Raw genomic sequence first — 533,775 nt, forward strand, 5'->3', positions numbered from 1 at the left:
CGGCTTCTTTTTAATTGAAACTACATAGAGAGGTTTGAGAAGACAAAGGCTGGTGGAGAGGAATTGTGTACCTAGGCCGGCCATAGACGGCTTAGCCACTTGGGTACAATCAGCCTGCCGGATTCACTTGTGATTATCGCTAGCGGGTGCTATAGCCGACAGCGATAATCACAGGCTTCCCCCGCCTTCCCCCGAGCAAACAATTGCTTGGCAGGGGGGATTCCCCTGTCAGCACTGTCTGTGTAGAAGGGGAAATCGTGCAAATTTCTTTCCTGCAACCACCGGCACCGTCTATGGCCTGCTTTATTCTGACTCACTCCACTGTATTTATAATAGAGCATTATAGCCTGGTGAATTAGCATTCCCATTATGGCATAAAAGTAAAACCTGCAGTCGGCAGACTGGAGCTCCATCTGCTGCCTACAAATGGTAAATTTGAAATATTTTTGTGTAATATGTCCTAATTACTTGACTATAAATATTTTTGTTACTGTCCATTAAGGGACACAGGATTCTAGTAATTCTTAAAGTGATATTAAAGGTTTGTTTGTGTTTTTTTTTTTTTTATATATAATAAACATGTCTTACCTGCCTGCACTGTGCAATGGTTGTGCACAGAGCATCCCCAATCCTCCTCTCCTCGGGTCCTCCGCTGGCTCCTCTCCCTTGACCAGTGCCCCCAATAGCAGGCCGCTTGCTATGGGGGACTGGTGCATGCGCGCTCACAAGCCCTGCTCTAAGCATCCATAACACACATACAGCCGCGACTCGGCCCTGCCCCCAGGCTTCCTCTGCTGTGTCAGCCAATGAGGACAGAGCGAGAGACCCGGGACAGCTGAGGCTCCTGTGCACATCACTAGATCGAGAGGGGTCTCAGGTGAGTATTGGGGGAGCAGCACACAGAAGGTTTTTTATGCAGGAAGGTTAAAAAACTTCAGTCTTTACAACCACTTTAAGCATTTAGTAGTTGTTCAAGCTATTTTCTTATGGTTTATGATTGGTTGTACTCTACCATTCGTTTCAGGTAGGAGTTTCCCCTTAGTGATAAATACCTGTCCTGGTCTCAAACTCCTGGTTGATCCTTGGTGTCCTTACTTAGGTTGTGGCAGTTTCCATATTTTCTTCTTCCTTCCTCCCTTTTTTTTTTTTTGTATCTAGCTTTCGTTCAGGCGTGGACTCATCAGATACTCCTTGATTTCCACTTCAGTTGGATCCCTCAATGGCTGTTTCCTCGTTCTCATATAGTGTGCTTTTGGGCATCCCAGATAGCTAAGAATTAGTACATTCCTGTGATCGTCAATGGACAGTAAAGAAAATGTTCATATTTACTATAAAACCTTTGCTTTGAAGTTCACTGAGGGACACCGGGGCAAAGATAAGGTGGTGTTAAGACCCAGAGCCTCCTCAATTCCCAAGCTAGTTTTGGCCTTTTTCGCCTCAGTCGGGACATTGTTCTTCTGTCTCTCTTTCCTGCTCCAATATATAGGAACAAAATTTTGCTTTACTGTCGGGATGTAGTATGTGAATTACCTCGCAAGCCACTGCTTTCGTTACAAAGACTACTCTTTTTTTTTTTTGTTATCTCTGATGGTCTACGTAAAGGGGAACCAGCTTTTTATTCCACCATTTCTTGGGCAGATCATTGTTTAAGGTTATGGTCTTAAGGTTTAGGTTTCACCTTTTTCTGTTAAAGCATACTCTACAAGATCTGTCTGTGCCTCTTGGGTTTTCGTCATCAGGCAACTGTTTCCCAAATTTGCAAGACCACCACCTGGTCTTTTGTTCACACATTTTCTAAGGTTTACCAGGCAGATGTTTAGGTCTCATCTAATTATTATTATTATTATTATACAATATTTATATAGCGCCAACAGTTTACGTAGCGCTTTACAACTTGAGGGTAGACAGTACAAATACAATACAATTTGATACAGTAGGAATCAGAGGGCCCTGCTCACTTAGAGCTTACAATCTAAGAGGGAAGGTTAAGAGATACAAGAGGTAATAGCTGTGGGTGATGTGCTGATTGAGAAGATAAATGTACAGTTGTTAGGTGGGGGCCAGATAGGCTTCTCTGAAGAGATGAGTTTTCAGGGATCGTCTGAAAGTGGATAAGGTAGGAGAAAATCGGACGGATTGGGGAAGAGCATTCCAGAGGATGGGGGAGGCTCTGGAGAAGTCCTGAAGGCGAGCATGGGATGAGGTGACAAGGGAGTTTGAGAGCAGGAGGTCTTGGGAGGAGCGAAGAGAACGATTAGGTTGGTATTTTGTGACTAGGTTAGAGATGTAGCTAGGGGCCAGGTTGTGGATGGCTTTGTAAGTTATAGTTAGTATCTTGAATTTAATTCGGTGACTGAGTGGCAGCCAATGGAGGGATTGGCAGAGGGGTGTAGCAGACGCTGAGCGGTTTGTGTGGTGGATGAGCCTGGCCGCAGCGTTCATGATGGACTGAAGTGGGGATAGCCTATTTAGAGGTAAACCAATGAGGAGGGAGTTGCAGTAGTCAAGGCGGGAGATGACCAGGGAGTGGATTAGAAGCTTTGTGGTGTCATTGGTTAGGAAGGGGCGTATCTTGGAGATGTTGCGAAGACAGAGGCGGCAAGCTTTGGATAGTGATAGAATGTGGGGTCGAAAGGTTAGTTCAGAGTCCAGGATTACACCTAGGACCTTGGCGTGGGGAGATGGGTTGATAGTTGAGCCGTTGATCTTGACAGGGAGATCAGGGGAAGTGGCACCTGAGGGAGGAAATATCATGAGCTCGGTTTTGGATAGGTTGAGTTTGAGAAAGTGATGTGACATCCAGGCTGATATGTCTGCTAATAAGTTGGTAATGCGTGAGGAGACAGATGGAGAGAGCTGGGGGGTGGAGAGATAGATTTGGGTGTCATCAGCGTAGAGATGATATTTAAAGCCGTGGGAGGCAATCAATTGACCCAGGGAGGTGGTGTAGATTGAGAAAAGGAGAGGTCCGAGAACAGAACCTTGGGGGACCCCGACGGAAAAAGGAAGAGGAGAAGAGGAAGTAGAGTTGTAAGTGACACTGAAGGAGCGGTGGGATAGGTAGGATGAGAACCAGCGAAGAGTACAGTCACGGAGACCAAAGGAGTGGAGTTTTTTGAGGAGGAGGGGGTGGTCCACTGTGTCAAAGGCAGCAGAGAGGTCCAGGAGAAGTAGTACAGAATAGTGTCCATTGGCTTTAGCCATTAGTAGGTCATTTGAGAGTTTAAGGAGAGCAGTTTCCGTGGAGTGTTGAGGGCGAAAACCGGACTGAAGGGGATCAAGAAGTTTATTCATGGTCAGATGGTCGCTTAATCGGTTGTAGACCAGTCTTTCAAGAAGTTTGGAGGAGAAGGAGAGTAAGGAGATGGGACGTAAGTTGTTGAGATTGGTGGGATCCAGTGAGGGCTTTTTTAGTATGGGGGTGACTAGCGCATGTTTTAGAGAGTTTGGGAAGATGCCACAAGAGAGGGAGAGGTTGAAAATGTGAGTTAGAGAGCGTAGAATCGAGTCAGAGGGTGAGCGTAGCATTTGCGAGGGAACAGGATCCAGGGGGCAAGTGGTTAGATGAGTGCTAGATAAAAGTTTAGCAACCTCAGTAGTAGTAGCAGGGTTGAATGAGGGAAGTAATGATTGTATCTGTGGACATGGAGTGTTGCATGGGGGAGGTTTTTGCGCATTGGCGATCTCCTCATGAATTGTATCAATCTTAGTTTTGAAGTGATTGGCAATCTCCTGGGCAGTGAGTGAGTTGGTGGGTGGAGGCAGTGGAGGACAGAGTAGAGTGTTGAAGGTAGAGAAGAGTTGACGTGGACTGGATGAGAAGGTGTTGATGAGTGTGATAAAGTAGGTCTGTTTGGCAGTGTGAAGGCAGGAGTAGTATTTTAGGAGGGCAGATTTATATTGTGTGAAGTCTTCCTGGGTCTTAGTCTTATGCCACAGGCGCTCAAGACCTAATGCCATCTTTGGGGGGAAAGGTCACTCAAGAAGCTCTTTGAGCTGCGTGCAGTCCCAAGTTTTGGTGCTTTGTCATTTGGGCCTGTTTTATTACTGTTGCCCATCCTCTTTTGGACGTCTCAGTCGTCTACAATTCTTATGTCCCTTAATCACTTCAATACCGGGCACTTTCACTTTCACTTTTGAACATCCCGTGAGCAGTGCAGTACAGCATTATCATAGAACGGGTGTAGCGGTGATCAGGAACACTGACTGGGGACAGTATTTAAAATATATACATTTTTTTTAAACACACTGTGACCTTTTTTTTCCAGTGTCCAGATCCTCTTGTAGGCAGCAGTTTAACCCATTATATGTAGAAATCTTACTATGAGGAGTATCTGAAAGAGTCAACGTCTGAACAAAGACTAGACAGAAAAAAAGGGCAAACAACCCAACCCAACCTGGAGTTTTGGACCAGGACATATATTCACCACTAAGAAACTGGTTGCCTGAAAGAGTGGTGAACCTCAAATTAACAAAGAGCAGGAAAAGCAATCATGCACCATAGGAAAACAGGTGAAACAACAACTACCAAATGTTAAAGAATTACTACATTCCCGTGTCAGTCTCAATGGACTTCAATAAAAAATTTTTACGTTAGATCTCTTTTTTTTTTTGTCTTGAACACAAAAAAAAATAAACATACATTTCCTGTAATATAGAGCAAGGGTAATGTTTAAAGTCAGAATTCCTCTTTTCGCAATTATGGGTAGAGCACACTTCCATCCGATTGGATGTGTTTCTGTACTTTGCACATTCATATTATCTTTTGCACTTCCTTGTTGGATTAGCCTTTTGTTGTCTGTTTTCCCTAATGTAACTGGTGGAGTGCTTGAAGCTGAATTTTTGAGGGTGTTTTATTATATCCTGTCTTGCAATATAGAAAGCCATATGAACTATTTTTTCACAATCAGCTATAAAAAAAAACAATAAATGTCTATGTATTTTTGCATGTAATCTGTATCCGCTGAGGACTAAAATCGGTTGTATGACCATGTAATAAACATTCAGTGAAAGATCATATGGCAATATTTTTCTACTTCAGTCATTTACACACTTCCTCTGAGAACAGAGCTTTCCTGCTGAGCATCAAGTGGACTTCAACATCTGTCCTACTTGCTCAGTTCCTATAGTTGCCAGTGTTCTGAGCCTTGAATGGTCTTGTGACCATATACGATCGCAACCACAAAGAAAAAAATATAATAGCAAAAGTGGGTATGACAGGGGGCAGTATATGTACAGAGGGTATTATGGGGGGCAGAATGTGCAGGATATGAGTGTGGAGGGTATACAAAGGAGGGGGAGGGATTTGGGGACTTTAAATGAGGCACCTCCTACATTGAGGCTAGGTGCCTCCATCCCTGTTCATTTAAAGGTGAAGGGTTGGGACTTTAGATGAGATGCGTAGCCACTAGTGGATATTACATAGATACAGTATCTCTAATTAATTCTGATAGTGTTACTAATTCATACATATACATGGATGGAAAGCTAGAATGATAGGGTGTAGAAAAAATGGTAATGTCGAGAGCAAATGAATGAAAAATCATCAACACAATACTTTTGCAGAATAAAAACTTTATTCCAAATAAAGTTGTAGATATGGGGTGCGACTAGACCATAAGATACTTAACATATATAAGTCAATAGACAATAAATACACAACAAACAAAGTTACATGAATGCAATAAAATGTAGAAATGCATAGTGATGTAATCGTTTGGCTCAACGTGTTTCGTAGGCAGTGGAGACAAAACCATGAAACTCGTTGAGCCTGTTGATGCAAACGAGTACATCCCTATGCTTTTCTACATTTCATTTCATTCATGTATATATATGAATTAGTAGCACTGTCAGAATTGATTAGAGATATCTATGTAATATCTATGTAATATCCACTGGTGGCTACACATCTCATCTAAAGTCCCAACCCTTCTCCTTTAACGTTAGAGTGTGGAGGGCATTATGGGGGGCAGTATATGCAGGAGGAGTGCGGAGGGTAGGTCTTTAACAAGGACTGCTAGAGTCATGTGTAGTGATGTAGTGGGTAGATGATTATTAAGTAATTATTATTATAATGTGAGTCATTTCCTGCAGCAATCGGTTCTTCCAGAGAATGCATTTATTGACTTCCAACACAGATGAACAAAGTTCACAAAATCCTTGCAACAGATAAAAAAATCCAACAAAGTAAATATGACAATGAACAGTAGCCTTCAGAGTCCCATTTGTCCTAGACAATATCCAGACCTGTAGCCCTCATCTTCATGGAGAAATTTAAAGACTGCCAGCTTGAATCATCCCCCTGAATTACTAGTCTGACACGGGGGGGGGGGGGGGTCTGCTAGGTCAACCCAAAATACTTTTTGATCTTATTGTTAATCAAGGTGAAAAGACTCTACTTGTAATTACTGGCAAAAACCTCACATTGGTGTTTACCAGGTAAATAAGCCACCATTTCCTTGAATACCCCCTGAAGTCTAATTACCATCAATAAATACTTCTTCTATGGTCCTTTATCATCCTTAAGTATGTACATAATGTACCCTTTGAAATGTTCAATTAGATTCAACAGGCCATTGCATAAGATTAACACATCAAAGGGTCACCAGCTGTCCTTTCGATATTTTAAAATTGAGTTGGCTTGGACAAGTCAACAATTATCAACTGAATTTTGGCCTGGTCAATATGTCAATATTGTACTGTTTGTGTACATATCCTACATAAATCAGCTAACATATTACAACATCATGGAGTTAAGGAACACTGACATTATTTCTTGGGATGTGGTAGATGGGGCATGGCTTTGTTGCTGGAGATTGTTAAAGCAGGAAATGGGACACTGGAGCTAAAAAGATAATCAGTGAAAATGAGACTAATATTTGGTGTTGTGCACTAAATAAATGTAAAGGATTATCCCTTTGGAGACTGGGTGCTGCAGGGTTAACACACATGTCCTGGGCATAGAAGGGATATTGCACATGTGCTGGGGACTGGCTGCTAAGAGATTAATGCACGTAAGCATAGGAATATGTTCTCCAGGATTAACGCACCTGGGCGCTAGGGTGGTGTATTTTTATATGCTGGAGACAGGTCACTGAGGGATTAATGTATACACCCTGAATATTCATCATTGAGGGGTTATTGTACACAACCTGAATATTTATCACTGAGAGGTTGATGCACATATTCTTGAAGCAGATCACATACAATGCAGACAGGTCACTGAGGGGTTACGGTTTATAAGAGGGAGGACTGAGTCTAAATTCACACTTGTAGGACTCAAAAGTTGCGCTGACTTTGGAGTGCAACTTTGACGCAACATTGGATGGCTGGAACTTGGATACCACTTTGGCTTTGACCAGTGATAATGGACAACTGTTGCATTGTATAACATTCAGGTACGACTTTCATGCAACTTTTAAGTTGCTGCAACTTTAAGTCTCACATAGATGAATGGTTATCATTGGAAAACATGGGGAATGACTTGTCATGCGACTTTGATGTCCAGTGAATGGAATGGAGCCTGAGGAGTTTGATGCTGATCATTGAGAGGTTAAGGTACATACACCGATCAGGCACAACATTATGGCAATTGACAGGTAACATGAATAACATTGATGATCTCATTCCAGTGGCATATAAAAGTGGGTGAAATGCACTGTTACCAAAAGTATTGGGACGCATGCCTTTACCCGCGCCTGAACTTTAATGGCTTCTCAGTTTTAGTCCGTAGGGTTCAATATTGAGTTGGCCCACCGTTTGCAGCTGTAACAGCTCTTTTGGGTAGGCTGTCAACAAGGTTTAGGAGTAACATAGTTGGTAAGGTTGAATAAAGACATCAGTCCACCTGTGTGTTGGGTATTGGGAGCATGCAATTGTCCAAAATTTCTTGGTATGCTGACGCCTTAAGAGTTCACTTCACTGGAACTAAGGGGCCCAACCCCTGAAAAACAACTCCACACCATAATCCCCACTCCTCCAAATGATTTGGACCAGTGCAAAAGCAAGGTCCATAAACACATAGATGAGTGAGTTTTGGGTGGAGGAACTTGAGTGGTCTGCACCCCGATAGAACACCTTTGGAATGAATAAGAGTAGAGACTGCGAGAGGGGCCTTCTTGTCCACATTAGTGCCTGACCTCACCAATGGGCTTCTGGAAGAATGGTCAAACCTTCCCATAGACACACTCCTAAACCTTGTGGAAAGCCTTCCCAAAAGAGTTGAAGCTGTTATAGCTGCAAAGGGTGGGCCAACTCAATATTGAATCCTATGGGCTAAGACTAGGATGCCAATAAAGTTCATGTGCTTGTAAAAGCAGGTGTCCCAATACTTTTGGTAATATAGCGTATATTAGGCAGAAAGTGAACATGCTGTCCCTAAAGGTGATGTGTTGAATGTAGAAAATATGGGTAAGTGTAAAGATATGAGTGATTTGACAAGGGCCAAACTGCAATGGCTAGACAACTGGGTCAGAGCAGCTCCAAAACTGCAGCTCTTGTAGGATGTTCCCGGTCTGCAGTGGTCAGAATCTACCAAAGGAAGAAGTGATCCAAGGAAGCAAAACCAGCGAACTAGTGACAAAGTCATGGGCGGTCAAAGCTCATGGATGCACATAGGAAGTGAAGGCTGGCCCTGGGTAGTCGAATCAAATAGAAGAGCTGCTATAGCTCAAATTGCTGAAAAAATTCATGCTAGTTCCAATAGAAAGGTATTCAAACACACAGTATATTGCAGTTTGTTGCATATGGGGCTGTGTAGCTGCAGACCGGCCAGCCAAAAGCTCCTACAATGGTCAGAACTGGACCATGCAGCAGTGGAAGAAAGTGTCTTCAAGGTGTTGTTTGGGTCTCCAAATTCTCCAGATCTAATTCTAATTGTGCATCTGTGGGTTTGTGCTGGAAAAGCAAGTCTGTTCCATTTAGGCCCAATCTCACAACTTAAAGAATCTACTACTAACGGCCTGGTGCCAGACACCATAGCATGCCTTCAGAGGTCCAATGCAGTCCATGCCTCAACAGGTCGGCTAAAGGGGGACCTACCCAATATACTCAATATTAGGTGGGTGATTATGTTATGGTGGGTGGTCTAATGTTATGGCTGATTAGTGTACACTGCTGGTTATAAATATGCTAATCCCATAAGTTTATTTGCACATTTTCACAATATTCTAGCCAAGGTTAGGGCCAATAAAACCAGACATTATCATAAAAACAGGTGGTTTTTGCAAAAGGTTTTGCCTTCAGCTCCAAATTTGTGTTTTTACAGGATCATATGTTGGGAATCCAAGCCTGTTCTTATTTTTTCCTTTGGATGCCATATTGTAGCCTCTTTTCAAGGTTCCTTTTTTTTCAGCCCTGTGCTGGGCCTCAGTTCTACTGGCCAGGCACATGTTTAATGTTTTTGTGTCTTATAAACCACACTTTCAATATCTACAGCCTACCAAACCCATGTCAGGTATCACTTCATACTCATCCACGTTCCTTCACTTCTCTGCCATGATAACTAAAGTCTGCTATTGTGGAACTTAAGTTTCTTGCAAAAATGCAGAGCCAGGAATTCTCACCTTTTTTCTTGAGAAGCCCCCCTTTTAACCCAAAAGCATGACTGATTCACCAATGGCTCTAGTCTAGGAACTATTATTCCTCCCTCCAAACATCTTTTCCAATGTATCTGGCATCTGATACATACTGTTGTAGTTAACTTAATGGACTGCTATGGCTATGGTTCTGCAGTGTCTGGCATATTGAAGAACTCTCAGGTCACCTTGAGGGAGGCACAGTGACAGATATATCCTAAGGCAGTGTTTCTCAACTCCAGTCCTCGAGGCGCCCCAACAGGTCATGTTTTCAGGATTTTCCTCAGATGAAAGGGCTGTGGTAATTACTAAGGAAGTGAAACTGATCAAATCACCTGTGCAAGATAATGGAAATCCTGAAAACATGACCTGTTGGGGCGCCTTGAGGACTGGAGTTGAGAAACACTGTCCTAAGGTACCAAAACAAAATAAATGGCAGGTCTAATTTAATTGGTAAAGATAGTAAAATACTATTTTGCTATCATTAATTATTTGGATGGCTTGAAGGGATTTGTACTTGGTACATGGTTAAACCAGGACATGTTTACAGAATGAATTGCTCATTCATTCATGAATATAATCATTGCATGTTTTCTCATGAATGATAAATGGAAATAATGATGCTGATTATTATGATATTAGGCATTATACTTTTTGGTGAATAGAGCTAGCAAAAGTAATTATGCACTAAACCTCCAAACCTCCACACATTCAATGTGTGTTGTGTTAGCCCATTCAGTTGAATGGACTTGCAATGCACCACATTGCAAAAAAACAGACAGGGGCCATTTTGGCAAAGCAGTGCACCACAATGCTTGGTAGTGTGTTACTGTGTCATGTGTTGCAACACATGTGCAATGTGTTAGTGTGTCTTAACTTGACAAATCACACTGGAAAGGTGTGAATAGTCCCTAACTCATACTTTTCCTTTATTCCTTACAGCTGAAGCTTCTGCCACTTCTACTTGTCTATGCCCTTTATGTTTCATTTGCTCTTACAAAGTGGTAAACATTGACTTTTACCTTACATTCACTGGTGAATGATTCATTACATTTATAAGGGGCTCCTTTACAAGCACGGACTCCGCCAGTGGATCCGCCTGCTCAGCGGAGAAACCGCTGATCCCAACTGAGCAGGTGGATGACAGCTCTGTGTCTTCTCCACCTATGTAGAACGGACACAGCCTGCTTTCCTCAATGGGTGGTCGGGTGGAAATGGACCGCCTGTCCGTTTACATCTGACTGTCATCCAATATGCCAGATGGATGGGGAACAGATTCCCCATCCCTCTGTTTTTAGCCGATCGGATGTTGGTGGGTGTCAACGGACACATGTTCACTCCATAGAGGAGACTGGAGGATCCTAACGGGTCCGCCTGAACAACTGAAAGGAAGAACCGATTGGTCTGCTTGTGTGAAAGGGACCTAAAACATTCACTGGGAAGGCTTTTCTTCTACCAGTTCAAGCCAAGGGAGTAGATAATGGGGGGGGGGATAGAGGCATCCAGATCCCCCCAGAGCATCCACAGCTTGCACTGAAACAGGGTGCACACCTGAAGTACTGAAACAGCTGCCCCCGTTGCCCGTCAGGTCTCAGAGACAGGCGACGGGGTAAGAGACAGCGGCAGTCCAGAGAGAGGGAGACTCTGTTGGTCTCCTCCACAGTTTTGGTTACATGGCATAGCTGAGGGAGAGCTTCCCCTCATTGATCTCACTTTACACTAGCTGATCTGGTGAGTGGGTTTCATGGAGGGGAGAGATCTGTACTGAGGGGAGCTGTATTGAAGAGGGGGGTCAGTGGGATCGGTACTCTGGGGATTTTTACTACTGGAAGGTTGGGGGGGGGGAGTAATCTGTACTGCGGGGAGGGGATTTTTTGTAGTGGAAGGGAAAAGTTGATCTGTACTGGGAGGAATTTACAGTGCCTTGAAAAAGTATTCGCACCCCTTGAAATTTTCCATAATCGTGAAGTGGAAGGAAACTGATAAATGTTTTTCAAAACGGTTTACAAATAAATATGTGAAAAGTGTGGTGTACATTTGTATTCAACCCCCCTGAGTCAATACTTTGTAGAACCACCTTTCACTGTAATTACAGCTGCAAGTCTTTTTGGGGATGTCTCTACCAGCTTTGCACATCTACAGAGTGACATTTTTGCCCATTCTTCTTTGCAAAATAGCTCAATCTCTGTCAGATTGGATGGAGAGCGTCTGTGAACAGCAATTTTCAAGTCTTGCCACAGATTCTCAATTGGATTTAGGTCTGGACTTTGACTGGGCCATTGTAACACATGAACATGCTTTGATTTAAACCATTCCATTGTAGCTCCGGCTGTATGTTTAGGGTCGTTGTCCTGCTGGAAGGTGAACCTCCGCCCCAGTCTGAAGTCTTTTGCAGGTTTTCTTCTAAGATTTCCCTGTATTTGGCTCCATCCATCTTCCCATCAACTCTGACCAGCTTCCCTGTCCCTGCTGAAGAAAAGCCTCCCCACAACATGATGATGCCACCACCATGTTTCATGGTGGGGATGGTGTGTTCAGGGTGATGTGCAGTGTTAGTTTTCCGCCACACATAACATTTTGCTTTTAGGCCAAAAAGTTCAATTTTGGTCTCATCTGACCAGAGCACCTTTTTCCAAATTTGCTGTGTCCCCCACATGGATTCTGGCAAACTGCAAACGGGACTTATTATGGCTTTCTTTCAACAATGGCTTTCTTCTTGCCACTCTTCCATAAAGGCCAGATTTGTGGAGTGCACAACTAATATTTGTCCTGTGGACAGATTCTCCCACCTGAGCTGTGGATCTCTGCAGCTCCTCCAGAGTTACCATGGGACTCTTGGCTGCTTCTCTGATGAATGCTCTCCTTGCCCAGCCTATCAGTTTAGGTGAACGGCCATGTCTTGGTAGGTTTGCAGTTGTGCCATACTCTTTCTTTTTTTTTTTTTTCTTGGATAATGGATGATGGATGAACAGTGCTCCATGAGATGTTCAAATATTTTCAGATATTTATTTGTAAAAAATGAGTGTAGCCTCTTTCTTGTAAAAAAAAAAAAAAATGAGTGTAGCCTCAATTAGACCGATGATAGAATCCAGGTATCAGTGCCATCATCCCTGTTGGACAGTTTAGAAGAAATATAGGGGTGGAGGCGTGGAGGCAGTTGCTGCCACTTGCCTAACCACGCATGCACGCCTACTAGTAGAGATTGGGACTATCTCGGCACTTATAAAATAGGGTTGAACAGAAGTATATAAAAGTATAAACTTTAATAATTACAAAACACATGTACAAAGTAATACATATGAAACATATTAAAAGAAATTTGGTACACCGCACTTAAGACAAACATAAACATAAACGGATAAAACCGTAGAGTTTCTTGTGTAGAGGGGTGTGTAAGATTGTTTCCTCAACCGGTTTCGCGGTTCAAACGGCTTCTTCAGGAGGGATAAGTCCACAAATAATAATTTTTATTTAGACAAAAGTAGAGTTAACAGCAAAAAAAAATCATAAACACAAAGGAATACAATAATGTTAGCAAATAGAAGGCTGGCTCACTGACTGAGACAGATTCACTGGGATAGTGGGACCCCATACAAACCCGCCCCCCCCGGCGGACACGGGGGATTGTGGACAAATTCTGCTTAGATAAATGATATCTATAAGTATGTAACTATTAAAAATTAGAGGAGGTGCTTACCCAGGTGAGTAGAGAGCTAGGGGAGGTGGGGTAATGGGGAAGAGAATGGAAGAGGCAAGCAGGGAATGAAAATGAAATGCCCTAGGGCGATACATGGGCACAATGTGATAAGGGGGGGGGGGGGGGGAATGGGGGGGGGGGAAGGAAGAAGGGGGGGGGGGGGGAGAAAAGGGGGGGGGAGAAAAAAATATGTTTATGTTTATGATTTTTTTGCTGTTAACTCTACTTTTGTCTAAATAAAAATTATTATTTGTAGACCTATCCCTCCTGAAGAAGCAGTTTCAACCGCGAAACAGGTTGAGGAAACAATCTTACACACCCCTCTCCACAAGAAACTCTACGGTTTTATCCGTTTATGTTTGTGTTAAGTGCAGTGTATCGAATTTCTTTTAATATGTTTCATATGTATTACTTTGAACATGTGTTTTGTAATTATTAAAGTTTATACTTTTATATACTTCTGTTCAACCCTATTTTATGATAAGTGCCGAGATTCCCAATCTCTACTAGTAGGCGTGCATTCGTGGTTAGGCAAGTGGCAGCAACTGCCTCCACCCCTATATTTCTTCTAAGATATTTATTTGTAAAACATTTTGAAAACCATTTATCATTTTCATTCCACTTCACAGTTATGTGCCACTTTGTGTTGGTCTATCACATAAAATCCCAATAAAACACATTTACGTTTTTGGCTGTAACATGACAAAATGTGTAAAATTTCAAGGGGTATACTGTTCACCTCTATATGGTATGGTGAATGAGATTTCTGTTGCGCATTTGCTGCACATTGGCTCAAAACTTTTATAGTGCCATTTTGAACTGCTAGACAAAAATTTGTATGAAGGGTCTGCAAAAGAAGAGGTAAAATGACATTACAGCAAGCAGTTACCTTTAGAAAGCCTAGCAGATGTAACATTCATGTTGCTGGCATTTGTGCACCTGTGCAGTGTAATTTCTCTTATAAACTGACTTCCATCACGTTATTTTTATATCAGATTGGGAGATTATTACTTGCTTCCAAACTCAATGTGTTTCAAGGTTGTCTAAGGACAAAGAAGACGTTTTTTGTAATACAAAGCGGAACATTATGCGAGAAAAACAAAGGCCATTGTGTAAAATTGAAAGCTACTTTAACCATTATTCCATAACAAAGATAAAGGGCTCTAAGATATGGTTTATAGAGGCAGAAAAGTATATAAAGAAAAATCTACTTAATAAAATATGATCAATGTCTTATGGCCACACTAATTTAGTCTCCAACAGTCTCTAGTGCAGACTTTCTCAAACTTTTTTGTCCAAAAGCAATACTTGGAAAAAAATGTGGGTCTCAGGAAACCCCTGTTAAACCACTTAATTTGGGGATAATGCTAAAAATAACCTTCCATTGGTGGCCACCGGCCAGAGGAAAGAATGCCCATTCCCCAGAGTGGTGGTCAGAATGCAACCCATTGATCCAAGTGATGCAGGCTCCATCAAATCGGAGGTTAATGAGCCACAGCTCAAGGAACCCATAGCAACCGCTAGCGAAATCCTGCTTGAGAGTGGCAGCTCTAGTGCATGGCTTCATTCCCCTGCTCATGCAGAGTATAGTTGATATATGCTATATTGTCAAAAGTATTGGAACACCTGCCTTTACACGCACATGAACTTTAATGGCACCCCAGTCTTCGTCCGTAGGGTTCAATATTGAGTTGGCCCACCCTTTGTAACTATAACAGCTTGTACACTTCTAGGAAGGTTTAGGAGTGTGTCTATGGGAATGTTTGACCATTCTTCCAGAAGCGCATTTGTGAGGTCAGGCACTGATGTTGGACGAGAAGGCCTGGCTGGCAGTCTCTGTTCTAAGGCCCCTTTCACACTGGGGCGGGGGCGGCTTGGTGGTAAAACGGTGCTATTTTTAGCGCCGCTTTACAGTTGTTTTAGCGGAGGCATTCGGCCGCTAGCGGGGGCGGTTTTACCCCCCTCCTAGCGGACAAGAAAGGGTTAAAACCACCGCAAAGTGCTGCTGCAGCAGCGCTTTGCCGGCGGTGTAGCCGCGCTGCCCCATTGATTTGAATGGGCAGGAGCGGTGTATACACCGCTCCTTCACCGCTCCAAAGATGCTGCTAGCAGGACTTTTTTACCGTCCTGCCAGCGCACTGCTCCAGTGTGAAAGCCCTCGGGGCTTTTACACTGGGGACACAGCAGCGGCTCTTTCAGGGCACTTTGCAGGCGCTATTTTAAGCGTTGTAGCACCTGCAAAGCACCACAGTGTGAAACGGGTCTAATTTATCCCAAAGGTGTTCTATCGGTTTGAGGTCAGGACTCTGTGCAGGCCAGTCAAGTTCCTCTACCCCAAACTCACTCATCCATGTCTTTAGGGATCTTGCTTTGTGCACTGGTCCAAATCATTTGTTGGGGCGGGTGTGGGGGGGGGGGGATTATGGTGTGGGACTGTTTTTCAGGGGTTGGGCTTGGCCCCTTAGTTTTAGTGAAGGGAACTCTTAAGGTTCAGCATGCCAAGGCATTTTGGACAATTTCATGCTCCCAACTTTGTGGGAACAGTTTGGGGATGGCCCTTTCCTGTTCCAACATGACTGCACACCAGTGCACAAAGCAAGGTCCGGTAAGACATGGATGAGCGAGTTTGGGGTGGGAGAATGTGACTGGCCTGCACAGAGTCCTGAGTTCAACCCGATAGAACACCTTTGGGATAAATGAGAGCAGAGACTGCGAGTCAGGCCTTCTCGTCCCACATCAGTGCCTGACCTCACAAATGTGCTTCTAGAAAAATGGTCCAACATTCCCATAGACACACTCCTAAACCTTATGGACTCCTGAAGAGTTGAAGCTGTAATAGCTGCAAAGGGTGGGCCAACTCATTATTGAACCCTACGGACTAATGCCCTGTACACACGGTCTCATTTTCCGACGGAAAAAGTGCGATCGGATTGTGTTGTCGGAAATTCCGATCGTGTGTGGGCTCCATCTGACTTTTTCCGTCGGAATTTCCGGCACACAAAGTTTGAAAGCAGGCTATAAAATTTTCCGACAACAAAATCCGATTATTTAAATTCCGATTGTGTGTACACAAATCCGACGCACAAAGTGCCACGCATGCTCAGAATAAATTAAGAGATGAAAGCTATTGGCTACTGCCCCATTTATAGTCCCGTCGTACGTGTTTTACGTCACCGCGTTCAGAACGATCGGATTTTCCGACAACTTTGTGCGACCGTGTGTATGCAAGACAAGTTTGAGCCAACATCCGTCTGAAAAAATCCATGGATTTTGCTGTCGGAATGTCCGATCAATGTCCGACCGTGTGTACGGGGCATAAGACTGGGATGGCATTAAAGTTCAAGTGTTCCAATACTTTGATAATGTAATGTAAGTGCCATCTGCTGGGCTTAATAGAATACTGCATTGTGGATATGCTCCTTCCATAGGCAAAAACATCAAGTTTCCCTGATGAAAATTTGTATAGTAATTATTCCTAAGAATACTTGTTGGTGGCTGGATCCCATCTAAAGATTGTATATATCCAGCCTAAAGCTGGCCATAGACGGTTCAAATCTCAGTCAGTTCAGCAGGAATCAGCTGAGATTCAAACCATGTATGGGCAGGCTGAGAGTACACAAGTTGATCGATCGACCTACTTGGGTACAACTAGCGTGTCGGATTTTACATGTGATTTTTGCTAGCGGCTGTCCCCTCCCCCGCCAGGAGAACACAATGGCTCAGCGGGAGGGATTCCCCCATCAACACTGACTGTGTGAATGGGGGGATCAATCGATCTTTTTTTCTTTCCTGATTGTGTGTACGAGGTGATAGATAGATAGATAGATAGATAGATAGATAGATAGATAGATAGATAGATAGATAGATAGATAGATAGATAGATAGATAGATAGATAGATTTGGTCGGAGCCAGTCCCCCATGGTCACCCCCCCTGCCAGGCATGTCTCCGATCCAGCAGATTGCCGGGTGACTCGCTGGAGGTTGTTTTTCGGGGCAGAGGTCAAGTAGGGTGCCCCCCCCCTCCACCTTCAGTCTGATCACAGAATGAGAAGACTACAAGGTGCTGCTGTATATGGATGGACAGACAGGGTGTCAGATCACATTTCCTGGCTTCTCCATCCACGGAGCCTTGGCGTCACTTCCGGTTTCCCACTGGCACAGAGAAACCGGAAATGATGCCACGGCTCAGAGGAAAAAACACCGCCCTTGTCCTACTGCGGTGCCAATAGAAAACCCCACAGCAAGGAGATGGTAGTGTTGCGGCGCATTGCTTTGCCCCACAAGTACTCACAAAAGCAGTCTCACCTGCAATCACGTGATTGCATAGACGTCACGCTGCCCATAGTGCGATGTATCCGGCGCCCGTACACAGTGCACTTAAAGGACCCTTTATTTTTTCGAAAGGACCTTTCTTTTTTTGGTGACTATTTTTTTTTGGGGGGGGGGCAGCGCCGTGCTCCCCCTATGGTCAGGCCACTAATGCAACCCTGAAAACAACCCCACACCATAATCCCCCCTTCACCAAATGATTTGGACCCCTGACCCTCTGCCTGGACAGTGCTGATTGGCCCTGTGCTGATCTCATGCACCCTCCCAAGAAAAAAAAAACCTCTCTAGCAATGAACACCTAATTGAGCATGTACAGCTTGTCCCCAAGCTCTGTACTATCAGGAAATGATTAGGGGATGATGGAAGAAGGGGAGGATCAGAGAAGACAGGATCAAACATCTTTTTTTTGCACAATACACAGGATTGACCTTTAAGGTTCCACAGTGTCAACGATCTGTCCCCTAAGGGTTAACAATAGTGCAGAATGATTTCAGTGATTGGCGACAGGCTTCCTTATTTAAACACCTCAGCAGAAATGTCTTTGCTGTCTGATCTGCAGCTCATACCTGTTCCTGTGACCAGGCCCGGATTGGCTATAGGGCAAACCGGGCACTCGCCCGCCGGGGCCGCCAGGCTGCAAGTCCTTGTGGGACCCAAGGCAGCTGGGCTACTCTTTGAGCCCGCGCCGCTCATTCAGGCTCTCCGCGGCTGCCCGGCTGCCAGTTAAGCTCAGCCATTGGCCCTGGGGGGGGGGAAGCTAGAAGAGATGCCTTCGGCCTCTCCGCAGCCGCGCAGCGCCTGTATAGGTCAGCCGGCGGTGCCGGGGGAGGGGCGTGACTGCGAAGTGCGCCCCCCCCGGAACCTGGATAGGAGGAGCAGTGGGGGGCGGCTGCATATACAACATTCATTTATTTCACCTTCCTCCTGCATTATCGGAATGCCTGCTAGAGGTAGAGGAGAAGCAGGCATTCCGAGACTGCAGGAGGAAAATGGAGAGAATGATTGTTCTATATGCAGCCGCCCCCCACTGCTCCTCCTATCCTGCTTCTCTCTGCTGCCCTCCCTGGGCTCTCCACCCCACCCATACTCTTTGCCTCCTCGTGCTCTCCACCTCCCCCCATGCTCTCTGCTGCCCCCCCAGTGCTGTCCACCTCCCCCCATGCTCTCTGCTGCCCCCCCATGCTCTCCACCTTCCCCATGCTCTCTGCCACCCCCCTGTGCTCTCCACATCACGCCCACGCTCTCCATTTCCACCCCCATGCCTCCAACCCCCCCCATGCTCTCCAACGCCCTCCCTGTGCTCTCCACCTTCCCCCTGTGCTCTCCACATCACCCCCACGCTCTCCTCTTCCCCCCCGTGCTCTCCACATCACCCCAACGCTCTCTGCTTCCCCATGCTCTCCACCTTCCCCCATGGTCTCTGCCGCCCTCCCTGTGCTCTCCACCTACCCCCATGCTCTCCGTCACCCTCCCTGTGCTCTCCACCTCCCCTCATGCTCTCTGCCGCCCTCCCTGTGCTCTCCACCTACCCCCATGCTCTCCGCCACCCTCCCTGTGCTCGCCACCCTCCCTGTGCTCTCCACCTCCCCCCATGCTCTCTCTGCTGCCCCCCGTGCTCTCCACCTCCCCCCATGCTCTCCGCCACCCTCCCTGTGCTCTCCACCTCCCCCCATGCTCTCCACCGCCCTCCCCGTGCTCTCCGCCTCCCCCCATGCTCTCTGCCTCCCCCCATGCTCTCTGCTGCCCCCATGCTCTCCGCTTCCCCCATGCTCTCCACCTCCCTCCATGCTCTCCGCCACCCTCCCTGTGCTCTCCACCTCCCCCCATGCTCTCCGCCGCCCTCCCTATGCTCTCCGCCTCCCCCCATGCTCTCCGCCTCCCCCCATGCTCTCTGCTGCCTCCCATGCTCTCCGCTGCCCCCCATGCTCTCTGCTGCCCCCCCATGCTCTCCGCTGCCCCCCATGTTCTCCGCTGCCCCCCATGCTCTCCGCTGCCCCCCCTGCTCTCCACCTCCCCCATGCTCTCCAATGCGCTCCCTGTGCTCTCCGTCTCCCCCCATGCTTTCCGCTGCCCCCGTGCTCTCCACTGCTCCCCCTGTGCTCTCCACATCACCCCCATGCTCTCTGCGGCCCCCCTGTGCTTTCCACCTCCCCCATGCTCTCCACATCCCCCCATGGTCTCCGCCACCCTCCCTGTGCTCTCCACCTTCCCCCATGCTCTCTGCCGCCCTCCCTGTGCTCTCCACCTCCCCCCATGCTCTCCGCTGCCCTCCCTGTGCTCTCCGCCTCCCCCCATGCTCTCCGCTGCCCCCCCGTGCTCTCCACCTCCCCCCATGCTCTCCGCCGCCCTCCCCGTGCTCTCCACCTCCCCTCATGCTCTCCGCTGCCCTCCCTGTGCTTTCCGCCTCCCCCCATGCTCTCCGCCTCACCCCATGCTCTCCGCTGCCCTCCCCATGCTCTCCGCTGCCCCCCATGCTCTCCACCTCCCCCCATGCTCTCCGCCACCCTCCCTGTGCTCTCTGCCTCCCCCAATGCTCTCCACTGCCCCCCCATGCTCTCCGCTGCCCCCCCATGCTCTCCGCTGCCCCCCGTGCTCTCCGTCGCCCTCCCTGTGCTCTCCGCCTCCCCCCATGTTCTCCTCCTCCCCCCATGCTCTCTGCTGCCTCCCATGTTCTCTGCTGCCCCCCATGCTCTCCGCTGCCCCCCATGTTCTCCGCTGCCCCCCATGCTCTCCGCTGCCCCCCAAGCTCTCCGCTGCCCCCCCTGCTCTCCACCTCCCCCATGCTCTCCAACGCGCTCCCTGTGCTCTCCATCTCCCCCCATGCTTTCCGCTGCCCCCGTGCTCTCCACTGCTCCCCCTGTGCTCTCCACATCACCCCCATGCTCTCCGCGGCCCCCCTGTGCTCTCCACCTCCCCCATGCTCTCCACATCCCCCCATGGTCTCCGCCACCCTCCCTGTGCTCTCCACCTTCCCCCATGCTCTCTGCCGCTCTCCCTGTGCTCTCCACCTCCCCCCATGCTCTCCGCTGCCCTCCCTGTGCTTTTCGCCTCCCCCCATGCTCTCCACCTCCCCCCATGCTCTCCGCCGCCCTCCCCGTGCTCTCCACCTCCCCTCATGCTCTCCGCTGCCCTCCCTGTGCTTTCCGCCTCCCCCCATGCTCTCCGCCTCACCCCATGCTCTCCGCTGCCCTCCCCATGCTCTCCGCTGCCCCCCATGCTCTCCACCTCCCCCCATGCTCTCCGCCACCCTCCCTGTGCTCTCTGCCTCCCCCAATGCTCTCCACTGCCCCCCCATGCTCTCCGCTGCCCCCCATGCTCTCCGCTGCCCCCCGTGCTCTCCGCCGCCCTCCCTGTGCTCTCTGCCTCCCCCCATGCGCTCCGCTGCCCCCCGTGCTCTCCACCTTCCCCCATGCTCTCTGCTGCCCCCCCTGTGCTCTCCACATCACCCCCATGCTCTCCGCTTCCCCCCTGTGCTCTCCACCTCCCCCCATGCTCTCCGCCGCCCTCCCTGTGCTCTCCACCTCCCCCCATGGTCTCCCCCGCCCTCCCTGTGCTCTCCACCTCCCCCCATACTCTCCGCCGCCCTCTCTATGCTCTCCACCTCCCCCAATGCTCTCCGCCGCCCTCCCTGTGCTCTCCACCTCCCCCATGTTCTCCGCCGCCTTCCTTGTGCTCTCCGCCTCCCCCATGCTCTCCGCTGCCCCCCATGCTCTCCGCTGCCCCCATGCTCTCCACCTCCCCCCATGCTCTCCGCCACCCTCCCTGTGCTCTCTGCCTCCCCCAATGCTCTCCACTGCCCCCCCATGCTCTCCGCTGCCCCCCCATGCTCTCCGCTGCCCCCCCGTGCTCTCCGTCGCCCTCCCTGTGCTCTCCGCCTCCCCCCATGTTCTCCTCCTCCCCCCATGCTCTCTGCTGCCTCCCATGCTCTCCGCTGCCCCCCATGCTCTCCGCTGCCCCCCATGTTCTCCGCTGCCCCCCATGCTCTCCGCTGCCCCCCAAGCTCTCCGCTGCCCCCCCTGCTCTCCACCTCCCCCATGCTCTCCAACGCGCTCCCTGTGCTCTCCATCTCCCCCCATGCTTTCCGCTGCCCCCGTGCTCTCCACTGCTCCCCCTGTGCTCTCCACATCACCCCCATGCTCTCCGTGGCCCCCCTGTGCTCTCCACCTCCCCCATGCTCTCCACATCCCCCCATGGTCTCCGCCACCCTCCCTGTGCTCTCCACCTTCCCCCATGCTCTCTGCCGCCCTCCCTGTGCTCTCCACCTCCCCCCATGCTCTCCGCTGCCCTCCCTGTGCTTTTCGCCTCCCCCCATGCTCTCCGCTGCCCCCCGTGCTCTCCACCTCCCCCCATGCTCTCCGCCGCCCTCCCCGTGCTCTCCACCTCCCCTCATGCTCTCCGCTGCCCTCCCTGTGCTTTCCGCCTCCCCCCATGCTCTCCGCCTCACCCCATGCTCTCCGCTGCCCTCCCCATGCTCTCCGCTGCCCCCCATGCTCTCCACCTCCCCCCATGCTCTCCGCCACCCTCCCTGTGCTCTCTGCCTCCCCCAATGCTCTCCACTGCCCCCCCATGCTCTCCGCTGCCCCCCCATGCTCTCCGCTGCCCCCGTGCTCTCCGCCGCCCTCCCTGTGCTCTCTGCCTCCCCCCATGCTCTCCGCTGCCCCCCGTGCTCTCCACCTTCCCCCATGCTCTCTGCTGCCCCCCCTGTGCTCTCCACATCACCCCCATGCTCTCCGCTTCCCCCCTGTGCTCTCCACCTCCCCCCATGCTCTCCGCCGCCCTCCCTGTGCTCTCCACCTCCCCCCATGGTCTCCCCCCCCCTTCCTGTGCTCTCCACCTCCCCCCATACTCTCCGCCGCCCTCCCTATGCTCTCCACCTCCCCCAATGCTCTCCGCCGCCCTCCCTGTGCTCTCCACCTCCCCCATGTTCTCCGCCGCCTTCCTTGTGCTCTCCGCCTCCCCCATGCTCTCCGCCTCCCCCATGCTCTCCGCTGCCCCCCATGCTCTCCGCTGCCCCCATGCTCTCCACCTCCCCCCATGCACTCCGCCACCCTCCCTGTGCTCTCCACCTCCCCCATGCTCTCCGCCGCCCTCCCTGTGCTCTCCGCCTCCCCCCATGCTCTCCACTTCTCCCATGCTCTCCGCTGCCTCCCCGTGCTCTCCGCTGCCCCCCCGTGCTCTCCGCTGCCCCCCTGCTCTACACCTTTCCCCATGCTCTCCACTGCCCTCCCTGTGCTCTCCATTAGGTAAATGAGAAAAATATCATTGGCATAATAATTTGGAACAGGGTGTATATTGATTCCCTGTTGCCAAACCTTTGCTTCTATCCTGACGATTCTCTGCCTGCTGTTTGTGTCTGCTTGATCATCTGTTACCGAACCCGGCTTGTCTGACCACGCACCCAGTGTCCCCACAGCACTACATCTACCAGCTTCCTGTTTCCTGCTTCCTGTCTGCTGAGCTGACTAAACCTGCTGTTACCTGCTAGTCTACTCTGGAAATTCATCAGCTGCACAAGAGACTATCCAGGCACTCTTACACCACTCGGCTCTTGTGGCCACTGTTCACAACATTGGTGGTCCCTGAGCCGGGGTTGTACGCGAGGCCTTCCTGCTGCACGTCAGGCTCACCCGTCAGGTACGTGACACATAGTAAGTATAACAAGCATGTTTTACTGCAAATACAAATAAATTTTACTGTTATGGGTTTAGTAACACTTTATAATTTATGAAAGTGCATTTTTTCTCCCAAAAAAAATTTAATCTGAAAAACTGCTGCACAAATACCATGTGACATAAACAGTTGCAGCACCCACCATTTTATTTTCTAGTGTCTCTGCTTAAAAAAATATATGATGTTTGGGGGTTCTAAGTAATTTTTAGCGAAAAATGTTAGATTTCTACATGTAGGAGAGAGGTGTCAGAATAGGGCTGGTGTTGAAGTTGTTAAAGTGATGGTAAATCCTCGTGTGTGTGTGTGTTTTTTTTCTATTAAAATAAAAAACATATCATACTTACCTGCTCTGTGCAGTGGTTTTGCACAGGGCAGCCCCATTCACCTCTTCTCGGGTCCCTGGCTGGAGCTCCTGGCCCCTCCCTCCTGTCGAGTGCCCCCACAGCAAGCTGCTTGCTATGGGGGCACTAGAGGTGGGCCACAGCTATGTGTGTCCATTCCGACATGAACCTGTAGTTCGGCCCTGCCTACTCTCTCTCCTCATTGGCTAGCTTAGTTTGATTCACAGCACCGGGAGCCAACAGTGCCACTGCTGTGTCTAAGCCAATCAGGAGGGAGAGTCCCGGACAACTGAGGCATTAGTGGACATTGCTGGATCGAGAGGGGGCTCAGGTAAGTATTAGGGGGCCTGTGGGGGGCTGCTGCACACAGAAGGCTTTTTATCTTAATGCATAGAATGCATTAGGATAAAAAACCTTCTGACTTTACAACCACTTTAAGTGTTGATTTATTTAATTTCAGGTACTTATCTAGCACTGTCAGTTTACACAGTGCTTTACATACAGTGCCATGAAAAAGTATTCATACCCCTTGAAATTTTCCACATTTTGTTAAGTTGCAACCAAAAACATAAATGTATTTTATTGGGATTTGATGTGATAGACCAACACAAAGTGGCACATAAATGTGAAGTGGAAGGAAAATAATATAATATATGGTTTTTAATTTTTTTTTTACAAATAAATATCTTAAAAGTGTGGTGTGCATTTGTATTCAGCCCCCCGAATCAATACTTTGTAGAACCACCTTTCACTGCAATTACAGCTGCAAGTCTTTTTGGGGATGTCTCTACCAGCTTTGCACATCTAATGAGTGACATTTTTTTTTTTCATTCTTTGCAAAATAGCTCAAGCTCTATCAGATTGGATGGAGAGCGTCTGTGAACAGCAATTTTTTTCATTGTTTTTACTGGTAATGGCGACGATCTGTGATTTTTAGTGGGATTGCAGCGGACAAATCAGACCCTAAGAGACACTTTTTGGGGACCAGTGACACCAATACAGTGATCAGTGCTAAAAAATGCACTGTCACTGTATAAATGACACTGGCAGGATAGGGGTTAGCATCAAGGGGTTAAATGTGTTCCCTAATTGTGCTTACTGAGTAGGGGATGGACTGACAGTAAGAACACAGAGATCACTGTTCCTGATTACTAGGAACAGACGATCTCTGTGTACTTCACTGTCAGAACAGGGATTTGCCTTGTTTACTTTCTAAATTCCCCATTCTGCCTCTCTGTGGAACGATCGCAGGTGACATTGCATCCGCCGGACCCACAGATTGGCTCCCCCGCTGTGCAGCGTGAGCGCCCGTAGTATCTCGTTCACGAAACAACGTACAGGTAGTATATATGCGGTGGGTGGTCTCTAAGTGGTTAATAAGTTTGTATTAATTTCATCATGTGCAAAGTGCTCCATACTGAAATCAATGCAAACTCATTAAACAGTCAGTGAAAATTAAAGTACTGCAAAGTGCTCTGTGCTATAATCCATACATAATTCATAATCTAATAATTTAATTCATAATCATAATTTAATCTACCGCTTATATGTAAATTTAGTGGGTCATCCTTTCTGTACATAGTTCAGATTTAATCTATAGCTAAATTAGCTTCTGTTCCAACCTTGGTTGTGTTGCGTGCAGTTCCACTCCGTCGCCTGTAGATGTCGGTGTCACTACAGACCTGAGCTGGAAAGCAGCAGACTGAGGTGTATTGAGTGCTCTTCTTTTTCAGAAGTAACTCGGCAGAGGTTGTCCCCTGCAGTGCATTCTGGGAGGTGGTATTTAAGGGACAGACGCCATATTTCTGGGTCTTTTTCGTTCCACCTGCTGGCCCTCCTGACCGACAGGTATGTGTTAGGAGTCCTACCTCGTGGTCCTCGGGTCGGAGGACTGCGATGCTGCAGCGTGTGGGTGGGCCCAGAAGTCTGTCTGGGGCCTACTACAACTGCTGCGGAGATGGTCCTGTGCTGTCTGTCCTGCAGGAAGAAGCTGGACAATTGAGAAGAATCCGGACAATTGAGAAGAATCCAGGGGAGGACCCATCATGGAAGGATCATGCGGAGCGCTGGTCTGGAGAGGGGCCTGGTGACTCAATTGGAGGACGCATCTTAAGTTAACCTACCACATAGTACTGCCGGGTCGGCTTAAAGGTTCTGGTACTGTGTTGCTGTTCACTGAAAACTACTACATCCTGTGGCACAGGATCGTACAGTTTTGTTTCACTCAAGTCTGTAGCAGAGACTTTCTGTTAGTGCTGCGTACCGGCTGCTAGGTTAGTGAGAGAGACCTATCCGGGCGAGCAAAGATTTAATCCTGAACCGAAGATATTCATCCCTGAGATTTCAATTCCTTAGTGCTACACCAAGAAAAGGTATTTTAACTTCCCTGCAACTCTTCTTCTACCTCTTTCCTGCTACTTCTTCCAGTTATCTCCCATTAAAGCATTGGAAAAGTACTAAAGTGACTGGTGCCTACATTGTTAGATGATAAGTTCAACGTGGACTCTAAATCTAGTTTTGGTGAAACTAAAGGTGAAAAGGTGACGGAAACAGCCCGCTTTAAATCAACAGCTCCACCGTGAGTTATTGTTACATATATACACTAATAAGCTCTGATATTATGAAACTGATGGTATGTGATAGTGAGTACTAATGTATAGAGAGGAAGAGGTGGATCTCTAAGAGGAAAAGGTGGAGCCTAAAGAGAAAGGGGTGAGGTTTACAGGTGATAAGGCGGATCTTAAACATAAGGGGGTGTGGTCTTGACATGAAGGGGTGGGTCATATTTAAATTAGGGGGTGCATGAATTTAGTCAGGCCTAGGGCAGCACAGAACCTAAATACACCACTGATTTATACTGAGTTTAAATTACACACAGGTGGACTCTTACTAATTAGGTGACTTCTGAAGGCAATTGGTTCCACTAGATTTTAGTTAGGGGTATCAGAGTAAAGGGGGCTGAATACAAATGCACCACACACTTTTCACATATTTATTTGTAAAGAAATTTGAAAAACATTTATCATTTTCCTTACACTTCACAATTATGTGCCACTTTGTATTGGTCTATCACATAAAATCCCAATAAAATAAATTTACGTTTTTGGTTGTAACATGACAAAATGTGGAAAAGTTCAAGGGGTATGAATACTTTTTCAAGGCACTGTATATATTGTACATTCACATCAGTCCCTGCCCTCAGGAAGCGTACAGTCTAAGGTCCCTAACTCACATTCATACATACACATACTAGGGACAATTTAGACAGGAGCCAATGAACCTACCAGCTCTCAACACAGAAGAGTACTTACATAGCGCCGCACAGTGCCAAGATATGGTCATCTAGAGCCCAGGGCAAACATGCCAAACTGCCCCCCCAAAGATGTGTCAGCAAAACTCCCTCCACAAAAACAAAAAAAAAATTCACCCCTCCTAGCACAAATCATCTACCCCTAAAATTTCCCCTCCTAGTACACATCTTCTAACCCCATTTTAAATCCCTCCTCCTAGCACAAAGCTTCTCCCCCTCCCAGCAAAAAACCTCCTAAATCACCACTCTTAGCATTCCCCCCCAAAAAATGGCCCCTCCTATAAACAATACTTACCCCCAAATTAACCCAAAACACAAATCCCCTCTCCCTCAATTTCCTTGTTGTTCCCCCCCCTCACGTTATACCAGAGTGCCCAGGGCAGCCGGCTCTCCTGCCCACCCCTTGTTCTGGCCCTGGGGCTGCATATATGTGGCCTATCGGCGGTAAAACCCACCTGCCGAGAAGCCACATATATGTGCCACGTCGGCAGGAACAGGTTAAAAAAAGCTCTCGCTAATCAAGTTATCCCTTGTCCTATGGTAGCAGTCAAAGGTACCTTGAAGTATGGGGAAGGAACCCTTCTTACAATGTCCAAAAGTAGCGTCTACCCAGCCCCTCTGGAACACTCTTCAGAAAGTAGATTTTTTACAGGCTTAGCTCCCTCCAGCTATCCCCTTCCACAAGGAGCTACAGTCCTGGACATACAGCACCTTGCCCATGTTGTTGCAAGGCCCAAGTATAGATCCTTCTAGACCAGTGGTTCTCAACTCCTGTCCTCAGGACCCACAAACAGGCCAGGTTTTAAGTATTACCTTGGGCAGATGCAGACTAGAATACTGCAATCACTGAGCAGCAAATGATATCACCTGTGATGTATTTCAGTTATCTGGCAAACCTGGCCTGTTAGTGGGTCCTGAGGACAGGAGTTGAGAAACACTGATCTAGACACATCCTTTCCAGGCACAAGCCCAGGAGGAAAAGAACGCTCAGGATCGATTCCCCTGAATATGTATTATCTGCCAAACCATACCTCTAAGCAAGGGCATCCGTATTTGGTTGGGTCAATTACATATCCATAACTCAACGATTGTCCTTTCTCACTCTAATTACTGGAGCCCCCTTTAAAGAAACAGGCAGAATCAGTGAACCCACTTAGCTTAGGGAAGACCTACAAAGTCCAGAAAAAGGTAAAAAAAAAAAAATACCTACAGCCTATCAAAACACACTCTAATTTTAGTTAGGGATATAACAGAATAGGACATGTCCCCACAGGAATATGTTAGCAAATTAAAAGGTGGAGTTGTCCTTTAATGAGATAGTCTAATGAAAGGTGTGGGTTTGGGTGACCCTTACAACAGCATAAACCCATCCTCCTCCTTCTTTCCAAACCTCATAATCATTACAAGCCGGGAAGTCACAGTGTGCCCATAGATTGAGTGTCTATGATGAACACAGAAAGCTAAATGATCTAGCTTATCTTCTCTGTACAGGCCTGAATGACTTTCCCTATTACAATCTGAGGGAACATGTGGTCTTGTCTGGGTGTGGTGAAATAAATATAGTTATGGACAGCTAGCAGAAATTATCCCATGTACAAGATGCATTAAACACACCTTATAAAACCAGATCATTGCATAAATACAGTTGTACTATAAGTTTACATACCCGGGCAGAATTTATGATTTCTTGCCATTTTTCAGAGAATATGAATGGAAACACAAAAACATTTCTTTCACTCATGGTTAGTGTTTGGCTGAAGCCATTTACTATCAATCAACTGTGTTTACCAGGGCTGGACTGGGACAAAAATTTGGCCCTGGACTTCCTCATGACTGGCCCACTTTAATTTTGAGTGTCCCCCAACAGCGTCCCCCTTACATCAGAGTGTCCCCAACAGCATCCTCCTTACATCAGAGTGTCCCCAACAGCGTCCCCCTTACATCAGAGTGTCCCCAACAGCATCCTCCTTACATCAGAGTGTCCCCAACAGCGTCCCCCTTACATCAGAGTGTCCCCAACAGCACCCTCCTTACATCAGAGTGTCCCCAACAGCGTCCCCCTTACATCAGAGTGTCCTCAACAGCACCCTCCTTACATCAGAGTGTCCCCAACAGCATCCCCCTTACATCAGAGTGTCCCCAACAGCGTCCCCCTTACATCAGAGTGTCCCCAACAGCGTCCCCCTTACATCAGAGTGTCCCCAACAGCGTCCCCCTTACATCAGAGTGTCCCCAACAGCATCCTCCTTACATCAGAGTGTCCCCAACAGCGTCCCCCTTACATCAGAGTGTCCTCAACAGCACCCTCCTTACATCAGAGTGTCCCCAACAGCGTCCCCCTTACATCAAAGTGTCCCCAACAGAGTCCCCCTTACATCAGAGTGTCCCCAACAGCGTCCCCCTTACATCAGAGTGTCCCCAACAGCGTCCCCCTTACATCAGAGTGTCCCCAACAGCGTCCCCCTTACATCAGAGTGTCCCCAACAGCGCCCCCCTTACAGAGTGTCCCCAACAGCGTCCCCCTTACAGAGTGTCCCCAACATCCCCCTTACATAAGAGTGTCCCCAACAGAGTCCCCCTTACATCAGAGTGTCCCCAACAGCGTCCCCCTTACATCAGAGTGTCCCAATCAGCAGCTCCCTTCACAGAGAGTTCCCACCAGCAGCCCACTTCACATAGCAGTCCCCACCAGCAGCCCACTTCACATCAGAGTCCCCACCAGCAGCCCACTTCACATCACAGTCCCCACCAGCGGCCCACTTCACATCAGAGTCCCCACCAGCAGCCCACTTCACATCAGAGTCCCCACCAGCAGCTCACTTCACATCACAGTCCCCATCAGAGAGCCCCCATCAGCAGCCCTTCACATCAGTGTCCTCCCTCTCCTCCCCGTCCCACATGTACTCACCGTTTTGAAGGCAGCTTCTTGTTCCTCTCTCCAGTCATGTGATAACAAGTGATAGGGGAGAGAGGAAGGAAAGTCTGGCGTTGGTCTATTTCCCCCTGCAGGCTGGAGGGAGCATAACGCCTAATGGAAGGAAGCTTCTCCTCCTGACAGGAGTGAAATTGCGATCACTCACTGTCAGAGAGGAGCGGCTCCAGGACTGCACCTGACTGGCTCACTGAGCCATCAGCCCACCGGGAATCTCCCGGTAGTCCCTATGGTCAGTACAGGCCTGGTGTTTACTCTTTTTAAATCATAATGACAACACAAACTACCCAAATGACCCTGATCAAAAGTTTACACACCCCAGTTCTTAATACAGTGTATTGCCCCCTTTAACATCAATGACAGCTTGAAGTCTTTTGTGGTATTTGTGGATGAGGCTCTTTATCTTCTCAGATGGTAAAGTTGCCCATTTCTCTTGGCAAAAAGCCTCCAGTTCCTGTAAATTCTTGGGCTGTCTTGCATGAACTTCATGTTTGAGATCTCCCCAGAGTGGCTCAATGATATTGAGGTCAGGAGACTGAGATGACCACTCCAGAACCTTCACTTTATTCTGCTGTAGCCAATGACAGGTCGACTTGGCCTTGTGTTTTGGATCATTGTCATGTTGGAATGTCCAAGTACGTCCCATGCCCAGATTCCTGGCTGACGAATGCAAATGTTCCTCCGGTATTTTTTTATAACATACTGCATTCATCTTGCCATTCATTTTGACCAAATTTCCTGTGCCCTTGTAGCTTACACATCCTCAAAACATCAGCGATCCACCTCCGTGTTTCACAGTAGGAATGGTGTACCTTTCATCATAGGCTTTGTTGACTCCTCTCCAAATGAAGCGTTTATGGTTGTGGCCAAAAAGCTCAATTTTGGTCTTATCACTCCAAATGACCTTCTGTGCCAGAAGGTTTGAGGCTTGTCTGTATGCTGTTTGGCGTATTGTAAGCGGGATACTTTGTAGCATTTGCGTAGTAATGGCTTTCTTCTGGCGACTCGACCATGCAGCCCATCTTTCTTAAGTGCCTCCTTACTGTAGATGCTGAAACAAGCACACAACATGTTTTCAGAGAGTCCTGTATTTCACCTGAAGTTATTTGTGGGTTTTTCTTTGCATCCCGAACAATTCTCCTGGCAGTTGTGGCTGAAATTTTAGTTGGTCTACCTGACCGGAGTTTGGTTTCAACAGAACCCCTAATTTTCCACTTCTTGATTAGAGTTTGAACACTGCTGATTGCCATTCTCAATTCCTTGGATATCTTTTTATATCCCTTTCCTGTATTATTCAGTTCAACTACCTTTTCCCGCAGATCCTTTGACAATTCTTTTGCTTTCCCCATGACTCAGAATCCAGAAACGTCAGTGCAGCACTGGATGAAAGATGCAAGGGTTTGTCAGGATTCCAGAAACTCATTGACCTTTTATACACACACATTAATTACAAGCAACCAGATCACAGGTGAGGATGGTTACCTTTAATAGCCATTCAAACGCCTTTGTGTCAACTTGTGTGCATGTTATCAGGCCAAAATTACCAGGATATGTAAACTTATGATCAGGGTCATTTGGGTAGTTTCTGTTGTCATTATGATTTAAAAAGTGTAAACACAGCTGATTGATAATAAATGGCTTCAGCCAAACACTAACCATGAATGAATGAAAAATGTTAATAAACTTATGAGCACAATGTGTCCAATCAAGGCTGATCACAGTGTAAACAGGAAGAGCCGTTTATCGGCTTTTCCTCACTCGCTGATTGTTTATCAGCACAGCCCCCCCGCGGATACCCACACTGGACCAGGGATACCGCCAGGACCACCAGGGCGCCACCACACATTGATGAGCAAGTATGCCCCCCATGGCCACCAGGGATGCCACACAGTGCCCTAAAAGATGCCAATCAGTGCCCAAAAATGGTGCCAGCCAGTGCCCACTATGAATTCTTGCCAGATGTCTCCTCATCAGTGAAGCCCAGCAGTGCCACCCATCAGTATCCATCAGTGCCACCCATCAGTGTCCATCAGTGCCACCTATTATTGCCCATCAGTGCCCATCCGTGCCACCTATCAGTGCCACCCATAACTACCCATCAGTGCAGCCTTTCAGTGCCCATCAGTGCCGCCTATCAATAACCATCAGTGCTGCATACCAGTGCCACCTATTAGTGCCCATCAGTGCTGCCTGTCAGTGCCCGTCAGTGCAGCAGTGCAGCATCATCAGTGCCCCTCAGTGAAGAAGAAAACTTACTTATTTACAAAATTTTATAACAGAGACAAAGAAAAACATTTTTTTTTTTCCAAATTTTTGGTCTTTTTTTATTTGTTGCGCAAAAAATAAAAACCCCAGCAGTGATCAAATACCACCAAAACAAAGCTCTATTTGTGGGAACAAAATGATAAAAAATTTGTTTGGGTACAGTGTAGCATGACTGTGCAATTGTCATTCAAAGTGCGACAGCGCTGAAAGCTAAAAATTGGCTTGGGCAGGAAGGGTCGAAAGTGCCTGGTATTGAAGTGGTTATTGAAATGCCAGTCTTAGTCCGTAGGGTTCAATATTGAGTTGGCCCACCCTTTGCAGTTATAACAGCTTCAACTCTTCTGGGGAGGCTGTCCACAAGGTTTAGGAGTGTGTCAATGGAATTTTTGACCATTCTTCCAGAAGAGCATTTGTGGGGTCAGGCACTGATGTTGGATGAGAAGGCCTGGCTTGCAGTCTTCAATCTAATTCATCCCAAAGGTGTTCTATTGGGTTGAGGTCAGGACTCTGTGCAGGCCAGTCAAGTTCCTCCACCCCAAACTCACTCATCCATGTCTTTATAGACCTTGCTTTATGCACTGGTGCACAGCCATGTTGGAACAGGAAGGGGCCATCCCCAAAGTGTTCCCACAAAATTGGGAGCATGAAATTGTCCAAAATGTCTTGGTATGCTGTTCCCTTCACTGGAACTAAGGGGCCAAACCCAACCCCTGAAAAACAATCCCGCACCATAATCCCCCCTCAACCAAATAATTTGGAGGGAGGGCCTAATACTTTTGGCAATATAGTGTGGATGAGCGAGTTTGGGGTGGAGGAACTTGACTGGCTTGCACAGACTCCTGGCCTCAACCCGATAGAACACCTTTGGGATAAATTAGAGCGGAGACTACGAGCCAGGCCTTCTCGTCCAACATCAGTGCCTGACCTCACAAATGCACTTCTGGAAGAATGGTCAAACATTCCCATAGACACACTCCTAAACCTTGTGGACAGCCTTCCCAGAAGAGTTGAAGCTGTTATAGCTGCAAAGGGTGGGCCAACTCATTATTGAACCCTACGGACTAAGACTGGGGTGTCATTAAAGTTCATGTGCGTGTAAAGGCAGGTGTCCCAATACTTTTGACAATATAGTGTATTTATTGCTCTAAATAGTGTGGTGTAAGGATTATCATACACTGATGAGCAATAACATATGACCAGTGAAAGGTAAAGGGAATAACATTCATTATCTTGTTACAATGGCATCTGAAAGTAGGTAGGCTATATTGGGGAGCAAGTGAACATGTTGCCCCAGAAGTTGATGTGTTAAAAGCAGAAAAAATGAGCAAGCATAAGGATTTGAGCAACTTTCACAAGGACCAAATTGTAATGGCTAGACCGGGGGTATTGAATTAAAATTCATGAGGTCCAATCAGTAAAGCTTTCCAATCTTACATCCTCAGCCCCCCCTGCATATTACAATCCCCCCTTTACATCACATTTTCCTCTTCACAGTATTGTTCTCAGGCCCCCTTCACATCACCCCTCCCTTCCCTCCCTCTTCATTCACAGCAGTGTCCCCCCTCCCCTTCACATCACCCCCACAGTAGTGTCTGTGACCCCCTCTTCACATCACTGCCCCCCACAGCACTGGCCCCTTCACACCACCCCCCACAGCAGTGTCGAGGCACAGCAGCACTGCTTGGAGGGCTGGAGTGGGAGATGCCGGAGTTACATTTTCATATTAACCAGCTGGTGATTGGTTACTAGAACCACCCAGCATCCTGGCAACCAATCACCTGCTGGTTAACTTGGAAAGATAACTCGGCCAGCTCCCGCTCCTGCTCTCCATCCAGTGCTGCTGTGACTCCTCCTCTCCACTATGTTGTAAGAATGACAGCAGAGGGGGCTGGGGGAAAGAACTGGCTCCTAAATGGCACGACCTCAGCGGTCCGGATCTGGACTGTAGTTCACCATTTAGTGTTGCCTGGGCTAGAGCAACTCCAAAACTACAGCCCTTGTCATCCAAGAAAGGAAAACCAGTGAACCGGCAACAGGGTCATGGAAGGTCAAGGCTCATGGATGCACATGAGGAGCGAAGGCTGGCCTGTGTAGTCCAATCCAATAGAAGAGCTACTGTACCTCAGATTGCTGAAAACGTTCATGCTGGTTCTCATAGAAAGGTGTAAGAACACACAGTGCATCACGGATGGTTGCATATGGGGCTGCGTAGCTGAAGACCAGTCAGGGTGCCCTTACTGACCCATGTCCACAGCCAAAAGCACCTACGATGGTCACATGAGCATCAGAACTGGACCATAGAGCAATGGAAGAACTTTGCCTTCGTCTGATGAATCACTTGTTCTTTTGCATCATGTGGATGGTTGGGTGCGTGTGTGTCCCTTACCTGGAGAAGAGGTGGCACCAGGATGCATTATGAGAAGAAGGCAAGCCGGTGGAGGCAGTGTGATGCTTTGGGCAATGTTCTGCCAGGAAACCTTGTGTCCTGCCATTCATGTGGATATTACTTTTACATGTACCACCTACCTAAACATTGTTACTGACCAAGTACACCCCTTCATGGAAATGGCATTCACTGATGGCAGTGCCCTCGTTCAGCAGCTCTGCCACCCTGCAAAAATGGTTCAACAATTTTGTGAGGAACACAGCAAGTTTGAGATGTTAATTTTGCTTCCAAATTCTCCAGATGTCAATCCAATCGAGTTTTAGGGTAAGGAGAAATACATCTAAAACCGGTGATGGAGCACGTTATGAAGATGCCCCTGTGCTTCCAACTGTGAAAGGGTGCATTTGAAAGCCATAGAAACACAAAACATATCCTTGATTCCTACAGAATGAGTTGTTTTTTTTATACTCAGTTTATGTTATTTCATCAGTTTAAGTGTGAATAGTGCGTTTTTCTCTAAAAGCATAAATAAGGGTGCCAATGACCCAGAAGGGCGAAGGACATCCAAACATAGAAAAGGGATCAGAAGAAACACTCAAGTTAAAGCTGCCCAGCTCAGCATTTTAAATGAAGACATAACTTATTGTGTCAGTTACACAATGCCTCTGGATTCAGTGCCTCTGGCTGTACTTAGCTCTGATATAACACACCTTGAGTCTTGTGTAAATGTCTGCATTCCAAAATGGACACGTGGGCTCTTCTGTTCATTATACAACACTTCTAGCATTCTTGACTCACACATTGATTATAACATGCCTAATTATGCAATGGCTGGGCTAGCTGCACCTGCAATACCAGTATACTATGCAGATGTTACCACTACAATGTTTAGCAGTGCTTTATTGATTACCGTATATACTCGAGTATAAGTCGACCCGAATATAAGCCGAGGCACCTAATTTTACCACAAAAAACTGGAAAAACTTATTGACTCGAGTATAAGCCTAGGGTGAGAAATGCGCAGCTACTGTAAGTGGAAAAGAGGGTCAACAATGCCCATTTGCAGCCTCGCTGTGCCCATTTGCAGCCTCGCTGTGCCCATTTGCAGCCATAGGTCCCCCGAACTTAAAACTCGGTAGTTAAGGGTTCCTAGATGCCCCCTAGCTGCAGAAAAAATTTTGGGTCTCTGGACCCAAAGCGTCCCGAAATGACATTGCTGCAGATGGACACAGTTGACCGACTCTGGGGCCCCGTACCTCAGGGCCACTTAGTGCTAGGCACCCAAAATTTGGTGTGCAAACCCAGTGGAACTAGCACCACAATATATCCAAAGCTGAGGTTCCTAGCACTAAGTGGCCCTGAGATACAGGGCCCCAAAAATTGGTTCAGAAAATGTCAAGCACTTTTCTGCAGCAGAGAATGACATTTTCCGAACCGACTTTGGGGCCCCGTATCTCGGGGCCCCTTGGTGCTAGTTGGGGTTCCTAGCACCAAGTGGCCCCGAGATATGGGGCCCCAAAGTCGGTTCGGAAAATGACATTTTTTGCTGCAGAAAAGTGATTGATTCGAGTATAAGCCGAGGGGGGCACTTTCAGCACAAAAAAATGTGCTGAAAAACTTGGCTTATACTCGAGTATATACGGTATGTCTTTATAGGAATATATGTACAGCTATTTACTAAAAATAATCACCACACATTCTTTATGTCTAGCAAAAGCATTAGTAATATACAATCCTTTTTGTTGTTTTCTTTGTGTGTTGTTTGGTCTTTAACCACCTCAGCTCAGGAAGGTTTACCCCCCTTCATGACCAGGCCATTTTTTGCGATACGGCACTGTGTTACTTTAACTGATAATTGCGCGGTTGTGCGACGCTGTACCCAAATAATATTTTTGTCCTTTTTTCCCACAAATAGAGCTTTCTTTTGGTGGTATTTGATCATCTCTGCAGTTTTTATTTTTTGCTCTATAAACAAAAAACAATCGACAATTTTGAACAATAAAAACAATATTTTTTACTTTCAGCTATAAAACACATCCAATAAAATTTTTTAAAAAATCAAAGTTCTTCATCAATTTGGGTCAATATGTATTCTGCTACATATTTTTGGTTAAAAAAAATCCCACTAAGCGTATATTGATTGGTTTGCGCAAAAGTTATAGTGTCTACAAACTATGGAATATTTTTATAATTTTTTTTTTTTTACTAGTAATGGGGGCGATCAGCAACTTTTAGTGGGACTGCGATATTGCAGCGGACTAATCGGACACCTAACTGACACTTATGGCACTTTTTGGGGGCCAGTAACACTAATACAGTGATCAGTGCTAAAAAATATGCCCTGTCACTGTACTAATGACACTGACTGGGAAGGGGTTAACATCGGAGGCGATCAAAGGGTTAAATGTGTTCCTAGGGAGTGCTTGCTAACTGTGGGGGGGGGGGCTTGTACTATGGGAGGGCAGAGATCCCTGTTCCTGCTTAGCAGAAACACAGGATCACTACCTTCCCTTCTCACAGAACAGCAATCTGCCTTGTTTACATCGGCAGACCTTCCATTCTGCTTCTCTCGGGAACAATCGGCGTGTCCCGGTGGACATTGAGTCCGCCGGACCCGCTGATTGGCTCCCGCTGTGTCTCACTGGCAGAGCGCGCGTGCAGCCCAGCCCAGGAAGTGTCAGATCACATACTAGATACGTGATATGGCACCGAGCGGCCACCCTGCCGCAATATATGTGTGTGGGGCGGTCCGCAAGCGATTAAAAGATGCCCTCTGCTGCAGCACACCGGAGAGCCGGACCGCTGTTCTCACACTGGAGAGCTGGACAGCTGTTCTCACACAGTGCGATCCTTCCACAAGCTAATAGGCTCATTGGCTCTTGTCTATCTGTAAACTGTAGAAGGATCATTAAACTGTAATCTCCTTAGGCTGTGGTGACCGATGTTAACAAAATATGTACTTTATTAAACACTGCTTGCTTACACAAGTGATAAAAAGATGCCCTCTGCTGCAGCACACTGGAGAGCCAGACCGCTGTTCTCACACTGGAGAGCCAGACCGCTATTCCCACACTGGAGAGCCGGACCGCTGTTCTCACACTGGAGAGCCGGACCGCTGTTCTCACACTGGAGAGCCAGACCGCTGCTCTCACACTGGAAAGCCAGACAGCTGTTCTCACACTGGAGAGCCGGACCGCTGTTCTCACACTGGAGAGCTGGACAGCTGTTCTCACACTGGAGAGCCAGACTGCTGTTCTCACACTGGAGACCCGGGCTGCTGTTCTCACACTGGAGAGCCGGACTGCTGTTCTCACACTGGAGACCCGGGCTGCTGTTCTCACACTGGAGAGCCAGACTGCTGTTCTCACATTGGAGAGCTGGACTGCTGTTCTCACACTGGAGAGCCAGACTGCTGTTCTCACACTGGAGACCCGGGCTGCTGTTCTCACACTGGAGAGCCAGACTGCTGTTCTCACACTGGAGAGCCGGACTGCTGTTTTCACACTGGAGACCCGGGCTGCTGTTCTCACACTGGAGAGCCAGACTGCTGTTCTCACACTGGAGAGCTGGACCGCTGCTCTCACACAGTGCAATCCTTCCACAAGCCAAAAACGTAGTAATAGACGCATTGGCTCTTGTGTATCTGTAAACTTTGGAAGGAGCATTAAACTCTATGCTCCTTTGGCTGTGGGGACTGATGTTAACAAAATATGTACTTTATAAAACACTTTTTTACAGTAAAGGCGGCCATACAGTAGATGACTGCCAGAGGGCTGGTGGAAAAAAAAAAAACTAGCTGGTTTCTACATCCATACAAGCAAGGTGAAAATAGGAATCAGTACCGCTGAGAAATTGACTAAAATTGACTAAAGTTTTCCGTTCACCAGAAGTCAGTCGACTTTCGTTGAATAGGGGGGGCCATACAGTATATCATGAATTGACATTCAGCCGGTCCCTGCAGAACTGGACGAATTACGATCCATCTATGGCCAGCTTTATACTTAAAGGCATGGTAAAGTGATCTCCCAAGCAATATTACATGTGATAGTGTTGCTTGATATGTCACTTTAGCATGTCTTAGTGACTTTTGCACCAGATTCTTGATTGTTGCAACCTGTCCAGCTGGATTACTGACGTCATTCCTTATGTACAGAGAACTAGCATAGGAGCCTTCAGGAATACATACAGTATGTAATATAATATAGATAACACATACAGCAAAAAAAAGTAAAAACGTGAAACACACATAAAAATAATTTTATTTAAGTGTTACAATACTATCTCAAAGCAACATCACCGAAAACATGACTGTAAAATTTTGTTTTGATTTAAAGCTGATCTCCAGACAAACCGTTAAATACAGAGTTAAAATATGTCTACAGGAACACTTTACTGGCAAAGGTTCTGTAATCCTGTACAAGTGATGCCTGTCACCCCTGCCAGCCATCATAGCTAGGTCCTGGATTTCTCAGAAGATTATATTGCAGTTAAGCACCAAGCCTGGACTGGCCCCAGTCTGTGATAGGACAATGAAGGAGAAAAAGCACTCTGATGCCAATTATGTTAAAGCAGGCTTTTCCTCCCAAAGGCAGTTTGTTCCTTTTCAGTCTTGCCCCCCTCAAGATATGGAAACCATATTTTTATTTACATGTTTTAAATTTCTTCCAGGCCTGCTTCCCCACCTCCTGGTTTCTGGTCCTACAGCCTCCTGGGATATCCACATCACATTTCCCAGGAGGCTGCAGGACCAGAAACACAGAGCAACCGGCAGACGGGCCTAATGCATGTCATCTGTAGCTGGTTGCCTGAACCCCTATCAGTCCAAGATGGCGATGTGGAATCTAGTCCCCTGAACAGCAGATCAACACTGGTTTCGCTGGACTTGTGAATATATGAAGAAAACCCATCAATACAGTGTCTTTTTCCAACCTTATCTACAGTTGAAAAAGTATTCATACCCCTTGTAATTTTCCAAATTTTGTCATGTTACAACCAAAAATATAAACTTATTTTATTGGTATTTTATGTAATAGGCCAACACAAAGAGGCACATAATTGTGAACTGGAAGGAAAATGATACATGGTTGTGAATTTTTTTTACAAATAAATATGTAAAAAGTGTGGCATGCATTTGTATTCAGCCCCCTCGGATCAATACTTTGTAGAACCACCTTTTGCTGCAATTTCTTTTTGGGGATGTCTCTACCAGCTTTGCACATCTAGAGAGTGACATTTCTGCCCATTATTCTTTGCAAAATAGCTTAAGCTCTGTTAGATTGGATGGAGAGCATCCGTGAACAGCAAATTTCAATCCTTGCCACAGATTCTCAGTTGGATTTAGGTCTGGACTTTGACTGGGCCATTCTAACACATGAATATGCTTTGATCTAAACCATTCCATTGTAGGTCCCGCTAAATGTTTAGGGTAGTTTTCCTGCTGGAAGGTGAACCTTCGCCCCAGTCTCAAGTCTTTTGCAGACTCTCATAGGTTTTTTCTAAGATTGCCCTGTATTTGGGTCCGTCCATCTTACCATAAACTGTCCAGCTTCCCTGCTTAAGAAAAGTATCCCTACAACATGATGCTGCCACCACGTTACATGGTGGGGATGGTGTGTTCAGGATGATATGCAGTGTTAGTTTTCCGCCACACATAGTGTTTTGCTTTGAGGCCAAAAAGCTCAATTTTGGTCTCATCTGACCAGAGCACCTTCTTTCACATGTTTGCTGTGTCCCCCACATGGCTTCTCACAAACTGCAAAAGGGACTTCTTATGGCTTTCGTTCAACAATGACTTTCTTCTTGCCACTCTTCCATAAAGGCCAGATTTGTGGAGTGCATGATTAATAGTTGTCCTGTGGACAGATTATCCCACCTGAGCTGTGGATCTCTGCAGCTCCTCCAGAGTTACCATGGGCCTCTTGGCTGCTTCTTTGATTAATGCTCTTCTTGCCCGGCCTGTCAGTTTAGGTGGACCATGTCTTGGTAGGTTTGCAGTTGTGCCATACTCTATCCAATTTCGGATGATGGAAGGAACAGTGCTCCATGAGATGTTCAAAGCTTGAGATATTTTTTTTTATAACCTAACCTGGCTTTAAACTTCTTCACAACTTTATCCCTGACCTGTCTGGTGTGTTTTTTGGCCTTCATGATGCTTTTTGTTCACTAACGTTCTTTAACAAACCTCTGAGGGCTTCACAGAACAGCTGTATTTATAATTAGATTAAGTTACACACAAGTGGACTCTATTCACTAATTAGGTGACTTCTGAGGCAATTGGTTCCACTAGATTTTAGTTAGGGGTATCAGAGTAAAGGGGACTGAATACAAATGCACGCCAGGCTTTTCAGATATTTATTTGTAAAAAATTTTGAAAACCATTTATCATTTTACTTCCACGTCACAATTATGTGCCTTTGTGTTGGTCTATCACATAAAATCTCAATAAAATAAATTTACATTTTTGGTCGTAATATGACAAAATGTGGAAAATTTCAAGGGGTATGAATACTTCTTCAAGGCACTGTACTATGTGACACAAAACAATGAATATTTAGGCATAGCAAAACCAGGACCAACACTATCCCATTTTTTATAATGTATAAAGCTGATATGTTTGGAGTCTAACATCTTCTTTCTGCACAACCAGGCTTTTGCAGAATGTATTATGTTTGTGCACTGCACAGGATGGAAGTTATGACGGGTTATTTCATTTTTCTGAACTCCAAAAAATTAAATACACACTTCTGTGTCAGATTCTAGATGACAACATTTACCTCTGTACTGTGTTAATTAGGGATGTATCCGCATAGTTAGGGCCCTGGTGCCCAACATGCAGCCCATTGGCCACATACGGTCCACTGGCTGGCCCGCTGTTTGTGGCCTACAAGCTTTGGGGCACCAGTTAGGGAGCATATAGGCAGTGGGGTACAGGGCTCTGGAATGCTTTCTGTATTTCAGCACCCGACTCCAAAAGAGGAACTTTATTGTGTGGGTGAAGTTATCTCCCACAGAAGTAAAGTCCTAGTCTGGGGAGAGAGAGACCAGCTCAGGAGCACGTGATCAGGTAAGTGATCACCAATGAAGAGGGGTGAGGGGTTGTTAACTTTCACTGCCACTGACTACCATTGGGGGAAGGGGGGCAATAGGAACTTAACTTTCATTGCCATGACCACCAATGCAGGGGGAGGGGGTTAAATTTCACTTTCATTGACCACCATTGCAGGGGGTAAATTTCATTGCCAGTTACCACCAATGTGTGTGTGTGTGTGTGTGTGTGTGTGGGGGGGGGGATGTGGGTGTAGTGGTGGTCAATGGTACTGATACTAGTGCTTGGGGCTATTATTGTGGTCACTGACACCAAGGTTGGGAGTTATTTTTACATTCACTGACACCAATGTTAGGGGTTATTATTGTACACGAGAGAGAGGTTCCCCCAAGATGGGGTTTTTAGGCAGCGTAATGATAAAAGGAATCAGATTCAGTATCAAAAGTATAACAAATTTATTAAAGTGTACCATAAAAGTTAAAACAATGAACTCCAGTAGGGGGCACTTGAGGTAAAATTACATTACATGTTATGTAGGCTGAGCATATATTGGCAGACATATATTCACAACAACACTCGGTAGCATGAATATTTGAACCTGACGCGTTTCAACCCCTGTACTTGGGGTCTTCTTCAGAGGATTGGTCTGCTGAGAAATATACATAGATGAAACTGATACATGTAAATAAATTACATTAGTATAATAGTAGTTACATTCACCATGTAAAATATGGATACAATAGTAATAATTATTTACCCAATAATATGTTCAGCAGAGAGAGGAACGGGGCCTCCCATATGGAGATCCCTTGGAACGACTATCCTCCCATCCCCCCCAGAGGAAGGACACCGGGCACCCCTACCGCCACCGCGGTTCAAGGCCGGGGTAGTGAAAGCAGCGACGTGGCTTGCGAGAGGTCACACTCTTGGGTACCACTCACCAGACTAACAAAACAACCAGGGAGCACAGAGGGTTACACCTGTGAGGGTAATCAAAAAGTTCCTCATAATAAACTCAGTCATTTACATGGTACTGATTATATGTCCAAGAAGGGACAGGAAGAAAGAAATTATATATATATATATGGTATTTTCTAGAGGCAGTATAAGGTATAAGCAGCACCTCAGTGTGTGCTCAGTGTGATGACGATCCGTGTGAAAGTGTAAAAATATATAAGAAAACCAGAGTGGGGTGAAAGGATGAAAAGTAGGTAGAGGCTGGTGAGGACTGAGTGTAGGAATGTGGTGAAAGGAGGTGAATTCACCGAAAATGCTGGGAGAAAAGATGTGGAAAGGGAAAAGGGGAAAAGGGAGAAGGTGGGAAGGGAAGGGGGGAAGGGAAGGGGGGAAGGAGGGGGGGTAGTGGGTGGGGGTAGGAAAGGCACACTCTCAGTCTTCCTTCCTCCCTGGTGAACAGCAGGCACTTTTCATTTTTCACTAAGTAAGTACCACTTCTACTACTCCGTATTTGGTCCTTGTCTAGGCACTACTTCTTGTCCTACACAATGGGGGTTCATGCGAACATTATTTGATTCTGCATTGACCCCCGTTCATTCATAGTGGCCTTGCCGCACAATGGTTTGGCCACCATTTGTTCTCTACAATTTATACTTTGATGTTTACCTATTTTTCAGACTGGTGGACTCAGTGTGGGATACCAATCCACCGAGCCCGCTATACCCTATGACCAATCCCGGGTTTGGTTAACAGGCACCAGTCTTGTATATGGGGCAACACAGTGCCTAAACACGTGTCCTTTAGTACCCCTTGAGGTAATTACTTCATTTTTAATTTTTTGTGCAATCTTCTTTTCTTCCCTTTCCTACCCCCACCCACTACCCCCCCTCCCCCTCCCCTTCCCTTCCCCCCTTCCCTTCCCACCTTCTCCCTTTTCCCTTTCCACATCTTTTCTCCCAGCATTTTCGGTGAATTCACCTCCTTTCACCACATTCCTACACTCAGTCCTCACCAGCCTCTACCTACTTTTCATCCTTTCACCCCACTCTGGTTTTCTTATATATTTTTACACTTTCACACGGATCGTCATCACACTGAGCACACACTGAGGTGCTGCTTATACCTTATACTGCCTCTAGAAAATACCATATATATATATATATATATATATATATATATATATATATATATATATATAATTTCTTTCTTCCTGTCCCTTCTTGGACATATAATCAGTACCATGTAAATGACTGAGTTTATTATGAGGAACTTTTTGATTACCCTCACAGGTGTAACCCTCTGTGCTCCCTGGTTGTTTTGTTAGTCTGGTGAGTGGTACCCAAGAGTGTGACCTCTCGCAAGCCACGTCGCTGCTTTCACTACCCCGGCCTTGAACCGCGGTGGCGGTAGGGGTGCCCGGTGTCCTTCCTCTGGGGGGGACGGGAGGATAGTCGTTCCAAGGGATCTCCATATGGGAGGCCCCGTTCCTCTCTCTGCTGAACATATTATTGGGTAAATAATTATTACTATTGTATCCATATTTTACATGGTGAATGTAACTACTATTATACTAATGTAATTTATTTACATGTATCAGTTTCATCTATGTATATTTCTCAGCAGACCAATCCTCTGAAGAAGACCCCAAGTATAGGGGTTGAAACGCGTCAGATTCAAATATTCATGCTACCGAGTGTTGTTGTGAATATATGTCTGCCAATATATGCTCAGCCTACATAACATGTAATGTAATTTTACCTCAAGTGCCCCCTACTGGAGTTCATTGTTTTAACTTTTATGGTACACTTTAATAAATTTGTTATACTTTTGATACTCAATCTGATTCCTTTTATCATTACGCTGCCTAAAAACCCCATCTTGGGGGAACCTCTCTCTTGTTTATAACTTTTAAGGGGTGAGCAGCAAATCCCTGGTTTCCCCTCTAGTGTCTCTCTATATCGCATTATTGTACACGATGACACCAATATCGAGGGTCATTATTGCATCCACATAACACACAATTTTGCGTGTTATTATTGCATCCACTGACATCAATGATGGGGGTATCGTTGCACTAACTGACACCAAAGATGGAGGTTATAATTGCGTCCACTGACACCAATGTTGAGGGTTATTATTATACTCACTGACATCAGTAATGGGGGTCATTATTGCGTCCACTGACATCAATGATGGGGGTCATTAATGCATCTACTGACATCAATGCTGGGAGTCATTATTGTGTCCACTGACATCAATGTTGGGGGTTATTATTGTGTCCATTGACTTAATGTTGTGGGTTATTATTGTGTCCATTGACAACAATGTTGTGGGTTATTATTGCGTCCACTGACATCAGCAATGGGAGTCATTATTGCGTCCACTTGCATTAATGCTGGGGGTTATTATTGCATCCACTGACATCAATGAGGGGGGGGGGGTATCGTTGCACTAACTGACACCAAAGATGGAGGATATTATTGCATCCACTGACACCAATGTTGAGGGTTATTATTGCACACATTGACATCAATAACGGGGATATTACGTCCATTAACATCAGTTTTAGGGGTTATTTTTGCATTCACTGACACCAGTGTTGGGGGTTATTACTGCATCCACTTACACGGATGATAGGGGATTTTGTTGCACTCACCGACACCAAGGATGGAGGCTCTTATTGCACTCACTGACACCAATGATGGGGATAATATTACTGCCTCTGACACCAATACTGGGGTTATTGTACTACAACTTTTTCAGTGTGCATTTGGATTTGCTTAAAGAATAAAGAAGGACTGGCATTTTAGGGCATCGGGACTCGGGGTGCATTATAGCCCTTCCATTTTAAATGGGCTGGCTAACTTGTAATGCATTGCAGTACACCTCAATGCACAAAAATACGCAGCTATTGGGTGACCCTTTGGAATTGCCACAATTGAGGCCTTCTAGTAAACACAAGTTGACCACCACTGGTCCACAGTGTCCAGTGAAAACAAATTGGGGGGAGATTTACTAAAACTGGAGCACACAGAATGTAGTACGCCTATGCATAGTAACCAATCACCTTCCAGGTTTTATTGCAAAAGATTAATTGAACAAACTGAAGTTAGAAGCTGATTGGTACTATGCACAGCTGCACCAGATTCTGTGTGCTCCAGTTTTAGTCTCCTCTATAGGGTCTAAAAGGGCCCCTACTGTGCAGACACACAAATCAAACATTTGGCCTCTCCTTGATGCTGTATCACTAAGGCTGCTTTCACAGTGAGGCGCTTTACAGGTGCTATAGCGCTAAAAATTGCGCCTGCATAGCGCCTGTAAAGAGCCTCTCCTGTCACTCCAGTGTGAAAGCCTGAGTGCTTAGCACTGGAGCGGTGCGCTCTTTGAGGCGCTGTAGGAGCGGTGTATACTCCGCTCCTACAGTGCCCCTGCCCATTGACATCAATGGGCAGCGCTGCCGAAGTGCCGATAAAATGCCACAGCAGTGGCGCTTTGCGGGCACATTTAACCCTTTTTTGGCCATTAGCGGGGGTTAAAAGTGCCCCACTAGCGGCCGAAAAGGGCCGCAAAAACTACAGTAAAGCGCCGCTAAAAATAGCAGCGCTTTACCGTCGGCGTCCCCATCGCCCCAGTCCGAAAGTAGCCTTAATATCATGTATATTCCGACATAACTGTTCTCCAGCTGGATCATGAATCTAATGTTAAAAATATTTATTAAAAAAAGTGAAAATGGAATCCAGGCCCACTCTTTCTTGGCTGGATCATGACTATATGAAAAAGGAAAACAGTGCAAAATGAGACCAACTGCCTATCTGAGATAATGTCTACCCATTCATCGTGTTTGTAGTTCCATTGTAGTCAGGAAAAACTTCAAAGTCTTGAAATGCGATTGGTGTAGGAAAAAGTGAAACAAAAAGCTGTCTGCCCTCTGTAACCCTCCCAGAGTTCTTCTGAGAAATCGCTGTGTCTAGCAGTCTGGAGGAGGAGGAAGGTCATCCAGGGGAGGAGGACACGGTGGGACATCAGAAGCTGTACAATGAACAGAGATAGTCAGGCTTGCTGCTAATAAACAGTGAAACATTGATAATCATTATCTGCGTACTTATAGGACCTAATCGATGCAGGAGAACTGTCTGTGCTGTACATAGCAACCAAAAAATTCCCTTCATCTTTCCAACACAGACGATCAAGACAATATCGTATAACTAAGGACAAACTTTTTTTTATAGTTTTGGATATAGAGTGGGAAGGAATTGGAACACTTGTCAGGTTTTTACTGCTGTCTGTGTCCCCGTTAGGGAGATTTACCCTCTCGATTTGTCCCGTTATAACCGAGAGTGAAAGAAAATTCTGAATTTTGGGTTGTCACCAGCAAAGGAATAGAGAGGAGATCTTCCAATGGGGACACTAGTTTTGGTGACAACCATGAATTCTCTCACTTTGAAGTGATTTCCTTTCACTTCCTGTTTGACTATGGGACAGGAAGTGAAGAGAAATCTACCCAATAGGAACACAGGGGAAAAAAAACTGACAGTGGTTATAACCCTCCCTTACTTTATCCAAAAGAAAAAAAAGTTTTTCCTTTTAGTTTTACTTTAACGATATCAGTAACATTAATGGTGCACTACTTAAAAATAAGACTGAAGCTGGACATACATGTATCAAAATTTGTCCGGTACAGCAGGGACCAGCTGAATTTTGATCCATCTATGTTCAGGCTGATTGTACACATGTCGATTTAACGACCGACTTGGGAACAAGCAGCATGTCAGATTTTTTCTACATGCGGTTACTGCCAGCGGCTATAGCTGCTAGCAGTAACCACTGTATTCTGCCAACTGGGAATGCTTCCCGCACCCCCTCCCTGCTGGCAGAATACAATAGCGCATCAGGTGGCATTCCCCCATCAATACTGACTGTGTTGATGGAAGAATCAAGTGATTTTCTTTCCTGCCACCCAAGAAAATCGTGTAATCTATGGCCAACCTTAGTTGCTCACTTTTGTTCTACTGACCCCTTGCCACTGCTCCTGCTCCGGCTCTTAAGGAGGATCTTAATGCCATGGAGGGGCAAAGGCAGGCTTTCCGTTCATGTGATTGGCTGTCACAGTAGTCACATTTTGGCCTGGTTCGCACTGATATGAACTCTAGGAGCTGCATTTTGCACAGGCACAGCAGCTCCTAGAGTTCACATCAGTACGAACCAGGCCAACCTGTGACCACTGTGACAGGAAAGCCTGCCTTTGCCCCTCCACGGCATTTAGATCCTCCTTAAGAGCTGGAGCAGGAGCAGTGGCCAGGGGTCAGTAGAACAAAAGTGAGCAACTAAGGTTGGCCTCATGAAATACAGGAAAATGGTCCCTGCTCCATTTTTGGAATCGTAGCCCGCATGGGAACTTCAACTGCTGTGCGGTTCTCAATGTGGGAGCGATTTACAGTGCATGCAGCGTCCCATTGGAATTAAATGCACCCGCACACATCTCTTGCATTTTTCTGTGGGGGTGGTTGCAGCTGTGGGAACTGGTGTAGACCTCCAGGAGGAACCACTCGCACAGATGTGAACCTAGCCTTAGCACAGAAAAGCCGCTCACTGTGAACACATAAGTGTGGTGGCTTAGTGTTAAAGCCCATATATGCGTACTGCCTGTGGGAACAGGTTAAATTAACTGTTGACAATGTTTTATTTTATCTGATGATCATTATAAAAAAATACATTTTGATTCTGCCAAGAAATCTGAGCTACTAACTTTCTGTGCGCTCTGCTTAACCTGAATTTTATTAGTGTCCCAGTTCTCAGCGCTCTCTAAGGACTTTGTTCTTGAGTTCAGATACACTTCAAAGGGTATCTATACCAAGATAAATAAGGAGGCCGCCATTGCTGAGTTCCCCTTAAAATGCTAATTGCCCATCTGTTATCTCCATCCAATGGCTTCAATACTTTTTTTGCATCGCTCCCTCGTACCAAGGGGGCATTTCTGGAGTTCCGGCTTTGGTCTGATCTGGGCTGGCTGACTTCATTGGAATTTTGGGTCCGTGACCGTGATTCATAGTGATGAAACTTTAGCAGCCAGCCAACTAGCATTTTTAGGAGGGTATTTGTCTGCAGATGTTAGTAACTTGGCTATCATTCTGATCCTCTGGTTTCGAGACCTCCTCAATCACCGAAGAGGAACAAGTACAGTAAATAGACTGGGATTTCAGATGTCCCTTGTGGTCTGCTTGCTCTGGTTCGAGGAGACTAAGAAAGCAGAGAATCCAGAAGATCACACTGACAGCTAAAAAACAATACTATTTTCTTTACGTGTTCTGCAGCCTGACTGTATAGCAAATAAAAAGTCAAGGCTTTAAATGGGCTAGCGTCTCCTAAACCAACCTATATTCAGGACGGGCGTTTTTTTTTTTACTTTATCACAGGTATTCCTTGCCTCTAGTCATTATAAATACCATTTAAATCATTCAAGGCTGGTTACCCAAACCCAGCATACCATTTCCAGATGACCAATAGGAACCTGTTGTTTCGAATTCAGGGGCGGGAGGCGGTGGCAGAGAATCACCAATATATTCTGCAAGTGAGTATCCGGACAATTGAGAACCTGGAAAACAAATAATTTTGTTAGTTAAGGATACAACCTGACTACAGCAAACACTTAAAGGATAAGTTCACCTTTACAGAAAAAAGTAAGAAATGCACATTGCAGGTAAAAAAAATATACATTTATTAAAGCATTTTACCTGTAAAGCATTGCACCCACGATCAGCAGATATATTTGTGGGTTTATGCCACAATACTGCAGACTGTCTGTGTATCTTGTCTGGCTGTACCTCTGCTATGGCCAGGCAGTTGCATTGTGACAGGAAGACTTAAAGCAGAGTTCCACCCAAAAGTGGAACTTCCGCTCATTGTACTCCCCCCGGTGCCACATTTGGCACCTTTCGGGGGGAGGGGGGACCGGATACCTGTCTTTTTCACAGGTATGCTGTCCCCACTTCCGGGAGCCTCAGCTGCGGGTATTGACTTCACCGTGGGGCTCCCTCCTCCTTCCCCGGCAGCCAGGCCAGTAGGAGAGAGGAGCGGCACCTCGTAGTAGAGTTCCCGGTGTGAAGCCGTAAGGCTACACTGCCGGGTTCCCTTACTCGCAATGGAGACGGCAGCACCCGACAGCTGATGGAAACATCAGCTGCGGTGCCGACATTGCTGGACTCTAAGACAGGTAAGCGTCCGATTATTAAAAGTCAGCAGCTGCAGTATGGGAAAAGGGAGAAGTAGGGAGAAGTTGTCAAAAAAGGGGGAGCGGGGGCCGGTACATGTTACACCCATATTCAAGTTACAAAAGGTGAACTTATCCTTTAACACTGAACCTGGTATCAGCCTCTTGTACAGCAGAACTGGACAATTGGAAGAAGAAGCTAAACACTGAACTGCTCCTCATTTCACTGTCCAATCACAGGATAAGGGGGTTGGTCCAGAATGACCTGGGCTCAGAGGAATAGGTTGAATGATATGGCCATCAGACTGAGGACATCAGGTGGCAGAAAAAAGTACTGTGGGGGAAGTCTCTAGATTAAGGGAAAATATTGCAGCAAAAGCTGGCTTTGTTTTTTTTATTAAAAATAATTTCAATCATTTAGAGAGAAAGCTTTGGTGTTCTATAACACTTTGGGTATTTAAAGAGAGCATTTGATAGTGGTCTATACATCTGATCAAAGAGAGGGACAACTGAGGAGCAAAGATTGACAAAAGATTCCAAACGATGAGAGTTATGAGATGGACATCTTAGTCTGTCTGTCTACAGCCATGGCCAAAAATATTGGTCACCCTCCATTTCTGTCATATAATGCACCACTTTGCCCAGTAAATTGTCGCAGTTACAAATGTTTAGACATTCTCTATTTCTTTTGTCTGTATTGGCATGACACAAAGAAGAAACAAAAAGTCAAATCTGACACATTCCACGCAAACCTCCAAAAATGGACTGGGAAATCATTTCTTTTTCTGAAAACAGTAGCTCTACCAAAAAGGTGTAATCTTGTTTCCTTGTCCACAGCACATTCTCCCAAAAGGATTTTGTCTTCCTCAGGTAAGTTTTGGCAAACTCTTTGATCAGTTTTTCTCTTTCAACCACGTAAAGGGAGATTAGCTACAGTATAATGGGCTGTACTAGACAATGTTGCGCACAGTGGACACAGGAACATTAAAGATTTCTGGACATGGACTTGTAACCTTGAGATTGTCCATGCTTTTCCACAATTTTTGTTCTCAAATCCTCAGACAATTCTTTGCTGCTCTATCTCTTCTCCATGCTTCTTGTGGCAAACATAGACACACAACAGAAAGGTTGAATACATTTTTCACCATTTTAACTGGTTGCCAATGTGATTTCTATATTGTCAGCACCTGTTAATTGATACAGGTGAGTTTAAGTACAAGTTACAGGAACATCACAAACCCTGCATATGCCGTTGGGACACATACTGTTAGATGCTAATGTCATCAACTCCAGCCACCTGTCTGTTGTCTTCTATAATGTAAATGAGTCTAGTCTGGGCTGCCACAGCTTCTAAGAGTCTTTAACTCATTGTTGTTTGTACTAATTAACCCTGCAATTGTATGAAGGAGTTCTGTGTTGAGATGTATGATAATGTGTAATGTAGTTAGGGAGTCACATCGGCTGCTTTAAGGGATTAGTTAATTAGCTCATGTTAATTTTAGGGCTGTGGAAATTAAAGATTAATTCCTTGATTAATCGATTAATGTTTTTGATTGATCAAAATTCTTTTGATCGGTACTCACCTCTCCGTCTGCTAACGAGGGGAAGGAGGGAGGAGTCCGATGACGTTGAAGTTCTGATTGAACGTAACGCTTACGGGGGAGGAGCTATGCATGACATCACCCGCTGCTGGCCTATTGGACTAACACGATTGTCGGCTTTACATGCTGTGTTTTTATCATCTTTATGTGAGTAGTTTGGGTTTGAACACAAAAAATAAATCTTATACTTAAGCAGTGAGCACTTAGATCCTTTCCTTCTACCCATGACCAGGCGTCCTTGCTGAGATCTAAGGAGACGTTAGAGAAGTTCATGGTCCGTGTTAACCCTTTTGATACCCGCTTGCATGACCACCTGTTTGCACAGGGGTCCATGCCATAAGGTGAGAGCGATTAGTTAGACCGGAGGTAGAGGGATTGTCATGCTACTGTGGAAAAAAAAATTACTTACGTCAGTGCTACAGTTTGAATTTAAAACGTATTTGTGTGAACTATGAAGTTAAGTCATAGATTGTGGAAACGAACTAGTGTTGGGTGATTGTATATAGTGTATACCACATTTACCACTGACTAATGCAGAGTTGCAATGCAAGGAGATCAGCTAAAAGTAGTTGGATCTGTATGTGCGTTATAATTAATCGAAATTAGTCGATTAATCAATTTTAAAAAATCGATTACGAACACGAACATTTTAATCAGTAACAGCCCTAGTTAATTTATGTTTCTGGTTACAGGTGTATTGTTAGAGTAATATCAGCAGGAGGGGGTATTTTGGTTCTAATTAAGAGAGTCCATGCTCAGCAACTAAACAAATATCGTCTTGTTTTGTGCTTGTGAGCAGTTGGAATATCTGATATCTATATTTAGACTGGGAGGAAGCGGTATATGACGAAAGCACTCAAGCGCAGTGTGGGACGTTTCGTTACAGCTACCAAATATTACATTGAGAATGCTAATAATTTTGTCCAGTCCATTTTTGGAGTTTTGCGTGGAATGTGTCAGATTTGGCTTTTTGCTTCTCCATTTTTTTGGAGAAACAAAAAAAGAAATAAAATCAAAAGAAATAAACACGAGAATGCCTAAACATTGTAATTGCAACAATTTTCTGGGTGAAGTGGTGCATTATCTGACAGAAATGCAGGAGTGCCAATATTTTTGGCCATGACTCTATCTATCTATCTATCTATCTATCTATCTATCTATCTATCTATCTATCTATCTATCTATCTATCTATCTATCTATCTATCTATCTATCTATCTTGGGGCAAAAAAGTATTTAGTCAGCCACTAATTGTGCAAGTTCTCCCACTTAAAAAGATGAGAGAGGCCTTGACATCATAGGAATACCTCAACTATGAGAGACAAAATGTGGAAGCAAATCCAGACAATCACATTGTCTGATTTTTGAAAGAATTTATTTGAAAATGATGGTGGAAAATAAGTATTTGGTCACCTACAAACAAGCAAGGTTTCTGGCTCTCACAGACCTGTATCTTCTTCTTTAAGAGGCTCCTCTGTCCTCCACTCATTACCTGTATTAATGGCACCTGTTTGAACTTGTTATCAGTATACCTCAAACAGTCACACTCCAAACTCCACTATGGTGAAGACCAAAGAGCTGTCGAAGGACACCAGAAACAAAATTGTAGACCTGCACCAGGCTGGGAAAACTGAATCTGCAATGGGCAAGCAGCTTGGTGTGAAGAAATCAACTGTGGGAGCAATAATTAGAAAATGGAAGACATACAAGACCACTGGAAATCTCCCTCGATCTGGGGCTCCACGCAAGATCTCACCTCGTGGGGACAAAATGATCACAAGAACGGTGAGCAAAAGTCCCAGAACCACAAGGGGGACCTAGTGAATGACCTGCAGAGAGCTGGGACCAGCGTAACAAAGGCTACCATCAGTAACACACTACGCCGCCAGGGACTCAGATCCTGCAGTGCCAGACGTGTCCCCCTGCTTAAGCCAGTACATGTCCGGGCCCGTCTGAGGTTTGCTAGTGAGCATTTGGATGATCCAGAAGAGGATTGTGAGAATGTCATATGGTCAGATGAAACCAAAGTAGAACTGTTTGGTAGAAACACAACTCGTCGTGTTTGGAGGCGACAGAATGCTGAGTTGCAACCAAAGAACACCATATCTACTGTAAAGCATGGGTGTGGCAACATCATGCTTTGGGGCTGTTTCTCTGCAAAGGGAACAGGACGACTGATCCGTGTACATGAAAGAATGAATGGGGCCATGTATCGTGACATTTTGAGTGCAAACCTCCTCCCATCAGCAAGGGCATTGAAGATGAAACATAACTGGGTCTTTCAGCATGACGATGATCCCAAACACACTGCCCGGGCAACGAAGGAGTGGCTTCGTAAGAAGCATTTCAAGGTCCTGGAGTGGCCTAGCCAGTCTCCAGATCTCAACCCCATAGAAAACCTTTGGAGGGAGTTGAAAGAACATGTTGCCCAGCGACAGCCCCAAAACATCACTGCTCTAGAGAAGATCTGCATGGAGGAATGGGCCAACATACCAGCAACAGTGTATGACAACCTTGTGAAGACTTACAGAAAACGTTTGACCTCTGTCATTACCAACAAGTATTGAGATGAACTTTTGATATTGACCAAATACTTTTTCCACCATAATTTGCAAATAAATTCTTTAAAAAATCAGACAATGTGATTGTCTGGATTTGTTTCCACATTTTGTCTCTCATAGTTGAGGTATACCTATGATGACAATTACAGGCCTCTCTCATCTTTTTTGGTGGCTGACTAAATACTTTTTTGCCCCACTGTATCTATCTATCTATCTATCTATCTATCTATCTATCTATCTATCTATCTATCTATCTATCTATCTATCTATCTATCTATCTATCTATCTATCTATCTATCTATCTATCTATCTATCTATCTCTCTATCTATCTATTTATCTATCTTCCATCCCTTCATTCTATCTAACCTGCCTGCCAGACAATTGGATTGGATATGTATAAATGGGATGTAGGGTTGGTGTATGGTTTATCTCATACCATTTACTTTAGGCCAACACGTATCTGTCATTGCATAATCATTAGTAGGAGGTGGAGGGAGAAACTCATCAGTATTATCTGTAGGTGAGAAGTGGGAGAACCAGGCATCTGAAAAAGAGGAAAAAAAAAACTGATTAAAAAAAACCTCACATTCATACATACTCATATTAGGGCCAATTAGGACAGGAGCCAGTTAACCTACCAGCATGTCTTTGGAGTTTGAGGACACATTCTACACATTCTAATAGCACATTTTACACACTGCTTTAGTTACCACCTTACTCTTGTACAATAAAACCCCAATAACAACATATATATGAAAGCCTGTCCACCTCCAGCCTCAACGCATTTCAACTCACTAAGGACATGCTGGTGCTGGAGGTTGATAGGTAGGACTTTATGTTGTGAATCCTTTAATATATTTAGGCTGGTTTTACATGGATAACGGCATCATTGTGAGTAACTTTCATTTCCACTTGACATCTGATATAATGTTGTGATTTTTGTATTGTGTTACAGCGCTTTATTTTATATAGGAAGGTCTTGAAACAAGTTGGGAATGATTTAATAAATGTATTACATAAACGCAGAGGTTCCTCCATCAGCGTTTAGTCTGGCTTGTGAACATGATTATCAAATGTTGCCATCTAGTGTATGAATTGCAAAATGCAGGTCTAAAGGAAGCGCATTGTCTTAGGTTTTTTTTAACATTCTTTAGTCTTGTTTTTATTTAGTGTAATGTGAAATCTTTCCAGACATACTGCTCAAGTTCAGTTAAATTTGATGGTGACTGTTTGTGGACTGCAGCCTTCTGGTCATTCCACAGATTTTTAATGGGGTTTAACCACTTGCTTACTGGGCACTTAAACCCCCTTCCTGCCCAGACCAATTTTCAGCTTTCAGCGCTGTCACTCTTTGAATGACGGTCATGCTACAGTTTACCCAAATTCAATTTTTATCATTTTTTTCACTCAGATAGAGCTTTCTATTGGTGGTATTTAATTGCTGCTGGATTTTTTATTTTTTGCTAAATAAAAGAAAAAGGGACCGAAATTTAGAAAAAAAAAAAAAAAAGTTTCATAGTTTGTTTTAAAATTTTGAAAACATGTAATTTTTCTCCTTCACTGATGGGCACTGATAAGCGGCACTGATAGGCACTGATAAGGCGGCACTAATGGGCACTGATAGGCGGCACTGATAAGCACTCATAGGCGTGCGCACAGGGTGTGCCGGATGTGCCCAGGCACACCCTAATCCCCCCCATGCGCATTAGTGTTATCTTTCTGTGTATCAACAGGAACATAGGAAAGATCTCCCTCTTACCGGCTCTGCCATAAGAGAAATGTTTATCCTTTTCTCTTTCACTGTGCTAGCAGGGAGATCAATGTGCCGGGGTCATATATATGTAGGTACATACACATGCATGTATGTTTGATCTTAAGAGTGCACACCCTAATGCATTAGGCTGCGCACACCTATGTAAGCACTGATGGTTGGCACTGATGGTTGGTACTGATGGTTGACACTGATGATTGGAACTGATAGGTGACACTGATAAGCGGCATTGATGGGCAATGGTAGGTGACACTGATAGGCAGCACTGATCTGTGGCACTGATTATTAGACACTGATGGGCATTGATTGGCAGCACTGGTGAGCATTGATGGGTGGCATTGTGGGCACTGATAGGTGGCACTGGTGGGTACTGATAGGTGGCACAGTGGCACTGGCAGGTGACACTGGTGGGCACAGCTGCGGCTTTCTGAGTGAGGGACCAATGTCCCTCTGACAGAAGCCAGTGATCGGCTTTTTTTTTCTGACAGCGTGAGGAAAAAAAATACCAATTACCGAGCTTTTGTTTACATCACGTGATCAGCCGTCATTGGCTGACAGCTGATCACGTGGTAAGGGGCCGGGATCGACCCCTTACTCAGATCTGTGATCAGCCGAGTCTCATAGCCAACAAATACTGCAGCTTCTGGCTTTTAATAATAGGACACTTACCTGTCCAGGAGTCCAGCGATGTCGGCACCGCAGCTGATGTTTCCATCAGCTGTCGGGTGCTGCCGCCGCCATTGCGGTTATGGGAACTCGGTAATGTAGCCTTATGGCTTCACGCCGGGAACCCTACAGCGCATGCGTAAGACCCCACTCCTCTTTCCTATTGGTCCGCCGACAGGGGGAGGAGGAGGGAGCCCCACAGTGATGTCATGGGCCGTGGCACGGACTACTGAAAGTGGGAACAGGATACCTGTCAAAGACAGGTATCCTGTCCCCCCTCCCCCCGAAAGGTGCAAATTGTGGCACCGGAGGGGGAGAGGAGACAAATGAGTGGAAGTTCCACTTTTGGGTGGAACGCCGCTTTAAGTCTGGCCTCTGACTAGGCCATGCAAGGACATTCACCTTTTTCTCCTTCAACCACTGTGTGGGCATTATTGCTGTGTGCTTTGGGTCATTGTCATGTTGGAAGGTAAACCTTCTTCCCATCGACAACTTTCTGGCAGAGAGCAGCAGATTTTCCTCAAGAATTTGATGGTATTTTGCCCCATCCATTTTTCCTTCTATCCTGACAAGTGCTCCAGTCCCTGCTGCAGAGAAACTCCCCCATAACAGGATATTACCACCTCCGTGCTTTACTGTAGGAATGGTGTTATTTGGATGGTGAGTTGTATTGGATTTCCACCAGACCTATCGTTTGGCCAAATAATTCAATTTTAGTCTCATCTGATCATAACACCTGGTCAGATAAGACTAAAATTTAATTGTAATTGAAGCAAAAATGACCACACAATGGTTGAAGGAGAAAAAGGTGAATGTCCTTGCATGGCCTAGTCAGAGCCCAGACTTACACCCCATTGATAATCTGTGGAATGACTTGAAGACTGCAGTCCACAAACGGTCACCACCAAATTTAACAGAACTTTAGCAGTTGTGCAAAGAAGAATGGGCAAATATTGCAAAGTGTACATGTGCAAAGTTAATAGAGACATATCCCAACAGACTAAAGGCTGGAATAAAGCAAAACGTGGTTTAACAAAATGCTGACATAGGGGTAGTGGGGGGGGGGTTGTTTTACAGGAGGTGATCCTTTTTTCCCATTCAGTGATTCTATTTTTTAAATTTTATTTAAAAAAAAATTCTGACATGTTGGTGTTATATCTTTCACTTTGATGTTATAAGTTGCACTAGTAAATACAGCTTAATAAAACAAAAACTGTGTCTGTCTTCATTGCAGGATGCAAAGCAACAAAATGTGATTATTTGAGGGGGGGGGGGGGGGAGTGATTATTTTATATAGCCACTACGTATAAAAGTAGACAGTCTACTTTAGAATTTCTCAACCAGGGTACCATGGAATCCTAGGGGGTTATTTACTAAAGGAAATTCCACTTTGCACTGCAAGTGCACATGAAAGTGCACTTGGAAGTGCAGTCACTGTAGATCCGAAGGGGACATACAAGGAGAATAAAAAACAGCATTTTAGCTTGCACATGATTGGATGATAAAATCAGCAGAGCTTCCCCTCATTTCAGATCTACCCCTTCGATTCAGAGCGACTGCACTTTCAAGTGCACTTGCAGTGCAAAGTGGATTTGCCTTTCGTAAATAACACCCCTAGTGTTCCTAGAGGTTGCTAGGAGTTCCTTGAGCAATGTACAAAATTTTCCTCTCAGATAAATTCCCACTGACACCACTGATCTTTTTTGTTATCTGCAAGGGGCTAATTCTTCCCAATGACCACAACTGTAAGGATCATTCTTCCTACTGACCATCACACTAATGTATCATGAGTTGTATTTATAGTCATTTTTAGTAGTGGTTTCCTGAGACCGGAAAATTATTTTAAGGGTTCCTCAGTGTTGAAAAGGTTGAGAAAAGGGTCTCTCGACCTATCCTACTTCGTAACAAACTCAGTGGAGGCCTTGGTCTACCTAATTTCCTTCATTATTACCATGCAGCCCAACTGGCCCAAATCACACTTCATCATGCAAAAACCGTAATGCCTCTATGGGTCAGTTTAAAAGCGATAGATCTCCACCCTATCACAGTGCCCAGTTTGCTGTGGCTGCCCCCCTCAGCGCGCGGTTCCATAACCAACCCCATAACACAACACTCCCTCAAAATCTGGGACAAATTACGAAACCTTTTTAAATTGATGTCACCACACTCAACGCTGCTTTCCTTTCTTGGTCACCCACTCTTCTACCTGGCCTACACCGAACCAACCTCATTCCAGGTCTGGTCTCAAGCTGGTCTGCGTCATATATATGATCTGATCAATGGCGATACCATTAAGACATTTCTAGTCCTACAAGCGCAAGCTCAGCTTCCTCACAAGGAATGTTTTCGTTATCTTCAAATCACTCACTTTGCTCAAACTGTTATAGGATCTTGCTCAGGGCTGGACAATTTAACTGTGTTTGAGGGTATATACGACTCAGATCCACATGCTCCAGGTATCATCTCTCGTCTCTATACCCATCTCACATCCCCCCCCAGCAACTCTCCCCTCATATGCTCTACAGTGGTCCAAGGATCTAGCAACTGACCTGGATCTGGAAGACTGGACGAACATATGGACCAACACAAAAAACTCAAAATGTTGTCACTTCAGAAGCCAATTATAAAGTCCTCATGAGGTGGTACCTGGTCCCCGCCAGAATCACTAAGTTCCTGCCGAGTTATCCCCCAAATTGCTTCCGAGGTTGCAGTGAAAGAGGCACACATGCACGCATTTGGTGGACATGTCCGATTGTACAACGCTTCTGGGCGACAACATTTCAAATGGCCTCCACATTGTTCCGAGAAAATCTAGACCCTGACCCATCATTTGACTTACTAAATTATATCCCACAGGATTACACCAGAGCACAACTGCGCCTTCTCCTTCAACTCACCACAGCGGCCAAGCAAACTATTGCTAAGGCCTGGAAGACACCGACCCTAAACATAGCTGAAGTGAAAAATAGGGTCACCCAGGCTATGATACATGGCAAAATTGAAGCAACGATCTTAGACAAGATTCTCCAGCATCTCAAAATTTGGCGTCCATGGATAGATCACTTTCTGCCCACTGACTTTGACAAGCATCTCCTGGAACCCTAATTTCACCCTGACCTTCAGCGACAATGACACTTTACGACCTGGGCCCGTGCGGGCTACCCGACCACCCTTCCGCTAACTAACCTTTCCTTCTTTCTTCCTAACCCTCTTTCTTCTTGACTCCCCTCCCTCCTCCCAAACCCTCCCTCTTTAATCAGTGTTCACCACTGGTAACGTAATCTGTTAGTACATATTGTTTAGTCGGTACCGTGATCACCTTCTTACAGAGTAATAACATTAACCAACCCTCTAGTGTCAAAGGGCACTTCCCCTTCCTTATTACAACATTTACGGCTCCTATTTTATTGTATAATCTATGTTATCTTAATCAAACTCTGTACCCCCCTCTCCAACATGTTATCACCATATTGTACTATCGAAATATGTACTCTGTTGTCTGTACTTACTCTAATTTACACTGTATTGTCTGTAACTGCTATTTGATTGTTATCAATAAAAATCTTTGAAAAGTGAAAAGGTTGAGAAAGATTGGTCTACATACAGTGCCTTGAAAAATATTCATACCCCTTGAAATTTTCCCCATTTTGTCATGTTACAACTAAAAACATAAATATATTTTATTGGGATTTTATGTGATAGACCAACACAAAGTGGCACATAATTGTGAAGTGGAAGGAAAATGATAAATGGTTTTAAACATTTTTTACAAATAAATATCTGAAAAGTGTGGTGTGCATTTGTATTCATCTCTCTTTACCCTGATACCCCTAACTAAAATCTAGTGAAACCAATGGCCTTCAGAAGTCACCTAATTAGTAAATAGAGTCCATCTGTGTGTAATTTATTCTCAGTATAAATACAACTGTTCTGTGAAGCCCTCAAAGGTTTGTTAGAGAACCTTAGTAAACAAACAGCATCATGAAGGCTAAGGAACACACCAGACAGGGCAGAGATAGAGTTGTGGAGAAGTTTAAAGCAGGGTTAGGTTATAAAAAAATATCCCAAACTTTGAACATCTTATGGAGCACTGTTCAATCATCATCTGAAAATGGAAAGAATATGGCACAACTGCAAACCTACCAAGACATGGCCGTCCACCTAAACTGACAGACCGGGCAAGAAGAACATTAATCAGAGAAGCAGCCAAGAGGCCCATGGTAACTCTGGAGGAGCTGCAGAGATCCACATCTCAGGTGGGAGAATCTGTCCTAAGGGCAACTGTTAGTCGTGCACTCCACAAATCTGGCCTTTATGGAAAAGTGGCAAGAAGAAAGACATTGTTGAAAGAAAGCCATAAGAAGTCCTGTTTGCAGTTTGCAAGAAGCCATGTGAGGGACACAGCAAACATGTGGAAGAAGGTGCTCTGGTCAGATGAGACCAAAATTGAACTTTTTGACCTAAAAGCAAAACAGTGCACATCACCCTGAACACACCATCCCCACCGTGAAACATGGTGGTGGCAGCATCATGTTGTGGGGATGCTTTTCTTCAGCCGGGACAGGGAAACTGGCCAGAGTTGATGGGAAGATGGATGGAGCCAAATACAGGGCAATCTTAGAAGAAAACCTGTTACAGTTTGCAAAAGACTTGAGACTGGGCGGAGGTTCACTTTCCAGCAGGACAACGACCCTAAACATACAGCCAGAGCTACAATGGAATGGTTTAGATCAAAGCATATTCATGTGTTAGAATGGCCCAGTCATAGTCCAGACCTAAATCCAGTTGAGAATCTGTGGCAAGACTTGAAAATTGCTGTTCACAGACGCTCTCCATCCAATCTGACAGAGCTTGAGCTATTTTGCAAAGAAGAATGGGCAAAAATGTCCCTCTCTAGATGTGCAAAGCTGGTAGAGACATCCCCAAAAAGACTTGTAGCTGTAATTGCAGTGAAAGGTGGTTCTACAAAGTATTGACTCAGGGGGGCTGAATACAAATGCCCCCCACACTTTTCACATATTTATTTGATGACAACCATTTATCATTTTCCCTCTACTTCACAATTATGCGTCTATCACATAAAATCCCAACAAAATACATTTACATTTTTGGTTGTAACATGACAAAATGTGCAAAATTTCGAGGGGGTATGAATACTTTTCAAGGCACTGTAAACAGTCTTCCTTTGAAGAAAAAAAAAAGTTTCCCCCTTTTCTCCCCATGTACCCCACTACATTGTATTTGGAACAGCACTACTTCTGTTCTAGTGTACAGTTCCACTCACATGGCTTCTCTTTGTGGTTAGGATCATGGAGAATATACATGTCTTAAATAGTGCAGATGAAAGCATTAGGGTCACAAAGACCTCCAACTTCAAAAAGACTTACCCTCCTATATAATAAAGTCCACCCACCCTCTTCCTTTGCAGAACCATGCCAACCACTACATGGCACCTCCAACAAGGGCATACTAGAAAATGTGTTGATGTAACACCTAAGAGAAATATCTGTCCTCCCCCTGCAAAGTCGTCATCTATCTGCCTCCCTTAAAGGACAGCACCATCTTTGTTTAGGCATCATCCAAGGTCAGCATGCCCCCAAGACCAACATTTCGAAGTATAACAAATCACTCAGCCCTAAAAAAGGGGGATACAATAAAAAAAAATCATAAAAATGACATAAATCTATCCTCTATTTTGTAGACGCTATAACTTTTGCGCAAATCAATCAATATACGCTTATTGTGATTTTTTTTTACCAAAAATATGTAGAAGAATACATATCGGCCTAAACTGATGAAGAATTTTTTTTTCATATTTATTATAGCAAAAAGTACAAAATATTGGGGGTTATTTATGAAAGGTAAATCCACTTTGCATTACAAGTGCACTTGGAAGTGCAGTCGCTGTAGATCTGAGGGGGTCATGCAAGGAAAATAAAAAACAGCATTTTAGCTTGCACATGATTGGATGATAAAATCAGCAGAGCTTCCCCTCATTTCAGATCTACCACTCAGATTTAAAGCGACTGCACTTCCAAGTGCACTTTCAAGTGCACTTGCAGTGCACTTGTAGTGCAAAGTGGATGTGCCTTTCGTAAATAACCCCCATTGTGTTTTTTTCAAAAGTGTTGCTCTTTTTTTGTTTATAGTGCAAAAAATAAAAACCGCAGAGGTGATCAAATACCACCAAAAGAAAGCTCTATTTGTTTGAAAAAAAGGGCATAAATTCTGTATGGGTACAACGTCGCACGACCGCGCAATTGTCAGTTAAAGTGACGCAGTGCCGTATCGCAAAAAATGGCCTGGTCAGGAAGGGGGCAAATCCTTCCGGGGCTGAAGTAGTTAAAATGCGTTTTTCCGGATATTTTTGTTGTTATTCTGTGTCTCACTGATCATTTCTTTGTCAGTTAGCAAACAAATCAAAATCAGCAGGGGGTCAAATACTTTTTTCCCCTCACTGCAACTGTAAAAATTCCCATGCACTTCAAAATAGATGTAGTAGTAACCACAAAAGCCACTTGTCAATGCAATTTATGTTTTACCTATATGATAACCTGAGAGCATTGTGTCCCTCCTCGCTTTGTATTCTGTACCTTTTTATCTTTGTTATTCCTAATATAAAACGTAGTCACTTAGTTACATTGGCCACTAGATGTCACTCATCCTCAAGGTTTTACAAGGAATCCCTCTGTTCCAGTGATCATTTTTGTAAAATCTGTTTTGAATGAATATTATCGTCATTTTATTTTCTATATCTGTGATAGACGTACCGTACTTTCACATTAAAATCAAATCTCATTAAAATCAAATCTAAAGTCAAATCTCCATTCCAAAATCCATGCAGCTTCTCTAAGTAATTAGAACTATACTGATCACCTCCTCCTACCAGGATGGAGACATGTACAACAAGAGATAGGCTGAAATTTCCAATTCTGTCCACCAAAATGAGAATTTTCCTTTCAGGTTAATAGTAGTGCACACATAACCTGCTATGCAAGCCATCATTGGTATCCGATACCTGTAAATGCCTATAGATTCATCGGAATTGGATGGATTTGGGTTTGATCCCTTCCAGCCTTCATGGTTTTTTTGGACCATGGTGGTGAGGCCTTTGATCAGGTCAGGATAAGCTTGACTTCTCAGCTAAGCTGATTATGCCGCAAGCCTGTAAGTTACTTTAATTATTGTTCTATTTTATATAACACTTATGCTTCTTCTGCATTGCTTTACACTGTTGATCACATCACATTCTGTCCTCAGAAGAGCTCACGCTCTAATGTCCCTCGCACAGTCATACCTATGCTGACACAAAGCAGATCTAATACGAGGGGAAGTCAATGAAGCCACATGTATGTTTTTCAACTGTGGGAGGAAGCTGGTGCACCTAGAGGAAACCCACTTAAAGTAAAATTAAACCCTCAGCATTTTAGATGAACACATTGAGCACAATAAAATAAAGATCCCCCAGTAAACTATTTGTTAAAATGTTTATCCCAGCCCTTGCAGTTTACAGCTTTTTACTGTCGTTGGCTCCTGTTCTCTCAGTGCTGCTTCTGTGAACTTCCGGTCTTCACAGTGGACAGTGTAGTCTCCAGTCAGTCTGCTTGCTTGGAGAAGGGAGGGGAGAGGAGGAGGGAGGAGCAAGTGCCATACTAGGCTACAGGGCTTTGTGTTTCTATCGATGCACACAGTGTAGGGAGACACAGCTCCAGTCCCTGCATGCAAGGGTGGCTCCATAAATGGTGCAAGAGAAAGCAGCCACCCTGAAACTGGAAATCTGGGGAAATGATCACGACACCAGCTTAAATTGGAACATAGACAAGGATTAAAAGATGTGAAGAAAAGGTGTAGCGCTTTAAAACATGTATACAAAGTTTATTTTATGAAATAGTTCCAAGCATAAGTATAAGTGGAGCCAATCAGAGCCATCACCACCAAGGAGGAAAAACTTCTATTGGACGAGATCCACCATGGAGGGAACTTCAGAAGGGAATAGAAAACCCATCACCATCACCTAAACTAACTGACCCTTACCATCAGTGTATGGGCTATACACATAGTATGTAACCAGATGATGAAAACGATCCTCTGCTCATGCAATCCCAAAGCATCCCTCTCCCTCTGGACCAGATGGAAAATCCTAGGAGACCCTCCTCTCAACAGGATACATTTTCCATCTGGTCCAGAGGGAGAGGGATGCTTTGGGATTGCATGAGCAGAGGATCGTTTTCATCATCTGGTTACATACTATGTGTATAGCCCATACACTGATGGTAAGGGTCAGTTAGTTTGGGTGATGGTGATGGGTTTTCTATTCCCTTCTGAAGTTCCCTCCATGGTGGATCTCGTCCAATAGAAGTTTTTCCTCTTTGGTGGTGATGGCTCTGATTGGCTCCACTTATACTTATGCTTGGAACTGTAGCACTAACTCTCGGTGGAGCTGCTGGTTTAAGCGGGCCTGTTACCTTCACTTTGCTTCCCTCTGTTTCACCGGTACCGGGTCTAGGGTTCCATTGAGTTTACTGCTGGACGACACACGCACCAACACTGGAGTACGTTTTCAGTGCTTTATTAAACAGTCAAACTTTAGGAAGTAGCAGAAAAGAGACGGAAAAGGAAACTTTCAGGAGAAACTCAAATATCTTCTTACAAGATCTTAGCGACAAATGTCCCAGTAGAATTCAGATAGTTATGTGGAATACGTTCCCCTCATGGGACGCACTCTTTGCTCGTCTGGATAGGCCTCTCTCACCGGTCTAGCAGCCAGTACGCAGCACGAATCTAAAGTCTCTGCCACAGACTTATTTGGGGGGGGTAAATCTGCACGATCCTCTGCCACAGGATGTATCAGATCTTCTGCAGTGAGCAGTCAGTCACAGTGCCTTTAAACCGAACCGGAGACACTATGCTGTATAATTACTTCTTTTGGATACGTCCTTCAACCGAGTCACCAGGCCCCTCTATAGACCAGCACGCTGCGTGATCTCTCCAAGACGGGTCCTCCCCTGGGATCTCCTCGGTTGTCCAGCTTCGTCACACAGGACTGACAGCTCAGGACCATTCCTCGGCCACGGTGGTAGGCCCCAGACAAGCCTCTGGACCCACCCCTGCGCCGTAGTATCATGGGCCTCCCGATCGGAGGACCACGAGGTAGCTCCTTAAAGCATACCTGTCGGCCAGGAGGGCCAGCAGGGGGCTGTAAAACGAACCCTAGAACATGGCGTCTGTCCCATAAATACCCTCTTCCCAGAATGCAACTCGGAGGACCACCTCCACCGAGCTTGTGTCCGAGACAGAGGAGCATCTATACACTTCGACATATTGCCCTTCCAACACTGACTAATGGTAACAGCGACACCCACCGGTCAGCACGGAAGCACACACAACGTCAGCCAAGCTGGAACAGAGGCGAACTTTTAACCTGCCTAACACACAATTTACTAAATTGACCTAATCTGCGGTAGATTGTAAATCTACCAGCGCTACAGAACTATTTACTAATATGAACTTTTTATACATGTTTTAAAGCGCTACACCTTTTCTTCACATTATTCTAATAGTATCCAGCAATTTAGTGATAGCTGCTTTTGGTTTATTATATTAGGGTTTGATATCACTTTAACCTCTTGCCAACCACACTATAGCCGAATGATGGCTACAGCGCAGTCACACATTTCCGGGAGGGCGCCAATTGACATCCTCCCTGAACCCTGCCTCGGGTGCGCATCGGCACGCTTTGTGATTGCTGAGTCCTTCGGACACAGCTGATCACAGATCAAGGTTAAAGGGCCAATCACAGTGGCCTTTTACCATGTGATCAGCTCTGTCCAATCACAGCTGATTACATGTAAACAATTGCCGGTTATTGGCATTTCCTTTTCTAAGTGCTGTTACTATCTGAGGAAAGGAAAGCCACTAACTGACTATCCTGTGAAAGGGCACACTGATAAGCAAGGCACTGATTATCAATGCAGCCCTATCAGTGCCAGTGTCCATCAGTGCAGCATATCAGTGCCCATTAGTGCCACCTATCAGTGCCTGTCAGTGCCGCCTTATAAGTGCAGCTCCATCAGTTGCCCATCAGTGCAGCTTATCAGTGCAACATCACCCTTGCTCATCAGTCCAGCGTCATTAGTGCCCACCAGTGCAGCCTCATCAGTGCAGCCTATCAGTGCCCTTCAATGCACATCAATGAAGAAGAAAAATTACTTATTTGCAAAATTTTATAACAGAAACAAAGAATTTTCTTTTTCAACATTTTTGGTCTCTTCGTTTTTTTAGCAAAAAAAAAAAAAAAAACCCCAGTGGTGATTAAATACAACCAAAAGAAATCTCTATCTGTCTCAATAAAATGATGCAAAATTCATATACAGTATCTCACAAAAGTGAGTACACCCCTCACATTTTTGTAAATATTTTATTCTATCTTTTCATGTGACAACACTGAAGAAATGACACTTTGCTATAATGTAAAGTAGTGAGTGTACAGCTTGTATAACAGTGTAAATTTGCTGTCCCCTCAAAATAACTCAACACACAGCCATTAATGTCTAAACCGTTGGCAACAAAAGTGAGTACACCCCTAAGTGAAAATGTCCAAATTGGGCCCAATTAGCCATTTTCCCTCCCCGGTGTCATGTGACTCGTTAGTGTTACAAGGTCTCAGGTGTGAATGGGGAGCAGGTGTGTTAAATTTGGTGTTATAAATAATGAAGAAACTCCTGCGCTGTCAGAAATACCTATGCTAAGGGGCACTGCTGCAACACCTAAATGACTGATCCAAACAGACAAAAGTGGTGTGAATAAAGTAAGTGGTGATTGCGCTGTGATAAGTGGGGAAGGAATGAGGAGGGAGGGGAAGGGGCTAGCTCAAATGTATAGAGAGGTGAATGAAAAATGAAAAAATTATACAAAATATAAAGGTATAATGAGCATGTGGGCTAGTATCATACTAGCACATAAACAATATCATGTAAATACTGAAACAGAAGAAAAGAAAAATCTCAGTGCAAAAGGGCTAGTACCATACTAGCACATATGTGGTAACTCAGCAAATACTTATCAAAAGATAAAACTCAGTGCAAAAGGGCTAGTATCATACTAGCACATATGTAGTAACTCAGCAAATAATTAATGGTGACTCCAAGTAAATAACTAAATGGTGAACAGTCCCACCGCCTTGTAGTACAAAGTGCTCAAACAATGAGTCATCAGTTCCAAAAGGCAAAATGGAAAAATTATACAAAATATAAAAGTGTGATGAAATGTAATAAAGTGCAGTCTAATGAGCACTAAATCTGAATAAACTGAAGAACCAAAATAGTCTAAAGCGTATAAAAAGCTATGAAATGAGTGACAAATACAGTGTGGGTACAAAAAAATTGAACAAAATAAAATATATAAATCAAACAAAGTCCATGTGCATGAGGGCTAGTATCATACTAGCACATAAAAATATTGTAAATACTGACACAAAAGAAAAGAAAAAATCTCAGTGCAAAGGGGCTAGTATCATACTAGCACATATGTGGTAACTCAGCAAATACTTATTAGTGACTCCAAGAAAAATAAATATATATAAATAAATGATGAACAGTCCCACCACCTTGTAGTACAAAGTGCTCAAACAATGAGTCATCAGTTCCAAAAAGGCAAGTCCACAAGTCACAGGAAAGGGAAACAAAGTCTTCAGTGGGGACACCTCTGTGCTCGCAAGCAGCTCACCTTACTGCTGCAAGACAACAGCTTGTAATCCAGTAACAAATCACCAGCAGGCAAGGGTCCCATCCAGTAGTTCAGGCGATTCGGGTGGTGGGTGTGCAGGATGGTATATAAAAAACATAAGCAGACAGTATATAGTATAACTCCGTGGCGGCCAAAGTGGAAAAAAGGGACAGGACACAGAAGGGGGATGCACTCACTTTTGTAAAATGAGTGTGGGCGTCAATCCAACGAACGCCGAATTCGTATACCTCAAAAAGGGTGTCTACAAACCGTCCCCATTTCCTCAATGCTCGTCACAATGGGATGCATATATGTAGAGTATTGGAAGAGAGTACACATAGCGTGATCCCGTATATAAATCAGTTTATTAGGTTAAAAACAACATGGCACACTTACATTTAGCAGAAGGCTATAGTAAAAAACATCCACGAGCGCCGAGCTCATATCCTATCATCAGTCTGTGACAGTTCCCGTGCTCCAAACCTCACGCGTATCGTCACGTCACGTGACTTCATGACTCCCTCCTCCTTCCTTCCCCACTTATCACAGCGCAATCACCACTTACTTTATTCACACCATTAAATTTGGTGTTATCGCTCTCACTCTCTTATACTGGTCACTGGAAGTTCAACATGGCACCTCATGGCAAAGAACTATCTGAATTCCTTTACAGGAATGGGGGTGTACTCACTTATGTGAGATACTGTATGTTAAGGTGACCAGATTTTTAAAATGAAATCCGGGGACTTTTTTTTTTTAATTGGCAAATAGTAAACTATTTTATAAGCATATTTCCTGAAATGATATGTGCAGTGTATGTGGTATGTGTTTATGTAATGATTGTATGATATATACGTTATTTCTTGAAATCATTTCATACCAGCCCAACCGCAAAACGTCATTATTTTCTTGTTCCTAAAAGGGAAAACTTGCATTTTCAAGCACATTTGAAGAGTGTATTATACTCACCAGTGCTCATCAGCTCAGCTTCACCAGTGTCCATCAATGCAGCCTGTGAAGTGCCCATAAGCTCAGTCTGTTCAGTGCCCTTCAGCTCAGCTTGTTTAGTGCCAATCAATGCATCCTGATCAGTGCCCATCAGCTCAGCCTTTTCAGTACCCATCAATCCAGCCTGTTCAGTACCCAGCAGCTCAGCCTGTTCAGTGCCCAACAGCTCAGCCTGTTCAGTGCCCAACAGCTCAGCCTGTTCAGTGCCCATCAACTCTGTGTGTTCAGTGCCCATCAACTCAGCCTGTTCAATGCCCATCAGCTCAGCCTGTTCTGTGCCCATCAGCTCAGCCTTTTAAGTGTCCATCAATGCAGCCTGTTCAGTGCCCAGCAGCTCAGCCTGTTCAGTGCCCATCAGCTCAGCCTTTTCAGTGCCCATCAGCTCAATCTGTTCAGTGCCCATCAATGCACTCTGCTCAGTGCCCATCAGCTCAGCCTTTTCAGTGCCCAGCAGCTGAGCCTGTTCAGTGCCCATCAATGCAGCCTATTCAGTGCCCATCAATGCAGCCTGTTCAGTGCCCATCAGCTCAGCCTGTTCAGTCCCCAGCAGCTCAGCCTGTTCAGTCCCCAGCAGCTCAGCCTGTTCAGTCCCCAGCAGCTCAGCCTGTTCAGTCCCCATCAGCTCAGCCTGTTCAGTCCCCAGCAGCTCAGCCTGTTCAGTCCCCAGCAGCTCAGCCTGTTCAGTGCCCATCAGATCAGCCTGTTCAATACCCATCAGCTCAGCCGTTCATTGCCCAGCAGCTCAGCCCATTCAGTGGCCATCAGCTCAGCCCATTCAGTGCCCATCAGCTTAGCCTGTACAGTGCCCAGCAGCTCAACCCGTTCAGTGCCCATCAGCTCTGCCTCTTAAGTTCCCATCAGCTCTGCCTCTTCAGTTCCCATCAGCTCAGCCCATTCAGTGCCCAGCAGCTCAGCCCATTCAGTGCCCAGCAGCTCAGCCCATTCAGTGCCCAGCAGCTCAGCCCATTCAGTGCCCAGCAGGTCAGCCCGTTCAGTGCCCAGCAGCTCAGCCTGTTCAGTCCCCAGCAGCTCAGCCTGTTCAGTGCCCATCAGATCAGCGTTTTCAGTGCCCATCAGCTCAGCCCGTACAGTGCCCAGCAGCTCAGCCAGTTCAGTGCCCATCAGCTCAGCCCGTTCAGTGCCCATCAGCTCAGCCTGTACAGTGCCCAGCAGCTCAACCCTTTCAGTGCCCATCAGCTCTGCCTATTCAGTTCCAATCAGCTCAGCCTGTTCAGTGCCCAGCAGCTCAGCCCTTTCAGGGCCCAGCAGCTCAGCCCTTTCAGTGCCCAGCAGCTCAGCCCATTCAGTGCCACTCAATGCAGCCTGTTCAGTGCCCAGCAGCTCAGCCTTACCTGTGATCAGTGTAGAGCGAGCGAGGAGAGGAGACAGATTATACAGAGCGGACGGGATCTCCTGTTTACCCTGCATGGCCGCTGTCCTCAGAAGAAGTCCCGCCTCCTATGATAGGGTGACCAGACATCCCCGGTTTCTGGGGACAGTCCCCGGATTGAGGACACTGTCCCAGGACCAAGTCTGTCCCCAGTTTTGTCCCCGGATTGGATTTGAACAGGGGCTGGGGCAATTTCAAAGACAGCCCATGCAGAATAAAAAGAAAAAAATCTGAATTGCACCCCCCTCTCCTCTGCTGCTCCTACTAACTTATGGGAGTTTATTTTTTTCCATTATCTGTGCCCCTTTCTGATGATCATGTGCTGGTCGGAGCAGAGGGACTATTTCTTCAGTTTCGGGCGCATGCCCATTCAGCTCCACTCGCATGTTCTTCTGCCTTGGCTCAAGTCCCAGCCAGCCGCCTGCCTGCTTATCTCCTTGCCTTCCCTGGTGGAGTGATCTTCCTCTGCTCCCCACCCAGTAGTAGCTGGGGCCCGAAGAGTAAAGCCCCATACACTCTCAGATTTTCTGCTGATTTTTGTCTTCAGATTTACCAAAACCATGTAGTGCAAGGGCCTGCCTGATTGCATACAAATTGAAACTGCTAAAGTTTGACCTCATATTATATGGTTTTGGTAAATCGGAAGGAAAAAATCAGCAGAAAATCTGATAGTGTGTATGGGGCTTTAGACTTGACAAGCTGCGGGCGGCGGCGGTGGAGACGGGCAAAGAGTCGTCGATTGCTGACATTACAAGTAAAAAAAAAAAATATGTCCCCGGATTTCATTTTAAAAATCTGGTCACCTTATCCTATGATAGACATCAACAATGTTCTGCCTACCATAGGAGCCGGCCCAACAGGTGGGACTTTGTCTGACAGCCAGGTAAGCTGGACATCCCTGCTCTGTATAATTCGGCGACACTCCCCCCCCCCCAGAGACAGCCCAGTAGGCAAGTGATTAAGCAAAGGGGGATTGTAAAAACCTCCTGCAGACAGGAACTTTACAAAAAAAAGCTAACTACCACAGCATGCAGTGTTCACCAATGTAATAAGCTTACTTTCAAGCACAGCGCCATCTAGTGGCAAAAATGCAGAATTCAGTTAGAATAGTAGAATCATGAACCTAATGGTTTTGGCTTGTCTCAGTCATATGGGGGAAGGATAAATTGAGTTTCTGGGGACATTATTATTTATCTCACCTTTATCATATCCGCAACACCATATATACTAGAAACACTGAATACTGTATACAATAGATTTTAGCAGCCACACTGATTAGTTCATGGGGGAGAGAGTTGTGAAATCATTTCAAGAAGATGTGTCAGGAAACTGGAGCCTATATAGGAAGTGAAAATGCACATTGGTGAGACTAGAGAGTAAACTGTGTCTAAAGTCACTAAGTGTGGGAAGCAATTGTAAAAAGGACAAATAGGAAATTATCGTCTGTTAATTATTTGACTCAGTTTGTAGAGTTTGGATTTTACTTTCAAATTAAAGAGGCACATTAACTCATTGGAGCAAAAAAAGATCACTGGGACCTTTACATTTAAACCTAAGTACTAAAAATTTTTATGTAGCACCTTCCTAGTTAAGCAGATTTAGTTCTGTGGCTCTCCTGTAATCAATAGATTAGTGTGTGATTGCTTTAGGCTGCTCTGGGTTCTGCAGGATGCAAGTTTGATTGCTTCCCCCTGTTTTTTGGAGATTTCCAGAACATAGTGGGTGGGAGAGTCAAATAAGCAGCATGAATATTTATGCAGCTCCAGCCAATTGCTGGGGAGATGTACCCAGGTGGTGGTTGGGAAGTGCATAAATAGTTGGAGGCCCCCAAGAGATTATTTTTTTCCCTGGCGGAGAGGTTCCCTGCCAGAAGGGCTGCCAGCCCTTCCTGGTAATCCTGTTAGGATTCTGTTTATCTCATTGAGGTCCCAGCTGTGTTTAGTGGGGGACCCTATCATGCTACAAGTCCTATGGAAGCCAAATGAGGGGTGCCACTGAGGATCTGATATGAACTTCTGATATGAAGATATGTATCTGATCTGAACTTCACAGAGGTGTCAGACTGACTGATCCTGAGGGAGACATCCAAACCCTGGGGACACTGAGTACAGACCTAAGGAAGAAGGATCGCAGTGACTGTTGAGCTGCTTTTAACCCCTGTTCTGCTGCATTTAAGGCCTCCCTGGCCTGGGTAATTACTAATAGTGTCCCAGTGCTGTCCATTTTCTGTCTTACTGCTGAAGGGACTGTTCTGAGAAGCTGCTGCCAAGGAGAGAGTGTCCTCACATTCCTGTTTTAGTGTTCTGGAGCATCATACAGCTACCTAAACCCCATCCAAGTTAATCTGCAATAAACTTTTAAAAAGGCAACCCCTGGACTGTTTTTTGGAGCCAGTGGAGTTGTCGTTTGCCTGGCTGCTGCTACACAGTGGAAAAAGACCCCGGGACACAAATCAGCAGCTTCTGTGAGGGTGGCGCTACATTAATATCATTTCAAAAGTAAATTTCGTATCTTTAAATCTGCCGCCTTCCTTAAAATAAAACCTGATAATCCATATTGTTCAGACACTTCCTCTTATAGGGTGACAACACTCTGTCCCTGTCTCCTAAATGTGTTCTTGTATTGTCACCTGTCACATGAACTTCTAAAGGAGACTACAAATGACCAGTTTAGCACACATTAACAAGCATAGCCCACTATTGTCACCATCAGTAAACCTGCCATGAAAAGTGTCATGCATCCAAAGGGTTGTCAACGGTTCTCTCCTTCTAAACTACCCAAGGTATCTGTTAATTTCAGCAGTTGAAGGAAACCATGATATTCCTGATTCCGAGCAATATCACTGTATCCAAATTCCTAATTTTCTGGACTCCTTGATCTGGGATTACGATAGTTCTAAACCCCCCATGGCATTTGAACATCAGTGTTGCACCTGCCCGACCACTCAAGTCCTCATGGTGGGTCGTCAGCGGATGGGCGGACCCACGTGATGCGCGTGTGACGTCCGCACGGGGGAGGAGCCTAGCGCCGGCTCCAGTGGAGGTGTAGAGACAGCGCGTCCCAGATGATGCCTCGTGGGGTGAGAGACCGCGAGATGCCCGGTCAAGAACAAGCGCTCAGCCGTTCTCCGGTCTAGCTTATCCCCCCTGCCTTTCCCCCCTTGCTGTAGCCTGCAGAGGCAGCGGTGTGAAGCCTCCCTGGGTACTCCTCGGACTGGGGGAGGTCGTGGCTGGGAATGGAGTACTTCATCCCCCCTGACAGATTGGATAGAGGAGAACAAACAAGCTCTGGCCCCGGGTCCTGGGGCCTGGAGCTGTAGCCTATCACTGAGGAACTTTGTTGCCTGAAATTGAGCGGCAGGGAGCATCTATTAAAATAAAGCAACATCAGCTTGTATCCGCCGATCTGTGACAGAAGAAGCAAGGTATGAGAAGACATGCTGCTGTATCTGTAAACTTTTAACAACTTTAAGTATGAAGTGGGGACACTAGTCCTGGACTGCCTATTGGGAGTTAGGAAAGTAGGAAGACATATGCTCTAAGGTCTATTTATGGACACTGATACTTGCCATGTATTGTAAAGGGCTGGCTGAAATCAAAGGTTACTCCCGTCCCCCTCCCCCCTGTACAATGCTTTGAATGAATTTATACTTGTGGACATTTAATCGGATACGGCCAAACAAATAGAGTCAGCAACATTATCGTTAGAGGTAAATAGAAAACACCGCGCTAACCAGTGAAATAAATAAAAAGCTGCTGCATACAGTTTGACAAAAACAACAAAATAGGCATATAGAAAAATGCAGCGCATGTACAAAGGAACATAGGTCTTTATAATGGTGAAACAGTAAAGAAATCACTAATTAACCACAGGTGCCTTGAAACACAAACGTCCATAGATGGATGTGAATGTCCAACCGCACAGGAGGTGTAAGTACTCCAAGGGGTGGTGATGGTCTGATGGTTGTCAGAAAACACCTGGCATCATACAGCGACTTCCCAACCGAGAAACTGGGTCCCAATGGGTCATTCAGAGAAAGTGCAAAAAAGCCTCTTACCAGATCCTGTGGATTCCCATGTCAGCGACAGGGAATCGCATGCGCAGTTTGTCACAAATGACATGGAATGGGAGCTCAGGAATCGCCAATCCCTTGGATTGTGGTCTGTATGGATCTCGGCCGGCAACCGGATGGGTCCTCACAACGAACCGTCCTCACACCGAACCGTCCCAGCGTGCATCAGAAGTTTCACAAACGGTCCCCCGAAAGGAGCAGTTGGAGGGACTGGATCTCATGCGGTAAATGTGGAAACAAAAAGAACGTGCCTCCACATGGTGCAGATAAAAAAAGGGTGTTTTTATTGACAACAACGACCATACACAAATAAAAGCGTGATCACGGTGGATAAAAAAAAATGGGCAACAAGGAGAGTGGTGTATGTACCCGACGCGTTTCGACCTAGGGGTCTTCAACAGGGGCATAGACCACTCACTCCAAGTTGCCAAATATATATAATAAAATTATTTAGAGAAGGACCAATCACAAGGGCTGAAAAACCGGGAGATTTGATTGGGTGAATACAATCACATGACTTGCTTGGATGTCTAAACATGAAAATCATACACAATTTCTATATAAGTAAATGAATGACATTAGGGTGAAGCCCAGGAGACTGTATAAAGGTCTACCAGCAGAAAAATATATAGCTCTATGATCTCTCTAACAAAAATAAAGCATTTAAAGATTTAATGAAAACAGCACTCCTCTGCTGACAGTCCGGCAGAATGTACCGCCCTGTCGGCCAGAGGAGCCAATCCTCAATAAGAAGACAAAAGATGTTAAGTGGAGCTGACCAATAGGTGGCTATGTATTAGCCGGCCTCTATCCCTGAACGCCCACATGACCAGTCTGTGTAGGAAATGATGTCACGTCCGTGGGCGTGTCCGACGTTTCCCTCTCACATGACTCACTGGGCCAATCGGAGAGCAAACGTCCCACTCATCTCTGCTGTACGTACAATCCGTACGCCGCAGAGGGATGGGACTTAAATAAATAAACCTAGCGTCCCGGCAATGCAATCCAGCAAGCAACGGACGCTAAATGAGACAAAACAGCATCCCTATGGTGTATGTGTACAAAAATGTGCTATGCAGCAGACCGGGACCCGATGACCCGGAAGTGTGCATAGAACTCCTGTGAACCGGAAGTGTATGGGAAGTGGGGACACATATAGTGAAATATAATGTGTTTGGGAAATGACTGGCTGAAGTGAAATCGCATAAGTGTGTAAGAAAAAAAAAAAAAAAAAGAAATTACTGGAGTGACATTGTAAATGTCTCTTAAAATCCATATGTGTTTTGGTGGGACTGAAATAAAAAAATATTAAAAAATTATGTGAACACAAATTCTCCGGAACGCACATTGTAAAATGTGTTAAAATGAATATATATGTGAAGGGAATGTGTGGATTTGTAAGGTGACCCAAATATCTGGCAATCAACCTTATGATCCCTTGACTGCAAAAAGTCATCAGCAGAGACCGAATGGGTCAATTTTGATTGGACCAATTTCAATTGGGTGAATAGATAACCCTCTAGGTACACCATATATAAGCTGTGTACCAACTTGTGAATATAGGTGAAAAAAAGAGCTATGAGGCCAGCTCTACTAGTGTACATTTTTTGGACCTTGAAATATTTGTGGTGGACAAACATTTGGAGTTCCGCACGTATTTCAAGGCCACCGACCGGAACGGATTCATTCCTATTGACAGTTGCCATCAGGAGCAGTGGCTCAAGTCCGTTCCCCGTAGCCAATTTTTGAGACTACGACGCAACTGTACCAATGCTATTGATTTCCAGTCACAATCGCTAGTTCTGAGAGATCGATTTATTGAAAAAGGTTATGATCCCAGACATCTAGACAAGGAACTCAATAGGGCACTATCCACTGATAGAGAATCCACTTTGATAGAACGCCCCAAATCTACAGCTGAACCTATGCACAAATGGCCTTTCTTCACCACTCACTCCATTCAGTCCAAACAAGTGAAAGCTATATTCAAAAAGCACTGGAAGGTACTTTTAAATGACAATCTACTTGGGTCAGTTCTTCCTGAACGGGCGGCTGTTGTATTCAGGGGAGCACGGTCCATTCAAGGACAGATTGCTCCGAATATAATAGACCCCCCCAAAAGAGTTTCATTTTTTCAGGAATGTCAGGGTTATTACCCCTGCCGTAGATGCAATGTCTGCCTCCACAACATTCGAGGCAGACAAAAAAGTACCACTTTCCAATCCACAGTCACCTCCCTCACTTACCAGATGAAACACTTCACAACTTGTACATCACAATACATTGTCTACCTCATTACTTGCCCCTGCCACAAACAGTATGTTGGGCGTACCATCAGAACTTTCTCTATACGAGTTAATGAACATGTGGCAGGTATCAAGAAAGGCAAGGACAAACATACAGTTCCCCGTCATTATCTGGAACACCATAATAAGGACCCTACCGGGACTTTATTCCAGGTGATCGACAAATTTGTCCCACATTGGAGAGGAGAGTCCCGCCTCCGAGGAGTGTCACGCCTCGAGACTTATTGGATATGGGAGTTGTGGTCCTATTTCCCGTTAGGTTTAAACGTGGAGTGGGACCTCAACTCCTTCATCAACCAATCCTAAATTCCTTCCACATCTCTATGCATGTCCCTCCCTCCCTTTATATTTTATATTTTTTACTTCATTATTTCAACATTTTTTCTCCCCCCTCCCCCCTCCTCCTTTTTTTCACCTATATTCACAAGTTGGTACACAGCTTATATATGGTGTACCTAGAGGGTTATCTATTCACCCAATTGAAATTGGTCCAATCAAAATTGACCCATTCGGTCTATGCTGATGACTTTTTGCAGTCAAGGGATCATAAGGTTGACTGCCAGATATTTGGGTCACCTTACAAATCCACACATTCCCTTCACATATATATTCATTTTAACACATTTTACAATGTGCGTTCCGGAGAATTTGTGTTTACATAATTTTTTAATATTTTTTTATTTCAGTCCCACCAAAACACATATGGATTTTAAGAGACATTTACAATGTCACTCCAGTAATTTCTTTTTTTTTTTTTTTTTCTTACACACTTATGCGATTTCACTTCAGCCAGTCATTTCCCAAACACATTATATTTCACTATATGTGTCCCCACTTCCCATACACTTCCGGTTCACAGGAGTTCTATGCACACTTCCGGGTCATCGGGTCCCGGTCTGCTGCATAGCACATTTTTGTACACATACACCATAGGGATGCTGTTTTGTCTCATTTAGCGTCCGTTGCTTGCTGGATTGCATTGCCGGGACGCTAGGTTTATTTATTTAAGTCCCATCCCTCTGCGGCGTACGGATTGTACGTACAGCAGAGATGAGTGGGACGTTTTCTCTCCGATTGGCCCAGTGAGTCATGTGAGAGGGAAACGTCGGACACGCCCATGGACGTGACATCATTTCCTACACAGACTGGTCATGTGGGCGTTCAGGGATAGAGGCCGGCTAATACATAGCCACCTATTGGTCAGCTCCACTTAACATCTTTTGTCTTCTTATTGAGGATTGGCTCCTCTGGCCGACAGGGCGGTACATTCTGCCGGACTGTCAGCAGAGGAGTGCTGTTTTCATTAAATCTTTAAATGCTTTATTTTTGTTAGAGAGATCATAGAGCTATATATTTTTCTGCTGGTAGACCTTTATACAGTCTCCTGGGCTTCACCCTAATGTCATTCATTTACTTATATAGAAATTGTGTATGATTTTCATGTTTAGACATCCAAGCAAGTCATGTGATTGTATTCACCCAATCAAATCTCCCGGTTTTTCAGCCCTTGTGATTGGTCCTTCTCTAAATAATTTTATTATATATATTTGGCAACTTGGAGTGAGTGGTCTATGCCCCTGTTGAAGACCCCTAGGTCGAAACGCGTCGGGTACATACACCACTCTCCTTGTTGCCCATTTTTTTTTATCCACCGTGATCACGCTTTTATTTGTGTATGGTCGTTGTTGTCAATAAAAACACCCTTTTTTTATCTGCACCATGTGGAGGCACATTCTTTTTGTTTCCACATTTACCGCATGAGATCCAGTCCCTCCAACTGCTCCTTTCGGGGGACCGTTTGTGAAACTTCTGATGCACGCTGGGACGGTTCGGTGTGAGGACGGTTCGTTGTGAGGACCCATCCGGTTGCCGGCCGAGATCCATACAGACCACAATCCAAGGGATTGGCGATTCCTGAGCTCCCATTCCACGTCATTTGTGACAAACTGCGCATGCGATTCCCTGTCGCTGACATGGGAATCCACAGGATCTGGTAAGAGGCTTTTTTTGCACTTTCTCTGAATGACCCATTGGGACCCAGTTTCTCGGTTGGGAAGTCGCTGTATGATGCCAGGTGTTTTCTGACAACCATCAGACCATCACCACCCCTTGGAGTACTTACACCTCCTGTGCGGGTTGGACATTCACATCCATCTATGGACGTTTGTGTTTCAAGGCACCTGTGGTTAATTAGTGATTTCTTTACTGTTTCACCATTATAAAGACCTATGTTCCTTTGTACATGCGCTGCATTCTTCTATATGCCAACATTATCGTTAGGTCTGGGTCCGAATCTATAAAATCTTAAAAGTTTTGCGAGGCTGTGCAGCGCCCCGTAGTGCCCTGTTGAAGTATATGAATTGTCTCCAATATACGCTTCATCCCTCCGATTTGTTAAACGCTGGTAAGCAGGGTGTATTCTTTTTCCAACTTGTGTCTGGTACTACAGCCAAAGATTGGGGGCTTATAAAGGGAACTGGGGCAAGAGACCCCCATCCATACTCAGAACAAACAACTATCTGGGCCGGTTAAGTAAGTTGTTTGTTTCCATACACAGTCACTATCTCGGTTTTACGGTTAGGGGTGGAAAGGGGGTTGTGTAAGAGAGAAGCACCTGGAGGTATTGACCGTGATTTTCCCCTCTCCACCCAAGTATAACAAGAGGTAAACTGTCGGCAGGAAAAGGAAGCATGAGAGGTCGCTCATCGCGAACAACTGAACCCCAAAACACGAGGGAGAGCCTAAATACCAGCTCTATTCAAAAGTATTTAAAAGAAGTAAGCGCAAAGAGCCCGGGAATGGAGGCGAAACAACCAGGAACAAAGGACAAGAAGAAAGAACAACAGAAACAAAAGGGGGGACAGGGGGACAGAACTCGTGAAGAGCTGGATTCTGAGGGCGCGTCTGCTTGGAGTGCCGCAGGTGAACAAAGAATTATGGCCTTGGTACCAAGTAAAACAGACCTGAGCGAAATGTTCACTAAATTAGAAAACATGATTAAAGCTGAAATTTCAAATGTCCGAGCAGACATGGGACATCTCCTCCGTCGGGTTGAGGAGGTAGAAGAGAGAAATCTCGGACTTAAAAGATCAGGTCAGTAAAATGCGGAATGAAAATCGCACATTGGCGTTTAGATTGGAAGAACAAGAGAATCAAAGTCGGCGACAAAATTTACGCATCAGATTTATCCTGGAACAACAAAATAAAGATTTGGGGGAGAAGATGAGGAAGATTTTCAACCCTATTTTGGGCAAGCGAGAAGAAGAAGCCTTACGGATTGACAGGGTACATAGAATAAGAAGGCCCCCCCCATATAAAGCAAGAAATCCCAAGAGACGTCATCGTCAAATTTCATCTGTATGAGGACAAAGAAAGAATCTGGAAGAAACTAAAGGGGGCTCCCCCAATAAAGTTTGAAAATAAAGATTTGCAGATATTTACAGACCTATCAGCGGGGACTCTTGCACGGAGAAGACAGATGAGACCAATCCTAGATCAACTCAGGAGATTAAACATCAAATATAGCTGGGGGTTCCCAACATCCCTGATTGTTATAAAGGATGGAAGATCATGTAGAATGAGATATTTAGAAGAGACTCAGGACTTTTGTAACAGTCTGGGCATCCCCATCCCCGATATGTTACAATCATAAAGGGAGGGAGGACTCAGGGGTGGGGGGAGGTTTGGGGGGGATACCCCCCTTCTCTTTTTTTTTTCTTTTTCTCTCCCATCCCCCCCCCCCCCCTGCCTTGTGGGGTATAGGGCATAAAGTGAATGGACTCAAGGGGCGTCAGGATAATGAGATGGGGACTAGGGTGATGTGGATCATTCAAGGTCACTTCCTAACCATATATTGTCTGTGCAGGGAGGGGGTGAGGAAGTGGGGGGGTATTACTGGGATGGGGCGCTCTAAATTTACGCCTCCTGCGCCTTTCTCTCCCTAGGGAGGGATGGGTGCTGGATGCTGGCGCTGGAGCTACACCTTGGGGGAGGAGTCCCGTAGCTTGGAATGGGAGTAATTCCACATCTGTGGGCTCAGGGTGATACTTTTGCCATGGGGGGGGAGGGTGGGGGGGAGGGTGGAGGATGAGGGGGGGCGGGAGGGGGGATGTGAAGGGGGGATGAATTTGGGTAAGGGGAGGGAGGGGGGGGGGGAGATGGAGGAGGGGTTCACTGCAGGATGTGCTCAAGAGGAGCATGGGGTATGGTAGAATGGTTGGTTAATAGTTATGCCAGAGCTTAAATTTATTTCCTATAATGTGAAAGGGTTAAATTCGCCCAGGAAAAGACACAAAATATTAAGGGAACTGGACCACCTGCGGGGTGATATAGTTTTCCTACAAGAGACACACCTGACCATGGACACTAGAATCAGGCTGTTCTCTCCTAGGATTCCTCAATGGCTTTATGTAGATTCTCCCGATAGGGGGTCGAAGGTAGTTGCCATAGGGTTTTCAAAGGCAGCGAAATTTTCACTAAGGGATAGAGCGATAGACCCTGAGGGCCGATATATGTTCCTAAAAGGTAATATAGGATCGAGGGTGATCACACTAGCGAATGTTTATAGTCCGAATAAAAATCCCACGGTGTTTTTGGGTCAAGTATTGAAGAAGTTATCAGAATTTGGGGAGGGGGAGGTAATTTTGGGCGGGGATTTAAATTTTTGCTTCGACCCCGATCTGGATGGTACGTCCCGTGCCCAGGGGATAAGGAAGGTGCCATTGGGGGCAATTAGGCGGAAGCTGCATAGTTGCCAGTTAATGGATGTGTGGAGACTGCAACACCCCAATGAGAGAGATTTCACCTTCTATTCCCCTGTGCACGGGACTTACTCCAGATTAGACTATTTTTTTGTTGACCATAGTTTACTGGAATGGGTCGAAGAAACAAGAATAGAAATAATGTCCCTCTCCGATTACTCTCCGGTCACGATGAGGGTGAAGATCCCAGAGGTACAGGGGCGGCCCTTTTCGTGAAAATTGAACGAGGACCTGTTGAGGGACCCTAAGGTGGTAGAGCGACTGCAGGATGAGGTAGATTATTTTTTTAAATCAAATGACACGGGAGACGTGTCACCATCCATATTATGGGAAACACACAAAGCTTTCATCAGGGAGATCCTTATTTCAATAGGTGCAGGTTTGAAAAAAAAGAAAAGGAAAAGAGAAGAAAGAGGAAAGCTGATAGAGGAAATTTTTTCCTTGGAGCAAGCACACAAAAAAGCAAAGGGTCAGGACCAGGGCTGTTATCATCTATTAGTCGCTAAGAGGGAGGAGTTAAGGGATATGATGGAGCAGGAGGCTAAGAGAGCTATTAATGTTATAACCAGGAACAACTACTATTGGGCAAATAAGTTTAGCAAACACCTGGCTAGACTAATAAGAAAAAAAAGAAGCAGGAACTTTATTGATAAAGTATTTAATAAAGGAGGGGAAGCAGTAGTGACTAGCGATGCTATAGCAGACGAGTTTAAAAAGTTCTACGGTGACCTTTATTCGATAGGGCAACAGGGGGCTGGGGATAGGGCCCGACTAGATAGGGGCAAGGAATTTTTAAAAGGAGCAGGATTAGCGGGGTTACCTTCTGAAGATAGAGATCTCTTGGATAAACCCATTGAGGAAGAGGAGATATTAGCCGCCTTGAGGGACTCTCTGAAGGGAAAAAGCCCAGGTCCGGACGGTTTCACCTCCATGTATTTGGAGAAAATGAAACATATTCTGGTCCCTAGGCTGTGCCGGTACTGGAACGATCTTGGTTCCGGATGCAAAATGGTAGCAGAGGCTCTGACCGCCACGATCACCTTGATTTGGAAAGAAGGGAAGGATGCTAGGTTGTGTTCAAGCTACAGACCAATTTCACTGCTGAACGCAGATGTCAAGTTATATGCAAAAGTGTTGGCTAATAGACTGAAAGGGAAAATGACAGCATTAGTGCATCCGGACCAGGCGGGTTTTGTTCCCGGTAGACAGTGTAGGGACAATGGGGTGCGGGCGGTGCTGCTGTCGGAATTCTGCAAACACGGCAGGCCCCCAGCTCTATTCCTGTCAGTTGACGCTGAAAAAGCGTTTGACAGGGTAGACTGGGGGTTCATGACAAACACTCTGGAAGCCCTAGGGTTTGGCCCGAGGTTTATTTCCTGGGTCAGGGTTCTCTACAGCAGCCCTGCAGCGGTGGTAAGAGTCAATGGAGTCATTTCAAAACCTTTCAGGATGTTCAACGGAACAAGGCAGGGCTGCCCTCTTTCCCCGCTCTTGTTTGTCCTGTCCCTCGAACCTCTATTGTCTGCTATTCGTAACAGCCCGGATTGTAGGGGTGTAATGGTTGGAACAGATGAACATAACTAGCGGCATTCGCCGACGATGTTCTATTTTTCATTACAAACCCCAGAATAACCCTCCCTAATGTGCTCCGGATTATCAGAAAGTATGGAGACGTCTCAAACTTTAAAATAAATCCCAGGAAGTCCGAAAATTTAAACATCAATTTGGGCAGGCAAGAAGAAGAATATCTAGCTGCAGTGTTCCCTTTCCCATGGAAAGGGGAAATCAATTACTTGGGGATTAAACTAGCTAATACTTTTAATAAACTATTTCAAAAAAATTTTATCCCATTGTTGGATGAGATCAGGCAAGAAGTGAGAAGACTACGCATTAGGCCCCTCTCATGGTTTGGGCGAGTAAACGTGGTTAAAATGAGTATAACGCCTAGACTTCTGTATAAATTCCAGATGCTGTATCTCCTATGCAATATTGAGCAGAGGAAAAAAAAAAGGCGGAATAGTTTTACCAGATTTCAACAGGTACTACATTTCTGTAGTACTATCACGGGTCACGGAATGGTGTAAAAAAGGATCGGATAAGCGTTGGGTCCATATTGAGCACTTGTTGAGTAATACTAATCTAGGACATTTACTTTGGAATCCTCCAAAATTCAGAGCACTAAGCACAAACACATCTTTATTAACCACTTCAGCCCCGGAAGGATTTACCCCCTTCCTGACCAGAGCACTTTTTACAATTTGGCACTGCGTCGCTTTAACTACTAATTGCGCGGTCATGCAATGCTGTACCCAAACGAAATTTGCGTCCTTTTCTTCCCACAAATAGAGCTTTCTTTTGATGGTATTTGATCACCTCTGCCGTTTTTATTTTTTGCGCTATACACGGAAAAAGACCGAAAATTTTGAAAAAAATTGATATTTTCTACTTTTTGTTCTAAAAAAAATCCAATAAACTCAATTTTAGTCATACATTTAGGCCAAAATGTATTCAGCCTCATGTCTTTGGTAAAAAAAATGTCAATAAGTGTATATTTATTGGTTTGCGCAAAAGTTATAGCGCCTACAAACTAGGGTACATTTTCTGGAATTTACACAGCCTTTAATTGATGACTGCCTATGTCGTTTCTTGAGGTGCTAAAATGGCAGGGCAGTACAAAACCCCCACAAATGACCCCATTTTGGAAAGTAGACACCCCAAGGAAATTGCTGAGAGGCATGTTGAGCCCATTGAATATTAATTTTTTTTGTCCCAAGTGATTGAATAATGACAAAAAAAAAAAAATTACAAAAAGTTGTCACTAAATGATATATTGCTCACACAGGCCATGGGCATATGTGGAATTGCACCCCAAAATACATTTAGCTGCTTCTCCTGAGTATGAGGATACCACATGTGTGGGCATAGGCGTGCGCACAGGGTGTGCCAGGTGTGCCTGGGCACACCCTAATGCCCAGGCACATCCAACACACCCCAGGGCTTTTTTGCTGCTAAAATGTGTATGTGTGAGAATTTTTTTTTTCTAAATGACACTGCTGCGAGTTAGACTATTTGTAATGGATGTGTACAACTCCTGTGGGAACTGCAGCCACTGGCTGCGGAGTAATCAGTCAGTCAGCCGCATTTTCCGATGCTGACTCTGTAGTTCCGGCTACAGCATCCCTGTCAGCTGAATATCACTCCGCCGCCAGCTGTCAGAGATAAAGCCTGTAAACTCCAGAGAGCATCGGATAATTCCTGACTGCTTACTTTACAGCTGTGGCTGCAGTCCTTACAGGAGTCACCCACCATCCTATGCCCATCCTATGCCCTGTGTGCCAAAAGACAGCTTGATAATCTCCTCTCTGATACAGCATTTGGATGAAAACTGTCTCTCTCCTCCTCGGGTTCCTATCTGGCTGAGTCGGGGCTTTCACAGCTCCAGTACAGGTGGGAGGAGCAGGAAGTGATCTCACAGTGCACCCTCGATCTCTTTCCTCCTGTCCAGGACACAGCACAGCTCTCCCTGGGGTTGATGGAAGAGCTCAGAGGACACATAGCAGCCTTTTACCTGTGAGACCTGTGAGTACTGACCTTCTCTGCCTTCCACTATACAATTCTATGCACTTTGCAGAACAGGTTTACAGAAAGAGAAAGTAACATTCTTGAACAGGTTAGGAATTCCTGGGACTTCTGAGGTGTTACATAAATGTATTCCACATACACATTATATCCTGTTAAAATGATTTTTTTTAATAACATATAATATGTGTGTGTGTATGGAATACACCTATGTAGCACCTCTGAAGTCCCAGGAATTCCTAACCTATCAAAAACTCTTATCATAATAATACAGCCCAACTCCAGGACAGTAAAAAAGTCTATCCTTGCAGTGTGTGTGGGGGGAGGGGAGGGGGGGTAACCTCTTTCACTTACCTGACTCTAATGTCTCTTCCTTCACCCCAAAGCCATGACATCATCACATACCATACAGGGACATTAACCCTGTATGGTATGATAGGGAGGCTGGAGTGTGACCACAGCCAGTAACTTAAAGCGGAGCTCCACCTTAAAAAAAAAATATTAAAAGCCAGCAGCTACAAATACTGCAGCTGCTGACTTTTAATAAATGGACACTTGCCTGTCCAGGGCGCCCGCAATGTCGGCAGCAGATGACGAGCAATTGCTCGGTTTTCAGCTGCCCCCACCGCCATCCTCGGTCAGGGAATCAGGAAGTGAAGCGTTGCGGCTTTACTGTCGCCCTGCGCGTCTTCACTGGTCCCCATTGTGTTGTGGGAACTGTGTGTTTCCCAGACCACAACGGGGGGGGGGGGGTCAGGCATCTGCAGCTAGCTATTCCCGAAAGTGGGTGCAGATACCTGTATTATACAGGTATCTGCACCCCCCTCCCCCCTGAAAGGTGCCAATTGTGGCACTGGAGGGGGGAGGAATCAGATGAGTGGAAGTTCCACTTTAGGGTGGAGCTCCGCTTTAAGACCCCTTTCACACTAGGGTATTTTTCAGGCGTTTTAGTGCTAAAAATAGCGCCTGTAAAGTGCCTGAAAACTGCCTCCTCAGTGTGAAAGCCTGAGTGCTTTCACACAGGGGCAGTGTGCTTGCAGGACGTTAGGAAAGGTCCCGCAAGCAGCATCTTTGGGGTGGTGTGGTAGCGCTGTATACACTGCTTCTAAACCGCCCAATGCCCATTGGAATGAATTGGCAGCGCTGGCACAGCGCCTGCAAAGAGCTTTGGCAGCACCGCAACATGGCCGGTTTTAACCCTTCAGCCGCTAGCAGGAGTTATACCTCTATGCATTTATTATTTTTTAATAAAAAGTTGAACAAAGGCACTTAGTTAGGCAGGCACATAAATAGGTGGTTTTATGTACATATATGTGAGTATTTGTGTGTGTATATACAGTATATATGTGTGTGTGTGTGTGTGTGTGTGTGTGTGTGTGTATATATATATAGTATACATACGCATGTGTGTTTGAGTTTTGGGGTGCACACCCTAATGCAATAGGCTGCGCACGCCTATGTGTGTGGGACTTTTTGGGAGCCTAGCCGCGTACGGGGCCCCGAAAACCAATCACTGCCTTCAGGATTTCTAAGGGCGTACATTTTTGATTTTACTCCTCACTACCTATCACAGTTTTGAATGCCATAAAATGCCCAGATGGCACAACCCCCCCCAAATGACCCCATTTTGGAAAGTAGACACCCCAAGCTATTTGCTGAGAGACATGGTGAGTATTTTGCAGCTCTCATTTGTTTTTGAAAATAAAAAAAGACAAGAAAAAATTTTTTTTTTTTTCTTTTTTCAATTTTCAAAACTTTGTGACAAAAAGTGAGGTCTGCAAAATACTCACTATACCTCTCAGCAAATAGCTTGGGATGTCTACTTTCCAAAATGGGGTCATTTGGGGGGTTTTTTTTGCCACCTGGGCATTCCATGGCCTCCGAAACTGTGATAGGCATTGAAGAGTGAAATCAAAAATTTACGCCCTTAGAAAGCCTGAAGGCGGTGCTTGGTTTTCGGGGTCCCGTGCGCGGCTAGGCTCCCAAAAAGTCTCACACATGTGGTATCCCCGTACTCAGGAGAAGCAACAGAATGTATTTTGGGGTGTAATTTTACATATTCCCATGGCATGTTTGAGCAATATATCATTTAGTGACAACTTTGTGCAAAAAAAAAAAAAAAATTGTCTCTTTCCCGCAACTTGTGTCACAATATAAAATATTCCATGGACTCGACATGCCTCTCAGCAAATAGCTTGGGGTGTCTACTTTCCAAAATGGGGTCATTTGGGGGGTTTTGAACTGTCCTGGCATTTTATGCACAACATTTAGAAGCTTATGTCACACATAACCCACTCTTCTAACCACTTGAATACAAAGCCCTTTCAGACACTTTTTGATTACATGAAAAAAATTATTTTTTTTTGCAAGAAAATTACTTTGAACCCCCACACATTATATATTTTTTTAAAGCAAATGCCCTACAGATTAAAATGGTGGGTGTTTCATTTTTTTTTTCACACAGTATTTGCGCAGCGATTTTTCAAACGCATTTTTTGGGGAAAAAACACACTTTTTAAAATTTTAATGCTCTAAAACACACTATATTGCCCAAATGTTTGATGAAATAAAAAAGATGATCTTAGGCCGAGTACATGGATACCAAACATGACATGCTTTAAAATTGCGCACAAACGTGCAGTGGCGACAAACTAAATACATTTTTAAAAGCCTTTACAGGTTACCACTTTAGATTTACAGAGGAGGTCTACTGCTAAAATTACTGCCCTCGATCTGACCTTCGCGGTGATACCTCACATGCATGGTGCAATTGCTGTTTACATTTGACGCCAAACCGACGCTTGCGTTCGCCTTAGCGCGAGAGCAGGGGGGACAGGGGTGCTTTTTTTTTTTTTCTTTATTATTTTTTTGCTTTTTTATCTTATTTTTAAACTGTTCCTTTCATATTTTTTTTTTAAATCATTTTTATTGTTATCTCAGGGAATGTAAATATCCCCTATCATAGCAATAGGTGGTGACAGGTACTCTTTTTGAAAAAATTGGGGTCTATTAGACCCTAGATTTCTCCTCTGCCCTCAAAGCATCTGACCACACCAAGATCGGTGTGATAAAATGCTTTCCCAATTTCCCAATGGCACTGTTTACATCCGGCAAAATCTAAGTCATAAAATGCTCGTAGCTTCCGGTTTCTTAGGCCATAGAGATGTTTGGAGCCACTCTGGTCTCTGATCAGCTCTATGGTCAGCTGGCTGAATCACCGGCTGCATTCTCAGGTTCCCTGTTGAGACAGGAGAGCCAGAGAAAAACACGGAAGACGGTGGGGGGGGGCATTCCCTCCCACTGCTTGTAAAAGCAGTCTAGAGGCTAATTAGCCGCTAGGATTGCTTTTACATGAAAGCCAACCGCTGGCTGAAAAGAATGATACCAAGATGATACCTAAACCTGCAGGCATCATTCTGGTATAACCACTCAAAGTCGTGAATGGTGTACCTGAAGACAAAAAAATGGTTAACAATAAAGCACAGTAAACGGTAAAGTATAAAAAATTGCAGACCTGAAAAACAAACATGATAAAACATAATAACAATAAAACATTGCAGAATAGAATACAGTAAAAAAGAGCAGAACAATAGAGAGAGAATAGAGAGAGAGAGAGAACAACAAAACGACAACTATTTTTTTTATTTTATATTTTTGTATGTGTTTTTTTTTTTGTTTTTTTTTTTTTTTACACTTTTTTTTTGGAACTAACATTTATAACTGTAACCGGTTCCAGGTTCGGGTCTCTCAAAATGCGATGGCATCTTGGGAGACCCTGTGAAAGTGTGCCTAGTCTGTGCAATGCTGTACCCTACGCTAATACTCAACTAGTGAATGGTAGCGTTCAAAACATTCACCAATGCAAAGACCAGGATTGTCAGGACAGGAGGGACAATAATAGCGGGTGTCACGCCTATATCCGCGCTTTCTGCAGACACAACATCTTTTTTGGGGGGGTTCGTTGGGTAGGGGTACTCGGGAGGACATAAAGAAAATGCCTCTCATGCAGCCGACTGCATTTGGTTGGGGATGTGAATGGGGGAAGTACGGGCGCTGCAGAAGTGGTGGGTTCCCAATTAGGATTGGCGAATGCAGCAGGAAGGGCATTATGGGCACGAAGGACCTGTGTTTGTCTTTTTGGTGGCAGCGGGACACTACTTGTGCTTGCCACCTCACCAGCTTGAACTGCATTTATGGGACTCGCCACGTCACCAAGTTTTACTGCAGTGCTGGTTTGACTACGACCGGGGTGTACTAGGCCGCTGGTGCTTGCTAGTTCCCCAAAACGCTACCAAAAAAACTGTTAGCGATCGCAGGGATCAGGCCTGACTCTGCGAACGCTGCAGTTATGCGTTTAGTGTTTTGCAAGTGACAGTGATCGATCGATACTGCACTTGGGTGGGCTGGGCCGGACTGGGCGGAGGGGCAAAACGCAGGTGCTAGCAGGTATCTGGGCTGATCCCACTAACACTGCGTTTTTGGGAACCCTAAACTGCTGGGGACGCTAGTATAGATCTGATCGGATCAGGTATTGATCTGATCAGATACTATACCACTAAGGGAGGTGTACGGTACGTGCGTGGGTGTTAGCGCGACTGGCGCTAACCTGACGCTGCCTGGGGCTGGTGCTTGCCAGTTCACCAAAACGCTACCAAAAAAACTGTTAGTGATCGCAGGGATCAGGCCTGACTCTGCGAACGCTGCAGTTATGCATTGGTAAGTGACAGTGATCGATCGATACTGCACTTGGGTGGGCTGGGCTGGGCCGGGCGGAGGGGCAAAACGCAGGTGCTAGCGGGTATCTGGGCTGATCCCGCTAACACTGCGTTTTTGGGAACCCTAAACTGCTGGGGACGCTAGTATAGATCTGATCGGATCAGATATTGATCCGTTCAGATACTATACCACTAAGGGAGGCGTATGCTGCGTGCGTGGGTGTTAGCGGTACTGGCGCTAATCTGACGCTGCCTGGGGCGATGCATATCACTGCCGGGCGATCAGGGGGCTAAACCTTTATTCGGTAATAAACGGCGGTTGCCCTGACACTATGAAAAATAAACCAACTAACCAGCGTCACCCGTAACGGTTATACAGTGATCAGTGGTGAAAGGGTTAACTAGGGGGCAATCAAGGGGTTAAAACATTTATTAGTTTATGGGGGTCCCTGTCGCTATAAAATGCTGACAGCGAACCTAAATATTTACGTTCCTAACTAGCGTCACCAGCGACACTAATACAGCGATCAGAAAAATAATCGCTTAGTGACACTGGTGACAGGGGGTGATCAAGGGGTTAAAACTTTATTAGGGGGGGTTAGGGGGGTACCCTAGACCTAAAGGGGGGTAACACTCACTGTCCTACCACAGTAACTGTCACTAACTGACACCCTGCAGTAATCAGAAAAAAAAAAAAAAATACTGCTTGGTGTCAGTGTTACAGGGAGGGGTGATTGGGGGGGGATCGGGGGGCGATCGGGGGGGGATCGGGGGTGTTTTGTGTGCCTGGCATGTTCTACTGTGTGTGTGTGTGTTAGTGCACTTACATGTCTTCTCTCCTCGGCGGTAGAACGGAAACTGCCGAGCCGAGGAGAGATGACATCGCATCCTCTGCCTGTGTGTACTATACACAGGCAGGGGATGTTCCTCATTGGCTGGGAGCGATCGCGAGGGGGGGGCCACGATCGGATGGTCTCCCCCTTGTCTCTCATCGCTCCTAGCCAAATGCCGACCGCCGCTGGCACCGGGGGGGGGGTCCGATCGGACCCCCCGCCCGCGGGAAGGCAATCACGTATGGGTACGTGATTTTGCCTGCCCGTGCCATTCTGCTCACGTATATATGCGTGAGGCGGTCGGCAAGTGGTTAACATATAACACTTTTAAATATTGGGACTTGGTACACACTCAGTATAAATGGTCACACAATTCACCACTGATACACATGAAAAACAACTTATTTTTTGAACCTGGGAGGAGGGAGGTGGGAGGGAATTGGTTGAAAGAAGACTCGGTTCAATTAAAAAAGTTTATAAACAAGGGGTGAATACGCACATTTGCGGAACTAAGTACTGAATCAGAGTTATGGGTTATGAATGGGTGGAGGTACCTCCAGCTCTCCCACTTCATTGAGGGGTTACCGAAACCTCTTAGGAGTATTGAAGAGCTCAGACCGTTTGAACAGCTCTGTATTAAGGAGCAATCAGGCGGTGTCATAACTCAAATATACAGGATTTTGGGAACAGAGCTGGAGCTGGAGGTGCCCCCATACATCAAAAGGTGGGAGCAGGATTTGGGGTCACAATGTAACAAAACCACGATTGATAAAATTTTGAGGCTGGTTCATTATACAGCGGTAGATACTAGGAGAACGAAAATTCACTATAAATGCCTTGCAAGATGGTATGCCACCCCAGATAGGGTAAGCAAAATGGATAAGACGAAGTCGAACACTTGTTGGAGGGGGTGTTCAACTCTAGGAACAATGGCCCATATTTGGTGGGAGTGTCCCATCATCAAAATATATTGGAAAAAAATCTTAGGATTGATAAAGGTTATCACTGGGAGGGAAATAGCAGAGGACCCGTGGGTCTGTCTTCTCCACGGGACTTCGGAATCTGTAAAGAGTTATAAATCCTCTCTGGTCCCCATAATGTTAGATGTAGCCAAGAGACAGATCGCGTCGAACTGGTTGATCTCCTCGAGTCCTTACACTCGAGACTGGCTTTTCTGCCTCAATGAAGTATACAATGTCGAGTGTATGGACAAAGGGGGAGCCGAACCAGAGGAGGAGGACTATCTAGGGAAATGGATAGCATGGATTAAGTTTAAAAGGACCTGGAGCTATCTGAAGGAGATTATTAGTCTGGCATAATCAGGTAGGCACTTTTTTTGTGTAGCTGCGAGTCTAGGACGGAAGGCGCCCTCTGCGAGCAGGGTCCTGCAGGGTCGGGTGGGTTGGTGGTCAGGAGGGAGCAGGGGATAATCATTTTATTTTTATATTTCAATGTGGATTTGTATTATGAAGTATCCCCTGTGGGAAATGTATTGTTATGAAAAATGATAAATAAAGAATTAAAAAAAAAAAAAAAAAAAGTCCTCATATCATCACTGTACACTTCCCTTTTGAAGGTTACCACCACCCAAACTCCCTCCTATTGTGCATGGTGAGAACCTGACTTTGGGGTCCCTCAGGCTCTTGCGGATTGGACTAAGATAATGGGAGGCTCTCTTGTATCCTTCACAATATGTACTAGCCCTGTAGAATTTGTTTGAGGTAATTCCCAGATGGTACTATACCCCAGCAAGAATTGCAAAGTATCTTCCTACTTACTCTGAACGCTGCTTTCGGGGCTGTGTGAAGATAGATGATATGAAACACTTTTTGTGGACGTGCCCCAAAGTTAAACACCTATGGATTTGGATCTATGCCATGGTCAATACAGTACCTGAACATAAGTAAGGACCCATAGGAAGCCATATTACACAAGCCAATGAGGGATACAACAAGAAAACAGCACGTATTAGTGACCCACATTTTATGGCCACAAAGCAGACCATTCAAAAGGCATAGAAAACACCCTTCCTTTCATTTGATGAGATGAAACAATGGGTACAGGGTACGCTTTTGAAATTAACAGCAATCCTCACTGACATACACACATTTTTGCAGATTTGGCAGCCCTGGCTTGATCAGCTCCTTTGACGAGTCCACCACTGCGTTTTCTAGACTTGTAAGGTGCTACTCGGACTTTCCAAAGCTGGTCATGGACCCCCTCTCTCCCCCTCCGGGGAGGTATTCTGTTCTCACTCTATTGACCCTCTTTTCCTTTCTTTCTCTTGTTACCTAGTCATTTCCTCCCCTTTTTCTTTATCTCTCTGGTGCCCTCATTGGCGCTATTCATTGTTTTTGACCCAAACCACCATGTAATTTGTCAGTTCCCTTGAGTTTAAATTTCCTCACACACTATATACTCTTCTCCTATGCAGGCCTAAATTTGGTCTTCCATACAAGATGGTCCCCATAGTAGCACCATAGAGTTTTGGCTTGGCTCTTTGTTCCCCCGCGTCTGGAACACACATTGATACCTGGTGCTGCTCTTACTCTTATTTTGGTTTAAGCCTATAATTTTCTACGGTATACCTTTTCTATAAACTTATTTATTTTTGGTGTTAATTTGTATCATCCTTGCTATGTAGCAAACCATTTTGTTGGGACTTTGTCTGTGGAAAGACCTCCTCTTTTCTGTTTTCATGGAATTTATTTGTTACGTAAAGGGTTTGGCTCATTTGTTTTTGCCAATTCATGTACCTGTTGGGTGTTTTCTAATCTCACTGTCTGAAAACTATTTTTCAATAAAAATATTGTAAAAGAGAAGTGTCACGCAGTCCTCACTGGAAAGCATGCAATAAGAGTATGGGAGCTCAGCAGGGCTAAGATGAAAAAAATGTCAAGAGAGGAACTTTATATAAAAAAAATGGCAATTGTTTATGCAGTGCTAAATGTTATGTTATTCAGTTAATGTTTACATCTATTTTACCCTGACTGGGTTATCTTGGGCTTGTAAAATAGGACAGCCTGGAGCTCATTATTGGATTTTCTTTGGCTGGTTGTTGGTCTGAGAGTGGAGGGAGTGTTGTTACTTCCAGCCCAAGCGGCTCCTTCATTTTACTATTCTGGATGAGTTCTGGAGGATACACAATGTTATTACCCTAATCAGAGCTGCAAAGCTTTTCTACTCTTCAGACTGAGCATTTGTCCCTTGGCGCATACTGCCCTAAAAGTAAATGCCACTAGGGTGTCCTTTTATGAAACTGAGATCAGCGGCGATCCCGAGTCTCACCGCTGATCTCAGCGCTTTACCAGTTTATGAAACTGAGATAATCAGCGGAGAACATGTTCTCCGCTGATTATCTCAGCACAGTGAGAATTCACAGAAACGGCCAGTTTATGAAGGTGCGATCTCCACACCTCACTGGCGATCTGTGACAGAATTCTCACTTTCTGATTCACCATTTCAGAAGTGGAGAATCAGAGTGAGAAGCCTGAAACTGGCTGATATTCTGGAGAAAGAAAGAAGTCTTTTGACTTCTTTCTTTCACCAAACAGTCAGAGCACATCTTCCCCACCATTACACACCCCAAAACCAGCAGGATAGGAATTTATAGTGTTATATATATATATATATATATATATATATATATATATATATATATATATATATACATACATACATACATACACATATATATAGATATATATATAATATATATCTATATATATACATCTATATATATATATATATATATATATATATATATATATATATATATATATATATATAGCTATATATAGATACATATATAGATATATATATATATATATATATATATATATCTATATATGTATCTATATATAGATATATATATATATATATTTTTTTTTTTAGATGTTCACGTCTCTGGCTGGGTTCACACTTGTGCGATGCGTGAACCAGCGTGATTCCTGTGCGGGTTTTCACATCGCACCTACATTGACATCTGCGCACCACTGCGGGTGTCAATGTAAAGTTAATGACACCCTCAGATCATTTCACAGATCGCAGTGCGAACTATGTAATGGTGCAGGAATCGGATCGCATGGGTGTTCACACCCATGCGATCCGATTCCAGTGCGAACCAAATAAAGGGTCCTGTACCATTTTGGTGCAAATGCAATATGATTTAGGGCCAGTTCCCACTGCTGCGGTGTCCGAGATCGGATGTGATTCGCACCGCAGTGCAAAATCACATCCGATCTCTGTGCGATGCGATTTCAGCCATACAGATAGTATTGCTAAATTTGCATTGCCCTCGGACCAAACTCTTACAGGACCCTTTTTTTGGTCCACAGCAGAATCGGATTGCATGGGTGTTCACACCCATGCGATTCGATTACTGTCCGAGTTTGCAGATCGCACTGCGATATGCGAACTGATTTGGGGGTGTTAACTTTTAGGCCCAGTTCACACTTGTGCGATGCCGGACATCGCACAGGCATCGCATGTTATTTGCAGCACACTGCCATTCACATTACATGCGATGTCTGTGCGGTGCGATATCAGCTGTACAGATAGTATGGCTGATATCGCACCGCATTCGGTGCAAACACGCACAGGACCCTTTTTTCTGTTCGGACCAGAATCGGATCGCATGTGTGTTCACACATATGCGATCCGATTCATGTCCGAACTGTCAGTTCGCAGTGCGATATGCAAGCTGATCTGGGGGTGTCCTTAACAATGTATTGACACTCCCCAGCGATTCGCATATGGCAGTGTGAACTGACATGCGAGTCGGTGCGATGCGGGAACCCGCAGTGGATTCGCAGTGTTCTCGCATCGCACCAGTTTATCAATTTTTATGTTTATCTATAATGAAATATATTTTATTTTAATTTATTAATAAATATTTATACTTGTATACTTTATTAAAATTATTTTTTTAATGATTATAAATGTATTTTGCATTTATATGAATGGTGTATAGCTGCATTACATATGTGCATTACATTCATTTACTATACACCATTCACATTTAAATAGGAACATGTATGATCTTTAAATATTGATAAAAACAATGTTTTTTTTATAATTAGGTTAATGTATATTGTGTAGGGGGAATTTATCTTTATTATTTTATTAATATGTTGGGGAATAATGTGTGCTGATTCGTGTTACACTTTGTATTTTATGGTTCCTCATACTGTAATCCCGCTATATCACACGAGATTACAGTGAGAGGAGCCGTTCTCAGGAGTTCCCGGCGTTTGTAGATCGCTCCTCAACTCAACATGAGAAGCGATCTACACACTTTCATAAACAGGCACTCAGAGGAGAGCGATCTTCTCTGAGAATGCCTGAGAACTGAAAAGCGGTATTTTACCGCACTTTCATAAAAGGACACCTAGGTGCACCATGCAGCCCTTTCCAATTGCAGCAGCTGTCATCCTTCCATAGAGTTTGAATAGCTGCTGGCCATGGGGCTGGACAGTGCACTTGTGTCCTTTGCCTGTACCTGAACAACATGGGCTAAACACCCAACGTGCACAAGGTCCTAAGCATGGCAATTTAGGGGTCCATTCAATAAAAGTAGAGGAATTAAAGTGGTTGACAAAATGGAATAGTTGTTGTCACTAGCAATCAATCAGGTTTTAGCTGTAAATGTATAGAAAAACCCAGCATAAATTCTGATTGACGGTTGTGGGCAATGACTTTTGTGTTTATCAGGGCTTTTTTTCTCAGAGAATAGGTGCAGGAACCCACCCTCCCCAGTCAACTCCCCCTCCCCCAACCCCATCTCCTCCCACCCCACCCCGCCCCTATTCCTGCCCCCAATCCCGCCATTCCTTGGGAAAGAGAAGTAAAGTGTTTCCAAATAATGGGTATAGTCAAGGCTCACCTTCTCCCCCCCCCCCCCCCGTCCACAGTTCACCTCCCCATCTACAGGTCACCTTTTCTACTCTCGTACACAGTTCACACTCTCACCTCCTGTCCACAGCTCACCTCCCCATCCACAGGTCAACTTCTCTACTCTCGTCCACAGCTCACCCTCTCCCTCCCGTTCACAGCTCACCTCCAAATCCACAGATCACTTTCTCTACTCTCGTCTACAGCTCGTCCTCTCCCCCCCCCGTCCACAGCTCATCTCCCCATCCACATGTCACCTTCTCTACTCTTGTCCACAGCTCACCCTTTCACCCCCTGTCCACAGCTCACCTCCCCATTCACAGGTCACCTTCTCTAATCTAGTCCACAGCTCACCCTTGCCCCTCTCCACAGGTTACCTTTTCTTGTCCACAGTTCATCACCCCCCCAGTCCACAGCTCACCCTTTCCCCAGCTCACCCCCCCATTCACAGCTCACCCTCTCTCTCCCCCACATTCCACAATTCATTTTAGCATGCGCCCCCATCCACAACTGCCCTTTTTACCTCTGTCAACATGTCACCTCTGCACACCCCCCATCAACAGCTTACGCCCCCAGTCCACAATCACCTCTGCCCCCCCATCCACAGCTTATCTGTCCGCCCTCCACATTTCACTTCTGCACCCCTGTCTACAGCTCACCCCAATTCACAGTTCTAAACCTCTGCAACCCCCCATCTTTCGTCTTCTCTGCAGCATCTGGACCCGGTCCCAGGGCACCCATCAATCAGATGTGGGGCACATGCCCTGGATGCCGGTGCTATCATACAGAAGCTGGTGGAGGAAGTGAATGGTAAAGAATACTTCCTCTACTGCTTTCTGTGTTATGTGACAGGCTGCAGAGGAGAGGGCTGCTGGAGGTGGCGGAAAGGTGTTCTGACACGTTCCGGAAGAAAAAAATCCTGGTGTTTATTACCATTTCTCCCCTTTTCGGCTCCCAAAGGCCACATTAGGACCCTACCTGTGTCAGGAACCTCCTGCCAATAAAGTTTGGCCTTTTCACAAAGTAAACCAAAGGGCAAAAGACAGCCTTGGAATGAGCTCAGGTAACCCATATACAGTCCTAAAAAAAAGTCTTATATACTGAATCACATTGGAGAACCAATGGTAATGGGTGGTTGGCAGAAGTGTTCCTGTCAGGGCTTAAATCTGAACCCCAGGCAAACAGCTAAGTTGAAAAGTTGAAATACATAATATAGCAGCTATTTTATTTGCCAAAGGATTTCTATTTCTGTAATTCCAGTTCTAGCATTATTACAGCCGTGCCAGACAGCACAGCTATGTTGATCACTTTTCTCAACTGCATTTATGTAATAAGGCTTGGTCACCTTCCAAGACTACTGTTTCGAGCAGCAGCAGATTCAGAGTGTCAACTCTCTGATCTCTTCTTCTGTCAGCATGTTCATTGTCAACACATTTGCATGATCTTCTGCCCCTTCCTCTCTCATTCCAAGTACACTTGGGGCTGATCCCAAGTCAGATCAAGGTACAGTTCTTGTTGAACATTTCACTTGTTGCACAATTTAAATACACTCCAAGTTTTCATAATGAATGCAGAGCTGCCTTCATTGTTTTTTGCATCTGTCTCATATGGATTCGGAGGGGACCTCCCCCACGACAATTTTATTTTTAAAAATGGCATGGAGTCCCCCCCAAAATCCATACCAAACCCTTAACCGAGCATGCAGCCAGGCAAGTCAGGAAAAGGAGGGGACGAGTGAGCGCCCCCCTTCTGAACCATACCAGGCCGCATGTCCTCAACATGGGGGGTGGGTGCTTTGGAGCAGAGGGGGCTTTGCACCCCCTACCCCAAAACACCTTGCCCCCATGTTGATGGGGACAAGGGCCTCTTCCTGACAATCATGGCCGGTGGTTGTTGGGGTCTGCGAGCAGGGGGGCTTATCGGAATCTGGAAGCCTCCTTTAACAAGTGTGCCCCCAGATCCCACCCCCCCTATGTGAATGGGTATCGGGTACATCGTACCCCTAACCATTCACCCCAAAAAGCACCCCAAATGACATCAACCGGAGAGCCCGCCCCTGGTGACATCATCGCATGGCCATGCCCCATGGCTATATAAGAGATGTTAGACAGCGGGGGACAACAAAACGAAGGAAGACAGCCTCAGGAGAAGAGCGGCTTTTCTGGTTTTAGCAGGTAACCGGCGGCGAGGAAGAAGACAGCGGTGGCGGGGAAGAAGACAGTGGGGCGGGAGAAGACGTGGCAGGAGAAGACGGCACTGGGAGAGACGGCTCAGGGAGAAGATGGCTCGGGGAAAAGACGGTTCAGAGCTATTTTTTTAGCAAAGGACTTGTCAAATACCGGATCTTGTTTTTTTTACATTTCACTGCTTTTTGGGGTGAGAGAGTAGGGGTAGGAAGGAACCCGATACCCATTCACATCTGGGGGCCCCCTTGTTAAAGGGAGTTTCCAGATTCCCATAAGCCCCCTGCTCGCAGACCCCGACAACCACCGGTCAGGGTTGTCGGGAAGAGGCCTTTGTCCCCATCAACTGGGGGAAGGTGCTTTGGGGGGGCTCTTCCATCCCCCCCAATGTTAAGGGCATGCAGGCTGATATGGTTCAGGGGGGGGGGGGCGCTCGCTCGTCCCCTCCCTTTCCTGACTTGCCAGGCTACATGCTTGGATAAGGGTCTGGAATGGATTTTTTAAAAATTTTGGTGTGGGGGGGGTCCCCCCCGAATCCATACCAGAGCCTAAGGGCCTGGTATGGACCTGGGGGGGACCCCACGCTGTTTTTTCCGCAATTTTTTTTTACGCAATTTTTTTTGCCGGCAATCTTATTTTTACATTCAGCTGATGACTTATCGGTTGTTAAGGATGTGGCGGCCAGCTGCCTGACCCCCTCCTTAGCAACCAGCTAATATAAAGTGAGGGGAAAAAAAAGGGTTTAACCACTTCCGGACCGCCGAATGCCGATATACGTCCTTACTTTGGGGACGAATATCGTTGTTATGGCAGAAGCTAGCTGCCATAACCCCGGTATCCTCATGTTCGGGCGGCAGTCCGCTACAAGATAAAAGTGGTCTCTGCTGCAGATTCGCTGCAAGATCACTTTTATCGGCGGCGAGAGAGGGCCCCCCGCCACGCTCCGGTGCCCTCCGCTGCTTACCGGAGCCATCGGCAGCGGCGGAGGCTATCCGGTCCTCTCTGTGGCTGGGCATGGAGACGAGTGAGGGGAAGATGGCCCCCACCCGTCTCCATGACATTGCAGGGCGGAAGCTCTTAAAGGGCCATTTTTTTAAAATCAGTTTTTTAAATGACAATTTTTTTTTTTTATTGCCTTTTAGTGTAAATATTAGATCTGAGGTCTTTTTGACCCAAGATCTCATATTTAAGAGGTCCTGTCATGCTTTTTTTTTTACAAGGGATGTTTACATTCCTTGTAATAGGAATAAAAGTGACACAATTTTTTTTTTTTAAAAAACAGTGTAAAAATAAAAAATAAAAGGTAAAATAAATAAGAAAAAAAATATCATCCGCTAACATTCATTTTTTGTCCATTATGTAACAGAAAGTGGATGAAAACGGATGCAAATGAATGATCATCCGTTATCGTCCGTTCGGACTTCCAACAAACGGACTTGCCTACACACTATCACACCAAAGTCCGACGGATTCGTGCGTGATGACGTACGACCGGACTAAAATAAGGAAGTTGATAGCCAGTAGCCAATAGCTGCCCTAGCGTGGGATTTAGTCCGTCAGACTAGCATAAAGACGAGCGGAATTTTCGACCAGACTCGGGTCTGTCGGAAAGATTTGAAACATGTTTTATTTCTAGGTCCGTCGGACTTTTGGGAAAAAAAAGTCTGCTGGAGCCCACGCACGATCCAATTGTCTGACGGAGTCCGGTCCGCCGGACCAAGTCTGCTGGAAAGTCCGCTCGTGTGTACGCGGCATTAGAAGCATATATCGGCACAATGTGGTTCTGTAGGTTGTGGACTGCTCCTTTATTACACCTGCAGCTGTCCAAAGAGGGCAAAGATCTTTACTTGAAACTTATTTTTTTGCAAAATGAGATGTTCTGCCAAAGGAGCGTGAAGATAAATAATAAGTGTCAATAATTTAGCAATTGTTCAGTATAATTCAGAATTTGTCATCAGAGAGGAAGCTGTTCCTTAGTCTGTTGGTTCTAGCCTTGATACTATGTAACCTCCCATCTGAAGGGAATAGGGCAAACAATCCATAAACAGATGAGAAGGGCCTTCTTGATGTTGAATGCTGTTTTCCTTCTGTTTTAAACATCACTGATGAAGGGTGGACTGCTGCCATTGTGTGCCTTCAGTTCCTGTCTGTCTACAGCAGAGAAATTACAGTACCACAAGATGAAGCAAGATGTAAAGACACTCTCTACCACATACCTATAAAAGGATTTGGGAAGTTAAGCACCGAGGCCAAAACACCACAGCCTCTTCAAAATGCAAAAGTGTTGGTATACCGTCTTCACCATGTTGGCTGGATTGGTGCCCCAGGGGAGTTTATCAGAGATGGCACTGTCAGGTATTTAAAACGTGAGACCATCTCAACAACTGCACCCCGATGTAGAGGGGAGAAGGGCTGGTGCGGCTCTTCCTAAAGTCTACAATCACCCCCTTTGTTCTCTTTATGGCGATGGAGAGGATAAGGCGAAAGGATGAAATGATGCAAAGTCAGGGGAGGTGTAGAAAATCTTCTAACTAACCATAAAAAGTATTTAGAGCATTAGGAAGGAACAGGTCACTTGGGCGTTCTGCATCTCTACTGGAGTAATAAGTGAGGCTCTTAATGCCCTTCCACATGCTCCCTGGGTTATTGGTGACCCTGAATTTTGAAAGCATAGTTAGCCTTGCCCTTTTTATATGTAGCACCCTCTAGTGTAGGTCAACTTTCAAGCTTGGCTGGTAGCCAAGCCTGGGTGTGTTTTTGTGATCTGGGCTGGGAGTTGCTCAGGGTAGTGCTGGGTGACATGAGGCATTACTAGGACCTCCCACTTCTTTCTAGAATCTTCTTTCTAGAAAGGGAGGCATAGAGGGGAGGTTGAGCCACCTGGGGTATTCTAAGGAACGCTGACCAATCCCCAGTCTGGATTGGCAGAGGCAGGCCTCCTTAAATACCCATGGTCAGCCCAGCTGGGAATGAGTTGATCAAATGGAAAAATGGAGATGGAGTGTTAGGCTGTTGGGGCCTTTGAGGGAGCTCCCCAGTCTGGGGGTTGACCTTGGGCCTGGGCTCGGGTACGGACGGGCGCCTCTGAGAAAACTTGGAGGTGTCCTGGACAGGAGGCACAAGAGGAGCAAGAGAGGACAGCGGGAGAACACTGCCGGGCAAGTCTCCAGGAGTTCCACAGAGGCAGCCAGGAGGACTGGTGAGTGTTACACAATCCGGAGAACTGGGAGGCATGCCTGAGAGGACTGATGGACCAGTCTGGGATGAGTGCAGAGCCAGTCAGGAGGATTGTGGTGGCACACAGTGGAAAGGGGCAACTGCAGCCAGGAGGGCTGGCAGTGCCTGAAGAGGTGGTGCTGGGAGCAGTAGCCACAGGGACAGCTAGCACTGGGACTTTTCTATTTGCTACACCATAGGGGCCTGCTTTAGGCCTGGTTGAGTCAGTGTCAGGCCTACCAATTCAGTGCTAGATGGTCTGGGGAAGAGAGGAAGCGACATGCAGGAGGAGTAAGGAGTGATACTCTGAAGAAAGGAAGCGATGTGCAGGAGGAGGAAAGGAGTGATGTATATACAGGATGTATATAAAGTCCCAATTGTTGATGTGTTGATTCCATGGGCATCTCATAAGTCCCCATCCCTATCCAAGTTCATTCCTCCTCAATGAAACAAAAAAAACAAAGAGCAAGGACTGCTTTTACGTCTCTGGATGAATGACAAGTGTGTGCCTGGCTGGGGCAGGGTGACAGACGGACTACAAAATTCAGCAGCACTTACGAGGATACCGATACATATAATTGCAGTGGCTTTTCCTTGCTGCTCATTGCACAAATGCCTCAATGGATCTACACACAGAATCTCTGCTTTGTGCACAACGCAAACCTCTGCTTTTTACTAGGATCTCTGGTTGGGGTGGTTAGTAACTGTTATGGTTATGTTAACATCTTCTACACACTTACTAATGTATAAACTTATCATCATTTACCTGTTACCATCCCACATGGAGAAGTGAGGCGCAGATATCTGAGCCGATGTAACATTTTCTGATCTGGGCCCCTTGTCAGGGATCTTGTGCTCATTCTTATATGCATGTGCAGAGTCACGAGCATAAAAGCCCAACACAAACAAGGACTAGACTGCACACGCACACGTAGGAGTGTGTACGCATCCACAGATTTTGGCACTGAGCAACCTATTTAAACTGAGAGTCTGCCTGGCTTCAGTGCTGGATTGTCTTCAGCTTTTTTTTCTGTGTTCCTGATTCTAATCCATGTCTGCTAACCTTGTTCCTGACCGGCTATGTCTGACATCTCTCTCGAATCACCCTTGTCTGTTATATTTGCTTCTCGCTTATGCTATCAACCTCAGTTTGGAGTTATGACTACGTCTCTGCTTCCTGATTTTGTACCCCACCGCCAGCATGTTACCAATTTCTGATGTTCCCAACATGATCCTGATTTTGCACCTGTCTGCCTGACTCCCGCTGAACAAGGCTTGTGACCAGACTCCACACCACCACTGGAAGGACTCCTGTGTCTCCAAGCTACAGCTCACTCTTACAGCTTCCAGACACCTACACCTTTCCACTGCCCTAGCAGTCTCTGTCTCCACTACCAGAGGTGCCTGGACAGAAATTGTGCAAGAGGCCACCCTCATCATCTTGGGCTCCACAGTCAGGTACGTGACACTGACAGCCCTGTTCCAATTTAGGCAAAGAAATTCCTTGCACAGCCATGATGGTAGGTAAACAGAAGGAGCAACTATTGTTACTGAAACCAAAGAGCATCCAGTACATAAATGGGTAAAATATTGGAAATAATGGATATATTTAGCAGGTCGGCAAATTTGAGCTTCCAAAATGCTGAGCCTCAATAGATGATAAAACAGGAGAGGTCAGCAGTGAGATACTGTCACTTACCTGATCCCGTTGTGTGCCTTTCATCTGCAGGAGGGTCACAGTGCTCAAACAGTACAGGTAGAGGGGGTAAAGGAAGATTATTACCCATAATGGGGGAATTAGGGATACTGGAAGCTGTTCCATTGGGAATTCTAAAATAATGCCAGAGAACAAAAGGCATTACAGACAGAAAATAAATGGAATACCAATATAAAAAATGTTTAGGCTCACATTTGGATGCCAGCTGTTTTTCTTTAATTTATTGTTATTTACACATTTTTTGGCACTAGAAAAGTTAAATGTATTTGTTTGTTAATAGAATTTATTTTTAAGTTTAAAAAATAAAATGTTTGCCCTTATTCCTTTTAAAAAAAACAGCCTGGCACACAAGGCATTCCTGCTGGTATCTCCATGGCAAGTGAGCAGTAATCGTGCAGCCCCTGCATGTTGATACCAGAGTGAATGCCTTTTTGCATTGATGGTGTGTTTTGAAAGGAGATCCCCAAAAACAGGTGTACACCTCCCAAAGCACCAGTGCCCAATGCTGATGGTCACTGGGCTCTTTGTATTGGGGAGGATGTCTAGAGGGGGCTCATGTTCCCACCTACCTGGCACCCTTTGAGGGAGCCTGTGCTCTCGCCAGGCATTCCAGCTCTGGAGGAGACTCACTGGGAGACAGTTGTAGACATTGCTGGAACGTTAAATGTACTTAAAAAAATTAACCACATTAAAAATATTTTTTATTGTGAATGGTTTGTTTTATTTTTACCACTACTGACCCACATGCATGCTTTACTAGGGGCTCAAAGGATTCCCAAAACCAGTTAACAAGGGAGGGAGTGACCACCTACTTTGTCCCTAGAAGGAACAGGTATGTGGCACATAGGCTCCCCCTGCCAGCACCCTCCCACTCCTCTGAGGGTGGTATTGGGGAATGTGACCCTGTTTCATGTTATACCCTAAATATAGGTGTAACATGAAACATGGTTACAACCTTGAACTATTTGTTTAAGTAATTACTTTTTTTAATCATGATATGCTGTGATTAACAGATAAGGAGTCAGGCACAGGTAAACTCCCTCTCCATATCTGCACCACTTCCTGAGGCATCACGTTCATGGCCTTCAAACCATGGGCATTGCAGCCTTTATGTACATTGCTGGGGTCACTCGGTATGGGTTGGGGATTGTGGACATTTTTTTTTTACTTTAATAGAAATTCAGAAAATGGAAATAAATATCTGAGTAGTGGACCTGAGTTTGACCTCACTCATGAATAATATATTGCATTACCCCCCCCCAAAGTGACTGTAGTGCATTTGTAGTGATATTCAGGGAACTATTTGTTTTTAAATGTTTTTACGAGATTGTCTTGTCTTTTGTTATATACAATTGAGACTGGGTATTTTTTTTATTTTAAAGTTCAGTCTGATCTACCCAAAAAAAATCTCATTCTGAACCTTCTCATCTCTTCCTCTTATTCTCTTCTCAGTCTTCTACAAAGGGGACCTTCCCACCAACATTATGTTCTTCCTTTTCAAAACAGGCTTTGTCCCTCAATTGAACATGGCACTACATCCTAGCCAGTTTCTTACCAGACTTCTAATTTAATACTTAATTATTGTAGACCACGTTTGTGCCATGGCTTTACTGACCAGAAAAACTATAGGCTTCTGTTGTGCTTTGATATGGTCCTACACCACTGGGTTCTACAACTCGGGCAACTATTTGTGCATTGCTTTTACCTGCATGCTCTTCTATATTATTGCCTGTATCTTGATATCTTCTAATGAAAACCTATTGAGAGTGAGATAAATACTTACTGTTGAAACACATCAGGAACCAGGGGAGGGGCGACTGGATCCTTTATCCGACAGCTTCTACTGTATCAAGACACACAGTGATAGGGTATTACTGATTTAGTTGCAGAAGTTGTATTATCTCTAATACATACATATATATATATATATATATATATATATATATATATATATATATATATATATATATATATATATTATAAGCAGGGCTGCTGTTAGAAATCACGGCAGCCAACATGGTGAAGACAGTATACCAACACTTTTGCATTTTGAAGAGGCTGTGGTGTGCTGGCCTTGGGACTTAACTTCCCAAATCCTTTTATAGGTGTGTGGTGGAGAGTATCTTTACATCTTGCATCATTATGTGGTGCTGTAATTTCTCTGCTGTAGACAGACAGGAACCGAAGGCACACGGCCATACAGCCTACCTGAAAGGGCCCCCCCCCGTCCCAAAGTGACTGTAGACATAATTTATCAGTCCTCAGCTGCACAAATGAATGAATAGAAAAGCACTCTGAGGCTTCCTGCTCATTTACAAACTGAAACATAGTAAACACAGTTGACTATGCTTCAGTGGTGAATGGACACAGGAGTGATTGGTACCAACCGCTCACTATGTTCATTCAGGAAAGAAAGGGACCGGTAAATGACATATTTACCGGTCCCTTCCCCTGCTCTCCATCCTGAAACATCCCCCTGTGTGCTGGCAGCAGCTGCCGGTGGAAGAGGAGAGGAGGGAAGCCGGCAGCGCTGCTGGGAAAAGGGGCACACAGGGGGGCCCGAACAGCAGATGGAAGGGGCAAATGTGCTAGAACCAATCCTCCTGCAGATGGAGGGAGAAAGAGGAGGAGAAGCTGGCAGAGCTGCAGGGGGAGGCAGAAATGGGCCAACTGGAGAGCAATTCATATACAATTTAGGAAGTGACTGCCTTGACATGTTTTCTATGTGCCTACCATAACATAGCATAGTAAGAGAAATTCTTATTATTAAAAAATCAGATTTGACAAAAAAAAGGAGGTGTGTTCTGAGTGTTAGAGACGAAGACACCTCATGTACAAATAGATGCAAACTATTGGTGCTTCCATAAAATATCCATTTAGGTATTCCCTCTGCAATTATGTCCAGACTAATTATCTTTGCACAAGCACAACCCTACAGAGCAAACAGAAAGAGCACCTGCATCATGTGATATATTCTATAAAACTTTATTATATAATAATATGCTATACTCTTATGCCGCATACACACGGTCGGACTTTCTAGAAAGCTAGGTCCGACGTACTTGCCGCCAGACTTCCGGCGGACTACCGCCGGACTTTCTGAACGGCCGGACTTGCCTACACACGGCCGGACTTTCCGGAATCCGGTCTTCCCGACGGACTTCCGCCGGACTTTCAGAATGAACGGACTTTCCCACACACGGACAAGTCCGTTCATTTTGAACGTGACTTGGGTACGACGGGACTAGAAAAGGAATTCAATCTCGCCGCTTTTTTTGGCGAGATTGAAACCTTGCGAGCCCCGTCGCAGGCCCTTAGGTCTGGTATGGAACTTTAAGGGGAACCCCCTACGCCGAAAAACCGGCGTGGGGGTCCCCCCAAAATCCATACCAGACCCCGATCCGAGCACGCAGCCCGGCCGGTCAGGAAAGGGGGTGGGGACGAACGAGCGCCCCCCCCCTCCTGAACCGTACCAGGCCGCATGCCCTCAACATGGGGGGGTGCTTTGGGGGAGGGGGCGCCTTGCGGTGCCCCCCCACCACAAAGCACCTTGTCCCCATGTTGATGAGGACAAGGGCCTCTTCCCGACAACCCTGGCCGTTGGTTGTCGGGGTCTGCGGGCGGGGGGCTTATCGGAATCCGGGAGCCCCCTATAATAAGAGGGCCCCCAGATCCCGGCCCCCCCACCCTATGTGAATGAGTATGGGGTACATGGTACCCCTACCCATTCACCTAGGTAAAAAGTGTCAATAATAAAACACAACACAGGTTTTTAAAATAATTTATTAAACAGCTCCGGGGGGGGTCTTCTTCCGTCTTCGGGGGTCCCTCTGGTTCATCTTCTCCCGGCGTCCGGTTGGTTCTTCTCCGCTCTCCGGCCTCTTCTCCCGGTGTCCCAGGTCTTCGGCCGGCCCCTCCGCTGTCTTCAGGTAGCTCTATTGCCAGCGGAGGTCCGGACTTCTTGGCTTCTTGTGTTCTCTTCTCTTCTCTTCCCCCAGATGTTGACACGACGCTCTCTCCGGCTGGACTGGTCTCTGAGGGCTGCATTGTGACTTATATAGGCGGAGACCCCGCCCCCATATGATGTCACAGTCCCTGGGCATGCTGGGACTGTGACGTTTTAGGGGGCGTGGTCGACCGGTTTTTCGGCGTAGGGGGTTCCCCTTAAAGTTCCATACCAGACCTAAGGGCCTGGGATGCCCCCCGCGCTCGCCGCAATGGGAAAATTAGTTTTTCCTATTGCAGCGAGCGCGAGATGCAGTAACCTGCTCCTCCGTCGTATCTGGTCCTTCGGACTAGCATACAGACGAACGGGCTTTCCGTCAGGAACTGAGTCCGGCGGAGGTACGATGTAAAGATTTGAAGCAGGCTTCAAATCTAAAGTACGTCGGATTTCCGCCCGAAACGGTCCGTCGGAAGTCCGATGGAGACCACACACGGTCGGATTGTCCGCCGGACTTGGTCCGGCGGCGTCCGTCGGACTTTTGCAGGTGAAAAGTCCGACCGTGTGTACGCGGCATTAAAGGTAATTGGCAAACACCATAAATCATAAAATCTATCCAAGCTGAGACCTGCTCCAACTGGTTACAGAAAACATCAATGTTTGATCCCATCAGGCAGCGCAAAGTTCCTTCAAAGATCTAAGGCAAAGGGTCCGCCTTTGGAACAGGTCTGACCTTGGATGGTTTTTATGTTTGCTATTTTAATATAATAAAGTTTTATTAAACATATAAAGCAATGCCGTTCTGCACATCATGTACAGTGTATTGTTTAGTTATTTTTCCCAGAAAAATTTTAAGCTTGAAACTGACAAAATCCATAGATTGCCATTGCTTTAAGAGAGTGGGACATGGTCCTGTCCCCCACTCCCTCATCACTGGCTCTGATTGGCAAATGGCTCCTGCTGCTGTATCTGAGTCAATGAAGAGCAAGAGAGCCTCAACAGTAATTAAAACCCTATAGAAGGTTAATCGTTCCTCACACTATCCAAAACTGTTGCGTTTTAAAGTGAACCCATCCTTTACTCATGCATAGCAAAGCAAAAAGTTCATTTTTATGGTGACCCTGCCAGGAGCATATAGTCACCCTCCCTTTCAATGGCTTGATGCTCTATTTGGCGCTGGAAGCAAAAACAAAATACCCAGTACTTCTAATGCCACATACACACGATCGGTTTTCTCGTCGGAAAAAGATATGATGGCTTTTCCGACTGGATTCCGCTCAAGTTTGCCTTGCATACACACGGTCACGCAAAAGTTTGCTGAAATTACGACTGTCAAGAACGCGGTGACGTACAACACTACGACGAGCCGAGAAAATGAAGTGCAATGCTTCTGAGCATGCGTCAAATTGTTTCCGAGCATGCGTAGGAATTTTGCGCATCGGAATTGCCACAGGCGATCGCATTTTCGGATAGGAACTTTTTCCGACCGAAAAATTAAGAACATGCTCTCAATTTTTTGTTGGCTGGAATTCGGCCAGCAAAAGTCCGATGGAGAATACACACGGTCCCATTTTCCATCGAAAAAATCTCATTGGTCTTTTGCGGGCCGAAATTCCGCTCGTGTGTACACGTCATTTTTGGGGGTTGGGGGTCAAACCAACACCAGACGGACTGGAATGCACCGACCCCCTCGCAGGAGATGGATGGGAATGCGGCGGCGATCAGAGGCCTCCTTACCTTAGGAGGCATATCAGGCAGACATGGATCTGAGCTGCAGCTCCTCACTCTGGGCCATTGCTTCTACTCCTGGCCGAACAGGAAGTGGGTCCTGACTGAGACCCAATTGGCTGAGAGGAGAATCAGGAAGACAATAGTGAATATTAATTCGCTATTGTCACACAAGTGGGTGGGCTCGGGGCGCAGTGCTTTGTGGCCCGAGCCCACCCTTTTTTGAAGCCAAAGGCTCAGGCTCTAATCATGTGCTTAAAAAAAAAAACAAGAAAAAAAAACCCCATTGAAATCCATGTGTCCGGCGCCCTGCATGTAGATTAGGGGACCGGATGCATGGATATGGGGGGCGGCGCCCGTGCACCCATTATGGAAGGCTGCCACTGATTGACACTCAGTTATCTATTGGAACTTTTTTGACCCTACTCCTCCTCTTGTAACTTTGGCTCCTCTAATTCTGGTCCTCTGTGTGTCCCTCATACTGGTCTATACTCTGTGGGGAACAGGTCCTTCTCCTGTTATGCCCCACAACTTTGGAATTCTCTTCCCAAGAACATCAGAGATTCACCTTCTTCAAACTTTTTCCAATAAAATTTCTTGTGTATTGCTTGTATTTGTTTCTTTTTTAAAGTGCGTTGAGAAGATACCTTTAAAGGCACTATATAAAATATAGTTTATTATTATCATTATTATTTTTTTTTTCCAAACTTTTTTTATTGAGTACAAGAAGAGAAAGATTACAAGACCATCAAAAAGGTGTGCTATATTCACAAAAACAGAATAAAAACACAGCCAGATCTTATCAAGATAAGGAAAGAATAAAATATATATATATATATATATATATATATATATATATATATATATATATATATATATAAATATAATATATAGGTGACAAGTGCGGCATGAATAGCATTGGTAGGTTGAGACAGTAACATTAATGTCCTGTACACACGATCGGACTTTCCAGAAACAAAACCATGGATTTTTGTTCGAAAGATGTTGGCTCCAACTTGTCTTGCATACACACAGTCACACAAATGTTGGCCAACAATTTCAAACGTGGGAACGTGGTGACGTACAAGACGTACAACGAGCCGAGAAAAAAGAAGTTCAATAGTCAGTGAGGCTCCTTCTACTTGATACCGAGCATGCGTGAACTTTTGTGCGTCGGACTTGTATACACACGATTGGAAATTCCGACAACAACGCTTTGTTGGCGGAAAATTTGAGAACCTGCTAGCCAACTTTGTTGGCGGAAAGTCCGACAGCAAATGTTCGGTGGAGCATACACACAGTCGGACTTTCAGCCAACAAGCTCACACCCAACATTTGTTGTCGGAAAATCCGATCGTGTGTACAGGGCATAACAGTGGGTACCACTTCAGCAGTGCTAATAGGGAGATGTGACAGGTTTAAAAGTAGGGCGTATGGCGTCCAGGGTGTGTGTGTTGTTTCCGTCACTCCTCTCTTTTCAAGATGTACCACTATTATTTGTTCTGGTTAGTATGTGTCTGTTGGGAGAATAGCATCTGCTATTAAGATATCTACTTGTACGTGTATACTTGTGTCCAGCACAACAATTGTATTTAGCTCAGGTCTTGTATAGAGAATTAATGGGGGTGTAGTATTTTGGAGGGGGGAACTAAGGGAAAGTGGGTATGGGAGAGGGTTTGGGAGGTGGAAAAGGGGGTGAGAGGTGTTTACATATCTTAGTGGGTTTAAGTCCATGTGCCTGTATATGTATGTATGTGTTTGTTTTGGAAGGGACAAGTAGGTTTCTATAATGAGGTTTTTGTATTTTACCAGTATGATAGGTTGCATTAACGTGTATAATGTTTAACGTCAGATAGAGTATTAATTTGTTCTAGACTCCTACGTGTGTAGCGGGTCTTTTTTTTTTTTAGGGGGGAAGAAGGTTCATTGTTTGCAGGTATTCTTTGGAGGATTGAAAATGGTTCCAGCAAGCCCATACAGTAGTGAATTTATGCAGAGAATTCCGCAAGATTGACATAACTTCTTCCATTTCTGCAATTTTATTTATTCTTTTGTACCAGTTTGAAATGGAGGGGACTCTAGTCATACCCCATAGTATGGGAATACACATTTTAGCTGCGTTACCTAGCATCATGGCTAATGATTTATAATTTGGTGTGTCATTTGATTCATGGTGGTGGAGTAAGAATTGCGCAGGTGTAAATTCCAGAGAGTATGTGGTTATTTTTTTGATTAGTTCATGGACCTGTTTCCAGTAGGCGTGGATTGTTGGGCAGTTCCACCATATGTGCAAGAGATCGCCCGGAGCTTGTCGACATCTCCAGCATTTGTCCGAGTTGGAATTGTCAAATCTGTGTAAAATAGAGGGGGTGCGGTGCCATCATGAGATCCCTGAGGGTTCATTAGGATTGGTGATAGAGGGCCCGGGTTCTTGGAAAGTTTGAGTTTATGGCAGACTTTGGTGAAACATTCCAATGTAGGGCTTATGGTGGGGTGTTGTTTTAGGTCTTTTGGTGTAAAATTTCGACTGATCCATGGGACGCAGCTAACAGGGTGTAAGGAGAAAGAGTTTTCTAGGGTTACCCAATCTTTTACCCGGTGGTGGGTGTGCCAGTCTATGATATGCTGTAAATGACAGGACCAACAGTAATAATGTATGTCAGGTAGGCCTATTCCCACTTTGGTTTTGGGTTTTATTAACTGGGTGAAACTAATTCTAGGGTGTCTTTGATTCCAGAGATAGTTCCTGCATATTTTTATGAATGATTGCATAAAGGTGTTGGGAAGTTTGATAGGTATCGTTTGAAGGAGGTATAGTATGCGTGGCAGGATATTCATTTTAATGATAGCCACTCTGCTGAACCGGAGAAGTGTACTTTGTTCTGACTATCACACTCCTCTGCGATAGTCTTGAGAAGTGGTAGAGAATTTTTCGAGTATAGGTCTGCTAATTTTGATTCCCTAGGTAGGTTATTGCATCTGTTTTCCATGTAAATGGAAAGTTTTGTTTGCATTGTAGGACTTGTGGTTTTGTTAGTGTTACATTGAGAGCGTACGACTTCGTGAAACTGATTTTGAAATGGGCTATGAACTGGAATAGACGGAAGTCTTTGAGGAAGTTTGGTAGGGCTATAAAGGGTTTAGATAAGAATAGTAGAATGTCGTCAGCGAAAGTGGTAGTTTTGTATTGTTTATCAACTATGGTGACTCCTGGGATATCTATATTTTCACGTATCTTACGAAGGAAAGGTTTGAGATCGAGAACAAATAATATGGGGGATAGGGGACATCCTTGGCGTCTGCCATTTTTGTTTCATTCTTATGAATAATATTTATGGGAAGTGACTCCTTACTTTTTTTCCCATGTGACAGCACTGGTACTTGGAGATTGGCTGCACTCCACTCTATACCTCAGCAAATTCTTTCTGGAGGGTCATCTAACCAATGCCATTTATCCATTTGCCAACAATCTGATTGGCTGGCAGGCAACAGGACACCTTAACAACTATCTAATACTCCACTGTTACAATCTTACTAATAATTTTAATTTTCGAAAATTTTTAGCCCTGCCATTTATAGTGCAACCTGGTTCAGACCCCACTGACTTGGCTATGTTATTTATTTAAACCATATCAGATGTTTGAATGATAATCAGTCTTATTCTGCACTTACCCAAATGAGTTCTGAGCCTGGGTCATCGATTTTACACTTATCTTGCGTGACATGGTCCCAGTTTTTGATAATTGCTGTGTTTCAGAGTCCTGCAGTATATAGAATAATACTTTGGTTAGGAATTCAGCCCACATCCACCACTAGTGGGTCACCAACCTCACAACCTTGCCTGGCAGCAAATTCCAATTCTTCCCATGTTTTATCCCTTTAAAGACCAATGAAAGTACAGAAAAATACCTGTTAGTCTGTCAGATATTAGCTTTTAAAGTGGTTGTTAAGTCAGAAGGTTTTTGCCTTTAGGATAAAAAAAGCTTCTGAGTGTAGCAGCCCCCCTCAGCCCCCCTAATACTTACCTGAGCCCCATATCTCTCCAGCGATGTCCACGAGTTCCTCGGTCGTCCGGGACTCTCCTCCTTAACAGCTGAGACACAGCATCGACGCCATTGGCTCACACTGCTGTCAATCAAAGTCAGTTAACCAATCAGGAGAGAGAGGCGGGGCCAAGCTGGGGCTCCGTCTCTGAATGGACACAGGGAGCTGTGACTCGGCTCGGTGCCCCCATAGCAAGCTGCTTACTGTGGGGCAACTCGGCAGGAGGGAGGGGCCAGGAGTGCTGAAGAGAGACCAGAGAAGAGGAGGATCTGGGCTGCTCTGTGCAAAACCACTACACAGGGCAGGTAAGTATAACATGTTTGTTATATTTAGAGAAAAAAATGAGACTTTACAATCACTTTAAGCCCTGTTGTTGACTGACAACAGTTTTGTGGTGGAGTGGTGTCAGCCCTGCCCAGTTGCCTTTTGCAAAATGATGGAAATTCTGCACAACAAAAGGATTTCTTACAGGTTGTTATATAACACCAACAATTTACCCAGCACTTTACAAATATAGTGTATATGGTACATTCACATCAGTCCTTGCCCTCAAGGAGCTTACAATCTAGGGCCAATTTTAGACAGGAGCCAATTGACCTACATGCACGTCTTTAAAGTGAGGGAGGAAATCTATGCAAGCACAGGGAGAACATGCAGATTTGAACTGATGACCCCAGTGCTGCAAGGCAGAAGGGCTAAACCCTAAAGATGGTCATACATGGATCGAAATTCATCTGGTTTAGCAGGGACTGGACAAATTTCAATCCAGTAGACTGAGTATCCTATAGTTTGAAAAGGTCCCAGCTGTCATACAGTGTCATACAGTGCTGTGAAAAAGTATTTGTCCCCTTCCTGATTTTTTAATATTTTTTTGCATATTTGTCACACTTAAATGATTCAGATCATCAAACATATTTTAATATTAAACAAAGATAACCCGAGTAAATACAAAATGCAGTTTTTAAATGATGATCTCATTTATTAAGGGAAAAAAGCTGTCCAAACCTGCCTGACCCTGATGTGAAAAAGTAATTGCCCCTAAACCTAACAACTGGTTGGGCCACCCTTGGCAGCAACAACTGCAATCAAGAATTTGCAATAACTGGAAATGAGTCTTTACCATTGTGGAGGAATGTTGGCCCGCTTTTCTTTGCAGAAATGTTTTAATTTAGCCACATTGGATGGTTTTCGACTATGAACAGCCTGTTTAAGGTCATGCCACAGCATCTCAATCAGATTTCTGTCTGGACTTTGACTAGACCACTCCAAAACCTTCATTTTTTTTTTTGGAGCCATTCAGAGGTGGACTTGTTGGTGTGTTTCGGATCATTGTCATGCTGCATAACTCAAGTGTGCTTGAGCTTGTGGTCAGGAACTGATGGCCAGAGATTCTCCTTCAGGATTTTCTGGTAGAGCGCAGAATCCATGATTCTTTTAATTATGGCAAGTCATCCAGGTCCTGAAGCTGCAAAGCAGCCCCAGACCATCACACTACCACCATCATGTTTGACTGTTGGGATGATGTTCTTTTTATTAAATGCTGTCTTAGCTTTACGCGAGATGTAACGGGACACACACCTTCCAAAAACTTTGATTTTTGTGTCATCAGTCCACAGAATATTTGCCCAAAAGTCTTGGGGATAATCAAGATTTTTTTGGCAAATGTAAAACGAGACTTTGTGTTCTTTCTGGTCAGCAGTGGCTTTTGCCTTGGAATTCTCCCATGGATATTTTTTTTGCCCAGTCTCTTTCTTATTGTTGACTTATGAACACTACTTACCTGAGGCAAGTAGGGCCTGCAGTTCTTTAAATATTGTTCTGGGTTCTTTTATGACATCCTGTATGAGTAGTCGTAGTAGATTTGGTAGGCTGGCAACTCCTGGGAAGGTTCACCACTGTTACAAGTTTTCTCCATTTGTGGATAATGGCTCTCACCATGGTTTGCTGGAATCCCAAAGCCTTATGCCCCATACACACGAGTGGAAATTCCACCAGCAAAAGTCAGATGAGAGCTTTTGGTCGGAAAATGCGACCATGTGTATGCTCCATCGAACTTTTGCTGGCGGAATTCCAGCCAGCAAAAGATTGAAAGCATGTTCTCAATTTTCGGTCGGAAAAAGTTCCGATCGGAAATTCCGATCGTCTGTACCAATTCCGACGCGCAAAATTCCTACGCATGCTCGGAAACAATTCGACGCATGCTCGGAAGTATTGCACTTCATTTTCTTGGCTCGTCGTAGCGTTGTACGTCACCGCGTTCTTGTCGGTCGAAAGTTCAGCAAACTTTTGTGTGACCGTGTGTATGCAAGCCAAGAATGAGCGGAATTCCGTCGGAAAAACCATCAAAGATTTTTCCAACGGAAATTCCGCTCGTGTGTACGCGGCATAAGAAATGGCTTTGTACCCCTTTCCAAACTGATACATGTCAATTACTTTGTATCTCACCTGTTCTTGAATTTCTTTAGATTGTAGCATGATGTGTTTTTGAGATCTTTTAGCGTACTTCACTTTGTCAGACAGCTTTTATTGAAGTGATTTCTTGATTCAATAGGTCTGGCAGTAATCAGGCATGGGTGTGGCAAGTGAAATTAAAATCAGCTTCCCAAAAAATCTGGCTAATCACAGTTCATTAATGATTTAGCGTGGTGGGGGGGGGGGGTTATTGGGGACAACTGCTTTTTCATATAGTTTTAAAAACTGCATTTTGGATCTACTTGGGTTTTGTTTGTGTAATATTAAAATTCGTTTGATGATCTGGATCATTTAAGTGTGACAAATATGCAAAAAAAAAAAAAAAACAGGGAGGGGGCAAATACTTTTTCACAACACTGTATACTACCCTTAGATTAACCTGTAAGAATGACAGTAAGTTTTTAAGGCTACATTCACGTCTGAGCATAGTGTTTTGCGACAGGCGTTTTAGCACATTTTTGCCATGTTTTTTGATCAACAGACAATGGACTTGAATGGGCTGCCTGTCGCGTGAAACTCAAGTACCAAATTTTGGGACTGAGCCAAGTGCAGTTGGCGTTGAGCGTTTTTGCTACCCATGTTTGGGGGGCCATTAAGAAATAATTGTACCGCAGGCGCAATGCACATTTTAGCATGTTTTCTGCACGTTCGCGGAAGTATGGGCAGAAACGCGCATTTCTGCCCGCGTTTTCGCTACGCTCAGATGAGAATGGGGCCTTAGATTGTATGAAACACTCTCTCCTGATCTCCACAGAGACTGAACATTGAGATAATTAGAGCCAATAGTGTGAACTGAAGTCATTGTTTCACTTGTCTAATTCTATTTCTGTTTTTTACATCTACTTCTCTTTTCGGTATGGCTCAACACTCTGGCTGTGGTTTGTATGGGGCGCCTTTCTGCTCTGCTGGCTTCTACATTGTATAAAATCAGCATTGTGTTCACCAGATTCTGGCTGAATGGATTTTATAATAGTCCATTATAAATAGCACATTAATAATGACGTCATTTGGTCATACACCGCAGACTGTCTTTTTAAATGATTAAAAAATTAAACCAGAATTATTAAAAGCCTGAAGAGACACTAGAGTAAAAACAAAAAAAAAAAAAGCATGATTTACCCCTCCGTGTGGCTACTCCTTGGCTTTATGCAGCCCTAATGTTTTATTCAGTAGACTAAAACATGCATTTTCTGAGACCAAAATTATTACTATGGGGAGCTTTACCACTTTACTGTATTCCTTGTGTGTGGTTAGCAGGTTTTTATACACTGTTTTACCAAAAGTATTGGGACACCTGCCTTTACATGCACATGAACTTTAATGGCATCCCAGTCTTTGTCTGTAGGGTTCAATCTTGCGTTGGCCCACCCTTTGCAGCTATAACAGATTAAACTCTTCTGGGAAGGCTATCCACCCCAGACTTGCTCATCCATATCTTTATGGACCTTGCTTTGTGCACTGTCATGTTGGAACAGGAAGGGGCCATCACCAAACTGTTCCCACAGAGTTGGGAGCATGAAATTGTCCAAAATGTCTTGGTATGCTGACGCCTTAAGAGTTCCCTTCACTGGAACTAAGGGGCCAAGCCCAACCCCTGAAAAACAACCCCACACCATAATCCCCCTCCACCATATGATTTGGACCAGTGCACAAAGCAAGGTTCATAAAGATATAGATGAGCGAGTTTGGGGTGGAAGAACTTGACTGACCTGAACAAAGTCCTGACCTCAACCCGACAGAACACCTTTGGAATGAATTAGAGTGGAGACTGTGAGCCAGGCCTTCTTGCCCAACATCAGTGCCTGATCTCACATATTCTTCTGAAAGAATGGTCAAACATTCCCATAGACACACTCCTAAACCTTGTGGACATCCTTCCCAGAAGAGTTGAAGCTGTTATAGCTGCAAAGGTTGGGCCAACTCAATATTGAACCCTACAGACTAAGAATGGGATGCCATCAAAGGCCATGTGGGTGTAAAGGCAGGTGTCCCAATACTTTTGGTAATATAGGTTATGTGATGTTGAAATTTGGTAGCCTTACTGCAATGAGAGATAGAAAAAGCTCCTATGGGGACCTTTTTGCTTGACACTCCAGCTCTAACAGTGAGAAAATACACGTAAATAATAATCAGGCAAGCCCTCTACCTTTCTAATGTAAAATGGGCTTATTTAACCACTTCAGCCCCGGAAGATTTGGCTGCTCAATGACCAGGCCATTTTTTGTGATACAGCACTGCGTCGCTTTAACTGACAATTGCGCGATCGTGCGACGCTGTACCCAAACAAAATTGACATTCTTTTTTTCCCACAAATAGAGCTTTCTTCTGGTGGTATTTGATCATCTCTGCGGTTTTTATTTTTTGCTCTATAAACAAAAAAATTTTTGGGACCATTGGCAATTATACAGCGATCAGTGCTATAAAAATGCACTGATTTCTGTGTAAATTTCACTGGCAGGGAAGGGGTTAACACCAGGGGCGATCAAGGGGCTAAGTGTGTTCCCTAGTGTGTGTTCTAACTGTAGGGGGATGACTGGAGGAAATGACAGATCATTGTTCCTAGCTATTAGGAACTCACAATCTGTCTCTCCTCAAAGAACAGGGATTTGTGTGTTTACACACACACGTCCCTGTTCTGGCTCTCGTGCCCACGACCGCCGGCCACGCGCATTGGCACCCGCGCAGTGCAACGTGCGCGCCGAACATTAGAACTAGTAATAATGAGCTGTAACTACATCAGATTTGTTCACTTTATTTCAGATCAATTTAAAATGAATTTGTATTGGTTGCTAAGGGGAACATTCATCAAATATTTGCTGTGAGAATGTGTCAAGCATCCTCACAGCCATCTCAAATAATTTCCATCATTTTCTGATTGAGGCATTTCAGGAAAAGACCACAATGTGGCTACTAGTTGGAGCTGATGATCATCATAGGAAATAAATTAATTAGGCAAATTATGTGGGTTAATGGTGACAACTGTGTGAATGCTTGAGACATTGCACAGCACATTTTTTTATAAACAGACCCCTAAGGATTAATTAGTGTGCCCAACATTCTTCGCATTTATAAAGGTAAAAAAGTTTTTTTTTTACCTTAATGCACATGTGTCAAACACAAGGCCTGTGGGCTGAATAAGTCATTTCAAAGAACAGGAGGAGTGGAGAGCGCCGGCGGGGGACCCCAGAAGAGGAGGTTCGGGGCCGCTTAGTGCAAAACCCTTACACACAGCAGTTAAAGGGGTTGTAAACCCTTGTGTTTTCTCACCTTAATACATCCTATGCATTAAAGTGGATGTAAACCTAATGTCATCCTTTCTAAACTACTGCCATAGGGGTTATCTATAAGGATATACACGCCTCCTGCATGTATCTTTACCTGTCAAATGTCTCCCCTCTGTCTGTTATTAGACCCGAAAAACTGCAGATTCTGTGGGCGGGTCTGTTGTCTGGAGCTCGGTGGGTGGAGTCATGATGTCAGTAGACTCCCCGCCCACCTCTACACTCCCCTTGTCAATATGCATTTTCTCCTGTGTATTTCTTACACTGAACTTCTGCTATGATCTCTAACATCCAGTGAAAAGACAGGAAAGTAACCACATGACTTCAGCATGCCAAATCATGCTGAGGTGTGGAACAGCCAATCCTTGCAGAGCTGCTGAAGAAAGGAGTGGGGGAGGGAATTAAAAAATAATGCATGTCTTAGGCTAGTGCACGAGATGTAAATCACCTGTCACTCACCGCAAGGGGGAGGATTTGACAAAGTTTTTCTCTGTTTGTCAAGTTTTATCTCACTGAACAATAAAAGAGGATTACTCAGAGCTGGATTAACTCTTTGTGGCAAGACTGGACTCAAATGATAGGAAATCCTATACTCTACAGTATGACATAAAAAAATAAATAAATTTGGGGTTACATTCGCTTTAAGGCGAAAAAACACCTGACAGTCACCGTCCCCCCCCCCCTCCATTTTACTTACCTGAGCCCCTTCATCTCCTCGGTGGAGACGCACTGTCCCCTCCACAGTGTCCCGGCTCTTGATTAGATAGATTGATAGCAGCGCAACCATTGGCTCCCGCTGCTGTCAATCAAATCCAATGATGTGGGTGCCGGGGGGGGCGAGGCCGAGCCCCGCATTCGTGTCTGTGGACGCAAATGCTGGACTCGGGAGCGCGCCCTCAAGGTAACCCCCTCAGGAGAGTGCTTCTCCTAGGGGGTTATCTGATGCGGGGAGGGGCTGCGAGAGCCGCTGGGGGACCCCAGAAGAGGATGATCGGTGCCACTCTGTGCAAAACGAGCTGCACAGTGGAGGTAAGTATGACATTTTTGTTTGTTATTAAAAAAAAAAAAAAATCCTTTACAATCACTTTAAGTATAAAATGTTTATTATTTAAACAAAAGCCTTTAGAATCACTTTAAAATCCAGTTAGTCTCTCCTACTCTCACCAGTGCTCTCTGCTGGCAGAGCTGAGTAGCAACCATCACAAGTGGCTTAACACTTATATTGCAGAGAAGAAGGGGAGTATCTGACCAGGTCTTTTACTGAGAGCTGATTACTGGGTCTAAATCTGGTGACTATTGAACTGCACAATCATATTTAAACACCCTGCAAAACTGTTGTAATAAGAAAGTGGATGTAAAACACAACATGTACAATGTTACAATGTTCACAATGAGTGAAAGTCTCACCACGATTCCATGGCCCATGTTATCAAGGGAAGAGAAATTTATGGGATTTCTGACATATGTGGACTGTGGTCCTTTGTTCTCTCCATACACAATTTTTTGAGTGCGTGGGAACTTTTTCGAAATGGTCAAACCTCCAATTTTGCGCCGGGAAACTTTTTCGCCATGGATATCTATTAACTGCAGACAGAAATAAAATGAAAAAATAAATGTCATTTTATGTAGCCATGGATGATATTTTACATTTTCCTTACCACCAGGGGACAATAGAAACACAGCTGATTCGATTAAATACTTACATAGTTACATAGTAGGCGAGGCTGGAAAAAGACACAAGTCCATCAAGTCCAACCTATGTGTGTGATTATATGTCAGTATTACATTGTATATCCCTGTATGTTGTGGTCGTTCAGGTGCTTATCTAATAGTTTTTTGAAACTATCGATGCCCCCTGCTGAAACCACCACCTGTGGAAGGGAATTCCACATCCTCACTGCTCTTACAGTAAAGAACCTTCTACGCAGTTAAAGGGAAAACTTTTCTTCTAATTTTAGTGAATGGTCGCGTGTCTTATTAAATTCCCTTGCGCGGAAAAGTTTCATCCCTATTATGAGGTCACCAGTACGGTATTTGTAGATTGAAGTCATATCCCCTCTCAAGCGTCTCTTCTCCAGAGAGAACAAGTTCAGTGCTTGTAACCTTTCCGCATAACTAATATCCTCCAGACTCTTTATTAGCTTTGTTGCCTTTCTCTGGACCCGCTCCAGTTCCAGCACATCCTTCCTGAGGACTGGTGCCCAGAACTGGACAGCATACTCTAGGTGTGGCCGGACCAGAGTCTTGTAGAGTGGGAGAATTATCCCTTTATCTCTTATAACTGCTCCCAGTTTGCACACTGCATTCCATAAACTCTGCTGTAATTGCAGTTCTACTAGGAAAGAAATAGCATTTGAATTATTATACGCATATGGGAACAAAGCAGGTATGTACAAAGTTGAGCCTTTAAAAGTAAATCCAACGTTAACCTTTATTTCAGGTTTGTATAAATAAAGTGCTTGCTTCTTATATCTTTCACGGCCACCAGTGGCAGGAAATCCCCACCTTTCCTAGTTTTAATCAATTGCTGCAGCCATGATAAACCCAATGATGACATTACATTCATCCAATAGATTTGTTGGAGTGTAGAAGAAACTGGGGACTTCAGCTACAAGAGAGTTAGTAACACTTTATTAGATACCTTTGTAGCACCTTGCCCTAAGCTGGATGCACTGAATTTTTGGCTCTGCTGCACCCAGCTAAGCATAAATTTATTTTTCAGGCCTGGTTAGGTCTATCCCAAAGCCTGGTGGTTAATTGCTCCTGCCTGCCTCTGGAAGAAGCTTCTAGAAAAAGAGTAGGAGAGTTAACCACTGGGTTATGAAAATGTATCTGACCCTAGCCAATCCCTGGGAGGGAGGCCCAAGAAGTTGTGGCTGGGGAGAGGTTAAATGTTTGGGAGGGTCTGAGCTCTCTCTCTTCTGGGGTCTCTGCCTCTGGGAGGCAGCTTGTGCTACTGAAAAGCTGTTTTTATCAGGCCTCAACAAGTGCTTGGGTGAAGGCCTAAATGAATATGTACTGAAAGACAATTGCAGGGGGAAACTACTTCAGAAATTTGGGATGGAGAAGGACCCCTTTCCCTGAAGAGTGTCACAGGAAAGCTGGTTGGGGAGCTGTCTCGGTACATTGTGAGTAGGACCTTTTGCCCAGAGTTCTAGGTGTGCCTGTGCTTTGATGGTTAGACTTCAGAGGTTGCTACAAGGACTGTGACTGTTTGCATAGAGACTAGCTGGCTATCCCCTCTACCTCCAACAATACTTAAAGAAGTACTCCAGGCATACTTTTTATTTTCCCATGCAGTGGGGCTATGTCCGCACTGTATGGCTTAACTGCTGGTTTTTTTTTTTGTTTTTTTTTTAGGTGATTACAGAGATGAGATATACTTACCTAATCCTCGGATCCTCCGAGCGCAAGACCGATCCCCGCCATTCCAGCCCCTCTACCTGCTAGCAGTCTTGTGAATGGACTGCTCCTTATATCATCACGGCCACAGACCAGCTCTACGGCCAACGTGAGGAAGGCAGGAACAGTCCACCTCTGGATGTGGGGGAGTATTTTTTCCAGAGATTTGAAGGACTGGGAAAGGATAGCCTTTCTTTTCACCCCTGGACAAAACAAGCAGTTAACACATGCAGTGTGGGCACAGCCCCACTGAATGGGAAAATAAAAATTCTTCTTTAAGACTGCTACTGAAGGACTTTTCCTGAGAATCTGTCCTCTAATGCCTGCACGTGCTTTGAAGTATCCTGTACCCTCATCTCTCTACCCAAGTACTGCAATAAGACCCCTTTCACACTGGGGCGGTTTGCAGGCGGTATTGCGCTAAAAATACAAACCGCCCCTAAACAGCCTCCGCTGTTTGTTCAGTGTGAAAGCCCGAGGGCTTTCACACTGAAGCGGTGCGCAGGCAGGGTGAAAAAAGTCCTGCAAACCGCTTTTTTGGAGCGGTGAAGGAGCGGTGTATTCACCGCTCCTGCCCATTGAAATCAATGGGACAGCGCGGCTATAGCCGCGCTGTACGAGGGATTTTAACCCTTTTTCGGCCGCCAGCGGGGGTTAAAACCGCACCGCTAGCGGCCGAATACCGCTGCAAGAACGACGGTACAGCAGCGCTAACAATAGAGCTGTTGTACCGCCGACGCCCCCACCGCCCCAGTGTGAAAGGGGCCTTAATCTTCAAAAAGACACCATTAGACTGAACCTGGGTGTGCTCTGGAGCTGGTACCTGGGCTGGCAGCCTCTAGACAGGTAAGGGACCTGGGTTGGCCTCTTTGGGGATAAGTGCTACACCTGTGTAATCTGTAACTACACTGTTTATCTCTCCTTCTGCTATTATCCACCAAGTCTTCTATTAAATTATTGGGGGTGTCTTGGAACACCTGAAAATTTTTTCTGCACTTTCCGCACATTAGATGTGAAGCATTCCCTGCATTTTTACACATTATTTGTGAAGCACCTTCACAGTCTTGTATGGACTTTATGTTTTTGTCATCACCTATTATGAGTTTTTGTTTGTGAGCGCTGTATTTATATATTTTATCACTATGTCCAACTGTCTAGCACTTTATGTATAACAGCTTCATTCAATCATTTTTCTATCACCCATTTTTTTCACACCATCGAGTGTGCGCGAGTGCGCGAGTTTATATATTTATATTATATATTTTCCTCTATTAAATTGCCTTTACAATGCAAAAACCTAATTTGTCTTTTCTCCTGCTGCTACCCACTTGTGATGGGAACCTGGAAGGCAGCTGTCATTCCTGGGCCAATTGAGCTGGGCCATAAACTTTGATTGCAGATAGTAAAGCAAGTACAGTTTTAGGTGATGGAACTAGATTAACCACTTCAGCCCCAGAAAAATGTACCCCCTTCCTGACCAGTCCATTTTTTGCGATACAACACTGCGTCTCTTTAACTGACAATTGCGCAGTCGTGCGTCGTTGTACCCAAACAAAATGTACGTCCTTTTTTTCCCACTAATAGAGCTTTCTTTTGGTGGTATTTGATCACCTCTGTGTTTTTTATTTTTTGCGATATAAACAAAAGAACAGCGACAATTTAAAAAAAAAACACAATATTTTGTACTTTTTGCTATAATAAATATCCCAAATTTAAAAAAAAAAAAAAACTCATTTCTTCATCAGTTTAGGCCTATATGTATTCTTCTACATATTTTTGGTAAAAAAAAAATTGCAATAAGCGCATATTGAGTGGTTTGCGCAAAAGTTATAGAGTCTACAAAATAGGGGATAGATTTATAGCATTTTTATTATTTTTTTTTTTTTTTACTACCCTGTTTCCCCGAAAATAAGACCTAGCGTGATTGTCGGTGATGGCTGAAATATAAGCCCTACCCCCCAAATAATCCCTACCCTGTTTCCCCGAAAATAAGCCCTACTCTAAAAATAAGACCTACAAGGACTTTAACTAGGGCTTATTTGGGGGGTAGGGCTTATACTGCAGCCATCACCGACAATCACGCTAGGTCTTATTTTGGGGGAAACAGGGTAGTAGTGTCGGCGATCAGCAATTTATATCAGCACTGCGACATTGCGGTGGAGAGATCAGACACTTTTGACACTTTTTTGGGACCATTGACATTTACACAGCGATCAGAGCTAAAAATAGCCACTGATTACTGTATAAATGTCACTGGCAGGGAAGGGGTTAACACTAGGTGGCGATCAAGGGGTTAAATGTGTGTTCCCTAGGTGTGTTTTAACTGTGAGAGGAGTGGACTGACTGGGGGAGGAGACATATCGTTGTTTCTACTTAGTAGGAACACACGATCTGTTTCTCCTCCCCTGACAGGACAAGGATTTGTGTGTTTACACACACAAATCCCCGTTCCTGCTCTCGTGCCCACAACCACAAGTGCAGCGGGCGCGCGCGCCTGCTATGGCTCTTAAAGGAGCAGATATATATGTATACGGCAATTCACGTAGCAGAGCCATTCTGCCGCCATATAAATACCGGAGCCGGTCGGGGAGCGGTTAAAGAGGAAAAAAGTTGGCCACAAAAATGGACAATGTTATTAGTGGGAACTGTAAACTGATGTGGCAAAAAACCCGGTAGTTAGGGCTTCCCGTCTTTCCATCTCCAGCTATCAATTTTTAACCGACCTGTCCATCCTGGTGCTCACTGTGACTTCTTTCTAGGCCCTGGTCTACTAGTTTACTTTAAAACAATTTTTTAAGAACTGTATATTGTCATTTTCAATTCTTTCTTTGGCCAAATGTTGCTGTCCCTGACGTTGTTCAATGCGTTCTCACCTAAAACATAAATATTACAAATTTTTTAAAAGACTGACATGGCAAATATATATCTAGCCATTTAGTTAAGCAAAGGGACAAAAGTAAGAGTGTGTCCCCTAGTTCTTCATCATCCCTGGTTGAATTACAGTAACTTACACAAATATGTGATGAACAAGGTTTACCAAATAGCTTGGTGTACTAGCAAGAAGACACCACCATATCATGCAATAGGCCTAGTAAGAAACTGTGACTGACCACCTATGGGAGCAACTGTCACAGAGAGCATGCCTCCCCAGCAACAAGGATTGCTACTTACCCCTAACCCCCTAAAGATAATGCAAGACAGAAATAAAATTTTGTTGTGCCATACCATATCTGCTTATGTTGAAGACAGCATAATTTTTGTTGGGGAGAGTATAAAGTATGTGAAAATTACCCCCAGCAAGCAGCCAGCAAAAAAAAAAAATCTATTATATTCTCAGTAATAACACCCTGCGACTACAGTAAAACTGTTTTTAGAAAGAGGGTACCTTTCTCAAAGCAAAGCCAGTGGAAAGAGGAACTTCGTTACTCATTTCTTGTGGGAACTTCCTGTCAGTTACACCCCTTTCCCCAATGTGATAAATGTACTCTATTTCATTGCAGCTACCATTTATTAAAGCACCCTCATTTTACTCATCCCCCTTCGCACTGTGAAGTTTATTAACCATATGTGCAGCATTACCTTGACCTAATATGGCCACATGGCAATACTAGGTCAATGACATTGACTTAAACTTGGGATGGTCACATGGCCATATCAAGTCAATGACATTGACTTAGACTTAGGATGACCACATGGCTATATCATGTCAATGACATTGACTTAGACTTAGGATGGCCAAATGGCCTTATTAGGTCAATGACATTGACTTAGACTTAGGATGACCACATGACCATATCATGTCAATGACATTGACTTAGACTTAGGATGGCCAAATGGCCTTATTAGGTCAATGACATTGACTTAGACTTAGGATGACCACATAACCATATCATGTCAATGACATTGACTTAGACTTAGGATGGCCAAATGGCCTTATTAGGTCAATGACATTGACTTAGACTTAGGATGACCACTTGGCCATATCATGTCAATGACATTGACTTAGACTTAGGATGGCCAAATGGCCTTATTAGGTCAATGACATTGACTTAGGATGATCAAAAGGCCATATCAGGTCAATGACATTGATTTAGACTTAGGATGGGCAAATGGCCATATTAGGTCAATGACATTTACTTAGACTTGAGATGGCCACATAGCCATATCAGGTCAATGACATTGACATAGACTTAGGATGGCCACATGGCCATATTAGGTCTATGACACTGACTTAGACTTAGGATGGCCATGTGGCCATATCAGGTCAATGATGTCACGAACACCCCCTCCAGTTTCAGTACATGCAGCTGTGAGGAGGAGAATTCCCTCTCACAGTTCATTGGTCCGGCACAGGTAATAGACTTCTGAGTTCAACCTCATCTCTACTACTCACGAAGTCTCTCTCACATCTTGCCAAACAGAATACCTTTCATCTCTACCATATGTACTGGCTCATATATACATCTATTTCTTTTTCCTGCTATAATTCCTATGCTTTTTCCCGTGCAATTCCTTACTAACACCTTTTTTTTCTGCATACATTTCTACTTACATGTTATTCATTCATCAGCAGAATCCTCAGACTGCTAATTCATTTATCATTACGTCATCTATTACAATAAACGCTATTGGAATTTTTTTTTTAGACTTCTTGGTATGCAAGATTTTGATTTGTTGGTTTGATTGGTTTTGGTTGGTTTATTGGTTATGTGAGTAATTGATATGATATTTTACTATTGTATGTTTTATTATTATACTGTATATTATCTGCAATGTTTCCTTGGTTATTGCTTTTATTGTTTCAGTGGTTTTACTACTACTGTATATTCTTATTTGTATTAGATCCCTTTTTTTTTTTATCTACTGTATATATGTGAGGCATCCCAAAAGTTCATGGCCTGACTTGGAAGGAGCGACCACACAGACATGAAACTTTATCAGTGCACCAAGACACTCTTCTGGATGTTTGGCACTGAAAATGATGCATGCACGATATAAATTTTTCATTTGCTCCTTGCAAACAATTGGCACCCCCCTCTCCCCATGGTTGAATTGAAAATGGAGAAAGTGGAAGAAGGCTTGGAGAGTTCCATCAGCAGTCAAAATGATGGCGACAGTCTTTTGGGATTCAACACCCCCAGAAGACTGTCACCATTACTTTGTCTGCTGATGGAACACTCTGAATATTCTTCTTCAAATTTCATGTCTCTGTGGTCACTCCTTCCATGTTGGGCCATGAACTTTTTGGGACACCTCTTGTATATACTGTGTATAATTCTGCTGTCATTGCTTTTAATAGAGGTACAGGCACAGTTGCATTTTGAGACTGTGATTACAGAACTTGTGTAGCCTGCTGGGTCTACCCACCACACAGAGGAAAGACTGTTTGGATCCCCGTGACTACTGGGAAGAGCAGGGGATTGTGGGAAAAGTAGAGCCTAATAGATTAAGTTGCCTTATGGACTGAGCAAAGAGAAGCTACAGATACCAGAGTATTTCGAGCTCTCAACAGAGATTAAAAGGTAGAGGTTGTTGCTTCCAGGCTGAAGAGAAAGAGAGTGTGGAGGACATTCAGAGGGAATGTCCGTGCTTCAGTCTGCCAGCAGATTATTCATTACTGCACCTGAGAGGGAGAGAGGAACAGTGTTAGGCATCATCTGATACACCACAGATGCTGATGGAACCCCCCTGCCCGATCAAGGGGAAGGACACCATAGAGACTGACCAGTTGTGCTGTCAACAGGGAACAGACGGAGATCACCTGCTATCACAGGTGTTAATGAGATACCATTGGACAAACCCTACTACTACACTTTAAAAAGAGGAACAGTGTTGCCTGCAAGTATTACAAAGTCAGTGCCTTTATCAGCCCTTAAAGGGACATTATCGTGAGCACATTGACATAATAGTTGGTCCCCAACAAGCTGGTCAGCAGAAGAGAGAGGATATGTTACTGACTGCTGAACTGTTAATGTGGCTTGGCTCTCCTTAGTTAGGATTGCCCCAGTATATGGTTGAGGTGGGGTTGCTGTCTACGTTAATTGTTTGTTTGGTGCTATTTGCAGAGTTGTGGGCACAGTGACAGAGGACAGTGGCTCCTTTGAGGGTAAGAACTACATACTGTGTGTTTGTGTGCCTATGTATATATATATAATGCGCAGTTTACATATAAAGGCCTTTTATGTTTAAATGCATGAGATGATTATGTGTTTTAAACATTTATTACATCAATGCAGTATACTTTTTCAATAGGTTGTTTGTTCTGCCAACTTTTACGTACAGTATATTGTTTTATGTTATTTTAGTCTTCAATCCTGATGACGGGGGAGTTATGAGCCTCCAAAATGCATTGACTATGGTCTCAGACTTCTAATAAAACCTTCTACTGGACTATGCATTGACTATGGTCTGTGACTTCTAATAAAACTTTCTACTGGACTTGATATAAACCTGTGGCATGCTCTTTCATCCTTTTTTACATAACTACAAAAGAGTGACACCTTTTGTGGCAGAGAGCCATCGACTTCATCAAGCAAATCTTGCAATTGTAGACACCGAGTGGTAAGTGGTGAGAGTGGCGGGTAACCCCACAGTATTGAAATATTAGTTTCAAGTTGAGCTGGCTCATCATTGTCCTTCTTTGCAGAGTGTGATTCATTAAACATAGAGAGTTGGCTTATAAAGTAAAGAAGTTACATATGTAATTATTTGTAAAATTGCCTTGATAGCTAGCAAATACGAACTGCAATAATCATCAAATAAGAACAATGAAAACCATTTCAACAAAGAAAACCAATTCTTGAAAATAACAGTAGATGGCAGCAGTTTTTCTCTAAATATACTATATACATAGTTTCACATTTGCAGAGACTGTGAAGAAAGTTTTCTTTTCATTGTGCTATCAAACACCTGCTTTTCCTTTATCAGGTCTGTACAGGAACTCTGACTGTTTTCTCTTCTTCTTCTATTGTAGTTAGTGTTCATCACAATGCAATACCGTTCCAACCTCCATCCCTTGGCTAAGGACATATTCCTCTCCTGCTCATATTTTTGCCAAAATTTTAGCCAAACCTTTTTTAGGCCTAGACACAATGAGGAAGGGTTAAAACTTTTTCAGGCTTTTGATACTAGACTATTGTGCCAGAAGCCTGTGGACACCTAGATATCACATCCCTCCAAATTGTTGGGAGCGATTCAATAAAGCATTTGCAACACTTTTCTGGCAGCATGATCCCTTTAGAACGTCCCATGCCTACTTCATGAAAGACTTGCCACAGTTTCGTTAAGAGTTCTTACACATGCAACATTTAGTTCTTACTTCTACCACGTTCATAATGGGTTGCTATTGCTGTGACAAATTCAAAAATAATTATTTCCAGTTCATAGATAAGGAAATTGAAGGCAATTAAAGCCAACTCTATATCAGGGTAAAGAGACAAGCCCTAATGCTCACAGTGGGGTTTCAGTGTGTATACATCTTGGCATGTGCCACCCCCTTACTGATTGCTAGGATGCTGTCAGCTACACAGTGTCACCAGTTGCTAGGATGCTGACAGCTACACAGTGTCCCCAGTTGCTAGGATGCTGACAGCTACACAGTGTCCCCAGTTGCTAGGATGCTGTCATCTATATATATTGGGATCCTGTAGGCTACATAGTGTCACCAGTTGCTAGGATGCTGTTGTCTACACAGTGTCATTAGTTGTTGGAATGCTATCAGCTGCACAGTGCCACCAGTTGCTAGGATGCTGTTGTCTACACAGTGTCATCAGTTGTTGGAATGCTATCAGGTACACAGTGCCACCAGTTGCTAGGATGCTGTCAGCTACACAGGGTTACTAGGTACTAGGATGCTGTCCGCTACACAGTGTAACCAGTTGCTAGGATGCTGTCAGCTACACGGTGTCACTAGTTGCTAGGATGCTGTCAGCTACACAGTGTCACCAGTTGCCCTAGCAGTCCTAATGCAGTCAGCAACATAGTGTCACCAGTTGCTAGGATGCTGTCGTCCACACAGTGACATTAGTTGTTGGGATGCTATCAGCTACACAGTGGGGTTTACTTACTAAAATTGGAGCATGAAAATCTGTTGCAGCTCTGCATAGAAACCATTCAGCTTCCAGGTTGTATTGCCAAAGCTTAATTGAAGAACCTGAAGTTAGAAGCTGTTTGGTTACTATGAGCAGCGGCACCAGATTCTGAGTGCATTAGTTTTTGTAAATCTACCCCAGTATCACTTGTTGCAAGGGCAAGGTGACTATGTTCCTACATGTAGTGGGACCATGGAAAATGAACCTGGCTACCCTCTAACTGGAAGCTGGATCATAGCAGAACAAAAAAGGAATATGGAGATTCAGATGCGAATGAGTGCATAAAGATACCTTTCTGAGTTAAGAATACATAATAGAATATCATTTTTTAGACCAGAGTTTGGTGTGACTTTGGGCTCTGACAACTGTCATCGTTCCATTGTCCAATGACATTGCTTCAATGGCCAGTAAGGACACTGTCATTGAGCAGAAGAATGGCAGTTGGTACAGGAAAAGCCAGGCCACAGTAATAAAGTTAAACCAATATCATAGATGCATGCTATAAAGGCTTTTCTGTCTTGTAAAGTAAATACTGTATGGTGTATATTGTAGGCAGAACTTTTAAAATATGTAGTACAGGTTCACGTTAAGGTCAGGGCCGATCCTAGGTGGGTGCTCACTGCCGCTGTGTTTCCTGCTCAAGTCCCTCCCCCCTCCTCCTGTCAGAGAAGGAGAGCAGCCGGAGATGAGATCGGAGGCGGAGCAGCTGGTCTCTGTGTGGAGAGAGACCAGCCGTGCAGTGACGTAGCTGGGGGGGGGGGTCCGTGTCTGATTCATGTTCTTCTCCTCTCTGTGTCTCTTACTCCTGCCTGCTGTGAACTGTTCTCCATCCGGGTGTTTTTATGTACTCTAATGGGGGGGTCTGCACTAATGGAGGGGGGTCTGTCCTGGGGGTCTGTGCTAATGGAGGGGGGGTCTGTTTTGGGGGGGTCTGTACTAATGGGGGGGTCAGTCCTGGGGGGGTCTGTACTAAAGGATGTGGGGGTCTGTACTAATGGGGGGTCTGTACTAATTGGGGGGGTCTGTACTAATGGAGGGGGGTCTGCACGAATGGAGGGGGGTTTGTCCTGGGGGGTCTGGAATAATGGAGGTGGAGGTCTGTCCTGGGGGGTCTGTGCTAATGGAGGTGGGTTTGTCCTGGGGGGGTCTGTATTAATGGGGGGGTCTGTCCTGGGGGGGTCTGTACTAATGGAGGGGGGGTCTGTACTAATGGAGGGTGGTTTGTCCTGGGGGGGTCTGTACTAATAGAGGGGGAGGTCTGTCCTGGGGGGGTCTGTACTAATGAAGGGGGTGGTTGGTCCTGGGGGGGTCTGTACTAATGGAGGGGGGTGGTTTGTCCTGGGAGGTCTGTACTAATGGTGGGGGGGTCTGTCCTGGGGGGTCTGTACTAATGGGGGGGTTTCTGGGGGTTCTGTACTGATGGAGGGGGGTCTGTACTGAGGAAGGTCTGTACTGAGGGAGGGGTTTATACTTAGTGCGAGTTCTGCACTCATGGAGGAGGGTCTATACTTAGTGGAGGGGGGTCTGTACTGAGGGGTGACTATAGTTGGTGGAAGGGGGGGTGATCCCAACCCTAGTGATGCCGCTGCAGCTGCAGGCTCTTCTTTCCCCCCTCCCTCTCCCTCCCTCTCCTCGGTGCTGTACTAGTGAGCAGCGCTTGCCAGCACAGCTGCCCATTCTATTTCTTCCCCCGCCTTCATATCAGCCAGGGAAGAAATAGAATAGAAAAAAGAAGCAGAGAAGAGGATTGTGGGACATATAGTCCCGAGGACTGGCAGCCCCACTGTAACACGGAAACTGCAGCCCACTCAGCATGCTCAGCTGAATGGGAGAGAGAGAGAGAGACAGGATCCAGGAAAGCTTTCAGGGAAGTACACCCAGAACTCCAGAGGGAGAGGACAGTGCTGAAAGAGCACCATCAGAGAGAGAACCCAGCTGCCCTGCACCACCAGAGGGAAAGCCACTCAGCCTAGCACCATCCCTGGCAGAGAAAGGAATGGAGTCATTGCAGGAATACAGATCTGGATGCTATCCAGCGGAGTCACCATGGGCAATTCAGCGTGAGCTGACTCCTGATCAGAGGAACCGTTGCTGTATCGCTGGGTCAGGTGAGAGGGCCGATCGGCCATCATCTACTAACGTCCATAGGAACTGCAGTCTCTGACCATCTCCTGTACTATGTCTGCAGTCTCTGACCATCTCCTATACTATGTCTGCAGTCTCTGATCATCTCCTATACTATGTCTGCAGTCTCTGATCATCTCCTGTACTATGTCTGCAGTCTCTGACCATCTCTTGTACTATGTCTGAAGTCTCTGACCATCTCCTGTACTATGTATGAAGTCTCTGACCATCTCCTGTATTATATCTGCAGTCTCTGACCATCTCCTGTACTATGTCTGCAGTCTCTGACCATCTCCTGTATTATGATTGCAGTCTCTGACCGTCTCTTGTATCATGTCTGCAGTCTCTGACCGTCTCCTGTACTATGTCTGGGGGCTCTTTCTAACAGACTCTCTAACAGAAGCCCTCCCTGTGTGCATCAGAGAGACTCCCCTCCAGGTCTCATTAGTGTACGCTCTTCCTGTATTTTCTTTATTGTTAAAAGATCATGGGAGGATCCCAGGGTAACGAAGACCTCTTAGGGGAGCATCTCTGTGTTTGAGTCGTTGCCATAGAAAAATTTGTAAAGGGGAGGAGTTGGTAAGATGACCACACCCATGTGGGGGCACCAGAAATATTTCTGCACCCAGGCGTCTGTGACTCTAGGATAAGCCCTGGTTAAGGTTATTGTGGTTCCTGTAGGAGGAAAGGATTATGAAGGTTCCTTATGATACATGGGAAACATTCTGCCCATAGGCTGCACATGCTTTGTGCAAACACCTAGTAACCAACCTGGGAGATAATTTTGACTTTAGCCTCCTCCTTCTGCAGAACCAGGCTCTGCTCTTCCAGCATCTCAGACATATATCTGGCAGCTATTCCCACTTGAGACACCACACTGGCCAGGGTCTGGGTGACTAGAGACATGGTGTTCTCCAGAGCCTTGCGCTTGTCAGGAGCCTGCGGAGAAGCCAAGGACAGCTCTTCAAAGGATCAATAATTTTTAAAGAATAAAATTTTGAGAGCATTTTTAAAGACACACTAGTAAAGGTTCAGGAACTTAGATGAAGAACAGATATCTGAGACAAATGAATACCTTGCTGCAATACTAATAATTTCTTAAACAATAATAGATACTTGGCAGAATGATCAAACAGGGTGCTGTATTTTGCAGTTTACTAAACAGGTGCAAAGTTAGAAACGATAATGCAAAACAGGTTCAGAATAGCAAAAGCATGCATACACTAAAAAATAATGAAAACAAGTTAATGATGGTAAAGAACATGGACTCTTCAACGCAATGTGTAGGTGGCTTAATTAGGGTAACATTTGGCTGTATAATACATTCTTTATAACAGGGGTCTCCAAACTATGACTTGAAATGCAGTCTTCTTCAAGATTTTATGTGGCTCACAGCTAGGGTTAGTTGTTTCTCATAAAGAATAACAAACAGGTCTTTAGGTCAGCCTATGATCTCTGATTATCCCCAGCTTCCACAATCCCACTTTCGGTCTCTAGCACAGATTCCCTTTGGCTGCACTGTCATTGTGCTGTTGTTAGTTGCTTGAACTGCTGACATCCTAACAACCAATCACGTGCTTTCACCGAGCATACACAAGAGGATGCAGTGATGTTGCTATGGGGGTGCGGATGGCACCTGGGTGGGAGTGGGTGACACCATGCTTTACTGCACCAGGTGACACCAACCCTAGTGACGCCACTGGGAGGATGGCGATGTTGCAAGTGTAGACTCTGATGTAAGCGAGGGGCTCTCATGAGGACCCTGATGTAAGGGTGAAGCCGGAGGACACAGGAAAGGGCACCACACTTGAACTGCAATACTCTGGTAGCAGTCAGGGAAAGGATGTCCACATTAGATGGGTCTTTCGGAGAAGCTGATTGCTATGAGGCTCAGGCCCTGCTGGCCACATCTTGGTTGTGACAGTGAAGGACATCTCACCTGGCTGCTCATCAGGTGTGGCCTCTCTGGGCTTCCAATGAAGGAAAGCTGAGGAATTTTAACTCCTTGGGCATGGGCATGTCCAGGATCCCAAGGAGCTGTGGAAATTGGGGTTAAAAGATGCAGCCAGTTGACTATCATCTTTTTTTCTTGTTTTCCTGCTATGAATGGAATTTTACTGATATTAATGGAGTTAAAAGGGCCTGCCACCTGCATCTGAACATGGTAAGTAAATGGGCACTATGCTACATAACTACCTACACTAAACCCATTTGTTACATGAACTCTTATCACTTAACCATCCCCATAATTATTCATCACCACTTAACCACCAAAGTGACCACTTTACACCCACTTAACAGCCACCAACTATAATCCTACACTTAAACTAAAACAGGTCTGTAAAACTTAGGCCCCTTTCACACGGACGTCATCCGTTCAGTCATGTTTTTTTCCAAGGAAAAAAAAGATTCAGTTTACTTCAGTTTGCACATCCATTTTCGGTTCAGTTCAGTTTACCTTAGTTTATATCAGTTCAGTTTCATGAGTTCAGTTCAGTTTACATCAGTTCACGGATGGCATCTCAACCCCTAAACCAAGCCTCTTACTCTAATGCCCCGTACACATGAGCGGAAATTCCGCCAGCAAAAGTCCGATGAGAGCTTTTGGTCCAAAATGCAACCGTGTGTATGCTCCATCAGATTTTTGCTGGCGGAGTTTCAGCCAGCAAAAGATTGAGAGCATGTTCTCGATTTTTCGGTTGGAAGAAGTTCCGATCTTAAATTCCGATCATCTGTACCAATTCCAACGTGCAAAATTCCTACGCATGCTCAGAAACAATTTGACGCATGCTCGGAAACATTGAACTTCATTTTCTCGGCTCGTGGTGTTGTACGTCACCGCGTTCTTGGCGGTCGAAAGTTCAGCGAACTTTTGTGTGACCGTGTGTATGCAAGCCAAGCTTGAGCGGAATTCCGTCCGAATTCCGTCGAAAAAACCATCCAAGATTTTTCCGATGGAAATTCCACTCGTGTGTACGTGGCATTAGGCTACCTTAACACATAACCCTTACAGCTAACTTCTAACCTTAACAGGTAACCTCCCCTAATCATAAGACTTATGCTGGCCATACACTATACGAAAAATCGTTCAAACCCATTTTCGAAAAACCAATATTCAGCCGTGAGAGCAAACGATAGTGCTATTGTGTAATGACTGATAAATCGTTTAGTGGACATAAATTAATACATTTTTTGTTGTTTTTTTCACATATATTTAGTGCAAACAATTTGGATGGGAAAAACATTAACCTTTCAATTTATTGTTCATTCGGCACAAAATTTACAAACTTGTCCTCCAAGCAGGCTTGCTCCTGAGTCGCTGCTCTGCGTATCCATTCAGACACAGAGCCAAGGCTCAGCCCCACCCCTCTCTCTTCTCATTGGCACACTGACTGTGACTGAAAGCAATGATTCAATGAGCCAATGAGTAGGCAGAGTCCCCTGAGAGCCAAAGCTCTCATGCACATTGCTGGATCGCGATGGGGCTCAGGAAAGTATTTGGGGGGGCTGCACACAAGATGTATAGAATGCATGTAGGTAAAAAAACTCAAGCTTTTAGAACCACTTTAAATTTTTCCTAAAACAGCCCTCCTGCATCAAAATCAAGATCCCTATGTCACAAGATGAGAGTGCGCCTTTCCAATTTGTAAGATTTCAGCCCGACTGGACAACAATTATCATCCTGTCTGCAGGTAGCAGCAGATAACAATGGCCAATCCTTCCCTGGACAACAGGTGACTGGTTGGGCTTTTTTTTAATGTCCAATCATTCATTTTCCTTGAGAAAAGGCCTGCCTGCGATGTGCCTAACCACTCTTCACCACTACACAGATATGCATGTGTAAATGAAGGCAAAGAGGGTAGCACAGTGGCTTAGTGATTAACACTTTTGCCTGGCAGCTCTAGAGTTGTCAGTTTGAATTTCAACCCCAACGAGTACCAGGCGGAGCCTAGCAGAGCAGACATGCATTGTTAGAGCTCCACACCGCTGAGGAGAGAAGAGAAGGACAAAGCGGAGCCTGCAGACTCAAAAGGTATCCATTTGAACCTTTTTGCCCCAGGGAACAAACTGTGAAAGTTTGGGCAGGAAATATGGTACTGGGAGGAAACCGTGGCAGAAATAAAAATCACCTCACAAAGAGCTCACAGGCACTCACTGCAGCTGAAGCAGCTCCAGTCACCTCACAAGATACAGCATCAGGGCGCTCTCACAGACAGAAAATGTCACAGCAAGACTCTCCATTTGAGTCAGATACAGAACAAATCCTCTCACAAACTTCTCCACAAGCCTCCTCAGTATCCCCAGTAATATTATTACAATTTGAAAAGATGCTTCATAAGGCTTTAAAACAAACCTCAGACCAAATAACAAAAAGCCTAACCAAAGAAATAAGAGAGCTGGGAAACCGCACCGCAGCCTTAGAAATAAAAATGGATGAAATTGAAATTACAACCCAAGAAAATATAACAGAATTGGAACAATTAAAAAAAGAGAATTTAATACTTCAAACTAAGCTCGAAGATTACGAAAATAGAGCCAGACGTTCAAACTTGCGCATAAGGGGAATACCTGAAACTGTGACAGACCTGCAATCTACTATTACTGCTCTATTACAAGAACTAAAGCCAGATATCCCTATTGAACGTTTAGAACTGGACAGAGTACACAGAGCCCTCACAGCCAAAAAGAAAGATGGACCCCCACGTGATATAATCACAAAATTTCATTATTACAGAACAAAAGAACAAATACTAATTGCTGCAAGAGAAAAAAAGGAACTTAATTTTCAAGGACACAATTATCAAATTTTTGCTGACCTATCCCAACTTACTATTACTAAAAGACGATCCATGAAACCCCAACTAATGGAACTGCAACGCCACAACATTATGTATCAATGGGGCTTCCCCTTTTCAGTCAGATTTAACTACCAAGGTACAGTTTACAGAAGCAGATCAGCAGATGAACTACAACAAACCCTTTTAAAATTAAATCTGACAGAACCCACAAGCAGCAACACTCCCACACGCAGAAGAATGGCATCATCTTCACCTTCAGGCAGCACCCAGAAAATGTCAGAACAAAATGGGAATCATCATTCTCACAAAAGAGGCCGTTATGCCACATCATCCATGGACCAAGAAGATTCAATGGACTGACATCCTAATTCCTGATATCTCTTCATTTATTATACTAAGAGATGGTTCTCTATAAAAAAAACCTATATTTATAACTGAATGTAACTGCATTCTGATAGTCACACACTGTGTGGTATCATGTTACATTCCAGTTATATTTCTTATTACTTCTGATTCATATAGCCTTAGAATATATAAGTGAAATAAGGAAATTCTTGTTCAGTTATATATTATCAGGTAATAACAATAGATTTATTACTTTTTAGGACAAATATATTCAATAATCCAGAAGTAATGGAAGCTTTCTTTTCTTAAAACAAATATATTATTACCTAACTAGTTCCTAGAATTATGTTTTTGTTTATTCTAATCTGAAGCAATACAACCTCTATTTTATGAGTTAACATATCTAAACAGTTACATATGAATAAAATATGTAATTGTTTACTCTAAAAGGGTTAAAATCCCAAAATAATTCAAACTATCTTCATCAATACCAAAGTTAATAACAGTACCTTTCTAACTGAATTATTTAGCCTAGGGCAAGACTAACCATATACAACCACCCTGGAATAAATAATTTCAACAAAAACTATATTCTGCACTCCAATTAATGAAACATCATTTTGATGTCTTTTGACATAGCACTTCTCTCCTGTAAGCGGAAGATCCGTGTACCCCCATTAGCCCTCCTCATTCTCCCAACCATATTATGTGGGAGTGTGACGAAGGCACTTATTCCCCTGAGAGAGATATTTATTCTCTTTCACGGGTAAATTGTGATTACTTGCAAAAAATAATTTATACAATGTATCATCTAATCTCATATGTTTTTTGTTTACTCTTTACTCCAGAATTCACTGGTTTCTTTTCTATCTATTCATCTCTTCAGTCCACACAGGTTGATCTGCGCAGTCAGCTCTGCATAACAAAAAGTAAGTCAAAACTATTTGATCTATTGCCATGGCACCACTGAATATACTTTCCCTGAATGTTCAGGGAATAAATGTCCCTCAAAAAAGGACCAAAGCCTTCCGTACTTTCCATAACAAGAAGGCTCACATAGTATGCCTCCAAGAAACACACTTCATCAAAGATTCTACTCCAAAATATATTTCTCCTTTTTATCAACAAATTTACACGGCTTCTGCCTGTACCAAGCAAAGGGGAACTCTAATTGCATTTCACCGATCCACACCATTCACCTTATCATCAGAAATTAAAGACCCAGAAGGTAGATACCTGATACTCATGGGTTATATAATGGATACAGCAATCACAGTGATTTCCTACTACGCTCCTAACAAACAACCTACACCATTCCTCTCACATATATTACAAGTGATTAATACACACAAAATAGGAACAGTGATAATGTGTGGGGATTCGAACCAGGTCCTCCTCCCATTTCTAGATAAATCACCTTTTACACCATCCAAAATAACCTCTAGATTACCTTTTTCTCAACTTCTTTCCAAATACAATCTGGTAGATTCATGGAGAGAAAGTAACCCAATGAAAAAGAAATTCACTTATTTCTCGCACCCTCATCAAACCTTCACCAGAATAGATCATATTTTTCTAACAATAGGAATGATACCAGAAATTATTGCATCAGATATAATTCCGATTCCGTAGTCTGATCATAATGCAGTATAAACTACTATAGCCTCAGCCATACCAAAAGCGCATGACCCAACGTGGTACTTACCGGACATAATGCTCAAACACCCACTACATCAGATGGTCATTGAACAAGCTTTAAAGGAATACATATCAATTAATAATACAACAGATATTTCCCCAATAACACTGTGGGAAGCTCATAAGCCTGTCTTGCGTGGTACAATACAAAGACAAATGGCACTATTTAAACGGGAACGCAAAAATCTAGCAAAAAAACTAGAACTCAATTTTAATGCAGCCTACATATCATTTCAAGATAATCCATCTCAGAGTACAAAATCTCATCTGGAAAAATCTAGATTGGAATACGATCTATTTCTCACTGAGTCAGTTGATAAATCCCTCAAACGCTCCAAACACAATTTCTACATGAATACAAACAAACCAGGTACATATTTGGCTCGGGCATTAAATTCAACTAACAAATCTTTCAAACCAATACGTTTGAAATTATCAAAAAATGTTTACACTTGTAATCCAGTTAAAATAGTCCATAAATTTCACTCACATCTCGCAACTTTATACAAGACAAACAATGAATTTAATCCTACAGAGGCTGAATCCTTCTTCTCAAAAATAACCTTACCTGAGTTATCTCACAATCAAAAAAGCAGTTTGGATGAGCCTATAACTATAGATGAAGTTGCTAACGCCATAAAAGACCTAAAACTTAACAAAAGACCAGGCCCAGGCGGCTACTCGGCTTTATACTATAAAACATTCTCAGAAATACTCTCTCCCATTCTCACTGAAACTTTTAACAAACTTCTAGATGGACATTCTTTTCGGCAAGAAACACTAATGGCAATTGTTTGTATGATCCCAAAACCCCTTTCTGATGATACTTCCTGTGTGAATTATCGGCCTATCTCTCTGTTAAACCTCGATATTAAATTATTAGCAAAAATAATAGCAAAACGCCTCAATAGCATAATAGGAAAATTAATACATAGAGATCAAGTAGGCTTCATGCCAAATAGACAGGCAGGCGATAATATACGCAGGGCAGTGTTATTGGCACATATTGCTAAAAAACGGAAAATCCCTTTATGTTTTCTATCTCTCGATATTAAGAGGGCATTTGACACAGTATCCTGGCAATATATGCAATATTCATTACAAAAATGGGGTTTTGGACCCCACTTTTTAACATGGATCAAAGCATTATATAATAAACCCAAAGCTATATAAAATATGCTGGATACAAATCTGAAGCCTTTAATATCGAAAGAGGTACCCGACAGGGTTGCCCATTATCTCCCTTATTATTTGCCCTTATACTCGAACCCATGGCCCAATACATCAGAACAAACCAAACTATAACTGGCATTGAAGTAGGAGGTATTACACACAAATTATGTATATTTGCAGACGATATATTACTTTTTCTATCATCACCACAGGTCTCTGGTCCTAACTTAATACCAGCTCTTGATGGATTTGCAGCCCTATCCGGCCTTATGATTAATCCTAAGAAATGCCTAGTGCTTAATATTTCACTCACAAACATGGAATTGATCCCGGCTAGGGCTGCACTCCCATTCACATGGGCAGAAAAATCAATCCCATATCTTGGAATTCATTTAACAGCATCTCATTCTGACTTATTCTCAACCAATTATCCTCCTGTATTAAGACAGATTACAAATCTAATAAAACAATGGTCGCAACTTCCTTTATCCTGGATAGGGAAGATTAATGCAATCAAAATGACTATTCTACCCAAATTGCTTTATCTATTCAGAGTCCTCCCTATTCCAATTCCTTCCTATTTTTTGAGAATAGTACAAAAAAGAGCAACTTCGTTTATATGGGGCTCTTCTAAACCACGTATACCTATACACACACTACATCTTCCCAAAAATAAAGGAGGCCTGGGATACCCTAATTTTACTAACTACTACAGAGCAGCACATTTGGCCAGTCTGTCCAAATACCATGCAAAACAGGAAATCCCATTATGGGTATTTATAGAGGCTTCAGAAAATGACCCTCTATTAATATCAAATTTATTATGGCTTGATCCTAAAGACCGCTTTAAAATTCATAATCCCATAACTAAACACTTCTTATCTCTCTGGGATAAACTAAAAACCAAATATCAGTTACAATCTCCACACAATCCTCTCCTTTCTTTTATCAGAAATCCGGCCTTTTATCCGGCATGGATCTACCCAAATTCTTTTAAAGCTTGGACAACATCAGGCATTCAGACACTAAATGACTTCATAGCATCTAAATCATTCCTTTCATTCCCATCGCTTAGAGAAAAATATGATCTACCAAACTCTGAGATATTCAGATATCTCCAAATCAAAAATTTCTATACACCATTCCTAAAGGGGGATACACCATTATCCCAATTATCCATTTTTGAATCAATCTGTACAAAAGATCCATTTGCTAAAGGTACAATTTCATCACTTTATAATCAATTATATGGAGTAGCAAATCTTAATAGACCCTCTTACGTTCAGAGGTGGGAGGAGGACCTGGGACGAACTTTAGAAGACACGGACTGGTCTAACATATGGCTCACATCTAAGTCATCCTCACCCAACATCTTAGAACTGGAGACAAATTATAAAGTCCTAACTCGCTGGTACCTTGTACCCGCTAGAGTGGCAAAATATTTACCTAATACCTCAGCTCTTTGTTTTCGAGGATGCCCAGAAATAGGCACATATGTACACATATGGTGGACGTGCCCAGTAATCCAAACCTTCTGGAAGGAAGTCTTCGTGATTGCATCTAAAATATTTAAAAAAATAATACAACCAGATCCATATTTAACTTTACTTAATCTAAAACCGGAATGGTTAACACTCTCTCAATTCAAACTTATGATCCAACTAATAACGGCTGCAAAACAAACAGTGGCCAAGGCATGGAAATCTCCTACATTGGTACTAGCAGAAACAATTCAGAGAATGAATAATACAATGTCCCATGCTAAGATGGTAGCCATCGATCAAAATCAAATTCCAAAATTTGAAAAACTTTGGCATCCTTGGATAAAACAACAGTTCCTGTCAAACTTCAATGACTCTGTCCTGTTGCCATGGTAACAGATTAAATGATTTACAGAGACACCCATTCTAAGGCTTCAAAGAGAACTAAAAAGAATAATAAACTGACGAGCGGGACAACCTTGTGGACCATACCTCTACCTTTCAACCCTTTTTCTTCTTTCTCTTTCCTTTTCTCCACCTTACGATTAAAGCTCATTATCAGAATTTATTAGACCTATATACACTCTACTTGTAAACAATATGTATAGTAGGTATAAATCATTTAAATACGTACAAAAGTAACTAAGGAAATGATATATATCTTTAATTTAGATTTACGTGAACCCAACGTTTAATATTTGAAATTTCATGATATTTACCTATATAAACCCTGCTGTAAAACAATGAGCTTACTTTATAGATCCTTGTAAACTTACTTTATGTATCTTTATAACATTGTATACTCAATAAACTTCTTTTGACAAGGAATTTCAACCCCAACACTACCTACATAGAGTTTGCATGCTCTCCCTGTTCTTGTGTTGTTTTTTTCTGTTTATCCTGGTTTTCTCCCGCACTCCGAAGCTTAATTGGTCTTATTCCCCGTACAGATGATCGGACTTTCCGACAACAAAACCGTGGATTTTTTTTCGAAGGTTGTTGGCTCCAACTTGTCTTGCATACACACGGTCACACAAATGTTGGCCAACAATTACGAACGTAGTGACGTACAAGACATACAACGAGCCGATAAAAAGGAAGTTCAATAGTCGTGATATCTCCATTACGAACTATAATTTTACAAGACCGAACGCTTCCAGCTCGTATTTGATTCTGAGCATGCATGGACTTTTGTGCGACGGACTTGTGTACACACGATAGGAAAGTCTGACAACAAAAATTTGTTGGCGGAAAATTTGAGAACCTGCTAGCCAACAGTTGTTGGCGGAAAGTCCAACAACAAATGTTCCATGGAGCATACACACGGTAGAACTTTCCGCCAACAAACTCACATCCAACATTTGTTGTCGCGAAATCCGATCGTGTGTATGGGGCATTAGTGTATGTATGCATGTGTGTCAGGAACCCTCGATTGTAAGCTTCTTAAGGGTAGGGGCTGATGTGAATGTAATATATAAACTGTGTGTATTGTGTATATACAGTATCTCACAAAAGTGAGTACACCCCTCACATTTTTGTAAATATTTTATTCTGTCTTTTCATGTGACAACACTGAAGAAATGACACTTTGCTACAATGTAAAGTAGTGAGTGTACAGCTTGTATAACAGTGTAAATTTGTTGTCCCCTCAAAATAATTCAACACACAGCCATTAATGTCTAAACCGCTGACAACAAAAGTGAATACACCTCTAAGTGAAAATGTCCAAATTGGGCCCAAAGTGTCAATATTTTGTGTGGCAACCATAATTTTTCTGCACTGCCTTAACCCTCTTGGGCATGGAGTTCACCAGAGCTTCACAGGTTGCCACTGGAGTCCTCTTCCACTGCTCCATGACGACATCACTTTGCTGGTGGATGTTAGAGACCTTGCGCTTCTTCACCTTCCATTTGAGGATGCCCCCCAGATGCTCAATAGGGTTTAGGTCTGGAGACATGCTTAGCCAGTCCATCACCTTTACCCTCAGCTTCCTTAGCAAGGCAGCAGTCATCTTGGAGGTGTGTTTGGGGTCGTTATCATGTTGGAATACTGCCCAGTCTCCGAAGAGAAGGGATCATGCTCTGCTTCAGTATGTCACAGTACATGTTGGCATTCATGGTTCCCTCAATGAACTGTAGTTTCCCAGTGCCGGCAGCACTCATGCAGCCCCAGACCATGACACTCCCACCACCATGCTTGACTGTAGGCAAGACACACTTGTCTTTGTACTCCTCACCTGGTTCCCGTCACACACGCTTGACACCATCTGAACCAATTAAGTTTATCTTGGTCTCATTAGACTACAGTACATGATTCCAGTAATCCCTGTCCTTAGTCTGCTTGTCTTCAGCAATTTTTTTGCGCACTTTCTTGTGCATCATCTTTAGAAGAGTCTTCCTTTTGGGATGACAGCCATGCAGACCAATTTGATGCAGTGTGCGGCGTATGGTCTGAGCACTGACAGGCTGACCCCCCATCCCTTCAACCTCTGCAGCAATGCTGGCAGCACTCATACGTCTATTTCACAAAGACAACCTCTGGATATGACGCTGAGCACGTGCACTCAACTTCTTTGGTCGACCATGGCGAGGTCTGTTCTGAGTGGAACCTGTCCTGTTAAACCGTTGTATGGTGCTCTGTGCTGCAGCTCAATTTCAGGGTCTTGGCAATCTTCTTATAGCCTAGGCCATCTTTATGGAGAGCAACAATTTTTTTTTCAGATCCTCAGGGAGTTCTTTGCCCTGAGGTGCCATGTTGAACTTCCAGTGACCAGTATGAGAGTGAGAGCGATAACACCAAATTTAACACACCTGCTCCCCATTCACACCTGAGACCTTGTAACACTAATGAGTCACATGACACCGGTGAGGGAAAATAGCTAATTGGGCCCAACTTAGGGGTGTACTCACTTTTGTTGCCAGCGGTTTAGACATTAATGGCTGTGTGTTGAGTTATTTTGAGGGGACAACAAATTTACACTGTTATACAAGCTGTACACTCACTACTTTATATTGTAGCAAAGTGTCATTTCTTCAATGTTGTCACATGAAAAGATATAATAAAATATCTACAAAAATGTGAGGGGTGTACTCACTTTTGTGAGATACTGTATATACAGTATATATATTATATATGTAAAGCGCCGCATACATTTTTGGTGCTATATAAATACCTGTAATAAAAGGATGTTCATGGTATGGTTGCAAAAAAAATCATTATAAAAAATTCCTGTACATCTCACCACCATCTAATGCCTATGTTTTGTTTAACATTGACATCATGCATTTTATCCCTATCATCCCAGGATGTTTTTCTACAAAGTGCTATAAATCCATTGGAATTCCTACTAATCCTAATACATCTGGGGTTTTCAGGAATAATAGTGTTCTTATGACAACACATGCAAAGCTCAGAGTAGGAATAATAAAGTGGACCTAATATAATGAAAAACTCACCATTCCCTTGAATCAGGAGCGAAAATATCAAAATGGCCTAATCACATTATAGCTTGAGATATACTCTGATTTTCATCATGTGACTACAGCCTAGACAAAAATTATATGGTTTCTGGCTACCAGGTACATTGTGGGTGTTTGGTATCTTTAGGGACCGCAGAGAAACAAACAAACCTATGGGCTGATTTACTAAGGCTGCTGTCACACTGAGGCGCTTTACAAGTGCTATATCGCTAAAAATATCGCCTGCATAGCGCCTGTAAAGAGTCTCTCCTCCCACTCCAGTGTGAAAGCCCGAGTGCTTTCTGCATATGTAAATTCCAAAAGCCAATATAAAGGAATAGTAGTGGTAAAAAAAAGCACTTGTGGGTTTAACCAATCTTTTATTTTTTGTAGAATTCTCCTTTAAAGGGGCGTGACAAGGGGTGTGTCCTATGCCTGCATACTTTTGCTGATTGGTGTCCCTCATTCCCATCTCAAAAGGTTGGGAGGTATGGCTCAACCACTGAACGTGGCTAAGCACATTTTTTTGTGGGTCACATTAGAATTAACTGATCACTTTTGTGGATGGTGGACTCTTTATGCTTATGGAAATGCTCCGCTGATTGAAAGCCCATGGGTAGACAGTGTTCCATGCAGGAATATCTATTACTTACCTGAGCCCAATCTCAATACAGCGATGTGCACGAGAGCAGTGGCTCTCCTGGGTCTCTTCCTCCTTATTGGCTGACACACAGCAGCGGGAGCTATTGGCTGTCCACCACAGCCAGTAAGGAGGGAGCAGGAGGCGGGACATGTCCCATAGACACACAGAGGCTGCTCGGGAGTGAGCACGCACGAGTGCCCCCAGAGCAAGCAGTTTGCTCTGGGGGCACTCGGCAAGGGGGAGGGGCCACAAACGCCTGCTGGGGACCTGAGAAGAGGAGGATTGGGGCAAAACCACTGCACAGAGCAGGTAAGTATGATGTGTTTTCTATTTTAAAGGAAAAAAATGACGAACTTTTAGAACCACTTTAACCCCAGTGGTTGTCTGTAAAAACGCAGACTCGAGTGCCACCAATTGTGCAAGTTCTCCCACTTAAAAAGATGAGAGAGGCCTGTAATTGTCATCATAGGTATACCTCAACTATGAGAGACAAAATGTGGAAACAAATCCAGACAATCACATTGTCTGATTTTTGAAAAAATTTATTTGCAAATTATGGTGGAAAATAAGTATTTGGTCACCTACAAACAAGCAAGATTTCTGGCTCTCACAGACCTGTATCTTCTTCTTTAAGAGGCTCCTCTGTCCTCCACTCATTACCTGTATTAATGGCACCTGTTTGAACTTGTTATCAGTATAAAAGACACCTGACCACAGCCTCAAACAGTCACACTCCAAACTCCACTATGGTGAAGACCAAAGAGCTGTCGAAGGACACCAGAAACAAAATTGTAGACCTGCACCAGGCTGGGAAGACTGAATCTGCAATAGGCAAGTAGCTTGGTGTGAAGAAATCAACTGTGGGAGCAATAATTATAAAATGGAAGACATACAAGACCACTGATAATCTCCCTCGATCTGGGGCTCCACGCAAGATCTCACCCCATGGGGTCAAAATGATCACAAGAATGGTGAGCAAAAATCCCAGAACCACACTAGGGGACCTAGTGAATGACCTGCAGAGAGCTGGGACCAACGTAACAAAGGCTACCATCAGTAACACACTACGCCGCCAGGGACTCAGATCCTGCAGTGCCAGATGTGTCCCCCTGCTTAAGCCAGTACATGTCCGGGCCTGTCTGAGGTTTGCTAGAGAGCATTTGGATGATCCAGAAGAGGATTGGGAGAATGTCATATGGTCAGATGAAACCAAAGTAGAACTGTTTGGTAGAAACACAACTCGTCGTGTTTGGAGGAGAGAGAATGCTGAGTTGCAACCAAAGAACACCATACCTACTGTGAAGCATGGGAGTGGCAACATCATGCTTTGGGGCTGTTTCCCTGCAAAGGGAAGAGGATGACTGATCTGTGTACATGAAAGAATGAATGGGGCCATGTATCGTGAGATTGAGTGCAAACCTCCTCCCATCAGCAAGGGCATTGAAGATGAAACGTGGCTGGGTCTTTCAGCATGACAATGATCCCAAACACACTGCCCGGGCAACGAAGGAGTGGCTTTGTAAGAAGCATTTCAAGGTCCTGGAGTGGCCTAGCCAGTCTCCAGATCTCAACCCCATAGAAAACCTTTGGAGGGAGTTGAAAGTCCGTGTTGTCCAGCGACAGCCCCAAAACATCACTGCTCTAGAGGAGATCTTCATGGAGGAATTGGCCAACATACCAGCAACAGTGTGTGACAACCTTGTGAAGACTAAGGCTCGGTTCACACATGGGCGGCACGACTTGCAGGTCGCCTCAGCGAGGCGACCTGCAAACGACTGCCGGGGCGACTTGCGAGATGACTTCTGCATAGAAGTCTATGCAAGTCGCCCCAAGTCGCCCCCAAAGTAATACAGGAACCTTTTTCTAAGTCGGAGCGACTTGCGTCGCTCCGATTAGAACGGTTCCATAGCACAGAACGGGAGGCGACTTGTCAGGCGACTAGGTCGCCTGACAAGTCGCCCCAGTGTGAACCGAGCCTTACAGAAAACGTTTGACCTCTGTCATTGCCAACAAAGGATATATAACAAAGTATTGAGATAAACTTTTGATATTGACCAAATACTTATTTTCCACCATAATTTGCAAATAAATTCTTTAAAAAATCAGACAATGTGATTGTCTGGATTTGTTTCCACATTTTGTCTCTTATAGCTGAGGTATACCTATGATAACAATTACAGGCCTCTCTCATCTTTTTAAGTGGCAGAACTTGCACAATGGATGGCTGACTAAATACTTTTTTTCCCCACTGTATATGTTCACCACTTCTTCCTCATAAATTCACCCAGGGGGATTAACCAAGGAAGTTACAACAGAACTTTACACCCATCATCAACAAAGAATTTGACAACTGTTCACCTCTATTCTTGTAATTCCTTGTTCACGTGGGCATACTATAGTGTACATCCATGTGAGGGTCGTGTTTACCCACACGGGCATGAACAGGTGTTCTGTGGATCCCAGTGCAGATAGTCCCATTGATGTCAATTGTCAGGCATTGGCTACATAGACACAGCTGCTGCTCCCTATCTGACATCTGTGCAGGTGTGGGTATATGTCTAATCAGGGCCGTAGATAATTTTTTTTCCTGGGGGGGGTTCAGGTCTTTCAAACTTAAAGGTATCATTTACACTTTTATGTTGGGGGGGGTATGGTTAAATCATGTGACAGCAGATTGGGGCCATGAGACTTTGCAATGCAGCTCAACAAAACGTATCCCCATTAAGCTGAATAGAACGCAATGCACGCAGTTTTGGTGCGTTAGTGTACTCATTAGTACAGCGGGCTCCTCCTAAGCTCCCTAGTTTTTTTTTCGTTCAGCCCACTGGGTTGAACTAAAAAAAACTTACCGTGTGAACCAGGCTTTAGATCTCATTCGTTTGTTCTAAATGGCCATGGAATGGCAAATATACCATGAATAGCTACAGCCAGGATCCCAGATGTTCCAGTTTTTGTCAGCTGCTCAGCCTGTTCACCTGCGTGATGGGCTGAAAAGAGCCACTGCTGTTAACATGTATCTGCACATCCAGTGGTCCCCATATTTAAGCTCCGGGGGACAAAGTAAAACACATTGGGGTGTGGCCTGGCGGGAACCCGGGCTGAGGTCTCTCCCATCACTACTACATTACCATAGGACTCGTGGATGTGTGGCACCAGGGATTTTTTTTTCTCTCTTCCCTTCAGTGACTACAAGAGCTGGGATGAGCTCCATCCCTTGCTGGCACTCCTGTAGCACATTCAGTATCATCTACATTAATCCCCACATCGATTGAGCCTGAGCGACACATTAACAAGCTGTGGGTCACAGTGGTTACCTGCTGTTAGGGACAACTTTCTGACCCTGGATGCAGAGAGATTTTATCCAAGGGAAAAAATTTATCCCTACCAGCAGGTAACCACTGGATGTGCAGATACAGGTGGATACATGTTTACAGCAGAAGCCAGCCTTGGCTCTTTTCAGCCCATCACTCAGGTGTACAGGCTGAGCAGAGATTGGAACATCTGAGATGATGATACCTCGAGGAGGAGTCTAGGAGTTCCCTCAACCGCACACTGTCAATTGCCGGCATCTGAGACCTCGCAGTAATTTTATGCTTTTCAGGGGGACCCCTTATTAAACTGAGGGGATGGGGCACAATAGAAAGGGGGGCTGGCTGCTGCTCTCCGAAACTCTGATTGCTTCTACTGATGCTGAGGCTAAACAGCAGGGACACTGTCTGCGCATTTTGCCAGGATGCTCGGGGGGGGGGTTTTGAACACCCCTGACCCCTTCCCTTATCTACGCCCCCGTGTCTGATAGAGGTCCACTGCACCATGCTGTGGATGTATACGAGCAGCCAGCAGATCGTCCAGAAAAATGTTCATTGTGAGACCTTAAAGATTTCCTTTTCTATTCCTGTCCTGGTGACAAGGTGCTTGGATTTTTCATCACTAACAGTCTCAGTGACAATGGTCACTAGGACAAATTGAGTGCATTTCCCCAATAAGGAGATGAAGAGCAACAAAAACCTGATAGGGGTTCTAACTCCTCAACCACTCTATCAAATGCTGAAAAAAACTTTGGATTGAAAGTGGAAGTTCATCCTCCAATTTCTCTTGCATGGTGTCACTGGTAAATGGCCGGCAGTTTCTAATACTGATTGATGGACAACCTGATCGCAGACAGAAGTCAAACATGATGCTTCGCATTGATCAAGTTACACGTGTATGGCTGTTGGAGAAGTCATTCCAATGAGACTTTTCACTTTAAATACACATTAAGCCTAAAACCATTTACAAAGATGGGTTTTGTTCTCAGTAAGTGAGTAGTGGGTAATATAATGGACGAGCAACGATAAGCCTAATCAAGCCCCCAAAAAATGGGGGCAAAAAGCTGGCAATATACTGTGTGACTGTTATGGCAGCTCAGTTATCCTCGCACTCACAGTTTATGAAGCTAGCCACACACAAGACGCTGATGAATGTGGGGTAATAATACATTGGTAATGTGCTGAACAGAAATGGTTGTAGCAGCATCTGACGCGATGCTATACATTAGCTCTCCGTAATGGATCTGGTAGTTTTTGGCACTCCCACAGCAAAGAATACATCCTATCCTAAGCCCTCCTCACATTACCGATTCCTGAACCCCCTACTCTAATCCTAATGCTCCTGAATGTTAACGTAACCCTTTTTGTTAAATAACAGCTTTGCATTTCTTCTGCAGAGCTAGAGCCCAAACTTCCAACTGAATATCAAATTCAAATAAAATCCAAGCTTGAAGACCATCATCACCAAACATCCTCCCTCCAGGGTAATCTCCGACTCCTTATAATCACATAGATTGGTCATAAAATGCTCATGCAAGACTATGTAAGACTATGACCACCTGGGTGTCAGTGGGTATGGAACACTTTTTTTGGATCCAACCCTTTTTTGCATTTTTACCTTTCCTGTGTTGGCATCCTCTACACTGGAGACCAATCTCCCTGTACCATAAATACAGCTTGTCTCCAGGATCAACTGTTTCAGCTAGTAAGAAATCCAATGGGGGAGAAATGTTTGGTCAATTTCCCAATTCTCCCATTGAGGCAACATAACTATACACAGTATCTATGTATCTACTCTACTACCTATCTACTATCTACTCACCGGCCACTTTATTAGGTACACCTTGCTAGTACCGGGTTGGACCCCATTTTGCCTTCAGAACTGCCTTAATTCCTCATGGCATAGATTCAACAAGGTGTTGGAAACATTCCTCAGAGATTTTGGTCCATATCGATATGATAGCATCACGCAGTTGCTGCAGATTTGTTGGCTGCACATCCATGATGCGAATCTCCCGTTCCACCAAATCCCAAAGGTGCTCTATTGGTTGGAGATCTGGTGAGTGGTGAGATGATTTGAGCTTTTAGACATGGTACATTATCCTGCTGGAACGAGCCATCAGAAGATGGGTACACTGTAGTCATAAAGGGATGGACATGGTCACATTACTCAGGTAGGCCGTGGTGTTGAAATTATGCTCAGTTGGTACTAAGGGGCCCAAAGTGTGCCAAGAAAACATCCCCCACATCATTACACTACCACCAGCCTGAACCGTTGATACAAGGCAGGATGGATCCATGCTTTCATGTTGTTTACACCAAATTCTGACCCAACCAACTGAATGTCGCAGCTGAAATCGAGACTCATCAGACCAGACAACGTTTTTCCAATTTCGGTGAGCCTGTGCAAATAGTAGCCTCAGTTTCCTGTTCTTAGCTGACAGGAGTGGCACCCGGTGTGGTCTTCTGCTGCTGTAGCCCATTTGCTGCAAGGTTCGATGTGTTGTGTATTCAGAGATGGTATTCTGCATACCTTGGTTGTAACAAGTGCTTATTTGAGTGACTGTTACCTTTCTGTCACCTTGAACCAGTTCTCCTCTGACCTCTGACATCAACAAGGCATTTTCCTCCACACAACTGCCACTCACTGGATATTTTCTCTTTTTCAGACTATTCTGTAAAAGCTAGAGATGGTTGCAGTTTTTGAAATACTCAGACCTGCCTGTCTAGCACCAACAACCATGCCACATTAATTCCCCTTTCTACTCCATTCTGATGCTCGGTTTGAACTTCAGAAAGTTGTCTTCACCATATCTAGATGCCTAAATGCATTGAGTTTCTGCCATGTGATCGGTTGATTAGCAATTTGTGTTACAAAGGAATTGAACAAGTGTATCTAATAAAGTGGCCGGTGAATGTACGTATTACAGCTTACCGGCCCTTAGGTGTGATGGGTCCATTTGTTTTCTTCTTTCAGGATTTTCCCCCTTTACTTTCACATGGGGATCTTATCAGTCACACACTTCCTGTGACAATGTAGGGTGACAATGTAGGGTGACAATGTAGGGTGACAATGTAGGGTGACAATGTAGGGTGACAACGCTCACTACTCTACACTCTCTCTAGGCTGCCCTCCTGATTTGGACAACAGTTAACAGAGGTGATGACATTGGTGCAGTGCAGCAGAATTCACAAGAGCTTTTGAGCTCATTGGATTTCTGGCAGGATTGACAGGTATTTTTTTTTGCACTTATTAAACAGACTATTAACCTTTTTATTAGCATCTTTAACAGACCAAAAAGGAGCAAAAGGGAGAAGATCATTGTTAGCATGTACATACAGTTTAAGCTTTCTTAAAACAAGGCATTAATTGGTAGATCGTAAAGTTAAAGCAAGGGCTTCTTAAAGGGACCCATTCCTTCCACTTTCCCCCAATCTTACCTCCATGTAGTTCTTCTCGCAGTAATCAGCGACATTCTGCAGGTTTTGGTAGCTGTCTCGCAGAGCCTGCCGCGCAGCAGAAAGCTCTCTGTAGTTATCTGTCATTGCCTCTGTCGTTACTGAGAATCTAGGGTATTATGTTCAGTCAGCCCCCCACCTCCAGATGTGTCATAGTCAGCGTCTCAGTATATGTATGTGAGCAGCAGACTGTGGCTCCGAGATACTTCCTCACACGAAACCACAATGTACAGAGCGCCTAGACTAACACACTGCAACACACGGCTTGTCACCATGAAATGAGCGTCACCACCTCTATTGTTGTATACGCCCTGGGACCTTTCTCACCCAATTTTGCTGAATTTTAGAAATGTCTAGGGTGGGTATATTTTTCCCCACAGATTACCAGCAAAAAAATATTTCGATCATACAGTAATCCTTTTATATGGGAACGCCATTGCTGCCCTCTGTTTAAAATGCTAGTTGCCTGGCTGTTATGCTGATCTCTTGGCTTTAAATCTTTTTAAGGACCGAATATGCAAATCAGAGAAAAGTCTGTATCTGCATCTTTATTCTGAGCCAGTGACTGCAAGCATTAAAACAAGAGGGCCAGGTTGAAAACCATGAGTACACAGCACCGCGGAGGGGACTTTAGGGCACCAATAACCATCAACAAATATATAAAAAAATTTACAAAGATTTTATTAGAACCTAAGTTTAAAGAGAGTAAGACACAACAATTTAATGTGAGAGAAAGCCATAACATATTTTACTCTAATGCCTCGCACACACGATCGGACTTTCCGACAACAAAAACGTGGAATTTTGTCCGAAGGGTGTTGGCTCAAACTTGTCTTGCATACACACGGTCACACAAATGTTGGCCAACAATTACGAACGTAGTGATGTACTAGACGTACTACGTGGTTTTTCAGCTCTTTAGCGCCAACCTTTGGGTCCCTTCTGCTAATTTCGTGTTAGTAGAAGTTTGAGTGTTGATTCGCGCTTTTCTTTTCGCGTTTCTCATTTCGTGCTTTTCAGTTTGTTTCTGAACGGCTGTTGGTCAACCAGCCATGTTGCGGAATCGGAGGAGATAACGTGTTATTTATTATTGGCCTTGGAGTTTTTGCTTTGACATTATTTTTTTGGTTGAATAATGATTTGATCTATATTTTTGGATGCAAACAATGCACTTTTTATTGGCAGATAGCATGTCTATTTTTAAAAAAAAATTGTGTAGAATAATACTTGGCTATGTGTTTTACTTCAAATGACAGTTTGGAAGTAGGCAGTTACATTTTAAAAAATACAATGTAAAATTGACAAGGGACACCAACATAGTTGTATCTTTGATCTTAAAAACTACAGGATAATGGTGTTGTGGTAACTTGCCCAAATAAAAAAACAGAAACCATAATAATGTTATTCTTGATATCACTAGAAAAAAAGCCTTTGAAAATTAGTTTTCAATAACTCCATCGGTATCACCAACAAAGCAGCTTCATTATTATCCTATTAAAGAAGAAGAGAATTGTGCGCTGCATTTGGAGATTTAATAATTTGCCACGTCACAAATGTTTATTCTCCATTACGAACGCTACTTTACAGGACCGAACGCTTCTGCTTCCGAGCATGCGTATTTTTACTCTGGGCTTTTGTCCAACGGACTTGTGTACACACGCTCCACGCTCGGAAAATCCGACAACACACATTTGTTGGTGGAAAATTTGAGAACACGCTAGCCAACATTTGTTGGCGGAAAGTCCGCCAACAAATGTCCGATGGAGCATACACACAGTCGGATTTTCCGCCAACAGCCTGACATCCAACATTTCCCGTCAGAAAATCCGATCGTGTGTAGGGGGCATAAGTCTACCACAAGGGCTGTAAGGCCCAGTGTGGAACCCTACGCATTTCAATGCGTAGAGTCTTCTTCAGGGAGTTCTGGTGGACAGAAATGGTAGTAGGTTAAAAAATCAACAAGAGATTGAGCATCTATTAACACCACTGGGAGGCATCCAAGTGCCCGCACATCAACGAATGGCTCAATGTATGTATGGGAGCTCAATCAGAGATCAATTTTGGACCAAAAATTGGTCCGTGAATATAGGAGTAGTTTTGTTGTGTACCGCTTAGCAGAGGTAAGTGTAATTCAGGAGGAGATATTGTAAGTCATCTGGTCCAAAGCTCGAATATCAAGGAAACATCCAAGGGAAAGACATGTGTGGGAAGATAAAGAGACCGTTCCCCAGACACTGGATGGGTAGAGGGGCTTACTAAAGCATGTTACACCACCACAAATCTGCATATGCTATAGACAACTGCTCCAAGACAGAGTCTCTGGTTGCAAACCAGGCTGTTAGCATTTTCACAAGCAGAGGTCAGCAATGGCAGACCTAATGTTTGTTTAGTGACAAGTTTGCTTTTAAATTCATTTGTTTTAACCATGTAAGCCATTGTGCTAAGTACGCTGAGACCTGCATAATAATGTAGTAGCAGTGGCGTTGCTAGGGGGTGGCTTTTGGGGCTATAGCCCCGAATCTGGGGCCCATAGCCCCGAGTCTCTGCAGGGGTCCCCGAGGGGAGGGGGGCTCTCTGGGGACCCTGATGTAAGTGGGGGGCTCTCTGGGGAATATATATATATATACACACACACCAAGCGTATGACTTTCTTTACTACGCTGCTATGGGCTCTAGCCCCAGATCTTTTGTAGACCTAGCAACGCCCCTGTGTAGTAGTATGATAGTATGTAGTAGTATGATTAAAGAATGAACATAAATAATTACTGCTTTATAGTCTCATAAAAAAAAAGAAATTAACATGAAAAAAAAAACATATAACAGATATGTAACTGTAAGGCTGCTTTCACACTGAGGTGCTTTACAGTCGCTATAACGCGAAAAATAGTGCCTGTAAAGCGCCTCTCCTCTCACTACAGTGTGAAAGCCTGAGTGCTTTCACACTGGAGCGGTGTGCTGGCAGGACGCTAAAAAAAGTCCTGCAAGCAGCATCTTTGAGGCGCTGTAGGAGTGTTGTATACCTTCACAACCTTATTGATACAAAACGTATTTGTTTTTGTTTCTTAGTATATATGAATTGCATGGGTTGTTACTGACATGCGGTAAAAATTTCATGTCAATAGCACCTTTAGAAATATATTTACCTAGAAAAATGGTGATGTCTTCAATGCTTATTTTACCCGCTGTATATACCATAGTTTGTGGACTCTATAACTTTCCTGCAGACTAAATAATAAACACTGATTTAAGTTATTTTCACCAAAGAAATGTAGCAGAATACATTTTGGACTAAATGTATGAAGAACAATTAGTCATTTGCAAAATTTTATACCAGAACGAAGAAAACACTTTTTTTTTTCTTCAAAATTTTCGGTTATTATTCATTTATTTAGCAAACAATAAAAAACTCAGTGGTGATTAAATACCACCAAAACAAAGCTCTATTTGTGTGAAAAAAATTCTAAAAATTATGTTAGGATATAGTGTTGCATGACCACGCAATTGTCATTCAAAGTGCCACAATGCTGAAAGCTGAAAATTGGTCTGGGCAGGAAGGGGGTAAAAGTGCCCTACATTGAAGTGGTTTAAATATTGTGTGCTGGCAGCACGCTGGAGAGTCAGGCTGTGCTCTCACACACAATGTAGTGACCCTATTCTTTAGCGGTTACCCTCCTCTCCTCTACCCTGCGCATTAACACTCCCTGAGCAGTGCTGTTAATTGGAGCAGTGTGCAAGAAGGCATATGGAGACCCGTACAGCTGCAGTGGGTGTAAGAGTCGTCATCTGACTCTCCAGTGTGCTGTCAGCACAGGGTATTTTAACTATTGTTGCAGCTTATATTCAATTAAAAAACAAAACAACAAGCATATTCATTACTGCATACATAGCCAGATTGCATTACAGTCATAAACGTAGAAGGTTCAGTTGCGCACCACGAGCAAATGTAATGGCAACAGACTACTTCTAGACTAATATTCAATAAAAATGACCTTTCTGCCTATTATGTAAATGGAGGTATAAAATACGTGAATTACACACCTGCAATCCATCTGTTATTGTCAAGCATATCATACAGTCTGATGGAAGCGATGTCCCGAAAGTCGCTGCCGTTTCAGATTCAAACTGGGAATCGGCAGTTGCAGGTAAAGGGTTTAATCTTGATTAATTGGTATCGGGGAGCAGAGGCAGTTCAGTCTGCAGACGCATTGATAAAAAATACCTAATAGCTTCCTCATTTGGTATTGTGAGAATTTCTAAAGCTATCATAATGACTTTGATTAATATTTTGATGTATTACCACTCTGTGAGTTCACAATGAAGCTGCAAAAAAAGTTGTCTTTGTGCTCCCTAGCAGTTGTCTAAGTACTAGGTAGGAAGAAGAAGCAGGTCTATAAGACTGGTCATGCACTGATGAACTGGCTGAAATTTCTTGTCTGCCCCCCTCCCATCTGATATCCTTAAATTGAAAAATTGAAGGAGCTGGATGGAAGCTGCATGAAATCAGGTGCAGCAACTGTTTGGGTATTCTAAATACAGTGCCTTGAAAAGGAATTCATACCTCTTGAAATTTTCCACATTTTGTCATGTTACAACGAAAAACGTAAATGTATTTTGTTGGGATTTTATGTGATAGACCAACACAAAGTGGCAAATAGTAGTGAAATGGAAGGAAAATGATAAATGGTTTTTGTGATGGGAGGGCCCGTGGAACCAAAAATCCCTTGGAAAGGTTGGGAAACCCATGTTTCAGCTCCCCATGCACCTCTTATGTCTAAGTCACCCTGTGCCACTGAGAAAACATATCTTGGATTACTGTGACGGAACGTCCCACACTCCGCTTGAGTGCGTCCAATGGTATATCGCTTCCTAAGTCCTGAAACACAAGTCCAATGGATCTGGCTATAGGAACTCCCAAGAACCAGACAACACCAGTCTTGGAGTACATCAGGAATAGCCTTCTTTATTTGAGATCTCCCACAAATATATGCAGCAGGATGACAATACAAACTGTAACCAGAAACCTAATTAACCTGAGCTAATTATCTAATCATTTAGGCAGCCTAGGTGACTCAGAGACATGACCTTTAGGACAGACTTGCCATCTTTTAGCTGAGAAGACACAATCAACATTATCACAGAAAACCTTCTCACAATAGCAGAGTTAATTAACACAAACAACAATGGGTGAAAGACTCTTAGAGCCCACACTAGCCTTATTTACAATAAACACATTATAGCAGAGAACAGACAGGGTTCCCAGAGTCTGTGTGTCTTGGGGGGACATGGACCTCAATCCAAAGTAACACCACCTCCAGGGTCCCCAGGCATACAGCGCACAAGGAGCACCATTCCCCCCTCCAAAAGCCTCTGTCCTGGCTAGGTCTGTCACAATTACTTAAAATGGGACAGTAATATTTATCCACAATATCTCCCAGGATATATGTAAAGACTATTCTTGGTTTGTTTGATTCTGAACTCAACATGTTAGTTGGCCTCTAGAACTGGGTAGGAGCCGGACAGTCTACTCCTACTATAGTTTGTTACCTAACTAGGTAACAAACTATAGTAGGAGTAGACTGTTTGTTACCTTACTAGGCTAAGGGGGGGGGGATCACTGTTTGTATTGTTAATTGTAATTAGCTCCTGCTATTGTGAGAAGATGTCCTGTGTTTATACTAATGTGTGAAGCTCGTTGACAACAAGTCTGACCTGTATTGAAATCCTGATTATTCATACAATGCTTAGGAGGGCACGGAGTCACATTGGCTGCTTTAAGGGATTAGTTAATTAGTTCATGTTAATTCTGTTTCTGGTTACAGTTGTATCGTTAGAATAATATGCAGGAGGGGGGACATCTTTTACTGTATATAAGACTGTATTCTGGTTCTAATAAGAGAGTCCATGTTTAGCAACTATACAAGTGTCATCTTGTGTTTTGCTTGTGAGCGGTTGGAATATCTGATATCTAAATTCAGACTGGGAGGAAGTGGGATATGACGAAAGCACTCAAGCGGAGTTTAGAGAAGTTCCGTTACATTGGTGGTAAGCAGTGGGACGCTTCCTGCAGTCTGGGACATCCAAACTTCCACCTGGATCCAAGGTCCGGATAGCAGGAGAGGATAGGAGAGATACAGATACCAGCCGCCATGGAAGAGGGATTCAGAAAGAGGTTGCGAGAGATGCAGATACAGCACAGAGGACCAGTATCAGAGCAGGTCCTGCTGGGATGGTTTAATTCTATCTGCTGTGAACTCTGGAAGGAAGCGCTAGCCCGTGAGCAGCGACACCAGGGAAAAGTTCTCCCCTCCATCCAGGAAAGGTACTGGTCACAGTATGGATTGCGGGTGCTGTTTTTGGGAGAAAAACCGCACAAGGAACAGACAGCTGAATTAAGCAGGCTGGTCTGGGCAGAGATGCGGCTGGATGAGAGCTACAGAGCCCTCCGGTGGCATGTATCCCAAGCATGCCCTTGGATAGCGGATGACAGCCCAATGGAAGGCTTTGGCTACGGTGGCCTGGGACTGTTGTATATGAAACTGACAGGGGACCCTAACTTTGGGAGTGATTTGGAGCGGCGGTTGGACAAAATCATGGATTTCAGAGAAGGGCTACTGAACGTCTCAGAAGTGCACTGGGCACTGGAAGATATAGAGTTTCTGGCTGTTCAGGAATGGGAGCTGGAGATCGCCTACAGACAGCTGCTAGATTCTGCTCAGCGCCAGGGCTGGGTCCCTTTGCCTGGGACTATCAGGAAATACCAGTTGACAACTCTGAAATACTGGCTGAAGAGTCAGCAATGTGGCAGAGTAACAGTTTGCTTTTCCAACCTGCCCCCGCAGCTATGGACGCGGAGGTCTTATGGCGGATGCAGCAAGTGCTGACTGACCTTGATGATCCTGTTTCTGCATGGGATGATCTTGGATGGAGAAATGTGCCTGTCCAGCAGCATGCCAGAGAATCGGCAGTGGAAAATCTGGAGATTGCCATCCCCAAAGCTGAAGTGCTGACAACAGGGCAGAGCTCTGCTAACCTCTGCCCAGCACCGATAGCATCTTCTGGGTTCCACGGACAGGAGAGGGTGAACCTCTATCCCCAGACACCAGTTGCAGAGACAGGGGATTTGATAGACTTTTCTGCTGAGGAAGAACAATCTGGTGAGCCCCCAGCAGAAGAGCTGGTATTAGGGCCAAACTTCACTGTGCTCTGCCCAGCACCAACAGCAGTATCTGTGGAGTTGCAAGGAACTTCCCCAGCTGAAGCGCTGGTCAGCAGACAGAGGGTCCAAGACCTCTGCCCCATTCCTGTGGCAGTTCCGGAGGCCCAGGGTGAGGAGGTGGCGGTCACCCCCGAGCAGCAGATCAGGAACCAAGGAGAGAATGCAATCGGTACCTCACAACTGCAGCTTGATCTGGTGTCGGTGGATGGGCCTGCTGTCTCCACTAACATAAACCCAGCAGAAGTGCTGGCAAGCAGGCAGAGTGCTACCAACTTCTGCCCCGCACCGGCAACAACTACAGAGTTCCAGGGAGCTGGGGCAGTCGGCCTCCCTCTCCTACAGTTAGCCGGAGCAGATGGTGTGGGGTTTCCAGCAGAAGGGCTGGCAACAGGGCAGAGTGCTGCTGGCCTCTGCCCTCAACTAACAGAGGACGGATTTCCTGTAAAGGTGGATGGGACTTCAGTCTCCACCTGTATACCCCAGGGATGCTGGGCAGTCGGCCCAGATGCCCATCAGCATGACAGAGTGAGCCCAGCAACAATGTCTCCAGCAGCTGAAGGGACTCCAGGGGGAAGGACCAGTCCGCACTTCCCCCCAGCAGCAGGTATGTTCTATGAGAGAGTCAGAGGTTGGCTGGGTGAGTAATGCTCTGTTTGGAGCAATTTGTTTGGGGTACTGTGTGGGTACAGGCATTAGAGGACTGGAAGTATGGACTAACTTCGGAGTCAACACGTCTGGGTTTACTTCCTCTTTGTTTCCCTGCAAAGGTAAAGCATAATGGGCTACTATGCATCGCATAGTAGCTCATTATGTGTCACTTACGTGACACAGGAGCCTGCGATGTCACCGCTGTCCCCTCTGCTACGGAGCGTCCATCTTCTTTCCGGGTATCGTGGCTCCGGCGCTGTGATTGGCCGGAGCTGCGATGACATCACTCCCGCGCATCCGCACGGGAGCCACCACTAACGGCATATCGCTGTTAGCAGCGGCATGCTCAGTGCGCCTGCGCGCCGCTGTCTACGGCCCATGCGCCGTAGACAGCGATGCTTGTCTTTTTGCAAATATCTCCTAAACCGTGTAGGTTTAGGAGATATTTCTTGGACCTACAGGTAAGCCGTAATCTAGGCTTACCTGTAGGTCAAAGTGGTCTGTAAGGGTTTACAACCACTTTAAGATCATAGTCAGCATTTTTCTTCCTTCAAACACGGCGAATGCCAGAGAGCTAAATTTTGGTTTCATCCTACCACAGCACTTTCTCCCAATTCTTCTCTAAATCATTTAGATGTTCATTGGCAAACTTCAGATGGGCCTGCACATGTGCCTTCTAGAGGAAAGGGACCTTGTGGGCACTGCAGCATTTCAATCCATGGCAGTGTACTGTGTTACGAATGGTTTGTTTGTTGACTGTGGTCCCAACTGCCTTGAGATCATTCACAAGCTCCTCCTATGTAGTTCTGGGGTAATTCCTCACTTTTCTCATGATCATCCTTATCCCATGAGGCAAAATCTTGCATGGAGCTTCTTACAGTGGGCAATTGATTCAAAATAGACTCCACCGTTCAGGTAGATCCAAACCGAAATAAATAAATCCTTTACCTCCAGAGAAGGAAGAGCCCCAGGTGCTGGCTAATGCCTGTGCAGATAGAAATGGACGAAGAAGTCTGGACAGCCGCACTCCGGAAGAAATTTCATATGCCTTTAATTGTAAATCAGGATCATAAAGTGCACAAGACACCACAGCAGACTGGTACAGGAAAACCTCTGACGCATTTCACACTTACACTAAGTGCTTACTTATGAGTAAGCACTTAGTGTAAGTGTGAAACGCATCAGCTGTTTTCCTGTACCACTCTGCCGTGGTGGCTTGTGCACTTTATGATCCTGATTTACAATTAAAGGCATATGAAATTTCTTCCGGAGTGCAGCTGTCCAGACTTCTTCATCCATTTCTATGAGGGCAATTGATGTTTATTTTATATTTCTTCCATTTGAGAATAATTCGCTCCAACAGTTGTCTCCTTCTCACCAAGCTTCTTGCTGATGGTCGTGTAGCCCATTCTAGCCTTGTACAGGTCTACAATCTTGTCTCTGACATCCTTTGACAGCTCTTTGGCCTTGCCCATGATGGTGAGTTTGATAGGAAGAAAGAGATTCTGTGACAGGTATCTTATACACATGAGTTGTATTTAGGGGCACTTTAGGGGTTCTTAACCCTCCTGGAGGTATTACCGAGTGTGGCTCGGGGTTAAATTTCAGTACCATTAGCGGTAACCCCAAGCCACACTCGGGATGGCATTGCAGAATCCTGGTACAGCATACTTACCTTGTCACCAGGATCCTGCAATGTCCTCCGCCGGATCATCCGCCCGAGGCTCTGTGTTTCGGGCTCTGTTCCCTGCAAGCATTGCGATGCATTGGAGCTGAGCCTGGCGGCAAATTCAAAAAGTACAAAAAAACACAACACAAACAGTACACTGTAATCTTAGCCCCGGTTCACACACAGGGCGGCACGACTTGCAGGTCACAACACCGAGGCGACCTGCACACGACTTTCACGGTGACTTGCAAAACGCCTCAAGTCGCCCCCAAAGTAGTACAGGAACCTTTTTCTAAGTCGGAGCGACTTCTGTCGCTCCTATTAGAACGGTTCCATTGTACAGAACAGTCGCCTGACAAGTTGCCCCTGTGTGAACCGGCACTTACAGATTACATTACTGTATCAAATTATTTCACATCTCTTTTGTCCCTAATGCTTTGTCCAGTGCCCTGCATGCACTTTTATGGTATACAGTGGGGACGGAAAGTATTCAGACCCCCTTACATTTCTCACTCTTTGTTAAATATTTGCAGATTTATTAAAAAAGAAAAACTGAAATATCACATGGTCCTAAGTATTCAGACCCTTTGCTGTGACACTCATATATTTAACTCAGGTGCTGTCCATTTCTTCTGATCATCCTTGAGATGGTTCTACACCTTCATTTGAGTCCAGCTGTGTTTGATTATACTGATTGGACTTGATTAGGAAAGCCACACAGCTGTCTATATACTGTAAGACCTTACAGCTCACAGTGCATGTCAGAGCAAATGAGAATCATGAGGTCAAAGGAACTGCCTGAAGAGCTCAGAGACAGAATTGTGGCAAGGCACAGATCTGGCCAAGGTTCGAAATTATTGATGCTCCCCACTTAAACCACTGCCTGTGGAAGGAAATTCCACATCCTAACCGCTCTTACAGTAAAGAACGCTCTACACAGTTTAAGGTTAAACCGCTTTTCTTCTAATTTCAGTAAATTCCCTAACGTGGAAAAGTTTTATCCCTATTGTGGGGTCACCAGTACGGTATTTGTACATTGAAATCATATCCCCTCTCAAGTGTCTCTTCTTCAGAGAGAACAAGTTCAGTGCTCATAACCTGTCCTCCAGACCCTCTATTAGTTTTGTTGCCCTTCTCTGGCGTCTCTCCAGTTCCAGCACATCCTTCCAGAGGACTGGTGCCCAGAACTGGACAGCATACTCCAGGTGCGGCTGGACCAGAGTCTTGTAGAGTGGGAGAGTTATCTTTTTATCTCTGGAGTTAATCCCCTTTTTAATGCATGCCAATATTCTGTTTGCTTTGTTAGCAGCAGCTTCGCATTGCATGCCATTGCAGAGCCTATCATCTACTAGGACCCCCAGGTCCTTTTCCATCCTAGATTCCCCTAGAGGTTCTCCCACAGTGAGTAGATTGCATTCATATTTTTGTCACCCAAATGCATTATTTTACATTTTTCCACATTAAACCTCATTTGCCATGTAGCCCACCCCATTAATTTGTTCAGATCTTCTTGCAGGGTTTCCATATCCTGCGGAGAAGTTATGGCCCTGCTTAGCTTAGTATCGTTCGCAAATACAGAGATTGAACTGTTTATCCCATCCTCCAGATCGTTTATGAATAAATTAAATAGGATTGGTCCCAGGACAGAACCCTGGGGGACCCCACTTTCCACCCCTGCCCATTCTGAGTACTCCCCATTTATCACTACCCTCTGAACTCGCCGCTGTAGCAAGTTTTGAATCCACGTACTCACCCTATGGTCCATGTCAACGTACTTTGTACAGTAACCGTTTATGGGGAACTGTATCAAATGCTTTTGCAAAATCCAGATACACCACATCTATGGGCCTTCCTTTATCTAGATGGGAGCTCACCTCCTCATAAAGGGTTAATATATTGGTTTGGCAAGAACGATACTTCGTGAATCCATGCTGATTACTGCTAATGATACAGTTGTCATTGCTAAAATCTTGTATATAGTCCCTTATCATCCACTCCAAGAGCTTGCATTCAATTGATGTTAAGCTAACGGGTCTGTAATTCCCAGGGATGTACCTTGGCCCTTTTTTAAATATTGGTGCTACATTGGATTTTCTCCAATTAGCTGGTACCATTCCAGTCAGTAGACTGTATGTAAAAATTAGGAACAATGGTCTGGCAATTACTTGACTGAGTTCCTTAAGGGCCCTCGGGTGCAAGCCATCTGGTCCCGGTGACTTATAAATGTTGTTTTTCAAGTCTATTTCTAATTCTGTCCTCTGTTAGCCATGAGAGTGCTTCCTGTGATGTGTCATGAGGATAAACGTTGCAGTTTTGGTTACTGAAGCTCCCCGATTCCCTCGTGAAGACTGAGGAGAAGAATAAATTCAATACCTTCGCCATCTCTCCATCTTTAGTAACCAGATTCCCTTCATCATTCTTTATGAGACCAATATGATCTGACCTCCCTTTTTACTAATTATGTACTTAAAGAATTTCTTGGGATTTTTCTTACTCTCCTCTGCTATGTTGCTATGTGTCTTTTGTGTTCTATCTTAGCCGCCTTGATTGTACCCTTACATTTCTTGTGGCATGCTTTGTAAAGTTGGAATGCTGATGATTATCCCTCAACCTTTTATTTTTTGAAGGCCTTCTCCTTTGCTTTTATATGCATTTTTGCATTGGAGTTAAGCCACCCAGGACTTTTATTAGCTCTTTTAAATTTATTTTCCATTGGGGTGCACTGGCTAATGCCCTTATTTAATATGCTTTTAAAGCATACCCATTTCTCCTCTGTGTTCTTTGTTATTAAGATTTTATCCTAATTTGTATCTTCTAGCAATGCTCGCAGTTTAGTGAAGTTGGCTTTTTTGAAATTCAGTGTCTTTGTATTCCCCTTATGTTTCATATTAGTGTGATTTATACTGAAACTAATTGACCTGTGATCGCGGTTTCCTAAATTGCCCCGTATTTCTACATCCGTGATCAAGTCTGTATTATTGGTAATCAGTAGGTCTAGTAACACTTTGTTTCTGGTTGGTGCGTTTACCATTTGCCCCATAAAATTGTCCTGCAAGACGTTTTGGAACTGGCGAGCCTTAGATGAAAGTGAATCACGGATCTCTCTTTTATTTCAGTGTGACACTGCCCCACACAGTTAGTAAGCACCTCCCTTGGGAGCATTTAACCCTTTGATTACCCCTGGTGTTAACCCCTTCCCTGCCAGTGCCATTTATACAGTGACAGTGCATATTTATAGCACTGATCACTGTATTAGTGTCACTGGTCCCCAAAAACTCAGTGTCAGATTTGTCCACTGCAATGTCGCAGTCCAGCTAAAAATCGGAGATTGCCACCATTACCAGTAAAAAAAAATTAAAAAGTCCCTAAATCTATCCCGTAGTTTGTAGATGCTATAATTTTTGTGCAAACCAATCAATATATACTCTTCTTGGAATTTTTTTTACCAAAAATATGTAGAAAAATATATATTGGCCTAAATTGATAAAGAAATTAGTTTTTTTTCCCATTTTTTTTGGATATGTATTATAGCAGAAAAGTAAAAAAAAATTTTTTTTTAAATTGTCGGTCTTTTTTTATTTATAGCGCAAAAAATAAAAAGTGCAGAGGTGATCAAATCCCACCAAAAGAAAGCTCTATTTGTGGGAAAAAATGGGACATCAATTTTATTTGGGTACAGGGTCATACCACAGTGCTGTATCGCAAAAAATGGCATGGCACACCTTCAGAGGTCTAGTGGAGTCCATGTTTCCACATGTTATGGTGAGTGGTCATAAAATTATGGTTAATCGGTGTATATTTTATGATATTTGACATTGTGTTCCAAGATCCCATGTTTCAAATAATCTGTTTTAATGGGAACATGTTCCCTAAAAAAGTTTAGATATTCTAAACATAAATGTAACCTTATAACAAAGCAGAAAACAATAGCTGATTTGACCCATCTTTGCTGGCCTCTGTTTTAGCTGTGGCTGCTAGGCAACCCTAACAGCAAATCAAATTGCAGCATAGAAAGTTAAAACAATAAATTTATTGGCTGCTGTAACAAAACCCTTGTTTCTCCATTGCTCTGTTTTTTTTTAATGTATCTGATTTATCCCATATTACCCACATCTGTTCGAGAAGGTCAGGAGGATAATGTTGAGGCTACGGCCAGATATCTGGCTTGCTACATAATAGGATTGCAGAGAGATGTTAATTCGTGTTGTTGTCTGAGAATTAAACACATGTATGCGCTAATTACAAAACTCCACTCACTAACGCTTGCATTTAAAGCCCAACTACAGTCATTTTTTTTTTTATAGAATGAAGTGTTAAAACTTCTGTAAGGCTTATATGTCTGTCCTTGTGGCACCCATACAAGAAATAGTTACAGCAAGGCACACACAGCAATGTTTGTTTATGTCCCTATAGGACAGATTGCCTTGTAGAAGATTGAGTTCTGAGCTTAATAGGTCAAAGTTAAAAAAAACTCCCACTTTGCCTATTGTGCAGTGCCTTGAAAAGTATTCACACCCCTTAAAATTTTCCACATTTTGTCATGTTATAACCAAAAACATAAATGTGTTTTATTGGGATTTTATGTGCTAGACTAGTGATGGTGAACCTTGGCACCCCAGATGTTTTGGAACTACGTTCCCCACGATGCTCATGCACTCTGCAGTGTAGTTGAGCATCATGGGAAATGTAGTTCCAAAACATCTGGGGTGCCAAGGTACACCATCACTGTGCTAGACTAACACAAAGTGGCTCATAATTGTGAAGTAGAAGGAAAATGATAAATGGTTTTCAAAATTTTTACAAATAAATATGTGAAAAGTGTGGCGTGCATTTGTATTCAGCCCCCCTGAGTCAATACTTTGTAGAATCACCTTTCGCTGCAATTACAGCTGCAAGTGTTTTTGGGGATGTCTCTACCAGCTTTGCACATCTAGAAAGTAAAATTTTTGCCCATTCTTCTTTGCAAAATAACTCAAGCTCTGTCAGATTGGATGCAGAGCGTCTTGCCAACAATTTTCAAGTTTTGCCACATATTCTCAATTGGATTTAGGTCTGGACTTTGACTGGGCCATTCTAACACATGAATATGCTTTGATATAAACCATTCCATTGTAGCTCTGGCTGTATATTTAGGGTCATTGTCCTGCTGGAAGGTGAACCTCCGCCCCAGTCTCAAGTTTTTTGCAGACTCTAACAGGTTTTCTTCTAAGATTGCCCTGTTTTTGGCTCCATCCATCTTCCCATCAACTCTGACCAGCTTCCCTGTCCCTACTGAAGAAAAGCATCCCCCCCCAATCCATGATGCTGCGACCAACATGTTTCACAGTCGGAATGGTGTTTTCAGGGTGATGTGCAGTGTTAGTTTTCCACCACATATAATTTCTTGCTTTTAGGCCAAAAAGTTCAATTTTGCTCTCATCTGACCAGAGCACCTTGTTCCACGTGTTTACTGTGTCCCCCACATGGCTTCTAGCTAACTGCAAACAGGACTTCTTATGGCTTTCTTTCAACAATGCCACTCTTCCATAAAGGCCAGATTTGTGAAGTGCACTACTAATAGTTGTCCTGTGGACAGATTCTCCCACCTGAGCTGTGGATCTCTGCCGCTCGTCTAGAGTTACCATGGGCCTCTTGACTGCTTCTCTGTATAATGCTCTCCTTGCCTGGCCAGTCAGTTTAGGTGGATGGCCATGTCTTGGTAGTTTTGCAATTGTGACATACTCTTTATATTTTCAGATGATGGAGTGAACAGTGCTCCGTTAGACAATCAAAGCTTGGGATATTTTTTTATAACCTAACCCTGCTTTAAACTTCTCCACAACTTTATCCCTGATCTGTCTGGTATGTCTCTTGGCCTTCATGATGCTGTTTACTCATTAAGGTTCTCTAAAAAACCTCTGAGGGCTTCACAGAACAGTTGTATTTATACTGAGATTAAATTACACTCCATTTACTAATCAGGTGACTTCTGAATGCAATTGGTTCCGCTAGATTTTAGTTAGGGGTATTAGAGTAAAGGGGGCTGAATACAAATGCACGCCACATTTTTTTAGATATTTATTTGTAAAAAAATGTTGAAAACTGTAACAGAATGTCCCTACACTCCGCTTGAGTGCTTTCGTCATATACCACTTCCTCCCAGTCTGAATATAGATATCAGATATTCCAATCGCTCACAAGCACAAAACAAGACAACACTTGTTTAGTTGCTAAACATGGACTCTCTTATTAGAACCAGAATACAGTCTTATCTACAGTAGAAGAGGAGGCCCCCCCTCCTGCTCATATTACTCTAACAATATAACTGTAACCAGAAACAGAATTAACATGAACTAATTAACTAATCCCTTAAAACAGCTGATGTGACTCCGTGCCCTCCTGAGCATTGTATGATTAATCAGGATTTCACTACAGGCCAGACTTGTTGTCACCGAGCTTCACACATTAGTATAAACACAGGACACCTTCTCACAATAGCAGGAGCTAAAACAGTCATCCCCCTCCCTCCTCAGCCTAGTAGGCAACAAACTATAGTAGGAGTAGACTGTCCGGCTCCTATCCAGTTCTAGAGGCCAATGTGATCAGATCTCTCAACATGTTGAGTTCAGAATCAAACAAACCAAGAATAGTCTTTACATATATCCTTGGAGATATTGTGGATAAATATTACTGTCCCATTTTAAGTAATCCAAGATATATTTTCTCAGTCACCCTGTGCAAGGATGGCACAGGGTGACTTAGACATAAGAGGTGCATGGGGAGCTGAAACATGGGTTTCCCAACCTTTCCAAGGGATTCTTGGTTCCACGGGCCCTCCCATCACATCTCTCCCCTTTCGGCAGAAGACTAACACAGGAAGAGACCCCAGGAGACTTTACCTGGAAATGGAATTCATCTGCTAACATTTGAAATTTACACATTGTTCCTTCATTGTGGGTCATTTGTGGACCCTACATTGTAATTTATTCAATGAGAGAGTGCAGATCTGATTTAAAAATTAATTATTAATGATAAGGCTTTATTATTATGATAGACTTTGTCTCGTATGTCCTATATGGGATTCAATGGCATTAATAAGGTAGTAGGACAAACCCCCAAAAATTCTTTAAATTTATTAACAGTAAAAAGGTCCAGGTCTGAGCATGTAGGCCCTTTACAAAATACTGCTGGGGTTTTTCGCCTTCCTCTGGATCAACTGTGGGTGAAGGATTGTGTATATGGGATTGTATTTTTTTAATTTATTTTTGGTTGAACTAGATGTACTTTTGTCTTTTTTCAACCTGACTAACTATAGGGTTGATTTACTAAAGGCAAATCCACTGTGCACCACAAGTGCAGTCACTGTAGATCTGAGGTGAAGATCTGAAATGAGGGGAAGCCCTGCTTATTTCTATTGTCCAATCATGTACAAGCAAAAATGCTGTTTTTTTATTTTTCTTGCCCTCAGATCTACAGCGACTGTACTTCCAAGTGCACTTGCAGTGCAAAGTGGATTTGCCTTTAGTAAATAACCCCCCCGTAACTATGTAACTATGCAATGTGCGCGAAAAAGGTTGATACATTGTAGTTTCTAACATTTATGCTTCAGTCCCATTTTGGTATGTGTATGGCTTTGGATTTATGCTAGTTTTATAATGCACATTATTAAAAGTTATATTTTATGATAGATAGATAGATAGATAGATAGATAGATAGATAGATAGATAGATAGATAGATAGATAGATAGATAGACATGGCATTTTTCTGGATGATTTTGCTTGATGATATGTCCTAAGTCAATTCATTGAAAGTCAAATTTTGCCTTCTACTTTTTATATTCACTATCCAGTGTGATCTCTTTCTGCTCTTATTTTTTCATATATATATGGCTTTTGGACATATACGGAGGATATAATATTCAGACCTGCCTTGGTACCAGTGAATTAATAATTAGGTAGATAGCTAGATAGCTAGATAGATAGATAGCTTTAGGGAAGCCATTCTCAACAAGGGTACTGTGGAACCCTAGGGTTCCTCAAGATGTTGATAGGGGTTCCTTGAGCTATTGCTAATTGACCTCCCATCTAATAGTGTCTACTTAGTTCCAGGTTCAACACTACTTGACAAAGCTATCAGCATGATTGCTGGGGTGGCGATCTGAGCAAAATTGTCAGGCCTCTTTCACATGAGGTCTGATCAGGTCTGACTGTCCTTTTTTCAGGTGGACCCGATCGGACCCTCCATTATCCTCTTGAGGCAGTCGGATGTAAATGGAACTCTGATCTTATCCGATCCTGCAAAAACAAACTAAAGGAGATCCATTCCCCTCCATCTGGCAGGATCAGATCGGAGGGCAATCGGCTGTAAGCAGTCAGTCCATTTACATCTGACTACCCTTAGAGCATAGTGGGCTGTGTCTGTGTCCGCTCTGCATAAGCGAAGTGGGCATGAACCTGTCATCTGGCCGGGGATCAATGGACAGATCCCCTGCTGAGAAAAACTAGATCCAGCCCATGTGAAAGTAGCCTTAGGGGGAACATTATTCCCACTCACCTAGGGCCGAACTTACCATTGAGCTTGACTGGGCTCAAGCCCATGGGCCCACCGAGAGCGGCCGAAAGCCACCAAAAGCCGCCGAGAGCCGCCGAAAGCCGTCAAGATACACAGGACATTCGACTCTGTATCTCGGTGGCACCATTTTTAAACTGAAAGGCTGCAATGACAAGGCAGCAATGACACTGGAGCAAGGCTACACTGACAAGTCTGCAAATGACACTGGTGCAAGGCTACACTGACACTGACAAGGCTACACTGACACTGACAAGGCTGCAATGACACTGACAAGGCTGCAATGACACTGACAAGGCTGCAATGACACTGACAGGGCTGCAGATGGACACTGATAAGGCTGCATTGATGGGCATTTAAATGTAAGTTTTTTTCTTTAAACTTCCCTCCTAAACTTGGGGTGCGTGTTATACTCCGATAAATCCCCCACTTATACGCTTATATATTATCTACTTTTGTGAGTAGCCATTTGGCTGTTTTGTCTTGTCCAATTAAACAGAAGTTCTTTAATACTGCACTGAGTCTGGCACACCTTGTCCTTTTCTATTTCTGTTTTATAGACCTGTGCATATGTATAGAAGGGTAGGGCCCGAAAGTGACTTAAGCATCAGGGGCCTCCACCACCCTAAGTCCTACCCTGCACTCACCAATATAAAGGGTATTTTCCCAATGACCCCCAAGGGACTAGTCTTAGCAATGGTTTCCTGAGACCTGAAAATGATTTCAAGGGTTACTCTGGTGCAATGCTCATCAATGTTTTGATAAGGTGCAGCCCACCATTCTCAGGGTCTTAAGAAAGCCCTTTGAAAGAGCACACTATTGAAAAAGTAGTAACCTGTTATATTACTGGCAAACACAAAGGGAATGAAAAAAAAAGGTTTTATAAATCACCATTATTGTGCATGGCTACTAGTAAGAAGCAGAAACTACCATCTCTGACAAATTGATGCACACAGCTAAAAAATTGACTGCCTCCACACTTATAGTGTAATCTGACAGCAGGCCATTATGTATAAAACAAACATGTGCATTAAACACCTCTTTTTATTCCGATGCACCCTGCGTATTTGTTTTCCTGCTCTTACATACATATATATACTGTCCATCCTCACTGAGCTATAAGCAGGATACACTTTAAGCCCTTTATCAGATTAGGATTAAAGGAGGATCTTCCATCTGTGGCCTTCTATATCGCGGGACTGAGTGAGAGGGATCAGATATGAGAGGAGATAGAGAAGGGCCAGCCTCAGTGTTTACTGGTCTTTGGCAGAACAAAATACACAGATAAAGACATCACCGTAACCATCTTTGAACCAAGTGATCTGAACAACCAACAGGCCAGCTTCTGACCGCTGTTTCTGGATGAGCAACGCAGAAAGGTCACCTCATCTGCTTAATTTCCACATCAACATCTACTAGCGTACTTAGCGCCTCTGTGAAGTCCACTAAAACCATTCTAAAACCATTCTGCTGGGTGGTCCACCTCAAAAGTTTCAATGGCTCAAGACATGACAGAGAAGGACCTTCTAAAGATGGAAGTAGAACAGTTAAGGAAGGAGATAAAGACAGAAAGAGCACTGGTAATTTTTTCCTTTTGTCTCTTCTGTCTTTACATTACCCTTAGTTGTTTATGAATCGTGTCATCCTGTTGGCTTCAACTTTAATTTTAACCCATTTGGGGCTGTCTTGTGGAGATCCTAGCAATTACTCCAGGACTCTAACTGTATTTGGTACTCCTTTTAATGGGTGTCACTAAGATATCTCATCTTAGAAATGTGCATCTGCTTGTTAGTTGAAAACCCTTTGGATTTTTAGATTAATGTACCTGTCATATTATTATTATTTAAGACTTATTACTTACCCTTTGCCTGAAATTGTCATCCCATATGTGAACTACTGTTCATGGTTACCCTTTTAGCTTATAACTGATGGGGTACACTAAAAATAGCCATGGCTATTGGCTAGATTATGTAGTTTTAGGAATATTCTACCGGTACACAGCACACGTATAGGCCCAACTAATATTCTCCTAGATAGTTAAAAGGGCAAGATGTAATATGCAGGTATGCAGTGACAGCTAACACAATGGGGTTGATTTACTAAAGGCAAATAGGCTGTGCACTTTGCAAAGTACAGTTGATCTCTGCAAGTTGCAGTTGCTCCAGAGCTTAATAAATGAGCAGAAGCTCTGCTGACTTCCATCATCCAATCATGTGCAAGCAAAAATCCTGTTTTTTTTTCATTATCGTTGATAATGATTGGGTATTCTTTGCAAAGTGAAGCTGCACCTCATTTACTAAGATCTGGAGCAACTGCATTTGCAGAATGCAACTGCACTTTGCAAAGTGCACAGTCTATTTGCTTTTAGTAAATCAACCTCATTGCCTGGGGTATGCAGATGTATAACTACTATTGACTCCTAAAGAATATAGAAGTTTGCCATTTTCATTACCAAGCACCCAAATCTTCCAGATCAAGGTGGTGCACATAGATGTCATTACCTTCTAAAGACAACCAGGCACTCATCTGGGTGTGATTTGGGTTGACCAATCATCAATAGTTACGGGTATGGCCTGATAAATACTTATATACAGTGCTTGTCTTTAGAAGATTTGCATATATATGCTAGACTATACTCAAACTCAATTTTCTATACTCAATAATGATAACACATGCTTAAATGCAACATAGCTCCTATGTCTGTCCAATATCTGTTAGCCAGTATGGCCAATGATAGTATATTGTGTAATATAATGGTGCATTTGTCAGTGTAGGCTTTGTATCAGGAGTGACTCAATCTACTTCAGGGTGGGTGAATATGTTGTGGGAGAATTGAATATACAGGGAGTTTTTATTAGGATTCTTAGAGGTTTAGAGTGTTAGATGCAGGGGGTATTTAGGTGAGTTGGATGGTTTGGTTGGTTAAACATGGGCCAAGCTCAGAGTTATAGAAGTGGGGTTGTTGGAGTGCAATAGGAAAGCTCCTACACTCTTGTACTGGTGGTCAAATGCTTCAAATTGTTTCTCCATTGCTAAATGAGGACTGCCTCTGTCGGTGCATGCAATGATTGTACATTTATGTCTGTCTTGCCCAGCACATTCAGGCACCCAGAACCAAGAAGCTGTTTCTCTCTCATAGAAGAGTACTGCATGGGATTCTCACTTTGTCTATTATGAGGCACAGAAATGGTAGATACCAAGAATCCAAACTAAGATGCAGTCCCATTTAAGTCCTTAGTGCTCCCAGGAAAAGTTCTGAACAGATAATGGACCTTACATGCTCTGATTTAGGTGCGTCTATTGTCGAAAAGTGTCATTGAGCATTGACAGCTACATCTCGTTGTCATCTTGTGGACTTCTCCATAGAGGAGTTCTTAGCCTAGGCCACATGAACTGGTGCCAATAGGAGCAAACCTTAAATGACAGAGAAGTGTAAGTTAATGAGGAGTAACCCAGCATGCAGGGAATAAGCTATTGAGATGTTTTATTATGTTAATTTTCATGATTTGTTATACACATCAAAAACAGGACACCTCTGTGTTTTATAAGAATAAATGTTTTATGGCTATGATTTGCTTTCTAAGACAATCTGAATAACTAACTGCAATACCGAGAGCAATATAAAGTTCGTGTGGGTCTAGTCTTCCTCTACTACGCTAAAAAAGGGATTTAATTCTGTCTGTGTTGCTTTTGGAGATTTCTTTATACTTGCTGTTGGGTAAACCATTGTCACAATGACAGGAAGAGATGAAAATCTAACAGGTGTTAGCTAAAACTTAGAATCTAAATCCTCCCTACACCATCCAAAACTAAAAAGAAAGGTTTTGACTCAACATACTTTTAGCCAAAAATAACTATTTTAATAGATCTAGAATCCATCATCAATCTATAGAGTCATTATTGAACACCAAGATGTATACTATAAAAATTATAATACATTGAAAATCTGTTTTACTAATGGTTTCATTTTCATTCTTAATAAAAAAAAATGTGTTCAAAATGTGTTCACACTAAACAGACAATCATTTTCGGCAGAATTTAAAAAAAAAGTGCCTTACTACTGATTGGGTATTTGAAGGTTTCCTTCAAGAGTGGAACAACCTCTTTCGTAGATCACATTCTAGAATTTGCTGGCTATAGAAGTGGGGTGTAAGGTTTGTTAATTTATAGCAAAGTTCATTCATCTCTGCAATTGAAAATTGCTTTAAAGTATAACTAAAGGCAAAATGTTTTTTTTTAGTTTTGATTAGAGTGGAGAGGGATTAGAATGCTTGTCAGTTTTTATATCTGTCTGTGCCCCCGTTAGGGAGATTCACCCTCTCTATTTGTCCTGTTTACCATTATCATTGAAAGTGAAAATCAAAGAAAATCCCATGCATGGCCGCATTAGCATTTTGATTAAAACTGGTAAGGGCCTGTTTACACGGATGCCCTGTAGCTTTAACCTCTTCCCGCCCGCTGGCCGTCAAATGACGGCTGAGCTGCGCGGCTCTCGTTCTGGGTGGATGTCATATGATGGCCCTCTAGAACGACCGCTCCTGAGAGCCCCCTGGGGCAGCGTAGCGCGGCAGCCACGCTTTGCAGCTAGGACACAGCGCGACCCCAATCTGTGCAAAGAGCCGCGGCTGTGGCTCTTTAACCCTTTGATCGGCTGTGTCCAATCACAGCCGGTCACATGTAAACATGGAGATGCCCGTAATCGTCGCTCCATGCCTCACACTGACAGAGTGTGAGGAGAGGAGAACCGATCAGCGGCATCTCCTCATAGAGGACATCTAGGGATGTAATCAGGGCAGCAATCAGTGACCAACAGTGATGCCAGTCAGTGCAGGCTATCAGTGCTGCCCATCACTGCTGCCCATCAATGCTCATCGCTGCTGCCCATCAATGCCACCCATCAATGCCCATCAGTGCTGCCCATCCGTGCCGCCTATCTGTGCCCACCAGTGCCGCCTATCTGTGCCCACCAGTGAGATCCATCAGTGCCACCTATCAGTGCTCATCAGTGCCACATATCAGTGCCACCCATCAGTGTGGCATATTCGTGCCTCCTCATCATTGCCCATACGTGCCTCCTCATTAGTGCCGCCTCATCAGTACCCATAAGTGCCACCTCATCAGTGCCCATAATTGCCGCCTCATCAGTGCCCATCAGTGCTGCCTCATCGGCGCCCATCAGTGCTGCCTCATCAGCGCCCATCAGTGAAGGAGAAAAATTACTTAATAACAAAATTTACTGACAGAAACTAAGAAAAACTTTTTTCTTTTCAAAATTTTTAGTCTTTTTTTTTTTTTAGGAAAAAAAAAAACAGGAGTGATTAAATACCACCAAAAGAAAGCTCTATTTGTGTGAAGGAAATGATAAAAATTTTACATGGTTACAGTGTAGCATGACCGTGCAATTCAAATTCAGTCAAAGTGTGACAGCGCTGAAAGCTGAAAAATGGCTTGGGCAGGAAGGGGGTGTAAGTGCCCTGTATTGAGGTGGTTAACTAACAAAGTATGGCTAAAAAGTGGAAGTATGGAATTGAAGGCCATATGATTGGGGACCACAGGTGCTCTGCCCACCATATATACACCTAATGCCCAACCTCACCACTTGCAGCCCTTGGGGGGGCTGCAACTCCTCAAGCATGTGTGCAGTTTTTTTGCCTTCTCTTGCAGTATGTCTGCAATCTGACAGTTTTCTGTAGCGACACATTAACTGAAAATGATGTGCATCCCATTGGTGATATCAAGAGGCACCCTATATAAAGAAAGAAAGTTGACCACCGTCAGTGGCGTCTTCAGCTTTCATATTTAGGGGGGGCACATGGGGGGACAGGGACAAAAGTAGGGGGGTTACTATAAAATGTATATATAGATATATATAGATATATATATAGATATAGATATATATATATATATATATATATATATATCTATATATATCTATATCTATATATAAATATCTATATCTATATATATCTATATATAGATATATATAGATATATAAATATATACTGGGACCCTTTACTACGACCCCACAACGCCCCTTTCACATGTTCTGCAGTGAGCTCCCTTCCTACTGTATTGGGGTCCCCCAGGGTGGCAGAAAACAAGATATATATGTCACCAGCATACCAAGAAAATATAAGGATCCAAAGCAGTGGGAGAACTATCAGGGTTGCAAAGGTTGTCTTGCCTCCGGGCCCTGGTGTTCTGCCACTGTGGGGTTTCCCAGCCTCCTCTTGCTGTCCTGCCCCTGCTATTGACTGCTCTGGTTTGGCATCTCTTGGAATTTACAGGCTGGTTCTCCTGTCCTAAGGATGGGAGAAATCAGTCTGTTTTTTCAGTAACTGAGAGTCCTGGTGGAGTCCTTCCTGCAACTCGCTCTTCTCCCTGCCAATGAGGATGCAGGGGAAGAAGCAGATCGGGCGGCCGTGGTTGTGTGAGCGCTCGCATTATGCAGTGTCAGCAAGCAGAGGGAGGGGGAGGAATCACCCGCAGGAGCTGACTGGGGACTCTCTCCCTCTTAGACATTGATTTTTTGTAAAAAAAAAAAAAAAAAAAAGTTTTTTTTTATTGGGGGGGGGGGGCCACATGGAGGGGCACAGCACAATGTTGGGGGGGGGGGGTCAGGGCCCCCTCTGGCCCCCCTAGGGACGCCATTGACCACCGTTGGTCTAGACGTAAAACACTGTCAAAAAAGTAATACTGTGACATTGATTCCGCTATATCGCTTTTTTTTTTTCCCACAAATGTATTGGTATAGTTTTTCTTAGTACATATGTCTGATATCAATTTAATTATTTCAAGGTTTCCAAGTCTGCACAAGAAATGAAGACCTATGTTGAATCTCTAGCGACAGAAGATCCATTGTTGAAAGGAGTTCCAGAAGATAAGAATCCATTCAAAGAAAAAGGTGGCTGTGCGGTTACCTGACACAATTCCACCTCCTTCGATGAAGCATACATGGAACTTTACTTATCCTCTGTCTTTACTGTACGTGGTGGTAGACTGTTTATTCTGGTATTTATGTGTGTCATAAAGGTTTACAATCCAAAGATTGTTTGTGATTATTTATAAATGAGTCACATTTTGTCATATTATATCATATATATTTATTACCAGTATCAAACATGCAAGGAAGTTCATTTATCTATTCCGCCTATTCTCCTCTGATGTGTGTAATGTTAGACTGTCTTGTTATTTATGTGAATTACTAAGCTTTTCTACTACAATAAGGCCTCTTGCACACTAACAATGATGTACATGTTTTTATATGGTCTACCATATAAAAGCATGTACGTCATTGTTAGTGTGCAAGAGGCCTTATTGTAGTAGAAAAGCTTAATAATTCACAAAAATAACAAGACAGTCTAACATTACACACATCATTTAAAATGAACATACATGCATGTAATCATTTTAAATGTTATTATTCACACTCGGGGAGATTTACTAAAACTGGTCCAGCTGTACACAGTAACCAAGCAGGTTCTAGGTTTTATTGTCAAAGCTTAGTTGAACAAGCTAAAGTTAGAAGCTGATTGCTTACTATGCACAGCTACACCAGAATCTGTGTACACCCAATTTAGTAAATCACACGCACTGTGTGTTTACCGGTGTTCTGCCGAGAAAGTTCCTCTCGGCGGATAAGGACCCCCCTCTACTGCGCAGGCGCAGCGCCTGCGCAGTAGGAGCCGGCGGAAATAGCCAAAGCGAAATAGAGAAGAAATCAGCTGTAAACGGCGCCTGTAAGAGGGCCCCTCGTGGGCTCGCTTCGCTCGCCACGCTTCGCTCGCCACGCTTCGGGCATGGCCTCGCTTCGCTCGCCACTTTTTTATTCCCCCTCTAGGTCCACTTGGATGGTGGGGCTTCAGCCTGGACCCAGGGCGCAGGCGCCGCGTACAGCTGATTGAAGATTTTCATCTTCGGCTATTTTCGGCGGCTCCTAGTCATTCATACTGCGCAAGTGCAGCTCTTGCGCAGTACAGGGAGGTCCTTATCCGCCGAGGGAACTTTCTTGGCAAGACACCGGCATTCAGTTTAGCTGCATTTAGAGCAATTCGAATTCTGTGTTTCCAGGGGCAGATTAAATACCATGGACGCATCTAAACACGTGTAAACGCAAGTATATTTATACGCATGAGAATTTGATCTGGGAAGCCTAAAGTTCCAGATAACTTCTTCTGCATTTAAATAAACATACGCAGCAGGTTAGTGTAGCCTTGTGCAAACCTACAGCAGTTGCTTCTTTGCAGAATTAGAAAACTAAGGCCACGTTCACACCAGCCGACCGATTGGGTCCGTCTTATCTGTTTTTCAGGTGAACCCAATCGGATAACTTATTGTTCTCTATAGAGTGGCAGATGTCAGCGCTCTGTCACCCACCGGCATCTGATCTGGTCCGCTATGGATCGGATTGAATGACAATCGGATGGAAACAGACAGTCTGTTTCCATCCGACCGCCCCATAGAAATCAGCAGGTTGTGTCCATGTCCGCTTTGCATAGAGGAGCAGACATGGATCTGTCATCCATCTGCTCAGCGGGGATCAGTGGAGAGATCCAACGCTGAGCAGGTGGATCCACTTGAATGGATTCCACTCCATCTGAAAGGGGCCTGAGGCTCACAGAAAATGATTTCAATACTAAGGTGATATAATAATTAAAGTGAAAAAGCTGTAAATATTACTAACAAAACAACACTGTGTGAAAACTAAGGCATTTGACATTTATATCAGCTGATCATTAAAGGCTTTTTTTGTGAATTGTGTTTAGTAAGGGTAGCACTGCATTACATATTTTGTATACATTGAGGTGGAGAATTATCACTTTTATGTGCTAGCTTGCTCCCTGGTGTGATTGTGATAGGTGTGCAGATTGACATTTTTATTTTATTTTTTATTAGCAGAGGATACTTCCTATAAATGTAGCAATATAGTATAACCATGGCTTTTTTTCAGGGGGAACTTGGTGGAACTCAGTTCCACCACCTCTGGCTCAGACCCTTTGGTGCCTGCTCACCACAATCACTTGTAAACACAGAAGTCTGACAGCTCTGCACTCTGTATGTAATGCAATCCTGGTATTTAATGCCCCTTTAAGACCCTCCAACTGTTTTCGTGAAATTTGACTGAACACACCCACTTGTGAATGGGCTGAATGGTCATCAAGGACCAGAAGATCATGTAGTTGCAACGGCCATAATAGTCACCAGCTAAAAAAATGCATTTTGGCAACAAAAGTTTTTTTTCTGACCTCCTTGCAACCCATTTTGAGATAGAAGTACCCTTAGAGCTTCATGTCTAGGACCAATCACCAACCAATGATTGATTGGTTGATCCCGGGCTGGATTAGCTACATCTGGTGTTCCTTGTTGAAAACAACTCCTCCACATGCCAGTACTGCTACCAAAGTTCCTGACTTTACAATGGACAATCAATCCATCTGTCAATAAAACTGGCCAAGTGTCAGGATATTAAAGTGTTATTCTAAAATATACAACGGTAGCCATCTAGAGGGTTTACAAATGCCAATGGCTCCATCCCAACATTTTGGTGGTATCCAAAATATGAAGGTTTACAATTTAAAGATTGTTTGTGACTTCAAATAAATACCATAAGCATTATAGATACATAATGTAGATAGATTAGATAGATAGATAGATAGATAGATAGATAGATAGATAGATAGATAGATAGATAGATAGATAGATAGATAGATAGATAGATAGATAGATAGATAGATAGATAGATAGATAGATAGACAGATGGACAGGTCAACATGTGATACAGCATGTCAGAGATTATATGGCATTTCTCTTGCTCACCCCTCCTACATACAAAGGATTGTAGACTTCCTCTAATCACCCACTTAAGTAGGCCTTCTCAGGCTAAGTCCTTATACGCAGATATTAAAATACACGTCCAAGTAATCTTGTCATGGCTTCTTCATTGACCTGTCACAGGCTTCTAGATTTCTGTCAGTTCCTGCATGTGCTAGAGTCTCAGCTCAGCGTAATGCAACACAAACACTTGCATTAATTAAAACTGAGCTCTAGAAAAACAACTAAATACACAGATGAAATACATATAAGGAGGCTGTTTTTTTTTTTAATTTAAATTCTTTATTTATGTACAATACTAAAATCCGTACATTAACATACATCTCATAAGAGTGCTTCTCTGATAACCCTCTTAGGCTGTTTTATCTACCAAAGTATTTGTATTTCTGTCCATCCAGTTCTAGGATTTCCAAAACCCTGCCACACAGGTTGGTAGATGACAGCATCTTCTTTGTGACTGAAATTTGGCTTATGTGCATTGCTTTTTGTTTGCACCTGAGCTGTTTTTCTTCTCCACAATGTCTACTAACTCTATAAATAATTTTGAATTTGACTTGATTCTGAATCTGATGCCCTGGTACATGAGCCTTGAATGGCTGCTGTTGGTGATCACATTATGCTCTGACTTAATAAATAAGTCTGTTAATATAAAAGTGTCTGACATTTGCAGGTGGTCTTCAAAGCCTTGCAGCGATGCTTGCAATGCTCTTCGGAAATGTACAGGGCTGTTTTCTTAAGATGGTCCCACATGCTATAATCTGATTGCAGTGAATCTACTAGGCTTAGATTTGTTGATACAAAAGGGCAACCCAGACCAGGAAATTTCCACTAGATTGTAAAGTGGAAGAGATTACAGTGCAAAGAGTTCTGACAATGTGTGGCTCAGACTTTCAGGCTTGGGAATGGTCAAAGTGTAGCTTTTTTTACAGCTCCAGATGGCAGCGGGCATCAGCTGCACTGTTCAGCCACTGTACAATTTTTGTGGCTATTGTCTCTAAAACAATACACTCTAATTTCTATTTCAAGATAAAACCTACCTCCTCTTTCCTTCTGTCACTGTCATACTGTCAAACCACTGAACAATATTTGTGGCTATAATTTCCCTGATAATACACAATCATTTTTATTGTAAGATAATCTTGTCTCTTTCTAATTGCTAGCCAGTTTTACCAAACATTTACGTACCTGAAGCCTATATTTTGTAAATGTTAGGCATAGCAGGGGATACTGGAATGGAAGAAGGTTTTCGGAATGTTGGAGTCTGTGGTTTTGACGTGTTTTTTTGAACACTGTATTGGCATTTTATCATACTTTTAAGACAATGCAGTGTGGTACTGCGAAAAAGCCCACAAACTATATTATGTACTGTAAATCTTCTGCCACTGGCCAATCTGTATGAATTTAAGGGCTTTAGTTTTGTTTTTCTTAACAGTAACCTTTCCTATAGCTTTTAGATCTGTTGTGGCTGCTACTTTCCCTTGTTTAGTTCAGGCTTATTTTTACTGGATAAAAACAAAATCAAGAGTTGCAGCCAAAACTACCTAATAAGCTTGTTTTCATGTTCAAAGGAACCATATTTGGCTGCTGCTGTACTTAAAAAAAGAGTATCATTACACTCACAGGCATGAGCAGCCTATTGCATTAGGGTGTGCACCTCAAACCCAAGCTCAAACACACATGCGTCTGTATATATATAGTGTAAAAATAAATATATATATATATATATATATATAAAATAAATATATATATATATATATATATATATATATATATATATATTACATATACAGTACAATTAAAACTATATGAACCCTGGCTTGTCAGCAAAAAAGTGCTTATATATATATATATATATATAATTGTGTAAAAATAAATATATAAGTTCAGGTTAATATTCAAATCCTATTTAATGTACAGTTGTGCTTGGCAGCATCTGCCGACTGAATAATTCAACCCAAGAAAGTATGAATGTGCAATTAGCAGCCACATTTACCAGAGAATGACTTACTAATCCTCGAGACAGGGGGGTCAATATTTATTTCCTGTAGGAGATGTGATGATATTTACACAGGATATGTACTTATGCTGTACCCTCTAATTAGGCCCTTGGAAGGCTATTACTACAATAGGATGCCATTAAGTTAACACGGCTGTACTATGGGTAGGTTACCCATGACATATCCTGGACTTCAGGTACAGAACATTGCATAGTGACTGGGAACCAAAGAGCATGTATATTCATGTGATGAGAAGAACATCCCTGAACATGTGAACAGTGATACACACTTCTTACTAGCTGTTCAAAACAACAAATGAAAGAATTCAGAGTATAGATGGAAAGCACTACACCTCCCTCTCTCCCTGCCTGCTGCAGAGCCGCGCACACACATTGCTAAAGTCTGTGGCCCCAACTCTCCCCTTACCAGTGACATTTCCTGAGTCCTGGCGCATCCTCCTCACCTCAGGTTGTTGCGTTGTCGGCACTGCAGGGTGGAAGCTGGAAGGTGGGGCACTCGAGAGGCGGAGCAGGGAGGAAAAAGCTACCTCCTCCTCCTCTGCCTGGGACGGTCCTGGCAAATACTTTTCTCGGACAAAGGGCAGTGGTGGACTAAGAGCCCTGCGGTGGCAGTGGGCAGATCTTGTTTAAAAAACGTGGGTTTAATCCAGCCGCAATGCTACCTCTATAGTTGTGGCTATAGCATCCCTGACAGCAGGCGGTGGAGTGATATTAAGCTGTCAGGAATGCAGTAGCCGGAACCATAGAAGTAGCATCGGAAAATGCAGCCACTTGCCTGCTCACTGTGCATTCAGTGTCTGCACTCACAGGAGTTATACAGCCAAATAAAAAACAGTCCCACTCGCATAGTCGCAGTATTCCCATGTCCATCAGCAGAGGTGCCAGAACCGAGATCCTGCCAGCAAAAAAGCCCTGGGGTGTGCCTGGGCATTAGGGTGTGCCCAGGCACACCCCGTGCACATGCCTATCATTACACTTCTCCTAAGTTCCCCATGTCCCCCAGGGGACAAAGTGTATGTAGCATGCAGTTTTCTAAGTGGTGTGGATGCTTAGCTAGCGTGGTTGACAATACATATTTTTCACTACACTGGTCACAAAGAGATGGACAGATAAGACTTGGCTCACACCCAGTTTTCCTGTTCCTCCATCTCGTGGCCTTTCATGGAATAGACTCCCTCAAGAGCTGATTCTGGCCAGCTCAGTAGATTGCTTTAAAAAAGGCCTGGATTCTTTCCTAAATGTACATAAGATAAATGGATACTAACATTTATAAGTAAAGTTGATCCAGGGAATATCCGATTGCCTCTTGGAGGATCAGGAAGGATTTTTTCTTCTTCTGGATCAACTGTGGGTATAGGATTGTGTATATAGGATTGTATAATTTTGTTTTCCCTTTCATTGGTTGAACTAGATGGACTTGTGTCTTTTTTCAACCAGGCTAACTATGTAACTAAGTAATAAACCTGTCCAATTTGCTGTTGGGTCTGGACGTCCAGAATGTCTACATCTGGTGCCCCTCACTAGAGACAGAGTAAAATATTCTGGGTGGAGAGACCACTCTCCATGACCTAGATGCTGGTGACTCAAGAAGTCTGCTTGCCAATTTTCCACTTCTGGAATATACACCATGGACACAGCAGTTCTGCCCAAGTGAGAATGATCTCTGTTTTTTCAAGTGCTGCCTGACTCCTTGTTCAGCCTTGAACCTGGACTGGCAATTCTCAGAGTTGGAAGGTCCAGTGCTGAAGGCTAAGCTGAATTGCCTTGAGCTCCAGGATGTTGATTGGCATTTTTGCCTCCTCTGGTGACCATGCCTCCTGAACTGACAGGCAATTCATGGCACTTCTCCAGCTAGGCTAACATGCATTGTCAGCACTAGGGATGAGCCGAACACCCCCCTGTTCGATTTGCAACAGAACATGCGAACAGGCAAAAAATTTGTTCAAACACACGAACACTGTTAAAGTCTATGGGACTCGAACATAAATAATCAAAAGTGCTAATTTTAAAGGCTTATATGCAAGTTATTGTCATAAAAAGTGTTTGGGGACCTGGGTCCTGCCCCAGGGGACATGGATCAATGCAAAAAAAGTTTTAAAAACGGCCCTTTCTTCGGGAGCAGTGATTTTAATAATGCTTAAAGCAAAACAATAAAAGTTTAATATTCCTTTAAATTTCGTACCTGGGGGGTGTCTATAGTATGCCTGTAAAGGGGCGCATGTTTCCCGTGTTTAGAACAGTCTGACAGCAAAATAACATTTCAAAGGAAAAAAAGTTATTTAAAACTACTCGCGGCTATACACATAAAAGTTCATTGATAAAAACGGCATGGGAATTCCCCACAGGGGAACCCCGAACCAAAATTAAAAAAAAAATGGCGTGGGGGGTCCCCCTAAATTCAATACCAGGCCCTTCAGGTCTGGAATGAATTTTAAGGGGAACCCTGTGCCAAAATTTTTTTTTTTTGCCCAGTGGTTGTGGGGGTCTGCGGGCGGGGGGCTTATAAGAATCTGGAAGCCCCCTTTAACAAGGGGACCCCCAGATCCCGCCCCCCCGTGTGAAATAGTAAGATTGTACTTGTACCCCTAACACTTCACAAAAAACTGTCAAAAATGTTAAAAATGACAAGAGACATTTTTTGACAATTCCTTTATTTAAAGTCTTCTTTTTTCCATCTTCTTTCTTCCTTTGGTTTCTTCCTCTATCTTCTTCTTCTGGTTCTTCCTCCGGTGTTCTCGTCCGGCATCTTCCTCCATGGCGTCTTCTTCCCTTCTTCTTCTCAGGCCGCTCCACATCCATGATGGGAGGCTCCCGCTGTGTGACGCTTCTCGTCTTCTGACGGTTCTTAAATAACGGAGGGCGGGGCCATCCGGTGACCCCGCCCCCCTCTGATGCACGGGGACTTGACGGGGACCTCCCTGTGGCATTTCCCGTAATGTCAGAGGAGGGCGGGGTCACCCATTACGTAACGTTGTTTAAGAACCGTCAGAAGACGAGAAGCGTCACACAGCGGGAGCCTCCCATCATGGATGCGGAGCGGCCCGAGAAGAAGAAGGGAAGAAGACACCGCGGAGGAAGATGCCGGGCGAGAACAACGGAGGAAGAACCAGAAGAAGAAGAAGAAGATGGAGGAAGAAACCGAAGGAAGATAGAAGAAAGAAGATAGCATTTTTAACATTTTTGACAGTTTTTTGTGAAATGGTAGGGGTACTTTTGTCTTTGTCTTTTCCTGCAGCCTGCCAGGTTGCGTGCTCGGATAAGGGTCTGGTATTGATTTTTGGGGGGACCCCACGACATTTTTTTTTATTTTGGTGCGGGGTTCCCCTTAAAATCCATGCCAGACCTGAAGGGTCTGGTATAGATTTTGAGGGGGACCCCCATGCCATTTTTGTTTTTACATTTTGGTCGGGTTCCCCTTAATATCCATACCAGACCTGAAGGGCCTGGTATGGAATTTAGGGGGACCCCCCACGCCATTTTTTTTTCTAATTTTGGTTCGGGGTTCCCCTGTGGGGAAATTCCATGCTGTTTTTATCAATGAACTTTTGTATGTATTGTCATTTTGCTGTCAGACTGTTCTAAACACGGAAACATGCGCCCCTTTACAGGCATACTATAGACACCCCACAGGTACGAAATTTAAAGGAATATTACACTTTTATTGGTTCACTTTAAGCATTATTAAAATCACTGCTCCCGAAAAAAACGGACGTTTTCAAAACTTTTTTTTGCATTGATCCATGTCCCCTGGGGCAGGACCCAGGTCCCCAAACACTTTTTATGACAATACCATGCATATAAGCCTTTAAAATTAGCACTTTTGATTTCTCCCATAGACTTTTAAAGGGTGTTCCGCGACTTTCAAATTTGCTGCGAACATCCCAAATTGTTCGCTGTTCAGCGAACTGGCGAACAGCCGATGTTCGAGTCGAACATGAGTTCGACTCGAACTCGAAGCTCATCCCTAGTCAGCAACTTCTACACCATTGTAAGATTTTTCCAACTTCAGTGCAGGGCTAAATAGCCACCAATCCATGGCAAACATGGTGTTGGTGCTCAGACACATGGCACGATCCAAAGACAGACTCTTCTTGTACCATGCTGTCAGGATGTTGAGTTGAAAGATCCTTGGATACGACTGAGAGAATGGGACTGCCTTGAAGAAGGTTACCATCAAACTCAACCCTCCCAATGCAAAGGCCAACAGAGGGGGCGCTCCAGGGAATCCAAAGTTCTGTAAGATTTTCACCGTATACTGCACACTGGCCTTAAAGCTGACTGGCAATTGCTTTTGCAGGAGCAGATTGTCAAAATATCCCAGATTGGAAATTCCTAAAGCTTGTAGAAGAAGATACAGAAATCAAGGATAGCACCTTTATGAATACTTATGGTGCTGTGGTCAGGACAAAGGGCCTAGGCACAAACTGAAGTCACAGGTAGCACTGATGAGGCAGACAAATGGTGATGTGTAGGTATGTGTTCTTGATGTCCACTGAGGCCAGGAAGTTTACCTGACAGAGAGAAGCTGACTGCACAGTGTCAAAGGAAAAGATCCAAAAGCTGCACATCATGAAGCAGATCCATGTGCACGAATTGAGATTAATGGAAGCCTCAGCCCGAACTCCAGCCAGGCCATGCCCCCAACATATTTTGCTCCAGCCTTTGGAGCCTATGTGACGGACTAGGGTTTATATGGTCACATAAAAGACAAAACAGACACTCCAAAGTCCATATTCATTTTTTTTTATTTCTAAGCAAAGAAAATTGCTATTCTATCAACAACCATCAACAACCAGTAGATGGCAGAGAAGACACACAAACAGAGTCTAGAGTCTATAAGACCACACACCATGTGACTGAAGTGAAACTAGCTTTCAGTCATAAAGGTGAATGGTCATATCTTCTCCTGTTTGTGTAATTCTTTGCAGGTATGTACTTTAAATCATTTCTAATCTGTGTTAAGCTGTGATAGAAAGATTCCTAAACATCTTGAGCAGATGCAGGAAAAGTTTCAGCAGATTTTATGCCATAGTTTTGCTGTAATTAGGCGTTTCAGAACAGCATGTGTTAGGAATAGTGAAAAGGGTGCAAAAGCATAAAATTACTGTATTAATCAGAACAAATGTTTATTGTAAGCACTAAACTGTCATACATAGGTATATTTAAACCTGGTTTATGCAAAGTTACGTAAAATAGAAACCACATGTTTCAAAACTATATTAAATGGTTAAGAATCCATTGTACTGGAAAGATTATACATTGCTTAGTACAGACATGCAATGTGCACCATCTAGTGGTCAAAAAAGAGAACTACTGAAAGAATATCAGTATTAACCACTTGAGCCCCGGACCATTATGCTGCCTAAGGACCAGAGGTCTTTTTCCAATTTGGCACTGCGTCGCTTTAACTGCTAATTGCGCGGTCATGCAATGCTGTACCCAAACGAAATTTGCGTCCTTTTCTTCCCACAAATAGAGCTTTCTTTTGATGGTATTTGATCACCTCTGCCGTTTTTATTTTTTGCGCTATAAACGGAAAAAGACCGAAAATTTTGAAAAAAAATGATATTTTCTACTTTTTGTTATAAAAAAAATCCAATAAACTCAATTTTAGTCATACATTTAGGCCAAAATTTATTCGGCCACATGTCTTTGGTAAAAAAAAAGTTAATAAGCGTATATTTATTGGTTTGCGCAAAAGTTATAGCGTCTACAAACTAGGGTACATTTTCTGGAATTTACACAGCTTTTAGTTTATGACTGCCTATGTCATTTCATGAGGTGCTAAAATGGCAGGGCAGTACAAAACCCCCCCAAATGACCCCATTTTGGAAAGTAGACACCCCAAGGAAATTGCTGACAGGCATGTAGAACCCATTGAATATTTATTTTTTTTGTCCCAAGTGATTGAATAATGACAAAAAAAAAAAAAATATTTACAAAAAGTTGTCACTAAATGATATATTGCTCACACAGGCCATGGGCCTATGTGGAATTGCACCCCAAAATACATTCAGCTGCTTCTCCTGAGTATGGGGATACCACATGTGTGGGACTTTTTGGGAGCCTAGCCACGTACGGGGCCCCGAAAACCAATCACCGCCTTCAGGATTTCTAAGGGCATAAATTTTTGATTTCATTCCTCACTACCTATCACAGTTTTGAAGGCCATAAAATGCCCAGATGGCACAAAACCCCCCCCAAATGACCCCATTTTGGAAAGTAGACACTCCAAGCTATTTGCTGAGAGGCATGTTGAGTCCATGGAATACTTTCTTTTTTGACACAAGTTGCGGGAAAGTGACAATTTTTTTTTTTTTTGCACAAAGTTGTCACTAAATGATATATTTCTCACACAGGCCATGGGCATATGTGGAATTGCACCCCAAAATACATTTAGCTGCTTCTCCTGAGTATGGGGATACCACATGTGTGGGACTTTTTGGGAGCCTAGCCGCATACGGGGCCCCGAAAACCAAGCACCGCCTTCAGGATTTCTAAGGGCATAATGTTGTGATTTGACTCCTCACTACCTATCACAGTTTTGAAGGCCATAAAATGCCAAGATGGCACAAAACCCCCCCAAATGACCCCATTTTGGAAAGTAGACACCCCAAACTATTTGCTGAGAGGCATGTTGAGTCCATGGAATATTTTATATTTTGACACAAGTTGCGGGAAAGTAACACTTTTTTTTTTTTTTTTTTGCACAAAGTTGTCACTAAATGATATATTGCTCAAACATGCCATGGGCATATGTGGAATTACACCCCAAAATACATTCTGCTGCTTCTCCTGAGTATGGGGATACCACATGTTTAGGACTTTTTGGGAGCCTAGCCGCGTACGGGGCCCCGAAAACCAATCACCGCCTTCAGGATTTCTAAGGGCATAAATTTTTGATTTCATTCCTCACTACCTATCACAGTTTTGAAGGCCATAAAATACCCAGATGGCACAAAACCCCCCCAAATGACCCCATTTTGGAAAGTAGACACTCCAAGCTATTTGCTGAGAGGCATGTTGAGTCCATGGAATACTTTCTTTTTTGACACAAGTTGCGGGAAAGTGACAATTTTTTTTTTTTTTGCACAAAGTTGTCACTAAATGATATATTTCTCACACAGGCCATGGGCATATGTGGAATTGCACCCCAAAATACATTTAGCTGCTTCTCCTGAGTATGGGGATACCACATGTGTGGGACTTTTTGGGAGCCTAGCCGCATACGGGGCCCCGAAAACCAAGCACCGCCTTCAGGATTTCTAAGGGCATAATGTTGTGATTTGACTCCTCACTACCTATCACAGTTTTGAAGGCCATAAAATGCCAAGATGGCACAAAACCCCCCCAAATTACCCCATTTTGGAAAGTAGACACCCCAAACTATTTGCTGAGAGGCATGTTGAGTCCATGGAATATTTTATTTTTTGACACAAGTTGCGGGAAAGTGACAATTTTTTTTTTTTTTTTTTGCACAAAGTTGTCACTAAATGATATATTGCTCAAACATGCCATGGGCATATGTGGAATTACACCCCAAAATATATTCTGCTGCTTCTCCTGAGTATGGGGATACCACATGTGTGGGACTTTTTGGGAGCCTAGCCGCATACGGGGCCCCGAAAACCAAGCACCGGCTTCAGGATTTCTAAGGGCGTTAAGTTGTGATTCCACTCCTCACTACCTATCACAGTTTTGAAGGCCATAAAATGCCAAGATGGCAAAACCCCCCCCCAAATGACCCCATTTTGGAAAGTAGACACCCCAAGCTATTTGCTGAGAGGCATGGTGAGTATTTTGCAGCTCTCATTTGTTTTTGAAAATGAAGAAAGACAAGAAAAATGTATTTTTTTTTTCTTTTTTCAATTTTCGAAAGTTTGTGACAAAAAGTGAGGTCTGCAAAATACTCACTATACCTCTCAGCAAATAGCTTGGGGTGTCTATTTTCCAAAATTGGGTCATTTGGGGGGGGGGTTGTGCCATCTGGGCATTCCATGGCCTCCGAAACTGTGCTAGGCAGTGAAGAGTGAAATCAAAAATTTACGCCCTTAGAAAGCCTGAAGGCGGGGCTTGGTTTTCGGGGTCCCGTGCGCGGCTAGGCTCCCAAAAAGTCCCACACATGTGGTATCCCCATACTCAGGAGAAGCAACAGAATGTATTTTGGGGTATAATTTCACATATTCCCATGGCATGTTTGAGCAATATATCATTTAGTGACATCTTTGTGCAAAAAAAAAAAAAAAAAAAAAAAAGATTTGTCTCTTTCCCGCAACTTGTGTCACAATATAAAATATTCCATGGACTCGACATGCCTCTCAGCAAATAGCTTGGGGTGTCTACTTTCCAAAATGGGGTCATTTGGGGGGGGTTTGAACTGTCCTGGCATTTTATGCACAACATTTAGAAGCTTATGTCACACATCACCCACTCTTCTAACCACTTGAAGACAAAGCCCTTTCTGACACTTTTTGATTACATGAAAAAAATAATTTTTTTTTGCAAGAAAATTACTTTGAACCCCCAAACATTATATATTTTTTTTAAAGCAAATGCCCTACAGATTAAAATGGTGGGTGTTTCATATTTTTTTTTCACACAGTATTTGCGCAGCGATTTTTCAAACGCATTTTTTGGGGAAAAAACACACTTTTTAAAATTTTAATGCACTAAAACACACTATATTGCCCAAATGTTTGATGAAATAAAAAAGATGATCTTCGGCCGAGTACATGGATACCAAACATGACATGTTTTAAAATTGCGCACAAACGCGCAGCGGCGACAAAATAAATACATTTTTAAAAGCCTTTAAAAGCCTTTACAGGTTACCACTTTAGATTTACAGAGGAGGTCTACTGCTAAAATTACTGCCCTCGTTCTGTCCTTCGCGGTGATACCTCACATGCATGGTGCAATTGCTGTTTACATTTGACGCCAGACCGACGCTTGCGTTCGCCTTTGCGCGAGAGCAGGGGGGGACAGGGGTGCTTTTTTTTTTTTTTTTTTTTTTTTCTTTATTATTTTTTTGCTTTTTTATCTTATTTTTAAACTGTTCCTTTCATTTTTATTTTTTTTTTATTAATTTTATTGTTATCTCAGGGAATGTAAATATCCCCTATGATAGCAATAGGTAGTGACAGGTACTCTTTTTTTAAAAAATTGGGCTCTATTAGACCCTAGATCTCTCCTCTGCCCTCAAAGCATCTGACCACACCAAGATCAGTGTGATAAAATGCTTTCCCAATTTCCCAATGGCGCTGTTTACATTCGGCGAAATCTAAGTCATGAAATGCTCGTAGCTTCCGGTTTCTTAGGCCATAGAGATGTTTGGAGCCATTCTGGTCTCTGATCAGCTCTATGGTCAGCTGGCTGAATCACCGGCTGCATTTTCAGGTTCCCTGTTGGGACAGGAAAGCCAGAGAAAAACATGGAAGACGGTGGGGGAGGGGGGGCATTCCCTCCCACTGCTTGCAAAAGCAGTCTAGAGGCTAATTAGCCGCTAGGATTGCTTTTACATGAAAGCCGACCGCTGGCTGAAAAGAATGATACCAAGATGATACCTAAACCTGCAGGCATCATTCTGGTATAACCACTCAAAGTCCAGCAACATACCAGTACGTTGCTGGTCCTTGTTAGGCATATATTGTAAACTTTTTTTTCATGCAGCCTGTGGGCTGAACGAAAAAAAGATATTGATCGGTGGGTATGCCCACCATTAGAATACCTCCCTTCATCCACCCACTTCTAATGATGGGCATACATGCACCATTTATATATGCCGAAGCATGGGGGCATCCTCCCGCAAAAGGCAGGAGCAAATTGCTCCTCCACCCACTGCTGCCCCCACGCTTCGGCATATATGCTGAAGTATGTAACTGTGGTGGTGAAATCACCTCCGACAGCGTTGGAGTCACGGCTTTATATATCGTGGGAGCAAACGCTGTTGCTGTCCAGATAAATAAATCTGCGCTGCAACTGAATGGCGTACCTGCTAAGCAAATGATGGTTAACAATAAAACAAAGCAACATTACAGTATAACAGTAAGACTTACCATACCTGCAAAGCAAATACAAAAAAAAAAATAGTAAAAAATAAAACATTTAACGCAACCTGTGCCTAAAATATATATATGCCGAAGCATGGGGGCATCCTCCCGCAAAAGGCAGGAGCAAATCACTCCTCCACCCACTTCTGCCCCCACGCTTCGGCATATATGCTGAAGTATGTAACTGTGGTGGTGAAATCACCTCCGACAGCGTTGGAGTCACGGCTTTATATATCGTGGGAGCAAACGCTGTTGCTGTCAGGATAAATAAATCCGCGCTGCAACTGAATGGCGTACCTGCTAAGCAAATGATGGTTAACAATAAAACAAAGCAACATTACAGTATAACAGTAAGACTTACCATACCTGCAAAGCAAATACAAAAAAAAAAATAGTAAAAAATAAAACATTTAACGCAACCTGTGCCTAAAATATATATATGCCGAAGCATGGGGGCATCCTCCCGCAAAAGGCAGGAGCAAATCGCTCCTCCACCCACTTCTGCCCCCACGCTTCGGCATATATGCTGAAGTATGTAACTGTGGTGGTGAAATCACCTCCGACAGCGTTGGAGTCACGGCTTTATATATCGTGGGAGCAAACGCTGTTGCTGTCAAGATAAATAAATCCGCGCTGCAACTGAATGGCGTACCTGAAAACAATAAAATGGTTACCAACAAAACACAGTAAACGGTAAAGTATGAAAAATCTGAAAAGGAAACATGGTAAAACATAATAACAATAAAACATTGCAGAATAGAATAGAGTAAAAAAGAGAAGAACAATAGAGAGAGAATAGAGAGAGAGAGAACAATAAAACAACAACTATTTTTGGTTTTTTTATTTTATATTTTTTTTTGTGTTTTTATTTTTTTTAATTTTTTTTAATTTTATTTTTTTACACTTTTTTTTAGTAACTTTTAACTTTTGTAACTTTTGTTCCAGGTTTGGGTCTCTCAAAATGCAATGGCATCTTGGGAGACCCTGTGTTAGTGTGCCTAGTCTGTGCAGTGCTGAACCCTACGCTAATACTCAACTAATGTATGGTAGCGTTCAAAGCATTCACCCATGCAAAGACCAGGATTGCCAGGACAGGAGGGACAATAAGTCCGGGTGTCACGCCTAAATCCGCGCTTGCTGCAGACACGACATCTTTTTTGGGGGGCTCGTTGGGTAGGGGTACTCGGGATGGCATAAATAAAATGCCGCTCATGCAGCCGGCTTACTGCATTTGGTTGGGGAAGGTGAGGTAGAGCACCGTCTGGAAACAGAAGGGCTCTGACGATCTCTTCCTGGAATTTAAGGAAGGATCCAGTCTGTCCTGAAGCTCTGTATAGCACATGAGCATTCAGCAAAGCCAATTGAAATAAGTATACAGACACTTTTTTGTACCAGCGTCTGGCCTTACGGGCAACTAAGTACGGCGCCAACAACTGGTCGTTGAGGTCCACCCCTCCCATATTAAGGTTGTATTCGTGGACACAGAGGGGTTTCTCCACAACACCAGTCGCTGTAGAAATTTGGGTCATCGTGTCTGCATGAAGGGAGGTGAGAACGAAAACATTCTTCTTATCCCTCCACTTCATAGCGAGCAAATTATTATACTTCAAGCAGGCTCTCTCCCCCAGCCTAAGACGGGAATCTACAAGCCGCTGGGGAAAGCCCCGGCGATTAGGTCGCACGGTGCCACATGCTCCAATCTGCTGATCAAACAAGTGACTAAAAAGTGGCACGCTCGTATAATAATTGTCCACGTACAAGTGGTACCCCTTTCCGAATAAGGGTGACACCAAGTCCCACACTATCTTGCCAGCGCTTCCTATGTAGTCAGGGCAGTTTGTCGGCTCTACGTGACTATCTCTTCCCTCGTAAACCATAAATCTACATGTATAGCCTGTGGCCCTGTCACAGAGCTTATACATCTTGACCCCGTATCTGGCACGCTTGCTGGGAAGGTACTGTTTGAATGACAAGCGGCCAGAAAACTTAATCAGGGACTCATCAACGCAGACAACTTGATGGGGGGTAAACAAGTCTGCAAAACGTTGGTTGAAGTGGTTTACGAGGGGCCGAATTTTGTAGAGCCGATCGTATGCAGGGTCTCCACGAGGACGACAGAGTTCATTGTCGTTGAAGTGCATGAACCGCAAAATCTGCTCGTATCGTGCCCTGGTCATGGAAGCAGAGAACAAGGGTGAATGGTAAATTGGGTCAGTGGACCAATATGACCGCAACTTACTCTTTTTATTCAACCCCATGAGGAGGGAAAGGCCCAGAAAGGTCTTAAATTCGGAGACCGTAATTGGTCTCCAATCTCTGGCAAGGGAGGACTGGGGATTAGCGGCGATGTGTTGACCAGCGTACAAATTGCTTTGGTCCACAATAGATCTATAGAGATCTTCGGTGAAAAACAGTGAATAAAAATCCAGTGGCATAAAGTCAACTGTTTCCACCTGAATTCCGGGTTGGCCAGTGAATGGGGGAAGTACGGGTGCTGCAGAAGTGGAAGGTTCCCAATTCGGATTGGCCAATGCAGCAGGAAGGGCACTATGGGCACGACGGGCCTGTCTTTGTCTTCTTGGTGGCAGCGGGACACTACTACTGCTTGCCACCTCGCCAGCTTGAACTGCACTTATGGGACTCGCCACGTCACCACGTGATACTGCAGTGCTGGATGTACGACCAGGGTGTACTAGGCCGCTGGTGCTTGCCAGTTCACCAGAAGGAATAGCGGCGCTAGTACTGCTCTGCTCCATACGAGAGCCCTGCGGTTCTTGCACTTCAAGGACAGCATAAGTTCGGGGTCTGGTACGCCTGACCCTAGCAGGGACCACAACTCTGTCGTCAGAGCTATCTGTCATGGAGCCGCTGTCCTCTACAGGTTCGTATTCTGAGCCTGAACTTGACAGATGAGTGACTTCCTCTTCACTATCTGTCATGCTCAGAATCCTGTAGGCCTCTTCACTAGTGTACCTTGGATTTGCCATTTTGGCCTCTAAATTTAGGGGTACACTAGTGAGACTCACAGGCAAAAAAGCTCCTGACTGTTGGCGACTGTGTCAAAACGCTACCAAAAAACTGTTAGCGATCGCAGGGATCAGGCCTGACTCTGCGACCGCTGCAGTTATGTGTGCTTAGTGTTTTGTAAGTGTCAGTAATCGATCGATACTGCACTTGGGTGGGCTGGGCAGGGCTGGGCCGAGGAGCAAAACGCAGGTGCTAGCAGGTATCTGGGCTGATCCCGCTAACACTGCGTTTCAGGGAACCCTAAACTGCTGGGGAGTATAGATCTGATCGGATCAGATATCGATCCGTTCAGATACTATAGCACTAAGGGAGGTGTATGCTGCGTGCGTGGGTTTTAGCGGTACTGGCGCTAACCTGACGCTGCCTGGGGCGACGCAGACCTTATCTGATCCTAAAAACTTAACTTCTATCACCGCCGGGCAATTAGGGGGTTAAACCTTTATAGGGTAATAAACGGCGGGTGCCCTAAAACTATAATAAACTGTAATAAACTACAAAAAACAAACTAGCTAACCAGCGTCACCCGTAACACTTATACGGTGATCGCTGGTGAAAGGGTTAACTAGGGGGCAATCAGGGGGTTAAAACCTTTAGCAGGTAGTATATGGGGGTCCCTGTCGCTATAAAACACTGACAGCGAACCTATATACTTACCTCCCTAACTAGCGTCACCTGTGTCACTAATACAGCGATCAGAAAAACGATCGCTTAGCGACACTGGTGACGGGGGGTAATCAAGGGGTTAACTTTTATTAGGGGGGGTTAGGGGGGTACCCTGGACCTAAGGGGGGGTACCCTAGACCTAAAGGGGGCTAACCTAACTGCCCTAACACTTCTAACTGACACAAACTGACACCAATGCAAAAAAAAAAAAATGCTATTGGTGTCAGAGTGACAGGGGGTATAGGGGGGTGATCGGGGGGTGATCGGGGGGTGATCGGGGGTGACAAGTGTGCCTGGCGTGTTCTACTGAATGTGTAGTGTTGTGCAGACTTACTTGGATGTCTTCTCTCCTCGGCGCGGCGACGAAAAGACCGCTCGAGGAGAGATTACATCACTTCCTTTCCCTCTGTTTACATTACAGAGGGAAAGGAAGCATTTTCATTCGCCGGGAGCGATCGGGAGGGGGTGGCCAACAATGGATGGCCTCCCCCTCACCTCTCATCGCCCGGGAACAAATGGCGACCGCCTCGGGCACCGGGGGGGGGACCGATCGGACCCCCCACCCGCGGAAGGCAAATCACGTACCCTGTACGTGATTTTGCCTGTCCGTGCCACCTTGCCGACGTACATCGGCGTGAGGCGGTTGTCAAGTGGTTAAAGGAATACAATACCAGTCTTATTATAGCACAGCTAAAGTGTACCAGAGAGCTAAAGATAATTATCTATAATACTTAATAAAAGGAAAATATATGTTTATTAAAATATAATTAACTTCATTGTTGCAACTATGTTTTAAAGTATTTCAGTCAAAACCTGTACTATATTATGTTAATGGTTATGAACATGTGACTATAAAAATATAATATATGTATTGTTATGTAAAAGTGAAACTAGCTTCAGCCATAAAGATGAGTGGTCATATCTTCTCCTGTTTGTGTGATTATTTGCAGTACCGCTGAGCTGATCACATTACCTCATCGCGTCTACAATCATCGGCTCTCTTAATTTATATTTTGAGACCGGTAACACTTAATCATAGGGACCCCCATGATTAAATTCCAAGGGGTGGTGCAAAACATTTTGGGGGCATGGCCTGGCTGGAGCCCGGGCTGAGGCTGCCATTCATCTCACTTCATGCACATGGGTCTGCTTCATGATATGCAGCTTTTGGACCTTTTCCTTTGACATTGCTGCAGCTTGGAGTTAGGACAAGCTCCCTGTCCCTGCCTGCACTCACAGGGATCTAGTTGGACTTTACCTGTCTACCTGAGCGGCACCTAAATTGTGTCTTTTTGGGTCACGCTGACTGCACAGATTGTTTAACCACTTCAGCCCCCGGAAGGATTTACCCCCTTCCTGACCAGAGCACTTTTTACAATTTGGCACTGCGTCGCTTTAACTGCTAATTGCGCGGTTATGCAATGCTGTACCCAAACAAAATTTGCATCCTTTTCTTCCCACAAATAGAGCTTTTTTTTATGGTATTTGATCACCTCTGCGGTTTTTGTTTTTTGCGCTATAAACGGAAAAAGCCCAAAAATTTTGAAAAAAAAATGATATTTTCTACTTTTTGTTATAAAGAAAATCCAATAAACTCAATTTTAGTCATACATTTAGGCCAAAATGTATTCGGCCACATGTCTTTGGTAAAAAAAATGTCAATAAGCGTATATTTTTTGGTTTGCGCAAAAGTTATAGCGTCTACAAACTAGGGTACATTTTCTGGAATTTACACAGCTTTTAGTTTATGACTGCCTATGTCATTTCTTGAGGTGCTAAAATGGCAGGGCAGTACAAACCCCCCCAAATGACCCCATTTTGGAAAGTAGACACCCCAAGGAAATTGCTGAGAGGCATGTTGAGCCCATTGAATATTCATTTTTTTTTGTCCCAAGTGATTGAATAATGACAAAAATAAAAAATTTGCAAAAAGTTGTCACTAAATGATATATTGCTCACACAGGCCATGGGCATATGTGGAATTGCACCCCAAAATACATTTAGCTGCTTCTCCTGAGTATGGGGATACCACATGTGTGGAACTTTTTGGGAGCCTAGCCGCGTACGGGGCCCCGAAAACCAATCACCGCCTTCAGGATTTCTAAGGGCGTAAATTTTTGATTTTACTCTTCACTGCCTATCACAGTTTCGGAGGCCATGGAATGCCCAGATGGCACAAACCCCCCCCCCCCAAATGACCCAATTTTGGAAAGTAGACACCCCAAGCTATTTGCTGAGAGGCATGGTGAGTATTTTGCAGCTCTCATTTGTTTTTGAAAATGAAGAAAGACAAGGAAAAAAAACATTTTTTTTTCTTTTTTCAATTTTCAAAACTTTGTGACAAAAAGTGAGGTCTGCAAAATACTCACTATACCTCTCAGCAAATAGCTTGGAGTGTCTACTTTCCAAAATGGGGTCATTTGGGGGGGTTTGAACTGTCCTGGCATTTTATGCACAACTTTTAGAAGCTTATGTCACACATAACCCACTCTTCTAACCACTTGAAGACAAAGCCCTTTCTGACACTATTTGTTTACATGAAAAAATATTTTTTTTCTCGAATCGTCTTCCAGGGCAGCATCTGAGAGATAGGCTCCTCCTCCAAACAGGAAACACATTAGACCACCATTATAAATTTCACAGTCTTAACTGCGTGCCTCAGTTGTTTGTGTTTCCTCCGGACCCACAGGAGCTGCAAAAGAAATGTTTGTTATTTTACTTCAGTCTCTGTGCTAGTTGCAGGAGACTCCCTGCCAGCATCCCATCCAGCCCTGCGGGCCTTGGGAGGGTCGAGCAGGGGCAGCATATTTGAGCAGTATTGCTCTGCCTGAGATTTCACCCCTACAGAGGGGTCTGCAATCATCCCTCCAAACTGCAATAATGCGCTGACATTTCCCCCATGCCGCTGCTCAAGGGACCTGCCGCAGTTTTTCACCAGGGAACTCCATGTGCATATTCTGGAAACATACTCCCAGACATGAAGAGCGTACAGCGGTGTGGGTGCATGGATGCCTCACCCCCTGATTACTGCCGCTGCCGTGCCGGACGGGTAGGTGCCTCACGGCTTATTTTTTGTTCCTCTCCTACCCCCGTGATGTCCGCACCCGCCACCCACTTGATCGCCAGTGTTTTCGCCGCAATTGGCGTCCTGTACACACCACAGAATGAGCCTCTCCTCATGGAGGCCCGGTGGGGTGTACCAAGATGGCGCCGGAGACACTTCCGGGTTAGCGGCCATTTTCCTGGAGCCTGCTTCCAGGGACTCAGAATAGGCTATGGTTACATCACTTCCGGGGGCGGGAATTAAAAAAAAAAAAAAAAGGATTTTTAATAATAGCAAATATATCAATATAAATGCATACTGCAGCAGAGTCCCCCTCCCTATTGGACCCAAAAGGGAGGATACCAATTGCAGCGGCATGTGCAGGTATATCCACCAACCTGCACGGGGTCAGCTGGGGGCGGGGCCGGAGCTTAAGCAGGAGGCAGTTAAAAAGGCCCCTCTAAGCAGAGGATCCTGGTGGCTGACCATGTCTGACGCTTCTCCACCCTGCCCTGCAGATCCTGCAAGCCAGGACAGCTCCAAGGTACGCCAGAATACTCCAGAGTCACCTCTGTCTTAACCTTACTGTAAAACTGCCTACTTACAGGCAGCCTTTACCCGCCTACCTCACGGGGACCTTTTTTGTGCTTGATTTCAGGCGAAGACCCCTGAGGAAAGGGAAGTGGAAAGCAACAAAACATGTGCTTCGTGCAGCCACCGGTTTTCCCCAGAATGGGGAAAAAACCCCTATATCAAAAATGTATTGACAAAATGGTGGCCAAAGAATCGCAAGGGTATCTGAAAGATTTGCTCAGCTCTTTCAAGAAAGAAATACAGAGCACTATGGTGCCTCTACGCTCAGCTATTAAAAAAAGTTAGAAGCGCCATCAAGCGTCAGTCAGACCAATACCCCGTCTACCACCGGATATGCGTTCCTTCAGGTAACACGGAACAGACAGAACAAGAAGAGGATTCGGATGAATCCGAATTGGAGAATGAACTTTGCTCAGACTCCGACGAGGAAGATGCGGTTTCAGAGGGCAACTTCATTTCTATCAGAGGATACGAATAGCCTTCTAAAAGCATAGCGGACACGCTAGGTATTAAAGAACATAAATCTGCAGAACTCACTCTCATGATTTTTGCTGGTGCGGTGTTGGGGGAGATCGGGCGGTCCCGGGGCTCTGACCAAGGTCGTACGATGTCAGGAGGGTTCTGAGCATCCATTAACCATCCAGCTTTTAGCCCATCAGCTGATCTTCTGTACAAGCAAAGGCCCTGGCTGGGTATAAGCCATCTGCCCGACTTTGCTTGCCAGCTGGTAAGCAGGTTTTTCTTAAGGTGGCGGCACGTTTGATTTGATTTGGTTCACCCTGGTGTTTGATTCATTAGAATGAACTGTCTACTGATTTACCCACAAGCAATTGTATGGACTTTCCATTTATTAGCGCAGCTTCCTTGATCCTTTTCACAATACGTGACAAGATGTATAAAGAGCTGCAACCCAGGAAGCCTAGAACATTCCCTGTACACCAAACTCTTAAAGATGTCTTTTAAAAAAAAAAAAAAAAGTGGGAAGACCCAGAGAAAAAACTCTTCATGCCAGCCACAGTCAAACGCAGACCCGTTTGCAGAGATAGACACCAAAACCTGGGCTAAATGCCCCAAAGTGGATGCTTCTCTGGCAAAAGTCACAAATAAATCTGACTTGGCCTTTGACGACGTGGGTACCTTAAACGACCCCATGGAAATCCGGCAATAGCTTCCACCTGCACAGCCCGGACTTTATCAACCTGGCTAACCCAGCTTCAAGAACTTTTGGAGAGTGACACACCTAGGGAACATCCTTCCACGGGAGACATTTATGGCGACAATAGACCTACAGGATGCCTACCTACATGTCCCCATAAAGGAGGGTCATCAAAAATTCCTGAGGTTCGCAGTACAAGGGCCAGCAATTACGCTGCACCCACAATACACAGCTCTCCTTTTCGGCATCTCCTTTGCACCAAAAATCTTCTCAAAGATAATGGTACAAGCGTTAAAAGATCTAAGACAACAAGGTATTGGCATAATACCATATTTAGACAATTTACTGTTCTTTGCGGACTCAGCAGAGGCCCTAGAGAACAACCTGTGCACAAGTATGTCCTATCTGCAAAACCGGGGATGGATAATAAATGCAGAAAAGTCTCACAGATGACCCCAAGCCAGTGAGTGGTATATTTGGGCTATATACTGGACTCCAGACTAACGAAAACCTTCCTAACGGAAGAAAAGAACGCAAAAATCACACAGGCAGTAACCTTCCTAATAAGGACCAACGCCATAACAATCAGACAAGGTATGGCCGTACTAGGACTGATGACGTCTTCTATTCCAGCTATCACCTGGGCACAGATTCACACGAGATCTCTACAGAACTACATTCTGTCCCAGTGGGATGGCAGCCACTCATCCCTAGACAGGTCCATTCCTGTTCCAACCACAGTCAAACTAACACTACAATGGTGGCTCAATCTACTTCGATACATCGAAGGATGCAAATGGGCCCAATCCGAGCCAATCGGGATCACCACCGATGTCAACGCCCTAAGCTGGGGGGCACACTTGGAGAGCCTCTGCTCACAGGGAAAATGGATCTCCAAATGGTCCCAAGCCTCCTCAAGCATGAGAGAGCTAAAAGCTGTGGGGGAAGCATTAAAAGCGATCAAACCAGCAATACAGGGGAGAAACGTAAAGTTACAATCGGGCAACGTCACGACTGTGGTATACCTAAACAGGCAAAGTGGGACAAAGTCCCGAAGCTTGATGAAGCTGACGGAGAAAATCCTACTATGGGCAGAATCAAACACAGTCAATATCAGGTATCTATCTGAAAGGAACAGACAATGCCCTGAGCCGGAAGACCACAAAACAGACGGAGTGGTCTCTGAACCAAGCGACCTTCGCACAAATCACTCAAAAGTGGGGAGTACCCAAGGTAGATCTATTCGCCTCCAAAGCGAATGCAAAATCACCAACATTTTTCTCTCTGGTCCCCACAGATGGCAACAGCGGAGTAGACGCCTTCAACTAGAGCTGGGGATGGCAACTATGCTATGCATTCCCTCCAACTGCCACAATACCAAGGGTGATTCAAAAAATAAAGGCAGAGAGAGCAATGGTGATACTAATAGCACTGCACTGGCCACAAAGGGCATGGTTCAGCCACTTGAAAAACCTCAGTATCCAGCCTCAGCTGACACTGATGGACCGGCCAGATCTCCTATCACAGGGCCCAGTCAACCACCCGAACCACAGAATCCTGAAGCTTTCGGCCTGGGTATTGAAGTGGTGAGACTTCAGAACAAAGGATTGTCAGACAATGGGATCAATACCATCCTAAACAGCAGGAAGCCCGTAACTAGGGCGATCTACGAGAAAGTGAGGAAAAAGTTTGTCGCCTGGAACAGAAACAAACCGTATTCCAAAAGAGGAATAATCCCAACAATCCTGGATTTTCTACAAGATGGAGCAGACAAAAATATATCCCCAAGTACGCTGAAGGTACATGTTGCAGCACTCTCCTCGTTCATGGACACAAGACTAGCAGAGGACCCGCTGATAAAGCGATTCCTGATGTCACCCAAAAGAGCTAGACCAGCCAAAATGAATAGAACTCCAACTTGGGACATGCTCACAGTACTTAGAGGATTTCTTTACCCTCCCGTTGAACCGATGGAAGATAGCTCAGACAAAATCCTCACCTTAAAGACTGTACTTCTTGTGGCCCTAGTATCAGCCAGAAGAGTGAGCGAAATCCAAGCACTGTCTATAATGGAACCATACTGCCTAATACATTTAGACAAAATAATTCTCTCCCCAGACCTGGCCTTCTTATCCAAGGTCCCCTCAACATTCCATAGAACCCAAAATATCATCATACCTTTGCTTCCAAAAACTATGGATAGCGGAAAAAGAGACACTTACAACAAACTTGATGTGGAAAACATACTTCGAAAGAACGAAGGATTGGCGAAGAACGACCTCCTTTTTGTCCTTTATGCAGGAGTCAACAAAGGGAAACAGGCTTCCAAGAATACCATCAGCAGATGGATAAGAATGGCCATACAGACGACGTATGAGGCACAAAACCTCACTCCGCCAAGCGGGATCAGAGCACACACAACCAGAGCCTGTGCTACCTCGGTAGCAGAGGAAGCAGGGGCAACTCCAGAGCAGATCTGCAGGGCAGCGACATGGTCGAGCTTCAGTGCCTTTGCAAGGCACTACCGCATAGACCAGCTGTCTGACTAAGATCAGGCACTTGGTCGCAAGGCGCTCCAGTCTCTATCCCCACCCTAGTAAGTATTGCTTGATAGATGCTGCCCTGGAAGACGATTCGAGAAAATATTTTTTTATATTCGAGAAAAATTTTTTTCTAAGAAGTCTTCCAGGGCAGCACTAGTTCCCACCCTCAAAAAGACAAATACCAGGTACAACGGGGGAGCTTTTAAGATCTACTGAGATATCCTTCAGTGCTTTAATACAACTGAGGCACACAGGTAAGACTGTGAAATTTATAATGGTGTTCAACCCTTTTTCTTCTTTCTCTTTCCTTTTCTCCACCTTACGATTAAAGCTCATTATCAGAATTCATTTGACCTATATACACTCTACTTGTAAACAATATATATAGTAGGTATAAATCATTTAAATACCTACAAAAGTAACTAAGGAAATGATATATATCTTTAATTTAGGTTTACGTGAACCCAATGTTTAATATTTGAAATTTCATGATATTTACCTATATAAACCCTACTGTAAAACAATGAGCTTACTTTATAGATCCTTGTAAACTTACTTTATGTATCTTTATAACATTGTATACTCAATAAACTTCTTTTGACAAGGAAATTTATAATGGTGGACTGATGTGTTTCCTGTTTCAGGGAGGAGGAGGAGCCTATCTCTCAGATGCTGCCCTGGAAGACTTCTTAGAAAAAGAGTTACCAGGTGCCTAACTCTATTTTTGCAAGAAAATTACTTTGAACCCCCAATCATTATATATTTTTTTAAAGCAAAGGCCCTACAGATTAAAATGGTGGGTGTTTCATTTTTTTTTTCACACAGTATTTGCGCAGCGATTTTTCAAACGCATTTTTTGGGGAAAAAAACACACTTTTTTAATTTTAATGCACTAAAACACACTATATTGCCCTAATGTTTGATGAAATAATAAAGATGATCTTAGGCCGAGTACATGGATACCAAACATGACATGCTTTAAAATTGCGCACAAACATGCAGTGGCGACAAACTACATACATTTTTAAAAGCCTTTAAAAGCCTTTACAGGTTACCACTTTAGATTTACAGAGGAGGTCTACTGCTAAAATTACTGCCCTCGATCTGACCTTCACAGTGATACCTCACATGCATGGTGCAATTGCTGTTTTCATTTGACGCCAGACCAATGCTTGCGTTCGCTTTTGCGCGAGAGCAGGGGGGACAGGGGTGCTTTTTTTTTTTTTTTCTTTATTATTTTTTTGCTTTTTTATCTTATTTTTAAACTGTTCCTTTCATTTTTTTTTTAATCATTTTTATTGTTATGCCAGGGAATGTAAATATCCCCTATGATAGCAATAGGTAGTGACAGGTACTCTTTTTTTAAAAAAATGGGGTCTATTAGACCCTAGATCTCTCCTCTGCCCTCAAAGCATCTGACCACACCAAGATCGGTGTGATAAAATGCTTTCCCAATTTTCCAATGGCGCTGTTTACATCCGGCGAAATCTAAGTCATGAAATGCTTGTAGCTTCCGGTTTCTTAGGCCATAGAAATGACTGGAGCCATTCTGGTCTCTGATCAGCTCTATGGTCAGCTGGCCGAATCACCGGCTGCATTCTCAGGTTCCCTGTTGGGACAGGAGAGCCAGAGAAAAACATGGAAGACGGTGGGGGGGGCGGGGGGCATTCCCTCCCACTGCTTGTAAAAGCAGTCTAGAGTCTAATTAGCTGCTAGGATTGCTTTTACATGAAAACCGACCGCTGGCTAAAAAGAATGATACCTAAACCTGCAGGCATCATTCTGGTATAACCACTCAAAGTCGTGAATGGCATCAAACAAAAAAGTGGTTAACAATAAAACACAGTAAACAGTAAAATATAAAAAATGACATGCCTGAAAAGTAAACATGATAAAACATAACAACAATAAAACATTGCAGAATAGAATACAGTAAAAAAGAGCAGAACAATAGAGAGAGAATAGAGCGAGAGAGAACAATAAAACGACAACTATTTTTGTTTTTTTTATTGTATATTTTTTTTTTTTTTTTTTACACTTTTTTTTGTAATTTTTATAACTGTAACCGGTTCTAGGTTTGGGTCTCTCAAAATGCGATGGCATCTTGGGAGACCCTGTGAAAGTGTGTCCTAGTCTGTGCAGTGCTGTACTTCTACGTTAATAACTAGTGAATGGTAGCGTTCAAAACATTCACCAATGCAAAGACCAGGATTGTCAGGACAGGAGGGACAATAATAGCGGGTGTCACGCCTATATCTGCGCTTGCTGCAGACACAACATCTTTTTTGGGGGGGTTCGTCGGGTAGGGGTACTCGGGAGGACATAAAGAAAATGCCTCTCATGCAGCCGGCTGCATTTGGTTGGGGATGTGAATGGGGGAAGTACGGGCGCTGCAGAAGTGGTGGGTTCCCAATTAGGATTGGCGAATGCAGCAGGAAGAGCATTATGGGCACGACGGGCCTGTTTGTCTTCTTCTTGGTGGCAGCGGGACACTACTTGTGCTTGCCACCTCACCAGCTTGAACTGCACTTATGGGACTCGCCACATCACCAAGTGTTACTGCAGTGCTGGTTTGACTACGACTGGGGTGTACTAGGCCGCTGGCGCTTGCCAGTTCACCAAAACGCTACCAAAAAAACTGTTAGCGATCGCAGGGATCAGGCCTGACTCTGCGAACGCTGCAGTTATGCATTTAGTGTTTTGTAAGTGTCAGTGATCGATCGATATTGCACTTGGGTGGGCTGGACTGGGCCGGGCGGAGGGGCAAAACGCAGGTTCTAGCAGGTATCTGGGCTCATCCCGCTAACACTGCGTTTTTGGGAACCCTAAACTGCTGGGGACGCTAGTATAGATCTGATCGGATCAGATATTGATCCGTTCAGATACTTTACCGCTAAGAGAGGCGTATGCTGCGTGCGTGGGTGTTAGCGCTACTGGCGCTAACCTGACGCTGCCTGGGGCGACGCATATCACCGCCGGGCGATCAGGGGGCTAAACCTTTATTAGGTAATAAACGGCGGGTGCCCTGACACTATAAAAAATAAACAAACTAACCAGCGTCACCCATAACAGTTATACGGTGATCACTGGTGAAAGGGTTAACTGGGGGCAATCAAGGGGTTAAAACCTTTATTAGATAGTATATAGGGGTCCCTGGTGCTATAAAACGCTGACGGCGAACCTAAATATTTACCTCCCTAACTAGCGTCACCAGTGACACTAATACAGCGATCAGAAAAATGATCGCTTAGTGACACTGGCGACGGGGGGTGATCAAGGGGTTAAAACTTTATTAGGGGGGTTAGGGGGGTATCCTAGACCTAAATGGGGCTAACACTAACTGCCCTACCACACTAACTGTCACAAACTGACACCAATGCAGTAATCAGAAAAAACAAAAACTGCTTGTGTCAGTGTGACGGGGGGGGGGGAGGGGTGATTAGGGGGTAATCGGGGGGTGATGGGGGGTGTAAAGTATGCCTGGCATGTTCTACTGTGTGTGTGTTGGTGTAACTCACTCAGATGTCTTCTTTCCTCGGCGCCGGAACGGAAAATACCGAGCCGAGGAGAGATGACATCATTTCCTCTGCCTCTGTGTACTATACAGAGGCAGGGGAAGATTTTCATTGGCTGGGAGCGATCTCGAGGGGGGCCACGAATGGATGGCCTCCCCCTCATCTCTGAATGCTCCCAGACAGAAGCCGACCGCCTCGGGCACCGGGGGGTCCGATCTAATCGCCCGCGGCAAGCAATCACGTACCAGGTACGTGATTTTGCCTGCCCGTGCCATTCTGCCGCAGTATATCTGCGTTAGGTGGTCGGCAAGTGGTTAAGTGCTTTAGGTACAGTATATAATGGGCTGCACATAATCATTTGGCTTGGGCACAATGAGCAGGTTGGAACATTTAGGATTTTGAAACAAAGGAAATGACCCCCTGAGAGCACAACAGGCCCTAAGTAGCAAACAGGGGTGTTCTTTTGTTGGGTGCAGTAGGCACATTTAAAGTAGAACTATAGGCAAAAACTTTTTTGTCATTTTGAATAGAGCAAGGGAGGGTTATAAGCCCTGTCAATTTATTGATTTTTTTTTTGCCATCTATGTCCCATTGCTGAGATTTCACTTCAATTCCTGTCCCACAGCCAAACAGGAAGTGAGAGGAAATCCCTGCAAACTAAGGGAATTCCTTGGGGACCCCAGAAAACCAGAACTAGTGTCCCCATTGGAAGATTTCCCCTCTATTACTTTTCTGGGGACAACCCAAAATTTAGGATTTTCTTTTACGTTCACTTTCAACAATAAGTGTAAACAGAACAGTTAGGATGAATCTCCTTAATAGAGGCACAGACAGCAATAAAAACTGACAAGCGCTCAAATCCCTCTCCACTCTATCCAAAACTAAAAAAAAAGTTTTGTCTTTAGTTATACTTGAACGGGACATGGCCGGGGGCCATGTCGGCCCTTTCCTGGCTGGCTTGTTGTGGATCTGGGGGTTTAGGTTGTGTCCCCTGAGCAGGATGCTTCCGCTCCCTCGCTTTACCTTTGTTGCCTGGCAACAGTCAATCCGGCCTTCGTGTGTGTCGGCGGGCCCTTGACATCATCGCACGCGCTACACCGCCCCCCCCGGCGGCGGGCAGAGCGACCCCGCGTGCTGGGACTCAGGGGACCTGCTAATGGCGCTGGCCACTATGGGAAGTGATGCGCACGCGTGGAGCTGCCCCCACACACCAGGGGGAGATTAAAACACTTGCACCACTCTATTTAAACACTCAGGGCGGCCATGGCAGCACTAACCCACCATCCTATGCAGAGAGGCAGAGAGAGACAGCTCTGGCAACAAATAATTTGATGTCTAGGTAAGGCTCTACCATACAGTAGTTTACTATACTTCAATTAAGAATGAAGACAGGAGAAATTGGTACAGATCACTCAATGTGTTCTTTCAGAAAAGAAAGACTAGTTAATGAAATATTTACTAGCCCCTTCCCTGCTCCTGAGAGGAGAGAAGGGAAGCTGGCAGCACTGCAGGGGGAGATGGGAAGCAGGGGGAATCAGCACCCCACGGGGTGATTAGGGTGTGCCCAGACACACCCAGCACACCCTGTTTGCACGCCTATGACTACAACCATATTTAGGGTGTAACATGAAACATGGTCACAGTCTGCAGCCCTCCACCCACCAACCTATTACTAAATCCGGGGGTTTTCTCCTTTGAATGCCTTCTCAATTTTTGGATAGAGCTACGCACATCCATGCCATTCATTGGATCTGTAAATAAAAATACTGCATGGCCCATCTTCACTGTGGAAGAAGTTCCCAAAGAAGCACAAGTGTGGTGACATCACTGCACCTGTAGTCCATTGATACTTCCACCTGTACTGTCACTGAAGCTCTGTACTTGGGCTGGAAGAATAGTCTATAGGAGGCACCTGAGCACTGCACTTATGATCCACTGATTGCGGTTGTAATGCTTTGTGGGCTCCAATGCAAATAATCAAATAAATAAATGCATTCATTTTTTTTTTTTTTTTTTTTGGGTAAAAGGTGGAATTATCCTTTAAATGTTTTAATTTTTCAAAAAAGAAGTCCCCCTGCAGATATACAGTTATGTTGCTACAGAGCAAGAGTGTTAAGGATGCAGTATATGTTGCAAAGGAATTCGAGATTAAAGGCAATCCTTTTAGGATACTGAACAGGTTCAATTGACACTTCCAGATGTTTGCTATAACATAGAAAATCATTACTTTTTGAGTTTAGGTGTACTCTAAGTGAACTTGTTGCTTGAAAGCAAGTGTAGTAGCTAAGTGAGACTTTGATTGTTTTGCTCTGTCTGTGCATTTGATTCTGGGAGATTACAGAAAGGCCTGGAGTATTACCAGAGGCAATCAACGGAGGGCCGGCATGACAGGGTTAATGGGGGCTTGGTTACCGGGAGTGTAGTGAGGGGGAGTGTCTAGGAAGCAGGGTTTAGCAGTGTTTTATGGGGAATAGGGTGGAGCTGGGGGGAGGAAGTGAGCCAGAGAGGAAGGAGAGGGCCAGTCACCACAAGGGAGAGAGAGGGTGAGCAGCTTCCCACCCGCCAGCCCTACAATTTTGGTGGGCATTGTGTGTTAGTATTGGGGGGTCTTGAGCGACTTAAGGGGTTGGTTGTGGCACTTGTCGGGGTGCAAGGTCCTTTTAGGTCATATGGACACATCAAAAAGGTATGGTGTAGGGACCCGTCTGAGTAACGGCTCCCAGTTGGTATATGGGTACCTGCTAGTTGTCCTTGAGTCGGTGGTTTTGCGACTGGAGGCCTGAGAAGTGACATTTTAGTGAATAAACTGGATGTTATGTTTAAAAAGGTTATTATGTTAATTATTATGGTTATTTATTTGAGATTTATATTTGGTTAATAAAACAGCTGCTATGGCCAATTTACTCCATTTCAGTGTTGTCTGGTCATTAGAGGGAAGGGTGGGGTTATTGGTATAGCAGGTAACAAGCCATAGTTAACTACTTCCCACCCGGCCACTGCACATAAACGGCGGGGTGGAAGCTCCCTCCTTCTGACTGGACGTTCCTGAACGTCCTTCAGAAGGAGCGGGATCGCGCGGCACGCTCCCGTGCAGCCGCGCGATCCCGATGCGCGCGTGTCACCTGGACACGCCGCATCTCGGAATGGCAGGAGGGCAATGTGATTTGCCCTCCCGATCCGCACGATGGCTGTGTCTAATCACAGCCATCATAAAGTAAACATGGGGGAGGGGTGGCATCTGACAGGGGATCGCGCCGCCACGTGCCCATGCAGCGGCGCAATTCCGATCTGCCTGTGCCCCCCAGAGACAGTGGAGTGGTACAACACAGGAGGGCCCTGTGATTGGCCCTCATGATCACATGACGACTGTGATTGGACACAGTCGTCATGTGATGTAAATGTAACATGTTACATGTAATGTAAATAGAGAGCGGTTGTAACTGCTCTCATCTCTTCCTCTCTTCACACAGAGCCTGTCAGTGAGCAGAGGAAGAGAGATATGTGCTGCAGCCGGGAGATCAGTGAGTTTTATAGCTGTTTGTCTGCTGTTTACCCACTGATTACCCAGCTAGTGTCCCCAAAACACAGTGTCCACAAAACAGTGACAACACCTGTCATACAGTGAACATCTGTCCGCCAACAGTGGGCACATCTGTCCGCCAACAGCGGGCACATCTGTCCGCCAACAGCAGGCACATCTGTCCGTCAACAGCTGGCACATCAGCCGCCCGCCATCATCAGGCACATCAGCCGCCCGCCATCATCAGGCACATCAGCCGCCCGCCATCATCAGGCACATCAGCCGCCCGCCATCATCAGGCACATCTTCCCGCCAACCATCAGGCACATCTGCCCGCCAACCATCAGGCACATCTGCCGCCCACCATCTGGCACATCTGCCACCTGCCAACATTTGGCACATCTGCCACCCGCCATCTGGCACATCTGCCACCCACCATCTGCCCACGATCAGGCACATCAGTCCGTCAACAGCTGGCACATCAGCCCGTCAACAGCTGGCACATCAGCCGCCCACCATCATCAGGCACATCTGCCCGCCAATCATCAGGCACACATCTGCTGCCCACCATCAGGCACATCTGCCGCCCGCCATGAGGCACATCTGCCGCCCGCCATCTGACACATCTGCCGCCCGCCAACATCTTGCACATCTGCCACCTGCCAACATCTGGTACATCTGCCACCCGCCATCTGGCACATCTGCCACCCGCCATCTGCCCACGATCAGGCACATCTGCCCGCCAACATCAGGCACATCTGCCCGCCAACATCAAGCACATCTAGCCACCCACCATCTGGCACAGCCACCCACCATCTGGCACATCTGCCGCCCGCCATCTGACACATCTGCCGCCCGCCATCTGACACATCTGCCCGCCAACATGACGAAAAGATCTTACAGCGCAGAGGAGGCTCTCCAAATACTCCAGAGTATGTCGGACAAGAGTAGCAGGGAATTGAGCCAGTGGAAAGCAGTGGCTCCGAGATGGAAACAGAGAAAGATAGAATCCTAACAAGGAGAATCAGGAGAAATGAGCAGGAGGAGATATTCACCAGCAGTGCAGCACCCCAGGGCATCCACCAGCAGGCATCCACCAGCAGCGCAGCACTCCAGGATGATATGCAGGCATCCACCAGTAGCTCAGCACTCCAGGGCATCCACCAGCAGGCGTCCACCAGCAGCGCAGCACTTCGGGATAGGCAGGCATCCACAAGCAGTTCTGCAACCTTCCTAGAAGATAGGCCAGATGCTAGAAACGGAGCATCCCATCAACGAGGCAGTGCCCGTACTAGCCTCCCAGATGTTCTACTGTATCCAACATGGCTGCCCGATACGTCAGTAGAACCTGTAATACCCCTTTTTACAGCCCAGCCTCAGATGCAGACGGAAAATGTAACCCCACTTTATTATTTTCATTTATTTTTTACCAATGATCTCCTAATCTACATTGTGGAGCAAAGTAATCTATATGCCAGCCAACATATAGCCAACAATCCCAGTTCCTCATATGCCCGTCCTTTTGTTTGGAAACCCCTCACCGTGGAAATATTTTTCTTGGCCTAACCCTCAACATGGGGCTGACAAAAAAAAAATGAACTCCATTCCTACTGGTCTACCCAACCTATCCACCACATGCCGGTCTATTCGTCATTGATTCCTAGAACACGTTATGAGATGATTATGAGATTTTTACACTTCAACAACAATGCCCAATGCCTCCCTCGAAATCATACCATACCACCAAAAGAAAGCTCTATTTGTGTGAACAAAATGATAAAAATTTCATTTGGGTACAGTGTAGCATGACTGAGTAATTGTCATTCAAAGTGAGAGAGCACTGAAAGCTGAAAATTGGTCTGGGAAGGAAGGGGGTGAAAGTGCCCAGTATTGAGGTGGTTAATACAATAGTCATGAAAGAAATTAAACTAAGCTGTTCAATTATGATCCAAGAACACCAAAGCACTGAGTGCAATGTGTCTAAAGTACAAGAGGTGTGGTCATGATACAATTTACAGTAGCTGCTCATCTTTTTATATCTACACATCGCTCTACAGTCTGCATCTCTCACTTTACGGAGAATTAAGATCTATTCAGAAAAACATGCAACTTTTTTCCTTATTAAAATGGATTCTTCTGTTTTCAGTTATAATGACGTTGTGGTACTTTTCAAGGTTCCTGTATACAGACTGTACCCAAAAGGCTTTCCATGTGACTTTGAAAACATCATCTGAAACAAGAAAGTCACAATCTATGCAGAACTTGGTCAGGTAAGTATTTCTATTGCAAACTCACTTTAGATGTTCATTGATAGAGAGAAACCTTAGTTGTCAACAGTTTATAAAGATATAATACCAAAAATGTACTAGACAATAACTTTCATCTGGACTTTGAAAACCATTGATCATTTTCCTTCCACTTCACAATTATGTGCCAATTTTAGTTGGTCTATCACATAAAATCCCAATAAAATACATTTAAGTTTTTGGTTGTAACATGGCAAAATGTGGAAAATTTCAACAGGTATGAAGACTTTTTTAATGCACTGTATACCATAGTTTGTAGACTCTATAACTTTCACACAGACTAAATAATATACACTGATTTGGGTTGTTTTTACCAAACAAGTGTAGCAGGATATATCCGGCCTAAATTTATGAAGTAGAAATCCAAAAGTCTGTGGTAGAGACACAAGAATTTATCCAAAGAGTCTCTAATCTTGTTCCCAGTACACTAAATTGTGGCCTCATCATACAGACTGGCTCCCCAAGCCGTTGCTTACAAAATAAAGAAAGCTTGCAGGGAAAATGTCATTTTTTGGGCTTTATAAATGCAAATGTTTCTGCAGCAGCTTCTATACACAGTACAGCTGTGCCACTTTACAGGTGGACTAAGGGGACACCCCAGGCACTATATTGAAAGGAATTTTTCATTTTAATACTTTTCACTTTAAGCATCAATAAATCACTGCTCATTTAAAAATGACGTTTTTTACAAACTTTTTTTTCATTGATACATGTCCCCCAGGGCAGTACCCGGACCCCAATAAACATTGTATGCTCAATTACTTGCATATAAGCCATCAAAATGGGCACTTTGATTTTTCACGTTCAGGTCCCATAGACTTCAATGGGTTTAGTTTTTTACAAATTAAAAATCGCATTCCTATGTCAGCATTCCTTATTACATACGTTACTTACAATATACAGTTATTCTCCCTATTCCCCCCCCCCCCCCCCAAAAAAAAAGAAAAGGAACCCCTCTCCTCCCCCTGAACCCCTAAACCTCTATCAAGTTCCTCCAACCCCCTGCTTTTTTAAACTCCATCCATTTTTCCCATATATTCCAATATATCTCTAATGAATACTCTATTGTATAAATTGTTTCCTCTATGGCTTTCACCATTTCCACTCTTACTACCCACCTAGGCTTGGGATCAGACCTTTAGCTGCATTTAGAAGATATGGAATTAAGGTATTCTTGTATTGGGACACCGTCTTTCTCATATCATGAAATAGACCCATTCTCCCATTATTGGGTGGATCGCTGCTATAATTCTACCCCAATAAGGTTGTATCTTTGTACTTTCCCACCACAGGTGCGCAAAGGTCCCCAGGGCGTCACATCCCCTCCAGCATGTTGGGGGGCCTTCTGCCTGGAACCTGTGAGCTCTCTGTGGGGTCACATACCATCTCGCCAGAAGTATATAGCACATTTCCACTGTCCTTATATCGCTTGATGAGAAACAAGCTGTCCTAAGGATTTTCCTTTTATGTTCCTCATCCCTAAGAAAACCTCTCCCCTCCTCCCACTTTCCCAGATGGGGGGGGGGGGGGGGGGGATTCAGGTTCTACTTCCTTAATCAAAATTTTATAAATTTTAGATATACTTCAATTTAAACTAAGAGGGAACAAAATAGTTTCTCTATTAACCTCATGTGTCCTTTTCCCCGCAATGGTTGTGGTAGTGATTGTGTAAAGTGCTTTAATTGTGCATACCTCCATTTGTCTAGTGGCTTATTTCCCCATTTCTGTGTGATTTCAGCATACATATATATCCTATTACCTTTCATCACATCTTGCAGTAATATTTCCTCTTCTTTTGCCCATCTAGTGAAATATATGTGTTTATCTTTCCCTGGCTTAAAATAATTTGTGCCCAATATAGACATTAGTGGTGAGTTGTATTCCCAGTGTTGCAATCTCCCTAACCTATCCCAAATCTTAAAAGTGTTTCTAGTTAGTGGGTTTGTGCTAGTAGCTAAATCCCAATGTTGCCGTGGTATCCAAACCATCTTTCGTAGATCTACCTTACTTTGTATTATCTCTATATTTACCCAACGTTTCCCCTCTTTGTTATGAATCCACTCTACAATCCGGAAGACAGAAATCGCCTGATAATATTTCTCAACATCCGGTGCTGCTAGTCCCCCTGCCCTTTTTTCCTTCACCAATGTTGCATATGCAATCCTAGGGCGTTTAGGTACCCATATATATTTTAGTACCATTGATCTTAATTTCCTAAAATATACCCGAGGTACCGCTATTGGAATCATTTGAAAGATGTAAATTAGTTACATAGTTACATAGTAGGTGAGGTTGAAAAAAGACACAAGTCCATCAAGTCCAACCTATGTGTGTGATTATATGTCAGTATTACATTACATATCCCTGTATATTGCGGTCATTCAGGTGATTATCTAATAGTTTCTTGAAGCTATCAATGCTCCCCGCTGAGACCACTGCGTCCACCATCGCGACCACCATCATCCTGGGTAAGATATTAATTTTTAACCGATTGCCGACCAGCCGCCGTCATTTTACTGAGGCAGGTCGGCACGATCCTGCAAACCGTCGTAGCTATACGTCGGCTTGCGGGATATCAGGCGCACGCGCGCCCACTGCACAGCGGGGGTGCCGATGCTCGTGGCCGACGGTCGCGATGACCGCCGGCCACAAGCGATCCGGGGCATGAGAGGCAGAACAGGGATGTGTGTGTGTAAACACACACACATCCCTGTTCTGTGAGGCGTGACAGATTCTGAGTTCCTATTAGCTAGGAACCACGATCCGTCACTTCCTCTAGGTCAGTCCCCTCCCGCTACAGTTAGAAACACACACAGGGAACACAGTTAACCCCTTGATCGTCCCCTAGTGTTAACCCCTTCCCTGCCAGTGACATTTTTATAGTAATCAGTGCATTTTTATAGCACTGATTGCTGTATAAATGCCAATGGTCCGAAAAATGTGTCCAATGTGTCTGCCATAATTTCACAGTCCTAATTAAAATCGCAGATCGCTGCCATTTTTAGGAAAAAAAAATAATAAAAATGCTATAAATCTATTCCCTATTTTGTAGACGCCATAACTTTTGCGCAAACCAATCAGTATACGCTTATTGCGATTATTTTATCAAAAATATGTAGAAGAATACATATCGGCCTAAACTGAGAAAAAATGTGTTTAAAAAAAAAAAAAAAAAAGGGGATATTTATTAGAGCAAAAAGTACAAAATATTGGGGGTTCTTTACGAAAGGCAAATCCACTTTGCACTGTAAAGTGCAGTCACTCTAAATCTAAGGGGTAGATCTGAAATGAATGGAAGCTCTGCTGATTTTATCATCCAATGATGTGCAAGCTAAAATGCTGTTTTTATTTTCCTTGCATATTCCCCTCGGATCTACAGTGACTTTACTTCCACGAGCACTTTCAGTGCACTTTTAAGTGCACTTGCAGTGCAAAGTGGATTTTCCTTTAGTAAATAACCCCCATTGTGTTTTTTTCAAAATTGTCGGTCTTTTTTTGTTTATAGCGCAAAAAATAAAAACCGCAGAGGCTATCAAATACCACCAAAAGAAAGTTCTATTTGTGGGAAAAAAAGAAACAATTTTGTTTGGGTACAGTGTCGCACGACCGCGCAATTGTCAGTTACAGCGACGCAGTGCCAAATCGCAAAAAATGGCCCGGTCATTCTGCAGCCGAATCTTCCGGGGATGAAGTGGTTAAGGCATTAATTCTACCTATCCATGAGAGAGGCTTATATCTCAAATTTTTAATATGTTCCTTGATCTTATTAAGCACTGGTATGTAGTTGGCCTCAAACATAGTCCCCAAAGATGCAGTCAATTTTATTCCCAAGTACGCCAACACCTCCTTACACCATACAAAGGGGAATTTAGGTTGAATCGCCAGTTGTTCCCCCCTTGGAATAGTAATGTTCAAAATCTCGGATTTGGAATTGTTATCCTAGGGTTGGAGACATAAAAAAAGCAAATCATCTGCATAAGCGGCTACTCTGTAATCCCGTTCCCCTACTCTCACCCCCCTAATGTCCGGATTTTTACGTATTGCTGCTAACAGAGGTTCCAATGCCATTACAAACAGCATTGGAGAGAGGGGAGACCCCTGCCTTGTTCTGTTAAATAGTTCAAGGGATGAGATAGGTTCCCGTTTATTCTAATTTTAGCTGTTGGGTGATAAAAGAAAGCAGATATCCATTTCATCATCCTAACCCCCAAACCTAGGTATCTTAATGTTCCAAGCATAAACCCCCAGTCCACCCTGTCCAAGGCTTTTTCAGCATCTATCGATAGAAATGCGTCTGGGGCCTCCCCCTTTTGTACTTCATGGATCAAAAACATCGACTTAAGGCAGTTATCCCTTCCCTCTCTCCCTTTTACAAATCCTACCTGATCATTATGTATCCAGCTCGGTAAAAGCAGTTTTAATCTCTGCGATTATTTTAGCAAAAGTCTTTATATCTGTATTTAACAGGGATATTGGCCTATAACTCGCTGGGGCTGCTGGATCCTTCCCTTCTTTTGGAATGAGAGTTATATAGGCCAAAAATTAATTCCTCCCGCAAAGTCTCTCCTTCTGCCAGAGTATTCATATATTCACATAGTTTATGGATCAGAAACTTTTGAAATCTTTTATAATACAGGATAGAGTACCCGTCGAGGGTACTCGAGAGTACCCCTCTTTCCCAGGACCATACTTTTTATTGCTCTTGCTACCACTTCCTGGGTAATCGGAGCTTCAAGCTCCTCCTTAGGCACCATGGGAAGGTCTAGGCCCTGCAGGTACTCATAAACTTCTGTATCTTGTTTCTCTATACAGTATCTTTCCCACTCTGATTCACCTTATATAATGCGCTCTAGTATTCATGGAATACCGTTGCTATTTCAGGAGACGAATGTACCATCTCCCCTATATTGTTTTTTTTTTTAGGGGTAAAGGATAAGCCTTTTTCTCCTTTACTGCTCTGGCCAGCCATTTCCGGGATTTATTACCCCATTGATACCTCTCTTTGTTTACTATATGAAAAGCAAGTTTTTTATCCTGTTCTAACCGTTGTACTAATTCCTCTCTTTTTGCTATTAATTCTTGTCTCCCTGGGATGCCTTGGGGTCTTGTCACTTGTTCTAAATCCTATATCTCTATATAAGGTACTGAGTTCCTCTCCCCTCTGTTTCTTCTTCCCTGCTCCAACCCCTATCAATATTCCCCTTATAAAGGCCTTATGTGCTTCCCACAAAGTTTACCGGGGAATTTCTGGTGTATCATTAAACGCAAAGAAATTATCCAGCTCTTGCTCAATCTTCTTATCTATCACCGGATCCTGAATAAGAGAGTTATTTAATCTCCAGTATCTTCCCCCCGTAAAGTCTTGTGATATTTCTAATTGAATCACTACTGGGGCATGATCAGAGAGGGTTATTGCTTTAATCTTCACATTTTTAAGAGACTGTAATAGTTGATGTTCTATGAGGACATAGTCGGTCCTTGAAAATGACCCATGGACTGGGGAATAAAAAGTATAATCCCTTTTCCCTGGGTGCCTGACCCTCTATGCATCTACCATCTGACACTCCAATAGCATTTTTACCGCCTTTTGTCTTTCAAATGTATAGCGAGAGGGGCCCCCCCCATAGTATCTACCCGAGGGTCTATACTCAAGTTTAAGTCTCCTGCTATTATAAGTTTGCCTTCCTTGAATACCTCAAGTTTTTTCAGAACTTTCCTTAAAAATGTATCTGGTTCCCTATTTGGGAAGTAAATATTCACCAGTGTACATTCCATGACCCTCCGGGTCTGCCAGCTGCTCCTTTACAGCAAATACCGTGGTCTTATCAAAACTTATGGACACCCCCGCCCCCCCCCCCCCCTGGATACTGAATCACCATAGAACCACACGGGGAACGAGTGCTAGGACAATCTGTGCCCAGAAGCATGTGCAATATGTGTTTCTTGGAGACAGACTACATTCGCCCCAATAAAGTGCAACTCTTTATTTACCTTATATCTTTTACTTGGAGTGTTCAGTCCTCTTGCGTTATAAGAAACTAAACTTATTGTGGTCATAGTTCATTATAGGGAGCACCTGGCAGGTCAAAAAGGTACCGGAGAGGAGGAAGAGGAGAACCCCCCTCCACCGCCCCAATCAATCCTACTCCCCACCCCCCCTTAACATATATGTTCAATGTATGGATCCGACAGCATCTGTCCAGATATCGTCCAGTTCCCCCTCCTGGGGGGGCGCTTACTCCTGACCTTACTGACCCCTCTACTGGCCCTCCCCCCCACCTCTGTCCTCTCACCTCTCCATCTATTTATTTCTTTTTAGGCAAGTTTTTACCTACATCCTAGTGTTTCTTGTTCTTGAGCATCTCTCTAAATAAATGCTTCAATATACAGGAAGAGGAGAACCCCCCCCCCCCCCCCCCACTGCCCCAATCAATCCCACTTCCCACCCCCCCTTAACATACTGTATATGTTCAATGTATGGATCCGACAGCATCTGTCCAGATATCGTCCAGTTCCCCCTCCTGGGGGGGCGGTTACTCCTGACCTTACTGACCCCTCTACTGGCCCTCCAGCCCTCCCCCCCACCTCGGTCCTCTCACCTCTCCATCTATTTATTTCTTTTTAGGCAGGTTTTTACCTACATCCTAGTGTTTCTTGTTCTTGAGCATCTCTCTAAATAAATGCTTCAATATACAGTGCGTTCTCCCCCTCTACCTCTGCCTCCTCCTTCCCCCCATTCTCTCATTACGGGACCACTGCATGTTACTTGGAGCCAAAGTTGTCCCAGTATTTTCTTCCCAGCCTGGTAAGGGGGGAGGTATAAGATCCAATTTACTACAAAAGTCATGAAGATCTTCGGGGAACCTAAGTACTGAGTTTAGACTGTCCTTTTACCCCTTAAGACACGCTGGAAATCCTCACTGGTATGCCGCATTCAATGTCCGCATTTGTTCTGTCAAAGGCTTAAGGAGTCTTCTTCTTGCAAGAGTCTCTGCTGATAAATCCGAGAATATTTGAAGCTCAGTTCCTTCATATAGAATTCCTGCCGATTTCCGTATGCCATAATTTTAGATTTCTCTTCAGCATACTGGAACTTAACTATTACATCTCTTGGATTATCATCTGCCTGGACTTGGCGTCTCACAATCCTATGTACCCTATGCATTTTCAATATTTCTGTTGTTTCTTTCCCCAGCATAGGATTAAACAGTTTCTGCATCACCTGTGTTAATTCCTCATTTTTAAATTTCTCTGATAATCCTCTTATCCGTAGATTTTTTCGGCTTAGATTTTCTTGGTCTTCCATTTTATATAACAGCGATCTATATACTCTCTGGAGGGACTTCATCTGCTCGTTCATTTCCTCCAGCCTTTGATCATACATATCCATTCTTTCCTCCATTTCTTCTACTCGGCCTAAAACCTACCCGATGTCCGCTCCAACTGCCGCAATATCTGTTTTCAGTGATATTTCAACTTTAGCCAACATTTCTGCCAGCATCTCTTTAATTTGAGGTATGCCTGCTTGAGCTTCCTCTGATCTTAGATCCTCCTCCATCTTTGGATCCACAGCTCCTCTCTTCTTCTGGTCTCCACTTTGTACTTTGGAGCTTCCTTGGGAGATATTCCCAACATTTTTTGACTGCACAACAGGTGTGTCGTTCACCTTTCCTGCTTTAGTATCCTCTTCTGTCGTTTTTTGTTTGCCTGCCCCAGTACCGTGCTCAGTCTACCTGCCTAGGACTACTGTACCCATCTTCTATTATACATGTCTCTACTGACATGTAGCACTGAATAACTCCTGGGCTCAAAGCAGGTGGAGCCCCTTTACCCGCTTTGCCTGACCTTCCATGTTTACTGATTTACTTTATTATTAATAGCACACACAAAGTGAATGGATACTATATGATATTTATATATATCCAATGAGTAAGATAGCTCTGTATAATAGATATCCTTTAGCAGATTATCTAGTAGGGATGAGCCGAACACCCCCCTGTTCGGTTCGCACCAGAACCTGCGAACGGACCGAAAATTCCCTCGAACGTTAGAATACCCATTGACGTCTATGGGACTCGAACGTTCAAAATCAAAAGTGCTCATTTTGAAGGCTAATTTTCATGGTATTGCCTAGGGGACGTGTATCAATGCAAAAAAACTTTTAAAAACGACCGTTTTTTCAGGAACAGTGATTTTAATGATGCTTTAAGTAAAAAAAAAAAAAAAAAGTGAAATATTCCTTTAAATATCGTACCTGGGGGGTGTCTATAGTATGCCTGTAAAGTGTTGCGTGTTTTCCGTGCTTAGAACAGTCCCTGCACAAAATGACATTTTTAAAGGAAAAAAAGTAATTTAAAACTGCTTGCGGCTTTAATATACTGTCGGGTCTTGGCAATATGGATGAAAATCAGTGAGACAAACGGCATGGGTATCCTCCAGTCCATTACCAGGCCCTTTGGGTCCTGTATGGATATTAAGGGGAACCCCACACCCAAATTAAAAAAGGGAAAGGCGTGGGGCCCCCAGGCCCTATATACTCTGAACAGCAGTATACAGGCGGTGCAAACAAGACAGGGACTGTAGGTTTGTTGTTAAGTGGAATCTGTTTGTAATTTTGAACTGGTACATTTTTAAAGTGTAGCTCCAGCCAAAAAATCAGTTTTTAAGCTTTTTGGAAAACATAGGGAAGGGTTATCACCCCTGTGACATTTGTTTTGCTGTCTGTGCTCCTCTTCAGAAGATTTCACCTCACTTTTTGTCCCAATGACAAATGTTTTTTGAAAATTTGGGGTTTTTAGTGAAACAAGGATTGGTGATAAAGCATCAGTGGAAAGGAGAAAAGTTTTTCCCATATTAACTCTTACAGGAGAGAATTTCCCTTCCTATGGGGTAGATTTCATCTCACTTCCTGTTGTCTCCTTCCGTTTGCAAGTAGGAGTCATTTGTAAGTTGGATGTTTGAAAGTAGGGGCCTGCCCTATATACTCTGCAGAAATTTGGGCCTTAGGTGTTGTTGTGGCCTCAACACTGTAAGCCCTCACAGGGCCCTGCTGTGAAATATTAGATCAAGAATTGTAATTACATTCCCCTGGTGAACAGGGCCAGAAAAATTGGGCCTTTGGTGATGGTGATGCTTCTGCCACAACACTGTAAGTCCTCACAGTTACTCTTGGTGGGCGCTGGAACGGGCCCTGCTGTGAAATATTATATCAAGAATTGTAATTACATTCCCCTGTTGAACAGGGGCTGAAAAATTGGGCCTTTGGTGGTGGTGCCACAACACTGTAAGTCCTCACAGTTAATCTTGGTGGGCACTGGAACGGGCCCTGCTGTGAAATATTATATCAAGAATTGTAATTACATGCCCCTGTTGAACAGGGGCTGAAAAATTGGGCCTTTGGTGGTGGTGGTGGTGGTGCTGGTTAGCAGCTGCATTAATTCTACCTATCCATGAGAGAGGCTTATATCTCAAATTTTTAAAATGTTCCTTGATCTTATTAAGCACTGGTATGTAGTTGGCCTCAAACATAGTCCCCAAAGATGCAGTCAATTTTATTCCCAAGTACGCCAACACCTCCTTACACCATACAAAGGGAAATTTAGGTTGAATCGCCAGTTGTTCCCCCCTTGGAATAGTAATGTTCAAAATCTCGGATTTGGAATTGTTATCCTAGGGTTGGAGACATAATCTGCATAAGCGGCTACTCTGTAATCCCGTTCCCCTACTCTCACCCCCCTAATGTCCGGATTTTTACGTATTGCTGCTAACAGAGGTTCCAATGCCATTACAAACAGCATTGGAGAGAGGGGAGACCCCTGCCTTGTTCTGTTAAATAGTTCAAGGGATGAGATAGGTTCCCGTTTATTCTAATTTTAGCTGTTGGGTGATAAAAGAAAGCAGATATCCATTTCATCATCCTAACCCCCAAACCTAGGTATCTTAATGTTCCAAGCATAAACCCCCAGTCCACCCTGTCCAAGGCTTTTTCAGCATCTATCGATAGAAATGCGTCTGGGGCCTCCCCCTTTTGTACTTCATGGATCAAAAACATCGACTTAAGGCAGTTATCCCTTCCCTCTCTCCCTTTTACAAATCCTACCTGATCATTATGTATCCAGCTCGGAAAAAGCAGTTTTAATCTCTGCGATTATTTTAGCAAAAGTCTTTATATCTGTATTTAACAGGGATATTGGCCTATAACTCGCTGGGGCTGCTGGATCCTTCCCTTCTTTTGGAATGAGAGTTATATAGGCCAAAAATTAATTCCTCCCGCAAAGTCTCTCCTTCTGCCAGAGTATTCATATATTCACATAGTTTATGGATCAGAAACTTTTGAAATCTTTTATAATACAGGATAGAGTACCCGTCGAGGGTACTCGAGAGTACCCCTCTTTCCCAGGACCATACTTTTTATTGCTCTTGCTACCACTTCCTGGGTAATCGGAGCTTCAAGTTCCTCCTTAGGCACCATGGGAAGGTCTAGGCACTGCAGGTACTCATAAACTTCTGTATCTTGTTTCTCTATACAGTATCTTTCCCACTCTGATTCACCTTATATAATGCGCTCTAGTATTCATGGAATACCGTTGCTATTTCAGGAGACGAATGTACCATCTCCCCTATATTGTTTTTTTTTTTTAGGGATAAAGGATAAGCCTTTTTCTCCTTTACTGCTCTGGCCAGCCATTTCCGGGATTTATTACCCCATTGATACCTCTCTTTGTTTACTATATGAAAAGCAAGTTTTTTATCCTGTTCTAACCGTTGTACTAATTCCTCTCTTTTTGCTATTAATTCTTGTCTCCCTGGGATGCCTTGGGGTCTTGTCACTTGTTCTAAATCCTATATCTCTATATAAGGTACTGAGTTCCTCTCCCCTCTGTTTCTTCTTCCCTGCTCCAACCCCTATCAATATTCCCCTTATAAAGGCCTTATGTGCTTCCCACAAAGTTTACCGGGGAATTTCTGGTGTATCATTAAACGCAAAGAAATTATCCAGCTCTTGCTCAATCTTCTTATCTATCACCGGATCCTGAATAAGAGAGTTATTTAATCTCCAGTATCTTCCCCCCGTAAAGTCTTGTGATATTTCTAATTGAATCACTACTGGGGCATGATCAGAGAGGGTTATTGCTTTAATCTTCACATTTTTAAGAGACTGTAATAGTTGATGTTCTATGAGGACATAGTCGGTCCTTGAAAATGACCCATGGACTGGGGAATAAAAAGTATAATCCCTTTTCCCTGGGTGCCTGACCCTCTATGCATCTACCATCTGACACTCCAATAGCATTTTTACCGCCTTTTGTCTTTCAAATGTATAGCGAGAGGGGCCCCCCCATAGTATCTACCCGAGGGTCTATACTCAAGTTTAAGTCTCCTGCTATTATAAGTTTGCCTTCCTTGAATACCTCAAGTTTTTTCAGAACTTTCCTTAAAAATGTATCTGGTTCCCTATTTGGGAAGTAAATATTCACCAGTGTACATTCCATGTTACACAATCTCCCCTTTATAAAAAGGAACCTACCCTCCGGGTCTGCCAGCTGCTCCTTTACAGCAAATACCGTGGTCTTATCAAAACTTATGGACAAAACCCCCCCCACCCCCCCCCCTCGCGCGAATGGCTGGATACTGAATCACCATAGAACCACACGGGGAACGAGTGCTAGGACAATCTGTGCCCAGAAGCATGTGCAATATGTGTTTCTTGGAGACAGACTACATTCGCCCCAATAAAGTGCAACTCTTTATTTACCTTATATCTTTTACTTGGAGTGTTCAGTCCTCTTACGTTATAAGAAACTAAACTTATTGTGGTCATAGTTCATTATAGGGAGCACCTGGCAGGTCAAAAAGGTACCGGAGAGGAGGAAGAGGAGAACCCCCCTCCACCGCCCCAATCAATCCCACTCCCCACCCCCCCTTAACATATATGTTCAATGTATGGCTCCGACAGCATCTGTCCAGATATTGTCCAGTTCCCCCTCCTGGGGGGGTGGTTACTCCTGACCTTACTGACCCCTCTACTGGCCCTCCCCCCCACCTCTGTCCTCTCACCTCTCCATCTATTTATTTCTTTTTAGGCAGGTTTTTACCTACATCCTAGTGTTTCTTGTTCTTGAGCATCTCTCTAAATAAATGCTTCAATATACAGGAAGAGGAGAACCCCCCCCCCCCCCCACTGCCCCAATCAATCCCACTCCCCACCCCCCCTTAACATACTGTATATGTTCAATGTATGGATCCGACAGCATCTGTCCAGATATCGTCCAATTCCCCCTCCTGGGGGGGCGGTTACTCCTGACCTTACTGACCCCTCTACTGGCCCTCCAGCCCTCCCCCCCACCTCGGTCCTCTCACCTCTCCATCTATTTATTTCTTTTTAGGCAGGTTTTTACCTACATCCTAGTGTTTCTTGTTCTTGAGCATCTCTCTAAATAAATGCTTCAATATACAGTGCGTTCTCCCCCTCTACCTCTTGGAGCCAAAGTTGTACCAGTATTTTCTTCCCAGCCTGGTAAGGGGGGAGGTATAAGATCCAATTTACTACAAAAGTCATGAAGATCTTCGGGGAACCTAAGTACTGAGTTTCGACTGTCCTTTTACCCCTCAAGACACGCTGGAAATCCTCACTGGTATGCCGCATTCAATGTCCGCATTTGTTCTGTCAAAGGCTTAAGGAGTCTTCTTCTTGCAAGAGTCTCTGCTGATAAATCCGAGAATATTTGAAGCTCAGTTCCTTCATATAGAATTCCTGCCGATTTCCGTATGCCATAATTTTAGATTTCTCTTCAGCATACTGGAACTTAACTATTACATCTCTTGGATTATCATCTGCCTGGACTTGGCGTCTCACAATCCTATGTACCCTATGCATTTTCAATATTTCTGTTGTTTCTTTCCCCAGCATAGGATTAAACAGTTTCTGCATCACCTGTGTCACGAACACGTACTCACCGAGGCCGAGATGCCGAGAGCGGCTCGCCCTTACGACCACGCGCACCCAGACCCCCGAAATGGGTACAGGAGGCTGAGGGCACGCGGAGGCACGGGCTTCCGGACGGATAGTAGGTTCAGAAGCTGGAAGCGGGTGTCCTGGGATCCGCAGGGAGCAGGGCTGAAAACACAAGCAGAGGTTAGGGAACAGGCAGGTAATAATCAGGGTGTCACGAGACCCAGCAGCGCGGTGGTTAAGCAGACCAGGATTCGGTGCACAGATCTGGCAGGTATAATCAGGATAGTCCAGCAGAGTAGTGGTTAAACAGGCCAGGGGTTTGGTACACAGATCAGGCAGGTTATTGATAGGATTGTCCAGCAGAGTAGTGGTTAAACAAGCCAGGGTTCGGTACACAGATCAGGCAGAAGTACAAGGGACAATCCGGGAGAGTAGTGGTTAACAGTCAGCAGAGGTTTGGTACACAGATCAGGCAAGGTACTTAGGGACAATCCGGGAGAGTAGTGGTTAATCAGGCAGCAGAGGTTTGGTACACAGATCAGGCAAAGGTACTTAGGGACAATCCGGGAGAGTAGTGGTTAATCAGGCAGCAGAGATTTGGTACACAGATCAGGCAAGGTACTTAGGGACAATCCGGGAGAGTAGTGGTTAATCAGGCAGCAGAGGTTTGGTACACAGATCAGGCAAGGTACTTAGGGAACACAGGCTCAGAGAACAGGGGAGAGCTGACGACAAACCAGCAACCCGACTGGGTGCTGGAGCCGTCAGATATAGCCCCCCTGCCCGGCGAGCGCGTCAGTGTGACGCGCTACCGGGCACCCGCACGGGCTACGGCGCGCACACGGGGACCGCCGTGCACCCGCGCGCGCCGCACCATCAGGCCGCGGACGGGTGTGCGGCGAAGCGCTCATCCCGTGCGCATGCGCACCGGAGCCCGGCGAGCGGAGACGCTCCCTGGCTCCTGACAGTGCCCCCCTCTTAAGGGCGGACACTGGACGCCAAGGCTGGCCATTAGTTCCGGATGATCTTGATGAAACGCTCGAATTAACTGTGGAGCGTGTAGATTCCTGGCGGGCTCCCAGGAATTATCTTCGGGGGGGTACCCCTTCCATTGAATCAGGTACTGTAACTGTCTGCCCCTCTTCCTGCAACCAAGACTGGATTCCACTTCGAATTCATTCTCGCCATCGATTCTGACTGGCGGAGGAGGAGGTTCTTTTCTTCCTGGAAAAGGGGTGGGCACCACAGGCTTCAATAGTGACACATGGAAAACGGGATGAATCCGGTATGTCTTGGGAAGTGTCAATTCCACAGCCACAGGGTTGATAATCCTCCTGACTTGAAAAGGCCCAATGAATTTAGGCCCGAGCTTTCGAGATGGCAGTGGTAATCTCAGATTAACGGTGGACAGCCAGACCTCGTCTCCTACGTCAAATTTTGGGTTCGCCTTTCTGCCCCGGTCGTACTGTTTCTTGTAGTCCTCCTGGGTTTTGCGTAATGTATCTTGAATTCTTTGAAAATTGGACTGTAACGAAATTATCCTATCCTGGACTGCAGGAACTGCCGTTTCGGGAATGTTGTTAGCGAAGGATGTGGGATGGAACCCGCACTTGGTCCAGAAAGGAGTCTGGTTGGTGGAGGCATGGATAGAGTTATTGTACGCAAATTCAGCATAGGAGAGGAGGCTCGCCCAATCATCCTGAGAACCTGAGCAGAAGCATCGGAGGTACTGCTCTAGCGTCTGATTGGTCCTCTCTGTCTGGCCATTGCTTTGGGGATGATAAGCTGAAGAAAGACAAATGTTGATACCCAAAGCCTTGCATAGTTCCCTCCAGAATTTGGACGTGAACTGGACGCCTCTGTCCGACACGATGCTCCTTGGTATTCCATGGAGCCTAACAACCTCCTTTAGAAAGATGTTGGCCGTGTCTATGGCAGAGGGAGTACCCCTCATGGGCAGAAAGTGGGCCATTTTGGAAAGGCGGTCGACAACAACAAGGATGGTGGAGAAACTCTCTGAGCTGGGTAGGTCAACGATGAAGTCCATGGACACGTCAGCCCATGGTCGTTCCGGAATGGGCAAAGGTCTGAGCAGACCCCAGGATTTGGTGTTCTGGCCCTTGTTTCTCTGGCACAGGGAACAGGACGCCACATATTCCCTACAATCCCTTCTCCATCCTGGCCACCAAAAAGAACGAGAAAGGAGTTCAGCCGTCTTCTTATTCCCAAAATGTCCTGCCATCTTGTGATCATGACACATCTGAAGGGCTAAGGGCCGAGTCACTTGTGGTACAAATATTTTTCCTTTAATCCAGAAAAGATCTTCATATTTTTTCAGGGAATGCACAGCTGGTTCCGTACATGTGCCTGATGAAGATTTGATGGAGGATATTAAGTCTGCTTGAGTTAGTCCGAGAAAATTTTGAGGAGAGAGGATCGTGCTGGGTGTTGGTATTTGAGAATCTGCGGAAAACATGCGTGAAAGGGCATCAGCCTTCCCGTTCTTTGCCCCAGGTCTGTATGCTATATGGAAATTAAAGCGAGAGAAGAATAGGGCCCAACGGGCTTGGCGAGGTTTTAACCGTCTTGCTGTTCTGAGGTACTCGAGATTTTTGTGATCCGTAAAGATCATCACCGGATGAACTGCCCCCTCCAGCAGATACCTCCATTCCTCCAAAGCAAACTTTATAGCCAACAGCTCTCTGTCACCCACGTCGTAATTGAGTTCCGGTGGGCTGAGTTTCCGAGAAGCGAAAGCTACTGGATGTAGGATGGCCTTTGGTCCCTGTCTCTGGGAAAGAATTGCTCCGGTTGCGATTTCTGATGCGTCTACCTCCAGTACGAAGGGTTGAGTCGGGTCAGGATGGCAGAGGATTGGAGCGGAACTGAATAGTTCTTTTAACTTAAGGAAAGCCTCTTGAGCGGCTGCGGACCACTGGAAAGAATGATGCTGCCGAGTTAGTTGGGTAATAGGTGCCACAATGGCCGAGAACCCCACGATAAATTTCCGGTAGAAATTGGCGAATCCTATAAACCTCTGTACTGCTTTTTTATTTGATGGAGCTGGCCACTCCTGAATTGCCTGAATCTTCTGGGGGTCCATTGCAACCCCATTGGTGGAGAGAATGAATCCCAAGAATTGTATGGTTGATCTCTCAAACTCACACTTTTCGGCTTTTAGGTATAGCTTGTGTTGCAGAAGAATAGCAAGAACCGTTTTAACGTGCCTCCTGTGCATCTCTAGCGTAGGGGAAAAGATGAGGATGTCGTCCAGATACACCACAAGGAAATCATCTAGATATTGTCGAAATATGTCATTCACTAGGTGTTGGAAGGTGGCTGGAGCATTGCAGAGGCCGAATGGCATCACTAAATATTCGAAGTGACCGAATCTGGATCTAAAAGCCGTCTTCCATTCGTCTCCAGCCCTGATCCTGACGAGATTGTAGGCCCCTCGGAGGTCGAGTTTGGAGAACACCTTGGCCGATCGGAACCTTTGGAATAACTCAGGAATGAGCGGCAACGGGTACCGGTTCTTAATTGTGATGTTGTTGAGTTGTCGATAGTCTACGCAGGGTCTTAGGGTACCATCTTTCTTCCCAACGAAAAAGATACCCGCTCCGGCGGGTGAGGATGAAGGGCGGATGAAACCTTTCTCAAGATTTTCGTCTATGTACTGCTTTAGAGCCTCCAGCTCGGTTTCAGAAAGGGGAAATATCCGGCCAAATGGAATCTCGGAACCAGGAAGAAGGTCAATTGGACAGTCGTAGGCCCTGTGAGGTGGTAGGCGGTCAGCCATTTGTTTACTGAAAACCTCTTGAAACTCGAGATACTCGGAGGGGACGTGTTGGAGGTTGTTTGGCGGTACCGCCATTGTGGCGCAAACTTTGGAATCCGGGAGCAGGCAGTGTTGAGAGCAATACTGAGAAGAGAAGGATACTGACTTGGTGCTCCATTTGATTAGTGGATCGTGGGCTTGTAACCATGGTAGGCCAAGTATGATGGGAAAGATTGGTGAGCGAATTAGGTCAAGCCGTAAGAACTCCCGGTGGCCGGAGTCTGTGACTACTGAAATAGGTTGGGTCTCCTGGGTGATGGGACCAGAGCAAGGAAGGGATCCGTCGGCCAGATGTATTTGTGGATCCTGCTCTTTGGTTTGTAGAGGGATCTTCAATCTGTGTGCCAAGGCGGAATCTATGAAGCAGCTGCAGGCCCCGGAATCAACGATGGCCTGCAGGCGAGTCTCCCTTTCCGGAAGCTGCAGAGAAACAAACAACATCACATAAGCCTTGGGAATGTTATGGTTAGGAAAGTTCAATATGTTTGACTGAGGGAACTTACTAGGCCTGATCGGACAGCTGCGCAGGAAGTGTCCGGTTCCTCCGCAGTAGAGGCAAAGGTTAGACTGCCGCCTGCGCTGCTTCTCCTCGGAGGTCAATGGACCTCGGACCAAGCCGAGCTGCATTGGTTCGACCTCAGGGACCGATGCAGTGGTAACTGAAGATGAAGTTGAGGGTACTGTAGAGTGAGGTCTTGGCGACGCCCAGGCAGGGCGAGGCTGCTGAAACCGTTCTGAGCGCCGCTCCCGAAGGCGCCGATCGAGCTTTGTAGCTGCTTGAATGAGTTCCTCTAGGGAAGCAGGGGTCTCCATCCTAGCTAACTCATCTTTGAGTAATTCAGACAAGCCTTGACGGTACTGGTAACGCAGGGCCGGCTCATTCCAGTTGCTGTCGGCCGCCCACTTACGGAACTCCACTGTATAGTCCTCAATAGGTCTTCTTCCTTGGGACAAATGGTGCAAGATAGCTTCGGCGGTGGCCATGCGTTGCGGATCATCATAGAGCTGGGTCATGCTCTCAAAGAATGCCTCGATAGTGTTCAGGGCAGGGCTGCTCTGTTCCATCAGGCTGTGGGCCCAAGCCTGGGGTTCTTCGGATAGCAGGGAAATGACAAACCCCACCTTGACGATTTCCGAAGAGAAGGTTCTTGGCTGTAGGGCGAAGTAGAGGGAACATGCGTTTTTAAAAGCCCTAAACTTCTTGCGGTCTCCCGAGAACCGTTCAGGTGTAGGGACCCTGGGCTCAGGAAGAGCCATGACCACAGTGGGGTTGGCCGGAGCTTGGGGAAGCGGACCCCCACTGCTGGGTGCAGGAGCTGCGGCTGCGGAGGGTAGTAACCCGGTGATCTGCTGCAGACGGTTATCAATTTGTGTATAACCTTCTTGTAGCTTCTGTACGGAGTCCGCGAGGGTAGACACTTGTTGGCACAGGATCTCCAGAGGAGAGCGCGCTCTGTCGGCCTCAGACATCTGGCTGGTTTGTACTGTCACGAACGCGTACTCACCGAGGCCGAGATGCCGAGAGCGGCTCGCCCTTACGACCACGCGCACCCAGACCCCCGAAGTGGGTACAGGAGGCTGAGGGCACGCGGAGGCACAGGCTTCCGGACGGATAGTAGGTTCAGAAGCTGGAAGCGGGTGTCCTGGGATCCGCAGGGAGCAGGGCTGAAAACACAAGCAGAGGTTAGGGAACAGGCAGGTAATAATCAGGGTGTCACGAGACCCAGCAGCGCGGTGGTTAAGCAGACCAGGATTCGGTGCACAGATCTGGCAGGTATAATCAGGATAGTCCAGCAGAGTAGTGGTTAAACAGGCCAGGGGTTTGGTACACAGATCAGGCAGGTTATTGATAGGATTGTCCAGCAGAGTAGTGGTTAAACAAGCCAGGGTTCGGTACACAGATCAGGCAGAAGTACAAGGGACAATCCGGGAGAGTAGTGGTTAACAGTCAGCAGAGGTTTGGTACACAGATCAGGCAAGGTACTTAGGGACAATCCGGGAGAGTAGTGGTTAATCAGGCAGCAGAGGTTTGGTACACAGATCAGGCAAAGGTACTTAGGGACAATCCGGGAGAGTAGTGGTTAATCAGGCAGCAGAGGTTTGGTACACAGATCAGGCAAGGTACTTAGGGACAATCCGGGAGAGTAGTGGTTAATCAGGCAGCAGAGGTTTGGTACACAGATCAGGCAAGGTACTTAGGGAACACAGGCTCAGAGAACAGGGGAGAGCTGACGACAAACCAGCAACCCGACTGGGTGCTGGAGCCGTCAGATATAGCCCCCCTGCCCGGCGAGCGCGTCAGTGTGACGCGCTACCGGGCACCCGCACGGGCTACGGCGCGCACACGGGGACCGCCGTGCACCCGCGCGCGCCGCACCATCAGGCCGCGGACGGGTGTGCGGCGAAGCGCTCGTCCCGTGCGCATGCGCACCGGAGCCCGGCGAGCGGAGACGCTCCCTGGCTCCTGACAACCTGTGTTAATTCCTCATTTTTAAATTTCTCTGATAATCCTCTTATCCGTAGATTTTTTCGGCTTAGATTTTCTTGGTCTTCCATTTTATATAACAGCGATCTATATACTCTCTGGAGGGACTTCATCTGCTCGTTCATTTCCTCCAGCCTTTGATCATACATATCCATTCTTTCCTCCATTTCTTCTACTCGGCCTAAAACCTACCCGATGTCCGCTCCAACTGCCGCAATATCTGTTTTCAGTGATATTTCAACTTTAGCCAACATTTCTGCCAGCATCTCTTTAATTTGAGGTATGCCTGCTTGAGCTTCCTCTGATCTTAGATCCTCCTCCATCTTTGGATCCACAGCTCCTCTCTTCTTCTGGTCTCCACTTTGTACTTTGGAGCTTCCTTGGGAGATATTCCCAACATTTTTTGACTGCACAACAGGTGTGTCGTTCACCTTTCCTGCTTTAGTATCCTCTTCTGTCGTTTTTTGTTTGCCTGCCCCAGTACCGTGCTCAGTCTACCTGCCTAGGACTACTGTACCCATCTTCTATTATACATGTCTCTGCTGACATGTAGCACTGAATAACTCCTGGGCTCAAAGCAGGTGGAGCCCCTTTACCCGCTTTGCCTGACCTTCCATGTTTACTGATTTACTTTATTATTAATAGCACACACAAAGTGAATGGATACTATATGATATTTATATATATCCAATGAGTAAGATAGCTCTGTATAATAGATATCCTTCAGCAGATTATCTAGTAGGGATGAGCCGAACACCCCCCTGTTCGGTTCGCACCAGAACCTGCGAACGGACCGAAAATTCGCACGAACGTTAGAACCCCATTGACGTCTATGGGACTCGAACGTTCAAAATCAAAAGTGCTCATTTTGAAGGCTAATTTTCATGGTATTGCCTAGGGGACGTGTATCAATGCAAAAAAACTTTTAAAAACGACCGTTTTTTCGGGAACAGTGATTTTAATGATGCTTTAAGTAAAAAAAAAAAAAAAAAAGTGAAATATTCCTTTAAATATCGTACCTGGGGGGTGTCTATAGTATGCCTGTAAAGTGTTGCGTGTTTTCCGTGCTTAGAACAGTCCCTGCACAAAATGACATTTTTAAAGGAAAAAAAGTAATTTAAAACTGCTTGCGGCTTTAATATACTGTCGGGTCTTGGCAATATGGATGAAAATCAGTGAGACAAACGGCATGGGTATCCTCCAGTCCATTACCAGGCCCTTTGGGTCCTATATGGATATTAAGGGGAACCCCACACCCAAATTAAAAAAGGGAAAGGCGTGGGGCCCCCAGGCCCTATATACTCTGAACAGCAGTATACAGGCGGTGCAAACAAGACAGGGACTGTAGGTTTGTTGTTAAGTAGAATCTGTTTGTAATTTTGAACTGGTACATTTTTAAAGTGTAGCTCCAGCCAAAAAATCAGTTTTTAAGCTTTTTGGAAAACATAGGGAAGGGTTATCACCCCTGTGACATTTGTTTTGCTGTCTGTGCTCCTCTTCAGAAGATTTCACCTCACTTTTTGTCCCAATGACAAATGTTTTTTGAAAATTTGGGGTTTTTAGTGAAACAAGGATTGGTGATAAAGCATCAGTGGAAAGGAGAAAAGTTTTTCCCATATTAACTCTTACAGGAGAGAATTTCCCTTCCTATGGGGTAGATTTCATCTCACTTCCTGTTGTCTCCTTCCGTTTGCAAGTAGGAGTCATTTGTAAGTTGGATGTTTGAAAGTAAGGGCCTGCCCTATATACTCAGCAGAAATTTGGGCCTTAGGTGTTGTTGTGGCCTCAACACTGTAAGCCCTCACAGGGCCCTGCTGTGAAATATTAGATCAAGAATTGTAATTACATGCCCCTGTTGAACAGGGCCAGAAATATTGGGCCTTTGGTGATGGTGATGCTGGTGCCACAACACTGTAAGTCCTCACAGTTACTCTTGGTGGGCACTGGAACGGGCCCTGCTGTGAAATATTATATCAAGAATTGTAATTACATTCCCCTGTTGAACAGGGGCTGAAAAATTGGGCCTTTGGTGGTGGTGCCACAACACTGTAAGTCCTCACAGTTAATCTTGGTGGGCACTGGAACGGGCCCTGCTGTGAAATATTATATCAAGAATTGTAATTACATGCCCCTGTTGAACAGGGGCTGAAAAATTGGGCCTTTGGTGGTGGTGGTGCTGGTGCCACAACACTGTAAGTCCTCACAGTTAATCTTCGTGGGCGCAGAAACGGGCGCTGCTGTGAAATATTAGATCAAGAATTCTAATTACATGTCCCTGTTGAACAGGGGCTGAAAAATTGGGCCTTAGGCGCTGGTGCTGGTGCCACGACACTGCAACCCCTCACAGATACTCTAGTTGGAGCGCAGGAACTAGCCCTGCTGCAAAAGAATTGCATCAAAAATTGTAATTACACGCCCCTGTTAAACAGGGGCTGAAAAATTGGGCCTTAGGCACTGGTGCTGTTGCCACAACACTGCAACCCCTCACAGATACTCTAGTTGGAACGCAGGAACGAGCCCTGCTGCAAAGAATTGCACCAAAAATTGTAATTACATGCCCCTGTTAAACAGGGGCTTAAAAATTGGGCCTTAGGCACTGGGGGCGGCGCCCAGAACCAAAAATGTTCTTACAAGCTATCAACATGATCATTGAGGAGGAAGAGGATAATTACTCAGCATCAGCATAGGTAGTCTTTGAAGGGATCTGACATTTCAAAAAAAAATATTCGGTTACATCAGCATCAGATGCTTGGTAGCTGGTGGTGATCCAAGACTGATTCATTTTTATGAAGGTCAGTCGATCGACCGAGTCGGTGGACAGACGCACCCTGTGATCGGTTACAAAGCCTCCAGCAGCACTGAATGTGCGTTCCGAAAGAACGCTGGATGCAGGACAGGCCAGTAGCTCAATTGCATACTGTGCAAGCTCTGGCCAGTGATCCATCCTCAAGACCCAGTAACCCAGAGGATTTTCGGTGGGAAAGGTGTCCAAGTCAGATCTTGCCCCTAGGTATTCCTGCACCATGTAAAACAGACGCTGGCGATGGTTGCTGGAATCGTTCATACCTTGGGGCTGCGGACTAAAAAATTGTCTGAACGCATCGGTCAGATGGCCACCTTCTCCACCGCTCTTTCTTTGACTGATCGAAGCCTCAGCAACACGTTGTCCAGAAACAGGAGTTTGTAACCTCCCAGTCTCTGGGAACGCGTTGCACAAACCTTTCTGCAAGGCCTCCCGAAGATGTTTCATCCTCTGCTCCCTCTGCGACGGCAAGATAAGGTCCGCAACCTTACCTTTGTAACGTGGATCAAAGAGGGTTGCCAGCCAGTATTGGTCCTTCTCCTTGATACCACGAATACGAGGATTCTTACGAGGATCGCAGGAACACTGTCTGGATAAAGGGGGCCTTGAGAGCTAAGGAAGTCCTCCTCTTCCTGCCTCTGTTCTGCCTCAAGTGCCCTGTCCATTATTCCACGCAGCGTGTGCTCCAACAGGTGGACAAGGGGGACAGTGTCACTGATGCATGCACTGTCACTGGCCTCCTCAAATGGTGACAGGACAGTGCATGCATCCCTGATAATGGCCCACTGGCGTGGGGAAAAAAAACAAGCTTCCCTGACCCTGTCCTGGTGCCATAGTCACATAGGTACTCATTGATGGCCCTCTGCTGCGTGTGCAGCCACTGCAGCATGGCCAACGTTGAGTTCCACCTGGTGGGCATGTCACAGATTAGGCGGTTCTTGGGCAGGTTAAACTCCTTTTGGAGGTCTGCCAGCCGAGCACTGGCATTATATGACCGGCGGAAATGCACACAGACTTTCCAGGCCTGCCTCAGGACATCCTGTAAGCCCGGGTACCTGCCCAAGAACCGCTGCACCACCAAGTTAAGGATGTGAGCCAAACAGGGCACATGGGTCAGTTGTCCCTGTCAGAGGGCGGAGAGGAGGTTGGTGCCATTGTTGCAAACCACCATTCCTGCCTTAAGTTGGCATGGCGTCAACCACCTCTGAACCTGCCCCTGCAGAGCTGACAGAACCTCTGCCCCAGTGTGGCTCCTGTCCCCCAAGCACACCAGCTCAAGCACCGCATGGCATCTTTTGGCCTGCGTACTTGCGTAGCCCCTTGAACACCTACGGAGCACCGCTGGTTCCGAGGACAAAGCACAGGAAGAGGCCATGGAGGAAGAAGAAGAGCAGGGGGTGGAGGAGAGAGGTGTGGCAGAATCACCACTAGTAGAATTTTGGAGGCGTGGTGGCAGAACAACCTCCAACACTACTGCACCCTGTCCTGCATCCTTCCCAGCTGGCAGAAGAGTCACCCATTGCGCAGTGAAAGATAGGTAACGTCCCTGTCTATGCCTGCTGGACCATGAGTCAGCTGACTGCCCCGGCCAACAAGGCCATGACATTGCCTTCCACATGCCGGTAGAGAGCTGGAATCGCCTTCCGTGAGAAAAAGTGGTGTTTGGGAACCTGCCACTGAGGAACCGCACATTCCACAAACTTACGGAAGGGGGCAGAGTCTACCAACTGAAAAGGCAGCAGTTGAAGTGCTAAGAATTTAGCCAAGCTAGCATTCAACCGCTGGGCATGTGGATGGCTGGGAGCGAACTTCTTTTGGTGGTGCAGCAGCTGGGGCAGGGAAATTTGCCTGGTACAATCTGACGTTGGTGTACCGATAGCAGATTGCCCGCAAGTACTTGGCTGTGACACACCTAATTCTACACCTTCATTCCTCTCAGTGCAGATTTCAGAGAGGACTGAAGGTATAGTGGGGTTGGAGATCCCAGCTGATGAGGAGCAAGGAGAGGTCCGCTTTGTTCTTTGGTGTGGGTCTTTTAGGTACGCTTGCCAATGAACTGCATGGCAGGTCGACATATGTCTGGTTAAACATGTGGTGCCCAAGCGGGTGATGTTTTTGCCACGCGAGATACGCTTGAGACATATGTTGCAAATAGCAGTGGTGCGATCTAAAGCACTCATCTCAAAAAAGGCCCACACCAAAGAACTTTTGGAATAACATGCAGAGACAGCAGCGCCTACACATGTGGAGCTCTGCGGTGTGATGCAGTCGGTGTGCTGCCCTTAAGCTGGCCCCTGGAGGGCATCCGGCCTCATTGGAGATGTGCCTCCTCCTCCTCCTCTCTCCTATCAGGCACCCATGTGGAGTCAGTGACCTCATCATCCCTTCCCTCCTCATCACTGGAGCAAACCTGGCAGTATGCTGCAGCTGGGGGAACATGACTGCCAGATTGCTTTCCTTCTTGGGCACCCTCTCTCTCTGGGCTCACGTTACAGCTTTCCTCTAGCTGGGTACCATCATCGGAGCCTTCAAAACGCTGGGCAATCTCCTGGAGCATGTACCTAACACTGTGGTCAAACAGTTCGGGGGACTCCTCAGGAGGACATGGTGAGGCTAGGGAAGGAGTGACTGATGCCATTGAGCCGAGGGAAAAGGCCGCGTTAGCAGCTGCTTTGCCAGACAAAGTACCCTGAGCCTGGGTGAGATAGGATGAGGAGGATGAGGACGACTTGGTCATCCACTCTACCAAGTCTTCGGCATGTTGCGGCTCAACACGGCCAGCTGCCGAAAAAAAGGACAAGCGTGTCCCACGGCCACGTGCTGATGAGGATGCACCATCTCCATGACCGGCACTGTTGCCTCTAGACACAGAGCCTGCTTGCCCTCTTTTATTGGCTTGTGACTGTTTGCCTCTCCTTGTTGGCCTTCCAGAAATACTAATGGCCTGCAGTGAGATGTAGCTGCACAAAGCTGGGATGTATATATATACTGATACTGCACCTAGCAGAATCAACTGCCTGCCTGTAGTAGTATTAGTATGAGAACACCAGCAATTGTCTTCAGGTAGCTTTAGGTGCACACTGTGCAGAGGACACAGTACACTAACTGTAAATACTGCAGCTGCCTGTCTGTGGTATTAATAGGATCAGGACACCAGCAATTGTCTTCAGGTAGCTTTAGGTGCACACTGTGCAGAGGACACAGTACACTAACTGTAAATACTGCAGCTGCCTGCCTGTGGTATTAATAGGATCAGTTAAGTGAAAATATGTTGCGCTTTAATTAACCTTTCAATCAATGCTTAAATTCCGTGGTAAAATTTAATACCTCATAATGATGTTAAAAATAAATAATTAAAATGAAAAAGGGGTTTAAACAAAATTAGGATCCTTAAAAAAGTCACGTGTGGGGTGACGCAACGCGTAGGAGGAGTCAGTGATGTATACTATCGAGGCTGGTCATCAGCTCTATAGTAGCGGTGTGAGGAATCACCGCACTCCAAGCGGCTGATTGTTTTCCTAATGCACAAACTATTCAGGTTCATGTGAGTGAATTTCCTGATGATTTTTTTGCCCTGAGTTATTCCGTTCATTGCGCAATGATGCTTATCTTTGATTTATTGCATGCGTCTTTCTGCATTTGAGAGCTGCTATCAAAACACCTTTTCAAACATCCTAAAGTGAAAAGAAGTTTTAAAACGGACTTGTTTTGGTATTGCATTGGACTTTACATATAGAACAGCCACATTGGTTTACTCATTGTGTATTTGGAGGTGGGGATCTGTGGGTTATCCCACTGCTGTAGTACATATGGATGATTATGAGGCTACATGATTGCTAATATTGGCTACATTACCCCGTATACCCTCTCCTAATTTTGTTTAAACCCCTTTTTCATTTTAATCATTTTATTTATTTATCTTTACCATCATTATGAGGTATAAAATTTTACCACGGAATTTAAGCATTGATTGAAAGGTTAATTAAAGCGCAACATATTTTCACTTAACATTCAATTATAGGTGCCTGAACACTTATTAATGCTTGCAGCTTAAATTATTTGGTTTTCTTTCTGTCACATATTTACAAATATCCATTTCAGCGCTTTAGTAATATTTTTACTCTTATTAATAGGATCAGAACACCAGCAATTGTCTTCAGGTAGCTTTAGGTGCACACTGTACAGAGGACACAGTACACTAACTGTAAATACTGCAGCTGCCTGTATGTGGTATTAATAGGATCAGAACACCAGCAATTGTCTTCAGGTAGCTTTAGGTGCACACTGTGCAGAGGACACAGTACACTAACTGTAAATACTGCAGCTGGCTGCCTGTGGTACTAATAGGATCAGAAGAACACCAGCAATTTTCTTCAGGTAGCTTTAGGTGCACACTGTGCAAAGGACACAGTACACTAACTGTAAATACTGTAAATGCTGTAAAAACACCTGCCTGCCTGTCAGTAGGAAGAGAATAACAGGAAGAATCTAGCTAAACTGAATACAGTGTGTATATATATATATATATATGTATATATATATATATACACACACAACACCTGGGATGCATATATATATACACAATACACTGTAAGTGCAGCTAACTGACTCGCCTGCCTACTCTAACTTAAATCAAATGACACTGTCTCTCTATCTCTCTCTGCCACCGCAACACACTACACTACTTATATAGTGTAGGGCATGTACTAAACCCTCTGAGCCATAATTGGCCAAAGCCACCCTGGCTTTGGCCAATTACAGCTCTCTGTACAGACGGCGCTGTGATTGGCCAAGCATGCGGGTCAAAGTGCATGCTTGGCCAGTCATCAGCCAGCAATGCACTGCGATGCCGCAGTGAATTATGGGCCGTGACCCGCCACTCGAATTTGGCGTGAACGGCCCATAACGTTCACAATTCGATGAACGGCCGAAGAGGCAATGTTCGAGTCGTACATGGGTTCGACTCGAACTTGAAGCTCATCCCTATTCATGATGCATGGGGAAAAGTCAAAACAAGTCAAATGGTTAATTAGTTTTAGTTTTCATAAATGTTAATGGAAACATTCAAGGAAATTCTTTTGTTATTTCTTTGATGAAATAATACAATTAACCACCTATCGCTAATAGCCGTTCCCATGTTTTATCTTGACAAATTCAAATTATCTTGCCAGAATATGCAGGAGTAAGCATTTTTGCTCAAGTAAATCAATACTATAAGGGTAATATCTGCAAGTGAAGAATACACAGGTTGAAGGCTGGCCGCAGGCTAGCCTGTATTTGTAGAAGGAGTCTGAGGGCTATATATCCCTCCTCCTCCATCAGATCCTTCGTCGGATCATTTCCGGCTGATGCACGTCACTTCCGGTTCAGTGCAGTGTTTGGCGGCAGCAGTGGTGGCGGTTCCTCTCCCGGGCTCACGCCAGGTACCATCGCGGGACCGTCCACGCACGCATCCAGTGCGCAATCCAGCACCATCGAGGGGCCCGCCCTTCCAGTGCTCACACCGGGTACCATGGGGGACCGTCTGCCCACATGTACATTCTGTATCAGGCATCTGCGAGGAGGCGCCGCCTGCTTTCCCCGATGCTCACACCGGGGGGATGGGGGGCATCCATCCACCCACTTCTCCCTAGTCATGCCAGTGTTGGGGGGCTGTCTGCCCATCCGCCCATCCATTTCTCCCAGGGTTTGCTGGGCTCGGTTTCACGGGGGAGGCGGTGTCCTCTGGGGGTGGAGCTCCGCCCCTCCAGCCGGCTGCATTCCAGCTCCTCCTAGTCTCCGCCTCTCCAGTCCTCTGCACTGCAGCTCCTCATGCTCTCCCCAATAAATTCAGTCGCCCTTCTGCCGCCCCCACCTTTCAAGCTGCAGGGGGGGGTCACTGAGGGCAATTCCAGGATGGGGGCTGGTTGGTGGGTTAGTTCCACTGCCGTGGTCGGCTACAAATAGTTTTCATGTTTGATAGGAGTTCTCTTTTATCTGATATGATGATTTGGCAACTCCTGGAATTTTTGGTGATGATAAATCTATGAGTCCCACCTCTTTAAAAAAAAAAAAAAAAAATTCTGTCGTTAGCGTGTTTGTCACAGTGGTTCTGTCATTAGCGTGTTTGTCATAGCGGTTCTGTCATTAGCGTGTTTGTCATAGCGGTTCTGTCATTAGCGTGTTTGTCATAGCGGTTCTGTCATTAGCGTGTTTCTCATAGCGGTTCTGTCATTAGCGTGTTTGTCATAGCGGTTCTGTCATCAGCGTATTCTGTCATCAGCGTATTCTGTCATCAGCGTATTCTGTCATAGCAGTGTCTGTCAGAAGCGTGTTTCTGTCATAGCAGTGTCTGTCACCAGCGTGTTCTATCATAGCTTTTCATTCGCAGCATTTTTCTTGTCGTAAGCATTTTTCTTGTCCTAAGCATTTTCCTGTCGTAAGCATTTTTCTGTCGCAGCATTCATTCATAGCATTTGCCTGTCGTAGCATTTCATTCGTAGCATTTTTCAGTCGCAGCATTTCATTCGTAGCATTTTCCTGTCACAGCATTTCCCTGTCGTAAGCGTTTCATTCATAGTTTTTTCATGTCGCAGCATTTCATTCGTAGCATTTCCTGTCGCAGCATTTCCCTGTCGTAAGCGTTTCATTCATAGTTTTTTCATGTCGCAGCATTTCATTCGTAGCATTTCCTGTCGCAGCATTTCCCTGTCGTAAGCAGTTCATTCGTAGTTTTTTCGTGTCGCAGCATTCCATTTGTAGCATTTTCCTGTTGCAGCATTCCATTTGTAGCATTTTCCTGTCGCAGCATTTCATTCGCAGCATTTTCCTGTCGCAGCATTTCATTCGTAGCATGTTCCTGTCGTAGCACTTCTGTCATCATAGCTTTTCGTTCATAGCAATTCTGTCATTGTAGCTTTTTGTTCGTAGCTTTCTGTCATAGTTTTTCCTGTCATAGCAATTTCCATTCGTATATAAGGCAATAAAAACCATAAACAACAATGCAGAGTCCTTAAATAAATGGTGTCTTATTGCAGCAGCGCTGCGTGCCAAAAACTCCCGGACACGTTCTTTATATGAAGAAAGCAATAGAAGTGGAGATCTATAATAGCTTCAGCAGCTGTGTTCTGTAAGAGAGGGGAGCTTCTTCCACCCAAAACTTCACCACGTGAGGGGGAGTAGACTCCATTGGGAATGCACTCACCAGAAATTCAGCGTACAAGAGCCTTTGATAACACTAGTAGTTCTCCACCTCTTCTAATCGACCACCAGATGTCAGTAATACTCTCGGTTATTCCAGCATACCATGTAGGAGGAATAGAATGTCCACATAGTGTGATATTGCTAAAACCATTTTATTCAGCTAAAACATCCAAACAAACCCCCCCCATATGATATGCGTACCAGAGAATACAGTATATAGAGCAAATGTATAAAGTGCACTGTGCCTGTTAGGTTTCACGGTACCCGGGAAGTTATCAAGAGCGTTCGCTGTGTGCAGCTGAAACGACCCACTTCCTGGTTCCTCTCTGGTCCGTGGAACGCACACGTCACTTCCGGTAGATTACGTCCTTGACGTGTTTCGTCACTTCTGGATGTCGTCTGAGGGCGCTCTTCCCGGGTACCGTGAAACCTAACAGGCACAGTGCACTTGATACATCTAATAACTGTATTCTCTGGTACGCATATCATATGGGGGGGTTTGTTTGGATGTTTTAGCTGAATAAAATGGTTTTAGCAATATCATACTATGTGGACATTCTATTCCTCCTACATGGTATGCTGGAATAACCGAGAGTATTACTGACATCTGGTGGTCGATTAGAAGAGGTGGAGAACTACTAGTGTTATCAAAGGCTCTTGTACGCTGGTTTTCTGGTGAGTGCATTCCCAATGGAGTCTACTCCCCCTCACGTGGTGAAGTTTTGGGTGGAAGAAGCTCCCCTCTCTTACAGAACACAGCTGCTGAAGCTATTATAGATCTCCACTTCTATTGCTTTCTTCATATAAAGAACGTGTCCGGGAGTTTTTGGCACACAGCGCTGCTGCAATAAGACACCATTTATTTAAGGACTCTGCATTGTTGTTTATGGTTTTTATTGCCTTATATACATTTCAATTATTTAAGTAGCTGCTTTATTTATATGCAACAAACATACTGTGGTTGACTCAGTCCTGGCGTGGAGTGATGTGTAGTTAGGCGGACAACTTTCATATCTTTTTTACAAATTTCCATTCGTAGCATTTCCCTGTCGTAGCATTTCTGTTAGCTAGTGCTCAATCTAGGATCTGTCACGTCTACGGATCCAAACGGGCTGAGGTTTCTTTTCAATTGATTGTCGTCCCACAATCTTCTTGCCCATATAACGTACGTCATACGTGCATGTTCACCATTACACCTTTACTACTACCCACCACAGTCTGTGGGTACATCAGCCCTGAGTGTTCGTTTTTAAAGCGGGGTTCCACCCAAATTTTGAACAATATCTGTATGTATTCTCTTCCTTGCCTAGATGCTGACATGCCGTTTAAAAAAATTTAAATCGCCGTAATTACCTTTTATTTTTCTATTCTTCTTTGCACTTCCTGGTTCTCCTCCTGTGGGAGTAGGTGTGTTTCTAGCCTCTCCCAGACTCCTGGGAGCTAGTCTCAGGCTTCCCAGGATGCCACTGAGCATGTGCGGGAACAAGTGGTGAATGCTGGGAGCACAGCATTCACCACATCCAGGAAATAAATGCTTGTGGGCTTCAAATGCCCACAATGAAGATGGAAACCGCATGCAGTGAATAATATAAGTTATTCTTTTCGACGAAATCTGACACAGGCGGACATATTACACACAATATGTGAGTATGTAATGCTGAGAAGAAAAGTTTGTGAATGAACTAAAAAAAAAAAAAAACGATAGATAGGTGGACCCCCCGCTTTAATTACCTGTCTTGGCGCTGCAGGTTGCTCGGGCTCGCTCACTACATACACTAGGGGTATGTCATCATTAGGTTCACATTCACGCGCTGTTGGTCTTGTCATTTCTGCACCTACATCCTCATACTTGTTAGGTACATAGGGGTGGTGTTGTTTTCGTGGGTTGGTTGTCTGTTCTCATTTCTCTAGTTTGTGTTTCCTTAGATCAGGGCATGTCGTGCGTTTCGGAAGCGGACAATTCACATTCATCTCTCTACCACCGCATGGGGGTTTCAGTGCATGGTAGCACCCCAGCATTAAGGGGTGGGAGCATACCAAACTCACAGCTGAGTTTTATCGCCTTGTACCCCTTTCCTGGCCTCTGCTGGGGGGGCAGTATTTTAGGTGGTTATTCCGAACTCTGGTCCAACCTCTTCCATCCACCAGAGCAGCACATGTTGCTATGCATGATTCTTCAACCCAGTTCATGCGGTACTTAATGCGTCCTTACATTCATGCTACAATTGTTAGACAGGTTGGAGGGGATCATAGCCCACTCGGCTTGCACAGAGGTGTCAGCTGTGGCTCCTGCTCTTCTCAGTACGACTGCAGGTGTTGTTGGAATTTCTTTACAGTGGCATGTAGTACTGGGGGCAAGCTTGGTCACAGGTGTTCGATCTGGCCAATGGTTCTTTATCCAGAGTATTCCGAGGGCTTCTACCAAGGGTGGGAAGGTTTTTAGGTTCATGTCTCCAGCTTTCGCTGCATATTGCCTCAGCAATTTGGCCTCATTTGTGAACGCTATCTAGTATCCATCAGGTGACCAGCATTTCAGGCCCCTACAACTCCTGACAGTTTGTCCATTTTTTTCAGCTCACCCTCTCTAAGCCGTCAAGGGTATTCAGGGAAGTCAGGGATGTTCTCTTTGGCACGGCCACCAGTTACCAACCAGGTTCATGGTGTTTCAGACTTCCTGTCGCCTACCCTTGGCTCAGTTCCCAGTTAGTGCTACAGGCAGTTCTCTTACTACGCTTACTACTTCCCTATCATTAGTATAGATGGATAAGCCAAAGGTTCATGGTTCATTACGGTACCACAGTTACAGTGTCTGATCAAGTATTTGTCCTCCTCTGCTCTTTCTCCCTCTCCCCATGCATCCTCTCACTACAACAGTTTGTTCTCATGTCCAGGTTACTTGCCAAACCAGGCTCGAATCCAAACCCCTTTTCTGGTTATTCGTCTGGATCGGAGGTAACCTTCATAGGTCCTGAACAGTCGGTCCCTTGTTCATCATCAGGTACATGGGGCGCTGAAGATCCTCCGTTTTAGCAGTTACATATGTAAACCCCCTTTGTAGTCATCCAGGTTTTCGCTATTTTCTGGACGGATGGCTGTTGCTGGCCCTTCATTGAAGCTTTCACATCACACCTACTTTGTGTCTCTTTTTGCCCTCTTTTAGGCATACTGACCAGCCAGGCCTTGGTAGTTAGAACTATCGCATTTCCAAGTAAAGACTCTGACTACAAGTTGAAGGCCGGCCTATTGTCTAAAAGACAATAGGTCCCTTCCAGCCCAGCCTTCTTAACTAGAAGGAAAAAACATGGGTTTATGGGTATAAGATTCACCCTCAATCCCATGTTTTTCTCACACAGTTAAGAGGGAGAATGAGAATCTTTTGCTTCTGAAATGGTACTGTTTTAATCAAGCTAAATAATATATTATTATGATATAGGTTATAACATAATCATTTATTATTTATCTGTAGCCCGTGTAGTTGCCACTAGTAACAAACATCCACCATATCACCCCGCTGCCAGACTCCCATATATCACTTGCAGAGACAATGAACAGTCCTTTGCTGGTTTTGTTTTTGTTTATTGGGGGGTACAACTTGGTTGGGGGAAAGGGGTCTATGGGATGCCCATAGAATAGTTCACTTTGCCATTATATTTAGAGATTTGTTTACAGATTAGCACATAGTTTGAGTCTGAAGGATTGATATACATGTTTTAACAACTACAGTCTTTTCCCTGCATCACCATGCAGACTATTGCTCCTCCTCTGCTTAACTCTTGCAGACTATTGCTTCCAGAACTTCCTCACCCATGACCGTGTAAGGATGAGGACATCACTCTTGACCGTGTAAGGGTGATGTTCCCAGAAATTCTCTCCTCCTGCACAAACTTATACTGTAGTTATTAGTGTAGTGTCACATCTTCTTTAAGCAAAAAGGACCCACTCAGTGCAGTACCTCTCCCCGGAGGCCTAGTAGTTTAAAAGCACATACTGAGCGGTGGACTACTGTTCCCAGCTAGCCCTGCTTGCAAATCCTGTGCCCTCAGGCCACATTGATTTGACTCCCCACAGTCTCTCCTCTGATCTAGGACTTCTCATCATTGGCCGTGCAATGAGGAGGACTTCACTAATGACGTGTAGAAGTGAAGTTCCCTCACAGACTTCCTGCCACATCCAGCCCTCCACTGTGGTACACTCACTGACCTTTCTCTTCCCCGAGTCCTTGAAGGAGAACTTAACCGGACCATAATTTCCGACAGCTTCACCTGCCCCTCTGCTCCAGGAGTTCCTCATCAGTGACCGTGTAATGATGAGCACATTGCCAATGACCATGTAAAGGCAAAGTTCCTTCACAGTTCTCCCTGGGCCTCCTCCTGCGATCGGTGCACCCCCTCAGATGGGGGTGCCCTCCTGCTACTGTCTAGCATTCCATTCTCCACTTCACCAACAACTCTCCTCCAGTGGCATGTTACCTCAGCTTATATAGGATCCCCAACTGCCAATACCAGTTGGGGATTGGTCAGGGCTCCCACATGAGCTGCCTGCCACTCCAGTTCCAGGCCCTGCCCCTCTTCCAGAACATTCTCCCTGGAAGCAGGTGGAGTACAGGTGGTCACACCCACTGCTACACTAACCACTCCCTACCCTCAGATCAAAACAGACAGGCCTAGGTCAAAGCACAGGCCTGCCTAAATTTACCTGTGCTGACAGACTAACTAGTAAAAATCCTATACTAGCACCTACCTATTGGTAGAGGGTGCTATTTATCTATTTACTGTGAAATTACTGGTTTGAGGTTATAACTTCAAACTTCAGTAATTTCATAGTTGCCAACATTGTAAAAAAATTTATAGGTACACTTTTTTGGTTGTAGGTGGAGTCTTGTTATAATTAGGGGCGGGGCATGCATTTGTAGGCGTGACATAGCAAAAAAGTGGCGTGGTTTACGGGAAAAGTGGGCGTGGCTTATATGGGCGTGGTTCAAATAGGGGTGTGGTTAGAGTCTGAGATGAATGAGAGATGGAGAAAGAAAGTGGAAAAGAGGGAGGGAGAGAGAAAGAAGGAGGGAAGGAGAGAGAAGGAAGGAAAGAGGGATGGAGGGACAGCAGGCCCAGATACTACACCACAATAGAAATGTGTATTCCAGAGTTTAACAAATCAGCAGATAAAGATACTCCAAACATCTGGTGTTTGCACTTCAATTATCCCAGTACCATGGCTGTTATGGTGTCAGGATGATTGAAGCGCATTATTACTATTATTACATTGTAATATAGAATGAAATCATTCAATTTACCATAATCTAGAATCAGTGGGACCCCTCAGCGTGTCAGCTGCCAAGATGCCATAAGGTGCCCCCAGCAGAGTCCATCCTTACATCAGGTGCCCCCAACAGAGTCCGTCCATACATCAGGTGCCCCCAGAAGCAGAGGCCCTCCTTACAGATCTGTGTCCCTGGCAGCGGAACCCCTCCTTACATCTGGTGTCCCCAGCAGCGGAGCCCTCCTTTACATCTGGTGTCCCCAGCAGCGGAGCCCTCCTTTACATCTTTTGTCCCCCAGTGGAGAAGCCCCCCTTACATCCGGTGTCCCCCAGTGGAGAAGCCCCCCTTACATCCGGTGTCCCCCAGTGGAGAAGCCCCCTTACATCCGGTGTCTCCCAGTGGAGAAGCCCCCCTCCCCCAGCAGTGGAGACTCTTTAACAGGCAACGTGGAACAATAGGCGGAGCTGGCCAGGTGGCTGCCAATAGAAATTGAGCTGGCCGGGAAGCTGAACACCCCCCGCCCCGCGGCCTTTCCCACAACAGGTCACAGACTGTCAGACCAGTAGCGGGGTGGGGAGTGGTCGCCGCCGCAGCTCAGTTTCTATTGGCTGCCACCCGGCGTTCTGGTCTTCTGCAAAACAGACCTCTAGTGGCAGCGGCGGAAAAATGGTAAAACAAGGATTTCCTGGGACATTTCCCGGGAATCGCAAAAAAGGTCTGAATCCCGGGAAATTCGGGACAGTTGGGAACTATGTAAGTTGTCTGCTAAGCCACCTGCTTGTGTACAGTTTTTGAAAATATAGTAAATTACTTTAAAAACAATATATAATAATTATTTGTATATTACTTACTTATGGTAATTAACCGCTTGCCACCCAGGCCAATTCTGACACTTCTCTCCTACATGTAAAAATCATAATTTTTTTGCTAGAAAATTACTCAGAACCCCCAAACATTATATATATTGTACTAATGCGACCTGACACAGCCTGATTATAGCAGTGGCAAGCCTCCATCCCTAATATGTTTTAAACAGCAGAAAAGAGAAAGGAGAAAGTCCCATTCCTTTCTCTTTTCTGCTGTTTATTATATATATTGTTTTAGCAGACACCCAAGGGAATAAAATGGTGGTTGCTCCAACTTTTTATGTTACACGGTATTTGCGCAGCAATTTTTCAAACATGTTTTTTTTTGGAAATGAATAATAATAAAAAAAATTGTTTATACTATGAAAGATGATGTTACACCAAGTAAATAGATACCGAACATGTCCCGCTTTAAAATTGCGCACACTTGTGATATGGCGCTAAACTTCAGTACTTAAAAATCTCCATAGGCGATGCTTTCAATTTTTTTACAGGTTACATGTTAGAGTTACAGAGGAGTTCTAGTGCTAGGATTTTTGCTCTCGCTCTAACATTCGTGGCGTATATAACCTGTGTGTATCTGGCTCTGATGCTAGCCAGTACCTCACCAGCCACTGACCTCACCGCACGTCCCTGGACTGCATACCTATACTGCATGCAGGTTAACTGGGACTGTGGTTAAGTTCAAAGACGCTCTTAAAGGACCCCAACAATAGCCGACAGAAGAACGTCCCAAAGGATTGCCGCTCCTGTAATAATTATTCTGCAAGCCAGCTTTGTTCCCTTGTTCCCTCTGTTACCATTCTCCTTTTCTTTTGGACAGTGCCTTCCCAGTTGGTCTAGGACTTGAGGTCTTAGGGGCAGCATGATGCAGTGGGCAGAAAACACACAGGTCAAGGTTCAATAACAAGAATATATTGTAATGGAAGTCCAGCAATATACACACAGGCCTGGCGGGACGGCAACCTGATGCACTCACAAGTTGTAACAGCAATGGGACAGTAGATTGAAGACTCAGAGGTGCCGACAGCATCTGCCACGAGAATGTGGCCTGGACAGTCCGTACCCAAGGGGGAAGCTTTCCAGGGATTTGGAGCAGTTCCTATACTTTCCCTACTCCTTTGAAACCTTTCTCTGACTCTGTGTATTGTGCCTGTCAGGCAGATGACTTGTCCCTACTCTAGCCTTTTGCAAAAGGCACAGAAAACCTGGGTGCCAGGGTATTAAATAGACTTTGCCTGACCCAAGATGACCACCAAAGTCACCTGGGGTGCCAGCATCCAATCGGATAGCTGCCTCCTTGTGACCTGGAAACCATAGAGGAAATAGGTTCCTCTCGACTTCCTCCCCATCTGCATTGCTGCTGCAGACAGTGTCACCTGCAGTGGAGAAAATAGACTGTACCTGCCTACAGACTAACATTGCTGCCATAAATGACTCTGACAGTTCCAGCACTTGGTAGATTAAACGTAACTACTGCTCATTATTGCAGTTTCAATGGCTCTAATACTGTTTACAATAGTCAAAACGGTGGATGGCGCTTAATCCTTGTAAATACCAACACTCAGGGGTGTTGCTAGGTCTGCAAAAGATCTGGGGCTAGAGCCCATAGCAGCGGTCACCAACCTTGTTACATTCTAATATATAATGAAGTGGTTCAACTCGCCATACTGCAGAATCAGTGGGAGCCCTGGGCGTGTCACTTGCCACATCTCCTGCCACCAGATGCAGTGTGTCATTTGCCACTGTCGCCTGTCACCACATGCAGCGTGTCACTTTCCACTGTCGCCTGTCACCAGATGCAGCGTGTCACTTGCCACTGTCGCCTGTCACCAGATGCAGCGTGTCATTTGCCACCGTCGTCTGTCACCAGATGCAGCATGTTACTTGCCACCGTCACCTGCCACTAGATGTGGATTGTCACTTGCCGTGTTGCCTGCCACCAGGTGGGGATTGTCACTTGCCACTATCACCTGGCAGCAGATGTGGATTGTCACTTGCCACATCACCTGCCACCATTTGCAGATTGTCACTTGCCACGTCTCCTGGCACCATTTGCAGATTGCCACATCTCCTGCCACCATTTGCAGATTGTCACTTGACACGTCACCTGCCACCATTTGCAGATTGTCACTTGCCACGTCTCCTGGCACCATTTGCAGATTGCCACATCTCCTGCCACCATTTGCTGATTGTCACTTGCAACGTCACCGGCCACCAGATGTGGGTTGTCACTTGCCAACTGATGTGGATTGTCACTTGCCATGCCAGCCAGTGCCACCAAATGTGCATTGACGGTGCATTGGTGGCAAGCTGACAGCACTGGTCCATTTAGTGGGAGCAGGAGAGCGGTGATGCGGGGCGGGCAGTGAGACATGTCATCTCGCTGGTCCCCGCCTCACCTCCAACATTGAAGCAAGGGGGTCTGGCTGCAAAGTGGAACTGCACGATGACAGGAAGCATGTGACCTCCACTCCACCGTGCTGTGAGGGCGGAAGAGCGCTGATGTGTGGCGGGCAGTGAGAGATAAAAAGGGGGGTGGTGGTTGCGCTGTGATAGGAAGGGGATGAAGGGAAAAAGGGGAGACTAAACTAAAGTGCATGTGACCAACATGCCAGGTGACCAAAAAAAAATAAGAATCAATAAACCGAGAATAAGGGAGAAAATACTGACATGTGCATATAATAAACACCGTGAGAATACTACTAAATGGTGTATAAAAAAAATGCTGACGGGGGGCAGGAGGCGGAGCCTAGCAGAGCAGACATGCATTGTTAGAGCTCCACACCGCTGAGGAGAGAAGAGAAGGACAAAGCGGAGCCTGCAGACTCAAAAGGTATCCATTTGAACCTTATTGCCCCTGGGAACAAACTGTGAAAGTTTGGGCAGGAAATATGGTACTGGGAGGAAACCGTGGCAGAAATAAAAATCACCTCACAAAGAGCTCACAGGCACTCACTGCAGCTGAAGCAGCTCCAGTCACCTCACAAGATACAGCATCAGGGCGCTCTCACAGACAGAAAATGTCACAGCAAGACTCTCCATTTGAGTCAGATACAGAACAAATCCTCTCACAAACTTCTCCACAAGCCTCCTCAGTATCCCCAGTAATATTATTACAATTTGAAAAGATGCTTCATAAGGCTTTAAAACAAACCTCAGACCAAATAACAAAAAGCCTAACCAAAGAAATAAGAGAGCTGGGAAACCGCACCGCAGCCTTAGAAATAAAAATGGATGAAATTGAAATTACAACCCAAGAAAATATAACAGAATTGGAACAATTAAAAAAAGAGAATTTAATACTTCAAACTAAGCTCGAAGATTACGAAAATAGAGCCAGACGTTCAAACTTGCGCATAAGGGGAATACCTGAAACTGTGACAGACCTGCAATCTACTATTACTGCTCTATTACAAGAACTAAAGCCAGATATCCCTATTGAACGTTTAGAACTGGACAGAGTACACAGAGCCCTCACAGCCAAAAAGAAAGATGGACCCCCACGTGATATAATCACAAAATTTCATTATTACAGAACGAAAGAACAAATACTAATTGCTGCAAGAGAAAAAAAGGAACTTAATTTTCATGGACACAATTATCAAATTTTTTGCTGACCTATCCCAACTTACTATTACTAAAAGACGATCCATGAAACCCCAACTAATGGAACTGCAACGCCACAACATTATGTATCAATGGGGCTTCCCCTTTTCAGTCAGATTTAACTACCAAGGTACAATTTACAGAAGCAGATCAGCAGATGAACTACAACAAACCCTTTTAAAATTAAATCTGACAGAACCCACAAGCAGCAACACTCCCACACGCAGAAAAATGGCATCATCTTCACCTTCAGGCAGCACTCAGAAAATTTCAGAACAAAATGGGAATCATCATTCTCACAAAAGAGGCCGTTATGCCACATCATCCATGGACCAAGAAGATTCAATGGACTGACATCCTAATTCCTGATATCTCTTCATTTATTATACTAAGAGATGGTTCTCTATAAAAAAACTGTATTTATAACTGAATGTAACTGCATTCTGATAGTCACACACTGTGTGGGATTATGTTACATTCCAGTTATATTTCTTATTACTTCTGATTCATATAGCCTTTGAATATATAAGTGAAATAAGGAAATTCTTGTTCAGTTATATATTATCAGGTAATAATAATAGATTTAATACTTTTTAGGACAAATATGTTCAATAATCCAGAAGTAATGGAAGCTTTTTCTTTCTTTTCTTAAAACAAATATATTATTACCTAACTAGTTCCTAGAATTATGTTTTTGTTTATTCTAATCTGAAGCAATACAACCTCAATTTTATGAGTTAACATATCTAAACAGTTACATATGAATAAAATATGTAATTATTTACTCTAAAAGGGTTAAAATCCCAAAATAATTCAAACTATCTTCATCAATACCAAAGTTATTAACAGTACCTTTCTAACTGAATTATTTAGCCTAGGGCAAGACTAACCATATACAACCACCCTGGAATAAATAATTTCAACAAAAACTATATTCTGCACTCCAATTAATGAAACATCATTTTGATGTCTTTTGACATAGCACTTCTCTCCTGTAAGCGGAAGATCCGTGTACCCCCATTAGCCCTCCTCATTCTCCCAACCATATTATGTGGGAGTGTGACGAAGGCACTTATTCCCCTGAGAGAGATATTTATTCTCTTTCACGGGTAAATTGTGATTACTTGCAAAAAATAATTTATACAATGTATCATCTAATCTCATATGTTTTTTGTTTACTCTTTACTCCAGAATTCACTGGTTTCTTTTCTATCTATTCATCTCTTCAGTCCACACAGGTTGATCTGCGCAGTCAGCTCTGCATAACAAAAAGTAAGTCAAAACTATTTGATCTATTGCCATGGCACCACTGAATATACTTTCCCTGAATGTTCAGGGAATAAATGTCCCTCAAAAAAGGACCAAAGGCTTCCGTACTTTCCATAACAAGAAGGCTCACATAGTATGCCTCCAAGAAACACACTTCACCAAAGATTCTACTCCAAAATATATTTCTCCTTTTTATCAACAAATTTACACGGCTTCTGCCTGTACCAAGCAAAGGGGAACTCTAATTGCATTTCACCGATCCACACCATTCACCTTATCATCAGAAATTAAAGACCCAGAAGGTAGATACCTGATACTCATGGGTTATATAATGGATACAGCAATCACGGTGATTTCCTACTACGCTCCTAACAAACAACCTACACCATTCCTCTCACATATATTACAAGTGATTAATACACACAAAATAGGAACAGTGATAATGTGTGGGGATTCGAACCAGGTCCTCCTCCCATTTCTAGATAAATCACCTTTTACACCATCCAAAATAACCTCTAGATTACCTTTTTCTCAACTTCTTTCCAAATACAATCTGGTAGATTCATGGAGAGAAAGTAACCCAATGAAAAAGAAATTCACTTATTTCTCGCACCCTCATCAAACCTTCACCAGAATAGATCATATTTTTCTAACAATAGGAATGATACCAGAAATTATTGCATCAGATATAATTCCGATTCCGTGGTCTGACCATAATGCAGTATACACTACTATAGCCTCAGCCATACCAAAAGCGCATGACCCAACGTGGTACTTACTGGACATAATGCTCAAACACCCACTACATCAGATGGCCATTGAACAAGCTTTAAAGGAATACATATCAATTAATAATACAACAGACATCTCCCCAATAACACTGTGGGAAGCTCATAAGCCTGTCTTGCGTGGTACAATACAAAGACAAATGGCACTATTTAAACGGGAACGCAAAAATCTAGCAAAAAAACTAGAACTCAATTTTAATGCAGCCTACATATCATTTCAAGATAATCCATCTCAGAGTACAAAATCTCATCTGGAAAAATCTAGATTGGAATACGATCTATTTCTCACTGAGTCAGTTGATAAATCCCTCAAACGCTCCAAACACAATTTCTACATGAATACAAACAAACCAGGTACATATTTGGCTCGGGCATTAAATTCAACTAACAAATCTTTCAAACCAATACGTTTGAAATTATCAAAAAATGTTTACACTTGTAATCCAGTTAAAATAGTCCATAAATTTCACTCACATCTCGCAACTTTATACAAGACAAACAATGAATTTAATCCTACAGAGGCTGAATCCTTCTTCTCAAAAATAACCTTACCTGAGTTATCTCAGAATCAAAAAAGCAGTTTGGATGAGCCTATAACTATAGATGAAGTTGCTAACGCCATAAAAGACCTAAAACTTAACAAAAGACCAGGCCCAGACGGCTACTCGGCTTTATACTATAAAACATTCTCAGAAATACTCTCTCCCATTCTCACTAAAACTTTTAACAAACTTCTAGATGGACATTCTTTTCGGCAAGAAACACTAATGGCAATTGTTTGTATGATCCCAAAACCCCTTTCTGATGATACTTCCTGTGTGAATTATTGGCCTATCTCTCTGTTAAACCTCGATATTAAATTATTAGCAAAAATAATAGCAAAACGCCTCAATAGCATTATAGGAAAATTAATACATAGAGATCAAGTAGGCTTCATGCCAAATAGACAGGCAGGCGATAATATACGCAGGGCAGTGTTATTGGCACATATTGCTAAAAAACGGAAAATCCCTTTATGTTTTCTATCTCTCGATATTAAGAGGGCATTTGACACAGTATCCTGGCAATATATGGAATGTTCATTACAAAAATGGGGTTTTGGACCCCACTTTTTAACATGGATCAAAGCATTATATAATAAACCCAAAGCCTATATAAAATATGCTGGATACAAATCTGAAGCCTTTAATATCAAAAGAGGTACCCGACAGGGTTGCCCATTATCTCCCTTATTATTTGCCCTTATACTCGAACCCATGGCCCAATACATCAGAACAAACCAAACTATAACTGGCATTGAAGTAGGAGGTATTACACACAAATTATGTATATTTGCAGACGATATATTACTTTTTCTATCATCACCACAGGTCTCTGGTCCTAACTTAATACCAGCTCTTGATGGATTTGCAGCCCTATCCGGCCTTATGATTAATCCTAAGAAATGCCTAGTGCTTAATATTTCACTCACAAACATGGAATTGATCCCGGCTAGGGCTGCACTCCCATTCACATGGGCAGAAAAATCAATCCCATATCTTGGAATTCATTTAACAGCATCTCATTCTGACTTATTCTCAACCAATTATCCTCCTGTATTAAGACAGGTCACAAATCTAATAAAACAATGGTCGCAACTTCCTTTATCCTGGATGGGGAAGATTAATGCAATCAAAATGACTATTCTACCCAAATTGCTTTATCTATTCAGAGTCCTCCCTATTCCAATTCCTTCCTATTTTTTGAGAATAGTACAAAAAAGAGCAACTTCGTTTATATGGGGCTCTTCTAAACCACGTATACCTATACACACACTACATCTTCCCAAAAATAAAGGAGGCCTGGGATACCCTAATTTTACTAACTACTACAGAGCAGCACATTTGGCCAGTCTGTCCAAATACCATGCAAAACAGGAAATCCCATTATGGGTATTTATAGAGGCTTCAGAAAATGACCCTCTATTAATATCAAATTTATTATGGCTTGATCCTAAAGACCGCTTTAAAATTCATAATCCCATAACTAAACACTTCTTATCTCTCTGGGATAAACTAAAAACCAAATATCAGTTACAATCTCCACACAATCCTCTCCTTTCTTTTATCAGAAATCCGGCCTTTTATCCGGCATGGATCTACCCAAATTCTTTTAAAGCTTGGACAACATCAGGCATTCAGACACTAAATGACTTCATAGCATCTAAATCATTCCTTTCATTCCCATCGCTTAGAGAAAAATATGATCTACCAAACTCTGAGATATTTAGATATCTCCAAATCAAAAATTTCTATACACCATTCCTAAAGGGGGATACACCATTATCCCAATTATCCATTTTTGAATCAATCTGTACAAAAGATCCATTTGCTAAAGGTACAATTTCATCACTTTATAATCAATTATATGGAGTAGCAAATCTTAATAGACCCTCTTACGTTCAGAGGTGGGAGGAGGACCTGGGACGAACTTTAGAAGACACGGACTGGTCTAACATATGGCTCACATCTAAGTCATCTTCACCCAACATCTTAGCACTGGAGACAAATTATAAAGTCCTAACTCGCTGGTACCTTGTACCCGCTAGAGTGGCAAAATATTCACCTAATACCTCAGCTCTTTGTTTTCGAGGATGCCCAGAAATAGGCACATATTTACACATATGGTGGACGTGCCCAGTAATCCAAACCTTCTGGAAGGAAGTCTTTGTGATTGCATCTAAAATATTTAAAAAAATAATACAACCAGATCCATATTTAACTTTACTTAATCTAAAACCGGAATGGTTAACACTCTCTCAATTCAAACTAATGATCCAACTAATAACGGCTGCAAAACAAACAGTGGCCAAGGCATGGAAATCTCCTACATTGGTACTAGCAGAAACAATTCACAGAATGAATAATACAATGTCCCATGCTAAGATGGTAGCCATCGATCAAAATCAAATTCCAAAATTTGAAAAACTTTGGCATCCTTGGATAAAACAACAGTTCCTGTCAAACTTCAATGACTCTGTCATGTTGCCATGGTAACAGATTAAATGACTTACAGAGACACCCATTCTAAGGCTTCAAAGAGAACTAAAAAGAATAATAAACTGACGAGCGGGACAACCTTGTGGACCATACCTCTACCTTTCAACCCTTTTTCTTCTTTCTCTTTCCTTTTCTCCACCTTACGATTAAAGCTCATTATCAGAATTTATTTGACCTATATACACTCTACTTGTAAACAATATGTATAGTAGGTATAAATCATTTAAATACCTACAAAAGTAACTAAGGAAATGGTATATATCTTCAATTTAGGTTTACGTGAACCCAATGTTTAATATTTGAAATTTCATGATATTTACCTATATAAACCCTACTGTAAAACAATGAGCTTACTTTATAGATCCTTCTAAACTTACTTTATGTATCTTTATAACATTGTATACTCAATAAACTTCTTTTGACAAGGAAAAAAATGCTGACATGAAGCAACAAGAAAGATGAATTACATAGCATAACAATGAACAGTGCACATGAAATGAGGAAGGTGACCAGGCCAATATAAAACACAGGTGATAATTACATTGATGTAAAATGTGTGAGTGAAATATGACAACACACTGAGTGCATGAATAAACAAATACAAAAATTGAAGACAGAAAAATATATATATAATAGTCCCAATGATAAGTGTTGTAAAAAACCAAAACACTTGGCAACTAGCTCAAAAAAAAAAAAATGTGAGAAGGAACTCGGCATATAAAAAACAGAAAATATGTATATAACACAAAAAATATATATAATGGCGAAAAAAATGTAAAGGGCAGTCCCGCCACCAAATGTGACACTTCTGAGTGACAATCCAAAAACACAATGGTATAAGTGAAAGGAGGGGGGTGATCTTCAGTGGGAACACCTCAGTGTCCACAGGCCCCTTACCTTACAGCTGTAAGGTATACAGCATATATGTTTGAAGCCGTGAAGATAATGGAATCCAAAAATGCAGCAGATGGCGTAGCTCACCAATGAGCCATTGTGACCAATGAGCGCAAGCCTCACTATATTGGCTGCGCTTATAATATTACTCTGTCACATTGCCCTTATGTATGGAAAGCCCTGGGAAAATGGCCGCCAGGTGCTGACTATACTACTTACTATAACGTCCTTCGGGAAAATGGCCGCCGTGCGTCCATTACACGGGGACCATTTAAAAGCATTGGCTTTCTATCCCGTGCTATCCTCTGAAGAAGTCACGTGACGTGACGAAACGCGTTAGGAGCACGGGACGCTGCCACACAACAGCTGATGTGACGAGCACGGCGCTCGAGTTTTTACCCCCCAGCTGTCATCTTTTGTAAGTGTATGACGTTTTAGTTTGTGTATTAAAGTTTATATCATACGGGATCACGCTATGTGCGGCTTTTTTGTTTCGATACTGCACTGTTTATACGCTTTATGATGGGTGGTGAGCAACAGGAGGCGAGAGACGTTGGAGGGTCCTTGGCCAGCAGCTGGGAATATACGAGCTTGGCGCTCGTGGGTTGAGGCTTGCGCTCATTGGTCACAAGTGAGTGCAACCCCCTCTCTCCCCCTCATCCTGCCTTTCCTCCTGTGTTCTTAAACATCAAACGGTATCACACCATATGCTGTTTTATCTTGTTTTTTCTCTGCATATCACATACCGCATCTGTGAGCTACGCCATCTGCTGCATTTTTGGATTCCATTATCTACTCGGCTTCAAACATATATGCTGTATACCTTACAGCTGTAAGGTAAGGGGCCTGTGGACACTGAGGTGTTCCCACTGAAGATCACCCCCCTCCTTTCACTTATACCATTGTGTTTTTGGATTGTCACTCAGAAGTGTCACATTTGGTGGCGGGACTGCCCTTTACATTTTTTTCGCCATTATATATATTTTTTGTGTTATATACATATTTTCTGTTTTTTATATGCCGAGTTCCTTCTCACATTTTTTTTTTTTTAACTAGTTGCCAAGTGTTTTGGTTTTTTACAACACTTATCATTGGGACTATTATATATATATTTTTCTGTCTTCAATTTTTGTATTTGTTTATTCATGCACTCAGTGTGTTGTCATATTTCACTCACACATTTTACATCAATGTAATTATCACCTGTGTTTTATATTGGCCTGGTCGCCTTCCTCATTTCATGTGCACTGTTCATTGTTATGCTATGTAATTCATCTTTCTTGTTGCTTCATGTCAGCATTTTTTTTATACACCATTTAGTAGTATTCTCACGGTGTTTATTATATGCACATGTCAGTATTTTCTCCCTTATTCTCGGTTTATTGATTCTTATTGTTTTTTTGGTCACCTGGCATGTTGGTCACATGCACTTTAGTTTAGTCTCCCCTTTTTCCCTTCATCCCCTTCCTATCACAGCGCAACCACCACCCCCCTTTTTATTTACCATTGTTTTGTCTGTTTGTAGCAGTCTTTTAGGTGGTGCAGCAGTGTCCCCTTGTTAGTATAGGAGTCCGCTGGCAGCGCAGGAGTTCTTTTTATTGTTGGGCAGTGAGAGATGATGTCATCTCTCTGCTGCTCGCCGCACCTCGCTCCCAAATTGAAGAGGCACAGCTGTGAAGAGCGCTGATGTGGAGCGGACGGAGAGAGATGTAATTTCACTTCTCTCTTCTCCTCCGCCTCTCTCATGCAACCTGCTGGTTAGGCAGGGACCCTGCGGCAAGAGACTCTGGGCTATGGGCCTCAGATTCGGGGCTATAGCCCCACTAGCCACCCCCTAGCAACGCCCCTGCCAACACTTAAAAATATCAGATGCCCCTGTAAGGTGTGATACACCCTTTGTTGCTCAAAAAAATCTGTAAAAAGGGCGCTCGATATAGAGTGTGTATGTTTTTATGTGAGGCTGTAGGAGACCTCGAGCTGTGGGCTACAGGAGTCAAGCACATCGCAGTTTTATGGTGGATACTAAAAGTTTTTTTGTGCATATGTTCAGAAATATGCATGCATAATTAATGTTCTCAATATACCAAAAGCATCCAATGTTACACAATATCAGCAATAATAAAAATGTTATTTGTTATCTCAATTCAACTTTAAGCCATGCAAATAGTCCATAAAAGTGTTGAGATATTGCTCGAAGAGATCCAAATAGCCTTTAACCTTCATTACGCTTGTGTCTTCATAACCCAATGTGTTTAACTGTGTGCCAGTTACTTGCATTACACTCCTTTAGTAAATTCAGACCAGGCAAAGGCAATGTTTCAAAAGCGTTACTTAAATAACATGGCATGATATTCAAACAAAGGCAACAGTATTTCCCTAAACTAATCCCTAACTCAGTCGTATGGCTTCCCCAGTGTACCTGCACAGGAAAGAGTCCCTAACTGGTTGAGTCCATGGCGGCAGTGTCTAGGGCTGGTGTTCTTCAAGGTGGACTACGGGTCCCAGCAATCCCCCTAAGCTGTGGAAGGCTCCTGAAGCCAGATGTTCATTAGCAGGCACTCTGGACTCGGCATGATACAGCAGGCTGACAGGATGGACTCTGGCAATGACATGAGTTGTGAGAACAACAATAGCAGGAGCTGTGTAAACCTGGGATCCGGACCCCTATCCCTTTATAATGGCACAGGACCAGTGGGTCAGACCCAAGAAGCCCACCAAGAAAACCCCAGGAAACATAATTAACTCTATCCCATACCCATCACCTAATTAGGTAAAAGCATGAGTGATGGCGAACCCCGGGATCCGGATCTCTATCCTTTAATAATGACATAGGACCAGTGGGTCAGACCCAAGGAGCCTGCCAAGAAAAACCCAGGAAACATAATAAATACTACCAACTGGGGCATCATCTAACTAGGCTCAAATTAGCAACCTGCCTATGACTTGGCAAAGCTTATATTTTTTATGCTGAGACACACTGTTTGATAAGCTTAGAGATAAATGCAAAACATAAAATGTACAAAGTGATAATGCATATCATTATCAAACGGAATTAACCTTGAAAGGGCAATACTCCAAAAGAAATAAAAAAAAAAAAAAAGCAATAAAAAATAACTCTGTTGTGTCACACAGTGAGACATTTATGAACCTGTAGACGGGAGGCACTGGATCCAAAACGCTGTGTTCGGTTCCTCTTTAGTTTAAGAAGGGATTACGTTCTCTTTTGCAGGGGTCTTTTTTTTTGGATTGTGCCCATCTGTTGCCTTCGCTTCCTCTCCTTACCCCTCCCCTCTCCTCCTCCCTTTTTTTCATTTGGGGGGTTTTAGGTTGGTTGGGTTTTGTTTGGGTTTTTTTTTTTTTCGGATGAGGTGGGGATGGTGGGTTCTAAATATTGTATAGAAGGGTTTATTAGATAAACAATATAATTGAGAAAAGTGATTTAAGGTAGAAGAGCAAAGATAAAAGTGTATATACAGGGGGTCCCCTAGTTACAAACATCTGACTTACAAACGACTCCTACTTACAAACGGAAGGAGACAACAGGAAGTGAGAGGAAATCTACACCTAGGAAGGGAAATTCACTCCTGTAAGAGCTATTATGTGGAAAAGCTCCACTGAAGCTTTATCACCAATCCTTGTATCACCCAAAATTTTCTAAATCCAATTGTCATTGGGACAGAAAGTGAGGTGAAATCTTCTGAACAGGGGCACACACAGCAAAACAAATGTTACAGGGGTGATAACCCTTCCCTATGCTATCCAAAAAGCTTAAAAATCGTTTTTTTGGTTGGAGCTACACTTGAAAAATGTACCTGTTCCGACTTACAAACAGATTCAACTTAAAGTGGATGTAAACCCAAATTTTTTTTTTTTTTTTTTTTACATCATAATGTAGAATATAAGATTTCCTATCATTTGAGCCCAGTCTTGCCACACAGAGTAAATCCATCCCTGAGCAATCCTCTTTTATTGTTCAGTGAAATAAATCTTGACAAACTGAGAAAAACTTTGTCAAATTCTCCCCCTTGCTGTGAGTGACAGGTGATTTACATATCTTGTGCACTAGCCTAAGAGACATGCATTATTTTTTAATTCCCTCCCCCACTCCTTTCCTCAGCAGCTCTGCAAGGATTGGCTGTTCCACACCTCAGCATGATTTGTCATGCTGAAGTCATGTGGTTACTTTTCTGTCTTTTCACTGGATGTTAGAGATCATAGCAGAAGTTCAGTGTTAGAAATACACAGGAGAAAATGCATATTGACAAGGGGAGTGTAGAGGTGGGCGGGGAGTCTACTGACATCACGACTCCACCCACCGAGCTCCAGACAACAGACCCGCCCACAGAATCTGCAGTTTTTCGGGTCTCATAACAGACAGAGGGGAGACATTTGACAGGTAAAGATACATGCAGGAGGCATGTATATCCTTATAGATAACCACTATGGCAGTAGTTTTGAAAGGATGACATTGGGTTTACATCCACTTTAAGAACAAACCTACAGTCCCTAACTTGTTTGTAACCCGAGGGACCCTCTGTATTTCTTTGTTTTTACATATCTTTTTGTACAGTATTGTATGGTTTGTCCTAAATGTAAAAAAATTTAATATAAAAAAATTTGAAGAAGCCTATATTGGAAAGTATAGAGCTGGCGCGGCTGCTCCAAAAATTCAAAAGGACCATAGTGGGGCTCTTCGGGTCAAAAGAGAAGAATAGAGCTCCACATCACTTGTTACACGTCCAAAAACAAAATATTTCTCCTATGATAGAAGCCAACTAGTAGTAGTTGGTCACATTCAGCTGGACTTGCATTGTAATGTTGCAGATGTTTTGTTGCCTATCCAAAGCCACTTCTTTCATTTCTGAGTGTCAGGAACATACTCCAGCCTTTATATCCACACAGGTAAAACAACTACCTTAATCCAATTATCATGGAGTGTGTCAAGGCGAATGTTATCAAAGAACTGGATAGAACATGTGAAAGTTGTGGAACCAACCCTATTTTAATCACATGCAGTATTTCCATACGTGGTGTTGGAAAGGCTTCATAAATATTAACGTGATTGTAAACGATCACCTTGTAAAACGACCCATTCAGTGTCAGCCCTCGATTGAACACGGCTTTGCAATCATGCAACTTCTTCTGAAATCTCACAATTACAAAGCCGCGTTTCAGTGCAACTTCATGCCTGACTTGAAAGACATCCGTGCAGCTTCATGTACAGATGTCTATTGAAGTTGCACCCGAAGTCGCCAAAAGTAGTGCAGGAATTACTTTTGCAAATCGGTGCAGTGCCGCAAAGTCAGTGTTGCACTGATTGGAACAGTGCCATTGATGGCAATAGGCTGCGACTTGTCACGCGTTTTGACCTGTCAAATCGTATGACAAGTCACTCCAATGTGAATGAGGGCATGAATAGAAATGAAAGGCAAAAGATTTGTGTATAGATATAAAAGAAAACATACATATTTTTTTCCCTTTTTTAACCACTTCAATACCAGGCACTTCCACCCCTTCCTGTCCAAGCCAATTTTTAGCTTTTAGCGCTGTCGCAGTTTGAATGACAATTGCGCAGTCATGCTACACTGTACCCAAACAAATTTTGTATCATTTTGTTCCCACAAATAGAGCTTTCTTTTGGTGGTAGTTGATCACTGCTGGGGGTTTTTTTTGCGCAAAAAAAAAAAGAGACCGAAAATTTAGAAAAAAAAGGTTTTTCTTTGTATCTGTTATAAAATTTTGTAAATAAGTAAGTTTCACTGACGGGCACTGATGAGGCTGCACTGACGGGCACTGATAAGGCGGCACTGATGAGGTGGTACTGATGATGGGCACTGATAGACACTGATAGGTGGTAGTGGTATGCAGCACTGATGGGCATTGATTGATAGGCGGCACTGATGGGCACTGATAGGCAGCACTGATGGGCGCTAAAAGGCTGCACTGATGGGTACTTATGGGTGGCACTGATAGGTAGCACGGATGGGCACTGATGGGCATGGATGGACACTGGTAGGTGGTACTGATGGACACTGATGGGTGACACTGCTGGGCATCATTGATGAGGAGACATCTGGCAGGCATTCATAGTGGGTACTGATTGGCATCTTTTAGGGCACTGTGTGGCATCCCTGGTGGCCATGGGGGGCATACTTGCTCATCAATGCGTGGTGGGCGCCCTGGTGGTCCTGGTGGCATCCTGGTGGTCCAGTGTGGGCATCCGTGGGGGGGGGGCTGCGCTGATAATCAGCACAGATCCCCCCTGTCAGGAGAGACGCCGATCGTCTCTCCTTTACTCGCGTCTGTTAGACGCGAGTGAGGAAAAGCCAATAAATGGCTCTTCCTGTTTACACTGTGATCAGCCGGCTGACCACGTGGTAAAGAGCCTCCGCCGGAGGCTCTTTACCGAGATCGGTGTAGCGTTGTGTCAGACTGACAAGCAGCACCACTGATCGCCGCGCTGCGCCCCCCCACGGGCGAGCGCCTGCAAGTATCCTGCTGGACATCATATGACGCCCAGTCAGGATAACTGAACCACCACCCGGCTGTCATTTTGCTATAGGTCGGGCGGGAAGTGGTTAATAAGTGATCACATTCTCTCTCTGCTCCAGCTAGAGTAGGAAAAACAACAGCACACTGAACTTCCCAGTGAAAGGCTGCGCAGAAGGGCGTGTCAGGATAAGTCTGATCATTGGAGTAGAGCAGGCTGAGTACCCAGCACAGCTAGGGAACTGACCATGATGTGTGTTCTCTTGCTTAGTGTGGTCAGTTTTTAATAGGAAAACAGAGGGACTGGCAGGAACACAAAGTAAGGAATACCAAGGGAACGGGATACTTTTTCATACAAGTACATGGTACAGCAGGCACATATCAAAAATATGACATGTTTGGTTTTACATATTCTTTAACCCCCCTGGCGGTATTCCCGAGTCTGGCTTGGGGTGGATTTTCAATACCAAAAGCGGTATCCCCGAGCCTTGGGATTGCATTGCAGGATCCTTGTAGAGTTTACTTACCTTGTCTCCTGGATCCTGCGATGTCTCCCCGCTGTGATCTGCGAGCCACCGTGTCTCACTCGATTCACAGTGCCGAGCTCCGTGCCCTGCGAGCGTTGCGAAGCACGGGGACGGAGTTCGGCGCCAAATTCAAAAAGTAAAACACGCAGTACAGATACAGTATACTGTAATCTTACAGATTACAGTACTGTATCAAATAATTACACATCCCCTTTGTCCCTAGTGGTCTGCCCAGTGTCCTGCATGCAGTTTTATATTATAAAAACTGTTCTTTCTGCCTGGAAAATGGAGATTGTCCATAGCAACCAAAACTGTCACTTTACATCAAAAGTGGTTTCAGGCCAGCTAGAAAACAGCGATATTAAATTAGAATCACTTGCAGAATTGAGTGATAGTGATTTGTGGGGAAATCCTTCATCAAACACTGAAAGTAATGACAGGGACAATTCTGTAACTGAGCAAATTTCAGAGTTTATGATTTGATTACATTCTTGAATAATTTGTATTATTATTATTTGTTATAATTATTTATAGTTATTTATTATATTATAATTTTTATTTCGTTTTTCAAACTTCATCATACCCGGGATGTCTGCTAGACTCTTATTTGGACAGATTTAAGTGAATTATTCCAAAGAATTACAGGCCTACAATATAAAACGCTAAATTTCTGTGCAAAATAATGGTACCGCTTTCAGCACCTAAAATCTGAAATAATCATACCTCCAGGGAGGTTAATCATTCCATTTACATGGCTGAAGGCACAGGTGTGCACAGCCTATTGCATTAGAGTGTGCACCCCAAACCAAAGCTCAGACACACATGCGTCTGTGTGTGTGTGTATATATATCTATACATAGATACAGTGGAACCTTCGATTGCGAGTAACGCGGTTAACGAGCGTTTTGCAATATGGGCTATTATTTTTTTTCTTAATCCCCGACTCGGTTTGCGAGTGTTGTCTTGCAAAACGAGCAATATTCAAACCTCTCCGGTGTGCAGTACTGCATTTGGCCAGAGGTGCGGGGGCGCTGGTGACACTCAGAGCTGCTCAAAGCTGTTCGGAAATACTCGGAAACACTCTGAAATACTCGGAAACACTCGGAAATACTCCGTTCCCAAGTGTTTCTGAGGGTTTCCGAGTGCATCCGAGCAGTCTCCGAGTATCTCCGGCGCCCCCCCACCTCTGGCCACATTCGGTATTGCATGCAACAGAAGTCAATGTGGAACGAATTATCTTCGTTTCCATTGACTTCTATGGGAAAACTCGCTTTGATATGCAAGTGCTTTGGATTACAAGCATTCCCCTGGAACGAATTATGTTCATAATCCAAGATTCCACTGTATATAAGAAGGTCAGTATGGTGGCCTGAATTTATGGGAGGAGCCTGGGGGGTATTTAAGCTGCCCACTCACCTGCATTCCTTGTCGGTTCCAGTGCGCGATTCATTATGTCACTAGGCCGACTCTTCCCAGCTCACTTCATAGTTCGTGAGTCTGTGTAATCGATTACCCGAGTGTTGCAGCTCCTCCATTCATGGTTTTTGTCGGTCGTTTTGGCTCGCTGTCGCAGGTAGAATTCAAGCCTTTTCGTACCATCTACGATGTTGCCATTCGTTGTGTCTCCTATCCCATAAAAGTCAAACTCATTCGTAGTTTTGCAAGCCTCCGGATCATTGAGGGTTGTCTTCCGACATCACTCGGCACAAGCTTCATAAATTCTTAGGTTCCCCCAGCCTTGTTTTCCATCCATCCGCAAACATGCGACCTGTTCATAATTCTGTAAAACATCCGAGCCATTCTCGGTCGTTGTCCGACGTCACTCGGCACAGGCCGATATAGGTCTTTATAGTCTTGTTATTCACCCATTGTACAAACGTACGACTCATTCATAGTTTCGTGAACCTCCGAGTTGTCGTCGGCCATTGTCCGACATCACTCGGCACAGCATCGCTGATTCGTAGCTTGTCATTTTCATGAACATGGTTCGTTATTTCACAGTTACACACAGGCACCCTGCAGGGCTGCCGCACCGTTACACTGCATTCAGCTCAGTGCGCAGGCTTCACAGCAATTGGCAGGTCTAAACTCACACAACCCTACGACAGCCCGATTTGAATCCCGGTCGCGTTGGCGACAAAGCGATTTGAATTCTCGGCACGATCCGATATGTTCTTTCTGCACACATACAAGCTCCTGCAGCTCAGCCTCCCCTTCAAGGCACCTGCCACAAGAACCCAGTCGCTACTCATACCACTCATTCACACATTCACACTCACTCGCAACTCGTGTGATACTCCAGGTTCGGCACGCTTCACAACGACACAAGTCGGCATGCTTCATTCTCATTTTGTGAACATTCATTCACGACACACGATTAGCATGGCCATGATTTATCCCCACACACATTTCGATTTCTCTGCTTTCTTTTGTTTTCGCCTCCCTTATGAGGCTACTTTCTTGCAACACGCTATTGTAAGCACATCTCCAGTGGTACACGACCTCGGCTACTCATTGTCTCCAGTGGCACACAATCTTGGCCACTCATCGTCTCAAGTGGCACACGACCTCGGCCACTCACGTTTTTCTTGTCTGTCTTTTCTCCCTTAGGTCAGTTGTTCCATCCTAGTCTAGCTCCAGCCCGTTGCTGCCTTTTCCTACTAGCCCCCTGAGTGCTAGCCAGTTCAGATAGGCTCGTATCCTCCTGGCTAACCTAGGCCTCAACCCCAGATGATTTTCTGGGCTCTCCTTTCGTATCAGAGCAGCTTCAGCCACCTTTTGGCACGAGGTACCGGACCACGCCATCAGGAGGTTGGGCAGGTGGAAGTCCGCCTGCTTTGCCCGGTACATTACAAACTCTCAGGTTGAAATGTCACAAGCCTTCACCAAGCTTGCTCAATAAATGTCACATGTCCAATAAAACATTATTTCCCTATCCTGGTATTTTTGCCCCCTTTTTTGGCATACCGACCAGCTGACCAGGGCACACCTCAGGTCTGTGAGTCTTGTGGCGTCTTTATATGGTATCATGTCTGTCTCAGTTGGAGGGTTCTGACCATAAATAAAAAGGCCATTATGGTGGCCTGAATTTATGGGAGGAGCCAGGAGGGGTATTTAAGCAGCACACTCACCTGCATTAATTGTCGGTGCTGGTGCGCTATACCCTCCCACCCATTACCCTTTTCAGGGCACTTCTTTGCACATCTACAATCATCCATTACTTATACTTATGTTGGGTATGCCTCCTTTTTTGGCATACCGACCAGCTGCATCTTCCAAAGCTAGCGTCTTTATGTGGTTCCATGTCTGTCTCATTGGAGGGTTCTGACCATAAACATATTATATATATATATATATATATATATATATATATATATATACACACACACACTTTTTTGCTAACAAGCATTCCTCTTTTTGGGCCAAGCCAGGGTTCATATTGATTTGTTGCCTTTTTTCTTTAATTTACATTTTGGTCTATTTGCCTGCTCAGTGCTCACCTCTATCTAGCTGCAGCCCGCCTGTCGCTGTCCTCAGCTACTTCTTCCAAAGCAAAAGAGACATGCCGGAGGGCAGGTAGAGTGCAGCTGTATATCACTCCGTTGGCACCTGCAGGAACTGCTGCCAGAACTATAGAACCTGCATCGGAAAATACGGCTGGATTACTCTGCAGCCCCTTGTCCCTGCAAAAATCACCTCCCACTCGCAGCAGAGCAGTTTGTATAGGATGCTTGCCTGGACCTTGCAGCAGTCAGCAGTAAAAGCACAGACAGAGTACGGGGGGGATTTGGGTGTGTTTGGGCACACCCAGCACACCCTGTGCACACCCCTGTTGCTGAAGGTATGAATTGTTGTCACTGGGGTAGAGATGGAGTAGAGATGTTACATAGTTTATAAGGTTGAAAAAAGACACAAGTTCATCCAGTTTAACCACACCTCCCAACTGTCGATTTGCCGGGAACATCCTGGGATTTGAGGTTAGTCCCGGTGTCCTGGCGAATCAAGGCTGAGTCCCGGATGGAGCCCAGTGCCGAAACAAGTTTTGGCACTTGGTTCCAGTGACTTGTCTGGTGGGGGGGCGCTAACATGGGCACTGGTTGCCTCTGCCCCACAGCTTGTCGGGGTATATGGAGTACCACATTCCACGATCCAGTCTCTGTATTCCATCTCTGCCGGTCATCACTGTGACACATAGACTACTATGCAGAGCGCTGAGAATCCTGAGCATTCTATACCGCACTTGTTTTAAGCCTAGACTGCACCTATATCAACTCAATACCGCAATATTCCAAACTTTCACCGCATCTGAACCACCACCATCTACCTTGCACCTGTACTATACTGTACCTTTACTGCATGCAGGTTAACTGGGACTGTTGTTAAGTGCAAAAACGCTCTTAAAGGACCCCAACAATAGCTGTCAGAAGAACATCTAAAAGGATTGCCCCTCCCGTAATAATTATTCTGCAAGCCCCCTTTGTTCCCTTGCCTTCTCTGTTACCATTCTCCTTTTCATTTGGACAGTGCCTTCCCCGTTGGTCTAGGACTTGGGGTCTTAGGTGTGTTGGAGATACAACAACTTTCAGCTTAGCCTATTGACTGCAGTTCAAAAACAGGACACTAGATGTCGCTAATGCTCAGTGATATGATATGCTATGCATTTTTCTATGATGTGTTGTATTTCCTATACATAGTGTTGTACTTGTTGGTTTCCTTTTCCTGTCTGTGTTCTTTCTTACCATGTGAGATGACATCTTTGCTAGTGTGGTTATGTTACAATAAAGAAGCCAGTTCCTGTTACTCCACAACGTCTGATCTGAATTGACTCCACCGCACCCAGCAATCGTACTCTGCAACAGGTTATGGGCCCAGTGTTCGGATAAAGTCATATGACCAAGTGCGGCCCAGGCAGAACAAAGCCTCGAACGGGAGACAGTGTGGCTGATGCGGAGATCGACATAAGGAAGTTTTCCAGTGACATCTCCTATAGACTGTTCTTATATAGAAAAAAAAAAAAAATGGCCGGAAACTCAGAGCTTAAAGCGGTTGAATAGTCAATTTTTTAACTTTTACCTACAGGTAAGCCTATAATAAGGCTTACCTGTAGGTAAAAAATATCTCCTAAACCTGTACGGTTTAGGAGATATTCCCCTTGCTATGAGCTGCTGACTGCAGCGGCGCATGCACACAGGGGATTCTCGGCTGAAGGCCCGGCAGATGCCGGACCTTGCCGGGAAAGAAATCTCCCGCGCGCATGTGTGGGAGTGATGACATCGCGACTCCAGCCACTCACAGCGCTGGAGCCGCGATACCCAGAAGACACGCTGAGGCAACATGTCAGCTACCTCGGCGTGGACCAGGTAAGATACCGACGCCTCGTTATAAGGTAAGTATTTCATAATGAGCTAGTATGCAGTGCATACTAGCTCATTATGCCTTTTGCCTTACAGGGGTATAAAAAAAAAGTATCAGCGGGTATACAGCCACTTTAAACTCTGGCCAAGCTGAACAATGACAATTATCAGCTATGGATGTTCAAAGTGGAAATGCTATTAACCAGAGACGACTTGTGGGAGGTTACCACCATAGAGTGGCCACAGGATAATAATCAGGACTGGGACAAGAAAAACAGACAGGCACGGGCCACCATAAGCTTACTAGTGGAGGATGATCAGCTCATTCATATACGTCATGAGGACACAGCGAAAGGCATGTGGGACGTACTGAAAAGACTGCATGAAAGATCCAGTTTAAACAGCTAGCTGTTTCTGCTGCGGAAACTTTACAAAATGAGATCAGGACATGCAGGAGCATATAAACGCAATGCTGGAATTGATTGCGCAACTCAGATCAATCGGGGAGAATATAACAGACAGTCACACTGCAGCCATGTTGTTATGCAGTTTGCCCGATACATATACTGCACTAATCAATGCACTGGAGACACGACCTGAAGTAATCGGTGCAATATTATACAATCTAATATATCCTATATAACTATTGCACCCATGTATTAATTTGTCTAATCCCTATAGTTGTTAACCTGTATGAGTCTGATAAGCACAATGATATAACAAACACCTCTGCTTAGTCAACAAGTTACATTTATTTCCCAATAAAATAGGAATGTACTAAAACAGCAGAATTAGGAAAACTAACAAAAAGATACTACAGGGGGTTCCCGGGTTACAAACAAGATAGGGACTTTAGGTTTGTTCTTAAGTTGAATCTGTAAGTCGGAACAGGTACATTTTTTAAGTGTAGCTCCAGCCAAAAAATCTATTTTTAAGTTTTGTAGATAGCATAGGGAAGGGTTATCACCCCTGTAACATTTGTTTTGCTGTCTGTGCCCCTGTTCAGAAGATTTCACCTCACTTTCTGTCCCAATGACAATTGGATTTTGAAAATTTGGGGTTATTAGGGAAATAAGGATAGGTGATAAAGCATCAGTGGAGACACCTTTTTCCCATATTAACTCTTACAGGAGTGAATTTCCCTTCCTAGGGGTAGATTTCCTCTCACTTCCTGTTGTCTCCCTCCGTTTGTAAGTAGGAGTCGTTTGTAAGTTGGATGTTTGTAAGTAGGGGACCCCCTGTACAAGAAATTGCAATATTACAAGGCCTACAATCATAACACAATACAAGATTGATACTGAGCACATCCTCTTCGGCTGGTCCTCAGGTCTTGAAAAAGACTGTTTCTCTGGCAAACATTTCTTTTTAACAAACATACCTCATCCAGACCCCCCCCCCCCCCCTTTTGCCTGCCCAACTTTGCCTTTGGACAAATCACAGTGTCTCTGGGGCATTCCCTCCACATATGGACCGTCTTGCCATAACTGTCCTCTGGGGGGGCAGTGTTGGTCCATGAATTACTATCATCCGACCAATGTCAAATTCCACAAACACCTGGGCCTTTGATTTCCTGTATCTCACCTCACCACATCATCCCTGTCAGTTTAGCTGCCTTTGAAGGCTGTGTGCATAGCAGTTAATCAGGAAATTCCCATAGACAGATCGGAGCCAGCATTGTCATGCGCAATGGAAGCTAAACAGGCTACATTCCAACCTGGGTGGCAGCATCCTGTCCTTCCGGAAGTGTGAAACTTTCAGTCTTCCAAAAACCATGGGAGTCTGGCTTCTCTTAGGCCTAGTAAGGAAATATATGTACTAACTCCAGAAATATGATATTCATGTTGAATTCCAACACGACCTGAGACAGATCTGACTCTAGCATTTGTAAATAGATGAGTATCAGAGAAGAAAGAAATTAGTGCATGACTCCACAGAAACCGACACCAGAACCGCTCTTAAAGTTACAGACGCAAGGTTACACAGGAAAGAGACCAGAGTTTCTTTCAGATGCCACAAACAGGGACACATAAAGAAAGACTGTACTATATGGAAAGCAGAGCAAATAAGACAGCGTCCCTCTTATGCTAAACAAAAGGTCAAAACCATATTTAAGGATCCATGGGAAGGAAACTGGAATGCCACATTTAAAATGACAGGCAACAATAAATGCCAAGGCTGGTACATCGATTCCGGGGCAACCACTCACATGACGAGTGATAGAAGTTTCTTCATAGAACTTGATCTGAACAACAAAGAAACTATTTGTCTTGCAGATGGAAGCAAAATACATGCAGAAGGATATGGGCATGGAACCCTTGTATGTCCGGATGATGCGGGACACAATTTAGCCATACCAGTGAAAGATGTGCTTTATGTTCTTAATCTAGAAGGAGGACTCTTTATCTGTGAAGCATCTAACAGCCACAGGACTCACTGTAAAATTCCAAGGTGACAAGTGTTCTATTCTAAACGGCAAACAGACAATAGCAAGTGCCAAGCTGGATGATCATCTATATCACCTCGACACAGTGAAGGAAAAGGTGAGACTATGTACACACAAGAACAATGACTGTATAGATATATGGCACAGACGTCTAGGTCACAGACATCCAGAATGCATACAGGAACTACAGAGAAGGAATCTGACAAAGGATCTAACAGTATCCCCTTGTCCAGTTACTGTTAACTGTGAATGTTGCATTATATCCAAAGCTACAAGAGCAACACTTCCCAAAGTCAGTCAGAAGAGAGCTTCAAGACCACTTGACTTAGTTCACAGTGACGTGTGTGGTCCCCTAAACCCACCTACACCTGGAGGCAACAGGTACATAGTGACTTTCATAGATGACTATTCAAGATACACAGTCACCTACCTAATGCAACACAAGAGTGAAGTTTTCAACAAATTAAAAGACTATATATTAAATACCAGTAACAAGTTTCAGAGGAAGCCTCTCATACTTTGGAGCGATAATGGAGGTGAATTCACAGGCGGTAAGATACAAGAGTACTTAAAACAGAATGGAATAGAACATCAAAAGACAGTCCCGTATACATCAGAACAAAATAGAGTAGCTGAAAGAAAGAATAGAACTCTGACTGAAATGATCAGATGTATGCTGACAGACTCTGGACTACCACAAAAATACTGGGGTGAGGCAGCTATGACAGCTACATATTTGCAGAACAGACTTCTTTCCAGAACAGTGGAGAAAACCCCATATGAACTATGGCACAATGAGAAGCCAAGTATAAAACACCTAAGAATTTTTGGATGCAAAGCATTCATCTACATACCTGAAGAAAAGCACACCAAACTCCAAAACAGAGCGTTTAAAGGTATCTTTGTTGGATACAGTGACGATGTCAAGAGTTACAGAATCCTAAATCCCAAAACAAACAAGGTTACCATTAGCAACAGCATAACATTTGTTGACAATTTAAGAGACAATGTAATGACAACGGTAGAGAATAGAAGAGAAAAGTGACATTGACCAGCCCATCTCTGTGACTTCCGAACAATTGAAGTGAGTGCAGTACTGGAGAGCAATCACAAGAAGGCTCAGACACAAAAACGAGACGTTCAACAAGAGGAAACAAGGGTAAACCACCTATACATCTCTCATACAAAGCAAGTACTAACAGTATCAACGAACCTGCAAGCTGGGAAGATATATCTCAGGTTTCAGAACAAGAAGCAAGTAAATGGATAAAGGCTGCTTAGGAAGAGATAAAATCCATGCATGACAATAAAACATGGACACTTACAGAACTACCACCCGGAAGGAAAGCCATAGGCTGTAAATGGACTTTTAATGTGAAATACAATGCAGATGGCACAATTGAATGGTACAAAGCAAGACTAGTAGCCAAGGGCTATTCTCAAAAATACGGAGAGGACTATGATGAGACGTTTGCACCAGTAGTCAAGCACACTACAATACGGATTTTGCTGACAGTAGCCGTCATAAGGAAAATGCAAGTGAAACATTTTGATGTCAAAACCGCGTTTCTACATGGCGATTTAACAGAAGAAATTTATATGGAACAGCCGCCAGGATTCAAAGATGAACAAAGGTTAGACCTGGTATGCATACCTCGCAGGAGTATATATGGTCTAAAGCAAGCAGCCAGAGTGTGGAATATAAAAATAAATGAGGTTCTTACACATCAAAACTTTCTAAGGAGTAAAGCAGACTCCTGCTTATACACAAAGAAATTGGCAAATAAATGGGTCTATATGCTTATTTATGTAGATGTATCCTGATTTGTTTTGAGCAAAAGGGGGATGAAGTAGAAATACTGGAAAAACTAAATCAGCACTTCGACACCAAAGACCTTGGCAACATAAAGAATTACCTCGGCATCCAGATCGAGAGAGAGGAAGATGGCAGCTTTCTTCTGAACCAAAGGCACAAAATACAAGAAATAATTGAAACATTTGGAATGGAAGTCGCCATACCAGTAAAGTCTCCCATGGAAACAAACTACCTAATGGAGATGAATTGTCAAGATAACCCATTACCTACTAATACTCAATACAGGAAAGCAATAAGGAAATTGCTGTACCTTACCACTGCTACAAGGCCGGACATTGCAGCAACTGTTGTAATCCTATTCAGAAAGGTTTCAATGCCAAGTAAAGAGGACTGGAATGCTGTAAAATGAATCATTCGCTATCTTAAAGGGACTTCGCACTTCAAGTTAAAGTTACCAGCAAGTGATGAAAGCACCTTAACAGGATATGTGGATGCTGACTGGACAGGAGACACCAGTGACAGAAAATCTACCAGTGGCTACTTATTCTTTCTGTCAGGAGGTGCCATCAGTTGGACTAGTAAAAAGCAACTCCCTGTTATGCCCTGTACACACGATAGGATTTTCCGATGGAAAATGTGTGATAGGACCTTGTTGTCGGAAATTCTGACCGTGTGTAGGCTCCATCACACATTTTCCATAGGAATTTCCGACACACAAAGTTTGAGAGCTTGCTATAAAATTTTCCGACAACAAAATCCGTTGTCGGAAATTCCGATCGTGTGTACACAAATCCGACACACAAAGTGCCACGCATGCTCAAAATAAATTAAGAGACGAAAGCTATTGGCTACTGCCCCATTTATAGTCCCGACATACGTGTTTTACGTCACCGCGTTCAGAACGATCGGATTTTCTGACAACTTTGTGTGACCGTGTGTATGCAAGACAAGTTTGAGCCAACATCCGTCGGCAAAAATCCATGGATTTTGTTGTCGGAATGTCCGATCAATGTCCGACCGTGTGTAGGGGGCATCACACTGTCGTCTACTGAAGCAGAATACTGCTGCAGTGGAGGCAAGCCAAGAAGTTATATGGCTGAGACAGCTATTAACAGACTTGGGTCAACCACAGTTGAGACCAACAGAAATCTATGAGGACAATCAAGGATGCCTTGTACTTGCACACATGGAAGGAGTTAATTCAAGAACGAAGCACATTGATGTGAAGTTTCACTTTCTCAGGGATCTTCAAGAGCAAGGTCTTCTTGAGTTACTTTATTGCCCAACCGAGGATATGACAGCAGATATCCTTACAAAGCCCCTGACCGCTGAAAGACATTCAAGGCTTACAAAGAAGGGTTTAACATACTAAGCCTTAGCTGTTGAGAAGGGGTGTTGGAGATAAATCAACTTTCAGCTTAGCCTATTGACTGCAGTTCAAAAACAGAACACTAGATGTTGCTAATGCTCAGTGATATGCTATGCATTTTTCTATGATGTGTTGTATTTCCTATACATAGTGTTGAAAAAAAAAAAAGAGGGCAGACAAGGGACAAAAAAAAAAGGAAAAAAACCCACGCAGCAACCAACCAAAAAAAAAAAAAAAAAAGTGTATACAGCATTGTATAAAGTACTAAATCTTATGTAATGCTGTGTTAAACACTGCACTACACTGACACACTACACTGACACACTACACTGACACACTATACTAACACTACACTATACTAACACATACTCACACTATACTCACACTACACTATACTGATACACTATACTCACACTATGCTCACACTACACTACCTGACACACTATACGCACACTATACTCACACTACACTATACTGACACACTATACTCACCCTCCACTATACTGACACACTATATTCACACTATACTTATGCAGCGTACACACGAGCAGATTCTTCGACCGGACTGGTCCAATGGACCAAGTCCGGCGGACAATCCGATCGTGTGTGGGCTTCATCGGACCTTCAGCTGACTTTTCCAGTCGAAAATCTGACGGACTTTAGATTTGAAACATGCTTCAAATCTTTCCGACGGACTTGAGTCCGGTCGAAAAATCCGTTCGTCTGTATGCTAGTCTGACAGACGAAACCCCACGCTAGGGAAGCTATTGGCTACTAGCTATCAACTTCCTTATTTTAGTCTGGTCGTACGTCATCACGTACGAATCCGTCGGACTTTGGTGTGATCGTGTGTAGGCAAGTCCGTTCGTTCAAAAGTCCGTCGGAAGTCCGTCAAAAGTCTGACGAAAGACCGCCAGAATGGCCGTTGGACTTTTGTTGCCGAAAAGTCCACTCGTGTGTACGCGGCTTTACACTATACTAACACTACACTAACACTCTACACTCAGAGTCACAATAGGTGAACACACTAACTCGCTAGTAGCAAACTGAGCCCTGTTCTATCCATGTCCACTCCAGCAACACTGCAAAAGGTTCCTATGGGAAGGAACCTTTTATAGTGTGATGTGAGACTATGAGCACGGAGCCATGATTGAACAAAGTTATCATCATTTTGATAATGAATAACTGAAAACTCAAATCAGTAACATTCTGAGTTCCATCTTTGTGAAAATAAAAGAACAAAACAAGTCCAAAGATAGGTCAATCCAGAAAGATGGCAAAGTCCAACACAGCCAAGTAGTTGTTCTCATGTGGAAACAGATGATAAAATGAGTGTATGGAACATCCAAGGAAATATGTCATCCAATATAAGATAAGATTATTCACTCTTACAGAACCAGTGGACCTAAGTGTCAGCGACAACAGGTCAATCAGGCATGGATATCCAGGTCAGCGAGTCAACCGGAACGGTCCAAGGGATCCAGGGGTCCAAAGGCCACTTGATGGAATCTCGATGGTGGCAATGACAACTGGAAGGCTGGTGACCAGATCGAATAGCCAAAAAAAGCTCACATCCAGGGAAGTATGTAGAGTAAAAAAAAGGGGGGTTCCAATGGTGTAGGTCAAAAAAGCGGGTTTTTATTGATAAAAACCAACATACATAGAGTGTGATCACAAGTAAAAGCAATATGGGGAGCGGTGAAACCAAGACCAACGCGTTTCATAATACTAGGACTTCTACTGGGGCATCTAACAGCTCCCCCATATTGCTCATATATAGATAACAAGGAAAATGTAAAACTGTCAATAGAAGCATTGGTAATAACAAGGTCCATGATTGGAGGGGAACTGGTCACATGAAGACCGGCGTTCCAAGCCTCATTGCAAGGACCAATCGTACAAAACCTTTTGGCACCATCAAAAGTGTATAACCACCATTGGATATAACCCGTAAGTGAAATAATCTACACGCGGTACAAACAATGTCCGAAAAGCCCGCACAAATGGGTGTAATTCCTCACAGTGAAAGCCACTCAGGATAGGAGCTTGGACAGAGATCCAGGTTCAAAGTCACTCACCTCAAAATGAGGCCACAAGCGACGTGTGAAGGATGGATCAAGTGCTAGTAGAGGCGGACCTCACAGGACCGCTCATGGCTGTGACGTTGTACCTCGGCGACGAGGCGCGTGTATAGCGTCAGGTGGCAAGTGTGGAACAACGTACTCTAAGTCACATGACATCGCTTGGCAGTAAAGCCAGAAACACGACGCGTGTATCGCGCCGAGTGGCCAGCTTAAACTACACAAGGGATCACATGATCTAGAAAAATCCGCCCATGTGGCAAAAGGACATGCCATAATAACATAAAATCTTGGGACTCACAATTGGCCAATCAAATATCGTCAACTCAAATGGCTAAACATAAAACATAAAACGTCAATTAACAAACTAGCAACAATAAATGAAAATATACCCGGATAAGGCACCAATATACCAGATGACAACTGGAACAAGGTGCCATAAACTACCTCACATAATAAAGACAGTAAAGTGATAATAATTGCTAAAAAAATGAATAAAAACCAAGCGCTGATGTGGATAGATATGTGTGATATAAATAAATTGTGCTTAAAAATATATATATACCAATATAGTTAGTGCTATAAAAAAATCAGTAAATTAAAGCTGCTATCAATATAGGGTGATCAGATAACCAAACAAATAGTACTAAGTATAAAATTGATGCGCTTTAAATAAATAGTGCACAATATGCTGCTGCGACTAAGCTTAAATCCAGGAATAAAAAATGCATACATGTGAATAAAATAAATACATAATTATGGTGCTAATACATGTGTTAAAATTGCCAAAAAAAAAATCTTCAAATTGGTGATGTGACGGTTAGTATAAATAAAATAATAATGACACTCTGAGTACAATGTCCAGGCAGAGATAAATAGTGGGAGAAAGTAAAAATAATTAAACAGTTCCTTCCCTTAATCCAGATTGATTGACTCACTGGGTTAGATCGTTTGTATCAGGATATTTAGTTTTTCTTGCATCCCACTTCAACAATTATACTGCTGGTGATTCGGCTCTCAGGATAAAGGTTTTATGCAAAGCAAGCAAAGAAAAAATAGATCATTGTGCAGTGAACTTACTAGATAGTACATAAGCAAAACAGAGACAAGAGATACACTCACAAACTCCCGGTCTATTAGAAACATTCAAATAAGCAGATTGCAGTCAGCCGCTGTGGACGAGGTTTCCCATAGAGAAACAGCTGCTGTTAACCTTCAGATGTATTGCAGCACTGAACGTCCTAAGCTCCTCCCACGCGTTACATCACTGACACGTGACTTTTTCAAGGATAAACATCCTTGAAAAAGTCACGTGTCAGTGATGTAACGCGTGGGAGGAGCTTAGGACGTTCAGTGCTGCAATACACCTGAAGGTTAACAGCAGCTGTTTCTCTATGGGAAACCTCGTCCACAGCGGCTGACTGCAATCTGCTTATTTGAATGCTTCTAATAGACCGGGAGTTTGTGAGTGTATCTCTTGTCTCTGTTTTGCTTATGTACTATCTAGTAAGTTCACTGCACAATGATCTATTTTTTCTTTGCTTGCTTTGCATAAAACCTTTATCCTGAGAGCCGAATCACCAGCAGTATAATTGTTGAAGTGGGATGCAAGAAAAACTAAATATCCTGATACAAACGATCTAACCCAGTGAGTCAATCAATCTGGATTAAGGGAAGGAACTGTTTAATTATTTTTACTTTCTCCCACTATTTATCTCTGCCTGGACATTGTACTCAGAGTGTCATTATTATTTTATTTATACTAACCGTCACATCACCAATTTGAAGATTTTTTTTTTGGCATTTTTTTTTTTTTTTGGCAATTTTAACACATGTATTAGCACCATAATTATGTATTTATTTTATTCACATGTATGCATTTTTTATTCCTGGATTTAAGCTTAGTCGCAGCAGCATATTGTGCACTATTTATTTAAAGCGCATCAATTTTATACTTAGTACTAAAGTGATAATAATAACTATTAAGGTATGTAAAGACATATCAGAAACATCTGAAGAGGAGGGCATGTCAATGGTGTAAATGACAACAAATAAGGTCCCCCAAAATGTTTTTTTTGGTAAACTAAGTTGTCACTGCACCCTAATATATGTACCACCTATAGAAAGGTCAGCCTATCGGATGACCACCCAGCAAAAAATAAAAAAAAATTAAATAGATAATTTAAAGGAAAAGGAAACAGAAAGTGGAGTAATATAGCTATAAACGAAAAAGCACATGAATACTATTAAGCTTTATTGATAAAAGAGTTTATATCCCACTCGACATTCATGCCAAACTGCGAGTAGGTCCTCAGCTCATAGATCCAATAAGTCTCAAGGCGAGTTACCCTGCGAAGGCGGGACTCACCCCTCCAATGGGAGACAAACTTATCAATGATCAAAAATTGTGTTCCAGTAGGGTTTCGATTATGGTATTTCAAATAGTGATGGGGAATACTATGATTAATCTTTCAGTTTTTAATATTGGTCAGGTGTTCATTGACCCGAATGGAGAATGTTCTGATGGTACGTCCTATATACTGCTTGTTACAAGGACAAGTCAGCAAATAGACTATAAATTTGGTGGCACATGTGGTGAAATGTTCCATAGAGTAAATGCGTTGAGTGACCGAAGATTGAAAAGTATCACTCTTCCGTCTATCACAAACATTATGATGACAAACATTGCACCTTCGACATGGATAGTAGCCCTTACATTGTTGTAAGAAAGGGATGTTTTTGGGGGGTCTATCACGTTGGGTGCAATTTGTCCTTGTATAGACTGTGCTCCCCTAAATATAACACCAGCCCTTTCAGGGATAGCTGGTCCCAAAAATCTGTCATTCTGGAGAATTCCCCAATGCTTTTTAAAAATCTCCTTAATTTGTCTAGATTGGACAGAGTAGGTAGTGAAAAAGGACCATCCAAATTTATTATCCATGGCAGTTTTGGGCCGTGCTTTTAACAGTGAAACTCTGTCTAATTTTGAAATCCTGTTGGTTTCTGTATCTAAATCAATAGATTTGTAGCCCTTTTCTAGGAATCTATTTTTCAACATTACAGATTGAATAAGGAAATCCTCTGTCAGTGTACAGTTCCTCCGCAGCCTGAGAAATTGGCTGCGTGGAACTGATTTCAGCCACTGAGAGTGGTGGCAGCTATCGACTGGAATATACCCATTTTGGTCGGTAGGTTTAAAGTAGGTCTTAAATTCAAGGTGTTTGTCCACAACAGTAATCTCCAAATCAAGGAAATGAATAGAGGTAGGGCTAGCCTCATAGCTCAGACGTATACCCTTATCATTCGAGTTAAGACAAGACATGAATTCATCAAGGGATTCACAATCTCCCTTCCAAAGGAGGAGGGTGTCGTCGATATACCTGGCCCAAAGAACCAATTCAGGTCTCTTAAGGGCATAGATAACATCCTCCTCCCACTTGGCCATGAGTAAGTTGGCCAAACTGGGGGCAAACTTTGCCCCTATGGCCACTCCTCTAGTTATTTTGGGTGGCAAATCTAAGGAGCTCCATGATAAAATTGCACTGGATCAAAGAAAGGGTGGTGTTTTTGGATAAATAATACTCTACAGCACCAAAACCTAGGTCGTGAGGAATACAGGTATATAAAGCGGCTACATCCGCTGTCACCAAGATCATACCCTCCTGGTGGTCAACAGACTCAAGTAGACTGATGGTGTCACCAGTGTCTTTAAGATATGAAGGTGCCAACCGTATTAAGGGCTGGAGATGAAAGTCAACATATCTCCCGATCCTAGATGTTACCGTGTCGATCCCACTGACTATGGGTTGTCCAGGGGGATTGACAGGATCTTTATGCACCTTCGGAAGATAGTATATAGCAGGGATCCGAGGTGCAAGGGATACAAGAAAACTCCACTCCTTTTTGTCAAGAATGCCTAAAGAAAAGCCTTCATTGACAAGAGGGACCTCTTAAAGTTGGAAGTTGGATCAGTATGGATATGGCTATAAGTGTTGGGATCCCCAAGGATCTTACCCATCTCTTTAATGTAGTCATCCTTGTTCAATATGATTATTGCCCCGCCTTTATCGGTGGGGCGAATGATCAAATTCTTCAGTTCACAAAGTTGTTTCAATCCTTTTTTAATATTGGGATCTGTATATTTTTTTTGCTGAGTAATTTGTCTAGGTCTTGTAGTATAAGACTATGAAAAACACTAATGCCCTGTACACACGATAGGATTTTCTGATGGAAAATGTGTGATAGGAGCTTGTTGTCGGAAATTCCGACCATGTGTAGGCTCCATCACACATTTTCCATAGGAATTTCCGACACACAAAGTTTGAGAGCTTGCTATAAAATTTTCCAACAACAAAATTCATTGTCGGAAATTCCGATCGTGTGTACACAAATCCGACGCAAAAAGTGCCACGCATGCTCAGAATAAATTAAGAAAGGAAAGCTGTTGGCTACTGCCCCGTTTATAGTCCCGACATACGTGTTTTACGTCACCGTGTTCAAAACGATCAGATTTTCCGACAACTTTGTGTGACCATGTGTATGCAAGACAAGTTTGAGCCAACATCTGTCGGAAAAAATCCATGGATTTTGTTGTCGGAATGTCAGATCAATGTCCGACCGTGTGTAATGGGCATAATAGAGGGAGCCATGGTCCCAGGAGGGTTAAATAAAGAAGGGTTTGAAAGACCCGTGTGTACATGGCCATCACTAGTGGCAGGGGTAGTGTTGGAGGGTAAAGCTAAAAAGTGTCTCTGAATACTGAGTTCCGGAAAATTTTTTGAATATCTATAAACATGGAGAATTTATTAAGTGTTTTTGGAGGAACATATTTCAATCCAACACTAATTTCTCCTCATCAGTCAAAATAACCAAACTCGGATTAAAAAAGCTGGAACGTATCAGGTTCTTTTTCTTTTTGCCTTGGGACCTTCACCCCCCTTGGGTACCTCTTTTCGTTCTGGACTTCCTGGATATTCCTGCATGGGTCTTGGAAAACCTGAATGGTAGGAAGGCCAAGATGACTCTGGTTGTAATTCTAGGGAGACCTAGTAAATAAGTCTTCCTCTCTATCTGCATACCCATAGGAATCCTGATAGGTTTCTCTCGGTCCATTCCCCTGGAGTGGGAGGAACCGATTATGGGTGTGGATAGGTCTTCTTATCGTGTAAAAATTCTCTTGGCCACCACGGTTGTAATTATTGCGGTAGTGCTGCCAACCTGATGGAGGTCCTCTTGGACCCTCATTGTAATATGAATTAATTGGGTGTCCACGATGTTGTCCTCTACCATAGTTTTTAACACCTCTACCCCTATTATTATAAGGAGGGACCTGATAGGGATTTTGAGAATATTGGGATCTATTTCTAGGATCCTGTAGTTTGGATGGTCCACCTTTAGAACCCTGTGGAGTATTACGTGGCCTTGTAGGGCCCTCCTTCTGATTGGGTTCATAAACAAACCTCCTTTCAGAATTCGTGACCTCCATCTCAGACACGTCGTTTTCAGATGGTACAGACACACTAACTTTTTTCTGCCAATTGAAAATTAGGTTTGTCTTATAATCCACTATATCTCGGTTGTATTTCTTTTGTTTCTTGTTCCTTTGATCTTTTTCTTCCTTCTCCAAGTGATTTCTCAAACTTGTAGAGAGAGAAATATATTCTGAAGTGGTCTTATAAGGGGTGAGTTTCTCCTTGAGATCCCTAATCTCCTTATCAATGATAGACAGTTCAAGTTGTTTTTTATCTACTAGAAAACTGAGAAGTTTAATCCCAACTTCATTGAAATATCTGAACCAAGACTCTATGTCAGGGTCTCCTTGGTGAGGGAACACATCCCAACGGAGGCCTCTTGGAACCATTTGTTTTTTAATACACTGTTCCAAGAAAGCCGTATCCCATTGTAGATGTATTTCCGTAGTCATCAGATTTTTCAACCTGAGAATTAGATCAAAAATTGTAATTACATGCCCCTGTTAAACAGGGGCAGAAAAATTGGGCCTTTGGCGGTGGTGTGGTGGTGTTGCCGCAAAACTGTAAGCCCTCACAGTTACTCTTGGTGGGCGCAGGAACGGGCCCTGCTGTGAAATATTATATTAAAAATTGTAATTACATGCCCCTGTTAAACAGGGGCAGAAAAATTGGGCCTTAGGCACTGGCACTGGTGCCACAACACTGCAACCCCTCACAGATACTCTAGTTGAGCGCAGGAACAAGACCTGCTGCAGAATATTACACCAAAAATTGTAATTACACGCCCCTGTTGAACAGTGGCAGAAAAATTGGGCCTTAGGCACTGGTGCTGGTGCCACAACACTGCAACCCCTCACAGATACTCTAGTTGAGCGCAGGAACAAGCCCTACTGCAAAATATTACAGCAAAAATTGTAATTACACGCTCCTGTTAAACAGGGGCAGAAATTGGGCCTTAGCCACTGGTGGTGGTGCCCAGAACCAAAAATTTTCTTACAGGCTATCAACATGAACATTGAGGAGGAATAGGATAGTCACTCAGCATAACAGGATAGCCACTCAGCATCAGCATAGGCAGTCTTGAAGGGATCTCACATTCATAAAAAAATTATTCGGTTACATCAGGATCAGGTGCTTGGTGGCTGGTGATCCAAGACTGATTCATTTTTATGAAGGTGAGCCGATCAACCGAGTCGGTGGACAGGCACACTCTGTGATTGGTTACAAAGCCTCCAGCAGCACTGAATGTGCGTTCCGAAAGAACGCTGGATGCAGGACAGGCCAGTAGCTCAGCTGTATACTGTGCAAGCTCTGGTCAGTGATCCATCCTCAAGACCCAGTAACCCAGAGGATTTTCAATTGGAAAGGTCTCCATGTCTGATCTTGCTTCTAGGTATTCCTGCACCATGTAAATCAGACGCTGGCGATGGTTGCTAGAACCGATCAGACCTTGGGGCTTCGGACTAAAAAATTGTCTGAACACATCTGACAGACGGCCACCTTCTTCACCGCTCCTTCTGTGACTGACCGAAGCCTCAGCAACATGTTGTGCAGGACCAGAAATTTGTAACCTCCCAGGCTCTGGAAACGTGTTGCACAAACCTTTTTGCAAGGCCTCCCGAACATGTTTCATCCTCTGCTCCCTCTGTGATGACTGGATAAGTTCCGCAACCTTACCCTTGTAACGTGGATCAAGGAGGGTTGCCAGCCAGTAATGATACCCCTTCTTGATACCACGAATCTGAGGGTCCTTTCGCAGGCTTTGCAGTATCAGGGAGGCCTTGCAGTGTAGGTTTGCTAAGGCATTCGGTCCGGAGTCCTCTGGGTCACTAAGGACGACATGATCCGTAGCCACCTCCCCCCTGCCACTTACAAGTCCATGAGTTTCTGGAGACTGTAAACAATCCCTTGAAGACTGCTGCTGATGCCGAGTGCTAGGCTCCACCTCCATGCTGACACAATCCTCCTCCTTCTCCTCTTCCTGTGTGATCAGCGGGCCCGCAGGAACACTGTCTGGATAAAGGGGGCCTTGAGAGCTAAGGAAGTCCTCCTCTTCCTCTCTCTGTTCTGTCTCAAGTGCCCTGTCCATTATTCCACGCAGCGTGTGCTCCAACAGGTAGACAAGAGGGACAGTATCACTGATGCATGCACTGTCACTGCTCACCATCCTCATGGCCTCCATTAATGGTGACAGGACAGTGCATGCATCCTTGATCATGAGCCACTGGCGTGGCGAAAAAAAGCCAAGCTCCCCTGATGCTGTCCTGGTGCCATAGTCGCACAGGTACTCATTGATGGCCCTCTGCTGTGCATGCAGCCGCTGCAGCATGGCCAACGTTGAGTTCCATCTGGTGGGCATGTCACAGTTTAGGCAGTTCTTGGGCAGGTTGTATTCCTTTTGGAGGTCAGCCAGACGAGCACTGGCATTATATGACTGAAGGAAATGCACACAGACTTTCCTGTCCTGCCTCAGGAGATCCTGTAAGCCTGGGTACCTGCACAAGAACCGCTGCACCACCAAATTAAGGACCTGAGCCAAACAGGGCACATGGGTCAAGTGTCCCTGTCGAAGGGCGGAGAGGAGGTTGGTGCCATCGTCGCAAATCACTCCTGGCTGAAGCTGGCGTGGCGTCAACCACCTCTGAGCCTGCCCCTGCAGAGATGACAGAATCTCTGCCCTAGTGTGGCTCCTGTCCCCTAAGCGCACCAGCTCAAGCACCGCATGGCATCTTTTTGCCTGAGTGCTTGCGTAGCCCCTTGAACGCCTATGGAGCACCACTTCGCAATCTATAGAGGAAGAGGCCAAGGAGGAAGAAGAGGAGGGGGTGGAGGAGAGAGGTGTGTCAGAATCACCACTAGTAGCATTTTGGAGGCGTGGTGGTGGAACAAGCTCCAACAATACTGCACCCTGTCCTGCATCCTTCCCAGCTGCCAGCAGAGTCACCCAGTGCACTGTGAAAGATAGGTAACGTCCCTGTCCATGCCTGCTGGACCATATATGCACCTTACTGCTAGGGATGAGCTTTGAGTTCAAGTCGAACTCATGTTCGACTCGAACATTGGCTGTTCGCTAAGTCGCCGAACAGCGAACAATTTGGGATGTTCGCTGCAAATTCGAAAGCCGCGGAACAACCTTTAAGAGTCTATGGGAGAAAACAAAAGTGCTCATTTTAAAGGCTTATATGCATGGTATTGTCATAAAAAGTGTTCAGGGACCTGGGTCCTGCCCCAGGGGACATGTATCAATGCAAAAAAAAGTTTTAAAAACTGAAGTTTTTTTCGGGAGCAGTGATTTTAATAATGCTTAAAGTGAAACAATAAAAGTGTAATATTCCTTTAAATTTTGTACCTGGGGGGGGGGTGTCTATAGTATGCCTGTAAAGGGGCGCATGTTTCCTGTGTTTAGAACAGTCTGACAGCAAAATGACATTTCAACGGAAAAAATCATTTAAAACTACTTGCGGCTATAATGAATTGTCAGTCCGACAATACAGATAAAAGTTCATTGATAAAATCAGCATGGGATTTCCCCACAGGGGAACCCCGAACCAAAATTTAAAAAAGAAATGACGTGGGGGTCCCCCTAAATTTCATACCAGGCCATTCAGGTCTGTTATGGATTTTAAGGGGAACCCGTGCCAAAATTTAGAAAAAAAATGGCGTGGGATTCCCCCCAAAATCCATACCAGACCCTTATCCGAGCACGCAACCTGGCAGGCCGCGGGAAAAGAGGGGGGGACGAGAGAGCACCCCCCCTCCTGAACCATACCAGGCCACATGCCCTCAACATTGGGAGGGTGCTTTGGGGTAGCAGCCCCCCAAAGCACCTTGTCCCCAAGTTGATGAGGACAAGGGCCTCATCCCCACAACCCTTGGCTGGTGGTTGTGGGGGTCTGCGGGCGGGGGGCTTATCGGAATCTGGAAGCCCCCTTTAACAAGGGGACCCCCTATCCCGGCCCCCCCCCGGGTGAAATGGTAAGGGGGTACAAAAGTACCCCTACCATTTCACAAAAAAAGTGTCAAAAATGTTAAAATTGACAAGAGACAGTTTTTGACAATTCCTCTATTTAAAGTCTTCTTCTTTCCATCTTCTTCGGGTCTTCTTCCTTCCTTCCTTCTTCCTTCGGTTTCTTCCTCCATCTTCTTCTTCCTCTGGTTCTTCCTCCGATCCTCTGCTTCATGCTTCAGTGTTCTCGTCCGGCATCTTCCTCCGGGGTGTCTTCTTCTCCGCTTCGTTCTTGGGCTGCTCAGCATCCATGGGAGGCTCCCACTGTGTGACGCTTCTTTTCTTCTGACACTTCTTAAATAACGAAGGGTGGGGCCACCCGGTGACCCCGCCCCCTCTGACGCACAGTGTCTTGACGGGGACTTCCCTATGGGTTTCCCCGTGACGTCAGAGGGGGCGGGGTCACCCAGTTACGTAACGTACGAGAACTGAAGGTATAGTGGGGTTGGAGATCCCAACTGATGAGGAGCAAGGAGAGGTCCGCCTTGTTCTTTGGTGTGGGTCTTTTAAGTACGCTTGCCAACGGACTGCATGGGAGTTTGACGTATGTCTGGTCAAGCATGTGGTGCCCAATTGGCTGCTGTTTTGGCCACGCTTGATACGCTTCAGACATATGTTGCAAACAGCAATGGTGCAATCTGCTGCACACGTCTCAAAAAGGCCCACACAAAGAACTTTTGGAAAAACGCATGGAGTCAGCAGCACCCTGCACATGCGGAGCTCTGCGGTGTGATGCAGGTGTTTGGCTGCCCTTAAGCTGGACCCTGGAGGGCATCCTGCCTCGTTGGAGATGTGCCTCCTCCTCCTCTCTCCTATTAGGCACCCATGTAGAGTTAGTGATCTCATCATCCCCTCCTTCCTCGTCACTGGAGCAAACCTGGCAGTATGCTGCAGCTGGGGGAACATGACTGCCAGTTTGTTGTCCTTCTTGGGCACCCCCTCTCTCTGGGCTCATGTTACTGCCTTCCTCAACCTGGGTACCATCATCAGAGCCTTCAAAACGCTGTGCATCCTCCTGCAGCATGTACCCAACACTGTGGTCGAACAGTTCAGGGGACTCCACTGTGCATGATGGTGGAGCTAGGGAAGGAGTAACTGATGACCTGGAGCCGATGGAATAGGTCGCTTTGGCAGCTACATTGGCAGCCAAAGTACTCTGAGCCTGGGTGACAGAGGATGAGGAGGATGATGACGGCTTGGTTATCCACTCTATCAACTCTTCTGCATGTCGTAGCTCAACACAGCCAGCTGCCGAAAAAAAGGACAAGCGTGCCCCACAGCCACGTGCTGAGGATGCACTGTGTCCATGACCAGCACTGTTGGCTGTAGACACAGAGCCTGTTTGCCCTCTTTTAGTGACCTGTGAGCATCTGCCTCTCCTTGTTGGCCTTCCAGACATACTGTATTTGATGTGATTGTAATGTATTTGAATAGGTACACCAGGAATGGCCTGCAGTGAGATGTAGCTGCACAAAGCAGGGATGTATATATACTGAATATACTGCAGCTAACTGAATCAACTGCCTGCCTGTAGTATATTAGGAACAGAACAGGCACGGTCTGCAGTGAGATCTAGCTGCACAGGATACAGTACTGAATATACTGCAGCTAACTGAATCAACTGCCTGCCTGTAGTATATTAGGAACAGAACAACAGGAACGGTCTGCAGTGAGATCTAGCTGCACAGGATACAGTACAGAATATACTGCAGTTAACTGCATCAACTGCCTGTCTGTAGCATATTAGGAACAGAACAACAGGAACGGTCTGCAGTGAGATCTAGCTGCACAGGATACAGTACTGAATATACTGCAGCTAACTGAATCAACTGCCTGTCTGTAGTATATTAGGAAGAGAACAACAGGAACGGCTGGCAGTGAGATCTAGCTGCACAGGATACAGTACTGAATATACTGCAGCTAACTGAATCAACTGCCTCCTGTAGTATATTAGGAACAGAACAGGAACGGTCTGCAGTGAGCTCTAGCTGCACAGGATACAGTACTGAATATACTGCAGCTAACTGAATCAACTGCCTGCCTGTAGTATATTAGGAACAGAACAACAGGAACGGTCTGCAGTGAGATCTAGCTGCACAGGATACAGTACTGAATATACTGCAGCTAACTGAATCAACTGCCTGCCTGTAGTATTTTAGGAAGAGAACAACAGGAACGGTCTGCAGTAAGATCTAGCTGCACAGGATACAGTACTGAATATACTGAAGCTAACTGAATAAATTGCCTGCCTGTAGTATATTAGGAAGAGAACAACAGGAACGGTCTGCAGTGAGATCTAGCTGCACAGGATACAGTACTGAATATACTGCAGCTAACTGAATAAATTGCCTGCCTGTAGTATATTAGAAATAGTACACCAGGAACGCTCTGCAGTGAGATCTAGCTAAACTGTATACAGTATATATATATATATATATATATATATATATATATATATATATAAAGCCTGGAATGTATATATATACTAAATATACTGGAGCTAACTGAATCAACTGCTTGCTTAATCTAGCTAACTGAAATTAAATGACACTCTCTCTATCAACGCCGGAGCACACTACAGAAGGCCGACGTGCAGGCGGCATTATATAGTGTGGGGCATGTACTTAATCCCCTGAGCCGTAAGTGGCTAAAGGCACCCTGCCTTTGGCCAATTATGGCTCTCTTCGCTGACAGCGCTGTGATTGGCCAAAGCATGCGGGTCATAGTGCATGCTTGGTCAATCATGGTCAATCACCAGCCATCAATGCACTGCGATGACGCAGTGCATTATAGGCCGTAACGCACCGCCCATAATGTTCGATCTTCATCGAACGATCGAACAGCTGATGTTCGAGTCAAACTCATGTTCGACTCGAAGCTCATCCCTACTCCAGGGGAATGGACCGAGAGAAACCTATCAGGATTCCTATGGGTATGCAGATAGAGAGGAATACTTATGTACTAGGTCTCCCTATAATTACAACCAGAGTCATCCTGGGCCTTCCTACCATTCTGATTTTCCAAGACCCATGCAGGAATATCCAGGAAGTCCAGAACGAAAAGAGGTACCCAAGGGGGGTGGAGGATCCAAGGCAAAAAGAAAAAGAACCAGGTTCCGGCATTTTTAATCTGAGTTCGGTTATTTTGACTGATGAGGAGAAATTAGTGTTGGATAAAGGATTGAAATATGTTCCTCCAAAAACACTTAATAAATTCTCTACGTTTATAGATATTCAAAAATGTATCCGGAAAATCAGTATTCAGAGACACTTTTTAGCTTTACCCTCTAACACTACCCCTGCCACTAGTGATGGCCATGTACACATGGGTCTTTCAAACCCTTCTTTATTTAACCCTCCTGGGACCATGGCTCTCTCTATTAGTGTTTTTCGTTGTCTTTTACTACAAGACTTAGACAAATTACCCAGCAAAAAAAATATACAGATCCCAATATTAAAAAAGGATTGAAACATCTTTGTGAATGGAAGAATTGAATCATTCGCCCTGCTGATAAAGGCGGGGCAATAATCATATTGAACAAGGATGACTACAATAAAGAGATGGGTAAGATCCTTGGGGATCCCAACACTTATAGCCATATCCATACTGATCAACTTCCAACTTTAAGAGGTCCCTCGCAGAACTTGTCAATGAAGGCTTTTCTTTAGGCATTCTTGAGAAAAAGGAGTGGAGTTTTCTTGTACCCCTTGCACCTCGGATCCCTGCTATATACTATCTTCCGAAGGTGCATAAAGATGGAGTCAATCCCCCTGGACACCCCATAGTCAGTGGGATCGACTCGGTAACATCTAGGATCGGGAGATATGTTGACTTTCATCTCCAGCCCTTAGTACGGTTGGTACCTTCATATCTTAATGACACTGGTGACACCATCAGACTACTTGAGTCTGTTGACTATCAGGAGGGTATGATCTTGGTGACAGCGGATGTAGCCGCTTTATACACCTGTATTCCTCACAACCTACGTTTTGGTGCTGTAGAGTATTATTTATCCAAAAAGACCACCCTTTCTTTGATCCAGCGCAATTTTATCATGGAGATCCTTAGATTTGCCACCCAACATAATTATTTTTGGTTTCAGAATCATTTTTATTTACAGACTAGAGGAGTGGCCATGGGGGCAAAGTTTGTCCCCAGTTTCACCAACTTATTCAAAACCAGTGGGAGAAGGATGTCATCTATGCCCTTAAGAGACCTGAATTGGTTCTTTGGGCCAGGTATATAGACGACATCCTCCTCCTTTGGACAAACACCTTGAATTTAAGACCTAATTCAAACCAACCGACCGGAATGGGTATATTCCAGTTGATAGCTGCCACCACTCTAAGTGGTTGAAATCAGTACCACATAGCCAATTTCTCAGGCTGTGGAGGAACTGTACACTGACAGAGGATTTCCTTATTCAATCTGTAATGTTGAAAAATAGATTCCTAGAAAAGGGCTACAAATCTATTGATTTAGATACTGTACAGAAACCAACAGGATTTCAAAATTAGACAGAGATTCACTGTTAAAAGCATGCCCCAAAACTGCCATGGATAATATATTTAGATGGTCCTTTCTCACTACCTACTCTGTCCAATCTAGACAAATTAAGGAGATTTTTAAAAAGCATTGGGGAATTCTCCAGAATGACAGATTTTTGGGACCAGCTATCCCTGAAAGGGCTGGTGTTATATTTAGGGGAGCACGGTCTATACAAGGACAAATTAGACCCCCCAAAAACAACCCTTTCTTACAACAATGTAAGGGCTACTATCCATGTCAAAGGTGCAATGTTTGTCATCCTAATGTTTGTGGTAGACGGAAGAGTGATACTTTTCAATCTTCGGTCACTCAACACATTTACTCTATGGAACATTTCACCACATGTGCCACCAAATTTATAGTCTATTTACTGACTTGTCCTTGTAACAAGCAGTATATAGGACGTACCATCTGAACATTCTCCATTCGGGTCAATGAACACCTGACCAATATTAAAAACGGAAATATTAATCACAGTGTTCCCTGTCACTATTTGAAATACCATAATCAAGACCCTACTGGAACACAATTTTTGATCATTGATAAGTTTGTCTCTCATTGGAGGGGCGAGTCCCGCCTTTGCGGGGTATCTCGCCTTGAGACTTTTTGGATCTACTCGCCATTTGGCATGAATGTCGAGTGGGATATAAACTCTTTTATCAATAAAGCTTAATAGTATTCATGTGCTTTTTCGTTTATAGCTATATTACTCCGGTTTCTGTTTCCTTTAAATTATCTATTTAATTTTGATGTACTTTTTATATTTTGCTGGGTGGTCATCCGATAGGCTGACCTTTCTATAAGTGGTACATATATTAGGGTACAGTGACAACTTGGTTTACCAAAAAAAATAAATACATTTTTGGGACCTTATTTGTTGTCATTTACACCATTGACGTGCCCTCCTCTTCAGATGTTTCTGATATGTCTTTAAATACCTTAATAGTTATTATTATCACTTTACTGTCTTTATTATGTGAGGTAGTTTATGGCGCCTTGGTGCCTTATCTGGTTACATTGTCATTTATTGTTGCTAGTTTGTTAATTGATGTTTTATGTTTAGCCATTTGAGTTGACGTTATTTGATTGGCCAATTGTGAGTCCCATGATTTTATGTTACTATGGTGCCGGCCATGCGGCATGTCGTTTTGCCACACGGGTGGATTTTTCTAGATCATGTGACCCCTTGCATAGTTTAAGCTGGCTGCTCGGCGCGATGCACGCATTTTTTTTCCAGCCTTACTGACGAACGATGTCATGTGACTTAGTACGTTGTTTCACACCTAACGCGATACACGTGTCATGCTGCCGGTGTCGCCGACGTACAACGTCACAGCCATGAGCGGTCCACTGAGGTCCGCCTCTACTAGCACATGATCCATCCTTCACACGTCGCTTGTGGCCTCGTTTTGAGGCGAGTGACGTTGAACCTTGATCTTTGTCAAAGCTCATATCGTGAGTGGCTTTCACTGATCATGTCAGGAATTACCCGTTTTTCGCAGGCTTTTCGGACATTGTACCGCGTGTATATTATTTCACTTCCGGGTTATATTCAATGGTGGTTCTACACTTTTGATGGTGCCAAAAGGTTTTGTATGATTGGTCCCTGCATTGAGGCTTGGAACGCCGGTCTTCCTTTGACCAGTTCCCCTCCAATCATGGACCTTGTTATTACCAATGCTTCTGTTGACAGCTTTAGATGGTTTTACATTTTCCTTGTTATCTATATATATGAGCGATATAGGGGAGCTGTTAGATGCCCCAGTAGAAGTCCTAGTGGGACGAAACGCGTTGGTCTTGGTTTCACCGCTTCCCATATTGCTTTTACTTGTGATCACATTTTATCTATGTATGCTGGATTTTATCAATAAAAACCCGCTTTTTTGACCTACACCATTGGAAGCCCCCTTTTTTTCTCAACATACTTCCCTGTATGTGAGCTTTTTTCAGCTATTTAATCTGGTCACCACCCTTCCAGGTGTCGTTGCCACCATCGAGATTCCATTAAGTGGCCTCTGGACCTTACTGGATCCCTTGGACCGATCCGGTTGACTCTCTGACCTGGATGTTCCAAACACTCATTTTATCATCTGTTTCCACATGAGAACAACTACTCGGCCGTGGTGGACTTTCCCATCTTTCTGGATTGACCTATCTTTGGATTTGTTTCGTTCTCTTATTTTCACATAGATGGGACTCAGAATGTTACTGATTTGAGTTTTCAGTTAATCATTATCACTGTTTATGATTCTTTTAGCGCTACATTTATACACTCCTTCACCTTTTGAATTTTTGTCACATTCTTATGTAGCAGCTTGCTTTCTTTTCTCATGGGTTAGCGCATTTATTATTTACACTTTATATCATCATCCCTTTGTCCAATCAGGGCTCTGACAGTGCTCTGTGTCCTAATTGGCAAATCCTTGCACCAGACCAGCGGTCAGGTGCAAGGCATCATCCAATTAAGGCCCTAGAATGCACTGTGCAGCGCGCAGTGCATTCTGGGGCCCTCAGCGGGTGAACATCCCGCGGAGCACCTCACAAATTCGGGTGTTTGTCGAATGGGCGAAGAGATGATGTTTGGGCTGAATTGTTCACCCAACACTAGACTCCACTAGAAGGAATGGCTCTTACATTGCTTAGTGGGGATCTGAGTATTAGCAGCGTACCAGCAGGTAAGTGGAGATGTGCCATGTTTATGAATGCGATTAACATTGTAAGGTTATCAGGATAAACACTTGTGCAGTAAGGAGTATGACATGTTCAACAAAGGATTAATAGTGCAGGGCTCAAGACTGTCTTCCCATCTCTTCCTTGGCTCTGGTCAGTGACACAGCCGAAAGTGGCTCCGTGGTCTGGTGAGTGGTTTTCTTGGAAAGGGGAGAGCTGTACTAGCAGGAAACTATCAGTGTGGGGGGATGGGGGTGTGTGGTAAGAATAGTACTTGGGGAGCACTACTGGTGAGGGGGAAGCTGTACTGGGGGGGAGGGGGTAATTATACTGGACTGAGATCTGTTCTGAGGGGAAGAATCTGTATTTGGGGGGTAGATCTGTACTAGGGGAGATCTGTACTTGGTGGGAGATCTGTACTGAGGGAAGCAGGTACTGGCTAGGGGGAGGTGGGGTGTTGTAATGGGGGTATCTATACTGGAGGGAGATGTAGCTGCTGACTTTTTGGGGGAGCCTGGAGCTTCTCTTTAAAATTAATGAAAATGTACATGGGAAGGCGTTATTCTACTCTAAAGAGGAAAGGTTACATTCTAATTTTTATTCTATTCTTAATCTTGCTTAAAAAGAGTTTGAGATCTCAGTAGCTCGAGATGCAATTTATACACACAAATTAATGAATGAGAACAGTGACTCCTCCACATGAGGCCATGCAAAGTTTCAGTTAGAGAAAAAAATGAAGATAAACCACTTTTGTAATAATCTGTCTTTAGTGAATAAATAATGCCTGTGAATTTTGTGTCATGGGAGGCTGTTGTACTAAAGCGGTATTAAACTCAAAACCAATAATGTACTATATTGCTGCTGACCAATCATTAGATGTGGTGGCTGCTTCAGTTTTCTTTTCTTTGGCGCTTTTTCCCTTGTATTTTCACCTGGTGATCTGGCCACCTCCTGTATTAGTGACACACAACTCTGGAGGAATGAGAACAGGAGGCCCAGCAGAAAGCAGCAGGAGGAGGGGGGCAGTGATAAATGTATTACCAGCTGAGCTCACAATGGTGTCTGCCTTCAAATATTTGGGGATTTTGATAACTAGGGATTCCTTACTGGTTCTCCTAGAAAATATCACCATACGCTCCGCCCTGCAGTGTAAAAAAGCAACCTGCAAAGATGTTTTAACTTTCGGCAGAATCCGGAGGAGATTTGATATGGTTAAGAAGGCAATCATCCACCTTATAAAGAAACCTAAGTTGTAGCATAATATTTAGTTAACTGAGCGAGTTGTGCTGGCTGATCGTACATTGGTATATGTGAGGGATCTGGCATTGAAAGATCCATATAATGTGGGAAGGGATGCTCCCTGGCATAACCCTGAAATAGTAAAGAAATTTGGGAAAAATAATGTTTTAACGGTGGCTATCCCACCTAACCAAGAGAGGCGGTAGTAATTCCATGTCTGTAGCAGGTAATTGATCTTTTGCAGGAGAGCTGAATCGTTTGTAAAGCGATATATATGAGTTGGCAAGGGCTATGTCTAAGTAAAATAACCCTGCAGGCTTCCAAAGGTAGTTAAAAGAACTTTGCAACTGATTGATTCTCGATACTGAGAGGGTTATATTCTGAGCTTTTGACTTTTATTATTGACTTTGACTTTTTTTTATTAATGTGCAACCCAGATATTCAACAAATGAAGTTACATCATTGGCAAAAAGACTTAAAGTGGAGTTCCACCCACTTTTACAACTCTTCAGCATCCCTCACTAAACTGTGCACTGTAAACGAATTGGATATTTTAAAATTTTTTTTCTCAGCACTTACTGTATATCTGCTGTATTCATTTTTCACTTCCTCCTCCCTGGCAGCGGCCCATCGCATCATTTCCTGTTTGCAATGCCTTCTGGGAAGGGGCGGCAACTTCCTCTGACACTGCCGTTGCTATGGAAACCTGACCTGAAACCTATTACACTGCTTGTGCTGCACTGAGCATGTGCGAGATCTGCAAGGATGAGATCCAGGAAGAAATACAGTCTGGCTTCAGATGCCGAGACTTAAGATGGCCACGGCCTGCTGTAAGTTTATAAAACAACAAAACTACTGCTATAAACTAACAAAACAGACCTTAGTTTACAGACTAACTTTACTAGAATACATTAAGCTTGTGTAATATAGGGGTATTTTTATTTAAAAATTATAATTTCAGCCGCAACACCACTTTAACTTGTGGTGAAAGCACTCATATTGTAGTCAATACCTACATTATTTGGGTTGCCTCTAATGAGTGTGCAGCAGCAGTAGACATCCTTGCCTAGTGCCCCTGGAAATTCAAAAATACTCTTGGTAAAAAGTACAAGGATGACACTCAAACTAATAAATGCGAATTAAACCCCCCCCCCATTTACAAACACATGGAATAGGTAAGGTTAGGAAATAGAATTACATGCTTTCCTTATATCCAATGAATGCCTGATGTGTATATGGTAGTGATAGACTGATAGAAGTGGAAATTGGTTTCAATGGCCATTCTGTAAAGTACGTTTTTCTTTAAAGAAGCAGATGCATAATTAAAATATAGTGTGGGGGGCCCTGTTCTGGTCCTGGCTGGACAGCTACTTCTCTGATAGAAACAAAGGGAGCGCTTGGCAGAAGGTGCATTCCTGGATGTGTATGCAGCAGCTTCTGGAACAAAAGTTAATTTCACTTGAAAGACTTTTTGAAAGTTCTGTCAAAAGATACTAACACAGGTCTCTTTTGTGAGTCTGCTCAACCCCCGAAGAAGGGGGAGGTTTTTTTCCCCCTAAATGCTTTGACTATTTTTGATGCTCTAAGACAGTGGCCACCAAACTGCAGCACTGGGGTGAGATGTGGCCCTTTGCTTGCTTTTATCCTGCCCTTGGGGCACTATTTCATCCACTGATACCAACAATGGAACAATGGGGCATATTTCCCCTACTGTCCCCAATCAAGGGGCACAATTCCTCCCAATGACATCAATAATGGGGCACAATTCCTCCCAATGACATCAATAATGGGGCAAAATTCCTCCCAATGACACCAAAGATAGGGCACAATTCCTCCCATTGACTCCAACGATAGGGCACAATTCCTTCCATTGACCCCAAAGATGGGGCCTTGTTTTTTCCCACTGACATCAGGATCTTTTCTACTCGAAAATAGCCATAGTCTGGCCCCCCAAAAGTTTGAAGGACAGTTAACTGGCCCTGTGTTTAGAAAGTTTGGAGACCCCTGCTCTTAGCCATTAAATGTTTCAAAAAATCCTTCAAGTTAGATGAACTTTTGTACCAGGCTGTCCTGCGCATATTCATATCCAATGAAAGCAACATAACAGGGACAGTTCAATGTTTAGTTATGAGTATTTGCAGGGTCGTTCTGGGAATAATGAGGCTTACTTGGTTGACACAGCAGCATAACGCTGACCTAATCTTTGTGTATCAGGTGCCTACTCTTATGCTTAACCTGATTACCAGAACTTTTGCTAGTAGATTGATATTTGCATTAATTAAAGATATTGGCCTATAACTCAACCAACTGGAGTAGTCCATATAGGGTACGGGTATCATGGCTGGTTCGCCTTTAGATATTCTTGGAGAAAACCATAAGATTCAAGCAGGCTATTCAAGGCTTCAGTCATTACCGTTCCTTGAGTTTTAATATAGGGCTAGCAGGGGCATTGCTAGGTGGGAAAAAGAACAGGGGCTTCAGCCTGAAGTCCGAGTCCAGGACCGGGGGGGTTGGTGTTGTGCAGCGGGAGGGGTAAGCTCACTTGCTGGTTGCTGCATGGCTTACCAGTGCCCTTCAATGCTGACCACTTTTTAAACTGACATAACTGACCCACACTGACCTACCTGACACACACTGACCATAACACTGACCTACCTCACACACACTGACCATTACACTGACCCACGCTGACACACCTGACGCACACTGACAATTACATTGACCTACCTGACCCACACTGACCCACCTGGCCCACACTGACCCACCTGACGCACACTGACCTACCTGACGCACACTGACCTACCTGACCCACACTGACCTACCTGACCCACATTGACCTACCTGACCCACACTGACCTACCTGACACACACTGACCTACCTGACACACACTGACCTACCTAGCCATTACACTGACCTACCTGACCCACACTGACCTACCTGACCACTACACTGACCTAACTGACCACTACACTGACCTACCTGACCATTACACTGACCTACCTGACCATTACACTGACCTACCTGACACACACTGACCTACCTAACCCACACTAATCACTTGGACCTGACTATTACACTGAATAAAAATAATACATATTTATGACATTTATTTATATAATAAATGTATGACATTTATAATGCCCATCCCCTTTTATAGGGCACATGGTGTATAGGGACGTATAATGTAAAACATGGTTGTATTTCCCCACCTAGGGAAAATACAACTGGTTGCAATGCTCCCTTTCTATACACTGCTGGACCCAGTGCTTAGACACTCGGGGCTATTGGCTCTACATTCGGGGGTCCAGCTTCAATAGCCACCCCTTAACTATGCCTATGAGGGCTAGGGTGTTTGTTAAACAAAATCAAAATACTTCAGCTCTCTGTTTTCCACATTTGTGTAGGGTAACTCTAGACCAGCGGCCGCCAACCAGTGGTCCGTGGAACACTGATGGTCCACAAGAAAATTTTGGTGGTCCTCAGGAGTTCTACCGCAAATCAACATTGTGGAGGATGTATACCGCCCAATGTAATTTCCACTGTTGTGCTGGATGCAAGATGAAAGTCAATACAGTCAGCGCACATTGATAACCGATGGCTCCTCTGTAGTTCTGACTCCTGTGAATTCAGAGGGAGGCACCGGGAGTAGTGCAGAGAGCGGAAGGTGAAGAAGGAGGGGACTTCCAATGTCAGCGCTTATCACAGACTGTGGGAGGGAGTACAGAGCTCAAGTACATGGCTAGATAAGGAGGTGTAAGGCAGCAGTGTGATGCAGAGTGCAGGGGGGGAGCATTGTGTGCATAAGGCAGCAGTGTGATCCAGGGGGAGCGGGCCAGACAGCCGGAGCATTGTGTGTATAAGGCATGTAAAATTCATGTTAGTGGTCCATAGGATAAAAAAACTGTCAGTTTAGTAGTCTGTGAGGCCCGAAAGGTTGGCGGCCACTGCTCTAGACCAAAAGTGAAACTGGCCACATTAAAAAGAGGCCTCATATCCCCAGAGGACGCTGGTTACAGAGAAACGCGTTGGAAGGGGCCTCACACATGACGTTATTCCGCAAGTCAGCCTGATCACTTGGACCTGCTAGTTGTTTGTAACACATGCTGAGTAATTCCTTCAAAATTGTAAGTGTGATTTTATCATTGTATTAAAATCTTGGTGAATACTACACTATGAGGATTTTCCTCTGTACTTTACCTTCCTCCATGGAGTATATATTAGCTTAGGAGGTTGCGGTATCTTTGCATGCAAGATCGTGGTATATATGGCTGCTATACAGCAAGGCATCTGATGGTCTCCTTGTGGGATCAGAGCAGCTGCTAAGGAGCTCATTTCATCGTTTGTGGTTATTCCTTTTGGGAGCACTTTTTTTCAGTGGTGCACGTTATTATCATTCCTTCAAGGCAAAGTAAGTGGGCCGAAATTTGGTTGTTCGGACGTTCGGCGAACACCGAACATTATGCGGTGTTCGGGGCAAATTTGAAAGCCGTGGAACCCCGTTAAAGTCTATGGGACACTAACATGAAAAACCAAAAGTGCTAATTTTAAAGGCTTATATGCTTGTTATTGTTATAAAAAGTGTTTGGGGGCCCGGGTCCTGCCCCAGGGGACATGTATTAATGCAAAAAAAAGTTTTAAAAACGTCTGTTTTTTCGGGAGCTGTGATTTTAATAATGCTTAAAGTGAAACAATAAAAATGAAATATTCCTTTAAATATCGTGCCTGGGGGGTGTCTATAGTATGCCTGTAATGTGGCGCAATTTCCCCGTGTTTAGAACAGTACCACAGCAAAATGACATTTCCAAAGGAAAAAGAGTAATTTGACTGTAATGAATTGTTGGGTCCCGGGGTTCTGTCGAGAAGTGCCCCCCATCGAATAGTGCCCGCGCATGTGCAGGATGGAGCCGCACTGAGTTGCCGATCAGCTGGAGTTACGTGACCAGGGTGCAAGTGCACATCGTAGGAGGTATCTCCCGATGGGAGATACCATTTCACAGGCACAATTGAAACCTATACAAACAGCGGGGGGAGACCGTAGTTCTCACATTGTGCCTCGCTGTTGCGGGGCGGATTTACAGTGTGCTGATGGTCCGGTTTTGTCTGTGTTGAAGGGAAGGTTTGGTGTGTTGAATGGCCGGTTTTGCCAGTGTCAAAGGGCAAGTTGCAACACAGACAAAACCAGCCTTTGAACACAGCCACTAGCCACCCTCCAGCAGCAGCGAGGCACAATCTGAGAACTACGGTCTCCCCCACTGTTTGTATAGGTTTAAATTGTGCCTTTGAAATGGTATCTCCCATTGAGAGATACCTCCTACGATGTGCACATGCACCATGGTTACATCAGCCCAGCAGATTGGCAAATCAGCTGTTGTGCTGTTTCGTAGGGCGCATGCGCAATACATCCCAGGCACTTCTCGACAGAACACCGGCACTATAGATAAAACTAATTGAAAAAAACGGCATGGGTCCCCCCCCAGTCCATTACCAGGCCCTTTGGGTCTGGTATGAATATTAAGGGGAACCTCGAACCAAAAATGTAAAAAAATTGTGTGGGGGTCTCCCCAAAATCCATACCAAGCCCTTCAGGTCTGGTATGGATTTTAAGGGGAACCCTGCACCAAATAAAAAAAAATGGCGTAGGGGTCCCCCCAAAATCCATACCAGACCCTTATCTGAGCACGCAACCTGGCAGGCCGCAGGAAGAGAGGGGGGATGAGGGAGCACCCCCTCCCTCCTGAACCGTACCAGACCACATGCCCTCAACATGGGGAGGATTCTTTGGGGTCCCCCTCAAAGCATCTTGTCCCCATGTTGATGGGGACAAGGGCCTCATCCCTACAACCCTTGCCCTGTGGTTGTGCAGGTCTGCGGGCAGGGGGCTTATTGGAATCTGGAAGCCCCCTTTAACAAGGGGACCCCCAGATCCCGGCCTCCCCCCCATGTGAATTGGTAATGGGTACATTGTACCCCTACCATTTCACAAAAAAAGTGTCAAGAATAGTAAAAAAGACAAGAGACACTTTGGAACAAGTCCTTTATTAAAAAATAGAAACGTCCCGCGATGAAGATCCATCTCACGCCGCCCAACGAGCCGAAAAAAGAAAAAAAAAGCCGCAAAAGCTCCGCCACCATGGGAGGCACCCGCGGAGTGACGCTTTATCTATTCTATTCTAAGCATTATTAAAATCACTCCTCCCGAAAAAACGTCCGTTTTTAAAACTTTTTTTTACATTGATACATGTCCCCTGGGGCAGGACCCAAATTCCCAAAAACTTTTTAGGACAATAACTTCCATACAAGCCTTTAAAATTAGCACTTTTTATTTTTCATGTTTATGTCCCATAGACTTTAACTTCGTCAGAATTTTTTGCCTGTTCGCAAGTTCTGGTGCGAACCGAACCGGGGGGTGTTGTTTAATGCATTTTTATTGTGTCTCTTATGTGATTTATTAACTTATACCTAGCAAAAGGATTGTTTGGTTAGAGCACATTAAAAAGAACCTAACATAAATGGGTTTGGCTCTCCCAGTTTTATTTCTATACAACGTGACAGATCAGATCAAACACCTATTTACGTGGGTCCTCCCTAAAATACCCTCTAAATCAGCAGCACACTTGGCACATGTGCTAGGGACTTGACAATTGTTAATTTTCTTCCAAGCCCCTATATCATTTTTCTGCAAACAACACCTAGCTCTTTTCAAATTGGCCATGTCTGTATGGAATGAGGTCTAATGATTGATAACCTTCAAGACCTACCAAATATTTATTATTATTATTATACAGGTTTTATATAGCGCCAACAGTTTGCGCAGCGCTTTACAACATGAGGGCAGACATTACAGTTACATTACAATTTGGTACAAGAGGAATCAGAGGGCCCTGCTCGTTAGAGCTTACAATCTAAAAAGGAAGGGTCAATTGATACAAAAGGTAATAGCTGTGTGTGTGGGGGGGGGGGGTGAGCTGATGGAGGAAGTAAAACAGTGTTAGTTAGAAGCAGGATAGGCTTCTTTGAAGAGAAAGGTTTTCAGGGATCGCCTAAAGATGGCTAGATTAGGGGACAGTCAGACAGATTGGGGTAGGGAGTTCCAAAGGTTGGGAGAAGCTCTAGAGAAATCCTGGAGGCGTGGGATAAGGTGACTAGGGAGCTAGAGAGCAGGAGGTCTTGGTATGACCGAAGAGAGCGGCTTGGTTGGTATTTTGGGACTAGGTTAGTGATGTAGCTGGGGGCAGAGTTATGGATGGCTTTGTAAATTAGTGTTAGTACTTTGAAATTTATTCGTTGGGTGAGTGGAAGCCAGTGGAGGGATTGGCAGAGAGGGGTGGAGGACACTGAATGGTTGGTAAGGTGGACGAGTCTTGCAGCGGCATTCATTATGGACTGAAGTGGGGATAGTCTATGTAAAGGTAATCCAATGAGGAGGGAGTTGCAGTAGTCGAGGCGAGAGATGACCAGGGAGTGAATTAGAAGCTTGGTGGTGTCATTAGTTAAAAAGGGGTATATTCTGGAAATGTTGCGGAGGTTAAGGCGGCATGATTTGTACAGGGATTGTATGTGGGCCTGAAAGGACAGTTCAGAGTCTAAGGTTACCCCTATCACCCTGGCAATTTACTCTCATTCTCTATATTGAGGAGCCTACCGTATAATTGGTCCAAAGTGCACAAACATATTCTTTTACACAAATTTTTATTACACTTATCTCCAGGGTGTCTGGGGTCATGTTGTGTTTGGCAACTATGTTTATTGCTTCCAGATAAGAATTCCTCTTGACTAGTTATTTTTATATATCTATTCATAACTTTCTACAACTATTTTCACTCCGTATCAATTTTTTTTCTATGGGGCATCATAATATTTTACTAGTTAGTCTAAAATCACAAGGTTCTAAGGGATTAATTTCTTCTTTGTATTCCCACTTATTATATACAGTGCATCCGGAAAGTATTCACAGTGCTTTACTTTTTCCACATTTTGTTATGTTACAACCTTATTCCAAAATGGGTTAAATTTATTCTTTTCCTCAAAATTCTACAAACAATACCTCATAATCACAACGTGAAAGAAGTTTGTTTGAAATCTTTGTAAATTTATTAAGGAAAAAAAAAGGAAAAAGTCCCATGGATTCACAGCCTTTGCCATGACACTCAAAATTGAGCTCAGGTGCATCCTGTTTCCACTGATCATCCTTGAGATGTTTCTACAACTTGATTGGAGTTCACCTGTGGTAAATTCAGTTGATTGGACATGATTTGGAAAGGCACACACCTATCTATATAAGGTGCCACAGTTAACAGTGCATGTCAGAGCACAAACCAAGCCATGAAGTCCAAGGAATTGTCTGTTGACCTCCGAGACAGGATTGTATCGAGGCACAGATCTGGGGAAGGGTACAGAAAAATTTCTGCAGCACTGAAGATCCCATTTGAGCACAGTGGCCTCCATCATCCATAAATGGAAGAAGTTTGGAACCACCAGGACTTTTCCTAGCGTGGGCCGCCTGGCCAAACTGAGTGATCGGGGGAGAAGGGCCCTTAGTAAGGGAGGTGACCAAGAACCAGATGGTCACTCTGACAGAGCTCCAATGTTTCTCTGTGGGGAGAGGAGAACCTTCCAGAAGAAAAACCATCTCTGCAGTACTCTACCAATCAGGCCTGTAGAAGCCACGCCTCAGTAAAATGCACATGACAGCCCACCTGGAGTTTGCCAAAAGGCACCTGAAGGACTCTCAGACCATGAGAAACAAAATTCTCTGGTCAGATGAAACAAAGATTGAATCTTTGGCCTGAATGACAAGCGTCATGTCTGGAGGAAACCAGGCACTGCACATCACCTGACCAAAACATCCCTACAGTAAAGCATGGTGGTGGCAACGTCATGCTGTTGGGATGTTTTTTAGCGGCAGGAACTCAGAGACTAGTCAGGATCAAGGGAAAGATGAATGCAGCAATATACAGAGACATCCTTGATGAAAACCTGCTCCAGAGTGCTCGACCTCAGACTAGGCCGAAGGCTCATATTTCAAAAGGACAACGACCCCAAGGACACAGCCAAGATAACAAAGGACTGGTTATGGGACAGCTCTGTGAATGTCCTTGAGTGGCCCAGCCAGAGCCCAGAATTGAACCCAATTGAACATTTCTGGAGAGCTTTGAAAATGGCTGTGCACCGATGCTCCCAATCCAACCTGATGGAGCTTGAGAGGTCCTGCAAAGAAGAATGGGAGAAACTGCCCAGAAATAGGTGTGCCAAGCTTGTAGCATCAAACTTGAGGCTGTAATTGGTGCCAAACGTACTTCAACAAAGTATTGAGCAAGGCTGTGAATACTTATGTACATGTGATTTTTTCGTTTTCTATTTTTAATGTTTGCAAAGATTTTAAACAAGCTTATTTCATGTTGTCATTATGGGGAATTGTTTGTAGAATGTTGAGGAAAATAATGAATTTAATCCATTTTGGAATAAGGCTTAACCACTTGTCGCCCGCCCACCATCAAATGACAACTGGGCGGCATGGCTCTCGTTTTGGGTGGACGTCATATGACGGCCCTCCAGAATGACCGCTCTTGCGCACCCATGGGGGCGTGCATCGCAGTGATCGGTGGTGCGCTGTGTGAGTCTAACACACCGCTACACCTATCTCAGTAAAGAGCCTCTGACAGAGGCTCTTTACCACATGATCAGCCTTGTCCAATAACGGCTGATCATGATGTAAACAGGGAGAGCCGCTCATAGGCTTTTCTTCACTGGCGTCTGACAGACGCGAGTAGAGGAGAGCCGATCGGCTGCTTTTCTGATGGGGGGGGCTGTGCTGATTGTTTATCAGTGCAGCCCCCCCTCAGATGCCCACCCAGGGCCACCAGGATGCCGCCAGGACCACCAGGGATTGGCACCACACTGTACCACCAGGTATGCCACCCTAGACCACCAGGGAAATGCCAATCAGTGCCCAGGCAGCTGCCAATCAGTGCCCATCCCCAATGCCTGCCAGTGCCATCAGTGATGCCTATCAATGCCATCTATCAGTGCAACATATCAGTGCCCTATCAGTGCTCATCAGTGCCGCCTATCAGTGCCATCCATAAGTACCCATCAGTGCAGCCTTTCAGTGCCCATCAGTGTCGCCTACCAGTGCCACCCATGAGTGCCCATCAGTGCTGCCTATCAATGCCCATCAGTGCTGCATATCAGTGCCACCCATCAGCGCCGCCTATTAGTGCCCATCATCAGTGGCCGTCAGTGCCACCTCATTGATGCCGCCTCATCAGTGCCGCCTTATCAGTGACCATCAGTGAAGGAGAAAACTTACTTATTTACAAAATTTTATAACAGAAACAAAAGAAAAACTTATTTTTTTTTCAAAATTATAGGTCTTTTTTTATTTGTTTAGTAAAAAATAAAAAATGCAGGGGTGATCAAATACCACCAAAAGAAAGCTCTATTTGTGGGAACAAAATGATAAAAATTCTGTTTGGGTACAGTGTAGCATGACTGTGCAATTGTCATTTAAACAGCGACAGCGCAGAAAGCTGATAATTGGCTTGGGCAGGAAGGGGGTATAAGTGCCCTGTATTGAAGTAGTTAAACAAGTTTTGGAAAAATTGAAGCTCCGGCAATACTTCCCAGATGCACTGTATGTCCATAGCAGAATGAGATATGTGCTTCTCTAATGTAAGTATCACCAGCTTTTAATAATATGTTGATTACATTATATATAATACACTAGTGACAACTAACTGCACAAAATAGGATACATGTCCATTACTAACTGTTGAAATGTTCCTAATCTCAGGCAGATTTTCTACATCTTATTTGGTGTTGTCCAGTTATAACTGACTTTTGAAGACAGGTAGCTACTTTCCATGCTAACTTACTACAACATCCTCTTCCTTGCACACCTGACTTCTTCCAACATGAAAAACATGGTACTGATGAAGAATGTTGGCCACATTACACAAAAATATTTTGAGGTAATTAAAAAAAAAATTAGACTTATGGTAGGAAGCTAATTTTACATTAAATTTGAAATGAGACAATCTGGTCCAATCATTGACTTTTGTATGTTTAACTTTATGTATTTTTTACAACAAAAGTTCATACATATCACAATGGGGGTTATTTACAAAAGGCAAATCCACTTTGCACTACAAGTGCACTGCAAGTGCACTTGAAAGTGCACTGAAAATGCACTCGGAAGTGCAGTCGCTCTAAATCTAAGGGGTAGACCTGAAATTAGGGGAAGCTCTGCTGTTTTTATAATCCAATCATGCGCAAGCTAAAATGCTGTTTTTTATTTTCCTTGCATGTCCCCCTCGGCTCTACAGCGACTGCACTTCCAAGTTCACTTTCAGTGCAATTTCAAGTGCACTTTGCACTTGTAGTTTGCACTTGTAGTGCAAAGTGGATTTGCCTTTCGTAAATAACCCCCACTGAATGAAACTGTCAATGTTAACTTTTTTTCTTTTGTTTTCTTATAACTGTTTATTTTTTTACAACCTTGTATTCTGAAAGTAAAACACATTGAACTACTGTAGTTTTGTGGGTTTTTTTTTTTAATTGAGATCAATAAAAAGAATAAACATAAAGAAAATCACGCTTCATGTTCGTCCGTAGAGCATATGTTAGCATTTCTAAACATTGCTTTTTTTGAGTTAGTAAAAAAATGAAAGTTAAGTCTAGCGATATGAATGACACCTCCTGGGCTTAGCTCTATTGTTTATATCTGACAGCTTTTTAGTACTCCTGGAAGACAGCTATCACTCTAGTTCTGAGAGAGCGACGCTAATCTTTCTGAGCTCTGCATATTGAACAGGAGAGTCGCTGCAGCTGCTATGCCCACCCCTCCCCTCCTCCTGCCCAATCACAGAATCCTTGCTATTATGTGAACACATTTACAAAATACAAATTACAAAGGCTTCTGTGAACGGGCAGCAGAGGGGTGGGCATAGCTGCTCTTTGTGTTTCCATTCTTTCAGATCCCTGAAATGTCTCTCCAGCAGAGAAATAAACCTTTCAAATGTAAATAATAAAGATAAGCCCAGGAGATGTCATGCAGCTTTGTGGACTTAAAGTAGAACTATAGGCAAATCCTTTTGTTTCATTTTGGGTAAGGGAGGATTATAACCGCTGTCAGAATTTTTTTTTCGCTATCTGTGTCCCTTTGCTTTCTGTCCTATAGCCAAACAAGAAGTAAGAGGCAATCCCTGCAATTTAATGGCATTCCTTGGGGAGCCCCGGGTCCCTATTGCGGACAACCCAAAATCTGTGATTTTCTTTTACAGTGCCTTGCAAAAGTATTCACCCCCTTGGCTTTTTACATATTTTGTTACATTATAGCCTTTAGTTCAATGTTTTTTTAATCCGAATTATATGTGATTGATCAGAACACAATAGTCTAAGTTCGTGAAGTAAAATTAAAAAAATATATACATAAAACTATTTTTCAGAAATAAAAAACTGATAATTAGCATCTGCGTATGTATTCACCCCTTTTGTTATGAAGCCCATAAAAAGCTCTGGTGCAACCAATTACCTTCAGAAGTCACATAATTAGTGAAATGATGTCCATCTGTGTTCAATCTAAGTGTCTAAGTGATCTATCATTACATATACACACACCTTTTTGAAAGGCCCCAGAGGCTGCAACACCTAAGCAAGAGGCACCACTAACCAAACACTGCCATGAAGACCAAGGAACTCTCCAAACAAGTAAGGGACAATGTTGTTAAGTACAAGTCAGGGTTAGGTTATAAAAAAAATATTGAAATCTTTGATGATCCCTAGGAGCACCATCAAATCAATCATAACCAAATGGAAAGAACATGGCACAACAGCAAACCTGCCAAGAGACGGCCACACACCAAAACTCATGGACCGGGCAAGGAGGGCATTAGTCAGAGAGGCAGCACAGAGACCTAAGGTATCCCTGAAGGAGCTGCAGAGTTCCACAACAGAGACTGGAGTATCTGTACATAGGACGACAATAAGCCGTACGCTCCATAGAGTTGGGCTTTATGGCAGAGTGGCTAGAAGAAAGCCATTACTTTCAGCAAAAAACAACATGGCACTTTTTGAGTTTGCGAAAAGGCTTGTGGGAGTCTCCCAAAATGTATGGAGGAAAGTGCTCTGGTCTGATGAGACCAAAATTGAACTTTTTGGCCATCAAAAAAAATGCTGTCTGGCGCAAACCCAACACATCACATCACCCAAAGAACACCATCCCCACAGTGAAACATGGTGGTGGCAGCATCATGCTGTGGGGATGTTTTTCAGCAGTCGGGACTGGGAAACTGGTCAGAGTTGAGGGAAAGATGGATGGTGCTAAATACAGGGATATTCTTGAGCAAAACCTGTACCACACAGTGTGTGATTTGAGGCTAGGACGGAGGTTCACCTTCCAGCAGCACAATGACTCCAAACACACTGAGTGGTTTAAGGGGAAACACGTAAATGTGTTGGAATGGCCTAGTCAAAGCCCAGACCTCAATCCAATAGAAAATCTGTGGTCAGACATAAAGATTGCTGTTCACAAGTGCAAATCATCCAACTTGAAGGAGCTGGAGCAGGTTTACAAGGAGGAATGGGCAAAAATCCCAGTGGTAAGATGCAACAAGCGCATACAGACTTATCCAAAGCGACTTGGAGCTGTGATAGCCGCAAAAAGTGGCTCTACATTTACTTTTTCTGTTATTTTGTCCTATTTGTTGTTTGTGTCACAATAAAAAAAAAAACATCTTCAAAGTTGTGGGCATGTTCTGTAAATTAAATGATGCAAATCCTCAAACAATCAATGTTAATTCCTGGTTGTCAGGCAACAAAACACAAAAAATGCCAAGGGGGGTGAATACTTTTGCAAGGTACTGTACTTTCACTTTTATTGATAATGGTAAACTTGATAAATAGAGAGGGTGAATCTCATTATTGGGGGCACAGACAGCAATAAAAACTGAAAATTGCAGCAAAATCTAATGGTGGTCACAAATAAACCAATAACTGTAGTGAATAAACAAAATGATTTCGCGCAAAACCATAAACAATGACTAAGTGAAGTGCCCACTGAGGGGTCATGAATGAACACACCAATAATAGTGAAACATCAATGTGCTAAATAACTAAAAGATGAATCATGATAAAGAAAAAGGTGTGTAAAAACAAACCGATGGGAATATATATACTCAAAGTGGTGATATACAACAATAATGTGATGATTAAATTGTGTAAAAAATGTTATATTAATATGTAAAAATATATTTGATGAAGTCCAAAAAATAAGTGTGTTGAACAGTTTATGGATCTTCACAATAGATGAAACAGGATCTGGAGTGTAAACAGTGGTACAGTGACAGCTGTTCAGTGTGCTCACAGAGCCCGGAACGTGGATAATGAATGTGGTATTGGATCAGGCTCGTATGGTAGTTGATTGCAGTCTCAGACCATCAAATCCATCCACTGTTTATGGTTTTGCGCGAAATCATTTTGTTTATTCAAAAACTGACAAGCATTCTAATCCCTCTCCACTCTATTCAAAACTAAAAAAAATTTTGCCTTCAGTTATACTTTAACTTAACAAAGTAGCTGCAATTCCTAGAATTCAGCTTTAAAATATTTTCTTCTTGTCATTAATGGGCATTATTAGGCAGTGAGGTGAGCTGGGCTAAAAAGGTACCAAAAGTCCTCCACTAAATCAGTGCAAAGCACAAGAAAGCCTTCTAAATATGGAAGGCATCAACATGTCTTCCTTACAAACCTTAAAAATATTGGGTTATCCCTCATTGTAGGATAGTGGGTAGAGCCATGCAAAACATTCCTTTATGTCCTGGAGCACTGTATCTAGAGCTGCTGTTTTACAGCACAGATTCAGCCTTATTCCAGACTGCATACTGCTGTTTCAAGCTTGTTGGCTATCATCGCTGGAGTGTAGGGCTGCAACTAACGATTATTTTCATAATCGATTAGTTGGTCGATTATTGTTTTGATTAATCGATTAATAACCTTTAAAAAAAAAAAAGTGTGGTGTATAATTTAGTTAATATGTAAAGTTTAAAAAATAAAGCAATTTATTCTTAAATATCTCTATGAGGTGGTAAATATAAACAATCAACTATATGGTTAGGGAGCAAAATATTGAATCCACTCTGAGCATAACAGACAGAAAAGATATACTGTATATACACTATTGGAGGAGATATACTGTATACACTATTAGAAGAGAAATACAGTTTTTTTGGCCAATTTGTTGTTGGGCAGATACAAATACAAAATTGCTGCACAAATACAAATACACAAATACAAATTGCTGCAAAAACGCATTACATGCTTTTCTGCAGCTTCGTCATTGAAGTATATTGAACCAAAAAAGCACAGTTTTGCGTCAAAAAAAAAAAAAAGTCCTTGACCCTTTCCAAATACGCAGCGGCTGAAAAAAAAAGCATAGATGTAAACGTGTCCCATAGAAAACCATGTTAAATGAACTGTAGTGCATTTCTGCAAAAAGCACCAAAAAACACATAGATGTGAACCAGGTCTAAGACGTTTAGTAACATAATGGGATTAAAAAAACTAAAATGAGCCCTTTATAGTACAAAAAAAGCGAATCATCGCTACTGTAAGGGGTTCATTTTTTTACTGTAGAACTGTGAAAGTAATATTTACAGTAGCGATTATTTGCTCTTTTTGTACTATAAGGGGCTAATTTTATTATTTTTAACCCCATTATGTTACTGGCCGATTAATCGATTATAAAAATAGTAATCGATTAATTTCATAATCGATTAGTTGATGATTAATCAATTAGTTGTTTCAGCCCTACTGGAGTGTATTAACACCATGACATAAATACAATGTATATTAGATCTCGGGGAACAACAAGAAAGCAAGGGAACCAGTGTTGCCAACTTACCAAACTGAAATTTACTGACACAACACCCAAAATTTACTGGCACAGCCACGTTTTTACTGGCATATACAAAAGTTACAAAATGAGTTTTAAGTGCAAATTTCAGTTTTTAGGCTACAAACAAGTACAATATGCAATTAGCAAAGTGATCTTAGGTAGATATTAAGGCAAAAACATATTTGCGTGCGGCTGGCGCTAAGGGGTTAAATTGACCTTTTTTGTAAATTAAGATATAGGATGAGTGCAAGTTTCCCTTCACAAGGTACTGTCTGTTAAGCTTCCTAGCAGGACTGTCTGCTGCCACTCCTGGAGTCTCAGAGATGCCTACAGCAGTAATACCTTCTCTCAGGAGCATGTAGCAACTTTAATGCCGCGTACACACGGTTGGACTTTACGGCAGACTTTGCCCGGCGGACTTTTCGACGGACTTTACGACGGACTTTCTGAATGAACGGACTTGCCTACACACAATCCACCAAAGTCCGCCGAATTCGTACATGATGACGTACCACCGGACTAAAACAAGGAAGTTCATAGCCAGTAGCCAATAGCTGCCCTAGCGTGGCTTTTTGTCCGTTGAACTAGCATACAGACGAGCAGACTTTTCGACCGGACTCGATTTCGACGGATTGATTTAAAACATGTTTCAAATCTAAGTCCGTCCAACTTTTGAGAAAACAAAGTCCGCTGGAGCCCACACACGATCGAATTGTCCGACGAAATCCCGTTCGACGGGCAAAATCTGACGTAAAGTCCGCTCGTGTGTACGCGGCATTAGGCTTCACTTCATTGCTTATGTGAAAAAGTGATTTATTCATAACCACTGTCTCTCTGTCTGAATAAGTTAAGTAGTTGGGATTCAACATGTGTCATTGTGTAACTTGCTGTGTTTCATTATAAAGCTACATTTAGGCAACCACCTGGTGTTGGCTCCTCCCACGTTCTGGGTACCATTGGTAAGCCTGAAAAAATATGAATACCTCTAATTTGGGATTTTTAAGGCAATTTGAGAAGAAAAAAATTTATATTTCATTTAAAAAGTTTAATACATATTAATCACTTCAGCCCCGGAGGATTTGGCTGCTCGATGACCAGAGCACTTTTTACAATTTGGCACTGTGCTGCTTTAACTGGTAATTGCGCGGTCATGCAATGCTGTACCCAAACGAAATTTAAATCCTTTTTTCCCACAAATAGAACTTTATTTTGATGGTATTTGATTGCCTCTGCAATTTTTATTTTTTGCAATATAAACGGAAAAAGACCGAAAATTTTGAAAAAAAAATGATATTTTCTACTTTTTGTTATAAAAAATTGAATAAACTAAATTTTAGTCATACATATAGGCCAAAATGTATTTAGCCACGTGTCTTTGGTAAAAAAAATGTCAAAAAGCATATATTTATTGGTTTGCGCAAAAGTTATAGCATCTATAAACTAGGGTACATTTTCTGGAATTTACACAGGTTTTAGTTTATGACTAGGGATGGGCTTTATGTTCGGGTCAAACATGAGTTCGACTCGAACGTTGGCTGTTCGCCCGTTCGCCGAATAGCGAACAATTTGGGGTGTTCACTGCAAATTCAAAAGCTGCAGAACACCCTTTAAAAGTCTATGTGAGAAATCAAAAGTGCTAATTTTAAATGTTAATATGCAAGATATTGTCATAAAAAGTGTTTGGTGACCTGGGTCCTGCCCCAGGGGACATGTATCAATGCAAAAAAAAGTTTTCGGGAGCAGTGATTTTAATAATGCTTAAAGTGAAACAATAAAAGTGTAATATTCCTTTAAATTTCGTACCTGAGGGGTGTCTGTAGTATGCCTGTAAAGTGGGGCATGTTTCCCGTGTTTAGAACAGTGTGACAGCAAAATGACATTTCTAAAGGAAAAAAAGTCATTTAAAGCTACTCGCGGCTATAATGAATTGTCAGTCCCACCAATACACATAAAAGTTCATTGATTAAAACGGCATGGGATTCCCCCATAGGGGAACCCTGAACCAAAATTAAAAAAAAAAATGCGTGGGGGTCCCCCCAAATTCCGTACCAGGCCCTTCAGGTCTGGTATGGATATTAAGGGGAACCCCACGCCAATATAAAAAAAAATGGCGTGGGGGTCCCCCTCAAAATCCATACCAGACCATTCAGGTTTGGTATGGATTTTAAGGGGAACCCCGCGCCAAAAAAAAAAAAAAAATGGCGTGGGTTCCCCCCCCAAAAATCCATACCAGACCCTTATCCAACCTGTCAGGCCGCAGGAAAAGAGGGGGGAACGAGAGAGCGCCCCCCCTGAACTGTACCAGGCCACATGCCCTCAACATTGGGAGGGTGCTTTGGGGTAGGAGAAGGGCCTCATCCCCACAACCCTTGCCTGGTGGTTGAGGGGGTCTGCGGGCGGGGGGCTTATCGGAATCTGGAAGCCCCCTTTAACAAGGGGCCCCCCAGATCCCGCCCCCCCGTGTGAATTGGTGATGGGGTACAAACGTACCCCTACCATATCACAAAAAAAGTGTCAAAAATGTTAAAAAAAAGACAATAGATGGTTTTTGACAATTCCTTTATTAATGTCTTCTTCTTTCCCTACTTCTTCTTCCGTCTTCTTCTGGTCTTCCTTTGGTGTTCTTCTTCTTCCTCCATCATGTTCTTCCCCCGCTTCTTCCTCTATCTTCCTCCGCTTCTTCCTCTGGTCTTCTCGTCCGGCATCTTCCTCTGGTTTCATCTTCCCTGCTTTGTCCTCCGATCCACCTCAGTGGGAGTCTCCCGCTATGTGACGCTTCTGTTCAGGTGACAGCTCTTATATAATGGAGGGTGGGGCCACCCGGTGACCCCGCCCCCCCTCCGACGCACAGGGACTTCCCTATGGCTTTCCCCGTGATGTCATAGGGGGCAGGGTCACCCGTTTACGTAAACGGGTGACCCTGCCCCCCTCTGACACCACGGGGAAAGAAGAAGAACACTGAAGGAAGACCAGAAGAAGATGGAAGAAGAAGTGGGGAAAGAAGACATTAATAAAGGAATTGTCAAAAACCGTCTATTGTCTTTTTTTAACATCTTTGACACTTTTTTGTGAAATGGTAGGGGTACATTTGTACCCCATTACCAATTCACACAGGGGGGGCTGGGATCTGGGGGATCCCCTTGTTAAAGGGGTCTTCCAGATTCCGATAAGCCCCCCGCCTGCAGACCCCCACAACCACCGGGCAAGGGTTGTGGGGATGAGGCCCTTCTCCCCATCAACATTGGGACAAGGTGCTTTGGGGAGCTACCCCAAAGCACCTTCCCAATGTTGAGGGCATGTGGCCTGGTACGGTTCAGGAGGGGGGGCGCTCTCTCGTCCCCCCCTCTTTTCCTGTGGCCTGCCAGGTTGCGTGCTCGGATAATGGTCTGGTTAGGATTTTTGGGGGGACCCCACGCCATTTTTTATAAAATTTTGGCGAGGGGTTCCCCTTAAAATCCATACCAGACCTGAAGGGCCTGATATGGAATTTGGGGGGACCCCTATGCATTTTTTTTTTTTAATTTTGGTTCGGGGTTCCCCTGTGGGGGAATCCCATGCTGTTTTTTTCAATGAACTTTTATATGTATTGCCGGACCGACAATTCATTAAATTACTTTTTTTCCTTTAGAAATATTATTGGAAATATCATTAGAAATTTAGAAATATCATTTTGCTGTCAGACTGTTCTAAACACGGGAAACATGCGCCACTTTACAGGCATACTATAGACACCCCCCAGGTATGAAATTTAAAGGAATATTACACTTTTATTGTTTCACTTTAAGCATCATTAAAATCACTGCTCCCGAAAGAAATGGCCGTATTTACAACTTTTTTTTGCATTGATACATGTCCCCTGGGGCAGGACCCAGGTCCCCAAACACTTTTTAAGGCAATACCATGCATACAAGCCTTTAAAATTAGCACTTTTGATTTTTCATGTTCGTGTCCCCGTGTCCCATAGACTTTAACGGTGTTCGCGTGTTCAAACAATTTTTTTGCCTGTTCGCATGTTCTGGTGTGAACCAAACAGGGGGGGGGGGGTGTTTGGCCCATCCCTATTTATGACTACCTATATCATTTCTTGTGGTGCTAAAATGGCAGGGCAGTACAACCCCCCCCCCAAATGACCCCATTTTGGAAAGTAGACACCCCAAGGATATTGCTGAGAGGCATGTTGAGCCCATTGAATATTTAATTTTTTTGTCACAAAGGATTGAAAAATGACAAAAAAAAAAAATTACACAAAGTTTTCACTAAATGATATATTTATTCTGACTCAGATTTTTGTGATGCGATTTATCCCCTGTGAGACCTCTATGCCTGGCTTGTATAAGCAGATATAATCACGGAGGACAATCCTCATCAGATAGCTTGAACTCACCAATACCGATTTCCATCCACAGATGCTTTATTCCAAACATCAGATTACAGCAGATGACAGGATACAAACAGATGAACAGGTTGTGGTATTGTGCGGGCAAAAGATTATATTGTCTGTAGCTTACAATGGAGAATACATGTGCCCTGCTACATGTGGCTTGTTAACTGCATAGATGACACAGGAAGTATAAAAAACATTAAGAAGGGTGGAGCATTACATTCAAAGGAAGTGTGTCATAACATAAGGAAAAAAAATAGAGACAAGTGCATTACCACAAAGGGTCACTAGATGGCAGCATGTAAACTAAACATAAAAGTCCATAGAAAATGGTTAGGAAAACAATAGATATAAATTCTATGCCCTGTTGGGGCAGCACACTCCCCGTCTGGCATTGGTAAATGTCACTATATATATCAGAACGGTAGTGATACAACTGCAAATAACAACAGCGTAATTTGCTGGATGTCTTGAAGACCTGAAAGACATAAAGAACATGCATATAATGGAAAAACAACAACTATTAATCCAAGGTTTCAAGATATGTCAACTTAAGTCCAAGACACTTTGTTCTTGAAGTCACAGATAGGATCCAGCAGCATAGTCAAACAAGTTAATTCTGCAAAGGGTAAGAGCAGAATAAGTTCTGTGATAGGTCTGATGAAGGTCTTTACAGTCCCTTCTCTTGAAACCTTAACCTCCACCTTGTGTACCCCACCGTCATCACTAGGAACGCTCTTTACAATAAGTCCCATGGGCCATTCGATTCTTTCAGCTTGCTGGTCTTTAAGCAGAACAAGATCTCCAACTTGTATGTTAGGGTTCAGGCATTGCCCTTTCCTGAGTAGAAAGATACTCCATCTTCCAACGATTCCAGAAGCAGTTGGAGAGGTGTTGTACTTGCTTCCACTGGTCATAGCAAAGGTTTCCTGCTTTGAAGTTTCCCGGTGGAACAGGAACAGACCCAAGCTTCTGGGTAAGAAGAGTAGCTGGAGTAAGGATAGTTGGGGTCTCTGGATCTTTGGACACTGGAACAAGTGGTCTTGAATTGATTATGGCAGATGCCTCTGCCAGGAAGGTGGTTAGAATCTCATGGGTAAGTCTTGTGGAGCTAAAGTCCATAAGCATAGAATCCAATATTTTACGTGTGATACCTATCATTCTCTCCCATGAGCCACCCATGTGGGAAGAATGAGGAGGATTGAAAATCCACGTACAGCCTTTTTCAGCTAACAGGTCTTGGATTGGCCTAGAGTTGAGCTGTAGCTCTCGACAGGCTCCAACGAAATTAGTTCCACAGTCAGATCTTAGTGTCTTGACTGGTCCTCTGATGGCCAACGAATCGTCTTAGAGCATCGATAAAACTTGAAGCATCCATAGATTCTATTACTTCAATGTGTACTGCATGCACACTCATGCAAGTGAACAGCACTGTCCATCGTTTGCTGTTTGCTTGGCCACCTCGAGTTCTGTGGGCTGTTACCATCCATGGCCAAAAGACATCCAGACCAACAGACCAACATGAGTGAAAGGTGGGTCAGTACTTAACCTGTCAGCTGGCAAATCTGACATTTGCTGTTGCTGGTGTTTCCCTCTCAGTTTGCGGCACTGAACACAGTTGTGTAGTGAAGCTGTGATCTGTCTTTTTGCTCCTATAATCCAAAGGCCTGCAGCTCTTATGGCAGCCTCTGTGAAGTGTCTACCTTGGTGTTTAACCCCTTCATGGTAGTGCCATATGAGCAAAGTGGTGATGTGATGGCGAGCAGGTATAATGAGAGGATTCTGTTCTTGCTCAGCCTTGTTTAAATGTCCACCAACCCTTAACATATCATGATTTTCAATGAATGGATTCAGGTTGACAATTGGGCTGTTTTTTGCAATGTTCCTCTTGTCATGTATACATTTAATTTCTGAGCCAAAGACTCTGTTGTACACTGCGTATAATGATCAGTTCACATTCAGCAATGTCTTTTGCAGAAAGAAGCTTTTGTCACACATGCCAACCTTGACAGTGAGCATCTGTGGGCTTTGTGTGGAAGCAATCTGCAATATGAACTAACCTTGCGATGGTGCGTACAAGCCTTCTCCACTTGGAGAAACGTTCAAAGCGTTGACAGCCCAAAGCGAGTCTTTGTTCATTTCTGGTGACAAGGGTTTTAACTTCGGGACGAATCTCTGGATCCTTGTCAGGTTCTAGAAGACTGAAGACATCAGCTGTGGTTTCTTCTGGACGATCCAGCAGGAATTCAGGCCCTGTTAACCAAGAAGGATTTGCAAAGACACTTGCAGACACTGGCCTGGTGGCATGATCATTGTCAAAGATCCTTTTCATAAAGGTGATGAAATGGCCCTTCATTTCAGGCCTGTTCTTTAGTGTTTGTTGAAGTGAGTTGAATCTGGATAGAGCCTGTTCACGATTGGTTGGGAGTTTAACCCTTGCAGCACGAAGAGGTAATGGTGCAACCCAGCTGTTAGACTCATCCTGGAAGAATTCTGACCATTATTTTGATGAACTCTCTGTCTTTGACTGACAAGGCTATTTTGTTGTCATCGCTTGTAGTACAAAACACTATGGTACCTAGGTTGTCATCACAAAGGTTAGGAGTGACATCAGGTACTTGGATGATGTCAAGAGGCTTCTCTTTTACTTCATAATGGCGAGGGCACTGTTTGAAGTGGGATGCACGTCCAAGTTTTGAAGGAGTGGATCTTGGATGACGTACGCATACTATCCAAGCATACGTTGCCCACGATTACCCAGCCTAGGTCAAGTTTTTGTAAGTAAGGAGCAGCATCGGGTCCATTGCACTGCTTGCATACTTTATGTACTCTGAGAATGTCTCTTCCTAGCAAGATCAAGATTTCAGCATTCATGTCCATTGCAGGAATTTCATTAACAAGGTTCCTCAAGTGAGGATGGTGATATGCAGCCTCTGGAGTAGGAATTTCTTCCCTTTTGTCTGGTATCTGGTCACACTCGACTAATGTTGGTAGGGGTATGCCCTCTCCCTTATTGATATGAGAGACCATGAACCCAATGGCCCTTCTGCCGAAGGCTTTTCACGACCAGAACAGGTTCTGAGAGTATACGGTGATCCCTCTATACCAAAGATCTCAAAGAATTTAGGCTTAACTAAGGATCTGTTGCTCTGTTCATCTATTATGACATACATCCTAATAGCTTCCTCAGGTTGACCTTTTGGGTATATCTTGACTAGGCATATCTTTGCACAGCATTTGTTATCTAAGCCTTCTCCACAGACTTCTGTGCATGAAGAAGAAATGTTAGCTGTGGCTGGAGCATGACCTTGTTGCTCCCCGCCATGACTTGAGACAGGGCTGGAGGTAGGAGGCTGCTGTGAATTGTTTAACGGTGCATAGCTGTAACATGTCTGTCGCTTCTGCATTATGTGCACTTGATGACAACTGTACAGTCTTTAGCAAAATGTCCATAACAAGCACAGCACCTGTAGCATATTCCAAGTTTCTGAAGAATCTCCCTGCGCTCTTGTAACGTCTTTGCCATAAGCCCACAACATTTCTTTAGGGGGTGAGGCTTCTTGTGAATAGGGCACTGATGGTTAGGGTCTTTATCTCTGTCACCCGAATTGCGCTCGTGAGCAGTAGAGGATACGGGTGGTGAGATGTCTGTCCTTTTAACAGATATTGCTCTATTAAAGTCTCTATGTTTAGCTGCTATGTTATCATACCTTGATGAAGATGATGTTGATGAAGCAGGCAAGTTGGGTTCACTGAAGCTGAAGCTGGGATCATTTCTTGTCCAGGTTTGATCACTGATGAACCTGCAATAATATGCGAATGGAGGAAAAGATACATTATAGTCTCTTTTGTACCTTGAGCCCTGTTGTGCCCATTTCTCTTGCAGGCCATATGGCAGTTTAGACACCACTGGATTGACACCATGAGCAGTGTCCAGGAAGCTTAGTCCAAGTAGACGTGGGTCTGTCTTTGCCAACTCTAGCTCCATGAGACAATCACTCAGATCTTGGAGCTTGCGGTAGTCTTTGTTCCCTATTTTTGGGAAGTTTTGCAGTCTCTTGAATAGAGCACTTTCTATGGCTTCAGAGCTACCATAGGCTTGCTCAAGTCTTGCCCATGCAGCAACAAGACCTGCATCTGGGTGGTTAACATGCACTGTTCTCAGTCTTTTAACACGATCTGCAGATTCTGGCCCCAGCCACTGTATGAGCAAATCAAGCTCCTCCTTGGTAGTAAGGATGAGATCAGCAATGGCAGCTTTGAAGGTTGATCTCCAGGCCCTGTAGCTCTCCGGACAGTCATCAAACCTTGAGAGGGTAGTGTTAATGAGCTCACAGCGTACCATATATCTGGCGAAGTCATTCAAGTCTGGTCTCTCACTCTTTGGTGCCAAAGTAACTTGTGGAACCCCTCGGGTGTGAAAGTTCTCTGGTGAAGTAGGGTGAGGTTTGCCAGGATGAAATGATGTTGCAAGAGCGTTTAACTGTGGTGTAGTCTCTAAGGCTTGTGCTGGCTGTGGCTTGTCACTGGAAGTCACCTTGTTGTCAGCAAGAGTTGATGCGGTTTGCTGCATAGATGCACTTGTGTTGTAGACTTGAAGAGGCTCAGGCATTTGGAGCTGAGAGGTCTCAATGTTGAGAGTCAGAACAGTGTTGTTGGTAGGAAGTACAGGAGATGACTCTGTATCATTGCAAACATTATGCTTTAGTACATATTCACTGGTGCGTTCAACTGGGTCTTTCAGTTCTACTGGGATGGAACAGACTGAGTTAGCACTTTCTCCCATCGCTTGTTCGAGGACTCTCAGCCTTGCTAGGGCAGCTACTTCTTCCTTTTCCATTTGCAGAATCTTTTTTTTTTTTTTATCCAAGAAAAAGGTTTTTATTGAAAAACAAGTACATACAGTCCAAGAAATCCACAGTTAAATTATACATATTAGCCTAAACAGGCATAGTTCCATAATAGAATCAAGCTCATACAATAATATAAAGTACTTCCCACTGTTAGAGAATAAGATAGGAAATGGGATCACTGCCTCCTCCTCTTTCCAAATTCCAACCCTCTATCTGTAACCAGCAGGAGCACTGAGCTCCATTCAGGACTAATGCAGGGTGCACCATGCCTTCAGCCATTATTAAGGCGCAGTAATCTATCCATGACCAGGTCCTCAGGGGCTAGCCCAGGAGTGCCTAGCCATGGTTCCCATAGTTTTACAAATTTCCTTGAGCATCCCCTGTGTTGGTATATAATTTTCTCCATTCTTAATATATTTCCTAGTGCAGTAATCCATTCCTTGACTGAGGGAGGTGTTTCAGATTTCCAATGTACCATGATTAGCTTACGGGCCACAAAAAGGGCTCTAGATAAAGCTTCCCTGACATGGGGTTCCCACTCTAGTTCATCTAACACATTCAAAATACAGTGTCTAGGGTCCAGCGGAATTGAGACCCCAAACACTGCGTTCAGCGTGTCCACCACCCCCTTCCAGTACACATGCAATCTAGGACATCTCCATAGCATATGTATTAAATCTCCATGATCTCTCTTACATCTAGTACAGGTTGGGGTGGAGAGAAGACCCATATTATGTAGCCTATGGGGTGTATAATACGCTCTCAAAAGTGTATATAGTTGCGTTAGTCTTTGCGTTACATTCAGTGAGCATATGGAAACTGACTGCAAGACCTCCTCCCACTGATCCTCATCCAAGGGTCCAACATCCAACTCCCATTTCCCTTTCACTGTCAAAGGATGTTTTAGAAGGTATTTGTGGAGTAAGGTGCTATAGCTCTGGGAAATGAATCCTTTAGAGGTCTCCGCTCCTTTAAGCAAATCGACCAAAGGGTTCGAGCTAGTATGCCAATCAGAGGTTTTTGACTGTGCTTCAAATGCGTGCCTAAGTTGCATATAATAAAAAAGCATGGAGGTCGGAAGACTATATAGGTCCCTTAAATTGTCAAATGAACGCAATTTACCCTCACTTATGATTTGCTTTAGGTAGAGAATGCCAAACCTCTTCCACCTCTCCGCATGTTGCAGTTTAGCAAGTTCTGGGTAGGATTCATTTCCCCATATAGGACTATACTCATTGATACCTGTCAAAAACATTTCTGAGGCTTGCTAAAAGCCGCGGCCTCTAAAGCTGTGGGAACGGATTTACCCCCTATCGTATGTAACATTATATATTCTGAAGCGCCAGGGATCCTGGCAGTAGACTCCCCTTCCATGGCCATGGTGCCTATTAAATGTTGTATTTGCGATGACAAGTAATAAAGCCATGGATTTGGTAATGCAAGGCCACCTTCATCTTTAGGGCGTTGTAAATTTTCTAGTTTTATCCTTGGTGGGCGGTTCTTCCATATCAAAAATGGCATTAACTATCCTGAATATCTTAAGTGGGATGACTACTGGTGAATTATGTAGTATGTATAGCAGTTGAGGCATTAGAATCATTTTAATTAGATTCACTTTGCCTGCAACCGACATACACAGATTTGCAGAATCTTTCATTGTAAATTTGCCTTTGCTTGGTGAGCTTCCATCTCTGCTTGTTGAGCTGCTTGTTGAGCTACCATCTCTGCTTGGTGAGCTTTCATCTTTGCTTGGTGAGCTTCCATCTCTGCTTGTTGAGCTGCTTGTTGAGCTGCTTGTTGAGCTACCATCTCTGCTTGGTGAGCTTTCATCTTTGCTTCTGTTTCTGCTTGTTGAGCTTTCATCTTTGCATGGCGAGCTGCCTTTTGTATTTCTGCTTCCTTTCTGGTAAAGGAGGTTTGCACTTTTTTTGCTTCCAGATTTGCACGGGCCTCTATTAGCTTGTCGCTTAATGTTGAACTTCTGGAGTGAGAGGATCTGGTAGAACGTGCAGTGTGCTTGGTTGGTGTGGATCTGTGAGATCTGGTCTCCTGCAGTTGAGCAATGCGGAGTTCCCTTTGTTGGTTTAGTGCATCAGCTCTGGTCAGTTCTGCTGAGGAGTCCTCTATATTACAGTCCTGCAAGAAAGTTGTGTATTTTGCAAACAGCCGCTGGTAGCATTCGTACACGGCAGATAAGCGATCTATAGAGTCTCTTAGTTCAGCTGGTTGATCGTTAAAGTGTGACAAAACTGACATGCAGTGTAAAGTTCTGTCCCACTCAGGAGAAGCAGCAGAATGTATTTTGGGGTGTAATTCCACATATAACCATGCCACGTTTGAACAGTATATCATTTAGTGACAACTTTGTGCAAAAAATAAAAAATAAAGTGTAATTTTCCTGAAACTTGTGGCAAAATATAAAATATTCCATGGACTCAACATGCCTATCAGCAAATAGCTTGGGGTGTCTACTTTACAAAAAGGGGTCCTTTGTGGGTGGTGGTGGTGGTGGTGGGGGGTTTGAACTGTCCTGGCATTTTATGCACAACATTTAGAAGCTCATGTCACACATCACCCACTCTTATAACAAGACAAAGCCCTTTCTGACACTTTTTGTTTACATGAAAAAATACTTTTTTTGCAAGAAAATGACTTTGAACCCCCAAACATTATATATATTTTTATAAAGCAAAGACCCTACAAATTAAAATGGTGGGTGTTGCAATTTTTTTTTCACACAGTATTTGCGCAGCGATTTTTCAAACGCAATTTTTTGGGAAAAAACACACATTTAATTTTAATGCACTAAAACACACTATATTGCCAAAATGTTTGATGAAATAAAAAAGATGATCTTATGCCGAGTGCATGGATACCAAACACAACATGCTTTAACCACTTGCCGCCCGCCCTATTACCAAATGACGGCGGCAAAGTGGCTTGATATTCCTGACCGGACGTCATATGACGTGATCAGGAATATCGAGCCGCTGCGCGCCCCCGGGGGCATGCATCGCGGCGATCGTTGTTGCGGGGTGTCAGTCTGACACCCTGCAACACCGATCTAGGTAAAGCGTCTCTGACGGAGACTCTTTACCACGTGATCAGCCGTGTCCAATCACGGCTGATCACGATGTAAATAGAAAGAGCCGGTGATCGGCCTTTCCTCACTCGAATCTGACAGACGGGAGTAGAGGAGAGCCGATCGGCTGCTCTCCTGACAGGGGGGGTCTGTGCTGATTATTTATCAGCACAGCCCCCCCTTGGATCCCGCCCATGACCACCAGGGAAGCCATCCACACTGGACCACCAGGTATGCCCCTAGACCCACAGGGAAATGCCACTATGCCACTATGTGCCCAGGCTGCCAATCTGTGCCGAGGCAGATGCCAATCAGTACCCACTCCAATGCCTACCACTGCCAGTGCCACCAGGGATGTCCATCAGTGCCTCATATCAGTGCCGCGTATCAGTGCCCAGCAGTGCCGCCTATCAGTGCCCAGCAGTGCCGCCTTTCGGTGCCCATCAGTGTCGCCTATCAGTGCCCATCAGTGCCAACCAGTGCCACCCAGTGCCACCCATAAGTGCCCATCAGTGCCGCCTATCAATGCCCATCAGTGCTGCATATCAGTGCCACCCTTCAATGCCGCCTACCAGTGCCCATCAGTGCCGCATATCAGTGCCCATCGTCAGTGCCCGCTCATTGGTGCCACCTCATTGGTGCCGCCGTATCAATGCCTGTCAGTGCCACCTTATCAGTGCCCATCAGTGAAAGAGAAAACTTACTTATTTACAAATTTTTTTAACAGAAACAAAAGCAAAACTTTTATTTTTTTCAAAATTTTCGGTCTTTATTTATTTGTTTAGCAAAAAATAAAAACCGCTGAGGTGATCAAATACCACCAAAAGAAAGCTCTATTTGTGGGAACAAAATGATAAAAATTTAGTTTGGGTACAGTGTAGCATGACCACGTAATTGTCATTCAAACTGCGACAGCGCTGAAAGCTGAAAATTGGTCTGGGCAGGAAGGTGTCTAAGTGCCCTGTATTGAAGTGGTTAAAATTGCGCAAAAACGTGCAGCGGTGACAAACTACATACATTTTTAAAAGCCTTTAAAAGCCTTTACATGTTACTATTTTAGATTTACAGAGGAGGTCTACTGCTAAAATTACTGCCCTTGATCTGACCTTTGTGGTGATACCTCACATGCATGGTGCAATTGCTGTTTACATATGACACCAGACCGAAGCTTGCGCTCGCCTTTGCGTGTGAGCACGGGGGGACAGGGGTGCTTTTTTTTTAAATTTTATCTATTTTGGTTTTTTATTATATTTTTAAACTATTCCTTTGTTTTTTTTTTTTTAATCATTTTTATTGCTATCTCAGGGAATGTAAATATCCCCTATGATAGCAATAGGTAGTAACAGGTACTCTTTTTTTTGAAAAAATTGGGGTCTATTCGACCCTAGATCTCTCCTCTGCCCTCAAAGCATCTGACCACATCAAGATCGGTGTTATAAAATGCTTTGCCAATTTCCAAATGCCGCTGTTTATATCCAGCAAAACCTAAGTCATTAAATGCTCGTAGCTTCCAGTTTCTTAGGCCATGGAGATGATTGGAGCCGTTCTGGTCTCTGATCATCTCTATGGTCAGCTGTCAGAACCAGGAGACAGGAGAGCCCGAGAAAACCATGGAAGACGGTGGGGGGGGGGGGGAGCGTTCCCTCCCACTGCTTGCAAAAGTGGTCTAGAGGTTAATTAGCCACTAGGATTGTTTTTACATGAAAGCTGACCGCTGGCTGAAAAACGGAAAATTGTATACTTACCTGATGGTAATTTTCATTTCCTGATGCAAAACATGACAGCATACACGAATGGGATAGGCTCTGTCTCTCACCCAATCAGGACTGGTTATACTATATATAAATGAGTTGCCTCCCCCCAGGCGGCATTCTTGTAACTATACTCAAATGCGAAACGCACAAGGGAGGGACCTGTATGCTGTCATGCTTTGCATCAGGAAAGGAAAATTACCGTCAGGTAAGTATAAATTTTCCATTTTCCTGACACAAGCATGACAGCATACATGACTGGGATGTAGCGCGCCAACAAAACCTATAAGGGAGTGCCATGCTGAAGTGTTTGAATCAACATATTAGATTCGTTTAGAACTGAAGTAAACTCCCCTGCTTCCAATGTTGTTTAATTGACTTTGCAACAGGCAAACCTGAACCTGGTTGGTATCCTGTAAAATTCTGGACCTCTGAATTTTTCCCATGAGCACGCCACCCATCTGATAAAGTGAGCTCTGCACTAGATTGATGAATTTATCTTCGTCTTATAAGCCCCTTAGGCTACTCTGGCCCAAGATAATGCCAGTGTCCTAGTGGACAGTCTTCTGATACTGCCAGGCCTGAAGAGGCCACTGTCTGACCTTCTAGAGAAGGGCCACTTCCATGTATTTCTTCCACATAGAGTCCATTAATCCAGCTTGTGGTGACGCAGACATTTCAATTTGGACATGCCGGAAGGGTGATGTCTTGAACCAGAAGCAAGGATACAGACCTTCATCTGGTGCTGGAGAGGAAGAAACCAGAGCTATTTTGTTTGATTATGCTAGCAATAAGGTAGTTTACCGCTTGACGCTTGGATCTCTGAAATAATTCTCCCAGACGTGATATCCTTAAGAAATACTGCTTTTGTGTCACTGAACCTATTGAAGTGGTCTTGTTCAGAAGAAAGGAGGAGTGGGACAACCTTCCCAACACTAGTTGCACTGCAAGTTCTAAGGGGAAAGAACGATCTGTACCGGCCTTTCGGAATTGGTTCCCCCAGATGTGCGGCGGTCACTGGATCTCAGGAATTGAGGACCTGACCAAGACTTGACTGCTGCTCAATCCCTTATCTTATATTACTTGCAGCCATCTTAATCTTTGCAGCCAGAAGCAGAGAATTCTATCCTTAAATTCTGTGAGATTTCCCATGTTCTAGTAAACCTGGAGTTTGCTGTAGGTTCCCCTGGTTTCCACAAGGTTTCAAATAATAGTGGTGAGACACCTCGATGAGCCTTCCTAACGTGGTCTCCCAGTTCCTAGATCCAACGTGACTGAATTTGGATTCACTTGGCTCTGCTGTATAAAGTCTGAGATCTCAGGAAGAATAGAATAGGAGGTTCTTGGGCCAAAGACTGTACTTTGAGGACACCACAGCCTGTAAGGTCACCGGATCATTATTGCCCTTATCCCAGCTGTATGACTACGGATCCTGGTTGAACTAGATGGACTTGTGTCTTTTCAACCTGACAAACTATGTACTATGATCCTGATGAGGAGCTTGGAGATCACGGAGTCTGGTGGCTATATAGGCTAACCTGCCGACCCAGCTGGATGTTAGTAGATCCACTGCTTCCACTACTGGAAAGCTCCTCTTGCAGGAATAACTGCCCTACCTGACCATTGAGTTTACTGCCAAGTTGAGATTCATTGAACCACTTGCTGGTCTACATCCAAGGCTTCGTATTTTACGGTAACTGACGGGAAGTTCTGGGAAGCCAGTACACAGAGCGATGATATGAAACAGGTTTTACTGTTGGCAAACCTGAATGGGAGATACCTCATCATGATGATAGGAGATTACCTATCGCCGTCTGTTTGGGGCATAACTGAGGCCTCCTAGGCTGTGTTGCCCAAACTACTTCCTCACTTGGGAATCACTATACCCCTGATGTTAGACACTTCATCCTCCATTGGCCTATGTCATTGACCTTGAGCTAGGAGGTCACTGAGGTGAATACTAAGAAAGTGAATAGACTTTGATGATTGGTATGCCTGGAAGTTGATAAGATTAACTATCCTTTGCCACCATCAGCGGGACTAGTCCCATATGTGGGGTAATCTTCCCTAGAATAGGAAGCAAATCTTTCATTACCTTAGAAGTCCAGTTTATGATGTTTTCAATCTTCCAGTGTGTCCAACCGACTGTATGGATTACTGCAGACTACTTCTCGACCTTTTGAGACCATGGGATACAAACAGATGGAATAAAGCTAGGAATTGCCTCTACATAAGACCCAATACTGTCACCCTTTGTGAGGGCAACTCTACAGTATTCTCCTGAATGTCTAAAATGTCATTATTATAATGAGATTAGTTGGCCTTCCCTCTGAATTGGGGTTTTGCCAGGACCAGGAGGATGTTGAGCCACCCACAGCTGTTCGCATAAGGAACCTGCAGCCCTTGCCTCTGCAAGATGGCCACTACTGGAAGCAACGTTCTGGAAAAAATGTCTTGAGTATGTGGAAAGGTCAAAAGTTTGTTGCACAAACCCAAAGTGAAACTCTCATAAGCCTGGGCATACCGAAGTACGTATGTACACATCAGCTAGATCTAGAGAAACTGTAGGTGCTTTATCAGATGGTTTGAGTGATTGTTCTCAATTACTTCATATGACTTTTTTTTTTTTTATCTTGATCCTTCGTTCCATATCTTGCTTAAATCTGCCTTTCGACTAAGAACAATGGACCAATGGTTCCTGTTGGACAAGATTTGGTAACATTTGCTTAAAGCCTTGATATCTCTAAAGAACCAAAGTGGTAATTAGAGGAGTTGGAAGAGTGGAAAGAAATTCTATTGACTTTCTTACTGCACAAAGTACAACTTGCCAGCACACCAGGAATCTTCCGTAGTTGTCCCAAGGGTTTTGTTGCAGACAGATCACATCACAAAGACAAGTGTTGCACAGGCCCCATTGATCCTGAGCCCCCTGCCCAAATTTGCATTAATTTCTGCAATATAACACCTACTGGGCACATTTGAGTGAAAAGGAACTTTGCTGCTCCTTGAGAAGAGCAGACTTGGGCTTAGACGATTATGAATCTTCCAATCTCTTCTCTAGCTCTTCTCAGGCCCTGTCACCACTCTTTGTTCTGGGCCTAGGTGACTAGCCTAAGGGATTAGTCCTTGATCTGGACATCACTGATTCAATCTTAAATCACATTCCATTCGACTTAGAAGAGGTATACGTAGTCAGTGGGTTAAGCCATAGGGCTTGACTACCCTCACAGAATAGGAGGAGGAACAGCCTGCTGCCTCCATAGTGGTTGTACTGCCTTGCTGGTCACTCCAATGTCACTCATGGATCAAGCACCACAGAGGTGAATTACTGGCCAAGTTTGGCTTCAACTAGTCTGCTAAGAGCCTTGGCTACTGAAGTGAACCCCAACACCGGCCACACCATATTTCCTAATGGTAGTATGAACCTTCCTTTCCAAATCCATATTGCTGTTCCTATGCCTCTTTGAAGGCTATTGCATCATCTGCTGGCACTTCTGGGTAATTTGATGAAGATTACTTGGCTTGGCTAACTGCCTCTGCAGTAAAAGTTGGGCCTTACAGAGGGGATCTTGCATCCTCTGTTAGCATGAAGACACATCTGGTCAATCTGATGATTTAAACAAACTCAGCTGTTTGATTAGCTTAGTACCCGAGCGTTAGTGACTAGAGATCCACCCAGTTAGTTTGCACTTGAGTGAACACATCTGCCTTTGTGTTTACTGCCGCCTGATATGCAACTTGGCATAGTATATTGGTGGGCACGTCAGTTAACCACACTCCCCATTCTGCCCAGGATGGTCCTTATTGTGATTTCCTTTAGTCTGCCCCTTCTGGCAGTACTTTGAATGCATGGCAGTTTTTAGAGCCAAACAGGACCTGTCACTAGGACATAGCCTTAATACAATTTCAGTGGCCATCCACACACCCATTTGCAGACATTGAAGCAGCAAATTGACCTGTATGCTTATGAGCAAGGGTTAAACCCTTAGACAGGAGCAATTACAGGAGCAATTTCAGATAGTAGTGTAATAAACCAATTACCTAAGCACTGTAACTTAAGCAGAACACTGAATTTTTTCATGCTGGCATTAGACATAATAGGTTAATGCATAGCAATCATTAAACACATTGCACCCAAAAGCAAACCTTAAATGCATAGCAGCAACATAAATGCATAGCAGTGGCATCCATACTGAAGCATCACTCTGTCATAAACAAAAAAAACAAAAAAACTGCGCTTGGAAAGTATGGTAAATCTGCGGTTATAAGTGAGGTACACCAATACAGAAAAGAAATAAAGAAAAACCGCGCTAAAAAATGATATCCAAAATAATTAAAATGATAAAGTCCTATATGGTGGAATGTCCAATCTTTACACAGTGAATAATGTGAATATTCATATGTTATTAGGTAAAAATTCAAAAATTGAAGCAAATCTTATATGGTGAACTGCTTACCAGAAAGTAAGCCAAACGGGCGAGTGGCTTAAAACCCAGCCTGGGCCTTTAAGAAAAACGATCAAATGAGATAGGATGGGTCACACTCGTCCCGTGTATTCGGATCCACGAAGGATTACCCAAAAAAAAATTATTTAAAAAACATAGCGTAATACTGACAAAAAATGTGAAATAAAAAAAAGTGAAATGTGCACCACTCACCAAGAACAAAATCATATATAATCATAAAAAATCCAGTGTTGAGAACACATATAGGATCATTAGGTGGGTGCCATGCAATCATGCAATAAGGTGTATGATCCCCTTTAGAAAAGTGATATGTAGACCTTACAGAGAATCTGCTTACCAGATATTAAAACCAAGTGAGCATATACTATCCCAAGGTTGGAAAAGAAGGTGCAGCGAGCCACATAAAAAACCTGCTTACCAGATATTACAACCAAGTGAGCATATAGCTATCCATCAGATGGAAGGTATGGAAAAGAAGGTGTAGCAAACCACATAGAAATCCTCATAAAATTCCTGCTTACCAGATGTCACCCGAGGTGAGCAGATATTCACAGACACAGACCAGACTTCCTGGCAAGAGCAGCGTGCCTCCGTTCTGACATCCTAGCCCCGAGCTCAGCAGAGCATAATGTACAAAAAGCAGGCAATAGTGTGATACTGTATCAACTGAAATTTATTCGTATTAAAAATACACTTACAATAAAAACGAAGTAACGAGCAGTGCCGGCCGGCATACAAATAGACTCCCGTCCTCAACGAGACCGCGTGGTGATGTCAGCGCGTCCCTCCCAGACGCGTTTCGTCATAAGGTGACGTTTTCAATGGGGTAATGGGGCCCCATTGAAAATGTCACCTTATGACGAAACGTGTCTGGGAGGGACGCGCTGACGTCACCACGCGGTCTCGTTGAGGACGGGAGTCTATTTGTATGCCGGCCGGCACTGCTCGTTACTTCGTTTTTATTGTAAGTGTATTTTTAATACGAATAAATTTCAGTTGATACAGTATCACACTATTGCCTGCTTTTCGTACATTATGCTCTGCTGAGCTCGGGGCTAGGATGTCAGAACGGAGGCACGCTGCTCTTGCCAGGAAGTCTGGTCTGTGAATATCTGCTCACCTCAGGTGACATCTGGTAAGCAGGAATTTTATGAGGATTTCTATGTGGTTTGCTACACCTTCTTCTCCATACCTTCCATCTGATGGATAGCTATATGCTCACTTGGTTGTAATATCTGGTAAGCAGGTTTTTTATATGGCTCGCTGCACCTTCTTTTCCAACCTTGGGATAGTATATGCTCACTTGGTTTTAATATCTGGTAAGCAGATTCTCTGTAAGGTCTACATACACCTTATTGCATGATTGCATGGCACCCGCCTAATGATCCTATATGTGTTCTCAACATTGGATTTTTTATGATTATATATGATTTTGTTCTTGGTGAGTGGTGCACATTTCACTTTTTTTTTGATTTCACATTTTTTGTCAGTATTACGCTATGTTTTTTAAATAAATTTTTTTTTGGGTAATCCTTCGTGGATCCGAATACACGGGACGAGTGTAACCCATCCTATCTCATTTGATCGTTTTTCTTAAAGGCCCAGGCTGGGTTTTAAGCCACTCGCCCCTTTGGCTTACTTTCTGGTAAGCAGTTCACCATATAAGATTTGCTTCAATTTTTGAATTTTTACCTAATAACATATGAATATTCACGTTATTCACTGTGTAAAGATTGGATATTCCACCATATAGGACTTTATAATTTTAATTATTTTGGATATCATTTTTTAGCGCGGTTTTTCTTTATTTCATCACTCTGTAATAAGCAGCGCAATGAAGGGTTAATATACCTGGCAGGATCACCTACACTAGGCCATTGCCCTGTAAAAGGTTAAAAACAGCAAATACAAGCATTAGAGCATTGACACGGTGATCTCAAATCTATAAAGCCAGGCATTGCTGAGTTAATAGGAAGGACTCAACTTTGCAGCAAACACCTGATATATCAGTTCATGCATTAGTAGTCCTACAGACAGACAAACAAAACCAGTTAAGCAAATGAAACAGAAAGAACTATACACAGCCGTTTAACCTACTTTGGCAGCTTGTGTATTAACAGCATAATGATTCAGACACACCATGAAAGCCCATGTAAAGCTTACCTGCTCTGTGCAGCACCCCTCCCTGACTGGCTCTAAGGGGGGATGGGAGAGGGTCAATTCCTGAACAGGTGGCCACCAATCCATTCCAGGCAGCCGCCTGGTGCTCCCGGCCACTACTACAGCAGGCCAGCAGTTATTCCAACATCATCTTGCTGTTCCCTGCCGACTGAAAGCACAGCCCAGCAACAGGAAGCGGACAAGGAGCCATCTTGGAGGGGGGCAGCCCTGACAACAACATTCCAACATCTTTGCAAGGGTAACCAACATACCCAAAGCCAGACTAACAAAAATGTGTGTGGGGCCTCACCAGGGAGGAGAGAATAGATCAGTCCCAACCCAACCACAAGGCAGAACGGTTTTACCTGCATCCAGAGACCATTATCCCAGGCCCCAGTATCTGGACCTGGGGGGGGGTCTCCCTCGTATGGAAGTTTTACAATTGAACAGAGGTGCTTCATCACAGGAAAGAGACTGAACCTGTACGGCTGGCCAGATGAATCCGGCAAGGTAAGGGCAAAAAAAAATCCTCTTTGATTCATAACTATAACCAGTTGAGCATTTGAGGAAAAAAAAGAGAATGCCGCCTGGGGGGAGGCGACTCATTTATATATAGTATAACCAGTCCTGATTAGGCGAGATGCGAAGCCTATCCCATTCGTGTATGCTGTCATGCTTGTGTCAGGAAAGAATGATACCCAGATGATACCTAAACCTGCAGGCATCATTCTGGTATAACCACTCAAAGTCCAGCAACATACCAGTACGTTGCTGTCCTTGTTGGGCATACACTGTAATGTTCTTTTTTTCATGCAGCCTATGGGCTGCATGAAAAAAAGAGATTGATCGGTGGGTATGCCCACCATTAGAATATCGCCCTTCATCCATCCACTTCTAATGATGGGCATACATGCATCATTTTTTTTTTTTTAACTGTGGTGGTGAAATCACCTCCTACAGCACTGGAGTCACTCCAAATACAATAAAACATAGTAAAAAAACATTTTTAAACGCAATCTGTGCCTAAAAAATATATGCCGAAGCATGGGGGCAATCTGCCCCTAATGTTAGGAGCAAATTGCTCCTCCACCACTGCCCCCTTGCTTCGGCATATATGCTCGTTTTTTAACTGTGGTGGTGAAATCACCTCCGGCAACGCTGGAGTCACGGGTATACATATCGTGGGAGCAAACGCTGTTGCTGTCAAGATAAATAAACCTGTGCTGCAGCTGAATGGCGTACCTGCTAAGCAAATGATGGTTAACAATAAAACTAAGTAACATTACATAATAACAGTAAGACTTACCATACCTGCCAAGCAAATACAATAAAACATAGTAAAAATAAAACATTTTTTAATGCAATCTGTGCCTAAAAAAGCAAACATGATAAAACATAGTAACAATTAGAGATGAGCTTCGTTCGACTCGAACATTGGCTGTTCGCAAGTTCGCTGAACAGCGAACAATTTGGGGTGTTTGTGGCAAATTCGAATGCCGTGGAACACCCTTTAAAAGCCTATGGGAGAAATCAAAAGTGCTAATTTTAAAGGCTTATATGCAAGTTATTGTCATAAAAAGTGTTTGGGGACCTGGGTCCTGCCCCAGGGGACATGGATCAATGCAAAAAAAAGTTTTAAAAACGTCCGTTTTTTCAGGAGCAGTGATTTTAATAATGCTTAAAGTCAAACAATAAAAGGGTAATATCCCTTTAAATTTCGTAGCTGGGGGGTGTCTATAGTATGCCTGTAAATGTTTAGAACAGTCTGACAGCAAAATGACATTTCAAAGGAAAAAAGTCATTTAAAACTACTCGCGGCTATTGCATTGCCAGTCCGACAATACACATAGAAGTTCATTGATAAAAACGGCATGGGAATTCCCCACAGGGGAACCCCGAACCAAAATTTAAAAAAAAAATGATGTGGGGGTCCCCCTAAATTCCATACCAGGCCCTTCAGGTCTGGTATGGATATTAAGGGGAACCCCGGCCAAAATGAAAAAAAAAAACAGCGTGGGGTCCCCCCAAAAACCAATACCAGACCCTTATCCGAGCACGCAACCTGGCAGGCCACAGGAAAAGAGGGGGGACGAGAGAGTGCCCCCCCTCCTGAACCGTACCAGGCCACATGCCCTCAACACTGCGAGGGTGTTTTGGGGTAGCCCCCCAAAACACCTTGTCCCCATGTTGATGAGGACAAGGGCCTCATCCCCACAACCCTGGCCGGGTCCGACAATACACATAGAAGTTCATTGATAAAAACGGCATGGGAATTCCCCACAGGGGAACCCCGAACCAAAATTTAAAAAAAAAATGATGTGGGGGTCCCCCTAAATTCCATACCAGGCCCTTCAGGTCTGGTATGGATATTAAGGGGAACCCCGGCCAAAATGAAAAAAAAAAACAGCGTGGGGTCCCCCCAAAAACCAATACCAGACCCTTATCCGAGCACGCAACCTGGCAGGCCACAGGAAAAGAGGGGGGACGAGAGAGTGCCCCCCCTCCTGAACCGTACCAGGCCACATGCCCTCAACACTGCGAGGGTGTTTTGGGGTAGCCCCCCAAAACACCTTGTCCCCATGTTGATGAGGACAAGGGCCTCATCCCCACAACCCTGGCCGGTGGTTGTGGATGTCTGCAGGCGGGGGGCTTATCGGAATCTGGAAGCCCCCTTTAACAAGGGGACCTCAGATCCTGGCCCCCCCTGTGTGAAATGGTAAGGGCGTACAAAAGTACCCCTACCATTTTACTAAAAAACTGTCAAAAATGTTAAAAATGACAAGAGACAGTTTTTGACAATTCCTTTATTTAAATGCTTCTTCTTTCTTCTATCTTCCTTCATCTTCTTCTTCTGGTTCTTCTGGCTCTTCTGGTTCTTCCTCCGGCGTTCTCGTCCAGCATCTCCTCCGTGGTGTCTTCTTCTCCTCAGGCCGCTCCGCACCCATGGCGTGGGGGGAGGCTCCCGCTCTTCTCTTCATCGTCTTCTCTTCTTCATCTTCTTCTTCATCTTCTTCTCTTCTTCATTTTCTTCTCCGGGCCGCTCCGCATCCATGATGGCATGGAGGGAGGCTCCCGCTGTGTGACGCGTCTCCTTTTCTGGCGGTTCTTAAATAATGGGGGGTGTGGGGCCACCCGGTGACCCCGCCCCCTCTGACGCACGGTGACTTGACGGGACTTCCCTGTGACGCCACGGGGAATGCCACAGTGACAGGGAAGTCCCGTCATGTCCCGTGCGTCAGATGGGGGCGGGGTCACCGGGTGGCCCCGCCCCCTGTTATTTAAGAACCGTCAGAAGCGGGAGCCTCCCTCCATGCTAGCATGGGTGCGGAGCGGCCCGGAGAAGAAAATGAAGAAGAGAAGAAGAGAAGAAGATGAAGAAGAAGATGAAGAAGAGAAGAAAATGAAGAGAAGAGCGGGAGCCTCCCCCCATGCCATGAGTGCGGAGCGGCCCGAGGAGAAGAAGATAGAAGACGCCGCAGAGGAGATGCTGAACGAGAACGCCGGAGGAAGAACCAGAAGAGCCAGAAGAACCAGAAGAAGAAGATGAAGGAAGATAGAAGAAAGAAGAAAGAAGAAGCATTTAAATAAAGGAATTGTCAAAAACTGTCTCTTGTAATTTTTAACATCTTTGACAGTTTTTTTGTGAAATTGCTTACCGTTTCACACGGGGGGCCGGGATCTGGGGGTCCCCTTGTTAAAGGGGGCTTCCAGATTCCGATAAGCCCCCCGCCTGCAGACCCCCACAACCACTGGCCAGGGTTGTGGGGATGAGGCCCTTGTCCTCATCAACATGGGGACAAGGTGTTTTGGGGGGCTACCCCAAAGCACCCTCCCAATGTTGAGGGCATGTGGCCTGGTATGGTTCAGGAGGGGGGGCGCTCTCTCATCCCCCCCTCTTTTCCTGCGGCCTGCCAGGTTGCGTGCTCGGATAAGGGTCTGGTATGGATTTTTGGGGGGACCCCACGCCGTATTTTTTTTTTTTTTAATTTTGGCACGGGGTTCCCCTTAAAATCCATACCAGACCTGAAGGGTCTGGTATGGAATTTAGGGGGACCCCCACGTCATTTTTTTTTTAAATTTCGGCCGGGGTTCCCCTTAATATCCATACCAGACCTAAAGGGCCTGGTATGGAATTTAGGGGGACCCCCCATGTCATTTTTTTTTTTTAAATTTTGGTTCGGGGTTCCCCTGTGGGGAATTCCCATGCCGTTTTTATCAATGAACTTTTATGTGTATTGTCGGACCGGCAATGCAATAGTCGCATTTAAATGACTTTTTCCTTTGAAATGTCATTTTGCTGTCAGACTGTTCTGAACACGGGAAACATGTGCCCCTTTACAGGCATACTATAGACACCCCTCAGCTACAAAATTTAAAGGGATATTACACTTTTATTGTTTGACTTTAAGCATTATTAAAATCACTGCTCCCGAAAAAACGGCCGTTTTTAAAACTTTTTTTTGCATTGATACATGTCTCCTGGGGTAGGACCCAGGTCCCCAAACACTTTTTATGACAATAACTTGCATATAAGCCTTTAAAATTAGCACTTTTGATTATTCATGTTCGTGTCCCATAGACTTTAACGGTGTTCGCGTGTTCGAACAAACTTTTTTCCTGTTCGCATGTTCTGGTGCGAACCGAACAGGGGGGTGTTCGGCTCATCCCTAGTAACAATAAAACAATGCATTGTAGAATACAGTAAAAAAGAGCAGAACAATAAAGAGAGAATAGAGAGAGAGAGAGAGAGAGAGATCAATAAAATGACAACTATTTTGTTTTTTCATTTTATATATATATATATATATATATATATATATATATATATATATATATATATATATATATATATATATATATATATATATATATATATTTTTTTTTTTTTGCTACGCTTTTATTTGTAACTGTAACGGTTCGGGTTTCCCAAAATGCGATGGCATCTTTGGAGACCTTGTGAAAGTGTGTCCGAGTCTGTGCAGTGCTGTGCCCTACGCTAATACTCCACTAGTGTGTGCTAGCTTTCAAAACATTCAACAATGCAAAGACCAGGACGGTCAGGACAGGAGGGACAATAATAGTTGATGTCACACCTATATCCGCGCTTTCTACAGACACAACATTTTCTTTGGGGGGCTCGTTGGGTAGGGGTACCAGGGAGAACATACTGAAAATGCCTCTCATGCAGCCAGCTTACTGCATTTGGATTGGGAAGTTGGGCCACAGCACCATCTGGAAACAGAAGGGCTGTGATGATCTCTTCCTGGAATTTAAGGAAGGATCCGTTTCATCCTGAAGCTTTGTATAGCACATAAGCATTCAGCAGAGCCAATTGAAATAAATATACAGACACTTTTTTGTACCAGCATCTGGTCTTACGGGCAACTAGGTACGACGGCAACAACTGGTCGTTTAGGTCCACCCCTCCCATATTAAGGTTATATTGTCGAACACAGAGGGGTTTCTCCACAACACCAGTTTCTCCACCAACACCAGGGGTTTCCTCCAACACCACAACCCTTGCCCGGTGGTTGTGGGGGTCTGCGGGCGGGGGCTTATCGGAATCTGGGGGTCCCCTTGTGTGAAAGGGTGTCAGGTGCATTGTACCCCTACTCATTCACCAAAAAAGTGTCAAAAAGTCAAAATGACAGGAGACCGTTTTGGACAATTCCTTTATTAAAAGATAAAAAATAAAAATTTCTCCTACAATGTCCATCCATCTTCAATCACAGCGTCGACAGTCACAAAAAACAAAACAAAAAAAGCCGGAAAAACTTTGCCTCAGCGATCGCGGTGTACAGAGGCAGAATGGGGAACTGTAAACAAGGCAATTCCCCGTTCTGCCTAGTGACATGTCAGAGATCTTCTGTTTCCAGTCATCGAGAACAGCAATCTCTGTCATGTCCTAGGTAGCCCATCCCCCTACAGTTAGAACACACTCAGGGAACACAGTTAGCCCCTTGATCGCCCCCTAATGTTACCCCTTCCCTGCCAGTGACATTTATACTGTAATCAGTGGCTATTTTTAGCTATTTAAATGTCACTGGTCCCAAAAAAGTGTCAAAAGTGTCCGATCTGTTCGCCACAATGTTGCAGTCCCGCTAAAAATTACTGATCACCACCATTACTAGTAAAAAAAAAAAAAATGCCATAAAAGTATTCCCTATTTTGTAGACGTTATAACTTTTGGACAAACCAATCAATATACGCTTATTGCGATTTTTTTTTAGATTTTTGGGGATATTTATTATAGCAAAAAGTAAAAAATATAGTTTTTAAAAAAAATTATTGTTCTTTTTTTGTTTGTAGCGCAAAAAAATAAAAACCGCAGACGAGACCAAATACCACCAAAAGAAAACTCTATTTGTGGGGAAAAAAAGGACATAAATTTTGTTTGGGTACAGCGTTGCATTATCGTGCAATTGTCAGTTAAATCGACAGTGCCGTATCGCAAAATAGGGCCTAGTCATTAAGGGGGCAAATCCTTCTGGGGCTGAAGCTGTTAAAGCAGGGTTAGGTTGCAAAAAAATATTCCAAGCTTTGAACATCTCACGGAGTGCTGTTCAATCCATCATCTAAAAATGCAAAGCGTATGGCACAACTGCAAACCTACCAAGACATTGCCGTCCACCTAAGCTGACAGGCTGGGCAAGGAGAGCATTAATCAGAGAAGAAGCCAAGAGACCCATAGTAACTCTGAAGGAACTGCAGAGATCCACAGCACAGGTGGGAGAATCTGTCCACAGGAAAACTATTATGGCGCGTACACACGAACGGACTTTACGGCAGACTTTGCCCGGCGGACTGGATTTCGTCAGACAATTCGATCGTGTGTGGGCTCCAGCGGACTTTGTTTTCTCAAAAGTTGGACGAACTTAGATTTGAAACATGTTTTAAATTAATCCATCGAAATCGAGTCCGGTCGAAAAGTCCGCTCATCCCTATGCTAGTTCGACGGACAAAAAGCCACGCTAGGGCAGCTATTGGCTACTGGCTATGAACTTCCTTGTTTTAGTCCGGTCGTACGTCATCACGTACGAATTCGACAGACTTTGGTGGATTGTGTGTAGGCAAGTCCGTTCATTCAGAAAGTCCGTCGTAAAGTACGTCGAAAAGTCCGCCGGGCAAAGTCTGCCGTAAAGTCCGACCGTGTGTACGCGGCATTAGAGTCTGCAAAAGACTTGAGACTGGGGCAGAGGTTAACTTTCCAGCAAGAAAACTACTGTAAACATACAGCCAGAGTTACAATGGAATGATTTAGATTAAAGCATATTCATGTGTTAGAATGACCCAGTCAAAGTCCAGACCTGAATCCAATTGAAAATCTGGCAAAACTTAAAAATTGCTGTTCAAAAAGATGCTCTCCATCCAATCTGACAGAGCCTAAGCAATTTTGCAAAGAATGGGCAAAAATTTCAGTCTCTAGATGTGCAAAGCTGGTAGAGACATACTCAAAAAGACTTGCAGCTGTAATTGCAGTCAAAGGTTCTACAAAGCATTGACTCAGAGGGGCTGAATACAAATGCACGCCACACTTTTCAGATGTTTATTTGTAAAAAAAATTGAAAACCATTTATCATTTTCTTTCCACTTCACAATCATGTGCTACTTTGTGTTGGTCTATCACATAAAATCCCAATAAAATACATTTAGATTTTGGTTGTAACATGAGAAAATGTGGAAAATGTCAAGGGGTATGAATACTTTGTCAGTGTACAGTACCCTAAGAACTTTCATTCCTAAGAGAAAATACCCCAAGAACATTTGATTAAAAAGAGAAAATACCCTAAGAACATTTGATTAAAAAGAGAAAATACCCTAAGAACATTTGATTTGATCCTAAGAGTAAATATCCTCAAAACATTTAATGAGATGAGAAATCTCATTTGATTTTGCCCTGTCCACACAAAAGCCACAACTTTATCCACTTTTCGAACGCCTAACTGGGAATTGACATCATTACTTTGACGTTAAATACCGGGGTTATGGCTGCAGCTAGATGCCATAACCCTAAAATAATTTTTTCCCTTAGGTGACTGGCTTTCAGATAAAAGTGGTCCCTGTGGAAGATTCACCAGTGGATCACTTTTTGAACCCAACACTCCCCCCTCCACTGCTTCCCGGGATTACGTTACTGATCGGTGAGCCCGGGAACCATGCAGCACTGGCAGTCTTCACATAGAGATAAGCGATGGCAAGATGGCCACCGCTCATCTCTATGCCCTTGGAGGACCGGAGCGACGTCATGATGTCACTTCCGGTTCTCGGGCCATGTAAACATGTTTGTTTTTTTCTTAGAGCAAAATATATTTTTTTAAAATCTTTTGCTTTTAAGGGGAAAGGAGAGATTTGGGCTCTTTTACAACCCAGATCTCTCCATAAAAAGGACCTCTCATGCTTTGTTATCACAAAGGATGTTTATATTCCTTCTGATGGCAATAAAAGTGATCTAAATTTTTTTTTTTTTAAAGGGATAGTGTAAAAATTAAAAAAAAGGTAATAAAATATATATTTTTTAATACTCCCTATTTCCTCGCAGTAGTGAATGCATAGTAACACCCACCAGTGGCGGCTGGTGCTTGGTAATTTGGGGGGGGGGGGCGCAAACAGCATCCCCCAGGCGGGAGACGAGTCGGTTCACCCCCTCCCCAGGGAAATGAATGCGGGGAAAGCGCCCCCCCCCGTGAGATGAACGGCCTCCTTACCTCCTCACTCCGATCTCCCCTCCCTCCTCTGTTCGAGCCGGAGAGCGCCGATGCGGGTGAGCCAATTCAGTGGTGGGTTGTGGTTCTATGGGCCTTCTCCAGTCGTGCCCTCCACTCTCCTCTCTCCTCCTCCTCCCTCCTTCTAGGCATCCTTTAGGATTGCCTAGCGTTTTGGCCAATCAGGAAACGGGTCTCATAACCCGCTTCCTGATTGGCCGGGAGGAGGATTAGTTTGAGAATAGCAAATATATGTCACACAACTGGGTGGACTCATAGCACAGTGCTCTGTGCCCCAAGACCACCCTTTTTTTTAAGCCTATTAGAGCCTCCAGCTCTAATCACGTGCTTAAAAAAAATTCAAATAAAAAATACAAATTTTTACTTGTAAACACAAATGTCAGAAAAAGGCTGGGTCCTTAAAGGTCCAGGCTCCTTCAGAACAAATTAAAAGTCAGCAGCTCCAAATACTGTAGCTGCTGACTTTTAATATTAGGACACTTACCTGTCCAGAAATTTTGCGATGTCGGCACCCCAGATGATTTTTCCATCGGCTCTCGAGTGCTGCCGCCACCATTGCTTGTAAAGGAAACTTGCAGTGAAGCCTTGCGGCTTCACAGCTGGTTCCCCACTGCGCATGCATGAAGCGAGCTGTGCTTTGTGAATGGCCTGACGGCGGGGGGAAGGATGAGGGAGGCCGAACTTCTGGGTGATCTCGCCACAGCGAAATCACCCTGAAGTGGGAGCGTGTCAAAACCAGGTACCTGCCCCCCCCCCCCCCGAAAGGTGCCAAATGTGGCACCGGAGGGGGGAGGAGGCAGACAAGCGGAGCTTCCCTTTTTGAGTGGAGCTCTGTTTTAAGTGGCTATACCTTGTGTGTTAACTTTCTGAAACTAAAGTGTTACTAAACCTAAAAATGTTTTTTACCTAAATGCATTGTTTGCATTAAGGTAAAAAAACTTTTTCAATTTTCTTGTGCCCCCCTTCCTCTGTGTGAAGGGGAAGAGAGAGAAGAGATCAGCACTGTGCACGGCTGCATCTATTCTCCCCTTACTTCCTCTTCACAAAGCACTTGAGCAGGAGCCATTGGCTCTTGCTGCTGTCAATCATATGCAGTGAAGAGGAAGTTGAGGGGGGCTAAGTCCTGCTGTGTAAGTCTATGGAGCGTGGCTCCATAGACACACAGGTCGGGATCGCACAGACTATGATCTCCCCATAGCCAGCGGCTGGCTGTGGTTGTCCAAAAAAGAAGAGGAGGAGCCAAGATCGTTGCCACAGCACAATACCACAGCACAGAGCAGGTAAGAATAACATGTTTTTTATTATAATTAAAAAAAAAAAGACTTTAGTAACACTTTAACATGGGAATGATGGTTAATTCACATAGAATAACTGTAGGTACATGAAGTTTCATCGGATGAATAGCTATGTGAATTTTTTTTATAAATAGACCCCATAGTATGCCTGCAATAAAATACCTACCTACTCTCATTTTTTTAATAAAATAATGCTTTTCATTTGACTTGTAAGTCATATTCTAAAAAATGACTTTATCATTAAAAGTCACAATGTTTGGTATACATTTCACAATTTTAAGTCAAATATCTCTTACATTTTTAGTTATCCAATCTACAATAAGAGTGCATGCTCCTGCCAGCTGAGAAAAGGGTTTGGGGTAAACCAGCTACAGACATTTGTGCCTGCAGATGATTTAAGGACTGCTGTGGAAAGACGTAAGAAGGAATATGAACATTACAAGAAAAGGTAAGACATTGAGGTAGGATATGTGTGTGTTGTGTTCCTAAAAGAAATATGGATGATGCTATTTTATCAGGAAGGTCAGGATAAAGAAAGCAGTCCTTACTCTGGGTTAAAAAACAAATATGTAAGCCAGAGAATTATTAGAACAGCCAGATAACTGGCATTTTCATCTGCAATGGCAGCCTCTGTTTCCCTGTGCACAGTGCCCATAGGTACAGTGGCAGCTGCACTCGGCAGGCTTTAGCTGTCACTGAGCATTATGGTGTGAAAAATAAATAAGTGTAAAAAAGAAAACAAAAATTATAATTTTATTTTCTTATTTTTGTCAACTTACAACAGTATTAGTGCAGAGAATTTGTCAAAACAGTGTGCCAAATAAAATCTTTACCTTTCCTTAAAAAAACTATGAAAAACTGATTTAGGTAGGCAGATGCAGTAATAGAGATATTATCAAGTTAGCTGACGCTGCTAAATTTGATCAAGGCTTCGATGACCCCTGATCACGAAAGGATTAAAAAGGTTTACACTACTTTAAAAAAGCTTATATTTCTAAATTGACGAGTAAGGAGCATTTTTCTTTTACTTTCGGAAGTTTCTGTTTAAAGATCGAGTTGCCATAATAGAGTAAAAAAATGAAATGTTTCCTTTGCCAACATGTACACTGAGCAAAATTATAAACGCAACACTTTTATGTTTTCCCCTGTTTATCATGAGCTGAACTCAAAGCTCTACGAATTTTTTTATGTACACAAAAGGACAATTTCTCTCAATTATTGTTCACAAATCTGTCTAAATCTGTGTTAGTGAGCACTTCTCCTTTGCCGAGATGATCCATCCACCTAATAGGTGCGGCACATCAAGATGCTAATTAGTCAGCATGATTATTGCACAGGTATGCCTTAGGCTGGCCACAAAAAAAGGCCACTCTAAAATGTGCAGTTTTACTGTATTGGGGGGGACCAGGGGGTCCGAAAACTAGTCAGTATCTGGTGTGACCACCATTTGCCTCACGCAGTGCAGCACATCTCCTTCGCATAGAGTTGATCAGGGTGTTGATTGTGGCCTGTGGAATGTTGGTCCATGCCTCTTCAATGGCTGTGCGAAGTTGCTGGATATTGGCAGGAACTGGAACACGCTGTCGTATACGCCGATCCAGAGCATGCCAAACATGGTCAATGGGTGACATGTCCAGTGAGTATGCTGGCCATGCAAGACCTGGGATGTTTTCAGCTTCCACGAATTGTGTACAGCAGTGGTTCTCAACAGGCCATGTTTGCAGGTTTTCCTTTATCTTGCACAGTTTCTCTAAATCAGAGTCAATGGCTTGGTATTTTGGACAGCTATTTTATCTAAGAGAAATTCCCAAAACATGGCATATTGGGGGTACTTGAGGACAGGGTTGAGAACCACTGGTGTACAGATCCTTGCAATATGGGGTCGTGCATTATCATGCTGCAACATGAGGTGATGGTCGTGGATGAATGGAACAACAATGGGTCTGGATGTGGATCTGGAAGATGCTGGATGTGGAGGTCCTGGGCTGGTGTGGTTACACGTGGTCTGCGGTTGTGAGGCCGGTTGGATGTACTGACAAATTCTCTGAAATGCCTTTTCTTATGGTAGAGAAATGGACATTCAATTCAAGGGCAACAGCTCTGGTGGACATTCCTGCGGTGAGCTTTCCAATTGCATGCTCCCTCAAAACTTGTGACATCTGTGGCATTGTGCTGTGTGATAAAACTGCACATTTTAGAGTGGCCTTTTATTGTGGCTAGCCTAAGGCACACCTGTGAGGTGGATGGATTATCTCGGCAAAGGAGAAGTGCTCACTAACACAGATTTAGACAGATTTGTGAACAATATTTGAGAGAAATAGGCCTTTTGTGTACATAGAAAAAGTCGCAGATCTTTGAGTTCAGCTCATGATAAATAGGGGCAAACACAAAAGTGTTGCATTTATAATTTTGCTCAGTGAATTTATAGAAGTGTAAGGTAAGTACATTGTGGGGTAGACTTACCGAATTTGGGGCAGCTGTGCATATTAACCAATCAGATTATAACTTCAGCTTGTTCATTGAGCCTAGGTTCACACCTGTGCGATGCGGGAACCAGCATGATTACAGAGCCGGTTCCCGCATTGCATCTCTCCCACAGGCAGTTCACACTGCCCTCTGCGAACCACTGCGGGTGTCAATACATTGTTAATGACACCCCCAGATCGGTTCACAGATCGCAGTGCGAACTGTGAACTCGCACAGGAGTCGGATCGCATAGGGGAGAACACCCATGCGATCCGATTTCAGTGCAGGGGGAAAAAAGTCCCTGCACCTTTTTTGTGCAAATTCAATGCAGGTTCAACCATGCAACTGTATGGCTGAACTCGCATTGCACAGACATCATATGCTATTGGCCCCGCAGTGCGCGTGCGAATCACATGCGATGTCTGTGTTTCGCACAAATGTGAACCTAGGCTTAGGCCCGTTTCACACTGGTGCGACAATTGCTTCAACTTTGAGAGCACAAGTCATATGACATGTAAAAGTCAATGTTTCCCTATGAGAGCTGTCTTAACTGGTCTGACTTGTGTCAGTCCAACTATAGAAAAGGTTCCTGCACTACTTTGGCCTGACTTGGGTCCGATTTCAGCCCAATGACTTTTGCTCAGAGGCAATGTTAGCAATGCAAAATGAATTAAAAAAAAAAACTGGCATGGGGATCCCCCCTCAATCCATACCAGGCCCCTTTGGGTCTAGACCAGACCCTTATCTGAGCATGAAGCCTGGCAGTTCAGGAAGGGGGGTTCAGCGAGTCCCCCCGAGTCCTGACCTCAACCTGATAGAACACCTTTGGGATGAATTAGAGTGGAGACTGCGAGCCAGGCCTTGCCGTCCAACATCAGTGCCTGACCTCACAAATGCGCTTCTGGAAGAATGGTCAAACATTCCCATAGGCACACTCCTAAACCTTGTGGACAGCCTTCCCAGAAGAGTTGAAGCTGTTATAGATGCAAAGGGTGTGCCAACTCAATATTGAACCCTAAGGACTAAGGCTGGGATGCCATTAAAGTTCATGTGCGTGTAAAAGCAGGCGTCCCAATACTTTTAGCAGTATAGTGTATTTTATATTTTCTTACTTTTAAAAAATAAAACAGTGTTATGCTATGATACAGTCTTTTCCTCTCCCTGAGCTACAATTTGGGACATGGACCCATTGCAACAGATTGAAGATACAGCAATACTTACAATTATGATGGACTTTCCTTGGTATATACAGTACCTACGGGGTCCATACTTTTAGGTGAGTGCATACCCTTGTGGGGGCACAGAAGGTGTATTGCAGCGGATGCACGGAGCACATGTTTGAAGGATTTCCTGTAGTTGTACAGATAACTTGGGGATCATTTAAAACTCTTTTGGATGGACTTATATGCACCTTTAGTTCTGAATGGACTTTATCTATTTTACTGTAATATTGATTACTGATCATACAGCACTTTTGCACAGATAGCACTTTCATGTCACAGTTTCTGAATGGTCATTGATGTACTTTATTTTAACTTCATTTATGGTTTAATCTATGAGTTGAATATATAGCACTTCAGCACAGATAGCACTTTATTGGTTAAAACATAGATTTTGAGTACTTGGAAAGGGAGCGCAGCCTTTTACAGTATTTTCCAAAAAAATAATCAGAACATCCCCTCTTATAACTTCATACTTATAATGTTATTTTTTCTTATATCAGGGAGCAGACGGATAATATACCCTTAATAATAGCACCTTCCAACTCACCATTAAGGTATCCCATTCATGGCGTCCAAGTCAAGCCTCTTAACACAATCCTATTACCAGGTAAGAACAACATGGTACATCTTGGGACTAAGTGCCAGCCAGTGACTAAATGCCTTTCGTATAGTGACAAGTGGTAATACACAGCTTATCATAAAGCATACTTTTTTTTAGCTTCACCAAAGAGTTTGGTGATTAGATAAATGTATGAGACCGCTGAGACTCTATGACAGACATGGACAGCAATGGACAAATGCAGACCGTCATTGTACTCACTAATAGTGAGAAAGAGACTAAATGAGACTCATGTGATGGACAAACAAAGACAGGCTGTAATAGACACAGCAAAGGAAACAGAGCAGCAAGGCACAGGGATATTACTTACAGGGAGGTAGACTGTATTTGGTTAACCATGCAGAGAGATGATGTGGAAACATGGCAAGATGGAAAAAAAGCATCAAAGAGATCTCTATGCCCAGGACTAAAGAATTAAGCAGAAGATCCCAGAAGATGATGGTGATATCGGTGGCGCCTGCAGCTGCTCTCTATGCACGTCCCCACAGTACAACTTGAGGTGCGAGAGGGGGTTAGCCGCAACATGTTTTGAGGGCTCCATCCCCTTTGTCAAGCCTGCCCAACAGGAGGAGAAAGCTGACTTTTAAGCCTGGCTAGAGGGCGGAGGGAGCACTGCAGAGCTGGGCTAAGTGATACTGCAGGCAGACTACAAGTATCAGAGATTAATAATAAAAAGGAAGAAATAAAAAAAACACCTCAGTTGAATGCTAAATTAAAGTGGCTGTAAAGTCCTAAAACGTTTTTAACCCTAAAAAAATAAAAAAATAAAAATAGACCCTATTCATCTAAAGCATGTTATACAGCACAGTGCTTGTACTGTGTAATTTGGCCCTTTGCATCTTCTGAAATACCTGGATGATCCTGCCTGGTTCTGCCCTCCCCCTGTAAACGGACCACAATTTATCATGGCTGCTGAGCCCTAACATTGTGGTCAGTTTACCTGCCTCCATCATTTGCTGTCTCTCCTCTGTCCTTTGTTCCCACTCCCTCCCTGCCTGCACAGCTTCAATTGCTCCCTGGCCCTCCCCTCCTGCTCGTATCATAACTTAGTGTTTGTGCTTCAATCTCCTCTGTTATAATAAATGATGTGCCCCAGTGTGTTTTGTAAAAAAATATGCAGCTAAATACCTTATTTTATAGCGCCGCTCTGCGCTCAGGTGACCGGCCGCCTCGCTCCTCTTCCCCTCTCCTCCTCCAGGCTGATGTCAGCGAGGGATTCTCAGACCGCCCGCTTTGCTGTCAGATCGAGAGAGAAGCGTCCGGTTACATGAGCGCCACTATAAGATAAGGAATTTTGCGGCATATTTTTTACAAAACACATATACTGGGGCAAATCATTTACTATAACAGAGGGGATTGTAGCACGAACACTAAGTGGCTTAACAACCATTTTAAGGTGTTTTACCTTAAGAGGAAATAAACTGTCCTCTAATGTTTGTACGTAAAGGTAAGTCTATAATAAGGCTTACCTATAGGTACTGTAAATATCTCCTAAACTTGCACCGTTTAGGAGATATTTACTGTATACATGCACCAATGACGTAATCAGTGCATGCACTCTAAAGAAGCGGCCGTCTGTGCCGTTTCTTCAGGGCCCGTGCCGTGACTGACATCATCGCAGCTCCGGCCAATCACAGTGCTGAAGCCTGCGAACCCAGAAGTAACTCTGGGAAAGATGGCGGCCGTGTCAGCAGTGTGCGGGTGCCGCTGCAGGGCTTTGTTCTAAGGTAAGTGTTTCATAATGAGCTAGTATGCTATGTATACGCCTTTGTCTTGCAGTTTTTTTTTTTTTTTTGGAGGTTTACAACCTGCTACTGTCAATCAAACTCCCTGGCGAGAGAGCAGGGGTGGGGCCACGCCCCGCTCTCTGTGTCTAGCAGGGGAGGGGCCACGCCCTGCTCTCTGTGTCTATGGACACAGCCTGCATGAGTGTCTCCATAGGAAGCCCTATGGGGGCACTGGATGAAGAGGAGGAGCCAGGAGCACCAGCGAGGGAACTGAGAAGAGGAGGATCGACGGTGCTTTTTTTTTTTTAAGTAAAGGACTTGTCAAAAACTGTTTTTATTTACTTCTTTTTTGATACTTTTTTTGGTGAATGAGTAGGGGTACAATGCAGTGCTGAAACATGGTGGTGGTGGCATCATGTTGTAGGGATGCTTTTCTTCAGTAGGGACAGGGGAGCTGGTTAGAGTTGATGGGAAGATAGATGGAGCCAAATACAGGCCAATCTTAGAGGAAAACCTGTTAGAGTCTGCAAAAGACTTAAGACTGGGGCGGAGGTTCACCTTCCAGCAGGACAACAACCCTAAACATACAGCCAGAGCTACAATGGAACGGTTTAGAGCAAAACATATTAATGTGTTATGCCCCGTACACATGGTCGGACATTGATCGGACATTCCAACAACAAAATCCTAGGATTTTTTCCAACGGATGTTGGCTCAAACTTGTCTTGCATACACATGGTCAAACAAAGTTGTCGGAAAATCCGATCATTCTGAGCGCGGTGACGTAAAACACGTACATCGGGACTATAAACGGGGCAGTAGCCGATAGCTTTCCTCTCTTTATTTATTCTGAGCATGCGTGGCACTTTGTGCATCGGATTTGTGTACACACTATCGGAAATTCCGACAACGGATTTTGTTGTTGGAAAATTATATATATATAGCCTGCTCTCAAACTTTGTGTGTCGGAAAATCCGATGGAAAATGTGTGATGGAGCCTACACACGGTCAGAATTTCCGACAACAAGGTCCTATCACACATTTTCCGTCGGAAAATCCGACCGTGTGTACGGGGCATTAGAATGGCCCAGTCAAGACTTGAAAATTGCTGTTCACAGACGTTCTTCATCCAATCTGACAGAGCATGAACTATTTTGCAAGCAAGAATGGGCAAAAATTTCACTCTCTAGATGTGCAAAGCTGGTAGAGACATCCCCCAAAAGACTTGCAGCTGTAATTGCAGCGAAAGGAGGTTCTACAAAGTATTGACTCAGAGGGCTGAATACAAATGCACCTCATATTTTTCACATATTTATTTGTAAAAACTTTTGAAAACCATTTATCATTTTACTTCACTTCACAGTTATGTGCCACTTTGTGTCGGTCTATCATATAAAATCCAAATAAAATCCATTTACGTTTTTGGTTGTAAGATGACAAAATGTGGAAAATTTCAAGGGGTATGAATACTTTTTCAAGGCACTGTACATATTAAAAAAAGAAAAAAGTTACAGTCATGTGGCTGAAACAAAGATCCTTATCCTTGTGTTAAAGTTTTGTGAGTTGAGTTAACATGTTTAACTTTTATTTTGTTTCTGTTACAGGTTTACAAATTGATGCATCTCTGCCAAAATATACGGTATAGTATACTTATGCATACACTGCTTTTAAGATACATATAATTTATTTGCCCTGCATAGGCAAACACAAGTTCACTTTACAAAAGGTGCTGAATGTGATTGTTTTATTTATTTATTTATTTTTTTATATTAAACTTTATGCCATACACATGATTAGAATATTGCAACAAAATCCCCAATTACTGCATCTATGGCAGGCGTAGGCAACCTTAAATATGTGGAGATCTACCTGAACAACATGGAAGAAGTCAAAGATAGACATGTGTGGTTCGTTTCGTACCGAATTGAAATTGGGACGAATTACAACAGTACTGAATTTAAAGGAATCTGAAATAGCGAAAAACTAAAAATCGGACTCAATTTTAATTCGAATCGTTTTCGAATGCTTTTCGAATTCGGATAGTTTTCCAACTTCCAAAGAGAATGAAACAGAATAGAAAATAAAAGAATAGAATAGAAAAAAAATAGACTTGAAAAGAATTTACAAGAAAATAAAAGAAGAGAATATAATAGCGTAAAACAGAACAATATAGAATAGAAAATAAAAGAAGAGAATAGACTAGAATATAATAGAAACAAATAGAATAGAATAGAATAACAGAAAGAATATAACCATTTCTTCTGAAATTTGAATTTTTAAATAGAATAAAATTTGAATCCAAATACATAAGAAAAGCATAGAATTGAAAAAAAAAGAATAGAAAAGACTATAATAGAATAGAAAAGGATAGAACTGAAAAAAAATAGAATAGAATAGAAAGAATATAACCATTTCCCAAAATTTAAATAGAATCAGTTTGAATTTGAATAGAATAGAAAAGAATAGATTAGAATAGTTTAGAAAAAACAGCAGAATAGAATAGAATAGAAATAATATAACCATCTTCCGAAATTCGAATAGAATAAACTTGAATTTGAATAGTTACGGGTGCCGCCAATTACTGTTTATATCGTTTTTCGAGAGAGTGAATGTCTAGGAGGATATTTTATAAACCTAATTTTAATACACTATTTTCACTATTATTCAGAGTTGCTAAACGCAAATTAGGTAGACGATCATCTAGTATACCCTTCTTCTTATCTTGAGCCTTACTTTATGCTCTACATCCTCGTTTCTTACCAATTTTTTTCAAAATCTTTACATCCTTTTTTTCCAATCTATGTTCTGCCCCCCAAAAAAATCTTCCTTATTGTACTCATCCATAGACATAAACAATGTATGTAATGGGATTCATCTCAATATATCCTTTTTTGTCTGTTAAAATTGTATCTGTCTCCCAGGAGTAATGGCAGAATTATCCCCCTCCATTACTGGTTTCCTCCTGGGATTGAACATTTCCCCAAATTAAGAACATATTTGGATCTCTAATGTGTGGGGTTTCTTGGACATTCCTCCATTGATGGCTCTCCTCTGCTCTCTTTACTTGTCTTTTCAGGGGAAGATAATTGTGAACTCATGTAATTTTTTTCTTGGTGCTTTCGTATTTTTATTCTTATAGTCCAATTCATCCATTTTAACCCATAATTTCTCTGCCATCTTTTTACACTAAGATACCTTTACCAGATCTAAATTAGGCCCCTTTCACACGGGCGCATCTGCTAAGCGGAATCTGCTTGCTCAGTGGGGAATCTTTCTGCTGATTCCTGCTGAGCAGGCGGATGACAGGGCCGGTAGCGGAGCGGACATGGACACAGTCAATTAGATGGAAATGGACCGCCTGTTCATTTCCATCGGATGCCATCCGATACGATTCTCTGGATTGATGGGGAATAGGACCACCATCCGTCTGTTTTTGGCAGACAAGATCAGATGGCTGCGGGTGTCCTTTGACATCCTCCACTCCATAGAAGGGACTAGAGGGTCCGATCAGGTCTGCCTGAAAAACTGACAGGCGTACCTGATCGGACAGCCCGTTGAGAGAGGGGCCTTAAATGTAAGTTCATTTGGTAGAAAGAATTAGTGCTTATTGACCACTAGGTGAAATGTAGAGTTTGTGGCAGTGAAGTCATCTATCTGGATCACATGTGGCTATAAACCTTATACCATCACCTGTAGAAATTTTCGCAACTTCAACTCCTCTCTCCTCTATTCTGCTACTGACCACCTCTATGACAAAATCTCTCCCCTGTCCTGCCCCAACCAAGCCACGTCCATCTACAATAAATCCCTGTCCTCCACCCTGGACAAGCTCGCTCCCCTCACTACACGCAGAATCAGGCCTCGACCCCTACAACCCTGGCAAACAGATGACACTAAAATTCTCAAAAAACATAGTCGCACTCTTGAGCGTCTGTGGCACAAGACTAAGTCTCTCAAAGACTTCAACCAATACAAATCTGCCCTCCAAAAATACTATTCTTTCCTCCACACTGCCAAGCAAACCTATTTTACAGCTCTTATTAACACCTTCTCATCTAGTCCCCGTAAACTCTTCTCTACCTTCAACTCTCTACTTTGTCCTCCACTGCCTCCACCCACTGACTCACTCACTGCCCAGGAGATCGCTAATCACTTCAAAAACAAGATTGATACAATCCGCGATGAAATCTTCGCTCTACAGGTATCTCCCCCAGCTAAGACCCCATGTCAACAGGTACAACTGACACTCCCCCTATACAAATCTGCTACTACAGACGAAGTTGTTAAACTCCTTTCTATCGCCCACCTAACCACCTGTCCCTTAGACCCTATTCCCTCTCATATGCTACGGTCGCCCTCTGACCCCATCCTACACTCTCTAACCCACATCTTCAATCTCTCCCTCACCTCTGGCGCCTTCCCCAATGCTCTAAAACATGCACTGGTCACCCCCATACTTAAAAAGCCGTCCTTGGACCCTACCAATCTTACCAACCAACGCCTTATCTCCTTGCTCCCCTTTTCCTCTAAACTCCTTGAACGCCTGGTTTACAACCAACTGAGTGACCACCTCATTAAAAACAACCTTCTTGAAACCCTTCAATCTGGATTTCGCCCTCAACACTCCACAGAAACGGCTCTTTTAAAACTCACAAATGACCTACTAACTGCAAAAACCAACGGACACTATTCTGTATTCCTACTTCTGGATCTTTCAGCTGCCTTTGACACGGTTGACCACCCCCTCCTCCTCAAAAAACTTTACTCCCTGGGTCTCCGTGACTGTGCTCTTCAGTGGCTCTCATCCTACCTATCCCAACGCACCTTCAGTGTCACTTACAATTCTACTTCCTCCACTCCTCTTCCCTTCTCTGTCGGGGTCCCCCAAGGTTCTGTTCTTGGACCTCTTTTATTTTCAATCTACACCTCTTCCCTGGGTCAGCTGATAGCCTCTCATGGCTTTCAATATCATTTCTACGCTGACGACACACAAATCTATCTCTTCACCCCTCAACTCACCCCATCAGTCTCCTCACGCATCACTAACTTACTAACCGACATATCTGTATGGATGTCACACCACTTCCTCAAACTCAACTTGTCCAAAACCGAGCTTATAATATTTCCTCCCTCACGTTCCTCTTCCCCTGACTTGTCTGTCAAGAGCAATGGCACAACCATCCACCCGTCTCCACATGTCAGGGTACTAGGTGTTATCCTGGATTCTCAACTCGCCTTTTGGCCCCACATCCAATCACTTTCCAAAGCTTGCCGCCTCAACCTCCGCAACATCTCTAAACTACGTCCCTTTCTAACCAACGAAACCACAAAGCTCCTGATTCACTCCCTGGTTATCTCTCGCCTCGACTACTGCAACTTCCTTCTCATTGGCTTACCTTTAAATAGACTATCCCCCCTTCAGTCCATAATGAATGCTGCTGCCAGACTCATCCACCTTACAAACTGCTCAGTGTCTGCTACCCCCCTCTGCCAATTCCTCCATTGGCTGCCACTCGCCCAACGAATTAAATTGAAAACACTAACAATAAGTTACAAAGCCATCCACAACTCTGCCCCCAGCTACATCACTAGCCTAGTCTCAAAATACCAACCTAATCACCTTCTCCGTTCCTTCCAGGACCTCCTGCTCTCTAGCTCCCTCATCACCTCCTCCCATATCCGCCTCCAGGACTTCTCCCGAGCCTCGCCCATCCTCTGGAATTCCCTACCCCAATCTGTCAGACTGTCTCCAAATTTATCCACATTTAGGCAATCCCTGAAAACTTTCCTCGTCAGAGAAGCCTATCCTGCCTCCATCTAACAACTGCACTATTTTCTCCATTAGCCCATCCCCCACAGCTATTACCCTTCTGTATAACTTGACCCTCCCTCCTAGATTGTAAGCTCTAATGAGCAGGGCCCTCTGATTCCTCCTGTATTGAATTGTATTGTACTTGTACTGTCCTCCCTAATGTTGTAAAGCGCTGCGTAAACTGTTGGCGCTATATAAATCCTGTATAATAATAATAATATTCCACTTAGTGGTCAATTAAGAATATTTCCTCAGTGGATCTCACTACCGCTGATACTAGACATCAATTTTACCACTTCGAACTGAGGTTGTGGCAATTTAGAGCCACAAAAATGGTGGAATAAAGTAATTGGATGTTTTACTAAAGCAGATGATTCATGCCTATCCTTTGAACAACCACATTGGGCGCCTTTGCTAATCAAACAACCTAAGGGCCCTTTTTGCAAAAACTCTTTGTTCCACTTCTTTCACCCACCTGAGAACCTCCAAAGAGCCCCCAGGATGAGAATACTGCATTCTCAATAGTTGTAAATCCATTTTGACCATTTTTCCTTTTACTATGGAAGCACTGCATTCTTGTTTTTTCACTATAAGGGCTCTCCTGCCTCCCTCGCTTTTCTTTTTTCAGTGGAAAATTTTAGCTTTACCAGAAACCCCTGGCCAGCTCCTCAAGATCCTTCGTTATGCGATCTACCACCACACCCCAGACCTTATTATGTAATTTTATATATTCTCTCTTCAGTCTTCCCTATTGTATTTATCTTACATATTAAAAGTGAACCTGAAAAATCTTCTACCTGCTTGTAGGAAAGAAAGGTATACCACTCATCTGATTCTGCATCTCGTAAACCATGATTTGGAGGCACATGTCAATGTAATTACCCTGTTTCCCCGAAAATAAGACCTAGCGTGATTGTCAGCGATGGCTGCAATATAAGCCCTACCCCCAAATAAGCCCTACCCTGTTTCCCCGAAAATAAGCTCTACCCTGAAAATAAGACCTACAAGGACTTTAACTAGGGCTTATTTGGGGGGTAGGGCTTATATTGCAGCCATCACCAACAATCACGCTAGGTCTTATTTTCGGGGAAACAAGGTATCTAAGGAGTATGCCTTCTTCCAATGTGTTTCTATCCCACAATTTTATCAATTGTTTTTATAAACTATAGCCTAAATGTCTATACATCCCATACAAATCATCAGATTTGATTGCCTTTTTATGGAAAATACTTCTTATGCCAATTACCCCCAAAAATCACAAATATCCAGAATTTAAACTCAGAAAATTTCTCAAAAATTGACGATTACTCATCTTAGCCCTGGAGTGAGATGCTTCTGGGAGTCATGTTTGATGTCACTGTGCTTCACCACTGCCTCCTGGGATAGCTGGGTGCTGTTGAAACCCTTTGAGAATGCAATCTTCCAATGGGCTCCCAGCTCTGCAGGAAGGCACAGTGACATCATCCAGAAAGGTCAGCACTGATATTAAATTATTGCCACTTTTGAAAATCACTTTTGCTTGTCTAGCAAGTTACAGGAAATGTTATAATGTCCTAAAGTAGCATTTATGTAACCATTTAGTAAATATTATTCAGTTTATGCTTACTCTTTAAATGTTAGAATTCAGCATTCTGTTCTTGTAGGTGGCACTTGAGGCATCTCTTGGAACCTTTGACATTCAAGTTAGTACATCTGCAACTCAATCATCTGTGATTCAGATAAATGGCAGAGGAGAAAAACGTCTGGAAATGATTACCAGTGATATCATTGCGCTAAATCGCATTCTGGGGGAAACAACTTACACAAGTACTGTATACAGCATCGACAGTCTGGATATTGGTATGAAAAGTCCAAAAAACTGAAAAGCAAATGCATTTACAAGATTGGATACATTAACCATTTAAAGACCAGGCCTTTTTGTTGTTTACAAGTAAAAATCTGTATTTGTTGCTAGAAAATTACTTAGAACCCCCATACATTATATATTTTTTTAGCAGAGACCCTAGAGAATAAAATGGCAGTTGTTGCAATATTTTATGCCACACTGTATTTGCGCAGCAGTTTTTTACACACAATTTTTTGGGAAAATGAAATAAAAAGAAAAACGAAACACAATAGTTACCCCAATTTTTTTATATAATGTGAAAGATGATGTTACGCCGAGTAAGATACCTAATATGTCACGCTTTAAAATTGCGCATGCTTGTGGAATGGCAGTAGACAATGGTACTTAAAACACGTTTGTGCGACTTATGCGTTTGCTTTTGAGCGTGAGCACAGAGGGATGGGGCACTTTCATGTTTTTTTCTTATTTATTTTATTTTTTATTTTTACACTGTCCCTCTATTTGTTTGATCACTTTTATTCCTATTACAAGGAATGTAAACATCCTTTGTAATAGAAATTAACATGACAGGTCCTCTTTATTGAGAGATCTGGGGTCAAAAAGACCTCAGATCTCTCATTGACCCTTAAAAGCAAAAAAAAAATTTTTGGACACTTTGAAAAAATAAAAAATTATGTCTTTAAGCCCGAGAACCAGAAGTGGCATCAGAGGTTGCTCCGGTCCTCCAAGGGCATAGAGCTGAGTGGGGGCCATCTTGCCCTCACTCGACTTCCTGCCTAGCCATCGGCTGCATCGGTTCATTTGAATGGGCTGCCATGCCCGTGCAAACACGACCAGCACAAAATGCAGAAGTCTGGGAAGTTAGGGAACATGAAGGGTGGAAAAAAGGTCCTTAGGCTGCTTTCACACTGATGCATTTTTGCTGTGTTTTTAGCATGGTAAGAATGCATCAAAAATGCATCAGTGTAAAATCAGCCTACATTTGGCTCTTTTCTTTACACCCACATTTATCACCCCCCCCCCTTCATCCCAATGAGTGTAATACAGTTGCAGTCACTAATTTATTTATTTATTTTTTGGATTTGTATTATAGCAGAAAGTAAAAAATATTTTTTTTTTTTTTTTTTTTGCAAAATTGTCTTTTTTGTTTATAGCGCAAAAAAAAAAAATGCAGAGGTGATCAAATACCACTAAAAGAAAGCTCTATTTTTTTTTAAAAGCACATCAATTTTATTTCTGTACAGTGTCGCACTCCTGCGCAATTGTCAGTTAAAGTGACATAGTGCCATATCGCAAAAAAATGGCCTGGTCAGGAAGTGGGTAAAACCTTGTAATATTGTGCTCTGCTTTCTTTCACGTAGTAATGGATACAAGTCAGCTAATGTCACAGTATTTAATGTCAACAGTTGGGTGCTGACAGCTACATTGTCTTTGATATAAGATCTGTACAAGCCAATGTCAGCGTGGAGCCCCCAGAGCAGACCACCAAACCCTCTCTGGCAGATGTCCACTATATATACTCCATCTACACATTCTATGGCAGTGAGGAATCCTGCTTTCCTGCACTGCTATAACTACCTTCTCTATACACAGACATGATCAGAGAAGAAAATGGAGAGAACAGGGATGGAGCCCCAGGGAAGGATCTCCTGTAGGAGAGGATCCCTAGGATGATCAGGAGATGATAGATCTGCCTGTCTGCAGGGCCGCTGCTAAGGCAGTACAGCCAGCCCTACTGTACAGGGGCCCAGGCCCCATCAGTTGAAAAGGGGGACCCGGTCACCTGCTGAACAGGAGGGCTGGCTGTACTGTCTTATTGCAGACACCAAACCCTCTCTGCTTTCCCCTGCAGTGCTGCCAGGTTCTCCTCCTCTTTCTCCCTCCAGCTGCACTGCAGGGGGATTAGTTCTAGCATATACACCCCTTCCATCTGCTGTTCGGACCCCCTGTGTGCCCCTTTCCCCTGCAGTGCTGCCGGCTTCCCTCCTCTCCCGCCAGCAGCTTCTGTGTGTACACAGGGGGATATTTCAGAATAGAGAGCAGGGAATGGGGCCAGTAAAAGTGTTGTTTACTGGCCCCTTCCTTTCCTGAATGAACAAAGTGAGAGATAGGTACCAATCAGTCATGTGTTTATTCATCACTTATGCATAGTAAATTGTGTGCACAATGCTTCAGTTTGTGAAAGAGCAGGAAGCTTCAGAGCACTTCCTATTCATTCATCTATGTAACTTGGGCTACAGAGAAAGGAACTGATAAATCTTCAGTATGTCCTCAGCCCTGTCAGGTAGGTTGTATGGGACCCCGTGATTTCTAACAGCAGCCTTGCCTGTCAGTGTCCTGATCCAGCACAGATCAGTGTGCAGTAATGGAAGCTTTTCTTCCCCTTGTGCTGTCATCTGTCATTCCCTGTCCTCCCAGCAGAATGTCACCATACCATCCAGTATGATCAGATCCCCCCATCCTCCCTGCCAGGAACAGATCAGATGTCATCAGGCCCATCTTACAGCTCTGGCACTCCACGGGCAGAGGAGAAGCTCTGACCTCCACTCTCTCCCTCCATGCTATCTTCGCTCTGGAGAATACATGTAGACGGGTGAGAGGAGAGGAAGAGGAGGAGGAGGACAGCCCGCACAACTAGCATAGCATTACCGACTGCCTGGCTGCTCCTCCCCCTACCTGACACTTATTTAACACTAGCAGCCCCATCCAGATGTACTGTCCCGGGAATGCACTAAGCTTATCAACCCTTCACCTCCTGGGGGCTCTGCACTCCCCCCTCCTCCTCCCCAAATCCAGTACTCAATACAGTGAGGATGGAGGAAGGTCTCTCCTCTGAGCTGATCTCTGTGTACATACACATACATACCCTGCTCGCTCCAGCCAAGTGATCAGTCATCCCCGGGCCCAGTTTGCACTGCCACTGACTGGATTGTAGGGAGAAGCGGGGAAGTGTGTGCGGAGTGGAGGGGCGGCTGTCAGTGCACTGTTGCTTAGCTTACTTACGGGTCCAGCTAAGAATTAGAGAAGAGCCGCTAAGGCATGGATCTGCTTCTATTCCATCCATTCAGTGAGTGGCGGGAAACCGGAAGTGACGCCGCAGTTCTGCGCAAAGCACCGCCTACCTTCCTCCGAACCCGCCAATCACAAACCAGCAACAGGAGGAATCATTGCAGAGTGGGAGTGTTCCGGGGGCATGGCTTGCGCCCCAAGGACACCCTACAGCCAGCCCAGTGAAGCTTCCCAGCCGCATTCACCTGATTGCAACCATGTCAAGCTTCCCATAGACAGCTGTGTGTCCAGCGTCCGTACACATTTAAAGGACAACATTTTTTTTCATGACTAGCTTTGGGGGTGGGGGAAGTGCACCCCCTATTGACGGGCTGCCACTGAGTCACCCTTGCTCTTTGTCCTAGTAATTATTGTCACCAAGACAGAAAGTGATAGAGAGTCCCAAGCTGTCACAAGAGGTGAAAATACATTTTCCACCTGTTCCGGTGACAAGTTTCTAAGAGGGACAATTCCACCCACTGGTTTGAGATTTTCTTCCACTTCTTGTTCACTTCTCCCACTTCCACTTCACTAAGCTGCAGAGCCACATCATGGCACCCCAGTATTATCTACAGCCCTAACTCTAAATTTGTAGAGCCTCCACAGTGGAATCACATGCATTATAATGGATAGGCAGAGGGCAGGTGAGCTGGGAGGGAGCCCACCCCTCCAGCCCACCCCTCCAGCCCACCCCTCTTTAAAAGGTACAGGGGAAACACTGGACATCCAGCATAACGCACAATGGCAACAAAGGTGTCCAGTGTGTCCCCTCACAAAATAAGCAACAGTACAAACAAATGGCCACTGCCTCCACCTATAACTGGCCATTGCAGAAAGGAGCACTGGAAGGGCGACACATGCCAAACAAAACCAAAGAAATTCCCAGCTCAACTTACCGATCAGTAGGGTTGCCACCTCATCCCTTTAACCCAGGGCACAGATTAATTACACAGGTTCTGTGGCTGATTAAGGTGGTAATTAAACTCCCTTGGTGCCTTATCTGCATTAAATAAGCCTCAGAACTTGTGTAATTCATATGTGTCCTGGATTAACCACTTTAGCACCGGAAGATTTGGCTGCTCAATGACCAGGCCATTTTTTGTGATACGGCACTGCGTTGCTTTAACTGACAATTGCGCGGTCGTGCGATGTTGTACCCAAACAAAATTGACGTCCTTTTTTTCCCACAAATAGAGCTTTCTTTTGGTGCTATTTGATCACCTCTGCGGTTTTTATTTTTTGCGCTATAAAAAGAAAAGGATGACAATTTTGAAAAAAACACATATTTTGAAAAATATTTTGTACTTTTTGTACTTTTTGCTATAATAAATATCCCCAATTTTTTTTTAAAAGGCTATTTTTTTCCTCAGTTTAGGCCGATAAGCGTATATTGATTGGTTTGCGCAAAAGTTATAGCATCTACAAAATAGGGGAAAGATTTATGGCATTTTTATTATTTTTTTTGTACTAGTAATGGCAGTGATCAGTGATTTTTATCGTGACTGCGACATTATGGTGGACACATCGGACACTTTTGACACATTTTTGGGACCATTGGCATTTATACAGCGATCAGTGCTATAAAAATGCACCGATTACTGTGTAAACGTCACTGGCAGGGAAGGGGTTAACACTAGGGGGGGATCAAGGGGTTAACTATGTTCCCTAGGGAGTGATTCTAACTGTGGGGGGATGGGACTGCCTGGGGGAGGAGACCGATCGCTGTTCATACTTAGTATGAACAACAGATCGCTCTCTTCACCCCTGACAGCATGGAGATATGTCTGTTTACATTGACAGATCTCCGTTCTGTCTCCGTGTGGAGCAATCGTGGGTGCCCGGCGGTGATCGAGACCCTATTTGACCCTAGTGGTCAAAAGGCGAACCGACGTCGGTTCGCCCAGGGGAGCCAACCTGCCGCAGTACAACTGCGGCGGCCAGTCTGGAAGAGGTTAAAGGGATGATGTGGAAACCCTACCGAACTAACAGTATGCATTAAAACAGGGGTTTTCACACATTTGCTTAAACATGGTTAAGCTGCTGAACACTGAGATCATTTCAATTTATGATTCTGCACATCATATGTTTATTGTTCACTAATCTTTTTGTATTGTTGCTTTTGAATGTCATGCTGTCTGTATTAACCATTCTTGGTTTTATCTTCATTGCAGTAAAATTTTCTATGAACCAGTACTTGGCTCATATCCCAGTTTCAATTCGACAGCCACCAATAGCCCGCTTACATGACCCAGGACGGGGTAAGTATAGGCAAAATTATGTTATTTCCATTGCTGTATTTTACTAAATGGATTGCACTGCGGCCCAATAGCTTCTTTCATGCTTCGAGAGCAGATTCTTCTACAATCAGAAACTGATTAAGGCCACTGGGCTCCATTAATAAAAGAAGCTAAAATAGGGCCAGGCCTGGGAATAACTATTTGATTATTGTTCTCTCTTTGCGCTCACGCCTGACCATTATCATTCAGTTACATCCACATTGTGTTATCCTTGTGCTTATTCATTGCAGTGCAAAAGCAAGTGGGGATCAGCAAAGTGTTGCAACTCATAGAAACTCTTCACAAATAATCTAAACGCAGGATGCAGAAATTTAGAATTCAATAGAAAGGGTGTCATGTTCTTGTCTTTTTCACAGGTCAGATGGTACCAAAGGTGTATGAGAACAAAAAAGGCTGGACAAAGTCATTCCTTGGATTAGGGTTGCCACCTGTCTGTGATTCACCCAGGCAGTCTGGGTTTTGAATAATGTGTCCGGGTTTCAGTCCGCCTGAAACCCAAAAACATGAAACAAAACCCAGACAGACTGGGCTGTGGCTCCCCAAGCAACCAAGACAGTCAACCACAAATCTGTTGCCGTCCAGGAGCTGCGGACAGCTGTCTGGGGGCTGTCTGGGGGCAGGGTGATGATGTCAGCAAGAGCAATTTGGCCACACCCACTGCATTACTACTCTCCGTGGGGGGCACTCAAAGGTGTCCCAGGCCACTAGAGTGGTCGGGTTTGACTTGAAGAAACAATGGCAACCCTACCTTGGATACCAATGCCCAGATATCATGAGAACCCCAGAGTTCTCCAATCCAGGTACAAGTAGTGGCCGATAACAACAAACACACACTAATATGCAAGCCGCCGCTGCCACCAACAACGTAAAGGCTTGTGAGGAACATTGCTCTTCCAAACCTAACATACTATGCTCTACAGAAAACTTCCATTCAGGCTGGACCACACATCGACATCAACCACACATACTGCTTTCACTATCAGATACAGATTAGCTAAACCATGTATTCTGACTCCGATTGTCTTGAAGCGACTATCCCTTGTGAGACTTCTATGCCTGGCCTGTATAAGATATAATCACTGGGGACAGTCCTCATCAGATAGCTTGAACTCACCAAATACCATCCACAAAGGTGCTTTTATTCTGAACATTAGGTTACAGCAGATAACAGGATACAAACAGATGAATAAATACAAAAAGAGCAGCGCTGTGACAAAAAAGGTGTATATGATATAACCAAATCAGATAAGTTGAATATTAGACCCAAATTTGAGATAGGCTCCAAAGTTCATATAAAAGTACATAATAAACAAAGGTAAAAAAGTCCTATCCAAAATCGATCATAAATAGTGAATAAAGTGGGAAGCGTAGATAGGTGGAAATACAAATAAATCAATATGTCCTTCACCGCACCACTGTGGTATTGATAAGAATGCGCGCTTACCAAACGGCAAGCTTAAAGAAGCTTGCGACCTTAACCCGGTCGGGGCCTTTCAGGGTGGAACCATCAAAGGAAAAGCACACCACCTTCGCTTGGATTAAGCACGCTGTTCACCAATTATCACTGTATTGTGGAGATTTGACCCCTGGCTAGGGATAAACCTGTTTCCATGTGTTCATCTCCTAAGGAGACCTATCTCCTTGGTCTTAGGAGATGAACACATGGAAACAGGTTTATCCCTAGCCAGGGGTCACATCTCCACAATACAGTGATAATTGGTGAACAGCGTGCTTAATCCAAGCGAAGGTGGTGTGCTTTTCCTTTGATGGTTCCACCCTGAAAGGCCCCGACCGGGTTAAGGTCGCAAGCTTCTTTAAGCTTGCCGTTTGGTAAGCGCGCATTCTTATCAATACCACAGTGGTGCGGTGAAGGACATATTGATTTATTTGTATTTCCACCTATCTACGCTTCCCACTTTATCCACTATTTATGATCGATTTTGGATAGGACTTTTTTACCTTTGTTTATTATGTACTTTTATATGAACTTTGGAGCCTATCTCAAATTTGGGTCTAATATTCAACTTATCTGATTTGGTTATATCATATACACCTTTTTTGTCACAGCGCTGCTCTTTTTGTATTTATTATGTAATGTGTGTATCCCACTTTCAGCGGCTGCTCTTGTGTTTGGTTTTGATCAGTGAACTGTCACTTTTTGTTTTTTCAATTTTGTTTCTCTCAGTATGTTTTTTACGCACTAGTTTCCGTTTACAGCGCGGTGATTTGTCTTTTCTTATTACAAACAGATGAATAGGTTGTAGTATTTATGCGGTCAAAAGATGATATTGTCTGTAGCTTACAATGCAGAATATATGTACCCTGCTACATGTGGCTAGTTAGCTGCATCCATGACACAGTAAGCACACAGGAAAAAGGGTGGAGCATTACATACAAAGGAAGTGTGTCATAACATCAGGGAAAAAGAACATAAAAAAGTGCATTACCACAAAAGGTCACTAGATGGAAGCATGTGAATTAAATATAAAATGTCCATAGCAAATGGTTAAGGAATAATCTATATAAATTCTATGCCCCGTTGGGGCAGCACACCATGTATGCAGTTATTACACACAACCTCATTATCTTATCATCTCCAGTCACCACTAGAGGGAGACACTTACAAAATTTAGCTGAATGGACAGCAGTGATGACATACATCCCAACTTTTTGAAATGGGAACGAGGGACACCTATTAGCAAAAGTATGTAGGCATAGGACACGCCCCTGTAAGGGAGAATTATACAAAAATTATTAGATAAACCCACAAAGTACTTTTTTTTTTTACCACTACCATTCCATTATACTGGCTTTTGAAATATACAAATGCAGCAATTTAGAAATTGGATGAAAGGTTTAGCACTGGGAAATACTTTTTGAAAGATAAAAAGTGAATCTTATATACAAATATATAGATTAGACCAAAATGAGGTTCAAATGAGGTGGAAAGAGGGACAGAGGGACTTGAGGAGGCTAGTTACAGAACGTGGCCTCTGGCTCAGAGCAAAGATTTATGGGAGAGGGGTCCTATGGTGGAGGAGTGGAGGCGGGGTTAAACCCACACGTATGCTGCCATGGAGTCCATCAGGAAAGGAAAATTACGGTATTTGATAGGAAATTTTCAGTTTTTTGCTTTCTGCTATAAAACATATCCAATAAAACAAATGAAAAAAATTGAATTTCTTAATGAATTTAGGTCAATATGTATGTAAAATCCCAATAAGCATATATTGATTGGTTTGTTATAACGTCTATGGCATGTTTCTCAACTCCAGTCCCCAAGGCGCCCCAACAGGTCATGTTTTCAGGCCTTCCATTATTTTGCACAGGTGATTTGATCAGTTTCACTGTCTTAGTAATTACCACAGCCGTTTCATCTGAGGGAAATCCTGAATTGCTGCATTGATTGAGGACCACAAGGACACCCTACAGATTACATTGGGAACCCCATGCTGCAAAGCTGCCCAAGATGTAGACACACTCCTGGTCGAGTGAGCGGTCACTACCTTCAAAGGAGCCAAGCCCTCAGCTCTGTGAGACTGTCAGATGGCCTGGACAACCCATGCCACATTCGTCCTAGATGAGGCACGTTTCCCTTTGTTCTTTCCGACAAAAATAATGAACAGGCATTCTAAAAAACCTGAAGGAAGCTGTAGCTTGTAGATATAACTTCACAATATCTGAGATATTCCTAGAACCAAAGTAAAGGCTAGACATGTGTAGAATGAAAACATTTGTTTAGTTTTGTTTCGTTTCGATTCGTTATTTACATAAATTTGTTTAGATAAATTCGTTCCATTTTTTTCATTCGTTTTCAGAATTCGTTTTGTTTATTCATTTTCAAATTGATTCGAAAAGTTTTTGAATCAAATTCGAATAATTTTCAAATTCGAATAAATTTCCGATTTCCAAAAAAAAAAATAAGATAGAATAGAAAATAAAATAAAGAAATAGAATAGAAAACAATTTAATAGAATAGAAAAGAATATAACAGAAAATAAAAGAATATAATATAATATAGTAAAACAGAAAAAAATAGGATAGAAATTAAAGAACAGAATAGAATGGAATAGAATAGATAGGAATAGAATAGAATAAAAAAATAACAGAATAAAATAGAAAGATTATAACCATCTTCTGAAATTCGAATAGAATAGAAAAAAATAGAATAAAAAAAACAATAGAATAGATTAGAATATATTTATTCTATTCTATTCTATTGTGTTATTTTCTATTCTATTCTTTTCTAGTCTATTCAAATTCAAATTGATTCTATTTGACTTTTGGAAAATTATTATATTCTTTCTATTTTCCAAAAGTCAAATAGAATCAATTTGAATTTGAATAGAATAGAAAATAATAGATTAGAATAGAAAATAGAATAGAATATAATGAATATAACCATCTTCCTATTCTAGTCTATTCTATTCAAATTCAAATTAATTCTATTTGAATTTTGGGAAATGGTTATATTCTTCCTATTCTAATCTATTCAATTGTTTTTTTAATGATATCTTTTTATTTATTTGTTTATTCTATTCTCTTTTATTTTATTTTCTATTCTTTTCTATTCTATTCTATTATTTTCTATTCAAATTTATTCTATTCGAAATTCGAATTTCGGAAGATGGTTATATTCTTTCTATTCTATTCTGTTTTTTTCTATACTATTCTGTAATTTTCTATCCTATTCTAATCTATTCTTTTCTATTCTCATCAAATTCGAATTGATTGTATTTGAATTTTGGGAAATATATTCCCAAAAATATATTATATATATAATATATTCTTTCTATTCTAAACTATTCTATTGATTTTTTTAATTCTATTCTTTTCCATTCTATTATAGTCTATTCTATTCTTTTTTTTCTATTCAATTCTTTTCTATTCTATTCTTTTCTTATATATTCAAATTCAAATTTATTCTATTTGAAATCCGAATATCAGAAGATGGTTATATTCTATGTTTTTCTATTCTAGTTGTTTCTATTATATTCTAGTCTATTCTGTTCTTTTATTTTCTATTCTATTTTGTTCTGTTTTACTCTATTATAGTCTATTCTTTTAGTTTCTGTAATATTCTTTTCTAGTCTATGATTTTTTTTTCTATTCTATTCCTTTATTTTCTATTCTATTTTATTCTCTTTGGAAATTGGAAAACTATTCGAATTCAAAAACTATTCAAAAACTATTCAAATTTGAATATTGTCCAAAATGTATTTTCGTATTTTTTTGATTCGTTTAAATTCGGTATTTTTTAAATTCGGAACGAAACAAACCACACATGTCTAGGAGTTAGGGATGAGCCGAACACCCCTCGGTTCGGTTCGCACCAGAACCTGCGAACGGACCGAAAGTTCGCGTGAACTTTAGAACCCCATTAAAGTCTATGGGACTCGAACGCTCAAAATCAAAAGTGCTAATTTTAAAGGCTAATGTGCATGGTATTGTCCTAAAAAGGGTTTGGGGACCCTGGGGACATGTATCAATGCAAAAAAAAGTTTTAAAAACGGACATTTTTTCGGGAGCAGTGATTTTAATGATGCTTAAAGTGAAAAAAAAAGAAATATCGTACCTAGGGGGTGTCTATAGCATGCCTATAAAGTGGCGCGTGCTTCCCCTGCTTAGAACAGTCCCTGCACAAAATGACATTTTTAAAGGAATAAAAGTCATTTAAAACTGCTTGCAGCTTTAATGTAATGTCGGGTCCCAGCAATATGGATGAAAATCAGTGAGACAAACGGCATGGGTAGCCCCCCCCCCCCAGTCCGTTACCAGGCCCTTTGGGTCTTATATGGATATTAAGGGGAACCTCGCACCCAAATTAAAAAAAGGAAAGGCGTGGGGGCCCCCCCAGGCCCTAAATACTCTGAACAGCAGTATACAGGCGGTGCAAACAAGACAGGGACTGTAGGTTTATTGTTCAGTAGAATCTGTTTGTAATTTTGAACTGGTACATTTTTAAAGTGTAGCTCCAGCCAAAAAAATCTATTTTTAAGCTTTTTGGAAAACATAGGGAAGGGTCATCACCCCTGTAACATTTGTTTTGCTGTCTGTGCACCTCTTCAGAAGATTTCACCTCACTTTCTGTCCCAATGACAAATGTTTTTTGAAAATTTGGGGTTTTTAGTGAAACAAGGATTGGTAATAAAGCATCAGTGGAGAGGAGACACGTTTTTCCCATATTAAATCTTACAGGAGAGAGTTTCCCTTCCTAGGGGTAGATTTCATCTCACTTCCTGTTGTCTCCTTCTGTTTGCAAGTAGGAGTCGTTTGTAAGTTGAATGTTTGAAAGTAGGGGCCTGCCCTATATACTCTGCAGAAATTGGGGCCTTAGGTGTTGCCACAACACTGTAAGCCCTCACAGTTACTCTTGGTGGGCGCAGGAACGGGCCCTGCTGTGAAATATTAGATCAAGAATTGTAATTACATGCCATTGTTGAACAGGAGCAGAAAAATTGGGCCTTTGGTGGTGGTGGTGCTGGTGCCACAACACTGTAAGTCCTCACAGTTACTCTTGGTGGGCGCTGGAACGGGCCCTGCTGTGAAATATTATATTCAAGAATTGTAATTACATGCACCTCTTGAACAGGGACAGAAAATTGGGCCTTTGGTGGTGGTGCTGGTGCCACAATACTGTAAGCCCTCACAGTTACTCTTGGTGGGCGCAGGAATGGGCCCTGCTGTGAAATATTAGATCAAGAATTGTAATTACATGCCCCTGTTGAACAGGGGCAGAAAAATTGGGCCTTAGGCACTGGTGCCACAACACTGCAACCCCTATCAGATACTATAGTTGGAGCGCAGGAATGAGCCCTGCTGCAAAGTATTGCATCAAAAAATTGTAATTACACGCCCCTGTTAAACAGGGGCAGAAAAATTGGGCCTTTGCACTGGTGCTGGTGCCACAACACTGCAACCCCTCACAGATACTATAGTTGGAGCGCAGGAATGAGCCCTGCTGCAAAGTATTGCATCAAAAATTGTAATTACACGCCCCTGTTAAACAGGGGCAGAAAAATTGGGCCTAAACCACTGCTGGCGGTGCCCAGAACCAAAAATTATCTTACAAGCTATCAGCATGAAAATTGAGGAGGAAGAGGATTGTCACTCAGCATAACAGGATAGTTACTCAGCATCAGCATAGGCAGTCTTGAAGGGATCTCACATTAAAAAAAAAAATCAATCGGTTACATCAGCATCAGGTGCTTGGTAGCTGGTGATCCAAGACTGATTCATTTTTAAGAAGGTCAGCCAATTGACCGATTTGGTGGACAGGCGCACCCTGTGATCGGTTACAAAGCCTCCAGCAGCACTGAATGTGCATTCCGAAAGAACGCTGGATGCAGGACAGGCCAGTAGATCAATTTCATGCTGTGCAAGCTCTGGCCAGTGATCCATCCTCAAGACCTAGTAACCCAGAGGATTTTCGGTGGAAAAGGTGTCCAAGTCTGATCTTGCCTCAAGGGAATCCTGTACCATGTGAATCAGACGCTGGCGATGGTTGCTGGAACCCATCAGACCTTGGGGCTGCGGACTAAAAAATTGTCTGAACGCTTTGGTCAGACGGCCGCCTTCTCCACCGCTCCTTCTGTGACTGACCAAAGCCTCACCAACATGTTGTCCAGGAGGACCAGGAAATTGTAACCTCCCAGGCTCTGGAAACGCGTTGTACAAACCTTTCTGCAAGGCCTCCCGAAGATGTTTCATCCTCTGCTCCCTCTGCGACGGCAAGATAAGGTGCGAAACCTTACCCTTGTAATGTGGATCAAGGAGGGTTACCAGCCAGTAATCATCCCTCCCCTTGATACCACGAATACGAGGATCCTTATACAAGCTTTGCAGGATCAGGGAGGCCATGCAGTGTAGGTTTGCTGAGGCATTCGGTCCAGAGTCCTCTGGGTCACTAAGGACGACATGATCCGCAGCCACCTCCTCCCAGTCACATACAAGTCCATGGGTTTCTTCGGACTGTAAATGATCCCTTGAAGACTGCTGCTGATGTTGAGTGCTAGGCTCCACCTCCATGCTGGGGCAAAACAAAAAGAAGGGGACCAATGACACATCCAATTTAGCACAGATCAAAACGGGATAGAAAAATCGGCTTGTATACTGCCCACCTGTTTAAAAGATCTGTTTACACCCGTCAACCTTGATTCAATACCACAATAGGCTCAGACATCAAGGGGTGGTAGTCCTCTGAATTAAAGAGTTAAGCATACAAAACAGCAGGGAAAAAATCCAACAGCAATTCATCAGAGAGGACAAACCGGTGTAAGCTAAATATTATTGATTATCCAAATAACAAATTAAACAATTTTAGAAACCTACACCCACCTCCAACACATAATTAAAATAAGACAGGCATCTTAATAGGACACAGGTGGCCACCACACCCAATACAGACACCTCGTACTCGTCTCACACACAAACAGATAATTATCCTAAAGCCGACTCTGGAACAATTGCATGAATGATCGATCAATTAATTAAATTATCAGAAAGGATGAAAAAAGTTCCAGTAAATTGAAGTTTGGGGCGCTCAAACATGGTTCCAATAAGCTTGTATATGGAAAGTGCTTGTGCTTTAGAGGTAGACGAGAGTTCCCTTAGTGTAGAGACTGAAGATACAATGGTTCTGATACAGCAAGATACATATAGAAGTGCAGATATCGGTGGGGATCGAAGGTTAGAGGTAATTGGATTTAGGGCTGATATTGCACAAGGAAAACAAACGTGATAGGCTATACGAGATACTCCCCCTCAAATGCTTGGGGTGCAATGCAGCTCACCGTTTGACGTCTTGTGTGTATAATCATAGCCCTTGGAAGCCTATTCCTTGTAACGATAGCCCCACCCAGGTTAAGTCCACTCTGGAGGTCCGGACGTTGGTGTCAGTATGGAACCATTCCAACTGGAACAGACGGTAAGTAGGGATGAGCTTCGAGTTCGAGTCGAACTCATGTTCGACTCGAACATTGGCTGTTCGCAAGTTCACCGAACAGCGAACAATTTGGGGTGTTCGCGGCAAATTCGAATGCCGCGGAACACCCTTTAAAAGTCTATGGGAGAAATCAAAAGTGCTAATTTTAAAGGCTAATATGCAAGTTATTGTCATAAAAAGTGTTTGGGGACCTGGGTCCTGCCCCAGGGGACATGGATCAATGCAAAAAAAAGTTTTAAAAACGGCCGTTTTTTCAGGAGCAGTGATTTTAATAATGCTTAAAGTCAATCAATAAAAGTGTAATATCCCTTTAAATTTCGTACCTGGGGGGTGTCTATAGTGTGTCTGTAAAGGGGCGCATGTTTCCTGTGTTTAGAACAGTCTGACAGCAAAATGACATTTTGAAGGAAAAAACTCATTTAAAACTACCCGCGGCTATTGCATTGCCGACAATACACATAGAAGTTCATTGATAAAAACGGCATGGGAATTCCCCAAAGGGGAACCCCGAACCAAAATTAAAAAAAAAAAATGACGTGGGAGTCCCCCTAAATTCCATACCAGGCCCTTCAGGTCTGGTATGGATATTAAGGGGAACCCTGGCTAAAATTTAAAAAAAAAAATGACGTGGGGTTCCCCCTAAATTCCATACCAGACCCTTCAGGTCTGGTATGGATTTTAAGGGGAACCCCGCGCCAAAAAAAAAAAAAAAACGGCGTGGGGTCCCCCCAAAAATCCATACCAGACCCTTATCCGAGCACGCAACCTGGCAGGCCGCAGGAAAAGAGGGGGGGACGAGAGTGCGGCCCCCCTCCCTCCTGAACCGTACCAGGCCACATGCCCTCAACATTGGGAGGGTGCTTTGGGGTAGCCCCCCAAAACACCTTGTCCCCATGTTGATGAGGACAAGGACCTCATCCCCACAACCCTGGCCGGTGGTTGTGGGGGTCTGCGGGCGGGGGGCTTATCGGAATCTGGAAGCCCCCTTTAACAAGGTGACCCCCAGATCCCGGCCCCCCCCCTGTGTGAAACGGTAAGGGGGTACATAAGTACCCCTACCATTTCACGAAAAAAGTGTCAAAAATGTTAAAAATGACAGGAGACAGTTTTTGACAATTCCTTTATTTAAATGCTTCTTCTTTCTTCTATCTTCCTTCATCTTCTGGTTCTTCTGGTTCTTCTGGCTCTTCTGGTTCTTCCTCCGGCGTTCTCGTCCAGCATCTCCTCCGCGGCGTCTTCTATCTTCTTCTCCTCGGGTCGCTCCGCACCCATGGCATAGGGGGGAGGCTCCCACTCTTCTCTTCTTCTTTTCTTCTCTTCTGTTCTTCTTCATTTTCTTCTCCGGGCCGCTCCGCAATCCATGCTGGCATGGATGGAGGCTCCCGCTGTGTGACGGCGCTCCTCGTCTGACAGTTCTTAAATAACGGGGGGCGGGGCCACCCGGTGACCCCGCCCCCCTCTGACGCACGGTGACTTGACGGGACTTCCCTGTGGCATTCCCCGTGACGTCACAGGGAAGTCCCGTCAAGTCACCGTGCGTCAGAGGGGGGCGGGGTTCACCGGGTGGCCCCGCCCACCCGGTTATTTAAGAACTGTCAGACGAGGAGCGCCGTCACACAGCGGGAGCCTCCCTCCATGCCAGCATGGATTGCGGAGCGGCCCGGAGAAGAAAATGAAGAAGAACAGAAGAGAAGAAAAGAAGAAGAGAAGAGCGGGAGCCTCCCCCCTATGCCATGGGTGCGGAGCGGCCCGAGGAGAAGAAGATAGAAGACGCCGCGGAGGAGATGCTGGACGAGAACGCCGGAGGAAGAACCAGAAGAGCCAGAAGAACCAGAAGAACCAGAAGATGAAGGAAGATAGAAGAAAGAAGAAGCATTTAAATAAAGGAATTGTCAAAAACTGTCTCTTGTCATTTTTAACATTTTTGACACTTTTTTCGTGAAATGGTAGGGGTACTTATGTACCCCCTTACCATTTCACACAGGGGGGGGGGCCGGGATCTGGGGGTCACCTTGTTAAAGGGGGCTTCCAGATTCCGATAAGCCCCCCGCCCGCAGACCCCCACAACCACCGGCCAGGGTTGTGGGGATGAGGCCCTTGTCCTCATCAACATGGGGACAAGGTGTTTTGGGGGGCTACCCCAAAGCACCCTCCCAATGTTGAGGGCATGTGGCCTGGTACGGTTCAGGAGGGAGGGGGGGCCGCACTCTCGTCCCCCCCTCTTTTCCTGCGGCCTGCCAGGTTGCGTGCTCGGATAAGGGTCTGGTATGGATTTTTGGGGGGACCCCACGCCGGTTTTTTTTTTTTTTTTTTTGGCGCGGGGTTCCCCTTAAAATCCATACCAGACCTGAAGGGTCTGGTATGGAATTTAGGGGGAACCCCACGTCATTTTTTTTTTTAAATTTTGGCCGGGGTTCCCCTTAATATCCATACCAGACCTGAAGGGCCTGGTATGGAATTTAGGAGGACTCCCACGTCATATTTTTTTTTTAATTTTGGTTCGGGGTTCCCCTTTGGGGAATTCCCATGCCGTTTTTATCAATGAACTTCTATGTGTATTGTCGGCAATGCAATAGCCGCGGGTAGTTTTAAATGAGTTTTTTCCTTCAAAATGTCATTTTGCTGTCAGACTGTTCTAAACACAGGAAACATGCGCCCCTTTACAGGCATACTATAGACACCCCCCAGGTACGAAATTTAAAGGGATATTACACTTTTATTGTTTGACTTTAAGCATTATTAAAATCACTGCTCCTGAAAAAACGGCCGTTTTTAAAACTTTTTTTTGCATTGATCCATGTCCCCTGGGGCAGGACCCAGGTCCCCAAACACTTTTTATGACAATAACTTGCATATAAGCCTTTAAAATTAGCACTTTTGATTATTCATGTTCGTGTCCCATAGACTTTAACGGTGTTCGCATGTTCGAACAAACTTTTTTCCTGTTCGCATGTTCTGGTGCGAACCGAACAGGGGGGTGTTCGGCTCATCCCTAACGGTAAGAATTAAAGTCCAGGTCATCCAAGTTTGCAGTATCGCTGAGCTGTATGAAGGGCCACAGAACAAAGCAGCGTTGTGAATGGTTCACGTTAGCGGATGAATCTGTGTTGCGGCATGGAAGTAAGGGATGATCAGAGGTGGATCATGGTGTATGGTGGGGATCACAGTGTCCTCACCACGAACAGCTTGATGGCTTGATGCTTACGCGTTTCGCTTGAACCCAAGCTTCCTCAGAGCATGCGCAGTGATTCAGAGTCCATGCTTAAATATTCCAGTTATTAAGACATAATTGACTACCTTTAGGGACATCATCTGAGCACTGCAGCCTAATCAAAACGTCATTCACATGTTGTGCAATCACACTAATGCACAGGAGTGATCCACAATTAATAAAGTAGAATATATAAAAAGTGAGTATAAATCAACAAAAAACAATGAAACACATCTTATCAACCCAACAGGGGGATCACCCATCGGGTTGAGCCAGTCACAGCCGCAAAGGCATATAAATACCTGACCAGCACCATTTGGATGTATAGCAGTGAACAGAAACAAAAACGAAAATAAAGATCAAAGTCAAATAGAGGTAGAAATCGGGGTAAATCATCTCCCGAATGGACATCTTAATTATTGCTCTAAGAAGACGGATAGATTGCACTCATTATTCAACCCGAGGGGTTGCATACGGTTTAAATAAAAAATCCACATCTTCTCTTTTTGATATAATATCCTGTCAAAATCCCCTCTTCTTGATGGAAGATTGAGTTTATAAATGCCTTTACATTTAGGGCCCTTTGGTTCACCTCCATGCATTTTCAAGAAATGCAGGGAGAGGGGATGGTCATCATCCTTATTGATGATACTCTGAACATGTTCACCAATTCTGATTTTAAGCTGTCTTTTCGTTTTACCCACATACAGTCCCTCCTGATTAATAATTCTGGGGAAAAACAAAAAATCCCCAGTCAAGCCCCAATTAGGATTGTTACTAAATTTGGGGCACAGTTGGAACAAACTAGAAATTTATTGAGCCGCCATTGGCACATTCTATCAGAGGCCCCCATACTTGGGAATATTGTCGGCGACAGGCCCCTACTTACAGCTAGAAGAGCGACCAATCTAAAGGACTGTTTGGTCCACTCTGAATATAGTAGACCAAAGAAACGGGATTGGCTTACCAGCCTCCCACCTCTCAGAGGTATGTACCCATGTGGTAGGTGCCATATCTGCAGATATGTGGATAGGAATGACATGTTCACCAGTTCTGATGGTAGCAAACAATTTAAAATCAGCAGCTTCATAAACTGTGTTTGGGAACCTGCCACTGAGGAACTGCACATTCCACAAACTCATGGAAGGGGGCAGAGTCTACCAACTGAAAAGGCAGCAGTTGAAGTGCTAGCAATTTAGCCACGCTAACATTCAACCGCTGGGCATGTGGATGGCTGGCAGCGAACTTCTTTTGGCGGTGCAGCAGCTGGGACAGGGAAATTTGCCTGGTACAATCTGACGTCGGTGTACAGATTGCCTGTAAGTACTTGGCTCTGACACACCTAATTCTACACCTTCATTCCTCTCAGTGCAGGTTTCAGAGAGGACTGAAGGCATAGTGGGGTTGGAGACCCCAGCTGATGAGGAGCAAGGAGAGGTCCGCTTTGTTCTTTGGTGTGGGTCTTTTAGGTACGCTTGCCAACGAACTGTCTGGTCAAGCATGTGGTGCCCCAGTGGGTGATGTTTTGGCCATGCGAGATACGCTTGAGACATATGTTGCAAATAGCAGTGGTGCGATCTGATGCACTTGTCAGAAAAAAGGCCCACACCAAAGAACTTTTGGAATAACGCGCAGAGACAGCAGCGCCCTGCACATGCGGAGCTCTGCAGTGTGATGCAGTCGGTGTGCTGCCCTTAAGCTGGCCCCTGGAGGGCATCCTGCCTTGTTGGAGATGTGCCTCCTCCTCCCTCCTATCAGGCACCCAAGTGGTGTCAGTGACCTCATCATCCCCTCCCTCCTCATCACTGGAGCAAAGCTGGCAGTATGCTGCAGCTGGGGGAACATAACTGCCAGATTGCTGTCTTTCTTGGGCACCCTCTTTTATGTTACTGCCTTCCTCTAGCTGGGTATTGTCTTCAGGTAGCTTTAGGTGCACACTGTGCAGAGGACACAGTACACTAACTGTAAATACTGTAGCTGCCTGCCTGTGGTATTAATAGGATCAGAACAACAGCAATTGCCTTCAGGTAGCTTTAGGTGCACACTGTGCAGAGGACGCAGTACACTAACTGTAAATACTGCAGCTGTCTGCCTGTGGTACTAATTGGATCAGAAGAACACCACCAATTTTCTTCAGGTAGCTTTAGGTGCACACTGTGCAGAGGACGCAGTACACTAACTGTAAATACTGCAGCTGTCTGCCTGTGGTACTAATAGGATCAGAAGAACACCACCAATTTTCTTCAGGTAGCTTTAGGTGCACACTGTGCAGAGGACGCACTACACTAACTGTAAATACTGCAGCTGCCTGCGGTACTAATAGGATCAGAAGAACACCACCAATTTTCTTCAGGTAGCTTTAAGTGCACACTGTGCAGAGGATGCACTACACTAGCTGTAAATGCTGGAGCTGCCTGTAGTACTAATAGGATCAGAAGAACACCACCAATTTTCTTCAGGTAGCTTTAGGTGCACACTGTGCAGAGGACGCACTACACTAACTGTAAATACTGCAGCTGCCTGCGGTACTAATAGGATCAGAAGAACACCACCAATTTTCTTCAGGTAGCTTTAGGTGCACACTGTGCAGAGGACGCACTACACTAGCTGTAAATGCTGGAGCTGCCTGCAGTACTAATAGGATCAGAAGAACACCACCAATTTTCTTCAGGTAGCTTTAGGTGCACACTGTGCAGAGGACGCACTACACTAACTGTAAACACTGTAGCTAATAGGACTAATAGGATCAGAAGAACACCAGCAATTTTCTTCAGGTAGCTGTAAATACTGAAAAAAACACCTGCCTGGCTGTCAGTGGGAAGAGAATAACAGGAACAGATCTAGCTAAACTGAATACAGTATATATATAATATACAACACCTAGGATGCATATATATACACAATACACTGTAAGTGCAGCTAACTGACTCGCCTGCCTACGGTTCGCGGGATCGTGCCGACCGGCCGCAGTATAATGACGGTGGCTGGTCGGCAAGTGGTTAACCAACTAAGCCACAACGCAACATCTCCTACGTCTACAGGATGCTTATTAGTACTCTAAAGGTTGGCAAAAAGCTTTCTTGGTTCCAATGAAAGACTGATGTATCCTTGGGATTTCAGTAAAACATAGGTAACAGCATCGCTCAATCTGTAAAGAACTTTAAGAAAGGTTCTCCATGACCGATGCTTCAGTTTCTGAGGCTTTTTATGCCGACATGAGCCACGAGAAAGGCGAACTTGACAGAGGTCTTAAAAGGAGACAGCCCTAGAACACTCTGCTCCAATTCCAGAGAGGGAGTTCCATTTGAAAAGCCTCTGCTTACTTCGAGGTCTAAGCCTAGTTGCTCCCTTGGAGGAGCAGGACATCCAATCTCAAGGACCAGACCATCAGGCACCACTGTGCTAGACATGGATGTAGAATTGAACCCAGTGACAGAAGCTCTGGCCTGAGGGGAAGGGGTTCCGGTAGCTGAGCTGTGCTAGCAAGGGGAACCCTGGCCTATTTGACCAATAAGGCATCACTGCCGCTACCTCCACAACTTCTGTTCTGAGTCTTCATAGAAACCCAAGGATGACTGGGACTGGAAGAATCGCACAGGTCCCACTGCATTTCCAATGATCCGTCAGGGCACCTGTCCTGAAACCTTGGAGATACCGGCCCCAAGAATAATAGGAAAAATGGTAAGCAATACTGCGCTTGTGTATAAGGTCAGTAGCAGCAACAATAACATGTGAGATATGACACAATAATCCCCTTCCCGCCGACCGTACGCAGATATGCGTACTCGGCTTTCCGGGGTTATACCAGGATGATGTCCGCAGCTGCAGGCATCATCCCGGTACCGTTGTTTCGAGCGGGCGATCGGCTACCCAAGTATAACAACCGATGCAGCTAAAAGCCGCTCGGCTGTTATACCGGAGGAGCGGGAGGGGACATCCCCCCCTCCCGCCGCCTCCCGCTGCTCTTACCGGGCCTCCCGTGCGATCAGGAGGCCCGGTGTCCAATCGTCTGCCTCCGGCGGCTGGGGCGGGCTGGAACGAAGCTGTGGGCGGCTTTGTTCCAGCCTTCTCAATGTAAATGCGGAAGCGACGTCATGACGTCACTTCCCGTTTACTCGGCTGCCAATGGCGCCGGTTTTTAAAAAAAATACAGTATTCAGAATCGCCGTTTTCGGCGATCTGAATACTTTGATGTGCGAAGGAGGGATCGGGGGTCTTTTAGACCTCCATAAAGAGTACCTGTCACCACCTATTACTGTCACAAGGGATGTTTACATTCCTTGTGACAGCAATAAAAGTAAAAAAAAAAAAAAAAACACAATTTATAAAGTAAAATAAATAAATAAATAAATAAATAAATAAATAAAAATTTTTTAAAGTGCCCCGTCCCCGCGAGCTCGTGCAGGGAAGAAAACGCATACGGGAGTCGCGCCCGCATATGTAAACGGTGTTCAAATCACACATGTGAGGTATCGCCGCGATCGTCAGAGCAAGAGCAATAATTCTAGCCCTAGACCTCCTCTGTAACTCAAACCTGGTAACCGTAAAAAAAATTTAAAGCGTCGCCTATGGAAATTCATAGGTACTGTAGTTTGTCGCCATTCCACGAGTGCGTGCAATTATAAAGGGTGACATGTTTGGTATCTATTTACTCAGCGTAACATCATCTTTCACACTATACAATAAAATTGGGGTAACTTTACTGTTTGGATTTTTTAAAATTCATGAAAGTGTCCCTTTTGCAAAAATTTGTGTTTAAAACACCGCTGCACAAATACTGTGTGATATAAACTATTGCAACAATCTCCATTTTATTCTCTAGATTCTCTGCTAAAAAAATATATATAATGTTTGGGAACTCTAAGTAATTTTCTAGCAAAAAATACGGATTTTAACTTGTAAACACCAAATTTCAAAAATAGGCTTAGTCATGAAAGGGTTAAACAATAATAAAAAGGAAACAAGTTGTGCTTATAAATAATGTGAAAGTCCAAACTGTGATCAAAACCGTCCAAATAGCAAAGATGAATAGATAAATAAAAACAAAAATATGTGAAAATTGGAATAAAGTGCTTGTAAGTAGACAATCCAAATGAATCCTTCAACCATGTGACACCACCAACATTGAAGATAGGATGTGCCCCTACCACAATGGATAGACCCTCTATTATGGAAGGTTAGAAGCGCAATGGGAGTTACCAGCTGTTGTGTGTTCCTGGAACATGCACTGCAGATGATGTACGTCTCTCCATCCGGAATGCCCAGGAAGAAGTACAACCGTGACGGTTGGGCGAGGATACACTGAAGAGTCACCGCAAGTTTTTATCACTGTGCTGCAGCCTTTTATTCAAGCACTTTTTGCCACTTTTTTGTCTGAGTGCTTTTGTTCTCAATAAATACCTACCAATGGTTTTACACTATTTGGAGCCCTCTGTTTTACTTTTGGGTATTGCCGGATGTTTTAAACTGAGTGTGGGATAGATGGCTGGAGAGACATACATCATCTGCACTGCATGTTCCAGGAACACCAGACAGCTATTAACTCCCATTGCGCTTCTGACCTTCCATAATAGAGGGTCCATCCATTGTGGGTGCCCGGATGTTTTAAACTGAGTGTGGGATGGACAGCTGGAGAGACGTACATCATCTACACTGCATGTTCCAGGAACACCCAAAAGCTGGCAACTCCCATTATGCTTCTGACCTTCCATAGTAGAGGGTCCACCTATTGTGGTAAGGGCACATCCTATCTTCAGTGTTGGTGGCGTCACATGTTGAAGGATTCATTTGGATTGTCTACCTACAAGCACTTTATTCCAAGCTTCACATATTTTTGTTTTTATTTATCTATTCATCTCACCAGCAATTTGGACTGTTTTGATCACAGTTTAGACTTTCACATTATTTATAAGCGCAACTTGTTAACCACATATAATACATCTCCAACTTCTTTTTGCACGGGGAAGCGAATGGATCGACTTCTGGACTGACCCCCAGGGACAAAATCAACCTGAAAACCTCAACATGGAGAGACCATTCGTTGTTCTCCAATTGGACTCTGGAAAGAAAGTCTGTTTGAATATTCTTATATCCGAGGACATAAGCCGCTGAGATGTTGGCTAGATTCTTCTGAACCTTATGCCCTATACACACAGGCGGACTTCTTGACCGGACTGGTACGACGGAACGAATCCGTCGGACAATCTGACCGTGTGTGGGCTGCATCGGACCTGCAGCGGACTTTTTCGGTCGAAAATCAGACGGACTTTAGGTTTGGAACATGTTTCAAATATTTCCGACGGACTCGAGTCCGGTCAAAAAATCCATTCGTGTGTATGCTAGTCCGACGGACAAAAACCGACGCTAGGGCAGCTATTGGCTACTGGCTACGAACTTCCTTATTTTAGTCTGGTCGTACGTCATCACGTACGAGTCCGTCGGACTTTGGTGTGATCGTGTGTAGGCAAGTCCGTTCGTTCGAAAGTCCATAGGAAGTCTGTCAAAAGTCCGTCGGAAAGACTGTCGGACCTTTGATGCCGAAAAGTCTGCCCGTGTGTACAGGGCATAAGACATAATTGGCTTGTAGGGTGCAGAAGGCTGCCTGTAGTTTCAGAATGTTCAACACAATCTTGTGAAGCTGACAGTCCCACCTGCCTTGAGCTATCCCCGATAGGCAGTAAGCCCCCATCCTGTATTTCTGGCATTGGATGTGATTGGGAACTAGGAAATGGGGGCAATGGAATGGCAATTGAGAAAGTTTCTCTATTTCTGCCACCAGGGACTCTCTCTCATGACAGAGGTTATGTGGATGACCTGAATTCTGCTTCCTGGCTCCCACTGCTGGAGAAACCCCTTCAGGAAGGGCCATATTCTCCAGAGCATCCACTTGGATCCATAGACACCATATTGCCAATAATTTTAGACACTGAAAGGCACACAGGTGGTTAGGAGACAGGGCCAGGAGTATTCTGTTCCAGATCATCGGGATCCAAAGGCAAAGCAATGGTCCTCTTGATTAAATTGAACTGAGCCCTGAGGTACACAAGAGACTGAGTGGGCTCCAGGTGGCTTTTTAATAGATTCAACAGCCAGCCAAATTTGAGGAGCATTGAAAAGACCTGAGCTCTGGGCTCCAGCAGCTGCCCTCTCTTGGGATAGTAGGAGAAGGTCATTCAAGTAACGATGCAGGCATAGGCCCCTTGTTTTGATAAAGACTATCACAATCAATAAGACTTTGAAAAACATGCAGGGTGATGTTGAAAGCCCGAATGGTAGACAGGTGAGCTGTTGATGGTCTTGACCTACGTAAACCAAAGGAACTTGCGGAAGACTTCTACAATGGGCACATGCAAGTAAGCATTTTTAGGTCTCTGGAAACCAGCCAGTCACCTGGCTGGACCCCCTTTGAATCAGGGACAATGTTTCCATCTTGGTTTATGGGAGTGGGGTCCTATAGGAGTGAAGAGAAGGCATGGTTAACCCATACGTGTGCTGCCATGGAGTCTGCCAGGAAAGTGTTTTTTTTTTTCAAAATTGTAAGTCTTTTTTTGTTTATAGCGCAAAAAATAAAAACCACAGAGGTGATCAAATACCACCAAAAGAAAGCTCTATTTATAGGGGAAAAAAAGGACAGGCATTTTATTTGGGTACAGCAGCACACAACCACGCAATTGTCAGTAAAAGTAACGCAGTGCCGTATCGCAAAAAATGGCCTGGTCATGAAGGGGAGTAAATCTCCTGGAGGTCAAGTGGTTAAGTCATCTAAATACAGTATGCTGAAATCTATAATTCAGAACTGCTATAATTGTTCTCTGATATTTTTCCACTAGATGGCGCATTTGAAACACAGAAGAAGATTTTTTAGAACGGCTTTACACCAGAGAAGAGGCAATAAGCCAAAGAATATATTAAATGTTGAATTCTTACATTCTCAGATAAAAACATAAGAGCTGATAGAACTAATAATGAATAGACAAGTAGTAGGCAACAGAAACTAGTAGATATGTATATAATACTATAAAAATAATTAAACATTTCAAAAAGAAAAAAACAACAACTAAGATTTATAAGAACTGCTTGCTTTGTGTGTAGGCTGAGTGACATTTGAGTTCATGCTCATCTTGATGTACGTAGGCTAGGTTCACCCAGAAATAGGGTGTTGAAGAGCCTTTGATCATATATTCCCATAAGAGTCGTCTGTGATCTGTCAAAGAGAAGTCTGAATTGGCTTGCTCCTTCTTGACTCCAGACAGGAAAAACCAAAGCAAACCAAAAATGATGATATGCAGAATGTATTGATGGAACTTTGCAGGTATCTCATATATCGTATATTTTATTTGTAGATGGAAATATTAGCTCCTTGGTGACAATCACCACAAAGACCTTTCTGCGCTATGATAAGTTACGAGAGTTGATAAGAAGTATACGCCTGTATTACCCCGACATGAAGGTCATCGTGGCGGATGACAATGACGAACTTGAGAAAATTGAAGATCCAAATGTAGAACAGTACTTTATGCCATTTGCTAAGGTAAAGTCTATTCCATTTCTATGACTGAGGGATGCGACAAAATAGCGAAACTCTTACCTTTATTGGCCTTCAAAATAATTGCCATCCTTCACAACACACATTTGGCAACTTTCATAAAGCTTCTTCATAAAGTTTAGGCCTCTTTAGGAATCGATCGCAGAACCGCTGTCACACATTCTTGGAATGCAGCCATTTCCGCAGAACGTGCGCCTTTTATGACGCCAGATCAGGGGAGTACAGTGGATGATCGAGAACAGGTACGGATCAAACTGGTAGCACCAGGTCTCATCCCAGGTGACGATGGTTCACAGAAAGAATGGATCCTGGCCACACATTGTAATTGAAATCTCCAGAGGTTTCCATTCCTTTTGCTTTCTGTTCGTCTGTCAGCTTGTGCGGCACACTGCTGTGACCCTACCTCTCACACTGACTACGTTTGACTGCCCGCAACGTGTTTACCCTGACGGTCAGGTGTACTCCACACTAGGTGATGCTTCTAGACGTGTCTCTGGATAGCTGTGTGCATGTGCGTACCTGACCTATGTTGCCATTGAGATATTGGACCATTCAGTGAACTTTTTAGACGCACCTCATATACCTTGTCCTGGTGACTTTTTAGACGCACCTCATATACCTTGTCCAATTTCTTGTAGAGGTATCACAGAGACAGGATATGAGGGAAAATCACACCAGCAGGGTCACAGACTGAAAAGAAAAACCTCTTCTCCATGCTACTAGAAATGCAGTGCCTTGAAAAAGGATTCATACCTTTTGAAATTTACCACATTTTGTCATGTTACAACCAAAAACGTAAATATATCTTATTGGGATTTTATGTGCTAGACAAACAAAAAGTGCACATAATTGTGAAGTGGAAGGAAAATGATAAATGGTTTTCAAATATTTTTACAAATGAATATAAAAAAAAATGCGGCATGCATTTGTATTTAGCCCCCTTTACTCTGATGCCCCTAACTAAAATCTAGTGGAACCAATTGCCTTCAGAAGTTACCTGATTAGTAAATAGTCTCCATATGTGTGTAATTTAATCTCAGTATAAATATAGTTGTTCTGTGAAGCCCTCAGAGGTTTGTTAGAGAACCTTAGTGAACAAATAGCATCATTAAGGCCAAGGAACACACCAGACAGGTCAGGGATAAAGTTGTGGAGAAGTTTATAGCAGGGTTAGGTTATAAAAAATATTCCAAGCTTTGAACATCTCACTCAGCACTGTTCACTCCATCATCTGAAAATGGAAAGAGTATGGCACAACTACAAACCTACCAAGACATGGCCGTCCACCTAAACTGACAGGCCGGGCAAGGAGAGCATTAATCAGAGAAGCAGCCAAAAGGCCCATAGTAACTCTGGAGGAGCTGCAGAGATCCACAGCTTAGGTGGCAGAATCTGTCCACAGGGCAACTATTAGTCGTGCACTCCACAAATCTGGTCTTTATGGAAGAGTGGCAAGAAGAAAGCCATTGTTGAAAGAAAGACATAAAAAGTCCTGTTTGCAGTTTGCAAGAAGCCATGTGGTGGACACAGCAAACATGTGGTAGAAGGTGCTCTGGTCAGATAAGAGCAAAATTGAACTTTTTGGCCTGAAAGCAAAACGCTATGTACGGCGGAAAACTAACACTGCACATCATCCTGAACACACCATCCCCACCGTGAAACATGGTGGTGGCAGCATTATGCTGTGGGGATGCTTTACATTAGCAGGGACAGGGAAGCTGGTGTTGATGGTAAGATGGATGGAGCCAAAAACAGAGCAATCTTAGAAGAAAACCTGTTAGAGTCTGCAAAAGACTTGAGACTGGGGTGGAGGTTCACCTTCCAGCAGGACAACGACCCTAAACATACAGCCAGAGCTACAATGGAATAGTTTAGATCAAAACATATTCATGTGTTAGAATGGTCCAGTCAAAGTCCAGACCTAAATCAAAATGAGAATCTGTGGCAAGACGGGAAAATTGATCTTCACAGACGCTCTCCATTCTATCTGAGAGAGCTTAAGCTATTTTGCAAAGAAGAATGGGCAAAAATGTCACGCTCTAGATGTGCAAAGCTGATAGACATACCTAAAAAGACTTGCAGCCGTAATTGCAGCGAAAGGTGGTTCTACGAAGTATTGACTAAGGGGGGCTGAATACAAATGCACCCCACACTTTTCACATATTTATTCGTAATTAAATATTTTGAAAACCATTTATCATTTTATCTTCCACTTCACAATTATGTGCCACTTTATGTTGGTCTATCACATAAAATCGCAATAAAAAACATTTACGTTTTTGGTTGTAACATGACCAAATGTGGAAAATTTCAAGGAGTATGAATACTTTTGCAAGGCACTGTATGTATATCCAATATCCAGTCAGAGCGGCAAGCAAACACTCAAGAGTCCAAGTTAATTTAATGGTTCACCGAACACCCAAATTTGCAGGGTGTTCACCGCTGAGCGCTGCACAGTGCATTCTGTGCCCTGATTGGCGCAGTGTATGCTGGTTGTTAAGGAGCGGGGCCGGGAAGCTGGCCGTGGCGCCCTTAACAACCAATGAGCTATCAGCTGTTAATGGGCTTCCCTGCCAAAATTTGAATAAAAAAAAAAGTGCCGGTAAAAAAAAATAAAGAAAAAACAGCATGGGGTGTCCCCCCCCCGCGCCAAAATAAAAAAAATGCACGGGGTCCCCCTCAAAATCCATACCAGAACCTTATCGAGCATGCAGCCTGGCAGGTCAGGAAAGGGGAGGGGATGAGTGAGCGCCCCCCCCCTGAACCATATGGGCCACATGCCCTCAACATGGGGGGGTGCGTGCTTTGGGGCGCACCTTGTCCCCATGTTGATGCGGACAAGGGCCTTTACCCTGGGCTGTGGTTGTTGGGGTTTGCGGGCGGGGGCTTATTGGAATCTGGAAGCCCCCTTTAATAAGGGGGCCCCTAGATCCCACCCCCCCCCTATTTGAATGGGTATCGGGTACATCGTACCCCTACCCATTCATCAATGCTCCTCCACCTCCTAGTTCTAGTTCTCTAGTTCTCCCCCACCTCCTCCCTGTGTCCCTCCTGTCTTCCATGTACCGTAGTGATCCATCCTTCCTGTCTTCCATGCGCTGTAGTGATCCATCCTTTCTGCCTTCCATGCACTGTAGTGATCATCTTTGCTGTCTTCCGTGCACTGCAGTGATCATCCTTTCTGTCTTCCATGCGCTATAGTGATCATCCTTTCTGTCTTCCATGCGTAGTAGTGATCCACCCTTCCTGTCTTCCATGTGCCTTAGCTATCCATCCTACCTGCCTTCCATGTACTGTAGTGATTTCATCCTTCCTGCCTTCCATGTGCAATAGTAATCCATCCTTCCTGCCTTCCTTGTGCCATAGTGTTCCTGCCCTCCATGTGCCATAGTGTTCCTGACCTCCATGTGTCATAGTGTTTCTGTTTTCCATGTGCCATAGTGATCCATCCTTCCTGCCTTCCATGTGCCACAGTGATCCATCTTTCCTCCCTTCCATGTACCATAGTGATCCTTCCTCAATTCCATGTACCATACTGATCATTTCTTCCATGTACCATAGTGATCCCTCTGCCTTCCATGTACCATAGTGATCCCTCCTTCCTTTCTTCCATATACCATAGTGATCCTTCCTATCTTCCATGTACCATAGTGATCCATTCTTCCTGCCTTCCATGTACCATAGTGATCCATTTTTCCTGCCTTCCATGTACCACAGTGAGCCTTTCTTCCTGCCTTCCATGTACCATTGTGAGCCTTTCTTCCTGCCTTCCATGTACCACTGATCATTCCTTCCTTTCTTCCATGTACCATAGTGATCATTGCTGCCTTCCATGTACCATAATGATCCCTCCTTCCTTTCTTCCATGTACTATAGTGATCCCTCCTTCCTTTCTTCCTTGTACCATAGTGATCCTTGGAATACAAATAGTGTAGCGCTTATGTGAAACTGTGGTTTGACACTAATATCAAACAAAGGGTACTAAACCCCAATAATCACTATTGAAAGTTCAAAACGACATATACAAAAACATTGTGACTGGTGATAACTGTCAAAAAAAAAGTCCAAGTGAAAAGTTGCCCAGAGTGTGCTTCAAAGTTCCATGTGAAAATGTATTCAAAACTTCGTGTAGAGATCACAACGGTGAGCAAAGTTTGTAACTGAAGTTCATTCCCAGCACTCCCAGTTTCACATAAGCGCTACACTATTTGTATTCCTTTGTAGTTGCATTTATCTAATTTGCTGTATTAGCCACTACCATTTTAAGGCAGCGCAGAATTACTTGTTACACCACCATAGTGATCCTTCTCTCTCTCAAATCTCTCTCCCTAAGGGATGGCTCACACTGGAACACAAGGGGGCATTCCGTGTGCATTTCTCACACTGCATGCAACCATGCTACCCTTGTGAGACGCATGTAGGTGCCATTAATCGTTAATATGGATGGGCTATCTGTTCCTCGACTCGAACATTGGCTGTTTGCCCGTTTGCCGAACAGCGAACAATTTGAGGTGTTTGCGGCAAATTCGAAAAGCCGCGGAACACCCTTTAAATGTCTATGGGAGAAATCTAAAGTGCTAATTTTAAAGGTTAATATGCAAGTTATTGTCATAAAAAGTGTTTGGGGACCTGGGTCCTGCCCCAGGGGACTTGTATCAATGCAAAAAAAAGTTTTAAAAACGTCTGTTTTCTCGGGAGCAGTGGTTTTAATAATGCTTAAAGTGAAACAATAAAAGTGAAATATTCTTTTAAATTTTGTACCTGGGGGGTGTCTATAGTATGCCAGTAAAGTAGCGCATGTTTCCCGTGTTTATAACAGTCCGAGAGCAAAATGACATTTCTAAAGGAAAAAAAAGTAATTTAAAAGTGCTAGCGCTAGTGCTGGCTATTAATGAATTGTCGGTCCCGACAATACACATAAAAGTCATTGAAAGTCATTGAAAAAAAAATGCATGGGGGTCCCCCAAAATTCCATTACCAGGCACCTCAGGCCTGGTATGGATATTAAGGGGAACTCCGCACCAAAATTTTTTTAAAAAATGGCGTGGGGTTCCCCCAAAAATCCACACCACACCCTTATCCGAGCATGCAACCTGGCAAGCCGCAGGAAAAGAGGGGGGGACGAGAGAGCGCCCCCCCGAACTGTACCAGGCCACATGCCATCGCTGGAGATCGAGAATTGGATTACATCGCTGGAGTAGGAGCATGGATGTATTGGATTACATTGCTGGAATCTCTTTTTTATTTTTTATTTTTTTATTTTTAATAAAGGACTTGTCCCAAGCCGTCTCCTGTGGTTTTTTAACATTTTGACACTTTCTTTCTGAAATGGTAGGGGCACAATGTACCACTTACCAATTCACATGGGGGGCTTCCAGATTCCGATAAGCCCCCCGCCCGCAGACCCTCCACAACCACCGGGCAAGGGGGATGAGGCCCTTGTCCCAATCAACATGGGGACATCCTCCCCATGTTGAGGGCATGTGGCCTGGTACAGTTCAGGAGGGGGGCGCTCTCTCGTCCCCCCCTCTTTTCCTGCGGCCTGCCAGGTTGCATGCTCGGATGAGGGTCTGGTGTGGATTTTTGGGGGAACCCCATGCCATTTTTTAAAAAAATTTTGGCGCGGAGTTCCCCTTAAAATCCATACCAGACCTGAAGGGTCTGGTATGGATTTTTGGGGGGAACCCCGTGCCATTTTTTTTTTAAACTTGAAGGGCCTGGTAATGTAATTTTGGGGGACCCCCACGCATTTTTATTTTTTATTTTTCAATGACTTTCAATGACTTTTATGTGTATTCTCGGGACCGACAATTTATTAATAGGCGGCGCTAGCGCTAGCACCTTTAAATGACTTTTTTTTCCTTTAGAAATATCATTTTGCTCTCGGACACGGGAAACATGTGCTACTTTACAGGCATACTATAGACACCCCACAGGTACGAAATTTAAAGGAATATTTCACTTTTATTGTTTCACTTTAAGCATTATTAAAATCACTGCTCCCGAAAAAACATCCGTTTTTAAAACTTTTTTTTGCAATTTTTTTGCCTGTTTGCATGTTCTGGATGCGAACCGAACAGGGGGGTGCTCGGCCCATCCCTAATCGTTAATGGCAGCGTGTTTGCGGCCACCAATCCACATGGTACTGCTATATTATGTGGTTTGATGTGGTACGATTTGAAGAAGCAGTACTTTTGTACACCCCCGGCTGCTGCCTCTGCAGCTAAAGAGGGAGCACTTGGAGAGACAGTAAAACCCTGTGGTTGACCTGGGGTTTTACCAGCCTTACAACCACTAGTGTGAATGAACCCTAGGTGTTATATTGCATATTTCTGATATTTGAGATTTCCTTCTGATGTTCATTTGTTCAAGCAATGCTGCACTTTATACAGCAACTAGGCTCATCTTCAGTTTAACCATCCCTCTTTAAGCCACTCCCACTGTTAGGCCTATATTTGCTACTATGTGCTCCATGTAGTGCAGTACTTATTTTTTGGCTCCATCCCGGGTTCCTCATAACCCTCTATTTTAGCTCTCTCTCTATTTTCAGTGTGTACAAAACCAGATGTTTTGGAAGTAATTTTCTAAATGATTGTGTTGAAGTTTATATGTATCGCTGAGACTCCAGCTTGTGGCAAAGCAATCAAAGCATATTTTATGCAAGGAAGCCCAGGTTTTGTTTAACCATGGCCCTTAAGCCACTCTCACTATCATTTTAGGCCATACCCGCTTTTTGCCACGGCACACATAGCGTGCTGCTGGTCACTATCTCTTGGAAATGTCCCTCATTCTCAAGTTCAAAAGTTGGGAGGTATGCAATAAACGTGCCTTGTTTTTCCAGGGCTGGTTTGCGGGCAGGAATCTTGCTGTATCCCAAGTAACCACCAAATATTTCCTCTGGGTGGATGATGACTTTGTGTTTACAAATGAAACAAAAATAGAAAAACTGGTGGATGTATTGGAAGGAACCGACTTGGATGTGGTGAGATCTGTTACTACTTTTCTCTTACTGGATACCTCATTCACATAGATACTGTATAGGATTGCTTTAGAGTACTTGGAATACAGACTTAAAGTGTATATATAGCCAAACCTTTTTTAAGTTTTGAGTAGAGTGGGGATTGATCAGAACCCCCGTTAAGTCAAGTCAACTGGGGAAGTGAAGGTAAATCTCTCCAACAGAACACAGACAACAAAAAATAGAGTCGCTGACCCACGTCCACACCATTTTTTTTTTAAATGTTGGTGTTGGGTTACCAGACATAAAGACTTGTATGGATTAGAGAAGGAGGGGACCCCACACTGTTTTTTTCTCAATTTCTATTGCTAATAATTGTTTTGTTTATATTCAACCGTCAGCGGGTAAACCTGCTGACAGCTGATGAGTCATCCGCTGACATGGAGCAGGCTTGCCAACCTGCTCCTTAACAACCAGCTATTCACTGGTTGTTAAGGATGTCACGGACCACCGCTAAGTGGTGCTTAGCAGCGGTTGGCAGCTTTTAAGAGCTTGCAGGAGCTGTTAGTGTTTTTTCTGCTGGCAAAGCACTCCCAAAAATGCAAAAAAAGCATTTTTTTCCTGCGCCTAGAAGCTGAAGCTTGAAAAACGCTTCTAGCCTACAATAGTGTGCATGGACACATAGGATAACACTATTCACTTCTAGGGACAGAAAAAAAAACAAACGCTCCTGCAGTGCGTTTAAAAAGTACTCATACCCCTTAAAATGATCCACATTTTGTCACAGCCAAAAACATAAATGTATGTTATAAGGATTTTATGTGATAGACCAACACAAAAAGGCACATAATTGTGAAGTGGAAGGAAAATGATAAATGGTTTTCACAAAGAATTATCTGAAAGGTGTGGCGTGCATTTGTTTTAACTCCCCTTTACTCTGATACTCCTAACTAAAATTTAGTGGAACCACCTGTGTGTAATTTTAATCTCAGTACAAATACAGCTGTTCTGTGAAGCCCTCAAAGGTAGACATGTGCAGAATGAAAACATTTGTTTTGGATAGATTTGTTATGTTACAAATTTTGTTTCATTATGGAATTTGTTTAGTTTGGTTTTGGAATTTGTTTAGTTTAGTTTTTGTTAAATTTAATTTCGTTTTCATTAAAATGAGTTACATTTATTAATTTTCTAGCGAATTCCAACTTTTCAGATCGATTAGGATTCAGATCAGTCAAAAAACGATCATTCGAATTCTGTGTGAAGAAATAGCTGGTTGTTAAGTAGCGGACCATGAAGCTGACCGCCCACATTCTTAACAACCATGACTCATCATCTGTCAGCTGGCTTCCCCATTGACAGATGAATGTAAAGAAAAGAATTCCGGCAATTGCCCAGCAATAATAAAATGTTTAAAAAAACTGCGTAGGGTCCCTCCCAGTCCATATCAGGCCTGTCGGTCTTGTATGGATTTTAAGGCAAACCCAAAATAAAAAAAAAGCGTGGGGTCCCCCCCAAATCCATATGAGACCCTTATACGGGCATGCAGCCTGGCAGGTCAGGAAAGGGGGGGGGACGAGCGAGCTACCCCCACCTCCTGAACCATACCAAGCCATGGGGACAAGGGCCTCTTCCCAACAACCCTGGGCTGTGGTTGTTGAGCTCTGCGGGCGGGGGGGATTATCGCAATCTGGAAGCCTCCTTTAACAAGGGGGCCCCCAGATCCTGCCCCCCCATGTGAATGGATATCGGGTATATACATTCAAAAAAGTGTCAAAGTATTTTTTCATTGTCATTGCTTCACTTAAAGTGGGAACCCCACTTTAAGTGAAACAATAAAAATGTAAAATTCCTTTAAATATAGTGCCTGGGGGGTCTCCTTAGTCTGTCTGCACGGTGGCACATCTGTAGCAGGTATAAAGAATGCTGAAGCAAAAAAAATTACATTTCAAAAGAAACAAAAAAAAAACGAGTCAAATCACATTTAAATAGACTCACGGTTGCAATTGCCTTGTGGCAGTAATAGGTGATGACAGGTACTCTTTATGGAGCGATTGGGGGTCTAAAAGACCCCCAATCCCTCCTTTACACTTCAAAGTATTCAGATCGCTAAAAAACGGCAATTCTGAATACTGTCAATTTTTTAAAAAATCGTCGCCATTAGCAGTCGAGTAAACCGGAAGTGACGTTGTGACGTAGCTTCCCTTTTTACACATAGGAGACTGGAACAAAGCAGTTTCCGGCTTCCTTCCAGCCTCACTCTAGCTGGCAGAAGTGGATCGGGTCTCCCGGTGGGACGGGAAGCCTGGGAAGAGCGGCGGGAGGGGGGACGTCCCCTCCCGCTCCTCCGGGATAACAGCCGAGCATTTTTTTAATCGGTCATTATCCCTAAAGAGCCGACTGCCCGCTCTAAAAAATGGTACTGGTATGATGCCTGCAGCTGCAGGCATCACCCTGGTATAACCCCTTAAAGCCGAGGCCACATATGTGCGTATGGTCGGGGCTAAAGGGTTAAAGCAGGGTTAGGTTATGAAAAAATATCCCACGCTTTGAACATCTCACTGAGCACTGTTCATCCATCATGCAAAAATGGAAAGAGTATGGCACAACTGAAAACCTACCAAGACATGGTCATTCACCTAAACTGACAGGCCGGGCAAGGAGAGAATCAGAGAAGCAGCCAAGAGGCCCATGGTGACTCTGGAGGAGCTGCAGAGATCCACAACTCAGGTGGGAGAATCTGTCCACAGGACAACTATTAGTCATGCACTCTACAAATCCGGCCTTTATGGAAGAGTGGCAAGATAAAATCCATTGTTTAAAGAAAGACATAAGAAGTCCTGTTTGCAGTTTGCGTGAAGCCATGTGGGCGACATGTGGAAGAAGGTGCTCTGGTCAGATGAGACCAAAATTGAAGCTTTTGGCCTAAAATTAAAACAATATATGTGGCGGAAAACTAACACTGCACATCACCCTGAACACACCATCCCCACCGTGAAAAATGGTGGTGGCAGCATCATGTTGTGGGGATGCTTTTCTTCAGCAGGGACAGGGAAGCTGGTCAGAGTTGATGGGAAGATGGATGGAGCCAAGTACAGGGCAATCTTAGAAGAAAAACTGTTATACCGCGTACACACGATCGAGATTTTGGTCGGAAAAAGATATGATGGTTTTTCCGACAGGATTCCGCTCAAGCTTGCCTTGCATACACACGGTCACACAAAAGTTTGCTGAACTTACGACCGTCAAGAACGTGGTGACGTACAACACTACGACGAGCTGAGAAAATGAAGTCCAATGCTTCTGAGCATGTGTCGAATTGTTTCCAAGCATGCGTAGGATAGGAACTTTTTCCGATCGAAAAAGTGAGAACATGCTCCCAATCTTTTGCTGGCTGGAATTTGGCCAGCAAAAGTCCGATGGAGCATACACACGGTCGCATTTTCCGACGAAAAGCTCTCATCGGTCTTTTGCTGGCCGAACTTCCGATCGTGTGTACGCGGCATCAGTTTGCAGAAGATGAGACTGGGGCAGAGGTTCACCTTCCAGCCGGACAACGACCCTAAACATACAGCCAGAGCTACAATGGAATAGTTTGGATCAAAGCATATTCATGTGTTAGAATGGCCTAGTCAAAGTCTTTACCTAATTCCAATTGAGAATCCGTGGTAAGACTTGAAAATTGCTGCTCACAGGCACTCTCCATCCAATCTGACAGAGCTTGAGCTATTTTACAAAGAAGAATGGGCAAAAATGTCACTCTCTAGATGTGCAGCTGTAATTGCAGTGAAAGGTGGTTGGTTCTACAAAGTATTTACTCAGGGGGGGCTGAATACAAATGCATGCCACACTTTTCATATACTTACTTGTAAAAAATGTTGAAAACCATTTATCATTTTCCTTTCACTTCACAATTATGTGCCACTTTGACGTTTTTGGTTGTAACATGACAAAATGTGAAAAATTTCAAGGGGTATGAATACTTTTTCAAGGCACTGTAAGTACGAAGCTGCTAGGAGCTTAAAAATAAGCCAGTGTGCATGGAGACTTTAGCACTGGCATTCAGCAGCGTCACCAGCCTCAGCATCCCAGCTCTCTCTCCCTGGCTCTCTACGTGAGACTGTCTAGCAGCTCTTTCCATTTCTTCCTTCGCCTCATAAGCATAGGTATCCCCTAGGACTTGTAGTCCAACAAAGCTCATTGCTGGAACAGTGCCTGTTTCCAGAAGACTACAGTGCGTTCCACAGGCCAGATTTTCCAGCTGTTCTACTGGCAATCACCACTCTCCTCTCCTGGTTGGTGGGGCTCTCCTCCAGCATCTACAAGCATGTCAGTGTCCTTCCTCTCTACAATGAGACACAGATGGCAAAAAAAAAAAATCTTACAGGGGTTATAGCCCTCCCTTGCTCTATTCAAAATGAAAAAAAAAAGTTTTGCCTATAGTTCTACTTTAACCGCTTCAGATCCGGGCCATTGCCAAATGACGGCAACAGCGCGGATCTAAATTGCCGGGACGACGTCTATTGACGTTGTCCTGTGCACGAGCGGCCTGTGCGCCCCCTGCAGGGCGCGCGCGGCGCGCTCGGTGATCAGCGAGTCTATGAGACTCGCCTGATCACAGATCAGAGTAAGGGGTTGGTCCCGACCCCTTACCACATGATCAGCTGTCAGCCAATGACAGCTGATCATGTGATGTAAACAGAGCCGGTAATCGGCTATTTGTCCTCCTCGTGCTGACAGCGTGAGGAGGAAAAAAAAAAACCCGATCACCGGCGGCCATGATCGGGACATCAGTCCCGATCACGGCGACCTTCTGACACAAAGCAATAGGCAGCAGTACTGCCTACCAGTGCCCACCAGCGTCACCCATCAGTGCCCACAGTGCCATCAATCAGCGCCACCCATCAGTGCCCACAGTGCCACCCATCAGTGCCCACAGTGCCACCCATCAGTGCCACCCATCAGTGCCACCCATCAGCACCCTCATCAGTGCCACCCATCAGCACCCACATCAGTGCAACCTATCAGTGCCCATCAGTGTCACCTACCAGTGCCCATAAGTGCCCATCAGTGCCACCCATCAGTGCCACCCATCAGTGCCGCCCATCAGTGCCCCCCATCAGTGGTACCTATCAGTGCCCATCCGTGCCACCCATCCGTGCCACCCATCCGTGCCGCCCATCCGTGGCCATCAGTGCCGCCTTATCTGTGCCCATCAGTACCGCCTTATCTGTCCCCATCAGTGCCGCCTTAACTGTGCCTATCAGTGCCGCCTTAACTGTGCCTATCAGTGCCGCCTTAACTGTGCCTATCAGTGCCGCCTTATCTGTGCCTATCCGTGCCCATCAGTGCAGCCTATCAGTGCCCACCAGTGCCGCCTCATCAGCGCATATCAATGAAGGAGAAAAATTACCTGTTTGCAAAATTTTATAACAAACTATTAAACATGATTTTTTTTTTTTTCAAAAATTTCCATCTTTTTTTGTTTGTTTAGCAAAAATAAAAACCCCAGCTGTGATTAAATACCACCAAAAGAAAGCTCTATTTGTGGGAAAAAAATGATAAAAATTTCATTTGGGTACAGTGTTGTATGACCGCGCAATTGTCATTCAAAGACAACGCTGAAAGCTCAAACTTGGTCTGGGCAGGAGGGGGGTTTAAGTGCCCAGTAAGCAAGTGGTTAAACCACCTTCAAGCAACAACAAGGATAGGCAGCCAGGAACTTGAATCACCCAGGTACATGTTATGACTAAGGCCATGAGCTGAAACGCGTAAAATTTCTTATTCTGTACTTACCCTGTGGCAAATAAAGGTTATTACACCTTAATAATTTGAATTGCTGTGTGCTCATCCTTGTTACTGCTACAGTTTGAGCGAAAACTCTGAGCCTGTGCACCAAAATCTCACCTCCTTCTTGGGAATCTCAGTGAGGGTCGCTTTCTTTGTTGGATGTCCTTCCAGCAACAGGCTGAAGCAATCAACCCAGCAGCTTTAGGGAAAACACACAGGGTCCAGAAAAGGTAAACCTTAGCTCAAGCTAGTTACTGCCTAGCAATACAACATACTAATTTTAGATACAGACACAACTGCATAAAGCACTAGGATAATTAAAGAGGAGGTCCATCCCCGTCACGAAAAAATATAAAGTCAAAATCTACAAATACTGTAGCTGCTAACTTTTAAAATTAGGACACTTACCTGTCTTGGAATCCAGAGATATCGGCATCCCAGCCTGATGTTTCTATCAACTCTCGGGTGCTGCCTCTGCCAATGCCTGTAAGGGAAACTGTCTGTGAAGCCTTGTGGTTCCCTTCCCGTTCCCTAGTGCACATGCGTGAAACGTGCTGCGCTTTGTGAAAGGCCCGACAGTGGGGGAAGGAGGGGGGGCTTCCGGGGTACTTCGCTGCTTCTCGCCACAGCCAGGTCTCCCGGAAGTGGGGATGGGTACCTGTCAAAAAACATGTTGGGCCCCTAAAATGGCCATTCTTCTGAACCCCCTGGATAATAGCATGAAAAAAGTCATTTTCATCTGTAATTAAAGTGGAGTAACATCCAAAAGTGGAAGCGCCGTTTATCTGCTTCCTCCCCCCTCCGGGGCCACATTTGGCACCTGTTTCCCCCCTACCCCCCCAAAAGGTGCCAAATGTGGCCCCGGAGGGGGGGAGGAAGCAGATAAACGGCGCTTCCACTTTTGGGTGGAACTGCACTTTAATAACAGATGAAAATGATTTTTTCATGTTACTATCCAGGGGGTTCAGAAGCATGGCCATGGGGCAATTATTCATTTTAGGGGCCCGACATTGTTTGTTTTAACCTCCCTGGCGGTATGATTATTTCGGATTTTAGGTGCTGAAAGCGGTACCATTATTTTGCATGGAAATTTGGCGTTTTATATTGTAGGTCTGTAAATCTTAACAATAACACACTTAAATCTGTCCAAACCAGAGTCTAGTAGATATCCCGGGTATGATAAAGTTTGAAACACAAAAACATAAATTATAATATAATAAATAAAAATAAATAATTCAAATAATAAAAAAAAAATAGTAATAAAATAAATTTCCCCACAATTCACTATCGCTCAATTCTGCAAGTGTTCTAATTTACTATTGCTGTTTTCTAGCTGGTCTAAAGCCACTTTTGACGTAAAGGGACACTTTTTGGTTGCTATGGACAATCTCCAGTTTCCAGGCAGAAAGAACAGTGTATATAATGTAAAACTGCATGCAGGGCATGGGACAAAGCACTGGGGACAAAAGGGATGTGAAATCATTTCATACAGTACTGTAATCTGTAAGATTACAGTACTGTATGTGTTATGATTTTTACTTTTTTTTGAATTTGCCGCCAGGCTCCGCCCCTGTGCGTCGCGCCGCTCGCAGGGAACGGAGCCTGGCACGGAGAGGCTTCGGAGGAGGACGGAGCCCTCGGACACTGCGGGTGACATCGCAGGATCCCGGGGACAAGGTAAGTAAGATCCTGCAATGCGATCCCAAGTGTGGCTCGGGGTTACCGCTAATGGTACTGAATTTTAACCCCGAGCCACACTCGGGAAAACCGCCAGGGAGGCTACGGGAAATGCATTTATTTTAGCCTCGTACAAATGATGAGAATATTGGACGAATGATCATTTGATTTTTTTGCATGCTAGTCTCATATGGAAAATGAAGAAGTTACTAAATTTACCAAAATTCTTGTACAACAGAATACAACTTTGGAAGTGATGTAATGTGTTGTATTGTACTGTAATGTATTCTCTTGTTTCCAAGCATGCTCTTCTGGATGAAAACTGTACTGATTAAACAAAAATCATACGATCTGGTATCATAGGGCAAATATTTTTGTGTTTCTCCTTTCGGATAATTTCGGATGAACTGTTGTGATCAACTCTCGAAAGCTGTGAACTAACAATCAGATTATTGTACAATTGCTTTGAAAGTGGTGTTTTTCATATGATTTTCGGATTGTGTGTACTGTACTAGGCTTTAGTGTTAGGATTTTCACAGCACAGCCTGCTGCTGTGCTAAAAAATATGCTTTCCTCGACTCATTAACCACTTGCCGACCGCCTCACGACTATATACGTCGGCAGAATGGCACAGGCAGGCAGAATCACGTACTTGTACGTGATCTGCCTCCCACAGGCAGGGGGTCCAATCGGACCCCCCCCCCCGGTGCCCGAGGCGGTCGGCATTTCTCCTCCGGTGATCAGAGGTGAGGGGGAGGCCATCCATTCGTGGCCACCCCCTCGCGATCGCTCCCAGCCAATGAGATCATTCCTCTGTAATGTAAACAGAGGCAGAGGAAGTGATGTCATCTCTCCTCGAGCCGGTCTTTTCGTTCCGGCGCCGAGGAGAGAAGACATCAATGTGAATTGCACCAACACTACACTTTCAGTAGAACACACTAGGCACACTTTTCACCCCCCATCACCCCACGATCACCCCCCTGTACCCCCTGTCACAGTGACACCAATAGCAGTTTTTTTTTTTGCATTGGTGTCAGTTTGTGACAGTTATAAGTGTTAGGGCAGTTAGGGAGGTAAGTATATAGGTTCGCCGTCAGTGTTTTATAGTGACAGGGACCCCCATATACTACCTACTAAAGGTTTTAACCCCCTGATTACCCCCTAGTTAACCCTTTCACCAGTGTTCACCGTATAACTGTTACGGGTGACGCTGGTTAGTTAGTTTGTTTATTATAGTTTTAGGGCACCCGCCGTTTATTATCTAATAAAGGTTTAACCCCCTAATTGCCCGGCGGTGATATAAGTTACGTTTTTAGGGTCAGATAAGGTCTGCGTCTCCCCAGGCAGCGTCAGGTTAGCGCCAGTACCGCTAACACCCACGCACGCAGCATACACCTCCCTTAGTGCTATAGTATCTGAACGGATCAATATCTGATCCGATCAGATCTATACTAGCGTCCCCAGCAGTTTAGGGTTCCCATAAACACAGTGTTAGCGGGATCAGCCCAGATACCTGCTAGCACCTGCGTTTTGCCCCTCAGCCCAGCCCTGCCCAGCCCACCCAAGTGCAGTATCGATCGATCACTGACACTTACAAAACACTAAACACATATAACTGCAGCGTTCGCAGAGTCAGGCCTGATCCCTGCGATCGCTAACAGTTTTTTGGTAGCGTTTTGAATCAGTCGCTAACAGTCAGGAGCTTTTTTGCCTGTGAGTCTCATTAGTGTACCCCTAAATTTAGAGCCCAAAATGGCAAATCGAAGGTGCACTAGTGAAGAGGCCTACACGTTTCTGAGCATGACAGATAGTGAAGCACCAGCGGCCTAGTACACCCTGGTCGTACATCCAGCACTGCAGTATCACGTGGTGACGTGGCGAGTCCCATAAGTGCAGTTCAAGCTGGCGAGGTGGCAAGCACTAGTAGTGTCCCGCTGCCACCAAGAAGACGAACACAGGCCCGTCGTGCCCATAGTGCCCTTCCTGCTGCATTCGTCAATCCGAATTGGGAACCACTTCTGCAGCACCCGTACTTCCCCCATTCACTGGCCAACCCGGAATTCAGGTGGAAACAGTTGATTTTACGCCACTGGATTTTTATTCGCTGTTTTTCACCGAAGATCTCTATAGATCTATTGTGGACCAAAGCAATTTATACGCTGGTCAACACATCGCCACTAATCCCCAGTCCTCCCTTGCCAGAGATTGGAGACCAATTACGGTCTCCGAATTTAAGATCTTTCTGGGCCTTTCCCTCAACATGGGCATAAACAAAAAGAGTGAGTTGCGGTCATATTGGTCCACTGACCCAATTCACCATATGCCTTTGTTCTCTGCCTCCATGACCAGGGCACGATACGAGCAGATTTTGCGGTTCATGCACTTCAACAACAATGAACTCTGTCGTCCTCGTGGAGACCCTGAATACGATCGGCTCTACAAAATTCGGCCCCTCGTAAACCACTTCAACCAGCGTTTTGCAGACTTGTTTACTCCCCATCAAGTTGTCTGCGTTGATGAGTCCCTGATTAAATTTTCTGGCTGCTTGTCATTCAAACAGTAACTTCCCAGCAAGCGTGCCAGATACGGGGTCAAGATGTATAAGCTCTGTGACAGGGCCATAGGCTATACATGTAGTTTTATGGTTTACGAGGGCAAAGATAGTCACGTAGAGCCGACAAACTGCCCTGACTACATAGGAAGCTCTGGCAAGATTGTGTGGGACTTGGTGTCACCCTTATTCCGAAAGGGGTACCACTTGTACGTGGACAATTATTACACGAGCGTGCCACTTTTTAGTCACCTTTTTGATCAACAGATTGGAGCATGTGGCACCGTGCCACCTAATCGCCGGGGCTTTCCCCAGCGGCTTGTAGATTCCCATCTTAGGCTGGGGGAGAGAGCCTGCTTGCAGTGTAATAACTTGCTCACTATGAAGTGGAGGGATAATAAGAATGTTTTCGTTCTTACCTCCCTTCATGCAGACACGCCAGTCCAAATTACTACGGCGACTGGTGTTGGAGAAACCCCTCTGTGTCCACGAATATAACCAAAATATGGGAGGGGTGGACCTCAACGACCAGTTGTTGGCGCCGTACCTAGTTGCCCGTAAGGCCAGACGCTGGTACAAGAAAGTGTCTGTTTATTTATTTCAAATGGCTTTGCTGAACGCTCATGTGCTATACAGAGCTTCAGGACGGACTGGATCCTTCCTTAAATTCCAGGAAGAGATCATCAGAGCCCTTCTGTTTCCAGACGGTGCTCCACCTCACCTTCCCCAACCAAATGCAGTAAGCCGGCTGCATGAGAGGCATTTTCCTTACGTCCTCCAGAGTACCCCTACCCAATGAGCCCCCCAAAGAAGATGTCGTGTCTGCAGCAAGCGCGGATATAGGCGTGACACTCGGTATTATTGTCCCTCCTGTCCTGACAATCCTGGTCTTTGCATTGGTGAATGTTTTGAACGCTACCATACACTTTTTGAGTTTTAGCGTAGGGTACAGCATTGCACAGACTAGGACACACTTTCACAGGGTCTTCCAAGATGCCATTGCATTTTGAGAGACCCAAACCTGGTACCAGTTACAAAAGTTAAAGTTACTAAAAAAAGTGTAAAAAAAAAAAAAAAATAAAAACACAAAAAAAAATAAAATAAAAAAAAACAAAAATAGTTGTCGTTTTATTGTTCTCTCTCTCTCTCTCTATTCTCTCTCTATTGTTCTGCTCTTTTTTACTGTATTCTATTCTGCAATGTTTTATTGTTATTATGTTTTACCATGTTTGCTTTTCAGATATGCAATTTTTTTATACTTTACTGTTTACTGTGTTTTATTGGTAACCATTTTTTGTTTTCAGGTACGCCATTCAGCTGCAGAGCGGATTTATTTATCTTGACAGCAACAGCGTTTGCTCCCATGATACATAAAGCCGTGACTCCAGCGCTGTCGGAGGTGATTTCACCACGACAGTTACATACTTCAGCATATATGCCGAAGCGTGGGGGCAGCAGTGGGTGGAGGAGCGATTTGCTCCTACCTTTTGCGGGAGGATGCCCCCATGCTTCGGCATATATATATTCTAGGCACAGGTTGCGTTAAATGTTTTATTTTTTACTATGTTTTTTTTGTATTTGCTTTGCAGGTATGGTAAGTCTTACTGTTATACTGTAATGTTACTTTGTTTTATTGTTAACCATCATTTGCTTAGCAGGTACGCCATTTAGTTGCAGCGCGGATTTATTTACCTTGACAGCAACAGCGTTTGCTCCCACGATACATAAAGCCGTGACTCCAGCGCTGTCGGAGGTGATTTCACCACCACAGTTACATACTTCAGCATATATGCCGAAGCGTGGGGGCAGCAGAGGGCGGAGGAGCAATTTGCTCCTAACTTTTGCGGGAGGATGCCCCCCATGCTTCGGCATACATATACGGTGCATGTATGCCCATCATTAGAAGTGGGTGAAGAAGGGAGGTATTCTAATGGTGGGCATACCCACCGATCAATCTCTCTTTTTCGTTCAGCCCACAGGCTGCATGAAAAAAAAGTTTACAACATATGCCCAACAAGGACCAGCAATGTACTGGTATGTTGCTGGACTTTGAGTGGTTATACCAGAATGATGCCTGCAGGTTTAGGTATCATCTTGGTATCATTCTTTTCAGCCAACTGTCGGCTTTCATGTAAAAGCAATCCTAGCAGCTAATTAGCTTCTAGACTGCTTTTACAAGTAGTGGGAGGGAATCCCCCCACTGTCTTCCATGTTTTTCTCTGGCTCTCCTGTCCCAACAGGGAACCTGAGAATGCAGCCGGTGATTCAGCCAGCTGACCATAGAGCTGATCAGAGACCAGAGTGGCTCCAAACATCTCTATGGCCTAAGAAACCGGAAGCTACGAGCATTTCATGACTTAGATTTCGCCGTATGTAAACAGCGCCATTGGGAAAGCATTTTATCACACCGATCTTGGTGTGGTCAGATGCTTTGAGGGCAGAGGAGAGATCTAGGGTCTAATAGACCCCAGTTTTTTCAAAAAAGAGTACCTACCTATTGCTATCATAGGGGATATTTACATTCCCTGAGATAACAATAAAAATGATTTAAAAAAAAAAATGAAAGGAACAGTTTAAAAATAAGATAAAAAAGCAAAAAAATAATAAAGAAAAAAAAAAAAAGCACCCCTGTCCCCCCCTGCTCTCGCGCAAAGGCGAACGCAAGAGTCGGTCTGGCGTCAAATGTAAACAGCAATTGCACAATGCATGTGAGGTATCACCGCGAAGGTCAGATCGAGGGCAGTAATTTTAGCAGTAGACCTCCTCTGTAAATCTAAAGTGGTAACCTGTAAAGGCTTTTAAAGGCTTTGAACAATGTATTTAGTTTGTCGCCACTGCACGTTTGTGCGCAATTTTAAAGCATGTCATGTTTGGTATCCATGTACTCGGCCTAAGATCATCTTTTTTATTTCATCAAACATTTGGGCAATATAGCGTGTTTTAGTGCATTAAAATTTAAAAAAGTGTGTTTTTTCCCTAAAAAATGCGTTTGAAATAATGCGCAAATACTGTGTGGAAAAAAAAAAATTAAACACCCACCATTTTAATCTGTAGGGCATTTGCTTTAAAAAAATATATAATGTTTGGGCGTTCAAAGTAATTTTCTTGCAAAAAAAAATTATTTTTTCATGTAAACAAAAAGTGTCAGAAAGGGCTTTGTCTTCAAGTGGTTAGAAGAGTGGGTGATGTGTGACATAAGCTTCTAAATGTTGTGCATAAAATGCCAGGATAGTTCAAAACCCCCCCAAATGACCCCATTTTAGAAAGTAGACACCCCAAGCTATTTGCTGAGAGGCATGTAGAGTCCATGGAATATTTTATATTGTGACACAAGTTGCGGGAAAAAAACTAATTTTCTTTCTCGAACATCACGGGACACAGAGCCACAATAATTACTGATGGGTTATATAGGTATCACTGGTGATTGGACACTGGCACACCCTATCAGGAAGTTCAACCCCCTATATAATCCCTCCCCCTTGCAGGGATACCTCAGTTTTTACGCCAGTGTCTTAGGTGATGGACGTGTAAAGATGTCCTGTGCTGAGCTCCAAAGGGAATATCCTAAGATCCTGTACTGGGGCAAGCCAGGCGAACCGGATCCATTCAAAGTGTCTTTTCATGGCCGAATTGAATGGTACCCGGGCCTCGTGTCCGAAGAAACGAGGTTTTACCCGTAATGCTTCTCTTTTTAGAGAGCTGGACCCCGCAGATCAGAAAATGGCTTTAAACTTCCTAATTTCTGGCGAGGTGCTTTACGGTCCCAGAACTGTTGGATCCCCCTACTGATGGGGGCCCCAGTCTCTGACGGTTTTTTCAAACGGAGCCCACCGTGAGAGGTGAAGATTGGGTCTGTGTAAACAGCACCCTGCGGCTGGATAAGGTAAGAGGAGATTCCACAGAATTTTTGAGTTCTAGTGGCTTTTCTCCTTTAAGGTAAATGCATGCTATGCCTATTGTGACCACCGGGGGCTGCCAAGAGCACAAACCTACACATGCTGATTGTCTGTCTCAGGTGTTGTAATCGCTGTGTATGTCCCAGCGTATCAAGCAGGCTGCAAGCAGGTAAGGTGGATGGGGGGATTTCTCATGTTTGAATGTTCCCCCCCAGGCTAGAGAGGGGCCACAGGGGTCTAGAAAGTGGTTATACCACCCGGGCTCTGTGGCCTAATGGCCACCATCTCTGAAGATAGCCGTTCAGGCAAATCTTGTTACCAGTCTCCCTCCTTCCCCCCCCCCATCCCCAGCCTTTTCTCCAGAGCATGACAGGAGAGTCGGCAGTGCGGGAAGCGCTAGTTTTTTTCAAAACTCGAGGGGGGGGGGCGGTAGAGGAGGGGGCGGGATGTCAGCACAGAGTGTTTAGACTCCCACTCAGGCCAGCTGCAGGCTATTAAAGGCACTCTGTACAGGTGCACTCAGCCTTCTGAGAGACACAGAGCTGACGGTCGCATGTAAGGTGGAACACAGGCATTCTCCTAGGCAGCATTTACTGAAGTAACACCAGACTGAGCATTGGGTAGCAAGGCTTTTAGCCAGACTACATCGCTCAGCGGACAGTGTTCATTTGTATACCTCACACCTTGTTGCTTTGCACTATGGGTAGAAGAGGTTCAAGCACCCCAGGAACCAGAGACACTAGGGGATCTCGTTCAGGTTCTGAGGGCCCCCTGTCGGCAGCATCCTTCCCCCCTAAAGATGGGCCAGGGACGGCTAGCCAGGGAGAGCCATCGGGGTCAGGGGCTACACCTGCTTCTGGCACTTCAGCCCCTGTATATATTACACAAGAGGTTTTTTCCTCAACCATTAATGGTCTAGAGGAAAGATTAATGGCCGTGATTACGTCTTCACTCAGTGGAAGAAAACGCACTAGGCTTTCCTCTGTTCCCCAAGACCCTCAGACAGAGGAGCTCTGGGATAAAGGAGATGAATCCCTTTCAGAGGATCGGGATGGGATGGATGATTCCTCTTCGGAGGATTCAGGTGGAGAGGGACCCTCTGCGACTTCCCAAGAGGAGAAAGTCTTAGTGCAGATCCTCACTGGATTGGTCCGCTCCACATTTAAGTTGCCCATACCTGAAACTGCTAAAGAATCCTCTTCTGCTTTGGGGTCACTGAAACCTTTCCAAGCAGCACATGCTTTTCCTGTTCATACTTTACTTGAAAAGCTTATTTATTCTGAGTGGGATCACCCAGACAAACGTTTTTTTCCGCCGAGAAAGTTTTCAACACTTTATCCGATGGAAGAAAAGTTTATTAAAATGTGGGGAATTCCGGCTATTGATGCCGCCATTTCCTCAATAAATAATAGCCTGACTTGTCCTGTAGACAATGCTCAGATGCTCAGGGATCCTGTAGATAAAAGGATGGAATCCCTATTGAAGGATGTTTTCTCCTTAGCAGGATCAGTGGCCCAACCTGCAATAGCAGCGATTGGAGTCTGTCAATACTTAAGAGACCATGTTAAGCAGGTCATCAAAGTATTACCTGAACAGCAGGCCCAGGGGTTTGCTAACCTTCCAGCGGCCTTATGCTTTGTGGTTGATGCCATTAGAGATTCTATCGTGCAAACCTCCCGTCTTTCACTGGGGTTGGTGCATATACGTAGAATCCTATGGTTGAAAAATTGGTCAGCCGAAGCACCATGTAAGAAGCTACTGGCTGGGTTTCCATTTCGTGGTGCAAGGTTGTTTGGAGAGGACTTGGATAACTATATCAAGAGAATCTCTTGTGGGAAAAGCACTCTCTTACCTGTCAAGAAGAAGAGTAAGCGTCCCTCTTTCAAACGGACTCTTTCCCCAGCGCCGGGGGCTTCAGCCTCCAGGCAGTCTCGACGGCCGCCTCCATCGGGGTCCAGAGACAAGAGTCAACCCCAGGGACAAAAGAAGTCCTGGGGAAAGAAGCCTACTAGGCAAAACACTAAGACCTCTGCATGAGGGGGCGCCCCCGCTCACTCGAGTGGGGGGAAGACTGCGACAATTCTCAGAGCTCTGGCAGGAGGACTTCCAGGACAGATGGGTAGTCTCCACGGTAACCTTAGGGTACAAGCTGGAGTTTCAGGAATTCCCTTCTCCTCGGTTCCTCAGATCAAATGTTCCCAGAGACCCAGAGAAGAAGCAGTCGCTCCTTCTAGCGTTAGAGCGACTTTTGTCGCAGGAGGTCATTATGATAGTTCCCGCAAAGGACCAGGGATTGGGCTTCTATTCCAACCTTTTTACGGTCCAAAAGCCAAATGGGGATGTCAGGCCCATTTTGGACTTAAGGGATCTGAACCGATTCCTAAGGATTCAATCCTTCCGCATGGAATCAATTCGAACAGTAGTTCCCACCCTGCAGGGAGGAGAATTTCTGGCATCAATAGACATCAGAGATGCATATCTGCATGTGCCCATTTTTCCTGCTCATCAGAAGTTTCTGCGCTTCGAGGTAGGAGGGCGCCATTTCCAGTTTATGGCTCTGCCCTTTGGGATAGCCACTGCAGCTCGAGTGTTCACAAAGATCTTGGCTCCTCCTCTGGCCAGATTAAGGGCTCAGGGTATAGCTGTCATAGCATACCTAGACGACCTGCTCTTGATAGACCGGTCGGTAGCCTCTTTGAATGGAAACTTGAGGACCACGGTCAGGTATCTAGAACACCTGGGTTGGATCCTCAACTTAGAAAAGTCTTTCCTAAAACCAGTAAGAAGACTGGAATATTAAGGTCTGATTATACATACAAGCCAGGAGAAAATATTTCTACCCAGGCAAAGATCACTGCTTTGAGAGAGCTGATTCTGACAGTAAGGACCAAGAAGGGTCCCTCAGTCCGCCTTTGTATGAGGCTACTAGGGAAGATGGTGTCTTCATTCGAAGCAGTTCCCTCTGTTTCACTCAAGAATGCTGCAACACAGTATTCTGTCGACCTGGAACAAGAAGGTTCAGGCATTAGACTTTCCGATGCACCTGTCGCATGCGGTGCGTCAGAGCCTCAATTGGTGGCTCATACCCGAAAACCTGCAGAAGGGGAAATCCTTTCTACCGGTTACCTGGACGGTGGTAACAACAGATGCCAGTCTGTCAGGTTGGGGAGCAGTTCTGGAACAGGCTGCGGTCCAAGGAGTATGGTCCAAGACAGAGAGGACCTTACCCATCAACATTCTGGAGATCCGGGCGATACATCTAGCTCTAAAAGCCTGGACTATCAGGCTACAGGGTTGTCCGGTCAGGATCCAGTCCGACAATGCCACAGCAGTGGCTTATGTCAATCATCAGGGAGGCACCCGGAGCCGAGCTGCTCAAAAAGAGGTGAACCAGATCTTAGTCTGGGCAGAGATGCATGTGCCATGCATATCGGCAGTTTTCATCCCGGGAATAGAGAATTGGCAGGCGGACTATCTAAGTCGCCAGCAGTTACTTCCAGGGGAATGGTCTCTGCATCCCGACGTCTTTTGGGCCATATGCCAAAGATGGGGGGTTCCAGATGTAGATCTCTTTGCATCCCGATTCAACAAAAAGATAGACAGATTTGTGGCAAGGACAAAAGATCCTCTTGCATGCGGGACGGATGCGTTGGTGATTCCGTGGCATCGGTTCTCACTGATTTACGCATTCCCGCCTATTCTGCTACTACCACGACTCCTTCGCAGGATCAGGCAGGAAAGGAAGTCGGTACTTCTGGTGGCCCCCGCTTGGCCCAGAAGGACTTGGTATGCAGAAATAGTAAGGATGACGGTAGGTTCCCCGTGGACACTACCGGAACGCCCAGACCTGTTATCTCAAGGTCCAGTGTTCCATCCTGCCTTACAAACGATAAATTTGACGGTTTGGCTATTGAGACCCACGTTCTGAAGAGTCGTGGGCTCTCAGGTCCTGTCATATCTACCTTGATTAATGCAAGGAAGCCAGCTTCCAGGATGATTTATCATAGAGTCTGGAAAGCTTATATAACCTGGTGTGAATCCAGAGGTTGGCATCCCAGGAAATATGTCATAGGTAGAATCCTTGATTTTCTACAGATGGGATTAGAGATGAAGCTGGCCTTGAGTACCATCAAGGGCCAGGTCTCTGCTTTATCAGTATTATTTCAGCGGCCACTTGCTTCGCATTCTTTGGTCCGAAACTTTATGCAGGGGGTGATGCGTCTTAATCCTCCGGTTAAAGCGCCCCTAAACCCCTGGGACTTGAATTTGGTCCTGGCTGTGTTACAGAAACAGCCTTTTGAACCAATAAGTCAGATTCCTTTGGTCTTGTTGACAAGGAAATTAATTTTTCTGGTGGCCATCTCTTCTGCTAGAAGAGTATCAGAATTAGCAGCTCTTTCCTGTAAGGAGCCTTATTTGATTATACACAAGGATAGAGTGGTACTACGCCCTCATCCTAGTTTTTTACCGAAGGTGGTTTCTGATTTTCATTTAAACCAAGACATTGTTCTACCTTCCTTTTTTCCAGATCCCTGTTCTCCGGAAGAGAGATCTCTACATTCGTTGGATGTAGTAAGAGCAGTTAAGGCCTATCTAGGGGCAACTACTCAGATCCGCAAGACGGATGTTTTGTTTGTGCTGCCAGAGGGTCCCAATAGAGGACAGGCAGCGTCAAAAGCTACCATTTCTAAATGGATTCGACAGTTGATCATTCAAGCTTACGGTTTGAAACAGAAGATTACTCCGTTTCAGATCAGGGCACATTCCACAAGGGCTATTGGTGCTTCTTGGGCAGTGCATCACCGGGCCTCTATGGCTCAAATCTGCAAGGCCGCAACCTGGTCTTCAGTTCATACATTCACCAGATTCTATCAGGTGGATGTGAGAAGGCATGAGGATATCGCCTTTGGGCATAGTGTGCTGCAGGCAGCGGTACAGGGTCCTCAGGTCTGATTGCACCCTACTTGGTCGTGGTTCCCCCCCCACAGGTAGCATTGCTCTGGGACATCCCATCAGTAATTATTGTGGCTCTGTGTCCCGTGATGTTCGAGAAAGAAAATAGGATTTTTTAAAACAGCTTACCTGTAAAATCCTTTTCTTTCGAAGGACATCACGGGACACAGAGGTCCCACCCCTCTTCTAATACACTATATTGCTTGGCTACAAAACTGAGGTATCCCTGCAAGGGGGAGGGATTATATAGGGGGTTGAACTTCCTGATAGGGTGTGCCAGTGTCCAATCACCAGTGATACCTATATAACCCATCAGTAATTATTGTGGCTCTGTGTCCCGTGATGTCCTTCGAAAGAAAAGGATTTTACAGGTAAGCTGTTTTAAAAAATCCTATTTTTTTTTTTTTTTTGCACAAAGTTGTCACTAAATGATATATTGCTCAAACATGCCATGGGAATATGTGAAATTACACCCCAAAATACATTCTGTTGCTTCTCCTGAGTATGGGGATACCACATGTGTGAGACTTTTTGGGAGCCTAGCCGCGTACGGGACCCCGAAATCCAAGCACCGCCTTCAGGCTTTCTAAGGGTGTAAATTTTTGATTTCACTCTTCACTGTCTATCACAGTTTCGGAGGCCATGGAATGCCCAGGTGGCACAAAACCCCCCCAAATGACCCTATTTTGTAAAGTAGACACCCCAAGCTATTTGCTGAGAGGTATAGTGAGTATTTTGCAGACCTCGCTTTTTGTCACAAAGTTTTGAAAATTGAAAAGTTGAAAAAAGAAAAAAAAATATTTTTTCTTGTCTTTCTTCATTTTCAGAAACAAATGAGAGCTGCAAAATACTCACCATGCCTCTCAGCAAATAGCTTGGGGTGTCTACTTTCCAAAATGGGGTGATTTTGGGGGGGGGGGGGGGGTTGTGCTATCTTGGCATTTCATGGCCTTCTAAACTGTGATAGGTAGTGAGGAGTGAATCAAAAATTTACGCCCTTAGAAATCCTGAAGGCGGTGATTGGTTTTTGGGACCCCGTATGCAGCTAGGCTCCCAAAAAGTCCCACATATGTGGTATCCCCATACTCAGGAGAAGCAGCAGAATGTATTTTGGGGTGTAATTCCACATATGTCCACGGCATGTTTGAGCAATATATCATTTAGTGACAACTTTGTGCAAAAAAAAAAAAAAGTTTGTCACTTTCCCGCAACTTGTGTCAAAATATAAAATATTCCATGGACTCAACATGCCTCTCAGAAAATAGCTTGGGATGTCTACTTTCCAAAATGGGGTCATTTGGGGGGGGGGGGGTTGTGCCATCTGGGCATTTTATGGCCTTCAAAACTGTGATAGGTAGTGAGGAGTGAAATCAAAACTTTAAGGTGTGTAAATTACAGAAAATGTACCCTAGTTTGTAGACACTATAACTTTTGCGCAAACCAATAAATATACGCTTATTGACATTTTTTTTACCAAGGACATGTGGCCGAATACATTTTGGCCTAAATGTATGACTAAAATTGAGTTTATTGGATTTTTTTTATAACAAAAAGTAGAAAATATCATTTTTTTTCAAAATTTTCTGTCTTTTACCGTTTATAGCGCAAAAAATAAAAACCCCAGAGGTGATCAAATACCATCAAAAGAAAGCTGACCGCGCAATTAGCAGTTAATGCAACGCAGTGCCAAATTGTAAAAAGTGCTCTGGTCAGGAAGGGGGTAAATCCTTCCGGGGCTGAAGTGGTTAATAAGTTAAGATGTTCTGATACAGCCACTAGTAAACCTATTGTGTCACATCAATAGATCTTAGACATTGGGGTTGATTTACTAAGGCCCTATTCACACCTGAGCGATTTTCAGCTTGTAAAACGCTCAGCTCTGAAGCTCCAAAACGCCCAACGAACAAAATTCCATTCATTTTAATGGCCCCTGTTTACATATGAGCATTCTGTCACCTGAAGCAAGATGCCTAAAGCTCAAAATAGTACATGAGTTTCTTTCTGGCAGATTACAAGCGTTTTTGGCCACTTAGACTTCAATAGAAATGCCGGACTTGAGCAAAAAAACGCTTGTAAAAACGCTCAAATAGCAGCTCTCCACACCTAATTTCCTCTCCCTCTCCTCCACCTAGTGCTTTCTATTGGCTAAACAAAAATGCCTGAAGCTGTAAAACGCTTGTAATACATTTCATTAACCACTTCAGCCCCGGAAGATTTTACCCCCTTCTTGACCAGAGCACTTTTTACAATTTGGCACTGCGCTGCTTTAACTGGTAATTGCGCGGTCATGCAATGCTGTACCTAAACAAAATTTGCGTCCTTTTTTTTTACCACTAATAGAGCTTTCTTTTGGTGGTATTTGATCACCTGTGCGGTTTTTAGCGATATAAATGAAAAAAGACTGAAAATTTCGAAAAAAATTATATTTTCTACATTTGTTATAAAAAAAAACACAATAATCTCAATTTTAGTCATATATTTAGGCCAAAATGTATTCAGCCACATGTCTCAGGTAAAAAAAAATTCAATAAGCGTATATTTATTGGTTTGCGCAAAGGTTATAGCGTCTACAAACTAGGGGATACCTCATGTGTGAGACTTTTTGGGAGCCTAGCCGCGTACAGGACCCCGAAAATCAATCACCACCTTCCGGTTTTCTAAGGGCGTAAAATGGTGATTTCACTCCAGTCCTCACTACCTATCACAGTTTCGGAGGCCATGAAATGTCAAGATAGCACAAACCCCCCCCAGATGACCCTATTTTGGAAAGTAGACACTTCAAGCTATTTGATGATAGGCATGTTGAGTCTATGGAATATTTTATATTTTGCCACAAGTTTCGGGAAAATTACAAAATCTATTTTTTTTTTTCACAAAGTTGTCACTGAAATAAAATATTGCTCAAACATGCCATAGGTAGATGTGAAATTACACCACAAAATACATTCTGCTGCTTCTGTTAAAATTAGGAACAAGAGGGTGGGACTTTGGATGAAGCACGCGGTTGAAATTAATAACAATGGCGGGAATTAAGATATTTAATATTCCATAAATAACAAAATTACACACATAATTTCCATATACATACAAATAGGAATACACATTAAACGTTGTGGTCAATTCCTAAAACAGTGGTAACTGGTAATAACATGGTTAAAAATGGATAACATGATAGAGTTACAGAGTCTACCATATATCACAGTTGGGTACAAAAATGTTGCAAGGTAACATCTGCATGGCCTATGACCTTACTGGTCCCTGTCGCATAATGTGATGGTACAAATATATAAATAATAGAAACTGTTAGAACTGTAGTATACTGGTATTCGGCAGTTATTAGCTCGACGCGTTTCGTGGCTTGGTGTCGCTCAACAGGAGAAAGCACATGGTGTATCTGCAAGTGGGAGATGTACAACTAGATAAATAATCTTGTATCAATAGAGGGGAGGAGAATGAAGATGGAGACCCCCCCCCAATAGATCACTTACAATTGTATATGTAGCTGTAGGCGTAATGTCAAGGACCACGGACCACCCTAAGGCATCAGTGTCGGGAGCTGGGGTGCTGGTCCAACGCCGATACACATCACAGGTGGCAACCCGGACATACATAAGGTGAACATGTGACAATAAGAGTAGGAGGTGATTGGGCCAAATAAATGTAGTGCAAAATTGATGTAAAAGGAGGTGTGATGACAGCGAGGTCTGTGTCATGTGGTGGGACTAATGTATACAGGGGAAGGGGGAAGAAAGGAGACTGGTGGGGGGTGAATGAACAGGAGTGAGGGTGGACAGCCATGGCGAAAGGTTGCCACCAAGACGCCTGAAAACAGGAGTGAGTATGAACAACAACCAAACAAAGTGACTGCAAACTGTACAAAAATTACCTGGTGCTGGAGAAGTGGGAGAAAAGAGCCCTGGTCCAGGAGGAACATAAGAACTAGTGTGTGCAGGAGCCCCGTGTGTCCAGGCCCGACCAGGGCAGCCATCCATAAATAAAGGCGTGCCGCCACCGGACTGCCCCCAACGTCACACACATGGGCGCCGTAAACGGGAGGAGGCGCTAAGGCCCGGCACCCTCACAGCCCTGTTCAGCCCTCGTGGGGATGGAAAATGCCAGCTGGGGCGGCAGCGCCGCAGGGACGCCTCACATCCGGCACGCAGTGTGTGACGTTGATGCGTAGTGACTGGGCGTCCTCTCCCCCAGCGTTACAAGGGGCAGAGGGAAGAAGGGATACTCGTAGTGTGCATTGCAGCTCCCAGACAAGATTAAACCTGGGCGGCACAGAGGCCACAACACACGCCACCAGCTGCACAACCACAAAATATAATGCCTAATAATTGCAGAGGTGGATCACCAAGGGGATAGAGAACAATATAATAGCTAATACAAAATATATAGGGGTAAAGCAGGGAAGGTTAACAATGGGCCACTGAGACGCAGAATAAGTTTAATAGATAGAACTAGTTAATTGCATCCACGTGCTTCCATCACTGTTGAAGCAAAAATTGGGGAAAAGGGGGAGGGGAAATATTGGAACTTTAAATGAGGCCATGGCCTGGTAAGGTCATGTGCCTCCATCCCTGACAATGATATTGTTAAAATAAGGAGCAAGAGGGTGGGACTTTGAATGAAGCACGTGGTTGAAATTAATACAATGGTGAACATTACACCACGTGCTTGCTCCCGATGAGCGGCACCAAGCCTTAAAATACATCGAGCTAACAACTGCCATAAACCAGTATACGACAGCTCTAACAGTTTCTATTATTTATATATTCGTACCATCACATCATGCGACAGGGACCAGTAAGGTCATAGGCCATGCAGATGTTACCTTGCAACATTTTTGTACCCAACTGTGATATATGGTGGACTCTAACTCTATCATGTTACCCGTTTTTAACCATGTTATTACCAGTTACCACTGTTTTAGGAATTGACCCCAACGTTTAATATGTATTCCTATTTGTATGTATATGGAAATTATGTGTGTAATTTTGCGTTTTGCGCAGCGGTGCCATTCTGCCGACGTGTATCGGCGTGAGCCGGTCGGCAAGTGGTTCTAAAAAGCTTGTAAAAAGCTGCAAAAAAGCTTACAAAAACGCCGAAAAATGCCAGTAAATCGATACGCTCAGGTATGAATGGAGCCTAATCTGGTGCAGCTGTGCACAGTAGCCATTCAGCTGCTTACTTCAGCTTGTTCAATTAAGCTTTACCAAAAAAAAAACCCGGAAGCTGATTGGTTCTGCATCAGGTTTTGCACTCTCCAGTTTTAGTAAATCAATCCAAAATATTTTCTGCAAGTTAGTTATTTTGCAAGAGTCTGCTTTATGGTTGATTGGATGCAGTATATTTTCACTAGAGTAACCTGTTCTTACCAAGGTATCTTTAGTATAGGATCCCTGTACTGTACCTAGCAGTACCCTCCTCATCTGGGTTAGTCAACATTCTGCTTAGAAAATTCTGCTTAGAAAATCCCTTTTGTTCGCTTCAAGTTCAGGACTGTATGACAGTCTTCAATGTAATTTAACATGGTGAATTTGTGTTTGTTGCAGGTAGGTGGTAATGTGGCAGGTAACCATTTCAGTATTACACTCCTCTTGGAAGAAGGCGATGATGAAGGCGATTGTCTACATTGGGAAAAAGGTGCATACCATCAAATTGAAGGCTTTCCTAATTGTGTGCTATGTTCGGGAGTAGTGAACTTCTTCTTGGCCCATACAGAGAGAGTTCTCGGCGTTGGATTTGACCCAAAGCTGAACCGAGTGGCACATACAGGTATTTATAGTGTTTTCCACCTTCTTTATGATATGTATAGGTGATGAATGTATAGGTCTTGGTTTAAAATATGTTCCATTGGAGGTCCGCAGATACAGTATGTTGCCTGTGGCAATCCATTTTAAGCAACCAACATTGCTGCAAAACCAAATCTTAAACTCTAGTAACAGGAAATTATAAAAATTATAAAAAGGTATGCAGTGGTAAAGACATGGTGGTCCATCTTTAGCATTCAGTAGACATGACAAACATAGTCACTGATTTTGGTTACTATAGAGATAAAAAGAAAAAAATATGGTTGGTTTGGGCTAGTAATAAAAAAGAATGGGTGCTATAAAAAGGGACAATGCACTTATTTATGGACTTGTCATGTCTTGTATGAAAATATAGGAGTAGCCAATGGGGTATTTCTTTGTACCCCATTCAATTCCACCAGAAATACCCCCTTTTGGCATTATTTCTGCATAACAGTATCATCATGGGAATTTTTAATTAAACCTGGAGGTGTGAAAATGTATCTAAAGTAACATCAAATCTATAATATAAATGATGGTGTTTTTTATTCAAGTCCATGCCATTGTCTCTATGCAGCCACTTTGATCCTAAGCCCTGGAGGCCTAGAGCTTTCAGTTCTGCTCTGGCTAAAATGAAGCCTATCCTTCCTGGCCAGTGAAGTCCACCCAATGCAGCTTCCCATGATGGTTGTGGCAACATCACTGCACTGCCCCTTAATCCGGCACAGATTTGCCACTCTTGTGTAGGCTATGTCTGCTTGCACTACAATGGGATGAGATGATGTTGCAGGGGGCATGGCTATCAGCGCTGTCACTGCCTATCAACAAGCCTATCAATTAACCTTTGGCCATACTTAGTCCTGCCAATACTTTCTGGATTGCTAGCATTGCCTCTTCTGTTGAAACCCTTACACTTTGAGCTGCAGTGTCTGGTAGGGAAAGTGTGTGAGACACAAATGAAAAAGAGGATTTTACTTAGTAAGGTAAGATGAAGGAGGTTTTTCTAATTTCCTAAGAAGTTTGCTTGTCACATATGAACTGTATTTGGTACTTTTTTAGATTGGCATAAAGGAGCCTTTTTTTGTACTTGAAAAAGAGGATTTTTTTGTAATAGTGTTTTTAAATTGCAGAATTCTTCATTGATGGTTTGGGACGCCTGAGAGTAGGCTCATGTGACCACGTCATTATTGACCACCCAAAAAAAATAAAACCAACAGATGAAAAACAACTTAAACTGTTCCGTAAATACAAAACATTCCGGAAAAGTAATTCTTTTGAGGAACATAGAGCTAAACTTGAACTACTTCATTTCAAGAGCCGCCTGAGCTGTTTCATAAAGAAGTAAGATTTTTTTTCCTTTACTGGATCTCCAATCTGCAGGGAGATAAGAAACTTTACTGATAGCAGGGGTGTAACTACCACCATAGCGTCCCATGCGGGCGCTATGGGGCCCGCAGCCGAGTGGGGCCCAGTGAGGATAAGAGCACCGCCGGCACAGTCTCCCAGCCAGGGGAAGAGAGAGGAAAGGAAGAGCTGTCCGTATCAGCAGAGAGCTGAATTGCCCGATGTAAGAGCTTTCATTAGAACTTCCAGTGTTCCCGGGGCTCATGTCACATAGCTCCAGCTTTTGGTACGGTGCCTTTGATAGACAGAACGCCGATCCAATGTGGGACATGTGACGTCATCAAAGGCGTCGGGCCAAGAGGTGGGGCTATGTGACAGTGAGCACCGGGAAGACGGGAAATTCAAATGAAAGCTATTACAGCGGGCAATCCCGCTCTCTGCTGATCCGGGTGGCTTGCCTCTTCCTCTGCATAGGTGGGGCTGTATGGGGCACAGGCAGACCAGGCTGTATTGGGCACAGGTCGAGCTGTATTGGGCACAGGTCACGCTGAATTGGGCACAGGTCATGCTGTATGTGGCACAGGTCACGCTGCATTGACACTAGGGCAGCTGTGGGGGGGGGGGCTGTTTGCAGGGGGGCCCCATACAACATTTTGCTATGGGGCCCTGCTATTTCTAGTTACGCCCCTGCTTAGCAGTGTATCGGACCTTTGCAGAGAGAACACTGTAGAGTCCTTCTCTTCAGCATGGTGCCAGGGAGGCTTTTTTATTTGTTTTAGCTGCCTTGTTTTATAAAGAAAATGTACTGCAAGACTTTGACCATATTTTGTTTAGATGCGCCTGTAATATAGTTAAAATAAAACATTCAGTTGAGCTTTAAAGGAGACCTGTTGAGAGAGAGAGACATTTACACTTCTGAAAATGCACTTTGGTTTCAATACCACTTCCCAACTGATGTATGTGTATATACATCCTCTGGAAGTGTAGTGATATCAGAATCATTATTTACAGCAGGTGATTCTGCTCAAGATAAAAGTGATTCAAGTTGCTATACAACCCACTTATTACTTTTACGGGCGGTGGAATACTGGTCGTATTAGATGCACCGTGAAGAATGGAAAGAACAGAAGTTTCTTCCCCTCTTCTGGGACATCAGAAACTAGAAATGACAAGGATTTTATTTACAAGCTGTTACTGGCTTGTAAAGGAGCTGTTCAAACCAATCTTGGTTTGATCAGCTGCTTTGGAGGGCAGAGAAGAGATCTAGGGTCTAATAGACCCTTGATCTCTCCGTAATGGGGACCTGTCACAGACCATGCTATCACAAGGGTTGTTGTTCATCCCTTGATATAACAATAAAGTTAAAAAAATAATAAAAATAAAAATATAAAGGCGTAAAAAAAAATTTAATTAAATGCAGTGCCTTGAAAAAGTATTCATACCCCTTTAAATTTTCCACATTTTATCATGTTACAACTAAAAACGTAAATGTATTTTATTGGGATTTTATGTGATAGACCAACACAAAGTGGCATATAATTGTGAAGTGGAAGGAAATTGATTAAATGGGTTTCAAATATTTTACAAATAAATATGTGCAACATGTGGTGTGCATTTGTATTCAGCCCCCCTGAGTCAATACTTTGTAGAACCATAAGTATACTAATTAGTGAAGTGAATATAGGTGTAAAATCCAATACCACAACCTCTATAAACAAGTAAAATGCTCTTACTTTTTAGGAAAGGCACAAACAGTCATGAAAATGAATATATAGTGAAATATATCAACAAATTGTTAACTCAAATGTCCACACTTTTTAGTAGTGAAAAAATATATAAATGGTGTCAAAAGTGTCCACAATGCTGGTGGGGGGGTATAACTCCCAGGTAAACCATAAAAACGAAATAAATTAGTCCATATAATGCATAGTGTAGTTGATCCAAATTGTATCCAAGGCAGGTAACATCACAGTAAAAAATCCAAATCAGAGTAATGCCCCGTACACACGGTTGGACTTTGTTCGGACATTCCGACAACAAAATCCTAGGATTTTTTCCGACGGATGTTGGCTCAAACTTGTCTTGCATACACACGGTCACACAAAGTTGTCGGAAAATCTGATCGTTCTAAACGCGGTGACGTAAAACACGTACGTCGGGACTATAAACGGGGCAGTGGCCAATAGCTTTCATCTCTTTATTTATTCTGAGCATGCGTGGCACTTTGTCCGTCGGATTTGTGTACACACGATCGGAATTTCCGACAACGGATTTTGTTGTCGGAAAATTTTATATCCTGCTCTCAAACTTTGTGTGTCGGAAAATCCGATGGAAAATGTGTGATGGAGCCTACACACGGTCGGAATTTCCGACAACAAGGTCCTATCACACATTTTCCGTCGGAAAATCCGACCGTGTGTACGGGGCATAAGGGGTAGAATACTCTTACCGACTTCGGTGGACTCACAGGCCGTTGTTGGTGAGTCAAATAGGCTTGTACTGTCTTAAGATGGATGACAGTGTAAGGATGGTTTGTACATCGGAAGATTTCCTCCTCAGATGGGGGGCCAGGAACCTGCCCGGAAGGTCTGCACAATCACCGTCTTTGTCAGCATGCATGGACCATATATAAAGAAAAGACAAGGAGCCTCCACATGGTGTAGATCCAAAAATTATTTTTTCAAATGGCATTTATTAGATCACTCAAGATCATCAACCAATCCATAAAAGGCTAAAAGTAGTAGAATCGATTTAAATAATAAAAAATAGAAATAGAAACAATAAGCGTGGTGTGGGTGGCTGGGTACAGCAAGAAGACCCGACCGGTTTCGTCTAAAAAGACTTCGGCTGGGGTCTTTTTAGACGAAACCGGTCGGGTCTTCTTGCTGTACCCAGCCACCCACACCACGCTTATTGTTTCTATTTCTATTTTTTATTATTTGAATCGATTCTACTACTTTTAGCCTTTTATGGATTGGTTGATGATCTTGAGTGATCTAATAAATGCCATTTGAAAAAATAATTTTTGGATCTACACCATGTGGAGGCTCCTTGTCTTTTCTTTATATATGGTCCATGCATGCTGACAAAGACGGTGATCGTGCAGACCTTCCGGGCAGGTTCCTGGCCCCCCATCTGAGGAGGAAATCTTCCGATGTACAAACCATCCTTACACTGTCATCCATCTTAAGACAGTACAAGCCTATTTGACTCACCGCCAACGGCCTGTGAGTCCACCGAAGTCGGTAAGAGTATTCTACCCCTTACTCTGATTTGGATTTTTTACTGTGACGTTACCTGCCTTGGATTCAATTTGGATCAACTACACTATGCATTATATGGACTAATTTATTTAGTTTTTATGGTTTACCTGGGAGTTATACCCCCCCACCAGCATTGTGGACACTTTTGACACCATTTATATATTTTTTCACTACTAAAAAGTGTGGACATTTGAGTTAACAATTTGTTGATATATTTCACTATATATTCATTTTCATGACTGTTTGTGCCTTTCCTAAAAAGTAAGAGCATTTTACTTGTTTATAGAGGTTGTGGTATTGGATTTTACACCTATATTCACTTCACTAATTAGTATACTTATTTTTCTAGTTTGGGATTAGATGGGGTTATTTGCCTCTTCAAATGTGTATTGACCTCCCTCTGTCCTAAACCCCTACACATAGTTTGTTTTCACTTTAGCGCTACACTTTTAACATTTAGCCATTTTGCACAGTTTTAGTCGTATTGTAGTGTTGGCTGCTGTTTTGACTCATTGGATTGGCACGGTATTCCACTTATCCATTTTCTGACTTTGTAGAACCACCTTTCATTGCAAATACAGTTGCGAGTCTTTTTGGGTATGTCTCGACCAGCTTTGCACATCTAGAGTGACCTTTTTGCAAAATAGCTTAAGCTCTGTCAGATTGTATGGAGAGCGTCTGTGAACAGAAATGTTCAAGTCTTGCCACAGATTCTCAATTGGATTTAGGTCTGAACTTTGACTGGGCCATTCTAACGCATGAATATGCTTTGATCTTAACCATTCCATTGTAGCTCTGGCTGTATGTTTAGGGTTCTAGTCCTGATGGAAGGTGAACCTCCGCCCCAGTCTCAAGTCCTCTGCAGATTCTAACAGGTTTTCTCCTGTATTTGGCTCCATCTATCTTTCCATCAACTCTGACCAGCCTCCCTGTCCCTGCTTAAGAAAAGCATCCACCACCATATTTCACGGTGGGGATAGTGTGTTTAGGGTAATGTGAAGTGTTAGTTTTCCGCCACACATACAGTTGTGCTCATAAGTTTACATACCCTGGCAGAATTAGAGAATATGAATGATAACACAAAAACATTTCTTTCACTCATGGTTAGTGTTTGGCTGAATCCATTTCTTATCAATCAACTGTGTTTACTCTTTTTAAATCATAATGGCAACAGAAACTACTCAAATGACCCTGATCAAAAGTTTATATACCCTGGTGATTTTGGCCTGATAACATGCACACAAGTTGACACAAAGGGGATTGAATGGTTATTAAAGGTAACCATCCTTACCTGTGATCTGTTTGCTTGTAATTAGTGTGTGTGTGTGTGTGTGTGTATAAAAGGTCAATGAGTTTCTGGACTCCTGACAGACCCTTGCATCTTTCATTAAGTGCTGCACTGATGTTTCTGGATTCTGAGTCATGGGCAAAGCAAAATAATTGTCAAAGGATCTGTGGGAAAAGGTAGTTAAACTGTATAAAACAGGGAAAGGGATATAAAAAGATATCCAAGGAATTGAGAATGCCAATCAGCAGTGTTCAAACTCTAATCAAGAAGTGGAAAATGAGGGGTTCTGTTGAAACCAAACCACAGTCAGGTAGACCAACTAAAATTTCAGCCACAACTGCCAGGAAAATTGTTCGGGTTGCAAAGAAAAACCCAAAAATAACTACAGGTGAAATACAAGACTCTCTGAAAACATGTGGTGTGGCTGTTTCAAGATACACAATAAGGATGCATTTGAAGAAAGATAGGCTGCATGGGCGAGTCGCCAGAAGAAAGCCAAATGCCACAAAGTATCCCGTTTATAATACGCCAAACAGTACAGAGACAAGCCTCAAACCTTCGGCACAAAGTCATTTGGAGTGATAAGACCAAAATTAAGCTTTTTGGCCACAACCATAAACGCTTCATTTGGAGAGGAGTCAACAAGGCCTATGATGAAAGGTACACCCTTCCTACTGTGAAACACGGAGGTGGGTCGCTGATGTTTTGGGGATGTGTGAGCTACAAAGCAAAGGCACAGGAAATTGGGTCAAAATTGATGGCAAGATGAATGCAGTATGTTATCAAAAAATTCTGGAGGAACATTTGCATTCATCAGCCAAGAAGCTGCGCATGGGGAGTACTTGTACATTCCAACATGACAATGATCCAAAACAAAAGACCAAGTCATTGGCTACAGCAGAATAAAGTGAAGGTTCTGGAGTGGCCATCTCAGTCTCCTGACCTCAATATCATTGAGCCACTCTGAGGATATCTTAAACGTGCCGTTCATGCAAGACAGCCCAAGAATTTACAGGAACTGGAGGCTTTTTGCCAAGAGAAATGGGCAGCTTTACCATCTGAGAAGATAAAGAGTCTCATCCACAAACACTACAAAATACTTCAAGCTGTCATTGATGTTAAAGGGGGAAATACAGGGTATTAAGAACTGGGGTATGTAAACTTTTCATCAGGGTCATTTGGGTAGTTTCTGTTGCCATTATGATTTAAAAAGAGTAAACACAGTTGATTGATAATAAATGGCTTCAGCCAAACACTAACCATGAGTGAAAGAAAAGTTTTTGTGTTATCATTCATATTCTCTAAAAAATGGCCAAGAAATCATAAATTCTGCTATGGTATGTAAACTTATGAGCACAACTGTAGCGTTTTCCTTTTTAGGCCAAAAAGAGCCAGAGCACCTTCTTCCACATGTTTGCTGTGTCCCTCACATGGCTTCTCGCAAACTTCATACGGGACTTTTTATGGCTTTCTTCTTGCCACTCTTCCATAAAGGCCAGATTTGTGGAGTGCACGACTAATAGTTGCCCTGTGGACAGATTTTCCCACCTAAGCTGTGGATCTCTGCAGCTCCTCCAGAGTTACCATGGGCCTCTTGGCTGCTTCTATGATTAATGCTCTCCTTGCTCGGCATGTCAGTTTAGGTGGATGGCCATGTCTTGATAGGTTTGCAGTTGTGCCATACTCTTTCCATTTTCAGATGATGGATTGAACAGTGCTCAGTGAGATGTTCAAAGCTTGGGATATTTTTTTATAACCTAACCCTGCTTTAAACTCCTCCACTACTTTATCCCTGACCTGCCTGATGTGTTCCTTGGCTTTCATGATGCTGTTTGTTTACTAAGGTTCTCTGATGTAGCACCCTGATGTTTAGGCAGGGTTGCTATTAAATTTGTTTGTCAAGTGGTAGTTGCATTCGCCAATTGCTAGGTGGTCAATTGACTTTGCCATAATTCTGGAATTGCTGCACTTTTCTCTTCTGTCACTAGGTGGCCGGGTGTCTGGTGCCATTAGATAAGACAAGGGCATTGCAAGGACAGATTAGGAATGAATGGGGTATCTCAGCCAATGGGCAGGGATTTTCTTGAGTCCCTTTGCCTGCTGGGAGAGCCTATTTATTTGGGTGGAGTCAGGTGATTGGGGTTCTGTGCCACCTGGACGGCTGTCTGGGTGGACGTGTGTTGTATTACCCCGGGCTGCTAAACCAGAGACCTGAGGCCTATCCCAGAGACATCTGGCTGCTAGGCTGTCTGAGGGTCTATCCAGAAGCAAGAGAGCAGCTTAGGGTTGGGACTGCGGGCTTGCAGTCCAACCAGAAGTAACAGTACTGCCGGCCGGAGAACCTGTCGTGGTTGGATGTAGAGGGAAAGCTGTGGTCACTAAGGGACCGTCCACCTTGTTACCAGGGACCACCGTGAGTAGCTAAAGCAAATTCCAGAGCAGTATTCTCACCAGGGGATGATGAAGAATTGGGAAACTTCAGCAAGTGCCAAGCCAGGGACCCAGCCAGTGGAGGTGACGCTTGCAGAGCATTGTGTGCCAAGCCAGGGACCAAGCAGGCCAGCGGGGTGATGCTTGAGGAGTATATGTGAGTGCCAATCTAGGGACCCAGCAGGGATGTGGGGGTGACGCTTGAAGATACTGAGTGAGAATATGGAAAGAATAGTTAATGGGGGTATGGCGCTCCCTTGTGGGCTGTACAAAATTCAATGACATAAACAGTGACTATGTAGAATAAATAAATAGTGATCCAAACCCAAACGATGAGAACTGTGAAATTCTTAATGGGTGAAACTCATATTAAATCATAAAAACTTTGTGGAAGTATACGTATACGTGTTGGCAAACCTTAGCTTAAAAAAGGAAACTACTAAAGTGCTGCTGCTATGCAGCTAATTAAAATACCAACTTCTATATATACAAAATTCGTGGCATGTGTATGTATACCAGTGCAAAAACGAGCATATGACAGTGCAATGTATGTAATATGACAGTGCAATACTGCACCTACATATATATTTGACCGTACACTCCTACTTATAAATCTGCAATACAGTGCAGTATAGTGCAATCAAGTCCAACAAGACTCTAAATGACCAGTGCAAAAACAAGTGTATAACAATGCAGTATATGTGTGTAATATGACAGTGCAATCCCACACATACGTGTATATGTAACCAACAATCCAACTTATAAATGTTCAATAAAGTGCAATATGTGCAATCAAGTCCAGCAAGACTCTAGATGACATCAAAATTTCAAATTAGGCAAAAAAGAGAGAGAAAGAGTCTGTCTCAAATAGTGCATTCCAATTTTGAATGGCAGCAAAAAAGTTCCAACAGCTTAGTGACTTTTGGTGCCCACAGAGGTAGATCCGTGACTTCTGTGCTCCCCTTTGGCTCCCCACTCACCAGCTTCCACTACCCCTGCAGGGGTGATAGACAATCTAGGATCCCAGAACCGTCCTCTTATTCGGTATCCCGTGGTGCTGCGGTGGAATGGCCTCTCTCCCAGGAGTTCCGGATTACCATTTCATACGATATCCCGGATGGGGATCAGCAACTAAGCCCTCACGGTACCGGCCACGGAAAAACCGGCAGAAGTCACGTCTTCGTCTACCCGCGTACTCTTTGCCGCCCCTCACACGCTCCCGGCCGGGAGCGTGTGAGGGGCGGCAAAGAGTACGCGGGTAGACGAAGACGTGACTTCTGCCGGTTTTTCCGTGGCCGGTACCGTGAGGGCTTAGTTGCTGATCCCCATCCGGGATATCGTATGAAATGGTAATCCGGAACTCCTGGGAGAGAGGCCATTCCACCGCAGCACCACGGGATACCGAATAAGAGGACGGTTCTGGGATCCTAGATTGTCTATCACCCCTGCAGGGGTAGTGGAAGCTGGTGAGTGGGGAGCCAAAGGGGAGCACAGAAGTCACGGATCTACCTCTGTGGGCACCAAAAGTCACTAAGCTGTTGGAACTTTTTTGCTGCCATTCAAAATTGGAATGCACTATTTGAGACAGACTCTTTCTCTCTCTTTTTTGCCTAATTTGAAATTTTGATGTCATCTAGAGTCTTGCTGGACTTGATTGCACATATTGCACTTTATTGAACATTTATAAGTTGGATTGTTGGTTACATATACACGTATGTGTGGGATTGCACTGTCATATTACACACATATACTGCATTGTTATACACTTGTTTTTGCACTGGTCATTTAGAGTCTTGTTGGACTTGATTGCACTATACTGCACTGTATTGCAGATTTATAAGTAGGAGTGTACGGTCAAATATATATGTAGGTGCAGTATTGCACTGTCATATTACATACATTGCACTGTCATATGCTCGTTTTTGCACTGGTATACATACACATGCCACGAATTTTGTATATATAGAAGTTGGTATTTTAATTAGCTGCATAGCAGCAGCACTTTAGTAGTTTCCTTTTTTAAGCTAAGGTTTGCCAACACGTATACGTATACTTCCACAAAGTTTTTATGATTTAATATGAGTTTCACCCATTAAGAATTTCACAGTTCTCATCGTTTGGGTTTGGATCACTATTTATTTATTCTACATAGTCACTGTTTATGTCATTGAATTTTGTACAGCCCACAAGGGAGCGCCATACCCCCATTAACTATTCATTACATGTTAGTTCTCTTTGAGGGCTTAACTTGGGGAGGCAGCATACCTTCTATTCTCTTTCCTTTCTCCCATCTCTCCCCCCTCCCTTTATCTTATCTTCTTCCCCCCCCCCTTTCTCCTATTTCTGCTTTATGTCCTAAGCGCATAGTTTTTGTGGTTTGAGAATATGGAAAGAGCTCAGGAGATCCAGTGGCGAGTGGATCTGTTAGTCCAGTGAAAGATTGGGAGCTCAGTTAAGTGAAGTTCTACAATAGGAGGTTGTAGAAAAAGTGAAGGAGTTTGTTGCAACCTTTCTTAGAAACTGTTACAAGATTGTTACCATAGGAGACAGCGGTCCTACTCATGCAGATGTGGTGTCTAGCTGGATGCCTTTCCCTGCATGGCTGTCTGCCTATAGAAGTCTCGGAGTCTGCCAATTAATATTGCATCTACTTAAGGGTGTCCTGGCCCCAACCCTCTCTCCCACAGTTTTGTTCAAGAGACAATAAATCTTTTTGCATTCAAGAAGTGTCTGGCGCCCATCAATCTACCTTGCATTACACCCACCATGTCTTGTAACCCACTCTAAACAGAAGGTTGTCAGCTGTCCCTGACTCTGGCGGTCACCATTAGGCCTGTGAGGGCTGGGGACCTTGCTACATTTGGCGCCCAATGTGGGACAAAGGCGTTATTCTCGCAGCAGTCGCCCATAGCAACCGGCTGCAGCTACATTGGGATTTCGTCTGGGTCCGTGGGAAAGTGGCAATAAACATTTCTACTTCTTATAGACTGTGTTATAATGCATTCTAACACCGTGGGGAAGAACCAGCAAGTCTCATTGCTCATGGGAGAGTATCAGTCTGGTCTTTTTTTTTTTTAAATTGTTTATTTATACCAGGGAACAAATCCACAGGGAACATCATTACATATACAACATGTCAATGATATATGCATTGGGGATCTATGATTACAACATATAATATTTAAAATTCTGTTGGATCCATAATAACAAGATACCATATAGTAAATTATTAGTGTGTATCTTAATATTTAAATCTGTGCTCAGTATCCATATACTTCTTCTCTCTCCAGTCCTATGAGAATGTTTGTAGGTTCACGGGAATTATTCTCATATTTGACATTGTTAGTGTACAATTTTGCTGCCCCGTGGACACGTCTCCTACTCTTTTCTAAATAACCTAAGAATATGTAACATGGTGAAAAATAAAAGAAGATAAAATCTGTAGTGAAGAGAGAGAAGAGAAAAAAAAAAATTAATTATAAAGGGGGGGGGGGGGATAGTAGATAGAAGGTAATAGGAGAAAGGAAGGAAAAAGTGAGGGGGTGGGGTGGGGTTCACGGACATGCTCAGCTCAATTTGTGTGTTATTGCTACCATCGGTAGCACACCATTTCCCTGTCATCGGCAAGTATCTTATGTGCTCGTGTTGTGGGGGGTGATCCCTAAGGATTGTCCTTCTTCTGAGTACTTGAATATATTCCACAGTTGCCATGTCTTGGAATATCTTTCCTGTCTATTCTGGTGTGTTAGGATAAGATTTTGTTTATTTTGTTTATTTCCTCTATTTTCCTAAACCATAAGTCTATAGGCGGCGAGTGTGTGGATTTCCAAGTAAGCGGAATGCATGCTTTAGCTGCGTCAAGCAAATGACGTACCACCGATTTTTTATACACTCTTGCCGGGGTATCTGTTACATGTAGGAGGAAGTATGCTGGATTGTCTGGGACTTTGCGGTCAGTGAATTTTTGTATTATTCGACGTACCTCTCCCCAAAAAACCTTGATTCGTGGACAGGACCAAAAGATATGAAGCAAAGTTCCTTTATCTTGTGTACAGCACCAGCATATATCTGACGCTGTTGGGAAAATTTTTTTGAGTACTGATGGGGTTCTGTACCAACGTGTAAGGATTTTATAATTGGTCTCCTGTATTTTGGCATAGATAGATGACTTGTGTGTGAATGTCAATATATGTTGTTTCTGTGTATCAGTAAATTGACAGTTTAAGTCCTCCTCCCATTTGTCAATGTATGGGTTTCGGCAGTCTTCTGTAGGCTTTATTAGCAGTTTGTACATGAGAGATAGTGTATGTAGAATTGTTCCCGTCTCTGTACATATCTCTTCCAGAGTCGTGAGAGGCATATCGGTAGTGTTAGGTGGGGTCATGGTGTTAAGAAAATGGTGTAGCTGTACAGCTCTTAAGAAGTCTAGTTTGTATTGGCCTGTCGAGTCCGAGAGCTCTGTTAGTGTTCTCCAACGACCCGCGGTACTGAAATGAGAAGCTTGATGGAAGCCTAGTTCCTTTAAAGTGTGGAATTTCAAGTCAGTCATTCCCGGCGTAAAACGTGGGTTGCCTAGAATTGGTCGGAGAGATGAATTGTTATGTGATAGGGAGTTTCGGGAGATTAGGTGGGCGCACAGGCTGATACTACATCCAATCAATGGGTGTCTTCTAGTGTCAAAAGGCAAATCCGCATGACACCAGGGTATTCTGTTTAAGGGAAAGTTACTTTGTGCCTGTTCTATCTGCGTCCAGAGTTTGGACTCTCTATGTCTGCACCAGTCAATAAGTCTGCTCAAATGCACCGCGTGATAGTAGGCTTTGACGTCAGGCATCGCTATGCCTCCTTGCAGTTTTAGAAATGATAATATTTTTTTGCTTATTCTGGGTTTTTTTCCCACCCAAAGGAACTTTATAAATGTAGAGTTCACTTGTTTAAAGAAGGATGCAGGAATGTGAATAGGGACTGCTTGTAGTAGATAGAGGAACTTTGGCAGAATAGTCATTTTGAGTATGCTACACCGGCCGAACCACGAGTGGAGACCGCCATCCCAGTTAGTAAGTAACCTCTGGACTTCTTTCAAAAGGGGTGGGAAATTTAATTTGAACATTTGGGCAATTTTTGGTGGGACATATGTTCCTAAGTATTTCAATGCTGTGTTCGTCCATTTCAGTCTAAAATTGGCTTTGAGATTTTCTAGTTGTGAAGGCGGGACTCCTATACCCATTGCCTCTGATTTGGTGAAATTTATTTTTAGGTTGGAAAGTCTTCCGTATATCGCAAATTCATTCATTAAATTGGGGAGTGAGATGTTTGGTTTTGTGATTGAGAATAACATGTCATCTGCATACGCAGATACTTTATACTGTGTATTGTCAATTTCTATTCCCATGATGTCTGGATTTGAACGGATATGGCAAAGGAATGGCTCTAAGGATAATGCAAACAATAATGGAAAAAGTGGGCAACCTTGCCTAGTCCAGCCTGGTCTTTTGACACTTCCAGCCAGCGCTGCTATGGTTAAAACAGACTCCATTACAGTTTTGGCACACCGCAGAACAACAGAGGCAGGTGCTAAAGTTTCCAGAAAGTATCTGCACCAATCCGTTGGCAGGGGGAGGAGCCCCCACTCTGCAGAGGAGGACTCATTGCCGCTGAGGATGGAAATCTTGGGCCTGCATGCTATGGTCTCGTGGCTTCCAGGGAAACATGTCTCATCGGGGCGCTCCTAGGTTCAAGGCCCCCTATCCTATGTCAGCTGAATATGACCCACGGGAAATTGCCAGTTTCTTTGCCTCCGGAGAGACGATTACCGATACGGGTATTTGAATGGTGCCTAGAGGAGAAATAGCATTGTATATCTCTCAAAGCTCTGCAGCCTTGGGGATTGTGTGCCAACGGTGCTTCGGTTTTGCTGTATTCTTGCGCCCGTGGAGTCGATGTCACCACTGTGGAGAACTACTATTGGTGGCTGCCAGACCGTCACTGCCATCGCAGGTAATGAGGGCAGATTGAGCCCATGGGTATGCCACTGTGGAGGAACCCACATCGAGCACCGCTGCCGCTGACTCTGGTAGGCCTATCTCCGCCTGGGCAAAGTCTTCTCCATCGGAACACATCCCGTCCAGTGATCATACAGACCGCAGTATGGGTGTCAGTTCCTGCTGCCACCGTTCGCTCTGAGCTTTCTACAGCAATTGCTATGCCAGATTAAGTGGTACCAGCACCTCGTCTCCCTCCCAAGGAAATTTAAGTGTCCGTCTCAACTGCTGCCCTGGGTGTCATCGTTACCGAGGATTGTAGCCCTCTGATTCTCAATCATCTGGCCCAGTATGTCTGTTCATCTTGTACAAGAAAGTGGGGTTGATCTCGTGTTCAGCCTCGGTGGTGCCCGATGCTGGTAAGCAAAAAGGGAGTGGAAGATGCGCGGGGTCAGTAAGTGACCAGGGCCAGTACAAGGGGGGGGGCAGAAGGGGGAGATGCCCTAGGCAAGATCATTTACTGGAGGAAGAGGGGCGCAATAGAAGCGCCAGTGAATCGGCCGCACTAAATAGATAATTAACAACAGTTTTCCATCTTTGCCCTGGGCACCGGATGACCTTGTCCCGGCACTGAAAGTGACTGTTGCCTAAAGCTGTTGGGGTGTACCGGATAGCAAAATGTCTGACTGGTACTGTTTATTTCCCCAACACTAATGCCCCGTACACACGGTCGGACTTTGTTCGGACATTCCGACAACAAAATCCTAGGATTTTTTCCGACGGATGTTGGCTCAAACTTGTCTTGCATACACACGGTCACACAAAGTTGTCGGAAAATCCGATCGTTCTGAACACGGTGACGTAAAACACGTATGTCGGGACTATAAACGGGGCAGTGGCCAATAGCTTTCATCTCTTTATTTATTCTGAGCATGCGTGGCACTTTGTGCGTCGGATTTGTGTACACACGATTGGAATTTCCGACAACGAATTTTGTTGTCGGAAAATTTTATATCCTGCTCTCAAACTTTGTGTGTCGGAAAATCCGATGGAAAATGTGTGATGGAGCCTACACACGGTCGGAATTTCCGACAACAAGGTCCTATCACACATTTTCCGTCGGAAAATCCGACCGTGTGTACGGGCATTAGAGAAGAAAAGTACTGTTGCTGTTGGTAGAGTTGCCAATACAGCGTTGTTTCAAGCATTCTTTAAAAGGGTTATAATTGTTACATATGGCCCATTGACCGGGGTCTAGGAACTCCACTGTTACTTGTTCATGAATATGACTGTTCAATCAACTCAGATAATGTTAACACAAGAGGGACATTCAATATTAAGTTACTACGGTAAATGCCAGAAGAGAGGCCTTGAAGTTGCCAGATCCCAGATATTACTGGTAGATGATACTGAGTTAAGACACTATGCTGATAAGCCACTCCATCTTTTTACAGAAAATTGTTACTGGTGGGGAACATTCCTGTTAGCTGTATTGCTGGGACTGTGCTGGACTGAATACTGCCGGCAGATACAGAGTGCGCCCACTTGAGTCATGCTGGCTAGTGCTTGGAATTGTCAGTATGCCTCCCTCTGAAAAGTAATCTGTTGATGTGACGTTCAGCAGGTTTGTTCTTCAACCAATGAGGAAATCTTTCTCAGTCCCTGGCTGTTAGTTGACAGACTAAGAGTATCATTGCAAGGGGACCTGTGTTCAGAAGTGCGGTCCCTTGCATCATAAACTGGCTGCTTTTGCCTGATTGCAACTGTGCCTCTTGTCCCCGGAGTTGTCCCAAGAAGAGGGAAACTGCTGGGAAATTTTGTTCTATAGCAGAAAAGAAATATTGAAGTACTTTGAAACTTCAAGGACACTGGGGTGTGTAGCTAGTTAGGTAGAATAGGCTGTGGCAAAAAGGGCAAATTCTCACCTTACAGTTTGAATGATGGACTGTTTCATATATTGGCCACCAGGTGGTGCCAGCATGAGTGAGCCTTTATTCACAGTGTTTCTCTGATAGGAAATGCTAAGAAAGTTTTATAGGATACCTGTGGAAGGGGGGTGGCATTCTCGGATGAGGATGGGGCCCACAATCGTTTATAACCTTGTAACCTGGGGGACAGGTAGCAGGTACAAAGCTCCCTGGGATGACCAGTCTTTCAGGCACAGATATCAAATCCAGTGAGGTAGTGACAAACAGTGCAGCATTTATTTGTGATCTATACAAGTCTATATACAGGTGCTGTGCAGTGTTCCAAAAAACCAATAGGAACAAACATAGCCAAACAAAAACCTAGCCGTGTCTCGGCACTAACTATACAATATTTACAAATCCTAACTACCAGGCTGAGCAAGCCAACAGCTTGTCAGCTTCCACATACACAGCTTAATAGCTTTTACCAACCTGTTACTCTCCTAGACAGAAGTTGTCTGAGGTTCCCAGGCCAAGAGCACTGGCCGTCTGTCTCAGGTGAGTTTAAATTAGCCAGGGGAGAGGACCAAGACCCGAACTGGACCATGGATCAGAGATCCCTGAAAGTGTATGAGAGGAACCTGGGAGACGTATAAACCCCGGACAGGACTTTTCCCGACTCTCTCTGAGACGCTCTGCTACATATCCCCCTCCTTTGTTTCAACCCCAAGGTTGGAACACCTGTGGCCCAACAGGAGTGAACATGGGACAGGGCATCTACATTCCCCATCTCAACACCTGGCCTGTGTTTTACAGTGAAGGAATAATCCTGTAGAGCCAGAAACCACCCGTTCACCCGTCTATTAGTCTCCTTCTTTTGGGCCATCCATTTTCAGGGGAGCATGGTCAGTTATTGAATCAAACTGGCACCCTAACAAATAGTACCTTAGCGCGTCTACAGCCCACTTTATGGCTAAACATTCCTTTTCAATGACTGCATACTTTTTCTTATAGTCATTGAGCTTTCTGCTTAGGTACACAACAGGGAGTTCTTCCCCATTGTGTACCTGTGACAATACTGCCCCGATACCTACATCAGACACATCCGTCTGAACCAAAAAATCTTTGGAGAAATCGGGGGAGTACAGTACTGGCTGTGCATAAAGAGCCTTCTTCAGGACTTGGAAAGATTCCTCTGCTACTGGGGACCATTTCATCATTACAGAGTCTTTCCCTTCCGTAAGGTCTGTCAGTGGGGCAGCTATAGTTGCAAAATTCGGAATAAACCTTCTATAATACCCTGCAATCCCAAGAAAGGCCCTGACCTGCTTCTTGTTTGCAGGACGTGGCCACTCCTGGATGCCTTCTATTTTATTCACTTGTATCCACGGCCAATTAAATTGTATATTTAATGTATCCACAGCCAATAGTGTAGCCCAAATACCTGGCTTCCTCTAAACCAATGCAACATTATTTTTGGATTCACTGTAAAACCTTCTTTGAAGAGGGAATCAAGGACAGCCTGGACACGGGGCAAGTGTGACTCCCAGTCAGTGCTATGTACCACTATATCATCCAGATAGGCTGCTGCATACTGTCAGTGAGGTCTTAGGGTCCTGTCCATGGCCCTCTGAAATGTTGCTGGGGCATTTTGCAACCCAAAAGGCATTTTCTTATACTGAAACGAACCCTCCGGGGTCACAAACACAGTCTTCTCTTTGGCGCTACCAGTCAGGGGTATTTGCCAATAACCTTTTGTCAAGTCCAAAGTGGTCAGATAGTGTGCCTTGTCAAGTCGATCTATAAGTTCGTCTACCCTGGGCATTGGGTACATGTCAAACTTTGTTACTGCATTAAGCTTCCTGAAGTCGTTACAGAACCTCCAAGTGCCATCCGGTTTTGGGACTAACACAATGGGGCTAGACCAGTCACTATTGGATTCCTCAATGACATCTAACTCCAACATTCTTTTAACTTCATCACTGATGTCCTTTCTTCTAGCTTCGGGAATTCAGTACGGTTTGAGCTTGACATGGACCCCTGGTTCAGTAATAATATCATGCTGAACTGCTGAAGTCGTGCCAGGTAACTCTGAAAATGTCTCTCTATTTCTTAACAGGAACTCTCTAGCTTCCTGTTTTTGGGAATACGGCAGAGTGTCTGGAATCATGACCTCAGGGATCAGAGGGGACTCAGTACCCTTAGGCATTACCGGGAGGGACCTTGCAGTTAATGCCAGTCTATCCTTCCAGGGCTTTAACAGGTTTGTGTGGTAAAAATGTTCGGGCTTCCTTTTACCTGGTAAATATACTTTGTAATTGACCTCTCCAACGCTTTCAATTACTTCAAAGGGACCCTGCCACTTAGCCAGAAACTTGCTCTCAACAGTGGGAACTAACACCAGGACCCTGTCACAAGATAAGACAACACGCAGTTGGGCCCCCCTGTTGTATATTCCCTGCTGGGCTGCTTGGGTCTGCAGTAAGTGTTCTTTTACCATGATTGCTGCAATCCTGTCCTGCATTTGAGCGATATGCTCAATTACACTTTTGTGGGGTGTCTGATCCCCCTTCCAAGTTTCCTTGGCTATGTCTAAGAGTCCCAGAGGGTGTCCCCCATAAAGCAACTCAAATGGAGAGTACCCCGTAGAGGATTGGGGAACCTCCCTGATGGCAAACATCAAGTATGGAATCAGGAAGGCCCAGTTTTTCCCATCTTTGTCAACAACCTTTTTTAACATGCTCTTTAATGTTTTAATGTTTTATTGAAGCGTTCCACCAAGCCAGAAGTTTGAGGTTGGTACACGGAGGTTCACTACTGTGTCACCTTAAATAACTTGCACAACTCCCTAGTTATTCATGACATAAATGGGGTGCCCTGGTTTGTTGGGTGTGACTAGGGGATAGTCATCCCCTCACATTCCCTGGCCCCTTCTCCCCACTCTTTTGTAAAATTCAACTAACAATACAGTGGATGGGATTTGCGGGAGACTCTGTGTCATGGTGTCTTTCCTCTTTTAATTACTGTGGCTGCCCAAATGTACATGTAAAGTGATATGATCATTTAGTAATACTTGTAATGCCCCGTACACACGGTCGGATTTTCCGATGGAAAATGTCCGATCGGAGCGTGTTGTCGGAAATTCCGACCGTGTGTGGGCTCCATCGGACATTTTCCATCGGATTTTCCGACACACAAAGTTGGAGAGCAGGAGATAAATTTTCCGACAACAAAATCCGTTGTCGGAAATTCCGATCGTGTGTACACAAATCCGACGGACAAAGTGCCACGCATGCTCAGAATAAATAAAGAGATGAAAGCTATTGGCCACTGCCCCGTTTATAGTCCCGACGTACGTGTTTTACATCACCGCGTTCAGAACGATCGGATTTTCCGACAACTTTGTGCGACCGTGTGTAGACAAAACAAGTTAGAGCCAACATCCGTCGGAAAAAATCCTAGGATTTTGTTGTCGGAATGTCCGAACAAAGTCCAACCGTGTGTACGGGGCATTAGGGTTTTTGGCAGGCTATTCTGCATTTAAATCTCATAGATACTGTACTCCCTGTGAAAACCCCTGTTGAAGGAGACAACATTTAATCTCTGAAACGTTGTTGGGTTAAGGAAGTTGTATCATTTCCCTTTGCATTTTTTGTGTATATTTAATTGTATCCATGGTTATGTAAAAATATATTTTTTATGTATGGTATGTTAATAAATATTTTCTATTTCTCTACGATTTTGTATCAATGTGGTAGTGCCTCTAAAGTCCCGCCCCTAGGGGGTTTTTCTCTTTTTACCCGTCTGTATGGCTTAGGAGCCACCAACTGTTTAACAATTTCATAATTTTTGTTCCATACCCGATACAGTAAATCCTCATTGATGCTGAAATAAGGAAAACAGGACCTGTCCCCTGGTTCGACAGGTACATCATTAATCACTACTACATTTTCCCAGGCCCTGGCAAGGGTAGGGTCCTTTCTCTGCTCGGTACCAAAGTTTTCCTTGTGCACATTAAGTTCTGCAAACTCTAATGTAGCCTCAGAGTTAGCAGACGGCTGTCCACCTCCACTGGTTGTGGGGACTTCCCCAGGCTCCTCCAGTTCCCCCACCATAACTGAGAAGGGAAAACCCAGGGAACCCTGAGACAAGTCCCCCGAACCCACATTGTTGGTGACAGCCAGGAGTTCTGGCTCTGCCACTGAGTCAGTTACTGTGACCGGGTCAGAGCGATCCCACAGTTCCCAAAACTTAGGGAAGTCCCTACCAATGTTGGCCTTGTCTACCCAGTGGGGCACAAGTCCGACCGGATGCGTCATCGTACCTAAGTCAGTTTTAAAGTTAACAGTGGCTATAGGATACTCCCAAGTATCCCCATGTACACAGATCACAGCAACTTTTTAAGCATGAAAATTCACAGTTTCAACCATCTCAGCTTTAACCAAAGTCACTAGACTTCCAGAGTCCAGCAATGCCATAATAGGCTTATCATTCACAGTCATTTGACACATGTGTTTTGCTACACAACCTTTCCTCTCAGCGGTGTGTTCAAACGTTAGCAGAAAGGCCTCTGGATCATCATCTGCAAACATCTTGAAAAGAGCTTGTCTCCAACATCATTCATTTTAGCAGGTGACCACTGTGCTAGCGTCTCCACAACCTTAGTCAGGATTTTCCTATCCACTTTTGCCTCAGTGGCTAGCTGTTCAAACAGCCTCTGCGATTGCTCCTGTGTAATAGCGTTAGTTTGCTGTTGTGCAGCGTTGGATAACACCATTTGTTTGAGGATTTCCTCCATGTTTAATCACTTTAGGTACTGGCCCTTTAAGTAGTAACTTACTACTGCTGCCCGCATTCTCCACCATATGTAACCTGGCTGACAGGTAGCGGGTACAAAGCTCCCTGGGATGATCAGTGTTTCAGACACAGATACCAAATCCAGTGAGGTAGTGACAAACAGTGCGGAAGTCTATATACAGGTGCTGTACAGTGTTCCAAAAACAAATAGGAACAAAAATAGCCAAAACAAAAACCTAGTCATGTCTCGGCACTAACTATATAATATTTACAGATCCTAACTACCAGGCTAAGAAAGCCTACAGCTTGTCAGCTTTCACATACACAGCTTAATAGCTTTTACCAATCTGCTGCTCTCCTAGACAGAAGTTGTCTGAGGTTCCCAGGCCAAGAGCACTAGCTGTCTGTCTCAGGTGAGTTTAAATTAGGCTGGGGAGAGGACTAAGACCCGAACTGGACCATAGATCAGAGATCCCTGAACGTGTATGAGAGGAGCCTGGGAGACTTATAAACCCTGAACAGGACTTTCCCCGGCTCTCTCTGGGACACTTTGGTACAGTGTGTAGTTTAGATATATTATAGGGTGTACTTACACCACTATGCTGCTCTCGGCTGAGGGTAACTAATATTTACTCCAAATTAATTTATGTCCATATTGCATATTGTGTTATCATAGGGATAGGATGTATCTCTTTGCTGTTTTTAATCGTTCAGGTGTTCCTACACCCATTGTGCCTTCCTTGGACAAGGAGAGACAGTGATTTTAACTTAGATAACCACACTAACCTTTTTCATAATTTTTTATATAGAGATATATATACAGTATCTCACAAAAGTGAGTACACCCCTCACATTTTTGTAAATATTTTATTCTATCTTTTTATGTGACAACACTGAAGAAATGACACTTTGCTACAATGTAAAGTAGTGAGTGTACAGCTTGTATAACAGTGTAAATTTGCTGTCCCCTCAAAATAACTCAACACACAGCCATTAATGCTTAAACTGCTGGCAACAAAAGTGAGTAACCCCTAAATGAAAATGTCCAAATTGGCCCCAAAGTGTCAATATTTTGTGTGGCCACCATTATTTTCCAGCATTGCCTTAACCCTCTTGGGCATGGAGCTCACCAGAGCTTCACAGGTTGCCACCGGAATCCTCTTCTACTCATCCATGACGACATCACGGAGCTGGTGGATGTTAGACCTTGCGCTCCTCCACCTTCCGTTTGAGGATGCCCCACAGAAGCTCAATAGGGTTTAGGTCTGGAGACATGCTTGGCCAGTCCATCAGCTTTACCCTCAGCTACTTTAGCAAGGCAGTGGTTGTCTTGGAGGTGTGTTTGGCATCATTATGTTGGAATACTGCCCTGAGGCCCAGTCTCAGAAGGGAGGGAATCATGCTCTGCTTCAGTATGTCACAATACATGTTAGCATTTATGATTCCCTCAATGAACTGTAGCTCCCCAGTGCTGGCAGCACTCATGCAGCCCCAGACCATGACACTCCCACCACCATGCTTAACTGTAGGCAAAAGACAAACTTGTCTTTGTACTCCTCACCTGGTTGCTGCCACACACGCTTGACACCATCTGAACCAAATAAGTTTATCTTGGTCTCATCAGACCACATCACACGGTTCCAGTAATCCATGTCCTTAGTCTGTTTGTTTTCAGCAAACTGTTTGCGGGCTTTCTTGTGCATCATTTTTAGAAGAGGCTTTCTTATGGGATGACACCCATGCAGACCAATTTGATGTAGTGTGCAGCGTTTGGTCTGAGCAATGACAGGCTGACCCCCCTACCCCTTCAACCTCTGCAACAATGCTGGCAGCACTCATACGTCTATTTCACAAAGACAACCTCTGGATATGACGCTGAGCAAGTGCACTCAACTTCTTTGGTCGACCATGTCGAGGCCTGTTCTGAGTGGAACCTGTCCTGTTAAACCGCTGTATGGTCTTGGTCACCATGCTGCAGCTCAGTTTCAGGGTCTTGGCAATCTTCTCATAGCCTAGACCATCTTTATGTAGAGCAACAACTCTATTTTTTCAGATCCTCAGAGAGTTCTTTACCATGAGGTGCCATGTTGAACTTCCAGTGACCAGTATGAGAGAGTGAGAGCAATAACACCAAATTTAACACACCTGCTCCCCATTCACACCTGAGACCTTGTAACACTAACGAGTCACATGACACTGGGGAGGGAAAATGGCTAATTGGGCCCAATTTGGACATTTACACTTAGGAGTGTACTCCCTTTTGTTGCCAGCGGTTTAGACATAAATGGATGTGTGTTGAGTTAATTTGAGGGGACAGCAAATTTATGCTGTTATACAAGCTGTGCACTCACTACTTTACATTGTAGAAAGTGTCAGCTCTTCAGTGTTGTCACATGACAAGATTTAATAAAATATTTACAAAGATGTGAGGGGTGTAGTCACTTTTGTGAGATACTGTATGTTATGTATATTCATTTTATGTGGTGCGCCCCATATGCTGTTTGTTACTATTATTCCTTCCTTGTTTCCCCACCCATCCCAGTTTTTGCCAGGACATTCGCTCTCAGGCTTGAGAGCTCAAATTATTTTCCAGAAAACTCTGAGATGTAGTTTTCCTAGGCAGGGGGAGGATGTAGCACCCTGATGTTTAGGCAGGGTTGTTATTAAATTTATTTGCCAAGTGATAGTTGCCTTGGGCAATTGCTAGGAGGTCAATTGACTTTGCCCTAATTCTGGAATTGCTGCATTTGCTGCACTTTTCTCTTCTGTCGCTAGGTGGCTGGGTATCTGGTGACATTAAATAAGGGCATTGCAAGGACAGATTAGGAATGAATAAGGTATCTCAGCCAATGGGCATGGATTTTCTTGAGTCCCTTGGCCTTCTGGGAGAGCCTATTTATTTGGGTGGAGTCAGGTGATCAGGGTTCTGCGCCACCTGGACGGCTGTCTGGGTGGACGTGTATTGCATTGCCCCAGGCTGCTAGGCCAGAGACCTGAGGCCTATCCCAGGGACATCTGGCTGCTAGGCTGTCTGAGGGCCTATCCAGAAGCAAGAGAGGAGCTTGTAGTCCAACCAGAAGTAACGGTTCTGCCAGCCAGAGAACCTGTCAAGGTCGGAGATCGATAGACCAGAGCAGATAGACCATCCACCTTGTTACCGGGGACCACTGTGAGTAGCTGAAGCAAGTCTCAGAGCAGTATTCTCACCAGACGGGGACGGTGAAGAATTGGAAAACTTCAGCAAGTGCCAAGCCAGGGACCCAGCTAGTGGAGGTGACACTTGCAGAGCATTATTGTGTGCAAAGCCAGGGACCAAGCAGGCCAGCGGGGTGACGCTTGAGGAGTATCTGTGAGTGCTAAGCTAGGGACCCAGCAGGGATGCGTGGTCGACGCTTGAGGAAGATACTGAGTGAAAAGATTGGAAGAGCTCAGGAGATCCAGTGGCAAGTGGATCTGTTAGTCTAGTGAATGATTGGGAGCTCAGTTGAGTGAAGTTCTACAATAGGAGGTTGTAGAAGAAGTGAAGGAGTTTGTTGCAACCTTTGTTAGAAACTGTTACAAGATTGTTGCCATAGGAGACAGCGGTTCCTACTCATGCAGATGTGGTGTCTATCTGGATGCCTTTCCCTGCATGGCTGTCTGCCTATAGAAGTCTCAGAGTCTGCCAACTAACATTGCATTTGCTTAAGGGTGTCCTGGTCCCAACCCTCTCTCCCGCAGTTTTGTTCAAGAGACAATAAATCTCTTTGCATTCAAGAAGTGTCTGTTGCCTATCAATCTACCTTGCATTACACCGACCATGCCTTGTAACCCACTCTACACAGAAGGATGCCAGCTGTCCCTGACTCTGGGGGTCACCATTAGGCCTCTGGGGGCTGGGGACCTTGCTACACTAACAAACCTCTGAGGGCTTCACAGAGCGGCTGCATTTATACTGAGATTAAATTACAAACAGGTGGACTCTATTTACTAATTAGGTGACTTCTGAAGGCATTTGGTTCCACTAGATTTTAGTTAGGGGTATCAGAATAAAGGGGGCTGAATACAAATGCACGCTTTTCAGATAATTATTTTTAAAAAATTTTGGAAAACCATTTATCATTTTCCTTCCACGTCTCAATTATGTGCCATTTTGTGTTGGTCTATCAAATAAAATCCCAATAAAGTACATTTACGTTTTTGGTTGTAACAAAATAGTAAAGTGCCCCTGTTCCCCTCCCCGTGATTACATGCAATTGCAAACTTAGGTCCCACACACATACAGTATGTACACGGAGATCACACCACACGTGAGGTATCACTGCGTACCTCAGAGTGAGAGCAATAATTCTAGTGCCATACCTTCTGTGCAACTCTAAACTGGTAACCTGTAAAGGCTTTTAGTGTGTCGCCCATGGAGATTTTTTTTTTCAAAGTGTTTATTGAAAATTTTGCAAATAACATGAGAAGGTAACTGTATCACAGTAGACAAGAATGTTGAATTTACAGTACTTGTTATCTGTATACACATATATCACTCATCATGATACAGGTAAAGTAATATAAGAACCCTTATATGAACCGGGCAACTAGCCACAAATGATAATAAGGCACTTTGTTTGTCTGCCGCTCATGACACCCCTAGCGGGTGCATACTGTGTCATGAGGCGAATGATGTGGATAAGAAGCATGAAGAGCCCTTTTTTAATGTTACCAGGTCTAACTACTCGGAAATAACAGTGGTTTCCAGAGTTGGGAGAGAATCTAATGAAGTGTATCAAATCAGAGGATGCAACACTCCAGTTTTATCAGGGAGTTTCTAGAGGCTTGTCTAGTGGTAACTTGTATAATCCTGATGTTGAAATGTCGGTAGTTCAATACAACTACAGTTTGAGATGTGGTTCTTGCCATCTTCAATTTTGGAAACAAAAGAAAGTAGAGAAGAATAGAAAGGGAAAAGTAGGTAGGAGAGATAGAGGGGAGGAGGAGGAGCCAGATTCTGGGGGGAGCACCTGAATTGTGATATTTAGATGCCGGGTATGAGTGAGGTTTTTACGTATCTAGCCCAGGGTACCCATGTTGCTTTGAATGATTTGGTGGTGTTTAGTATTGAGCTGACCATTTTTTCTTTGGTCATGATCCACGATATCTTTGCTGCGAGAAACGAGACCGAGGGTCGTTTCAAAGCTTTGGCGATGGTTATCTTTGCCCCCAAGAAAATAAAGAAGATCAGTTTTTGGGTGTATTTGGGGGTTTGAGGTATTAGGGAGTTCAGGAGCACCACTTGGGCAGACTTTGGGACTGATAGGCCCAAGACTTTCTGTATAGGGCTGAATATTTTGTTCCAAAACCCTCACATTTTCTGGCATTCCTATCAAACGTGGATCATGGAACCAAGGGTGTGGCATTTCCTGAAACATAAAGGGGAGGTTGAGGGGAAAATGGCTGGAAGTCTGGTGGGCACCTGGTACCATCTTGTGATTACCTTCAGGTTGGCTTCTATTAAGGAGACGTTCAGTATACCTTTGAAGGCTCTCAATACTGCTCTATGCCAGTCCTCCAGGTCCCAGGTTTCTTGCAGGTCACTTTCCCATACCTTCATTTATGTAAACTTGGAGGAAGGTTTGGACAGTGACGCGCATATTATTGATATCCCACCTTTTTGCGCCATTGCTTGTCCATACCAACGTTCATAGTTTGTGAATTCTGGGGGTAAGGGTTTGTTCTTCCAGATTGAGGAAAGAAAGTGGGAGATTTGATGAAACCTAAATCTCTCTGAGTTTGGTAGCTCAAGTTTGTTTATACAATGTTTCATGGATAATGAGCCTGCTATAGAGAAATAGTGTCCAATATGGTACATCCCCTTATCCAGCCACCACTGAAATGATTTGATATCCATGCCTGGTAGGAATTGTGGGTTGTGGAATATGTGCACTAGAGGGCGTATTTCGGAAGTCAGAGAGGGTAGTTGACTAATTTCGTCCCATAAAGCTAGGGAATGGGATAAAATGGGAGACATTATTGGGGGTCTAGATTTTCAGGGACACCACAGGAGATAGTCTAATTTATATGCCAGGACCGCCTGTCTTCCTATGTAAATCCAGTCGGTTTCTCAAGCTTAGAGTAGACTGTGGATAGTTGGGATAGCCTTGCTGCCTGGTAATACCACAACTAGTTGGGGATGCCTAGACCCCCTTGTGATTTGGGGCTAAAGAGAATGCGTTGAGCAATTCTATACCCCCTTTTCCCCAAATAAATTTGGTTATTTTCCGTTGGAATGATTTGAGGTGATCTCTTCTAATCGCCATGGGAAGTGATCTAAATAGTTAAAGAAATCTGGGCAGTAGATTCATCTTGATAAAATGAATTCTACCGAGCCATAATAATTGGAATGAGGACCAAGTTTTGAGGTCAGATTCAAACTTGTGGTACATGGGGGGAAATTTGCCTGGTATTGTTGTTCGACCTTGGGGGTGATGTTTATACCTAGATATTGGATTGATGAGTCACTCCATTTGAATTTTAAAGCTGGTTGCAGTTGTTCCACTACAGTCGGTTGAAGGGAGATGTTTAGTGCTTGGGATTTGGTTAAGTTTAACCCATAGTCCCGAGATGTTCGCAAAGGAATTTAGCAGCTTGCAAATGTTTGGCAAAGAGGTGATTGAGGATGTGACAAAGAGTAGGATATGGTCTGCGAAAAGTGCACATTTATGATTGGTGTGTCCGCATTGGACACCCCTGATATTCGGATTAGACTTGATAGCCATTGCTAAGGTTTCTATAGCTAAGGCGAAGATCGGATAAGGGACACCCTTTGATGGGTTCCCCAACAAAAAACTATGTCATTATAGGCATCACTTACCCATTGATGAGGAGTTAGAGGTGGATCTAGGCATAGCTGGATGTAGGACCTGGGACCTAGAGCGACTGAGAGGTGTGGTGATGCCCGTGCACTGGCAAAAATAGAAAAGAGGTTAGTGGGAGAGAGGGAAGAAAGGAGCAAGAATAGAAAGAGGTGGCCTGGATTAGGCCTGTGGTGAGAGAAGGGAGAAAGGTTCCTCTCCTCATCACCGTCCAATAAACAGACAAAGCCCTCTAATTGGGCTAACGACCCATCATTCGGGTATGGTAAGGTCATACTCGAAGTATAGGTGGAGGCACACGACTGCTGCCTCAGCCATTGCCATCTCTGAAAAGGAAACAATTAGTGCATAAAATAAAAACTATAACATGAACTGATTCATGGATCATAACCAGCGGGTAAATGGTAACTTGGCCGCTAGGCCATATTTGGGGAAAAACATAGGGGTTGAGTGGGGGGGTAGGGAGAGGAGGGGGGGTAGAGGAAGGGTAGGTGGGTAGGGGGATAGGATCATAGCTGTGGGCGGGTGTGGGGATATTGAGGTGACCCGAGTCATAGCAAGTGGGAGATTGGGGAAGGTTGAGGTTCCATTTCAAAAGTGTTGTATAGATTGAAGATCGTTAGGTTGAGTTGATCAGATACTTTCCCATAGACCACCTGGGAAGCGTTCGGGGGGTGATCCTTCCCACCGTTGTTTGAAGAGTTTGAAAGTGTTCTTGGAAGGATATCCCTGTTAGGTGGTGTCAAAGTGCTTAAAATGTGTTTTGATTGCCTGGATATTATATGTCCCACAGGTTGGGCCTCGATGTGTTAGGATCCAATAGGGGTTCTAAAAGGAAAACAGAAACAAATAACGCGGGGTAATGAATGGATAGAGTTTCAGATGAGGTTCCCAGGGATCACCTATTTCTGGGAGGGGATCCCCATAACAATTTGCTAGGCAAAGCCAAGCTTTATGAAGTGGTGAAAGGGTATTCCCTTCGTTGTTGTCAGGTGGGCATGGCTTCTTTCACTCACCTGTTTTTGGTAGATTTCCACGTTGGGGAGATCGGGCTCATAGGCGTGGGGCGTTTGGCAGTCCCTGGTTGGAGGTTTGAGGTGTCCATTGTTGAGTCCTAGGTGATGAATTTCAGATTTAGGTGCACACGGTCACCCTCTGGGAAACTGGTGAAGGAGTGGTTGTACCTTTATAGGATAATTTCAAGGCAAAGGGGAAGGCCCACCAGTACCTGGTTTCATTTTGCGAAAGGATCGTTAGCAGTGGTTTAAGGATCCTGCGTCATTGAATAGTCATGGGGGAAATGTCTGTGGAAATCTGAATGTTGTTTCCTTTAAAAGGATATGTGCTATTCTTGGCGTGAGATTTTTATTATGTCCTCTTTTACTCCGTAATAGTGAGGCTTGACCACCACGTCTCTGGGGGCTCCGTCTTTCCTAGGGGGCCCCAATGATCTATGGACTCTATTCAGCTCCAGTTTGTGTGGTGCTATGGACGGGAGGAGGGTTTTAATGGGTTCCTGAACTGCTTTCGGGATGTCAGTGATGGACTCTGGTATGCCTCTAATTCTGAAATTATCCCTCCGTCGATCCTGGCCAGAGCCGTATCAAGTTACTCCTGTATAACCTGTATATGGTCAGTATTTTGGTTAGCCCTGGATACTGTGATGTCAAGCTTGTGTTCGATCGCTTCCATCCTGGAGCCCAGGTTTTGGAAGTTAGAGCTAATGTCATTGGTGATTTTGTTAGCTGTGTGAGTAAGGCCTCTGTCAAGCAGCTCGGATAGCTTGAGATACAGGTTTCCTGCCTCCAGGGGTGGGCTGGGGTTTCCCCCATGGGGGTAGCCTGAAAGTGTCCATTGATCGCTCAATGAGCAATTCTGTTGAGGCAGGAGAAGGGGATATGTTGTGGTTGATGATGGTGGAAGCCAGGGGAGTGTAGGCTAGTGTTGCTGGGGTAAGGACTTGCTTGTGTTCCAGTTGTCTTCCTGTATGCTGATCTCATGGCTGAGTCGCGGCTGCCATCTTGGGTTCGGCCTGTTTTCCCTCGGTGGAGAATTGTGGTCCTAGGTCTCGGAGAGCTGAGCTGCCAGACATGTGGGTGCTGCTGGAGGGTTCCCTGACCAGTTCCTATTGTTTGCGGGTGTCCCGCCGGTCACGATTCGGCGTTAGGGTGGCTCACTGGCTGAGGCAGTGTAGAGCTCCTGGTTACTCGGTCATCTTGGAGGCTTTTGCGCATGCGCCATTGCCCATGGAGATTTTTAGGTACCGTAGTTTATCGCCATCTTTTACAAAAAATCATTTTACAAAGAATTGGCCCGGTTTTTAAAGTAGTTATGGTACTGACCTATCCCAATATGAAGACCAGACAGGACCAGACAGGTGTCTCTGTATTTATTACTTACTTTACAGCAGTAGGTGTACTTAGAGACCCAAAAGACATGCTCTTGGGCCCCTTTCACAGGGGCGCCTCTGCTAAACGGAATCCGCTTGCTCAGCTAGGGAATTTCTCCGGTAATCCCACTGAGCAGATGGATGACAGGTTCGTGTCCGCTCCACTATGCAGAGTGGACATGGACACATCCAATGCCATCCAATCTGGTCTGCCAAACAGATGGGGAATAGGACCACCATCCATCTGGCTTTGCTGGACAGGATTGGATCGGATGGAGGCGGGTGTCAGCAGACATCCTCCACTCCATAGAAAAGACTGAAGGGTCCGATCAGGTCGGACAGCCTGTGTGAAAGGGGCCTTATGCCGCGTACACACGATCGGAAATTCCGCCAGCAAAACTCCAATGAGAGCTTTTTGTCGGAAAATGCGATCATGTGTATGCTCCATCTGTCTTTTGCTGGCGGAATTCCAGCCAGCAAAAGATTGAGAGCATGTTCTCTATTTTTCAGTCGGGAAAAGTTCCTATCCGAAAATGTGATCATCTGTACAAATTCTGACACGCAAAATTACTACGCATGCTCGGAAGCATTGAATTAATTTTCTCGGCTCATCGTAGTGTTGTACGTCACCACGTTCTTGACGGTCGAAAGTTCAGAGAACTTTTGTGTGACTGTGTGTATGCAAGGCAAGCTTGAGCGGAATTCCGTCGGAAAAACCATCCAAGTTTTTACCGACGGAAAATCCACTCGTGTGTACAGGGCATTAGGCAAATAGGCATAAAGTAGTGAAAAGAAAACCTAACCATCACACACTCTTCTAAAATGACAACTGTGGCATAAGCATGAATAATTCCTTCAAACAGTTGCCTTTGTTTCAGTACTGAGCACTCACCCGTCGTGCCGACTTCTTCTATGTAGGACAATGGAAATATCTGCTTTTTTAAGGGTAATCTCCCACTCCACCCCACACTTGATTAGAGGGTGTCTGCAGAAGTCATAATGGCTGATATACGAAAAGCAAATGTGCAGAAACTGTGCAGTAACAAAAGGTGAAACTGCAATCAGTCGTTGGCATGGTACCTGGTAAGATGACAGGTTCTCTGGTAGCGAGAGGGTCTGGTGTTACAGCTCGCTCCCTAGCGGTCCATCTCCGGCGGTCCCTGGGAATAGATTAGCTTACCAAACTTTAGAACAGCAATGGTGCACTACCGTCCACTATATTGGATTGGAGATAAGCGACAAATGCACAGCTATGGCAGGTATGCCAAGGTGCAGTACTGTTTAAAATGCATTTACCAAGCAGGTACATGATTTTGTCAGAACACTGTGTCAGACCTGCACAAAGGACAAGTTGACCACACAATAAGTGTAGAGGGGGGGGGATTTGGGACTTTAGATGAGGCACATATGTGGTGTGCCTCCATCCCTAAATTCGAGACTAAAATGGGGAAAGTTGGGACTTTAAGATGAGGTCATGGACACCGTGGAAATGACTGGATGAAAATACATATTTATTGATCGTCATGAAATGCACAATCATATCAAAAACATTAACCACATCTATAAAAGACATTATAATAAATATCATACCATAAAGTATTCACAAGCACATATGTATGTGCGAACGTAATACAGACATCAGGAGTACATAAAATATATACCCATTTGGTGCCAAATGGTGGTCACAATTGATAAATCATACAGACAAGACAGAAAAACTCATAGTATACATATGGTGTTGCAGCAGCACTTGCACCGGGAATAAGGATGTAAACAGTAAAAACATGGTACAGATAAAGTTGTTCTTTATCTGTACCATGTTTTTACTGTTTACATCCTTATTCCCGGTGCAAGTGCTGCTGCAACACCATATGTATACTATGAGTTTTTCTGTCTTGTCTGTATGATTTATCAATTGTGACCACCATTTGGCACCAAATGGGTATATATTTTATGTACTCCTGATGTCTGTATTACGTTCGCACATACATATGTGCTTGTGAATACTTTATGGAATGATATTTATTATAATGTCTTTTATAGATGTGGTTAATGTTTTTGATGTGATTGTGCATTTCATGACGATCAATAAATATGTATTTTCATCCAGTCATTTCCACGGTGTCCTTGACCTCATCTTAAAGTCCCAACTTTCCCCATTTTAGACACAATAAGTGTAAGTATAAAATAAGTTTAAATAACATTAATTAAAATCTGTCTTATAAAGACAATGTTCTCAGAAATCAAAATGAAAAATGTACGGGCAGGCGCAGTTCATGACTAGCAGTGTTACGGCTGATTTTTGTTTACCACAGCAACACAGGCTTTTTTTATTTAGTAAATGCTGCATGTATATAGAGATTTGTTAGTTTGATATCCGGGCGAAGACTTTTTTTAAATAAATGCTCCATGTATAGGTTGGTTCAAAATCCAGGCGCAGTTTACTAAATTGGAGAATGCAAAACCTGGTGCAGCGTTGTACCAATGAGCTTCTAGGTTTTTTGGTTAAAGCCTAATTGAACAAGCTGAAATTAGCAGCTGATTGGCTAAAATGCACAGCTGCACCAAATTTTGCCCTCTTTTACTTTTAGTAAATCAACCCAAGTACTGACTTTAGCCTATGGCTGATAAAAGGCGCCTTTGCCAATAGCATGGGTTTTTTTTTCTTTGTAGTATTGTTCCAAGCTGTGTTAGCTGTAATTTGTATAGCTTTATACCAAATGTATAGATATGAAGCACGTATTCCGGCCAACTTAGAGAGACAAACAATAGTGCTCAACTTTTTTATACAGGAGAGGCAAAAGGGTTTATTCTTACAATTTATTTTTATAATCTTTCAGTCGGTTCTGTGCAATCTAGATCTGTCATTTTTTGTCTATGTAAATTGTTTGCAAATTATCCACATCTCTCACTAAGCTACTGGGACATGCAACTAGATTGGAACTTTCAAACATAGATGTCAATTGATGATAAAGACTTGCAGAGATCATACCAAATACCAAGATCATAACTTGGATATGAATGGCAATCTTAACCTTATTTATGTTCTTCAAAAGAAATCTTTGCCAAAAAGGTATTTTATGCATATTAAAAACAAAAAAGTAAATTGAGCTAGCTTTACACATGAATGCAACAGTCTTGCTTTACCATTCTTTTTAGTGATTGTTTGTGTGTGTGTGTGTTTAACTCATTTATACCTTCTTTCCATTTATCTAGGAAAATTCCAAAATGATGCCAGCAACCTACAGACATGTATGTATAAGGTGTATGTGTGTGTGTGTGTGTGTGTGTGTGTGTGTGTGTGTGTGTGTGTGTGTGTGTGTGTGTGTATGTGTGTATATATATATATATATATATATATATATATATATATATATATATATATATATATATATATATATATATACACACACTATATTGCCAAAAGTATTGGGACGTCTGCCTTTACATGCACATGAACTTTAATGGCATCCCAGTCTTAGTCCGTAGGGTTCTATATTGAGTTGGCATTTTTTTATTTTTGCAAACAAACACATCTCAACATTTTTTTTTTTTTTTTACAAAAAATAAATATTTAAATTTTTTTGTTTTTTTACACTCTACACAACATTACTCAAAGGTTATTTACAGATATTTCAGACCAAGAAACATAGATTATCATGTGTGTGTAGCCTTTATTCAAAATAATGCTTATCTTTCAAAATCCAAGGGAGTGTCCAGAGAGAACAGGGAAAGAACCCAACACCCAGAGATCAACAAACAGCAGCTACAGGCCTGATATTCCTCCACACCTTTATCCAGACCCTTTGCCGCCATTTGTCTTTCTCAAGACTCCGAATTTTCTCTACCTCACCAAGAATCTCACACACCACCACAGGAACAGGAAGGACTTTCTGCTGAAGGGATGCCTGACACCACGCATTCCAGGTGTAATATTGGACTACTAAGCTGTCTAGAAAAAGAGTGTCCATAATCAAATGCCTTGCGATTCTGCAATGCTCCATACACCCACTCAGCATAAGACATGCTAGGTAAGAAAGGAATATTCAGAGTCCTCCCCACCTTTTTATAGACTTCTACATTGAAAGGGCACTGCAGCAAGAAATGGTCCATGGTTTCCACTTCACCCTGACACTCCGCTCTTGGACAACCATGATTGGCCAAAGAGCGGCACTTCACGTTCCCCCTCACATAGAGCCTTCCGTGGAAAGCGAGCCAGGCCTGGTCCCTAAATTTCAAGGGAATCCGCTCAGAATTTAATAATTGTAAACCCTCCCTCATAATATGACCTGGGCAATCCCTTAAGGCCAGTGGCACATGAAAGACAGTACCCACGATCTTCTCACTCAGGAGTCTCCTAGGAAGGGACCTGATATCCTCCGCTGTCACATGCCACCGTCTAAGAATTTGCAAGCAAAGGGCAACATAAACCGGGAGCTTACTATGCTTGACCCTTAGGCTTTTCATTGGCCCGCCACTCTCCCAACAGCCCAGAAAAGGTCTAAATCAGATTTGGAAAATACCTACCCATTCAGGCGGTCTTTCTGCTAGCATGTTACCAAAATGATGTTTCAAAAACATCAGAGAGAAGAACACAAATGGGTTGACCATCCCTAGGCCACCCTTCTGCCTAGATAGGTAAGTCAAATTCCGTTTCACAAGATTCAGCCTGTTTCCCCATAATAATTGGAAGAAACAACTATAAATCCTGATTTAACAGAATTCTGGCAAGATGCAAACAAAGCTGGCATACAGAAAGGTAGGAATCAGGTAGGTCTTAATCAAGTCCACCCCTTCCTTCAAGGAGAGCCGCCACACCTTCCAGCATTTAACCATGACATTAGCATCATTCAGCCTGGCTTCCCAATTTGACTTACTGTAATCATCGGGGCCAAACTCGATGCCTAATACCTTGACTTTCTGCTGAGGCCTCGGGAAGGTGTCCGGAAGTGCAAAGCTCTCACCTCCCTCGTTCATCCAAAAAATTGCACTTTTATCATGGTTGATCTTGGAGCCTGATGCCTCAGAATACTGCTCTGTCACTGAGAACACCTTCTGCGCCTCCTCTGTCCCAGAGATAAAGACAGAAATGTCATCAGCATATGCTACATCCCTCAAGGGTGGCTCACAAGTAATGCCCACCGGCACCCCGCACAACGGTCCGCACTCTAGCCTTCTGACGAAGGGGTTGATTGTGAACACATATAGCAAAGGGCTCAGCGGACACCCCTGGCGCACCCCCGATCCAACCCCGAAGGGCCATCCAACCCAATCGTTACCAAGCATGAAGCTCTCTGCCTCTCTATAAAAAGTCTTAAGCTATCCAATAAATCCACCCTCAAGGCCATACTTGTCAAGGAGAAGCCAGAGGTACTCATGATTGACACGATCAAAAGCCTTTGCCTGATCCAATGCCAGCAAATACTTTCCTCAGCCTTCAGCCCTGCAACGTTCCAGAGCCTCCCGGACAGCTAACACTGCTGAAAAAGTGCTCCTGCCCTGGACCGAACAGTGCTGCTGATGAGAAAGCAATCTATCTGCTAGTGATGACAAGCACCCAAAAATTATCTTCACTAATGTTCTATCAACATTGAGAAGGCTAATGGGGCGCCAATTCTCAATCATCGAGGGATCCTTGCCTTTTAACAACAGAATCACAGCAGATTGTCTCATGGAGAGAGGGAGCGAACCATCTTGCAGACAGCCATTAAATACCTCCACAAGGTAAGGTACCAAGCTGGATTTGAAAGTCTTATAAAATTCAGCCGTCAAGCCATCTGGCCCAGGTATTTTCTTAATAGCCAGACTATCTAAAGCTTTGATTACCTCTTCTGCTGTGATTTCCCCTGTCAAACTTGCCAGCGGAATGTTATTTCCCAGACCTGGTGTAGAGTCCAGAAAACTCGACATCTTTGCCCGATCAAAGTACTTCTCCCTCAGAAGATCCACATAAAAAGACCTTGAGACCTCCAGGATCCCTGACCTGGATTTTGTCAATGAGCCCGTACTATCCCTTAGCCCAACAAACGTCTTAACTGCTGTGCTTTGTTTGCAGTTCTGATAAGGGTCGGGCGAGTGATATTTCCCGTAGTCCCTTTCCAGAACCAAAGAAGCGTGCCGGTCTTACTGATACTTCCTAAGGAGAAGTTTCACCTCAGAGATTGCCCCTGAATCTCCACCACTCGAGACATGGCGATCAAGTTTTCTCCGCAGCTGCTGGTAGGCAATCCATTTACCAAGTTGTTTCCTTTTTCCTATGGCCTTGAAAAACCCACTAATCCGGCTTTTGGCAAGCTCTCTCCACTCCGACTTGCTGCTGCAGAAATCCAGGATGGTTACCTGAGCCTCAAAAAAATCCTCAAAAGATTGTCTTACCTCCTCGTCATCCAGCAGAGCCGAATTCATTCTCCAAATACCCTTTCCTTTAGGTGGCATATCTGAAGCATTGAGAATAACAGACAGCATAAGGTTATCAGAGAATTCCACTATACAACACTCAGGAGCCGAAAAGGCAGAGTCCCCCTTAAAAAAACAACCTATGTATCCTGCTTTCAAAACTGCATCGCTTAAATGTGTGACCCGTGCTGTCTGGGCAACGCTTAATATGCGCAATCTTCCAGATCTACTTCCCTGGCTATCATATTAGGAAGGACGCTATCATATCTCAGGCTGTCAGTGGAGCCTTTCCTGTCTCTAGGCCTAGTGACGGTGTTAAAAATCACCTCCAAAGACAACTTGGATGTAAAAAGGAAAGGCTTAATCTTTGTAAAGAGGCATTTCCTGTCCCACCTAGTTTGTGGTCCATAAATATTTATTAAATGTAGATCATGCCCCTTCACAAAGACGTCCAGGACCATACACCTTCCAATCTCTACCTCGATAACCCACTGACATGTTACCATGCCAGTAAAAAGTACTGCAACTCCACTGTAAGGCTCAGCCATAAGAGACCAGAAGGAGGGCCCACGCCTCTACTCCCTCTTTGCCAGGTGGACATCGGCAAGGCTATTTACCTGGGTCTCTTGCAAAAATAAAATATCAGCATCCATCTTGCTGAGCAAAAATAAGGCCATATTACGAGCCCTTACAGATTTTATGCTGGCAACATTAATTGTTGCTACCTATCGGAGTGGGAACTGCCATCAGGGTGATTGAGGTAGGCATTTCTTAGCCTGAGCTCCCTCCCCCCTTACTGGAGATCTTGACCTCTTTAGGGAACACTCTGCCTCATCCTCCTCCATCTGAGACTTAGAAGACTCCTCCTCCCCCTCAGATAAGGACCCAAACTTGTTTCCCAGAGGTAGATCATCAACCTCTAAAGATGAAACCTATGAGGCAGAGGTCAGAACTACCCTATTCCTCCTTCTCCCCACCTCGATCCACTCTCCCTCCTCCACTGAAAGGCCTCATTTACATCATTAGCAGTGGCAACTTCCCCCTTCTTCACCTTAGAACCTCCACTAGAGGTCTTACACTGCCTCAGGGAAGGCCCAGATGAAGCTGCCACCTCAGATCTGCAAGAATCTGCCCCTTTGGCAGCCTCAGCTAATCCGGATGACTTAGATACATTTGGAACACTGGGCACCTGAAACACTGGGAAGAACACACAACAGAAGTAGACACCGACACAGTAGGGAGCACAGACTGGGGAGCAGACACAAGAGGGGGTCACACCTTCAGATTGGGAAACTGACACCTGGGGAGGCCCCTCAGGACTAGCTGAAACAGCTCCAACAACCCCTTGCTGCCCCCTACGTTCCTCCTCCTCCATCCTCAGCAGTTCTTCCACCACCTCTGGCTAATTATAGAGGGCTTCAGGGCAAAGGCTATAGGGGTGACATAACTTGCTACTGAGATTACAACGAATGCTATTGCAGTCCTTTGCAACATGCCCTGAGCCCTGACAGAGGGAACATTTCTGCACAGAACATGAGCTTGAAAAATGCCCTTTTCACCACAGCGATGACAGAGCTTTAGTTGTCCTGCATAAAAAGAAATAATCCTGTCACAACCTATAAAGGCAGACGAAGGGATGTGCTTAACAACATTATCCGTGACATGCAGTTTTACTAACACTGTCCATCCTCCTGTCCATATCCCCCTATCATCTACAACTTTCCTTAAGGGGGCCTGGACATCCGCATATCTCCACAACCACACCACCAGATCTGCAGCAGGAATGGACTTATTACGTACTAAAATGGTGACGTTTATGTATAATGGCTGGCGAGAGACTACTTTGGGTGATAAACCTGCCCATCTTAGGGACTCCTTCCACCTCTGCTCATACCTCTCCCAAAAGACATCCAATCCTTCCACCTTGACAAAGGAGAGGTCATACTCATATGACCCAATTGGGCTGATAAGGGCAAAAATCAGCTCCACTTTAAAACCCATCCCCAGAATACGGTCCACCACATCTCTCCTATTTGGGGGGGGGGGGCTTCTCACCTCAATTGGACCATATTGTGGCATTTAAAGGAGCTACCAGATGGTGTCAGATTAGCCTGACCTTCATTCACATCACTCCTAGTGACCACAGAATAACTGGCCCTACTCACCCTCGGGACAGGTGCAGCCACCGCTGCAGCATAGGAAATAACTGCACTCCTTGCAACATCCTGCACATCACTTTTAGTTACAGATCCCTCTTTAGAGAAGGTACAAACAACATTATAGTCAGAAACAGATGGAGCAGAGACTTCTGACACAGAAATATAATTTACATTACCCTTGGTAATTCGTATTTTATTACCAGAAACTAAAGGGTTAGCAACAATGGAGATGTCCTTATTAGCACTCTTCACAGCAGAGTCTGCACACCTTTCACTGGCTTTCTGTACACAGGTGGGAGTCTCAGCGAGGAGATGAGCTTGCTCTCTGCCGCCCTCTACTGCACCATCCATAGGAACTACACCTCCATTATGTTGTATAGGCAAGTTGTGAACAAAAACTGCTTTTTCTGTCACCCATTGTTTTAAAGGTTTTGGGGGGACATCATTATCCTCTTCTTCATTCTCAGACAATCCAGACATGGAAAACTTGCGACCATGCAAAGGCAATTCCATTTCTGTAATGAACTTTAGCATACCTGCTCTCTTCACAGGCTCAGATGGATCATCTTGCTCCATAGCCTCCTGCTGCGGTGACAAGGACACAGAACTTCCTTGGCCCGATGACATTCTGCCAGTCAAAACATCTGACTGCTGATCACCCGTAGCCTGTCACAAGAGCTTTCTCCACTTTCAGCAGGCATACTGATACTTGGCACGGGATGCAAAAATTTTCCAGCATGCTGGCCAGAAAGCACAGTCCAAGCCCACAGAAGCTTTTTTGCATTGCACCGAATTTGGCTTCTAGCACTCTGGTGATGCCTGTATTCCATTGGCCTCTATGGTCCTTCTCTTCATTGCACAGAAGCGATCATCATTGCCATACTTTTCCTTGAACGCTTCGCTGGTTTCTTTCAATGCAGCCATCTGCAGACTCTGCATTTCCACTTTGGCCTCCAAAGCCATTAACTCAGGCCGTATCTGTCTTCTCTTGGAACTGTGAAGCTGGTCACTTGCAATTTTTTTATGCTTGAAGTCAAACTTTAACTTCGCCAGTACTTCTTTCTCCTTGGCAACTCTTGCAATCCTCGCACAAATATTCTTTCTGTAGGTTGCCAGGCTTTCGCCTTTAGCTGGCCCATTTCCCAGGTCCTAAAACACTGGTATGGGAGGACCGATACTCTGGCCATCCAGGGGATCCTCCCCTAGGTCCACCCAGAGTTTGGGGTGGAAGAAATTGACTGTCCTGCACCGAGTCCTGACCTCAACCCAATAGCACAATAGGGATGAATTAGAGCAGAGACTGCAAGCCAAGCCTTCTCATCAAACATTAGTGCCTGACCTCACAAATGCGCTTCTGGAAGAATGGTCAAACATTTCCATAGACACACTCCTAAACCTTGTGGACAGCCTTCCCAGAAGAGTTGAAGCTGTTATAGCTGCAAAGGGTGGGCCAACTCAATATTGAACCCTACTGACTAATGCCCCGTACACACAGTCAGACATTGATCGGACATTCCAACAACAAAATCCTAGGATTTTTTCCGACGGATGTTGGCTCAAACTTGTCTTGCATACACATGGTCACACAAAGTTGTCGGAAAATCTGATCATTCTGAACGCGGTGACGTAAAACACGTACGTCGGGACTATAAACGGGGAGTAGCCAATAGCTTTCATCTCTTTATTTATTCTGAGCATGCGTGGCACTTTGTGCGTCGGATTTGTGTACACACGATCGGAAATTCCGACAACGGATTTTGTTGTCGGAAAATGTTATAGCCTGCTTTCAAACTTTGTGTGTCGGAAAATCCAATGGAAAATGTGTGATGGAGCCCACACACGGTCGGAATTTCCGACAACAAGGTCCTATCACACATTTTCCTTTGGAAAATCCGACCGTGTGTACGGGGCATAATGCCCCGTACACACGGTCGGACTTTGTTCGGACATTCCGACAACAAAATCCTAGGATTTTTTCCGACGGATGTTGGCTCAAACTTGTCTTGCATACACACAGTCACACAAAGTTGTCGGAAAATCCGATCGTTCTGAACGCGGTGACGTAAAACACGTACGTCGGGACTATAAACGGGGCAGTGGCCAATAGCTTTCATCTCTTTATTTATTCTGAGCATGCGTGACACTTTGTCCGTCGGATTTGTGTACACACGATTGGAATTTCCGACAACAGATTTTGTTGTCGGAAAATTTTATATCCTGCTCTCAAACTTTGTGTGTCGGAAAATCCGATGAAAAATGTGTGATGGAGCCTACAATAAGGTCCTATCACACATTTTCCGTCGGAAAATCCGACCGAGTGTACAGGGCATAAGACTGGGATGCCATTAAAGTTCATGTGTGTGTGAAGGCAGATGTCCCAATACTTTTGGCAATAAATTGTATATATGTATATATAGTTTTGTTGAGAGCATCTTTGAATATGAAATAACATACCTAACCTTTTTTATTTTTTTTTGTTAGGTGTATGACATTGGAAAGGCTGGGTACACCTTAGAACCGCAAATGGTTTTCCTGGATTGTTTTTGTGACGTCTGATTTAGTTTCCTATTGTAATTTATTTGTTGTGTTGTAAAAAAAAAATTCTTATACTATGTTTGTGTTATTTTTTTAAGCAAATTATGTATATTCTTAAACCTATTCTAAATTAGCTTGTAATGCTTTCATATCTGCCTTTCACAATGCTGAGCTATGCAGGAGAACAAATGAATTTATTTCCTTATTAAATGTATGTTGTGGGCCACATATTCTGCCACAAAACCCTATCCTGAAAATACACAACCAAACCCTCTACAGCTCTGTTTGTTTCTACTCCAAAACTGGAATTTTATTAATTTATTTAAGCTTAAATTTAAAGAAGCTATAATTAACAAATTGGAGCCACAACCTAATTCAGGTGTTGTGTATTCTGAAAAAAAGAAAAACAATCAATATTCCATCTACCTGTAACATAACAGGCGCTATGACCCTACATATAAATGGCTAAGAGTTAATTTTTAATGTACTGTACCTACGCTCTGAACAAATAGTCAAGTCAAGTCAAGCTCTATTGTCATTCCACTACAAGTAAGAACATACAGTAGAACGAAATATTGTATCTCACAGGGCCACGGTGCTACATACAAATTAAACATAAATATAACTAGATGTACAAAGAATAAAAACACAGTGAGGAATACACATCTAGGAACTACGTAACTGTACATATACTATATGTTTCCAAGAGTCTTTGTAGCAACAAGTGTTTATAAAAGTGTCTAGTGCATATTCAAGAGTAAAAAGGAGGGGACGTGAGACGTTCCTGATCACAATATATAGAAATAGAAGAGGTTTCAAAGAGGATTGGAGTTGAAGGCTCTCACAGCCCGGGGGAAAAAACTGTTGAACAGTCTGAAGTCCTGGTTTTGATACTCCGGTACCTTCTACCTGATGGCAAGAGCTGAAAGAGACTGTGGGATGGGTAGCTTTTCTGGAGCATCCAGTATGGAAAATGTCCAGGATGGAGGGGAGAGAGACACCAATAAACTTTTCAGCCGTCTTCACTAGCCGCTGCAGGGTCTTGCAGTTCCCATACCAGACAATGATGCAGCTGGTCAGCACGCTTTCAATGGTTCCCCTATAAAATGTAGTAAGGATGGGTGGGGGAGACTGGCTTTTTTAAGGCGGCGGAGAAAATATAGGCGCCGTTGTGCCTTCTTGGTTAGTAACGTGATGTTGGTTGTCCAGGTAAGATCCTCTGAGGTGTGCACTCCCAGGAATTTAATACTGCTTATTCTCTCCACAGTCAAGCTGTCGATGGTCAGTGGGGAGTGATCAACAGAATTTCTCCTGAAATCCATCACAACCTCCTTTGTTTTGCTTATATTAAGGAACAGGTTGTTTGTACCACACCATTTAACCAGTTGTTCCACTTCCTCTCTGTAGAGTGTTTCATCATTGTTGCTGATGAGACCAACCACAGTTGTGTCATCCGCAAACTTGATGATATGGTTGGAGCTGAACTTGGCAGTACAGTCGTGGGTCAGCAGTGTGAAGAGCAGCGGGCTGAGCACACATCCCTGTGGAGCACCCGTGCTCAGTGTGGTAGTGCTCGACGTGCTGCAGCCAACACATACTGACTGAGGTCTTCCGGTTAAAAAGTCCAGGATCCAATTACAGAGGGGCAGGTTGAAGCCCAGTGAGTTCAATTTAGTGATAAGTTGTTTAGGAATTATTGTGTTAAATGCTGAGCTAAAGTCAATGAACAGCATTCTAACATAAGAATCATTCTGTTCTAAGTGGGTAAGGGCCAAGTGAAGAGTAGACAATACTGCATCGTCTGTGGAACAGTTTGGATGGTATGCAAACTGATATGGGTCCAGCGTGTTTGAAAGGCTGGACTTAAAGGATCACTTAAAGCTATTATTTTTTTTAACCCTTTCATGACTAAGCCTATTTTTGAAATTTTGTGTTTACAAGTTAAAATCCATATTTTTTGCTAGAAAATTACTTAGAACCCCCAAACATTATATATATATTTTTAGCAGAGAATCTAGAGAATAAAATGGAGATTGTTTCAATATTTTATATCACACGGTATTTGTGCAGCGGTGTTTTAAACGCAAATTTTTGGAAAAGGGACACTTCCATGAATTTTAAAAAATCCAAACAGTAAAGTTACCCCATTTTTTTTGTATAATGTGAAAGATGATATTACGCCGAGTAAATAGATACCAAACATGTCACGCTTTATAATTGCACGCACTCGTGGAATGGCGACAAACTATGGTAGCTATGAATTTCCATAGGCAACGCTTTAAATTTTTTTTACGGTTACCAGGTTAGAGTTACAGAGGAGGTCTAGGGCTAGAATTATTGCTCTCGCTCTGACAATCGCGGCGATACCTCACATGTGTGATTTGAACACCGTTTACATATGTGGGCGTGACTTCCATATGCGTTTTCTTCGCTGCGCGAGCTCGCGGGGACGGGGGCGCTTTAAAAATTTTTTATTTTTTTAATTTATTTTATTTATTTTTATACTTATAAATTGTGTTTTAAAAAAAAGATGTTTTTTTTTTTTACTTTTATTGCTGTCACAAGGAATGTAGACATCCCTTGTGACAGTAATAGGTGGTGACAGGTACTCTTTATGGAGGGATCGGGGGTCTAAAAGACCCCCGATCCCTCCTCTGCACTTCAAAGTATTCAGATCGCTGAAAACAGCGATTCTGAATACTGTGTATTTTTTTAAAATTCGGCGCCATTGGCAGCCGAGTAAACGGGAAGTGACGTCATAATGTCGCTTCCGCGTTTACATTGAGAAGGCTGGAACGAAGCCGCCCACAGCTTCGTTCCAGCCCGCCCCCAGCCGCCGGAGGCAGCCGATTGGACACCGGGCCTCCCGATCGCACGGGAGGCCCGGCAAGAGCGGCGGGAGGTGGCGGGAGGGGGGGCGTCCCCTCCCGCTCCTCCGGTATAACACCCGAGCGGCTTTTAGCCGCATCAGTTGTTATATTCGGAAAGCCGATCGCCCGCTCGAAATAACGGTACCGGGATGATGCCTGCAGCTGCGGGCATCATCCCGGTATAACCACCGAAAGCCGAGTACGCACATCTGCGTACAGTCGGCGGGAAGGGGTTAAAATAACAAACATTATACTTACCTCCACTGTGCAGCTCGTTTTGCACAGAGTGGCCCCGAAGCTGGTCTTCTGGGGTCCCTCGGCAGCTGTCTCGGCTCCCCCCGCAAGGACTCAACACTTTCATGAAAGCTCCCTCACATGGGGTTGAGTGCTTGCAGGTGTGCTCCCATGATACAGCCGGCGGCCATAGCCACTTACTGTATCACTCGGCCCCGCCCCCCAGCGCGCCGCGTAATTGGATGTGATTGACAGCAGCGCGAGCCAATGGCTGCGCTGCTTTCAATCCATCCACTTTATCCAATCAACGGCAAGGCTGAGCGGCAAAGAGGATGTTGGGAGCGAGCGCGGGACTTTCGAGGGGTCATGTAAGTAAAACGGGGGGGCTGGGGGGGGTGGTATTGTCGGATGTTTTTTCACCTTAATGCATAGAATGCATTAAGGTGAAAAAACTTTTACCTTTACAACCCCTTTAATGTGATGCATGACTAACCTCTCAAAGCTCTTCATCATTATTGGAGTTAGTGCTATAGGACGATAGTCATTCAAACAGGATACAGGTGTCCTCTTTGGCACTGGAAATATGATGGTGGATTTAAGACACATAGGGACAACAGCCTGGCTCAGCGAAATGTTAAAGATATCTGTAAGGACATCTGCCAGCTGTACAGCACAGTCTCTCAGCACACATCCAGGTATGTCATCAGGGCCAGTAGCCTTCTGTCCATTGATCCTGAACAGGGTCTTCCTTACGTAGGCTGGAGAAAAGCAAAGCGCCCGGTCGTTTCAGGATATGAGTAGTTTTTGTGAAGGTGTTTGGTTCTGCATCTCAAACCGTGCATAAAAGTGGTTGAGTGCATCTGGAAGAGAAGTATCATTATCATTGGCCTGTGGCAGGGGCTTGTAGTTAGTGATGGTCTGGATGGCTTGCCACAAGGCCCGTGTGTCTTTGCTGTCGCTAAAATGTTTATTAATTTTTTTAGCATATTGTTGTTTTGCCTTCTTGATGCCATGAGACAGATTGGCTCTTGCTGTTTTGAGAGCTGTTTTATCTCCTGATCTGAATACCTCATCTCTGGACTTTAGCAGCCCACGAACCTCTGCTGTCATCCCTGGCTTCTGGTTGGCACGTGTGGTAATAATCTTGGTGACTGTCACATCATCTATGCACTTTTTAATGTAAGCAGTCACTGTTTCAGTGTACTCTTGTAATTCTGTATGATTGTTGTAAGCGGCTGCCTCTTTAAACATGTTTCAATCTGTGTGCTGAAAGCAGTCCTGCAGTACTGGGGTAGCATTGTCTGACCATACTGTGATTTCTTTTTGAACCGGTTTTGTAAGTGTAAGCAATGGTTTGTATGCTGGAATTAGCATAACAGAGATGTGATCTGAAAACGCAAGGTGGGGGCGGGGTTCAGTCTTGTATGCATTTTTCTCTGTTGTATAAACAAGTCCAGTATGTTGTTTCCCCTTGTTGCAAAATTCACATTTTGGTAGAACTTCGGCAAAACTGTCTTTAAGTTTGCATGGTTGAAGTCACCAGCAATAATGAAAAAGCCGTCAGGGTTGTTTGATGTTCGCTGAGCTGTAAAGTTTGCAAAGCGCGTCCTTAGCGTTTACAAACGGGGGAATGTAAACCGCAACAATAACAATGGCTGTGAACTCCCTTGGCAGATAGAATGGTCGACACTTCACAAACATAAACTCTACCAGCGATGACCAGGGTTTTGTTACCACCACAGCATTTTTACACCATTCTTTGTTGATATACACACACAGACCACCTCCGTGAGTCTTACCAGACAGTGATGAATCTCTGTCCGCTCGGTAGCAGGTTAGCCCGTGTAGCTGAATGGCGGAATCCGAGATGTTGTTATTTAGCCATGTTTCAGTGAAGATAAACACACAACAATCTCTTGTCACATGCTCTTGTGTGCTGTGTTTACGTAAGCCTTAAGATGCCCACAGGACCATATTTAAACCTTTGGGGGCCCGAGGCACTTCAGGTTTGGGTTGCCTCTTAGGGTTGCCACCTCATCCCTTTAAACCCGAACACATATGAATTACACAGGTTCTGAGCAGTGGCGGCTGGTGCTCAAAATTTTTGGGGGGGCGCGAACAAACTGAAAAATTCTGAAAAAAAAACATCAATCGCAGCCTGTGTCATCAAAAACGCAGCCACTGTGTCATCAAAAACGCAGCCACTGTGTCATCAAAAACGCAGCCACTGTGTCAGAATGCAATCTGTGTGCCACTATGGACATGGTGCATGGCATCTTCAATTCAATATTAACAGAAGATGGAGGTGCCAATATTATGGGGTGATGTGAGGAAGTTTAGTAACAACTGCCCAAGTAACAAATATGCCCAAAATAGAATAAGAAAGTAACTTTTTCAGAGAAAGCCTGCTGTGCCCGCAAGTATGTTTAGAACTGCGTGTGATCAATGTAAGCAGTGCGCATGCACAAGTGGCTCTTGTGCTCATTCAAATGTGTTTGTTCACTGCACGGCCAAAATCCCAGTAAATGTCAAGCAACGTAAATGCAATTGCATGAGTTGAACGGGCGCACCTCTAAACTTGACAATTTTTTTTCTACGCTGGTTCACCTTTATCTATTTTTTAAATGATATTTGCACACAGGTCATGTTAGCATGTTACGTTGCCAACATGTGACATGCACCTTGTTAAAATTATGTAAAAAGACTCTCGCTCCTCTAGCTCCTCCTAAAAGGACATTTAACCTTCCCCCTCTAATCCCTTGGATTTCCTTGGGCTAGCTTTTGCTTTTAAAGGGGAACCCCACACTCCATTCTCCAATGCTCTTGTCTCCCCCCTCTAATCCCTTGGATTTCCTTGGGCTAACATTTGCTTTTAAAGGGGGACGCCACACTCCATTCTACAATGCTCTTGTCTCCCCCTTCTAATGCATATGATTTCTTTTGCTTTTAAAGGGGAACTCCACACTTCATTCCATTCTCCAAGGGCTGTCAGCTGCCTTCACCAATACAAACAACATCCTTTTTCAAAGCATACAACAGGGCCAGTTAGGAAAGGGGCAAGAAGAGCGATCGCCCAACCCCCTCCTGAATCATACAAGGTCACATGCACTCAACATAGCTGGCTGCCCTTGGGGCATGTTGGGCTCAGCCCAATACCAACCACAAAGCACCTTGTACCCACTAGTTTAAAGGGGATTTGCACATTCTTTAAAGCCCCATGTCTGCTGCTCCCCACAACCCCAGCCTAGGGTTGTGTGGAAGAGGCCCTTGTCCCTCTGAATATGGGAACAAGGTGGTTGACTTTTGGTATGCCCGAGCCCCTCCTGCCCCCAAGCATACACCCCCCCCCCTTTCATGGGCTGGCTTGCTGTGTGTTTGGCTAGGGGTTTGATAGTGTTTAGGAGGGGCACAATATTTTTTTTACTTTGGTGTGGGATTTTTCACATGGGGGTTCTCTTTTTAATCCTTAACAGACCCAAATGACCTTGTATGTATTGGGGGAGGGGCGAGGGGCAGGCTATTTCTTTTTTTTTATCTTGTAGCTGCAATGTAGATTTGTAACTTTTCTCTAAAGCCGTACATCTTTGAAGCAGAATTTTGGATACATGTGTAGCACTTACCTCCTAAGGAGCTGCTGGTTATTGTTTTGGGTCTTTGCCGTCACCCCTTACTCACAGATCAGATATCAGAGACTTATGCCCCATACACACGGTCGGATTTTCCAAAGGAAAATGTGTGATAGGACCTTGTTGTCGGATATTCCGACCGTGTGTGGGCTCCATCACACATTTTCCATCGGATTTTCCGACACACAAAGTTTGAGAGCAGGCTATAAAATTTTCCAACAACAAAATCCGTTGTCGGAATTTCCGATCGTGTGTACACAAATTCGACGCACAAAGTGCTACGCATGCTCAGAATAAATAAAGAGATGAAAGCTATTGGCTACTGCCCCGTTTATAGTCCCGACGTAGATGTTTAACGTTACCGCGTTCAGAATGATCGGATTTTCCGACAACTTTGTGTGACCGTGTGTATGCAAGACAAGTTTGAGCCAACATCCGTCGGAAAAAATCCTAGGATTTTGTTGTCGGAATGTCCGATCAATGTCCGATTATGTGTACGGGGCATTAGAGTCTATATTGGGCTTTGCGCCAACCAATGTATGCACCAGTCACTTCGTTCTTTTTCTTCAATGCTTTAATGAAAAACTTGAAAGAAGTAGCAGTAAAGAGGTTGAAGGGGAGTTGCAGATACCTTTTTGTAGTAAATCACTTACAGACTCTTCAGAATAAAGGACAAAACACAGCTTTCCCTCTGTAAATCTTGTATGGCCAGGTAGATCTCTGCCACAGATCTAGCAACCAGCAAGATGCCTGGATAAGTCACTCTCACAAACTTAGCAGCCAGACAGTTAGTTATCTTGATTGAATTGTAGAACAGCTTCCAGTACCAGAACCTTTAAGCTGACCCGGCAGTACCGTAATGCCCTGTACACACGATAGGATTTTCCGATGGAAAATGTGTGATAGTACCTTGTTGTCGGAAATTCCGACCGTGTGTAGGCTCCATCACACATTTTCCATCGGATTTTCCGACACACAAAGTTGGAGAGCAGGAGATAAAATTTTCCAACAACAAAATCCGTTGTCGGAAATTCCGATCGTGTGTACACAAATCCGACGCACAAAGTGCCACGCATGCTCAGAATAAATTAAGAGACGAAAGCTATTGGCTACTGCCCCGTTTATAGTCCCGACGTACGTGTTTTATGTCACCACGTTCAGAACGATCGGATTTCCAACAACTTTGTGTGACCGTGTGTATGCAAGACAAATTTGAGCCAACGTCCGTCGGAAAAAATCCATGGATTTTGTTGTCGGAATGTCCGATCAATGTCCGACCGTGTGTACAGGGCATTAAGGTAGTTTAAATGTAGAACAGCTTCTTCACAGTACCAGAACCTTTAAGCCATCCGGCGATACTGTAAGGATAGGTTAGAGATAGGTGGGTCCTCCAAGTAAGTTACCAGGCCCTTCTGAGAGACCAGCCTTCATCCTGGCTCTCTCCAGCAAGGGTCCTCCCCTGGATTTCCTCAGCTTGGCTCGGCTTCTTCCTAGCAGGCAAGACAGCCTAAGGACCACCTCTGCGGTAGTAGGCCCCAGACAGGCTTCTGGGCCTACATGTACAGCTGCAGTGACATAGCCTCCAGGCCTGGGGGGCCACGAGGTCAGGACTCCTAAAGCATATGGCGTCTGTCCCATAAATACCCCCTCCCAGAATGCACAGCAGCTAGGAGCCTCCTACTGGGTTGTTTCTGGAAAAAGAATGTTTACAGCTCAACCTTGTTGTTATTCTCACACTGTCCTGTGCTACCAGTGACACCTACTGGCAACAGTGGGAAATACACAACACAGTCAAGATTAGAACAGATCCAATAAACTATATACATTCAATCTGAGCTGGTTACAGCTCAGCCAAAAACTAAATTTACATGCGAGCGCCTGGTCAACGGGGCGCTACACATGCTACAGATGCACCACTTTACAGGCAGAGTAAGCCCCCCCAAGTTACTAGCTTTTTATCAATTTTGCATTTTTAAAGGCACTTCTCCTTGTTTCGTTTTTGGGGTTGTCCAAATTGGTGACATTGATATATGTCCCTTAGGGTGGGCCCTGGGCCCCCATACCCATTTTAAGGCCAATATCTAGAAGATAAGCCAGCCAAGTGGTGACTAGCAAAATTAACAAGTCAGTTCCCATAGACGGCAAAGGTATTTGTTGTCCAATTTTTACCCATGTTAGGCTCTTTGTTTGCCCCCCTGGACTGGGGGGTGTTTGTCCCATCTGTAATTTTGTAGCATGCTGGATGATGATGTGCTTAATTTTGGACAGAGGGTGGCTTATTTTGTGCTAGCTGCATTTGGGTTGGTCTGAGCATGCTCAGGAACTTTGATTTTTTTCCTGTGCCTTTTGGTGTGTGAAATGCATTTGGGTTGGTCTGGGCATGCTCAGGGACTTTGCTTTTTTTATTCTTTTTGTGTGTGAACAGCACTTGGATGTTTCTGGGCATGCTCAGAGAGTGTGTTTTTTGGGTTAGTAATTTAAGGACATCCTTAACAGGTGTACCCACTTTGTTCAGTCTCTACATTTGGTGAACTTGCATTTTGTGTGTTTCATGTACTGTGCATGTGTTTTCAATTGCATCATTAGCACGCAAACCTGTTATATAAAGGTTGCAGATAGCATTCTTTACCTTGCCCGGAAAAGAGGCAAGATTGCGTGTGTGTGTGTGTGTGTGTGTGTGGGGTCGGCAAGAGAGTACATTTGGGTGTCCTTATATTGTTTGGAACACATGTATTTTCTCTTTGTATTTTGTTTCTTATGTCTTTGCAAAAAAATAATCCTTAATACAAGGCAAGTTTTTTTTTACTTTGGGTTTACATTGTGTGTCATTTCTAGGTTGTTTCACTTTGATTTAATTGTCTGTGCTGCATTATTTTTAAAAATCTTCCTCAAGATGTTGTGACTGATGTTTAAATCCCTTAATGTCCGTTTGTGGGTGCACTCCTGTTAATTTCCTCTGCAAAATGGTCAAATATCAACCATATTCTGTTAGTGTCTCAAATTAACATACATGTGTTTTTTGCTTTCCTTGCTCTTTTCCAAGTCCTATTTTGTTGACCAATAAAATGTATAGCCAATTTTTATGTGTGTTAATTTTCATGCAACAGATTTCCCAGCTTCAGCTTAACTAGGCTGATTGGCATGGCAAAACAAAAGGTGTGATTTGTCTACAAGCTACTTTCCTGACGAATCATGGCAGCACACACATTGGGTTGTGACTCCGCTTCCACAACCTGATAGGACTGGTTAGCTATAAAATTTGAAGAGGAGTCCACCGCTGTATTCTCCTTTTTTTTCCTCACCTGTATTGACCGACCGGTTAAAAGCTTGGAACCCCTTACCGCTTCGCCCCAGCTAGGTTCAGCCTCTCCTAGTTGGAAGCCCTGACTGTACAGTCTCTAAATGAGCTTTATGCAGGGAACCCCACTCTGATGGTCTCAGGGGTATGTTACAATCCTTTACACTTTACAAACCTTAGGCCCCTTTCACACTGAGGCGGGGGCGGCGTCCGTGGTAAAATGGCACTACTTTTAGCGCCACTTTACCATCGTTTTAGCGGTGGTATTCGCCCGCTAGCGGGGCGGTTTTACCCCCCTGCTAGCGGCCGAGCAAGGCTAAAACCACCACAAAGTGCTGCTGCAGCGGCGTTTTGCCGGCGGTATGCCCCATTCATTTTAATGGGCAGGAGTGGTGAAGGAGCGGTATACACACCGCTCCTTCACCGCTCCGAAGATGCTGCTAGCAGGACTTTTTTTACCGTCCTGCCAGCACATTGCTCCAGTGTAAAAGCCCTCGGGGCTTTCACACTGGAGTGTGAGGAGTGGCTCTTTCAGGGCGCTTTGCAGGCACTATTTTTAGCGCTGTAGAGCCTGCAAAGTGCCCCAGTGTGAAAGGGGTCTTAAACAGGTTTAGACTAATTGCAGCGGTCTCCACCTCTTACCTTTGGCATCTCTGTTTCCCTATTTCACAGTCCTTCACTGTATCCTTTTTTTCTTTATTTTCCATTCTTGGCACACTGAGCACTGTAGTCCCTCGGCCTCCTTGCCCTTCCCATCATGGCGGCCAGATTGGCTTCATGGCGTGACCGGAAGTGACACAGGCGGTGTTCCGACCTTGCCAGTCTCCAAGATGGCGCCGGACGCCGAAAATCACTATGACGCATGCGCAGCTTTGCCATCAGTTCCGCCGCAATGGCGGTTTATTTAAAAACGGCATTTTATACCCCAGGCAGCCTCTTTGAGGGTAAAAGCATACCCTCCGCCTTGGTTTTGCTTCTACCATTGCTGCCTTGCTGCCCTAGCCCGGACCTCTGTTATCTGGTAAGTTTTATCACTCCCTCTCCCTTCCAGCTCCTGGTTGCCTTTTTTTTTCTATGCATCTTTTGTTCAAAGCTCACCTGTTAGTTCTGGCAGGTCATTAAGGTCATCCCATTCTAAACGCAAGGAGCGTTCACCTTTAAGACACTCTCATTCCCAGAGAAGCCGGTCAAGAACCTCCCCCCATCACCACAGAGATTCGGCATCATCCCACCAACCTCAAGAAGGCAACCGTACCCGTCTTGTGGCTAATGCCTGCTGGGTCTGCGGAGCACAGGCTCTGCCTAGTAAATTAGTGTGCCAAACCTGCTTGGACGAGGCAACACGTGATAAAGAATCGGATGCAAGGGAAGCGACCAACATAATAAGAGAGTCAGTAAAGGAATCTATTCTGCAGGTGGCAACATCTAACCGATTAGACAATCTACATCGGCTTCAACTTCTTATGTTCCTCAAGATCAAGAGGATTCACCAGAAGAGGATGAAACTTCAATGCCCACCTCATTTGATTTCGCACTAATAGATCCTTTTGCGAAATTGGTGAAAGAGGCGAACGGTTGGGAAGAAGAGAACTATGCCCCACGTAAGTTAAGGAAATACTTTCCTAACTTGAAAAAGGATCCCGAAACTTTCCCATTTATTGAAGAACTCAAGGAGTTAATAAAGGATGAATGGCAAAAGCCAGATAAAAAATCTGGTCTGAACAATAGGCTAGCCAAGCTGTATCCACTAAGAGAACCAACGGTAAATCCTCTTATCTGGGCTCCAGTGGTGGATTCCTCATTAATGCGCCTGGCGCGACATGTAACTCTGCCGATTGAGGATGCCGTGACCTTCAGAGACGTAATGGATCGAAAAATAGACCTTGATCTTAAAAAAGCCTACTCAGCGGCAGAAGGTGCCTGCATGCCAGCAGTCACTCTGGCAGCAGTTGGCAGGGCTATCACTAGCTGGACATCCAGCATTGAAAAATTGTTGCTGGAAGCAGCGGACCAAGAAAAACTCTGCAGGAACTCAGCCTAGCTGGGGATTTCGTGGCGGCAGCATCAGTTGATATAATAAGATCTTCAGCAAGAGCAATGTTGGCCTCAGTAATGTCCAGGAGAGCACTATGGCTAAAACCTTGGGTCGCTGATGCAAACTCCAAATTCAGCTGGTGTAGAATCCCCTACGACGGAACCAACCTGTTCAGCCCTAAGCTAGATTCCGCAATCTTGAAGGTTACGGGAGGTAAATCGGGTCTCATCCCTTCTGATAGAAGACCCAAACAACAAAGAAACCCACCTTTTAGACGTCACCTACCTGAAAGGTACCGAGAAGCAAAGTCTTATAGACCAGGCAAGGAATTCAAACGGAACTGGCGAAATCCCCAACCATCCTTTGTGAGGGTGCAAAAATCCAAAGCCCCCAATTCAGGAGATCAACAAAAATCATTTTGATGGTACGCACGCCCAGCCTGCGGTAGTAGGAGCGAGGATGAGGCTATTTGCTCAGGTATGGACAGATCATATAAAAGACCCCTGGATGGTATCCACCATCCAAGAGGGTCACAGATGGACATTCAAACACAAACTCCCCAAGGATCACTACAGAGTTACCAGACTACCATCATCCCTTCCAAAGCGAAAACTCCTAATCCAGTATATCCTGGAATTACTACAAAAACAGGCAATCGTAGAGGTTCCATGGGAACAGAGGGGCGCAGGTTTTTATTCTCCACTCTTTCTAGTAGCAAAGAAGACGGGAGACTTGAGGCTAGATGCTGGGTGCTAGATTTAAAAAGCCTCAACAAAACGTTTCTAGTCAAATCCTTCAAAATGGAGAGCCTCCAATCCATATTACTATCAGTGGGAACAAAAGATTGGGTGCTGTTGGTCGATTTATCCATCTTCATATTCCCGTGCACCAAACCTTCCAGAAATACCTGCGCTTTGCAAAAGGTCAACAGCACTTTCAGTTCCAGAGCCTTCTGTTCAGGATATCAACGGCCCCCAGAACCTTTACAAAAGTTTTACTTCAGGTAGTAGCGCATCTGAGGAAAAAAGGACTGAGAGTCCTTCACTATCTCGATGACATTCTCCTCCTGGCCGACAGTCAACAAACCCTGCTTCAACATCAAACAATACTTATTTCCACACTTCAACAGTTCGGATAGATAGTAAACTGGCAGAAGAGCAGCCTGGTTCCAGCACAAAAAAAGATTTTCTTAGGTGCTGAACTGGACACCAGCTCCAACACGGTTGGACTTTCCCAAGAGGAGATAGCGCCATTGGTACACAAAATAAAGAAGCTCTTGGCAGCAGAGTACCTACCTGCCAGAACGTTCCTAAGCATCTTAGGCTCAATGTCCTCCACCTTCCTGATGGTCCAGTGGTCCCAGTGGAATTTAAGAACCTTCCAAAATTCATTCCTAAGACAGTGGAACGGGTCATCAATGAGCCAGCGGATATTAATCAACCAGGTGGTGAAAAATTCAGAGTGGTGGTGGACACGAGTCAGCAACCTAAGACGCTGTCGTCCCATAGTTCTCCCACAATCAGAAATAATCACGTCAGATGCCAGCCTTCAGGGGTGGGAAGCACATTATCGACATCAAGGGGCACAGGGATGTTGGTCCTTTTTACCCACAGTGCATAGTCTCAAACATATTAGAGCTCAGGGCTGCCTGGCAAGCCCTCTTAACATTTGGACCATCCCTCGCAGGGAAGAGCCTTCTCTTACGCATGGACAATACCGTGGCTGTGAACTACGTTCACAGACAAGGAGGAACCAGGAGCAACAGGCTCATGGAAGAAGTTTGCCCTATACTCGAATGGGCTCAAGTCCGCCAGGAATATATGTTCCTGCAGTTCAGAACCAACTTGCGGACGATTTGAGCAGAAAATTTATATCAAACAACGAGTGGTCCCTCAGTCCTCAAGCCTTTGCTCTCCTTACTTGCAGATGGGGTATTCCTGATATAGATCTGGCAGCAACTCCCGATTCCTAGCGAGAACGGCCGAAGGGATCGACTGTCTTCACCACCCATGGAAATTTCACCTAGGATATATATTTCCTCCGATTCCCCTAATAGCCAGATTTCTGACCAGGCTGAGGAACTCGGCATCCACAGTCCTAGCGGTGTTGCCATTCTGACCGAGAAGGCCATGGTTACAGCTGAACACATAGGAACCGTTACCCCGTGACCCCGGATTTGCTCTCGCAAGGGCCATTCCTACACCCATCACCAGAACGATTGCACCTAATGGCCTGGAGGTTGAGAGGGAAAGGTTACTAGATCAAGGGTATTCACTCAGGGTAGTGTCCACTTTACAACAGGCTAGAAAAAGGACAACGAACAGCACGTATAACACAATCTGGGAGAGATTTACTGCATTTGCACAGCAACAGTCCTGGGATCCACTCTCTACTTCAGTCTCTCAAATTCTGGAATTCCTGCAGCTAGGCCTGGAGAAAGGACTAGGTTCGAGCACTCTCAAAGTTCAGGTCTCTGCCCTGTCTGCAATAATGGGAATCAGATGGGCTCTAAATCCCCTCATAATTCAATTCCAGAAAGCATGCCTGAAAATAGGGCCACCCAGGAAGCCAACCTTCCCGACTTGGGACTTATCTGTTGTTCTAGAAGCTCTGTCAAGGAGCCTTTCTTTCCTTATATCCTTATGAGATCCAACGTTCAAGTTATCCTGTCTGGTCACAATAACATCTGCTAAAAGAGTTTCAGAGTTACAAGCGCTGTTCACTGATGATTTTATCATCCAATCATGTAGCAGCAAAGATGTGTTTTTTTTTTTTCTTCCTTTCCTTGCATGTCCCCCTCGGATCTCCAGCAAGTGCACTTGTAGTGCAAAGTGGATTTGCCTTTAGGAAATAAACCCCAAAGTCCAAGATACCTAATAATTTGGGATGTGCACAGCAAAATGCTAGAGTGCAATTTACCTAATGGGGACACTAATTAGATTGACCTGTGTGTCCCCAAGGAAAGACATTGGTAGGGTTTTACCCTCACTTCCGATTTGGCTATGTGACAGGAAGTGAATAAATTTGAAGGAGAAACTGGCAAAATTTGGGAGGTATCTTCATTCTAGCAGGGATGCAGACATCCCCAAAAACTGACAAGACTTCTAATCCCTCTGCACTCTATCCCCAAGCAAAAATAAAAAGGATTTCATTTACTTTAACTTTGCAAAGACACATTCCTAAGTTCAACTGTGATGCATGTCAATGGCCCATTTAGACCTTGTTTAGTAGAAAACACCAGTTGCCTTTCACTAAAAACATTTGTTAGTCCAATCCTGGAAATCTGCATCTGCTTTACTATTAATTTCCCTAAAAACTGGGTTCCTGTAGCTAGATGCGCAACTGCTGTGTGCGCGGAGGTATGTACCCGTGGCACATATCTGGTTCCTGGAAGTGGTGTCCAGAACACAGTAATGACATCACGCCCCTCCAGAAAGTTGCTTGTACTGCTGCTAATTTCTTCCCACCACCATGCCCTGCTCACTGTTCTCTGAGGAAGAGATGATCCTTATTTGCAAATTAAGAACTTTTTTTTTAACATGGGGTGGTATATGTGTGGGTCCCTAACACACATTCATACATATTAGGGCCAATTTGGACAGGATCTGATTTACCTACCAGCATGTTTTTATAGTGTGGGAGGAAACCGGAGTACCTGGAGGAAACCCACGCAGGCACAGGGGGAACATGCAAACTCCAGGTAGATGGTGTCGTGGGATTCAAATTCAGATTCAAACCAGCAACCCTTTTTTCTGCTAGGTGAAAGTGCTAACCACTACACCACTGTGCTGCCCAAATATCTATCTATAGATGTAGGTTCTTGTGTCCACCAGCAGAGAGAAGTTGGGTAGATGCCACACTCCCAATTCTGGAGACATAATAATGGTCTAGCACAGGGGTCTTCAAACTACGGCCCTTCATTTGTTCAGGAACTACAATTCTCATCATGCCTAGTCATGGCTGTGAATGTCAGAGTATTACAATGCCTCATGGGATGTGTAGTTCCGCAACAGCTGGAGAGCCGTAGTTTGAAGTTTCCTGATCACTCTAGCATGTCTTGAAAAAAGGTGGTTTCTCATGTGCCTTGTATGATGCCCAAGAAATAACGTTAGAAAAATACAAGTGGGTCATGGCACATCTACATTCCAAATTTGACACTTAAGATGGTTGGCCAATCTGTGGACAACTCAGTATTTCGGCAAAATAATTGAAATAAATCAAAATTATTTAAGATCTAACTGATTGCAGTGTATGGTCACCTTTAACCACTTCAGCCATGGAAGGATTTACCCCCTTCCCGACCAGAGCACTTTCTACAATTTGGCACTGCGTCACAATTTGATACCACATGTGTGGGACTTTTTGGGAGCCTAGCCACGTACGGGGCCCCGAAAACCAAACACCGCCTTCAGGATTTCTAAGGGCGTAAATTTTTGATTTCACTCCTCACTACCTATCACAGTTTTGAAGGCCATAAAATGCCAAGATGGCACAAACCCCCCCCCAAATGACCCCATTTTGGAAAGTAGACACCCCAAGCTATTTGCTGAGAGGCATGTTGAGTCCATGGAATATTTTATATTTTGACACAAGTTGCGGGAAAGTGACAATTTTTTTTTTGCACAAAGTTGTCACTAAATGATATATTGCTCAATCATGCCATGGGCATATGTGAAATTACACCCCAAAATACATTCTGCTGCTTCTCCTGAGTACGGGGATATCACATGTGTGGGACTTTTTGGGAGCCTAGCTGCATACGGGGCCCTGAAAACCAATCACCGCCTTCAGGATTTCTAAGGGCGTAAATTTTTGATTCACTCCTCACTACCCAGTGGCGTAGCGTGGGGGGTGCGGGGGGTGCCGTGGCCCCGGGCGCGAAATTTAGGGGGGCGCAATTTCGTGCCAGTAGTGTCACTACTGGCTGCCTCCTCCTAATTTCTTTTCCTGTGTCCCCCGCGCTCCGCCGCCATGTCTAGTGTTTTGCGCCCTGTGATTGGGCGTATGGGGGTCATGTGCGGCGTGGGGCTGGCCTATCCGCGATCACAGTCGCTCCTGAAGTCCCGCCTCCGCACATGACCCCCATTCGCCCAATCACAGTGCGCCGGGAAAAATGAATATGGCGGCCGGAGCGCAGGGGAGACGAGAGTGTGAGCGCCGGGGCAGATGTCTTCTCATCCTCCAGACCGATGCAACACAATAAGGTAAGAAATAGATAAACGGACGGGGGGGGGGGGGGAGAGAGAAGAGACAGGCGCCGTATATGTAGTGTCAGTATAGGAAGACTAGGCAGGACAGTATAGTGTATAGTGTAGTGGACAGTGTAGTATAGTGTATAGTGTAGTGGTCAGTATAGTGGTGTGGACAGTGTAGTATTGTGGTCAGTACAGTGTAGTGGTCAGTGTAGTATTGTGGTCAGTGTAGTGTAGTGGACAGTGTAGTGGTCAGTGTAGTGTAGTGGACAGTATAGTGTAGTGGACAGTGTAGTGGACAGTGTAGCGTAGTGGTCAGTGTAGCGTAGTGGTCAGTGTAGTGTAGTGGACAGTGTAGTGTAGTGGTCAGTACAGTGTAGTGGACAGTGTAGTATTGTGGTCAGTACAGTGTAGTGGTCAGTGTAGTATTGTGGTCAGTGTAGTGTAGTGGACAGTGTAGTGTAGTGGTCAGTGTAGTGTAGTGGACAGTATAGTGTAGTGGACAGTATAGTGTAGTGGACAGTGTAGTGGACAGTGTAGTGTAGTGGTCAGTGTAGTGTAGTGGACAGTGTAGTGGACAGTGTAGCGTAGTGGTCAGTGTAGTGTAGTGGACAGTGTAGTGTAGTGGTCAGTACAGTGTAGTGGACAGTGTAGTATTGTGGTCAGTATAGTGTAGTGGACAGTGTAGTGTAGTGGTCAGTGTAGTGGTCAGTGTAGTGGACAGTGTAGTGTAGTGGACAGTGTAGTGTAGTGGTCAGTACAGTGTAGTGGACAGTGTAGTATTGTGGTCAGTGTAGTGGTCAGTACAGTGTAGTGAACAGTGTAGTATAGTGGTCAGTACAGTGTAGTGGACAGTGTAGTATTGTGGTCAGTATAGTGTAGTGGACAGTGTAGTGGACAGTGTAGTGTAGTGGTCAGTGTAGTGTAGTGGTCAGTGTAGTGTAGTGGTCAGTGTAGTGGTCAGTGTAGTGTAGTGGTCAGTGTAGTGTAGTGGACAGTGTAGTGTAGTGGTCAGTACAGTGTAGTGGACAGTGTAGTATTGTGGTCAGTGTAGTGGTCAGTACAGTGTAGTGGTCAGTGTAGTATTGTGGTCAGTATAGTGTAGTGGTCAGTGTAGTATTGTGGTCAGTATAGTGTAGTGGACAGTGTAGTGTAGTGGACAGTGTAGTATTGTGGTCAGTGTAGTATTGTGGTCAGTATAGTGTAGTGGACAGTGTAGTGTAGTGGTCAGTACAGTGTAGTGGACAGTGTAGTATTGTGGTCAGTGTAGTATAGTGGTCAGTACAGTGTAGTATTGTGGTCGGTGTAGTATTGTGGTCAGTGTAGTGTAGTGGTCAGTGTAGTATTGTGGTCAGTATAGTGTAGTGGACAGTGTAGTATAGTGGACAGTGTAGTATAGTGGTCAGTGTAGTGTAGTAGACAGTATAGTGGTCAATGTAGTGTAGTTCTCAGTGTAGTGGTCAGTATAGTATAGTGGACAGTATAGTGGTTAGTGTAGTTCTCAGTGTAGTGGTCAGTATAGTGGTCAGTGTAGTGTAGTGGACAGTATAGTGGTCAGTGTAGTATAGTGGTCAGTATTGTATAGTGTAGTGGACAGTGTAGTTCTCAGTGTAGTGGACAGTATAGTGGTCAGTGTAGTTCTTAGTGCAGTGGTCAGTACAGTGTAGTGGTCAGTACAGTGTAGTGGTCAGTGTAGTATTGTGGTCAGTATAGTGTAGTGGACAGTGTAGTATAAGGGTCAGTACAGTGTAGTATAGTGGACAGTGTAGTATAGTGGACAGTGTAGTATAGTGGACAGTGTAGTATAGTGGTCAGTGTAGTATTGTGGTCAGTGTAGTGTAGTAGACAGTATAGTGGTCAATGTAGTGTAGTGGTTAGTGTAGTGGTCAGTGTAGTTCTCAGTGTAGTGGACAGTATAGTGGTCAGTGTAGTATAGTGGTCAGTATTGTATAGTGTAGTGGACAGTGTAGTTCTCAGTGTAGTGGACAGCATAGTGTAGTGGTCAGTGTAGTGTAGTGGTCAGTGTAGTTCTTAGTGTAGTGGACAGTATAGTATAGTGGTCAGTGTAGTGTGTAATGGTCAGTATAGGAATCAGGTAGGTCAGTACTATTGTATTTGAAGGGACTTGGGGAGTGATAAAAGTCCGCAGGTTAGGGGGGGGGCGCAAATTACTTGCCTTGCCCCGGGTGCTGACAACCCATGCTACGCCACTGTCACTACCTATCACAGTTTCGAAGGCCATAAAATGCCAAGACAGCACAAACCTCCCCAAATGACCCCATTTTGGAAAGTAGACACCCCAAGCTATTTGCTGAGAGGCATGGTGAGTATTTTGCAGCTCTCATTTGTTTTTGAAAATGAAGAAAGACAAGAAAAAAATTTTTTTTTTCTTTTTTCAATTTTCAAAACTTTGTGACAAAAAGCGAGGTCTGCAAAATACTCACTATACCTCTTAGCAAATAGCTTGGGGTGTCTACTTTCCAAAATGGGGTCATTTGGGGGGGTTTTGTGCCACCTGGGCATTCCATGGCCTCCGAAACTGTGATAGGCAGTAAAGAGTGAAATAAAAAATTTACGCCCTTAGAAAGCCTGAAGGCGGTGCTTGGTTTCAGGGTCCCGTACGCGGCTAGGCTCCCAAAAAGTCTCACACATGTGGTATCCCCGTACTTAGGAGAAGCAACAGAATGTATTTTGGGGTGTAATTTCACATATTCCCATGGCATGTTTGAGCAATATATCATTTAGTGACAACTTTGTGCAAAAAAAAAATAAAAAATTTGTCTTTTTCCGGCAACATGTGTCACAATATAAAATATTCCATGGACTCTACATGCCTCTCAGCAAATAGCTTGGGGTGTCTACTTTCCAAAATGGGGTGATTTGGGGGGGTTTTGAACTGTCCTGGCATTTTATGCACAACATTTAGAAGCTTATGTCACACATCACCCACTCTTCTAACCACTTGAAGACAAAGCCCTTTCTGATACTTTTTGTTTACATGAAAAAATAATTTTTTTTTTGCAAGAAAATTACTTTGAACCCCCAAACATTATATATTTTTTTAAAGCAAATGCCCTACATATTAAAATGGTGGGTGTTTAATTTTTTTTTTTTCACACAGTCACATTTGCGCAGCGATTTTTCAAATGCATTTTTTGGGGAAAAAACACACTTTTTTAAATTTTAATGCACTAAAACACACTGTATTGCCCAAATGTTTGATGAAATAAAAAATAAGATCTGAGTACATGGATACCAACATTACATGCTTTAAAATTGCACACAAACGTGCAGTGGCGACAAACTAAATACATTTTTAAAAGCCTTTAAAAGCCTTTACAGGTTACCACTTTAGAGGAGGTCTACTGCTAAAATGACTGCCCTCGATCTGACCTTCGAGGTGATACCTCACATGCATGGTGCAATTGCTGTTTACATTTGACACCAGACCGATGCTTGCGTTCGCCTTTGCGCGAGAGCAGGGGGGGACAGGGGTGTTTTTTTTTTTTTTTTTCTTTATTATTTTTTTGCTTTTTTATCTTATTTTTAAACTGTTCCTTTCATTTTTTTTTTTTATCATTTTTATTGTTATCTCAGGGAATGTAAATATCCCCTATGATAGCAATAGGTAGTGACAGGTACTCTTTTTTTTAAAAAACTGGGGCCCTAGATCTCTCCTCTGCCCTCAAAGCATCTGATCACACTAAGATCGGTGTGATAAAATGCTTTCCCAATTTCCCAATGGCGCTGTTTACATCCGGCGAAATCTAAGTCATGAAATGCTCGTAGCTTCCGGTTTCTTAGGCCATAGAGATGTTTGGAGCCCCTCTGGTCTCTGATCAGCTCTATGGTCAGCTGGCTGCATCACCGGTTGCATTCTCAGGTTCCCTGTTGGGACAGGAAAGCCAGAGAAAAACATGGAAGACGGTGGGGGGGGGGGGGATTCCCTCCCACTGCTTGTAAAAGCAGTCTAGAGGCTAATTAGCTGCTAGGATTGCTTTTACATGAAACCTGACCACTGGCTGAAAAGAATGATACCAAGATGATACCTAAACCTGCAGGCATCATTCTGGTATAACCACTCAAAGTCCAGCAACATACCAGTACGTTGCTGGTCCTTGTTGGGCATATATTGTAAACTTTTTTTCATGCAGCCTGTGGGCTGCACGAAAAAAAGAGATTGATCGGTGGGTATGCCCACCATTAGAATACCTCCCTTCATCCACCCACTTCTAATGATGGGCATACATGCACCGTATATATATGCCAAAGCATGGGGGCATCCTCCCACAAAAGACAGGAGCAAATCGCTCTTCCACCCACTGCTGCCCCCACGCTTCAGCATATATATGCTGAAGTATGTAACTGTGGTGGTGAAATCACCTCTGACGTCGCTGGAGTCATGGCTTTATATATCGTGGGAGCAAACGCTGTTGCTGTCAAGATAAATAAATCCGCGCTGCAACTGAATGGCGTACCTGCTAAGCAAATGATGGTTAACAATAAAACAAAGTAACATTACAGTATAACAGTAAGACTTACCATAACTGCAAAGCAAATACAAAAAAAACATAGTAAAAAATAAAACATTTAACGCAACCTGTGCCTAAAATATATATATGCCAAAGCATGGGGGCATCCTCCCACAAAAGGCAGGAGCAAATCGCTCCTCCACCCACTGCTGCCCCCACGCTTCGGCATATATGCTGAAGTATGTAACTGTGGTGGTGAAATCACCTCCGACAGCGCTGGAGTCACGGCTTTATATATCGTGGGAGCAAACGCTGTTGCTGTCAAGATAAATAAATCCGCTCTGCAGCTGAATGGCGTACCTGAAAACAAAAAAAAAATGGTTACCAACAAAACACAGTAAACAGTAAAGTATAAAAAAAATGCATATCTGAAAAGCAAACATGGTAAAACATAATAACAATAAAACATTGCAGAATAGAATACAGTAAAAAAGAGCAGAACAATAGAGAGAGAATAGAGAGAGAGAGAACAATAAAACGACAACTATTTTTGTTTTTCTTATTTTATTTTTTTTTTGTGTTTTTATTTTTTTTATTTTTTATTTTTTTATTTTTTTTTACACTTTTTTTAGTAACTTTAACTTTTGTAACTGGTACCAGGTTTGGGTCTCTCAATATGCGATGGCATCTTGGGAGACCCTGTGAAAGTGTGTCCTAGTCTGTGCAATGCTATACCCTACGCTAAAACTCAACTAGTGTATGGTAGCGTTCAAAACATTCACCAATGCATAGACCAGGATTGTCAGGACAGGAGGGACAATAATACCGGGTGTCACGCCTATATCCGCGCTTGCTGCAGACACGACATCTTCTTTGGGGGGCTCGTTGGGTAGGGGTACTCGGGAGGACATAAGGAAAATGTCTCTCATGCAGCCGGCTTACTGCATTTGGTTGGGGAAGGTGAGGTGGAGCACCGTCTGGAAACAGAAGGGCTCTGACAATCTCTTCCTGGAATTTAAGGAAGGATCCAGTCCATCCTGAAGCTCTGTATAGCACATGAGCGTTCAGCAAAACCAATTGAAATAAATAAACAGACACTTTTTTGTACCAGCGTCTGGCCTTATGGGCAACTAGGTACGGCGCCAACAACTGGTCGTTGAGGTCCACCCCTCCCATATTTTGGTTATATTCGTGGACACAGAGGGGTTTCTCCACAACACCAGTCGCCGTAGTAATTTGGACCGGCATGTCTGCATGAAGGGAGGTAAGAACGAAAACATTCTTATTATCCCTCCACTTCATAGCGAGCAAGTTATTACACTGCAAGCAGGCTCTCTCCCCCAGCCTAAGATGTGAATCTACAAGCCGCTGGGGAAAGCCCCGGCGATTAGGTCGCGCGGTGCCACATGCTTCAATCTGTTGATCAAAAAGGTGACTAAAAAGTGGCACGCTCATGTATTAATTGTCCACGTACAAGTGGTACCCCTTTCCGAATAAGGGTGACACCAAGTCCCACACAATCTTGCCAGCGCTTCCTATGTAGTCAGGGCAGTTTGTCGGCTCTACGTGACTATCTTTGCCCTCGTAAACCATAAAACTACATGTATAGCCTGTGGCCCTGTCACAGATTTTATACATCTTGACCCCGTATCTGGCACGCTTGCTGGGAAAGTACTGTTTGAATGACAAGCGGCCAGAAAATTTAATCAGGGACTCATCAACGCAGACAACTTGATAGGGAGTAAACAAGTCTGCAAAACGCTGGTTGAAGTGGTTTACGAGGGGCCGAATTTTGTAGAGCCGATCATATTCAGGGTCTCCACGAGGATGACAGAGTTCATTGTTGTTGAAGTGCATGAACCGCAAAATCTGCTCGTATCGTGCCCTGGTCATGGAGGCAGAGAACAAGGGCATATGGTGAATTGGGTCAGTGGACCAATATGACCGCAACTCACTCTTTTTGGTTATGCCCATGTTGAGGGAAAGGCCCAGAAAGATCTTAAATTCGGAGACCGTAATTGGTCTTCAATCTCTGGCAAGGGAGGACTGGGGAATAGTGGCGATGTGTTGACCAGCGTATAAATTGCTTTGGTCCACAATAGATCTATAGAGATCTTCGGTGAAAAACAGCGAATAAAAATCCAGTGGCATAAAATCAACTGTTTCCACCTGAATTCCGGGTTGGCCAGCGAATGGGGGAAGTACAGGTGCTGCAGAAGTGGTGGGTTCCCAATTTGGATTGGCAAATGCAGCATGAAGGGCACTATGAGCACGAAGGGACTGTGTTTCGTCTTCTTGGTGGCAGCGGGACACTACTAGTGCTTGCCACCTCGCCAGCTTGAACTGCACTTATGGGACTCGCCACGTCACCACGTGATACTGCAGTGCTGGATGTACGACCAGGGTGTACTAGGCCGCTGGTGCTTGCCAGTTCACCAAAAGGAATAGTGGCGCTAGTACTGCTCTGCTTCATAGGAGGGACCTGCGGTTCTTGCACATCAAGGACAGAAGAAGAAGTTTGGGGTCTGATACGCCTGACCTTGGCAGGGACCACAACTCCGTCGTCAGAGCTATCTGTCATGGAGCCGCTGTCCTCTACAGGATCGTATTCTGAGCCTGAATCTGACAGATGAGTGACTTCTTCTTCACTATCTGTCATGCTCAGAAACGTGTAGGCCTCTTCACTAGTGTACCTTTGATTTGCCATTGTGGGCTCTAAATTTAAGGGTACACTAGTGAGACTCCCAGGCAAAAAAGCTCCTGACTGTTAGCGACTGATTCAAAACTCTACCAAAAAACTGTTAGTGATCGCAGGGATCAGGCCTGACTCTGCAAACGCTGCAGTTATGTGTGCTTAGTAAAAATGGTCAGTTGCACTTGTATTATCCTCATATTCCCATAAAAAAATTAAGGGTAAAAATATGCTTCTAATAGTGACACTAAATTCCCATAAGGGTGGTAAAAATAAGAATGGTAAAATAAGAGGTAAAATTCCACTTCTAATAATAACGGTGAATATTCAGTAATAAATTAAATTCAACTAAACTTATCCCACATAAATGTGCTAATAAAAAATGCACAGTGATAAACCTTGCTGTGTCTGTGCTTTAACACAGCTATAAACTCCTTACAATAAATATATTCGGTGAAATCTAATCAAGTAAAACAAATGAAATCAGATTATATATGTCATGCTTCCATGAGATTTCTCCAAAAACATAAATACAAATGTGCAAAAATTATATATACAAAAAATCCTCCTTTTCCTACAAATCCGTCATGTGAAGTGTAGATAATTCAACAAGTGTTGTATAATTAAACCAAAACAGTGTCAATTAACTCGTGACAATGTTGAAAAAAGTCAAAATAATAGTGAAGAAAGAATAAAATGTTACTTTTAACTCCTTGCGCTTTTTCTTCAGTGTTAATCCCTGCTCCTCTCAGATTCCGGACATATGGGGAGAAAAATTAACAATCCATTGCGCAGAGATTAATGATTCATTGGATACTATAATTAAGATAGGGTTTTTTCACTCACAGACTCATTCTGGATGGAATCGCTCTTTATATTGATCAGGCTGCAAACAAGAGCTCAGTGGCACAGCTCTACCTTCACCGCCGCCAACTCACACACTGCAGATGCTGGACATCACAGGCTCCTCCTACATGTTACGTCACTGCCACATGACTTTTTTTTGGAGGAGCCTGTGACATCCAGCATCTGCAGTGTGTGAGTTGGCGGCGGTGAAGGTAGAGCTGTGCCGCTGAGCTCTTGTTTGCAGCCTGATCAATATAAAAAGCGATCTCATCCAGAATGAGTCTGTGAGTGAAAAAACCCTATCTTAATTATAGTATCCAATGAATCATTAATCTCTGCGCAATGGATTGTTAATTTTTCTCTCCATATGTCCGGAATCTGAGAGGAGCAGGGATTAACACTGAAGAAAAAGCGCAAGGAGTTAAAAGTAACATTTTATTCTTTCTTCACTATTATTTTGACTTTTTTCAACATTGTCACGAGTTAATTGACACTGTTTTGGTTTAATTATACAACACTTGTTGAATTATCTACACTTCACATGAAGGATTTGTAGGAAAAGGAGGATTTTTTGTATATATATAATTTTTGCACATTTGTATTTATATTTTTGGAGAAATCTCATGGAAGCATGACATATATAATCTGATTTCATTTGTTTTACTTAATTAGATTTCACCGAATATATTTATTGTAAGGAGCTTATAGCTGTGTTAAAGCACAGACACAGCAAGGTTTCTCACTGTGCGTTTTTTATTAGCACATTTATGTGGGATAAGTTTAGTTGAATTTAATTTATTACTGAATATTCACCGTTATTATTAGAAGTGGAATTTTACCTCTTATTTTACCATTCTTATTTTTTTTTTTTAAATCTTTTTATTTGAGAAAAAATTTTCTATTACAACAAACATATAATAAGGGAACAAGGAATATTGTCATAAGAAAAAACACATTAATACCTATCCCTATATTATTGTCATTCTAATGCGCGTCAGATCAACTCGCCCTTATGCTGTAGGCTATGAGAATAGTTTTCTACCTTTTTTCCCCCGTTCACTCTCCCACCCCCCATCCATTCCCCACCATGCGCTTTACCATACATTTTATTATTCATTCAACCATCCCCCCCCTCCCCAGACCATCCACAACCCACTCCTCCTATCAATCCAACCCTTTCCAGGTCTAACCATGCTTTCCATATTTTTTCAAATTTCTTAAAGTTACCCCTCTTCTTGTATATATATTTCTCTCTGCAGATCACCTCTCTAACTGCATTCACCCATTCTGAAACCATCGGTGCTTCCTTTCTCTGCCAATACTGTGCGATAAGCTTTTTACCCTGAAACAGGCATCTGATCCTTGCTGTCTGTATGTCTCTCGAGGCCACCTTATCCCCCGTTAGTCCCAACAGGCACTCTCTCGCCTCTACTCTCAATGACGTCCCAAACACCCGATTTATCCTTTCCACGACCCCTTTCCAATATATATGTAGTTTGGGGCATCGCCAAAACATGTGGATCAGGTCTCCATACCCTCCCCCACACCTCTGGCACTTTGGGTCGGACCTCTTACCCCACTTAAATAATTTCAATGGTGTGTAATATGCCCTAAAGGAGAGATAGAAATGGGACATCACCTGTGAAGGAGAGAGAGTGACCCTGGGCCCCAGCGACAGAACCTGTGTCCATTGATCATCGGACAGTGCTCCCACATCTCTCTCCCATTTGATCCTGTTCTTGTTTTCCACCATGCCCCCCTGGGCTGATGCGTTCAGACATCCGTACATATCAGAAATCAACCCCTTCGTAGTATGCGCATCAATAAGCTTTCTCAAAGAGGTCATTTCGCACCACACTGGCGCATCCTTCCCAAATTGTGCCTCTAGGGCATGCCTGAGTTGCAAATACCTGTAAAAAGATCTATTAGAAATTGCATACTCCTCTACTAACTCCTTAAAAGATTTTAACCTCCCCTCTCTATATACCTGTGCCAGGAAATGAATACCCTCGCGGTCCCACTCCACAACGTGTCCCATTTTTTTAAGCTCATTAAGGTTGTTATTATCCCAGAGTGGGGAAAATTCCACAAAGCCAGTATATCCCAGAATTCTTTTAGCTTGTACCCAAGCCTTAACCATCAGTTGGGTAGTGGGGCACTTAGTACCAAATGAGTCTGCCTCTAATGCCTCTGCGATCGTATCATGGCCGATGTCGTTCCACAAGACGCTACTGCCCACTCCTTCCTCCCATGACCTATTACTGCCTCCCATTTGCTGCAGTTGGGAGGCCAAAAAGTATCTGTACGGATCCGGTACTGCCAAGCCGCCCTTCACCTCTGGCCGTCGCAACGTCCCCAAACTGATCCTGGCCGTCCCATCTTTCCAAATAAGTTCTCTAAACACACTGTCTATTTTTTTAAACCAGTGCTTAGGAATCCACACAGGGGAGTTCTGTAAAACATATAAAAGTTGGGGTAGCCAGACCATCTTGATCAGGTTGCAGCGTCTGACGACCGAGAGGGGCAGGCGACCCCACACCCGGCATTTCTGCTTTAATTTTTTCATAAGTGGGACTAAGTTACGGGATATATACTGTCCAGGATCACTGGTTATATTAATACCCAGATATTTCATTTGGCTGACTATTTTAACCTGGGATACTTGACAAGGAAGGGGTTCATTCAGCGGATCTATAGGTAAGATTACTGATTTCTCCCAGTTAATCAACAACCCGGAAAAAACGCCAAATTCCTCAACTATGCCTATAGCTGTTTTTAATGAGTTCTGCATATCTGCCAAGAACAGCAGGATGTCATCTGCATACATAGCTACCTTGTCTGTCCCCTTCCATCTTTTAAACCCCTGCACCCCATGTGCCGCCCTCAGGGCCATCGCCAAAGGCTCAACTGCCAGGGCAAAGAGCAGGGGGGACAGAGGGCACCCCTGTCTCGTACCCCTGCTCAGCTGGAACCCCTCCGAGCACTGACCATTGATCTTTACCCTAGCCCTCGGACCACTGTATAACAGCCTTAACCATTGGACAAACCCAGGGACAAATTGGTATTCCGCTAGTACCTTCCACAGATGCCATTCCAGGGAATCGATGCTCTGGCCGCGTCCAATGAGAGGGCCGCTCTCCCCCCACTATTTTCCACAGGTATTTGCATATTCAGGTACACTCGTCTTATGTTTGTACTTGTAGATCTATTCGGGATGAACCCAGTCTGATCCGTATGTATTAGTTTGGAAATTATCTTATTCAGCCTTGTGGCCATTACTTTTGCCAAAATCTTCACGTCCGAACACAAGAGCGAGATAGGCCTATATGAGGCCATATCTATTGGGTTCTTCCCTTCTTTCAACAGGGTTATTATTATAGCTTCTGACATGGACGAAGGCAGGACCCCGTCCTCCCTGGCTCCGTTAAGCACCTCCAAGAGTAGGGGCAATAATACCTCCCCATATTTTTTGAATATTTCTATGGGCAGGCCGTCGGGGCCCGGTGACTTCTGGCCTGCCATATCTCCCACTGCCGTCTGCAATTCTGCAAGGGTCAATGGAGCATCCAGCATTTCCCTATGTTCACTTGTTTATGGGGTTATCCTTAACCCCTCAAAGAAAACCTGCATTTCCGCCTCCACATTTACTCTATGGGAGCTGTACAACTTCTCAAAGTGTGTCCTAAATTCACACAGTATATTAGGAGTGGTTTTTTTCATTACTCCACCCCCCCCCTTAATTGCTGCTATTGTACCAAGGTGGCCGTTTGCCTTGATTATCAGAGACAGAGCCTTCCCAACTCGCTCCCCTTCTCCGAAAAAGCTCCGCCTCTGAAATAATCTCTTCTTTACCAGCCCTTCCCGGAGAACCCTACTGTACTCGTCCTGTCTCTCCACCCAGAGCTCATAGTTGGATTGGGATGGTGTATCTACGTACTGTGCCTCTGCTACTTCTACACTCTCTTTAGCTTTTTGTTCTTCTGCTTGCGATTGCTGTTTACTAAATGCGATTTTCTGGATTAGTACTCCCCGGAGATATGCCTTCAGGGAGTCCCAAACAACCCCCAATGAGGTCGAGCCCAGGTTTATTTTAACAAACTCTGATAGGCTCTCCTTCATTCTCTCCTCTTCTCCTATTAAATCAAGCCAGAAGGGATTAACCTTCCAGCTCCCCCTGTTGTGGTGCTCTCCTACCTTCACAGCAGTAATAACAGGTGTGTGGTCCGAGACGGCCCTTGGCTCATACGTTATTTCCTCCACTACATTTAATGCCTCCTCATTTCCCAGAACCAGGTCGATTCTGGATAAGGTGGCATGAGTCCTGGAGTGGCATGAATAATGTTTCTCCCCAGGATGCCTCCTCCTCCAGATTTCTACCAATCCTATTTCATCACAATATTGCATAAGGGGGCTCTTAGGTGACGCTCTAGTTCCATTTTTGGGAGGGAAGCTATCTATACTGTTGTCCATTGTCATATTAAAATCACCCACCACTATGACCAGGGTCCCGGGGAAGTACATGATAAAACTGGCTAAGTCATCCAGTATTGCCATGCTAAATGGGGGAGGGATATAAACGTTGGCCAAAATAAATCTTTTATTTTCTATCAAACAGGAAAGAAATATATACCGCCCGTGTTCGTCCACCTTGCTCTGACTGCAGGAGAAGGGTAAACCGCTACTTATCAATACACTCACCCCTCTAGAATAGGAGGAGTGGGTGGATTGATACTGTGTTCGAAATTGCGCGTTATCTAAAGTTTTAATTGAGTCCTTTACCAAATGGGTCTCCTGCAGGCAGAGTATTTTAACTTATATATTATAAAAAATGTGTTCTTGATAAAAATCAAAAACCACCACCAACAGTCTCTGAGGATTAGCTGATGAGGACAACAACGAAGTATCACTGATGGGTGAGAACGGTAAAACCCCAAATCGAATGTGACGTCTAAGTGTGTGTCAAAACCATCACCATAGCATCTGAAGAGGCTTACCGGAAGCAGGGGACTTGAACAGACATACGTCTTACAAGTCAAAAAAGCTTGTTTAGCCACCGAGGCTGGCAGGATAGGACATCAGGTATCCGCAGCTTCAAATGGGGAAGAGGGGGGGTCTGCCGACAGCTTCACTCGTCCAGACGTATCAGCAGGTCAACCAGATGTTTAATTGGAACCATGAGAGAAGGAAGACTCACATGGCATGATATCGTTTAAAAAGCATGCATTTATTCAGGACAATAAAAAAGGAACACTCACATGGTATAAGGATGTAAACAGCTTAGATAGTATCAAACGCGGTGATCATAGAGGGTCCACCCGACATGTTTCGGCTCACCAGCCTTCATCTTCACCCCAGATGAAGGCTGGTGAGCCGAAACATGTCAGGTGGACCCTCTATGATCACCGCGTTTGATACTATCTAAGCTGTTTACATCCTTATACCATGTGAGTGTTCCTTTTTTATTGTCCTGAATAAATGCATGCTTTTTAAACGATATCATGCCATGTGAGTCTTCCTTCTCTCATGGTTCCAATTAAACATCTGGTTGACCTGCTGATACGTCTGGACGAGTGAAGCTGTCGGCAGACCCCCCCTCTTCCCCATTTGAAGCTGCGGATACCTGATGTCCTATCCTGCCAGCCTCGGTGGCTAAACAAGCTTTTTTGACTTGTAAGACGTATGTCTGTTCAAGTCCCCTGCTTCCGGTAAGCCTCTTCAGATGCTATGGTGATGGTTTTGACACACACTTAGACGTCACATTCGATTTGGGGTTTTACCGTTCTCACCCATCAGTGATACTTCGTTGTTGTCCTCATCAGCTAATCCTCAGAGACTGTTGGTGGTGGTTTTTGATTTTTATCAAGAACACATTTTTTATAATATATATGGACTTTATTCACAGTTGATTAATTTTTCATACATACATTTATACTTTGGTTTTATTTCCACCTCTCACTGGTGTTTTGCCATTATGTTTTACATGTCACTTTGCAATATTTATTAATATTTTTTTTCATTGAGTCACTTTCCATTGAATTTTTTGAAGCATTTTCTGTTTTGACTTATCTTCTGGCCATTGTAAGATGGCTCGTGCTTAAAAAAAAAAATAAAAAAAAAATATTTTTGACACTTAGCGCTACACTATTTTTATATCTGTTGATTTTCTACTTCTTTGTCTTAGAGGTATGTTAGCCGCTTACTGTGTAATTATTCTTTCAACACCATTGGAGCAGCGCTGTACTCATTTCTTATCTACCTAGAGTATTTTAACTTTCCTCCTCTTGGCTATTGAAAAAATTACCTGTTTTTTAAAATTATCCCCAATCCCCCTTACATTCCATGCACATATATTAACCCTTCCACCAAATCCTGGGGTTTTATTACACCTTTTTTCGGTTATCATCAGCCCTTAGGCCTATTGACCTTACCACATGCTAGTCTCCTAATGACCCAAACCACCTTTTTTTTTGTGAACATTATATGTAGCACAACTTTTTATTGTGTCCCTTTGCTGTGATAGGCTAAACCCCCCCACCCCCCAACCCCCTCCCCTCCCTTATCCCAAACCCATGTGCCCAAATTTGGGCCTACCCTTCGAGCTTCTATAGTGACCTTCAAAAACTCTCTGAGGCTAGAGAAAAAAAAACGTGCACCAAACCTAGTAGAAGGGGAACTATCCCCTGAGTATTTATACTTATTGATATTATAATTAATGTGCTAGTGATTTAAACCATCCTAATACCTCTTACTAATATATTTGCATTTATAACTTATATTTATATTTAATCCCCTACCATCCCCCCACCCCCCCCCCCGCCACTCCACTCCAGATTACATTCTAAAAAAACAGTGAATATAGAGCAAACAGCTGAGAAACGGAAAAAAAAAAAAAAGGGGAACCCCAGCACACAAAAGAGGTCCAAAAAAAGTCCAAAAAAAAAAAGTGTCTAGATTTCCTCTCCCCGCCTTATTCTCTCTTCATTCTTCTGTAACCAAATTGACACATCCTTAGGGGTGGAAAAAAGCCTGACCTCCCCCAGAGCTGAGACACGCAGCCGTGCCGGGTACAATAGCGCATAGTTAACTCTTGGTTGTTCTTTTACAGTCTCCAAATTTGGCTCTTTCTCTCTGTAGCTCGGGGGAAAAGTCCGGATATATTGAAATCCTAGCACCATTATGCTGGATATTTCTTAATTCTCTTGCCTTCTGCAGGATAGTAACCTTGTCCCGAAAACATAAAAGTTTAAAAATAAAAGGCCTGGGATGGCCCCCTGGAGCTGAGGTCCTGGGGGCTATTCTATGTGCGCGCTCTATAGCGAAGGTGTTTGAGAATGAATCCCTGCCAAATTTCTCTCTCAGCCAGTCTTCCATAAACCTGACGGGATTGTTACCTTCACAGCCCTCTGGGAGCCCAAGTACCCGCAGATTTTCCCTGCGCAACCTATTCTCCATATTATCCATTTTCTGTAGGCAGTCCTTCAGTTGGGTTTTCATAAGTGCTACTTCTTGTTTTAAAGGAAATACCTCATCTTCCATTTGACTGAACCTTCCCTCCAAAGCTGTTGTTCGTATGCACACTGCACGCACATCTCCCTTGACAGTTAACAATTCATCCCTGATGCCCTTAAGTTGCTCGGACAGTTCATTAATTGATTGTTTGCAATTGTTAACAGCCAGAAAAATGTCACTTAGGGATGGCTCTTTTCCATTAATCGGGTCACACTGGCCTCCCCCTACTGCCCCCTCTGCACCCAAGACCTGTTGTTTTTCTGGGCCTCCTTCTGCTGCTGCTGCTGCTGGGCCCGCTGGTGGTATAGCTACCAAAGTCCCATTCTCTTGGGCATAGGTGTGCGCAGCCTCTTGCATTAGGGTGTGCACCCCAAAGCTCAAATACATATGCATGTGTATATGTACTGATGGTGTCAGTAGGGCAGTGGACAGTGTAATTTAGTTAATTTTCTTTTCCCCAAATTTTTGGGCTTGGGTAACATTTTTTGGGGGGGATGAAATATCAGTGGTCAAAATAGGGGGGAATATGCAGCACACAAGGCAATTAGGGTGTGCCCAGGCACACCTGGCACACCCTGTGCGCACGCCTATGCTCTTGGGCCTGACTTCTCCTCCCAGGGTGGCCAATTTGTTGCTGGGCTCCCCCTGTGCTGCTAGCTTTTTTGGGGGTTTGATTCGGGGTGTGCGCAAAGCGCTCCAGTTTGGCTGCCACTTGGTTCCCCTTTTCCTTCGTGCCACGAGGTCCGGGGGCCCCCAACCCCTCCTGCGCTGTTCCATCCTCTATCCCCTTCCTCCTCGTCATACCGACAGGGCGCTATTCCCACCACGGTGCTAAGTTTCACTCTGGCCTGGGGGTGTGCCTCTTCTCCCCCACCAAGTTATTAGCTATGTGAGCTGTATGAGCCTTTTCTTTGATAAGCCTTTGTGGGCTGGTGTACTGCAGGTGAGTAAGTAAATAACCACCTACTCACCCCCTCCAACGCTGTGGGTAGAATCCTCTGCTGCTTGGTTAAGACTTTTTTCACGGACTCTCCAACACCCCAGCTCGATCCTGGATGTCAGCGCCCCCCTCTCTCACAGGGCTGAGCGCCGCCGATGTCCTTCTCAGGAGAGCCGTGTGTAACTCAGCTTAACACAGGCACAGTGTGTGTAGGTTCAGCGCAGCTCCGTCCAGACAGCGTGACAGCGTGTCACAGCGCCGTGTATCCGGGCAGTGTACCACAGCTATTACAGCCCCCAGGTGCTTCAGGCGTTCCCCCCTCCACAGCGTCCTTTCCCAGCCATGCTGCGTCCTTATCTCAGGAGCAGGAGTGAGAGCGAGGGGCGAGGGTCAGGTCCAGCTGCATCGCTCTCCCTCACCTCAGCATCCGGTCACGCCCCTCCCTCATGTCATCACCAACTTCACCTGATTTATATTTTCACCATTCTTATTTTTACCACCCTTATGGGAATTTAGTGTCACTATTAGAAGCATATTTTTACCCTTAATTTTTTTATGGGAATATGAGGATAATACAAGCGCAACTGACCATTTTTACTATTTATTGATTTTATTACACACTAATGCCCCGTACACACGGTCCGACTTTGTTCGGACATTCCGACAACAAAATCCTAGGATTTTTTCCGACGGATGTTGGCTCAAACTTGTCACTTGTCTTGCATACACACGGTCACACAAAGTTGACGGAAAATCCGATCGTTCTAAACGCGGTGACGTAAAACCCGTATGTCGGGACTATAAACGGGGCAGTGGCCAATAGCTTTCATCTCTTTATTTATTCTGAGCATGCGTGGCACTTTGTCCGTCGGATTTGTGTACACACGATCGGAATTTCCGACAACGGATTTTGTTGTCGGAAAATTTTATATCCTGCTCTCAAACTTTGTGTGTCGGAAAATCCGATGGAAAATGTGTGATGGAGCCTACACACGGTCGGAATTTCCGACAACAAGGTCCTATCACACATTTTCCGTCGGAAAATCCGACCGTGTGTACGGGGCATTAGTTGCAGCTATATTATTTGGTCATCTCATATTAACCATTTGGTTCTCATAGTAGTAAAATTGCAACCACGTCAGCGCTTGAGCTCTTTTATATATGTGTGCTTAGTGTTTTGTAAGTGTCAGTGATCGATCGATACTGCACTTGGGTGGGCTGGGCAGGGCTGGGGCGAGGGGCAAAACGCAGGTGCTAGCAGGTATCTGGGCTGATCCCGCTAACACTGTTTATGGGAACCCTAAACTGCTGGGGACGCTAGTATAGATCTGATCGGATCAGCTATTGATCCGTTCAGATACTATAGCACTAAGGGAGGTGTATGCTGTGTGCGTGGGTGTTAGCGGTACTGGCGCTAACCTGACGCTGCCTGGGGCGACGCAGACCTTATCTGATCCTAAAAACTTAACTTCTATCACCGCCGGGCAATTAGGGGGTTAAACCTTTATAAGGTAATAAACGGCGGGTGTCCTAAAACTGTAATAAACTACAATAAACTACAAAACTATAATAAACTATAAAAAACAAACTAACTAACCAGCGTCACCCGTAACAGTTATACGGTGATCACTGGTGAAAGGGTTAACTAGGGAGCAATCAGGGGGTTAAAACCTTTAGTAGGTAGTATATGGGGGTCCCTGTCGCTATAAAACACTGACGGCGAACCTATATACTTACCTCCCTAACTAGCGTCACCTGTGTCACTAATACAGTGATCAGAAAAATGATCGCTTAGTGACACTGGCGACGGGGGGTGATCAAGGGGTAAACCTTTATTAGGGGGGGTTAGGGGGGTACCCTAGACCTAAAGGGGGGCACCCCAGACCTAAAGGGGGCTAACCCTAACTGCCCTACCACTTGTAGGGCAGTTAGAGTCACAAACTGACACCAATGCAAAAAAAAAACTGCTATTGGTGTCACTGTGACAGGGGTACAGGGGGGTGATCAGGGGGTGACTGGGGGGTGAAAAGTGTGCCTGCGTGTTCTACTGTAAGTGTAGTGTTGTGCAAACTCACATTGATGTCTTCTCTCCTGGGCGCCGGAACGAAAAGACCGGCTCGAGGAGAGATGACATCACTTCCTCTCCCTCTGTTTACATTACAGAGGCAGAGGAATGATCTCATTGGCCGGGAGCGATCACGAGGGGATGGCCACGAATGGATGGCCTCCCCCTCACCTCTGACTGCCCGAGAACAAATGCCGGCTGCCTCTGGCACCAATCGGACCCCCCGCCCGCGGGAGGCAGATCACGTACAGGTATGTGATTCTGCCTGCCCGTGCCATTCTGCCGACTTATATCGTCATGAGGCGGTCGGCAAGTGGTTAAAGATCAAGATCTGGAAATATTAATTTATTGGATTTAGAAACACTTCTCTGTTCTTTGTAATGTATTGAAAGATTTGGGTAAAAATAGAAAAAAAACACATTTCAAAGATATATTAGAAGTGATAGGAATGAGATTACCCTGTTTCCCCGAAAATAAGACCTAGCGTGATTGTCGGTGATGGCTGCAATATAAGCCCTACCCCCCAAATAAGCCCTAGTTAAAGTCCTTGTAGGTCTTCTTTTCAGGGTAGGGCTTATTTTCGGGGAAACAGGGTAGGGCTTATTTGGGGGGTAGGGTTTATATTGCAGCCATCACCGTCAATCATGCTAGGTCTTATTTTCGGGGAAACAGGGTAGCATCAAAAGGGTTAATTAATTGAGAATACCTAGTAATTGCCTAACAAGACACATCCTATGAGATAAAATTAGCCAATTGCTATTATCAACGAGAAAACCGCAGTTTCCCTAGCGACAGTTGCAGTTTACATTTTATTATCGTGTTGCGCGTCTGCGTGCACCGGTTCACATGTTCAATCAATGATTTTTCCGGCGCACCAATTATAAGGTGTAGACCTGGCGATGCGCATTTGTCTTAGTAAATCACCCCTTATGAGTTAAGTCTAGCAAGGCCAGTGACACCTCCTGGGCTTAGCTCTATTGTTTATATCTGACAGTTTTTTTAGTACTCCAGGAAGACATCTATTGCTCTAGTTCTGGGAGAGCGACGCTGATCCTTCTGAGCTCTGCATCTAGAATATTTTTTGTTGTAAAAAATATATAAAAGTTAAACATATAAAAGTCAATGATTGGTATGGACCAGATTGTCTCATTTTGAATTTAATGTAAGAATAGCTTTATACTATAAGTCTCATATTTAAAAAAAAATCCCTCAAAAATATTTTTGTGCAATGTGGCCAACATTCTTCATCAAGTACAGTACAAACAGGAAGATGTGCAAGGAAGCGGATGTTGTAGTAAGTTAGCGTGGAAAGTTGTTACCCATGTTCAAAAGTCAATTATAACTGGACAGTACCAGATAAGATGTAGAGATTAGGAGCATTTCAACAGTTAGAAATGGACATAGGAGACAAACTAGTGTATTATATATATCAACGTATTATAAAAAGCTGGCGATACTTACATTAGAGAAACACATATCTCATTCTGCTATGGACACACAATATATGGTATAAAGAGTTGCATTTATTTCTGACTGCAAGAGGAGACTTGCCCAGGTTAATATGTAATAAGCAGGAATACAAAGAAGAAATTAGTCCCTTAGAACCTTGTAAAAAAAAGATACAGAGCGGAAATAGTTGTATAAAGATCTGAATATATATAAAAATAACTAGTTAAGAGGAATTCTTATCTTCAAGCAATAAACATAATTGCCAAAAGCAGCATGACCCCAGACACCTAGGAGATAAGTTTAATAAAAATTTGCATCATAGAATATGAATATGTTTGCGCACTTTGGACCAATTATGGGGTCCTCAATATAGTGAATGAGAGTTACATAGTTACATAGCTTGTAAGGTTGAATAAAGACAACAGTCCATCCAGTTCAACCTGTGTAGGTGTGTGTGTGTGTAAAAAAAATAATTTCCCATATCCCTGTATATTGTTTTCGCTAAGATGGTCATCCAAGAGTCTTATAAAACTATCCATACTTCCTGATGACACCACCGATTGTGGAAGAGAGTTCCACATCCTTACATCCTTACCGCCCTGATAGTGAAAAAACCCCTACGCAGCTTAAGGTTAAACTGCTTCTCTTCCAGTCTCATTGTGTGGCCCCATGTCCTCTTACATACCCTGGGACTGAAAATTTTCATACTTACGCAGGGATCACCATTGTATCATATTTGTATAACGCTATCATATCTCCTCTTGGGCGTCTCTTCTTGAGGGAGAATACATTTAGCGCTTGTAGTCTTTCCTCATAATTGAGGTCCTCTAGTCCCCATATTGATTTAGTTGACCTTCTCTAGACTCTCTCCAGCTGTAGCACATCCCTTCTGAGGATAGACCAGAACTGGACGGAATACTCCAGATGCGGCCAAACTAGAGTTTTATAAAATGGCAGGATAATCATTTTATCTCTGGAGTAAATTCTCTTTATAATGCATGGTAATATTCTGCTGGCTTTGGTAGCCGCAGCTTGACAGTGCATGCTATTTCTCAGCCTGTCTTCTACTAGGACCCCTAGATTCTCCTTCTCCATCCTGGAAGCCCCTAGGAGTTCTCCCCCCATGAGTAACTTGTGTTTATATTTTTACCACCCAAGTGCATTACCTTACATTTTTCAATGTTAAACTTCATTTGCCATGCAGTAGCCCACTACATTATTTTATTCAGGTCCTCTTGTAAAGTTTCTATATCCTACTGTGTTACATAGTTACATAGTAGGCGAGGTTGAAAAAAGACACAAGTCCATCAAGTCCAACCTATGTGTGTGATTTTATGATCCCTGTATGTTGTGGCCGTTCAGGTGCATATCTTATAGTTTTTTAAATTATCGATGCTCCCCACTGAAACCACTGCCTGTGGAAGGGAATGCCACATCCTAACTGCTCTTACAGTAAAGAACCCTCTACGCAGTTTAAGGTTAAACCACTTTTCTTCTAATTTCAGTGAATGGCCGAGTGTCTTATTAAATTCCTTACGCAGAAAAGTTTTATCCCTATTGTGGGGTCACCAGTACGGTATTTGTACATTGAAATCATTTCCCCTCTCAAGTGTCTCTTCTCCAGAGAGAAAAAGTTCAGTGCTCGTAACCTTTCCTCATAACTAATGTCCTCCAGTCCCTTTATTCGTTTTCTTGCCCTTCTCTGGACTCTCTCCAGTTCCAGCACATTCTTCCTGAGGACTGGTGCCTGGAACTGGACAGCATACTCCAGGGGCGGCCTGACCAGAGTCTTGTAGAGCGGGAGAATTATCATTTTATCTCTGAAATGAATCCCCTTTTTAAATGCATGCCAATATTCTGTTTGCTTTGCTTGTAGCAGCTTGGCATTGCATGCCATTGCTGAGCCTGTCATCTACTAGGACCCCCAGGTCCTTTTCCATCCTAGATTCCCCCAGAGGTTCTCCCCCCAGTGTATAGATTGCATTCATATTCTTGCCACCCAAATTCATTATTTTAAAATTTTCCACATTAAATCTCATTTGCCATGTAGTTGCCCACCCCATTAATTTGTTCAGATCTTCTTGCAAGGTTTCCACATCTTGCATAGAAATTATTGCCCAGCTTAGCTTAGTATTGTCCGCAAATAATGAAATTGAACTGTTTATCCCATCCTCCAGGTCGTTTATGAATAAATTAAATAGGATTGGTCCCAGGACAGAACCCTGGGGGACCCCACTTTCCACCCTTGCCCATTCCAGGTACTCCCCATTTATCACTACACTCTGAACTCACCCTTGTAGCCAGTTTTCAATTCATGTACTCACCCTATGGTCCATGCCAACTGACCTTACTTTTTACAGTAAACGTTTATGGGGAACTGTGTCAAATACTTTTTCAAGATCCAGATACACCATGTCTACGAGCCTACCTTTATCTAGATGGCAGCTCATCTTCTCATAGAAGGTTAATAGATTGGTTTGGCAAGAACCAATTGTTGTTGTTGCCCAGCATATTTTTGTGTCATCAGCAAAGACTGAGATCGAGCTATTTATCCCATCCTCTATATCATTTATAAATAAATTAAACAGAATTGATCCCAGGACAGAGCCTTGGGGTACTCCACTAACCACTCTAGATGATTCTGAGTACACGTTATTTATCACAACTCTTTTGACATGCCCGCGTAACCAATTTTCTATCCAAGAACAAACCTTATGGTCCATGCCTACAGACCCCAGCTTGTAGATTAACCGTTTGTGGGGGACTGTATCGAATGCTTTTGCAAAATCCAGATACACGACATTCACCGGCCTACTTTTGTCCAGATGGCAGCTCACTTCCTCGTAGAATGTTAATTGGTTGGTTTGGCAAGAGCGACCTTTCATAAACGAGTGCTGATTACTGCTAATGATACTGTTTTCGTCAGCAAATTCTTGAATATGGTCCCTTATCATGCCCTCAAATAGTTTACAAACTACCAATGTTAGACTGACAGGCCAATAGTTCCCAGGAATAGATCTCTGCCCTTTTTTGAATATTGGTACCACGTGGGCCTTTTGCCAATCAGCTGGTACCATTCCTGTCAGTACGCTGTCCATGAAGAATAGAAATAGGGATGAGCCAAACGCCCCCGGTTTGATTCGCAGCAGAACATGCAAACAGGCAAAAAATTTGTGCGAACACGCAAACACCGTTAAAGTCTGTGGGACGCGAACGTGAAAAATCAAAAGTGCTAATTTGAAAGGCTTATATGCAAGTTATTGTCATAAAAAGTGTTTGGGGTCCCGGGCCCTGCCCCAGGGGACATGAATCAATGCAAAAAAAAGTTTTAAAAACGTCCGTTTTTTCGGGAGCAGTGATTTTAATAATGCTTAAAGCGAAACAATAAAAATTAAAAATTAAATATTCCTCTATATATATTGTGCTGGGGGGGGGGGGGGTGTTTTTAGTATGCCTGTAAAGTAAGGCATCTTTCCTATGTTTACAACTAGGGATGAGCTTTCTGTTCAGGTCGAACATGAGTTTGACTCGAACATTGGCTGTTCGCCCGTTCGTCGAAACATTATGGGCCATTCGCGTCAAATTCGAGCGGCGCGTAATGGCCCATAATGCACTGCGGGAGCGCAGTGGTTTGCTGTATGGTGATTGGCCAGAGCATGCACCATGACCTGCATGCTTTGGCCAATCACAGCGCCCTCAGCTAAGAGAGCCATAATTGACCAAAGGCAGGGTGCCTTTTGCCAATCATGGCTCGGGGGGACTCAAGTCCACGCCCCACACTATATAAGGCTGCCTGCATGTCGGCCTCGTGTAGTGTGTCGTTGGCGTGGACGGAGAGAGAGTGTCATTTAGATTGAGCAGGCAGGCAGGCAGATTATTCAGTTAGCTGCAGTGTATTTATTATATATATATATATATATATATATATATATATATATATATATATATAGTCAGTCTCGTATATACAGTATCTCACAAAAGTGAGTACACCCCTCACATTTTTGTAAATATTTTTTGTTCTATCTTTTCATGTGACAACACTGAAGAAATGACACTTTTCTACGATGTAAATTAGTTGGTGTACAGCTTGTATAACAGTGTAAATTTGCTGTCCCCTGGGTCCTGCCTCAGGGGACATGTATCAGTGCAAAAAAAGTTTTAAAAACGGCTGTTTTTTCGGGAGCAGTGATTTTAATAAAGCTTAAAGTGAAACAATAAAAGTGAAATATTCCTTTAAATTTCATACCTGGGGGGTGTCTATAGTATACCTGTAAAGTCGCGCTTTTTTCCTGTGTTTAAAATAGTCTGACAGCAAAATGACATTTCTAAAGGGAAAAAAAGTCATGAAGTAATAGCGGCTATAGTGAATTCTCGGCTATAGTGAATTGTCTATGGGAGAAATCAAAATGCTAATTTTAAGGGTTAATATGCAAGTTATTGTCATAAAAAGTGTTTGGGGACCTGGGTCCTGCCCCAGGGGACATGTATCAGTGCAAAAAAAGGTTTAAAAAAGGCCGTTTTTTTTGGGAGCAGTGTTTTTAATAATGCTTAAAGTGAAACAATAAAAGTGTAATATTTCTTTAAATTTTGTACCTGGGGGGTGTCTATAGTATGCCTGTAAAGTGGCGCATGTTTCCCATGTTTAGAACAGTCCGAGTGCAAAATGACATTTTTAAAGGAAAAAAAGTCATTCAAAAGTACTAGCGCCGGCTATAATGAATTATCGGTCCGGCAATGCACATAAAAGTTCATTGATAAAAAGGGCATGGGATTTCCCCACAGGGGAACCCCGAACCAAAATTTAAAAAAAAAATGCCTGGGGGTCCCCCCAAATTCCATACCAGGCCCTTCAGGTCTGGTCTGGTTGTTAAGGGGAACAATTTTTTTTTTAAATGGCGTGGGGGTCCCCCTCAAAATCCATACAAGGGTCTCGTATGGATTTTAATGGGAACCCCGAACCAAAATGTAAAAAAAAAATGGCGTGGGGTCCCCCCAAAAATCCATACCAGACCCTTATCCGAGCACGCAACCTGGCAGGCTGCAGGAAAAGAGGGGGGACGAGAGAGTGCCCCCCCTCCTGAACCGTACCTGGCCACATGCCCTCAACATTGGGAGGGTGCTTTGGGGTAGCAGCCCCCTCAAAGCACCTTGATGTTGATGGGGAGAAGAGCCCCATCCCCACAACCCTTGCCCGGTGGTTGTGGGGGTCTGTGGGCAGGGGGCTTATCGGAATATGGAAGCCCCCTTTAACAAGGGGACCCCCAGATCCCAGCCCCCCCTGTGTGAATTGGTACTGGGGTACAAATGTACCCCTACCATTTCACAAAAAAAGTGTCAAAAAGGTTAAAAAAGACAAGAGACGGTTTTTGACAATACCTTTATTCATTTCTTCTTCTTTCCCCGCTTCTTCTTCTTCCTTCGGTGTTCTTCTTCTTCCTCCATCTTCTTCTTCCCCCACTTCTTCCTCCGCTTCTTCCTCCGGTCTTCTCGTCCGGCATCTTCCTCCGGCTTCTTCTCCGCTTCGTCCTCTGCACGATCCGCCTCAGTGGGAGTCTTCTGTTGTGTGATGCTTCTGTTCAGGTGACAGTTCTTATATAACGGAGGACGGGGGCCACACGGTGACCCCGCCCCCCTCTGACGCACAGGGACTTCCCTATTTCCTGGTGCTGTCAGAGGGGGCGGAGTCACAAATGGGTGCTGGAGAATAATGGTGGCCACACAAAATATTGACACTTTGGGCCCAATTTGGACATTTATACTTAGGGGCATAATCACTTTTGTTGCCAGAGGTTTAGACAATAATGGCTGTGTTTTGAGTTATTTTGAAGGGACAGCAATTTTACACTGTTATACAAGCTGTACACTCACTACTTTACATTGTAGAAAACTCATTTCTTCAGTGTTGTCACATGAAAAGATATAATAAAATATTTACAAAAATGTAAGGGGTGTACTCACTTTTGTGAGATACTGTATATACTGTATATATATCCACTGTATCCAGTTTAGCTAGATCTGACTGCAGTCCATTCCTGGTGTACTGTTTCTAATATTCTTCAAGCAGGCAGGTGATTCAGTTAGCTGCAGTGTATTTAATATATATATACAACTTTTGTATGTATATATATATATATATATATATATATATATATATCCACTGTATCCAGTTTAGCTATATCTGACTGCAGGCCGTTCCTGGTGTACTGTTTCTAATATACTTCAGGCGGTGTACACAGTATACAGTGCTGTGCCCCCATAGTGCAGTTGCTCATACTTTTCTGGTGGTCAATACAGTACACTCATAGTTGTTATTAAACTTCTGTTGGTGTACACAGTACCGTGCACCTCTAGTGCAGTTGCTACTTCTTTCCTGGTGGTGTACATAATACATACTAGAGGTGCAACGGATCGTCATCGATCAGTGACCCGTACGGATCAACCTCCGCAGATCGGGACACCCGCGATCCGTGGAGCGCTCTGTGGCCTCGGCCATAGGAAAGGCCGCGGCTTCGGCCTAGCTCCGGAGCGGCGGCCATCTTGGTACACCCGGCGGCCGTTTAGCACGTGATCGCTCTGTTAAATGACGGAGCGATCACTTGTAACAAACATGTAACATGTCATGACGCCAGTTCCTCTCTCCCCTCTGTGTACTGATCTGTACAGTGGAGGGTAGAGATCGGATGGTAGCAATGCCCTGCCAATACTCTGCAATGCCCTGCTGCAATGCCCTGCCAATACTCTGCAATGCCCTGCCAATACTCTGCAATGCCCTGCTGCAATACTCTGCAATGCCCTGCTGCAATACTCTGCAATGCCCTGACAATACTCTGCAATACCCTGCCAATACTCTGCAATACTCTGCCATACCCTGCCAATAGTCTGCCATACCCTGCCAATAGTCTGCCATACCCTGCCAATACTCTGCCCATACCCTGCCAATACTCTGCCAATACTCTGCCAATACCCTGCCAATACCCTGCCAATACTCTGCCAATATACCTTGCCAATATACCCACCAATACCCTGCCAATACCCTGCCAATACTCTGCCAATACTCTGCCAATACTCCCGCCAATATACCCTGCCAATATACCCGCCAATACCCTGCCAATACTCTGCCAATACTCTGCCACACCCTGCCAATAGGGAGATTGTGGATATTACAGTGGGGGAGATTTTTTTTTTTGTTGATCTGAAAATGATCCGAACCGTGACTCCTGATCCGAGGAACGATCCGAGTTTTTTGATCCGTTGCACCCTTAATACATACAGTGCACCCATAGTTGTTTTTAAACTTCTGTTGGTGTACACAGTACCATGCACCCCTAGTGAAGTTGCTACTACTTTCCTGGTGGTGTACACAATACAATTCAGTGCACCCATAGTTGTTATTATACTTCTGTTGGTGTACACAGTACCATGCACCCCTAGTGCAGTTGCTACTGCTTTACTGGTGGTGTACACAATACATACAGTGCACCCATAGTTATTATTAAACTTCTGTTGGTGTACACAGTACCGTGCACCTCTAGTGCAGTTGCTACTACTTTCCTGGTGATGTACACAATACATACAGTGCACCCATAGTTGTTATTAAACTTCTGTTGGTGTACACAGTACCGTGCACCCCTAGTGCAGTTGCTACTACTTTCCTGGTGGTGTACACAATACATACAGTGCACCCATAGTTGTTCTTACACTTCTGTTGGTGTACACAGTACCATGCACAACTAGTGCAGTTGCTACTACTTTCCTGGTGGTGTACACAATACATACAGTGCACCCATAGTTGTTATTAAACTTCTGTTGGTGTACACAGTACCATGCACCCCTAGTGCAGTTGCTACTACTTTCCTGGTGGTGTACACAATACATACAGTGCACCCATAGTTGTTATTACACTTCTGTTGGTGTACACAGTACCGTGCACCTATAGAGCAGTTGCTACTACTTTCCTGATGGTGTACACAATACATACAGTGTACCCATAGTTGTTATTAAACTTCTGTTGGTGTACACAGTACCGTGCACCCCTAGTGCAGTTGTTACTACTTTCCTGGTGGTGTCCACAATACATACAGTGTACTTATAGTTGTTATTATACTTCTGTTGGTGTACACAGTACCGTGCACCTATAGTGCAGTTACTACTACTTTCCTGGTGGTGTACACAATACATACAGTGCACCCATAGTTGTTATTAAACTTCTGTTGGTGTACACAGTACTGTGCACCCCTAGTGCAGTTGCTACTACTTTCCTGGTGGTGTACACAATACATACAGTGTACCCATAGTTGTTATTATACTTCTCTTGGTGTACACAGTACCATGCACCTATAGTGCAGTTGCTACTACTTTCCTGGTGGTGTACACAGTACACAATACAGTGTAATGTTTTTTTGCTAAACAAAATTTACAGCATGCTTGTCCTTTTTTCCTGCAGCTGGCCGTGTTATTGAGCCACAACATGCAGGAGAGTTTTTTGGAATGGACAACAAAGCCGTCCTCATCCTCCTCATCCTCTGTCACCCAGGTTCAGAGTAGTTTGCCAAACTGCCAAGTTTATGCCAGTGACGAGGAGGGAGGGGATGATGAGGTCACTGACTCAACTTGGGTGCCTGATAGAAGAGAGGAGGAGGAGGCACATCTCCAACGAGGTAGGATGCCCTCCAGGGGGCAGATTAAGGGCAGCCACCCTATTGCATCACACCGCAGAGCTAAGCAGGTGCAGGGCGCTGCTGACTCCCTTGCATATTTTGAAAAGTTCTTTGGTGTGGGCCTTTTTTGACACGTGTGCAGCAGATCGCACCGTTGCTGTTTGCAACATATGTCTGAAGCGTATCAAGCATGGTCAAAACAGCAGCAGCTTGGGCACCACATGCTTGACCAGACATATGATGACCTCCCATGCAGTCTGTTGGCAACAGCACTTAAAGGCCCACATCAAAGAACAAGGCAGACCTCTCCTTGCTCCTCATCAGCTGGGATCTCCAAACCCACTATACCCCCAGTCCTCTCAGAAACCTGCACTGAGAGGAATGAAGGTATAGAAATAGGTGTCCCAAATACTTGCGGCCAATCTGCTAGCGGTACACCAACATCGGATTTTAGCAGGCAAATTTCTCTACCCCAGTTGCTAAACCGTCGAAAGAAATTCAGCCCCAGCCATCCATATGCTCAGCGTCTGAATGCTAGCTTGGCCAAGTTGCTAGCACTGCAACTGCTGCCTTTTCAGCTGGTAGACTCTGCCCCCTTTCGTGAATTTGTGGAATGTGCGGTACCTCAGTGGCAGGTTCCCAAACACCATTTCTTTTCACGGAAGGCCATTTTGGCTCTCTACCAGCTTGTGGAAGGCAATGTCTTGGCCTCGTTGGACAGGGCAGTCAGCAGTAAGGTGCATATTGTTGGAGCTTGTTCCGCCACCACGCCTCCAAAATGCTAGTGGTGATTCTGCCTCAGCTCTCTCCTCCACCCCCTTCTCTTCTTCTTCCTCTATGGCCTCTTCCTCAGCAGATTTCTCCTCTGAACCAGCGGTGCTCCGTAGGCGAAAAGATACCATGCGATACTTGAGTTGGTCTGCTTAGGGGACAGGAGCCACACTTGGGCAGAGATTCTGGCAGCTGTGTAGGGGCAGGTTCAGAGGTGGTTGACGCTATGCCAGCTTCAGCCAGGAATGGTTGTATGCGACAATGGCACCAACCTCCTCTCTGCCCTCCGACAGGGACACTTGACCCATGTTCCCTGTTTTGCTGACATCCTGAATTTGGTGGTGCAGCGGTTCTTGAGAAGGTACCTGGGCTTACAGGATCTTCTGAGGCAGGCCAGGAAAGTCTGTGGTCATTTCCGCCGGTCATATAATGCCAGTGCTCGGCTGGCTGACATTCAAAGAGAATGCAACCTGCCCAAGAACCGCCTCATTTGTGACATGCCTACCAGGTGGAATTCAACGTTGGCAATGCTGCAGCAGCTGCACGCGCAGCAGAGGGCAATCAATGAGGACAGGGTCTGCGGAGCTTGGCTTTTTTTCGCCACGCCAATGGCTACTGATCAAGGATGCATGCACTGTCCTGTCACCATTTGAGGAGGCCATGAGGATGGTGAGCAGTGACAGTGCATGCATCAGTGATACTGTCCCTCTTGTCTTCCTGTTGGAGCACACGCTTTGTGGAATAATGGACAGGGCACTTGAGGCAGAACAGCAGGAGGAAGAGGAGGACTTCCTTACCTCTCAAGGCCCCCTTTATCCAGATGAAAAATTCGTTTAGTTTCATTTCGTTTGGATTCGTTATTTAACTAAATTTGTTTATTTAAATTCATTGCATTCGCTACATTCGTTTTCGGAATTCGTTTTGTATTCGAATTCGAAAAAATTCGACCGCATTCGAAAAAATTCGACCGTATTCGAAAAAACCTATCAAATTCGAAAAAATTCTACCACATTCGAAAAAAACTGTCAAATTCGAAAAAATTCTACCACATTCGAAAAAACTATAAAATTCGAAAAAATTCTACCGCATTCGAAAAAAACATTAACTGAATTTGAAAAAGTAAACTATATATAACCATTTTGCAAAATTTGAAATTCGTATAGAATGAAATCGAATTCCAATAGAAAAGATTAGGAAAGAATAGAAAATATAAAAGAATAGCATAGAAAAACAATAGAACAGAATAGAAAAAAATATAATATATTGTATTCTAATCTTTTCTATTCTAATTCACATTCATTCTGTACCAAATTCCAATTTCGGAAGATGGTTATATATATATTATATTTTTTTTCTATTCTGTTCCATTGTTTTTCTATGCTATTCTTTTCTATTCTATTCTAAACTTTTCTATTCGAATTTGAATTAATTCTATGCGAAATTCGAATTTCGGAAGATGGCTTCTAAAATTAGAATTTAGTATAGAATGAATTCGAATTTGAATAGAAAAGATTAGAATAGAAAATAATAGAAATAGAATAGACTAGAAAAACAATAGAACAGAAGAGAATAAAATATAATATATTGTATTCTAATCTTTTCTATTCGAATTCAAATTCATTCTGTACCAAATTCCAATTTCGGAAGATGGTTATATATATATTATATTTTTTTCTATTCTGTTTCATTGTTTTTCTATGCTATTCTTTTTTATTCTATTCTAAACTTTTCTATTCAAATTTGAATTCATTCTATACGAAATTCGAATTTCGGAAGATGGCTTCTGAAATTCGAATTTCGTATAGAATGAATTCGAATTTGAATAGAAAATAATAGAAAAGAATAGACTAGAAAAACAATAGAACAGAACAGAATAAAATATAATATATATATTATATCTTATTCTATTCTGTTCTATTGTTTTTCTAGTCTATTCTTTCTACTCTATTCTAATCTTTTCTATTTCAATTCAAATTCATTTTATACGAAATTCGAATTTCAGAAGCCATCTTCCGAAATTCGAATTTCGTATAGAATGAATTCAAATTCGAATAAAAAATTATATATATAATATTTTTTCTATTCTGTTCTATTGTTTTTCTATTATTTTCTATTATATTCTAATCTTTTCTATTTGAATTCAAATTCATTCTATACAAAATTCGAATTTCAGAAAATGGTTACAGTATATAGAAATAGAATGAAACCAAATTCTAAAAGAATAGAATAGAAAAACAATAGAACAGTAGAACAGAATAGAAAGAAATATTATATATATATATATATATATATATATATATATATATATATATATATATATATATATATATAATATTTCTTTCTATTCTGTTCTACTGTTCTATATATATTATATACTGTTCTTATATATATATAAAACCATCTTCCGAATTTGGAATTTGGTACAGAATGAATTTGAATAGAAAAGATTAGAATAGAAGATTTTATATTTTTTTCTATTCTGTTCTATAGTTTTTCTATGCTATTCTTTTATATTATTTTCTGTTCTATTCTAATCTTTTCTATTTGAATTCATTCTGTACCAAATTCCAATTTCAGAAGATGGTTATATATATATATATATATATATATATATATATATATATATATATATATATATATATATATATATATAAAACCATCTTCTGAAATTGGAATTTGGTACAGAATGAATTCAAATAGAAAAGATATTTATATATATATAAAATTTTTTTCTATTCTGTTCTATTGTTTTTCTGTTCTAGTCTTTTCTATTAGAATTCGATTTCATTCTATTTCATTCTGTTTCTGTATAACCATTTTCAGAACTTCAAATTTCATATAGAGTGAATTCGCATTCAAATAGAAAAGATTAGAATCAAATAGAAAATAATAGAAAAGAATAAAAGAATAGAAAAACTATAGACCAGCATAGAAAAAAATAAAATAAAAAAATAAAATAAATAAATGTATATATATATATAAAAAACCATCATCCGAAATTTGAATTTCTTATAAAATGAATTCGAATTTGAATAGAAAAGATTAGAATAGAGTAGAAGAGAAAAGACTAGAAAAACAATAGAACAGAATAGAATAAAATATATATATTATATTTTATTCTGTTCTGTTCTATTGTTTGTCTAGTCTATTATTTTCTATTCTAATCTTTTTTATTCAAATTTGAATTCATTCTATACGAAATTCCACTTTCAGAAGCCATCTTCCGAAATTCGAATTTCGTATAGAATGAATTCAAATTCGAATAGAAAAGTTTAGAATAGCATAGAAAAGAATAGCATAGAAAAACAATGAAACAGAATAGAAAAAAATTATATATATATATATATATATATATATATATATATATATATATATATATATAACATCTTCCAAAATTCAAATTTCATATAGACCGAAATCAAATTTGAATATAAAAGATTAGAATAGAATAGAAATTAATAGAAAAGAATAGACTAGAAAAACAATAGAAGAGAATAGAAGAAGATATAATATATATATTATATTTTCTTCTATTCTCTTCTATTGTTTTTCTAGTCTATTCTTTTCTGGAAAAAAGGGGACACTCAGAGGACAAAAAATAGCAGGGCTGCGCACCCCATACGATGCATTAAAAAGAAAATGGTTTCCCCCCCTTCCTCTCCCTCTTCCTCCCACAGTCTCCCTCCATCTGTCCATCCCCCTGGTGGGAGGGTGCCCGGGTGGTTCTGGGATGCGTGAGGCGGTGTCCCCGTCCCGGGGGGCACACTCCAGTCATACCCGCCTTCCTGGCAGGGTAAGAGGGTTGGCGCAAGGGCCCTGCGCCTTCTTGATGCGTCCACCGGGTGGCAGCACCCACTGTGGACGCTCTCCTCTTCCCTGCCAGCGGCGTCCCGGATCCCCTCTGGGCGCCGTGCTCACATATGGATGACGCACCGCGCATGCGCGTGACGTCACGGCGCCCCGCAGTTGCGGCGGAGGCGTCGGGTGTTCCCGGGGGGGTCACACAGCAGGCGCCCACAGGCGCCACTCCTTCCTTTTGCTGGGGGGCAAGCTAAGGAGTGGTTAATGTCTGCATCTGCAAGCAATAAACACCAATCAGCATTTAGATAAATTAATCGGGTGGCAGAGGAGGTTAATTTCAACCTCCACTTGCCGCCGAACACTCGCACACTACTGGTATAGGCTGATTGGTGAGTAACTTATGCTGTGCCCTACTGATTCCCTGCTATTTTACATGATGATCTTTCACTCGCTATTTTGATTTATTCATCTAACAATGTCATCATGCTCATAATCTTTCAGAGTTGCTGGCTTTCCTATTTCACTACTGTTTCCTATTTAAGGTAACTCTGATTGCTCTTATTACACTTTTTCCTTCTGGCACTTACACACATCACTTTTGGTTTGTTGCTTGTCACTTATTTGTTTGTTCACTTTGTTGTGCTACCTTCCTACACCATCACATCCCCGGTGCCCCCCCCTTCCCTATCACCTCTTTCCCTCACTTTTTTAGTCCAATCTCTTTTTCTTTCAGCCATGGTAGGCTGAACTTCCTGCACCGCACAACTGTTTCATTTCATTTTATCTCCCAGTCTGATCACTGGCCATTTCCCACATACCCTTCTTGGTTGGGGACAGTCCATACCGGTTTGCAGGAGCCCTTCATCCCTGTCCTTTTCCTTTCCTTCCCTGCCCTACTCTCATCCCCTCACTCCTTTCCTTTCCCTCCCCCCCCCTTTTTTTTTCCCCCCTGCACACCTATGGACCTGTCCACAAACCCCTATGCACATTTATTCCACCTATTGCCAACTCAATACCTGCTTATTGATTTTGGGAATAAGAAATCCTTGTTACGTTCTTTGTTTCCAACTCAGTACTATTGTTACTTGACTACAGGTGCAGTACGGGCATTCCCCCTTCTCCCCCGGTTCTATAAGGGGAGCCTCTGTGTGATCCCTTGTAAGGTGCGTTCACTTGGTGCTTGCTTCCCCCAGGGTGTTAGTTCACCGTCTGGCGGACGGAGAGGAGAAGAGAAAAAAAGGGGGGAGGTGTTGACTTCCCCACACCACGGCCAACCATCAGAAGCAATCTAATTGGTAAATATATACAATGCACAGAGATGTAACATGTACAGATATAAATGTTATGTATTTATTGTATACTATGTATATATATTTTTTGCCACTCTGTGACTGCTAATGTTGCATCCAGTTGTGCGTTGTTGGTTGTTTAAAAATCTCGTGATGTATGTTTACATATCCACAGTTGTCAATCATCTGTCCTCTGAAGAAGACCCCCCAGGGTCGAAACGCGTCAGGACATCAATAGTAAATTTGATCTGGTTGCTTTGGATACATTGTACTGTATATTGTTGCTGGCTTTTTAACAACTTTTTTTGTACCACAGTTCATGTCTTGACTTCCAATGTCAGAAGTCATCAATCTTATTTAATAATCTTTGTACCAATAAATTAATTTGACCATCTTATTATTCTTTTGTATCATTGGCTGCATTAAAGCCCTGCTTAGGGGGTCTATTCTTTTCTATTATTTTCTGTTCTAATCTTTTCTATTCAAATTCGAATTCATTCTATACGAAATTCAAACTTCAGAAGTCATGTTCCTAAATTCGAATTTCGTATAGAATGAATTTGAATTGAAAAGACTATTATAGAATATAAAATAATAGAAAAGAAACGCATAAAAAAACAATAGCAGATAATAATAATAAAATATATATATATATATATATATATATATATATATATATATTCTATTGCTTTATTATTTTATATTCTATCTTATTGTTTTTTTTAGAAAAACGTTTTCTATTTTTTTCGAATTCGATTCGAATATGTTTTTGAATTCGATTCGAATATGTTTTTGAATTTGATTCGAATTTGTCTTCGAATTCGATTCGAATATGTTTTCAAATTCGATTCGAATATGTTTTCGAATTCGATTCGAATATGTTTTCGAATTTGTTCGTTTTTTTTCGGATTCGTTTAAATTCTTTACTTTTGTAATTCAGAAATTCGGATGCATCCGAATTTCCGAATAATGAAAAATTTGTCCGAATTTCGATTCGGAACGAAATGAAATGCACATGCCTAGTAGTCTTCAAGGGATCATTTGCAGTCCCCAGAAACCCATGGAGTTGTACGTGGCTGGGAGGAGGTAGTTGAGGATCATGTAATCCTTAGTGACCCAGAGGACTCAGAATCGAATGCCTCTGCAAACCTATGCTGTATGGCCTCCCTGATTCTGCAAAGCCAGCGAAAGGACCCTAGGTGGTATCAAGGAGAGGGATCATTACTGGCTGGCAACCCTTCTTGAGCCACGTTACAAGGGTAAGGTTGCAGAACTTATCCAGCCTTGGCAGAGGGAGCAGAGGATGAAACATTTTCGGGAGGCCTTGCAGATAGGTTTGTGCAATGTGTTTCCAGAGCCTGGGTGGTTACAATTTCCTGGTGCTGGACAACGCGTTGCTGAGGCTTCGTTCAGTCATAGAAAGAGCGGTGGAGAAGGTGGCCGGCTGACCGATGCCTTCAGGCAATTCTTCAGTCCTCAGCGCCCAGGTCTGATCGGTTCCAGCAACCATCGCCAGTGTCTGAATTCCATGGTGCAGGAATATCTAGGTGGACGATCAGACTTGGACACCTTTCCACCAGAACGTCCACTGGGTTACTGGGTCTTGAGGATGGACCACTGGCCAGAGCTTGCCTAATATGCAATTGAGCTACTAGCCTGTCCTGCATCCAGCGTTCTTTCTGATCACACATTCAGTGCTGCTGGAGGCTTTGTAACCGATCACAGAGTGCGCCTGTCCACAGACTCTGTTGATCAGCTCACATTAAAAAAAAAGGATCAGTCTTGGATCACCAGCTACCAAGCACCTGATGCTGATATAACCGTTTGATTTTTCTATGGATGTGGGATCCCTTGAAGACTGCATATGCTGAGTGACTATCTTATTATTATTGCTGAGTGACTATCCTATTCCTCCTCAATTTTCATGATGATAGCTTCTAAAAATATTTCCGGTTCAGGGCACTACCACCACTACCTAAGCCCCAATTTTTCTGCCCCTGTTTAACAGGGGCACGTAATTACAATTTTTGATCAAATATTTAACAGCAGGGCTTGTTCATACGCTCAACAAGAGTATCCGTGAGGTGTTGTAGTGTTGTGGCACCACCCTCACTGCCTAAGGCCCAATTTTTCTGCCCCTGTTTAACAGGGGCATGTATTTACAATTTTTGATCAAATATTTAGCAGCAGGGCTCGTTCCTGCACTCAACAAGAGTATCTGTGAGGGGTTGCAGTGTTGTGGCACCACCACCACTGCCTAAGGCCCAATTTTTTTGCCCCTGTTTAACAGGGCCGTGTAAGTACAATTTTTGATCAAATATTTAGCAGCAGGGCTCGTTCCTGCGCTCAGCAAGAGTATCTGTGAGGGGTTGCAGTGTTGTGGCACCACCACAACTGCCTAAGGCCCAATTTTTTTGCCCCTGTTTAACAGGGCCGTGTAATTACAATTTTTGATCAAATATTTAACAGCAGGGCTCATTCCTGCGCTCAACAAGAGTATCTGTGAGGGGTTGCAGTGTTGTGGCACCACCACCACTGCCTAAGGCCCAATTTTCCTGCCCCTGTTTAACAGGGGCGCATAATTAAACTTTTTGATCTAGTATTTCACAGCAGGGCCTGTGTCAGGAGACGCAGGTCGCCTCCGTCCACCGGGCTGCGGGGCGCATGCGCAGCGGACTAGTGTTGAGACGTGCACTCGTTCACGGCCCGATGGTGCGGCGCGCGCGGGTGCACGGCGGTCCCCGTGTGTACGCCGTCGCCCGTGCGGGTGTCCGGTAGCGCGTCACGCTAACGCGCTCGCCGGGAGGTTACTTCAGATGACTCCAGTGCCCAGTGGGTTGCTGGTTTGTCGTCAGCTGCTCCTGTGTATCTGAGTCCTGATAGTTCCTTGTTCCTGTCTGCCTGATACCCCTGACCACTGCTCGTTATAAGGATTACTCTGCCTGTCTGCCTGATACCCCTGACCACTGCTCGTTATAAGGATTACTCTGCCTGCCTGCTTGATATCCCTGACCTCTGTTTGTTAAAGGACTATTCTACCTGCCTGTCTGATACCCCTGACCTCTGCTTGTTAAAGAACTATTCTACCTGCCTGCCTGATACCCCTGACTTCTGCTTGTTAAAGAACTACTCTACCTGCTTGCCTGATACCTCTGACCTCTGCTTGTTTAAGGATTACTCCTCCTGCCTGATACCCCGGTCCTGACCTCTGCCTGCCCTACGGACTTCCTGTTCTCAGACTTCCGGTCCTGCACGGTACCCGCTGGTGCCTTCCAATTCCTACTGGGACTCCTAGCCAGCCTTCCTATATCCTGCAGCTACCGGTAGCCCGTGCCTCCGCGTGCCTCCGATCCCCTGTATCACCCTCGGGGGTTCAGGTGCGCGTGTTCGTAAGGGCGAGCCGCTCTCGGCATCTTGGCCTCGGTGAGTATTTGTCGTGACAGTACAAACCAGCCAGATGTCTGAGGCTGACAGAGCGCGCTCCCCCTTGGAGATCCTGTGTCAGCAGGTTTCCACCCTGGCCGACTCGGTGCAAAAACTACAGGAGGGATATACGCAAATTGACAGCCGTCTCCAACAGCTGACAGGGCCACACCCTTCTGCCGCCGCAGCTCCCGCACCCAGCAGTGAAGGCCCGCTTCACCAGGCTACCACCAGTCCCACAGTTGTCATGGCACTTCCGGAACCTAGGGTCCCCACACCGGAACGGTTCTCAGGGGACCGTAAGAAATTTAGGGCTTTTAAGAATGCATGTTCTCTCTATTTTGCTCTCCAGCCTCGGAAGTGGTTAAGGTGGGATTTACGATCTCCCTGCTGTCTGAAGAACCTCAGGCCTGGGCCCACGGCTTGATGGAGCAGGGAAGTCAGGTGCTCAATACAATCGATACGTTCTCCGAGAGTATGTCCCAGCTTTATGATGACCCACAGCGTATGGCTACGGCCGAAGCCATCCTGCACACCCTGTCCCAAGGAAGGAGACCAATTGAAGATTATACGGTAGAATTCCGTAAATGGGCGGCCGATACAAACTGGAACGAGCCGGCCCTACGATATCAGTACCGTCAAGGCCTGTCCAAACTCCTCAAGGACGAGCTGGCCAGGATGGAGACCCCCGCATCTTTGGAGGAATTAATCCAGGCAGCCACAAAGCTGGATATACGTTTGCGGGAACATCGTTCAGAACGGTTCCAAAATCCACACCCTGTGTGGACGCCATCGAGACCCCAACCTATGCAATCACCTTCTCCTATGGCAGCCGGTTCTACTACACTTCCCAATGCCGAACCCATGCAGCTTGGCCTGGTAGGGGCTCCACTGACCTCAGAAGAAAGGCAACGTAGACGGCAGTCCAACTTGTGTCTCTATTGCGGGGGAGCCGAACACTTCCTGCGCAACTGCCCGATAAGGCCCAGTAAGTTCTTTCAGCCAAAATCAATGAATTGCCAAGACAACAATGCTCCTAAATCTTACGTAATGTTGTTTGTTTCTCTACAGCTACCTGAAAGGGAGTCCCGCCTGCCAGCAATCATTGATTCGGGTGCATGTAGCTGCTTCATGGATGCTGCTCTGGCCTGTAACCTGCATGTACCCTTGCAAACCAAAGCTCAACATCTACAAGTTCATTTAGCTGATGGGTCTCTTCCCAGTTCAGGCCCAATCACCCAGGAGACCCAACCCATTCTAGTAACTACTGACTCCAGGCATCAAGAGCTCCTACACCTAGACCTCATTCACTCTCCCATATTTCCAGTCATTCTAGGCTTACCCTGGCTACAGGCTCACGATCCTCAGATCCAATGGAGTACTAAGGCGGTTTCGTTTCCCTCTCCATACTGTTCTCAACATTGTCTTCCTTCGGTGCCCAAGATCTGTGCCACGGTTACTGCTCCTTCAGTTAACCTCCAACATGTTCCCCAGGAATATCTTGTGTTCCAGGAGGTCTTCAGCAAACAAATGGCCGATCGCCTACCGCCTCATCGACCTTATGACTGCCCAATTGACTTACTGCCAGGGTCAGAGATCCCGTTTGGTCATATATTTCCCCTCTCAGAAACTGAGCTGGAGGCTCTCAAACAATATATCGATGAAAACTTGAAGAAGGGGTTAATTCGTCCTTCATCTTCACCTGCCGGAGCGGGTATATTCTTTGTCGGGAAGAAAGACGGCTCCCTTAGACCCTGTGAGGATTACCGGCAGCTAAATAACATTACCATCAAGAATAGGTACCCACTGCCGCTCTTTCCGGAGCTGTTCCAACAGTTCCGATCGGCTAGAGTCCTTTCCAAATTAGATCTCCGGGGGGCCTATAACCTTGTCAGAATCAGGGCCGGGGATGAATGGAAGACGGCCTTCAGGTGCAGGTTCGGGCACTTCGAATACTTGGTGATGCCATTCGGGCTTTGTAATGCTCCAGCCACCTTTCAGCACCTAGTAAATGATATTTTCCAAAAATACCTGGATGATTTCCTTGTGGTCTATTTGGACGATATACTAATTTTTTCCTCCACGATTGAGCTTCACAGGGGGCACGTCAGCACAATTCTTACCATTCTGAAGCAACACAAACTCTACTTAAAAATGGAGAAGTGCGAGTTTGAGAAATCAGTCGTGAAATTCTTGGGGTTCATCGTATCAGCAAATGGGGTTGAAATGGATCCTCAAAAAATACAGGCTATCCAGGAGTGGCCAGCTCCATCTGACAAAAGGGGAGTCCAACGATTTATAGGATTTGCCAACTTCTACCGGAAATTTATCGTCGGATTCTCTGCCATAGTGACACCTATCACCCAGCTAACCCGCCAGCACGGTTCATTCCGGTGGTCCCAAGCCGCACAGGAAGCCTTCCTGAGATTAAAAACCCTGTTCAGTTCCGCTCCCATTCTTTGACACCCTGATCCTTCTCAACCATTTGTACTGGAGGTGGACGCATCGGAGATCGCAACAGGAGCAATTCTTTCCCAAAGACAGGGACCTAAAGCCATCCTACATCCAGTTGCGTTTGCATCTCGGAGACTCAGCCCAGCGGAATTAAACTACGATGTGGGTGACAGGGAGCTGCTGGCCATAAAATTCGCCCTGGAGGAATGGAGATATTTACTTGAGGGGGCACTCCACCCAGTGATGATCTTCACAGATCACAAGAACCTTGAATACCTCAGAACAGCAAAACGACTCAAACCCAGACAAGCCCGTTGGGCTCTCTTCTTCTCTCGCTTCAATTTTCATATTTCCTATAGACCTGGTGCAAAGAATGGGAAGGCAGACGCCCTCTCTCGGATGTTCTCAGCTGATCCCCAAACTCCGGAACCAAGCACAATCCTCTCTCCTCAAAATTTCCTTGGGCTGGCACAGGCGGACTTAATATCATCCATCAAAGCCTCATCCAATTCATGTACGGAACCAGAGGTACATTCTTTGAAGAAAGATGGGGATTTTTTTTAGATCCGGGGGAAAATTTTCGTACCTCAGAAGACCCGGTCAACAACCCTCAAAATGTGCCACGACCACAAACTGGCCGGGCAACTTCGGAGTTAGGAAAACATCTGAGCTGATCTCTCGCTCCTTCTGGTGGCCTGGGTGGAGACGGGATTGCAGGGAGTATGTGGCCTCCTGTCCTCTGTGTCAACGGAACAAGGGCCAAAACACTAAGTCCTGGGGTTTGCTTAAACCCCTGCCTATTCCAGAACGACCATGGACCGACGTGTCCATGGATTTCATCGTGGACTTGCCGGCCTCAGGAGGCTTTACTACTATTTTTGTCGTGGTCGACCGTCTCTCCAAGATGGCTCATTTCTTGCCCATGGAGGGTACTCCTTCTGCAGTAGAGACGGCCAATACCTTCCTGAAAGAGGTCATAAGGCTCCATGGTGTACCAAGGAGTATAGTGTCGGACAGGGGCGTGCAATTTACGTCAAAATTCTGGAAAGAACTCTGCAAAGCCTTGGATATCAAAGTGTGCCTCTCATCAGCTTACCATCCTCAGAGCAACGATCAAACGCAGAGGACAAACCAGACCTTAGAGCAATACCTGCGTTGCTTCTGCTCAGGATCCCAGGATGATTGGGCAAGTCTTCCGTATGCAGAGTTCGCTTATAATAACTCCGTTCACGCAGCCACTAACCAAACGCTTTTCTGGGAGAATTGCGGATTTCACCCTACGTTCCTGTCTAATGATATTCCTGAGATAGCAGTCCCTGCAGTACACGACAGAATAACCTCCCTACAATCTAATTTCCAGAAGATCCAAAACATGTTGCAGAAAGCTCAAAGGGACTACAAGGAGCAGTTTGACCGGGGTAGGAAGGAGAATCCAACGTTTGATATAGGGGAAGAAGTCTGGTTATCCACCACTAACCTTAAACTACCTGTGCCATCTCGGAAATTGGGACCTAAGTTCATTGGTCCTTTCCCTATCAAAAGGATTATCAATTCTGTGGCCATGGAACTAGCACTACCAAAGACGTACAGGATTCACCCTGTCTTCTACGTATCCCTGCTGAAGCCTGTAGTGCCCAGTTCTTTTCCAGAAAGAGGAGAATTTCCTCCTCCACCAATCAGGGTGGACGGGGAGAATGAATTTGAGGTGGAAGCCATCCTTGGTTGTAGAAAGAAGGGCAGGCAACTACAGTATGGGAAGGAGCTGTACAGGGTCTGAGTTAGTCTGGAGGGACAGAAGTTTAGTGTAGGGGGTGTTAGTGTCTTGGGGAGTGTGGGTCTGTCAGTCTGGGGGGGGTGTCAGTCTTGAATGAATGGGGGTGGAGGGTCAGTCTGGGGTAGATGGGGTGGGGGGTATCAGTCTGGGGTAGATGGGGCAGGGGGGGTCAGTCTGGGGCAGGGGTGTCAGTCTGGGGTAGATGGGGCAGGGGGGTCAGTCTGGGGTAGATGGGGCGGGGGTCAGTCTGGGGGTAGATGGGGCAGGGGGGGTCAGTCTGAGGTAGATGGGTGCGGGGGATAAGTCTTGGGTAGATATGGGCGGGGGGGTCAGTCTGGGGGTAGATGGGGCGGGGGTCAGTCTGGGGGTAGATGGGGTGGGGGGGTCAGTCTGGAGGTAGATGGGGCAGGGGGGGTCAGTCTAGGGGTAGATGGGGCGGGGAAATAAGTCTATTATTTACAGATTTTTGTATTTTTTACAGATCTGAATGCAGTGCTAGGAGCTGGAGATCTGCACACAGAGTATTTTCATATTAGCAAGCTTGTAGTCACCCGCTTGTTAATGATCCAGATCTGCAGCTCCTCTCGCCCGTGCCCTGCTGATACGTCGGGGGGTGGAAGAGGACACACAGGCTGACTCCTTACGATGCTCTGCAGAAGATAGGACTTTGCAGAGGAGGCAGAGAATAAAAGGGGCCACTGTGAGTCGAGAGAAAAGGGGAGGGGGGCATGAGGCACTGTACTGTAAAGGGGCATGTAATCATTATAGTGCAGTCCCCTTTTACAATACAGTGCAGGGGACCGACTCCATACTATCCCGTCACTAGCCATCCCCAAAACTGTCCGACCAACCCCCCCAGAAATTTTGGTTGCTCAATCTAAAATGCCGGGCCTAATTGTTGTCCCAGTCCGGGCCTGCACGCAAAACACAAGCTTTGGTCTGAAATAACCGGTGGCGCTGTAACAAAGTCCCGCCTCCTAGACTGGGTCCTGTGAGATAGACAAAACACTGATCCAATGCAGTAAAATTGAATCAGTGTGATGTGTATCATAGGAGCCATGAGATGGTCTAGGAGGCGGGACTTTGTTACAATGGTTGCCCAGGTGATTCAAATCCAAGCTCCGAGATCATCGCCGCTCTGTGTGATCCAGGGGCACTGGCAGGCTGCTATTGGTGGGCACTGGTAGGCTGCTATTGGTGGGCACTGGTAGGCTGCAGTTGGTGCGCCCTGGCAGGCTGCAGTTGGTGCGCCCTGGCAGGCTGCAGTTGGTGCGCCCTGGCAGGCTGCAGTTGGTGGGCACTGGTAGGCTGCAGTTGGTGGGCACTGATGAGGCTGCATTTGATGCATTGATCTCTTGTATCATTTCCGCAGTCTCTGACCATCTCTTATATCATGTCTGCAGTCTCCGACCATCTCCTGTATCATGTCTATAGTCTCTGACCATCTCCTGTATCATGTCTGAAGTCTCTGACCATCTCCTGTATCATGTCTGCAGTTTCTGACCATCTCTTGTAGCATGTCTGCAGTCTCTGACCATCTCCTGTAGCATGTCTGCAGTCTCTGACCATCTCCTATATCATGTCTGCAGTCTCTGACCATCTCCTGTATCATGTCTGCAGTTTCTGACCATCTCTTGTAGCATGTCTGCAGTCTCTGACCATCTCCTGTATCATGTCTGCAGTCTCTGACCATCTCCTATATCATGTCTGCAGTCTCTGACCATTTCATTCATCATGTCTTCAGTCTCCGACCATCTCTTGTAGTATGTCTGCAGTCTCTGACCATCTCTTGTAGTATGTCTGCAGTCTCTGACTATCTCCTGTATCATGTCTGCAGTCTCTGACCATCTCTTGTAGCATGTCTGCAGTCTTTGACCCACTCCTGTATTATGTCTACAGTCTCTGACCATTTCTTTCATCATGTCTGCAGTCTCTGACCATTTCTTTTATCATGTCTTCAGTCTCTGACCATCTCTTGTAGTATGTCTGCAGTCTCTGACCATCTCTTGTAGTACGTCTGCAGTCTCTGACCATCTCTTGTAGTACGTCTGCAGTCTCTGACCATCTCTTGTATCATATCTGCAGTCTCTGACCATCTCTTGTAGCATGTCTGCAGTCTTTGACCCACTCCTGTATCATGTCTACAGTCTCTGACCATTTCTTTTATCATGTCTGCAGTCTCTGACCATTTCTTTTATCATGTCTGCAGTCTCTGACCATTTCTTTTATCATGTCTGCAGTCTCTGACCAATTCTTTTATCATGTCTACAGTCTCTGACCATTTCTTTTATCATGTCTGCAGTCTCTGACCATTTTTTGTATCATGTCTGCAGTCTGTGACCATTTCTTTTATCATGTCTGCAGTCTCTGACCATTTCTTTTATTATGTCTGCAGTCTCTGACCATTTCTTTTATCATGTCTACAGTCTCTGACCATTTCTTTTATCATGTCTGCAGTCTCTGACCATTTCTTTTATCATGTCTGCAGTCTGTGACCATTTCTTTTATCATGTCTTCAGTCTCTGACCATTTCTTTTATCATGTCTGCAGTCTCTGACCATTTCTTTTATCATGTCTTGAGTCTCTGACCATTTCTTTTATCATGTCTGCAGTCTCTGACCATTTCTTTTATCATGTCTGCAGTCTCTGACCATTTCTTTTATCATGTCTTGAGTCTCTGACCATTTCTTTTATCATGTCTGCAGTCTCTGACCATTTCTTTTATCATGTCTTCAGCCCCGACCATCTCTTGTGGTATGTCTGCAGTCTCTGACCATCTCTTGTGGTATGTCTGCAGTCTCTGACCATCTCTTGTAGTACGTCTGCAGTCTCTGACCATCTCTTGTATCATATCTGCAGTCTCTGACCATCTCTTGTAGCATGTCTGCAGTCTTTGACCCACTCCTGTATCATGTCTACAGTCTCTGACCATTTCTTTTATCATGTCTGCAGTCTCTGACCATTTCTTTTATCATGTCTGCAGTCTCTGACCATTTCTTTTATCATGTCTGCAGTCTCTGACCAATTCTTTTATCATGTCTACAGTCTCTGACCATTTCTTTTATCATGTCTGCAGTCTCTGACCATCTCTTGTAGTACGTCTGCAGTCTCTGACCATCTCTTGTATCATATCTGCAGTCTCTGACCATCTCTTGTAGCATGTCTGCAGTCTTTGACCCACTCCTGTATCATGTCTACAGTCTCTGACCATTTCTTTTATCATGTCTGCAGTCTCTGACCATTTCTTTTATCATGTCTGCAGTCTCTGACCATTTCTTTTATCATGTCTGCAGTCTCTGACCAATTCTTTTATCATGTCTACAGTCTCTGACCATTTCTTTTATCATGTCTGCAGTCTCTGACCATTTTTTGTATCATGTCTGCAGTCTGTGACCATTTCTTTTATCATGTCTGCAGTCTCTGACCATTTCTTTTATTATGTCTGCAGTCTCTGACCATTTCTTTTATCATGTCTACAGTCTCTGACCATTTCTTTTATCATGTTTGCAGTCTCTGACCATTTCTTTTATCATGTCTGCAGTCTCTGACCATTTCTTTTATCATGTCTTCAGTCTCTGACCATTTCTTTTATCATGTCTGCAGTCTCTGACCATTTCTTTTATCATGTCTTCAGTCTCTGACCATTTCTTTTATCATGTCTGCAGTCTCTGACCATTTCTTTTATCATGTCTTCAGCCCCGACCATCTCTTGTGGTATGTCTGCAGTCTCTGACCATCTCTTGTAGTATGTCTGCAGTCTCTGACCATCTTCTGTATGATGTCTGCAGTCTCTGACCATCTTCTGTATGATGTCTGCAGTCTCTGACCATCTTCTGTATGATGTCTGCACTCTCTGACCATCTTCTGTGTCATGTCTGCAGTCTCTGACCATCTTCTGTGTCATGTCTGCAATCTCTGACCATCTTCTGTATCATATCTGCAGTCTCTGACAATCTCCTGTAGTATGTCTGGGGGCTCTTTCTAACAGACTCTCTCTCTGTGTTCATTAGAGAGACTCCCCTCCAGGTCCCATTAGCGTACTCTGCTTCTCTTCCTGTATTTTGTTTACTGTTAAGAGATTGTGGAAAGATCCCAGGGTAACAAAGACCACTTAGGGGAGCATCTCTGTGTTTGAGTCATTGGCATAGAAACATTTGTAAAGCGGAGGAGTTAGTAAGTTGACCACGCCCATGTGGGGGCGCCAGAAATATTTCTGCACCCAGGCGTCTGTGACCCTAGGGTCAGCCCTGGCCACACATCAGCGCTCTTCCGCCCTCACAGCGCGGGCCTTTTAAATGTCGGAGGTGCGGCGGGGAGCAGTGAGATTACATCATCTCTCACTGCCCGCCCCGCATTTTCGCTCTCCTGCCCTCACTAAATGGACCAGTGCTGTCAGCCTGCCACCAATGCAGCGACAATGCACATTTGGTGGCACTGGCTGGCATGGCAAGTGACAATCTGCAAATGGTGGCAAGTGACAATTTGCAAATGTGCCAAGTGACAATCCACATGTAGTGGCAGGTGACGGTGGCAAGTGACACGCCCAAGGCTCCCACTGATTCTGCATTATGATGAGTTGAACTACTTCATTATATATTACAATGTAATAATAGAAATAATGCGCTTCAATCATCCTGACACCATAACAACCATGGTTCCATGATGATTGAAAAGCCAACACCAGCCTTCCTTTGCCCGCGAAAAATTGCTTACTACCGGCGTGCCCCCTCCCCGTTGGTGACTGGTGCTATGGGCTCTAGCCCCAGATCTTTTTCAGACCTAGCAACACCCCTGCAGGCGGTCCCCTATTTTCAAACATCCGACCTACAAACGACTCCTACTTACAAACGGAGGGAGACAACAGGAAGTGAGAGGAAATCTACCCCTATGAAGGGAAATACTCTCCTGTAAGAGTTAATATGGGAAAAAGGTGATGCTGATGCTTTATCACCAATCCTTGTTTCACTAATAGCCCAAAATTTTCAAAATCCAATTGTCACTGGGACAGAAAGTGAGGAGAAATCTTCTGAACGGATGCACAGACAGCAAAACAAATGTTACCAGGGTGATGATAACCTTTCCCTATGTTATCCAAAAAGCTTAAAAATAGATTTTTTGGCTGGAGCTACACTTACAAAATGTACCTGTTCCAAATTACAAACCGATTCAACTTAAGAACAAACCTACAGTCCCTATCTTGTTTGTAACCCGGGGACCGCCTGTATACTGCTGCTGTTCAGAGTATATAGGGCCTGGGGGCCCCACGCCTTTTATTTTTAAAATTTGGGTGTGGGTTTCACCTTAATATCCATACCAGACCTTATTCCTTTAGAAATTACATTTCGTGAAGGGACAGTTCTAATGGGCCACTTTACAGGCATACTAAAGACACCCCAGGCACAATATTTAAAGGAATATTTCACTTTTATTGTTTCACTTTAAGCATTATTAAAATGCATTATTAAAATCACTACTCCCGAAAAAAGTCAGTTTTTAAATCTTTTTTTTTGCATTGATTCATGTCCCCTGGGGCAAGACCAGGGTCCCCAAACACTTTTTATGACAATAACTTGCATATTAGCCTTTAAAATTGGCACTTTTGATTTTTCATTATCGAGTCCCATAGACTTTAATGGGGTTCACGTGTTCGCACAAATTTTTGGTCTGTTCGCATGTTCTGACGCAAACTGAACCGGGGGGTGTTTGGCTCATCCCTATTTATAACAGCACCACACCAAAATGACATTTCTAAAGAAAAAATGTCATTTAAAACTGCTCACGGCTGTAATGTATTGTCGGATTCCGGCAATATAGATAAAAATCATTGAAAAAAACAGCGTCAAAAATTCCAAAAAAAAAAAGTGTAGATGTCCCCCCTAAAATCCATACCAAGCCCTTCAGGTCTGGTATGGATATTAAGGGGAAACCCTCACCAAAATGTAAAAAAAAAAATGGTGTGGGGGTCCCCCAGGCACTATATACTCTGAACAGCAGTATATATACACTATACGGCCTGCCCTATATATACGCTGCAGAAAAACTGGGCCTTAGGTGTTGGTGGTACCAGAACACTGTAACACTAGGTGTTGGTGGTCCAGCACCAGGAAATGGTAACCTCCCAGGGTCTGGAAATGCGTTACACAAACCTTTCTTCGAGGCCTCCTGAAGATGTTTCATCCTCTGCTCCCTCTACGAAGGCAGGATGAGTTCTGTAACTTTACCCTTGTAACGTGGATCAAGAAGGGTTGCCAGCCAGTAATGATCCCTCTCCTTGATACCACAAATCCTAGGGTCCTTTCACAGGCTTTGGAGAATCAGGGAGGTCATGCAGCGTAAGTTTGCAGAGGCATTCAATTCTGAGTTCTCTGGGTCACTAAGGATCACATTATCTGTAACTACCTCCTCCCAGCCATGTACAACTCCTCGGGTTTCTGGGGACTGAAAACCATTTCTTGAAGACTGCTGCTGAGTGTTATCCTCTACATCCATGCTGACACAATCCTCCTCCTCTTCTTCCTGTATGTTTGGCGGGCCCACAGGAATGCTATCTGGATAAAGGGGGCCTTGAGAGGAAAGGAAGTCCTCCTCTTCCTCCCACTGTTCTGCCTCAAGTGCCCTGTTCATGATTCCATGAATCGTGTGCTCCAGTAGGAAGACTAGAGGGACAGTGTCACTGATGCATGCATTGTCACTGCTCACCATACTTGTGGCCTCCTCAAATGGTGACAGGACAGTGCATGCATCCTTGATCAGTAGCCACTGGCGTGGCAAAAAGAAGCCAAGCTCCCCTGACCCTGTCCTTGTGCCATAGTAGCACAGGTACTGATTGATGGCCCTTTGCTGTGTGTGCAGCCACTGCAGCATTGCCAACGTTGAGTTCCACCTGGTGGGCATGTCACAAATGAGGCGGTTGGTGGGCAGGTTGCATTCCCTTTGAATGTCAGCCAGCCGAGCACTGGCATTGTATGACTGGCGGAAATGACCACAGACTTTTCTGGCCTGCCCAGGGTATCTTGTAAGCCTAGGTACCTACTCAAGAACCGCTGCACCACCAAATTCAGGACGTGTGCCAAACATGGAACATGGGTCAAGTGTACCTGTCAGAGGGCGGAGAGAAGGTTGGTACCATTGTCGCATACAACCATTCCTGGCTGAAGCTGGCGTGTGTTACATAATGGGTTTATGTGAAATCTCCATTAACAGCTGTAAATAATATTGCAATTAGAACTATATTTCAGTTAGAAGGAAATATACTTAAAGTATTGAGTGTTGTGTTGGTGTTACGGTAATTAGTTCAACTTCAAAGCTTGGCCTTTTGTTTTCCCTGATAACATCTCACCTAGGTAGTAAACAACAGCCTTCTTTGATTTATCAAATCAGGCTGTGCCCAATATAGATTTACTAGGTACAGTCAGGGCCGCTGATAGGGCAGTACAACCAGCCCCATTGTACGGGGCCCGGCCCTATCAGCTGCATAGAGGGGCCCGGCCAGCATTACAGCTCATTGCTGCTTTAAATAAAAAATAAAAAAATCGAGCTTGGTAAACTTCTCCCCCGCTCCTACTTGTTTTATGGAGCAGGGTTATTCCATTTTCCTGGGCCCCATCAGGTCAACAGAGGGGCCCAGGTGCGCACAGAGGTGGGACTATTTCTTCATTTTTGGGAGCGGATGTATATCCAGCCCGACCGCTACTCAATTAGTCCCAGCTGGTGGAGTGATACTATGATTCTCCTCCTGGCGCCCACCGTTCTCAGGTACTGAGATGCGAGTAGGCTGTCAAGGAACAGGAAGGAGAGTGTGGCTGCAGTGGACACAGTGAGTGAAGAATAAAGCATAGAATCGTCACTGTGTCCTTAGAATAGAACTCACAACACAGCAGGTTATCATTAGCATTACAATAGTCTTCATAGGCAGCACAGTAAGTATGGGCTCTATCATGGCTCTGTGTCTCATGGCTGCTGACTTTGTTATGGCTGTGCTGTGTTACAGTCTGTTATATACAGTACAGCCATAAGTTAACAAAGTCAGCAAACAGCCATGTGACATACAGCCATGATAGAGCCCCTGCTTACTGTGCTGCCTGTGATGATGATTGTAATGCTACTTTACACTTCAGTTGGGGGAGCAGTAAACATGTGCAGTGGAGCTGCATTTTACCCCCCCCCCCCCCAAAAAAAAAACACTTTCTGTCCAGCGACCTACCAGCAAGTCGCTGGATTGGAAGGTTGATATCTCTGTCATCACTGCAGTAATGATCAGATATAATTTTTTAGCCCCAGTGATTCTGGACAAAGTAAAAGTAATCCTAGTGCCTAAGAAGCCCCTGGATTATTTTTACTGGTAGTGGAAGGGGATCCCGGCACTACCTTGAAGATGCAACCAGTTGCATTCGATTCCTGGGACACAGTGAAGGATGGATGTCGTTCCTCCCACTGTGTGATGCCAGTGGGAGGAAACAAGCCATTTAAAAAGCATATGATCAAATCAATATTGGTTTGATCACATGCTTTGGAGGACAGATATGTGGTCTAAAAGACTCCAGATCTCTCCATAAAGAGGACCTGTCATGGCCCTGCTATCACGAGGGATGTTAATCGTCCCTTGTGAAAGCAAGAAAAAAAATGAAAGATACAATGTAATTTTTTTAACAAAATAAAATTAAAAAGAAATGTAAACTGTTCCAGCTTCTTTGTGCTTATGAGCAATTGCGAACGCACATATGGGCCCAGCACGCATATGTAAACGGCAACAAACCTGCCTTTTGTTTGAAGCCGGGGTTAGGGGTGGTGACAGGGGTGGGGTCAAGGGCGTGGTCGAAGGGGGCCCCATCAGGTAGGCTGTATGGGGCCCCATAATTTCTAACAGCAGCCCTGGGTACAGTGACCAATTAGGGAGAAATATATTAGCCACAGTACAGAAAGGAGGTGGGGGGATATAATGCTTTGTGACCAAGCTAACTCGTTCTTTTTGATGTGGGGACAGAGAGCAGTCACCACGGGCCGACCTGAAGTTAACAGGTAATCTAACACTATACTTGCATCTAATATTGTATTACAAATATGGTTGTTGTGGGTAATTTGTAAATATCATGTAAGCCAGGGGACCTACGCTGTACATTGTGTTGTAAATAGTCTGGTGTGTAATTTGTATATATTATGTAACCCTATCAATAAATGTGTATTGTGGATAGAACTACCTCTTTTGTGTAAGATCTCGCAGATCTAGATATGTATATGTCCATACTACTACAATGATTGAGGTGTATGCACATGATAACAGAAACTAGGCAACAAATGGCTACCGATGAAGGGACAGAAACATTTGGTGGTCTCTTTCAGCAATATCTCAAAGGGTTGCAATATCTACAAAAGGCACACTATGAAAGGGTTTTTCATTTGAATGTTAAAAATGAACATTGGGTGCTCTATGTACTCAATATAGAAATGGGCTATAAGAAATAGCTGTGTTGTACAGTGTGTAATCAATAGGGAGCCTACTGTTAGTATACTGAAGAACACATAACTTATGTTAAAAGCTAAATAATATAGAATTTGTACATGAAGAGTCCATATGCATTAGAAGGAGGTGAAAAGAGCTGTTGCCCAATGTTTCTATGCATGAAGATTCAGTGTATTTAAACATTTTTGAAAGATGTTTCCTGCATGTATGCATATCAACAGGAATTGAGAGCACAGCACAAAAGATGGATAGGGAGGGCAGACAGTCTTTAGAAAATGTGCTACTTGTAGCTAACAATATTGCCAAACTATTGCCAGGAGTGCACATAACATTTCATGCAGATAATGTCTTGCAATGATGTAAATTGCTGGGAGTTTCCAACTCCAGAGATCAGGTTAAAGTTTTACTATTAACAGTTAACTTAGACACATGGTCTTCCCTACCAGACCATGTTAAAGAAGGAAGAGCAGATTACAATGAAACTGTAGATGAATTGCTAAAAATAATATATCTCTTTGACCTAGGCTTAATAGCAGCATATAGAACAACACAGGAAAATAATGAGAATCCACTTCTTTATGCAAACAGGCTATGGTCAGCTTACTATGTAGGCAAACGGAGAAACGGACACAGAGAGGACCCAGAGTACAAAACCCTCCTATATCTAATGCCCATCCAAAATTTAAAATTAAATGTGGATTTTTTATAAATCCTCTTAAAGATTCATATCAATGCATCATGGACTGTATGCACAATTATTTTCATGTAGTTAGAAGGTCTAATTCTGTGAAATCAAAGATTTATCATCGGAGTACAAACAACAAAACCTGTTTAGCAAGTCATACTACAGGAAAATTGGCCACCTTTTCAAACAGAAAGCGGCCCAATTCCAATTACAATGCCTCCAAAGATCTATAGGCATGGCCCTGCAGTTACTAGTCAGAAGCAAATAGCCTCATGCTCCCCTTTGAATGTAAATTCCATGGAAAGCGATCTCAGATTACAGCACAGGAAATCAGTTCTGAAAGAACTTAAGTTAATTACCTCTCTGAAAAATGGGATTGAACTACTGAAGTTGCATATTCATAATTGGGAAAATACCAATAAAATAATGGAAACTAGGGATGAGCCGAACACCCCCCGGTTCGGTTTGCACCAGAACTGGCGAACGGACCGAAAATTCGCACTAATGTTAGAACCCCATTAAAGTCTATGGGACTCGACCGTTCAAAATCAAAAGTGCTAATTTTAAAGGCTAATTTGCATGGTATTGTCCTAAAAAGGGTTTGGGGACCCGGGTCCTGCCCCAGGGGACATGTATCAATGCAAAAAATTTTTTTAAAAACTGACGTTTTTTGGGAGCAGTGATTTTAATGATGCTTAAAGTGAAAAAAAAAAGTAAAATAGTCCTTTAAATATCGTACCTGGGGGGTGTCTATAGTATGCCTGTAAAGTGGCGCGTGTTTCCCGTGCTTAGAACAGTCCCTGCATAAAATGACATTTTTAAAGTAATAAAAGTAATTTAAAACTGCTTACGGCTTTAATGTAATGTCTGGTCCCGGTAATATGGATGAAAATCAGTGAGACTAATGGCATGGGTACCCCCTCAGTCCATTACCAGGCCCTTTGGGTCTTGTATGGATATTAAGGGGAACCTCGCACCCAAATTAAAAAAAGGCCCTCTGAACAGCAGTATACAGGCGGTGCAAACAAGACAGGGACTGTAGGTTTGTTGTTAAGTAGAATCTGTTTGTAATTTTGAACTGGTACATTTTTAACGTGTTTAGCTCCAGCCAAAAAATCTATTTTAAGCTTTTTGGAAAACATAGGGAAGGCTTATCACCCCTGTGACATTTGTTTTGCTGTCTGTGCTCCTCTTCAGAAGATTTCACCTCACTTTCTGTCCCAATGACAAATGTTTTTAGAAAATTTGGGTTTTTTAGTGAAACAAGGATTGGTGATAAAGCATCAGTAGAAAGGAGAAACGTTTTTCCCATATTATCTCTTACAGGAGAGAATTTCCTTTCCTAGGGGTAGATTTCATCTCACTTCCTGTTGTCTCCTTCCGTTTGCAAGTAGGAGTCGTTTGTAAGTTGGATGTTTGAAAGTAGGGCCCTGCCCTATATACTCTGCAGAAATTGTGGCCTTAGGTGTTGCCACAACACTGTAAGCCCTCACAGGGCCCTGCTGTGAAATATTAGATCAGGAATTGTAATTACATGCCCCTGTTGAACAGGAGAAGAAAAATTGGGCCTTTGGTGATGGTGGTGGTGCTGGTGTCACAACACTGTAAGTCCTCACAGTTACTCTTGGTGGGCGCTGGAAGGGGCCCTGCTGTGAAATATCAGATCAAGAGTTGTAATTACATGTCCCTGTTGAACAGGGACAGAAAAATTGGGCCTTAGGCACTGGTGCTGGTGCCACAACACTGCAACCCCTCACAGATACTCTAGTTGGAACGCAGGAACGAGCCCTGCTGCGAAGTACTGCATCAAAAATTGTAATTACACGCCCCTTTAAAACAGGGGCTTAAAAATTGGGCCTTAGCCACTGGTGGCGGCGCCCAGAAACAAAAATATTCTTACAAGCTATCAGCATGATCATTGAGGAGGAAGTGGATAGTCACTCAGCATAACAGGATAGTCACTCAGCATCAGCATAGGCAGTCTTGAAGGGATCTGACATTTCAAAAAAATGTATTCGATTACATCAGCATCAGGTGCTTGGTATCTGGTGGGGATCCAAGACTGATTCATTTTTATGAAGGTCAGTTGATCGACCGAGTCGGTGGACAGGCGCACCCTGTGATCAGTTACAAAGCTTCCAGCAGCACTGAATGTGCGTTCTGATTGAATGCTGGATGCAGGACAGGCCAGTAGCTCAATTGCATACTGTGCAAGCTCTGGCCAGTGATCCATCCTCAAGACCCAGTAACCCAGAGGATTTTCGGTGGGAAAGGTGTCCAAATCAGATCTTGCCCCTAAGTATTCCTGCCCCATGTAAAACAGATGCTGGCGATGGTTGCTATAACCGATCATACCTTGGGGCTGCGGACTAAAAAATTGTCAGTCAGACGGCCACCTTCTCCACCACTCCTTCTTTGACTGACCGAAGCCTCAGCAACAAGTTGTCCAGGAACAGGAGTTTTTTTCCCAGTCTCTGGGAACCCATTGCACAGACCTTTCTGCAAGGCCTCACGAAGATGTTTCATCCTCTGCTCCCTCTTACAGCAATATAAGGTCCCCAACCTTACCCTTGTAACGTGGATCAAGGAGGGTTGCCAGCCAGTATTGATCCCCCTCCTTGATACCACGAATACGAGGATCCTTCCGCAGGCTTTGCAGGATCAGGGAGGCCATGCAGCGTAGGTTTGCTGAGGCATTCGGTCCGGAGTCCTCTGGGTCACGAAGGATGACATGATCCGCAGCCACCTCCTCCCAGTCACGTACACGTCCATGGGTTTCTTGGGACTGTAAATGATCCCTTAAAGACTGCTGCTGATGCTGAGTGCCAGGCTCCACCTCCATGCTGACACAATCCTCCTCCTCCTCGTGCTCTTCCTGTGTGATCGGCGGGCACGCAGGAACACTGTCTGGATGAAGGGGGCCTTGAGAGCTAAGGAAGTCCTCCTCTTCCTGCCTCTGTTCTGCCTCAAGTGCCCTATCCTTTATTCCATGAAGCGTGTGCTCCAGTAGGAAGACTAGAGGGACAGTGTCACTGATGCATGCATTGTCACTGCTCACCATACTTGTGGCCTCCTCAAATGGTGACAGGACAGTGCATGCATCGCTGATCATGGCCCACTGGTGTTGGGAAAAAAAAACAAGCTCCCCTGACCCTGTCCTGGTGCCATAGTTGCACAGGTACTCATTGATGGCCCTCTCCTGCATGTGCAGCCGCTACAGCATGGCCAACGTTGAGTTCCACCTGGTGGGCATGTCACAGATTAGGCGGTTCTTGGGCAGGTTAAATTCCTTTTGGAGGTCTGCCAGCCGAGCACTGGCATTATATGACCGGCGGAAATGCACACAGACTTTCCTGGCCTGGCTCAGGACATCCTGTAAGCCCGGGTACCTGCCCAAGAACCGCTGCACCACCAAGTTAAGGACGTGAGCCAAACAGGGCACATGGGTCAGTTGTCCCTGTCGGAGGGCGGAGAGGAGGTTGGTGCCATTGTTGCAAACCACCATTCCTGTCTTAAGTTGGCGTGGCGTCAACCACCTCTGAACCTGCCCCTGCAGAGCTGACAGAATCTCTGCCCCAGTGTGGCTCCTGTCCCCCAAACACACCAGCTCAAGCGTACTTGCATTGCCCCTTGAACGCCTATGGAGCACTGCTGGTTCCGAGGACAAAGAACAGGAAGAGGCCATGGAGGAAGAAGAAGAGGAGGGGTGGAGGAGAGAGGTGTGTCAGAATCACCCGTAGTGGCATTTTGGAGGCGTGGTGGCGGAACAACCTCCAACACTACTGCACCTTGTCCTGCCAGCAGAGTCACCCAAACTTAGGTAACGTCCCTGTCCATGCCTGCTGGACCATGAGTCAGCGGTAATATGCACCTTACCGCTGACCGCCCTGTCCAGCAAGGCCAAGACATTGCCTTCCACATGCCGGTAGAGAGCCAGAATCGCCTTCCATGAGAAAAAGTGGCGTTTGGGAACCTGCCACTGAGGAACTGCACATTCCACAAACTCACGGAAGGGGGCAGAGTCTACCAACTGAAAAGGTACCAGTTGAAGTGCTAGCAATTTTGCCAGGCTAGCATTCAACCGCTGGGCATGTGGATGGCTGGGAGCAAACTTCTTTCTGCGGTGCAGCAGCTGGGGCAGGGAAATTTGCCTGGTACAATCTGACGTCGGTGTACTGATAGCAGATTGCCCGCAAGTACTTGGCTATGACGCACCTAATTCTACACCTTCATTCCTCTCAGTGCAGGTCTCAGAGAGGACTGAAGGTATAGTGGGGTTGGAGATCCCAGCTGATGAGGAGCAAGGAGAGGTCCTCTTTGTTCTTTGGTGTGAGTCTTTTAGGTACGCTTGCCAATGAACTGCATGGCAGGTCAACATATGTCTGGTCAAGCATGTGGTGCCCAAGCGGGAGATGTTTTGGCCACGCGAGATACACTTGAGACATATGTTGCAAATAAATAAAGGCCCACACCAAAGAACTTTTGGAATAGCGCGCAGAGACAGCAGCTCCCTGCAAATACGGAGCTCTCCGGTGTGATTCAGTCAGTGTGCTGCCCTTAGGCTGGCCCCTGGAGGGCATCCTGCCTCATTGGTGATGTGCCTCCTCCTCCTCTCTCCTATCAGGCACCCACGTGGAGTCAGTGACCTCATCATCCCCTCCCTCCTCATCACTGGAGCAAACCTAGCAGTATGCTGCAGCAGGGGAAACATGACTGCCAGATTGCTGTCCTTCTTGGGCACCCCCTCTGTCTGGGCTCATGTTACTGCCTTCCGCTAGGGAAGGAGTCACTCATGCTATTGAGCCGAGGGAAGAGGCCGCGTTGGCAGCTGCTTTGTCAGACAAAGTACCCTGAGCCTGGGTGAGAGAGGATGAGGAGGATGAGGACGGCTTGGTCATCCACTCGACCAAGTCTTCCGCATGTTGCGGCTCAACACGGCCAGCTGCCGAAAAAAAGGCCAAGCGTGTTCCACGGCCACGTGCTGATGAAGATGCACTGTGTCCACGACCAGCACTGTTGCCTCTAGACACAGAGCCTGCTTGCCCTCTTTTATTGGCTTGTGACTGTCTGCCTCTCCCTGTTGGCCTTCCAGACATACTATTGGCCTGCAGTGAGACGTAGCTGCACAAAACTGGGATGTGTATATATATATATATATATATATATATATATATATACTGATACTGCAGCTAGTAGAATCAACTGCCTGCCTGTAGTATTATTAGTATGAGAACACCTGCACTTGTCTTCAGGTAGCTATACTGTAGGTGCAACTGTGCAGGGTACACAGTACAGTAACTGGACATACGTCAAGAGCCTACACAAGCACCTGGCTTCATGTAGCTATACTGTAGGAGCAACTGTGCTGGGTACACAGTACACTAACTGGAAATACTTCAAGAGCCTACACAAGCACCTGGCTTCAGGTAGCTATACTGTAGGTGCAACTGTGCAGGGTACACATACACTAACTGGAAATACGTCAAGAGCCTACACAAGCACCTGGCTTCAGGTAGCTATACTGTAGGTGCAACTGTGCAGGGTACACAGTACACTAAATGGAAATACGTCAAGAGCCTACACAAGCACCTGGCTTCAGGTAGCTATACTGTAGGTGCAACTGTGCAGGGTACACAGTACAGTATCTGGAAATACTTCAAGAGCCTACACAAGCACCTGGCTTCAGGTAGCTATACTGTAGGTGCAACTGTGCAGGGTACACAGTACACTAACTGGAAATACTTCAAGAGCCTACACAAGCACCTGGCTTCAGGTAGCTATACTGTAGGTGCAACTGTGCAGGGTACACAGTACAGTAACTGGAAATACGTCAAGAGCCTACACAAGCACCTGGCTTCAGGTAGCTATACTGTACGTGCAACTGTGCAGGGTACACAGTACAGTAACTGGAAATACGTCAAGAGCCTACACAAGCACCTGGCTTCAGGTAGCTATACTGTAGGTGCAACTGTGCAGGGTACACAGTACAGTAACTGGAAATACGTCAAGAGCCTACACAAGCACCTGGCTTCAGGTAGCTATACTGTAGGTGCAACTTGTGCAGGGTACACAGTACAGTAACTGGAAATACGTCAATAGCCTACACAAGCACCTGGCTTCAGGTAGCTATACTGTAGGTGCAACTGTGCAGGGTACACAGTACACTAACTGGAAATACGTCAAGAGCCTACACAAGCACCTGGCTTCAGGTAGCTATACTGTAGGTGCAACTGTGCAGGGTACACAGTACAGTAACTGGAAATACGTCAATAGCCTACACAAGCACCTGGCTTCAGGTAGCTATACTGTAGGTGCAACTGTACAGGGTACACAGTACAGTAACTGGAAATACTTCAAGAGCCTACACAAGCACCTGGCTTCAGGTAGCTATACTGTAGGTGCAACTGTAAAAACACCTGCCTGCCTGTCAGTATATTAGGAAGAGAAGAACAGGATCTATCTAAACTGAATACAGTGTGTGTATTTATATATATATATATATATATATATATATATATATATATATATATATATATACACAACACTTGGGATGCATATATATATATATATACACAATACACTGTAAGTGCAGCTAACTGACTCGACCTGCCTACTCTATCTAACTTAAATCAAATGACACTGTCTCCCTGTCTATCTATTGAAGTAGAATAGTAAAGTATCGAACCAGGCAGAACTTCAGCAATGCAGGTTTATTAACAGCTGATAACATACAGGTTTATGTTCAAAGTATTACAATATACAGGTCTAATTTATACAGTTTCTTACAATGCATGCATATTAGATATAAATATTCTTATCCTCTAACCCAATTGAAACAATTGTGAATTGTTCTCACCTTGAACCAGAATGGGTCTTTATTGCCAATTCTTGGGAACCTGTCACCTGATAGGGACCAGCCAATTGGCCGGTGGTCTGGTCCCCTCACAGAGTTCTGAGTTCCAGCTCGACCAAGTTTGTGAGGGAAATTCACCTGAGACCATATTCTGGAAAAAGTCAAGAAGTCTTCTCTGACTCGTACGAGGAGACAAGTTAGGACAGATACTTGCCCATTGGTTCTGACCTCTATGACCCGTGCAATAGGGCAGCATACACAGAGTTCAGCCTTATGAGCTCCTATCTGATTTGTCTGTCTAACAATTGTAGAGCTTGCATTTATATACCATTTTACAAGTCTTATCTCAACCATCTCTCTAACATATGATTGGTCGCTAAGATCTACGTCAGTGTAACCAACCATAAATCTGACACCTGTTGTACAACCAGATAAACTTAATTATTCCCAAAATTCCTATATGTTCATTAAAGTGATTTATAACTGGTTTTGTCCAATTAAAAACATCTGTATAGAGACAGTCTGGCACCCAGCTGTGTTATCAAACTCTCCTTATCTTGATAAGATTTAACTAAGTTCAAGAATTACAGATTTATGACATTTGGGAAAATGAACTTTCAATAACCCCACCAGATGTGTTATATGTTTCACTACATGTATGTATTTTAACAGTTTTAATGAGGGCACAATCAGACCTTTGACCCTGTCAAACTTAATTTAATGTACTGTACATAACTTTAATTATTTCTAAACCACCTGTTTTCTTATCTTTATCTGTCTGATTTATATGCATTTCAGACTTGAGACAATTCTATATAACTTGAATCTATTCTAATAAACTTTCACCCAGTAAACTATCTTAATACATTTTCGAGAACACCTGTGTACAAGTACTTGTCATAAAGCAGAGGTCATTTAAAGTTCAACACTTAAAAATTAAGACTTTCTAAATCTGGAAAACACAGTATACATTATTAAAGATGAATAATTGTTGCTTTACTTATTGAATAATGATATTGATAAAATCACTACTATATAATAATATGAATAATAATAATAATAATAATAATAATCAATAAAATACATGCAAATCAATATGAATAATATGAAATACATTGGCTAATATGAGAATCTACAACACTATCTCTCTCTCAACGCCGGAACACACTACACAGGGCCACCGTGCAGGTGGCCTTATATAATGTGGGGCGTGTACTAAACCCCCTGAGCCATAATTGGCCAAAGCCACCTTGGCTTTGGCCAATTACGGCTCTCTGTACAGACAGCACTGTGATTGGCCAAGCATGCGGGTCATAAGGCATGCTTGGCCAATCATCAACCAGCAATGCACTGCGATGCCGCAGCAAATTATAGGCCGTGACGCACCACTCGAATTTGGTGCGAACGGCCCATAACGTTCACAATTCGGCGAACGACCGACGATGATCGAGTCCAACATGGGTTCGACTCGAACACGAAGCTCGTCCCTAATGGAAACATCACAACATGTTCTTAAGGTAAAATATGAAGCATGCCATGCAGATGTGGTACAGTCTAGGGAAGAACTGAAAGAAATAACACAATCTTT

The 533,775-nt window shown here is 44.1% G+C and overlaps 3 protein-coding genes across 4 annotated transcripts; 2 read left to right on the forward strand and 1 right to left on the reverse strand.

The window, feature by feature from the left end:
* Positions 1 to 44,380: 44,380 nt before the first annotated feature.
* Positions 44,381 to 153,398, reverse strand: ABI3 (ABI family member 3). Of its 2 annotated transcripts, none has more exons than XM_073607817.1 (9): positions 153,140 to 153,398; positions 133,565 to 133,732; positions 120,585 to 120,761; positions 113,053 to 113,141; positions 105,493 to 105,549; positions 103,692 to 103,822; positions 54,314 to 54,421; positions 48,993 to 49,100; positions 44,381 to 46,537 (listed from the first exon to the last, which is right to left on the reverse strand). In XM_073607817.1, the coding sequence occupies exons 1-9, from the start codon at positions 153,242 to 153,244 to the stop codon at positions 46,476 to 46,478; spliced, it is 1,005 nt and encodes a 334-aa protein (XP_073463918.1). In that variant the 5' UTR covers positions 153,245 to 153,398; the 3' UTR covers positions 44,381 to 46,475. The 2 variants fall into 2 exon arrangements, with proteins under 2 accessions (XP_073463918.1, XP_073463917.1); XM_073607816.1 differs by having other exon boundaries at positions 105,493 to 105,552; positions 153,140 to 153,395.
* Positions 153,399 to 172,417: 19,019 nt separating this feature from the next.
* On the forward strand, positions 172,418 to 178,284 carry GNGT2 (G protein subunit gamma transducin 2). The gene is made up of 2 exons (XM_073607818.1): positions 172,418 to 172,818; positions 178,037 to 178,284. Exons 1-2 carry the CDS (start codon positions 172,735 to 172,737, stop codon positions 178,160 to 178,162), a joined length of 210 nt encoding a protein of 69 aa, XP_073463919.1. The 5' UTR covers positions 172,418 to 172,734; the 3' UTR covers positions 178,163 to 178,284.
* A 34,953-nt stretch (positions 178,285 to 213,237) lies between these two features.
* On the forward strand, positions 213,238 to 455,849 carry LOC141114242 (beta-1,4 N-acetylgalactosaminyltransferase 2-like). The gene is made up of 12 exons (XM_073607819.1): positions 213,238 to 213,466; positions 343,411 to 343,554; positions 347,296 to 347,402; positions 350,746 to 350,780; positions 356,597 to 356,792; positions 362,019 to 362,105; positions 382,642 to 382,829; positions 389,686 to 389,826; positions 414,225 to 414,447; positions 415,592 to 415,802; positions 447,919 to 447,954; positions 455,739 to 455,849. The coding sequence occupies exons 1-11, from the start codon at positions 213,300 to 213,302 to the stop codon at positions 447,932 to 447,934; spliced, it is 1,515 nt and encodes a 504-aa protein (XP_073463920.1). The 5' UTR covers positions 213,238 to 213,299; the 3' UTR covers positions 447,935 to 447,954; positions 455,739 to 455,849.
* Positions 455,850 to 533,775: the final 77,926 nt, after the last annotated feature.

The sequence above is a fragment of the Aquarana catesbeiana genome, linkage group LG12 (assembly GCF_042186555.1).
Source record: "Aquarana catesbeiana isolate 2022-GZ linkage group LG12, ASM4218655v1, whole genome shotgun sequence".
Taxonomy (NCBI): Eukaryota; Metazoa; Chordata; class Amphibia; order Anura; family Ranidae; genus Aquarana; species Aquarana catesbeiana.

Bases quoted from the DNA above. Each gene is read 5' to 3' on its own strand.
- ABI3 (XM_073607816.1), bottom strand. From the start codon at position 153,244: ATGACAGATAACTACAGAGAGCTTTCTGCTGCGCGGCAGGCTCTGCGA. The intron at 105,553-113,052 runs GTAAGTGCAGAA...GTCTTGATACAG, and splicing joins CAGGCTCAGAACTCATTTGG to TAGAAGCTGTCGGATAAAGG. The intron at 54,422-103,691 runs GTAAGTGACAGT...CCTCTTTTTCAG, and splicing joins AAGGCACACAACGGGATCAG to ATGCCTGGTTCTCCCACTTC.
- LOC141114242 (XM_073607819.1), top strand. From the start codon at position 213,300: ATGCAACTTTTTTCCTTATTAAAATGGATTCTTCTGTTTTCAGTTATA. The intron at 347,403-350,745 runs GTAAGAACAACA...TTTCTGTTACAG, and splicing joins TAACACAATCCTATTACCAG to GTTTACAAATTGATGCATCT. The intron at 389,827-414,224 runs GTGAGATCTGTT...TGTTTGTTGCAG, and splicing joins AAGGAACCGACTTGGATGTG to GTAGGTGGTAATGTGGCAGG.
- GNGT2 (XM_073607818.1), top strand. From the start codon at position 172,735: ATGGCTCAAGACATGACAGAGAAGGACCTTCTAAAGATGGAAGTAGAA. The intron at 172,819-178,036 runs GTAATTTTTTCC...AATTATTTCAAG, and splicing joins TAAAGACAGAAAGAGCACTG to GTTTCCAAGTCTGCACAAGA.